Genomic DNA, 506889 nt, shown 5'->3' with positions numbered 1-506889 from the left:
TCCACCCCCACAACGGACTTTTAGCTTGCTTGTAATTTTTTTTCTTTTGGCTATTACAAACAGTGTTATAGAGAGCATTCTTTTGCCTATTTCTTGGCACACCTGCGCAAGGGTTCTCTAGTTTATATACAGTGGTACCTCGGTTGTCGAACGTAATCCATTCTGGAAGACCGTTCGAGTTCTGAAACATTCGAAAACAGTGGACAGCTAGGCCTCAGGATCTTGCACTCAGCGGAAGCCACCTGACATGTTCGACTTCCGAGTCATGTTCAAAAACGAAAGCATTTACTTCTGGGTTTATGGCATTCGTAAACCGAAATGTTCATCAATGGAGACATTCGAAAACCGAGGTACTACTGCATCTAGGAATGGAATTGCTGAGTCATAGGGTCTGCAACTGTTCAACTTTACTAGTACTTCTAAGTGGCTCGCCTAAGTTACATTGAGAATCACATTGCCAGAATCACATTGCACTCCAAAAAGTAGGTCCGAGCAGAAAGCAAGGACTCAAGGCCATTATTAGAAGAGAAAGTACACTTCAAGGGGTTTGGAGCTGCCCCAGCAAAGGCAAGGCTCAAAAGTTCCCATTGATCACTTTACCAGTAGATCAGAATTCCTTTTGTTCCACATCCTTGCTGCACATGGTATTGTCAGCAGTGGGTTTTCTTTTCGTATATTTATTGGACATTTGAATTCTTCAGTGTTTTTAAAAATCTTATGTGGTGGGTACTACTGCCAAAACACAACTTAATTTTAATTTTGAACTTGTATTTTGCTACACTGCTAGAAAAGTAAGCTTGAGCAGTTTGGGTTTCTTTCACCACTTCTTCCCCTGGGACTCAATCTCAGTTCCAGGAGGTTTACGTAGTTCCGAGATGTTAAGGGGTAGGCCCTGGGTCCTTCATCTCTATGTTGACACTGAGATATCTCTCATTCCTGCCAAGCTGGCCCTCTGGGTCAGCTTTGAGTGCTATGGAACCATCTGCTCTTCTTGCCACACTGAGGAAATGTCCGCAAGACCCTCTAAAGACCTCTTCAGGAAAAGCATGATGTCCATCCAACAACCACCTGCTGGGACTCAGTAACCACAGTCTTCTCTCTGGTCTCCTGTTTTCTTTCCAGCCTGGAAGGAAACATTTCTTTGTATAATTGAGGATGGGGTGGAGTGGAGTGAAGGAAGTCCTCCCTGTAATCCCATTTGTCTATCTTTGGAGTCTTCACTGGTCCCCTAAGGGTGTGGGCTTTTGGAAATAAAAGTCAGGAACATTCTTTCCTTTCTTTCAACCAGTCAGTCTCATCCTTCCCCTGAAGCAATGGGAAAGGAAAGGCCTAGCTCCTTGACCAAAGGGGATGGGATGGGGAGGGAAGGTGGTGTTGTGGCAATGTGAAATGGTGCAGTCAATTTGGAAAACAGTTTCTCAAAAGGTTAAATATAGAGTTACCATAGGACTCAGTAATTTTATTCCTGTGTATATACCCAAGATAAATGAAAATACATGTTCACACAACAACAAATATTCACAGCAGCATTATTCATAATAGCCAAAAGTGAAAGTAACTCAAATGCCCATCAACTGATGAATAGATAAATCAAATACTTTATATACATATCACGGAATATTATTTGGCTATAAAAATGGATGGTGTGCTGGTACATGCTACAACGTGGATGAAACTTGAAAGCATTATATGAAATGAAGGAAGCTTGACACATCAGACCACATACTGTATGATTCCATTTATATGAATGTCCAGAATAGGCAAAACTATAGAGACATAAAGTAAATTAGTGGTTGCCCAGATCTGGGTGAAAAGGAATTAGGGAGGAATGGGGAGTGACTGCTAACAGTTATGGGATTTCCTTTAAGGGTGATGAATGTTCTAAAACTGATTGTGATGTTGATTGTACAACTCTGTGAATACACTAAAAACCACTGAATTGTATACTTTTAAAGGGTGGATTGTATGGTATGTGATTTATATCCCAATAAAGTTGCTAAAAAAAGTGAGCCAATTGAAAAAATACTGGTTACTCCCCACCAAACTATTTTCTAGCTGCACGCACATCATATATAATACAGATATTTTAACAATTGGAAGCAGATCCTATATACAAGTTATCCTACTTTCCCTCCTAAATATGTATTAGGCACCTACTTTGATCAAAGTACCATGGTGGATAGTGTGGAAATACAAAGATGGATAAGGCATGTCCCTTCCTTTGAGAAGCTTGAATATGATTGTTTCCATCCGCTTGACTTCTAGCTATTGTGGTCTGCAGGTGGTATCAATTATTCTTTTCACCTGTCCAAATTAACATCACAAACTTCAGTGAGCTGAGAGCAGCAGTTAAAATAATCAAAAGGATAGGATTCTGTAAAAAGTCATGCTAAAAAGATTTAAACTTTTCAGTCAGTGAAGACAGATGTGGAGAAGGGCTAAGTTGGCTTGAACTGAACTGTATCCTTGAAATCTAGGAATTCTCAACTTTCAAATCTTTAAAAAATAACTGTTGTTCCTATATTGATTAAGTCAGACTCTGGGGATGAGATGCGGGCATAGGTAGGTCTTTAAAATGTCCCACTTGATTTCAGTGTGCAGGTCGGAAACTACTGGCTTAGACACTAGAACTGAAACAGGGCCTGGTTGGGACTCCCATAATAGAGGCCTTGCAATGTCCCGGGACTCAACTTTCCTTGTCCTACCTATAGCTTAGCACTAGATCAACCCCCTGCAGCTTGAGCCTGGAATGTCCTCTGTCCCACCCAGTTCCCTATTTTTTAAAATTACCCTGAAACTTATTATTACTACCCTTAGGCTTATTGATCACAATCTCTGTGATCGAGCGTTCTTTCCAGGCTACTCCCATCACTGTTCCTGGGTTGCTGACTCTACCAGAGAATCACATTGCCAGAGGAAAGTCTCCATGCAGACACCCCAAACCATTAGGTAGTCTCTGGAGGTGATGCAAATGATGTTGGATCTGCTGGCAGCTTCTGGGTGTGGGCCAGGATTTTGTCTCTGTCTCGTGAGACCGAAGAACGGAAATGTGGACCCAGGAGAGGCAAAGAGTTTTAAAAAGAGGATAGTTTATTGAAAGCAAAGGGTCAGAGCTCCCAAGTGGGAGGGAGTCCCAAATGGGGGTGCCCAGTGACTGAGGCAAAAGTTCTTACTTTTATACATTCCCTTGCCTGCTTGGGGAAGGGGGCTGGAGACTTCTAATGGAATTCATCTATCAGGTTTGTCCTGTTTGCCCATCCTGAAGGGATTAACGAAATCACCCATTCCTATCTATCAGATCTGCTCCTTTGTCTGGCCAAAAGGGATTTGAGATAATTTATTAACCTCAAGGAACATTCTTATATCTTTGTCCTAGAGTGAAGGAGACATTCCAGAACCCGGAGTTTCAAGATATGGTTGCTTTTTGTTTATTTCACCAGGGTCTACCAAGCAACATACTAACTAACCTATCTCAGAGGGACACCCAGATTTTCCCCTAACTACCCCAAGCTGATCTGAGAATGTTAAAGCCGTTACATTGCTACCTTCTCAGACCACTGGTGCTCTGATAATAAACGCTTATTCTATAGCCCAGCTCTTGTGTTGGTCTATTGGCTGAGTGGCGCAGGCAGCATGAGCTCTGGACTCGGTTGGCCTCTGGTTTCAGAACCAAATAGTTTGTTGTGAATAAGGGAAAATGTTACATTATAAAAAAGAGGCACATTTAACCTAGGGAATGCGTTATCCATTAAAGAGTATGTCTGGAAGGTTAGGCCAAAACTCAGTGTGACTTGCGTGGGTGAGATGATGATGCAAATGTAGAAGGTGGCTTCTAACATCCTGTTTGTGATAAAGAATTGCCTTAGTGACACAGGAGTTTACAAACCAAAAAATGGAGCCTTGGGTTATAATCCAGAAGAGACAATCATCAATGCATTAAGATGAAAGGCTAAGCCAAAAAAATGTTGTGAATCGGGATGTCCAAGGGGAATTGAAAAGGAGGAAGTAAGATAAACAAGAAGTGTAGGAATTAACTCCTTGAATATTGTGGACGAAAAAGAGCTTCTACAGAAAGTAATCTCACAGGGTGAAGTGACCATAAATTCCTATCTGGGCAGGTCATGGTGTGTAGTCACACCCCAGGCATATAACTTCTTTAGTAAAAGATTTATCTTTGCCTTAAGCAAGCTCTGTCCATTGTTTCTGTGCCTCTAGGATAACACATTTTTTTTTTTTTTTTTTTGAAACAGGACTTTATTGGGGAACAGTGTGTACTTCCAGGCCTTTTTTCCAAGTCAAGTTGTTGTCCTTTCAGTCTTAGTTGTGGAGGGCGCAGCTCAGCTCCAGGTCCAGTTGCCATTTTCTAGTTGCAGGGGGCACAGCCCACCATCCCTTGCGGGAGTCAAACCGGCAACCTTGTGGTTGAGAGGACGCATTCCAACCAACTGAGCCATCCGGGAGCTCAGCAGCAGCTCAGCTCAAGGTGCCATGTTCAATCCTAGTTGCAGGGGGTGGAGCCCACCATCCCTTGCTGGAGTCGAGGAATTGAACTGGCAATCTTGTGGTTGAGAGCCCACTGGCCCATGTGGGAATCGAACCGGCAGACTTCGGAGTTAGGAGCATGGAGCTCAAACAGCCTGAGCCACCAGGCCGGCCCGACACATTTTTGAAATGCCTCTTTTCAGACCCCTCAAGCAAAACCACCCTCAAGAGAGCACATAGTCTTGTTTACTGTCCTGTAATCCAATCCATGCCTTTCTTCCACCCTCATGTAATCTTCATTACATCTCCTACTTACTTCCAAATGTATAAAACAACTGTGTTTCCCTGAAAATAAGACCTAGCTGGACAATCATATTATATTATATAATAACACGGTATTATATTATATTAATTATATTATATAAGACCCAATCTTATATTATAGTAAAATAAGACCTGTTCTTATACTAATTTTTGCTCCAAAAGTTGTATTAGAGCTGATTGTCCGGCTAGGTCTTATTTTCGGAGAAACACAGAAGTTGCAAACTCATTTCTCTGGAGCATTTGAGATCTTGCTTCCTGGCAGCTGTCATCAGTTTTGACTAAAATAAACGCTTATAAAAATTCTCTACAGGTTTGGATGTTTCTTGTATCCATAATAATGAGTGATAACTTTTTAAGAATGACTAAATCTATTTGCCTGGGTTCAAAGTGGAAGTGTCGTATGACTCAGTTAGGCTTGTGAGAACTTATAGGCTATAATTAAGGGGAATTAGAGATATTTGGGGTCCATCAGTAGCTTTTGGGTTTTACGTCATGAAGGGCAACTATACTCTTAAAACATGCATTTGTCTCCACCTTCAAAAATGTAATATTGGATTGAATGGGTTGCTCTTGGGTCTGGCTCAGTGGTTCCAATATTCTAACATCTTACATTTATTTTTCCATTTTTAAAAGGATTGATTTGTCCAGAATCAGAAGAGAATTATAACTGGAAGTCTTTGTCCACCATATGACACAAGCAGGGACAAAGGGTTCTGTGTTTGCTCAAGGCTCTATGCCGAACAGGATGCACTTTAGACATCATGGTTTTTTGCAAAGCATTATTTCTTTAGTAGGAGTGGAATTAAACACAGAATGTCAAACTCCATATGATTGTGGTCTTGGCATTGCAGTTGTATTCTTGGCACTAGGAACTATTTCCTGATACAGGAACCTAGAGGAACTGCTTTCCTGTTATGTTTCAACTGTCCAATTCGACTATCTTTCTTCCAGAGGATCCATAGAAGCAGTCTAACTCAGTTGTGGGGAAACCCACTCAGGCTTTTTGGATTGATAGGCAGAATTTCCCATGACAGCCACAGGAAGGCTGTCTGCAAAGCAGGAGCAGAGCATGCATTGGAAGTGTCCTAGAGAGGGTCAAAGCATAGTGCTATGGAGGATCCTGGCATTCAACCTGGCATTCACCCTGGCATTCAGTTGAGCAGCCCCAAGCGCATTTGGTTAAGGATCAAATTTACTCAGCATCTGTGAAATAACCCTGAATATCTGTCTTACAAGGGAGCCATCTGGTAGTTCATTTCCTTCTTTAATTATATATATGTATATATATTTCAATTTTATTGGGTATCAGTGTGTCTTTTCCAGGACCCACCAGCTCCAAGTCAAGTTGTCTTTCAGTCTAGTTGTGGAGGGCACAGCTCAGCTCCAAGTCCAGTCACCATTTTCAATCTAGTTGCAGGGGGCGCAGCCCACCATCCCATGCAGGAATCAAACCGGCAATCTTGTTGTTAAGAGCACAAGTTCTAACCAACTGAGCCATCCACCTGCCCACCGGCAGTTCAGCAGCAGCTCAGCTCAAGTTGTTGTCTTCAATCTAGTTGTGGAGGGCGCAGCCCCCTGGCCCATGTAGGAAGTGAACTGGCAATCTTGTTGTTAAGAACACCTGCTCTAACCAACTGAGCTAACCAGGTGCCCCTCTTTAATTATACTTTATAGTACATTTTTACTCAAGTTGCTTACAGAATTTACCCCTGGTACTTTGAAAAAGTTGGGGTATTTGAGATTTTAAAATCCATGAGCTGGGAAAGATAAGGAGTTCTAGAATTTTACTTCTGATAACAATGTCACAAGAATAGATTGTAATTTTTGCAAAAGAAAATGGGGTTTTGGTGGGTTTTATTTTGATTTTGATGAAATGAATTGATTATTGATATTAAAATTGGAGAAATGGGTGAGATTTTGATATAAGGGATCCTGGACTTGTGTTATTTGTTCTCATATATATTTTTTATTTGGCTACTGGTCAAATCTTTGAGTTGGAAAAGCAAAGTTGTTAAGTGTTGGAATTGTCTCAATTTTGTTTTTTACTTTTATAGGTTCACACTTTTTGATTAAAGCAGTTGCACATTCAGTTTATTTTCTTAAAGCTTGTTGTAGAAGCAACCAAAGTTCTACATATTTGTAAATAAATTATATCTAACTGTACATAACCTGGGTTACATTCTTGGGTGAATCATATCAACATTGGCAGAACGTTTAAATAAACATTCTAGAGAAGGTTAAACAGAGGTTAAACAGTTTATTCTCCCCTTCATACCAAGTTCATTTGGCATTTAAAGTCACCCTTAAAATATCTATTTTTCTCAACAAAAATTTCAGGAACAAAAAATGTCACGATCAATCTTAGTAAAAACTGTTAATATTCCTTGACAGGAAAGCATGTTAATCTTTCACTAATCACTCACTTAATCTAAACAGATCCTTAAAAAAAAAAAAAAAAATCACTGCTCCCCAATGTCACAATATAAAAAATGTTTGCTAAAGAGATTTTTCTCAGTATAACACCAACAGAAGTTTCAACTTTTAACACGGTTTATGGGTGGAGTGGGCATTAGATTAAGAAAGATATAAATAAATTAGTTAGAACATTGGAATTCCTTTGTGTTGCTAGTGAGGCCCAGCACCCCTAACTTCTTTGTTAGATTTTATTCCTTTGAACACAGGGGTTGACACATGAACCCAAGTTGGACTTTGTCTTCTTCGTCCCAGTCATTGGTCCAGGACAGACATATGATCCAGGCTGGACCAATTTTAGTGTTTCTTTGGAATTTTTCAACCTGGAGTTAAAAATGAATAATTCTTTTTCCTCTCTGATCAGGGAGCTATTAGGAGGGGAGTCCATCACCATAAGCGATCATATTCCTCGTTGCATGGAGAATGGACTTTGGGAGTATCAGAGAATGAGATCAACAGGCAAATAAAAAAGCAAAGAGAAACAAGTATGGATACAGTCATAGAAGACTGTGAAAAATGGAAGACACTGGAGTTATTGGAGTCCAAATTGTTTTTTGGTAGTAGTGTTAGGAATGGCAGGACCTTGTTGTGTTTATTATTTGGGTGCTATTGAAGAAGCTCACTCATGAAATCACTCAGTGTAGTCTTTGTAAGGGAATACATTGCCTACTCTTCCTGTTTCCTTGTGGAGAGAGATCCCTACTCTCACACTCTTGGCCTCTCTTGCTGCTTCTTACTTCTCTGGTAGTGTAGAAGAAGCAACTGAGCATGCTCAGCTACTCTCTTCTCTCTTTCCTTTCTGTAGGGATCTGCCTGCCACCAAAGAGCCTGTGCTCTGGTCTGGTTTAATGATATGAATGCTGAAGTACTTGAGGGGAGAAAAAAATAAGATGGATTCATGCATAGATAGGATAGACGGATGCATAATTATAGAATAAAATAAGAATAGTAAAATGCTAATGCAGAATTTAGGTAGTGAGTACATGGGTCTTAATTGTAAAATTCTTTCAATTATAATGTATGTTTGAAATATTTTATAATGAAATGTTGGAGGAAAACAGTATTTATGATGGTCTAACTTGACACAGGTATTTGATCTAAGTTAGGAGCAGACAGAGATTATAGTCCTTACAAAGGGCCTGCTGTCAGATATTGAGTTGAGCAGATCACATTGGAATTACAACCCAGTGTAAGTCTAGCTGTACAGATTAGAAAAGTAACCAAACAGGTCGTACTAGTGATTGTCTAGGAGCAACAATTCTTCCTCACTTGTGAAAGCTGTTGCTCTATTCACTGGCAGGAATTTTGAAATGCTACTCTCCTTACCAGAAGGCAAAGTAACGGAAACTGGATATTTCAGTAGTTGATGGGAAGTGGAAGGATAGGGTAAAGAAAAGACATTTTTGTAACTTACTTGAGATAACATTTGTAAAATGCTTAACCTGATGCCTGAATAAGTTCTCAATAAATGTTAGCTATGATTATAATTAGCTCCTTATCTAAAAAGAAAATCAGATATTGGTGTAACATTGTAATGGGTTGAATTGTGTCCCTCCAAAAGATATATCCAAATCTTAACCCCCAGTACCTGTGAATGTGACCATATTTGGAAATACGGTTCTTTGCGGATGTAATTAAGTTAAAGATCTCTTGGTGAGAGCATGCTGGCTTTAGGGTGGAGCCTAAATCCTAGACAGGTATCCATAGAAAAGAGACATAGAGGTGCCAGGGTGAGAAAGTCATGTGAAGATGGAGGCAGAGATTGGAGTTATGCTGACAAAAGCGAAGGGATGCCAGGAGCCCCTAGAAAGGAAAGATTCCTGTAGACCATCAGAAAAAGTATGGCCTCCTGAAAACTTGATTTGGAGTCCTGGCTTCCAGAACTGTAAGAGAATAAATCTCTGTTGTTTTAAGGCCCCACATTTGCGATAATTTGCTATAGCAGCCCTACGAAACCAACACAAATGTTAAGCCAAGAAAAAGGATGTGACAGAGTATTATATGGTTTGTTACAACTGTATAGTATAAATTGGACTGGGAGTGTCTAGGGGTGACGTATTAGAATCACCTGGAGGAGGTGTCAAGTCTCAAGTGCATCTGTCGCCACGCAGCAGCTTAACCATTTGTTTCCTTGTATCTGCCCCCAAAGAAAGGAGAGTCTGTAAGACGGATCCTTTCAGGGACTTTGCTAAACCTCTGTGTTTGCACCTTATGCCTCCCTGTTTGGTCCCAGAAAGATGGCTGGACAGTCAATGAAGAGTAAGATTCCTCACGGAAGGAACAACTCAAGCCAGACACAGTCGCGTGGGGACCAATAGGAGAACCCCTGGGGTTCACAGAGGTGGGCACAGCCCCCCACCTTTCCCAGGCTAAGGAAAGCCTCAGCCTCTGTGGCTGCATTCCTTCCCAGAACCTGCAAGGGAAGTGATTCCATGAGGTGCTCTCCATCTATTCATATGCATATAGGTTTTGTCCCTTGGGGAAGTTGAGACTTATGGTCCAGCTGTCTGCTGGCAAGGGTTATTGACTTAAATCAGTTTCCTATCATGATGTACAGGATTCACAGATCTTGAGATTGACAAGCTTTATCTCCTTTACTTCCCCACCGAACTAATAAAAGCTGATGCAAGGCTCGATTCAGGGCTTCCAGTTCTTGAGATTGGGGGTCCCTTGGCCTGCTTAAACTCTATTCATGGCTACTGTCTTTTCTTAACCCTGCGCGGCCCTCCTCGCTCCCGACAACCCTCGTGGCGCGGGACACGACATTCATCCAGTCATGGTATGTTTCAGCCATCCTCAACTCCTTTCTTTTTGTTTTCAATTTTTTTTTTTTTAAATTACAGTTTATTGGGGTGACAATTGTTAGTAAAGTTACATAGATTTCAGGTGTATAATTCTGTATTACATCATCTATAAATCCCATTGTGTGTTCACCACCCAGAGTCAGTTCTCCTCCCATCACCATATATTTGATCCCCTTTACCCTCATCTCCCACCCCCCACCCCCCTTACCCTCTGGTAACCACTAAACTATTGTCTGTGTCTGTGAGTTTTTGTTTCTCCTTTGTTTGTCTTGTTCTTTTGTTGTTTTTGTTTTATATACCACATATCAGTGAAATCATATCGTTCTCTGCATTTTCTGTCTGACTTATTTCGCTTAGCATTATACTCTCAAGATCCATCCATGTTGTCACAAATGGTCCTATTTCATCTTTTCTTATCGCCGAATAGTATTCCATTGTGTATATATATATATATCACAACTTCTTCATCCATTCATCTACTGAAGGACATTTTGGTTGTTTCCATGTCTTGGCCACCGTAAATAAAGCTGCAGTGAACATTGGAGCACACATGTCTTTATGGATAAATTCAACTCATTTTTTTAAAAAAATAGTATTAAGAGAATAGTAACACAAGTAATGCATGGCCATTGTAATAATTAGAAAATGCAGAGCATCAAATGTAAACAAAATTTAGATTATTCATAATTATGTCAATCAAAGATTGTCACTGTTAATATATTGGTGAATATCCTCAAAGAGTTTTTCATGTAAGTATAAGTATGTAGTTACAAGAATTTAATCATAATATGCACACTATTTGGAAACTTGCTTTTCTCCTCTTTAACTATATAGTACAAGCATTGAATATGTTAGTAAGCATTGAACTACCTCCATGATTTATAATGGCTATATATTGTTCCAATTTAATAATTTATTATAATTTATTTAATAAGCCCCTTATTGTTGGATATGCTGCTGTAATCATTCACTATTGTTAGCAACACCGAAATGAACATGGTTTATATACTGATTACACATCCAGCGATTTCCTTAGAATTGGTACATAGTGCCAAAATACCCTCAGTGTTTATATTGGTTTACTCTCCCACCAACAGTATTTGTAAATGCCGACTCCTCCACAATCTCAAAACCTGGTAATTATCAACCAACTTAATGTTTGTCAATCTGGTAGGCAAAATAAATGGAGTTTGGTTATAATTTGTGATTATTAGTAATTTCTAAATGATACAACACTCATTCCACACTCGTGTGTGCAAAAGGCACTGTTTCTTTACATTTCTGTACTCGGCCTATTTCCTCAGTCTTTGAGTCCTCATTTCACTGGGGAGATGAAAACTTAATCTCAGTTCCACAGACTTTTCCCTGGGATCACAGCCAAATTCCAGGGGACTAAGGCAGTGAGTGTGAGTATTGGTATGTGTTTTGTGGGGATCCACCTGACTGGCAACGTCACTTTTCCCACTGTTAGTATCTACTGGAACGAGATGGACATCTATCCATTTGGTCCTTGATGATCTGTCCCTGTAGGGTAAGGGAAGAAAAAGATGTCAAAATGTCTCTTATACCTGTCCAGGAAGCGCTTTCAGTTCTGACAGCTGACTTTGCCATTTCTGAGGTCCCCTTTGGGGCACAGTTATCATTCTGCTGTCCTGTGACAGGCTGGCGCTTGAGAGGAATTGTAAGGCTGTCAAAGACTCTATCTGCCTGGTCATACCATCACTCCCCAGAAGGCAGTCAGTATGGACCACTGAGCTGTGAAGTGCAATCCTTGAAGGGCGAAGGGAGAAAGTAAATGTCCAGTTCAAGTTATCTGCTAACGTTTCAGAGTATTGTCCTACCACATTGCTGGCCAGTTGTACCAATCCTTTTGTGAAATGCCTCTTCTTCTTTGTCATGCCAACAACTTTCAATTTTCCCAAAGCACCATATTTTCTTGTACTTCTCTTGCTACTCTATGTGTTTGCATACCTTGTCTTTTGGTTAACTCCTGGTTTAACTCTATGTATTCTCATGGTTCTTTCTATTTCCTTCTTCAATGACATCTATAATGCTATATGTCATTGCATGTGTGTTTATTTGTGGGCACTGTAGGCGATGAAGCCTGCTATAACCATTTTCCTTCTCATAGGCCTTCTATATTCCTTGAAGGTAAGGGCTGTGTCATAGACGTTTTTCCCCCATCTTGAACATATTGTAAAATTAACTTAGAAATAGTTTAAACTCTTGGTGAGGACACTTCGCTAAAATGAGGATAAATAAGCAGCAGTGGTTTAATGTGCAGGCTCTAGAATGAGAAACAATGGAGTGAAGCTGAAGTTTGTTATTTACCAGCTATATGACTTTGGGTGAGTTATTGATCTTCCTAAGCCTCAGTTTTTTCACCTGTAAAACGGGGAGCATGACAGTGACTGGACATGGCGTTCCTGTAAAGCACAGTGCCTGCTACTTAGTAAGCAACCAACAAATTCTGGTGGTTATTATTCATGAACAATCTTCGGTGGAGAACAGAAAGTCCTTCAACTTTGCTGATATTTGATGGACAGTATTGCAAATTATTTAAAACAATTTATGCTAGAGAATGAATGCTAGAGAAGCCAATAAAAGTGATTATTTATTTAGCTACTTTATGTGTTAGGCTGGTAAAAGTACTGTATGCTGTGAGCTAGTATATGACTGAGTTTTCGAGTTTATGTATCACTCTTTAGGAAGTGGGCAGACCATGAATTGAAGGCAGGAATTGTGAATGAATGCAAGTGTTCTAGAGGCCAAGAAGCTATTGCTAATGAATGAAGCAGGCAAATGGGACCCTGTGAGGAGTGACAGAGATTGTGGCAAATGGGAGAGCCACGCCCCTCCCAGGGGGCCGCTGCTACTGAGTTTTGGCTTTGACAATACATGATTGCAGAGCCAGCCACATCTTCCAAGTTTTCAAGACAAGCTGGAAATCTAGAGGGCTTTTTTTTTTTCCTTCCCCTCACGATGTTTCCTAATTTCTAGAAGTTGGCAAAGAATTCAAGCATTGTTTTAAAACACTGGGCAGGCCAAAACACCATGTCTGCAGGCTAAAGCTGATTCGTGCAGGGATAGCCAGCTTGTGACCTTTGATTAGAGATATCATTAACATTTTCAAGAAGCAGATAGAAATGTGGTCAATTTTAGAGTTTAAAGGGATGCTAAAACATCACACAAACTTTGTCCAATGTAGTGTGAACTGTTTCTAATATCCCATCTAGTCAATTTGCATTAAACATTGGTTCTTTTTTTTTTTTTTTAAAGTTCACACACTGTATTTTAACTCCTTTCGTCCTTCAGCAAATTCAGCATTAAGGATCAGCTGGATCTGTTTTCAGTCTTGACCTCCTGTAGAAACAGTCCAGGGAGCTCCTAAGTAAACTTCATTTGTCTAGCAGGCCTCTGCTGTGATATTAGCTAGAGAAAGTCCTGTAGCTCAACAGGCAGATGGCAGTAAGAAATTAACTTGAACTTCAGCAAGGCTGAGGTTTCCATGGGAACCGAGGAAGCAGCCATACTGTCTGGCATTTGAACTGAAAGGAAACAGTCTCCCTATCAGCCTAGTTTTAGAAACCGTTCTACCACTCTCCACATATACATTTAGTTGTCCTTCCTAAAGTGCTTTAACTTTAGTTAATAACAAGATAATAAATGATACTCAGGTACATACTTAAACAGGTAAAAGTATCCATGAGTATTAGTTACTAGAAAGTGTAAGCACCTAATTGTCAAAATTTAAAACTCAATAAGCTTTAGCAGTCTCCATCACAAAAACTGTATCTTTACTAAGTGAGCCCATGACATGCAGAATTCATTGTTGTAATCTTCTTTTGCTATAAACAATAAACATTCACATAAATTTGATTTTTCTGTCAATGTGTTTCTTTTTAAGGAATAAAATATATTATTAATGGGATTCCGGATGGCTCAGTTGGTTAGAGTGAGAGCTCTCAAAAACAAGGTTGCCAGTTCAATTTCCACATGGGATGGTGGGCTGTGCCCCCTGCAACTAAGATCGAAAATGGCAACTGGACTTGGAACTGAGCTGCGCCCTCCACAACTGGATTGAAGGAGAACAACTTGACTTGGAGCTGATGAGCCCTGGAAAAACACACTGTTCCCCAATATAAAATAAAAATAAATAAATAAATAAATAATGTTATTAATATGGATTTTGTCTGAATTTCCAGGCATTCTATATGTGAGGGATAAGCAACTCTGCAGAGTACTATGCTTTTCTAAATTAATGATTGAAGAGAATTCATCTTGCTTGAATCTGTCTCTCATCCAGAGGCAGACTAATGAGAAAGCTAAGTTTCACATCCCCTCACTTGCAATGGCGTCTTCCAAGGTCCTGGGGTGAGCTTTCATAATGCTTCCATGGCCATATATTTTTGTTACATTTTTATAATGTTTGTTAAAGATATTTTAACTGCACTGGTTAAGACTGCTGTCTCTTTCCACTCAGACATACCTCCATCACAATTCCCTCCTGTTGAAGGGTTGATGAAATGGCTGCAGGTATCTTTGGGATGTGGGTAAGGGGAAGTTGAGCTGGGGATACATTAAGTATGGATTTAATGGGATATATATATATATATATATATATATATATATATATATATATATCTCACAGTTTTGTGAATGGATATGTTGGTGCCAGTTGTCCTGTCATAGGAATAACTTCTAGTAATACTCCTACACCCCACTATGTCACTTCACACAGCACCGTGACATCATAAAGGTGCTGGTTCAGAGACTGGATTGAGATAATCTTTCCATCATCAGACATGTGAAATTATAAATGGAGGATCTGGTTCTCAATGAGTTCTAGTCAAATTGGAAAGTCTAGCCTATCAAAAATGGTCTTGATAATACAGTGTATATAATTACAAACATACTGTGCAATTTTTATGGGAATTGTGTGATACCGAATTTATCAAAATTCCTATGACTAATTTTCCAGCTGAATTAATGTGAAACACTGATGACAAACATAACATAAAACTCAATACATAACTATCACAGGAACGTTGATGACAAAATGATTACTGAGAACTGTCAATTCAAAGAGTACTTCAGATGGGTCACTAGTACAGTAGCTGAATTACAGGAAACTTGATAGGCCTGAAATCTTATAACTCAGATAAAAAACTCGATAGACGTTTTCTTAAATTTGATAACAATCTTTAAAATGTACATCACATTATCAAAAATGAACTGTGTAGTTGAAACAAACTTTCAAACTATCAATAACAAAAATCAAGATTTTAAAGTGTGCTGGTAACTCTTAACGTTGCTGGTGATAAATACTCCTCTCCCACAGTATCTACTATTGGTATATGTTCAAAACAATTATTACTGTTACTGTTGAGTTTTTATAACACAATATATGTATAAGGTTTAAATTAATCAATTTTTATTACTCATCATTTAATAAGCATTCTATTTCACATGGGAGTTAGGTTTAATAAACTCCCAGTTATATAGTTAACCTCACACACACACCATTGATGCAGGTACATGTGTTTTTTTGAGAGCAAGTTCATAACGGTTCACAATAATTTTAGTTTCTTTCTACCACAGGTATGTCTCTAACCCCTGTGATAAGATATACCCTGCATTTAAACAGTAGCTTCTAAATAAGCAATTATAGCACAAAGACTGTATAGCACAATTATAGCAAAATGAAGAAATAAAACTTGAATTATTTCAATGCATTTATTCTTAGTGCAAGTCAACCTCTGAACTTTGCAGAGTTTACTTTTGGAACCATTTTTTCATGTGCTTCCCTCCTCCCCCCACCCCCATTTTAAAGAATACAGTAATGTAACAAAAACTATTAATTTATTACTTTTGTCTTTTTGTACTATAATGTACATTGTGCTTTTTATTATTTTATTCTTTTTGTCATGAGTATATGAAGTCTAATAAAGGAAAATTTTAGTGAAAAAACACCTAACCAAATGTGAATTCACCTTGCCAGAGACAACACTGAATAATCTCTCTCTCACTTCTCTTAATAGAAAATGATGATGCAAAATGTTGTCATATGAAGAGGTACTAAAGAGGATTCAATCCTCCCCAATAAAGGTAGGAAAAAGCATTATAGAGATGTGTCAGGCAGTTAATTAACAAAAATAACTTTGTCATCTTTCTGAATTTTGTAATAATTATGGTACATGACAGCTTCTTAAAATTTGTCGTTTATTTCTTTTATCATTCTAAATAAATATTCATTTTCAAGTCCAATTTTCTATTTGTAATTTGTAAAAGTTTCAGACCCAGTAAAACCCAGATCTCCCCTTGTCCTCATTCCTCCTATAATGACAAAGTCAGCTTTTTTTTAAAAGGTAGAATTTACAGAGAGTAAAATACAGAAATCTCAAATGTGTATCTCATTAAATATTTATATAACTGTATAACCACCAACCATGAGGATGCAAAACATTTCCATCACCCCAGAAGAAAAAAAGTTTAAAATGTTTAATATGCTCAGTTTTAAGAAGTTAACATATCCACAAAACAAGAATATTTTGCTAAGAAAAAGCAATACTCAAAGAACACAAGCAAACTCAGTGATAAAAGTATAGTTGCTAAAATTAAAAATTCAATGAAAAGATTAGAAAATAAGGCTAAGGAAGTCTCTCAGAACATTGAACAGAAAGACAAAAAGATGGAAAATATAAGAGAAAAGATGAGACATAGAAGACTGCCAAGATGCACTACTCCAACAAATAGGAGTCCTAGAAGAAAGAAAATGGAAGGGAGGAAACTTGGAAAGAAATGAGAATTCTTAGACTTGAAGAATGACATGACTCTTCAGATTTTAGGGAGTTAGTCACTGCACAGAAAATCAATAGTTCAGAAATGTTATCTCAGTATAATTTTTACTTGCATTTCTCTTAGGAAATAACCTTAACATTTTGTGAAATAGAATACAATTGAAAAATGAAAAAGACTAAAAATAAATATTTGAGCTGCCCTATAGATTGATTCAAACTATTTGTTCTAGATTACATTGTCATTCATTCGTTTCATCCACTCTGCACTTACTTGATGAGAAGCCATGGCAGTGCCAGTCTCAAAGAAAAGAACTGATTCCTACTATACATCTATCCACGACACAGTATTTAGAGCTATAAAGAAATGGCTATCTCAGTGTTTCTCATTGTCATTGAATAATGTCTTTTTAAAATAAATATAATACTTTATCCTGGACTCATTATGCTTTGTGAATCTAATAATTCATTATTTCATTAATTCTAAACAATTCTAGCCATTATCTTTTGAAATATTGCCTCTCCTCATTTTCTTCATTCTCTCCTTCTACAATTCCTAAGAATTATTTTGTGGGACATTCATATACTTTTAACCTCTCTTTAATATTTTCCCCTATTTTCCTATTGCTTTATTCCATTTCATTTCCAAAGATCTATTTTCCAGTTCACAAATTCTTTCTTCACTTGTGTTTAACCTGTTCTTGAAATCATCCTTTGAGTTTTAAATTTATGACTACAATTTTCTAGTTTTTTTCATACTCTTTCATATTTGTGTGTCCTTTTTTATTATATCTTGCTATTTTCTTCTGTTTTGATTCATTATCCTATGTCTTTAATCTTTTAAACATTTATTTTATAACCCCTATCTGATAGCTCTGTTAGAAGAATTTTTGGGGAGCCTAATATTCGCATGGTTCTTTGTTGTGTCTCTTGAATTTTGTTTAGGTTATATGATTTTTGCATGCCTTTTGTACCTTTAGATTGTAAGCTCATCTTTAGCAGAGTTTGCCTGTGGGAGTCCTGTGAGGTTTGGATGGAGGGCACGGTTTCCAAAGGGATTTTATATTTGCCTCTTCTGGGCGCCCACGAAGTCCTAGACCAAAATCTAAGTTAATTTCTTAGCTTGGGGGTTCCTGCATCATATGTATGTTGTCTATAAAGAGGATCAGGCTTTTGTTTACATATTCTCAAGGGAGGTTCACCCATACCCCCCCAACAAGAGTTGAGGCCAAGATAACAAAGCTTCCTTATTTTCTCCTTCTGTAGTGGTGGTCGAATATTTTTCAGTTCATCGTTTCTCTGTGGGAGTAGCGTGTGTGTGTGTGTTTGTGTGTGTGTGTGTGTGTGTGTGTGTGTGTGTGTGTGTGTGTGTGTGCTGCTTCTTGTTTCCAATTCTCCACGTGGCACAGGCTCAGGGCCTCGACTTCTAGTACTAAAACCCTAACCCTAAGTTTCTGAGTCTAGCAGCCACTGCTCATTACATCCCTCCATAGGGCAGTCAAGGGTCAATTCACAAGCTTACTGCTCTAGTTTTATGTTTCCTCTCCATTTTGCCTTCTGGGGAATTTCTGCTAATTTCTTTTGAACTCCGCCATGCATGTGAAGAATATTTTTTATATGTTGTGTGGCATTTACAGGAATTTTGTAGCAGGCAAATTATTCAGTCTGTCATAGTCTAGGAAATTGAAATTGTTGTTCAGATTATTTTTAAATGGCTTTCAAAAAGCAATGTTGAAGTCAAATAATTTTTCAAAACCCTCCCTAAAAATTCTTATACCTACTTTATTATTTTGAGAATCACTATGTTATGGGAACACAGAAGAAAAGGTGACTAATTTCAACTTGGTTGCTGAGGAAATCACCAGAAAGGTGACATTTCAGTCATACCTTAGAAGTTGAGAAGTTTAGTATACTTATCTACCACCAACCAAAAGTCTTCACAGTGTTATACACGATGAAATTTAGGGTTAGGTTTTGCCCAATTGATTTACCTCATTTTAGATGTTAATAGATATAAATATTTTAATACATAATGTCATCAAGGTTATTATTAGCCACTGATTTCTAAGTGCCAGGCAGGTGCTTTCTCAGTAAAACTAAGATGCAGAGAGGTTAAATAACATTTTCATTCATGTAACATAATGAGTGACAGGGTTGGATTCAAACTTAAGTGTGGCAACCATGAAATGAGCTCTTACAGGGAGCTTAACTGACCAACGGCCCCAGCTGTTGTGACCTAAACTCCACTGCCATGTTTTCATTGAGCCACACTTCCTGGCTGCTCCCAGCCAGTTACTTAATACCGCAGGGACACTAAGGCAGGATCCTTTCTGGGATACCCAAGACTCCTCTATGGCTCACTAACCTCCTGACGGCCTTGCGGAAACTTCCTTGATCTGAAGGGCAACATACAATGCTTCTACCTGACCTTCCTTCTTCTCTTCACTCCAGGTCAGACTTGCATTGTGTTCTGTCTGCTTTTCCAGCATTTTCTGTCTCCCTCTGCATTTTCTCTCAGTCGTTTCCCTAATGAAATCCTTGTGTCTTTAATTCCATACTTCTCAGAAGACCCAGACTATCACACTAAGTTTGACCTCAAAATCCATACTTTTACAGAAAATAACTAAAAGTGGACTAATGATCTGAATGTGGGAGTGACCAACTATAAAACTGTTAAAAGTAAATACAGGCTTAAATCTTTGTGACCTTGGATTAGGTAATGCTTTCTTAGATATGACACCAAAAGCATAAGCAACAACAAAAAATAGATACATTAGACTTCATCAAAATTAAAAACTTTTGTGCTTCAAAGGACAGCACCAAGAAAGTGTGAAGTCAACACACAGAATGGGAGAACATACTTGCAAATCATATATTTGATAAGGGACTCCTATCTAGAATATATAAAGAACTTTTGTAACTCAATGATAAAAAGAGAAATGACTCAATTCAAAAATGGACAAAGGATCTGAACAGACATTTCTCCCAAGAATATGTACAAATGGCCAATATGTACATGAAAAATGCTCAATCAACATCATTAGTGATCAGATAAATGCAAATTAAAACCACAATGAGATGTCACTAGGATAGCTATAAAAAATGTTGGACAAAAACAAGTGTTAGCAGCAATGTGGAGAAATTGAAACCCTTATACATGGCAGGTGGGATTGTAAAATGGAGCAGCCACTTTAGAAAACATTCTGGTAGTTTATCAAAAGGTTAAACATAGAGTTATCATATGACATATGGGTCATATGATAACTCTATGTTTAACCGTTTGGCATATTCCCGAGAGAAATGAAAACATATATCCACAAAAACGTGTATGCAAATGTTTACAGCAGCATTGTTTATAATAACTAAAAAGTGGAAACAGCCTGAATGTCTACCAACTGATGAATGAATATACAAAATGTGGTATAGCCCAACAATGGCATATTGGTCCATAGAAAGGAACGAAGTACCGATACATGCTTGCTACATGGATGAACTTTGAAAACATTGTGCTAGGTGAAAGAAGCCACACACAAAGGACCAAATGTTGCATGATTCTGTCTATATGAAATACCCAGACTAGACAAATGTGTAGAGACAGAAAGTTGATTAGTGGTTGCCAGAGCTCGGAGGTGTGGGAGTTTGGGGGTGACTACTAAAATGTATGGGATTTCTTTTTGGAGAGATGAAAATCTTCCAAATTAATTGTGCCAATGGTTGCACAACTCTGTGAATACATGAAAAAACATTGAATGGTACATTTTAAATGAGTGGATTATATGGTATGTACATAATATCTCAATAAATCTATTACCAAAAAAAACAACAAAAAAAAAACCCATGCTCTTTGAATACACTCTATCTCCCATTTGACATTTATCATAGAATACCTTGCCTTGTGGTTATTTTTTTTCAATCAAAATGTTATTTCATACTCCTCAAATAGTGATGATCTTTGAATTATGGGGTTTCTCTATTATATTTTTCAAATTTTCCCCAACAGACATATATTATATTTATATTTTAAAACATTATACAGAAATGAAAATGTCATTCCATGAACAAAATTATTAGATCCTAAAGGGAAAAGTCTGTGTCCCTTTGTGGATTCTTCTGATGCTAGTACAATCTCTTACATATAGTAGGTGCCTAAACAATGATATGTAAAAAAATATTGATAATGGCATTAGGGTTGAATTCTACTATGGTTGTAAGTCTTTGGTAACATACATGACTTTGTTATTGGTAATAGATTCAGAAAAAGCAGATATTACTTTGTGATTATAAACCTTAAAAGACATAAATATTTCCACTGAAAGACAAAAGTGTTTTAGGTTGAATGCCAATTTTGATAGCAGATATTGTAGAGATATCATAGATTTAATCTTAATACTCATTTTCAAATGGATTTAGATATGTCATTTAGGTCACCTGGCTTCCCCTCCTAGTTACTCTGTGCAGTGGAACCTGTGTTAGTGTGGCATCTTGTGCTATGGTGTTTCCCTGAAAATAAGACCTAGCCGGACAATCAGCTCTAATGCGTTTTTTAGAGCAAAAATTAATATAAGACCCAGTCTTACATTATATAAGACCAGGTATTATATTATTATAGTATAGTATAGTATAGTATAGTATAGTATAGTATAGTATAGTATAGTATAGTATATTATGACCCGGTATTATATTATATTAAAGACCCGGTCTTATCGGTCTTATAGTAAAATAAGACCGGGTCTTATATTAATTTTTGCTCCAAAAGACGCATTATAGCTGATGGTCCGGCTAGGTCTTATTTTCGGGGAAACACGGTAGTATGCTGGCATTATTTTGTAAATTATTTACTCTGCCATGTTTCTTCATGAAGACAAGATCATCTTCTGACTATATTTTATTAGCCCTTTCCCTCCTCTTGTCTTCTTTGTAACTTCTCTGTCCTTTCCTTTTTGGAAGGCAGATAGAAGGGATGTTCAGTTGTCCTGTACTGGGCACTATTTGCCAAGCCCAGCTTTCGTCCTTTCACATTCCGAAATCCTGTTTGCTCATCACAATGATTCTGTTGAAATATTGTCATTTCGACTTCATTTGAGATGAGGAAACTGAGGCACAAATTGTAAGTAGCAGAGTCTGGACTGGGACTGGCAAAGCAGCTTGGTGTGTGGTTAGGAGCAGATCTGGCGCCAGGCTGTCTGGGCTTGAATCTGGGCTTCACTGCTCACCAGCTGCGTGACACCCCCTCTGTCTCCTGGTTTCCTCATAGGGATGATAACAGTCTATCTTACAGGGTTGGAATACGGAATGAGTTAGTCAATTATTTGTAATGCACTTAAATAGTGCCTGGCACTAAGCAAGTGCCATATAAGTGTTTTAAAAGTAAATAAACTGAGGGCTGTCTGACTCCAAAGCCGGTAATGGTGGAATTTCAGGCCTGCTTTTTGTTCCATCCCCCATTAAAGCAGCAGAATCGGACAAAGGCTAAACTTGGACTCTGAACAGGGAATAGAGACTTAGCTGCTAAGGCACCCACGGACTTCCTGCCCTGTTCTACCCCTCTTGCCAGCAGCCGGTTGAAAACGTGAATCCATTTGTTTTAAGTTAGCTAAGAGTATTGAGCTGTTATGTACCCAGGGCTGGGCTCACCAGCGGATGCCCATGCAACAAATCCTCACTGTGGTCTGGCATTCACCCCCTCCCCTTTTCCTGGAAACCTGGCATGCCTCTCCCATGTTATCATTCCCACCTGGTTCTTTCCTCACACACTCCAGTCATACTGGCCTTTTGTGGGTTCCTTGACCCCCACCAAGCTCATTCCTACCTGAAGGTCGTTGCACCCATCTGGAAATATTTCCCCAGGTTGTTGCATGGCTAACATCTCTCCCATTCATGTCACTTCATCACTGTCATCTTGTCAGAAAAACCTTCCTTGATCATCAGTTGGGCTGTCATGCAACACAGAAGTTATGCTCAAATAGGGGTGGCTGAAAAGAGTTTATTAAGAGACCATTAAGAGGAAATGGGCAGGGTGGGGAAACCAGAATGGGATGAGGAAGCCTTTACCACCACCAGGCCTGGGGAAGTGGGGTGTGACAAGAGGAAACAGGGAACCTTCAGGGAACGCCAAGAGGCCCTAGACAGATTTGCATGCAGCCTTTAGCAGAGTGGTGCAGCCAATCCCCTGAATTTTGCAGTAAGGGGCAGCATAAATACCCCACAACCCTCTCTTCCACTTGCCTGACCTCCTGCCTCTCTCCCATTAATGGAACCTGGACACACAGGTTAGTCCCCCAGGTGGAGGGTGGGAAGGTATTGGAAGTTATCCAACATTCCCTTTCCAGATCATAGTTTATCTTCTCTTCTACTCGCATCTTCTTAATATAGATCACTCTCCACAATTACCTTTTTTTGTTTAACATGCTTATCGCCTGCTCCTCCCCCCCACCCACCACCCCCGCCAATGTAATTATTTTGAAGGCTAGGACTTAAGAGTTGTTTCCTTTTTTCGTTTCTTTTTTCATCTCTGGGTCCTCAGCAACTACCTCAGTGTCTGACACATACATAGCAGGTACGCAATAAATATGGGTTGAATTAATTAACAGACTGGGACACAGGTAGCTTGCCTGGGGAGAAAAAGGTTTTTAAGGGTGTTTCTTTTTTTCTTACAAAAAGATCAGGTGACTGAACACTCCCTGGTGCCAGGTCAGAGGGCTGCCCCTATTGCCACTTCTGCAGCTGGAGGGACAGCAGGTGCGGCCCGGCCACTAACCGCGCGACCTCCTGTCTCGCTGCGGCAGCGCCGGCTCCCCAGGGACTTGTGCGCCCAATTCGGCGCGCGTCTCCCAGGTGCAGCCCAACCTACGCGCCCCTCCGCAAGCAGCTCCGCGCCGAGACGTGCGGGGCAGCTGGCCGAGGCCCTCTCTGGTCCCGTTGTGGGCAGGGAGGGAGACACCCAGCGCTCACTCTTAGTTATTTTTAGTCGGTAGCTGACACTTTCTCCCACCGCCCCCCCACCACCCCGGTGGGGGCGGAGCGGCCAGAGAAGGTGGGGAGGAGAGGGAGCTCCCGGAGCCTCCGCGCTCGCTCCCGCGCGGGATTCACAGCGAGGCCGAGCCCGGGCGGTGCTGGGAACAGCTGCCGCGGCGTCCTCCAGCAGCAAGCCCGGCTCTCCGCCGGGACCTGCGCCGGCGGGGGAGGGGCAGGCAGGGGCGGGAGAGCGGGCGGGCGGGAAGGGGCGGGGAGCGCGCTCCGGCGGCAACGGCGGCCGTCCTCATCCCGGCGGCCCAGCACACGAGTGGACGCGGGGATTCGCAAATGGCTTGTCCCGCTCTCGGTCTGGAAGCTCTTCAGCCCCTGCAGCCCGAGCCGCCCCCGGAGCCCGCCTTCTCCGAGGCGCAGAAGTGGATCGAGGTAGGTGCCCACGGCTGGCGGGCGGTCTGGCAGGGGCTCCGGGAGCCACTAAGCCCTCCCCCCTCCCGGCCTCCTCACCACCACACACGGACGACAGGTCCAGCCTCGCCACCCCTCCCCGTTTTTTTTCTGTTTTTTTTTTGGTGTGTGGGTTTTTATTTTTTATTTTTGCCAGCTGCTCCGGGTTACCCGCCAGGGCCTCGGGCAAGCTGCGATCTCCTGGCGCTTTGGCACTGGAGTCTCGAGTGAGGGTGGGTGCGAACGGTGAACACTGCAGTGTAGCTGTGCGTGTGGGGGGCAGGAAGCATTCTCCTGCGCCTCCATCCCTCCTAACTGCCAGCCGCGCAAATCTCAGCTCCCGCCGCTTCCAGGCGCTGCCAAGGGAAGCGCAGTGCGAGCAGAAGCGCCGCAAAGGCTCAGGAAGCGCGAGCCCCCAGAGTCCTTGTGGACACCGCATTTTGGGGGTCCTGCTTCCCTCTCCTACCTTCCGCCTCTTGGCCCCCTCCCTGCCCTTCCGGAGCGGAGTTGGCAGTGTCTCCACGGAAGCGCATACCCACCAGAGCCTCTGGCTGTGTTCCTGGCACCGTGTCAGGTGTGAGGTTGGCACAGCGCACAGGGCCGGGGAGTCTGCAAGACCCACCTGCGAGCGTGCCATCCGCAGAGACATTGCCCAGCCACTGGGAGCCCCCACTCCACTCCAGAGGCGGCGGGGCAGGCTCCCAGGTGCCGGGTACCCGGCCCCGTTGGCATATTTCACTTCTTAAATGACTCGGTGGCAGGCCAGGGAAATCACTGGAGCTCTCGGCTCAGTCCTGGAAGCGCTCTCAGGGGTGATCCTGATTCTCGATGTCTATCTGTAGCTGCAGCTTGGTGGCCCTGTGCTCCCGAAATGACGTGTCTAGGGGGGTCGGGACGCTTGAAGGGCGCGAGGGGGGAAAGGTGCCCCGCTATGATCCGTGTAACGAGGCTGTTTCTCTGGGCGGCCTTTCTTGAGGCTTAGTGGAAGGCGAATTTGACCCTCTTTTCCTCAGTGCCAGGCAGCCCTCCTTGGCTGATAGTTCAAAAGAAGAAATGTACCGCTAAGTCATGACCCAGCAATGGTGAAGCCTGTTAGTAATCAGACTGTCACTTAGTGACATCCCCCTGTGGCACCGCAGATCTCAAGATGTGGCTGGGGTAACAGCTACAGTGGAACAGATTTAAACCTGCTGAGCTGCTTGCGGAAACCACGCTCACTTAATGTTGCTTTAATGCTCCAGCAGAGGCCTGCACCTTACAGGGTTAACCTGCTTCACGTGAGCACCAGTGTTAGGCAGAGTTTAGAAACGTATATTTAAAAATAGGGTTAAAGAAACAGAAGAATAAACTCCAGGCTCTCTTGCTAAAAACCTGTTATGTCTCTCACAATTGATAGCTCATGATCAGATGAGAAAAAGACCTTGGCTTTTTATTTTTGATATGTGCCTTGGGGTGTGACAGGTACTCTCTCTTTACTGCATACTTGGGCTCACAGGACACCCAGGAGACATTTGTAGTCTCTGGCTTAGTTGAGACTTGGAGAGCTGTGTTTTTCATGTTCTTGAACTTTAAAATTCTCAGGCGAGATTTTCGATGTGGATGGTGGTAAGGGGAGAGATGAAAGCAGAGCACTCTTCACAATTCTTGAAGGCTAGTGGTTTATTTTCAGTTTCCTTCATTGTGAGTAGCACTGACACACTCTGCTTTAAAAAATATATTGTGGTTTAAGTTGCATACAGGAAGGTGCACAGATCTGAAGTGCACACCTACATGATTTTGACATATGTATATACTTCTTTAGTCTCCACTGAGATCAAGATCTAAAACATCTCCTTCAGCCCAGAAGATCACCGTCTGTTTTGAAGTGGTAGTATATTTCAAGCTAATTATTATACAGTCCAGAATAGCAGCTTTTGTCCTGGTTCCAGGTTTAAAAGAAAGAGGGTCTTCCTTAAGAAAAGAGAGTCCCCGATTTAGGCCCTGCAGACAGTTTGGTGTTATTCGTAATACTTTACTGTGCACACCAACTTGAGAATATGAAAACCCGAATGGGGCATGCATGGCTTTATGACTAAGCGGCCGTGGGCTCTGCTCTGCGTGTGCATTATTGAAGCAGCCTATCTCCTTTCAATTGAGGAGTTCGGTTTCACGGAAAGGAGAGCTTCCCCTCCCAGGCTGTATAAAAGGGTATTTGCTCCAGGGAGAGATAGAGACCCCCCCCCCCCTTCCTTCTCCGAGGTTCCTCTTGAAATGTAAATGCCCTGTCTGCAAACCGGGGGAACCCAGAAGCAGTAACAGATGGTTTTGCGTGCAGTTGCCGGGTGAACAAAGATTCCTGGGCCAATACAGCAATAATGTAGTACTTAGTATGAGCTGCATTCCCGGGGGTATTGTTATCTCGAGACAGTTGCACCTCCTTTTGGGGGCCCCATTGTCTTCAGCAACATCCTCATTGGCAGGGCTTTGTTTTTCAGTTTTGTTCAGTTGGTGATTAAATTTCCCACAGGCTTCCCCCCCCTCCCCTTTTTAGTAGTCAAGAATTTCACCCTTTCAGAAAAATGTTCCCTTGGGCTTAGCAGGTTAATAAACAAACTTTGCCGTTTGTCTGTCCTCCTCAGTCCTTAGTCTTCCTTGAGTCTCTGCTTGGTGAGAAAACTTAAGGAACAAGCTCCTGGAGATAACTTGTTAGTGAGGAATTTCTCGGCCTGCAGCTTTGGCTATTTGAGGGCTGTGTCACTGGGCAGGAAATGGTGGCCTGGGAACCTTGCTTGCACCTCACCCCCCCCCACCCCCCCAGCTTCTGTCTTAGCTGGCAAAGGTGAAAGCCCTAATGGAGGTCAGAAACCATGCGGGAACAGTTCTGTAACACTCTCAGTGACTTTTTTATAGCTGTAGGAACAGGCTGCATGTCTTAATGTGGGTTTTGGGGAGCGTCCCAAAGGAAACAGCAAACTTCAAGTATTAACTCTGGCTACCAGCAGGCAGGGGCCTGACTGACTTCCTTCCACATTCCTTATCTAGAAGGCCTTCCTAAGCAAAGGGGCAGTAAAATACAGTACAGTGGTTAGGTCAGACTTTGGGGTTGGGCAACCTGGCTTTGAATCCTGGTTCTATTGCCTTCTAGCTGTGTGACCTTGGACAGGCTGCCCAAGGCTGCGTTTCCTCTCCTTTTAGTTCTAAATATTTTCTTTGAAAGCTAGCTCTAGCTGTTTACAACAACAAAAATAACAAAGAGATATTGTTGAAAGCATCTGTTAAAACAGGAGTACTAATAATAGCTTACCGACCTCATAGGAGTGCTGTGAGGATGAAATAAGTTAACGCTCTATTTAAAATGCTTATAATAGGACCTACAATTTAGGAAGTACAGTCTAATGGTTAGTATTGTTACCATTAATATTACTATGGCTATTTTTATTATTACATTACTAGTGCTGTTACCATCACCATTACTCTCATTGTTAATACTACTATTACTGCTGCTGTTGGTGTTGTTAATAATAACCAGGGCGGATTTTGAAAGAAAAATTTCAGAAGCCTAAGTTTCTAGCATAAATAATATAATTCAATTACCTACTGATCTCATTCTGTTATCTTTACCTTATTAACTCCAGATACCTGGACCAGAAGTTAAATAGATACTATATGTTACTCTAACTTGCATTACAAGATTTAGGGATCAGAGGAAAACCTATAATATCTACTCATAAAATGACCTGGTAGTCCATTAAGGCTTAGAAAATGATGCTTCAATATTTAAGTTTAATGCATAGCCTTTTTTACCAACTCCAAGTAGAATGTTCACTGCTTCTCCGCTTGCAGATAATCCAGTATTAAATCATTATATATACAAAGTGGCTGTCTGAATACTTACCTTGAATGTAGCAATGTTTTGTTCACTGAAGTGCCAGCTCCTGCTAGGAAAAAGAATAATTCTCTCATTTATTTCCCTTCCTCCTTCCTCTCTTCCTTTCTTTGTTCCCTTTTGTCTTTTCCTTTTCCCCCTGATGGTATTCATTGAATTACAAGAGTTTGTGAGCAGGTAAATGATTCTAATTTTCTTGATTCCCCGCTCCTGCCCACAACAATATTTATCTATTCTAATCTGTAGCTCTTCTCTGCAATGCCAAACACTTTCTGGAGAAACAGATGTCCCTTCAACTTGGTTTCTTTTCAGTTGTGATTTGAAACAGGTTGCCAAGTTTTTAGGGAGGGGTTGGAAATTTCAACCCAACTCAGCCTTAGTTCTTCTACTTGAGAAGTTTCTGGACTCCTTTAACTTTAATCATAGCATGCCCATGGGGTTTGGTGATGAATATAATCTTATTTGTGACCTAATCCATATTTCCCATGAGTGGGAACTAGTGCTGGAAGGGATCAGTTCATCATTTTGGGTCATTTCCCCCTGCCCACATACAATTGTTTTCTTACTCAACTGGGACCTGATTTTGAAGATTAAAAGAACTGAGGGTACCTTAGCTCTCCAAGATGAAAAGATGTATTGTTTGGCAGTTGGGAGAATTTATGAGTAGCCTTTGAGAGAATCTAGCATTTAGTGGCCTGCAACACATGACATTTGCGATGTAATGATGAGTGAACGCATGCCATAAGTTATATCGTCTTTCTAATTCTTCATCTCTGTAGGGAATTCATGACTCACATCTTTTACTACAACAGAAATTTAACTTTGCATATGGTTCTCCAGCTCTGCTTGGAGAGCCACAAAGAGGAAGAAAACCTTTTTCTGGCTCAATCAAGAAAGGAGTAATGGTCTGAATAGATATGTAAATTAGATTAGGCAGCATCTTTCTTACAATGACATTTAAATAGTCTGGCTTGTTTGTATACAAGGGCTGCTATGACACAGTGCTGTCACATGGTGGGAGAACAGTGAGGTCCCACAGATTTGGGGAAAGGGAAAGTGGAATGGGAGATGGAGCTGGCACTTCTTGGCCCTTCATCTCCCTGGAAACCACCTTTCCATCAAGTGAGCTCTAAATGGACAGACTGAGCTCTGGCCACCAGGAAGGGGTAGTGTGGGGCATGTGTTCCCACAACTGCATCTCTCAGCCCCCTGCTCTTTGCTGATGGATGACAATGGAGCCATGATGCACACATCTGGCTGTGATTCTGTGGGTGGTAAGTCGGTGCTAGGTGGGACCAGGCAGCTCCTGGAAATTGGCCTGGCCTTCTCTTTTTGCTTTGGACCATTCTGGAACTTAAAAATATCATAGTTATGTGTAACAAGATCATAGTGATGGTAATGAAGTTGATGCTCATGAGGATAAAAGCTGATAAATTTATTGAGTGCTTACTATGTGCTGGGCACTGGGCTAAAACGTCTATGTATGCATTAAGTATTATTATTATCCCCATCTACAGGTGAAAAAACTGAGGCTCTAAGTATCTTGCCCAAAGTTACAAGTAAGTGGCAGAACTGGGACTTTAATTCAAAGCATCCTTTCTTTCTGTTTTTTTTATTTTTTTATTTTTTATTGGGGAATATTGGGGAACAGTGTGTTTTTCCAGGGCCCATCAGCTCCAAGTCAAGTTGTTGTCCTTCAATGTAATTGTGGAGGGCGCAGCCCACCTCCAAGTCCAGTTGCCATTTTCAATCTAGTTTCGGGAGGCATGGTCCACAATTCCATGTGGGAATTGAACAGGCAACCTTGTTGTTAAGAGCTCGCGCTCTAATCAACTGAGCCATTAGGTAGCTCAGCAGCAGTTCGTTGTCTTCAATCTGATTGTGGAGGGTGTACCTCATTGGCCCATGTGGGAATCCAACTGGTAACCCTGTTGTTAAGAGCTCGTGCTCTAACCAACTGAGACATCCGGCAGCCCCAAAGCATCCGGATGCCCCAAAGCATTTCTTAACTTCTATGAATATATGCATCCAGACATCCAAAATTTATAGTTGAGGAAATTGGGGTTTCTAGGAGTTAGGAGACTGTCCAGGGTTATCTAGTCAGTAATTACTTAGAATCAGGATTTGAACCCAGGCCATTTGACTTTGCATCCCTTGCTATCTGATCCTTTATGTTGCTTCCCATATTTAGCACCATGTATAAAAATTCCTGTAAGAAATGACCTTTCTGGTCCTGTGACTGTACAGAGTTGCCCCCCACCTACCACGCCGTATATGGAGGCAGGATGTGGATTTCAGGAGCTGTGGTTTCCTAGACTATTTCCCATAGTTTGTCTTTTTTAGCTGCAGGACTGAGGGGCTGTCCTTACTTGGACAGACCACCTTGGTGTTGCATTGGGTGGGGGGCAGGAAACCAAATAGGTGGTACTGCCCAGGCCCTCAGGCAAGAAGAATGAGGCTCCTCACCTTTGTTGGCTATTGTCAGACCCATGCAGCTCAGGCAGAACTGGGCACTGGGGTTGTCTGCAGCTCAGGCCTGCTAGAGTGGTTTCGGTCTCCTGATACTGCCATGGCCCCCAATCACCCCACTGAAGTTTTATTAGGGCAAATGGCCAGTAGGTAAGTCATTAGTTTGTAATTTTTTTAAAGCTTGTTGATTCATTATCATATAATTTCTTAAGAGGACAGATATTCTAGAATGTTTATGGCTATGATATTAGGGACCATGGTTCTCTTGTTATAAGCCTGTTCCATATGGGGATGAACAAATGCATAGTCCATGTGTGCTTTTAACATTTTCTAATGGAGAAGGTGCATTATTCTATATTTTACATTCCCCAGAGAGTTTGAGTAAAGATCTAATACCTGTGTGGTCTGTTTTGTTCTCCAAATATGGGTGTGAAGGTATATCTCTTCTCAGTGCTGATGTGCTCAACCTCTGTTGGCACATCTGTCAGAGGCCTTTACCACAGCCCCTTCACCTTTATTTGAGAGTTCTCTCATCTGGACGAGATCTCACCTGGGAACAGTTTTGTTGTTGAATTCAGCCAAGGGGCAGGTCCTTCCAAGAGAGAAGATTGGCAGCCTCTCCTGCAGGTCCCCAGGTCCCATCCTGAAGAACTGAAGTGTCTGAACAAAGCAACTCTGTGACTCCTGGGAATCTTGGCGTATAATCAGCATCCCTATTACCAACATTCCAGTCTCGCCCTAATCATTTTGGCCTTTATTTTCATGGTTGAGGACTGAATCACTTAACGCTGGTTGATTTCTGACTAAACTACTCTCATTGGAACTACGTTTTCTTTGTAAGCCCAGTTCACTGTTCTGTGAATTAGACAAATGTACCTTACAATTTTATCATATTTCCCCTCCTCTGTTCCTAAGAATGTGCGTATGTGTTTACATTTAAAGCAAAAGAAATGTATCAGACATGATCTTTTTTGGGTGGGAGATTAAGGTGGGGAAACTACAGTGCAATTACACGAGGAGAGGAAAAGATAATAGAACTTTGTTTTTAAATGATTGAGGAATATAAAAATAGCCTAAACTAGAGGGTTCCTAAATGATCCAGGAAAAAAGTAGCCTTTTTAAAAAAAGAGGGAGAGAACCACAGAGTGTCGGAAAGACTTCTGCCTGTACATGAGATGTTGTATCTCTCTCTGCAAGGAAGAATGATGTCATGGAGTTCAGTTCCGCTGTGGTAAAATTCCATGTTTCCAGGATTGAAAACAACACTCCCAAAGAGATGTCCTCATGCAGCCAACCCTGATGGGATGGCGATCATATCTCAGGGAATTTTCTTTGGCATGAGGGGAAAAAATGAGGTGATATAGTCACATAACATGTACCTAAGGAATATTTTGGCTGACACCTTTGCCCATTAAATTTATACTGTCAGCAAAACTGTATCCTTATATCTGTGCTGGGGCCTTAAAATATTGGTTAGGCTGAGAGAGGTCCATGTTTCCACTGTTCTGCATTCTACCTCTGATAGCTACTCTGGTACAGCTATTGTATTGGCCTCTGGTCAACCTTAGAAGTTAGGGCTGTACCCACCCGTCTATCCCTGAACAGCTCATTAGGAGGCCATGGAAGAATGAACCTTTGCTTTCTTTCGTTTTTTTTCTTTTTGAATAAAGATCAAGGGCAGAAGGGCTTGTGACTTTTTGTATTTAGATGACCTAATACTGTTATAAAAAATCCTCAGCCTTATATTTTACCACGTGGGTACACTAAGTAAGGAATTAAAATTACATTTATTGTGATGAGTACACAGCTCTTTTTTCCTCCCCTAAGAAACATTTTTAAAAAAATGATATTCACGTAGTTATTTTATTCTAATGAGTAACTGAATGAGAGCTACGATAGGCTTAGTCAAATGGTTTAAAGTATGAAAATAATTTTGTAGGATGCTTGGCTGTCTGTCACTCGTTTGTAAGCTCACTTCAGTGTAAACACTAAAATAGAAGCATTATGGTGGAAATAAGCATTTAATGTATGAAAGTATTTTTAAACAAATTTTAAAATTCATTTCTTAAATAGTGTGTACTAAGCTCCAACAATGTGCCAGGCATGGTGCTAAGAACCAGGGTTAGATGGTGAACAAAAGAAACATAATTTCTGCCCACATGAAACTCACAATGTAGTTGGGTGGACAGAGAGAGAGAGCTTAAATGCATCCTTCCCCAACATGTTTACAAGTTGGGGTAAGTGCTGTGAAGACAAAGAATGGGGGGGGGGAGGGGGACTTAAGAGAAAAGTATTAATACTTTAGGCAGGCAAGGACTCAGAGTGGAAGTAATATTTAAGCTAGGACCATTGAAGGGTGCTGAGTAGGGGAGTTAGATTGATGTTAATATACTGAGACAAGGGCTTGCGTGTGCGCACAAAGCACACTTACTGTGATTATGCTTTGAAAAAACCGGAAATGCTTTTGAAGTTCTCCAGGTGTGTGTGTGTGTGGGAGGGGGTGGGGGGGCCCTGCAGGGAAGGGAGCTGAGTCAGAAGTTCTAGAATGTGCTTGCTGGCCACTCAGAGTAGGGTTTGCGTGATACATGTCTGCATCTCTTAGGACTAAGTCACCAATAAATGAAAAATTCTTCTAGGAGAAATGGCAGAGAGGACTTGGGGTTTATGTTTGAGCCTGGACTCTGGAGTTGAAATTCTTATACAAAATAGGGGCTGTAGAGGCTGTACTCCATTCTGAGCTAAGGAGAGGTTACAGGAAACCTGCCTCCTTTTCAATGAGTGAGTAGAGAAATTTTGTGTGAGACTTTGGGTGGTGATCCACAGATGTCCTCTGATTTGGGAACTTTCTCCCAAATTCTTCTAAAAGAAGGGGATTTGTAAACTCATAAAGTCACATGCCGTTTGGGAGCCTATAATTTGTAATCTCTGGAGGTCTGTGACTTAGGTTTCTTTCAACACTTGAACTCACCATCTGTAGACCCCCTTTCTCATGATCCGACATGGCTGCTAGGAATTCATCATGACATCACCTTTTCAGGAAGCAGGATGGAGGAATGGAAAATGAACAGTGAGTGCATCCCTCCCTTATAAAATTCTTTCTAGAAAATTCTTCCTGATACTTCAGGTTCCATTTCAGTTCCCAGAACTTCAGTAACATGGCCACTCCTGATTGCAGGGGTGGCTGGGTGTCCCCAGGTAACAGTCTGCGTTCTATTCCTCAAGCGAAAGGGGAGAATGGCCGTCAAGGCGGGGATACCCTGGAATGCCCCCTCTCCATTTCTCTAGGGACAGATCCTTTCAAGACAGAACTTAAATATAACTGCCTGTGAGGCAGACTCCCTGATTCCTCCCTAATCCTTCTCTGTGCACACCTTAACATCTGCCTCTGTTAGAATTTCACTGTAACTAATGTGTGATTGTGTAGGATCTGCCTCCTTTGATAAAGCCCAGAGCTCTTGTGGCCAAAGACTGGGTCTTAGTCATTGTCCCACTCCTGCTGGGTTTATTCCCACTGCTCCCTGTTCCGGCCCCATTGCCATATTACACCCTGCCTGAGAGATTTCTCAGTGAGCCTGTGCCCAGCTATAATTGCCTGATTGGCACTTGGCTGCAGTGGCAGCGAAAATAGACTCTGTTGCTGCCCTGACAGGAAGCAAAGAGGTGTTTTTTTTAAAGACTGATTTAAAAAAGCCGGTTACCCAATAGTTGCCTGGAGACAGTCAGTGATTGGACACTTGGAAAGTCATTCCACTGTTGGCTCTTAGACAGGTGATATCAGTTGAAGGAATGATTTCGGAGGCCAACCTTCCCTTCAAGTTGGACTGATGTAAGGCTCCCTGCACTTGGAGTTCCTGTCTGCAGGATTGGAGAGCAAATACCTCCGTTTTTTAAATAAACATGCCCCCTGCATTCTGCCCTGGGACTCTCACCTTCTCTTTCTCTCTTCACCTCAAAGCAATAAGTCAGCCTCCTCTCTCTTACCTGTTGTAGGAATCTAGACAATTCCTATTTCTTACTATGAGTGAAAGATCAGAGTACTTTCAATTATAGGCTACCTAGAAAGAAAAAGCACTAAAGAATTTTATTATAGTGGTTACTTATGTGAGTTCTTATTAGATAGATATTTTTAAAAGGAAAATGCCCCCCAAAAACTAATGACCAGTAGCTGGTATTAGTAAGCGATCGTGGCTGTGACTATTAATTGTCATGACCCAATGGAAACACTGAGAAATAGCATCCTTTCTGCCTTTCTCATAGAAAACTTTTTAAAAAAGGAGCTTCTGGAGCTGAATGTTGTCAGTAACCAACAGATGTGGTTGCCGCCTGTTTCCTCAGGAACATTGCAAGATGTCATAAATAGGAGGGAGGGGTGGGTGACAAGTGGAAGCCTGATTCATCGTGTTACAAGAGTTGACAGAATGTGATAATGTAAAACGATAAAGTGGCTAGTTCAGTGCCAAATAAAAATAGTTATAGTTAACACACTTCTAGAGCACTTTTCACATGTTAATGCTAGTCTAGGTGCTTGTTTGAGTTATTGATATGATACTGATATATATATATATATATATATATATATATATATATATATATATATATATATGTAAAATGAGGTGATAGCTCTATCTATCTATCTATCTATCTATCTATCTATCTATCTATCTATCTATCTATCACCTATTACAGGGCCTGGCACATAAGGTGCTTCTCAGGTAAGCACCATTTTATGCCCATTTTACAGATGGGAAAATTGGAGCACAGAAATATGAACTTATTTGCCTGAAGTCACATAGCTAATAAGTGGAAGAGTTGGGATATGAACCCAGGCAATTCTTGTTCTAGAGCTTGAGCTTGGGCTGGTGACTGCTATGCTGTAGAAGTAAAAGCAAAACTTCTAAAAAGATCAGGCTCCTAACTAACTGTCTAACCAAGCAGAAGACCTGCTCCTCCCTCTCTCCCTCCTCCTTCCCTTAACAGCTATTTACTGAACATCTTTTTTGTGTGCATGGTACTGTTAGTTGCTAGGGAACAGTTTCACCTCTACGGCTCCTAAACACATCTCTGAAACTAGAGCCCTTGAAATGTTTTTAAAAAGATATATTTTGGCAGGAGAGTATTTAGGACTACGATGAAAAAACCATTACAGGAGCAGAATGAACCATAGCCAATGTGTGGAACTATTTTTATTCTCTTTCTCTTCACCAACCTCTTTCCCCTTGATTGTGACCTGGTTCCCCCTCTGTAGTCAAATAGTCCTGGAATCTGAGATCAAGAACTAAAATTATTATTAGCAGGGGGAAGAAAAGCATATGTATTTAGTGTGTCTCCCTGCTTGGCATTGTGATAGATACTCTGCATTTGTCATCCTGTTTAGTCCTTGTGTAACACAGGTAACCATTGCCCACTGTTCTGGTTCAAGGTTCTCTTCTGTGCTTGTTCCAATAAGTGACAATCATATTAAGACTGGCATGCAGGCTGGTTGGGAATCTGATCTGACGTGGCTCCCAGGACCTCAAACAGTGACCCTTACAGTGGACCCTCTCTTGGCTTACCCATCTGGTATCCCCTGGCCGTAGCTCTACTCTCACTTGGTATGGGCCCCTGGTATCCTGGGAAAATACAGTTGGCTCTGCTTTAGTTTATGTTTCTGTGATGTGAACTATTGCATATGGAATTGGGAAATAGGGAATGATGCTTTATAAGGCACAAGTTGCCATGGTTAATGTGAGATTTTTCTTAGCACCTTAATATTTTGTATCACCTTACTGTGTAAAGTATATAATGTCTAATTACTATACTGTACACCTTAAATTAATATAATATTGTATGTAAACTGTAATTGAAAAGTAAAATATTTTGCATCACCAAATAGCAGTAGTTGAAAGCAAAGTAGGCTGGAAGAAGTAAACCAGGGAGGCAGTTGCTCCTCATTCTTGCTCTTGGCTCCATTTGGCTATATGCTCATTAAAAGTCTGATTTTCCCAGATCTTTCTGCATTTTTCTCTTTTCTCCATAATGCAGCAGCCTCAGTCCTTCCTTGTATGCTTTCCATCCTGCACTCTTGCTGCCACCCCACTTTTGGGTAAAAGTCCCATATTTATTCTGTAATAGGAAATAGAAAACATCTTTTTATCTGTGGTAGTAATTTCCAATGTTCTTATTGTTTTCATTACTGTTCTGGTTACAACTTGAATGAGATTTGAGCCTTCTGCCCCAACTCTATGTTTTCCATAAGCCCTATTATTGTTTAGTATGTGGTTTTGCAAAATACAAGGTTTTTGGTTAGTGGTCTTGCTTTGGGACATTATTCATTCATTTTCAAGTAATGTGCATGTTATTTTATAGTAGATATACTTGGATATTCTGTTTTGTGCAGACTTACTATCTCTCATTCACATGCTCACACACACAGGCATATAAAACAACAGCTTGAAGATCCCTGATGCTGGAGTCTGGGATCTTGGGTCACAAGGAAATTTTTTCAGGGACTTCGCATTTCCAGTCTACTATCAGAAGACCTTAGACAGCATTTCTAGGAGAAGCCCCTCCTGCCTTTGGAGAAGTAGTGGAATATTGCAGTGTTTTTCCTGAGGCATTTTTCTTTGGGATTTTGTGTCTTGTAGTACTTAAAGCAGCACTTTTCCCAAGGGAAACCACTAGAGTTATTTGTTGTGGCTGAGAATCTCTCGGGAGGTGAGTTGGACACAAGGAAACAGACTTGAGGGTAAATCATTTGTCTAAGCGTTGTTTTGATTTCTAGACTGTTGATATTCATTGTAGCCTTCCTGTACCAGTATACATGTGTGGGCAATTTGTCTCAGTTTGGGACATCATTCATTCATTATATATTTTTTGAGTATGTCCTAGGAACTCAGCAGTGTACGAGACAAATGTGGCCCCGGCCCTGGTAGTTACATTCCACCAGGAAGCACAGATCCTGGAAACAATTCTATGTGTGATACCTGTTCAAAAGGGCAGAATGGAAGGAACAGGTTGTGTGGCATATGGAGGAGGCGAGGATCTCCTTTGGTCTAGGCAGCCTCGGCAGGCCTCTCTGAGAAAGTGCTGTTTAAGCTGAGACCCAAATGATGAGCAGGAGCTGGCCAGATAGAAAAGAGCAGGAAATCATGTTCTAGGTGGAGGCTGCTGGCTGTGTGAAAACTCTAAAGAAAGAGTCAGAGGAACCCAGTAAGGCGGGAGAGTTGGCAATCAGGGCGAGAGGCGGGCAGAATGAATCTGGAGTGTGTAGTGGGAGGGCTGCTCAGGCCTGAGGCAGAAGGTAGGCATCTGCAGTGCTGCCTGGCCCTAGCCTGGTGCATGGCTCACTCTCTCTTGGAGGACAGAGATCAGATTTTCTCTAAACTCTCTCCAATTACTGTAGATCATGACAGGAGATTTACAAGGGCTTGTAGCTTGGCCATCCCTGTTCTAAGCATTTAATTTCTTAGCCATTGTGTGAGCTAGGTACAATTTCTTATTATTCCCATGTTGCAGAGAAATAAGTAAATGGCCAAAGTCACATAGTCATTAGATGGTGGAGCTGATCTTCAAACCCAGGCAGTTTGGCTGCTTTCTTTGTGCTAATAAACACCATTCTAGGGGGCATGATACAGGCCCTTCACCAAGCATATCCATGAGGGGGATTGGTGAAGGGGAGCAATAATGAAAAGAATACACTAACTGAAATGAAGAATACACTAGAAGGAATCAACAGCAGAATAGATAAAGCAGAGGATCAAATCAACGATTTAGAACACAAGGTAACAGAATGCACCCAATCAGAACAACAACAACGGTAACAACAACAACAACAACAAAAAAGCACTGAAAAAAATGAAGATAGTTTTAGGGTCCTTTGGGACAACATCAAGTATAATAACATTCACATTATAGGAGTACCAGAAGGAAAAGAGAGGGAGCAAGGGATCAAGAACCTATTTGAAGAAATAATGACTGAAAGCTTCCCTAACTTGGTGAAGGAAATAGACATACAAGGCTAGGAAGTTCAGAGAGTCCCAACCAAGATGAACTCAAACAGGCCCACACAAAGATATGTTATAATTAAAATGGCAAAGGTTAAAGACAAAGAGAGAATCCTAAAAGTAGCAAGAGAAAGATAACTAGTTACTTACAAGGGAACTCCCATAAGATTGTCAGCTGATTTCTCAACAGAAACTGCAGGCCAGAAGGGAGTGACAGAAAGTAGTAAAAGTGATGAAAAGCAAGGACCTACAACTAAGACTACTCTACCCAGCATGGCTATCATTTAAAATTGAAGGAGAGATAGAGCTTTCCAGACATGAAAAAACTAAAGGAATTCAAAACCAAACATTCAAAGAAGAATTAACACCTATTCTTCTCAAACGATTCCAAAAAAATTCAAGAGGAGGGAAGACTCCCAAGCTCATTTTACGAGGCCACCATCATCCTGATTCCAAAACCAGAAAGACATTACCAAAAACAGTAAACTGTAGGTTGATAATCCCTAGTAAGCATAGATGCAAAAATCCTCAATACAATATTAGCAAACCAAATTCAGCAATACATTAAAAAGATCATATACCAGAGTCAAGTGGGATTCATTCCTCGTATGCAAGGTTGGTTCAATATTGGCAAATCAATTAAAATGATATACCACAAAAACAAGATGAGAAATAAAAATCATATGGTCATATCAGTACTCATAGATGCAGAAAAAGCATTTGACAAAATCTAGCATCCGTTTATGATAAAACCTCAGCAAAGTGGAACTATAGGGAACACACCTCAACATAAAGTCCATATATGACAAAGCCACAGATAATATCACACTCAGTGGGGGAAAAGGTAAAGCATTCTCCTTCCTTAAGATCAAGATTCTCCTTAAGGCAAGGATGTCCACTTCCCCCACTTTTATTCAACATAGTACTGGAAGTCCTAGCCACAGCAATCAGACAAGAACGAGAAGTAAAAAGCATCCAAATGGGAAAGTAGGAAGTAAAATTGTCATTATTTGCAGATGACATGATATTATGTATAGAGAACTACCAAAAAACTATTAGAACTCATAAATGAATTTAGTAAAGTAGAAGGTACAAAATTAATATTCAGAAATTGGTTGCATTTTTATACACCAATAACAAAAACTATCAGAAAGAGAAATTAAGAAAACAATCTGATACGTAATTGCATCAAAAAATACCTAGGAATAAATTTATCCAAGAAAGTAAAAGATCTGTACTCAGAAAATTATAAGACATTTGAAGAGATTAATTAAAGAAGACACAAATGAATGGGAGCACATACCATGCTCATGGATAGGAAGAATTAATATAGTTAGACTGTCCATACTGCGCAAAGCAATCTGTAGATTCAGTGCAATCCCTAGGAAGATACCAATGGCATTTTTCACAGACCTAGAACAAATAACCCTAAAATTTATATGGAACCATAAAAGAACCTGAATAGCCTTGGCAATCTTGAGATAGAAGAACAAAGCCGGAGGTATCATGCTACCTGACATCAATTTATAGTGCAAGGCTATAGTAATCAGAACAGCATGGTATTGGCATAAAAACAGACACATGGATCAATGGAACAGAATGGAGAACCCATAAATAAATTCATGCCTATATGGTCATTTAATTTATGATAGAGGGAGCAAGACTATACAATGGTGTAAAGACAATCCATTCAATAAATGGTGCTGGGAAAACTGGAAAAATACATGCAAAAGAAAAGAAACTGGACCACGTTTTTTTACGCCATATACAAGAATAACCTCAAGATGGATTAAAGACTTAAATGTAAGACCCAAAACCATAAAACTCCTAGAAGAAAATATAGGAAGTAAACTCTCAGACATTACCCTTAGTAATATTTTCACTGATATATCTCCTCGGGCAAGGGAAAGAAAAGAAAAAATATGCAAATGGGACTACATCAAACTAAAATTTTTTGCACAGCAAAGGAAACCATCAACAAAACGAAAAGATATCCTACTGAATGGGAGAAGAATTTCACCAATGATATATCTGATAAGGGGTTCATAACCAAAATATACAAAAAACTCATACAACTGAACACCAAAAACCAAACAATCCAATTAAAAAATGGGCAAAGGAGGGCTGGCCCGGTGGCTCAGGTGGTTAGAGCTCCATGCTCCTAACTCCGAAGGCTGCCAGTTCGATTCCCACATGGGCCAGTGGGCTCTCAACCACAAGGTTGCCAGTTCAATTCCTCGAGTCCCGCAAGGAATGGTGGGCTCCGCCCCTGCAACTAAGATTGAACACGGCACCTTGAGCTGAGCTGCTGCTGAGCTCCCAGAGGGCTCATTTGGTTGGAGTGTGTCCTCTCAACCACAAGGTTGCCAGTTCAATTCCTTGAGTCCCGCAAGGGATGGTGGGCTGCGCCCCCTGCAACTAGCAACGGCAACTGGACCTGGAGCTGAGCTGTGCCCGCCACAACTAAGACTGAAAGGACAACTTGAAGCTGAACAGCACCCTCCACAACTAAGATTGAAAGGACAACAACTTGACTTGGAAAAAAGTCCTGGAAGTACACACTGTTCTCCAATAAAGTCCTGTTCCCCTTCCCCAATAAAAAAATCTTTAAAAAAAAAAAAATGGGCAAAGGACCTGAATAGAGATTTCTCCAAAGAGGACATACAGATGGCCAATAAACATATGAACAGATGCTCAACATCATTAATCATCAGAGAAATGCAAATTAAAACCACAGTGAAATTTTGTGATCACAAAAGATTTTGTGACCTCACACCTGTCAGAAAGGCTATCATCAGTAAATCAAGGAACAACAAGTGTTGGTGAGGACATGGAGAAAAGAGAACCCTTGTGCACTGTTGGTGGGATTGCAAATTGGTGCAGCCACTATGGAAAACAGTGTGGAAGTTCCTCAAAAAATTAAAAAGAGAACTACCTTATGTCCCAGCAATTCCACTCCTGGGTATTTATCCAAAGAAATCCAAAACATTAATTTGAAAAGATATATGCACCCCTGTGTTTACTGCAGCACTATTCACAATAGGTAAAATATGGAAACAGCCAAAATGCCCATCAATAGACAGTTGGATAAAGAAATTATGGTGTATATATACAATGGAGTATTACTCTGCCATAAAAGAGAATGAAATCTTGCCATTTGCAACAACATGGATGGACCTGGAGGGTATTATGCTAAGTGAAATAAGTCAGATTGAAAAAGACAAATAGTATATGATCTCACTTATGTGTGGAATTAAAGAATAGAATTAATGAACAAACAAAACAGAAATGGACTCGTAGATACAGAGAACAAACTGATGGTTGCTAGAAGGGAGGGGGGTTCGGGGATGGGTGAGAAAAAGGTGAAAGGATTAGGAAGTACTAATTGGTAGTTAGAGAATAGTCACGAGGATGTGAAATGCACTATAGGAAATATAGTCAATAACATTGTAAAACCTATGTATAGTATTAAATGAGTACTAGCCTTATCAGGGGATCACTTTATAAATTATATAAATGACTAAACACTAGGCTGTACACCTGAAACTAATATAAAATAATATTGAATGTCAGCTATAATTAAAAAACATATAGTCATGGAATGTACAGCATAGGGAATATAGTCAATGGTATTGTAACAGCTGTGTACGGTGTCAGATGGGTAGTAGACTAGTTGGGGTTATCACTTTGTGAGGTGTGTACATGTCTAATCACTATGTTGTTTTGTACACCTGAAACTAATAATAAAAAAATTAGTTAAAAAATAACTGGACAGAGGAACTGAATAGACATTTTTCCAAAGAAGACATACAAATGGCCAACAGGCATATGAAAAGGCACTCAACATCTCTAATCATCAGAGAAATGCAAATCAAAACCACAATGAGATATCGCCTCATACCTGTTAGAATACCTGTCATCAAAAAGACAAGCGATAACAAGTGTTGGCAAGGGTGTGAAGAAAAGGGAATCCTTGTGCACTGTAGGTGGGAATGTAAATTGGTGCAGCCACTATGGAAAACAGTATGGAAAGTCCTCAAAAAAGTAAAAATAGAACTACCTCATGACCCAGAAATTCCACTTCTGAGTATACATCCAAAGAAAGGAAAATAGGATATAGAAGAGATATCTGCACTCCCATGTTCATTGAAGCTTTATTCGTAATAGCCAAGACATGGAAACAACCCAAGTGTCTGTCAATGGATGAATGGATAAAGAAGATGTATGTAGACACACACACACACACACACACACACACACACACACACACGAATATTATTCAGTCATGAGAATGAAGTAAATTCTGCCATTTGCAATAGCATGGAGTGATCTTGAGGGCATTATGCTAAGTGAAATAAGCCAGACAAAGGAAGACAAATACTACATGATATCACTTATATGAGGACTCTGAAAAAGAAGAGTCAGACTCAGAAATAGAGAGTAAAAAAGTGTTTGCCTGGGGCTAGGATTGCAGAAATGGAAGGAGGTTGGTAAAAGGGTACAAACTTTCAGTTATAAGATGAATAAAGTCTGAGGATCTAATGTATAACATGGTGACCATAATTGATAACACTGCACTGTATAATCAAAATCTGCAGAGAGTAGAACTTAAATGTCCTCCCCTACAGCAAAAAAAAAAAAAAAAAGAGAAAGACATGATGCATGTGTTAATTAACTAGACAAGAGGAATACTTTTACAATGTACATGTATATCAAATTCCCACGATGTACCCTTTAAATATCTTACAATTTTATTTGTCAATTATATGTCAATAAAGCTGGAAAAAACATACAGAGGTATTTCAACTCTCCTTTCTTCCCAACATATATGGACCTTTGAACTCAATTATAAAATAGCAGCTCTTAGAAAATGTTAGAAATGAAAATGTCCGCTCCCAGAACCTGGTTTGTTTTCCCCATTGAATTTCATGTTCCTCAGGTAAGGATGTGTCTTTTGGAGCCTGCAGCCTAGAAATAGCAAAACCATGCAGTTGTTTGCTGGATACTCCGCGCTGGAGAATGTTCAGCTCTGTGTCTGCACCCTCCCCAGGCATGTGGGACCCTTCTAAAAGTGGATACTGCGGCTGTCGCTCACTGATCCTCTGGTTGAGTGACTCAGATTGGCACAGCGCAGCTGGGTCCTCTGCAGAGCCTGTACGGGAAAGAGGAAGGTAAAAATAAAAAGTGGTTGAACAGTTTGGCAGAGTCTGGATACTTGAAAGCTCACTGGTTACTTTACTAGTCCTTGGTCAGATTTTCACTTTTTTTTTTTAAAGGAGTTAGTGGTTAGAATGATGGTTTTCTAGGTTTCTTAGATTTGGTAAAATAGCTTCAAAGAGTACAGCAAAACAAAGCTCCGGGTGCTTCTTCTATAGCAGAAAATATAGTTTTTGAGTTTAGGACATTTTGCCCTTGTCATGAGTTTCTTATTTATCACATTATTCAACATTTAAGTCCTCAATAAACTTTTCCAAAGGAAACTCGATGGATTTACTCTCTGAAATAAGTCTCTCTCTCTCATTCTCTCTCTCTCCAGCTCCTTAATAGAATGAAATGAGCTTGTCATTGTAGTTCTTTTGTAAAATATGGTTTTCTTTGTTATCTAAAAAAAAATGAGTAACAGTGCTTAAGTATGTTACAGTGCTTAAGTATGATGTCAAGTATCCAACAAGAATTGCTTTTCAATTCTGCCATTTTGGGGGATTTTGATATTTGTATTTTTAAAGTGTAAATTTGCTAATTTTTGAAGCTCTGGTGCATTATAGAAACTTTGAGATTTTATTTTTTGCCTTTGACCAACGGATTATTATTTTTTGAAATGCAAATGCAATTCTATGTCATGTTTTCCTTGTCACTGGTAGTTTTGAACTATGTGAGAAAATTTTTTTTCTTCCTGAATGGCTTGTGGTTTTTAATGAAGCATCTCTCTGTGATCTGAAGACCAAAAATTAAATCTCCAAATGGCCTTTGTCTTGCAATAGCAATTTAAAAGAATAGTAAATATTTATATTTAAAATATATGGGAAATGTGAATATAATATTTTAAAAATAAAATGATCTTACCATACCCTAGTGGAGATACATTTCTGAGAAAACATTATTTTTCTGCAATGTTTATATCATCACTCCAGTTCTGATAAAAGAATTCTTCTAAGAATTCCTTCATTTCCATTAATTAAGTTACTCATTTACAAAAATCTACTAAGAGACTGCTGATGGCTATAGGTTTCTTTTGGGGGTGATGGAAATATTCTAGATTTAGATCATGGTGATGGTTGGCCACTTATTTATAGTACTTAGTGAAAATACTGGGGGAAAAAAAGAATTATACACTTTAAAAGGGTGAGTTTTATAGTATGTGAATTATATTTCAACAAAAAATCTGTTAACAGCTGTTAATGTTCTCAGCACCGTTCTCAGCCCTGAAGACATCTAAACAAACACATGAAATTAAAACTTCTAAGTATATGTTAATCAGCTCTTGGTACAGTAGTGCAGTATAACAAACCACTCCAGAGACGCAGTGGCAGATAGCAATAGTCTTTTTTTTTTCTTTTTTTTCTTGCTTATGGATTCAGGAGTCGGCTGGAGTGGTTCTGCCTCAAGCTGTGGGTTGGCTGCACTTGGCTCAAGACTGTGGGTTAGGTTCAGGTCTGCTCATGTGTGTTTGCTCTCAGACCAGAGGCCACCTGGGGATATTGTCTTCATGGCAAATGAATGACAGGTGCACCAGAGCCCAGCCAAATCACGCAATGGATTTAAAGTCTCCTCTATCACATTCCACTGCCAAAGCAAATAATGTGGCCAAGTCCAGAGTCAGTGGGACAGGGAAAGACGTTCTGCTTACAGTAGGAGGGGAGAGGAGTGAATATTTTTTGCCTAATACTCCAGTCTCTCACTAAGTATTAGGAAATAAGTCTGTGCAGAGTTCCTGGGAGCCACAAAGGAAGAAATGAACATTTCTCCTTGGGTAGGGATCAGGATCTGTGAAGAGATGGGCATTGGACCGAGTCTTGAAAAATGAGCAAGTGTTATCAGTTGGATGGGAGGGTAAGGGTGAGGAGAGGTGAGAATAAGGGCCTTCTACATCACGGGAGTGGTGTTCTTGAGCAGAAGCATGGAAGTTTGTAGGAGCAGGGTACGTTTAGGAAGCAGCAGGGCTGGAGCAGAGTATTTGGGGCGGGTTGCTGGGATACAAGCCTTGTGCTTCAGGCGCTGGTACTAAAAGGGTTGGGCTCCGGAGTCAGACAGCTTCATTTAAAACTGGATTCTGCCACTGGTGCTGTAACTGTGGGCAACTTACTTAGCTTCTCTGTGCCTTAGTTCATTATCTGTAAAATATATTTTCAGTATCTACCTCGTGAATTATGTTTAGGATTGAGGAGTTAATACAGGTAAGGGTCCAAAACAGTACTTGACACACAGTCAAGGGTTCAGTGGGTATAAACTGCTATGCATAGTTTTTAAATGGAGTTTGGATTGTGTCTGTAAGCAAAGGGGAATAACTGTAAAGTAAGGAAAGGGTATAATTATTTCATGTTTTGGGAAGATGACGTTAGTGGTAGTGTAGGGAGATGATTATGGGGGCCAATAGTGAAGCGGGGCGGCCACAGTGTTGTTGCAGGAATCTAGAAAAAAAGTGATGATGGCAAGAAAAGTGGGAGCAAATGCGAGAGATGTTAAGGATGTACAATTAATGAGATTTAGTGACTAAACATATGTGGGAGGTGAGAGAAATGGAGAAATGGAGGGTGCCTCCCAATTTTATGGCTCAGTCAGCTGAGTGGTGTGATTTCCCAAGATAGGGAACATAGGAAGAGGAGTGATATGAGGAGATAGAGGATGAGTTCAGGTTTGAATGTGAGATAATCAAGAGGGTTTAAGAAGCAGGGTCCTTTGGCTGTAAGAGTTAGGAAGACAGTGTGAACTTTTTGGAGTTATTGCAGTGATCACAGTGAGAGGTACAAAAGCCAAGAGAGGGAATATAGATTATTATTTCATGGTGTTTAATAGTGAAGAAGAGAGACAGCAGTAAAAAGCAGGGAGAGAGGGACATAAGGTCGCAGAAATATTAATTGTGCCCTCTATATAAGGGTGGGGGAGACTTGAACATATTAGAAAACTTTGAGGAAGGAGGAGAAGGCAAGACATTGATTATATAATAGTGAGAAGCAATAATGATAAAACAAGGTTCCTTAGATAGATAGGGAGGGAATTGAGTGGAGATATAAGTAAGAGAAGGGACAATTCTAGATATTTGTCAAGAAAACTGTTAAAAGTTTTATGATGATGTATTATCTATTACCGTGTAACAAATTAACCCAAAACATAGCAACTTAAATCAACACATAGTTATCATTTCATAGTTTCTGGGAGTCAGAAATTTTGGAAAGATTAGATGGATGGCAAACAAGGTGTTGACTGGGGCTGCAATCATCTGAAGGCTGGACTGGAGCTGAAAGTTCAGTTTTTTTTTAAAGATTTTATTGGGGAAGGGGAACAGGACTTTATTGGAGAACAGTGTGTACTTCCAGGGCTTTTTTTTTTTTCCAAGTCAAGTTGTTGTCCTTTCAATCTTAGTTGTGGAGGGTGCTGTTCAGCTTCAAGTTGTTGTCCTTTCAGTCTTAGTTGTGGAGAGCACAGCTCAGCTCCAGGTCCAGTTGCCGTTGCTTGTTGCAGGGGGCACAGCCCACCATCCCTTGCGGGAGTCGAACCAGCAACCTTGTGGTTGAGAGGACGCGCTCCAACCAACTGAGCCATCCAGGAGCTCAGCGGCAGCTCAGCTCAAGGTGCCGTGTTCAATCTTAGTTGCAGGAGGCACTGCCCTTCATCCCTTGTGGGAGTCGAGGAATCGAACTGGCAACCTTGATTGAGAGCCCACTGGGCCATGTGGGAATCGAACTGGCAATCTTTGGAGTTAGGAGCATGGAGCTCCAACTGCCTGAGGAACCGGGCCGGCCCCAAAAAGTTCAGTTCTTTGATGGCTGTTGGTAGGAGGTCTTAGTTCCTCACCATCTAGACCTCTCCATAGGGCTGCTTGTGTGCATTTATAACATGGCAGCTGACCTCCTGCCTCCTGCAGCCCAGGCCACCCCCCTGAGTGAGTGATTCAAGTGAGTGAGGAGAAAGCCACAATGCCTATTATGACCTGGTCTTAGACTTCACATGCTTCTGTGTCTGCCGCATTCTATTCCTTAGAACCCAATCACTAAGTATAGCCCACACTCAAAAAGAGGGGAGTCAACTCGGCTTCATTTATTAAAGGGAGGATCATCAAAACATTTGAGGATATATTTTAAAACCACCATAAGTTGCTACAGAATCAACATGTACTTTTAACTGCTCATGTATCATGTATTATATAGTATAAGTGATTTAATAGTAGATATTCTGGTGTATAATCATTTGTACTAAGCCAGACCTTTGCATAAATGGTGAGTTTAAGATGTTCTCTCTAGACATATTTTCCAAAAAGGATCTACTTTTTTAACTTATAAGATCATAAACAACAACAAGAAGCAGCAAGATAGGAATAAAAAGCCATTAAACCTGGAATCTCACTAATACAGGTAATCACTGGAAATATGCACCACTTATACCTAAATCCATGTTGCTCAAAATTTTGCTCAATTCTGGAGACCTTTGTTCCAAGAAAATCTTAGAGATTTGGGATTTTCTCAATTTTTTTTTTTAAAAAATAAGCATTCAATAATAATTACTGCCTCCCTGCTTGTGGAGAGCTCTAACTCAGTAGTTCTCAACTCTGGCTGCACATTAGAACCAGGAGCTTTAGATTTGAAATGATCTGGATCAGGGCCTGGCATTGTTACTTCATAAAAGTTCGCCCCCTCCCAAGTGATTCCAGTGTGCAACGAGGGTGGGGCACCAGCAGATGAGAAAACAAGTGAGTAAGTTCCACAGGACAATGTTGGAAGATGTAAGAATTAAAACTTACTTAAACGATTATTTTCTGTGGGTGTGTGTGATGGGGTGTGCATCCAGGGAATATAGTTACGTTTTCTGCCAACAACATCATTCTTAGTTCATAGGATGGAATAAATGACCAGTGTTTCATGGTGGACTCCGCAGAACAGTATGGAATTCTAGATCTCTAGCAAATGTGACAACTGTTTCTTTGGGAAAGCCTTCCTACCTTTTGCATCAAATCACCGCTATCCCAGGGTGGAAGCTCACATCATAGTCACTGTCCTTTGCATGCGTGCCTTCATTTATTCAATCAACAGTTCTTGGACACCTACAGTGTGCCAGGGACTGTGCCAAGCACTGAATGCCCAAGCAAGAATACGGCATAGATTCTTGCTTCAAGGGAGCAACTCTCCTTTGAGTGTGGGAGACCAGCAGGCACATGAATAAGAAGAGGCAGAGGTAGCAAAATTTTAAGAATTGTTATTAAAACAACACAGAACCAACCAGTCAGAACAGCGCCGTTGTAGTGGTGCCAGCCACAGACAGCTGCGTTGGTTCAGTGCATACTGGCTGTCTATCAGCCCTGAGGGTAGGGAACACCACATACGTTGTCAACGAGGGAACAGGGAGAAGGGAATACTTCTAGAACTCCAAATTAGTGTTTCTTTGCAGAAGGAACAGAATTAATATGGTTGATTGCACCAGTTCTTTGTCCCGTCTTGCATCTGTACCCTTTGCCACGTAACCAGTTCTTACTAAAGAGGTGGAATCAGCTTCCGCACTGCTTGGATGTGGGGAGGCCTTGCTTGTGACTGACTTTGGCCAATAGAATGTGGCAGAAGTGGTGATGTGCCAGTTCCAAGCTCAGACTGTGAAATGCCTTGTGCAATTCTGCTTGTTCTTGCTCCTTTGCCATCACAATGACAACATGGCCACGGCAGCCTGCTGGAGGATAGGAGACCGTGGACATAGCCAAGTTGCCCAGTTGTCCCAGAGGAGGCCCTTCTAGATCAGCTAACAGCCAGCCAACACCTGTAGTGGGGTTTTTCAACAGCGGCACTATTTTTATTTGGAGCAAGATAGTTCTTTGTTGTGGGAAGTTGTCCATTTTAGAGTGTTTAGCGTCATCCGTTGCCTCTACCAATGAGAGGCCAGTAGCACCCAGCCCCTTCCAGTTCTGACATGTCTCCAGACATTGCCAAATATCTCCTGGGGGGACAAAACTGTCCTGACTGAGAACTGCTGCCCTCGACTTAGGAGTATGTCCATCCAAGACCAGCAGGGTTACCCGAGCTGCTAACCCCAGATGCATGAGCAATAAATGCTTATTGTTTGACACTGAAGTTCATGGTTGTTTGTTATGTAGCATTAGTATTGTGGACTAGGCAGCTAATACAGTGAGTAAAAACATGCAAACATAAAAATGGGAGGTGAAACCGGACAATTCCAGTGTGATAGAAGCACGAAGATTGGGTTTGTAGGTAGAATGGATGTTAGTGGGAGGTGCAGACAAGGCTGAAAAGCTAGGTTGGGGGCTGGGTCTGTGGAGACTTTAGGGGACTTGGTATGAATCGTGGATGTGATTATTCATGGGCAGAGGTGAGCCGACAGAGGTTTTATGTGTATTTATTATTTATCTATGGCACAGGGATCAGAGTTCTCAGTCTGTACTTTAGGCAGCAGTGGGGGGCAGGGGATTGGAAGCAGGAGGAAGGGCTTTACAGTAGTTCAGCTGATTGGTGCAGAAGGCCTGCAGTAGAAAGAGTCTAGGTTTGAAAAGGAGGGGATGGCTGCCAGGAGAAACTGGGTATAAAATTGGTAACCTGTACATTGCTGCCTTTGCATGTTTGGTTTCCTCTCTGTGAAATGTCCCCTCTCCTCCAGTGATCCTTTGCTCAATTTTCAATACACAGCTCAGCATTCAGGAGAGTCTTTTTGGTGAAATCTTCCATGTCTCATAAAGGTAAAGCTGCTATGGCTTTTACCACTGTTCTCCCCACAACCCTCCATAGGACTGTTCATCTTTTCACCATTGAATTTTCCATCTTATATTTTAAGTAATCAGTTATACGTCTCTTTTCCGTATTATAAACGGCTCGTTCATTTATTAAGCACCTTCTCCACGTTTGGCTTGGTGGTGGGTGCTAATACACCTGTGAGTAAGAGAGATACATGTTTTTTGAGCTTACGGTCGAGTGGAGTAGCACAGAAATAAACAGGTAATCACAGTACGTGCTGTGATGAGGGAGGTATAAAAAAGAGTACACAAACATAGGAGGGACACTTAATCTGGAATGGAGGGTGCCCGTGAAGGTGTCTCGGAGGAAGCAAGTGGCAAAGAGGTAGGATATAGTGTGGGAGCTAAAGCCAGACACCTGTGGGGTTTATGGCTCTGGGTTGAGAGGAAACACAGCACATTTGAGAAACAGATGGGAATTCAGCAAAGCTTGACCGTGAGGGGCCTTATAAATTATGATCAGAGCTGGGTCGGGAAAAATCACTCCGATGGATTTTTAATCATGTCTGTGCATCAGGACCACCCAATGGAGCTTTTCATAATCTCCATGGGAGACCTGAGTCCCACTCGAAACCTACGGAATCAACATGACCAGAGTGTTTGCGGCCCGTGTGTGTGTGTGTGTGTGTGTGTGTGTGTGTGTGTGTGTGTGGTCCAAGGTGGAGACCTGTAGGCCTACCATGAAGAGGAAAGACTGGAAGGAAGGGGCAAGGTTGGAGTCAAGGAAACCAGGGAGGCATAAAGTAACGGAGGTGGCTGAGAATGGTGGTTCAAACTAGAGTAGTTCAAGTGGAATTGGAGAAAATGTGTAGACTAAGAGATATTTACACATTAGAATCAATAGACCTTAAAGTTGGTTTGGGGGGGTGGAGGAATGTAATTCAAGAATGTCTTTCAGGTTGCTGGCATGACCGTTGAGTGGTAGGTACTGGTACTCTTGACTGATCGAGGAAATATCAGGGGAGAAGATTTTGTGAGGTGAGAAAGGTAAAGCTTTTACTTTTAGTTTGAAATGCTCAATGGAACTTTCATGTAGAATTGTTTGCTAGGTAACTGGTTATAAGAGTCTGGAGTTCAGGAGAAATACCTCGCCCGGAGATAAAGACTTGTAGATCATCACTGTATACCTGACCCTTGAGGCTATGATCATGGATGAAGTTGACAGAATATGAGAGAAGGAAAAAGAGAACCATGAAGAACTACAACATTTAAGGGATGCGCAGAAGAGGGACCTACTGAGAAACGAGATAGACAAGTCAGAAATTGTGGTGGACAGCTAAGAGGGTGAAGTCTTGGAAACTAATGGAAAACAAGTTTTCAAGAAGGAAGGGGTGAACACAATATTCAGATGTCACCAAGAAGGCAAATAATGCACTGAAAAGTGACTGCCTAACTTGGCTACTGAAAGCTGTTTGAGAGCCCGGCTGGAGCTGGTTTAGTGGAGTGGTGGGGTCGAAGGCAGACTGCCGGGGAGTGCGCCGTCAGTGGGAAGTGAGAAAGTGGAGGCAGTGAGGGTCCTTCACATTAGGTTCTGCTTTCTTGGTCATCATGGAATCCTTAGCACTCGGATTTTAAATGAGTGAAAGTGTGGGTAACAGGAGAGGAATGGATGAAGGTTAACATAAAATATTTAGCCTGTTTGTTTGGGCACATAGTAATGGCATTTGCTAAGATTTCCAGCAAAGCAGGAAGAATAGCCTGAGTTTGATTTTATGTTTTAGATGTGGGAGGGAGAAGATGCAAGTGGGGTCTGGCTATGTTGAGATGGTGCTCTTTTTCTGATCATTCCAAAGGTTTTCCAAATCCATTCTAAATACTACCAAGGATTACTTGCAGTTGACTAGGGTTTCCCCACAACTTTATAAGCTTGGGAATGTGACAGATCTTAAATAAAAAAGAATAAGAAAAAAGGAATGAAAAAATACTTTCTGGGTATATAAGTGAACTAGGACTGATGAGGGGGGAAACACATCCTCTTTAGATGACCAAGATCGACTACCTTTGTTACGGTATTTTCAAATTGCATATTTGATTTTTCAGTGTTATCTAACTTCTCTTTCCTTTTGAAATCGGGAAAATTCAGTTCTACCCTGCACCAATGGGTAATTGTGATCTGGCTCTGGTCCACTTGGGCAAGCTTTGCTTCCTTAATGAGTGCACTTCCTTCATCTGTTAGTGATAAGCAGGCCAGTGAGGAATTCTTATCTGCATATATGGGCTCAACATCTGTTTCTGTTCCACTGTGTTTCAGTTTAGACTTCTCTGCTAGGAAATTAATGCGAGTAAGTAAGCCCCCTTTACATTAAGCTATTTTGGACTGAGAGTATTTGTTATCGGAGCACCCTATCTGGATGAAATTGATAATTCACAATTTTTTCCTGCTATTTTTGAGAGATTCAGAAATCATTGTCATGTGTTTCCCTAATGTCTCTTGCAACAAATTTTTTAAAAAAATGTAAATTTGTGGCTGATGCCTACCAAGTTTATCCTATGGATGTTCTAATATGTTTGATTGCTATAACACATTTTATCTACATATTAAAAATATTCCAGAAAGGAGAGAAAAAAAAAAAAATCACCGTGGAAACTCGGTAAAACGCCCTTATTTGTTTTTCTGAAAGGAAATTCTAAAACTGGGTAATAATGCATAAAAGAGCAATGCAGACTGTGTAGCAGACTGTGTAGGAAGTGAGTTCAAAAAAGAATGGGTTTGGTGCCCTGTGTGGATCAGTGTAATTTCGGATCTCATTTCCCTTTTCTCATGAAGAAGGGCTATGAAAACGTCCAGCCAATAGTCTGATGAATTTTTCTTTGTAATGCAACCTTTTTGGAGTCATCTGCAAGTGTCAGTGTCAAGGATGAATGGAGGGCCACAAGGGTTGGTGGGGAAAGGTCCTTAAAATGCCTTTAAACATTTTTTGGCATCTTGAACACTGAAACAGTGCTATCGGGGTGAGTTTGACTAGAGTGATTTTGATTTTCTTTTTTGAGTGATTATGTCAAAAAAGAAATAATTACTAGTCAATGAATTGATGCATTGATCAGTCAGAATTAAAAAACAGAATGAAGCCCAGCACCAGTTTTGTATAAAGACTGGTAGGTAAGCCAGTTGTCAATATGACATCCAGTGGCAACAGCAGAGTGGTCATCTAGAACTCAGTGTGTGACCTCCAGGAGGCTGCTGCACTAGAACGGCTGGGCCCTCTCTTGGAGAAGTACCATCTGGCCTGCAGGCATCGGTACACGAATTCACGTATTCAATAGAGGAGGGATGAAGCACTCAGGCAGGGCGCCCGACTGACCAGGTGGGAGTTCCAGCCACACCATTAGCAGCTGGGAGTACTTTGGGAAGCTACTTACCCTCTCTAAAAACTTCAGTGTCCTTATCTATTAAATGGTTATGATACCGTGTTTCCCCCAAAATAAGACCTAGCGGACAATCAACTCTAAAGCGTCTTTTGGAGCAAAAATTAATATAAGACCCGGTCTCATATTATATTATGTTCCATAATACCTGGTCTTAGGTCTTATTTTCGGGGGAACAGGGTAATGGTGCTTATAGGGTTGTTTTGAGGAATAAATGAGTTAATATATAAAAAGCATTAAAAGAAATGTCTGAAATATAGTAAACACCCATTATTAGCTCCGATTATTTAAGAATGTATAGTAATGCTCTTTTGGCTGTGACTTTTTCTGAATTGGATATGTTTACAAAATGGCCAGTCAAGCAATTACTTTTTGTTGTTGTTATTCTTTAGCAATTATTATTATTTTTTGTTTAAAGATTTTATTGGGGAAGGGGAACAGGACTTTATGGGGGAACAGTGTGTACTTCCAGGCCTTTTTTTCCAAGTCAAGTTGTTGTCCTTTCAGTCTTAGTTGTGGAGGGTGCCGTTCAGCTTCAAATTGTTGTCCTTTCAGTCTTAGTTGTGGAAGGCACAGCTCAGCTCCAGGTCCAGTTGCCGTTTTCTGGTTGCAGGAGGCACAGCCCACCATCCCTTGTGGGAGTCGAACCGGCAACCTTGTGGTTGAGAGGACGTGCTCCAACCAACTGAGCCATCCGGGAGCTCAGCAGCAACTCAGCTCAAGGTGCCGTGTTCAATCTTAGTTGCAGGGGGTGGAGCCCACCATTCCTTGCAGGACTCGAGGAGGAGTTGAACCAGCAACCTTGTGGTTGAGAGCCCACTGGCCCATGTAGGAATCGAACCGGCAGCCTTCGGAGTTAGGAGCATGGAGCTCTAACCGCCTGAGCCATGGTGCTGGCCCAGCAATTACTTTTTGATGAGTTAAAATGGGATGAACATAAATGGGAGGAGGGGAGATATTGAAATCCAATTTTTAATCATGTGGAACGCTAACCAGGAGATAATTGACACAAAACATCCTAGCCTTAAGCATTTAGGAAAAGTGTGGCTGTTTAGCAAAGATGTGTCAAAGAGGTAGCCTGGATAACCTTCAGTTCAAGGGTGGGGTTTCTGATGTGCATCAAATTTGGGGTGGGTTGCGGGAGGGGCGGTTTCTGTTGTGCACTGTATAAAAATGAATTGCATACTCTTTTAAAAACTAAAATGACTCTTATAGTTATGTGCTGTTGTGGGCACTGCAGCTTTTGGTACAGAGGAGACTTTTGGATTATCCGGGCTCTCCTTTTCCCCAAATTCTGGAGAGTGATAAAGAATTGGCTATCAGTGGCTGGCCCGGTGGCTCAGGCGGTTAGAGCTCCGTGCTCCTAACTCCTAAGGCTGCCGGTTCGATTCCCACATGGGCCAGTGGGCTCTCAACCACAAGGTTGCCAGTTCGATTCCTCGAGTCCCGCAAGGGATGGTGGGCAGCACCCCCTGCAACTGAGATTGAACACGGCACCTTGAGCTGAGCTGCCGCTGAGCTCCCGGATGGCTCAGTTGGTTGGAGTGTGTCCTCTCAACCACAAGGTTGCCAGTTCGACACCCGCAAGGGATGGTGGGCTGTGCCCCCTGCAACTAGAAAATGGCAACTGGACCTGGAGCTGAGCTGCACCCTCCACAACAAGGACTGAAAGGACAACAACTTGAAGCTGAATGGCACCCTCCACAACTAAGATTGAAAGGACAACTTGACTTGGAAAAAAAAGTCCTGGAAGTACACACTATTCCTCAGTAAAGTCCTGTTCCCCTTCCCCAATAAAATCTTAAAAAAAAAAAAAAAAAAAAAAGAAGAAGAAGAAGAATTGGCTATCAGAAGGTGCAAAAAGAATAAAACAGTATTTGACATCTGAGACACAAATTATTACCCATAATAATGAATGAATGCTCATGCATGCTGTATTTTTTAAAAAGTTAAACAATTTATTTTCATTTGTCTTATTACAAAGAGATGGAAATACAGAAAATCAGAAACTACAGATAAGTACAAAGAAGAAAAATTGTTCATCATGCTTTTCACATGGAAATCTACTTACCTAAACATTTTCTAGGTACATATGCATATTTTTATTTAAAAGGCGCTCCTATGATTTCTTTTAAAAAAATATATTGTAAACACATTTCCTTTACAATTAATATGCATCACAATATCATTGAGCAATTCATAAAAATATAAAAAGACAGATCAATAAAACTTATGTAATGATTACTCTGTTATCAAGATGTGGGTTGTTTCCAAACATTTTTACAGACATGTTGTTAAATAACCAGGACTGGGCCCTTGGCAGCCATGCAAAGCGATGAAGCTCCTTCAGCTTTTAGGTTATTTATTTTAACAGAGCAAAAGAAGCAGCTGTCCTCTGCATACATACGTCAGCCGGGACCGTTTCTTGGATAAGGACCTGGTTCACTCAGCATTTGAGGAAAAATCCATTATCAGTTTGTGAAGGAGACACATTAGTATTTAGTGAGGACCTAAGTGATGGACAAAGTAAGAGAAGATATTAATTACCTTGGAAGTCTACTCTAGGCAACTGTTTCATAACTTTTGCCAATTAAAACTTGATGCTTAGTTTCCTAAAAACCTAACTTAGTATAGACCCAGCAATTCTACTCCTAGGTATCTATAAAAGACACTGAAAACATATATTCACACAAAAACTTGTGCGTGAGTGTTCATAGCACATTATTCATAATGCCCAAAAAGTGGAAATAGCCCAAGTGGCTATGAACTGCAGAGTGGATAAGCAAAGGTGGCATATGCATGGAATGGAATGCTATACCACTTAGAAATAAAAAGAAATGAACTTCTGATAAATGCTTCAACATGGATGAACCTCAAAAACATTACACTAAGTGAGAAAAACCAGATGCAAAAGACTATACATTGTATTTTACCATTTATATGAAATGTCCATCAAAGGCAGATATATAGAGACAAAAAGTACATCACTGGTTGTCTGGGGCTGGAGTTGGGATTAACTGTAAGTGGGCGTGTGGAAGCTTTATTGTGTGATGGAAATGTTCTAAAACTGGTTTGTAGTGATGGTTGCACAAGTCTATGAATTTACTAAAAATTACTGAATCAGATACTTACAAGGGGTGAATTTTATGGCATATATGCAAAAATCACACATCCATAAAACTGTTTGAAAAAACAGCTCAGTACTTGATTATCAATACTTCAAAAAACAAAACTGATAAAACATCTGCAGCCGAAGTTCCTAACCTGTCTGCTCATCAGAGTCTTTGGGGGAAATTTTAAAAAAGAGTCCCGGAACTGTCCCTAGCTGTGGGGTCCCTGTTTCAGTGAGCTTCCTACGTTATCATGGCCAGCTGGGTTGGAAACCACTGCTCTGTGGCTTTAGATCCTGAACTATTATAAAAAATACGAAGACACGCATAGTGAATAGTTGCTGATTTCACCTCCCTTTCTCATCTATGTTAAGTAGATGTCCAGTTCCACACTTAGATCCCTGTGGTTTGCCTTGCAGGCTTGCTTCTCATACCGAAAGCTAGATTTGGTGCATCTGTGCATTCACCATAAGGAGTTGACTCACTTCAGAAGCATGAGCACCATGGAGTTTTATTGTTGTTGTTGTTGTTGTTGTTTTTGTTTTTTTTGTTTTTTTTTACTGGAAAGACAGAAAAGAAACAGCCACAAAACAAACAACATCCTGTTCCCCCTGAATCCTGGATGTCCTCTTTCTTTGACCCTTCCATCAACTTGATGCCATGTGCTTCTCTCTCCACTGCTTACCACAGCTTGGGTGACCCTGTGTATTCCTGCTCCATCTGCTTCCCTCAGAGAGGGAAGGCTCTGCAGGCTAGGCAGCCTCTCTGCCTCCCCGGAATTGCGAGGAATACAGTTTTTCTTCATTTTGTTGACTAGTTGTTTTTTGCTTGTTTCTTATGTCTGAGCATGCGTCCTGCTTAGTTCCACCCAGGTCACCAAATACTTCCGGAGGGCACGTGATGTGCAGGAGGGTCTGCCATGTCATGGAGTGTCACAGTACCACGCCATGGGCTATCAGATGATATCAAGGTACCCACACTTTGGAGTCTGACTAGAGTAACCAGTTTTAGTAAATAAGAATAACAGGTACACAGTTAGACTGGAGTTCTAAATAAGTAACAAAATCTTTAGTATCCACATGTCCCTTTACTTGAAATTCAAATCTAACTTTGTATCTTGTATTTTATTGGGCAACCCTAAGATTGCCATCAGACCTGCCTTCACTCAGCTTCTCCACTTGACTAGTTAGGAATTCAGCTGGTTACTTGACATCTCTGAACCTTGGTTTCTTTATCTGAAAACTAGGGTAAATGTTGCCTGTAAGTGTGGGCTTCCCTCCTTCTCGGTGGAGACTAAGCTCATGGCGGGGACAGTGGTTAGCCTTAGGTGCTGAGTTTAGAACTTCTGCTTATATTTTATGGTCTGGAACTTAATCAGATGGCCACAACTAGTTCCGAGGGTGGTTTGGATATGGTTTTTATTCTAGGTAACCATGTGTCTAAGCTACAAGTTGAGGGTTCTATCACATGGGAAGAACTTGCGGACGATCAATAGTCTTGGCCATACATTTTGTTTTCTCTCAATAATACTGGTAAATAAGTGCTATTGATTAAACACAATTAATAGAAAAAAGGTATCACCTAGCTGCAACAATGAAGAAATTGTTTGGATCATTGCTAAGGATACAAAATGGGGGATTATTCTAGGATTCAACTCATTTACTGTTTTATCCTGTCACATTGGGAAACGGTTTTAATCCTTCAATGCTCTACTTTTTCCATTGGGGTGGTCGTATTCTGCCAAAAAGAAAAAAAAAGAAAGAAAAGAAGGGCTTTGCTGATTTGTTGATTGGGTCCACAGAAATAATTCTATTGTATGGCTCAGTATGGATCCTGTTTTTGGCACCTACATTTTATAGACTTCATCTTCTCTTGATGGCTGAGTACAAGTGGAGGTGCATTTTTGCAGGCTTTAAGTTCTAAAGCCAGCACATAAAGGAAACATCATGTGTAGTTAAAAGTACTCCAGAGTGTGGGCTGATGTAGTGATTCACTTTCAAATAGAATATGGAAAGGGAAAAACAGTCGCTTTATAGTGGAGGAACCCGGCAGCACCACCTTTACCAAACCTTCAAGGTTAATGTCATCAATAATAATAGGAATAGTAATTAATAATTGATAATAATAGTTGACCTCATTTGCCCTCTGAGACTAAACAATGAGAAGGGCACTTCATCTGTTATTCTCAAAAATTCAGACCTCAGATTAGTCATGGAAAGCATCAAATAAACTCAAATTGAGGGACATTCTACAAAATATCTGACAAAGGACTTTTCAAAAGTGTCCAGATCATGAAAAATAAGGGAAGACTAAGAAGCTGTCTCTGATTGGAGGAGATTAAGGGGTCATGATGAATAAACACAATAAGGACATTAATGGGAAAAATGATGGACTCTTAATAAACTTTGTAGTTTAGTTAATAGTACTGTACCAATGTTAATTTCTTAGTTTTGAGAAATGCACTGTGGTTAGATAAGATATTAGCATTAGGAAAAGCTAGATGAAGGCCATATGGGAGCTCTTTTTGCAACTCTTCTTAAATCTAAAGTTATTTTTAAAAAATATATTTTAAAAGTACTTCTGAAATTCTCTTGAGAATGTCCCATGTTGTGAATGAGAACCATGTGCTACCTTGAAAAAAGATTTGTGTGTCTGTTTTTCTTCCAGTGTTAGAGCAGATTACTATTTTATCTATAGATATTTAACTTTTTTTTTTTTTCTGGTACTGAAGAGAAAGCAGTAAACAAAACAGTAAAAAGAAAAATCTCTGCCCTCATAGAGCTTACATTCTATCAGTGGGAGATAACAAACAAGAGAAATAAGCAAAAATGTATAGTACTTTATCTTAAATAGTTTTAAGTGCTATGGGGAAAAATAAAGCAGAGAAGGAAGAAATAAAGTGTTGGACGGTTGATAAAAGTTTACATTGAAAGCTCAAAGAAGACCTCACTGAGAAGCTGACTTGAATGTAAAGACATGACGAAAGTGAATAAATGAGCCAGGTAGACCATATAAATATTTTGAGAAAAAGGTTCCCAGACAGAGCAAAGTAGCATATGCAAAGGTCCTGAGGTATCACATGCTTGGTATATTTGAAGAATAGAAAGGAATGTTGTTTGCTTCTTTGAGCATCAGAGTAGCTAGTTTTCATTTGGGGTCATGATGCAGAAAAAATATGTATCTTTAACTTCTGGAACCACACTCAGCTTCGTGAGACGCTTAGACTATGAAAGGCATATGGGAACTCAGCCTGATTGAAAGGGCAGTCTTCTTCTAATCTTATCCAGTGCCATATGCTTATCCAATAAAATGTCCTTACTATTCAAAATGTTACTTTTCTCTCTTTCATTTTTCATCAAGCACACATGTTTTATATTGAATTTGTTCAAGGCACGTTAGATGTGACGACATAGTACATTCATAATCAAGATGTGGAGTGTTGCCAGAAAAGGATGACTTTCTCTTTGATGGCTGCCAATATTCTCAGGCTTTTCTCATTTTGTGCCCACTCTCCTACCTGCGTGTGAGAGGAGTGGCCAGGAGCGTGCTCTGTCTTTCTTCCCTTTGGTAGAGGAGAAGAATGTGACAGCCGCGGCGGGCAGTAAATTATGATGATTCCGCTCTGCTCTCCACGAATGCCACTCTCACTGGCAATAAAGTGCATTAATAGAGTCTGTGGGATTGTTGCACCTGGTTTGGGCAGACACTTTGATAAAGGATTCCTTTATTAGAGAGTCCTAAAAGGCAGTCTCTTTAAACATGCCTGGTGAGAAAGACTGGGCCAGTTCCACAGATGTGTGTTCTAGTTACTCACTCATATGTAGCTGGTTAGTCCTATGAGGGAGGCTGATTGGCTGAAAACTCTGCTGGAAATAAAAGAAAACGAGAGTTACTCCCATAGAAGAGAGAAACATTATATCATTTGGAGCCTTAATACCTTATAATAAATACCATGGCTCGAAAACCGTATAACAAAAACTTTTATCTTGACCTCTCCAACCTATAAAAATGGGTCCCTTGCTTAGCCATCTAGACTTGTAAGTATGAATATAAACTGTAAAATTGGAAAGACCTGAAGATGCTTGTACAAAAAAAGAAATAGCTTTCCTTTTATTTAAAATGTATTTTTATCATCTGGCTCAGACTTTTTCATTTTTAGGAAATGTATAAAATGGAACCCTTTCAATTGGATTATCTGAGCAGCTATTTTTATTATGTCATTAGGAAAAATAACAACGATTTTGGAATAACAGAAAATGTCCTCGAGTCTGACATATATGAGCGTAAGTAGAAACTTTATATCTGAGGGCAGCTTTTTATCCTTGCTTTTGGGACTGAATTCTTTGTCTATGTAAACTTACTTCATGTCATTTTTAACGTTAACTGCATAAAGAATTTCCCCCCATTTCCGAAGTGCGCTATGCCAAAATAGGTTCTGTTTTATGTGTTATGGACAGTTTGCGATGGAGCCCTATCAGCACTGCCAGGAGAGGATTGTTGAGTCCCTTGTTGTGGTACGTTAAGGAATGAACACTTTCAATAGGACCCTGATTGTGGCATTCTGATAGAATCAGAAGTGGGATTCTTGGGTTACACTTAAACCCTCCCAATGAAAAGGACTTTTTATTATAGTATGAAACAAGAATGAAATATTCATTGGCTTGGAACCTGTTAAATTCTTAAATTTCATATAGGAGGTACAAATAAAGAGCTATTGTGGACTAAACCTAATCTGAAAATCTCTGTCATGCTCCCTGCAAACTGGAAAAGCTGTGCAGCTGTACTATTGGTCTTGGTATTTTATACCTTTGGATTTCCTGAGACTGGTAGTGGAAGGGAGTGTAGAGGTGAAAACGCCAAGGAAATTGCTGCTCTTCTCGATCTGGGACTGTATGGGCCTCTGTGACCTTTCAGTCAAGCTTCTCTGAGTCCCTTCCTGGTGCCCTGGGAATCACACGTGTCGGAGAGCACCTACATAGCTTTCTCTTGGTTCTGTAATTGGCAAGTAGTTAGGGCAAGGCAGATGACTCAGAGAGCATCTTTTGTGGCTGCAGGAATCACTGCTTGGAGACCTGGCAGGAGGTTGTGGCATTGATGTGTAGTGCTCCGAACACGGATCCATGTCAGAAAAGAAGCTGAGGACCTAGCACGGTTATCCTTAAAAATCTGTGTAGATTGAATCATTAAACCTGAATTAACAACCTCTCTTCCTTCTCTGGACAAAAGGACAGGACACACTGCTAGATGTCTGAGAAGCCAAATTGCAAATGCATTTAAAGATAGTATTAGAGCACTGTCTGCGTAAGACAAGCAGTACCAGGAATGTATGCTTTAGCACCTTTGCCATTCTAAACCAGTTTCTGATGAAAAAGAGAGAGAGAGAAAGAGAGAGAGAGAGAGAGAGAGAGAGAGAGAGAGAGAAAGGTTGCCTGTTTTGTATGATTGGTGGGCATCAAATAATTTAGCAATGTAATTTGATTTGACTCCTTGCAGCTTGCCTTGGAGGACAATTCGGGATTATACTATTTTGTAATTTTAAAACAGATTTTCTTTCTCAGCTGGATTAGTAGAAGTGAGTATACTCAGTGGTGGTGTAATTATTTTTACTTTTGACTTCAAGAAAGAAAGGAAAATATTCTATTAAAATACTTCTTGGTGACTAGGTCTCAGTTTCCTTGCTCTTAAGCCTGGATATACTTTTGTAAAAGTCTTACATGTATTTGTTTCTTGTAATGGTTCCATCTTATCTTCATTCATTCAGCAAATATTTACTGAGTACCTACCATGTGTCAGGAACTTTTCTAGCTCCTGGGAATCCCTGTCTTCAGAGAGCTTATATTCTAAAGGGTAAAGGCCAAATAAATAAATAAATAAATAAATAAATAAATAAATAAATATCAGTTAGTGAGAAGTGCTGTGGGGAAAAATAAAGCCGGGCAGTTAAACAGTGGATATTTGGAATGGATATATGCTGTGTATTTAAGGTGGTCTCACTGGGAAGGTGACCTCTAATCCCTGAAAGGAAGCAGGGAGAAAGCTATAGCAACAGCTGGGAAAAGTACCCCTCTGGTAATGGGACCAAGAAGGAAGCTGGAGTGGTGCAGTGAAGGGAGGGGAGGAAGCAGTGAGAGCAGACGCCCTCAGAGAAGACACGGGCCCAGATCTGTAGGCTCTCATAGGCTGTGGGAAGATTTTGGATGTTTTCCTCTGTGAGTTGTGTCCTGATGTGATTGCTGGCACTTCTTCTGACCCACCTTTTTCCTCTTATTCCTATGCCAACCCCAGTTGTTGTTGTTGTTGTTGTTGTTGTTGTTGTTGTTGTTTTAACCCACCAGACATCATATTTGGGGGTTAAAAAAAAACCCCAAAACAAAAACAGAACAAAAACCTAAAGAACAATGTGTTCAATGCAAATGATTGAAATCTAGGTGGTATCTATTTCTATTAAAACACCCTTCCTTCTATGTGTCATTGGCTGGGGAAAGCAATATTTGTTACTGACCTATTTGAATATGCTGAGCTCAGTGCCCTTTCCAGTTCAACACAATGTACTTAACCCTCTGTGGGGATAGATGGTTGGTATCTTGTTTGTGTCAGGATTGAATTGTGTGGGGTTTTGGTTGTGTGTCTGGCTTTGATATTCACCTGCATCAGGGCATGTTTGGAAAGTAAGCTCTGGGAATACAGGTATGTTTTTGGTATAATGTTTGTTGTGGTTGACGCTCTGACATCCAGTCCCGTCCTCCATGGTGACTGGTTGACTCCCTTATATCCAGGAAAACCACGACTGACTAGTACGAACTTTGTACTAAGTCAGTCGTGGTTTTCCTGTGCTCCTTGCCAGGGGTTGGTTAAGGCATGGGCTCAGTCATGGTCATGGCCAACATCGGGGGGACTTCTGTGAAGGGTTTCCTTGCTCTCAGGAAGACATGAAGAGAAGGTTGTCTTTTCCCCTCTGATCGTTGCTGTGTCTCCATGGGATGCCTGGAACCTCTGCGGCCATCTTGCTACCAGCCTGAAAATGTAGTCAGTACTTTCTGAGCCGTGAAATCATCCAGCTTTGGAGCCGATCCACACTGGGCTTTTTGTGGTGTGAGATAATATATGTCCTTATTGTTTGAGGCAGCTTTGTTTATTTGTTTGTTTCATTTATAGCTGAAAGCATCCTAAGGGGTAAAGATTTGTTAATTCCTTTTCTGCAGCCCTTCTCAGAATACATTATGTGCATTTACACTTAGTGTTTTCCAGTAGTACTGTGTTTCCCCGAAAATAAGCCCTAGCATGATTTTTCAGGATTACATCCCCTGAACATAAGCCCTAATGCGTCTTTTAGAGCAAAAATTAATATAACACCCGGTCTTATTTTCGGGGAAACAGGGTATTCAGCTTCCTGGACTTTCAAGTTACTGAAATAATTTAGAAGATTAAAATGGAAACATGGCTACTCTAAATGGTCTTTGTATAATACCTGGAATTTTGTATACATGCAAGGACTGTGATAACTTTGTGTGTTGCCAGAGCTGAAAGGACTCTTTAGACAACATTAATTTGATTCCATTTTAAATTAACAGCATCAGAACTGACAATACTAAAAAAGAAAAGGTAAATTTTATTTAAGAGATAAACCCATGGCCAGTGCCATGTTCACTGGGGCCTATTCTTGCATAAACCCAGATACTTTAAAAACTTAAAAGAAATCATCCAACAACTTTGGATTTATCCCTTTGTCCCATTCATTTACTAAAAGTAGTTGTGAGCACAGGTGATACTGGCAAATTGAGACACCAATATATAAGGGTTTTAAGGTGGCCAGAAGCGAAGTCTCCTCAATGTCGGTACTTTTCCATCAGGCAACTGAGTGTAGTGGCTTGGGAACATTACCACTTTATTTATTTTGAAACAATATTTTTGGTGTTTTGTCCTAACTCACATATCTCTTTTAGTAGTTATAAAGGCTTGGAGTAGAACCTTGCTTCTCAAAAGGGGAGTGAGCAGGTGAAATGAAAAGTTTGGCTGAGACCCTGGGAAAATGCTAACAGTGAGTGTCTTTTCTACATCAGAACTGAAATCTGAGAGGTTCAGAGGTTCTGCACAAGGTAGCTTTGTGCACATTTCTCGGCTTGCTGAGTCTGGAGTGAGCTACCTGACAGGCCTCTGATAATCAATTCCAAAGGACACACTGTTTTCTTTCAAAATCTTCTCAGGAAAGGTGGACAAAAAAGTGTGAAATAAGTATTTTCTTCCCAAGAGACACCATCCCAAGCATAGCATTGCTGTGGGTTACTGACAAAGACTTAAAATTACACATCTTTCTTGCTTCTTCTTGCCTGGATGCAAACAACACCAAATGCCTTACAGGGAGATAGTTCCTTTTTTATTTTGGCAAAATCTAGGAACTCCTTGTGTTATGCTATCCAGAAACATAATAGGAAAATTCTGTGAAAAGATTTCAGCTAATGAACATTTACGGGGTGCCCACTGCTGTGCTACCCTGTGACGTTATTTAAGCTTTGCAGAGATAAATTAAAATTTGCCTTTTGTCTCCTTGCCTGCTTAAAGGGGAAAGCAGAAACGGGAGGTGTCATTATAAAGTAAGGAGGTTGATTTTCATGAGAGGCTTAGTACAGACCAGTCTCATTACTTTGTCTCATTGTTTATTGGAAAATCATGATTTTACACAATACAGTCTTCTTTATTTGCTTGTTTCTTATATTAAGATTGCTTATTGGGACAAATAAGAGAAAAAAAACCCATAAAAATAGAGAGGATGAAGAGGATGGAGAGAAGGGAGGGAATTTAGAAGGAGAAGAAATAACATGATTTGCTGAAGGACACTGAGCTCGGAGGAGGTGGAAGACGTGGAGATGTATATAATTAAAATAAATGAGGGCGTTTCTTGGTTGAGAGAAGAAAGACTCTAATATAATATCTTCATGTAGTTGGTCAAATATGGTAGATTCTAGACATACCTTTCAAGAAAAGACGTAATTAGAATAAGACTATTGACTAAGGGTTAATGAGTGTTTATCATATATACATGCCTGTACTGGTGGGAAGCAAGACTTCATGTATGTTATTCAGCTATTTTACTCTTAATTATCTAATGAGGTAGGTACGGTTTTCATTTCCATTTTTTGGAGGAGAGAACTGAAGATTAGAGAGATTAATTTTCCTGACGTCTCAGTTGGTGAGTAATACAACCTCTTAGACCAAGGCTGTGCCCCTAACAGCTACCTATGCTGCACTTGAATACTTGAGAAAATAAAGCCAAATATACAACTGAAATCTCTTTGTATGTTTTTGTTTTTAAATAGTAGCAATAGAAACTTTAATAGAATTTTAAAGTTTAAAAGATCTTCAGAGGTCAATTTACAGGAGAGAAGGTCTGCAAATTCTTAAACTGGTCATATGGTACCTTGGAAGAATTTCTACCCTTGTGTTTCAATTTTCCAAAAAGGACAAAATGCATATTCTCCACTGTCAGTTTTTGTTGCAGCTGGTTGTTCATTATGAACATCAGGGCAGATATCAGTTTTAAATTGGACCCTGTCATGCGTAATGCTTGAAGAATTACATGTACTTGGCAGTTCATACTGAATGCAAAGATGGGACGGAGGAAATTTTTCTCTTTCCTACTATCTTTTTCATTATGCGTAGAGTGAGCACTTAATGCAGTTTTATTTAGGAAGTGTAGTATACCAACACTCGTTAAAATTACTATGTTATAATGCCAAAGGCTCTAAAATATACTTTAAACAGTCCTTGGTGTTTTGTAGATAAATTGTAAAATAGATATCAATATAATACAAAATGGAGTACAGAAAATTGATGCTAGAATATCAATTTCAGGACATATTTTGGCAAGAATGTGAGAAAGTAGCCACAAACGACACTTTGCACCTTGAAATTTGCAACAGAAATTTCAAAGTGAAATATGTTTAAGTGTTCTTTGAGCCCACTTTTTTGTTTTATTTTAAAAAAGACCTATCCAAATGTTGAAAATGAAATGAATAGGAATTAGATAAGGATGACATATTTCATGTTGATGATTTTACATAGTTATCGTGACCTAAATATTTTCCAAGTCCAAAAAATAAATAAGCTCAGTGAATCAAATCTAGGAAAATATACTGAATGCTGTAAAAATGCCTCAACTGCCTATTAGACATTTTATTACTAAATTTTCTCCTGGGGTGAGGCTAGGAGATGGAATTTCCTCCTTGATTTATAACATGAAATTTAAGATGTAAAGAACTCTGTTGCTCTTTCTATTTTAAAGGACCCACCAGAGTTTTTTGTTTGGTTCTTCTCCAGTAGTAACCCTGTAATTTCCACCTAGCTCCTGCATTGATCCTGTACAATTTTCGATCCAGTACATTTCAGTTGACCTACTTGTATTGAATTCCCATGGCAAGCTTTTTAATCTCATTAATAAATGCCCTTGTCAACTGCTGAGAAGAAAAGTTGGACTTGTGATGAATTTTGTTAGATGAAAAGATAGAATGACAGAAATCTCTTCTTCTTTCTTTTCTTCCCTCCTCCTCTCCTCCCCTCCCCTCCCCTCCCCTCCCCTCCCCTCCCCTCCCCTCCCCTCTCTTCTCTTTCCTCTCCCCCCTCTCCCTCCCCTCCCCACCCCTCCCTCTTCTCTCCTCTCCTCTCCTCTCCTCTCCTCTCCTCTCCTCTCCTCTCCTCTCCTCTCCTCTCCTCTCCTCTCCTCTCCTCTCCTCTCCTCTTCTCTTCTCTTCTCTTCTCTCTAAATACTGTACTGTCAAGGAATATTATAAAAACAAATTGATTTCAAACATTTGAGATTTAATGGGTTGGGGCAACTGAGGAGTGTTTGATATGGCGTATAGGGACAGGACACATGGGAATGGTTTTTAGGTGTTTAATAGTGTATGCCTGAGCCAGGATTGGCTAGATTACGCTTCAGTAACAAATACCCCCAACATCTCAGTGGTTGGCACAGTGGAAGTTTTTTCTTACTCACGCTATATATCCAGTATGGGTCGGTACCCGGTTTTTTCTCACTCACGCTATACATCCAGTATGGGTTAGCTTCCTCCAGGATATCCTCTACCGTGATCACCCTTACAATGGGAAGGGAAAGTAGCTTTTGGCCGGTGACTGATTCAATGGGCAAAGCAAGTCTGATAGCGAGCTTCACTGCAGAAGGGCCAGGTCAGAGCTGTATGCCATGTGTATGAACAGGGATGCCAGGAACCAGAGACAGGTAGTGCTGTTCCCTGCCTTACCCCGAGAAAGAGCCATATCAATAAAGGTTAAGGTAGATTTAGTGCCATCACTTGAGTTTGGGGCTGCCCCTCTGAGAGAATCTTCTTTTTAAAAAGCTACGAACAGAATTTGATAAACCAATATTACATATGGAGGCAATGGTCAAACACGGGACTCCCTGGGTGTGTTTGTCCATTCTTCCCTTCAATAAATATTTATTGAGGTATCATATATCAATTATATATTGTAAGCCTTTATTTATTTTCTTCATTTTCATTTTACTTGTATAATCTTTGGTGTTTGTTCCCTTAACATATTTTTTACTGTCTTGTCAATCTCTTAAGTGTGTGCTTCTTTTGAATCTATTATTTTTTAATTTTCTTAGGGTGTGGGTCTGATCTGTTTTCTTTACTAGGCTATCCATATATGTTTTTACTAAATATTTGACCACCAAGGAGTAAGCATAGTGTATTGGTTGTATTTTTTCCTAATATTTCTATGAAGCAGTTAAAAAAAACCCAACAACTATCCTAGTGTATTAACATTTTAATTAGCATCTTAAAATTTTAACTATAAGACATTAGGATAATTTTTCCCTTCTGGTTTTACTTGTGAAGTCAAACAACTCTATTACATGTCACTCAGGTGAATGATAAAAACCTCTGAATAATGAGTAAAGTTATTCCAGGGGAGGGATCTCATTTAGACAATGAAACAAAGCATGGTCCTTGAGTGTGACTGAGCAGTTTTTTTCATTGGACCCTTGGTTCCGCTTTGCTTTGTCTTCTCCATTTTTATTGTGGACTGACTTGTAATGCGGTCTTCTAATTTTGTCTTCCTCAGAACTGGGTGAGCATGGAAGTATCTTACTTATCTTTGTAGCCTACCATCCCTCAAGCCCCACATAATGCCTTGTACATAGCAGCTGTTCAATAAAAGCTTACTAAATGGATTTGATTTTTATTGTCTATAGTGATTGAACTTTTGAGACGATGCAATGCCAAAAACAAAACCATAATCATTTAATAAAGAAAGTTGTTGCAGAACTAAGTCTGAGGAGAGATGGGACAAGAGAGACTGTGTTGAAGGTTTTCTGTCTGGAATGTTCTAGCCTGTTTAAATTGTCTTGATGTGTCTCAAGGGAACAATTTGTTTCACTTTGCCTATATAAAATTAATGTTTCTGAAGTTAAAAAAAAAAGTAGCTTTCTGATATAATGAAGCCTCCATCAATCACTTGTACTTTCTTCTTCATAACTTCAGTATCTTCTTTTCAGGAGGGTGGGTGAAGTAAATTCTTCTGGGACCAAATCCAGTGTTTCTGTCTTGAAGAAACATAATTAACTGACATTTTAAAAGCTACTTTATAGTCCTGTTCTGAGTCTGGGGAAAGAATATTACTTGATTTATAGTTTATGTAAAGTCTACTTTCAGAATTTGGGTGTGTTTCATGGTAGTGTTTTTAGTTGATTACTTTCACTTTTATTCAGTAAATTGTCTACAACAGCTGCGTGATGCTATCAGAAGCTTGACTTGTACTTCACTGTACTTGGAAGGCTGAAGCACAGGAAGATGTTTCACAGTGAGTGAGAAGGGTGAGCATACGTGCACAAGGAGAAGGTAACAGGAGGGTAGCTATCATTAACTGACTTCTTTCTTATTTAAGGGTTTAGATACTCTTGAGAAAAAAATGATTGAAATGTCAAGGATTTTGTTTTGTGACTTGGATTCTCTGAAGCCTTGCTCTGAAAGGGTCCAACAATGGATTATCGTGTCATATGCTAAACACACTAACAAGATTTTTGTCATTAAAAAATAAAACTGTAGCAAAATATTGGATAATCATACCTTTTGTGTGTATGGTAACAATTATTCAAGTGAACCTGGGCAGGATGTATATTCATTATAATAGATCTCAACCAGGATACGATTTTATGTTTCAATGAAAAGATTCTCCCCGAGTTACCATGCTTCAGGAAATATGATTAAGAGTTGGTGACATTTGTTCACCAGCCACAGGCATTCTTGGCCGTTTGAGAGGGCAGGCATGTGTGGTCTCTATGCTTCCAAGTGTATGTGACTATCATTGCTAAGTGTTCTGAGGTCTCACATTATCAGGTCAAGTTGATGTGCCTTGAGCCCGAGCCCCATTTACATGATAACAGATCCCTCCTGCTTTCTAATAAAGAGGCTTTGTGTTGGCCCTTGTGTTGTTTCTTGGGATTTAGGGAGACGAAAGAAACTCCCTTGTGAGTCCAGATCCCACACGGGGCGCTTCCTGTGGTCTTCATCCTCTGTGTGAGGAGTGCTGCAGGGAGTGGCCGGTGTCCATAGGTGAGTGGTGGCAGCGTTGTCACAGAGGCCTTTCTGTGACCTCTGGGGAAGGTGCCAAGCTAAGAAAAACAAAACAAAACAAGACAAAAATAACAGCCCAGGTCTAGACATGAATATTTGAGTATTTGAAGCCATTAGCCAACTGCTGCTACTTTCCCAAGTTTTTTGTGATTCAAATTCCAGGCTACTGGTGTTCTGAATATTTCAGTTTGTCACTGAATATACTAAATGCCTATTGCTGGGCTTAGTTTTGTGAGTGTCCTTAAGAAAAGTTCCTGGAAATAATATAGACAGGAAGTATTTATAAAGCTATTGGCCTGGTCTCATTTCATACCTCCCCTCATGCAGTGTCTTGTCCATTATTGGTGCTCAAAATACCAGGTTGAATGGATGAGGGATAAGTACCAAGCAGATTTACTAATAAAGGCCATGAAGTGAATAAGGGGCAAGTGGGCAGGGTTAGGGGAGCCTGCGAGTGCTTGAAGGGGTCAAGGAACATAAAAGGCTCTCTGGGCTGCGGAGGTCAGAGAAGGTTGAACAGCGATGGCTGGGTTGGACAAGGAAACAGATCTGATTTTCTTGAAGCTGTGAGTCTGTGAAATGTTCTTCAGAACGCAGAAATGTTGTAGAAGGGATAGGGTTTTGCAGTTAAATAGAATTGGGTTCCTATCCATGCTCTGTCACTTACTGGCTGCGACTTTGAGCTGGCCACATGGTGTCTTTGGGCCTTTGGTACAAGTTTAATAATTGGGACAACATGTCTTTCTCAGTATTATTTTGAGAATTAATAATGCATGTAAAAGTAGCTGACAACAATGTGTGTATGTATATGTATATGTGTATAGACGTGTGTGTGTGTGTGTGTGTGTGTATAAAATTTCATTTTATAATTTATCAAGTGGTGCTCAGGGCTAGGCAGTGTTCTCAGCTCTTTCTAAGTTTTAACTAATTTCAACCTCACAGCAACATATTAGGTTGGTACTGTTTTTCTTGTTTTCCATTGAGGAAACTCAGGCATTGGCCAGAAACATAACATGCCCATAGTTATTCAGTGCGTGTGCACTGGAGCTGGGCTGTGAACCCAGGTGGTGTAAGATGAGGCAGTATTCTAGATGCTTACAGCACAACAAGACCTTTCATTTGAGTCCCTACCATGGATAGCAATGTTGGTTTGACGCTATAGTGAAAGTATCATACATCGTCACTGAGTCACTTTTATTTTAGTCAAAGCTGCCATTTATTCCCCCACCCCCATTAAAAAACACCGAGAGCAATTTTGGGGGTTAAATTGTTTGTATTTACTGGTTATGTTACTCTACAAGTCACTTAGCCTGTTAGCCTCAATTTCTTCAACAATAAAATAAAAGCATTGTGTGTCTCAGCAGATTGCTGGAACAGGTAAAATAAGAGAATGTATATGAAAACAGTAAACTATAAGACATCATAGATGTGCAGGGCACTACCACAATATGTGACGTATTAGCTGTGATCAAGTAAATCTTTTATGTCCCTGGTGACAGCATAAAAAGTAGAATTACTTATACTGGCTAATATTTGTTAAGCATCTATGATGTCCTTATGTACCTATGATATTTTAAACTTACTTTCGAGTCTCATCTTACACAGAGATTGGGTTTTGAACTTAAAATCAGTATAGAAGGTGAAAAATGTATCTAGTAAAAATTATCCTTAAAATACCTTGATGTGCACCCTTCCTTAGTTGAGCTTTAGGATATTAACTTCAAGGAATTTGTTCTTTTGTTCACTGCTGCATCCCAGGGCCTAGAAGAGTGACCAGTACATATTTGTTGAATTACTTAATAGTTGATTTGCATCGAAGGGCTAATTTTATGAAAAGGTGACACCATTTAATGATAGCGTCCCATTTGAAGCAGTAAAAGCCTCATCCTAAGAAACCCTTATGGGAACTCCCTTTGTGGACTCTGTATAATTGAATGTCCCTAACTTAATGCAGATGTAAAATGGCTCTACTGTGTATGCTTTTATGCTCACAACAAACTGCAAAACACCTGTTATTACCCCATTTGAGAAATGAGGAATCTGAAACTCAGAAGAATCAAAAATTTGTGCAGATTCCTGCAGCCAGAGCCTCCCTGCTGGCCCTCAAAATATGTACATTCTCATGTTTAAAATGTTGGGTTTTCTAGTCTCCTTCCTGCAACCAACTGAATAGTGTCTGTTTGCTCTGAGCAAAAGTAGGGAGTGAATGAGAAATAAGAACTGAGTAGTGTTGTTTCTTGTGTGATTCTATGAAATCAGAAAGAGTAGTCGAATCAACGTGTGTTGCTTCCACCTGAAATATTAATAACATTGTCGTTGTGTTTAGCCCTTTTTGAAACATCCATGATGGTTTCAGTTTTGGGGACATCACTTGGACTGTACTCAGCGTAAGCTTCCAAGATGGGGAAATTATTGGCCCCAACAACTATTGTCATGGAATCTTCTAGGACTTAAATTGGTCCTGATGTTTCTGATAAATTCTAAGGATGATTAGCAATTTGGTCTTCGAACTCAGGCATTTTAGCTGCGGGAACCAATGACCCAGAGTAAATTGTTGGCATCTGTATTCTGATTAAAAGTATTTTATGACATTTACCAGCCCTGACTTGGTCAGCACATGAGTTGTGTGCAGGTCAGTGTGGGAGAGTGTGCTTGCTTCATTTTCAGGACTTTTTATTACATAAGCTTGGAAACTTGCCTTGAAATTCTATCATATGACTTCTTATTCCTGAAGTGATGCCAGGACTTGGCTTATTCTTCATGCCAAATTTAAAAAATATTGTTAGTAAGCAAATTGCATTTGACTCATTATTACTCATAAGCACCTCATGTCAGTGGCTTGATTTTGAGTCAGTTCATTAGGAAATATTCGGCAAACAACACTCCTTTGGGCTCCTCTGGGCGTAGAATATTAAGAGGATTAATGCAGCCAGTAGAGTGTTTATTCCATTATGACATTTCTAATGTGAAAGGTACGCCATTTAGGGCAGTCAGAAAATGTATCCAGTGATAACCAGTGATAATAGATATTGGGTAATTATTTACTAATTTGATTCATCTTTTAAAAATCTGGGCATCCTTGATATCATTAAAAAGCTGTCATTTATACCTAAATAGGGAAGGGTGATGATTTGATCTGTAAGCTAGTTGGATCTTTATTCAGAAATTGTGTTGAAATTAGTTTATGGGGAGTTCCTGGAAATGATGTCACAATACGGAAACACTAATAATTGTTTAGAATTCCATCATTGGCTCTTTGACTCCATAATGTTGTCAGATTTTACAACATTGAAACAATGTAGTGTAATTTGAAACAATGTGAAACTGCCCTGTTTACCAACCAGAAGGGCTTATGCTAAATTAGTTTTCAGGTTACAAGTTGATTGAGTTGAGTAATAGTCAACTTTATTCACTCTTCTCTGGTCCTTTTAATTAAAGTCTTTCCCTCAATGTCATCATTTTGATTTAAAGTCTTTAAAAATGAAAGAGAAAAATATCCTAATAGTTATCCTTCATCTTTTATCTGCCTCACAATAGCTAAGAGAGTATTGTGGAATACTCTTCCAGAAAATGGGCCCATAAAAGGGCTCTGTTTCTTATGCTACCACAATACTTTTATGTAAACCTGAAAAGACAGAAACAAAAAAGCCCATCAGATTTTGAATGAAATCACAGGGGGAAAAAATGACAGGGCTGATTTCAGCGGAGTAGCTGAGACGATGAATGAATTTTCATTTTATTGCCTTCCAGAAACAAGGGAGATGGTGATTCAAGGCCCGGTTGATACTTGTATACTTTCCCAGGAGACTATATGTGTGATTCCTATGGCCTATAGCCTGCCTTTGCCACAATATTTGATTCTGCTTTCTTGTCTTGGTTAATTCCGTCTTCACATTCTTCAGTATAGCTTCTTTTGGTGCAATTAAGATTTGCACTCATCTCTGTTTACTTCTACTCTTTCGTGGGGCCCTGTGTTATTGGTGCTGTAGGAAAGAATGATTTCTTCCTCTCCCCATTACTGTTGTTTTTTATCAATGGCCCTTCTCTGCCTTCCCCTGAAGAATTTGCCCTCAAAGCACTTTACATCTCGACCTGGATGTGATAGCTCTGCTTCGGTGCACTTAAATAAAAAGTGGTGAAAAAAAGAACTTCTTGTACTCCATGCAAAACAGCAGCCTTCCCCTATGTTGTCAACCATTGCAGCAGTCCCCTCCCTCCTCCTGGGGAGTCTGTGGGAAGTATTTGAGCCCCAGATATTTGGGGTTTAAGTCATGTGCTTCCATCTTTGCTACATAATTGGTTCATTAGCCTGTCTTCTGGCATTAGTCAGCTCATCCCTGGATTAGTGAAACAGGTCCTCTGATTTTTCTCCATACTTAACGCAAAACTCCAAAGAATTACTATCACCTTTTTGTTGGGTTACAGACCCCCCCACCCCCTTTTTTAAACAACTATTGATTTCTTTCTGCTCTGTAGAAACTTTCTTATAGTTGAAGTCCCTAAACCTGCTTTGTACCCTAGAGCCCCTTGACCATCTGGTGTAGTCAATGGATCCTCTCTCAGAATAATGTTTTAAAGGTATCAAATAAGATGCGTAGTTTTACAAGGGAAGTCAGTTATGTTGGAATAATTTATGAAAACATTAAATTTATGATAAAGTAACATGTATTTCTTTAAAAAAAAAACGAATTAAATGAGAAGACTCATTGGTGGGTCTAAGAACTATCATCGTTTTAAAGTATTGATGACAGTAAAAGATGTTTTTGATATCTACAGTTGTAATAGGACAAAAAGAAATCTCATTTCTTTTGGTGACCAAGTCACAGATTCTGCTAATGCTACTGTGGTTTATTAATTGAAGGAAATGTTGATTTTCAGTTAGGTTTAGTGAAATAACATGTAATTTTTCTTCATTCAAGTTCACAGACACCCTCAATGTGATCCACAGACTGCTACCTGTCTATGTATGATGCCCTTTTGCTTTAATTGACTTCGTAGTACCACAACCCCTATCTGCTTGGGACACTTGGACCACCTTGTCTTTCCATCTCATTTTCCTGGTCCTTTCTCCTTTCTGGCCCGACCATCAAAGCACTTCACATGGTATTAGATAAATTAACCTCCTGCTGTCTTTCCTATGTGTTTGTAGATGTTTATACAGCTCAGGAAATTCTTGCCACCTTTAGGTTATTTCTTTTCCCTTCTGTTACACTCAAGACTCTCAGTCTTCTCAAACTCAAACACTGAGTAATAGCCTACATTTGTAAAACATTTTTTACAGTGTATTTTTGCCTCGATGTCTCACTTGGTCTTAAAAGGGAAGAAAGGTATACATTATTATTCCATCCATCCATCCATCCATCCATCCATCCATCCATCCATCCATCCAGTATTTATTGATAGCCAACTATGTACTAGGTAATCTAGGCACTTGGACATGGCAGAGACATGCTTTGTGACTGTGCAGCATGGAGATCTAGTCTAACTTTAGGGATCAGGGAGGACTAGAGGCTTAGAGATTTGCAATCAGATCTGGGGAAAGAGGATTGGGGGTGAGGAAATGGAGGGAATATTCCAGGTAGAATCAACAGCAGGTGCTTTTCTACACATGAGAAAGGAGAGTGTTCCTCGAAGTTCAATGATTTGTCAGAGCCACACAACCAGGAACCTGGGAATCCTTAACTCTTCACTCTGTGCCATTCCAGAGTTAGAAATGACGTTATCCTCTGTAGTGTTCTGCTTCTATTGACTGTTAGTTCATAGCTATGTGGGATTAGCCAGTCTGATGTATCTGTTTCTTATCTTTTCCTTTCAAGTTGGATATTTGTTGAAGAAATGTGAAATGTGTGTGTGTGTGTGTGTATGTGTTTTAAACTCAAGTATTAAAATTCTGTGAACTCAGTTGGCACGTTTAACAGTATATAATAATGATGATGATATGAAAGGGTAATAGTTAACATTTATTGAGCCTTCCCTATGCATCAGGCACTCTTCTATGTACTTTACACATATTCATTCACTCAAACCTCAGAACACCCCTTTGAGATAGAGCATATTCCTGAAGTACACAGGAGTGAGTGGCCTGAACTTACAAATGTATCTACCACATAGTCAGGCTGACATTTGAACCCAGATAGCTGGCTCCAGAGCGGGTTTTTTTTTTTTTTTTTTTTTTGATTACTAACTTTTGTACTTGGGACAGGAGAGAGATAATAACTTGCACAAACCTTTGCTTGCATGACATTCTAACTCATTATGGCTAAAATTATCATTAAAAATTACTCGGGTGTTATCAGCCAAAATTTTTGTTATCAGCCAAAAATTACTCTGTTGCTATTTTGCATTTGCTGAGTGAGTTTCCTTGAAAGTTTAAGAGACCTTCAAACCTCAGTTTCTCCTCTCTCCCTGGTTTGGCCACAGTGCTGTTCATTGACTGGTATAACACTTTCACCACCTACTCCTGTGGTCTGCTACCTGCCAAGGAGCTCAGCTCCTAGAGAAAGGAAGGGTAACCCTGGCACAGGTTGAAATCCTGTTTAAAATCAATTGCAGGGAATATGCATTTTAAAAAACCAACTCCATTAGCAGAGGTTATTAGCTATATATCCAATTAAAATTAAGTTCTTTTAAAAAATGTTTTCTTCTTCTACTTTGAGCCTGTGATCCACACCTCTTCCTCAGTTACACACTGGAGTTGGTGCAGTTGAGCAGCGATTTATTAGGTACAAATTGAAGATTTCATAAGGAGCTTAGTTTTCCTCATGCCTCATGTAGCCAAATATTTTTAATTGTGTTTAAGAAAGCATCACGTTGAAAATGAGAGGATATTAATACATGAAACATAATTATGTACTGAAGATACCCACCAGCTGTTGTTCTAGGTGCTAAATTGCCTATCTCAACCCATATGTTTCCTTTACTTCTTGGGTTCTATAGAGGTTACTTAAGGATACTGAGTGACTTGAGGCTTTATAGTCATAGGGGGAAATAGAGATAAAACGGGAAACTCTAAAATATTACTATTTAGGGCAGTATGTTAAAGAGTATGGTAATTAGGTCAGTTTCTACATGTATGCATGTGTACAAGAAAGGCGTGCATTGGAAAAGGGAAACTTTTTTTGCATTATATTCTCCTACTGTATTTTATTATATTGTATATATTCTATAAAACAAATATTAGAATAGTGCTTTGTAGATGGACAGATGAGCCTTAGAAAGGTTAAATGACCAAGAGGCTATGGGAGAGTGAGGACAGAGCCAAGACTGAAACACATCCTCTGGCTTCGTGTACACTTGGCCTTTGCCTTCTGGCCAAACAGATGGCAAGAAGCATCCACTATGTCCAGAGAAAAAAATTGAAAGAGAAGGTATTCATTTTGGGGGCCAATGTGGTATAGTTGACTCTGGATTTTAAAAAAACGTATAGCATAACTCTGGGCATACCAGCTTTGTTGTGTAAGTTACTGGATCTGGGGCCTCAAGTTTAGAAATCCTCATGCTTCTAACCTGAGAGGCCTGAGAAGGGGCTTACCTGCCACCTCTGAGAGGAACTGAAATCATACATGAAAGTATCTGGTACTTGATAAACGTGAAATTCCCTTCTCTTTCCTGTATATACTGATCTATAAAGTTGTCTAAAATTTTTCTGATGACATTTGTTTTCTGATGAGTCCTTTATGTCTTATAAAATCTTGTAAAGAATAATTTTATTATATGTAACATGTAGACTTAAGTAAACAAACAAACAACACAGAGCTTTTGGGTAAGGTGACTGACATCCAACAGGGGATCATCTGGCTAAATGATTTGAAGTCTTGTGGAGCCACAGAGATGCTCTCTGCAATTTACATTTTAAGAAAACAGCAAAGACATAGCTTAAACACCAAGAGATACAAGACATTACCATCTTATACTCTTTATACTTGTGGCTATGAATATTTATTTCGCGTCATCGTGATTTTTGTGGCGGAGCAGTTAATGTCCAGATCAGTTCCATATAATGGAAAGCTGACCTCACAGAAGAGGAGGATGAATGGGTTAAAAAAAAAAAGACTGGCAGAGGTTTTTGTGGTTTATAAAAAGGAAGTGGTTGGGGGAGGAGCTTGATGACTGAGGATTAATAGACCAAGGATAGCTGGGGCAGGGTTTCGCAGACCTTGGGGGCAAGAGGTGGTAGGGCCATGCCTCCCTCCTTCCTGATAGAATGGGAAATATCATTAGAGGGTAATAAATATATTTAGTTTAAACTTCAGGCCTTTATGTTTATATGAGAAAAGATTAGATTACAGATTTATTATAACTCATTCCCCCAAATATTTGGGAGTGACTAAAAAAACTAGCTAATCCTCTATAATTCATGTTAACAGGATGAGGGAGGCAGGAAGAGGGAGTGTGGACAGTATAGAACAATGAATAATATAAAAACCACTGATGGCTGACAGACTCCCACAGAATCTCCTCTGTCTTCTGCCTGACCTTGGCTGACAACACTGGACACAGCTGAGTCCTTCACGCAAGGAAAGGAGATGGGGAGGAAGAGAGAACTCACATCCCACTGACAGTGGATGATTTTACATTTCAAGAAGACAGTACTCCAACTTCCCCCCTTTAAAACTCTTTTCCTCCCCACTTCCCACACTCAGAAGAATATACTTATAAGCCTCTAATGCCTGACTCGATCCTCCCTGTAATGATTAGAGTCAGATGTTTAGACACACGAGGCTAATGTACTTTGACTTGGCCACAGCCGCGACTATAAATCCGTATGACAGATGCTGGTTGATTGCCATTTTTGTTATGAACATAAATTATGTGGGACCTGGAGCCCAATGTAAAATTATTCATTATGTTGCTGTGTCAACTAATTGTCATGGAAGGCTTTGTTTAAGGTTGGTTTTGATTGTCTAATTTCAGGAGTATGAAAGGCAATAAAGGGGGCCAGTTTCAAATTCAGGTGTCAGCCAGCCATGATAATAAGGTTTTATAAATGTGTGCTTTAACAAAACTTAAATCTTACAGGTGGTTCTCAATATATAAAAAATAACGTTGTTCAATGCTTTTAAAGAGTGTTATATATGTACTGCACTCACAATATTAAAAAAAAGAAAGCGTCAGTGATAAAATGGAAAAGCAAACATAACGGAGTGATTCGGAACATGAGATGTGGAATCAAACCTGAGTTTGAGTCTCAGTCCTGCCACTTACTAGTTGTTTAATCTCTCTCAACCCCCTCACCTCCATATATACAGTGGGGATAGCATAACACCTGTCTCAGAGGTGTTGTGGTGACTAATTGAGATGATGCACATAAAGGGTTTAGCCTAGTATATTGTGAGTGCTCAACAAGTACTGCAGTTAATAATGTTAGACGTAAATAATAAAGCGACTACTCTTAACGTCTTGAATTTACAGTACCTTCCTGAAAATGCAGAGGGATTAATGTCTGCTATTGATGTTATAGAACATATTTATTTTTGTCTTTTAGTGCTCTTTAAAGTGATGTGGGGAATGCCAATCGTGTGCCCAGAAGGTTTCTTGTTTTTAACAGTCAGAAGTCTGAAGCCCACCCCTGCCCATGCATCTGTCTTCACCTTGGAGGACAGATTTTGGAAACATTACGAGCTCTTTGATGCTTCTGTGGTTCCAGTTAGTCCTTGCTTCCTTTGTCTCCATGTCTGCTGTTGCAATTTGTGTACATGCTCGTTATTATGCTTGGAACACCATGTGATTATTTAAAAAAAAAATAGTAGTTGCCTACCCACAAGACTGTGTGTTCTTTGAGGGTATTTTATGAATCTTTATATTCGCCGTGCCCAGCAGAGACCCTGCCACTGAATACCGACTTAGTTAAGATTTGTCTAATGATCTCGTGGCCAGATCAAGGCATGACTTGAGGCTTCCTTACTGGGTGGTCTTCAGCAATGTACTCACTTTTTTAAACCCACAATTTCCTTGTCTTGCAAATGAATATTACACCTGATTTGTCTCCTACAAATCATTGATGTGAGCTCAAATGAACGAATGGGAATGTTTTCTGTGAATTTCAAAATATCGGACAAGAGAAGATAATTAAAAAAAAGTCTAGTCATAATATTGAAAGCTAAGCTATAATCTTCCTTGTGGTATGGTTCATAATAGTGAGAATTGGTAACAACGGGAACTTCTATCACTAGGGCATTTGCTAAATAACTGATGCTAGATACACAGTGTAATACTGGGCAGCTGATAATGCTATTCATTGAACTTTTTATTATGTGCCAGGTCCTGTTCTAAGATTTAACAAATACTATTTTGTTTAATCCTTACGGCATCCTTACCAAATCTGGATGCCATTATTCTCAATTTACAGAGGACGTACGATGATATGACTTAGCATAGAAAGAAGGACAGGACATTTTGGACGCGGATAAAAAGCAAGTTGAAGAGCAGTATAGGGAGTATCGTATACATTTATTAAGCAGAGAAGAAACTGCCCTGTTAGGCCATCCACCAAAGAATTAACTATGATTGTCTCTGGGGACTAAATTTATGGGGAAGCTTTTGCTCCTTCTAGGGTGTTTTTCTATTTGGTTTGAAAAAACAATTTTACAAGCATGTATTATTTTATAGTTAATAAAATAACGCAATAAATCGTTGTAAACAAAAGAAACTTTTGTTTTCTTAGTCAAAAGAAAAGATACCCAAGATTTCTTCTCTTTTTCTTGCCCTCTCCACCGTTTTCCTTGTTTCCTAGATCTCAGCAATTCACTTGCATTTGACTTTCTTTTGCCATATTTGTGAGGGTGAGTGAAGTTGTAGCTAGTAAATAATATAGTATGAAATCTCAGTGACTGTAAAAATATACTACAAGTTTCTAGCCAGAAAATGACTCTTTCCATTAGGGAACAAACTCTCTAACTTTCAAAAATTCAATATACCAAATGACTCTATCCTAGATTATATGAATTAAATCTGCCATCTCCATGCATCAGGTATGAGAAGGTCCTCAATCTGGATGAGCCTCAGCTTAAGCAGCTGGCATAGGACTCCTCTGGTCACCCCTGTACATATGTAGACTGTCCAGGTTTGCTTTAGGAGTTCATCAGTACTTGTTTATGTGCCAGTGATGTTGCCAGGCTTCCAAGAACCACGTGGAGACAACGTGGCTGCAGCTCCTGCCATCTCATTGGCAAGTCTTCTAGGCATGGCACCTGTACTTTGTTGCCCATGGTATTCCAACTCTTATTGTTCCCTCAGAAACTTTTGTTACCACAGAACTTTCTCATACTCACTGGTCCAGATGTTTGCTGAATTCCAGGGCTAGTGTGTGTGGTCAGGCAGCCAAATTCCAATTTTAGAATGCTGCTTGTGACCGTGAAACTCTGTTAAGTTAGGCTTCTAAAGGGCTGACAGGATGAGTGTGGTATGTGTGTTGTGTGTTGGGGAAGGGACAGTAATGAAGAGCCATCCACAAGCAATTTCCAACCAGAGAACAAAGCACTTTTGTTTTCCAGAGGTTTCAAATGTCGGCGGTGACAAAAGAAAGGTATTTGTAAGGTTGAATGGACCTGGAATTTTAAATCATCCATATTTCATAAAGGATTGCACTAACATTTTTTTTTTTTTTCAGAAAGATCCATTGCTTCACAACTTTTTCAATAATATCACAGAATTTGACATTTCTAAGTCACAAAGTTCTTTTTAATGCCTAAAATAAGCCTTTCTCCTTCTAAAACGTATGGAGGCATCTGCGTTTCCTCCCTCCATCCCTCCCTCATTCCCTTCCATACTTAAGAGCCTATTCTTTGACAGGTATTGTTAGTGGCATTGAAACTACAACTTCAAACCAGAGGGACAAGTTCCCTTGCTCTTGGAAATTGACATTCTGCTGCGTACAGACAATAAATTACATCAGAATTTAAGATAATATTAAGTACTATGAATAAAACTAAACAAGATAATGTGAAAGGAGGTCTGAGAAATGGATTGGGGAGAGGACTTGCTGTTTTAGAGTGGATGTCTGGGAAAGCTCTGTGGAGCTGACCTTTCAAGTAAGACCTGAATGATAAAAAAAATTATGGGAGAGACTGTTTGCCAGACTTGGAGGCTTCAGCTTTCCAGTTCGTAAATGGTGGCCTGTGGGGCAGGATGATGATACCTACCTCATTGGTTGGTTAGGGTTAACGGAGGTAACATGCAAGAATGCCCAGCATAGATTTATGGTCAAGATGGCAGAGTAGATAAATGCTGTGCTTGCTTCCTCTTATGACCACCTCACAATTACAACTAAACTGCAGAACAACCATCATTGAGAATTACCTGAAGTCTAACTGAAGCAAAGTCCTACAAATAAGGACCTACAGAAGAAACAACCTCAAGACTGGTGGTAGGAGGTGCAGAGATGTGGAATGGGCTGGTTCCATACTCACACGTGACCATTAAAAATCGGGAGGGATATCCCAGCTGTAGAGGTTCCCCCTAGAGGGGTGAGGGGTCCCAGCCCTGTACCAGGCTGTCCAGCCCAGGGTTCCAGTGCTGGGGAGAGAAGTCCTCATAACTTCTGGCTGTGAAAACCAATGTAGATTGTGGCTAAGTGAGATGGAGGGTGGCTAGAGTCAGGTGCTCTTCTTAAAGGGCCCCCACACAGACTTATTCACTGATGGCCTCACTTGCTGGAGTAGCAGCTCGAAAGGCACTAGGGACATTTGGGGAGGAATTGAATTGTCTGGCTCAGGGTGAGAGCCGGAGGGACAGGATTCTCGCAGACAGAAGTGCTGGCATTGAGCCTTCCCTACTCCTGGCATCCAATGCAGGCAACCACCATATCTGAGTATCCATCAACCTGGCTTTGCCCCAGCCTTGTGATTCTCTGAGATCCTGCCCCTTCCAACTTTTGGGCACACACAAGCCACTTCTTTGGCTTTTCCAGGTAGACGGCCTGTCTTGGCTCATGCTACGAACTTCCTAAAATCTCTCAAAGGTTCACAAAATCCAAATAAGCAATGTCTGGTTTTGGCGTGTCCTGTAGCTCTTGCTGAGCAGCCCCAAGCCCGACACTATTGGCAGCCAGTGTCTGTTCACTGCTTGGCTTCTTGAGGCACCTCCAAGTCAAGTGAGGGTGGCAGCCACATGTGGATTGCTTTGTAGCTCATACCAGGTGGCCCCAGGCAGGGCACAGACAGAGACTAAACTTGGCCTGAAGTGGGGTCCCTCCCAGGAGTCCCCAGACCTAATATGCTCCATTGCCAGCTTTGGAGTGAGCTGGAGCGTCACTTGGCTGCCTCCAAGGATGACACACCCAAAGAGCAGAGTGGATAGGCACCAGAGTTCTGCTAAAGTGAATACTGCTCCATAGGGTCAGCCCCTGTTGTCATGGCCAGTCCTCACAACTGATCATCTCTAGGGTCAATCCCTCCATTGATGTGCAAACAACAATCAAGGCTCCACTACAACAGGAGGGCACACATAACCAGCACAAGGGACACCCCTGAGTACCTGGCTCAGGTAACCAAAGAAAGAATCTGTGCTAGTAGGCCCACAAGATACTTACAACATAAGGCCACTCTACTAAGATTGGAGACATAGCAGCCCTACCTAATACATAGAAAAAAACACAGGGAGGCAGCCAATATGAGGCGACAAACATGTCCCAAATGAAAGATCAGAACAAAGTTTCAGAAAAGGAACTAAATAAAATGGAGACAAGCAATCTGCCAGATGCAGCATTCCAAACACTGGTTATTAGGATGCTCAATGATCTCATGGAGAACTTCAACAAAGAGATAGGAAATATAAAAATGGAGATAAAAATCACAAAAAAGAACCAATCAGAAATAAAGACTACAATAACTAAAATAAAGAATACATTACAGAGAATCAACAGTAGATTAGATGAAGCAGAGGATTGAATCAATGATTTAGAAATTAAGGTAGCAGAAAACATCCAATCAGAACTGCAAAAAGAATTTAAAAAAATGAGGATAGTTTAAGGGGCTTCTGGGACAACATCAAGTATGCCAACATTCTCATCATAGGGGTATCAGAAGGAGAAGAGAGGAAGCAAGGAATTGAAAACCTATTTGAAGAAATAATGATGCAAAATTTCCCTAACCTGGTGAAGGAAATAGACATACAAGCCCAGGAAGCACAGAGAGTCCCAAACAAGATGACCCCAAAGAGGCCCACATCAAGACACATCATAATTAAAACGGCAAAGGTTAAAGACAAAGAATCTTAAAAGCAGCAAGAGGAAAGTAGTTACTTATCTACAGGGTTGCTCACAAAAGACAGTCTGTTGATGTCTCAACAGAAACTTTACAGGCCAGAAGGGATTGGCATGAAAGTTTCAAAGTGATGAAAGCAAGGACCAACAACCAAGATTACCCAGCAAAGCAATCACCTGCCAGCTCCCTTAAGGTTCAGCCACTGATAAAGTCTTGTGCAGTACAAAAGTTGGGTGAGGCAGAGTCTCAGGGAGACACTAGAGTGGGAAGAGCTGTGGTCACCAGGCTAATGTAAATTCTGGTTTAGAGCCAGTACTGAGCCTGAAGCGACTCAGCAAAAGTCTTAGAGCGCACTGAGGCCAGTCACCAACCACCTGGGGTTTGTCGGACTCTCATAGTTTTCTAAGAAAGAGTGTAATTCGGACCGAACTAGCTGCTCTTGGAGAAAGTGCGTTGGAGGAGTTGGGTGGGGCAGGGGCCCAGTGAGTCAGCAAAGTGGAGCTGCTGAGCTCATCAGACCAATCAGATTCAGATTTGGCCATTTGGGGGTGGGCTCAACAAAGGAAAGATGGTCCCTGCTTGCCAGCTGCACAGGAGAAGTACTTCCTCACAGGGAAGTGCCCACTGTCCTCCAGCCCTCAACCCGAAGTAACATAACTCAGTCTGTTGCCCGTATATGTCTCCAAACCCTCCCCAAGTTACTGTCCCTCTGCTGGAGCTCAAGGTGAGTGCCTAGGAGTGAGAGAGTCTGTGTGCGGGACCTTTAACAGAATTCCTGGGTTTCCTGCCACCTTCCATCCCACCCAGATGGTCGGAATCCCCACTGTTTTTCACAGCCAGATGTTGGATCTCCTCTTCCCACTACAGTCATCTGGACTGGGGAGGCCAGTGTGGGGCTGGGGTTTCTCCCTCCTCCTGGGGGAACCTCCACGGCTGAGATATCCCTTCCGGTTCTCAACCACCAGACGGAGGATGTTTGGGGTTAGCCAGTTCTCTATCTCCGCCCTTCCTACCATTCTGGACATAGTTATAACTTAGAAACTTCTGTTCAGCTGGACTTCAGATCGTTCTCCAGGTTGATTGTTCTATAATTTAGTTGTCATTTTAATTTGTTCATGGAAGGAAGCAGGCACAATGTTTATCTACTTTGCCATCTTGGATTTCCTCCCAGGGGGATCACTTCTTAACTTACATATATGCCTAGCCACTATGCTGTACACCTGAACGTAATATAAAATAATATTTAATGTCAACTGTAATTGGAACATTTAAAAAGGTGGGGGAAAATGTGAAGGGGAATAAGAGGTCCAATTTCCAGGTATAAAACAAATAAGTCATGGGGATATAATGTACAGCATGGGGAATATAGTCAATAATATTGTGATAGAGTTGTACAGTGTCAGATAGTTGCTGGACTTATGGTGATCACTTCTTTATTATATGAATGTTGAATGACTTTGGTGTACACCTGAACCCAATATAATGTTGTATGTTAGCTATATTTTAATAAAAATCTTAATTAAAAAAATGCCCAGCATACTGCTTTGGCACTCAATAACCTTGAATTATAATAATTGGGATTTGAAAATGCACCCCTCTTGCCATTTTGCATGTCTGTTAGTTGAAGTTGTCGTCATGTCATCTATGCAAAAACCTGTTGGCAGTAGAGGTCAGAATAAAAGGTCTGCTTGAGCCATGCTTTGGCTTTAGAATGTAGAACCAAACAAGATGATGCCGAAATCTAACGTGGCCTCTTGAGATTAATGGAGGGGTTAATTTTGTTCCATTATTGCCAACTTTATTTCAAGAGTTGGCTAGAAGTTACTTATTTGATAGATGAGTTGTATATAGGACTTCACAGTCTGAACCACACCTTGTGTTACTTAACTCGATTTCTCTTCCCCAAGGAGGTGAGTTGCAGGAAGCCCTAAGGCAGGGCCAGCAGGCTAGCCTCATGAGGCTCCTGAGATATGCTCACATCTTGGCACATCCTCCACTGAAATTCCCCAATTCTGCAGTGCAGAGCGTGGAAGAGATGGCTTTGGCTTGGGACGATTTGACGGCAGGTGTTACCTTGTGGTTGCCAAGTGCTAGATGATAGAAATTCCTCATTGCAAGAATGCTGGAGAAAGCAGATTTTACTGTATATGGGCCAATTTGAATTTATTCTTACTAGTTCATAATTGTTGTAGACCTTATCTCAAAAGCTGCATTCACGTGTATTGAAAGAACACAATAATGATGTTTTTATAGCATATACACTTCACCTGGATCTTTGAGCCTTACAGCGACACTGGTGGTTATCAGAGTTAGCTCAGGTGGTGTGGGGATATCAATAAGGGCTATGGATGCTGTGAGCTAGGCTTTCAGGAGCTGAATCTGGGTTCTACCACTAGTTGTGAGACCCTGGTTGACTTATTTAACTACTCTGTGACTTGGTTCCTTGTTGTAAAGTGAGGATCATAGTATTTACTCAGGAGTACTGTGAAGATTAAGTTAAGATACATAAGCCCCTTAGAGTGGGGCCTGGGTGTGAACCCAGACTTTAAATGGCTGGAGATGGAGACCCCAGAGGTCATTAGCTAGATTGACGGAGCAGATTTGCAGACCTGGGCCCAACATGACTCTTGATTCTAAGTCTAGTAGTCTTTCTGTTATTTCCGGTAATGAGCAGTTACTATGATTTTAAAATATAAACTCAGATAGTAGTATATTAAGATATTTAAGGTTGTAGTAGTGCTGTTAACTCTGCTTTCCATCTGGGGAAACTGAGGTACAAAGTAGTTATTTTGAAGTGACTCAATGTTATTTTTGTTGATATTTTTAGTATGCCACTGATCGTTTCACATCTTGTTCCTAATTTTATAATGAGTGTGAAAAACATAAGACTGAAAATGGTATGTCCAGTATTACAATTAAATGAACTTTCCTATGAGGCAAATATGAAAGAATACAATTAAAAAGGTGAACTAGAAATATATCCATCACAGTGAGCCTTTTCCCTTCTGAAATGAGGTTATAGACTTCTCAGTGACGCAGTCATTCCTCAATGATACCTGAAACTTCTCTTTGGAAAGTGCCAGAATAATCAGCATTCCCTTATTTTAAATAAAATTTGAAGGTTAATATTAATTTTTTCAAATAAAAATTTATTTGAGGACACTTAGTAAAAACAACCAAAAAAGGAGAAAATCACTTACTAGTTTTTCTCAGAAGCAGAAAGTGGCTTCAAAAGCACAAGAAAGTGGTAGGTGAAAATCAATTTGGGGTTAAAAAGCTAACGGTGTGGCAAGATCGTGATTTTCCTATGTGGCTGCAGTGGACAGGAGAACAATTTCAAATGGTATGTTCTCTGTCACCCATGACAGCCTCTACGCAAGAAGTCAATTCCCTCCTTAGTGGACTACTCTGAAGGCTAGCATTCATGGCGGTGCTTGATAAACATCGTCAGAAACTGCCCGTGTGATCTGAAGAAGTAATGAAGAATCAGCAAATTTATGAACTGGCCTGAAGTCATGAGTTTTCTTTCCAAGGGTCATCCCTCGCTTAGGGGAAAAAGCCTTTTGGTTTTGACTACAGCCATCAACAAATGGAAAGATTTAACTTTCATGAAGTTTGGTAGAGAGAAGTTTGGGTGGGACGTGCACCAACAGGCACTGATGTGATCAAGAGGTTGTTAAAATGAATTTTGCAAAGGAGCAAAAGATGATTGGCATTATATATGAGTCTGTTGTCCGGGGGTAAGAACGAATCTTGCAGAGCTCTGATCACTAGCCAATTGATTTGGGATTGGAGGTAGGAGGTGGTCTGTTGAGAGACACAGAGGAATGGGTAAGTTGTGGGCTTCTACAGAATTTCCTGAAGAAGGCAGGAAGTAGAGTTTACCAAGGGGGTGGGGAAAGTCCTGAGAGTGCCCCTAGACCAACTTCATGTAATTACCCAGTTGGCTGCAGGCACGCCATGGACGCACATGGAGATAGGAGGTGTCTGCTAGGAGTTATAGATTGGGAATATTAAGGTCAGGCACTGCTCTGTTTCAGTCAAATCTACACAAAGCCACCCATTTTCATTGCCATTCAGGACTGAAAGCTATCACTTAATTCACCTGAGCCAGGATACTGTGCATGTACCAAATGTCTTGGCATGTGACATTTGTACTTTCTCCTGAAACTTTTATATTAGACAGATAAAAGTCAGATAGTGTGTTTTATAGCTCATTTAATCTAGGATTTCCAACTGTAGCTGTGTCACTGTTTGCTAACTTTCACGACAGCTTATTTTCCTTCTAGTTTAAAAATTGAGTCCAAGGCAGTAATTTTTGCAAACATCAAGTATGTGAATGCGTGATCGTGTTCAGGAAATTTAAGCATCAGGAGATGATTTTAATTTGGTTTGAGATGAGAATAAGTTGCTGTTTCAAGGTTTACATCATCATGAAGAATATAAGCCAGGAAAATGTTACACAAACATCTAAATTGAGAAGACCCTTCCAGGTACCTGTTCGGCGTGGGGAAGAGAGTTGTCCCATCCAGGAAAAGAAACATGAGTGTCATTCTTTCTCATTTAGACTGCTGCCTTAGCTGCAAAGTGGGCAGGGAAAAACTGCTTGGTGACCTTGAATAAGTACTCAATCTCTCTAATCTTTAATTTCCTCATATCTACGATGAGGTTAATAATAGTATCTATTTAATTGGATTTTTGTGAGAATTAAATAAAACACGCATAGAACCCAGCATATGTGTACAGTGAATACAAAAAAAAGGTTATAGGAAGTACTGTTCTCGCAGTGTAGTGAGGTAAGTGACAGTCACCCTCTTATCCTCTGGGGAGGTGACAAATCATAGAGTTCAATTCCTGTCCTCATAGCCACATATTTATGTAATGGTGGGGCTGGGATTTAAACTGAATGCCTTCTGACTGAAGAAGTTCTTATTCTTCCCACTGCGCTTACCTTTTCTGATTGTTAACCTATATGTTGTATGACTCCGGGAACAGTAATTTCATTAATTTCACTAGCTTTTATTGAATATCTTGCTCTGGGTCCACTCTGTCTTAGCTGAGTAAGCTTATACAAGTTATTTCTCCTTTGTCTGCCTCAGTTACCCCATCTGTGAAATGGGTATAAGACTGGTATTTGTATATGGGATTGTGTGAGCATTAAATAGTTGGAACATGTAAAGTGCTTACCACCATGGCTGGCACATAGTATAAGCTCAAGAAATGCTGGTTATTATCAATTTTATTCTTACCACTGCTGTTATTATTGGTTGAGTGTTGGCTCATGACTCGATTTTTAGTTTCAGCTTCCAGTACTCTTTGATTCCTGCTTTGGTAGAGATGGTGGAGCTAGCGCTACCCCTCCAAGCACCACTCTTTTTCTGTTATCATCCACTAGAATTGCAGTGTTTGTTAAGAGCAGGCCAGCATATTCACTTATGTAATACAGAATATGTGCACTGTATTCACTTTTTAAAGTCTAGAACATTCTGAAATATGAAACATACCTGGCCCCAAGGGTTTCAAATAAGGCTCTGTGGACTGGTATCTGGAAAGGTTACTTGAAATAGCCAATAAAAATCTTTGAAGCAGGACTCAGGACATTTTTCTGGACACAATTGTAGAAAATAAAAACAGTGTTTAGTTGAGCAATGAGTAATCAAGTTTGCTAAGACATCGTATCTCGCTTTTGCTTAAATTCTTTAATTCATTCAACCAACATTTTTTAAAGGCCCCACTATGTGTCAGGCACAGTGTTAGACAAAGAGGTCCAAAGTTCCAGCCCTCTCAAAGTTTACAGCCTGGGAAAGAGAGGGTGAGAGAGGGAAGGGGAGGGGGAGGGGGAGGGGGAGGGGGAGGGGGAGGGGGAGAGGAAGGCTTATAAACAAACACATTTCAGTATATCCTGGTTGTCGCTGGTTGCTGTGATCGTCCCAAGCTGGGAGAAATCTTGGTTGAAGGTCGAGAATAGAGAAGTGAAGTTTTAAGATGAAGTTGGGCACGGGGTTTGGGGGAGAGAAGGTGGAGGTGGGTTGGGGAAAACTGAAGTCGCTTAGTGGTGTTTCAGGTTGGCAGGACCAGTCTGGGGATTCCTTTCCCCATGAGTGACGTTCTGAGCCTTAGAATAATTAAGGGAAGATTCTGCCAATAATTATCCCTCCCTCCTTCGCTCCCTCCCTCCCTTCTTTTTCCCCTTTCCTTTATTTCTTTCCCTCCCTCTGAACATGCAACTCTGTTAATAATTTAAGCAGCTATAGGGATTTTTATTCCTGATCTTGTTTTACATATAAGGCAAAAATAAAATTGAGGGCTTTGGAAATAAACATACCAATACCTACCCAGTTTCAAGCACATGGTGCTTGAAAAATGTGGGTTGAATGAGAGAACCTAGGTAAAAGTTAAAACCTTTTTCATAGATTCTTATTGGCAGTTTAAAGCAATCATGCCATGTACAGATCCACGGACACTTGTCTGAAAGTTCTTGGAGCCAAATATGTTTCATATTTCAGAATTCTCCAGATTTTAAGAAGTTAATAGTGCATATAACATATATGTAAGATTTTCAGTAGCACCGTCCTATATTCAAACACATTAATATTTTTTCTAATGAAACTTGTGAATGTTTCCATTGAATAAATAAAGAGTACATGGCTTCAAGAAAGTTCAGGTCTGGTGTTGTCACTAATTGAGTTTTTACCAAATTTATATACTTTTGGGATTTTGGGATTATGGATCACAGTAGCTCTTCGCACCTACTTCCCACTTATGCCGGGCTGGCTCTTACCCAGTCTGCCTTCAAAATTTTGGATTCCGCTGGTCACACCGAGTGGCTGTCGATATCGTTTGTTTTCTGTTTCCTGCAGGAAATCTGTATTTCTTTTATGCTCTACTCTCAAAGAGAAAAATCAGAGGAAAATTTGTCTTGGGTCGTCTCTCTGGGGGTCTGTGTTAGATCCTGATTAGCTCTGTCTCTCAACGATAAAAATATTCTTCTTGGCCACCAAGCGCCACAGCCACTCTCCTGGTCCCTCTCCTCCTTTATCAGTGCAAAGAATATGACATTGTTCACTGCTTTAAACGATACGGGTTTGGCCTGGTACAAGTGGTTTCTTACATTGAGAAGAGCATATCTGTTTTTCTTCCGAACGTTTAAAAAGATTTTGAACAAGAAACAGATTGTAAAGAGTAATTTACTTGTTTTAACACAGAGAGATAAGGCCTTCTAATGGCTTCATGTCTATACAGGGTTGTGATCTCACAAACGGTTTCAGCCTCATCTGTTACTGCCTTATTCCTCCTTCCCTGGGCACCGTTTCCATCCTCACTTTTCAGTATTCTCAGGGGATCTCTTTCCTACCACCCCATCTCTATTTCTGTTACCTGCTACCTCTGTTACCTACTACTTTTTAACCAGTTATAGTAACTTTTAGTTACTTTTCCCTACAGAATTGGTGTCGGTGGGTTAATAAGCACATTGCCTCTTACTCGCTCATCATGTCTGAGGCTATTCTGCGATTTTGTTCACATATGCTGACACTTAACCTTCTAGTTTCATGGCTGTTTCAGACAACTGGGGGTTCTGGGCAGCTGAGAGCTGAATGTCTGAGGTGATGAGGTTGTTAGGAACATTTCTACGCACGTGAACAGTTTTGATCTGAAACCAAGTCTAACTATAAAATCTGAGAAAGTGAAAAGATTCTCATAAAATTCTAGGTGAGTCTTAGTTCTTTTCATAGTATGTATAAAATAAGTGTTTTTCTACATTCTTCTTTATAATAGTGAAAGATTTATTCTGTATAGATATTTCATAGGAGACTTTAGTGAAATTTATGAATCATAACTGTATCCTGGCGATTTTACTTTAGAAATATTATATGCTTAGAGTAAGTCAGACAACTTAGTCTTTTTAAGATTCTCTACCTTTCACAGTTGAGGAGAGATTTGGAAAGGATTGTTTTCTGGGTATAAAGAGCCCCGTATACACCATAGTTGTTTCCACACAGCACTGTCATTTCCTACCAGGGACTCTCCCCTTTGGACTTAGGGTTGGCACAGAAACATTGCTTAAAAGAGCCACCCTATTCCTGAGTGTAGTTTGACAGGTCTTTGTAAACAAGACTTCTTCAGTCTTGTTCAAATTAGTGGAAAGATCTAGGCTCTCACATTTATAGTTCACAGTCATTGAGCAATTCTTGTTAGTTTCCCTTTCATCTAAAAGTATTACAGGTCAGATGCTAGGGAAGAATACATTCATTTATACTCTTGGTACATAAAAGCACACCTGCTTAATTTTTGGGGTGAATTTCAGTTAACTTACACCTCCCTGAGGCCGCAGATGTAGATGTGGTGTGTTAGTCTGTACCTCCAGTGCCTTGCGCAATTCCTGGGCACAAAAGAGGCATCCAGTTCACAATGGATGAATGAATGAATGAATGAATGAATGAGTGAATGAGTGAATGATCATTGATACCTCCCCATTCCATCTGATAATCAATGAAAGTGGCCTGAGCTAAGTTATTTACATATGAGCATTTCCTGGAAAGTTTGGAGAAGGGCATGTTTTGTAACTGATGGCTTGAGACAGTTTGAATTTTTGGAGAATTTCCATTGCTCCTCCTGCTCCTTTCCTCTTTCTTCCATGAACTGTCTAGGGTCTTCCTGGATGCACTGTTCATTCCTTTTGACTCAAAGGAACGCCATATCATACGTGTTTTAAGTACCACATGAAGTTAGTCTTCAAAGTAAAGCTTCCTTTGCCAAGCTCACAAATGATGGATGTTGTTTTTCTTCTGCCTGAGGGTCAAGAGAGTGGGCAGTTTTGTATTTATCAGTCCGCATGGTCGTTTCCTCCCTCCGACCCTACTGCCCTCTCCTTGTCTTATGCAAGAAATCAGTTGGTCCTGTGCAGTGACCTCCACTGGGTCCAGCACAATTCTGGAAGCCTTTGTGTGCTCATTTCCTTAAATAAGTGGAAGGTAAAATGTTTGAAAGCAGGGCAGCTGTGGGCTGTTCCAAAACATCAGTGTTGGTTGTTTGTTTTTCTGGATTTTGACAAAGGAACTTTTGCCAGGAGACCTTTGCACTCCTGCTCATACAACCTCCCAAATTACAAAAATACACAACAAAAATAAAACAGAAGCCAGACTTAAGGTTATCTTACCAAAACAGGACTCCTTCCTTCTTTAGATTGCACGCACCAAATGAGTTCCCCGGTTAAGTTTCAATCAATCATTCCTGATGACTTCAATGCAGATTTTGCTTTATCTTTAACTCCTACCACATTGTCTAGTCCTTGGGGCTTAGGTTTGTTTTCTCACCTTGTTTACCCACCAAATGATGAGTCCATTTGGAAAAAAAAGAATAGTTTACTGGGTTTTTTCCTCCATGTGTTCAGCAATTAGAGGGAATAAAGAATTCTTCAAAATGTGTGCTGGAGAATACATAAGCAGTTTTTCTTGGGTGGTCTTAACAGCTCAATGGCTAGATTGCTCTGGAATTGATTCTCAAAGGTGACCTCTTGACGGGGCAGAGGGAGTGTTGACTTTCTAATCTTTGGGAGAGAATGGGATGTAACAAAGGAGAGAGATGGCATGGGGCAGTGGTAAAGAACAGCTCTATGAGGCCAGTCTATTTGGCTTTGAAGCCTAAATCTGCATTTTACTAGCAGTGGACTTGGGGCAAGTCACTTAGTCTCTCTGTGTCTCATCCGTGTAATAGAGGTAGTAGTACTTACCCCATATTATGGTAATTCAATTAGTTAATCTTTCTAAGGCGCTTAGAACAGTGCCTGACACATAGTAACTGCTATGGAAGTGTTTGTTAAATAAATTTAAAAGAACTGGAGATGGGAAAGTGCTATGAGAAATTAGTGTCAAGAACTCCAAGGGAGGGGTTTGATTTTCAATGAGAAGAGATCATCAGCAGGGATAAAAGTGGCAGAGAAAGCAAGTAGTTGAGAATTAAAAGGTAGACAATAAGGTGGCCATTTGGAGATCTTAAGTGGCTTCTAACTTTTCAGATATGCAACCTTAAGCAACTTACTTGTCCTCACCATCTTTAAAAAGTAACAATCGGCTGTCTAGATGTTCTTCTAGATTTGTTCCAACTCCCGATATCCATGGACCTGGCTTCTGTTTTTAGTGAAATGGAAGGAGCTGAAGCTAGACTGTGGTTTCATGTAGAATTAAGGAAAGATAATAGAGTTCACACCTGGTACCTAAGTCATTTCCTGATCATGAATGAGGAAAGAGCATCATTTGAGGGCAAGGCTGACCCTGGGATTCATTAAGTTGAGTTGCTTCATGAAGATAGTTGCTCATTACTACCTTAAGACTTTCATGGGTTTCTTTTTTTAATTAAATTAAATTAATTAATTAAATAATTTATTTATTTTAAGGAGGGCGCAACTCACGGTGGCCCATGCGGGGATCGAACCGGCAACCTTGGTGTTATTAGCACCATGCTCTAACCAACTAAGCTAACCTGCCACCTGCATTTGTGGGTTTCTTACATGTGTTCTTCCTTTCCCCTCTCAAGCATTTGGTTCCATTATCATTTTCCTTTTTTTTGTAATCTTTTCTCAAGAAGCTGTGTTGACAGCCCATGTTTCTTGTCTGCTTTCTGAGTTGCACGGGAAAGACCCTTGTTTGAAATCTCTGTACTTGGGAAAGAAGAAAGTAATGTGCTGAAGACACCAGCAGCAACGTAAATAGCAGGTGCAAATACTCCAGATGAGTTCCAGCTAAGGGAGAGTGCTTCAGTGGCTGTGCTGAATTCTTTCGGCCTAACTTGATAACATATTTTCGATATTATAGTCTATCTGTGTTTTAAATATTTCTATTCTACAAATCATTTTTTGTTTCTTCTAGTGCTCTGACCCCTGGGTTATTTGAATATAAATTTACTGTTTTTAGCCTTTGAGTGAAGGATACTCATGTCTGAGGAAGGAACCTGTTGTTCTGGCCTAAGATACACAAACAGGCTGTTGTTTACAGATGTCAGTATCTTCAAGAGTGATGCTGACAAGAGTGACATTTGGCAGCATGATGCTTTATTCAAGCAAATATTCAACTTGGTTGTATTAATGTTTGTATCAGGCTGTGGTAAGCACAGTATTCTCAGATTTGAACCTGTAAATAATTATGAAAAAAGGACAATGAGTTCAGTGGTAGTGATTGTTTCATCTATAATCTTCAAGTTTTCATTTCTTGATTTTTTTCTTCATTCAAGTTTTATTCAGACTTTTTTTGTTAGTCAGGCTGTGCTAGGTTATGCTGCAGTAACAAACAGCACTGAAATCTCAGTTGCTTAGAACAACAAGTTTTCATTATTGTTCATTATTATTCATTTTACATATCCATGTCGACCTCACTGGTAGATGAAGGTTGACGGACTCTTTACCATCTGGAATGTTGCCTTTGACTATGGTGAAGGGAAGGAAACACAGTGAATTATGCAGCCCATTTTTTGGGATTTGGCCTAGACATAATGTTACTTCCACTCACATGTCATTGGCCAGTAAACAAAGGCAAGCCAAGGCAAGTCAAATGGCCATGCCTACCTTCAAGGGGGCAGGAAAGCATAATCTTACCATGTTCTTGGAGGGAGGAGAATCAGAAACATTTGGTGAATGGCACTAACTGCCTACTATAGATTTTACATAAGCCAGATAACTGTAATGAATGCTGGGGACACAAAAATGTATATTGTGTCCTATAACTAGATAAATTATTTTTTGGGGAAATAGCTTTATATAGAAATATTGAAAACATAATGATAAAGCGTAAGTAGTTTAAAAATGATCTCTGTATGAAAACAGATAGGAAATGTCTTTATCATCCCATTTCTCCAGTTTTTATATTTTCTAAAAGCCACAAACAGCTATGAAATCATCTTCAGCACTTAAATCTGGTTAAGGATATTTGGTTTTACTTAATTTTACATAATTTTGTGGTCCTCCTTTGAATCTTTATGAAACACACAGCTTTTGTGTTTTTGCCACGCTTTAACAGTCTAAAAATTAAATGCGCCTAAGGAGAATAACTTCTTTATTACATGCTGGCTGAAAATGCAGACAAAATTCCATTGAAAGCCAGTTGGTCTTTAAAGTTTTTCTATGTGTCCTTCAGTGCTGAAATTGGAAATAAACCAGCACTATGGCTTCATAACTCCAAGTGTAGCAATTTTGCTCAATACACAGCAAATTTGTCATTTAAAATATCAGACATCTGTCTGAAGTTGTTGCTGACCTTCTAAACTGCAACTGAATGTCCAGATTGTTATTTCTGCGTCCTCCTCAGAGGCATTTTCAGTGCTGGGTTCACAACCCCATGCTTCCTGTCTGCTTCCTAGTGTGTTATGGGTTGTTTCCTAGAGTCTAGACATGAAATGAAAAATGATTGTGTAATCCATTTCCTGTTCGTCTCTGCAAAATTCAGAGGAAGGTCTCAAAGCTTGGAGACATACCACCTCCTCCTACTTGGTAGAAAGAGCAAATGTGCGGGTTCTATAGACACAAACTGAAATTTTGGCCAGCCTCTCGCTACCTGTACAACCTTCCGCAAGTTGCTTAATCTCGTCAAATCTGTTTCCTTCTCAGTAAGATGAAGACATTAGAACTGTTTCAAAGGATTGTTGTGAGAGTTAAGAATATGGTTTATTTAAAATGCCAACAATGTCTGACATGTAATAAGCACCCAATAAATATTCTCTATTGGCACAAGGCTTACTGGTTTTCAAAGGATTTCATCACATTTTATCTCATGGGAATAAATCAAGGAGCTGAAAAGTGTACAGCTGAATTGGTTTTCCATTCACTTGCCAAAGGAAAAAAAGAAAAGAAAAGAAAAGAAAAGAAAAAAAAACTTTGAATTCTCTTAGAGTCACGGTTACAGATGACTTAGTAAAGATCTTATTTAATTACGATGTGTGTCTGTTTTCTCCTCTTCCCATTTCTATCACTCATCATCTTGTTAGAGTCCATACAGACTGAGTCCCTTTAACTACCTTTCTTAACTTGTGAATCTTTCCCTCATGCTCTTTGGAGTTTTGATGGAGTGCTTTAGTGAGCAGTGATTAGGGGCTGAGGGAATTGGTGCCAATACTATCAGAAAAGAAAACACAAATTTTAATAATAATAGCTGACACTAATTGAACCTGTGCCCAGCTTGTAATTCAAGTTTTCTTTTTTTATATGAAATCATCGTTAATGCTCCCTCAGCCCTATAAGGTAGCTATGAGTATTCTTCGTATAATACAGGTGAAGAAATTCAGTCTAGAACAGGGGTGTCCAAACTGCGGCCCGCGGGCCAACTGCGGCCCACAATCCATTGTTAATTGGCCCACAGCAAATTCCAAAAATATGTTTAGTTTACTTAAATACACCGGGTGAGGCAATACGAACTTCACCTTGAGTGAGTGGCCCGGCTGTTTGTGTATTTTACCGCATATGGCCCTTGGTGAAAAACGTTGAAAAAAGTTTGGACACCCCTGGTCTAGAAAGTTAAGTAATTCACCCGAAATAACATACTTAGGAAATGCTAACAGCCACTATTTCTGGAATTTGAATCCAGGACTGTCTAACTTCAAATTAGCTTGTTTTTCCTCCCTGAGCTCTATCGTACAGAGACGTTGGAGTTCAAAATAGAGAGGTTATATATTCCTGCCTGATGAATGCTGTGTGAACACTGCTTTGAGGAGATGAATTATGGCAACTAAAACGAACAGCGTATTGTTGCCTTTTTGTACAGTGGAAACTTGCTTGTCTGGAGGACTTCAAAATATGTGTGGTGCTGCTCTTGATTCCTGACAGAGAGCTTTGAGATCTGGAAGCCTGTCTTTTGTAACTTCAGATTTTGTGTAATTGTGGGCTCCTCTTCTGCATCCATAATGGAAGGGTTGGTAATGAGAAGACAGGGTAAAAATGGCAACTAGAAAAACAAATAGGCTGCACCTTCCTGTCTAAATGACTCTCTCATTTTTCTCACCCTTGACAACTTTCTAAATAAATTGGCCTAGTAAGTAAATCCAGGGGTCCTCTGTCCTTGTTTGGAACAGTGTCCTTTGGGCATGACTTTGCTGTCAGTTTTCCATCTAAAAACATTTCCTAAGATAAACGTTAAGGACTAGGTGACAACTGTCAGTCGGGATGTTTACTTGGATGAGGCTGACTTGGCTGGACCTCATTCTTATATGGTAGTGAGCTTCCATGACTTAAAACGTGGTGGCTAAAATACAGGCCATTTGGGAGCTCTTAAAAGGATCAAGGTCTTATTATAATTTTTATATTTTTTTAAGTAGGCAGTGGAGGCTGCTGCATAATTTTCTAATCTGGTTTCATGGTCCTTTTGATCAACCCCAAATAAAAGTGAACCAGACAGCATCACTCAAAGGGTTAATTCCCTGGAATTTCACACTTAACAATTGGCATTATGTCCTCTGCATTCTTGAGGAATTTTCTCACTGATGTCAAAAGACTTTGGTTTGTTATGCAAGACAGTGGTGCAGTGACTTTGCATATCGCATTCTCTTAATCAGGAGGGAGATCCCTGCATGCTAATTAGGGAAGAAAAAAGTGAGGTAAGTGGTCCTTTGGCTACAGATGAATTAAATGAGTGCATTTAGTTAAAAACTAAAGCATAACAGAGCTCTTGCAAATGAGTAGGCATTCTGTTGAAAAGACTGCTTACCATATTTTGTCATTTTGTGTATGTCTTACTACTGGGTCACTGTGATCACATTTTTAAGGAAACACTTTAATAGATTTATATAGTTTTGTTTGTTTGTTTGTTTTTTCTGACTGCTTTAGTTACCTGTTACTGTCTAAGAAACTACTCCAAACTTAATGGCTTAAAATGACAACAATTGATTATTTCTCAAGATTCTTTGAGCTGATTCTCAGCTGGGCAGTTCTGTGCCATGTGGTGTTGGCAGGTCATTGTATTCGTATTCAGTTGGTGTCAAGGCTGGGCTGGAAGGTCCAAGAAATCTCCCACAGGTTAGGTACCTCAGTACTTTTCCCTATGGTCTCTCTACCTGGCTTGTTTGTCTCCCTTATAGCATGGTGGTCCCCGGGTACTTGAATTTCCTCAAGTGGCTGGCTTCCAAGAGAGAGAAAGCAGAAGCTGCCAGTCCTCTTAAGTATAATCACGCAAATCCCAGAACGTTATTCCCACCATATCCTATTGGTCAAAGGAAGTTACAGAGTGAAGTCCATCTTCAAGGGAAGGGGAAATAGACCCTACCTCTTGATGGATAGAGAGGCATGTGCCTGAAGGGAAGGAAGAAATTGACGGCCAAAATTAGACAGGTAGAGGGGAGTACAGAGGGCAGGGGGTTTTGTTCTGGTGGATGGAGATGCCAAAGGCAGAGGCAAGTTTTGTCCCACTTCCTGTGTAGGGTTCTGGGTGGAGAATGCTACATGGAGTAACTGCATGCCTATTTGGAAGCGGCGCACAGCAACGTAAGAGTGTAAAATGGTAAGGTCAAGTGGAGAGAGGCCTCAGGTGCAGTCGCCACCTTCGGTCAGCTCCTGTATGGTGGCCAAAGGAGCCAGAAGTTCTTGAACTCTTTCAAGGGAGGACTCAGAAGGTAGCTGAGTTCAGAGGCAGTGGGCTTAGGCCAGGAACCGGTGGGGCATGAGACCCAGAGCTGGCTGTGGCACCCATGGAGGCCGGCCGGTGGCAACCCGACGCCCTGACCACCAGCTATGGGTGTCAGTAGCAGTTGCCTGCAAAAATACCCAGGGTTGGAGATCTAACCAGTCTCATTGCCGTCGTGCCCAGGCCTTGCAGCAGCCCAGACTAGTCACTTTGCTGTAGGGGGAGCCAGGATCCAGAGGACACCATTTGATTTGTGTTCTCCGTCTCCCATGTCACCATAATAATGGAGACATACCCCGTCTCCCCATGGACCTAGTTACTATCTTGGAGATAAGCAGGAGGAGGGTAAGAAATCCGAGCAACTGATCAGTGATACCTAAAAAGACTAGGCCTAAAGGAACTATAAATATTTAATTTATTGTGTTGGACTAAATCTTTGCCGGATTTGTCTACAATTAGGTCTCCCTCCTGCTGGTAATTCGAATAATGGCCCCCCAAATATGTTTGTGTCCTAACCCTTGGAACCTCTGAATATGCTATTTTACATGGCAAAAGAGACTTTGCAAACGAGATTAAGTTAAGGATTTGAGCTGGGGAGATTATCCTAGATTATCTGAGTGCACCCCATGTAATCACAAAGTCCTTGTAAGAGGGGGACAGGATGCCAGAAGAGAAAAAGGAGATAGGATGATGGAACTAGACATTGGAGTGATATACTTTGAAGATGGATGAAGGGGCATGAGCTAAGGAATGCAGGTGGCTTCTAAAAGCTGGATACGGAAAGCTCCTGGGAAGCCTGGAGAAGGAATGTCACTTTGCCAACCCCTTGATATTAGATTTCTGACCTCCAGAACTGTAAGAGAATAAAATTGTGTTGTTTGAAGCCACTAAACTTAAGGTAGTAATTTGTTCTAGCAGCAATAGTAAACTAACTCACCCCTCTCGCCTCCAGACAAAGTCACTTGGAAACATTGAAACTACAATGTTTTGTTCATGTGAGTGCAGAATAAAACTAGAATTGGCTTTATTCTTTGATCCCATTTATTCTCCTAGTAAGATATTATTTCTGTCTATTTGATAAGAACATTGACGGGTAGGGAGTAAAGTTCAGTAAATTTGTCCAGTTTGAATGGTTAATGATGAACCACCATTAGAACTCAGTTCTTTCAGAGCCACAGAGAAGATCTCTGAGAACATCAAGCAAGAGCATGGGCTTATATCAAAATATATCAAGTAGAATGTATCAAGTAGAACTCTATATACAGAGTAAACTTGCAAACTCCCCAAAAATCCTATCTTAAAAGTTCTATGCTGTAGCAACTTACTGATGTGATGCTTCCTAGAAATAAAATGAAAACAATTGCTGCTACATGAGGAAATGATCCACTCACCCTTACTTTTAAAGACTTTAATTGCCTTCTTAGCAAATAACCAGCTTACTATATTTATTCTTAACAGTACAGGAATCTTTAATTCATTTACAGGTGGTTTTTTTTGTTGTTGTTGTTGTTTTTTAATTCAGTTGTTGTAATTTTCCTTGGTAGGAAAAGTCATAGAGCCACAAGAAAATTTCTTCAAACCTTGTTTTTCTATTAAAAAAAAATTCTGATTTCTAAATTGGGATGCCAGGAATGCTATTCCATCTTTGGAGGTGACATTGGTGATGGTGGTTTGAGCCTCTTGTTTCTTTACGGAGAACTGGATGCCTGGACACCAGGCTTGCGTACTCTTTGCGCTTTTTCCATCTGTGTGGCACCACTGAACAGTTGCCTGAATGCAGGCACACCTCCAGGTTACTTTCTGAGTTAGGAAAGGTGGGCAGTTCTGGCAAATTGGGACTGTAGGCTTACTCACGGCCTGCTCATGAGTCTGTCATTCAGAAATACTATCCATATGTTGGGGATAGCTTGTGTTAAGAATAATCTTTGTGAGCCAGTTAATACGGCAAGAGATTTTTTCCTAACATTGTCATTGTGCTATTTACAGCACAAGTTCCAGCAAAACAGCTTTTCCATTTTATCATCAGGATTGTAGAGGCAGCATGTAAAGTAATTAAAATAATGGCGCCAGGGCAATCTGTGTGAGAGATGCTTTCATAACTGGAAATGGAATTCAGACATTTCTAAATTTCTGGACATAAGCTTTGGTCATGCTCAAGGAGCTTTAATATGTGTTTCACTGCTTTGTTTGTGGAGGATGGCAAACTCAGATTTGGTCAGTATCCAGGTATATATTGGAAGTATGGAGCTGGTAGGAAAAAATCCATTACGGAGATATAAAGTGGAAAATTAGGGTAAAAATACATGGTTTCTGTCTGGTCTTCTACACTTCCTATCTGAAAAACAAATTCTTTAATCTAAAAATGAAATCCATGTCTAGGGTCCCCTAGGTAACATGTCAAATACTGTCACAGAGCTCAGATCTCTTTATTTATGCTCTTTGTTATTTTTGAACATGAGCCTAACACAAAAGTCTTCCCTTAAGTAGGATTTCCAGAAGGGCCACTGTAGCTGTGTGCATGCTTTAGAATAAGTGTAAATCCATTTCTTACTTAAAAAAGAAGAAAATAAAACAGCGAAAAACCCTAGTTTGTGTCCCTGAAAAACATCTTTGCATGTCTAGACAGTAGTGCTGACCAGTTGCTTTTTGTAAGGAAGCGATACAGAAAAACTGTTATTCTCCTCAGAAACCTTGTAAGGTCCTATGTGACCCAAGTGACCTCTCACTCAAGTCACATAACAGGAGCCAGAAGTGTGCAAGGAGACTGAGCTTGATGACAGATGTTGTAAGTCAGTCCTGGCGTTAGGGCACTTCCCTGTTTTTAACCTCTCAAGGACTTTTACTGAGAGCCCTGCAGATCGAGGGTGAAAAATTTCAGAACTGGTGTGAGCAGTGTCACTGATGTACTATTAAGTTTCCATCCAAATGACATTCGTAACAAATAGAAAGAAAACCCTAATGCCATTAACCGGGAAAGAAAACTTAAAGTATAATTTTACAGGCAAAAATTGCATGGAAGGGTTAAAAGGGAACATTTATTTGCTATCTGCTTTTGCCAGATATTGTGCTTGGGGTCTTGCAGATGGGCTTCACAATAATGAGCAAAGGTTTTAGTTTTTCATTTACGCAGTGGTCAGAATGGCCTTCTGCATGCTAGTTAGAAGTCATCTGTGTGTGTTTCCCTTTATTTTCCACATAAGTTACATTTTTTTTTCTCTTGTTCTCCTGGACGTCTTCTATGTTTATGACTGTAAGTCATGAAAGCCATCCCGGAAAGCTGTTTTTAGGTCTTCAGCTGTTGTTGGATGAGATCGCGAAGTTTTTGCTTTCACAATGGCCCAGAGTGAATTGTCACATGTGGTTAAGTCTGAACGCCGCAGTGACCACAGGATTACCATACCCACATCCAGTTCATTGTGCACGGTCTTGGTTGCCAAAATATTTTCTACCTGGGGTATGAGAAAGTGCTGGGACACTCACTATGTTATTGTAGGATAGTTGATACTCAAAACAGCTATCAGTTTGTTCACACAGCTGTGGAACAAACCACATCTGAAGCATGTTCAAGTATGTGATTGACCCTTGTGTTGCACACATATCGAAATTGTCGCCCATTTCATGACATGGGGAGGAAGTGGCTCATTTCAGAGAGACACAGCCTCCTGCATCCAAATCTGCTCAAATAAGAGGACCGAAGTTCAGAGCGGTTAAGTAACTTGCTCAGGGCACAGAATCAAGTGAGTGAAAGGACTCATTCCTGGGTCTGACTCCAATGCCTCTGCTATTTATTGCAGAGCTTCTCAAACTTGTGGTGAAGGATGAATTTTTTTTTTAAAATTTCCAGTTCATTGTAATACTGTACTTGTTGCTTTATCCATTGTAATGCTGAGTGTACATGATTAGCACACAATCTGCACCACAAGTAACATGCCCAGACCAGTTGGTCAACACCTAAACAGATGGGTCAGGTCCTCTGATCACGTGCTTGAATGTGGTGGCAATGTCAAATGGCTGTGAAAGTTTCTAAATGTTTAGTTGCAATTCCTATAAGTTATGATGTCATGGATTGGAAATGATTGATTCACAGGTCACACTTTGAGTAATGCTGCTTTGGTGTAAGGGTGTGGGGAACATGGCAGGGAAAAGCCAGACTCTTGACTAAAGAGAAACATTGAGAGTAAAGCTGAAAATGTGGAAGAGTGACCCTTTAGCTGGCAGATGGTATGGTTTTCCTTATTCTCCCGCAGGTCCTGTTCTCATTCAGTATACCCAGGTTACTGCTCTCAAGTCAGATAGGAACATATTGCAGCTTCCTCTGTAGGAGAAACACAGTGATTTCTAATACCTACGACAAAATTTTTATGTTGGGGCAAGACAGGGCAATTCAAAAATGGGAGGGCATTAATATACTCATCCTTGCAGTAGTTTCTACCAAAATCCTTATTAATTCACTTGGCGATTAGTTTAACTCATGTATTGGGCATCTCCTGTATACCAGGTACCTTGGCAGATGCTTCATGATTAGGGTAGTATTTCCATACATTGTGGTTTGCTGCTGTTGGAGGAAAGGAAGAAGGTAGAAGAATACACTTTAAAAAATATCATTAAAAACATTTTTGTTATTAGTTGGTCCTCTATAAATAACAGTTTTAAGAAAATGTTTAATTATATCTTTTATAGGTGATTAAGTATGGTATTTGTAGTAGTAATTTTATTTTTTAATGGTATTAATCAGGAAACTAAACATCTAATTAGAACAGTGTTTTGCAAAAGAATGAAACTAGACTCGCTATCTATCACCGTGTACCAAAATTAACTCAAAATGGATCAAAGACCTAAACACAAGACCTGAAACAATAAACTGCATACAAGAAAATATAGGTACTAAACTTATGGACCTTGGGTTCAAATAGAATTTTATGAATTTGACTTCAAAGGGAAGCACAAGCTAAAATAAATGAATAGGACTATATCACTATAAAGCTTCTGCACAGCAAAAGAAACCATTGACAAAATAAAGAGGCAACCAACCGAATGGGAGAAGATATGTGCAAATAACACCTCCAATAAGGGGCTATTATCCAAAATATACAAGGAACTCATACAACTCAACAACAAAAAGATAAACAATCCAATTGAAAAATGGACAGAGGACCTGAATAGACATTTCTCCAGAGGACATACAGATGGCTAATAGACATATGAAAAAATGCTCAACATCACTAATCATTAGAGAAATGCAAATAAAAACCACAATGAGATATCACCTCACCCCAGTTAGAATGGCTATCATCAACAAGACAAATAATAACTAGTGTTGGAGAGGCTGTGGAGAAAAAGGAACCCTCATACACTGTTGGTGGGAATGCAGACTGGTGCAGCCATTATGGAAGGCAGTGTGGAGGTTCCTCAAAAAATAAGAATAGAATTACCATATAACCCAGCAATCCTTCTCCTGGTATCTACCCCAAAATTCTGAAAACATTTATCTGTAAAGATATATGTGCTCCGATGTTCATTGAAGCTTTATTTACAGTGGCCAAGGCATGGAAACAACCAAAGTATCCTTCAGTAGATGGTTGGATAAAGACGATGTGGTATATATACACAATGGAATACTACTCGGCCATAAGAAAAGATGAAATAGTACCATTTGCAACAACATGATGGATCTTGAGATTATTATGCTAAACGAAATAAATCAGACATAAAAAGTAGAGAACCATCTGATTTCACTGATATGTGGGATATAAAACTGAAAACAACAAAGGAACAAGACAAACAAATGAAGAAACAAAAAAACTCTAGACACAGACAATAGTTTAGTGGTTACCAGAGGGTAAGGGGTAGATGAGGGTAAAAGGGATCAAATATATGGTGATGGAAGGAGAACTGACTGGGTGGGGAACACACAATGTGATATATAGATGATGTAGAATTGTACATCTGAAACCTAAGTAACTTTACGAACAATTGTCACCCCAATAAACTTTAATTAAAAAAAAAAAAAAAGAACAATGTTTCTATCGGAAAATCACATCTTGCTGAAATACTTTTAGACTTCAACACTTTCCTCAAGAATAAAACCTGTTTAACAGAAGTGTGAAAACTACCTGTACTTAGAATAATTTATGTGAGCCAGTACTGCTTAAATGGTGCAATATGGTACCATTTGGGTTTCTTTGGCACAAGATGTCGTAAATAATCTAAGATTTTAGCTTCTACAAGATACAAAAAAAAAAAAAAAAAAATACTACTGTTTATCTTGGGTAATACGGGCAAATTTCATGCTATGGGTGACTGAGTACAAAAATTAATGAAGTTCTTAAAAGCCTTTACAATGATGCTGAATGTGAAGTGGTAGAATAGTAACTTTGGTCTTCGACCCTCATTGTTCACAGATTCTTTTTCTGCATGAGATTTCACTTCTTTCTCGTGGTGTGGAGGTCTGTTTCACTTGGTGCTGCATCTGTAGGTGTTAATGACTTCAATCCTTCTTCCTAACACCTCTTTGTCTTGGAAAGTCAAGGATGAGATGGATTTGCTAGGGATTGTTGATTTAGCTGATCTCTTGAATTGAAATTAATTTACTAGGTGAAAGTATGGAAATACATATCTGAATTATTATAGAAATCAATGAAATTTGCTTCTGTTTTAATAAAAAATGAAAATTGAACAGCTTCCTCATGAATAAAATCTGTTAGTAACATCGTAAGTAAAGATCTAATTAATATATATATTTTAAATGCTGGTATTTGTTTTGATTCCTGGGCTCAATTCTTTCTCTTGTTCTCACTGTTTTTGGGTTTCCAAAGAGAAAGACTTAAAAACTTAGGATGTACAGGCTCTCACATCTGTGGTTTCTTTTTTAAACTTTGATAAAGGCATCATTGTGCATGGTTTTAATATGAGGGAAATGAAGGTGGGGGTGGAATTGTATTAAATATTTGGCAGTTTTCTTCCTCCCCACCCCCAACATCTGAAATATGCATGGGATTTGGAAAACAAATTAGAAATGGGATCTTTCACAGATATTTAAAAAATGCATTTCTAAATGGTCAAGAGTTCTGATTTCTGAATAGTTTTATTTCATTTAGGAGCTTTGGTTGCTAAGTTACATGTAATGATCTCTATTTTTCTTTTCCTTGGGTTTTATTTTGACTTCCTAAAGAATGAATGAGCTTTTATAAAAAATTAATATTAAATATCCAGCTTACTAATATAAACTCATTTGCTAATATAAACTAATAATACTATAAGCTAAAAATATCAATTTCACATTTTTTGTTGTTGTTGTTGAGGGACTTCTGCTAAGGAAATAGAAAGTAATTAGAACCAGAAGTAGTTTCCCTTCTTTGTGGCTCTCTTTCCCTAAACTCTTGGATTAGTGGGCCCTTGGAGACCATACGTGAAACTAAGGTGTGATTCCTTCTCTTAGACATCAATTTCTTTTTCTTTTTCTTTTCTTTAATTCAAAGCTTTTCATTTACAAGTAAGATATATTCACCCATTTCATCTGGTAAATAACGCAATTTAAAGATGATGGTTAGTTGAAAACTATGAGGAGAAGAAATCACTTAGTTGAACTTAATTTCTTTTCTACTATAAATTGAACTTGCTATTAATAGGGTAAAATCAAGGATGTATTTTATAAGCTGGGAAATCAGTCCTAAGACTCTTATTTTTTCTTTTTTGAAAAGAAGGGGAAGAAATAACATTGATGGAATACTGACTTTCTGCCGATATTTTATGTATATTATTATTTCATTTAATTTTCACAAGAATCTTATGGGATAGATAGTATTTTCAGTTTCATGTTATCTAAAGAGAAGTTAGTGTTATCAACTGTCAAGGCAAACCCGTATCTGAATCAAGTCTGTGCCTTTTCCACCATTACTGCTTCTGAGCAGACACTCTTTAAAACAGTTTTTGAATTTTGCAAACTATTTAACTCCCTTTAATCCTTTAGGATGAATACCTAATTACTATTTTAGATCTATAGTAGTGATAGTGGTATTAGTACAGTACGCTGAACTTTAATCATGAACCAGCACCATGCTAATGGTGCTATACATACTCTTCTTTTTTTTTAAAGACTTTTATTAAAATACAGCTAGCATACAACATTATAGTATTTTCAGGTGTACACCATAGTTATTCAACATTTATATACTAAAATAAGTGATCACCATGATAAGTCCAGCGACCATCTGTCACGGTACCACTCTATCACAATATTGTTGACTGTATTCCTTATGCTGCATATTACATCCCTATACTTATTTGTTTTATATCTAGAGATTTGAACCTCTTATTCCTCTTCATCTTCCCTCCCTTTTTAATTTTTCAATTACAATTGATGTTCAATATTATATTAATTTCAGGTGTACAGCATAGTGTTTAGATATTTGTATAATTTAAGGAATTATTTCCTTGACTAGTCTAGTACTTACCCTGCACTATACATACTTATTACTATATTATTGACGATATTCTCTATGCTTATACTTTACATCCCCATGAGTATTTTGTAACTATCAGTTTGTACTTCTTACTCCCTTTATCTTTTACACCCTACCCCCAACCCCCTCCCATCTACCACCCCAACAAATCTAGTACCCATCTGACACCATACATAGTTATTACAATATTATTGACCGTATACCTTATGCTATCCCCTACATCCCCATGACTATTGTGTAACAACCAATTTGTACTTCTTAATCCCGTCCCCTTTTCACCTATCCCCAGCCCCCTGCCATCTGGCAACCATCAAAATGCTCTCAGTGTCTATGAGTTTGTTTCTGTTTTGTTTGTTTATATTGTTCTTTAGGTTCCAAATATAAGTGAAATCTCATTGCATCTGTCTTTCAGCACAATTCCCTCCAGGACAATCCATGCTGCCACAGATGGCAAGAATCTATTCCCTTCCCTGGCCAAGCAATATTCCATTGTATACATGTACCACCTACTCTTTATCCATTCTTCTATCTACAGGCACTCAGGCTGCCTCCACCTCTTGGCCATTGTAAACAATGCTGCAATGAACATATAGATGCACACATCTCCTCAAAGTAGCATTTGGGTTTCTTCAGATAAATGGGATTACTGGGTCCTTCTTTGTCTCTTATTATAGCTTTTGTTTTAAAGTCTGTTTTGTCTGGTATAAGTTTTGCTACCCCAGCTTTTTTTTTTTTTTTTTCATTTCTATTTTTATGGAATATTTTTTTCATCCCTTTATACTCTCTGTGTGTCTTTCGATCTGAAGTGAGTTGCTTGTAGGCAGCATATGTAAGGGTCTTGTTTTCTTATCCATTTGCCATTCTGTGTCTTTAGAATGGAGCATTTAATCCATTTACATTGAAATTGTAATTGTTGATAGATATGTAGGTATTGCCATTTTATTATTCCTATGTTTGATCTTTTTCCCCCCCCATCTTAACGAAGTAATACTGATTTGGTAGTGATGAACTCCTTTAGCTTTTTCTTGTCTGGGAAGCTCTTTATCTGTCTTTTGATTCTAAATGATAGCTTTCCTGGGTAGAGTAATCTTGGTTGTAGGTCCTTGCTTTTCATCATGTTGAATATTTTTTACCAATCCCTTCTGGCCTGCAAAGTTTCTGTTGAGAAATCAGGTGACAGTCTTATGGGAGCTCCCTTGTAAGTTACTAGTTGGCTTTCTCTTGCTGCTTTTAGGATTCTCTTTGTCTTTCACTTTTGCCATTTTAATTACAATATGTCTTGGTGTGGGCCTGTTTGGGTTCATCTTGTTTGGGACTCTCTGCACTTTCTGGACTTGTATGCCTATTTCCTTTGCCAGCTTAGGAAAGTTGTTAGTCGTTATTTCTTCAAATAGGTTCTCAATCCCTTGCTTTCTCTCTTCTTCTTGTACCCCTATGATGTGAATATTATTATGCTTGATGTTGTCCCAGAGGTCTCTTAAACTGTCCCACTTTTTGGATTCTTTTTTTCCTTTTTTGCTGTTATGATTGGTTGGTTTCTACTATTTTGTCTTCCAAATCACTGATTTGATCCTCTGCTTCATCTAGTCTGCTGGCGATTCCTTCTAGTGCATTCTTAATTTCAGTTATTGTATAGTTCACTTCTGACTGGTTCTTTTTTATGGTTTCTATGTCCTTTTTAATGCTTGCTATCTCTGTTAAAGTTCCTTGAGCATCCTTATAATCATTGTTTTGAACTCTAGGAGGTTGCTTGCCTCCATTTTGTTTAGTTCTTTTTCTGGAATTTTCCGCTATTCTTTAATTTGGGATGTATTTCTTTGTTTCCTCATTTTGGCTGCCTCTCTGTTTATTTCTTTGTATTAGATAGATCTACTATGTCTGCTAGTCTTGGCCTGGTAGCCTTATGTAATTGGTGTTCTGTGGGGCTCAGTGACACAGTTTCCCTGGTCACCCAGGCAGGTGCTCCAGGAGTGTCCCTTGTGTGGGTTGTGTGTGCCCTCCTGTTATAGTTGAGCCTTGGTCGCTATTGGCATGTCAGTGGGTGGGATTGACCTTCAGGCTGACTGGCTGTGGAGTTTCGCCACATCCACATCTTATGGGCTGCTGGGCAGGCCGCTTACCCCACCAAGTGGGATTTGCTCCAGTGGGCTCTGGTGCTATTGTGACCACCCTTTGGGTGTGCCACTTGTATGGTTAATTGGGTAGTGCTCTGCTGTGGTCTGAGCCAATCTCCAAGTATGTTGGTTCTCAGGCCTCTTATAGGAGCTCTGGTTCAGGCCAAGGTCTCCCACTGACTGCGACTGGCTGGGGACTACCTGGTAAGAGCTACAAAGTGATCTGTAGTTGTTCATTGCCTGTGCTAACCCTGGAGGCATGTGGGAGAGGCCACGCTGCAAACCGAAGACATCTGCCACCAGTACCAGGCCTGGGGTAGCTCTGTAAAATGCCAGGACACCTTGTGGCCTGCTGCCACTTGGCAGCTCCATTAAGTTTCAGCCACTGATAAAACCTCATGCAGTATGCAAATTGGGTGAGGCAGGGTCTCAGGGAGTCAGCAGAGTGGCAAGAGTTGTGGTCACACGGTTAATGTAAATTCTCGTTTGGTGCTAGTACTGAGCCTAAAGCAACTCAGCAAAAGTATCAGAGCACACCGATGCCAGTTGTCACCTGTCTGTTGGACTCTGATAGTTTCCCAAGAAAGAGTTCAATGTGGTTGGGGTTGGCTGCTTGGGTAGTAATTGCCTCCAATGGTGCACAATTTCGGTGGGGTGGGATCCCAGCTGAGTCAGCAGGGCAGAGCAGTGGAGCTCACCAGGCCAATCAGATTCAGATTTGGCCAGAGAGGGCATGCTCAACACAGGGAAGATGACACCTGCCTTCAGGCTGCACGGGGGACCCCTCACAGCAAAACTGCTGATTGTCCTCCAGCCCTCGTACAAATGCCACACAACTCCGTCTGCCCCCTGTATGTCTCCGACACCCAAGTTACTGTCCCTCCACTGGAGCTCAAGCTAAGTGCCTAGGAGTGAGAGAGTCTGTGTGTGGGCCCTTTAACAGGATGCTTGGGTTACCTGCCACCGTTCATCCCACCCAGATGGTCAAAATCCCCACTGTTTTTCACAGCCAGATGTTGTGGGCACTCTTCCTCCCAGCACCAGTACTCTGGGCTGGGGAGGCCGGTGTGGAGTGCGGTTTCTTGCTCCTCTGAGGGGAACCTATATGGCCAAGATATCCCTCCTGATTCTCCACCTCCAGATCCTAAATCTGTTAGAGATTTAGGGTGAGCCAGTTCCATGTCCCACCCCTCCTACTATTCTGTACGTGGCTTCTTTATATCCTTAGTTATAAAACTTCTGTTCAGCTAGTTTTCAGATGGTTCTCCAGGTTGATTGTTCTATAATTTAGTTGTAATTTTAATTTGTTCATTGAAAGAAGCAGGTACCATGTTTACTCCACCATCTTCCTCTTAGACATTAATTTCAAAATAAAGGAAGACAAGTGGGAAAGAACAGAACACCAAAAAAGCATTTTACATAAGACACGAGTTTATGTAAAATGCCTTTTAGAGTCTGTCTATTTTTGCTCACTAACGTGTACAAGCTTAGCATATTCCCCGGCACATACAAGGCCTCTCAATATATATTTGTGGAGTGAACGAGTGAAGGAAGACATTGGGTATAAAATTGACCAATTAACTGACTACCTGATTTCAGTGATAGTTGAGAACTTCGTTTTTGCGAGTCCCCATTGTGCATTGAAATCACCTGTATTTTCCAAACAAACTTTCTCTGTACCCATTTTGGTTGACTGTGTTGATGAAAGAAGAGACTCTCTAACACCCAGAAGCCCAAATATATCTTTTTACAAAAGCACTCATGTTACAGTGCTGCAATATGGAAATAATAACAGATTGAATTTTAATCATATACTCATATGTGGCACATGTCTCTTTTCCCTCCTTCCTATTATATCACATGTAATTACATTATTAGTCATCAGTAGTTTAACCAGGATAAACAATAATTGCTGGAAACTATGTTTTTTAATTTGAAGAAAGGAACTGTTAAGTAAATGAAAGGGGAAAATATGAATGTGCTGTGTTTGGTGATTGTTTTTGTGTAACTGTTTGTTTAGCAATTCAGGAAGTGACTTAAATTTTGCCTGCCAATGTTTGATGCTAGATTTTTATCAAAGGAAGGGTCATATCATTTTTCATGTGTGTTTAGTTAGAGATTTATTTAAATGGAAACATAAGCTAGGAAGCAACAGTCTGACTTTTGGGGGACGAGTTCTCTCATGAAAGCTTTGTGTCTTGTGCTCCAGTGTAAAGAGAGAGAAAAAGTATTGGATGTCTTTTTCTTTCTACTCTGGAGAGTGCATCAAATGTGACCAACATAATGAGTTCAGACCACCTGTGAGACTCTAAATTGCTTTTCCTGAATCTATGTTGAATTAAATAACAACATTTGATTATAGTATTTAAAGCAAATCAAGGAATATTCAGATGAATCAGTGGATAAACACATTTAATAGTAGTATGGACCTTGCTTTTATTGCATATGGATTATTATCCAATGAAACCACACTTCTTTTATGTTGTAAAGCTTTCCAGATTTCAGGAAGCCAAGGGCAGCTGTATTTTTCAAAACCTCATATGTGATCCAAAAGCACCATTTCCTAGGAGAAAACGAAGATTTGGTAATGTACAGTATTTGTAAGCAACGCTCTTTTCTGAAAACAGAAATACACCTGGTGGAGGAAAGCTCTCCTGCCAGATAAAATCAAATGTTTTTCATTACGTAAGGGAGCAGTTTGGATGAGAAAGATTCACGGAGCAGGTGCTGCTGGGCCTCTAATTCCAGTGTGCAAAGGATGTGAGGAGATTTGTCTGGCCCCAAGGGTTGAGAACTATTAATATAAGCAACTCAGTAATTTCCTTCTACATGCTTGCTTTGTCTTGAAGGATGTGCCTACAGAAAACTCAGTGACTCCAGGAAATGCAAGCTGATGAGATCTAACTAAAACTGTGATTAATAGAAAAGGCTGCATCTGCCCGAGAAAACCCTGTAATCAGAAACAGTGCAGATATTTCTATCTGGATAGCTATTGTCAGGGGGACTGAAGGGAGTTGAAATGTGTGTAGGAGATGGCTCAGAGACTGAAGAGGTCTTCCAGTTTGTGTGAGTCTGAATTGTTCCAAAAACTTAGACAGTCATTTAGTTTGAGTTTAAGTTCTGGCAGATTTTCTTTGTGCAGAATTCTATTTGATACTCCTTAGCAGTCACTTGGTGACTTTTCTGAGCAGTATATACATATATACGTGTGTGTGTGTGTGTATTTTTTCCCCCCTCTTTTGTTCAGGGCATAACATTAGTTTATTTTTGGAGTTTCATTGAGAAGCGGTGTGGGGACAGAGTCCTAGAGAGCAGTCTCCATGCTGTCGGCCTCACGTGGAAAGGTGCTGGCTCGGTTATTAGATGGCTATCAGTTGTAATCAGATGGTAATCTGCTGTGGCTGGGTGGCCATCAGCTGTTGCCAGGTAGCCATTAGCCACTAATATAACTGCCATGGCTATGTTGGGGGGTTGGTTGGTTGGCAGAGAAGCGGATGGCAGATTGCAGCTAGCAAGTGGGGTTAGCAAGCGTGGATGGTAGATGATGTGGATCGTGTAGATCCTGCTTCCTGTGTCTCGCCTGGCCACCAGGGAGACTGGTGCAGGAAGACCCCTTGTTGGGGTACTGGCGGATGTTTGCTTCTTGTGTCTTGACCAGCTGCCATCAAGAATTAGTGGTGTGATTCCCCTACCCATGGCTCCGTTGGTGTTCCTTTTCGGCATCACCATGTTCTGTGTCCACCCGCCGGGAGCGGGACCAGAGACCCTGCATTACAAGTGGTAAGGATGACATATAATTATAGAATTTTGGTAAAAATCAATATGAGTTTGACCTTAAAGGTAAGTCACTGGTCCTGGAAATATTTGGTTGGTATCTGGTCAGTTCATAATTTGTGTTTGTGCCTCTTTATTGCCCAACACAATGGTGTCTGCCTGGCAAGCACTACCTCTCATTATGGCAGTCATATCACAGCAGCCCTTCTCTCCTCCAAATAACCCTGGGAACAGAGGAGCTCACACAACCATAAACCCTTGCCAAGTACAACAACATGAGGTTCCATCTACCCTCAAGAGGGGCATCCCTAGAAACCTCAGTGCCGCCAAGCCCGACCTTCAGAGCAATGGGATTTTCAGTGTTGCTCAACATTGGGGATTTGAGTATCTTTTAGGATAATCTTTCCTTCCCTGGTGGTTAAGGGTATCATCTTCATAAAAGAAATCTTCTTGTGGACTATATTTTGCCTAAATATGCCTGTCCAGTGTCTGATGTGATGACCAGACCACCAGACTGAGGTTAAAGTGCTGGGGGATTTATGGGTGATGTGGTCAACTTCTGACTCAGAGCATCTTGCTCAACAACCACTATGTGCTCCTGTAGGTACCATTTCCCCATTCTTTCTTAACTTGTAGAAAGCATATTGGGATCTCAGGCCTCTGATGATGGCAGTTAATTGCCCCTAAAAGGTAGAGTCATCCCATCCTGTGTTCCCCAACACCGTGTAGGTCGGAAATGATGGCAGACTTGTGAAAGGAGAGCCCCTTTAAGGCCACAGTAAAGCAGGAAGGACTAGAAGCACCTGTGGAATTTTTGTCCTTAAAATTTTTGGCAATAAACATTACAGTTGGAGCACTCTTAGTATTTTCAAGAAGAACAGAGTGGATTGTTACAATTAGTTCCTCCAATTAGGTTTTCAAGGAGAACCTACAAATATGTGAAGGTATCCTTACCTGTTTGTTTACTGTCCTTAGCTTTCCAGTACTTTTCAAATGGAATTTACCTTAAAAATGGAAATCAATTTTGCACCAATCGCCTGAGATTAGAGTTTCTGTGCATTCTGGAGACGGGTGGCTCCTGGCCTTTATATCTTGCTTTATTATCTGTTGGTCTTGGCAGTACCTTTCTCTTCCATGACACATTCCCGGAATGGTTTGGTGAAACAAATTCAGTCTTTGGAGGACTTTGGCTCTTTGTGGCTGAGATAAATATATATCAGTTTAGAGTGGGTTTTATTTCCCTCTATGAGTGAAAGCTTAGAGAATTGCAATTGTGGAAAGAATTAGAAGTTCAAATATAATATAATGAATTTCCCCTAAGGTATTATGGTTTGAAGTCTCAGTACATTGAGTAATTGTTCTAAAATAGGTTTTTCTTGTCAAAGGATTTGAGAGTTGCTGCCAGTCTATTTTCCAAACTGTGAATGAGGGGAGCGATTCTAAACTGCAGGTCGATTGGAACGTAGTAGGCAAAAAGTCTCCATTCTGTCCATCTTTACTTGTTTGAAGCATGGATGGGACCTGTTAGATTTGGATGGCATGGGGTGGGTGGTGTAGCAGGAGTGTAGAGGATTTAGACAAGCATTCCTATTCCTGTTGTAGTTTTGAAACCTCTGAGTATATTAATGCCCATACAAATGTATGTTAAAATAGATGAAACACTATTAGATCCGTAATCAAGGAGGAAGGGAAGTTTATCTTAAGAGAGTCACAAATACAGATAATGGAACCATAAGTTTTAGAAGTCAGTATTCAGAGAATAGCATGGGAATGGCTGGAGTGAAGTGAGTTTTGAATGCTGATTGGTTTATTTTCATACTAGCTAATGAATTAATGTGCCACATATCCTCTAATCTTTGTGGAATGGTGAACAAATGGAGAGATGTGCTGAGTAAGTATTGGAAGACAGCATGAACCCTGAGGCAATTAGCTGAAATTTAAAGGAATAAACCATGCGTTTATGATTAAACTAATAAAAGCCTGTATATAAATCCAATTGGTGACACTTTATATCAAGACAAGTGATAAAATCCCTCATGTTTTTCTTGATCTTGATCTTTCAAAGTTTCTTTAAAAATGGAAAGTGGCTTCAGAAATTGAATTAGCATGAGAGGGACAGGAAGAATAACGTTAGGTTGTGTGTGTGTTTCTGAGTTAAAGATTCTGATGTAGATTAGTGTAATGGAAACATCAGGGACAAATTTGAAGGTTAAATTAATTCATTGCATTTCAAGAGGAGCAAGTGTTGTGAGAGAAGGTTACAGGGTTTTTGGGTAAGTTGGGTTAGATACAGATTTTTGCTTCCTTAACAGGATAACCATTCATGTGTATGTCTGGAAATAAGATGATTCCCTGGCAGCAAAATACTGTTTTTATTATTACTGTAGTGATGTCAATCCAAACTAGATGACTATGATTCATGGAATCTTCAAGGAAAAACCAAATATTCTTTTTTAATAAAGTAATAGAGCTGGGATTTGCACATCTGCTCTTTAAAAAATCTGTTTTTTATAATATGGAACATATGTTAATCGCTGTATCTTTTATTAAACTGAGGGAAAAATTCTTGTCGAGTAGATTAATTCTAGATCCTGGGAAGGTGGAAAAATGGAGATGGAGCATATTGAGACAAATGCCTGTTTGTCTCACCTCTTACCCATAGAGCAATGATTTTTAAACTGCTGGTTGTAGCCTTTATGTGGATAATAAAATCAAGCTAGTGGGTTGTAACTGACATTTGAAAAAAAATGAAATGGCATAGAGAATATCAGAGTACATGGAATATAGTGAAAGGTAATACCATTCTATGAACTTTGTATTAGTGCTGCGTGTGTATATGTGTGTGTGAGTGTGTGTGTGTGTGTGTGTGTGTGTGTGTGTACACAGCTGCGTGTAGTTATGATGTAAAATATATTTTTTCCTATCTTGTAGTGCTTCAGTTTTGGAGGCTGCTTTATTTAGGTTTGGCTAGACCAGAAAATCCCATTACTTATTAGAGAGATCAGGCTGATTGGTCCCGGCTAGGGGAGTGTCTGAGCCAGAGGCTTGAAGACTAGACCACAGCTTTCGAGCCTCTTAGTCTGAAGCTCCATTATACCTGCGAGTGTGGCAGCCTGCACTTGTCTGTCCCCGCAAAAGATGAAGAAATTCTTCCATTTATCATAGTTCTCCCTGCTGTTCCTTGCCCTCTCCTTGGTCTGCACTGACTTAGGAACTAGATGCAATGTTTGAAATGTATAAAGAAGCAAAATTCATTAATTTTTAAAAGATATTTTTTGGTAATGACTTTATTGAGAACTAATTCATATACCCCACCATACAAGTCACCCAGTTAAAGTATGCAAATCATGTTTTTAGTATATTCTCTAAGTTGGGCAAGCATCACCATAATCAATTTTAGAACATTTTCATTACCCCAGAAGGAAATCTCATACCCTTCGCCATTGTCCCCAATCCTTCTTTTCTTGCCTTGATGGTGCTTTCTCAGCAGAAACCTTGAGGGAAAAGATTAGTTTCCACATCTAGGCTGACACAGCGGTCTCCAAGCTTTTTTTTTTAAAAAAAATCACCTCTTTCATGAAAAAGTTTGAGTATGTACTCCCAATTTACGTGGATAGAAATAAATGTATAAATTGTATGTGTCATTATTCTAATGTTATTATATCATCGAATACTAATGAGTTAAGCATGAAATAGAGAAGCTGATATTTTCCCCACACACCCCTGTGAGTCATCTGGGATGCCCCCACCCCATTCCAATGCCCTCAGTTGAGCGTAACCTGCCCAGGTTGGTGAGGCTCAGCTGACCCCTTAGCCTCTTTTTCGGCCCTCCAACCTACTTAACACTAACTCCAGGCAGATTTCCTCGAGCCGAGTTCTTTTTCACTATGCCAGAAGAGTATCTTAAACTGTTCTCTGTGCCTAGAATGCTTTCCCCCCCTTCAGCCTTCTGGAGAGCTCTTTCTAATTTGTAAGGAATATGCCCACTTTGCCTCCTCTACCAGTCTTCCTTAAACGCCTAAGCCGTTAGGTGTTCCTACCACTCCCTTTGCTTAACAGCTGGTACCTATTTACTACTTAGTAATTTATCTGTCTGTATCCCATGGTAGACTACAGGGATGAAATTTGTAGGTTGCTTAGCTTTTCTTTTTCCTTCTATTTTAAACAGTATTATAAAGACTATCTTCCCTTGTACATGAATCTCTGCCCTTTTCCGCTTTTCTTACGATAGATTCCTAGACTGCTGGTGCCGTTTTTTTGGGTCATAGTTTAAAAAAACAAAACAAAGCCCCAAAAACTAAACTCAGAAAAATAGATTGGGATTAGATTGTGGAGTGACTTGAATATCAGATTGGAGCAATTCCAAGCCTTAAAGGTTGCTTATGGGGATACTGATAATATCCGTTTGCTAGGGCTGCTGTAACAAAGTACTACAAACTGAGTGGCTTAAACAACTCCCAGTTCTGGAGGCTAGAAGTCCAAAATCAGGGTGTTGCCCTGGTTGGTTACATTTGAGGGATGGATCTGTTCTAGGCCTCTCTGGTTGTCTTCTGTGTCCTTTTTATAAGGACACCAATCACATTGGGTTAGGAGCCCACCCGACTCCAGTATGACCTCATATTAACTAATTACATCTGTAATGTCCTTATTTCTGAAAAAGGTCATGTTCTGAGGCTCTCGGGAGTAGAACTTCAGCATAGAATTTTGGGGACCACAGTTCAGCCCATTCCATTGATTGATGCCCAGTTTAATTTATATTTTATTTATGGAGATTCGATATATTTGTAATATTGAATTTTCCTAATCAGGAACAAGATACATTTTTATTTAAGATGTATTTGTACCTATTTTATCAAATTTTATGGATTTATTATATTTGGATAACTTAGAAAATTACAATATTTGGAAAATAACATTAGAATAGAAATGTTAGGCAAACTGTTAAGGAAATTAGGCAGAGATGAGAATGGAGTGGGGTACCTGGCATATAGTTGACATTCCTGAAATGTCTGTGAATTTGTTTAATAAGTAGAGGGGGTAAACTAGTAAGAGAAAATTTAATTTTGCAGTGTGAGAGTAGTGGGAGATGTTGCTATATAATTTGGGAGTACTTAATATTTGAGTTAGTCTCAAGTTGTTCTTTATCAGAATAGACTGAGTTTTAAACTTGATAATTTACTTTGTGTGTATAACTCATCATAGAGGAAGCATAGAAACTGAAATACTATTATGAGAAAAGACTGCATAAAATAAACTCATTACTACTAAGGTCTCCTTTTCCTTCTGATCATAATCCTCAAAAACATAGATGAATAAAAATTATTTACACTATACGCAAAAATTAAGAAACACCCTCAAAGGGACAATTATTTTAAAGCATTTATTTTTATGGTCAAAAGAGAACGCAAGAGTCCACCTCCTGCTATACCCTATTGCATTTCAAACTCCCGGGAGATTTTCTTTCTTCTGAGTCCTCCCCTCCCCAGTTGAGGTCTGCTGGTTCAGGAATATTTGAGGATTGGCCTATTGTGTCAACACTCAGCATTTCATATTTCATCTCAAAGCCCATAGATGAAAGCAGAAATATGTTAAGTTTTGAAAGCATGGGAAGCCTTTGCAATTCACAGATCTGTGGTTTCTGGTTTCAAATAGTTGCCTGAATGTTTCCTACCTTATTATAGTGCTCAGTTAAAGCTTCTACCTTCAGGGTAGCACTACATGTTCAATTATTGCATTGTTTCCTGTTCTTTGTATTCTGTATGAAAATTCATCTCTTTAGCTAAGCTCCCACCTGCCCCATCCTCTTACCTTTTGGGAAGCTTCTGCTGGCTTAAGACTTGTTTCTCAAGGAAGCCTTCACTTGCCACTTGGCTTCTTTATAAGCCCTAGGACAAGCTTTCTGGATGAGCTCTCTTTCTTCTCAGCATCAAACAACCTCCCCGCCTCCCCATGCGCTTGGTACTTCCTCTAGGCTCAATCTCTAGTCCACCCCCAACCCCCACACACCAAAAGAACTGAAGAAAAGGCAAAAAGCGTGCTTTTGCTACTATGGCAACCACTGCCTGCCACTTCTTAGCTCCCTTTTGAAGTTATTCCTAGTTGTGATGGTGAATTTGCATGAAGTTGTCAAATAGCTGGGCTAAATGCTTTTTAACTGTTACAATCCTCATTTGAAGACTATGCCTCGCTTCCTGTCAGAACCCTTTATCATAGCTGTTTGGCATATGGGTTTCTCACTGCAGATACGTAGACTATTTCCCATGCTGATGGCCTCTAGAGCATTTCATTGTCTCTAGACCTACAAGGCCACCTGTGTGAGGTGGTACATCAGCTTGTTATGCACTCTCAGTTTGAAAATATCTTTTGGCAGACTTGTGAATGATGAATTGCCTGTAAATCTTAAATGGGGCGGTATCTTCAAAAGTGCAGACTTAACAACATATGATAGCTCACTTTGGGCCATTGTGAAAGTGAAAATTCTTTACTCCTCCTAACAATGGTTGACCTACAAATGGCTCTCAGGGACTGCTTTCATTTCTGCCACTTATATGGATGAAGATGTTGAGAAGATTGCAGGGAAACACCGAATTGTGTGCAGGCAATGAAAGGAAGCACACAGATGGCTTCTAATGACATGATTGGGAATTTGAGGTCATTTCTTTCGGATGATTATTGAAGCAAGGATCCAAAAATCTTTGAAGTCACAGGATTCCTGAATCCCTTTTATAACTTTTGCACCAAGCAGACTTCTCACTCCACTATAAATACCTTTGTTTTTAGGGGTTCCCATTGCATCTTTGGCCATCTCCTGTTTAGACAGCTCTTACTCATTGAGGCTGCCTTTCTACAGTCTGTCATGTGTCTGCTTATTACTGGGTTTTCTAACCATTTACATTCCGTGGGCTGTTTGCAAACATTTGCATTTGTTGTTGTGCAGCTGGAAGAGACATTTGGAAGGCATGATGTATGCAAGCAATGCCATGGAGGCAAGCATCTAAGTAATGCTCAGATGAAATGTTGATTTGTTGACTCACTCAACAGACTTCGGAGGACTTGAGAACTTGTGAGTCCTAGTTCTAGATACTGAGGACTTAGAGGTAATCAGGATTGTCCTGGCTTCAAGATCTCCTAGGCTATCCAGGGAAGGAAGAATAGATAATATATGTTTGAAGCCCACTCTATACCCCTCTCTAAGTCCATTCTCTTTCTTTCCATATTTAGAAGCAGCCACTAATGTGATTTTGGTTTTTATCCTTCCCATGCATGCTTTTCTATGTTTACTACATATGTGTGTGTCCATAAGCTGTGGACAATATGGTTTTCCATGTTTTTTGAACTTTATAGAAATAGTAACACATGGATCATATCATTCTGTAACTTACTTTCTTTGCCTTTGAGATTTACCTGTGTAATTCTAAATCATAATTTTTACTACTGAGTTTCATTGTATGAAAATACCATTATTTATGCATGCCATCTGTTAATAAATACATGGGTATTTCAGTTTTTCACTGTGACAAACCTTGATGGATTGAACGATTTTGCATGTGCCCCTCTGCAAGAGTTACTCTAGATCTATTTATAGAATTGTTGAGTTGTATGATCTGTGTTATCTACAGCCTTTCCAGATTTTGATCAGTTAATTGCTCCTCAAAGTGATTATGCCAACTTCCTCTCCCACCAGTACTGTATTTGAGTTTCCTCACTGCCACTGGGTGTTGTTGTTTTTTTTGATACTTGCCTTTATATATTCTCATAGTTCTCTGAACTTCTGTCTTCTCACCACATTGTTTAATGTCTTCTCACCACAATTGTTTAACATCCTTCCCTGACTCAAGGAGACAGGGACAGTGCTGGCTCATTCACCCCAGGAGTTACCTAAATCCAACTCTTTCATCTTTCTCCTGTACCACAAGACCAATTTACGATGTCATATCTTCCACAAACCCTTCCTTGATTCTTCAAAATGAGATGACTCTTCCTTCTTCAGAGATGAGGCTGAAGCACTGTATTTGTACCTATGACACTTTTGTTGGTACCTGTTTCATGTTTACCATAGTCTGCCATGTCACATACCTAAATGTATGTTTCTATTGCCCCCAATAGACTAACTAGTACTTGAGCATAGAGAAGGTCTTACTCATTTTTGCAGCACCCACAATACCTGTGTCATGTATGTTTTAGGTGCTTGGTAACTATTTGTTTGAATACTTCAGTGCCTGGTATGTTCTGGGAAATCATTCTTACCTTTCCTACTTTGTGATATTCAATGGGGTTGCTGATAAAAGATATGCACTTACTGTAGGCTGTTCATTGGTGGCCAGAAGGTGCTCTAGACGGACTTCAGAAACAAGAGGACTTTTCACCCCACACCTGCCCCAGTGCTGGGATTATCAATCTCTTCATTTTAGTCACTAGGACAGGGAGAAACTGGTATCTCTTTAATTTACTTCTGTTCATGTCCTCCGTTCTTTTCTTTTGTAAGATTTCTGTTCGCTTCCTTTGTTCTTTTCTCTTTTTGGGGTGTTTGTCTTAGTGTTTATATGACCCCGTTGTTCATTGATTTTAGTACTCTTTCATGTTGCCAATTTATTTAAGTGCAGCTTTTTTCTTAGAATGAATTTCCTGCCCGAGCACCTCCATTCATACCGTTTTTCCTGCAAGGAAACTTCTTCCCTTTTCCACCCTTCTCTCCCTCTTCCACCCTTCTTTCTTTGCCCCATCCCCTCTAATACTCTTAACCTGGTCAACTCCTTCATAGCTCACGACTTTGTAGAGGCCTATCCAATCTTGCCTTCCCACCTCATAGAAATCACCCTCCCCATTATTCTGTCCAGGGAAGTTACTTCATGCTCCCTTCATGGCCCTCACCACCATTTGCAATTACATGCACGTTTCATGTTTTCATCTACCACTGTTATGTAAACCTTGCCTTCAGGGGCTGGTAAATAAGGGAGTGAGTAAATTAAACAGCCAAGTGTTTCTCTTTGATCACTATTTTATTAAACAAAAATTTAATTTCTATTTCATCAGTTGGTAAAGAAGTTCTTTTTTAAAAGACTTCCATTTTGAAAAAAATTTACATGTTTGCTAAATGGAATTAATAAAAATGGAATTTTTTCAAATGGGTGGATGATCGAGAGAAAGAGAGTGGGCATCTGGGAGCAAAACAGCTGCATATTTGGGAGTAGGTGTGGCCAGCTGTTCACCCTGTGCCAAGGAGGCCGCACCCCTCCTGATTGGTTTGTCCACGTGGGCCCTGGGAGAAATCTGCAGCATCCAAACAGCCCTCTGAGTGTGTGTCTCAAGGTGGTGTCTAGTGGCAGTGTGCATTTTACAACTATTTCTAAAAGATAAAGTAGAGACATTAGCTATGCGAGGCACGTCAACATTCACAGCAGGCTATTTTCTAGAGAGCACTTGTGAATCTGATCTGATTATTAGGCTATTTTCACACATGGTAGGTGTGTTTTAAAGGCAATTCCATGCTCAATGGCATGAAAATGAGAGAGGGAAATTTTGACACTTTCTGATTCTGCATCAAATGTTTTAATCGCACAGAAATGTTAATTCTTCCAGTTTTACAGCTGTGTGTGTGCATGAGTATGTATGAGTATACGTGTGTGCATCCATGCACACGTGTGTGGTCATATTTAACGCAAACCTCCTTCTTTGACGGGTTAGTTGGGGTTATTGACATGAATGCTATAGGCATAGCCCTAACACGTACTGCATTTCTCTGTGGGTTTGATAGTTGTAAATATTTATGTGTAGTTTATTTTCTAGAATATAGTTTTCTCAGATTAGAAGGAAAACAATAGCTGACTCTTCTGAAAGATGAAGAAAGGGGAGGCTGCTGTCAATGATAATATTTAAAAGTATGGTTTTAAATAAAAGGATGAGTTATTATTTAATATGTATCATACAATATTGTGAACAAATTCTGGTTGACCACATCTGGGTGTGTTCCCCTTGACCCTAAGAAAAGGGGGTGAGCAAGGAGTGATGCAGTTGGCACCAGTCCACGAAGCAGAGAGGGTGGGGCTGGATTGCGTGGATTGGAGAGAGACACCGCTTGGATTGGTCCTTACAACTGCACGTGGGTGTCTGGGGAGGATGCTGCTTTAGTGCAGCTGTGTGCAAGGTCAGCAGCACAGGATCAGTCAGATGTTTCTTCAAATCAGCATACACTGCACCAATTTTTTAAAAAGCCATACTGTAAACACGCTGGTGAGGATTTCTGCATTTGGTTGCTCTGAATCAGATCAGTGTAATGCCCTGAGTTTGGTGAATTACACAAGTTCTAAATTATTACTGCTATGATTCGTTTATAATGTCAAGAATTTTGTTAATCATTTTGCTTACGTATACCTGTTGCTGACTCTTTGGCTTCAGACAAGAGATCCATTGGTGGTACCTTTTGACTTGACCCTAAACGTATGGAAATTCCCTGTTCCCTTAGAATTACTAGTATAATTACTTCCTAGTTAGTGAGTTCATAGCTTAATGTTTCTTTATTTCTAATTTTATTTAGCTGCTGGATCAAAGACACCTGCTTTTTTTTCCTCTTTTTGCCTGCATGGGTTCTTATAATATCAGTGGAACAGCTATATAAGTATCTTTTATTATGATAGTGATTTTGTCAATGAGAATATTTGGTCTGTGGAAGTTACTAATACTTATGACTCAATTGCAGCATGGCTTTTATCAGCCATTATTTTGAAACATGGCTAGGTTTATATTTTTCATGCAGATTATTATTAATCTTAGGGTCCACATCATATTTTATTAACAGAGAAAATGAATGATCCAATTGGATTTTCTGTTCTTGTAGTTTTCAGAAATCTGTAGCACTTTTTGATGCATTTTTTATCTTATGTTTATTTGATTTTTTTTTTTTTTTTTTTGGTGAGGGTGTTTTTTTGCCCAAAAGAGCATCTGCAAACTTCCCAGGTGCAGCACATAATATGCTTGTTTTAAGTATATAATTAGGTGAATAGTCTTAACCAATTTTAGCTAAAATTAGCTTTGTTATCAGATTGACATAGATTTAAAACTATATCCTATGTCCTGGACCATCTTCTTTGACCATAGCTGCAGTTTTGAGGGAGATACACAAAGGCAGAAGCAGATAGAAGATACTGCCTTTATCAATTCGCTATTGCTGTGTAACAAACCATCTGCTCTAGTTACTATGGATGCGTAACAAATTACCCTAAACTTAGTGGCTGAAAACAGTGACAAAATGCATTTCACTCACAAACCTGCAATTTGGTCAGACCTTTGCAGAGATGGCTTGTGTCTGCTCCACTCAGCGTCAGCTGCGTGAGCCCAAAGGCTGGGGGTTGGAATTGTCTGAAGCTCACTTGCTCACGTCTCATGGTTGATGCTGGAGGTCTGCTAAGACCTTAGCTGGCACTGTCACCATAGTATCTACATGTGGCCTCTCTATGTGGCCTGGGCTTCCTTACAACATGGGAGCTGGGTTTCAAGGTCAAAGACAGTATTCTGTTACTATGTAAGAAGGGGAGTCCAACCAGCACTCTGTCACTGATCCTAAGACCATCGGAGCTGGAGTGCACAGGGGGAAAGTACCACTTGGAAATGGCATAGCTAACCTAAAAGCCCAGAATTCATGTGTTGGTTAGATACAGAGGAAATGCACATGTGTCTTCTACAGGAAGCATCATGGAACAAATCTATTGGGTTTATTGGACACATAGCTCTCAATTTAGACAAGTTTTCTGAAATATTTCAACTTCTCAATTGTCAATTAATTTTATCTTACTTTCATAGTCTTATTGACATTATTCTGCTGATAATCCATTTGATTATCTCATTTTATAGGTAGAGACTATTTGTTTTCTGGAGGCCAGAATAAGACCTAGAGGAGGATTATGGATCTGAGATTTTTTTACTTACATGACTTAGGGGAAATTCTGTGCATTTTTAACCAGGTCCATCATACCACTGGTTTGAGAAGTGATGCTATATTAATAAGAACTAACTTTTGTTGAGCACTTAGTATGTTACAGGCACTGTTATAAGCACTTTATATAAATAGCTCATTTATTTCTCCCAATAGTGCTATGAGGCAAGTTTTGTTATTTTCATTTTTATAGGTGAGAAAGCATCTATAAGAGTAGGTGTTAAGTGGCTCACTCCAAATCATACAGATACTGAGTGCTGGAGCTTGGTTAAAACATAGGCAGGTAGACAGTTTGGCTCTAAAATCCATATCCCTAACATGGTAAATGTAGAGAATTTGGACAAAGCCTAGGCCTTTGGCTTCCATTTCTTCCCAGAAACCACAGGATGCTGCATCTGTGATGAGTTTATAAAAGAATTCAACAAATATTTGCAAATCACCTAAGAGTGGTTTCTAAAAGTCACTCTTAGATGCTGATGGGAGATTTAAAAAAAAATCTTTAAAACACCATCTTTTCCCTCAAGGACTTTATAATTTAGTTAAGATGTTAAAATAAGAACACAACTAGAATATAAGCCAAATAATGGATAAATGAATGCGAAATTATGCAATAGAGAACTTCAGAGAAAGGCAAGAGGATTGTGTTTTGGAAACAGTAAGTAATTAATAAACATTTATTAATTATTAATTAATATAGAATATAAACCAAATAATGGATAAATGAATGAGAAGTTACGCAATAGAGAACTTCAGAGAAAGTCAAGAGGATTGTGTTTTGGAAACAGCAGGCAATTAATAAATATTTACTATGCTTAAATCAAATTTTGAGTAGGTCTTGAGATGCATCTGCGTGATTGAATAGGGGTGGGAAAACACTAATCACATATGTGAGGGAAACAACATATAGTCAGTCTGGATATGAGTACGGAGACAGTAGGGCCAAGACTGGAAAGGTGAGTTAAAGCTGGATTGCTGAGAGTCTTTTTGAAGATCAGGCAGAGGAAGTTGAACTTTTCCCCTGAGACAATGGGCAGTAATCAACAGTGTCTGAATAATGTACTGGAGTGGGGGGAGGTTGCACGACCTTGCATGAACTTTTGAGGCATGCTGAGTCACTTAGTTGCTGTTTAACCTGCATAAGGCGCTCTCTAAGAATCATTATTCTCAGTTATAAAATGGGGATAAAAATCATGGCCTCATAAGGTTTTATAAGGAACAATGAGCTATCATATGTAAAACTCCCAATGTAATGTTTCACATGTGCAGCACTGTATACATGATGCTTTCTTTTCTTTTTTTTTTTTTTAAAGATTTTATTGGGGAAGGGTAACAGGACTTTATTGGGGAACAGTGTGTACTTCCAGGACTTTTTTTCCAAGTCAAGTTGTTGTCCTTTCAATCTTAGTTGTGGAAGGTGCAGCTCAGCTCCAGGTCCAGTTGTCGTTGCTAGTTGCAGAGGGCACTGCCCACCATCCCTTGCGGGACTCAAGGAATTGAACTGGCAACCTTGTGGTTGAGAGCCCACTGGCCCATGTGAGAATCGAACCGGCAGCCCTCGGAGTTAGGAGCATGGCGCTCCAACCGCCTGAGCCACCAGGCTGGCCTAAATGATGCTTTCTGATGTACTTTTTATTTATTTATTAAAGTTTATTGGGGTGACAATTGTTAGTAAAGTTACATAGACTTCAGGTGTACAATTCTGTATTACATCATCTATAAATCCCATTGTGTGTTCACCACTCTCATGTGCTTTTATATCATATACTATTTTGATGGTGATTGTGGCTGGCTTCATGGCAGCAATTGTCAGGATGAATTAGAGTAGAGTTAAAGGGGAAACTTCAGTTAGAATCAAGTATCAATTTTCAGTAAGGAAAACAAAAGCCATATTAGGTATTTCAATGGAGGGAATTTAATAGCGGGAATTGGTTACATGGATGCTTTAAGGGCTAAGAAGCCAAATGGGACACTGAGACAACCTAGAGATTAGCAATGGCAGAAAGCTATCACTACACTTAGAGCTAAAAGGACATGGGGAAAAGACAGTGTTCCCTGGGCCCAGACACTAAGGCTGCTCAGTGGGGGCTGTCATCGTGGAGGGAGGGGCTGACGTGAGAGCTGGAGCTGTAGAGGGGGATGGTCTTTGCTGAAGATGCCACCTGATGCAAAGCTAGGAAGGAAGAAGCTCCTTGGCTTTTCCACTTCTCCTGCCCTAGTCTTCCCAAAGCCTCTCACTTACTCAACTTACCTGGAAACTAGTTGTCAAGAGAGCCTGGGAATTAGAAGTCCCATGTGATATAGAGCAGACAGGGGATGTAGGCAGTTGGGAATGGATCGGAGAGCAAACAAATGACTGGCACAAATGGAATTATAATTGGCTATATCTATGCTGTGCAGTATGGTAGCTACTAGCCACATGTGACTATTTAAATTAAAATTGAGTCTCTCAGTTGCACTGGCTGCATTTCAAGTGCTCAGTGGTCACGTGAATAGTTGCATCATGGCACGAAGTCTATTGGACAGCACTGGTCTGTGTGCTGCCATGAAGGACGCATTAGGGTTGTGCACACGGAGAGGCGGTGCAAGAATAAGATGACTAGATCTTATAAAATTATGGAAAGGGGGGAATAAACAGCAGGCAGGTGCTGAAATTTGTCTCTGTGGAAAATGCACCGGTAGTTTTAGAAGCAATAGGGAAACCAGGAGAAGAATCTGCATTGGGAGGGGGGATATTAAGTTTGTTTTGAGCCATGGGGTGGGCTTGAGGATCCAGCAAAGCTGTATGTGTGAAGTGGTCTATGCAGTTGCATCTTTGGAGTTGATTAGAGATGGTGCTAGAAATATACATGTGAAAGTTGTTCCCATTGAAGTGATAGCCGAACTATTGGGAAGAGAGTCACCCACTAAGGATTTGTGACTTTGTTTAAGGGCAAAGACGCAGACAGTGTAAACCATGTGGTCCATGCCTTGGCAGATCAATAGATGGTCATTCCATCTGAAATTGTCAATCATGCAGCCCAGATGCATAGGAAGGTCATTGAAGCCAAAAGAGAACTGACGTGTTAGGAAAATAGGGCGATTGGAGATCTTAATGGGAATAAAAAATCGATCCAGGAGGTGTGAGGTAGGGTTGGCAGTAGAAGGATACCGAGGAAGCAGATGCTGTCATTAGGAAACCTTCTGAGTTCAAGATCATTCAAGAGATGCCTCAGGGTGGGGTGCAGATGAGGCTTGAGGTGAAGCACATATGGAATGGAAGAGCCTCTCACTTGGAAAAAAGAGATTTGAAAAACAGGATCTTTTAGAAGTTGAAATTGCAGTGGCTTCGCCCATTAAATAAATAGTTTTGAAGCTTTACTATGTGTCCAATGCTGTGACAGGCAGTGAGCATAGCATATTAAAGGTACAGTCCCACCACTTCAAGGGATGCATAGTCTAAACTAGAGCAAGAATCTCCTGTGGGGGAGAATCTTGTTAAAAATGTGGGTGCTGATCCCACCCCTAGAGAGTGAGAGATTGAGTGGTTGGAGGGCAGAGCAGAGGAAATGGAGGGTCTGTTAGACTGAGACAGTAGAACGGAAAGAGCAGAGGTGATTCTGGCCCTAGGGGATGGGGGTGGTGCGGTTGTCACACACCTGTGCCTAGGCCACAAAGGCAGGTAAGAAGAAGCTAGGAAAGGGACCAGAGACAGGTTCTTGCTTTGTGTGAAGGCAGGAGGACTGCCAAAGAGGCAGGTTTTTGTTTCTGAAGGAGTTTGCAGAACTAGCCAACACTAGAATCCTGTGCATAATTTTTCTACCCGTACCTTTGAGCTAACGTTTAATAAGGTGAAATATTTCAATCTACAGGGTGGGCTTAAGGTGATTTGATCATGGCATTTAAAAAATGAGGTGGTTATCACTTTGGATTGATGGTGAAGTTACAGCTGTTACCAGCAAGCTCTTGGGCTCCCCTTGCCGCACGCTGCCAGTTTTGATGCCTTGTGACCCAGCTTTGTTGGGTCCCCTCCACCATATACTCCCGTTCAACTCAGTCTTTGAAATGAGCAACCTGCTTTGGCCACAAGTTCCTCTGCCTGTCAGCTTTCTCTTGGTTCATTTGTGTGCTGTTATGAGTGGTCAAGAAGGTGTGTCCTCTTTGCTTTTCCTTTTGTAGATAAGCCTTTTATTTTAGTTTGTGTAGTTGACTGATGTTTGGAGCCAAAGTGACATGCACGGTGGCAAGGAAATGCCTCCTCAGATGAACTTCCTGCTGTCCTCAGTTTCTCCTAGGGCCTGTGTGGCAGACACTGTACATTGGCCATTGGGAGATTCCTGAGGTTTATGTTGTTTTTCTTTTTTTCAAAAACAAACAAACCATTTCTGAGTGGCACTTTTGTTCCTGATTCCTTTCAATTTGTTTAATGACCAAGATGTAATAATATGGTTTGTTTATAGTTTTATGGAAATAGTAATAGTGACCATTTATAAAGTGGATACCATATGCTAGGCTCTCTACTAAACTCTAGTACTTCCTAAGCACTACAATTTCACTGAATCTTCACAAAAAGACATTATGAGGTAGACACTATTGTCATCTCCAATTTATAAATGAGGAAACTGAGGCAAAGAGTGTTGAAGTATAACTTGCCGACAGCTAGGAAGTAGGACAGGGTTTCAAATCCTGGCAGAGCCCACGCTGTGGCCACGTCTCACTCTTGAGACCTAGCAATGCTAGATGCATTTTGTTTGGACTTACTTCTTTGACAGCTTAAAATGACCAAAGAGATTTATGCCTCATTTGATGTATAGTGCTGTTGTGAGTTGCACAATTTTTATTGTCTTTTGCTTAAGAAAAGAAAAAGGTGAAAAGGGTAAACGGAAATTACAGATGTGTTTTTGAGAAGCTGAGGGTCTGTGGTCCCACTTCATTGTATTAGTACCTAATCTCTGCCTCAAACCACAAGAGCAAGAGAGTACAATCTCAGTTTACTGACATATTCCCTTAGGATGTCTATGACAAACTTCGCACAAAAAATACCAGAAAGAGGAGGCAGACTTGACTGGGGTTGCATTTAGGGTTGGTGCCTGATTTCTGTTGGGTTCTTGAAAGCTTGGCAATGTCCTAAGGGCTGGGAGGCCCTCAAGATGACCTAGATTTTTAATTTTTTTCCCCTCCGGGATTTAGAATTGTGAGAGCCATCAGCAAAACATGAGCCCGAGTGGCATTTCTCCCTCACATGCTGTCCCTTTGCTTTGCATGGAAATGATTACCTTAGTTTAAAAACATAAAGGAGAAAAGTCTTCAGGCCTAAGGAAGATCCTAATGAAATGAACATGTGCAGCCCATGGCCCTTCATCGGGGCCTAGACCATGATTGATTGTTCTGCAAGACTGTCTAAATCAGTAGCATGTTTTTGGACAGCTTGCAGAAGACCAACCTATTTAGCATTTTGGCCATCGTTGCCAAGGGGGGCTGCTGCATCAGGTCTGCACAATTCTCTTTGTATGATAAATAATTATAAAGGGAACTGTCGACTTGAGCATCTGGCTGATGGAAAGACTGACTTGAAAGCATGCTGAACTTTGGGTGTATGCAGCCCCAACATCTGGTGTGGGGACTTGATGGAATGGGGAAGGGGGCAGTATGTTTGGCATCTGTGTAGTTAGGTCCTGGGATGTTCTTTTCAAGTTGTTTGTGCTGGTCCCGGTTGGCTTGTATCCTTTAGGGAATAAAAAGACAACTACAAAAAGGATTAATTAGATTCCATTGCTTGTGAAAAATACCAAAAATGATTGGTAACTTACAGTTTGAGATGAGAGTTTTCCTTGACAATGTAACTTCTCCTGGGCTTGACTTCCTCCTTGAGTAAATTGTAATCCAGGAGAGGGTTCAAGCAGAAAAAAAAAAGTTCTAACATCATAAAGGTAAAAAGATAGAAGAAGAGCGAAAAAGAATCCCGCAGGAATCATGAGAGCATTTGGCATAGAAAAGCAGAAGTAATTCAAACATAAACTGAAAAAATGCTTTGAATCACATAGAAAAACATAAGTAAGTCATCAGTTTGTGCTGGATGCATCTTGAAATTTTGAACTTTTGTACATAACATAAACTAAAAAGAGTACAAGTTTTATACCAGTGACCCAAAACCACAAAGTAATTTACTTTTATTAACATTAGAGTAAATACCAGTGTTTGCTGGCTTGTGGCTTGGATATGAAACATAAAAGAGGAAAAGTGTGTTTGGCATTTTTCCCCCCAAAAAACTAATACAGCTGGCAAAAGGCAACATTTTACCTCACTTGTAATTGCCTGGAAATTTAAAATAGACCTTCTACTTTTTCAGAGTTTATATTGAAATTCCATCTTTACATGAAGTCAGTGAACATAGGTTTAATAGCACACATTGGTCTCTCATGTGTTGTTTGTATTATGTGAAAGACCAGAGCAATTTTGAACACCAACATGGCGTAACTCAATTCTCCTGGGATGAGGCTGCTTGGACCACTGGAATATTGAACCAAATACTGAACCAACTAAATATTGTCTTCTGGGCTGCTACAATCATTTACCCCCTGAAAGGTCTCAAGGGGACTTACACATACAGAGACCCCAGTTGAGGAAAATTCATACCTTTTTTTTTTTTTTTTTTTTAACTATAGAGTTCTTTTCCAAAATCCCCAAAGGCCCCCTTGAGGAGCTTGGGCAGGTTGACCCAAGTGTCAACTATTTCAGATCTAGACACAATTGACTTCCCAGAGGTCACTTTTTCTTTTTATGTTATCAGCCATAGGCTAGAGTCGAGACTGTATTACAGGAATCCCTGATGTTTGAAAATTCTCATTATACCACTTCACTTTTAGTAAAGACCTACATTAAAACCTGTTTTCACTAACCAAAGGAAATCTGAAAAGGATGTTTGCTTTTACGAAAAAAGGCGAAAAGCAAAACTAATGTTCAGAATTTGTTTTGCAGCAGCCCTCAGAGAGGCAGTGAGTACCCAGTAGAGTGAGATGGCACCGCCAAGCTCCTTCCCTGGGAACCACACTCGCATCTCAGCATTGAGCTCCCTCGCTTTGAACTGGCTCTGCAGCCTCGGCCATAATTTCTGTTCTTCCGGCGTTCCGTGTCCCTTTTCCTCATTCGGTTCTCTTTCCCTTTTAAAGAAGGACACAAAATTACAACCCGCTTCTTAGGTTGCTTTGTTCCCATCTACATGTCACATGTGGAACTGGATCAGCACGTTTTTGTCCCTTATTTATTTTCTTTCCCACAGTTTTTGTTTTTAACAACAAAACTAATGCTTTATATTGACCCTGCTCCTATGTGCATTTGAGATTCTACTTCCAAAGCCAAAGTAATAGTTTTCTATCCACTTTGAACTTCTGAAGACTTCTTTCCCTATAGAGCAGAAGTTAGCAAACTAGGTCCCACTGTCTTGTTTTATAAATAAAGTTTTATTGAAACACAACCACACCCATTCATTTATGTTTGTCTTTGGCAGTTTTCACACTGCAAAGGCAGGGTTGAGTAGTTGTGACAGAGATAGTATGGCTCACAAAGTCTTAAAAGATTTACTGTCCAGCTCCTTACAGAAAACATTTGCGGACCAATGGTTCGCTGCCTTGTCTGCACATCAGAGTTACCTGGGAAGCTTAAAAAAACAAAAAAGAAAAAAAAAAGAAGAAGTAAATAGCCAGGCCATGTCCCAGAACCCTTAAATTAGTCTCGGGCGGGGGCAGTATTTCCAGTGATTGTAATGTGCAATCAGATTGAGAAGCACTGTAAATAGTTCCCCTTTCTTCTTTCTTGATTACTCGATGAACTCTGCATCCAGGGCCTCCCAAATTTATGATCCTTACCGAGGCTTAGAAACAGTCCAGTTGTTTAGCCTTCGCTCAGCGATAGAATGAGTTGGGTGAACCCTGTGACGCACTTCATCTTGCAAGCTACCCACGTATGCACCTAAGGTCACTGCAAATCCCCAGGAGATCATTTATTCAGAGGCACACAGTTCAGTCTTCTTTTCCTTTTCGGCTTCTCCATCGCGTTTTGGTTTGTCACTGCACGATATTTTTTGCCTTGTAATTGTGGACTCTTTTGGCTGTTGCTTGTAGAGTTCCTATGTCATCTTGCAGGTTGTTCAGTATATTTTTTCAGACTTTACTTTCTTTTACCATTAAATTCATCATCATCATTACTTTATAAAATTATGGTAAAATACACACATTGATAACACAAAAGTTACCACTTTGAACATTTTAGTCAAACAGTTTTGTGGCATCAAATACATTCATATTGTTGTACAAACATCTCAGCCATCCATTTCCAGAACTCTTCATCTTGAAAGCCTGAGACTCTGTACCCATTAAACAATAACTGCCTGCTGCATTCTCACCCAGCCCCAGGGAACCACCACACTACCTTCTGTCTCTATGAATTTGACTACTCTCAGTACCTCATATAAGTGGAATCATACTGTATTTGTCCTATTGTGACTGGCTTATTTCACTCGGCATGATGTCCTCAATGTTCATCCCTGTTGTAACATGTGACAGGATTTCCTTCCTTTTTAAGGCTGAATAATATTCCATTGTATGCATATACCACGTTTTGTTCATTCATTCATCTGTTGATGGACAGCTGCGTTGCTTCTATCTCTTGGCTACTGTGAATAATGCTGTTATGAACACGAGTGTGCGTATACAAGTCTCTCTTCAAGTTGGTTACATTCTTTTTAACTTTATTTATCTGATCCTGTCGAAGGGGAGTTCAGACTGGCACATGGTCCTTGTTATTCTCACATAGGAGATGATGTTCTTGGAAGGTCAGTGGTCAGTAAGCATCTTACATCTTACAGCTCTACCAAAAACCAGAATATTAACATCATTCTATAGGTGCCACTGAACTCAGAGGCCAAGTAATATTTAGCAATATCCATCACAGGACAATCAGAAACATTGACACATGCTGGGCACCATTCATACAATGTCACAAATCGTACTCTAACGATGGTGCTTGCCTGATGATATCCAACATTTTGATAATCTCCATTTTTTCCATTTACTTTTCATGTGTTAAAAGTGACAGGTTTTTAGGAGCCCGGTAATCCAATATAGCAAATTTATAGACCAAAGCTTGCATGTCTGCTTTTATTTTTACAGGTCCACAATTATGTGGGCATAATAACAAAACCTAAAAAGTTTTGGGAAGTGGAAGTTATTTTTTTAATTTTAGGTTTTTAAAATTTTAGGTTTTTCCTTCCTTCCTTCCTTCCTTCCTTCCTTCCTTCCTTCCTTCCTTCCTTCCTTCCTTCCTTTTGTAATTCATTTAGTAGCAAAACTCTGACTTGATCTGAAATTACTTCCGGCTGTTCATTATTTTTATGTATTCCCTTAAATGTGACCATTCAAACATTTTACCACAAAATATTGTGTTTGATTATAGATTACTTCCCTAGACCCCTTGGAGGTGTTACATAATAGAAAGTACATGCTTGTACATTTTATTATCATTCTAAAACTTAAGAAATTCTAAATTCAACAGTTTTGTATAAAGTTTGCAGCCCTGCATTATATCTGTTTTTCTCTCATTCAGATAAGATCAAAGTTGGCAACAAGACTCCAGGTAACTTTCGGAGTTCTGTTTACTTTTATACACTCCTTTTGTCTGTTATTTGGCCGATGTAGTAGGTATGTAGGTAGCAGCTCAGATTTCTAACTCTGGGCTTTTGTCTATTGGGAATGTGCATGAAGCTCACTTGTGGAGAGACTCATTTTTAAGACACTACAAAGCTGTCACATTACCCCAGGAAACCCAGGCAAGATGGTTATCTTAATGATTTTCAAGCCCTTCTTCCCAAAAGAGTCAGCAGAGGATTTGTCATCATGGCTCCACTTAAATATAGTCAAATGGGCAGCTTTCACCATGATATTTGTAAGGATGTCACAGGGTCCTCCTATGAATCCATTGGGCTGAAGATCAGGTTACCTCTTAGGAGATGGAAAGTTAGTAAGCTGTACCTCTTGGTAGCTGGACATTGATAATTTTAAATACTCCCTGCCCCAACAATTGAAATGAAGCCAACCATATCTGACTGACTGACACTCATGCCCCTCTGTTGATCTTACTCCTTCGTCAGGGGAAATAGGATCCTTTATATTACTCCAGAATGTGTAAATATGGTCACAACTCAAAAATCATACCAGGCTGGTCTATTTTATGCCTCCTTCTTTAGGTCAGTGTAGATTTCCCAAGTCTTTGAAGTGTTGTTTCCCTGGTATGTCACTCGTCAGTGACTCCCATGTATTTGTCAAAATGAGAGGTAAAGGTTATTCTAAATGAGGGCTGTGGGCCATACTTGTCGTCCCAGCCATTTTTCATAGTGTCCAAGGAATGGCTGTCTACCCATATTCGAGAAAAACTTTCCTTTTAGTTGTAACATCCTTTTTCAGAAAAATATCATTGCCAGTTTTGAAAAACTTGCAAAAAATATCTGGTTTTGAGGTTCTTTTCGCTTTCAGGTTTTGAATTTCTCTAAGAAATCAGGCTCATCTTTAAGCACAAGTCCCAGGATTTTGTATTCATGGATAACAATTACAGAGCTGTAGAGGTTCTTGAAGGAGAGCCAAAGAAGGGGATGAGGGAGGAATGGAGCTTCAAATGGCAGCCCACACTTAGCCACCACCCATACGTCGGACTATTAAGTCCACAAACTTTCCACCATGTAAGCCTCAGTTCACTTACCCCCACCCACTTCATGTTTTATTTTTTTCTAAATCTCCAACACTAGCCCTCAACTGATGGCTTCTAAAAAGCAATCTGAAGAGAACTGCTAATCTTGCCACCATCAAAATTATCATCTACCTGCATCTGTAATCATTTACCACGCCTTCCATCCATTACAATGAATGATCTCTCCCTGCACTGCTAAGGTCAGACCGTACCCTTGTGATCTACAGCCCCTCACATATTCAAGGATTTACTCTTCACTTTCTCAATCATCATCCCTCTCTTTCCAACATCATTGACTTCTCTTTTTCTACTGGATCATCTCTTGAGCAGGTGCCCTTTCTAAAATACACAGCCATCTCCACCTACTTCTCCATATCTATTCATTTAGAGTTACTATGCTTTTTTTCTTTTATCCACTGCAGTGTACTTATAACCTCACCATTCTATAGAAATTATTCATGTCAAGGTTACCTGTTTCCTATGTTGCCCAAATCTAACAGATGATTCACAGTTCTCATCTTACATAACCTCTCAACATCATTGGACCATTAACCACTCCTTCCCTCTTCAAACATTTTTTTTCTCTCGTGGCTTCCATAACATCGTCATCTTATCATCTTACAATTAGCCTCCTAACGCATTAGTCATTCCTTCTTGTTCTCTTTTGCTGAACTTTCCTCTTTTTATTGACTTTTAATTGTTGGCTGTCTCAGGGTTCAGTCCTTGGACCCTTTAGCTTGTGTAGTCCATAGGTGAATTTTAGCTGGTCCACATCCAAATATACTATATCTCTAGCTCTGTCTTTTCCTTTGAGCTCTAGTATATTGAACAGTTTCCCCAATGTCTCCACTTGGATACCACATAGTCATCTCAACCCTAACAGGAACAAAATACAGCTCTTGCTTTTTTAGTCTAGTCTCTCCAAGTCTTCCCTATTTTTTTTTTTTTTTATTAAGATTTTATTGGGGAAGGGGAACAGGACTTTATTGGGGAACAGTGTGCACTTCCAGGACTTTTTTTCCAAGTCAAGTTGTTGTCCTTTCAATCTTAGCCATGGAGGGCGCAGCTCAGCTCCAGGTCCAGTTGCTGTTGCCAGTCGCAGGTGGCACAGCCCACCATCCCTTGCGGGAGTCGAAACCGGCAACCTTGTGGTTGAGAGGACATGTTCCAACCAACTGAGCCATCCAAGAGGCAGCTCAGCTCAAGGTGCCATGTTCAATTTTAGTTGCAGGGGGCAGAGCCCACCATCCCTTGCAGGACTCGAGGAATCGATCTGGCAACCTTGTGGTTGAGAACCCACTGGCCCATGTGGGAACCGAACTGGCAGCCTTCAGAGCTAGGAGCACGGAGCTCTAACCGCCTGAGCCACCGGGCCGGCCCCTCCAAGTCTTCCCTATTTTAACTTGCACAATCATGTACCCTGTTGCTCAAGGTCAAAACGTACAGACAATCTCAACTTTTTTCCTTTGCTGATATCTCAAATTTGGTAAATTCATCAGTAAACCTCTTAGCTTCATCAGTAAACCTTCTACCTTCAAAATAAGCCTGGGATCTGACCACTTCTAATCATCCCCTCATCTCCCAACCTAGTCCAAGTTCCCATCTTTCTCACCTGGCCTATGCAGTTGTGTCCTCAGTGGTCTTCCTGTCCCCAATCTTGCCCACCTGCTCCCCCATGTCAATTCTTCATATGATGGCAAGAATAACATTTAAAAAGGTTAATCCAATCACATCACTTCCCTGCTCAAGACTCTTTTCAGTGGCTTTGAATAGCAGTGAGAATAAGTTCTAAGGTCCTTATTATTGCCTATAAAGCTATTAGGTGACTCTTTGCCCTCATCTTGTGGTCCTGCCACCCTTACTGGCTCCATTTCCGCAATATTTGCCTTTTTCTTCACCACACGCTCCATGTTCACACCCATGTGTGGGCCTTGAACTTGCATTTCTCTGCCTGGAATGCATTTCCAACAGAAATGAGCATTGCTCACTACCTTCTTCATTCAGATCTGATTATGTATCACCTCCTTGGACAAGACTTTTCAATCTAAAATATCTCAAGTAGCAATCCATTCTTTGATACTCTGTGTCCCCTTGTTTTGCTATGTTTTTCTTCATAGCTCTCATCACTACCATATGTTATATGTTATGTTGTTTATTACCTGTCTTGTCTACTAAGTGATACCACAGATTCAGGGACCACATCCCTAGTATCTAGAACATTATCAGGCATAGAATACCGTGTTCCCAGAAATAAGACCGGGTCTTATATTAATTTTTGCTCCAAAAGACACATTGGGGCATATTTTCAGAGGATATCTTATTTTTTCATGTACAACAATCTACATTTTTTCAAATACAGTCATATCATCATCTTCTGGAACATCGTCATAACGTACTAAATGCGTCCGTCTGGCTGATGGTCTTAACTGGGGCTTGTTTTCGGGGTAGGTCTTATTTTGGGGGAAACACAGTATGTGCTCTGTAAATAATTGTTGAATGAATGAATCTACTGAGGGACACAGAGAGAAAACATATAAATATTAATGACAATTCAAGGTAAATTACATTAACAATTTTCATGTGCTCTCATATGCATAATCTCATTTTACGCTTACCTAAGTTCAGTGCTATCGTTTCCCCTATTTTATAGGTGAGGAAAGAGCTACAGTGCAAATGTATCTTCCTTAAGTCACGTAGCTAGTTAGTGGTGGAGACAAAATTTAAGTCCAGACCTTCTAATTACAAATCCTGTCTGTTTCTTGTACCAAAGACAATAAATGCTTTGGGAGTTGAAGAGAAATGTGCTTACTAAGGGATATAGGGGCTAGTGGGTGCTTCAGGGAAATCTTAAAGTATTTGTATTTTGGGATATGAACATGGGATTGGACATAAATAAATAAAGAGTGAAGGTACTCCAGATATGGCGAGTAGCATGAGGAAATGCAAAGAAGCATGGATATATGTGGGAATTCACACCAGGGGTCGACTCATATGGCAGATTCCTTGATCAGCAGTCTAAGGACTTAGGGCTTAAACTCAAGATGGCAGGAAACATTTAAAAATATTTGAAATGTTTCCTACCTCTTTGAGCTCGCAATAGCGTATACAGGTACCGAACTATCATGTTGTACACCTGCAATTTGTATAATGTTATTAACCAGTGTTACCTCAATAAATTTAATTTTTAAAATACTTGAATTACAACTGCCATATGCAAAGAGGTATTCTGAAGAACCCCCAGCTTGATCCCAGCAGTGCAAAGAGGAGAGAGGGGATGAGATCAGACGAAGAGGGTGCAGGAACATGGGCCTGGGTTGGAAGAACTTGCTCAGCAAGAAAGAGAGGCAGTTCTTGCTTAGAGGTAGGAGAAAAAATGTGTTAAGGTTAGGGATGGTTCTGGCAGCTCCCAGCATTTTAGACTGATCTTTCTTTGTGTCTAAGGGATGCCAAGCTTTTCAAAGTAAGGCATTCTTTTGAGGATATGGATAGAACACTAATCAAGTCTGGGTGGTGGGGTTTTGTGCTATTAGTAGAAATCTTAGAAGAGTCATGTGAAAAGTAACAGAAATTACACAATAGCAACAGTTCTGTCTTAACTCAGACTGAAGAACACATTTTGAGCTTCCATCATATGTGAGCTCTAAGTTTGTAATAAGAAAATATTTTTGTATTTTTAAAAATTATTTGTGTGTGTTTTTTGTTTTGTTTTTAGAAGGCACTGATCACATTGTGGTGAAGTTAAACTGCTATACATTGTGACTTCAGGCAAGGTGAAGCTTTATTTTAGAAGCTGACTCACTTTGAACTGGGTTTTAGTACATGTTCTAGGATGGTGGAAAGATCTGGGTGGAACAATGCTTAATATTTCAAAGTGAGCACTTGAAAAGCTATTTCTGCTTCTTAGTAATAGGATCTCGGAGGTTCCAGAATTATTTTCGAACTGGTTCACTGGTTCTTGGAGACCTTGTTCTCTCAGGTCTGTGGAACTGGCAAGTATTTTGATGCAGTGGCTTTTGCTCCGGGCATTTGATGGAAATTGTTTTGGGAATTACTTAGTCATATGTCTAAGAAATATCTAGTGTTTATCCTCTTAGAGATTGGATTTCATGGCCAAATGGCTTGATCTGACCCTCTCGATGGCTCAGAGCTATTTAATTGTTAAAATTCTGGACTGCTGTGTTCCTCAGTTTGCAAATTTAAATCAGACATGTGTGTTTTGTGGCCATATTTTGGAGCAGCCTGTGATCTATTTTTATGACTGATTGATTCCAGCCCGGTGCTTGTGTTGTCAGGGCTTCCTTTAGCTTTGCACACATCTCTTCTTCCTCGGAATCAATCACACAGAGCTCATTCCTTTTCAGAAGACCTCTTTAATATCCCACTCTCACTTGCCTTATTTCCCTTCTCTGAACATCTATACACAAGTACACTTGTAATTTTTGTGTCCTGAATTTTCACTACTACATGCCTTTTTGTTTTTTTGTTTTGTTTTGCTTTGTTTTAATTCCTTTACAGTTTACAATATTCTGTGTAGAGAAGGCAAGTCTGTGGGCACCATTGGTTCTTTTTTCCTTTTTTCAAGAGAAGCCATAAAAAAAAACACACCAAAAAAAAACACACACCTTTGTTGTTGTTGTTTAAATATTAGTTCTTTTGATTTTTAAATTTTGGCAACTTATTAAATTTTTGTAAAGTACCAAGTGGCCCAATACCATAAAGGCCGAACAACATGAATGAGGGATTGTTTAGTTCCACCAGGTGATGAGTTAGCCATCTCTGCACATTCTACTGAACACTGGTCTTACCCACCAGAGAGTTTTGTTGAAAAGAGGCCTTGGTTAGACACAGTGGGAAACTCTATTTTATCCCCCACTGGAGGACCTCAGTGCACATTAGCTCTGTAGTATTGGCTCAGGGGAGCACCAAGTCGGAAAAAAAAAACACAACAACCCTCATTTTTAAGAAAACACAGCATTCCTCAAATTTACTTAACCATGGAAGCTTTTTTCCACATCACATCTCTTAACATCCTGAGGAACTAGGATTCTGTGAGACACTTTGGGAAATGCTTCTGTGTTTCCTCTCTTGGGTAGGCCAAAGAGGAAATGTGGAGGCTAATCCCCATGAAATAATAATTTATTCCTCCTAAAGTCATGATGTGAAGAACAAATATTGTCTTTGCATTTTCACTCCTTCCAATGCCATACAATGACAACTCAATGCATTTTGGTGTGAGTGGACCTTTGAAAGACCTGCTAATTCCGGAGTGGGATGAGGAAGGGTTATTTACTGCACGGTCTTTGAAATGTTGGGTCTGCTCCTTTGTCTGTCCTCAGGTTTGTCATTGTGTGCAATGGCATATCTCAGTCCCATCACCACCAACATATTGCATAATGGATGAGATGGAAGAGACTGAGGCAGCAGGTGTTCTAGCAAATAAAAAAAAAAGGAAGAAGAAGAACAGAGCTGTCAATTGTTGTAAACAGCATTAGTCCTCTCTCCCTTTTGCAAACAACAGCTCTCTGTGTCAATGAGCAGTAAAGAAGCAACTGGTCTGCTTTGCTAGTTATATGCACTTATTACCTCTGGCGCAGTATGTTGAAAACACTCATTTGGATAGTTTGTGTCCTTATGTTGGAAGTGGACTGAGTTTTTCCCTTGTCCTCTAAAAGGTTATTATATATAGCCTGGCTAATTGCCTACAAACTTATTTGGTTAAAAATTATATCACTGTACACTAGAGTGGATTGGAGATAATTATTAGATTTGATATATACAGAGGTTGCCAAAAAAATGTATATCCATTTTGAGAAAGAAAAAAAAAGCTATTAAAATTGTAATACTCAATATACACTGATAACAAAAGATGAATACAAGTCACGTTTGACTCCTGCAATTACAAGAGGTGCTCATAGTGGTTACCATCAGCATCCAGACACTTCTGATTATGGCCAACCACTGCTTGAGCAACGCTGACCAAAGTGTCCACTTGTGTACATTTTTTTTGGCATCCCTGGTGTGTGTGTGTGTGTGTGTGTGTGTGTGTGTGATTCTTGGCTCTCTTACAAGGAGAGGAGAAATATGTTTCAAATTCAGGACCAGAGAGGGCACAAGCTTTTGAGAACCTGAGCATATTCCACATCTAGGAAATATTTATTTTGGGAAGACAAAAGTAAAATTTTTATATTTGATTTGAAATCCTTGAGAAAGGCCTATCTTTTAAAAATTTTTTTATTGGGGAATAGTGTGTTTCTCCAGGGCCCATCAGCTCCAAGTTGTTGTCCTTCAATCTAGTTGTAGAGGGCACAGCTCAGCTCCAGTCGCCATTTTCAATCTTCAATTGCAGGGAGTGCAGCCCACCATCCCATGTGGGAATTGAACCGGCAACCTTGTTGTTGAGAGCTCGTGCTCTAATCAACTGAGCCATCAGCCACTCCTCTGGAAGCTCAGTGGCAGCCAGGAAATTAGAAACTGCTATCTGAAAGGATAGTAGGTTTATATCATCATAGTTGTTGTGTCTTTCTGTAATATCTTGACTGCTTATGAACAAGAATATATGAAAGTGTAGAAACATTTAAATGTTTATATAGTCATTATGCTTTGTTTTCAACTATTATTAGATAGCTTCTCAATATCATGGATGTTTAGAAACTATAAAGCATTTGAAACACTGCATTTAAGCTGTTACCCTCATAATATACAGTAAGTACTCCCTTCACGTTGTCAATAGGTTCTCTGACATTTAATAAAATCAGTTTTGCCATAGGTTAATTGATACAAACAAGAGTTAAGTGTCTACGGCATGTCATCAAGGTTATAATGAGACAATATTGAATGAAACAACATTATTCAAGGACCAGCTGCATATGTAATACAGATTGCGAGTTCCCATTGGTAGTTTGGAACCAGCTCATAGGGCTCAGGAGAGAAGACTGTGCTCATCTCCCCCTTGTTCTGTGTTCCATGACATCAGGTTGAGCTTGATTTTGGCTGTGGTGGGAGTTTTTACACCATGGAAATTGGCAAATGCTACCCATCAGGGCTCTCCTCCTCCATTAGTGAGAGCCAATTGTTAAGCATTTAGCAGAACACCTTTGGTTCTAGACAACGTCTCAAGAAGACTTGATTATAAGGGGTTTTTAAAATATAACCAAGGACCATTTAGAACATAGCATGTGTTCTAACAATAAGGCAGTTACCTTTTAAATCTCATTTCCTTTCTTCTTCTCCCTTACCTTTTGGTTAATAAAGGTTTTCAAGATGCTATGTGGGCAGAAGTTCCTGTTGTTGGTTTTGTTTTGTTTTTAGTTTAGCATGGCTCTCACCTATTAGGTTTGTAAAGACTAGCCTTTCTTGTTTTTTCTTTAATTTCTCTGTAGTCCAGTATTATACTACTTTCTTATAGTTCTTTGTAACATCCTGAAGACAGGACTCCTTCCTTGTTGATGTGCACGTTGTCTGTGCAGGAAGCGGGAAGGGGCGATGAGTATAAGCCTAGACAATGTTCACCCCAGTCCAAGCCACAACGGCGGCTGCTGAGGCCCAATGACGAATGGCGTTTCAGTGTGCCAGGATTACCACCTGCTGTCTTCATTACAAAACAGCTAAGAGAACAGATTTCCTGCCAGAACACATTCTTTGCAAGTTTAAAGAACCAGAGGAAGATAGGTAGGGAACTATTTTGTTGTAGAAATGCCTAATGGCCTTAATGAGGCATCTTGTCTTCCTTCCTTCTCAGCCCCTCCACTCCGTTTTGATGGATGTTTATTTTTCATTGCAGAGGGGGTCCAGTTGTACGTAGGATTATTTTCATTCAGATTCTTTGGATATTTGGGATGACTTTTTTTTTTTTAAATATAGAGATAAGAATCCAGTGACATCACAAAGATTGTTATTATTTCACCTCCATGGTGTGAGTGAATTGATAATAAATGTATAGAGATTTTTACATATTTCTGAATTTAGGGATTTATTTTCTATTCCACAGTTTAAGGAAAAGGCACATTGAAAAGAGAAGAAGGTGGCACAAGCAGTGGGAAGTGAGATCTTTATTTACAATTCAACTGATAATAGAGGAAAACCAGCAGGGACACAGACAAACGTTCATATTTAGGCAGTATAGCCTACTGGTTAGGAACCTAGGTCAGGAGTCGGACTGCCCAGCTTAGAGTCCTGGCTCTGCCACCTGCTAGCTGTTTGAAACTATGCAAATTACTTAATGGTCTGTTCTTCAGTCTCTTTATCTGGATAACAGGATAATAATAGTACTTATATCAGGGCCTCTGCCAGCCCACCGAGCACCTTTGTGTCAACTTGCAAAGACATCTCAGATGGACTGTGTGGATACGAGTACAAAACAGTGGCTTTGTGTGAATTAGGAAAATAGGACTCTTCCTTTAGAAGAGTTTGTGTGGTTTGACAAAGAGAGCACAGGATGGCTTTTAGCCCTACTTGTCTCCTCAGCTGGGTGCCCTTGTCCAGGGCACAATGTGTGTAACCAGCTGTGGTAGTTTGACTACCACATTAAGGAGTTTAGGAGTACATGAGTCGATTAAGTTTCAATAAAAGATGCTGTCCTATTATCATCAAAATTTCAAGGTGAGAGACTAGGGTGAACAGGGGTTCAGAGAGTCTGCAGATTTCTGTGGAGCTATCATAGACTTAGAGAATTGAAGTAATTTGCCAGAAGCCCTCGGTTATTAGCAGAGCTGTGACTAGAACCCAGTTGTCTTGACTTTTGGCCTCTTACCCATTCTGACAAGGCATTGCTAGACAACTATGTATGTGATTCAAACAAAAGAACTATTGATAGAAGATGGGGTGAGGGGCACTATGGCCATTGCCGATTCCAAGTGCCTACCTAGAGCCATTTAAATGGCAAGCTCTCTGAAGATGGATATGTCTTGTATGATCCAAAGCCAAGTAGTACATTGGGTCCTTTGTCCAATATTCAAATGTTTGTTTTAAAATATTCTATGCAGCGGGCATGTATGGATCCTAGCCACCATTTTGATAGTGGACTGTAGGAATATTATTACGTGGAAATATACTTCTATTACATTTGAATGAAAAACCTTTGAAAGTGGTATTTTCTCACTACAAAGTCTCTTCTGAGTAAAACCAAATGAAAATGGCTTTACTTACTAATGAGAGAAAAAAGTGAGGTTGAGCCACTATGGAGGTTGACCTATATATTCCCAGTCTGCTCTATAAAATCTTTTTAATTGTAAAATATAACACAAAGAAAACCAGATCAAACAAATACAGTTTAGTTTATTGTTTAAGGTAGACAGTCTTGGAATCACTGTATCAAGAAGTAGATTTGAAATCAGGAAGTAGAATTTTGCCACCCTGGAAGCCCAACCTGGGCCCAATGATAATTCCTTCCCTCCTTCTAAAAGTCACTCTCCTCATTTTATGTTGAACACTCTTTGCTTTTCTTCACAGTTGTGTTGCCCAAGTTATACTAACTTTTTAAAGGATAGGCTGTTTAAAATGTGATCATCCTATCTGTATAATGAGCATTTCACCGTGTTTTATTTTCATTTGGTAATCTAGTAACTTGTTTGGGTGAATTCTAATAGTTTTCTAACTTGACTTTTATGCCTTTTAAAATGCCAAGTACTGGTGAAGTACAACAGTTTTGTCATTATTTTGAATTCTTAGCTAAAAATTATTCAGTTTTTAGAATATCAAATGGTGAATTTGATCAGTTCTTCAGAGTTCCACAACTGTCACTGGACTGTGTGTACTTGGCAGAGCCTCTATTTTCAGTTCTTTGCCCCAAATCAGGAAGCCAGGGGGCTTGACCCCTCCTTCCTTCCCGTCCTCAGTGCTAACATTATGTTGAGTTGATTGATGGCTGGCAAGTGCTATTTCTGTGTAGTAAGCAGGTGAGAGAGTGGGTTTTAATATAAATGAAATGACCGATAGTGAACTGGTAAGTGACTGTCTTCAGTGAAAACAAATATGAAGAAATGCTCCTAGAAATAAATGAAGAGGAATTGGATAGGTTGACCTGAGTACTTTCCCTAGACTGCTGAACGGCTTGCAGCCCTGCCCTGAGACAACATTTTGTTGTGGATATTTTGAAACATTTGAAATAAGAGCGAGAGCGAGAGGGGGAGAGCGAGGGGTGGGGAGAGAGACAGAGAGACAGAGAGACAGACAGAGAGACAGAGAGAAAAAGAAAAGAAAGAAAGAAAAGAAAGAAAGAAAGAGAATAGGTTCAAGGAAACTGATATAACTACCACCTAGTTTCAATAATTGTTAACGTTTTCTATATTTACTTCTTACACACATTCACACATAACCCTGGTATTTTATCAATGATTTTAAAATAAATTACGGACATCAGACCTCTTTCCTTCTAAATACTTTTGTGGGCATCTCCGAAGGATAAGAACAGTTTCCTACATAACCCAATGCCATTGTCACCCTTAATAAAGTGAAGCCCTAATATAATCAAATGACCAATGTATATTCAGATTTCCCCAGTGTGCCCAAAATGTCACCTATAAAGATTCTTTTAAACTAATATTTCATTAAGAAGCATACACTGCAATTGGTTGTTATGTCTCTTGAGTCTCTTATTTTAGATCAGCAGCCCTCCCCTTTTCTTCACAACGTTGGCAGTTTGAAGGCCAAGTTTCTTATAAAATCTGTCATATTCTAGATATGCATAGTTGTTTCCCATGGTCTCATTTAAGCTGGACAATGTGTATAGGAGGTTATCACAGCAGCTTCCCTGTGTGGTTTTGTACCCAGAACTCACAGACCCAGGTCCATCGGTGCAGCGGCAAATCTGCCTCAACTACTCCTTTTCTCCGTCAGCAGAATTTCTGAACAAAAATTGTAACCACCTGATTTAGACATGCCAGTTGTGGATTTTTTCTCCTTAGGTATGAAGCTTCCAGTCAGTACTAAATATCCTACTAGATGTTTCCACTCATGATTTCTAATCTCGTAACAACCTCGTAAAACAGGCTCCTACAACCATCTTTTAAAGACGAGGGATCAGGCTCAGAGAAGTGAAGCCATTTGTTCAGTGTTAAACAGCTCCTAAGTGTCAGACCTGAAGTTTGGATCCAGATTTGCCTGATTCGTAGGTTTTATATCTCACTGTGCTGAGGACTAGATGACAGTTACACTGATTTGCCAAAATTAGCCCAGAACTGAAGTGTTTATGGAGCCCAGGTGATACCCAGGTAAAAATAACACCAGAGCTGAAGCATGTCTCTGCTCCTTGGAATGGAGAAAACACACATAGCCCCAGAACCACTCCACTACAGCATTTTCTTTCTGGACTCTTCTTTCTCTTTGCTTTCAAATCAGTTGCTAACACTTGGTGTTGTGTTGAAGTTCACATTGAGTGTTGTGTCTTTCTTTGCAGCTTCTATTCTGTCTCTTTGTAAAACAAGAACAGCTTGAAGATGTGCCAATACAGCTACTGCTAAACCCACTCACACGTTCCTGGACTGACCCATTTTCTGTGTCTAGAGTGTACAATGGCTGGATCAAAGAATTTAATGCTCCCAGGGTGCTTTTGAACATTGCTTGTATTCTTAATTAGATTTTTTTTTTTTTTTTAAATGGAGTCTGTTAATCTGTGACTATAAACAGCACTTTCTGGTTTTCTGATGATGCGATGAAAACACAAATGGATTTTGCAGATTGCATTTTATTATCCTCACTATTAAGCAGGCAGAGCTAGTGCTGGAGAGGATTGTGGTCTGATAATGTTTATTAAATAACCTCAGGCCTGGACCTCTATGCTGTTTCTTTGCCAACCTAGAAGGAAGAGACATAAGTAGCTACTGTTATTAAAGAGAGTGGAGCCATGTAAGTGCCACAAGAAGAAATGCCTTCCGAAGGCAGTGAGGGGGCAGTGAAACCCTGGCATGGCTGAAAGGAGCCCTGACTCTCGTCATCCTGGCTGATAGCTACCTGCGTGGCGTTGAACAAGTCACTTAATTTGCAGGGTATTATTTTTCTCATCTGTAAAATAAGGGGTTATGTATATAAGTTGAACTTTTTCTGGTGTAAGGAGAAGGGACATAGGATGAGGCTATAGAAAGATTCCTGGATGCTGTGTGAGAGAGAGCTTGTAGAGGGGCCAGAGCAGAAGCAGAGCGACCACAAAGGTGGCTGCTGAAGTCATCTTGCTGAGCAGTGATGGCGGTTTGGACTAACTAGTGTGTTCATGTAGAGAGAGCGAAAAGGGCAGATCTCAAACACATTTTGGAAGGAGGAACATAGCTCTTCTTGATGGTTTAAATACATCTTTGTATTATTGGGGATGGAGATGACGGTGCCACTCATTGATACGGAGAAGACCAGAGGGGGAGCAACAGGTTGGGTCAGGGGACAGATGTCACAAATTTTGTTTTGCTCTTTAGTGTGAAATAGTTATTAAGTACCCAACTGGAGACGTTGAGTAAGAAATTGGGTATTTGATTCTGGACTTGAGGGGAGAAGGGTCAGAGCCACATATAAAAATGTGTGTTATCATATTCATGATATTTAAAGGTATTTAAAGGCAAGATATTTAAATTAGTAAAAATGTGTGAGTTATCATATATGAGCTTGAAAGCCATGGGACGACCCAAGGAAGGCGAGGGTGTGGTGAGAGGGAGAACAAAGGAAAAGAGAAGAAAGGAGCAAAGGAACTATGTTTTACATTAGGAAATGAATGAGGTAGAAGTACCTGAGGCAGCAGAGAGAAAAGTATTTATTGATTGAGGTAGAAGGAGAGCCTATGAGAGATGAGTGATTGAAAAAGAGGGAGTGGTTGACTATCTTGCTGCTGAAATCTTGATTCAGATCAAAGAAGAAAATGTATTCGGGGGCAGACAGTACGGTGATATTAGAATTTAAGAGAAAGGGGGATCAAATATATGGTGATGGAAGGAGAACTGGCTCTGGGTGGTGAACACACAATGGGATTTATAGATGATGTAATACAGAACTGTACACCTGAAATCGATGTAATTTTACTAACAATTGTCACCCCAATAAATTAAAAAAAATTTTTTAAGAGGACAGCAAGTAAAGCATGGCATCATTTAAGACCAAGGAAGAAACACCTGCAAAGAGTATGGGAAAGAGATAAATCAACAATAAGATTTATGGCTATCCTGGTACTGTTGCTAATATTGACAATGAAATTTTTTGAGCTCTTAATATGGGTCAGGCACTGGGAGAAAGAGTTTGACATACTAATTTATTCATTGTTTTAAAAATTGTTTTTGTTTTTCATTTACAGTTGACATACAATATTAATTTCAGGTGCACAATACAGTGATTAGACATAAGAGGTCTGACAATTAAGTTCGCGAATGTGTGGCAACAATGTTGCTAACCTTTTTTGATATCAGAGGGATTATTCTTTATGAACTTGTACCAACTGGACGAACAGTTAACCAGGTTTACTATTTGGAAGTGCTGAAAAGGCTGTGTGAAAAAGTTAGATGACCTGAACTTGTCGCCAACAATTCATAGCTCTTGCATCATGACAATGCACCAGCCCACAAGGCACTGTCTGTGAGGGAGTTTTTAGCCAGTAAACAATAAGTGTATTGGAACACCCTCCCTGCTCACCTGATCTGGCCCCAATGACTTCTTTCTTTACCTGAAGATAAAGGAAATATTGAAAGGAAGACATTTTCCTGAATAGGTTAATAGGACCGACAGCTCTGATGGCCATTCCAGAAAAAGAGTTCCAAAATTGCTCTGAAGGGTGGACTAGGTGCTGGTGTCAGTGCATAGCTTCCCAAGGGGAGCACTTCAAAGGTGACCATAGTGATATTCGGCAATGAGGTACGTAGCACTTTTTCTAGGATGAGTTCGTGAACTTAATTGTCTGACCTTCGTACCTTACAAAGTGATCACCCCAATAAGCCTAGTGCTCATCTCATGCCATACATAGTTATTACAATATTATTGACTATATTCCCTATGGTATACTTTCTATTCCCATGAGTATTTTGTAATTACCAATTTGTACTTCTTAATCCTTTTCCCCCCTTTATCAACATCCCCCACCTCGCTCCCATCTGGCAACCATCAAAATGTTCTCTGTATCTCTGGGTTTGTTTCTTCATTTGTTTTGTTTTTTAGATTTCACATATAAATGAAATCATAGGGTATTTGTCTTTCTCGGTCTGACTTATTTCACTCAGCATAATACCCTCTAGTTCTATCCATGTTGTTGCAGATGGCAAGATTTCTTTTTTTTTTTTTTTTTTTTTTTTTTATGGTTGAGTTCTGTTCCATAGTATACATGTACCACTTCTTTTTTATCCATTCATCCATTGATGAACACTTAGGTTGCTTCCATATCTTGGCTGTTGTAAATAATGTTGTAATGAACATATGGATGCATATGCCTTTTCAAATTAGTGTTTTGAGTTTCTTTGGATAAATGCCCATAAGTGGAATTACTGGGTCCTTCTTTGTCTCTTGTTATAGTATTTGTTTTAAAGTCTATTGTGTGTGGTATAGTATTGCTACTCCAGATTTGTTTTTTTCTTTTCCATTTTCATGAAATATCTTTTTTCCTCCCTTTACTTTAAGTCTGTGTATGTCTTTTGATCTGAAGTGAGTCTCTGGTAGGCAGCATGTGTAAGGGTCCTGTTTTCTTATCCACACAGCCACCCTATGTCTTTTGATTGGAGCATTTAATCCATTTACATTTAAAGTAATTGCTGATAAATATGTAGTTATTGCCATTATATTATATTTTTGATGTTTTGTTTTTCTCCATCTTAAAGAAGTACCTTTAGCATTCTTTGTAATACTGGTTTGGTGGTGATGAACTTCTTTAACTTTTTTTTTTGTCTGGGAAGTTTGTTATCTGTTCTTTGATTCTAAATGATAGCCTTGCTGGGTAGAGTAGTGTTGGCTATAGGTCCTTGCTTTTCATCACTTTGAATAATTCATGCCAATCGCCTCTGGCTTGTAAAGTTTCTGTTGAGAAATTAGCTGACAGTCTTATAGGAGCTCCCCTGTAGGTAACTAACTGCTTTTCTCTTTCTGCCTTTAAGATTCTTTCTTTGTTTTTAACTGTTGGCATTTTAATTATGATATGTCTTGGTGTGGGCCTCTTTGGGTTCATCTTTTTGGGGACTCACTGCGCTTTCTGGGCTTTTATGTCTATTTTCTTTGCCAGGTTACAGAAGTTTTTGGTCATTATTTCTTCAGATAGGTCTTCAATCCCTTGCTGTTTCTTTTCTCCTTTTGGTACCCCTGTGATGCAAATGTTGGTGTGCATGGTGTTGTCCCAGAGACCCCCTAAACTGTCCTCATTTTTTTGGATTCTTTTTCTTTTTGCTGTTCTGATTGGGTGTTTTCTGCTACCTTATCTTCTAAATCGCTGATTCAATTACCTGCTTTATCTAATCTACTGTAGATTCCCTCTAATATATTCTTCATTTCTGACTGGCTCTTTTTGTGTTTCCTATCTCTTTGTTGAACTTTGCCCTGAGATTATTGAGTATCTTTATAACCAGTATTTTGAAGTCTGTGTCTGGTAGATTGTTTGTCTCCATTTTATTTTGTTCTTTTTCTGGAGTGTTGTTCTGACTGTTTACTTGGGACATGTTTCTTTGTCTCCCCATTTTAGCTGCCTTCCTATGTTTGGCTCTATGTATTAAGTAGAGATGCTATGTCTCCCAGTCTTGATAGACTGGCCTCAAGTAGTAGGTGTCCTGTGGAGCCAAGGGGCACAATATCCCTTATCACCTGAGCCATAAGGTGTGTCCCTTATGTGGGTTGTGTGTGCCCTTCTGTTGTAGTTGAAACTTGGTTGTTGTTGGCAAATCGGTGGAAGGGATTGACCCTCAGGCTGAATGGTTGTGAGGACTGGCTGTGACACAGTGGAGGAGATGTTTTGTAGGGGTTGACCTTATGGAGTAGGATTTAGTGGGACTCTGGTGCCTGCTGAGTCTGCCCTTTGGGTGTGACATTTATGGAAGTGGTTGGGTGGTGCTCTGATGTAATCTGAAGCTGGCCACCAGGTGTGTTTGTTCTGGAGCCTCTGGGAGGGGCTCTGGTTCAGGCCAAATTTAGCTGCTGCATATGCCCTGCCTGGAGCCACTTGGTATTAGTTACAAAGTGATCTCCAGATGGTTGCCACTTATGTTGGGCTTGGAGATTCCTGCAGAGGCTAAGCTGCAAACTGAGGCTGGCTATCACTGGGGCTGGCCTTGGGGTGTCTTAGCAAGAGGTATGGGGCACACTGAGGCAAGATGCTGCTTGTTTGGGGTTTGTGAACCTTTGAGATATTTTAGTAAAGTTTGCAGCATGAGCCAAGATAGGCAATTTGTATGGAAAAGCCACTGGAAGCATCTTGGGTAGGCATGCAAGTTGGGTGGGGCAGAGTCTCGGAATCACCAGGGTGGGGCAAACAGTGTTAGCCAGATTAATGGAGACTCAGAAACTCAGACACGGCACCCACCTGCTGCTGCTCGCTGAGTGGTGGGAGGGCTCAACAAAGGAACAATGGCTTCTGCCAGCACTTCTGTCTGGGAGAGAGCTGCCCCTCCAGCCCTAACTCTGTAGCCAGATAATTCAGTTCTTCCCTGTATGTCCTTGGTGTCTTTTGAGCTGCAGCTTGGGACTCCAGCCCCCTTCTATGTCACTCAACCACATTCTTGGCTGGTTTTCACAGCCAGAAGTTGTGGGGCCTCCTCTTCTTGGCACTGAAACCCTGGGCCCTGGGATCCTGGTTTGGGGCTGTGATCCCTTGCTACTCATGGGGCCTTCCACTTGAGTGTGGGACCAGCCCATTCTGCATCTGCACCTCTACTACCAGTCTTAAGGTGACTTTTTCTGTATATCCTTAGTTGTAGGACTTTGTTCAGCTAGACTTCATGTCCATCACCATGATGGTTGTTCTGTAGTTTAGTTGTCATTTTGAGGTGGTTGTAGGAGGAGGCAAAAACACCATTTACCTACTCTGCCATCTTGAGTGGAAGCCCTAATTTATATACTCTTCATGCAAACTTTTGGATTCAGTAAAATGATCATTTCATAAGTAGGGAAGCTGAGGGTTAATAGAAGTTCATTAATCTGTTTATGATTTAACTTATGCTTCTGGGACTCAGAATTAAACTTGCAGATCTCAACTCTTAAACCTTTAAGGATTTTCAGTGAATAAAAAGAGGACAGTTGTAGGTTGCTGAGCTGTGAGGATAAGGGTATTATGTAAAGGATATTCATAGGGAGTTTGGATTGTGAAAGGAAGAATAAAACCAGGATGGTTGAAGAGGCTTGATTGAATTAGGAGTTTTAGGAAGAAAAAGAACTCATGCTACCAGCACAGTGATGAAGGATGCTATCAATTGAGGAGTAAGGTTGAGATAAAGGCAGCACTTGGGGATGGGAAGGGATAGGATCCAGAGCCTCAATAGAGAAAAGAGAAATTATATTTCTACCTTTTGAGCTGGCAGGAAAAGATGAAAAGATAGGTATAGATATGGATATTGTGTATAGAGTGATATGTACACGGCTGGGGGAAGTCGTCCTAAAGGAAAGTCTGGCCAGATGGTCTCAATCTCATTGTAATCCCAAAGTGAAGTCATTGGCTATAATATGGGGGTGGGAGGAAGTACTTGAGAGCACCAAGCAAATGTCATTCTGGGACTATCTCTTTAGGAATAAAGAATTAGTGGGAAATGAGGAGAATGATTTCCCTTGCCCCCATATTCTGCGATGCCTCTTTTGTTTCAGGATCAAATATAAGCCATCGTTCTAACACAGCTCCTTTATCATCTGGGCTGTGACTACTCTGACACCTCATCTCCTACCACCTTCCTCCTCTCCACCTGCCTCCTCCCTGTGCTCAGTCCTTAGAACGTTTCCTCTTTGCTCAAAGAAACCTTTGTACAGGTCTTTCTGTCTGCCTGGCATGCCCTATTTCATCTCCTTTCTTTGGGGAATCCCTTCTTGTCCTCCAGGACCAACTCAAATGTCAGCCCGTCAAAAGCTTTCCTTGATTATCTTAGGGAGAGAAAGTTAACTCCTTTCCTCAGATGCTGCACAGAATCATGCTTAGAAAGATGAACTCTGCAGTCATGCAACCTGGGGTTAAGTTCAGGCTTTGCTATTAACTAGCCTTGTGTCCTTGGGCAAGTTATTTAACCTCTCTGTGTCTAGGTTTCCTTGACTTTAAAATTGAAATAATAATAATTGGACTTACCTCATTGAATTGTTACGAGGATTAAATAAATTAATATGTGGCAAACATTTAGAACAGAGAGGGCATATGGTAGTTGGTATGAATGTGAACTATTATCATTTACCTATTTCTTTAGTCATGCAGTTTGTGTTAATTGCTTTTTCTATGCTCTTGTAGGTCTCTGTCTATATTTCTCTATGAACAGCTACTGTATTGCAATGTTTTATCTTTCCCCCTGAATTGTGAATTCTTACTGGGTAGGCTTCTGATCTTCTTATTTTGGTTTTACACTGCCTGGCATGAAATAAGTATTCAGATGACTGATGGGCTGATTGCTAATTGTATCTCAGATGAGTATGATTTACAATTGTTTACAGAGTTTCTGTAGAATCTTGATTTGATTTTTCTAGCAACCCCACAAAGGAGACAGAAATAGCAGTGAATTTATTTTTCAATAAATTTGCAAAATATATCAATTCTGTTCTGCTTTATTTTACAATTTTACATTACAAAATATGCAGAAATGTTCTTGTTAATTAAGTCAAATATGATTAGAAGGAAGTGAGCATAATGAGCCTATAGGAAGAAATCACAACCTTTTGAAGTGTACCTGTTTTTGTACAACAATTGAGAGAAAATATCCATGTCTTTCAAAAGTTAAGTAAAAAATATATTAACTTTTGTATTTTTTTCAATTGCTTGAATGCAAGGACTATTATTTTGTCAACCAATAGTATGTCCTCTTAAGATCATAATAGGGTTTCCAACATTTATTTAAAATCTTCTTCAGACCTTCAGCTTATTAGTGGACTGTAATTCAGCTTATTAGTGGACCAGATTGCTTTGAAAAAAACAACAACTGAAGATTAATGAAAATATTTCCGAAATACAATTTGTATAAATGGTGATGATCAGGCTGAGAGACTCATTCTTGGCAGTCTTTGTCTGCTCATGGAAATTACATAATAATGGTAACAAAGTAATTAGCGAAGTGTACCATTGACATACAATATGCTACATTATAAACACATCATAAAAATGTTACCATAAAGTTGTGTGGTTTTCTTTATTAGATTTTTTTTTTTGGTTAGTTCTTCATATTTCAGTTATTTAAATGGTGTAGAGTAGTGCAATTGACATCAACAAACTCAGAAGCATAGTTTCTTTTAGTGCTATGGGAAGAAAATCGAAATACAAATGAGCTTACTTAATAATTACTTGCATAAAGTAGTGTGATAATGCATCATGATATTCTCTTGCTTCTGCTTTTGGTTTAATTGCTAAGGTACATGAAATCTTTTCTTTTCCTTTTAAACTATCAAGGTTTGGTAAATTATCCATTCACTGAGTAGTTTAATCTAACACAGCATGTCCCTCCAACAAATATTTTAGTTAGTAATGAAAGTGGATTAATCCTGAACCATAAAACAGGAAAAAAAAAATCTGATGTTGGGTTCCTGAAAGGCACACAGGGCATGCATAGCTGGTGACATAATTGCCACCATAAATACTTCTGAGGATCTTCTTGAATGGGGAGATGGGTGCAAGTTCATGATGCCCACCCTTTAAATCATGGTGTTATTTAATAGTTTTGTCCATGCACTCCAATTAATTTTTTGGTGTTTTGTTGTTATTTTGTTTTGTTTTTGATTGTTTGCTTTTATGTTGACTACCTTAAGTAACTACCTATAGGAACGTTGGCTTTCCCTGTGAGTGAGATGGGAAGGTATTGGGGGGGTTTCAGTGGAGTCATGGCAAGATCTAACTTTATAGGATTGCCCTGGCCTCTGTGTTGAGAATAGAAGGAAGGGAGGCAAGGTGGAAGCAGGGAGGCCCAGTTAAGAGACACTTATCTGTGTGTAAGATGGTGGTGGCTTGGAGTAAGGTGATAGAGTGGAAGCAGTGAGAAGTAGTTGGGTTCTGGCTAAATTCTGAAGGGAGAATCAACAGGGTTTGTTGGTGCATGTATTTGGGTGTGAAAGATGGGGGTCAAGCATGACTAAGCTGAACAACTGCAAGGATGGAATTGCCAGGATTAATTTATGAGATAGGTGAGGAGAGCAAGGCGTGGAGAGCAGAATTTGAGGCAATGACAAACAAAGTGCTTTTGATATTTCATGCTGCTCTTCCCCTGCTAGCCCCTGAATGCTTCTGAACCTGGGCTGTCTCCCCATCCACTTCATGTCCCAGGTACCTATCTCAGGCTTTCTTTTAGAACTCTGCTAATCTTCGCATCCTACTCTGTGTCCTTGGAGAGTGATCCAAACATGATGGCTTGGCCAGTGTCTTGTCTGGAAGGTTCCTGAGAGTCTTCAGTCAGTTGGGATCTAGGTAGGAAGGTTAGTGAAGAGTTTGGGTGGTCACTTTTCACTTCCCCTGCTCATAAACTTGGGTAATGGTGGTTGATTCTTGGAAGCTATTTTGTTTTTTATAGCAATGGGTTATGCTTTCACGAAGGAAACTATAATTTGCAGTCTGCATAGTTAAATATACAGTATGTGATATTGTAAATACATCATAAAGTTGTTGCTGAGAGGAGTGGTTGAGATCTGTCATTCAAAGTCCTGGTTCCAATGGGAGGTCCTCCCTTTTGATTCATAACCGCTGGCTTAGTTTAATATGCTAGGTCAGAGCTTTGTAAAATTTACTCTGCATATGAATCTCATGGGGATGGGACCTTTTAAAAATGCTGGTTCTGATTAAGTTAGTCTTATAGAGGATAGAGGACTGAGAGTCTGCATTTCTAACATTAATTGTAGGTGAAGATGCTGCTGCTGGTGGTCTAAGGAGGCTTTTCAATGGCGTGGTCCTTGTTGAATTTCTGGAGTCTATTCAAATAGGTGTTGATCTTCCTAACAAAGACCCATATGCCTCTATACTCAGTAACCTGGGCTTGGAAGAATGGATGGGATTTGATGAGTGGAGAGCAGTGTAAAGGCTATGGTGGAGCCTAATGGACACAGGAGAAGGGGAAGGAAGCAAAAAAGGGAGAACAGAGGTAGAAATGAGCACCTTCCTCTCAATGTGTGGTATCTATTCCCATCTCCAGAATTGGGAGTCTAGCACATTGAATTTAATCAGACTACATCTTGGAGGATTTTGATTAGTAGGCTGACTTTGGACTATATTAAATCAACAATACTTGAAATTTTTTAGTGGCTATGCGTCACATGCAAGATAATTTTAAATGCTACACGGGCATTTTTGGTTGTCCATCGGCCACCAGTATTTTCTTATAATCCTAATAGTTATGTTACCTTCTATTTATGGTAGGAGTTTAGATACCTGCTTTCCTCACCAGTCTCAAATCTGGTCATGTCTCCTTTGACTCTAGGCCCTGCTCATCACCATCGCTCAGTAAATAGAGAGGTGCCTGGGTTAACTTAGCCAGAGATTCTGTAATAAATGTGGCTAAACTATCTTGGGTTCTCAATGTTAGCACCATTTGCACTAAAATATAATACTTTTAACAAAAATGTAAAAACCTGGAAAAAATCTTTTCAAAGCCTTTGAATTCCTTCTTCATGCTTGGGGGTTAGTTTTATAGAGAATATTAATGATGTTTTGAGAATGTAAATAGGACTAATAGATTCAGGAAAGAAAATGCTAAGGTATTTGAAGTCTGTGTTCCCTCACTTCCTCCCTCCCTTCCTTCCTTTCTTTTTTCCAGGCAGCACATTATATTGGCTTGTGAATTGCTTTTCTAGTGGGAGTGGTAATGAGGATATTTTATAATAGAATTTGAACTTTAGCTTATATGGAAAAGTTGGGAACACTTTGTTTCCGTAGACTGCTCTTTAAAAACAAACAAACAAACAAAAAACTTTGTTTCATTTTCCTGACGATTAAACTAATATGTATTAATTGTAGAAAGTTTTAGGAACAGAGGGGAAATTTTAAAGAAAAAAATAAGAATCACACCTGATTTCCACCATGAAGAGATAACATGTTGATATATTGTGCGAGTGTGTGGTGTGTGTGTTAATGTCTTTGTCTTGTTTTGGAAGCAGGATAATGAATTGGGAAGTATTCTTTCCTCTTCAGTTGTCTGGAAGAGTTTGTGGAGAATTGCATTATTCCTTCCTAAATGTTTGGTATAATTTACCAGGTAAACCTGGGTGTGGCATTTTCTTTTGGGAAGGTTATTTCTTTGTTGAGTGACCATTGATTGTGTCTTTCAAGGAATTTATCCAGTTGATCTAAATTGGTGAACCTTTTGCCACAAATTTATACTATTCCCTTGTTATCCTTTTAATGTCTATAGACTAGGTAATGATATCATCTCTGTCATTCCTGATGTTGATAATCTGGGTCTTTCTTTTTTGGCTAAAAACTAAAAGTTATCAGTTTTATTAGCTAAATATTTATCAACTTGGCTGGAGGTTTATCATTTTATTGATCTCAAAAAAACAGCTCATGATTTCATTGATTTTTCTCTATTGCTTTTTGATTTTCTACTTGATTGATTTCAACTCTGATACATAGTATTTCTCCCCCTTTTTCTACTTAATTTGCTTAATTATTGTAGCAGAATTAATTGATTTGAGACCTTTTTTTCTGATACATGTTTTGTGTTATACATTTTCTTCAAATAGTGCTTTAGTGACTTTCCATACATTTGTACAGAGGGTGCCAAAAAAAAAATGTATGCAGATTTTAAGAAAGGAAAAAACTTTTAAAATTGTAATACTCAATATACACCGATAACAAAAGATGAATACAAGTCATATGTCTACATTTTTTTTGGTACCCCCGGTATATTGCCATATTATTTTGTTGCTGGAGGCTCTTGGGTATATCCGGAGGCAGACGTAACCTGGAGCAGAAGCTAGATTCTTGTCTTCCCACATGAAAGAATTCAAGAAAGACAGACGAAGGAAAGCACAGGAGTTTAGTGAAGCACACTTTAGAAGGAAATGAGGGCAAACGCCAAGGTTGCATTGCCCTGAGGGCAAACTCCAAGGTTGTGTTGCCCTGAGGAAGTCCTGACCAGTGATTTTTATCTCCCTTAGGGCCTGGCTCCTCCCCGTAGGCAGGACTCTCCGTTTCCCACTCTTCTGTCCTTATTTGTTTCCTCCAGAACTGTCCTGGCGTCAGATGCATGATGAGAGTCACAGTCACTGCAATGGAAGTGACATTATAATGACATTCAAATTAGCTAAAGATCAGGTCCTGGTCATGGATACTGGCTCTGTTGGACAAAACTGGTTCTTGTTTTTCTCTAGCTGCAGGTGCTGGATACAATTTATTGAGAAACTGTGGCTAGGGAGGTGCCTCGTGTTGTATCCTGGAGGGGGTCATTTCCCTAAGCTACTATCTATCCTGCCTCACTTTCACTACAAAATACATTCTAATTTCTTTTGATTTCTTCTTCAATTGATGGGTTGTTTAGAATTGTGTTACTTAGTTGTAAATTATTTGGGAACTTTTTTCCAGAGATATTTCTGTTGTTAGTTTCTGATTCCATCGTGGTCAGATAAAATACATTTTATGAATTGAATTTTTTTTTTAAGTGTGTGCAGTCTTATTTTTAAAATTTGTTTTATTTTTCAATGACAGTTGACATACAGTATTACAATAGTTTCAGGTGTACAACATAGTGATTAGACGTTTATATGCCTTATGAAGTGATCATCCCAATAATCTAGTAAACATCTGACACCACCCATGGTTATTACAATATTGACTATATTCTCTATGCTGTACTGCAGACTCTGTGAATACCTTGTAACTACCAATTTGCACATCTTAATTCCTTTCTCTTTTTTACCCACCACCCGCAAACCTCTTCCCACCTGGCAACCCTCAAAATGTTCTCTGTGTCTATGAGTTTCTGTTTTCTTTGTCCATTTAATTTGTTCTTTAGATTTAATATATAAGTGAAATTATATGGCATCTGTCTTTCTCTGTCTGTTTTTATGGCTGAGTAATATTCCATTTTCTTCTTCTTTATCCGGTCATCCATTGATGGACACCTAGGTTGTCTCCATATTTTGGCTATTGTAAATAATGCTGCATTGAACATATGTGTGCACATGTCCCTCTGAAATAGTATTTTGTGGGGGGGGGGGTTGGATAAATACTTAGAAGTGGGATAACTGGGTCTTTTTTTTTTGTCTCTTGTGATATCCTTTGTTTTAAAGTCTATTTTGTGTGGTATAAGTATTGCTACCCCAGATTTTTGTTTGTTTGTTTCCAGTTTCATGAAATATCTTTTACCATCCCTTTACTTTCAGTCTATGTGTGTCTTTTGATCTGAAGTGAGTCTCTTGAAGGCAGCATGTGAAAGGGTCTTGTTTTCTTATCCATTCAGCCACTCTATGACTTTTGAGTGGAGCCTTTAATCCATTTACATTTAAAGTAATTGTTGATAGATATGTAGTTATTGCCGGTTTATTATATTTTTTATCTTTTATCATCATCTTCCTCTTAAAGAAGACCCTTTAACATGTCTTGTATTATTGGTTTGGTGATGATGAACTCTTTTAGCTTTCTTGTGTGGGAAGTTTGTTATCTGTTCTTCAATTCTAAATGATAGCTTTGCTGGGTATTTGCTGTAGGTCCTTGCTTTTCATCACTTTGAATATTTTATGCCAGTCGCTTCTGGCCTGCAAAGTTTCTGTTCAGAAATCAGCTGACAGTGTTATGGGGGCTTGCTTGTAAGTGATTAACTACTTTTCTCTTGCTGTCTTTGAGAGTCTTTCTTTGTCTTTAACAGTTGGCATTTTAATTATAATGTGTCTTGGTGTGGGCCTCATTGGATTCATCTTGTTTGGGACTCTTGGTGCTTGTATGTCTATTTTCTTTGTCATGTTAGGAAAGTTTTCAGTCATTATTTCTTCAGATAGGTTTTCAGTCCCTTGCTGTTTCTCTTCTTCTTTTGGTACCCCTATGATGCAAATGTTGGTATGCATGATGTTGTCCCAGAGGTCCCTTAAACTATGCTTTTTTTTTTTATTCCTTTTTCTTTTTGTTATTCTGAGTGAATGTTTTCTGCTGCCTTATCTTCCAAGTTGCTGATTTGATTTTCTGCTTCATCTAATCTACTGCTGATTCCCTCTAAAGTAGTCTTCATTTCAGTGATTGTATTCTTCATTTCAGACTGGTTCTTTTTTGTGTTTTCTATCTCCATTTTTATGTTTCCTATCTCTTTGTCAAAGTTCTCCCTGAGATCATTGAGCATCCTTCTAACCAGTGTTTTGAACTGTGCATCTGATCGACTGCTTGTCTCCATTTGGTTAAGTAGTTTTTCTCGAGCTTTGTTCTGATCTTTCATTTGGGACATGTTTCTTTTCCTCTCCACTTTGGCTGTCTTCCTGTGTTTGATTCTATTTATTAAGTATAGATGCTATGTCACCTGGTTTTGATAAACTGGCCTTAAGTAATAAGTGTCCTGTGGGGCCCAGTGGCATAGTCTCCTTTGTCACTGGAGCCAGATGCTCCAGGTGAGTCCTGTGTGGGGGTTGTATGTGCCTTGCTATTATAGTTGAAACTTGGTTGTTGTTGGAACATCAACAGGAGGGATTGACCCTCAGGCTGATTGGTTGTGAGGACTGGCAGTGACTACAGTGGAGGAGCTGTTTTGCAGGGGCTGACCCTATGGAGAAGGATTCACTTTAGCATGGCTCTGGTGCCTGCTTTGGGTGTGACATTTGTTGATGTGGTTAGGTGGTGCTCTGGCATAGTCTGAAGCTGGACCCTGGGTGTGTTGGTTCTGGAGCCTCTTGAGAGGGACTCTGGTGCAGGCCCAAGTCTGCTGCTGCCTATGGTGCCACTTGGTATGAGCTACCAAGTGATCTGCAGATGGTTGCTACTTGTGCTGGGCTTGGAGGTTCCTGAAGAGGCTAAGTTGCGAACTGAGGCTGGCTGTCACTAGTACTGGCCTTGGTGTTACTTAGTAAGAGGTATGGAGCACACCGAGGCCAGATGCTGCTTGTTTGGGGTTTGTGAACCTTTGAGAGTTTTAGTAAAGTTTGCAGCATGAGCCAAGATAGGCCATTTGTATGGAAAAGCCACTGGAAGCATCTTGGGTAGGCATGCAAGTTGGGTGGGGCAGAGTCTCGGAATCACCAGGGTGGGGTGAACAGTGTTAGCCAGGTTGATGGAGACTCAGATATTCAGACACGGCACCCACCTAGTTCTGCATGCTGGGTGGTGGAAGGGCTCAACAAAGGAACAATGGCTTTTGCTAGCTCTTCTGTCTGAGAGAAAAGTGCCCTTCCAGCCCTCACCCTGAAGCCAAACAATTCAGTTCCTACCTATATGTCCCTGGTGCCTTTCGAGTTGCAGCCCCAGAACTGGAGCTCAGATCAAGTGAATCCATCTGCGGATGGCTCTGTGCACTGGCATTTTAAGAGGAATGCCTGGGATTCTAGCTGCATTTTTTCTCACTCATCCACATTCTTGGCTTTCACAGCCAGAAGTTGTGGGGACTTCTCTTTCTGGCACTGGAACCCTGAGCTGGGAATCCTGATGTGGGTCTGGGACCCCTCATTCCTCATATGGACACTGTGCTGCCAAGAGATGCCTCCCAGTTTTTAACCATTACACGTGGATGTGGGACCAGCCCATTCAGCTTGTCTGTCCCTCCTACAAGTCTTGAGGTGGCTTCCCCATATGTTATTAGTTGTGGGACTTCTGTTCAGCTGGACTTCAGGCAATTTTCAGTGATGGTTGTTCTGTAGTTCAGTTGTAATTTTGTTGTGGTTGTGGGTGGTGGCAAGCATAGCCACCTACTCTGCCATCTTGACTTGAAGCTCTGAGACGGAATTTTCTGACCCAGGAATTGGTCTAGCTCAATAAATGTTCACTGTGGACTTAAGAAGGAAAATCTGTATTCTGCTATTGTAGGGTGGAGTATCCAGAAATGTCAATTAAGTCAATTTAGTTGATAGTGTTGTTCAAGTTTTCTTTATCCTTATTGATTTTCTGTCTGCTTGTTCTATCTGTTTCGAAAGAGATATTAAATTTCTGACTCTATTTGTGAGTTTGTCTATTTCTTCTTGCAGCTCTATCTGTTTTGGCTGATGTATTCTGAAGCTTTTTTTTTTTTTTAATTAAGTGTAAAAATGTTTAAGATCGTTATGTCTTCCTGATGAGCTAAACCCTTTGTCTGTATGAAATGACTTTTTCTGTTCTTGGTACCATTGTTTCCCCCCAAATAAGACCTAGCCAGACCATCAGTTCTAATGCGTCTTTTGGAGCAAAAATTAATATAAGACCTGGTCTTATTTTTAATATAAGACCAGATATAATATTATATAGTATGATATAATATAATATAATACCGGGTCGTATATAATATAAGACCGGGTCTTATATAATTTTTTCTCCAAAAGATGCATTGGAGCTGATGGTCCAGCTAAGTCTTATTTTTGGGGAAACATGGTATTATTCTTTGTTCTAAAAGTCTTTGTGTGTTTTGTGTGTGTGTGTGTGTGTGTGTGTGTGTGTGTGTGTGTGCGCGCGCGCGCGCGCGTGTGTGTGTCTGATATTATAATAACCACTCTAGCTTTCTTTCGATTAGTTTTATCATGGTATGTATTATTCTGTTTTTCTATTTTAACCTATTTTATCTTTATATAATAAAGTGCATTTCTTGTAGGCTGCACATCTTTGGGTTTTGCCTTTTTCTTCAATCTGTCAATCTATATCTTTTAATTGGAGATGTTTTGGCCTTTTATACTTAGTGCACTTATTGATTTGGTTAGATTTAAATCTGTAATATTGCTATTTGCTTTTTGTTGATTCCATCTCTTCTTATTTCCTTTTCCTCTTTTTTCTTTTGCCCTTTACATTGTTAGAATATTTTTTATGGTTCCATTTTATCTCCTTTCTTTGCTATTATATGTAATTTTTTATTTTACTATTTGAGAGGTTGCTTTAGCGTTTGCAGTCTGCATATTTACCTGGCATATCGCAGATGCTCAACAAATATGCATTGAATGAACTCATGAATGCCCTGGAGCCCAGGCCAAAGGGCTGCTGAGCTCCGGATGCATCAGGAATGGCCATTAGTCCTGTGCTGTCACTGTTTATTCTTTTCCAGCTTTTCTTTTCCTCTTTTACGCTATGTTATTATGGGTATTGGCTTTAGTTTTTCTGTCTTAATGTTAGTGTCTTGAGTGAGGGTTCTGTGTCCTCCCCGTCTCTGCCTTCTTAAGGTTTTAACAAATGGATACTTGATCCTTAGGTGATGCTTTAGGTAGGCTTGGTTTTGAAAGTGTGTGGATTGGATACTTAGAATGAAAGAGCTGTGGCCTTGACTTATCATGGCTAAACCCAAACGGAGCATCCTTATCGGGAAGAAAATGTTTTTAAACGTATTAAACAGGAAAAAAATCCTTCAACAAAATGGTCTAATTTTAAGATTAGCTGATCTACGCAAAGCTACACATGGAAAGAAAATTCAGACATAACAGATTTTTCCCATTTTTGGAATGCCACCAGTTATTTCAAGGCTCTTGAATTAAAAAAAAAAAAAATCACCGTGCTTCCTGATTAAAAAGAAAAAAAATTTATGGTCTCTTTTTCTTTTCTGTTCTTTTTTTTTTTTTTTTTTTTTTTCCCTAGCAAGTAACGGGCAGAAGCTTTGGTGATAAAGATTTTCGGACAGGGTTAGAAAATGGAATCCTTCTCTGCGAGTAAGTATATCCTGTATTCAGTTGCTTTTTAGTCAAGAAAAATTATTAATGCTATTTGGTTTGTCTGTAAAACTTCCAGTGTTTTGTTTTGAATTTATTCACAGTTTGAATCTGAAAGTCAAAAAAAGAAAAATCACTGAGCTAAGCAATTTCAAACTAGATAAAGGACTATCTGGTAGCTGCTACTCAGCTCCAGCCAACTTTTGCATTGTAAGATTCGGGCCCAGGTAATTGGAAGGATGTGGACCAAATTGTGGCAAAAGTAGCACTTTTCTCCCCTCTAGCCACCCCTTTCCCCCCAAACAAAAGCAGCCTGTGCCAAATGCAAACAGTGCTTCTATTTGCCAGGTAATATTCCTCAATGGACCTGCTTTCCTGAAGTAGTTTGAATATATTTAATTTGTGCTGTCGGCAAAAGCACATGTGAACAATAATTGCAGTGTTTAATTTTTATGTTTTGAACCTGGGATTTTTCAGAGTGCTGCTGTGATGATGGATTCAAGAGCTTTCTGTGAAATAGTCTGAACACAGTTAAGCTAGAACCTTAATACTTATAGATGATAGACCTAAACTTCAAATCAAGATGTCCAATTTTTAATTTATTTAATAGATTCTGTAATTCAGTACTGATTTGTGTTTCATTGAGGTAAAATGTATGTACATGAAATACACAGCTCCTGAATATGCAATCTGATGGGTTTTGAAAATTTTATACGTGCATGTAACCTATACCCTGATCAAGGTATACAACAGAAAGTTCCCTCATGTCCTTTCCTAGTCAATCTCCACCACCTGTAGAAAAGCACTGTTCTGATTTCTGTCAGCATAACATCTATTTTATGTTATCTGGACTTTACGTAAATGGAGACAAACTGTATGTACTCTAATTTTGGCAACTTTCAGAATATTGCTTAGAATCCACCGATGTTGTTGAAAGGGTGTTACCAGCCCAAAGTCTGTATGCTCAGCCCTTTGTTTCGAAAGGCCAAAACTCAAAACATCCAAGTTTGGAGTAAGGAAAGGTTTACTGATTGAGAAGTCACCAACCAAAAAGATAGGAGACCCATTCCTCAAATCCATATTAAGAAAGTAGACTTCAGGCTTCTTGTATGTCTAGGGAAGGTGAAACGGGAGAGGCTGTTTTTGTAAAAACTCAGGTCCCAAACAAAACTCCTTTAATGATTACATGTCTACAGCAGGAGCTTTTAGCCTGAAGGCTGTGGAAACAAGGCTGACTTGAACAGGATGGAGTCAGAGAGACCGAGCATTTCACTCTGACAAGAGCTTGGGTTTTGGAGCCTGAGAACTAGATACTTGGGTCCTTACTTCATCCCTTAAGTATGTTAACCTCTTCTGGTCTTTTTTTTTTTCTTCTTTAAAATGATTGTGACTCTTGCCTGTTCCATAAACTTTTTGTGAATTTCAACAGGATCGTGTGGATAAGGTGCCTTAAAAATTACATTTGCTCTACAAATGTATTATAGATGATTATGCAGCACCTTTCAACACATTTCACATCAGCATCTTCATCTTTTTTCCCCAATGCCTTTCTTTCTTCAAAGAGAAATTTACATGCCCTGATTGCTGTTTCCATACCGTCCTTCCTATGGTCTCTCCCCTGTTATACTTACTTCCCTCACCACCTCTTTTCCTTTATTAAATCTAAATCAGAGCTTATCTCATAAGTGAACCATAATTAGTTTAGTATCTCACCAGAGACAAGCCCAAACAGGCTCCTAACCCTTCCCTCCTATTCTAGCCCCTGCTTCTTCAATGATTCTAGGTTTACCAGACTAGTCAGAATATGATCTAATTTATGTCCACAGTGTTCTCTGGACTCTATTAACACGTTGCGTATGGATCACGAGAATCTTCACGAGGGATTTAAACCCCGCCGTACGCAACGTGTTAAAGTGGATCTTTGGTACCAGTTTTTTTCTGCCTAACAATGGCTCCAAAGATTCTTGTAGGCATCCACCTTTCCACTGTATCCCATGAATAAATCTGTCAGGGAGTAGTATCGCCTGCTTTTGTTTGGATTGAGCAGGCTTGTCTGAAGGCAAGGCTCTGAATCTAGAGACATTTGCACATACAGAACTTGTTTCTTACCTAGATGAAGATTTTGGGTTAGAGAAGGAATACTCTCACAAGTGCAGTGACACACGCTATCCATGGGCGTTTTACAAACACATTAATGAATGTTAGGTCTAGGGGAGGAAAAGTAGGGTTGAGGTCCAGGCGAAGGTTAGGAAATAGTGTGGTTAGACAATCCGGAGACACAGATTATAGCAGGGGCCTCTTTCACTAAGCACAGGGCTTGGACCGTCTATGGTCTGAGGGTGAAATAGAGGAAACTGGCCAACATAGGATGTGGACAAATGTTACGGTCTGGGTAGGTAGGGCAAAACCCAAGACAAGAGTTATGATCTAACCATGGAGGAGTCGACCCACTGGTGTATTTGAAGGAATCTGAGGACCCGGGTCAATCCTGGCTTCCCAGTGAGACTGCTGCTGGCAGCCTGGCAAAGAGTTTCCTAAGGTGGAATGAACTGCATCGGTAGCTTGAGGCAAGGAAAGCCAGTGGCATGAGTCCCAGCCAGGGCCTTGGTGAGAAAGCTGCGTCAGCAGCCGGAGAAACCAGATGCAAACAAATTTCTAAGGACTAGACCCACAGAGCAATGAGAAACATAAACATGACCCAGGAGTTACATGCACTGAAGGTTGGGAACAATGGAGGAAGAAGCTTTCCCCCTCCTTTTTAGCCAGGGGTGAGGGCATGGCTAGGTTTGATCTGACCATACTGGGCTGCTGCAGACTGAGATTAGCAAGGATATATTCTGGGACTTTAATCCAGAGACAATCTGGCCAGCAGGAGGACTTGCACTGTTCCAGGCCTGGGGTTGGTTGGTGGCAGGGGCCTGAAAGGCAGGAAACTCACTTTGGGGGTTCTCAGGAAAGTGAGAGATCTCAGACAATGGACCCATACAGGTCTTAAATACCCGTCTTTGGAGAGCAGCTGAGAATGCCTAAGGCTCTGCCACTCTCTAGAACCAGGGAGAGTTTCTTGGGTGCTGGTGATGAAGGAGTTCTAAGTCATAACCACTACTCATAGAACAACATTTAAAAATGTAAGATGTCTGTCATTTCAAATTCAGAAAACTAGCAGTTCTGAGGCTGGGCTTTCATAACATACAGTTCTGTTTTTAACAATTATTGGGACTTTTCAACTTTGTTTTATTCAAAATAGAAGCCAGTTAGTGTCGTGTAACAGTGTTATGAGCCCCGCTGAATATTACGTGAACAGCATCAGTGAATTCTCACTTTTGTTCAAAAAACCCTCATCATTTTGTCTGAATTGAATTGGCTCTAAATGTTTGTTGCAACTGTGGAGGGACACCATGCTCTTTGTTCGCTAAAAATTTCCTGAGTTGTTCACGAGTCTGAAAAAAATTCCTAGTTCTCCTCAAGCTAAAGGGCATCTTCCGGGAGTGGGGTCTGATTTTCTTCTTATCAGCCCGGTTCCACACTTCCCTGTGCCCTATAAGGACTATATCATACCCATTTTACAAAGAAAGTTACTGAGGCACAGAGAATTACGTGACTTGGCTAAGGTTATACCGATACGAAAGATTTAAATTCAGAAGTCTGATTTCTTAGCTTTTGCTGTTACCCACTGTCCTGTGTCCAGATTTGGGATTTTAATGCGTGAGAAAAGCAAAAGGTTGTGGGGTCGTAGAGAAATGGAATTGGTGCCAGAAAACCTAGCGTTGGAGGGAGAAGGGCAGTACAGAGGATAACCTCTGAGTTGGTGGTCTGGGAAAAATGTAAGCATCAAGGGCCTGGTGGGCCCTCGAACAACAAGAAGGCAAGTCCAGTAAGAGTGAGGGCATGCAAGGATAGGACATTGTGGTCAGCGCAGCATGTAGGTTTCAGTGTTCTTAGGTGGGGCCGTCAAAACTAGGTGAAGACAAATAAAAGTAGTGGACATGTACTAAAAACTACGGCTACAGGAGAGAGAAAAGACTGGCACCCACAGGCAGCATATAAGATGGAAATTGAGTAGCCTCCAAATCACCCTGGAGATTCTTTTACCTTCACAGTAAAGTGCAGTACTTATGGCTTCACATACGCACCCCTGAGTGTACAGTAATACTTCTGCATAAATATATAGCTTACAGGAATAGCAAATGGGAACTAGAGTGCACGTACCAGATAGAATTATACTGGATGTGTTTTTGGTATAATCATCTCTCTCGGCCTCTGTTGCTTTTGCCAGATGTGCGTAGTTGTTTTGGAGGTTACATGTTCAAATGATGTAAGCCCTCCCCTGAGCATTAAGTGAAACGTCGGGGGTCCAAGTGTGCAAAGCTGCCAACGTGCGTGCGACAAGTGCCGTGCTGTTAGAAATGTTACTTGCATACCATGTCAAGTCCGTGAGGACGTCAGGGGTTAAGAGGGAGGCTGCAAAGAGCCATTCCCTCAGGAAGCTGCTCCTACCACAGAACCGCGGATGTCACTCATCTACTGCCCTGCACCCAGGTCCGACTGTTTGGAAATAATTCCAGAAAGGGAAGTTTCTGACCTGTTTTTCTGATTGTGACTTTAGTATTCAGATATAATTCTATGGAATTCCACCTATATCAGGGGGTGGAAAATTGACCTATTTTTGTGCTAGCCTTTCTTCTTGCTAAGAATGGCTTTTACATTTTGAGAGGGTTGTAAATCAAGCAGGAGTTTGTACGTGGATCATAGAGCCTAAAATGTTTGCTACCTGGCTCTTAACAGATAAAGTTTGCCAGCCCATAAGGACTATGGAATTAATTTTAGATGCAACTTGTTTACCCTCATAAAGTTAAGGCTTTGACTTTGGGCAGTGCAAAAATGCTATTTGGGTGCATCACATAACTTTTTAAAAGGTTTTCCTCAGGAGTTTCTTTACAAGTCCCCCCTACCCCACCCCATCTTTCATTTTGAAAAATTATAGAAAGGTTACTTATAGAAAAGTTACAAAACTACTGCAAGGATTGCCCATATACCCTGCAACTAGATGCAGTTATTATCATTTTGCCATACGTGCTTTATATATGTTATATGGTATGTAACAAAAGCCAGTTCCCTTCTATGAGAGAGCAGAATGGAAAGTGAATGGATATGGATTTGGGAACCCTTAGGTGGAATGCTATGAAATTGTTGTATTAGAAGACCAAATCAGTCAGAAAATGTGATTTCTATCTAGTGGATAGTCCAGATCTTAGATTTGCCTTCTGTGTGTCCTTACAAGTTACCTAACCTCCCGAGCTTCTCATCCATAAAAACAGATATAATTGTACCTAATTCACAGGAGTGTTCTGAGCATTAAATGAATTGGTAATAGGGATAAAACTCTTTGTTTAGTGCTTGAAACATAGCAGGCACTCAAATGTTAACTTTTCTCCCTTTGTCTATGAAATGGGGAATCACTACCTCGTAAGATCCCTCAGAGATGCCAGTGAGAGAATACTATAAAGGGTTCGGCAGTGTCTGGCACTTGTTGGCACTCTGGATCACTAGCTGTTCTCATTATTATTGTTGGAAATAGGCCCAAAGTCAATTATGAATATGACACAGCCAATGTAATCTGTGTCCCTGTGCTCCCATCAGCTCTCTCCCGAGGGCTGCCAACAAGCCACAGGATGAGTGAATCGGGATTTTACTTTCTAGCTTCTCTTGCCTCGCCTGTGATCAAAAACTGGGCAACAAAGTCTGGGTCCCTTACAAACTTGGTCATCTGTGAATAATGAGCTTTGGCTGGCAGAACTTGAGGTTTAGAATGATTGTTTTGAAAAGAGTAACCTTGACCTCAGTGGTGATGTCATTTCCTCCTGCTCCCTGCAGTCTATTGTGGTTTCTTCCTCTGGGAAGCTGTTCCAGCACCCTCCAGGCAAAGTTGCTGGATTCTTCTCTTGCTTCTAAGTACCTTTGCTAGCTCTGTGCTAGCTTCACCTCTCTATCCCACGTCTGCTTCCTGTGCCAGATCGAAAGCTTCCTGAAGGCCCTTCTATTTATCTTTGAATTTCCCTCACAAGACACTGGTCTATCACATAATATATTTATTACAAACAACTTATTGAATAAATTGAGGCTAGTAGTAAGATTTCTATCTAGACTACCTAATCATCACTGACCTTACCTTTCTCCCAGTCTTAGCTGTCATCATCATTATTATCCTCTGCCTCTGTCCCCTCCCCTCCCCTCCCCTCCCCTCCCCTCCCCTCCCCTCCCCTCCCCTCCCCTCCCCTCCCCTCCCCTCCCCTCCCCTCCCCTCCCCTCCCCTCCCCTCTCCTCTCCCACACACATGCAATTTTACATAAAGAATGGACCCGTTCCTAAAGATTCAGAGGTCAAGGGATGGAAGTATCTGCTTTCTTTATGTGTAAGATGCTCCATTACAGCTCCATCTTTTTAGGAGTTACAGAGGTGAATGTATGCGATTGTCCTGCAGATACATTTTCATGGAATGTGAATTCTGAGTATGTTAGTCTGCAAATAAGTGACGAATAAAGAATGTCTTAGTGGATTTTTGTCTCAGTTCTTACGTTGCTGAAATGATTTTCTGAAGATAAGAAATCTGTTGGCAAACACTTGTTTATATCATCGCTGATGAATGAGCTGCTTATTCCAAGAAGGAGCGTTTGCCTTGGATTCTTGTCCTGATTTCAGCATGAGCTGTGGTGTGCCACCCAAACGTACTGGTCTCTAGGACAGATTGGGAGCTCATGGTGTAGCTTTGCATGGAGACCTTTTGTCATACTGAGGAGTTGTTAGACATTGACCATGTTCTGTGCAGCCCCAAATTAGGCACCGAGGGGCATAAAAAGGAAATTCAAGGCCTGATCCCCGATCCTCAAGAGTTTTATAATGTGCTTGGGGATTGAACACACACAAAGCAGTTGTTACAGTGTAAACCAGTATATGAAAAAAGTGACCAAGATTTAATTGCCAATATTCAATAAGTAAAACAAGGGAAGATTTTTTTGTAGCTTGGGAGAGAGTTATTGGGGAGATGTTATATCACGTGAATTTAACTTAAGCGGACAATAGGGTGAGGGAAAGAGAAGGGCATCCTACACAGGGACAAGGGCAGGAGGAAAGGTTTAGGGTGCGTGTGCTGTGTGTAGCATGCATACAGGAGCTCTGCCTCACAGAGGGGAGAGCGTCTCTTCTTCAACCAACTAACCTTTTCAATAACCCACTTACAAGTGTGGTAAGTTACTAGAATGTCTAGTACACTATGCAATAAAATCATGTAACAGGAGTGCCCTGAACAGATCTGGAATCTGAATCCTAGCTCTGTATGGGATATAAACCTCAGGTTCCCTTGAGAAAATGACATTTAGGTGGAGACCCGAATGAAGAGTAAAAGTTAGCCAAGGAAGGGGGAAGGGAGATGAAAGTAGAGAGGAGGTACGTTCTAGACTGAAAGAATAGTGTGTTTGAAATTCACAAGACAGAAAGAAGTTGTATATATTGGAGGAATTGAAGAAAACTTGTTTGGTCAAAATGTAGAAAACGGGACAATGGTAAGAGATGGAGGTAGATGGAGAGAAGAATGAGGCAGGGGCAGGATTGCTCAGATCCTTCCAAAACAATGGAAATGAGAAGAATTTTGAAGAAATCAACATGACTTGGTCAGGCATAGGGTATAGGTGAATGAAAGAAAAGAGTAAAATATAATTTCAGTGTTTCAGTTGTTAAAGAGAAGCAGGAAGGGGCCCTTGCTGCTGACTGAAAAGCGTCCTTTATTTGTTAGGAGAGGTCATGATTTCAGTTTGAGCAGGGTGAGTTTGGAATATAGACAGCCCATGAGGGCCTGGAACTTTTGGGTAAGATGATGGATTTATTTATATTGGGTTTGCCAGCCATGGCTGGACATCAAGGCCAAGCTGTGAGATATGAAAGATCACATCAAGAAAGGACAGCAGAACAAGGTCTCAGTTTGAGGAAGTCTCCACCCTGGGTCACAAAGGGGCTGTCAGAGAGAAGAGAGAAAACCAGGAATTGTGGTGTCATGGAAACCAAGGGAGCTAAGACTTTTGAGAAGCTGGAGGTCACCTGTATCGCATAGCTCCGGCAGCGGTCAGCTTGGGCAAGGCCTCAGGAAAGGCCTGCCTCGCTGGTAGAGGAAGGCACTGGAGACCTTAATAGCCATCTCTGGAAAGTGCCAGTCAACTGACCATGATGCAGCCTAATTGTTTTAGGTCTGGCTCATGTTTTTGCATCATTTCAATGGACTATTTTAAAGAGCCCTTATCTAACATAAATTGCACATGCAATATTTTCCTCAACTATTGAAAAAGAAATGAGATTAGTCTGACCCAATGTCTTATATACTTTGTCTTTCAAATGAGACACTTTAGAGAGTGAAAAGGGGGTATTAACCAGCTGAGATGCTGAAAATCTGTGATTGTCCTTGGCTAACCGGGATGTGTGGTCACTACAGCGGTTGGAGACTCCAGACTACTGCCCTCTGATCACCATTGCTTTGTTCAGTGTTCACAAACCCATCCCTATTTGATCCTCTCAGCCATGCTGGGGGATGTACAATCTAGAGCAGATCTTCCCACCCCCCTTTGTAGATGATTAGATGGAGACCCAAGGTGGTAGATCCCATTGTGTCTTTGAACTCTTTGTCTAGAGCTCTTTCTCTAACCCAGATGCTCACTCATATCTCAGCAAACTTGGGTGCTTTTGCCCTTACTGATTTTGGCTTTAACAGGCTTGGCAAGAATTTGATAGGCCTTCTATGTAGGGTTCTCCCTTGTCTTTCTGCCAAATCACAATTGGCCTCCCTGACTTGGCCTCGGTCCAGCTCTTTGGCACCAAGACTCATTAAGCTTTTCAGTTCAAGTGAGGACATTTCAACCCACTCTTTTTAGAAAAAGATCTCCAGTGAAAAGCTGCTTTTTGTTTGAAGATTGGCCTGGCTTAGGTGGGGACTTAGGCAAGAAGTACATATCCCCAACAGCCTTCTGTTAGGAAAGACGAAAACAGACGAAGAACATTGAAGGCGAATTGGTAGGACTCATGATGACCAGAATGGACTCCCAGTGTTGCCTTTTTTTCTTTTTGTTTTTGAGTCCTCGCCAAATAAACAGCCCTTGGTTCCTATTCAAAAGGAGGATTTTTAGCACAGTGTGTGTATGTGTATGTGTGTGGGGATGTTACTGTTCCCATTCAAATTGCACTCTAGCATCAATTACAAGAGTACACAAGACTCTTGTGTGAATTTGAAACAGTCTCAGACTCATCCATCTTTGCAAATATTATATAATCCTTGTTACAATTTCTTTTTTCAGCACGTAGTTGTACATGACCTAGACCAAGTAGGGCAATTATAGAGTATGTTTCGATGCTTCCGAAAAATGTGTTTGAAACCTTTTTTAGCATAATTATTATTCAGAAACCACTTCCCTCAAAATGGGTGATTTCCTTCACCCTATCAATCTGTGTCTTAATAAATATTAAACTTCTGGTCATTTAAATCATAGGCTTAATCTCTTTCCTCCTGAACAAATTTAGTACACATTTATTAGAATGATCAATTGACTTAAAAAAAAAAAGAGTAGCATGTTTAAATATGGGCTGTTTGTGTGGTAGAGGAGAAACTGGCCTACCCCATTGCCTGCCTGTGGAGTTACATACTGGATTAGGATTTGCTTGCATTTGAGAGGATTTAGTAGCTGCCTAATTGTGTCTCTTTAATAATTCAGTTTTTGATTGTCTCCACTGGGCTGCCATCTGGGTGGGCTGGCTTCCCACAATGAAGTGTGCAAAAGTCCTGCCTCATATGTTCCATTCTAAATGTTTCCCTTGGTTTCCCACAGGAGAGGACCTTTTCCTAAATAGCCCATCAGGGACCCAGTTTATAAATGATTTGTTTTTCAAGTTAACTATGCAGAAATACTTTCCTCTTTATATTAAGGGGAAGAAGAAAGAGTGAATGAAAAGACAAATAGAAAGTTGAAATTCTATGGCTGAATGATTAACTCCAGTGCCTGCCTTTCCTTATGTCACTATAGTCTGTGTTACGAGTCAAACATTCCCAAATATGGCTTAATGGTGCCTGGTGTCCCTTGCCACAAGACAGGACACGATTCAAGTTCCTTTGCCTATATCCTGGTGTCCCTCACAGTCTGGGAGCAGTGTTTCTATTTGGTTTATCTGAACCATCCCTTTGCACTGGCCACAGAAAGTGATTATTGTTCCTTTAATTCTCTTTGTGTTGCCCTACCTTGGTGCCTTTGCTGTATTTCTTCCCAGCATTTGGAGTGCTCACTTCACTGTCCATTTCCATCTCCCTAAATCCTAAACTCACATAGGGGGCCCCTTTTCCTGCACTAAGGTAGCCCCGACCTGCATCCTGAATTCAGTGCTTTCTTCCTTCTCTTAGTGCCCATGGTAGTAATAACCATACGTCCTGAGATGGAGGCGACAACCTTGATTTCAAGTGCTGTCTCTTGTTTCTGGTTTGAAAGTATTTTGGCTTTGTCTAGAGCAAGTAATTTGTCTCACACATGGCACTACTCTTGAGGTTGTATGTTTTAACTTTTTATTAGATTATAAATTCCTGGACATAGTGACAGTGACTCACCCATTTTTTTCCATGCCTAACAGTGTTTGCATGTGGCTGGAATATAGTAAATTTTGGAAGAATGGGAAGAAGAGAGATTATTACAAATTGAAAAATTTTGAAATCATTAATGTGCTATAACTAATCAATAAATGTGTATAAATAATGCTATATTAATTCAAAGTGGATTATAGACCTAAATGTAATAGCTACAACTATACAATTCTTAAAATAAAATGCGGAGTATATTTTTGTGACCTTGGATGAAACAGTGATTTCCTGCATATAACATCAAAAGTATAAATGGCAAAAGAAAAAATAGGTAAATAGGACAGTATCAAAATTAAAAGCTTTTGTCCTCCAAATGATACTATCTCCCAACCTACACAATGGGAGAAATATGATGATATTTGCATATATCTGAGAAAGAACTTGTATCTGGAACACAAAAAGAACCCTCATAACTCAATAATAAAAACATAAACAATCCAATTGAAATGGCCAAAGATATCTGAATAGATATTTATCTAAAGAAGATATAAAAATTGCCAATAAGCATATGAAAAAAATGCCATACATCATTAGTCTAAAGAAATGCAAACCAAAAACCTCAATGAGATTTTTACTCACTAGAATGGCTGTAATTAAAAAGGGAGAAAGTAAGTGTGGCAAGGATGTGGAGAAATTGGAACTTTCATATATTGCTGGTGAGAATTTAAAATGGTACAACCACTTTGGTAAACACTTTGGCTGTTCCTCAAAAGGTAAATATTAAGTTACTGTATGACCCAGCAATTATAGTTCTCGGTACATATCCAACAGAAATGAAAATATATGCCCAAAAAACTTGTATACAAATGTTCATTATAGCAATATTCATAATAGCTCAATGATAGAAACAACCCAAATGACCATCACTGATGAATGGAATGATAAAATGTGGTATAGTCATACAATGCAATAGTATTTGGCCATAAAAAGGAATTAATTACCACCACATGCTACATCATGGATGAACCAAAGCCATTATGCTAAGTGAAAGAGCCCAGTCACAAAAGATTGCATATTATATGATCCCATTTATGTGAAATATCCAGAATAGGCAAATCTATAGAGACAGAACGTAGATTAGGGGTTATTTAGGGTTAGGGGTTGTAGATGGGTGAGATTGGGAGTTAAAGCTAATGGGTATGGGATTTCTTTCAGAGTGAAAGAAAACTAAAATTAATTTGCAGTGATTGTTGCATAATTCTGTGAATTTACCAAAAAAAAAAAAAATCAGATTCTACACTTTCAGTGGGGTGAACTACATGTAAATTATATCTCAAGCTGTTAAAACATACACACACACAAACACACACACACACATTACGGTATTGAAAGTTTTGTTTCAAGGTGTTTAAAATACCCTCTAGAAGACTCACTCCAAATGTCATTCAGTGTGTTTCTAGATGTACTAGTATCATATTGTAATGTGCTGCCAGTATTTTAGAACTTCACTGAAGAGAACGTGCTATAGATTAATTATATTTTGTCTAGTTCCAAAAACGATGTAAAGAAAATTGTAAAATTAAAACTGAAAATCAAAGGCACGTTTATTAAAGTCAGAAAGCATAATATTAGACAAAGAAAAGCCATGAAATGGGGTAATGAGGAGTCTATATTGCTTAAATGCTGCAGTTTTCCTTAACGTAAAGCTCCTTTTCTACCACAGATAAAAAGGCTTTGCTTTTAGTCCCATTCTTTCCTTGTCAGAGCTTTTGTTTCAAGAACACATTCTCCATTCCTCTGAATAAGTCTGCATTCTGTATTTCCTCTGCATACCCAGTAAAGTAGAATAATGTGTGCTACCCAAGGGGAAGTAGCTATGCTGTCCCCCCACCCCCCCACCCCGCCACCAGCTGCCTTCTTATGTGTGTCATGTGGTACATCAGAAGAAGAACCCAGAGACTTTACTGCCTCCTTCAGGGCCAAGCAGCTCCCACCTGTCCTTTAGAGAGGAGCAGGTGACCCTATCCATTCCCAACCTCCTCCTCCAGACCAACAGAAACTTAATGAAATAACAGTAATTGGTGGGAAAGAGCTAGAAGCCTGTCAGATGATCCTTATATTGTGTGGTTGCTTGAAGCCACCTTTAGTCTTGGTGCTGAGAAACTGGTTCAGATGTGATTCACAACAACAACCATTGCAAAATTGTTCATGCACCTAAAGTTCACTGCAATTTCATAACTCATGTTTTGGGGGAGAGATCCAAGATGTCAGAGTAGATAAACACTGCCTGCTTCCTTCAGTGAACAAATTTAAATTACAACTAAATTATAGAACAATTAACCTAGAGAACCATCTTAATTGTAGCTGAACAGAAGTTTTATAACTAAGGACATAAAGAAGGCATATCCTTAGGAGGGGTGGAGATGCGAAAGGGGCTAGTCCCGAACCTCCACGTGGCGGTTGGAAATTGGGAAGGATAACTCAGCCACAGAGGTTCCCTATGGAGGAAACTCACACCAAGCCCCCAGCCCAGAGAACTGGTGCTCGGAAAAGGAGCCTACACAACATCTGGCTGTGAAAAACAGTGGGGATTCTGACCATCTGGGTGGGATGGAAGGCTGCGGAAAACCCAGATGTCCTCTTAAAGTGTTTGTGCAGTCAGAAGTGAAGAATACAATAACTGAAATGCAGGATGCACTTGAAAGAATCACCAGCAGATGAGATAAAGAAGAGGATCAAATCAACAATTTGGAAGGCAGGGTAGCAGAAAACACTCAATTAGAACAGCAAAAAGAATGAAAAAAAATGGGGATGGTTTAAGAGACTCTGGGACAACATCAAACAAAACAACATTTGCATCATAGGGGTACCAGAAGGAGAAGAGAGAAAGCAAGGCATAGAGAAGCTATTTTAATAAATAATGACTGAAAACTGTCCTAACCTGGTGAAGGAAATAGACATAAAAGTCCAGAAAGCACAGAGATTGCCAACAAGATGAACACAAAGAGGCCCAGACCAAGATACATTGTAATTAAAATGGCAAAAGTTAAAGACAGGGCCGGCCTGGTGGCTCAGGTGGTTGGAGCTCCGTGCTCCTAACTCCAAAGGCTGCCAGGTCGATTCCCACATGGGCCAGTGGGCTCTCAACCACAAGGTTGCCAGTTCGACTCCCGCAAGGGATGGTGGGCTCCGCCCCCTGCAACTAAGATTGAACACGGCACCTTGAGCTGAGCTGCCGCTGAGCTCCCGGATGGCTCAGTTGTTTGGGGCGCGTCCTCTCAACCACAAGGTTGCCGGTTCGACTCCCGCAAGGGATGGTGGGCTGCGCCCCCTGCAACTAGCAACAGCAACTGGACCTGGAGCTGAGCTGCGCCCTCCACAACTAAGATTGGAAGGACAACAACTTGACTTGGGAAAAAGTCCTGGAAGTACACACTGTTCCCCAATAAAGTCCTGTTCCCCTTCCCCAATAAAAAAAAAGGAAAAAAAAGTTAAAGACAAAGAGAGAATCCTAAAAGCAGCAAGAGAAAGGCAACTCGTAACTTGTAAGGGAGCTCCCATAAGACTGTCATTTGATTTCTCAGCAGAAACTTTGTAGGCCAGAGGGAATTGGCACAAAATATTCAACCTGATGAAAAGTAAGGACCTGCAACCAAGGTTACTTTAGCCAGCAACGCTACCATTTAAAATTGAAGGACAGATAAAGTGCTTCCCAGACAAGGAAAAGCTAAAGGAATTCATCACCATCAAACCAGTATTACATGGAATGTTAGAGGGACTTCTTTAAGATGGAAAAAAATAGATCAAAATTATGAATAATAAAATGGCAATAGCTGCATATCTATGAACCATTACTTTCAATGTAAATGGATTAAAGGCTCCAATCAAAAGACATAGAAGGCCTGAATGGATAAGAAAACAAAACCTTTATATACAAGGTGTGATCAAACAATACGGTGAATGTTTAAATTTTAAAAAAATTATTACAGTAAAAGATATATTGCCATTAATCCCCCTCAAAACACTCCCCCTTGCTTCCAACACACATATCCATCATTCTGGCCACTTTCTGAAGCAGTTCTGGAAGTCCTCTTTCATGAGCTTCTTTAGTTGCCCTGCCGTGCTTGCCTCAATGTCCTGAATCATTTTGACTTTGGGGAAGAGCCTGACGTTGCATGGTGCCAGATCCGATGAATAAGGTGAATGAGGACATACCATAAAGTTTTTATTTGACAGAAATTTACCAGAAGCAATGTGTGCCATGGAGCTTTGTCCTGATGGAGGATGATTTACAGGACACTTTGAAACACACCTTCACTCAACCATAGCTCACACCTGACTGACTGCACCAAACAAGTTGAAACTTGTCACACACTGTTACTAAGGTTCATTGTGCTGCTCTCCATATTGAAGATCCCTGCTCTTCTATTGGATGGCACTAGGCAGCAGCATTCACCATATTTTGTGATCACAACAGAAAGGCTCCATGTCACACATCATTTCTGGTACGGCAATTTGTGTCAAATGAACGGTGTGTCCTCATCCACCTTATTCACCGGATATGGCACTGTGTGACTTCTGGCTCTTCCCCAAAGTCAAAATGGTCATGAAAGGTAAACGTTTTGAATTGATTCAGGACATTGAGGCAGCCATGACAATGCAACTAAAAGACAGTCACGAAAGAGGACTTCCAGAACGGCTTCAGAAAGTGGCAAGAATGATGGGATAAGTGTGTTTAAAGTAAGGGGGAGCATTTTGAGGGGGATTAATGGCAATGTGTCTTTTACTGTAATAATTTTTTTGGTATTTAAATAGTCACTATATGTTTTGATCACACCTCGTATGCTGCCTACAAGAGACTCACTGCAGATTGACAGACACACAGACAGAAAGTAAAGGCATAGAAAATGATAAGAGCTGGGGTACAATACTTATAGCAGCAAAATAGACTTTAAAACAAAGTCTATATAACAAGAGGTAAAGAAGGACCCAGTAATCCCACTTCTGGGTATTTAATCCCAAAATGCTACTTCGAGGTGACATGTGCATCCATATGTTCATTATCACATTGTTTACAATGACTAAGATGTGGAGGCAACCTGAGTATCCACTGATGGAAAAATGAATAAAGAGGAGGTGGTACATATATACAACGGAATATTGCTCGGTCATGGAAGGGAATGGATTCTTGCCTTCTGTGGTCACATGGATGGACCTGGAGGGTGTTGTGTTGAGGGAAGTATTCAGACAGAGAAAGACAGATGCATTGTGATTTCACTTATATGTGGAATCTAAAGAACAAAATAAACAAAACAGAAACATAGTCATAGATACAGAAAATGTTTTGGTGGTTGCCAGATGGGAGGAGGATTGGGATGTGTGGATGAAAAAAGGGGAAGGGATTAAGTACAAATTGGTTGTTACAAAGTAGTTATGGGGATGTAGGGTATAGCATATGGGATATTGTCAGTAATATTGTAATAACTATGTATGGTGTCACACGGGTACTAGATTTGTTGGGGTGATAGATAGGAGGGGGTGGGGGACAGGGTTAAAAAGGTGAACAGATTAAGAAGTACAAATTGGTAGTTACAAAATAGTTTTGGGGATATAAAGTAAAGCATAGGGAATATAGTTAGTAATATGGTAATAACTAAGTATAGTGCCAGGTGGATACAAGACTAGTCAGGGGGATCACTTCCTAAATTGCATAAATGTCTAACCACTATGCTGTACACCTGAAATTAATATAAAATAATATTGAATATCAACTGTAATTGAAAAAATTAAAAATGGGGGGGAAGTGATGGGGAATAAGAGGTATAAATTTCCAAGTAGTAAACAAATAAGTCATGGGGGTGTAATATACAGCACAGGGAATAATGTCAATAATACTGTGATAGTGTGGTACGGTGTCAGATGGTTGCTGGACTTATCATGGTGATCACTTCTACAGGTATATAAATGTTGAATTAACTATGGTGTACACCTGAAACTAATATAATATTGTATGTTAGCTATATTTTTAATAAAAATATTTTTAAATACCTGATGTTTTGGGCTTCCAAATACTTTGCAATTGTTGCTTGTTTCATTATCAATTTAGTCAGCAAACACAAAATTAGGCCCTATCAAGGACTGGCCCTTACAGTAGAGTGGGGTTACAAAGAGGACTAATGCTTTGCTCGGTGGGGAATTTGGACAGTGTCTGTGATGTGTGATGAATAGGGTAGTCAAGACTGTTGGGACCTAAAGGTGAGTAGGAGTTTGCTAGGTCACAGAGAGGTGGGGAGAGGCTTGTGGGAAAGGCAGATCAAACCTAGGGAGCGGCAAGCCTGTGGAAGTGCTCAGCAATGTAGAAGGGCTTTGCACGCTCTAGGAAGGAATCATGGCCAGAGCCTAGGATGAAATGGGGCAGACTGGAGAAGAAAGGTAGGTATCAGGTCAGTTTGAGAAAGACCCTGAATAGCACGGTAAGGAGTTTCAACAGCAACAAGCAAGCAATAGGTAGCCAGCATGGTCTCTATACAGAAGAGCAATGGGATTAGGTTGCCTTTTTAGGAAATTGAATTTGTTGGTAGTGGAGACTTTTGATTACTTTCTGCTTGCACCAAAGAAAAATATTTGAATAAATACCATGACAAGAAGCAGAAACGATTCCTACACTTGTCTTGCTATGTCCACTCTTAGTTTACAGCCTTACTATGTATGTCCTATGTTTCCAAAGTTGTTTTCCAAGTCACTCATTTAGAACTTGGAAGTTATGTCCCCGTAGAACGACTGTTCTTCACAAACTGTTAGGTAACCCAAACCACATCTGAGATAGTGTCAGTCCTGCTGTGGAACTCAGTCCCCTGAGGGGTCTGCGCTTGGCTTAGTGCCTAGTGTGGGGTGTTGGATAACAATATGTGGAATGAATAGGAAATCGATTCAGAATTTTAAGTAACCACATTAAGAGCTCACCTCCCCTTTCTAGGATAGGAAAGGGCCTCTTAGCTCTTGGCCTTTCCCCATCACCCTCAGGATGGCAAGTGAAGCAGATAGACAGACGCTTTGACAAGAGTTAAAGGACGGGTAGACTTTGTCAGGGAAACAGGGCTAGAGGCAGCTGTGGGCACAGCTGCAGTGTGGCCGAGATTGTCCTTTGAGCTTCTTACTGCCGTTGCTTTGTTGGCACCCTCCCTATTTCCTCCCCCTCCACAGCTTTAGAGACTATGCTCGTACGGGCCTGCCCTCCAACAGGACTAACGGTATGTCATTCCCTCACTTCTGTCTTTTCATCTCTCCCAACTCCCAACCGAGGTTGCTTAGGAGTAGAAGTGAGCCAATAGTTGACACATCAGATATCCACCTGTGGGAGGGGCTGGGGTTGAAAGCTTGTAGGGGAAGAGATCATAATAACGGCTGCCACTTATGAAGTATGTATTGTACACCCGGCCTGTGCCAAGCGTATACTCTTACTCTCATGCCGTGAGTAGTCGGTATTATTGTCCCCACTTTTCAGAGATGGAAACTGAGGCTCATAGATGTTGAATACTTAAATCACTTGCCTAGTGAGTCTCACGGTTGGGATTTAGACCCAGGTCTTCCTGTCTCAGGAGACTCTTATCTGCTTATGCCATTTTATGGGTCCCAGTCCTGAAACTCTTGGCCCTGAGCACTTCTTGCTGGAGGAGCGTGAAGAGCAAGGAGCTAGCAGCTTACCCCACTCAGGTCTGGACAGAGGAGCTTTCAGAGCCACAGCACAGTAATTTCATTTTCCAAGTTATTTTTGCACCCTCCTGACAGTAAAGCCAGCAATACCGTGTATTAGCTGTGCAAAAGCAATACTAATTACAGTCATTTATCCATAATTACTACATAGCACAATGATGATTACACGTGTCATTGCTGGTGTCAGAGTAACTTCAGTCTCCATTTTATTTGGTTATACTAAATTCTGTTCCTATATTGCCAGCTTTCATGGTTCATTGATCACGTGTCATCATAAATTTGTAGCTTATCAAAGCAGGGAGGACTTGGAGTGGGAGGCGTGGTGGGGAAGGCAGTTGGGGGTGAAGGGGCTTGATTACCAGGTGAAGTCCTGTGATCACTGAAAAGCTTGGATGTCATTGGAGGGAGGAAGCAGCATGGCCAAAGCCAGGGTTCAGATGGGGTCAGTTTGTGTGTGGTGGACAGGACAGAGACTGGCGGCTAGAGATTAGCTCTGAAAATACAAAAAGTAAAGCATCATGGGAAAGCCCTCTTCTCACATGTAGAAACCTCACATATGTGCCTGGTGACAGTTTCCTTATCTAGATTATTTTATGGATTTTCAGGCCTCTTCTAATCCAAAAATTCTATAATTTCCAGACAGCAAGAATGGTCATAGAAAAATTGGCCTGGGAGAGAGATTGAAAATGAATCAAAAGGGTTCCAAGATATCAGATTATTGCTGTGGTTTCCCTTCCATGCTTATAGATTATTTCATTAGTGTTAGTTTTTTGTTTGTTTGTTTGTTTGTTTTAGTGTAAAGAACAGAAGTGATATGTAAGAATGGGTTTTTTTCCTCCCCCTTGCAAATTTAGGAAAATAAAAATGGGTCCATTTGTTTACAATGTCCCAAATTTTAGCTCTTCTTCTCTTGCTGCCTTCCCAAAAAGACCCAGGGGAATGGCAGTGCCCAGGAGTTTAATTCTACATTTGTGGACAGGGTTTTCTCGGGTGCAGTTTGGTAAAGCAGGACCCCTTTTTACTGGAAAAAGGCTTACTGGAGAGCTATAATAGTTAAGGCTGGGTACTGTAACTCTCCTAAATCTCAGTGATTTAATGCAGGAGTGCATTTCTCACTCTCATGTAGCCTAACTCTCGCAGCAGGGAAGGGTGGAGATGACTGCTCTGCAGTTGTTCAGCGACTCCATCCTCAACACATGACAGAAGGTCTTCCTTGCTGCTAACATCTAACTAGTAAATGGGGGAGGAGAGAGAGAATGAAAAATTGTCTGGGAGAGGTTTTAGGGGCAGGCTGGGATGTGATGTACGCGGTTGGACAATTATGTTCGAGAACTCATCCTAGAAAAACTGCCATATGCCTCATTGCTGAATATCACTACGGTCACCTTCAAAGTACTTCCCTTGAGAAGCTATGCACTGATGCCAGTGCCTAGTCCACCCTTCAAAGCCATTTTGGAACTGTTTTTCTCGAATGGCCATCAGAGCTGTCATCGTATTACCCTTGATGTCATGAATGTTATCGAAATGTCTTCCTTTCAATATTTCCTTTATCTTTGGGTAAAGAAAAAAGTCACTGGGGGCCAGATGAGGTGGGTAGGAGGGTGTTCCAATACAGTTATTTGTTTATTGGCTAAAAACTCCCTCACACACAGTGCCACATGAGCTGGTGCATTGTCATGATGCAAGAGCCATGAATTGTTGGCAAAAATTTCATGTCATCTACCTTTTTCACACAGCCTTTTCAGCACTTCCAAAGAGTAAACTTGGTTAACTGCTTGTCCAGTCGGTACAAATTCATAATGAATACTCCCTCTGATATCAAAAAAGGTTAGCAACATCATTGCAACACATTCGCGAACTTAATTGTCAGACCTTGTATAGTATTACTCTGCCCACACTCCATTGGCCAGAACTCAGTTATATTGCTACAGAAAATTGCAAAGGAGACTGGAAAATGTAGCCTAGCTGTGTGCCCAGGAGAGAAAGGAGACAAATTTGGTAAGCAGTCTCTGTCACAGGAGCTGTGTAGAATAATAACAGTACTGCTGAGCCCTAGAATTCACAGAGTTAGGCCCAATTTCTTAGAATTTCAAGTCTACAAAGAACTTCTAAAGCTTTTATGATCTTTTCTTTAGGTATTTCAAGGCAAGTGGCTTAAATAGACCTACCCTTCACACATTCTGGACAATGCATAGCACCCCTCAAACATTTGGTAGATATTAATGATGGCAATTTACATTCCATCACTATTTTGTTCATATGAAACTCCCCTTTGGTTCAGGTTTCACTTTTCTCCGTATTTGAATCCATTTTTCTTGACCTCAGAAGGTTTATTAACTTTTTTGCTTTTGCCAAGGCAACTCTTAAAAAGAAAACTTTAAAAATGACATCTGTAACAGGTTTATGGTCAAGGTTAAATTGATCTCATGCTTAGGTTAAAAAATAGTTGCCATGTTAGATTAAATGAAAGTGCATATACCTTTATCCAGGGTACATAGTGAAACCCAGAAAGTGATCAAGGAAACGACATAGAAAAACACTATTGAGCCAAACTAAAAGGGACACAAAATAGGTGATTTTGTGATCATGGTTGCCTATTGCAGCTGTGTAAACCACGCTAAATGAGATGATGATGTAATCTTTTGTTGCAAAGAATAAAGTGATTTCCCATGAGGCTAAGCATGAATTCCCCAACCCTATATTGAAAGTGCAGATAACTTCTCTGCTCTCCCCCAAATTCCAGCATAATTATTAGACTTGAATTTCTGAGTTGAATGACTTTTAGAGTAAGCTAAATTTTGCGGTTCTTTTAAAAGTTTACCTTTAATGTTTACATTACAGTCCAAGAACAAATAAGCTGCTTATTGGTATAATTCCTAATATCTGGATGGTCTTGTAATATATCCTTTGTAGCAGTATTCTCGGTGCTGTGCCCCATGAAGAACTATTATAGTAGGAAGAGTCAGTCTGAAACAGAACTTCTCTGTCCCAGAGAACGGATTGGAGATTTTTTTTTAAATTGCAGATAGAAACAAATTTCTTCATTTTGTATTTTTTAACCATTAAACAATGATTGAGAGGCTACCACAAGCTGGATATCAGGTGCTACAAAGAGTCATAAAATGCAGCCTGTGGTCACATCAGAACATTAGCATCATTTCTGGGTGTCTCAACAATTGTTTCTTTAAGGAATCTAATCTTTAATCTTTTAAGAACTTATTCCATAGAATGCGTGCAATGTGTTCACTTTGTCAAAAAACTCAAGATGGCGCCGCATTAGGTGGTGTCACAGTGAGCACCATGTGTGCTCAGTTCTGGACTTCCTATGGTTTTAAAATCTGTTAGTGAGGATGCCCCATCGGGGAGAGATCTGGGGTCTGCCCAGTCTTCCTTTGTATCCTCCAGACTCAGCTTTGGGCCAGAACATTATGCAAGCTCGATAAGTATTTGTTGAGTACATGAAGGAACATATGGGATAGCCTTTCTTTAAATAGGTCACAGTATGTTTTAGATTTAAAATTTGAGTTGGTAGACACCATTTAATTTGTATCATATAAGAAACACGTGTATTTTTGCTTACCTTCAATGTCATTAACTTTTTTCATAATTGAAGATTATCCAAGATCATAACTTTTCTTCCTGTTTCTAGCCATTTCTCACCAGACGTACATTAGCCAAGTTACCCAGTTTGTTGATTTGATTCATTTATGGGAGATTTTTATCCAAAGGTGGCCAGAAAAAGAAAATAAGTAAAACTTATTTTAGTCTTTGGCAGCTGGCCAATGAAAAGTTGAAACTAAAATAACTTGCACTTACCTAGCAAAAAGGGGCATGCACAGTGTATTAAAAGAGTGTGAATATGCAAGTTTCCATTTACCAAATGCCAGCAACACATTGTCCCGTTCACTTCTCACCACAGTCCTGGATGGAAGGTGGGTTTTTTCAAATCACCCTTAATATTAAATGGAAAACTGTGAGTCTGATCAAGTGACTTCCCAGTAGCTCATAGTAATGCACGTTGCATTTACCTGTTGAAACCTAGACTACTTCAAATTCACTGCACCTTCCTCATCATTCAGCTGAGCATTGTAAGTTATTTGTGCTGTTTTATTTGTCTGTGCTTTCTGATACCCATGATTTTTAATAAGCAAAAATTTTCTGTGTGCAAATAGTTGTGAGTTTATTTTTTACCTATTTGCCTATGGTGGTGATTTAAAATTATAAGTCAGATTTTCTCAATCTCTGTTTTTAAAGTCTTCTGATGTACTTCTGAGTACATTGTATTTAGAAAATAATCTGGACACCTTACCTGGGCCTGGATGTTCTTATACCTTGGCTCTCATGTCATGTGTCTCCTCCTTCCACTCACTGTGCTTGGACACAATGGCCCTTGAATAGCCACGGCCCCTCCTGCCTTCAGGCCTTTCTACGAACTGTTCAGTCTCCCTGGAACGCTTGTCCTCAATCTCTCCTTGGCTAATACCCTCATATCATTCATTTTTCTCTCCCTTGGTACCTTCCAGAGCCGCCTTCGGACCACCCAATTAGAGTCCCACCTGCATGGTCTGTTACTATGCTCGTGTTCCCAGTGCTTATGCTATGTGAAATTTTCTTCTCATTTATTTACTTGTTTATTTTTTGTTCCTCCCACTGCTCCACCCATTTACCTGTATACAGTGGTAAGTTACAAAGAGCAGGTGCTTTGCTTATCTTGTTCACTGCTGCCTTCCCTGAGCCTAGAATTGTGGGCAACACACAGTAGGTGCTTGAAAAATAACTGCTGGATAAATAAAACATCTGAAAATAGTTCATCCTAATTAGCTCTCATGTCTTCAACATTTTTTATTATCTTTACTTTTGTTTGTAGTTGTGGGTATATTTAATACAGAAGACATTTATTAGTACAAATGTTTGATTTTTTGTTGTGTAGAATTATGCCAATCTCCCAGATTTGTCTTTAGATGTGTATAAAGATAGTCTATTAACAGAAAGAGAAAGCAAATTACTGGTTAAGACCTTTAGGTTTTACGATAGGTTTTGGGGAGCACAGACCACAGGCAGGAAGTTGGTGTGGGGTTCTGCTGAATGGGAAGTGAACGACCACCTCGTATTCTCTGGAATGCCTCTTGATGATGTTGTATGTCACCCATAGACAAAACTTAGATCTGATGTGTCTTAGACTTAACCATCTCCCAACAGATGGTGTCCTCCATTTTCTTTTTATTCCCACCTAGTGTTGACGTTATCCCATTATATTTAGACAGTATTTGGGGTTTTTTCTTTTGATTTTTTTTCGTGTGTGTGTGAGTGTAAGTGTGTTTGATTTGTGCTTTAATGACACACACTGGACTTTCAAAAGCACCAAGTTGCAGTATAAAATGACTGGCCTAACACCTGAAGATAGTCCCAGTGCTCTGCACACTAGCTGTGCACGTCTCTGGGGAGGTCTTCACCTCTGTTTGGGGCTTAGTCTCTTCTTCTACGCAAATGGTGGAAGGATTATGTGAGCTATCTCTACAAGACAGGACAGCTGGGGGACAGTGCATCTCAGAAGGTTTCATAAATGTACAATATCACCATTATTGTTGCTTTAAACCATGATATCAATAAGTATTGAAAATATTTATGTTTTAATTTACATAGGAAAGCAATAGTGGTTTTTAATAAAATTGCAAGTGAATATCCTTGACTCTTACTCATAGCTGTATTTAAACTTGTCGTTTGACTCCTAATATATACAAAAATATCTTCATTTTAATGCAAAATACAAGATAAGCAGGTGTTGGGCATTTCTGCAATGTAAATTCTGTGTTATCTTTTATTGTTGTGTACTATAACTTGTGTACGAAGCTGGGGCAATGTTTATGTGAAAAAAAATACACCTGCCTTGATCTTGAACATATTCCAAATATTTAAGAGCACTTTGGCTTTTTAGTTTTTAATTTGTGGTTAAAATTTTTGACAGATATCATAGAGTTTTGTTGCTCTTTCAATTAAGGTCTAGCACTGCAGTATTTTTTCTTTTTACAACTTCATGTAACAGGAAAGATTTCTGCCGTATAAGAATGATTGATTCTACAAAGAATGAATGTGATGAAGTATTTAAGACAGCTTAAAACATCTAAACATGTATAAAGGATTTAATAAGCCATCATTACTAAAATTTTTAATATAATTCTTAGATATAGATGACAAAAAGTGTGCCTCTTTAAAAGACAATTTTTAATTTATGAATTTTTTTGTAGGGTGTTTGTTAGTTTTTCTACTTTGGCTACAAAAAGCTTGGCGGTCTGATGGCAATGGTATTTTATTTCATTAGAAAAATCGAAAATGTTAGAGAAAGTGGTTCATCTAAAATGGCTGTGAATTGAATTAGTATAAATACACACAAATATAGAGAAACATGTATGGAGAACTTAGTATGCACCAGACTGTATGCTAGCTTCTTTTCTTTTTTTTAATTTATTTTTTAAATTTATTGGGGTGACAATTGTTAGTAAAATTACATAGATTTCAGGTGTACAATTCTGTATTACATCATCTATAAATCACATTGTGTGTTCACCACCCAGAGTCAGTTCTCCTTCATCACCATATATTTGAATCTAGCTTCTTACATATTTTGTCACATTTAAGCCTCATTGACTCTCATGCAGTTGGTACCATTATACGCTTGTTTCTATATTACAGTTGAGGAAACTGAAGTTAATGGACTTGCCCGAAGTGACACCCCTTCTGAGTGGCCAGCAGGGCTTTGGATTCAGTCAGTTGGACTCCAGAGCCTCTGCTCTCACCCTCCTGCCAGCTGCCTATCAGTCTATAGTCCACAGCTGTTAAAAAGGCCTAGGTTCATCTGTGTAGATAAGGCATGCTCTCCAAGGAAATCGTTCATTCTCCAAGACATATCCTTAAGTGGAAAGACAAGGTGTAGGACAGTGTGTATTATATGCTACATCTGTCTTTAAAAAAATTAGATTTATCTTTATACATTTTCTTGGGAAATTCTTTACGGTTACCTTCAGGGAATGGTCTGGGACCCTGGGGGACTAGGCTGATAGCAAGATTCATGTTTTACTATATGTTTTTTCAAATTATCAATACTGTGTACAAATACCATTTTACAATCTAGTTTAAACTGACATCATTAAGAACTAGGGAGAAAAGTCTTGTATCTTAACAATTCTGTACATTTTAAAATGGCTTCAGAGACATCATATCTATCTGTTTATTTTAAACCACAAGATGTGGGACCTTAACCCTGTGTAAGAGAACCTATGATCCAGGGACCTGGGTGCCGGGCCTGCTCTACTCTGAGCAGCTCTGGGAAGTTACTCATTTACCGTCCTCAGGCCTTAGTTTTCTAAACTGTAAAATGACAACGGCAAACAAGTTGCCTTCCAGCTTATGTTATAAGTAAGTTATCATAATTCCAATATAAGTTATAAAGAAGTGCTTTTTAATAAGATTAAATTCATGGTTAAAACTAAGTAGGTTCATGAAAAGAGCACCATCTTGGGTCTTGGTGGACAAAAAGGTCCGTGTCCACTCCGCATGTTATCTGTTGGTGGTGGCATGTTGGAACTGCAATGAAAAGTACCAAGAACAAGCAAAATCCTTGATGCGAGGACAGAATACCCTGTCTGTCATAACAATTGTAGGGATAGTTCTTAATATATTAATACATAGTGGTGTTGACAAATATAGGATGCAGTCAAGACTAATCATTAAACTATTTCAAGTATCTTTTGTTAACTGATTTGTAGAAATCTATCAAGCATAGGTTCTTCACAATTTACTATAATATTGCGTTGCATGAATTACAGGCATACCTCGTTTTATTGCGCTTTGCTTTATTGTGCTTCACAGATGTTGCATTTTTTATTTATTTAACAAATTGAAGGCAAGACCCTCCAGCAACAAAGAAATTATGACTCACTTTATTGCACTACTCACTTTATTGCAGTGGTCTGGAACTGAACCTGCAATATCGCTGAGATATACCTGTATAATAGAGGTTGGCAAACTTTTTCTGTAAAGGGCCAAATAGTAAAAATTGTATGCTTTGCAGACCATATGTTCTTTGTCGTAACTACTCAGCTCTGCACAAAACCATCAGTGGACAATACATAAATGAATAGTCATGGCTGTGTTCCAGGAAAACTTCTTTGCAAAAACAGGCCCTGGGCCAAATTTGGCCCATACCTTTACTGACCCCTGAATTATAATAAATTCCTGCCCTAGGTTTCTCTTTGCAGTGTGTCCTGAGATAAGCTACCTGATTGCCTCTCCTCTGATTCCTGAATGTGAGAATAAATGCTTCCATTCTACAACCCCTTACTTTCAGTCATTCCTTTATGAATAAACTAGTTTGCAAAGGCTACATTCTACCACGTCACCCTGATGCCAACCCTATTTCAGTTTTATAAGTTGCCTGCCTTCTTTCTTTTCACTCTGAACTGATATTTCCTGAAGACAAGTAGTTATCATTGTTTCTCTTGCATTCCCCTTCTTGTATTACCATTTTTACATGATTTCAACCTTTACCCCAAAAATGTTTTGTTCACATATCTTTTGTACCTAGGGAATTGTGGTCAGCCTTGTTTAAAATCTTCCGGACATGATTGGTTAACCACTTGCTTAACATAGTCTTCCCTTTCTTAAGGGAAGCTCAACCACATTTAACAAAACGCTGTCCTCAAAGAGCAAGAGGGTCTGGAGGTAGAATTAGTCTTGGCAAATTACTTGTGAAGATAGATGTTGGTCACTGAACTTAGCACATCCCTGGAGAGATCCCAGCCTTAGCCAGGAGAATATCGGAACACGCCTTGCCTCTGTAGTAATACCTGGCTCGACTCCCTCCAACCTCCATCCATCACTCATGTTTGTCCTTTCCCTTGAAGCATCTCCCAGGCTCCATCTTTTCTTCTCTCCCAATACTTCCAAATTCCAGAACTTCACCTGCCATGGACAAACTGGATGCTGGCAAAACTCTTCACTTGTATGCACGAAGGCTCATGGATTATTGAGATGTACCACATGCTTTAAATTCGCTGCTTTTCCTATTCCGCGATTTAGCTGCAGCTCTGGATAAAGGTGATTTGTGTGATCTATCTTGCTTTATGTCTCATTGACATTCTTCTGCCTTTTTCATGACAGGTTGCTGAATGCTATAAAGCCAGGACTTGTTAAAAAGATCAATAGATTGCCTACCCCCATTGCAGGATTGGTGAGTATCCAGAATTGAGATTTATTTTCCAATATTCCTATGCTCTAACCTAAGGGTCATGACAGTGCCATTTATTACAGTGTTCTCCTGCAATATATATTCCACTTGAATGAGAACGCATTTTATCCATTAAACTGAGAGGTCACTTAAAAATGAAAGATTGTCGTGATGCCTAAATGGCATCTTAATCTTTGTTTGTATATTTCCCATGAGTGATAAGGACCTTCAGACGTAAATTTGTTTTGGGGTGAGAGGTGGATAATTAGGTTGACCTCAGGGCAGGAATGTGATTGCAATTATGGTTTTCTCATTTCAGTTTTTCACTGCATTCCCCTGAAATGGAGGGGCATGGAGGTAGAGAGAAAGAGAATTTTGTGATTAACAAGCAGCACGTTCATGATAAATTGCTGTTTTCAATCTGAAAAATTTGCTTGTGTCTAATTACCATATTTGTAGACCAATTCTTCTAAAGGCATTATGGACACTAAGGTTATCCTGATGTCGTCTGAAGAATTGTTTAAGCAAAGCCCTTGCCCTTCTGAAACTACCCATCTAAAACAAATAAAACTCGTGTTCACATATGGTCAGAAGCAGGGTTGTTTTTTTCCACACATTGATATGTTTCATAATTCCAGGCACCCAATTTTAATTATTTAATTGCTGTTGCTTTTTGTATGACAGAGGGGAAAAGGTGGGAGATCAAGCATGCAAACATACCTTGGTTCTGGAAAGAACTCGACCCCTGCACCTGAGCACATGCATGCACACACATATGTACATGCACACATGTGCACAGAAAGCTGGGAATGTGTGTGGCCTGGTAACAATGCACTGACTGTTTCCATTGTGACCGCCTTCTAGGCCTGTGGCTTTGCAGAAAACAATTAGAAAAATGTCAAGAATTTGGGCAGGCTCCTACGTAGACCTTACTGATTGTTGTTAAAAAGTTTCATAGCCATATCCTGATGACTAGTTGAAATTAAATGTAACAACCACAACAAAAACCCCAATGGTGTATGAGAACCATAAGGGTCATGGTAGTAAGTACATGGTTTTAGCAAGTTGAATGAAATGGATTTTTTTTTTTTTTATTGTAAGAATTGCTGTTTCTGTGAATGCATTTTATTTCCCATACTGTTTAGTAATAAGTTGGTGGTTATCATTAAAAATCCTTCCAATTTCCTTCGTCAGAATCATGTGGCCAACTCAGTTGGTGATAGATAGACAGATAGATAGATATAGATAGATTTGGAAGGAATGGATTTGAAAATTTTATAAGTAAGCAACCCACGTATGTATATTATATATTACTTATAGTAATGTATGAGGTCTGACAATTAAGTTGGCGAATGTGTTGCAATGATGTTGCTAACCTTTTTTGATATCAGAGGGATTATTCATTATGAATTTGTACCAACTGGACAAACAGTTAACCAAGTTTACTCTTTGGAAGTGCTAAAAAGGCTGTGTGAAAAAGTTAGATGACCTGAACTTTTTGCCAACAATTCACGGCTCTTGCATCATGACAATGCACCAGCTCACACGACACTGTCTGTGACGGAGTTTTTAGCCAGTAAACAAGTAACTACTTTGGAACACCCTCTCTACTCACTGACCTGGCCCCCAATGACTTCTTTCTTTACCTGAAGATAAAGGAAATATTGCATGGAAGACATTTTGATGACTTCAGGGCATTAAGGGTAATACCGTGTTTCCCCGAAAATAAGACCTAGCTGGACAATCAGCTCTAATGCGTCTTTTGGAGCAAAAATTAATGTAAGACTCAGTCTTATTTTACTATAAGACTGGATATGATATAATGTAATATAATATAATATAATATAATATAATATAATATAATATAATATAATACTGGGTCTTATATTAATTTTTGCTCCAAAAGACGCATTAGATGGTCTGGCTAGGTCTTATTTTCAGGGAATCACGGTAGGATGACAGCTCTGTTGGCCATTCCAGAAAAAGAGTTCCAAAATTGCTTTGAAGGGTGGACTAGGTGCTGGTGTTGGTGCATAACTTCCCAAGGGGAGTACTTCAAAAGTGACCATAGTGATATTCAGCAATAAAGTATGTAGCACTTTTTGTAGGACGAGTTTGCAAATTTAATTGTCTGACTTCGTATACATAATGATTTTAAAATTTTTTATTAAATCCATCTCTTCCAAATGTTATGGCCATACTCTTAATGACACTGACAAATGTCTGTTTTTCCCCAAGCCTGTATGACAGAGGGAAAAAGGTGGGAGATCAAGAATGCAAACATATCTTGGTTCTGGAAAGAACTCGGCCCCAGCACCTGAGCACGTGCACACACACACATATGTACATGCACACATGTGCACCTTGGAGCTCTGGGATTTAATGTTATAGGAGCAAAACTTACAGCATGAAGTTAAGGAAGGGGCCCGTGTAAATCCATGTGAACAGAAGCAGCTCTGACACCAGAAGCTAAGAAAAGCATTTTGAACCTTTAATTTAAAATGTGAATCATAAATAATTTTAGTAAAACAAAAGGTTTGGGACATGTACATTGACCTTTATAACATTTCTTATCGTAGATCAAATGTTGTTCTCTGCTTTGGAGCAGGCAGGCAATTCGATTCAAGATAACCAGGGGGACTTGCTTGCTTTCCTCTGTTTGTATCCTTGACTTTTATTCCTCCTTTTTCTTTTTTCATTTGAATTTCCTTTCCACTTTGTCCTTTCCATCATTTTTCCATTTCTTGCCCTTTTTCAACTAATATTTTGCCACTTATCTTCATCCTTTATTACCTGTATTTTCCTTACCAATTTGTTATTGTGATATCATGACTTATAATAAGAAAACATATATTTGGTCTTTGTCCATTACTGGCACAGCGCTCTTAAAACCCTTGGATTTTCTAAGCAATAAGAGCATCTTCATAACAATATTTGGTCTTTTGCATTGGTTCCTGAAATTGCTCCAGTTCCAGAAAGGTTGAAGGTGTATCTTGTTATAGCAAGCCCCTTTCAACCACAACTGAATTTAGGTTCATGAGGTGACTTTTGGAAAACTGCCCCGCCCCAAGGCTGGGGGCTGGTTGCCAGGGAAACCAAGTGATTAGAGGGTAGGAACTTTCAGCTCCCCTCACCCAACCTCCAGGGAGAGGAGAGGGGGTGGAGATTGAAATCAGTCACCACTGGCCAATGGTTTAATCAATCATGTTTATATAACAAAGTCTCCATAAAAACCCAAAAGCACTGGGTCGGAAAGCTTTCTGGTTGTTGAGCCTGTGTAGATTTGGGGAGAGTGGTGTGCCCAGAGAGCATGGAAGCTTCATGTCCTTTCCCACATACGTTAATCTACATACTTTTTTATCTGGCTGTTCATCTGTATCCTTTATAATATCCTTTATGATAAACTGGTCAACATAAGTAAATGTTTCACTGAGTTCTGTGAGCGACTCTAGCAAATTAATAAAACCCAAGGAGACGGTCACAAGAACCTCTGATTTATAGTCAGCTGGTCAGAAACACAGGTGACAACCTAGACTTGTGATTGGCATTTGAAGTGAGGGTGTCTTTTGTGACTGAGCTCTTAACTGTAGCATCTGACATTATCTCCAGATACAATAAGAATTGGGTAAATTGCTTGGTGTTGTTAAGAAAACACACAATGGAGTTATCTTTAGTCCAAGAAATCCTTACCTAAGTATAGTTAATTACTGCCAATTTACTAATGGTTCTTGAATCTCCAAATCTGGTTAAACTCTTTTCCTCTCTTCCAATTACCTTTAGGTCAACCTTTCAAAAAACCAGTGAACTAGTTGGGGTCCTACCAAAAAACCTTCTCCCCACACCCCATTTTGTTAATGTTCTTCCAGGGTTCCCTCTTCAAACCTATTTTCTGTTCCCTTTCTATACTCTTGTTCTTGTCTGTTTTCATGACTTCAACTCTTCATAGCATTGACCCAACTCATCGTGTCTCACCAAGTTTTGCTCCTCACTTCAGACCTCTTGTTCTATTGATTGGACAGCTCCATCTGAATGTCCTACCAGCATCTCAAACTTAACATATTCAAATGAAATGACCACTCCTGCCCGCCTATTTCCCTATATCAGTAAAGGTGTCACAGACATGCAGTTGCCCTAGTTCAGCTTCAGAATTTGGCACCTTTCTCCAATCTTCTACTTGTCTGCATTTCCTTGGCCACTAGGCAAGGCCTAGAGCAGGGCTTTCTCATCTCTCGCCTGGTTTATTATAATCAACTCGCAGTTCCTCAAACATTATTCACTTTCATGTATGAGGCCTCTTTTCATGATACTTCTTATGAATATAATACCTCCCCTGTTCTTCTTGACAAAATCCTATTTATTTATCAAGACCCAATGCAAAACCAACTCCTTTATGAAGCCTTTAGGGTTTAAGGTCGATATGATCTTGTCTTATGGAATGGAGTTAGCATTTCCAGGTTTAGGAGAAAATGAGTTAATATATTAGAGGGATAAAAGATAGCTGGGTTGAAATATGCTTGGAGGAGTGAGATTTTGAATAGCGGTTTAACAGCTTGATATAATGGTGTATAAATGGTTTAGTATTCATGTTAAGCCATTGCAGCTTTAAGCAGTAAATTGGCCATGATCCAATTTATCAGTACCTTTAATGGGTACAAATGCTGAAAAATGTCCTAGGGATGCACTGGGACGTCACAGCATCACCTTGATTGAATGTCTGCCAAAATATTTAGCCGAAATCCAATTCTGAGGAAACAGACAAGTCCCAATTGAGGGACATACCATAAAACAGCTGGCCTGCTCTCTTTAACACTGTCAGTGTCGTTAAAGATACCTCCCCATCCCCCAGAGGCTGGAAAACTATTTCAGATGAAAGGTGACTAAGGAAATAAGGAGATGTGAAAGCCAAATGCCAGGTGTGGTGCTTGATTGAGAAAGAGCAACTATAATAGACATTATTGGAACAACTAGGGAAATTTGAGTGTGGGTTGAATATTCGATAATACTATTTCTCAGTGTTGAATGATAGTTGTATATATAGGGGAATACTCTTGACGTTAGGAGGTACATAAGCTGGAGTATTTAGAGATGAAGTATTATGATGTGTCCAGCTAATTTTTAAATTGTTCAGCAAAGAGATGTCTGTGCATCTAATGTATAATTTTGTATACGCATATACATGGGGAGAGAGAGGTTGGATCTAGGTGAAGTAGATAAAGGGTACGCAATTGTCATGGCATTAAACTTGCAATTTTGGGGTAAATATTGAAAAAAATTTACAATATAAAAAGTTGGGGATTAAAAGACATCAGTTCTCTTATCTTTTTTGAGGGAGTAGGGAGAACTCCCAAATAAACAATAGATCTGAAGATAGAGACCAGCTTGGGTTAGTAGAGATACAACCTTATATGTGAGTGTGTTCGTCACATGACATTTTCTTCCTCCTGTATTTGTGACTGTCAGGAAAGAGCAGAGTTCCTCAAGAGCATCTACAGAGTTCAAGGTTAGTTTCTATTTTGTCAGGGGGGTGACAGGCCACTGACCATCTATTGATCAAGAAGTCCTCAGTAGCAGGGGCCATGGAGATCTGAGAAGCATGGCCAGAAGGTTTTCCATGCCTGGAACCCACGCCTGTGTGTCTTAATGGCCTGGTGTTGAGAAGAATCCATTAAGATGGCCCAGCTGCTTGACTTGAAGATAAATAGAAAAGTGTGTTTTCACATAGAAATCCTAAATTATAAACACGTGTAGATTTTACAAATGCATGAATAGGTGTATTTTAGCCCCTGAGTTGAGCTGTGGTTACAAAGAATTCAGGGGTGAAGGTGTTAAAACAAAGTAGTTGAAAATCATTTCCTGGCAAGAATGCAGAGACCCTGGATCCGGGTCTGTGTTTCTTCTCTAACGATTGCTGACATATGAAGCCGTGTGGTGACTGCCTACAGATGCTCACATTCTTTTTTAGGTGTTAGTGATACTGTTAGCTATTGGCAGAGAGAAAGACCTCAAATTTAGGTCTTGGCACACCAAAAACTTTAAAAACTGCTGCCCTTCAGTCTCCGCATTCGTTAGTGTTGCACAATCAGCTACATCCTGAAACTCAAGTAAATGGTCATCAGAAATCATGCTAAATTCCGTTTCGACCCAGAAACATTGGACTTTGTGCAAGAGGCACAAATGTATGAAATCCTTAGTTACAATAGGAATTTTGGGATTAAGCTTTGTTTTGCCCAAATTTGAATTGTAACAGCCTTTGTGTGTGTGTGTGTGTGTGTGTGTGTGTGTGTGTGTGTGTGTGTGTGAGAGTGTGTGTGTGCGCGCTCACGTGGAAAGTATAATTGGAAATAGATGATATTTGGGGATTCTGCCCTCAGGGGCTGAACCTTCCTCTAGCTGTCATGAACTATTTGCTTGATCTTGCATATGAATCCATGAGGACGAAAGCGATCTGAGAAAAAGAGACTTTTGCAGCTGGCAGGGCATTTTAGATATATTCATTTTAAAAATGAGGACACGGGGGTCCATAAACAGGGAATTATTTGCCCAAGATTACACAAATCAGAAAAGCTGAGTGGATCCAAAGCCCCCACCACTCTTCTTCTTGGTTGTGTTACTCACAAGTGTTCCCGGTTGACAATGGAACACGTGGAAATGATAGATTATTTTACCTCTTGGGAGAAAGAGAGGGAAACAAAGACTCACTTTTTCAGTTCATCTCTCTCTCTCTTTTTTTTCTTCCTTTTAGTCAATCCCTTCAAAATATCTTTCTGAGCTCTGTGAAAGACCTCCCTTCACAGAATGTCTCTTCACCTGATGAATGCTGGAAATTTGACTCTAACTGAAGTTCAGCAGGGTATAGCAGGAATGTATCTGGTAGAGTTATCCTACCACTTAGTTACTCTAACCCACTCAAAAACTTCTTTAGAAAGAGAATGTATTTTTCTTTAATCAAAAGATAAGTTTTCAACTATGCTTAGAGCTGAGCTTCCTGAAATGGATAAAAAATGTAAGTTGTTCTAAACTCTGCAGACTTTAGGAAGCTTTCAAAAGGTATCTGCTTTAGTTTGTGAAACTGATACCTGAACATTTGATGTTTCCTTGTTTGAGGGAAGTCAGGGGAGGGGAAAAGATGAAAAGGCAGTAGAGATTTCCACGTTATGGGAAGATAAAAAATATTGTTTAGATAAAAAGGTAAACATCTGAAGCTGGTGAAAGCTGAGTAGCAGGAGTGAAAAGCCTTTACGCAAACTTCATAGTTTTAGGAAGGTTTTAACACAATAAATTTGAGTCCCGGGTGTTTTGGGTGTCTGCCTGACATGAAGTGGTTTCCTGCAAATCCTAACTGGAGGTTAGCTCTCGTGTGTCTGAGCTCATCCTTATCAATGTCTTATATTTTAGGTTTATAGCCTACAACTGCCTTCAAAATTTCAAGAGCGTTTACCTGTCCTTCAGAAGTTTATCTTACAGGTTCTTTCAGAAGAAGTTAGTCCAAAGTTCTGTTCTCTGCCTCTGTGTCACTTCTTGTTAGTGTTTTTGGTCAGGAAGGAAGCAGAGAAGGCAAAGAGCGGACCAGAGGTGTAAGTTACCATAACGATGACCATCACATATTCAGTACTTACCATGTCCTAGGTGCAGGGCTAGATTAGCTTTCTTATTTATTTATTTATTTATTTATTTATTTATTTATTTATTTATTTATTTTAGATTAGCTTTCTTAATCTTTACAATTGCCCTGCAGTGTAGTTGTTGCTATGCCTTTACTATATCTTGGGAAAGAAGTAAGCTACTAGCTTTCCAAAAAAACATAAGAGGCAGCGTTGAGATTTGGACCCTGGTTGCGATTTCGACCCCAACACTCCAGAGTCTGTGCCTGTCCTCTGTGTTACACTGTCTCCACTAGGCCTTATAATACGTTGTTGAACCTTAACACTCCTGAACATCTGTTTGGAGGTACCAACTTCTAAGGGGAGCTCATATGTATTTTAGAAGACAACCTCACACCCCTCTCATTTAAGGTCTACTAATTTCACCAAATTGAGGCGGTGGCCTATTTTATAAGGTCACTGGTAATATTTCTATCACCCCTATAAAATTCATCTCCATGTGGCCACATCTCAGCACCACATTCAATGATGCACCAGTTCAACAGCAATAGTAACAGAACATTAGAAATCTTTACCGAAGTCTTTCAAAATAATTCCATAGAGTGGTTCCATTCTTAACAGGCAGCAAAACCTCTCCAAACGCACTCCTCTTTCTCTCCTCTCTCTTTTTCTCTTTACACACACACACACACACACACACAGACACACACACACACACACACACACACTACAATCTCACACCTGCCAGCTTGCCTCTTGCTTCAAATGTCTCCCCACCTCCAACTCCCTAAAATCTTCCAGACTTGCACTGTCCTTGCTCTTGTCTTTCTTGCTTCGTACCCCTTTCTTTGCCAGTACTAACCCTCTGCCTTTTCTGGTGCAAATCAATCCAGTTTGGCTTAACTTCTTTCAATCCCCCTTTTACCCGTGAGTCTGATTCTGGACAACAGAGACTCAGGAAGACGCAGACATGGGATTCTTCTCCATAGGCAAAGCAGGAGGAGAGACTTGGATACTCCCACCTCGTGTATTTTTCCTGCCTTACTCTGCTCTTTGTGGTAGTTGCATGGTCTCTGGAGGTGGTCTTGCTCTTCTTGGGGGGACAAGTAAAAATCAGTAGTTGGGTGATGTTCTGTGTGAAGGAGGTACATTTCACTGAGGGAAATGAATAGCCCTTGTGAAGAATCTCAGCCAAAATAGAATTTAATGACACACTTTTCCTTTATCCTCAGCCCTGGCACAGTGAAAGAAACCTCGGGAATACATAGGAGAAATGCTCAATTCGCTGCTCTCGAGTTTGGTGCCAAAACCGAGCCAAAGTAGCGAGGGTGGTTAGCATTTTAGTAGGTTGAGACATAAAAGAGCACCGACTGTAGGGAAAAGCAACAGGAACACACGAGATTTTGGGTACACTCAATCCTGCGTTCAGTTGAATGGTGGAATATGAACCTAGGGGTACTTAGTTTATTTGATGCCTCTCAAGTCAGTATGGCTTGTATGCTGCGAGTTGTAACAGTTTCCATGAGTAGTTTCTAAAAGAACAGACCATCTCATGTCCATTATCTTCTCAACTAACTCTATATGGCTGCCTGATGCATGTGGAAAACAATCCAAACACCTCAAAAAGGCATTGAAGGCTTTCCCTGAGTTAAGGTAACATTCTAGGTTTATCTCCCACTGCATATATCACTCTTAGGAACCAGGATTGTAGTTAATTTATGACCTAAACCAAAAGACTTGGCCATATAGTGAATACAAAGGTAAAAGTATATCAGTTGGTGAGAGCCATTCTCTGCACTGAGTTGAACAGCGTAAGGAGGAATTCTAATGCCCGGTGTAGCAGGCTGCCTGTGGGTTATGCACTCATGTGCTTGTGTCAGACCACTACGTTATTCCCCTTGTACATCATACTGAGTACTTGGGAAGACTCAGTAAGAGTTTTTTGTCCTTCCCACTCGTCCTGTGTTTGTTATCAGCCTCCTGATTTTCTTATTTGGTGAGTATATTAGTTATTGATTGGTGTGTAACGACTTACCCCAAAACTAGTGGCTTAAAACATTTATTATCTTATAGTTCCTGTGAATCTGGGTATGGCTTAGCTGGGTCTGTGGTTCAGGGTCTCTCACAAGGCTGCAATCAAGGTATTGGCCAGTGTCATTTTAAGACTTGACTAGGGAAGGATCTGCTTTTAAGCTCACTCATATGGTTACTGGCAGGATTCAGTTCCTTGCAGGATATTGGCCAAAGCCATCATTTTCTTGTCCTGTGAGCCTGTTCACGTATTATAGATCACAGTGTGTCAGCTTGCTTCATCAGAGTAAGCAAGCAAGAAGCACCAGAAAGAGAGAGAACAAACAAGATGAAAGTCACAGTCCTTTCTAACCTAATCTCAGAAGAGACATTTCATCACTTCTGCCATATTCTATTAATTAAAAGCAAGTCACTGGGTCCAGCTCACACTTAAGGGGTAGAGATTACACAAGGACCTCAACAGGAGGAAGGGATCACTGAGAGCTATTCAGAAGCTGCCTACCACAGTGAATAAAATAGTTATGTTAATCTATTGAGAAATCAGGGCATAGATTTCTTATTTTCCTGAAAACATGTCCCTCGTAGTTATAGGACTTTAAAGATAACACAGTTTTCCTTGGACCACCTCTCTTGCATAGCATCTGAGGTCTGTTTCCCAGTTTCCTTCGGCTCATACGCACTAAAAAGAGGGTATGTTCTCTCGCTTTCCAAGTGCCTATCTACTTACGACTCAAGACATACTAATTCCTGCCTTTCAGGGGCTCAAATATACAAACAAGGTCTAGTAACAGTAGACTGTGAAATGCCAGTAAAATATAACATGCAAGGAAGAGCAAGGAAGAAATTTCCATTTGAGATTAAGAACTTTGGAGGATGTGGGATCTGAATGGAGCATCTGCACACAGTGAAGACCACTGAAGTTGGGGGAAGGACATTCTAGCCTCCAGGATGGAATGAGAAAGGCTCCAAGCCACAGGAACCAGGTCTTGTCTGGGAGAGGCTGTCATTTGCATATGGATGTAGCTGGAGCCCCAGGGTCCCTGAGAGAGATCAGTGCTGTGGAAAGTGGACCAGGAATAGGAAGTTGAGACCAGAAATGCCATCTGGGTGTGTTTGGACTCATTTTGTATGCAGTAAGAGCCACTGAAAACAAAGGAATCTTGTGTTCCAGATAACTCTGGTCACCATATGGAAAACAGATTGTGGGAAGAGACCGGCAAAAGTCAATTAGGAGACAGTAATCCAAATAAGAGATGATGAACCCCTAAGTTTGGTAGATGCAATGGGAATGGAGATGAGGAGACAGGATTTATGTTTCTCTTTTTCACTGAATATAATATGCCATTAATTATGACACCATTTTTTTTTTAAAGTACAACTAGTGAAAAAGAAAGCTGCCAGTTAAATTATGACACAACGCTAAAACACCAACAGTGGAAAGATACATTTTTATTTCAGAGGTTAAAAAAATTGTACATTGTAGAATTCACTAAATATGATAAATAATTTCAGGAAGATGACATCTATATTTTGGACTTGAGCAACTTGGAGGATAGTGATGCAATTAATAGGAATCGTGGGAGCAGGGGATGAAACATGGGTTCCAAGAGAAAAGATGAATTCTCTTTTGGACATATTGAGTTGGCTATATTTATGAGCTATTCATGTGCAGATGTCTGGCAGACAATTGGAAATGTTGGTTTGGAACTCAGGGAAAAAGTTATAAAAAATTGGAGTAGGTTAATGAGTGGATTATTCTGAAGTTAAATCCTTATTAAGTATATATGAAGACAGATTATTTTTTGGTAACCATAAGCTTTGAAGCTTACCCCCCACCTCCAAAAAAGTATAGTCTATTTTTGAATTGTTTGATCTACATTGGCAGAGATGGAGGGGAGGGAGGGGTGATGAAAGGAGTTAGAGCCCACAGGAGTCATTAGCAATTGCACTTGGATAGGAAAATCATGACAGATAATGACTTAGAAAGATCTTCATATAATTGACAATTCATTGGGATATAATATTCAACCAATCTCATCCCCTCTAGCCTCTCCTATAGTCCTTGATACTTTACTATTACAACTAGGAAAGCGTATTAGTTTGCTAGGGCCGCCATGACAAAGTATCACAGACCGACTGGGTGGTTTAAGCAACAGAAATTTATTTCCTCTCAGTTCTGGGGGCTAGGTGTCTAAGATCAAGGTGTGGGCAAGTTTGGTTTCTTCCGGGGCCTCTCTCCTTGGCTTGCAGACGGCCATGTCTTCCCTGTGTCTTTACATGGTCTTCCGTCTCTGTGTGTGTCTGGGTCCTAATCTCCTGTTCTATAAGGACGCCCATTATATTAGATTAGGACCCACTCTAATTACCCCATTTAACATAATCACCTATTTAAAGACCCCGTTTCCAAATACACTCACATGTCTGAGTTACAGGGGCTTCTGATTTCAACACATAAGTTGTGTTTGTGTGGGGGGGAGCGCAATTCAGTGGGTAAGCTAGCCAAGCACTTAAATTCTTATTCACATGTGTTATGAATGCCTAGACTTGCTAGCTAAAGTCTAATATCCTCTCCATGTACCACAAATTAGTTTTCCAAGCTTCTTTCCATAATTATTTTGCATCTCTGCAGAGGTAGAAGGTTATATATAGCAATGCTGTGAAACATTTTTTTCTGGCTTTTTTCCCCCCTTCCTATCCTTGGGGGAGGGGAGGTGGGAATTCTTTGAAGAAAGCAAGAAACCACTTGTTCTCCCTTATCTTTCACTGAATAGCATTTAGCAGAGTTTGTGACATTACATCAGTTCCTCACTTTTTTCCCCTTAGACACAGGATTTCAATTAGTAACTGTGAGGAAAAAATTATATAATAGCAGGAAATACATAGTTCAGTCTAGGTCTTGCTTGTTTTTCTTTTTTCCGTAGTCAAAGCTTACCTAAAGAAAAAATTTCTGTAGAACTAATTTTTAGCATGTACTCCAAACCTAGGGTTGTAGGGATTCTGTTGTTTGACAACAGGAAAATTTTCACCAAATAGCTGAAAGCATCACATGAAAGAGTAAGACCATGTTAGGGTGAACCAGTACTTCTCTTAAAATATGCCATAATCAGATTGCTTTTGTAGGATGTTTGTCTTGGCAAGTATTTCAAAAACACTTGCTAGACAGCTCTCTTGTAATTAGCTGGCTTCCAGCTAGAACCTTAGGCCTCCCCTCAGCTGAATGGGTGCAAAAATTAGTTTCTCTTTCTGTCATGCTCTCCACAACAGAAAATACTGTATTTCTAGGTAAATTGTTTGGTATTTAATTGATCTTTTATAAAATTTAACTTGATTCAGCTTAAAGTTTTGATTTGACTTAAATATTTTCCCTATTTAAAAAAATAAAGGGTAATTGATATGTATTATGAAAATAGTACTTTACTTCAGTGATCTTCCTCCCCCAAACCCATAACTCTAGTGTCACCATGAGAAAAATATCAGACAAACCCAAATTGAGGAACAAAATACCTGACCAGTACTCCCCAAAACTGTCAAGGTCATCAAAAACAAGGGAAGTCCATATAATATCGTATCCTGGATGGGAATTTTGGAACAGAAAAAGTGCATTAGGGAACAATTAATGAAACCCAAATAAAACGTGGAGCTTAGTTAATAGTAGTATACCAGTGTTTGTTCATTAGTTGTGATAAATGTACCATAGTAATGTAAAATGTAAAATTACGATGCAGGGTGCGAGTTATACTATCTCGCAGCTCCCTGTACTATCTGTGCAATTTTCTGTAAACCTAAAAACTACTCTGAAATAAAAAAATTACTTAAAAACAAAATGATTAAAGATAAAATAGAGCATAATGCAAGGAAACTATAAAATTGGCAAAGAAACAGAAGTTATTAATAAATATTAAACGTCAACCTACCGCTTGATGTATTGTTATCAATAAATGGCAAGATACCAGTGAGTCGGTTGGCGTATCAATCCAATACACGTTTATAAATGATGAATTGGTTGTAAACACCGTATTTTATAGCATTTGGAAATTCCAAATGGTAAACCTATGCATGAGGTTTCTGCTCACATATTTCAGGATCCCCGTTTTTAGAATCTGCACAAAGAAATATTTCATTTCCTTTAGGGAGGTTTAATAAAAACCAACAGGTGGGAAATGGGTTTTGCAGTAGCATGAACGGTCATAACCATAAATACTAGTACCTCAGAATTATGCCGGCAGAGGATTGTAAACACATTAATCACCCAACAGTGCAGAGATTCCATTCTCAGATGTCATCTCAATTTCAGGCACAAAGATTAAATGCCTCCACTTAAATCTGAAACACTGAATGGATATGATGGTCCTTTATTTTCATGAGGATTCATAAAGTGTTTCACCAGTTTCCTGGTCTATAAAATGGGGTAGATAAATCTTATCTCCGTATTGTGGATTAAATGAGATGATATATGTAAAATGACTAATATGGTGGTTGGTACACAATATATTTTCAACCAATTGTGGCTGTGCTTATTATTTATTATGTTCATGATTATTATGATGGTTTTAGAATTTCAGAACTACAAGCTATTTAGAGACTTATCTTTGAAACCCCATTATTCTACAAATGAGGAAACTGAGACTTAGAAAGCAGTAATTTGCCTGGGGTCATGCAGCTATTTTGTTCCAGATTGGGGACTTGAACTCTTGTTCCTCAGGTACTACTGGGTGCCTATTCCAGATCCAGACTTACTGATAGTATTGGGTGCCTACTATGCACCCACAGCTGTCACAAAGCTCTCCCCCAGAATTACATTCTGGTATCTCTACGTTTTGGAGATCCTGTTCCCCTTCCTCAGAGGGAGCAGAATTCTCCGCCTCCCTCCGCAGTAAGTGTGGCAATCACACTCTCCTCCAGTTAGTTTCCTTTCACTGCATCAGCGTTTCAGGCTGCTGCAGCCTGCTCCTGGACAGAGCAGGCTTAGCTGTCCTGAGGACTGCTTTGGGAAAGGGCATGTTCTAGCTGCTGTGTTGGGGCTGCCTGTTGGAGCACACATGGAGAGATGCCCCACCCATCTGCCCTTGTGGGTATGCTGGAGTTTAACGCAGAATATGAGGATGTGTGGGGGTAAGTAAAATCCATTATGAAAAAATACATGTTTATGGGTGTCCATGAGGGAAGGAAGGAAGCTATTTAGATTTAATACTTGGTTAAAAAAAGTTACTTTTTATATACTTACGGTATGGCTACAATAATCTCAGAATTATTTTCCTGTGGAGTTCACCTTGTCCCCTGATATTTCTACCACCTGTTGCCTTTTATTAAGCCTTTTTTATTCTCTAAGGAAAGCATTGTTTTTTTCCTTTGGGGGTGTGTCATAGAAGACACAGAGACACATTAGTTTAGTCAAAAGAAAGAGGATTTTTAAGAGTTTTGTGAATTATTCCAACAGTCCTCTGTTCCTACAGTCCACGGTGCCATGGGGAAAATGTGACTACATACATCTGAGGTACTGTTTCACTTGAGCCCCCCTCAAACCTGCTTTTGTTTTCACCATCTCCTTTGTCTTCCAGAAAATATCCACTTCTTAAAATGAGGGGGTAAAGAATTGAGGATAAAATGGGGGAGAGAATGAGGAGGCAATGATTCTGGGTTCAAGGGTTCGCTTAACCTTGTCCTTGAAAGTCAATATTTACTGCCGGCTAGGGAAGGAATGGAGGTTATATCTGGGCAGTTCTCTAATAAAATCCTGTTAGACTTGTCCGAATGCGCAAGGCTTCATGGCACTGGTTATCTAGTGGAAGGAAATTTTCCTTCGTTAAATTTATGAGGCTGGGTTGGAAACCATGCTGAAATAGAGCCTGGCAAATCCCCATGGCAAAATGATTCATCTTCGTAGAGTCGGAAAATCTATTTTTATCACCTTTATTCAGCCAACTCCTCGTTTTTATTCCCTCACTGAATGACTATTTCCTTCAGGGTGCTGAATAAACCAAATGTGTTGGGAGTCTGAAACTTCCCTTTGGGTTGTTCCCAGCATGGCCGATTCAGCAGCCCCCAGAGAGGGATATTGCTCTGTCCTGCATGGGTGCGTATTTCACAAAGTCAAGGTCAAGTCAAACAGAGGCTGCACCCTTTAGCTGCCTGCCTGGGAATATATATGCCATTGTGCTCTCCCGACTTTTGTGTAAGGTGTGTAGAGAGTGACTAGGTGACTGGAACTCTTCTGTCCTAGAAGACCTTTACAAGGGTGGGAAGGACGTGCCACTCGCCGTACGGCTTGCCTTTTTGACTGTGAAGCAGGGCATGGAAACATTGCCAGTGCACCTCCTTCAGCTAGTAATGGAGCAGAGAGGGACCTTCAGACACCGTTTTGTCCATTTTCCTATTTCCATTCAGGTCTCTGTGCCATTCCAGGCTGCTGCATATTCCCACTGGTTCTTGCTAGAGTCCCATATAATGCTGAGGAGTGGTGATTGTTTTCTACAAGGAAGTTTAAAAGATTAGGACAAGAATCCGTTTTTACTGAATTTCCTTGTCTAACAGATTCAGAATGCTTCCTGTATGGGAGCTACGGCAAATGGCAATTAGAACAGCAATAGGAATGTTAACCATATAGAAACAGTGTTCATGGCTGTTGGGAGTATTTTTAGCATCTTATATATAATAGGCACTCAATAAATATTTTATGAAATGAATGGCCAGGATACCATTCCTCATAGCCCCCAGTTAGTCTTCTTAACAGATATCCTTCAGGAGGTTTGGTTAGGAGCTGGCATTGTGGAGTCAGGTGGATTCAGTTCAAATGCTGGATTTGCAGTTTCTTAAGTGTGTGCTCTTTAGAAAGTTATTCAAACCTTTGAGGCTTCCATTGCCTCCTCTGTACAATAGGAATAATACAGTAACTACCTTCTATGGATTTCATGAAGAGTAAATTAGTTAATATAAGTTAAGAGCCTAGAATTTTTCCTGTAATGCGGTTTAAGATATGAAGAGGAGGGAAAGCAGGAAGAGGACGAGGAGGAGCAGGACTGGTTATTGGGATGAATTTAGGAACTTTTGAGATTTTGACCCTGTCTTTCAGGTTCAGTGATTCTCTTCAACCATGATTCCAAGGATTTACAAACCTTCCTTTGTTTGGTAGAGAAAATAATTTGAGAATAAAAGAATAAAATGGAATTTGGGGGGAGGGTTACAACCAATCTCTCAACACATAGTTATTGAGCTCCTGTTCCGTACCAGGTACTAAACTAAACATTGGCTATTTAGTGTTGAAACAGTCCTAGTCAAGCCTTAACGGATGCGGCAGTCTAGACTCTATTGGGCCCTATGAATTCATGGGCTCAGTGAACACTGCTGGTATTAAAAAGGTTATGTTCTTTCTTCTCTGTTAAAAAGGTACGTTGAGTAGACCTAGAAGGATGATGCTTTCAAACTTAGCTCCCAGCAGTGAATGAGGGATGAGGAAGTAGGGAGAAAGTTGCATTTGTTGTCAAGTGTCGTGCAAAGGCCAACTCTACAGCAGTATAAAGGCAGTGAAAGATATACAGACATGGGCATTGCATTGACCCATGAAACTGGAGGGATGGACATCTATAGCAGAAATGTGTGTGATCAACCTCTGAAACATAAAGGTCCACGGGTAAGTAGTAAAAGAAAAGAAAATAGTTAGAATATAATGTAATAGCCAGTAGACCCTAAGAGTCCCCAAGCCCATCTCTGAGAGTGTAGATGGAAGAAGGCTGGGTTTCTTCGAGGCCCTGCTCTCTTTTCAGCTCCTGGTACTGCCATGGCAGGTGGACTTCTGTTTGATCCGTTTCAGAGCCCAGAGCCTCACATCTCTTGGAAATACAAAGATGTGTGTGAGCTGCTGATCTCCATCTGGCTCTGTAGAACATTCTGGTGTTTCAGTTTGGTGAATCCTTTTTTGACTGTGGAGAACTTCAACAGAGACCTGTGTCTGCCCTGTATACCATTTGCTCACCTTTGCCTGACCTGTTTTTGAGGGGCAGTGTTGTCCTTAGATGTCTTCTAGCCCTGACCCTGTAAGTCATCGGTGTGAATTGCAGAATGGAATAATTAATAATTTTTTCATTGTACTTTCATCCTAGTGGTTGGATTCATTCCTGGGGACTCTGTTTCTTGTAAGCAGTCATTTCTCCCACAGCAGCCATCTGTGGAGAAACGGAGCTTACGAAATGACTGGGGCATGTTTTACAGGGCTGTGTTCAGTTCCGTCTGTTTGATTCCCATGTAAGCTTTGGCAGTGATCTCCATAAGTGTTTCTGTGGGCGGTGCTGCAAAATGACTTTGGTAAATAGCCCCCTGGCTGTTGTTGGCTGGGTCCCTGAAAATATCATAAAGGATACAATTTGAACAGTCACTGAGGTTTCCTTGTCCTTCCTAGAGCTGACCCAGGACTGACATCAGAAAGCCTGACTGCCGCCATATTGTGGTATGAGCAGCAGCTGGGAATTTTTCTGTGCTTGCTGGCTTCTGCTTGGCTGCTCTGTACCAGAGTGGACTTCTGACTGCATCCCATTTCCTCTCTTCTTATTACCCATCCTGGGATTTTCACCCTAGCCTTGAATCTGCTGGAATCTTTTTTGATAGGTTCTCATTTCATCTTCCTCATTTCTGTTTCAATTTTTCACGCCCAGAATAATAACAAGCCTTAGAAGTTCCCAATTTATTGATTTTATCTAGGCTTCTGCTGCTACATTTTGCTTTTAGGACTATGGACCCGCTTAGGAAGTTCTTAGATATACGTATGTATGAAGTGGACCTGTTTTCCCTGTTTCTCTCTTCTCCCATTTCTGTGAAACAATTATTTGCATTGCATGTTGAATGCCACGAGGATATTTCAGTTGTCTCTAGAAATCCATCCCATCATAGTAGCTTGCGTTCTATCCCACTGTGAGCAAACCTCATCCAAGAATTTCTTAAATCAGAGGACAGTGTTCCATCAGTGTAGGTATTAACAGTAAGAAGGAAAAACTTCCTATAGTGTGCTTATGTGAATTAACTCCAACACATTGAAAATAAGGACTAAAAGGTTATAAAATATTCTTCACATTATTGCTAAAAAATTAATCTTTTCAAAAATGCTTTTTGAATTAATGCTGTTTGATGCTGGCAAAACTGACTACCAAATATAATGGTCAAGGGATCAGTTGACTTTCAAGAAATAATTAACTAGCTTATCTTTGATACCATCAACATGATTTTTGATAATCTGTTGGTTCGATGAAAGATAAAAATATAAAATTTGTGATTTATGAAGGAGAAATTTGTGAGGGAGAGAGTAACACAAGGACCTGTGTCTAAGAGGTGTGGGTGCTAATTCTACTAGTGGATCCAGCACTTTCTTCCCCAATAAGGAGTATTCCCCAAGGCCAAGCCTTTCTTTCCTAAGACAACTAGTTTCCTTCATGGCACAGAATGTCTGTTTAACTTGGTTAACAGTATTTAATTTTTACTATAAATATACATACTATATATTTTTGTGTGTTTTAATAGAAATATGTTAACCTATGCTTATAGGTATAAATATAAAAACAAAATATACGGAATAGGTTTGAATGCGATATTAGGGACGTCTCTGAGTGGCCAGATAGAGAGTGTTTTGTTCCTAAAAGAACTTATATTTAAGGAAGTTGGATTTTTCATGAAATTTACTCAAGCAAGACAACTGGCTAGGTTTAATATATATGAAAATTAAACTTTTGGTCCGTTCTGTTCCAAATTGAAGCTTTCTTTTTCTCGGAGCCTGGGCATCAAGACTAGCATACTAACAATTAGACCGACTTGTATCCTTGTGGTCATTCTGTCTGCATTATAAGCACAGTTAATTGGATGGCATATGAAGGGACATTGTCACCATCTTAATTTTTTTGTCAGGGTCTCAGTTCCTCGGCAGGCCTCTGTGCCCCAGAACCGTGTGCTCCACCCCGGGGTCCTGACGTCCTGGCCAGGTTTCTGATTAAACAACAAGGCGTTTCTGTGTCATATGTTTATAGAGAGCATGTGGTATATATTTATTTTGTGATAGGTTTTTATCACTTAGTAGAAAGATGTTACTGTGTCTCACATGAGTCATCACTCACCCTATCATTTCATAGTTGCTAGTTGTGTGCGTGTGTGTGTGTGTGTGTGTATATGTGTGTGTTTCTGCATGAGTGACTGCTTTAGGGGACAGGTCGGCAAGACTGCCACGGAAATATTCTCTCTCCAGGTGTTTACTTCTATATTTTTATCTGAAATTCAGCCTTTTCACCTATGGACACATGTTCCTGCAGCAAATACGTAACCTGGTGAAGTTTTGGTCTTGTATTTTTGACTCCCCACCCTTTCCCCTCCAGCCTCCTTAGCTCAAACCCATGGTTATGCTGGATGCTTTCTGTGTTATGCTTTGGCTTGTAATGGGCCAGCTGAAAGATAAATTGCTGTTAAATAAATCTATGACCCTTTTGAGAGCAAATAGACCTATTGAAAGAATTTAAGAATATAGTAACTCCTTGAAAGACTGTCAACATTCATGAACCCTTTGACTAAAAGTAAATTTTCTTCTCTGTGTGTGTGTGTATACTGAAACTTTGAAAAAAGAACCTCAGTAGCAAGATATTTGAAGCCTTTTGTGTTCCTAACCTTGCAAAGTTTTTCTTGGCAAGACTTGAAGAAAACTTAACTGTCATCTATTTTCTGTTCCTATTGAGGGGAGCAGTTGGGACGGGAGACGCTGGGGATGCAGCGAGAAGCCCACAGAGGAGAGAGGGCCCCAGGAGCTGCTGGGTGCCAAGTGCTTACCTAGTTATTCCGTTGCGTTCACCCTGTTCCCCAAGGCCAAGCCTTTCTTTTCTTTTTATCTTTTCTCATGTGTCTCCACTGCTGGGGGCCTGGGACATTGGAGCCTACCCTGGACCACACACATCTCCTATTGCCACTGGGTTCATCTCTGGACACTAGATCAGCCCTACTGCCATTAGGATGGTTATACTTCCTCGGGAACTTCATTTATCTGTGCTGGGGAAGCTGATTGGGACTATGCAAGCTTTGCTGTTGTGGGTTTAACCTCGTGGGACTCCCCAATTTGCCTAAGTTACCTCTTGGGTCCTTGATCTAAACTCCGATTGCCAGGCAACGAATATGCAATAATTTGAATTGGTCTCTTTTCCCTCTTCTGTCTTTCTTGTTTGCATCCTGAAAACAACTGCTCTGACCTGGCAAATGCCTGTGGGGACTTCAGTGTCATTGGACAGATTACTTTACCCCTTTGTATAACCTCAGAGTTACTGCCAATACAAGGTGAAACATATTTTGTTCATCATCCTGAATTGCAGCGTGATGTCAGTTGGAATACTAAGATCAACTTAGAGATATTTTTAGCAAAATAAAATATTTTGATGCATATCTCTCACCTGAAAAATTTCCCAGATTTGCTATTTCTAGCTTCTTAGCAACTTCACAAAGGGGTATTGTATTTGAGTAGGAAAAGAAAAATATTTTTGTTTCCTGCCCTTGACGGTTAGTGGAATTGATAAAAAGCATCGAGGCTCTTTGAGTTCTGGATCTTACACGCTAGAGCACACACACACACACACACACACACACACACACACCCCAAACACATTATGTAAGAAAGAACTTGAGTGGTTTTTTCCTGTTTGTCGATATGAGGGGAGAGTTACTGTGGAGAGTGAGGGGCAATCGTCAGTAGGAATAGAAAGCAAAGAGCTTTGCTAAGAAAGTCATAGTAATAGTGATTAGGCAGCTACCATGTCATCTGACTCTAAACTTAACATTGACCTTGACTGATGACTTTGACTTTCCCTTCCCAGGCTAATTCAAAGGCTCCTTTATCATGTATATTCCTGAAAAGAATCTCTTGCAAGTTGAGTTGTAGGGTGTTAGAGCTAGACTGTTTTATTAAATAGTGATGGTCTCTTACGGTTGATCAATAAATGAGTGATAGTCTTTTATGGTTGATCAGAAAATAGTCATTAAAAAAGTCACGGGTTTGACTTTTTCAAAAAGCTTAAGTAAATACAGAACTTATATACTTAAGCAGTTGGAAGACAAAATAATGCATTCAGTTAAGAATATCCATTTCACTTCATACTTATTTGGCATTTTAATTTTTTTGGCCACAGTTTAGATGGCCCAACTGTTATATTGCTTAAATTTGCCAACATGAAGTATTAACAATAAACTGAATGCTTTACAAAAAATAAGAAATTATTCCTGTTTGGCTTACCTATTTATTCATTCACCAAGGTTCCCAGACTTTATCAATAGGTTTCTAAGCAGACATTTGGTGATATATTGCTTTTAATGCACAGGAGACTGCCTTCTATGTAAAGGAGAAAGAAGCCCTCACCCATCTCTATTTTTTTTATTAAAAAAAATCCATGGGCGACATCATTTATGTTCTATTACGCTTTACGCTTGCCTGTCCATAAAATGAAATCAATGTGTTGTTTTTATTTCCCAACTTTCTTCATTCTTATTTCTCTTTAACCCTCCTCATTCAGTTTTGTTGTTTTTGTTTTCTTTTAACTCTGAAGTCTTTCAGGCACTTTCACCACACTCTTTTCTCGCCTGATTTACTATTTCATTTAACCATGGCATTCCAGGCAATGAAGGTATTGCATTCCCTATGACAGATAACGGCACTGAAATAGTAGTGACCTTTAGTATAATGGGAGCAAAAATTGCTCTCCTGGGTCAGCCCAATTTTTCCTTTAGCTCAACTCCGTGCTCTGTTAGCCACAGAAATGCCAAGGGCTTCCCCTCCATCCATTTTTATGAATTCCTTAGGGTCTTTACTATATTTATAGCTCCCTGTCAAGTTAGGTCTTTAGTACTGGAAGAGTGAAAGATTTGCAAATGAAACTTTTCTTTGCACTTTGTCTTTCCTATTATCCTTACAGATGTTACCTACAGAGGCCCAGGTGCATCTCCTGGCCTAGCCACATTCCAGCTAAGTGACTGTGGGCCAGTTATTTAACCTTATGCTTTAGCTTTCTCCTCTGTAAAATGAGGGTGAACTATAGTACCAACCTCATAAGTGTTGTAAGGATTAGATGAGCTAATGCAGGTAAAGCAAATAGTGTATATACCTGGTACATGGCACAGGCTCAGAAAAAGGTGACAATGTTATCATTACCATGGTGGTGATGCAAGTGGTAATGTCACTCACATCCTTCCTGAGACCTCTATTTCCTCATCTGTACAATGGCATAATAATAGTACCAAACTCATTGATGTGTGAAGAATAGCGATATATGTATCAACTTAGTGTGTTGTCTGACATCTGATAAGCTCTCAGCCAATGGTGGTGGAGATTTTGGCAATGATGTCGATTCATTATGCATCTCCTGTTTATCGCCACTCTTTGTTTAAGGCATGAACATTAAGCCATAAACCTATCCATGAGGCTCTAAACTAATCAAGTCCCTTTGAGCAAGCCACTTGCTCTTTCTATATTTATTCCTCATTATAAGTTGACAGTGTTGAACTAAATGCTCTGAATAGTCTCTTCCTTTACAGTATTTATAGCAATGATCACCCCATCACTCAACTCAATTTTGAAAATACGTATTAATGAGAACTCATCCAAAAGAACGTCTTTGCCTTTCACTACAAAAAGCCTTACTAAATTGGTCTCTTAGCTAATTTTCTCTTATTTAAAAAATCAAGCTGTTTTGTTTATATGATTAATGACTCCATTAACTGGCCCTATCCATAAGTGTAACTGATCAGTCTATAATTCCCCAAAGCCATTCTTATTTTTCATGCTTATATTTTTAATCTATAAACCCTTGGCTGGTTTCACCAAAAATTAAATCCTGATGCCTTCCAGATATACCCCATATTGAGGAAGAGTATTCAATCGTGTCTCTTTGCCAATGGCTGCTCTACTTTGTTCTATACCCTAAATCCCCAACCAGCCTTTTCTCTTTGGGGACCAGACTGAAAAACTGGTTTCCATTACAATCTGGTTACCTTGACTGATGGTTACCTTTAGTTGTCTGGTTACCTTTAGTTGTCTTATCTTGATATGAATATATTGCTAACATGGTTTATTCTGTTCCTGAGGAAAAATAAACATATCACCCTGAGGGAGGAAGACTCAGTATGCAGTATGGTTTCAGGCCAAGAGGAGTGGAATAGAACCCCAAAGACCTAAGTTGCAGTCCAGGATTTGTCCCCAGAGCTGAGGGACTTTAGACAGGACATTTACTGTTGCTTTAGTCCTTAGTTTTCCCATCTGTCAAATGAAAGATAGGACAGAATGATTCCTAAGATCTTTCTCTGTGTGAAAACGTGTCCCTATTTCTTCCCATGTCTCATACTGTTAGTATTAGCTACCTCTTATTTGATACCTACAATATGTCATTATTCTAATAAGTTGACATTGAGTGCTCATTGTATGCTAAGCGCTTTACATCTATAATTTACTCCCCACAGTAACCCAACAGATAGATGCAACTAGTATCCTCCTTTTACGGATGAGGAAACTGAGACACAGGGATGTTAGGTGTGTGCTCAAGGTCAATGATGGATCGAGCTGGAATTTGAATCCAGGAGTCGAATGCCATACCCTTGCTCTTAGTCATTTTATTATACAACATTCCTAAGCACTTTATTTTTTTCTCTTTTTCTTCCCACAACAACAGTGGGAATGAGATAATAGTACTCTCATTTTAGAAATGAAGGAACTAAGCATAGGGAGGTTAAACAGGTCACCAAAGTAACTCAGCTATTGGGTGACAGAGCTGGGCTTCAAACTCTAGCCTGGCTCTTAACCACCACATTTCATGGCCTGAGGGCATTTCTCACTCCTCTAACAGTTTCCTTTGTTATTAGTGAAAAGCTAAGTTGTGGTATATTTTAAAAAGGAGAATATTTTTTTATATAAGCACATAAGATAGAAGCCTTTAAGCATATATATATATTTTTTAAGCGCGTGCTATAGAGACCAGATTTACTTAAGTGTCAGGTACAAATCACTTTGTAGTCAACACATCATTTATTTACAAACAGATTCTTTTGATTTAATAAGATAGTGCAGGTTAATCTAGTTCCTGTCTGATTTGTCTTACATTCCAAATAATGCTATCTAAATTAGTGAAACTTGACCATGCCCCCAAATTGCAAGAGATGGTAGATTTCACTCCTAGCTTCCTCAGTGCAGCTTTAATTACTTATGTCCTGTATTCTTCACTCTGCTGTTTAAAAATCTATTTCCTATTTATAGGAAGGTAAGACCCCAAATTTGATAGAATATACACATGAATATTTGGGAGAATCTAATTGGTTAATGTTTATTGTATGCCTGATTTGTACTAGGTGCTTAATTAATGCCTATTGATTGAATCAATAAGGAAAAATAATTTGATACCCGTATGCCATTTTACTCTCCTAGGCAGAAAAAAAAAAGAAAAAGTCTTCCACTTTCAAAATGACCTGGAGTAAATGACTCGAGGCCATCTCATCTCACCATCTCTGGGTGCATCGAGTTGGAATCAATCACACACCACTCAGCCTGAAATTCTAAGAGTTGACAGGAAGTGGGCAGGATTTGTTGCTGTGCTTTTTATTGTTTGTATAAATATTAAGTGCCATGGCAACAAAAAACTAATAGCCAGATGAAGAACAGAAACATATGGGGAAGTGGAAGACAATCTTGAAAAAGAGGATATTTGAAAGAAATGCTTTAGTTGTCTTATCTTGATATGAATATATGGCTAACATGGTTTATTCTGTTCCTGAGGAAAAATAAACATATAATTGGGGAATAAAAGTTTTGGCCATGGAAAATATCAATATAACCAAAGGATAAATATCTTATTTAATTTTTATAATTGGAGCACAAACTCGACTCTGTTTTCTGGCAGCTATAGCAAAAAGAAAAATATTAATTATAAAGGTTTTTGCTTTCATGGGACATAGTTATATTAATTTCTTTTGAGGAACAAGGCTATTTTTAACACCTATATATTTTTTAAAAATCCTTTTATTGGTCTTCTTATAGGAGACTAACACTGTGATTCCAAAAACAAAGAGTGTTCTTCTATCATTTTACCTCCATGACAGGAAGATTAGAAGTAAAAATTCTGAAGTCATTATCAAGTCACTTGTATAATTAGAAAAGGAATACAGATGGCCTACGTGGGGGTGGGGTGTAATATATGTCTTACATCCCTAAGCGCTGTCTGCAGAGTTCATGAATCTAGTTGAACTTTCATAATCATGGATATTTATAACAACTTTGCCTTACATTACCAAGCTCCTTAGAGACCATGCAAAATAGTGCTCGATATCCTTGAAATTTCCTAAAGGAATTGTTGGGGAAAGTATCCTCAAATAAAATCCCTCTGCTTTTCTTGATGCAGCTGTATCATGAAATTGGAAGTTGCTCTTATCAAATCACAGTGGTCACTACTGAGAATCTTCTGGGGCAGTCTGTTTTGCTAGCACTGAGCAGTAGAAGGATACAAATATGTGATGAAATTAGAGTGCTCATTCATATAGAGCACGGGTCAGCAAACTGCATCCTGTAGGCCAAAACCAACCCATTGCCTTTCTATCATGTCCTGCAAGCTAAGAATCATTTTTACGTCTTTACATGGTAGAAAAAAATTAAAAGAAGAATGTTTCATAAGACATGAAATTAAGTGAAATTCTAATTTCAATGTCTATAAATAAAGTTATGCTTTGTCATTTATGTAATATGCCTATCATTTATGTAATACGTATAGCTACATATCGCGCCAAAACCCTAAAATAGGTACCTTTAAGAAAAAGTTTCTGACTCCTGTTATAGTGGAAAGAGTACTTCTGTGTGTTCATGAGCTAGGTGAAGAGTCTGTAGAAAAAAGATCTGTCCTCTCTCTGGGGCAGGAGCCTCTTTCCATGTGGCCCATCCTTTATATCCTCATGAACTGATATTTGAAACATGGCACCTGCTAATTCTGTATCAGGAGGCACCTTAGGGGAAGAATGTTCCAGAAGGCTGGAATCATGAACCCAAGGCTCAATATGTTTAATAATACCATCACCTTGCTCTTAAAGCCTTTCTTTACCGCTCTTGTTCTCTTGGAATCAGTGCCTTTTCCTTGTTCCTTGCTTCTTGTTCTCCTAGGCTGCTTCTCACTAATCTGTAAAAATTATACACATGAATATTTTAGCATTTTGTGCTACAAAATATTCAGTTTACTTCTACCTCCCCTACACACTCAGCCTGTTCCTCATTACTCCCGTTCCTTTTCTCAGGAGCTTGGGAAATAGCTTTTCCAAACATTTTTCTAGATATTTGGTTAGATTTATGTGTCTTTTAGACCCAGTTTCCATAATTTAACGTCATGGATTCAGAGGCTGGGGGGTGGGGGGCAGCCCTGCCATCGTACAGTCATTTTAAACAAATATTTATTGACTGCCTACTATGTGCTAGATCCCATGCTATTATCTGAATATGTAAACATGAAAAAACCAAAAGAGACAAGAAGGTCCCTGACCTAAGTGAGTTCCCAAGCTCTCTAATATAAGCCAGGGCAGGTGAAATCCCGCAGCCTGGGCCTGGTAAAACTGATGGGGTGGTTGGGCTTTGCTGGTTTCCAAGCTCAAATTCAGTAAAGCCTATTCATTTGATGAATGGCTCTAATCCTTCTAAAGCTCCAATTTCCTAAGAGACAAAGTTTTCTTCTTGAGAGCCACTAAGGATTTAAATCAACTCTTCCATTCTCAACTTCGAAGGAAATAGAACTGTTTTGCTTCATCTTATATATGATAGACCTTCCACTATTTCTCTTTGTATTAGTTATCTATTGTTGCAATGACGCTACATAACAAATCATCACAAAACCTCAGGGGTGTGAAACAAGTGCTTATTGCTCACACATCTGTGATGGTCAGCTTGGTGAATCCGCTGAGGTTGGTGGGGCCCTGTCGTATACTGGGGTGATCTAGCTATATCAGTCAAGGTGATGAGGGCTGATCCAGTGCTGCTGTAGTTGGCTACTCTAGGTATGTTCTCATGCCACCCAATTCCTTCCACTATTACCTCTGAGACTATTACTCTGAGTTGTTGGACTACTCACCTTTAGTGAGAATCGTTCTTAAAATGTGTATCCAGACCTGGACAACTCTCTTCCAGGTATGGTTTGACCAGTTAAAAATGCAAGGGAACCATTATTTCTTATCCTCTGGACACATTACTTCTGTTAATTGTTCATTTGGGCTCAGATGGCATTAGCTTATTTAGGAAATGAATTGCACAGTTGGCCCTTATCTCACGTCAGCCTTGAGAAAAACAAAACCTCTCGGATCTTTTTCCATAAATACTGCTGCCAAGTCTCATCCATCCTGTTGAACGGAATCTTTGTCTTCAATCTCTAGTCCTTGAACTGTGTCAACTGGGTTTTGTAAAAGGTCTTATTGTATTCCCATTAGGTGCCAGGCACTGTGCAGCGAACAAGATATTGACATAGTCCTTGCTCTTGTGGAATTTATGATGTAATTGCAACAGGGTAGGGTGGATTCTAAAGACTTAGGCAGTCAGGATTAAAAAGCATCATCAACTTTGTAGCATCTTTTTTGGCTCTGGAAGCCCCTCGATGCTATTTGAGAACTCCTGTAGTTGATTAAAATTCCAGTCATTGTTCTTTGATTGATATTTTGGTGAGATGTTGACACATCTGCTTGAACAAGGCATGAATAGTTAGTAGATGTGGAAACTGTTCACAAATTTCAAAAAGCAGATTTCTGTTGAGCATTCTGAGCTTGATTGACATCACGCTGATGATGATGTTGATTTAGCAAGAGTTTCCTACTGTTTTCATGTAAAGCTCAGACATCTTTCCCTTGTGCAGCTTGCTGGGCACACTGTGTGAGGAGTCTAGGCAAAGGAGTGTGTGGTGAATACTTAAGCTTATCTCAGAAAAGCCTTCCGTCACTCCTACTGCCCAGTGTGCCTGTGCTAGAGGCAGTTAAGTGCCTTCCGTTGGCTCTGGGCATCCAGTGAGCAGTACCCTCAGTCTTGCTCTGACTCTAACTTGACATGTGAGTAATGTGAGGAACCATTACTCCTCTCTGACTGACCCAACATTCAAATGCAAAACAAACCAAAGCAGAGTTCATTCATTCATTCAATAAATATCAAGAACCCACTAAGTGCTAGAAACAGATTAAACTCCTTCCCTCAAGGGGCTTATATTCTAATGGGAAAGCATAATATTGATGATGATGATAATAATAATAATAAAATTGTAGAGTAGGTTAAGTGGCCATAACATTTTGGGTGGAACTCTATAGGTTGCCTGTTTAATAGAGTAAATGAATGGCCAGTGTAAGTCTCTTTGAGAAAATAATATTTAAGCAAAGATATGAAAAAAGTAAGAAGTCATGTAGCTATCTGAAAAATATCGTAATGTGCAGACGTAACAGCCAGTATCAAAATCCCGGGTTCCACTTTTTTTGTAGTTAACTCTGCTATCAGTAGCCGATAATATTAGCAACCTCTTCATCCCCATGACCTGCCCAGGCATTGGGCACTTTACATATATTGTTTGGAATCTGCCTAGGAGGTAGGTTATACTGTGTTTCCCTGAAAATAAGACCGGGTCTTATATTAATTTTTGCTCCACAAGACGCATTAGGGCTCATGTTCAGGGGATGTCATCCTGAAAAACCATGCTAGGGCTTATTTTCCGGTTAGGTCTTATTTTCGGGGAAACACGGTATCATTATCAATCCCCACTTAGAGTTGAGAAAACTGAGTCAGATAAATTAAGTAACGTTTCATATCTTAAATATCAGCTGAGATGGGATTAGAATCCATATAACTTTGAACTCTTACTTCCTAAGCATGAGCATCTTCCCCTTTCCATGCAGTTTCCCTTATATATATAACCTTGGTGGGAACAGACTGAGGAATTACCCTTTGAGTCAAGCAATTTCAGGGGTGTCCTTGGAACTAAGAGATCAGTTTTCTAAGAGACAAAACCTATGTCCCTCACGCATTCTGCAAAATCTGCCTTAGGAGCCACTTTTCCCAGGAAACCTGCCCTGAATAAGGCAAAGTATTTGTTTTGATCATCCAGCTATGTTAACAGAGCTCTTTGTATAACCTAAGCCATCCTGCATGGAATTCTATTTAACTCTCATGACTACTGTTAGCGTATATCCCTGATTAGTGATTGCTTGACAGTCTTGACACATAATAAACGCAGAACTTCTCTGTGCTCTAATGTCGCAGTGACTCATTATGCAGGCTATTGTAAAGTGGTTCTCCTGTTTTCTGTAGCAACAGTATGAGGATGGAGGAGTTGCCTACATTTATAAGGACTAGGCATCGAGTCATCATCACAACTATCAATGTCATGAAAGCAAAGATAAATGTAAAATTATGCTCTAGGCCATATAGAAAGGGTTATACATGTGAGTCCCATGTACTAGTTAGTTTACTTTTAGCACATGAAAAAATACTGCTCCACTCTCTCATACATTTAGAATTTACAAGAATCTGGGATGGATGATTTAGAAAACCCAGGTCTCTTTTTACAAGATATCCAAGAAAGTTTAAATTGATGCTTTTTCTTTCAATAAGTAGCCCTAAATCAAGCAAAGGCATTGAAATATACATATTTTAAATTTATAGTTGCTCTGTGTGCGTGCGTGCGTGTGTGTGCGCGCGCATGTGCGCAAATAAAATGGTGGTCAGAATCCTTAATAAGGTGTGACCTGCTGGGCAGAACCAATACAATTTTAGTCACCAAGGTGCTAAAACACCACTGGAAGTTTAAAATAATGAAGAAAACTTGATTTAGTGGAATTCTCTCTAGACACTGCGTGCTTAGAAGTGATCCTTAGATAAGCCCCATTGAGAGAAGATGGAGTGGCAAATTGAAACCACCAACAGAGGTTCTATAAAGGTGAGTCAATCAGTGTGAGGCTTTTGTGGGGGCTTCAGTTGTGAGCTTAAGAGCTGAATAGCAAGTTCTGGAGAGCTGAACTTGGCACCAACACATACCTTTTTCCTAATCCTCGCCATGCTGAACTCAACCTCCCCTAAAAATTGATGTTGCCCAGATAGGTTTTAAAGGTTGCAGAATCTTTGCCTGGTCATGGTGCCCTCACGGGCCAGCGTGGTGGTTTGAGTTCCTCAAGGACTCCTCACAAGCTCATTTAAAACTTTAGTGTAGCTGCTACATACACATTGGACCAAATAAAAGCCACCCGTGGGCAGTATGTGCTTTTAGGGTGCTCTTTGATACTTTGGTGACAACTCTCAAACCATTTCACTCTTCCCTAAAGAGTCATAAACAATGAATAGCAACATTAAAAAAATAAAAGAACTTCAAAACTCCTCTCACAGTTGTAAAGGCAGGAATGAGACAGCATTTTCCTTCCTTAAATCTTGTGGGAATTCCTTAAAGGAGGGGGGGTGGGGAAGTTAGGAGGGTATCAGTTGAAACAAATTAGGTAGTAATTTCTGTTTATGTTCCTTCCCAGTTCAAATTCTTTTACTTTATCCATTCCCCATCAGGATACAGTCCATATTCTTTTTCACAGTCTTTTCCTGGCCCCATTTCCTGCTCCTGTGTTCCAACTTCCCCCACCATCTGATGCCATTAGGCTTCATGCTCCTTTCTTCTTCAGGAAAGAGGCAAACCTAAGTCATTCTTGGGGCCCCGCTCACATCACTTTTTTTAATCCCGTTAGGCATTTCCGAGTGGATTCCCTTTTACAGTCTCTATGATAACTTCAACTATATTTTATTTAGGAAAGATGTGTTTATGTTTCTTCTCCTTGAGACAGTAAATTCTATGGAATTAAGGGACCATTTTCTATCAATCCCTTCAGTGAATGTTATAATTCTAGCTCATGAGTGATTGAATTAATGCTATAAATGCTGTAAAAAGGAGGCTGCCTGTATATTATCTCAGTGCAAACAGTGCTTCTTTATTAAAATTACTGGATTTTTAAATTTTAACATTCATTTCAACAAACATCTTTAGCATCTAAAATTATGATAAAAGTTTGATTTACTAATTTAGAAATTTAAAATTGTCAAACACATGAAGATTTTTTTTTTTTTTTTTTTTTTTTTGTATTACCCAAAAAAGCAACATCTTTCTAGATAAAGAAAAATAAATCTTTTGTCTAGTTTGGCAAGCTAATTTTGCAGGACAGGGGGAAGGTATGTGCTGGAAGGCATAGTTTTTTTTAATTAATCTTTGAAAACAGTCCTCTAAGAATAGTAGATTTTTAAATAAAACACTTGTTATCATTGCCACTAAAACATAAAAATAAATCGCTAGTTCAGCTTTAAGTAATCTTACAGAAGCACCTTCAATTTCCTTCCTCTCCCAAATGTTCTTTGGAGCCTGTACCCTGTTCTTCTTCCCCCAATCCTATCTTGATCTACTTCCCGAATCCTCCTGAACCAGCCCCACTATTATAGCCCATCTCTCTCACATTTCCCATCCCTCACTTCACCACTAGCTCCTTCGCTTCAGTCTACAAACCTACTCGTTTACTCTTAACTCCCCCTTTTCTAAACTTGGCTGCATCCTCCAGCTTTCATCTTCTCCATCCTCTTCAAGAACAAACTTGTTGCAAAAATATTCCGTTTACACCATCAATTTCCAAGGAATAGACTAACATCTTAACCCTTTACTGACTTCCACCTCACCACTGGATTAAACCTACTCTGTGAGTCACTAGAGGTCACCAGCTACTTTCCACATGATGGATACCATCGATCATCCCTACATGAAATCCTCTTTCCTCTTGATGTCGCAACACTACAGCTCCTAGTTCTCCGTTATTTCCTTTATATGTCCCCTACCCCCACTCCATACAGGCATGTCCTCAGGTCTGTTTTTGGTCCTTTTTACACTTCTTTCTACCTCCTTTCCCTTAACAGCCCTGTTTACTCCCTTCATTTCAGCCACTATGTACATGCTGAGGACCCCAGGTCCATATGCCAAGGACCCCAAGTATATATTGGCTGTCCCAGCTTCTCCAGGGCTTTGTCTCCTTATTTCCTGTGTTCCTAACAATTCCTTAATTTTATTCTGTTGAAAACATAATTGACCCCACAATCCGTTCCTATATCAGCATACTTTATTTCCCTTAATAACTTATTTCCCTTAATGGCCACGCCATTTTTTCAGCCATCTTTCCAGTGCCTAAAGGTATTCCCAACATCCACCTCTACATTTAGTCGTTACAAATTCCTGTAAATTCTATCTAAGTCCCCTCTCTCTCACATTCCTCTCTCTTCCTTTTTGTTCCTACTGGCCTTTGTCAAAGGTCCGGACTGTCACACAGTGGGGATTGTGTTATTCTCCCACCCCTTCTGTAAAACATTGAAAGCCCTCAAATTCTTTTGTAAGGCGTTCAAGACCACACAGGTCTGACCTTATATAATCATAAGGGCACAATGGAAAGCAACACCCTCTTAATGATAAAAGTCTAGGCTTGTCACAGAGGCATACAGACTGGAACAAAACCCCTGGCCCTCCCCTCCCACTCATCTAAGTGCTTCTCCCTAAGCTTCAGCCTCATGTACTCCCCTCTCTACCATCTTTCCTCGGTTTGGGTACCAGACTGTCCTGACTCTTTCCCACCCCAGGATATTTCAGATTCCTGAGAAAACCAAGTTGTGAGTTGTATCTGGAGACGTTGCCAGGCTCTTCCTGGCCCTGTGTTGCTTAATCCAGACAACCTAAATGTGAAAGGAAAAGAAACAATCCTGTCCTAACACATATTTAAATCCTTTGTAAATTGTTCTCCCTTCCCGTCTTTCTCTCTCTGCTGGTTTAGAAATGCCACAGTTAAATTTAATCGTGCTTTCTTGGCTGTATTTTTTTCCCCCAGAACTGCGTGGACTTTTTTCTGTGTTGAAAAAAATCTAGATTCCAATTAACTTTGCCACTGATTGCTTTGTAAATCTTGGTGAGTCAGGGCTTGTTCATGAATGATGATGAAAATTTAAAGTTCTTTGAGCATGGCAAAGGCATGAGCAGAATACAGATAAATTAATTAGAATGTATGGTCACTGTACTTGTATGTGTGGTTTTGAGAAGAAGGCTGTAAATAAATGTGGGGCTTTCAAGTCTTGTTTATGGATTTCAAGGGGAAGTTTGTGTGCTTTATCCTGTATGACAAACTAGACTGTAAAATTCTCGAAATCTCTCTTAATCTTAAATTCGTATTCTTGGGCATTAAAATATGGAACAAGCATCATGAAAAAGGAAAAAAAAAAAGAATAGATATTCTTTAAAAATTTCACTGACATTGATTAACTAAACTCCCAACATGAATTTGATCAACAAGAGACAAATGGCACAGCGGGATGGGAAAAGTACCCAACAATTCTGTTTATGCCTTCTAATAATACAGTGAAGAAATAGAAGGATGTCACAAGAGTATGCACGTCACCACACATTTGCTTGAAATGGTATTTAAGAATCCTCAGACATCTCCCTGAAGGCCTCTGAAAAGCCTTCTGTCTGGAGAGAATTCTGATTATAAAACATTTTCTGCATGTCTTTCCCTCTTTTATAGGCAGTGTCATTATTGCCTGTGGGTTTGGGGTTTTACTTTGCCTTTGCTTCTCTTGGGAGCATTCTCAAGTAGCCAGAGTGGCCCTTTCCAGGTGCTACTAGCATCAGGGCTGGGCCTGGGGCATGGAAGAGTCAGAGTCCCTTCTCAGTTCTTTGGAAAAAGGGGACTCTAAAACCTTCCCTCTACTTAGCATAGTAGTTAATTAAACACTTCCTCATTTTTTAGTCAGAACTGTCCAAAAAGTCTTTGCTTCCCTTTAAAAATTTCCTTATCTTACCACACACTGAGTGAGTGTGATGTATTGGGAAGTTTTCTCCTTTTCAGTGTGGTAAGGGTGAGTCAGGCTTTCTGATATATTTTAGCTTTCCTTTTTCCCCAATAGTGTTCAAAGAAGACAGAGAGAATGTCAGATAGGAAGTTCCTATCCAAAAGTGAAAGGAAAAAGGGAAATGTCAATAAGATTTTGGTGACATGCTGAAATAAAAAGGAAGTATTTTTTGACCTACCATGAAAATTAGCATGGGTCCAATCATCCTGTCCTAAAAGAAATTAATTTAGACTTTAATAAATTTTGTGATCACATAGAAAATTTTAAGATTATAATTCTGAGTACCTAGACTACTTCATATTCCATGGTAGCCATGATTATTGATGTGAAAACATTTAAAATGGGAAAGTTCAGGCTAGAATCTGGAAATAAGTGTTGAGCTCTTCTGTAGGGCCAAGGGTTTGACAAGAATTACCTTCTTATTAGAGAGATATTTGAATATCTGTACGAGAGTGAAAATATTGCTCTCTGTGGGTCATTGGGAGGTTTTGTTGCTTTCCCTTTTACTAGAAGAGATAGACATTTGATAGAAAAGATCTTCAAAATGACATGAGCAGTGACATTACACTAGCAGAGTATTATGAAAGAGTTTAATTCCCCAATTACAGCATTCTTAACTAGATTAAACTGAACAGCACCAATTCTCATGAGGATGGATCTTCTCTCCCTGCCAAATGGAACACTGGCAAGGATTGTCTTGTAAACCTCAAACAGCGTATTTAAGTTGGGAAGATTCATCTTCTACCTTTAATTTGAAGGTTTATAGCGTGAACTATATGGACCATATAAACCTTGGATCAAATCTCAGTGTTATCACCTGTGATAGTGTACATGTCACATAAGTCACCAACACTCAGTGTCGTTGATCTATGAAATGTGTGGTAATGCATTCAAGGGATTATTGTGTGGGTAAAAGATGATATATATAAAGAGGCCAGTGCCAGTGCTATGTGGACACACAGTGAGCGCTCAATATCCTTATGTCTATACTCCATGAATGTTATTCCCTTCCAGAGATATGTCTGGGGCATATATAATCATAGCCCCACAAATAGCTTGTAAAGTGAAGGGAGTCTCCCAAATTCAAGTAACAAGCCCAGATATTTGAAGATGGATTTGACTATATTTCCTATACAAAAGGACAGAATTAAATCACTCATAGTGATGGATAACAAAAAGAGAGCGAATTTCTTTTCTCCATTGTCCTGAGTCAAATAAATAAATTAATAAATGTCAGAAAAGAAAGAGAAGTGAAAACCGACACCATAGAAACACACAAAAAAATTAAGAAAACAGTACAAGCAATTATAATCTGGAAAAAATGCATAAATTTCTAGAAGCATACAATCATCAAACAAAAGGTTGAATCAAGAAGAAACATAAAATCTAAACCATCCTATTACTGCTAATGAAATCGAATCAGTAATCAACAAGCTCTCAACAAACAAAAGTCCTGGACCAGATGGCCTCACAGGCGAATTTTACCAAACATTAAAAAAAAAAAAATTAACACCTATTCTCTTCTTCTCAGACTATTCCAAAAAAATTCAAGGGGAGGGAAGGCTCCCAAGCTGATTCTATGAGGTTATCATTACTCTGATTCCAAAACCAGACAAAGACTTTACAAGAAAGAAGAAAACTATAGGTCATTATCCCTGATGAACATAAATGCAGAAATCCTCAACAAAATATTAGCAAACCAAATTCAGCAATACATTGAAAAATCATACACCATTTTCAAGTGGGATTAATTCCTGGGATGCAAGGTTGGTTCAATATTCACAAATTAATTAATGTGGTATATCACATAAACAAAATTAAAACTTAAAATCATATCAGTAGATGCAGAAAAAAACTTTTGACAAAATCCAGCATCTGTTTATGATAAAAACTCCCAGCAAATGGGGAATGGAGGGAACGTATCTCAACATAATAAAGTCCATGTATGACAAACCCACGGCTAATATCATACTCAATGGGGAAAAGCTAAAAGCATTTCCCTTAGGATCAGAAACAAGGCAAGGATGTCCACTTTCACCCCTTTTATTCAACATCGTACTCAAAGTCCTAGCTAGCCACGGCAATCAGACAAAAAAATAAGTAAATAAAAGGAATCCAAATTGCAAAGGAAGAAGTAAAATTGCCTTATTTGCAGATGACATGATACTATATATAGAGAACCCCAAAGATTCCACTAAAAAAATGATTAGAACTGATAAATGAATTTAGTAAAGTAGCAGGATACAAAATTAATAGAAACCAGTTACTTTTTTCTTTTTTTAAGATTTTATTGGGGAAGGGGAACAGGACTTTGTTGGGGAACAATGTGTACTTCCAGGACTTTTTTCCAAGTCAAGTTGTTGTCCTTTCAGTCTGAGTTGTGGAGGGCGCAGCTCAGCTTCAGGTCCAGTTGCAGTTGCTAGTTGCAGGGGGCACAGCCCACCATCCCTTTTAGGACTCGAGGAATTGAACTGGCAACCTTGTGGTTGAGAGCCCGTGCTCCAACCAACTGAGCCATCCGGGAGGCAGCTCAGCTCAAGGTGCTGTGTTCAATCTTAGTTGCAGGGGGCGGAGCCCACCATCCCTTGCGGAACTTGAGGAGTTGAACCGGCAACCTTGCGGTTGAGAGCCCACTGGCCCATGTGGGAATCGAACTGGCAGCCTTCGGAGTTAGGAGCATGGAGCTCTAACCGCTTGAGCCATCGGGCTGGCCCATCAGTTACTTTTTTATACAGCAATAGTAAACTGTCAGGAAGAGAAAGTAAGAAAATATCCAATTTATAAATTGCATCAAAAAAAATAAAATAAAATACCTGGGAATAAATTTAACCAAGGAATTAAAAGACCTGTACTCAGAAAACTATTAGACATTAAAGAGAGAAATTAAAGAAGATTAAAAAAAAATAGAAGCATATACTATGCTCATGGATAGGAAGAATAAATATAGTTAAACTCTCTATACTACCTAAAGCAATCTATGGATTCAGTGTAATACTTATCAAAAATACCAATAGCGTTTTTCACAGAACTAGAACAAATAATCCTAAAATTTAAATGGAACCATAAAAGACCCCAAATAGTCACGGCAATCTTGAGAAAGAAGAACAAAGTTGTAGGTATCACACTACCTGATATTAAAATATACTACAAGGCCATAGTGACTAAAACATCAGGATATTGGCATACAAACGGACACATAGATCAATGGAATGGAATAGAGAGCCTAGAAATAAATCCATGACTATATGGTCATTTAAACTATGACAAAGGAAGTAAGAATATATATTGGGGTAAAGACAATCTATTCAATAAATGGTGCTTGGAAAACTGGACATATACATGCAAAGGAAGGAAAGAAGGAAGGAAGGAAGGAAGGAAGGAAGGAAGGAAGGAAGGAAGGAAGGAAGGAAGGGAGAGAAATTGGACCACCGTCTTACTCCATTTAAAAGAATACACTCAAAATGGATTAAAGACTTAAATGTAAGACCCAAAACCATAAAACTCCTAGAAGAAAACATAGGAAGTAAACTCTCAGACATTATCCTTAGTAATAATTTTTACTGATACATCTCCTTGGGTAAGGGAAACAAAAGAAAAAGGAAGCAAATGAGACTATATCAAACTGACATTGTTTTGCACAGCAAAGGCAACCATCAACAAAATGAAAACATGTCCTACTGAATGGGAGAAGAATTTTGCCAATGATACATCTGATAAGGGGTTAATATCCAAAATCTACTAAAAAAAGAAAAACACCTCATACAACTCAACGATAATAAAAAAAAAAATCCAATAAAAAATGGACAGAGGACCTGAATAGACATTTCTCCAAAGAGAACATACATATGAAAAGATGTTCAATTACACTAATCATCAGAGAAATGCAAATGAAAACCACAGTGAGATACCAGCTCACACCTGTCTGAATGCCTGTCATCAATAAATCAACAAACAACAATTGTTGGTAAAGATGTGGAGAAAAGGGAACCCTGTGCACTGTTGCTGGGATTGCAAATTTTTGCAGCCACTGTGGAAAATAATAGTATGGCAGTTCATAAAAAAATTAAAAATAGAACTACTTTATGACCCAGTAATTCCACTCCTAGGTATTTATCCAAAGAAATCCAAAACACTAATTCAAAAAAAATATATGTACCATCCCCTATGTTCACTGAAGCACTATTTACAATAACCAAGATACGGAAACAACTGAAATGTCCATCAACAAACAATTGGATAAAGAAATTGTGGCACATATATTCAATGGAATATTACTCTGCCATAAAAGAGAGTGAAATCTTACCATTTGTGACAACATAGATAGACCTAGAGCAGGGGTGTCCAAACTTTTTTCAACGTTTTTTGCCAAGGGCCATATGCGGTAAAATACACAAACAGCTAGGCCACTTACTCAAGGTGGAGTACATATTGCCTCACCTGGTTTATTTAAGTATACTAAATATATTTTTGGAATTCACTGTGGGCCAATTAAAAATGGATTGCGGCCGCAGTTGGCCCGCGGGCTGCAGTTTGGACACCCCTGACCTAGAGGGTATTATGCTAAGTGAAATCAGTCTGACTGAGAAAGACTAATACCATATGATCTCATTTATATGTGGAATCTAAAGGACAAAATAAATGAACAAATGAAACACAGATTCATAGATACAGCAAACAAACTGATGGTTACCAGATGGGAGCGTGGTTGGTGGGCTAGGTGAGAAAGGTGAAGGGATTAATAAGTAAAAATCAGTAGTTACAAAAGAGTCATGTGGATGTAAAGTACAGTATGGGGAATATAACTAATAGTATTGTAAAAAAATATGTATATGAGAAGTATCAGATGGGTACTGGACTTATCAGGGACTTTACTGTATAAATTATATAAATTTTTAACCACTACACCTGAAACTTGACATGAAATAATATTGAATGTCAAGTATAATTTTTAAAAAATGATCACAAAGATATATATAGTACAGCATAGAGAATATAGTCAATAATATAATAATTAAGTTCAATGTCAGATGGGTAACAGACTTATTGGGGTTCTAACATTGTGAGATATATAAATGTCTAATTTCATGTTTCATGTTGTTTTGTACACGTGAAACTAATAAATAAATTTTTTTTTTTAAATGACCACGAAGAGCATGCCATATGGTTGGATGTAAGCAATAGTGAGGCTTTGAGAGTGGGGAAGAGAAGACTGAGGGGAGACATTGTGAAATATCAAAATATTAAAGGACAGTTGGGTAGAAGACAGCCTGAGCATGAGGTAGAGAGTTTCATGGAGGTAGAATAGAACCAATGAGGAGAAATCACTGGAACACCATGTTGGCCCAATGTAAGAAAAGAGTTTTCTGTGACATTCAGAGTTATCCAAAAATGGGCTGAAGTGCATCAGAAATCACTTCCTTAAGGCTGAAGCCTTTCAAGCTCAGGCTGGACACCTCCCTGGTGAGGACTCAACCATTGTTATCGTACAAATCTTTGATTTCAAACAGTCATGCTCTTATTTGTACCCATCAGAATACTCGCACAACTTTCTATCTACTCCTGTGTGTGTTCTTAAACCTGTTTTTTCTTTCACCAAGTTCAAGGAACTACCAAAGGTTCTGCCAAATGGTCTGTCACGGCACAGTACCAGCCTGATGGGTATGCACAGGGAGGCAGAAAAGAGAACGCTGAGGTTGAGAGTGAGGCCTTCCTAGTCTGGAACTGGGCTCAAGCCACTTTCTATGTGTGCATGCTGAAGTTGCTGAACCTCTCTGTGCTTTGGTTCCCTGATATATTATGCTGTATGTAGGATAATATTAAAGTGGAGGTGTTTTTAAGGTTAACGAGTTAATGCATTTAAAGCCCTCCGAACAGTGCCTGGCATGTTTTCGGTGCTCAGTGTTAGTGTTAGCTTTATAAATATGATGTGATTTTGACTTGCTCTCAGCCGAATAAGTGAAGGGTTTATTCAGTAATAATCATGACAGTAATTATGTTATCGTTATAAGCCAGAATTAAATTCCAGAGCCCATGTTTTTAACTATCTGCTTGGTGCTGGGTACTAAGTTAAGTGCTATGCCTAAATTCAGGAAAACTTGGTAGGTACATTGATTGCATTTTACGGTTGAGGAACTTGGGACTTAGAGAGGTTATGTAGTTTGCCCAACATTACCAGTAAGTGGGAAAGACGTGATTAGAACCCAGGTCTTTCTATGTCTATCTTTGGACATATTTCTCTCCTTGTGTAGTAGTAACACATAGCCATTTTTAAAAACTTCATAATTAATCAGAAAAGATTACAAGTTTGTTTCACTTCATAGGTAGTATCCTTTAGATTTGCAAATCTGACGTTTACTTAACACAGGCAATAAAATGGCGTTTAAGGATTATGAGCGTATGTTCAGGTCTTGATCCATTTTGAGTAATTTTGGTACATGGTGATAGCAGTCTAGTTTCATTCTTTTGCATGTGGCTTTCCAAATTTCCTGGTACCATTTATTGAACAGGCCTTCTTTTTTCCATTGTATGTTTTTGGCATCTTTGTTGAAAATTATCTGCCCATATGTATGTGAGTTTATTTCTGGGTTTTCAGTTCTATTCCAGTGGTCTCTGTCTGTTTTTTGCCAATACCATACTGTTTTGATTATTGTCATTTTGTAGTACAAGGTGAAGTCAGGCAGTGTGATACCTCCAGTATTATTCTTTTTTCTTTGGAGTGCTTTGGCTATTCAGGGTCTTTTGTGATTCCATACAAATCTGATGATTTTTTTGTTCTATTTCTTTTTTTAAAAATGCCATTAGGATTTTGATGGGGATTGTATTAAATTTGTATATTATTTTGGGTAATATTCCATTTTAACTATGTTAATTCTTCCAATCCATGAGCACGGAATGTCTTTCCATTTCTTTGTGTTTTCTTCAATCTCTTTTAAGACTATCTTACAGTTTTCAGTGTATAGGTCCTTCATATCCTTTGTTAAGTATATTTCTAGGTATTTTATTCTTTTTGTTGCGATTGTAAAAGGAATTGAGTTATTTTTCCCCCTGAAATTTCATTGTTAGTATATAGGAATGCAATGGATTTTTGTACATTGATTTTGTAGCTTGAAACAATAAACTGCATAGAAGAAAGCATAGATAGATACTAAACTTATGGACCTTGGGATCAAAGAGGATTTTATGAATTTGACCTCAAAGGCAAGGGATGTAAAAGCAAAAATAAATGAATGGGACTATAGCAAATGAGAAAGCTTCTGCACAACAAAAGAAACCATCAACAAACAAAGAGGCAACCAACCAAATGAGAGAAGATATTTGCAAACAATGTTTCTGATAAGGGGCTAATATCCAAAATATATAAAGAACTCGCACAACTCAATACCAAAAAAAAACACAAAAAACAACAACACCCAAACAATCCAATTAAAAAATGGGCAGAGGATCTGAGCAGACACTTCTTTCAAGACATACAAATGGCCAACAGATAAATGAAAAAATGCTCAATTTCACTAGCTAATAGGGAAATGAAAATAAAAACCACAATGAGATATCACCTCACCCTAGTTAGAATGGCTATCATCAACAAGACAAATAATAACAAATGTTGGAGAGTCTGTGGAGAAAAAGGAACCCTTATACACTGTTGGTGGGAATGTAAAATGGTACAGCCTCCATGGAAAACAGTATGGAGGTTCCTCAAAAAATTATGAATAGAATTACCATATGACCCAGCAATCCCTCCTCTGGATATCGACCCAAAAAATCTGAAAACATTTATCCACAAAGATGTATGTCCCCCGATGTTCATTGCAGCATTGTTTACAGTAGCCAACACATGGAAACAACCAAAGTGTCCTTTGATAGATGGTTGGATAAAGAAGATGTGGTGTATATACAGAATGGAATACTACTCAGCCATAAGAGAAGATGAAATACTACCATTTGTGACAACATGAATGGATCTTGAGATTATTATGCTAAGCAAAATATGTCAGACAGAAAAAGTCAAGAACCATATGATTTCACTCATATGTGGGATATAAAACTGAAAGCAGCAAAGGAACAAGACAAACAAAGAAACAAAAACTGAGACACAGACAATAGTTTAGTGGTTACCAGAGGGTATGGGGGCAAAAGGGGTGGTAGAAGAGCATAAAGGGGTTCAAATATATGGTGATAGAAAGAGAACTGACTCTGAGTGGTGAACACACAGTGCAATATATAGATGATCATAGAAATGTACACTTGAAACCAATATAATTTTTACTAACCAATGTCACCCCAATAAATTTTTGTTTAAATTATGGTCAATAATTTTGACCATAATTATCAACTAAATGTGATAATAAAATTACAGACTCACCACAAAGCAAACTGTCCTATCACTTTACAATAAATCATATGATCTGAAAATTTTTAAAAAAAGATTATCTAGACCTAGCCTTGGGCCTGCTAAGGTTCTACACTATTTGAAGCACCGGAATTATAGGAGAAAAATAATTTCACAGTCCCTTGGAATGGAGTGTCATGGAATTTGACCCACACAAACACTGAGTTTGTGTATTCAAAACTGGTGACATAATGTTCTACTTTATTTTTGGATCTAAATTTCATCAAACACCAATGCTAGAAAAATACTCTAAAATGGATTATTTCTTCTGGCTTTCCTTCAGAAAGACTGAGTAAGGAAAATATGCTGCTAAAATGGGCCAAACGCTGATGAAATGTCTCTGGATGTTGTAGGATATATAACCAAATGCAAATTGTCTTCTTTGTCATAAAATAGAGCCAGGCTGCAAGTCTAGGTGTTGGCATTTCCTCTGAATAGTAAGGAACTGTTGAAAGAGGATGCTTGACTTTGAAATTGATTGCAAGGATAAACATTTAAAAACATTTCCCCAAATTCTAGGTCTTTGAGACATGTTATTTACTTCCCTTCTCAGGTTACCCCGCCTGTCCTTTCTCATTGGCAGTCTCACTAAATTTTTCTTCCCTTTTGTCTATTTGTGTTTGTATTTCCAGTTTTTCATCCTGTTGACCTTCCAGACATGGGTGTAATGAAAATACACACTGAATGTGATAGAGAAATGTTCTAAGTAATTAAAAAAAAACACCACTTCTGCTACTTAACATACTAAAAAATGAATTACCCACCAGGGGAAATAGAGGAGAATACACTATATAAATCTCTGAACCCTAACCAACATAGATACTGTTTAATAACTGGTATTGTTTCTCATGATGAATAATGCCGTGTCACCTATTACCCCACTTGAGAGATGCAGGAGTTAGATAAACATCAAAATGCCCACTTTCTTAACTGATAAGAGCTAGGTTGAATGAAGACTGTAACTTTGGTCTGCCGAGGGTACTAGCTGCTGTTTTCAGTCCTGACTAAGCGAGACTTACCCAGCCAGCCCCAGGGACAACTCTCAATGCCGGCCTCCCCTGTAGGATCTGTGCCTATAAAACTTACAGTGTGGAGTAGGAGAGAAAGCACGCTTCTTGCCAGCAGCTGCAGGAAGAGGCTTGGCTGAAAATACTAAGTCTCTGTGTACTCAGAACTCAGATAACTTATGAGCAGGGATGCAGAAAAAATGTCCAGGAACGCAACTCTAATGAAACGCCCTCTACCTCGAAATATGAAGCAAAGGAATAAGAGGTTCTGCCCTCAATTATAAATTGTAAAATAAGATGCTCCTGAAATCTGACTTTTTTTAAAACCTTGGCTGAGCACGTTGACTACAGTGCGTTGTGCGTACTGAGTACTATAATTAATGTATCACACATTCCCAGATTACTAGAGATGAGTTGTCAAGGTAGCAAAGACAGAGCCGTGTTCAGTACAAGGGACAATTTCAGAGACACTGATCTATAATAAGAACTCCAAAAATGCCACTAAAAGCAGATTCCTAATTGTGGCTGTGCAGCTCACCACTGAAAAACAACCTGTTGATTTAGGGCAAATCTTGTCCCTCCTCATCATAGAAAAGGGTTTATGCATAAACGTCTCTACACTATTTAGTCTATTTAGCATTTCTCTTACTATGGTGATTGAATTTCTCTTCAATGAGGAAAGAAAAGTAAAAGCAGTCATATTAGGTTGGTGCAAAAGTAATTGCGGTTTAAAAGGTTAAAAATAATTGCAAAAACTGCAATTAGTTTTGCACCAACCTAATAGCGTCATGGCTGAGAACAATTGAGAGTCGCACAGCATTAGTGATATGTTTGCAGAATGGTGGGGTGGCATTAGGTCCCAGAGTGGGCTATTAAATATGGGTGTCATGGATTGTCTCAGTGACACACAACAGTAGCCTTGACAACATACTTTGTGACTCTAGAAAACAGTAGATATGCTGCATCACCTTGAACTCTGGAAGATGGTAAGCCTGCCTGGCACTCACAACTCTGTAGCTATTCTGTGTGTGAACCAGTGATCCTGAAGTGAAACCCCAGTTATAACTCTAACCAAACTTTGTCTCCCAAGAAGTTTACAAAGTAATTAAATGACTTCAAAACATGTGGCCTCACCTCTGCTTAACTGCTGTAGAGATTCTATGGTTTCAACAGGAGCCACTAAATCTGAAGGTTGAGGCTTGCTTTTGTTCCGTCAACCCTCTTTCTTGGGTGATGTTGTTTGCATTAGTGTTGCAATGGAACAGACATAAACCCATATTTACTTCAGTTTGTGTGCTTACACTCAGTCAGAGGCATTAATTTTGGAGACAGAATGAATCATGATTTTGGACCTAAGCTTAAGGCAAGGAGGAAATTGTCATTCAGCCCCATGTATCACAGTGACCATTCTATGGTCATTTTGTGGCGTAAAGATGTCCCATGGGTAGATCTGGAGAGTCTAGAAGGGTTGAAGGGTCATAAATGTGTAGGCAAAGGTTAAGACCACAGAATGAATGACATTTCCCATTAGTAGAATAGACTGAGAGTAATCAGCTGTGGGGTGTGACTTGGGGAAACTGTCATTCAAAGAATCGGGGAGAAAGAGGAGCTCAGGAAGAAGAATGAGAAAAGGAGGCAAAGAAGTATTGGAAAGGGGAACACTATAGCATCAACAGGAAGGAGGATGTCTCAGGGAAGAAAAAGTAATGAACTGTATCAAATGGAGGTAGAGAGTTAGTGTATTGTAAGAACTGAAAAGTCTCCCTTGGATTGGCAAGTAGGGGAAGATTGTTCATAAGAACGTTTGTACCAGATGGTGAGAATTGAGGTGACGTTGTGGAGAGGATCAAACAGGAAGAGAAAAATAAAGACTGATTAGGGACAACTCTTAGGGTCATGAGAGCTGAGACTGAAGGGGAGTGAATGGATGTTAATGTGAGGGAGATACACAGTCCTTGGAGGATTTTTCTGTAGGTGGGAACATTTTTTATTTTGTTTTTGGACAAGGAGAAGAAGACTGGTGAGAGAAGATGAAAAGATAGGTGAGAGGTTAAAATAGGTAGAATAAAGTCTTCGAAGATAGGAATGGATGACCTTGACAAGAAAGGAGAGACATCGTATGTCCTCAGACCAAGGAAAAGGAGGTGAACATGGGTGTATAAATGAGGAAAGAAGTGCTGAGTGTCATTCTTGAAGGCCTCAACTTTCTCAGTGTGGCAGCAGGTAAAGATACCTGAAAATAAGTGGGAGAGGTGTTACAGAGAAAGCAGAGAATTGGGAGATTGGATTAGTTGCTGAGGGGAATGGAAAAGGCCTGTGGTCTCAGTGAGGACTCCGCTGTTTGGAAACCATAAATTGATATGGAGGCAACATGGTTCATTGAGTGATCAAGGGGTTAGAAGTTTGTTATGAGGTAAGTAGTGTATTTTGAGGGTGAAAGGGAGCTGGATGGATGATGTGTTTGACCATGGAATGTGGTACTAGATTTTCCAAGATACCACCACAGGTAAAATAACAAGGTTCACAGTGGGTCTCCAAAGTGGAGCTTGGCCTTGCACGAAGGTGAATTAGATGGCTCTTGTGTGATTTGTCATCAAGGATGTTGAAAAGCTGTCTCACCTCAAAAATTTATCCCTACCCCAAGTAGGTATTTACAGGAGCCTGAATTTCTATAGGTGTGCTTTATACCTGCCTTTATAGTAAACTAGAAGTAGAACTGGGACTGGTAATATTTTAATCTATAATGATTTCTACCTAAGCATGAATGAAAGATGAAAGGGACAGTTCTTATAAATATTCATTGGTTGTTTTGTTGATGGGGTCGGAGCCAGTTGAGAGAGTGACTGTAAACTCTGACTAGGAGAGAAAGAGAGAAACTTTAGCTACTGAACTGAATTCAACTTTGTTGAACTTTTCCAGTCACAGCTCCATCTGCAAATGTAATATAATTAAAAACTCATAATTAAAAAGGTACAAGAAAATGATTTTGCAAATGCTCTATTCAAATTATTATAAGTTGTATAGAGACACATACAGTTTTGGGGTTTAGAATCACAAAGAAACAAATATTTGACAATTAGCAACACATTGGATATAAGTAGATTACCATTGGAATGGCTTTATAGTACATCTCAGTGCCAAATATTGCATATTCCGTAACTTTTTATGACCCTAATTTTTTTTTTTACTTATGGAAAGAAAATATTAGATGTTTTCACACTTGGAGGAAAATTAAAAGTGGAGATGGGTGGTATGGAATTCTAGCAAAACAAAGCAAGGTTCTAAGTAGCAAATTTTAAATGATCATGGTTAAGAAAAATAACGTGAAATAGATTCTTTTAAAGCAAGGAAGAGAAATCACAGGAATAATACAAGGTCAGACTGAAATAAACTGAAATTAGAGTTTGTGAAGGTATAACCAGAATATGGCCACACGGATTTCATGTTTTGACTTCAGTATCTTGACAGTTAGACAGGACTTTGGCTTAGATGTGGGGAAGGATCTAGTTAGTGAATCTGTGGTTGGTTAAGGATTTTCCAGTTATGAGGCATCAGGAGTGAGAAAATTGAAGGGAGAGGCAGACAAGAATGTTGACACAGTAGGAGGCAGGCATTTCACAGGGGTTATTGCCATTCATGACATCATGGAAATTTTAGTGTAGAAGTTCTTATTCCCTCGGACCAAGATATGGTTGTCTACTGTAATGGAATGATTTCTACATCGGGGGTTATACAGATAAAGGAAATCTCTAAGTAACTTTAGCCAGTGTAGGACTTTCAGATCTTCTCCAAACAAATGTATGACAATCAGTGTTTCCTACCAAAAGGATGGCTTTGAGTTTCATGATTGCATTCCTTCTTTTTATACTGGTGGTGACAGCAATAAGCAGTGACTTTGTCAGACTGCAGAAGGCAAGAGAGACATAGTTCATGTCTAACTGGCTTGGCTGAAGCTGGAGAAGGCCCATGGCTCAGAAAGTCAACAGCATCAGCATCTTTAGTCATTTTTTTTAAAATATACTATTTGTTGTCTTTTTCTAGATTTAACTATACTATACCACCACTGCATAAAAATAAACAACAAAAAAACCCCAAAAAATATATGAAGGGGAAAATAAGATCATGCATAACAGTTTACTCACAGACTGCATTCTGGGTTACAATCTTCTAGTTTTTCCTCTGTACATATTTACATGTAGAAATAACATGGTTGAGGTTATACTCCATATCGGTTTTCCATCTTTCATTTTTCTTTCTCCTTGATCATGAGGATTTCCCTATACTATTAAATATTCTTTGATAATACCTTTTTGATGGCTATATAATGTTTTCCCCACATGGACATATAATAAATTATATAAGTGTACTCCTTTTGTTAGGCATTTAAGGTTTTTTTTCCCCCCATTTTTAAGCTATTAAAAAGAAACTTGTGATGAACAATAGTGTACATGTCTTTTTTTCCTGACCATTTTTAAAGAACAAATTCCCATAGTGAAATTGCTTGATCAAAGAAAAGCCAATTTTTTAGTTTTTGAGACATATTGTTAAGCCCCCTGCAAAAAAGGGTATAATATACATTTTGTATGTATAAAATATTATGAGCGCCTGAGGCATGATACTTGATTATAAAGGCTAATGGCTATTAGATTATTAGCTCTAAGAACTATTTTAAAAAATTTGAGTCCTGGACCTTTGCTATAAGTTCCATCTATAATATAATTAAGAAGAAACATATCTCTTCTATGACATTTGTGAGGGAATTTGTGCCAAATTATCCAAACAGTCTTCTTTTAATAAAGCAAATCTGTAGGTAGGTATTTCCAGGGATTTCAATGAACTAGATTTATTCTTTAAGTTTAGATCTTTAAGTACAGAATCAGGTGGGACGTGGCAGGGGTCATTGAGTTAAAATTTTAAGACAGCAAAATGTGTTTAGGGCATGTGGGAGGATCATCCTGGATTTCACTAGTGTCCATGAGGGTCTCTCTTCATATTGCAGGATCCAGACCTATCACTGGGAGACTAGTACAAGCCACAAACCTATCTCCTTAACCATCACTACTGTCACTATTTTAATTTATTGAATGTAAACTATCAAGACTTCAAGTGTGGCCTTAGGTTTCTATTTTGCTATTTGTTTCGAGCTTTATGGGAAGACATCTATGAGACTGTGTAAAGGAATGGAATGGGCAGGGCATTAGGGATTAGGTTTGAATCCCCGCTCTACCACTTGCTGGCTGCCTGACAGTGGGCAAATTATTTCATCACTCTGAGACATAGATTTAATTTCCTTGTCTGAACCCACTTTTTAGAGCTGTTGTGAGAACAAAAAGAATAATGTTGTAGAAATACTTAGCACAATTTCACTTCAGTTTTTTTATCCTACAGATGCACTCCTGCTTTTGTAAACCCACACACACACACAAACACACAAGTGCACACAGACACACACACACACAATTTATTGCAGCATTTTTTGAAGTAGCGAAAGATTGGAAATAGCCTAAATGTCCTTCAGTAGACGACTAATGCAGTTATGTCAGGACTAGTAGCTGTTGTTACTGCTTTAGATGTGAAGACCATGACCATGATAGCATTTCTTTAACATCTCTGATTTTTAAAGGCATTACAATAAAAAAGGCAGTTTTGCCTGTTAGCTCTGTATTATGTCATCAGGTGTGGTTTTAATGAGTAGGTGTCTATCTCACCCCAAATTCAAACATTCAGGAAGTATTTATTATGTGCTACTATTATGCTATAGTTTCACATACTCATTACAAGCTCAGAACTTAAAAGTTGTATTCATTTTGGCATGCAGTCTTTTGGAAATAATTTTCAGATGCTGTTTCATCATATGGATATGAAATTCTTACAAAAGAACTCATAGAAATCCTCCCTTGTACATTGGAGAATACTCTGTACTTGGTTTTGTAACTTCTTGGCATACAAATTTATACGACAAATATAAAGCTCATATTATGAATGTCTTGTGAGTAGTAGGAAGATGTTTAAGGTTAAGGCCAGAATATATGAGATTATTAAAACATATTTTGGCAAGTGTGGATTTCATTTTATAAGTGAAAGAATCTGTGGCTTTTCTCCTGGAGTTTATATACATGAAGAAAGAATGACTCTATCTTGGAGGTAGTGAATATTTGCCTCATGCAGTGTTGAGATGGCACAGTTTTAGCAGACACTCCCAGCTTGTTGGCCCTCACAAGAGATTTCCCTACTACTTTGGCCTTCAGGTCCAGCAGCTACAATGGATACTGTTGGTGCTACAATAGCTGCCCTTAAGTAATAAAACCAATAGATACTTGGATAAAGATGTGCTACGTATATATAATGGAATATTACTCAGCCATGAGAAAAGACGAAATATTGCAATTCATGACAACATGGGATAATCATGCTGAGTAAGTCAGACAGAAAAAGTCGAGAACCATATGATTTCACTCATATGTGGGATATAAAACTGAAAGCAACAAATGAACAAGATAAACAAACAAATAAACAAAAACTCATAGATACAGACAACAGTTTTGTGGTTACCAGACTGAAAGGGGTGAGGGGAGGTGGTAGAAGAGGGTTAAGGGGGTCAAATATATGGTGATGGAAGGAGAACCAACTCTGGGTGGTGAGAACACATTGTGATATATAGATGATGTATTATAGAATTTTACACTTGAAACCTGTATAATTTATTAACCAATGTCACTCCAATAACTATAATTTAAAAAGACACAAAATTATATGAAGTGAAAAAAAGAAGTAGTAAAACCACCTTTTTGGAATTGTTTCTTCTCTGAAAAGAAAAAAAGACAGGCTTCTGTCAGCCATTTGTTTTCACATACTGACTTCACAATGAAAAATAGCTTGTTTGATTTCCCATCAAAATGGCAAAGTAGGTAAACACTGTGCTTGCATCCTAACCACATCAAAATTACAACTAAATGACACAACAACCATTAATGAGAATCACCTGAAGTCTAGCTGAACTGAAGTTCTATAACTAAGAATATACAGAAGAAGCAACCTTGAGACCAATAGGAGGGGCAAAACACAGAATGGGCTGGTCCCACACCCTCATGCAACCTTTAAAAATCTAGAGGGATATCTCAGTTGCAGAGTTATCCCCTGGAGGAGGAAGGGTCCCAGCCCCACACCAGACTCTCCTGCCCAGGATCTCAGTGCAGGGGAGAGAAGTCCCCATAACTTCTGGTTCAGCCCTGACAGCTTATCAGCCTGAGGGTCAAAATCTCCCACAGATGTGCAAACCACAACCAAGACTCAACTGCAACAGGAGGGCACACAAAACCCATACAGGGGACACACATAGAGCTCCAGGCTCTGGTGACCAGAGAGACGGGGCCTCTGGGCCCCACAGGACACCTACTACATACGGCCACTCTACTAAGACTGGGAGACATAGCTGCTCTACCTAACACATAGAAACAAGCACAGGGAGGCAGTTAAAATGGGGAGACAAGGAAACATATCCCAAATGAAAGAATAGAACAAAGTTCCAGAAAAAGACTTAAACAAAATGGAGACAAGCAGTCTACCAGATGCAGAGTTCAAAACACTAGTTATAAGGATGCTCAATGATCTCGGGGAGAACTTCAACAGACATAGGAAACGTAAAAATGGAAGTAGAAAACATAAAAAGGAATCAGTCATACATAAAGTACACAATAACTGAAATGAAGAACACATTAGAGGGAATCAACAGAAGATTAGCTGAAGCAGAGGATCGAGTCAGTGATTTAGAAGATAAGGTAGCAGAAAACACCCAAATTGAATAGCAAAAAGAAAAAAGAATCCAAAATAATGAGGACAGTTTAAGGGGTCTCTAGAACAATACCAAGCATACCAACATTTGCATCATAGGGGTAGCAGAAGGAGAGAGAGAGAGAAAGGGATTGAAAACCTATTTCAAGACATAATGAATGGAAAACTTCCCTAACCTGGTGAAGGAAATGGATATTCAAGCCCAGGAAGTGCCAAAAGTTCCAAACAAGATGAACCCAAAGAGGCCAATACCAAGACACATCATAATTATAATGCCAAAAGTTAAAAGACAAAGAGAATATCTTAAAAGCAGCAAAAGAGGGGTGGCCAGTTAGCTCAGCTAGTTATAACTTGGTGCTAATAATACTAAGATTGCCAGTTCCATCCCCACATGGGTCACTATGAGCTGCACCCTCCTTAAAAAAAGAATATAAAAAAAGCAGCAGGAGAAAAGCAGTTTGTTATCTACAAGGGAGCTCCTATACAACTGTCAGCTGATTTCTCAACAGAAATTTGTAGGCCAGAAGAGATTGACATGAAATATTGAAAGCGATGAAAAGCAAGACTTACATCCAAGATTACCCAGCAAGGCTGTTATTTATAATTGAAAGGACAAATAAAGAGATTCCCAGACAAGAAAAAGCTAAAGGAGTTTATTACCACCAAACCAGTATTTCAAGGAATGTTAAAGAACTTCTTAAGGTTAAAAAAAAAAAAAAAAGAAAAGAAAAGAAAGACCAAATATATGAATAATAAAATGGCAATAACTATATATCTATCTATCAACAATTATTTTAAATGTAAATGAATTAAATGCTCAATCGAAAGAGACAGAGTGGCTGAATGGATATATAACAAGACCCTTACACATGCTCCTACACAATGCTCATTTTGGATCGAAAGACACACACAGACTGAAAATAAAGAGATGGAAAAAGATATTTTGTGAAAATGGAAACAGAAAAAAAAAAAAGCTAGTGTAGCAATACTTATACCAGACAAAATTGACTTTGAAACAAAGGCTGTAACAAGAGACAGAGAAGGATCTAGTAATCCCACTTCTAGGTATTTATCGGAAGAAACCCAAAATGCTACTTCATGAGGATGTGTGCATCCATATGTTCATTGCAGCATTGTTTACAATGGCCAAAATACGGAGGCAGCTTGGGTGTCCCTGAATGGAAGAATAGATAAAGAAGGGGTGATGCATATAGGGTATGCAATGGAAGATTACTTAGCCATAAAGAAGGAATAAAATCTGCAACAACATGGATGGACCTAGATGGTATTGTGCTGAGTGTAGTAAGTCAGAATGGAATAGACAAATGTCATATAATTTCACTTATGAGTGGATTGTAAAGAACCAAAAACAAACAAATGAAACAGAAACAAACTCATAGATACAGAGAGCATTTTGATGGCTGCCAGATGGGAGGGGAGTTGGGGTGGGTAAAAAAGGGGAAGGGATTGACAAGTACAAATTGGTTGTTACACAGTAGTAAAGGGATGTAGGGTATAGCATAAGCAATATAATCAATAATATTGGGGCAGCTGATGGCTCAGTTGGTTAGAGTGCATGCTCTTAACAACAAGGTTGTCAGTTCAATTCCCACATGGGCTAGTGAGCTGCACCCTCCACAACTAGATTGAAGGACAATCACTTGACTTGGAGCTGATGGGCCCTGGAAAAACACACTGTTTCCCAATAAAAATTAAAAAATAATAATAATATTGCAATAACTATGTGTGATGTTGGATGAATACTAGATTTATCAGGGTGATAGATGGGAGGAGGTTGGGGGCCAGGGTGAAAAAAGTGAAGGCATTAAGAAGTACAAATTGGTAGTTACAAAGTAGTCATGGCGATGTAAAGCATAGGGAATATAGTCAATAATATAGTAATAACTGTGTATAGTGCCAGGTGGGTACTAGACTAGTCATAGAGATCACTTCTTAAATTATATAAATATCTAACCACTATGCTGTATACCTGAAATTAATATAATATTGAACGTCAACTGTAATTGAAAAATTAAAAAGGGGAGGGAAAGGTTAGAGGGAATAAGAGGTCCAAATTTCCAGGTATACAAATCATTGGGGTGTAATACCCATCATAGGGAATATAGTCAATGATATTGTGATAGCATGGTACGGTGTCAAATAGTTTCCGGACTTATGGTGATCATTTCTTTAGGGATATAAATATTGAACAACTATGATGTACCCCTAATATAATATTGTGTGTTAGCTATATTTTAATAAAAATCTTAAATAAATAACTTGCCTAGTTGGACAAAAAGAATAATGTGTAGGATACAACATCAAAGGAGGGTAAGAGATGCACAGTGACATTAATAAGCATTATATTTGCAGAGAGCGTTTTAGTTCACCCTCTGACTGCGTAATCTATTCATTTGCAACATTTCTTGTGAGGGTTATGTTTGTTTTTGAAACTTCTATATAGTCTAAATATGCTCAACTTTCATTATTTTCAGTTTTGTGTTTCTATATGTGTTTATAATTAAGAATGCTTGCTAAATCTACATTTTTCACATTTAATTTAAATTTTAAAAATACCTCATTCATCTTATTATAAAAGCAATACTGGCTTTTTTCAGAAAAACTGAAAAGAATTGCAATGTTGGAATGACAATCTTGAAATATCTATCAAATAAAAACAATATAGATATCCTTAGACTAAGCAATTTCACTTCTAAGTGTTATATCCTAGAGATGCACTCTCACTTTTGTGAAATGACACATATGTAGAGGTTTTTATTGTAGCAATCTTTGCTCTAGCAAATGATTAGAAATAATCTAAGCTCCATCAAAGGGGGACTGGTTAATAAGTTGTAGTCTTTTATGATTAGGATGACAATCCACTAAATTTTGTCTGAGACAGTCCTGGTTTATGCCTGTTGTTCCACTATAATTAGAGATAGCATCCTCTTCCCTTTCAAAAATGTCTCCATTTGAGCGATAGATTATATGTTTACCCTAATTTTGTCTCACTCATTCCATGGAATACCATATAGTCATACAAAAGGAATGATGACACTCTATTGGTTAATAATAATTTTTAAAGCAAGGTATTCATATTTTGGGTTAAAAAAATGGTGGGAGAGGATGTAGAATATATTTATGTAGATTTATATGCACACAAAATACTCCTGGAAAAATATACAAGAAACTGGACCTATTAGTTGCCTTGGGAGTGGGAATCTGGGTAACTGAAGGACAGAAGTAGGAGGGAAACTTCATGGAATAACATTTTGTGTATTTTTTAACCATGCAAATAAGTTAGTTATCTAAAACACTCAAAAGGATTTTAGAGAGAAAAATTATATAACTACACAGAAAAAAAATCACTTAAAAATTATACACCCTAATGCTAACAACACTTATTCTGAGTAATTCAATTGCAAGTAATTTTTTATAGTCATCTTTTAACTATCTGCATAATTTCGACTTCAGGACTAAACTGGATAGATTCTTGAAATTATTTTAATGCCTAACATAAGTACAAACCTACAGGAGTACATATCACCATAGTTTTCAGCATAAGTATATACCATGGTTCTATTTAACCAATCCTCTGTTGTTGAACATTTATGTTGTTTCTGGTTTTTCATGTTAAACAATTTTGCCGTGGACATTCTTTTACAAAAATCTTTGTGAAAGATCCATGTTTCAAGTCTTTAGAATATATTCATAAAAGGTGAATTGCTGAATCTAAGAAATGTAAAATCCTCAGACTTCTGTCTCTTATTTCTAACTCTCCCCTGAAAGGTAATATAGAACCAATTCACACCCTCACTAGCTGAATATGAGACTGCCAACTTCTTCATGCCTTCCCTAACACTAGATCTTATTATTTATATTTATCTTGGCCAGTCTGATGATAAAACTGTTTGTGTGCTGTTGTTTTAATTTGCATTAACCCCCCGCCCCCATACACATATTTACTGGCTGTTTGTATTTCTTGTGAATAAAAGCTAACAAAAGAAAAACAAACAATTTTTTAGTGGGACAAAAGCCTTAAAACAATGTTCTGGGAGGATGGGCTTGTGCTTTTTTTTTTTTTTTTGCTTGTCGAGATATTCAGATTAAAACCTGATTTTAGAAATATTAAATCTAAAATAATTATATAAGCCTATACACCAGCTGCCGTGTTACACCTCTCCCTGTCAGGGCTGTTCGCCACATCCTATTTCCTGTCCTGAAAGAGTCTTGCCCTGTTACAGACATTGACCGGACATAATTATATCACCACTTCTGATTCTTACACAGCAGTGTTGACACAGGCAGGAGGTCTTACAAGCTAATTGCAATTTGCTCAGTTATTTTAACAATAGAACATTGTACCCTTAAACTCGGGGTAGGGGGATCATTTGTGCTAGGATGGTTTTACCTTAATCTGCTTTTCAAATGGCGCTGAGTCAGATGTCTCGATGTAGCCGCACATTCCATCTGGTGTGCAGACGGTCATCATTAATCCAACAGTTATCTGCATCATGTACATAGGCCCAAACATCAAACAAATCAAACTCTTTTGATGTCCTTCTCAATCAGTCTTTAGTTTCAAAAAATATTCTCTACAGTGCTGAGCATAACAGCAAAATTGCTTTATGTCCTCCGTCTCCTCCCCCCACCACACACTCACACGAGTGTTTTCAGAGAATTAAGACACTTGACTGCTTCAAAGGACACTTGGTCTGGGATGACTGCCTTTCTCTAGGATTCTCTCGGGAGTGTGTAACATACAAGAGCGTGTGTAACGTACCCGCAGCAGTGTAGTGTGTTCGTTTCTCGCCACTGCGTGGTCCAAGGTATCCAACAAGACCACATTTTGAAGGCATGTGAAGACATTGTTGTTGTCTACCAGGGCTGCAGAGAACTGCTTCTTCAGGGCAGTACTTCGGTAGCTAACTGGAACTTTCTGGAAGGCACCGTGTGGAAAGGGAGAGTACTCCAGGCTCAATTAATTTTCTCACTCATAACATTGTAAGGCAAGTAAGTGTGATTTGCATTTTTACAGATCAGGTAGCTGAGACCCAGGCCTATGAAGGGAGGAGACTGGATTTTAAAATTCCACATCTCATGCTTATTGTTACCATATCAAACTAGGTGTCCTGTACAACGATTGTTAAGTGAACAAATTTCATGTCAATTTTCAACAATCATAGTCAATGGAGAAAAATGTTCATGGAACATTTAATGCCATCCTTGTTCCCCCAAATCATATACTTGACCACTAAGACAGCCTTCAGAAGCTCAGAAAGGGGAGATTTAAGAGGACATACAATGATGCAATGAGTATAGAAAGAAAAATCAAGAAGACAATTTTAAAAACCTTATCCACTTGCAAATTATGAAGCATACTCATTGATAACCTGGGATCAAGAAGGATACCAAAGACAAAGTTAAAATTATTGGGAATGGAAAAAAGAACATTGTGTTATCAATACTTCTAAATACAGTAGAAGTTGTACTCAGAAGAAATGTTTTATTCTTTTTTAAAGAATAAAGAAGCTTAGGGCAACTTCTTACTCAGCTTAGGAAATAAAGAGAGACAAAATAAACCTAAAAAATTAGTAAAAGGGAATTAACAAGATCAAAGATGAAATTAAAGACATAGAAGAATGGATAAATAAATCCAAATGCTCATTCTTTGAAAAGACCAATAAAATAAATAATCATTTTGCAAGCCCAATTCAGGAAAAAAACAAGAGCAAAGAATATAAAACAAAGAAAAAAGAAAGAAAGAGCAAAACAATAGCTACAAAATAAATTAAAACCATTTTGAGACTTGCGTAAACAAACCTATAGTTAAGAGGTTTGAAAACTAATGGAAGAGGGTGATTTCTTAGCAAAATAGAAATCATCAAAAAATTGATCCCAAGAGCAGTAGAAACCCTGAAGATACCACTTACCATAGAATAGACTGGAAGATAACTAAAGAGTCACCATTGAAGAGGACTCTGGGACCAGATGGTTACAGAGCAAACCTTTAAAGAATGGATAATATTATTTAAACTATTGCAAGTGAATTAAGAAAAACTTACTGAAGACACACGGTGTACTAGCTGATCCTAAAATAGTGAGTACACATGCAAGAGCACAAATTCCTGCCTTAGAACTCATGGTGTAACGGGGAAGTACGTCGTAGCCTCTAACCGTAATACAGAGCCAAGAATGGATGTTACTGCAGCCGCGTTTCAGGCAATGCTGAGGGAGCATGCCCAGAGGTGCACGGAGTCCGTTATGGAAGGTGGTATTTAAGCTGTCATTTAGAATATCCTTCTCAGAGGCTAGGTGTGAGCTAACATTTATTAACTCACCAAAACATTTGGTTTGTGCATCATCTTGAAACTAATGAGGTTTATGTCTTTACATGCTGTGTACACAAATTTATCTACTAGGAGACAATGCCATGAAGTGGGAAAAAGCAGGGGCTCTGGGATCAAACTGCTCGTATTTGATTCCTGGTTCTACCATGTATTTGCTGTGTGCCCCTGAGGAAGCTACGTTACGTCTCTGTACTTCACTTACTCATCTGGAAAATAGGGATAATAAAAGTACCTACCTCAGAGGGTTGTTGTGAGGATTAAGTAGATAAATACACATAAACAGCTTAGACTAGAGTCTGTCACAAGTAAACACTCAAGAAGCTGATGATGATGATGATGATGATGATATTTTAAATTTTCACCATCATCTTTATCATGATTTTTGAGACACGTGGGAATGACTGTGGCTTTGAGTCAGACTGGCATACCTCTGAGCTTTGTCATGAGCACACTGTGTAACCTTAGGAAGTTATTGGCCTTATTTTTTTTTACTTGTGGTAACATACGTATAACATAAAACTTGCCATTTTAACCATTTTTAAGTGTACAATTCAGTAACACTGTTAAATTTTCTTCAGACATTGTGCAACCATCACCACCATCCATCTCCAAAATTTTGTCATCATCCCAAACTGAAGCTGTGTACCCATTTAACAGTAAGTCCACTGAACTTAGTTTAAACATCATCTTTTCCCACATTTGTTAAGTAAGCATATGTAGAACTAGGTGGCTAGAAGTAAATGTGATAGAAATTGCAAAGCCCCAAACACCTTATAGGGTCTCAGTACTTTTCATCCATTGGTTTCACCCCCATGGATACACCCTCAAAATCCCAAGTGCACAGAGGAGGGTCCTTTGCAGCCACACTGGTGGCCCTGTACATTCCTATGCTCAACCCCCACCCTTTTCTGGTGATTTTTTTTTCCTCACATATCTTGTTTTGTGAGTATGAACAGCACATGTAACGTGTTAACTCTTTTCAGATGCCAAGAATGTGTTAGGTGTTATTGGTGAGAGATAACTTGCCAATTAGATTTATTGTATAAATTAAGCCAAACATTAACTTGGAAAGAGGAAGCCGACATCCATGGAAATTGTATTATTTTGAATATACTTTTTTTTAAAAATGTTCCTTGAAGATGAAATGTGGTTTCCACTTATGCATGATTACAAAGGAGAGATTTCTAGAGTTATTTGAGGATAATCTTTTCTCCACACCTTTTTTGAGTTACATAGAAAAAATTTGGAATAGTAAAGGCAGCCCCGACTTGGATTAAGAACCTGATCAACTTGAAAGAATGAGAGACGTGGAAATGATGTTTTTACCAGATTTCTCTTTTTGGCTTCGAATTCCTCATCTGCATAGCACTTCTTCCTTCTCACATACGTTTTAATATCAGCAGAACTTTTTCATTGAACTTTTCTCCAGCCCCAAATTTTAAGTACTAAGATTACTTCAGGCCATGGTGTATGTTGATGAGGGCAAAGGTTGCTTTTGTTTTTTTACTTTGAGGTATTTCCTTTCTTGCTTGCTTTTTCACCTTCTTTGTAGAGAGGTTGTGACCTCTCAGTATGATGGGGTAATGGCATTTAGATATATCAATGTGGCTCCTGCTTTGCACTCTCATTTGTCCTCCAAAAGCCTGTTTCTTTTTCTAATGTCGTCCACATGTCTGACCTAGACTATGTTGTACTTTGTTCCTGGGGTCACCCCTAACTAGTAAATCATTGTCTTAACTTGCAGCCTTATAAAGACAAGTGTGAAATGTATTCTTGTTGTGAAGCTTGAAGGATGCAGAGATGAACCGGACTCTGGCTCTTTGATTCCTGTTAGCCCCACATGTCTTGGGGATTGGCCTTGCCAGCGGAAAAACTGATTGGAGGGTCTCAACAGAAGTTGACAGCATTAGATTACGGGCCACAACCAAAGGGTGACATCACTTTTATTTGTGTATGATGTGGAACTATAAACCAGGTTTTGGTAGTTCATCTGGCTCAACCTCTCTTACACTGTTGTGTGAGATACTAGAAAATGCATGATGGAAAAAGAGTTCTGAAGTCCAATAAGTTTAGGAAATGCTGAGTTAAAAGAGTTTCTTAGTAAGGAATTGCTCAAAATTGTGAAGTCTAAGCATTATGAACTCCAAGTGGGTGATATTTTATGCAGCACTTTTCAAATTTTACTTGATTCAGAACCCTCGAGGATAAGGATTCATAAATTACTGTAATGAAGTATTATAAAATGTAATTTACCATTTTAACCATTTTTAGATGTACAATTCAATGGCGTTAAGTACATTAACAATGTTGCAATCATCACGGTATCCAACTTCAGAACTTTTCCATCATCCCAAACTGAGACTCTGTACCCATTAAATGATAATTCTCCCTTCCCACATACCCCCAGCCTCAGGCAACCTCTATTCTATGTTCTGTCTCTATGAATTTTCCCATTCTAGGTACCTCATGTTAGTGGAATAATACAGTATTAATCATTTTGTGTCTAGCTTATTTCATTTGGCATCATGTCTTCAAGGTTCATCCCTGTTGCAACATGTGTTAGAATTTTCCTTCCTTTTTAAGGCTGAATAATATTCCATTGTATGTCTATACCACATTTTGTTTATTCATTCATCTGTTCATGGACAGCTGGTTTGGTTTGTTTCCACCTTTTGGCTATTGCGAATAACAATATTAGTGTGCAAGTTTCTGTTTGAGTCTCTGCTTTCAATTCTTTGGGGTATATACCTAGAGCAGAATTGCTGGGCCATATTGTAATTCCATGTTTTAACTTTTTGAGGAACTGCCAAACTATTTTCCACAGAAGCTATACCATGTTATATTCCCACCAGCAATGTACAAAGGTTCCTGTTTCTCTACATGCATGCCAACACTTGTTGTTTTCTAGTTGTGTGGTTTTTTTTTAATTTTAAATAGCCATTCTACTGGTTGTAAAATAGTATCTCATTATGGTTTTGATTTACCTTTTGCTATTGTTGTTTGCTTAATTTCTAATCCAATTTGGACTGATATGTGATCCAACTGCCATTAACTGCACAGTTCATACAATATGCGGTTTGGACAACATCCAAAATGGTGTACACCCTGTTCAGTGAGATGTGTCCACTGATCACACACTTGGATGTGGTTAGAATGCCACATTGTTATAAAAATTTCTCAATACTGGTTTTCAGTTCTGCATTTTTCTCCTCATGGACCAGTACCAAACCCACAGCAGTTCACGGACCACAGTTTGACTACCACTGCTGTGAGAAATGCTGTAGTCATATTTTACATGTCAAATATGTGAGTATTGTTCAGTAAGGTATGATAGATGGTTTAGGCAGTTTTATTCTAACATAACTGACAACCATTTTTCATTGAATTCCCAAAATGCAATTAGTAAATTATCCTGGGAAACAATTTGGCAATATAACATAATAATAATGCTTATGCTGAGTTTTGGGGTTAGTTTGAGTAATTTGGGGTATAGTTGAGTAATTTTTCAGAAGGATAGAGGCCTTGGAATCTAAACAATCTTTCTGATAGGCTCGAATCCCATTTCTTCTGAGCTAGCATTGTGGTATTAACCCTCAAGGAGGCTTGAATGTCAAGTCTTTGAGAGGAGAAGCAGCTGCTACAGGGATGGTCATCAGTCAGGACTCCAGAAAGAGATAAAATCAAGGTGCTGGAGCCTTTAGGGTTGGACATTCTATTTCCCTAACTGTCCTGAGAGAAGAAGAGCTTCAACTGCTATATTGGTGAGGAATTGTGCTTGAAAAATCTCTTCCAACAGAGTTTGTTAAATAACTTATGCCTATTTCATTCTGTCTTTGGTCTTCTCGGCATCAGGCCTATTAACTTCAGGAAATTGAGGCAGCATTACACTGAGTGCGTAGACTCTTTTAGAATAACATCTTTAAAGGAAAACTAAATTTGATCAGTTGTATTTCAAATGCAAAATAAAAATGGTGGTAATAATTCTGTATTCTACTCTGAGAGAAAAACCCGCATCTGGTCCACTTTTGTGAAGGGGGCTGATGGTGCTAGTTTTGTCCGCCCTGGGCCCCTTTCCTAGGGAATCACATTCTTATTCTTTTGGAAACTCTTCCACCCTCCCCATTCCTTCCTCACCATTGATTAAAATGATTCATGATCTCTTTTACCCCATCCCATCAGTCACTGTGGGAAGGAACCTGACCCTAGGCAGGCCAGTGCATTGAAAGCAAATAAGTCAAATGCAGAGCGAGTAGACAAGAGATAAAGCAATTACAGGTTCTAAATACATGAGTCCTTGGTTCCCAGTTGTTTCAGGGGGTCAGCTTTATCCCCACCACACCCCCTACCCCCATGGCTGGGATATACTAAGCTCTGTAACCCAATATAGGCCTATTTCCATCTGGGGTTCTCTCACTTGCAAATAAGAATCTCAGCCTTTACCATGACCCCTTCCTGCCTAAAACACTTATCTCATTGCCTTTCATACAATAAGTATGAAATAAATATCTTTGGAAGACAATTATTAAACCAAAGTTAATATCGCATACTGCTGGCTGTTTGATTTTCATTCTAACATAGTCACATTTTGCTCCCATCACTGAAAAAATGTTAACAGATTGTTTTCAAATGCCATAAAATTTGCAACTTCATATTCATTTTTTAAAAAAGTTATTAGGATGGGTGAAGTGAAGTGATTTAACTCTTGGAGGCTAATGACATCTACCTATTGATGGAGAAGAGGTGAAGGCATGGCAGAGAGATTGAAGAAAGCAGAGCAGGCTTGTAGAAACATCTGCAAAGACTGGAAGAGGGGCTGACCAGGGACGCCTGGAAGGATTACCAAGTGAATCCAAGGGCCCCTCTGAAGTGGCAGCTCATACATTTGTAGCAGCTCCAGACCCCATAAGAGCACCGTTATTTCCAGTAGCACCAGGAGCAGAGCATTCAGGATTTAGGATGATCTGTGAATAATACTCCTCTCCCCCCACCCCCACCAGCTGAGACATAAACACAGGAGTAAGATAGAGATGAAAATATCAGCTTTACTTCTCATGAAACAAATAGGACAGCACAGGTTTTAGAGCTGCAGCCAAGTGGGTTTACTAATCCTCATTCCTGAATGAAACACATGTATCCATCCATTGCTGGCGAACCTGTACAACCTCAGGCCTCCCCTACAGAGAGAGGCCCCTTACCACATGGCAGAGACAGGACACATGTGTTCTACAGACAGGCTGTCTTCCACGGAGAGGAAATCCAAAATTGGCTGAGCTGAGCTTGCCCGTTGCTTCTCTCAAACTAACCTCGGGGAGGAAGAGTGAGGGGCCAGGAGCATTCTCCCTCCATGGAGAAGCATGAGGAGTGGGCATACCTGATGCCTCCTCTGGTAGAGACAGGAGATGGTTGGCTTAGCCACCAGGCTCATTTCCAACGCTGACTGTTCCACCAGTGCTATTTCCTTTACCTAGTCCTTGTTCCCTAATAGAAAGACAGAGAAGAGGGATGTTGAAGATATAGGCAGTGGAGTATTGAATAGTCATACTGAACTGGACTGGATCATGAAGGAAATCAGGCAAGGAGGAGCAAAGGAAATAGCCTGAGGGAAAAGGACAAAGTCTGGAATGAAAGAACAGCTGTTATGAGAGAGAAGGAAAGAGAAACCTTGAGGGAGAGGGGGCTATGTCCAAAGAGTAGGATGATGGAATTCAAGTTTCCACGGGGCAAATCTGGTGATGACTATGATCCTGAAATGGAGTGTGTAAGTAAAGCCCATGGGAACGGAGGAAGCCAAAGAACTGTAAAGCCAGGTTGTGAACAGGTTGTCCACATAGAACTTAAAATCACCTAGAATTAAGGGGTGAGCCTGGTCCCAGAGTCCTCCGTGATTGTGAGAGAAATAATGAGTAAGATTCAAGGTTATTATGGTGAAAAACTGATGGCTCAACCTCAGATGAAGTGAGGATTGCTTATAAGCGTGATAACAGCAGTGGTAAGGAAGGTGGGGGACAGGGGAACTCTAGGACAAGCACGGTGTCATGTTTTTTCTTACCTGCAGCTTTCCTGAAAGAAACATTCGGCCAACCTTCCTTTGACCTGTCTCATCATTTCTTATCTCATAATTTCTCCTCTGCTAAACTTCCCAGAAGTTTCTCTATGTGTTTTCTCCATCATTTTTATTCTAGCTGACTTCTTAACTTCCTACAATCTGGTTTTTACCCTATTATGTCACTGAAATTCTCCCAAAGTCAGAATGTCTTTCTAATCAGAAAAGCCATTCATTGATGACTTAACTGTTTTCATCCTAATAGAAATAAGTATCATTGTGGAAACCATTTATTATGCCAAACATTGTTTACTCTGAGCACTTGACATATATTTTCATACTCCACACAATAGCCCTATGATATTGTGAATATCCTCATTTTTATGGTCATTCATTCCATGCATGTGTATTGAATGTTTACTTATTATATCAGAGATTGTTCTAGGCAATATCTAGGTAAGAAAAAGAGCAGTGCAGACACCCAACAAAGAGTTGTGCCTGGCTGCAGGGAGAGGGGGTGGTGGAAATGGAGACAGAGAGGTAGTGGGCAGCAGATCCTGTAGGCCCTTGTAGGTGATTGTAAGAACTTGGGCTTTTAGAAGAGAAAACTGAGGCAGAGACCAGGTAAGCAACTTGCCCAAAGTTATTCAGCCAGTAAGTGGAAGAGCTGGCATCCTAGATGTGATGCTGTAGCATTTGCCCTGGACACACATGGTACTCCCTACTCAGTGCCCTTGTTTGGCTTCCCTGGCAGTCTTGTCTGGTTCTCTTCCTGCTCTCATTTACTTCTCCTGAGGCACAAGGAGCTCCCCATTCTCTAACCATCCTTAAGGGTCAGTATTCTGAATGGTCCTGTTTCAGTCTTTCTTGTTCTGTCTGAACTCTCCTGGGCAATATAATGCTCTCTCCTACTTCCGCTATGTGTACGTCCTGGTGACTTCTGTCGGGGCCTTATTTCTGAGCTCCAAACCCAAATAAAAGCTCCCAATGGGCTATGGCTCTTTGAATATAAAATGTTCTAAACTTATTTCAGTTTCTCACAAATCACCCCTTCCTACATTCCTTCAGATGGGTCTCAAAGGCTAAAAACCGCAGCATCACCCGAAACCCCCTCCTTCTCCTCGTCCTCTACTCCCAAATTCACTCACTGCCGAGCCAAGAAGGGGAGATCACTTCCTCTCTGTCTTTTCCGCTCTTACTGCTTCTGGGTACATGAGGCTTTCCACATCTCTCCCTGACTTCTTGTAATAATCTCTTGAACAGACCCTCTCCTCCACCTAGGGAATCTCTCCTGCTGCCCCCCGACATATTCTCCTAAAATAACAGTCAGATCCCAGGACTCCTTTCACTCTCCTGAGGACTCAACTGGCCTCGATTCCCCTCTGCCTAGACAGCAGTCCAAATTCTTGGCAGGCCTCTCACAACTCTGCGCAAGCTGACCTCTGATCATTTTCTTCTCCTCCCCAACCTTTCCTTCTCTCTGCAACTGCTATGCTTCTGCTCATTTCCCATCCATAAAAACTTTCCCTCTCCTTCAAGCAGCCACCCAGCTGCCACCTTCTCGGTCAAACCTCTCCAGAATTCCTCCAGGCAGAGACAGGGGAAGGCCTAGTATCCTCATTAAGTGTTCCCGGCAAATATGAATCCATTGAAAGTCTGTGAGTGCTAACTGTTGCTGGGCGTCAGCCAATTACAAGAGCTTGGCTGGAGCCCACACAGTCTGAGAGAACAACTGTGAGTACACGGCAGGTACAGAAAATCCCCGAATTCTATTAATTGTGGGGTAAGTTCCTGGAGATATTTTGGTAATGTAGTTCTTCAGTTTTGAATTTTATAATTGCATTTCTGTTAAAGAGAGTTTGTTTGCTTCAAATGTAGAAAACCTAACCAAATATATATATATATATATATATATATATATATATATATATATATATATATATATATATTAAAGCCCTATCGTTAGAACAGAAAAGTAACATTAGGGTTAGTTACTGATTTTACTAAAAAGAGCTGGGTCTTCTGTGATATACTAACAAATCTTCCTGAGATATCCTAATTCTTATTAAAAATTTTAAAGCAAATAGATATTATAGAAAATGTATTAAAATAATACATTCATCCTGTGTAATTAATCCCAGTGCACATTTTGATGTTTCCACCTAGTCTTTTCATTGATAGAAACCGAAAATTATATGGATGTTTTATCTATATTGCATTTTAAATACCTGACAGTATAGGCATCTGGATTCATTTGAAACTCAAATGAGCATTACCTTCATTTTCTGTAAACTCCAAATCCACCATCATGGTGATCTTTCCCGACCGGCTATAAAGGAAATAAAGCCAAAGAGATCAGGCAAAGAGGGGACCTTCTCACTACCTCTCTGCTTTCCCTAGAAACACTAAATGCTGGCGCTTTCCTCAGAACCAGAAAGCTGCCTACTGCTCAGAAGTGGATCAAGGGGAGAGAAATCCCTTTCCAGTTGGAAAGTACAGCTGGAGAAGGAGAATGGGAGCGAGCAGGTCCTTGCTTGCCTTCTGCAGACAACAGGGATGAACCGATGCTGTGTCTCAGGGGGCTGCACTGGAGTGAATTGCTGGCCCTCCCTTCTCCCGTCTCACTCTTGCCCCTCCCTTCCATGGTACTTACTGTCTTGGGCTCTGAGGAAGCCTTTTCTCTCATCTCTGGAACCCTCCATCCCAGTACAGCAGAAGGAGAAGAGGGACGTGTGGTTGGTGTTTGTGAATAGCATCTCCCAGTGAAATGGTCTGCACAGCCGTTAGGTTTCGTAATATAATTCGTACTCCCCTTCAGGTACATTTTGGATTAAGTAGGCTTTTCTGAACTGAACTAGAAACCACAATGCAAAGATGATTTCTCTGGGATAATTACAAATGATGACTTAGAAGCAGCTACCTTACAAATGCACTTCTGGTACATCATCTGTGCCTATGTTTGAGGTGCCAAGTTGGCAGTTAATAACAGTAGCTAAACAATAACAGCAACTACTTTTTTCCCCCATCTCCAGGTAACTGGCAAGGGCTATAAATACACACTGTGTCTGTTGTTCATCGATGGATAAACTTTTCTTCATCTCACCTTCCGTGGTCCTTTCTTGACTTGAGTTAACAAGAATGTTATAACAATAATTTCCATATAATGAGTGTCCAGAAAGTACCAGACAGTGGACTGTGTTCTTACCATGTATTTTCTGTAATTCTGATGTTCCTATATGGTTGATGGCATTCCCCACCTTCCAGACTAGAAATTTGAGGATCAGAAAGGTTAGGAACTATGCCCAAGCTCACATAGCTAATAAATGGATGAGGCTGGGATTCTAACTGGAGTCCTTCTGACTCCAAAGCTGTACTGCTGTTTCCTTGATATCTTTATTGTTCTCTCATTTCCATTGTCTGATTTGAAGTCAGACCTCTGTTTATGTGGATCTTGAACAATTCCAGCTATTTGACGGATCATTAAAATTAATCTTGCAGATAAAAGGCTTTCTTTGTAAGTCATTAATATTTCATCTACTAGAATGTCAACTCCATAAGGATAGGAAATTGGTTGTTTTTTTCATTCTTGTAAGTACCTAGGACATAGTACTTGCTTTATTTTAAATATTTAGTGAGTACCTACTATAGGCTGGGACACTGCTACACTCTGGAGGTAGAATCCATCCTGAGCCTTCCTTCATCTTGCCTTTGGAGTGAGAAGGGAGGGGAACAAAGGACTAGGACTTATTCAGAGAAGTGGTCCCAGGGAGGGGGAAAAGCTCAGACCTCAATCCTGGGACCCTGGGGAATATTTTCATACACACAGCAAGCGCACACATTAATGACATGGGAAACCACTGGGCCAAGAACGAGGAGGAATTAATGCATGGTAGTTACATAAACAGCAGTATAAATCCATATATTAATATTAACCTAGCACAAAATGGACTCTTTTTTTTTTTTTTAATTGGGGAATATTGGGGAACAGTGTGTTTCTCCAGGGCCCATCAGCTCCAAGTCATTGTCCTTCAATCTAGTTGTAGAGGGCGCAGCTTGGCTCCAAGTCCAGTCGCCATTTTCAGTCTTCAGTTGCAGGGGCCGCAGCCCACCATCCGTCAAATGAACCGCAATGTTGTTGAGAGCTCACGCTCTAACCAACTGAGCCATCTGGCCGCCCCAAAGTGGACTCGTTTAAGAACTTTATGTTGTGCATCTGTGTTGGGTTTTAAAATTCATGTCACAGTACTTTCTGGTTAGCCAGAAACAGTAACTTTACAGCAATAGCACTCGAGCATTTAGGTCGGTGACTTTGCAATAATTGTTTCTGAGGTGACCAATTTGTTTCCTTGGATTTTATGAAATTGGTTGAGTAGCAGTCATAACCCAATGAGGTTGACTACCTTTCTACAAATTTAAAAACCCTTTTTCCAAAATGGTTTTGAAAATTGTCAAATGTACAGAAAAGTTGGGAAAAAAAAATGGCATGGTGACTGTCTGCATAACCATTTCCCTACAACAGAGCTGGTGGACTACAACCTGTGGGCCCAATCTAGCCCATTGCCCACTTTTGTAGATAAAGCTTATGGGAATACAGACACTCTCATTCATTTATGTACTATCTGGCTACAAAACAGAGCTGAGGCATTTTGACAGAGACCATCATAGGCCCACAGAGCCATATTTACTTTCTGGCCCTTTACAGAAAAAGTTTGTGAATCCCTGATCTAATTCACCAATTGTTGATATTTTGCCATATTTGTTGTATCTCTTCATGACAGGCATTCTCTCTCTCTCTCTCTCTCTCTCTCTCTCTCTCTCTCTCTCTTTCATGCATATATACACACACACACTCACATGCTCACACACATATTTTCCCCCTGAACCATTTGAGATTATGTTATAGACATGATAATAACTCATCCCTAAATAATTCACGTTTGCTTAAATACAAGGCATTTTCCTATATAACCACAATCTCATCATCATCATGTCTAAGAAAATTAACATTCATTCAATAATATCATCCAACATATAGTCCATATTTAAATAAGACTTTCATAGCCTTATTTACTTTTCCTTTTTGGATCTAGGAACCAATCAAAGGTAATAAATCATGTTTGGTCATTGTGTCTCCTTAATATTCAATTTTTACTTTTTCATATCATTGCCTTTTTTCAAGAGTCATTGAAAACTTCTTTGGAAGCCTTACAAAAGTATAATAGGTTTGTGATACTACATTAGTAAGAGCTAAATATAATGGTCGATTTCATAAATCAGTATCTTCCACTTCTCCCTTGGAAATGAGACACTGTTTTACTACTTGGTTTCTGAAGAGAAAACATTAATATGTGTATGTGAGTTTTGCTTGGAATTATAAACGTGGAAAAATCTCAATGTGAAGAGCAAGGCAGATGGGAGTTTGCAAGTTGCATTTTATGTAATTGAAGGCATAGTCCTTTCCACCCGCTCAGGTCATCGCTGCCTCTGTGAGCTCTTGGCTGGAGGACTCTTCTTTCTGGCTTTTCTCCTGACTGGAATCTGGCTCTCCTCCAGCATCATTACGTTGCAGCAAAGAGCTGGAAGGAGACCTGCAGTCACTTAAATCCCCCAGCCCAAACTGTTCAGGCTGGCTGGCAACACAGTGAGTTTGTACTTGCAGTCTGTGTGTGGAGTGTAGCATGGCACACAAGTGCGCATCTGGGAATGCATATGGGAAGAGGGCCTCTTCGTCTTTCTTGAGAATCTGAGGTGCCCCAGTGATGCACCTCTGTGGGACTACATGGTCGGCACAGGTCTGGTCCTTTTACTGTGCTCCCAAATGATTCCAAGAGAGTGCCAGGACCCATCCTTTGCTTTCCTCTGGGCAGGAAGCCCTCGGAGCTCACAGGTCAGCCAGAAATATAGTTGCATGCCCTAGAAAAGATTCACTTGAACATCCATAAATCTCTGGAGATGGGAAGGGGAAAATAGAAAAACTCCAAGGAGAAATTTGATCATTTTAAAATGTGCCAAGTAATTGCAGGAGAGACTGGCCAGGGTATGGATGACTTCAGACCGTAACCACCCCATTGTCCTTCTACAGGACTTCTTGTGACTGACACAGGTCTTGTAAATGATGGCACATCTTATCTGCTGAAAAAAATCCAGGGACACAGAAAAGACACAGGAAAGAACACATTCTGGGATGGGCCACCCTCCATGGGGGGAAAGTGAGACGATAGTATCTCCTCTTTGGTCTCCCTGTCTCCTGTCTTGTTAACCTTAAGTTCTCCTTCACCCTGTCTACCTTCCCCTCGGCCTACCCACAACCGTCTAGTGCTGCGGCAGGTCTGGGCACTCATTCCTCAGATTACAGCCCCTCTGTGATCAGCGTCTGATTCCATAGCATCATCTTCCTTTGGTGCTGGCCTCAGATTTGAAGCTCGAATTCCTCATATATGCCATGTTGTTTTGCATTTCCATCCTTTGCCAGCTTTAAGAGCCTGGGTAAGCTGCTTCATTGTTCTGTGCCTCAGACTGCTCCTCTGTAAAGTGAAGATGATAGTAGTACCCACCTCATAAGGCCGTGTGGGGGTTACCTGAGTTCATAGATGCAGAGCTCTTGGAAGAATGCTTTGCATATATGAAGGGCTATATAAAGGTTAGTGATTTATTGCTATTGCTCTTGTTGTTGTTTTGAGCCTGGGTGTATTAATTTTTTTATTGCTGCATAAAAAATTACTATAAACTTAGCAACTTAAATCAATACCCATTTATTATCTTAGTTTCTGTAGATCAGAAGTGCGGACATGACATGACTGGATTCTTTGCTCAGGATCCCACAGGGCTGAAATCAAGGTGTTGGCAGGTGCTGAGGTCCTATCTGAGCTTTGTCCAAGCCTCTTCCAAGTTCGTGTGGTTGTTGACAGAATGCATCTCCTTACAGCTATAGAACTCATGGCCACCAGGAACTCTGACTTCACCTTCGTTTAAAAGCTCCTCTGATTAGGTCAGACCCAATTGGATAATCTTCATTTTGATTAACTCAAAGTCAGCTGGTATGACAGTGATATCCCTTCATAATGGTTCCACTGGCACGAAAAGAGAGAGGATCATACAGCGTCTGTACACCAGAGGGTAGGATTCTTGGGGGTAGAATCCTGCCTACACACTGGATAATTGGCAAAACTCTGCTTTCTGCTCACTTTGTTGACTTGTGCTTGGGTGAATACATGATTCAGTAACCACCACCATCATTTCAGATTTTTGTAGCATCTTTCTTATAGTATTCAGATGGATTCACATTGATCTGACGTCTGTAACCGACTTTTACCATTCCTCTCGGTAGTTTTCACTAACTGATGAGGCCAGTTAGCTTGTCAGAAGCTTTTTAGGAAGAGGGCACTTAGGGACTTGTAACTGATGAACCTGCTGCCAATACCCGGGAGTTCCAGAAGGATGACCCACAATTACAATTCCAGAACCGCTTGTTATTTTTAATGACTCCCAACAAATGAAGACCAGAACCCTCCTTAATTGCCAACTGTGCCTGCTACTCTATCAGTTCAAAGTAAATTTGTGCCTGCTAGAGAAAATTTTCACTTTGAGGAGGGTCTTTTGCGTTACTTTCCAAAGCTGTCCTTGCCCCTCTTTTTTCCCTTCCCAATGAAGTCTAGAATGTTATCCCATTTAATTCAATTTATCGTCCGCAAAGAGGTATTATCATTGATAAAGGAAGTATTTTGGAAGATCAGTTAAAAACATCTTATTGAAGATGACACTCGGATATTAGTGAAACCTATTTTTTTAATATCAATTTTGAACCAGATTCAAGATAATAAGACATGGACAAAACTTTGAAACAACAGGGAATATCGTTTTGAGTACTGTTCCCCAAAAAGATGCTAAATTCTGCTTTTCAATGATATTTTACTTAGTTTTATAAAAATGTGTTAAGGTAAAGGGAAAAACTGAATTTGCTGTGGTTGTGGGTTAGAAGTTTGAAGTGTCTGTTTACTCGGACATGTCCTAACAATGTATGATTTTTTCAATCCAGCAAGCCAAGATTTAGACCTGAATCTCGCTGCCTTAATGACTGACATCCCTCCAGTAATTTGGACTATTAAAGAGGAGGGGCTGGTTTATAAAGATAATGTAAAATAATATAGACTTGGATTTCTTTTCTTCCTTCTAGGACAATATCATCTTATTCTTGAGAGGTTGTAAAGAGCTGGGCCTTAAAGAATCTCAACTTTTTGACCCTAGTGACCTACAGGATACATCCAACAGAGTAACAGTCAAGTAAGTAATGCACTATTTATGGTTAAGGTAAACCCATTTATGGTTTGATTTGCAGTTTGGGGATGATGGTGTAAGGTCTAAGAGGCAGAGAATTGGGCATGCCTAATAAAATAAAAATGTGGAAGTAAAGATCAAGCTTTGAAAACAAGACACACTGGCCTTTCCTCTGTGTATAGCTTTCATTCTGATCAAACATAATTTTTTGAAAGCCAAAAATCACACGTATAATGTTAGAATGTTAAACAGAAAGAGAAAAATGTTACTAGGTGAAACTTAACGGAGGAAGAGGCAAGAAACAAATATGCAAAGAATCTGTGTGTGTGAGACAAAAAGCTTTTATTAGTTCCATTTGGGCATTTGAATAGGCTCTGGAAGACTGCAAACTTGGTAAACAGATCTGAACTCTGTTTATTATGCAAAGAGAACAGTGAATTATGGAGAAATCTCTTCTTCATTAATATTTGTAACTATTTCCACATATGTGTCAATGATCAAGTTCTTTGAAGATGGATCATTGGCCATTTGGCTACTGTTGACTGTTTCTACTCAGTGAGCCATGTTTGGGGCCAAAGAATTCTTGGGAAAAAATGTCATAGAAAAAGAAAAGGCGGTGTGCTTTTCTGTGAAGAGATAGCTCAGGACCAGAGCGATGAGATCAAAAGACCTATGAGATGGTAGGAATAACTTACCTGTAGTTTAGAAATCCTTTAAAGTCTACAAATTTCATATAAAACATTTTCCACTTTAGTCAAACAATATTTGGCATGAATATACCTTAATAATAAGCTTAAGCACATGGACAGGGTCTGTGGATTGGCTACACTTCTCCTTTTGATTACTTTTGGGTTGTTTTATCATAGAAGAATAGAAAAGGGAGAGATGCCAAAATTCAGAGCTGTTAATTTTATACTATTTGATGATATTGATTTTTTTTTAATGATGGGGGAAAATAATTGGGGGAAACAATGGAAACTACTGAATGAAATCAAGTTAGGAGTTTATATTGGATTTTATGATTTGTGACTGTGAATAGGGGAGAGTCAGACATGATTGATTACATAAAATTGCTTCTCTGTTGTTAATGTGCCATTCTTTAATGTTTATCATGGAAAAATGTTAGTTAATGGCAAAAATAATAGAATACAATTATGATATTTGAATATGGAAACTACCATAAACCTCATTTTAGTCATCACATGTTCCATTTATTATTGTACCCAGCCTCTACAAATCATTGTTCATTTTAGGAAACTGTTTCAGGTTCTGTCTCACCTCACAGTCATAGTTTCACCTGATGGCAAACGACCAGAAACAATAATAACTGTGAAACATCATAATAATTAGTCACATACACATTGCGTGGAGAGTGAGGGAAAATTCTCTTTGACATTCATATTGGCCGCTGTGTTAGAGCCACTTTAAATCAATGTTACTACACCAGGAGAATTCTGAGATTGGTTTTAGAAATTCAGAACTCTTAGCACCTTTGTTTCTTATCTACAAATAAAACGGTGTTATCAGAAAGTCAGGGGTCTAGCCCTCCATCTGCTACTCCTGAGTTCTGTAATCCTAGGCAAGTTCCCTTGTTTCATCTATGAAACGGAATTGGACAGAATGTTCTCTCACGTATGATTCTAGCTCAAGTGTGCTCAGTGCAGATCTGAGAAGATGGTTCAACCAACTTTTAAAGAAAGAGACTTTAATTCAAAAGCACGGAAAGCAACCTAAAGGAAAAAAAGTCACTTAGAGCAGTGGCACAAAGACCCGGTCACTTCTCAGTCACTGTCGCATCTTCCCCTTCTCCTATCCTTTTCTCTGTCATTTCTTTTATCTTTCTCTCTGCTTTTTTTCCACCCCCTTCTCTTCCCTATGCTCCGTTCCCTTCTTTCTCTTGTCTTTCCATTTATCTCGCCTTTTGCATCTCTTGTCCTCATTTCTTTCCCTTTTTAGTTTTTCCTTCACTTGAACGTTATTATTTTTCTTAAGCAATACTTTTCCATCACCTTCCCTGTGACTATCATTTTTCAGTCATTCATTCAACAAATATTTATTGAATAGCTACTGTGTATCGGATACTTTCTAGTCATCAGAGAACCAGAAAGAACAAGGTAGCCAGTGCCTTCTGTCCACGTGGAATTTACATACAGTGTCAAGAAATGACAAATAAGTAAATAAAAAAGACACTTGCAGGAAGCGGTAAGTGCTGAGAAGAAAAAATAGATGAGGTGAACTAGTGACCATCGCAATGCATGCGTACCATGTTCCCCTGAAAATAAGACCGGGTCTTATATATTAATGTTTGCTCCGAAAGATACATTAGGGTGTATTTTCAGGGGATGTCTTATTTTTTCATGTACAACAATCTACATTTACTCAAATACAATCATGTCATCTTCTTCTGGAACATCGTCGTAATGTACTAAATGCATCCGTCTGGCTGACAATCCTAACTGGGGCTTATTTTTGGGCTAGGTCTTATTTGGGGGAAACACGGTATATTAAATCATTATGTTGTACACCTGAACTTCTACACTGTTATATGTCAATTATATCTCAATAAAACTGAAAAAAAAAAAGAGTGGTCAGTCCAGAGGTGGTCAAGAAAGTAGCCTCTCTGCAGAGGTGGTATTTCAGCTAAGGGATGAGGCATGAAGGGAATCTAAGGGAAGCAAGAATCAGCCATGCAAAGATCTGTAAGGCATTGATGGGGGAGGAAGAGCATGGAGAAAGGCTAGGGAAGGGAAACAAACTTGATGTTTAAAAAGAAAAGTAGTCAGTGTGGTCGAAGGGTAATGAGCAAGAATGGGTGTGGTGGGCAAGACTGTCCCCAAGCATTGTAGGATGTTGAACCTGGTAAAATTATGAAGCAAATTTTTTATTTCATGGTATGAAGCTTTAGAAGAACATAAATAATTTTATATCAAAATGATGGCATAAATTCATTTATAGAACATAGAAAATCATTTCTAGGTTTAGGGAGGAACTGGGCACAGATGAGCTTTCTGTTTCAAAATTTTCTGTAAATGATGTTGGTTTAATTCGGTGCTGTACCAGAGACATTTGTAACATACATAGATTTTATAGCTTTGGTAGATTAAAGTAGAACTGCTGTATTTCTCTGCTTTCTTCCACGGAAAGTTGAACAGAACATCAGCAAAGGTGGAGAACACCCCCATGACATCAATTAATAGCATAAGTAATAAGATATAGGGGTAGATCCCACAGAGGAAATTTCGATGCTTTTCTGAAATTGCTTTTTTAAAAATACTCTTTAGTTTAGCTTTCATTGTAGGTAATTTTTCTTACATTTTTCTGAGAAGTAACTTGAGTAAACTAAAAAGAAAAAAAAAAGGAAAAACCTGCAAATGATTACTGCATGTGTAATTTAGTGAACTCTACCTGTAATGGATGCCAGACAACCTGGATGGGAAATGAAAGCATAGTCCAGAAGGGCATGAAGCAAGTATCTTTCCAGGGATTCAAAACAATTGGATGAAAAGAGAAAAGGCTTTGCACTGCTCCCAATATGTCTCTGAAAAATTTGGAAGCATTTTCACCTAATTGATTGTTAAGTGGAAATCATTCAGCAAATACTTTCTGAGCTCCTAGTATGTGCCAAGCACGATTTTTTTAGAACTGGGTCACAATTTTGATCAATGAACTTTTATTCTCAGTGCAGAAAAGTTTTACGTTCCCTATTCTTAACTTGATTTTCATAAAAATTTCAAATGTTTTATAGATTTATTGTTTTCACCTGGGTTTTTTTTTGTTTGTTAAATTTTTGTTGTTGTTGTTGTTGTTAATTTTTTTTAAATTCTAGCAAATATCTAAGCAAATAATGACATATCATTTTTTTCTGTCAAAGGGGGAAGTATAAAAGAATTCTCCTAATCAAATCCAAGTTGGACCAGTGCTTCTTTCAATCCAAGTCCCTGTTGATGGCTTTATCTCCTTAGTATATGCTACTGTGTTTTCTATTCCCTCAAATCTCAATTGACTTAAAATTGGGCACCTATTCATTCGTATGTACTTTGGGTCAGAATATTCAGCAATGAAGTAGTTGAAGTCCAACTACTTGAAAGAGTTGTTGCCTTACGTTTATAAGAGCATTGTGTTCTCCTTTTCTACCCCCCACAAATGAAGTTACTGTGGAAAAAAGAAACAACGGTGTTTGTTTTTCCTAGTATTGATTTGTTGACATGTTAAAGAAACTTTGGACTAATTTGGGGGAAATTTTTATATTTCACTGCATGCATATTTAGAAAGTACCACCAGTTTATTTGTTTATAGTTTGAGAATAAATATTTATGTATATTTAAGAGTGCACATGTGTATATTTGAACATAACGTGCATATTTTCTTGCTTATGGCTAATTCCCAACACTAATTGATATCCATAACAGAAAAGAACAAATATTTGGATAGTACTGCCTCTTGTACATATGTTTTCAGGTCTATTTAATTAAGGTTTTAGACCTTTGTTAAAAGTACTTCTATAAAAAAAAATTTACAAGTGTAGTCACATTTCAGTTTGACAGTGGTCTATAATCAAGACAGAATTTTAGTTTAACAGTTAAACTTTGAGAATACAGATATAAACAATCCCAGGTTTAAATGAAATTCTTTATTTTCCAGATGTTAGCGTTCATCTTTTCAAGGTGCACTATGTAACATTAAGCCCACCTTGTGTTTTCTAAATAATTTTATTTGGTACCTGTAATCACTAATCATAGGCCTTTCAGAAGAATATATTTGGACTTAATTGTATTAGTTCAGGTACATCTTAGAGGTGTTCAAGGGAAGATCACAGTGAAGAAACTGCTGTTCTGATCATATTTTCTTTTCCTTTTCCTTAACTAGGAGCCTTGATTGTAGTAGGAAGCTGAAAAATGTAAGTATTTTACCTTCACTTTCCAGACTTACTCCTTCTGACTTTGATGGTTCAAGTGTAAAATTTAGTTCATACGTTCAGTGCTTCTCGTATGCCTTGCTAGCAAGAGTCCTTCTTAGAAGACAAGTGCATGTGTCTGTGATAGAATAATTAATGACTATAATAGAAATAAAAATGGCAGATTTGGAGGAGTTCTCTTTAATTGGATAAGTGCTCAATCTAGAAATAAACAAACTAAAGCCTGTGCTCTGTTTGTGATTCAGTCTCTTAAACACAAAACAGTCTGTCTCAGGACTTACATTAGTTCCTTTCCGTTGATGGGCACAGATGGGATTATTATATTAAGCAGTTGGGCAAGTTTAAGGAAAGGTCAGCATAATACGAATAATATTGGCTGTTGTGGGCCTGTACTTTTTTGTATTTTTTTTTTCTACTAATCTTTTGAGTTTTTATTACTACTTCCCAAAGTCAGCTTTTTGGAATTAGATCTTATTTTATTTTCAAAAGGCAAGTACATTATTGCTCTTTTATTTTAAGGTTAAATTGAGGAACGTAAGAAATAACCTTCTGCACATAAGAAAGGAAAATTAGCTGTGACACTCCCCCTTTATTTTTTTAATTTCCAGGGTGCTGTTATATTTGATTGGCATGCTCATTCTTACCTTCTTTTTCTTCCACTTTAAAACTAGGACAGAATGCCATTTTTCATCATACAATTTTAAGTAAATCAGAAAACCTATAATCAAAAACACAACATGTTTTTTCCCATTCTCCTATTACACCTTTCAAGATAGTCTCATATGCTTAACGTATATAAGTTATTTTATGATTTTAATTAATGTCCCGACATTTGGAATTGCCTGTTCTCTGAAATTTATTTGTAAGCAATCAGTTAAAAAAAGGAAAAACACTTTCTGGAAGTTTTGAAGGACTCCTGAAGTATAATTTTCCCACAGAGGTTTTTAGAAAACGAAATCACATCGTAGCATTGATGTCACATAACCGTATTTTGGACCTGTTACCATCTGAACCCATGTACACATATCACATCGTCCAAGGCATTTTCAGGCCTAGCAGGTGGAGGGAGATACAATAAGTACTTTCCACCTTGATTGAAGCAGTAAGACCTAACGTAGAAATGAAATAATAGTCTTACCTTTTCCATAGACTTCAGATCCCAGTAATTCAATATTAAAGACTCATCTTCAGCCAATCCCTGCCAGGTTTTATGAGAATATCAGTATAAAGAGCGTTTGCTTTTGTGGACAGTTTCTTTGGAAAGACAGAACAAAATAACTTTAGGACTGTAACTTCAGACCACTGAATATTCATAGACCTTCTTAAATGTCCAAGGTAGTTTAATAGGCAGTAACTTTGCCCAAGCTAAATATTTCCCATCTCAGATGAATGGGAATTTACCTGCACCTCCCAGCTCATATTCTTCACTGCATTGTTTTCTTCTGACTTTCATTAGATATATTATGTTGATTTTGTGCTGGGAACCACTAATTAACCTTTATCACTCCTCAGTTTTTTGCCCTTGGTCTTAGCAGAACCTCTGTGCCCGCGAGTAGAAACTATAGACCTTTAAAAGAACCTCTCTCAAAAGGAATTGACAACCTGTTCTTTGCTTATCTGGGTAAAGACTCCACAGTTTCTGAAAAAATGTGCTTCCTAATTTTGAATATTGGAGTATTTCATTATACAAAAATAATTTTAGACGATTTAGTTTCCCTTCTTGATGTGTTATAGATGAACTCTTCATAAAACTGGAGTCTTATTTTGACTACAGAATCATGTTTGTGTTGACTGATACAGCATTGAGTTCTTATTAAAATGATTTTACATTTAATGGATACCTCATGGATGGTGGTTTTCATAAATCAATGTTGCACCTTCTCACCTTCCTGCTTTTCTGTTAGTGGAGCGTTATCTATTCCTTAGTTTAAAAGGAATTCTTGAGGGAAAATTCTCCTGCTCTTGTGTGTGGTTTTGTTTCCCAGGTATTAGTTACCATTTACTGGCTGGGAAAAGCAGCAAATAGCTGTGCATCCTACAGTGGAACGACACTGAACTTGAAGGAATTCGAAGGCTTGCTGGCTCAGATGAGAAAGGTAACTTGGCTTTTCTTCTTTATCCCATGAGGTTTAGACAAGGCGGGAAAGCAACACATTTGCTTGTTTTTACGATCATTACAGTTCTGCATGGTGGAATTGCACAGGCTAAAGATGTCATGCCCTCAAGGAAACGACCACTTGTCTTACCAGTGATGTCCTTACCATTGACGTACTTGCCCTGTGCATCCCACGCTTACCTGAACTTTTACACCCTTTGGAAAATGGGAGATCTGAGCTCATCCAACTTTAATTGCAGAAGAGCAAATTCAATCTGTCAGTCTGTGGCTTTGTGTGCCAAAGAGCTTGGTGCTTGTTTCTTGAGGGAATAATGCCTGAATTGAACAATGCAGCATTATACAAAAATGAAGACTTGCTCTGCACTTTCATCCTAAAGGTCATTTTGCTTCCCCGTCAGGGCCTTGGTGTGGGTGAGGTAACATCAGCCAAGTTCTTGCCTGGGCATTCACCCTGGATGGGCTCTGATAATTAGATGCATTCTCTTCTAAGATGTGCATGTCGTGGCCATTGTATTGGAATGAGCTGGAAATTTGGAAAACATTTTTTTACAATATGTAAAGCTTTATTTGTTTACTTGATTATGGGAAAGACTGAGCGAAGGTAGGAATTTGTCAAGGAAACAATGGGATGTTTTATGTGTGTATGCCTGCATGGTCCTTTTTAAGGTTCAACAGTATAGATTAACTCATTCAAAGTACTAGGATATATATTACCTGGGAGGAGCCCCACCCAACCAGCCGTAGTGAATCGGTGAGTTTCGTTTGTAATCAGTAGCCTCCATGGGTTTTGGAGAAGGCCCATATTGTGGCACAAATCAATCAAGGCCTTGCTCTTCCCTTTTTGTCTAACATGCAAACTAAATGGCACTAATGAGATCTCACTGAGAGACATTCCATGCTTTGCAATTTTTCTTTTAGCACTGAAAGCAAGAATCTGCTCTAACTTTCTAACAGTTTATTCTTCTTTCCTTAACTCACAGCTAATAGCCCTCGTAGTTCTTCTCGTTTGCCTCATGCCAGTCTGGATCACATATTTATAAATGGACAAATCTTTCAAATTGGTCATAATACATATAAAGTTGTTAAAGCTGAAGTCTTTGAAAAATAAACACACCTACTCCATTAAACACAACACGTTGTTTCTTAGTCTTAATTCTTATTTGTCCTTTAGTTTTTCATCTAACTCTATTGATGGAGAAAGTACAATACAAATCCAGTACAGATCCACTCTGGATTTATGAAATCTAAACTTTCTTCATGTTAAGTTTGGACTTGAATAATGATAGATGGGTCATCTTTTTTAAACTACATATTTAAAAGCTCTGCCTCCCAGTTCCCCTGTTGGAGTCTCTTGGAATCTGATTTATTCTTGTTATTGACCTTTCTTACCACTAGTCCAGCTCCTCTGTAATCTGAGCAGCTATTGGTTTCTTCATCTCTCTTAGCTTCCCTTTCTATTGAGACAGTTGGTTATTTCAACTGCCTTGAAATGGTGTGTTGTTGTGAACAGCTGTTGCCTTTTTTAATGAATATGAATAACATTACAGGACATGGGAGAATAGTTAGTATCACTGGACAAAACATAACTAAAATGGCCAGCTGTGGCAGTGCCATATTCCTATATAAGGTAGAGAGCAATCGACCTGAACTTCACAGGTCTATCTAATACATGGAAATATTAGTTTATGTAGAATATATATTATTTCATTTTATCAGTTAGGATTGGGTTCACCTGGGAAGTGCAGAAAACTCTAGCAGTGGCTTCAATAAGATAGAATTTTATTTTGAAGTCACATAAGTGAGGTGTGGACGTGAGCAGTCCAGGGCTGGTATGGGCTAGTGATGATCGGGGCCTCAGTCTCCTTCCATCTTTTGGCTACACCGTACTCCACCCGTGGCTTCTCACCTGCTGGTCCAAGATGGCTGTGCAAGCATTAGCCATCACGTCCACATGTGAGTCAAAAGAAAAGAGGCATGAGGGCAAGAAGGACCTCCACGCTCCCTTTAAACACACTTCTGGGAAGTCATGCACCACATCTCTGCTCACATCTTATTGACCTAATAAACCTGGTCACACATCCATACATAGCTGCGAGGAAGGACTTGGGAAAAGTAGATTTTATTTCAGCTAAAAATTGTGGGTATTTTCACTGGAAAAGAAAAGAAATGGAGAACAGATATTGAGGGACCAGGGTCATCTCTTCTGTACCAGCTGAAATAAATTTGAAATTAAAATTTTCCCTTTCACAAGAGACTAGCCAGACATTTTTTAATATTCATTTTTCTAGTAGGAGAACTGTGCATAAAAATTAGTAACCGTGGTGTCACTTGTTACATTCGGTAATATAAGTAGTACCTGGAGAGCCCTTAGCATAAGCGTCTGGCACATAGTAGGTATTCATGCTAGGTTGCTATTGCTATACCCAAAAAAAGATCTCTGAAAGCATAGTGACAATGGCCTTTCACTGAGTCTGGGTATGTCAGAGGAGGTCTTCCAAAGGAGGGAACACTTAAACTGAACAAAGGGGAATTATTATGAGTATATTGAGATTGAAGGGAGAAGAACCATAAGGACGAGGGTGGCCCTAGAGATTTCAGACTGGAATTAGAAAGTCAGTAGTCAGCTGCCTCTCTGTGGCTTTCCCTCATCTCTTCCTATCTCTCCCAGAACTCATTCTCTCCTCCAATAGGCAAACACTCCCTCACATCAGGGATGGCCAACAGCATCCCCAGGATTGCAAAGGCAAGGGAATTTGTCCCCCTGGCCCGAGTTGTAAAATTCCCAAGGGTGGACTCTGGCCCAGTGTGGGTCCTATTCCTGCACAAGCCACTGTGACCAGGGGCAAGGGGTACCATGATGGCCTAAGCCACTACTGTTTCAAGAGGTGAGGGATGTTTACCGGAACAAGGGGGTAAATGGGGGGGGGGGGGCATGATGGACAAGCACAACTCTCTGCCCAAAATAGCAACCGCTATCAACTTCTCCTTTAACCTGCTTTATTTTTCAGTGACACTTACCACCCAACTTTGTATTCATTCTTTTTTCTATTTATTTTTTGTCTTCCCTTCTAGAATATAAGGCCCATGAGGACAGGGTATTTATTGTTTTTGCAGAATGTTGTGTCCCCAGCACTAGGACAGTGCTTGGCATGTGGGAGATGCTCAGTGAATGGCTTCCCCACCCAGAGTGTGGTGGGTGGACATGGGTCATCAGGTTGGAAAAGTAGAACCTGAAAACCCTCCAGAATAGGATTTTAGCCACTTTATAAATAAATCACAAAGGAAACAGAAAACGGTGATTGGTAAAACAGAGGCATCTGGAGTTTCTCAGACACCATAAGTCATCCACCAACCCTAGCTGGTTTTCATTATCTCTGACAAAAGAGAATGCGAAGAGGACAGATGAATGAAATAATTCAAAAATGTGGAAGCTGGTGGTTCTCACCCCACTCGTTAACACTCTTTTACTAGAACAACTAGCAATTAGCACAATGGATAGATTTGACTCTTATCTCCTTTCCTGGAGTGCTCTCTGTAGAAGACAGAATGCTATTGGGCTCCTAGGTGAGAAACAAAGACGACATAACTAGACCCCCAAGGAAGGAGAATTTAGACTGTGTTTTCCTTTGTGTGGGTTTGTATTTTCTAATCTCCCCCCAAAAGCTTAACTTTAGGTGACTTGATGGAATCCAGTATAATTGTCCATCCATCTTTATTTCTGGCTGAAGAACTAGCTTCTTGCTTCGCCCCAAGGTTCCAAGGGACCATCTTGGCCAAAGATGGCACAGGTGGCCTGGTTTTTCACTTTTGCAACTGACTGTGCCATTCAGCTTCTAGCTCTCACTTGATCCAGGGTTTTATTCTTGGCTTTCTGCATAGTCATGAACAGAAAGGCCTTTTTGTTTTTCTTTCCCATAACTAGCTGTGAGAAAGCAGCTGAAGTTCCAAGAAGCATGTTGACTTTCCCTTTCTTCTTTTCTCTTCTCCTATGGTTTGTAGGGTAGGGATGGGGGAAACATTTGGATCTTTGGGAGAGGCTTTCTGCATTAAATCCAGCTTCATAATGCTGCCCCCAGCAGCTTATAAAATCGTGTCATTTCTAGATGTGACCAGTGGCTGAACTCCCTTAGTGTCTGTTCTCCCGATGGGGAAATTGGACCCAAGGCATTTAGATATGGGACATAAATGGAAAAGGAGATAAAAGTGTATCAGTGTGGATATAAGGTTGTGTCCTTAACTACACTGATACATTTTGTATGACTTATGTATTGATATTTACATACCCAGATGAATACATAGTAGTAATTATAACCCTAGCAAACACTTTTTGAGCACTTACTATAGGTCAGGCATTTTTCTTCTGAATGCTTTCCATATAGTAACACAACCCTTCCAGCAATCCTGTGAAATAGATGTTGTTATTAGCTCCATTTTTCAATGAACAAACTGAGATTGGGCAAGGTAAAATAATTGAGCTAACATACAGTGGACAAGAGGTAGAGCTAGGATTTAAACCCAGTCAACTGAGCTTCCAAGACATGCTCTTAACCTACTCTACACTGCCCTATGGTACTTTTTTGCAATATTTGTAGTTTGGTTTTGTAGGCATAAACAGCATTTAGCGAAGGGCCATCATTCAGGTGAGTGTCATCCACAGAGAAAGGAGGCAGTGTCTCGTGATTGGAAGACGTGATGATGCTGATGGCGGCAGATGTAACTACACCAAAGTTGATCAAATGTTTTTAGGTGTTTACCTTAGGATTTGGAGACAGAGGCCTGTGTTGGGATCACAGCTTTGCTGCTTACTGTGTGACCTCAGTTAGGTTACTTATCCTCTCTGATTCTTACTTTTCTCTTCTGTAAAATGGGGACAGTGCTAACCACATTCCTGGGGGTGTGTGTGTGTGTGAGGATTAGATAATATAATGTATTAATGTATAAAAAGCATCAAGCATAGCCCCAGAGATATAATAAGTGTTCAATAAAAGTGAACTTCATTTGTAAGCATTTGGCCTGTTCTCAGTGGATAAATAATCCAAGATAATTACTTGCCTTTTCAAAGAAATTAAATATGAAACCATATCCAATTTAGAGCTATACTTTTCCATTAGTCATGAGTTCTTCCTTTTCCAGCTAGTCAGTCCTGGCTTTTGTTCAAGTCCTGGTTAACTTCTGACCTACAAATAAACTACCTTAATTTCCATAACTGGAATTTCTGCCTTCCTCTGGAGAGTCCTGTCAGCTGTCCTCACCCGGGCCGCCCTTGACAAGGATTCTTCAGGGGCGCTAATCAGCTGCTCAGTGTGGAGGCTGCAGGGTGCTCCTCTCAGCCCTGCCCTTCTGCTCTCTCCCACCCTCTTCTCTTGATGCAAAACCTGTGTGTGCTGTGTGAATTACAGCCACTCCATCCCCTCAAAGGGCCTCCCACTGGGGATTGTGTCAGAGGCTCTAGATATAATTGATAGAAGCAGCCGGCAAAGGTGCTTCCTCCAAAGGCATTGGCTCCAGCGGGTGTATTAGCCAGTACAGACAGTTTCCCAAAATCTCGAACATGGAGAATATTTATTGTTTTTTTTCCTTCGAGAATGTGGAGGGGACTTTCCTGAGCATCCCAGGAAATCCACTGTGACATTCCAGTCGTTGCAGATGAGAACGTGCCCCGCTGCCAGTGTCATGCACAGCCCTGATTTTAAGTGACAGTCTGGGGGAGATTAAACTGAGGTTTATCTTTGAGTGACTGGAGTTATTTTTGTTTTCGTCAGCCTGGACTATTGTAATTAATGCTAAGACACTGGCGGGAACAAGGCTTTTATTATAACACGAGGGTGAGGATGGCTTTGACTGACCTTTCTCCTGCTGGAGTTTCAGTGTTTTAGTATGTGCTGCTTGCGCTGGAAAGAATTTATAATCACAGGCTGTCAAAGACAGCCATTGTTCTCGGTGCTCTGAACATGTGGGTCAGCCTCAAGTGCTTTCAGCTCCTCCAGCGCCAAGAGCTGGCCGGGCGAGAGCATGCTTGGATTCTTCTGAGGCATCAGGAAAAGCATTTTGCATATTTTTCATTGCTTTTTTTCCCCCAACTTTTTGCCTCAGAAAGACAGCTCCCTTTCAGAGGAGGAATTTCCCTTTAAGGTAGCAGGAGATGGAAGCATGCTGCTCCAGGATTTTACGGATCTGATTCTTTTGCAAAAACAAATGCTGTGTGCATTTGCCAGATCGCATGAACAGGAGCAGTTGCACCGCTAAACTAGGGGCTCTGTCCCGGAACAGATATGCATGCAGTCATGGATTCCGAAAGACGGGTCAAGGTTAAGACTTTAGTTTTCACTTTTGTTTTCATCTGTCACAGGATTCCTGTGAATCCAAGCTTGATGATCTTTTATTCTCAATTCCTTTGATTTTCTTCTTCTTTTTTTTTTTTTAAACAATGTGGAGTAAACGCTACTAGGTTTTTTTGTTTGTTTTTGTTTTTCTTAGTGTGTGTGATTTTCTGATTGGGAAAGTTACAGCAGGGAAGGGGTAAAGCATGAAATGTTGGCTTGTGGATGGTAATCGATTCAAGAACCATTTGCTATCACCTGTCAATACTGACACTAGAGGCAGGGATTTGGGGGGACCACTGGAGACTGATTTTTCTGGGGGGACCACTGGAGACTGATTGGAAGCTCAACATCTGTTGCTGTAATGTCCGTAATCCTTTCGTTTTATTTTTGGACAGGAGACTGATGACATTGAGAGTCCTAAACGTAGTATCCGAGACAGTGGCTACATCGACTGCTGGGATTCTGAGCGCAGCGACTCTCTCTCTCCCCCTCGACACGGCAGAGATGATTCCTTCGACAGCCTGGATTCCTTTGGCTCCCGTTCCCGGCAGACACCTTCGCCAGATGTAGTCCTCAGGGGAAGCAGCGATGGTAGGTTGGAACCTTCATAAACTGCACATCTTAGAATTAAACATTAACAAGGGCTGCCTTGTCACCGGTGGAGGGATTGGCACTGAGAAGGCGGAACCTGATAACTCTAAACTGGCAGAAGAACAGTCTTTTAATGTTGTTTTCCGCGGTCCTTAGCATTTTGGTTGGCTTTGCCAGCAGTTTGAATATTGCCTCAGTGAGCATATCTTCTGTTGGAAAATGTGTGACATCATTCCTCCCTGGGTCTCAGTGAATCAAGACGCTGTGCAGACCATTAGCTCATAAAGTGTGCTGCAGGTTTATGTACTCCAGGTATGAGGAAGGGAAATGTTGGAGTGAGTACCACACTGTGTAAGCGACAAGGGATCAACTTCCAGCAAACTGGAAACACACTACACACACTTAGCAAAGTTCTGAAGTCTGGGGTTGCTAAACTTTAATTGGCACGGTTTAGGCCATCTGTTTGATGCATGTGATACCTCACCGTTGGCTAGAGCGATGCAGGTGGCCGTTAATGTATAGTACACACCCAGACGGGCTGTTCTGAGGCTGGGTTTGATTTAAATCCCGTGGATTTTATATCACCTGTAAGGAACGATCATTTCTCTTTACAAAAATGTATGATCATGCAAACTGATATAAATTTAATACATATTTTTCAGAAGCTGTTTACCTTAATATTTTACACTTTAGTACTTTCCAGAAAGGGAGATGGCTTGGTTCTGCATGTATAAATTTTCAGAAAGACATTAATGCTGGTGGGAAATTTTTGTTTGTATTTTTTTAAATGTGTCTCTTGATGCTAATACTTCTAGAGATTTAAGCCCACTTTCCAAGATGAAAATAATCTCTTATAGCTAAAAGATCCCTTTCAGCTATAAAATTCTGTTACTAAAATATGTGGATATTTAATGTGTCCAGGTCCTGAGTTAATTACTTGACTCCTAGTATCTCATTTAGTCCTCAGCAGAGATTATGAGATACTCACATAGTATCTCACTTAGTCCTCCCACAGGGCGGACTAAAGTGAGACACTCCTTATCTGGATTTTATAGATGAACCTTAGAGAGGTTAAGTTTTCCTCCTAACCTTGGTGAGGGACAAAAATCACTGTCTGTAAGTAGCATAACAATGTTAGCCTGAAGAATTGAGTCCAAAATGTATACTCTTAAGCTTAATTTACCCACACTTCTTTGTTTGCCTAATAGATTTTTTGAATTCTAAAATGTCTGAACTAATGCTTTTGTTTAGTACTTAAACTTTCCAACAAATAGATTAGCCTCGGGGCCACATAGTATGTGACTCCTAAAGAATTCCATGGTACATTGTGAGTGGCTTGAAAAACATTTCTAAAATTTTATATGACCTCTCAAGCACCACCCACAGGTTTGGAATTTAGAATACCTAGTGCATGATCTAACTGAAGCTTTCACATAACTCAAAGGTAGATTTACTTTTACAAAACCTATCTTAACCAAATGATTTATCCATATTATTTTCATTGTTTTTTAAAAAAAGTATTGTTTTCCTCATCTTGGTTTTTATAACTGGTAATGTAGATCCTTTATTTATTCTGTCACCAGCTTCCAGGGGTTCAGAGTTTATAACAAAACACATCTTGAAGGGATTTGAGGTGGTGGTTACTAATATTGTCGTTGGGCAGAGGCACAATTTAGTTTGCAGCAATTAAGATTGATAGCTACAGTCTTGTTATAAATGTTTTTCCCATCTAAAGAATAACATGAAATTGAGCTTCACAAAACACCATCCATGAAAGAGCATCTTACACACACATTTCACCAATCAGCTTGATACCTTCAGGCTTATGTTCTTGTAAACTAATCAAGACCTAATGAGGTTTTTAAAGAAAAGCAGCACATTTTTTATCTGCCTAAAAAAGTTTAGTATAATTGTATCCACATAGATGTTTGATTTCCTTAGAGTTTATGGTAGTTCTTTTTAAATGATGCTAATCAAGAAGGTTTCTAGTCCTAATAAACACTTTCAAATTTAGAAGAATTCTGGTTTTTTTTGTTTTTTGTTTTTTTTCAGTCTTGAAAATTTATTTCCTAGGACTCATAATCAATTAGGAAAAGTCTTGCCATCAAATTCTCCAACTCCTTATTAGGTCAATATGGAGAGGTTTTATTTTATCGTTATTAAAGCCCACTGACCCAATCAATAGGGACAATCAGCCACATTCATTAGAGGTGCCATGATTCTGGGGTTAGATGCAAGAGCTACCTGATAAGGATGCTATGGGTCCCCAGGCTCAATTCAGCCCATCTGTCTTGCTTAGAGAGGTGCCAGTTTCTCCCTTACCTTCACTGTCATTCCTTCTGAGGCCATTGAGTGAGCTTCATTGAAGAGGAAATGCAAAAACTTCTACTCAGGTACTTTTAAAATTAAGAACATATTTTATAAATTGGTTCATTTTGTTAAATGAATACTCTTATCTTTCATATAAAAGATGAGTTAAGGGAGAGAAATAAGGAATGAGAGAAATTAAAATGCTAGAGAAAGATTAAAAAGTCGAGTGTAGGGGTGTATATGGCAAAGATGTTAAAAAAAAAAAAATCTTCTATTTGCTGTAAGGGAGAGAAATGTAGCCCCTTGGAAAGAAAGGCTCAGACTTTGATAAAAATTTTTAAATAAATAAAAAGGTGGTCTGTTTATGTGTTAAACAACCTATTTTGAGACTTTCGCTTAGTATTTTATAAATAATATATATTTTAGATATTGTACACAAATAAGGTTCATGGATTATAAGATTTTAGAATTGAGACAATTCTAATCCATTACTAATCCTTTGTAGTTGATTGAAGAATCATTTTCTTTCATTCATTTATTCACCAAAGTGTAATGCTTCCCCTAGTCTGGATGCTTTAAGCAGAGGACATTTTCCCAAGAGAAGTCTGTTCCAGAGGAAGGAACTTTGGGCTGGGAGTCCAAAGAACAAAAATTGGAATCCCTAACTATTACTAACCAGCCATGGAGAAGGGGCTCTCTGAGCCCCTATCCCCACCTTTGTAAAATGGGGATAATATTAAATAGGGAAACAAATCTAAGAGCTTGGCAAGGAAAAGTAGTGTTACTGTTCAATTCATACGGCTCCAAATATTTTATCATGACACTGAGACAGATACACGGTACTTGATAAAAGACTTGGGGTGGGAAGGAAGCTAAGTTACAAATTAAAAACTAACAAGCAATGAAATGGTCAAAGCTTCAGAAGGGAGACCGAAAGCAAGTGGCATGAATAATTCATAAACTGAATATTTTATCTGCAACAATGAACAAGTTGTTTATGGTCAATGCTTTTAACTTTTACAGTCTTTTAAAAGACATTAAATCATTTCATCTGCAGGGCAAATCATTTCATTCCTGGTTATAGAAGAGGACAGTCAAGTGTGTTAGCGACAAGCCTCAGAGCCCACAGCTCATGATTGACAGATCCAGAACTATGACATAAAGCATAGTCAGCAGTTATTAAGCAATTACTGTGGGCTAAGTACTGTACTAGTAGTTTTACGTGTGTCGGATCCTCCCAACAGCCCCATGAAGTAGATGGTATTATTATTCTCACTTTACAGATTGGGAAACTGAGGCTTAAAGTGGTGAAGTAACGAATGCAGAGGCTCATAGCTACTGAGGGGCCGAGTTCAACATGAAGTAGATCTGACTTCATACCCTGGACACTACCCTCTCTGCTAAGCTTCCATATCTCTTGACTCTTAGTTTAGGCTCTTTTCACAAGTGTAAATAGGTAATTTTCTATTTGGAGTTGAATAGCCTCATAACGGTCTCATCGATTAAGGGTTTTCAACGAGCATTAAAATGGTGGTTACCTATAAATAGCAGTGTTTGTTTTGATAACAGCTTCACTCTTTAGATCTTAGAAATCTAGTGCTATGAGACTCAGGAAACAAGGATACAATATAGTTTATTATTGGTGCTATTGCCCAACGAAAGACTGATGTTGGCAAACTGATGTTTTTGCATTGCCTGAAACACTCTTTAAGCCAAACCATTTATTCTTCAGACAGTTTGAGGATGCCACTGTGTGCAAAGACACTGTGATAAGTAGTGTGAATGGTATAAAGCCCTTGTTCTCAAAATCCAAGATAGAAAGTAAAAAGCGCCAAAAGGAGAAAATAGATCATTGGGTCATAAGGTTCACAGGAAGAAAAGATTGCCTCCAGCAATGGGTACCAGGCAGGGCTCTGATGAAAAGGAATATACCTTTATTGTAACTCAAATCATTTCCTGGAAGGCAAACCCTTGGTTATAATCCAAATTGGTCACTTTTCTGAATTCCTGTAGTTTCTACATGTCTGTGCTCCTCGAGTATAACTAATATACCCCAGGTATTTCATGCGTTGGTTAAAGGTAACTCAAAGATAAGATCTTTTATAATTTTTGTCAGACTGTCTAACACAGTATAAGACACAGAACAACAGATGCTCAGTAAAAACTCCAGTGGTTAATTTTTTTTTTTAAGAGTTACAGAATCTGAGCAGGCATATAGTGCTACTGCAAATGTATTGTTGATTGTAATTCTCTGATACAGTTAGGCTTACATGTTTTTTAAATTTGACTTTGTTTTTTCCTGATTAGAGCTGAGAGCTTTTCCCAGAGTAGACTAATTTAGAGTGCTACTTTAGATTTGTTAAGTGAATAATTGAAGGAAGGAATCGCCCGAACCCACAGATTTAACCACATCCCTAGTACTGCATGCATGCCATCAGGAGCTCTGCAAGCCCAGCACAATTCTCAGGACCCATCCTCTCTTCCTCAGGGAGAGGAAGTGACTCTGAATCTGACTTGCCACATCGGAAGCTGCCAGATGTGAAGAAGGATGACATGTCTGCCAGGCGGACTTCGCATGGTGAGCCGAAATCAGCAGTGCCTTTTAACCAGTACCTTCCGAACAAGAGCAATCAGACAGCCTATGTCCCCGCTCCTCTGAGAAAGAAGAAAGCCGAGCGGGAAGAATATCGGAAGAGCTGGAGCACCGCCACCTCCCCCCTGGGTGGGGAGAGACCCTTCAGGTAAGGCCTGAGCGCTGCTACTCCCATCCTGGCTTGAACATGAGTGGTGTAGCACGTATAGCTCCTGGTCACGAAGGAGCTCAAATAACCATTTCAGAGCTTGGATGCGAGATTACAAAGGGAGGTGGCACAATGGATCTTTGGACAGAGATTGTCATGATAGAACATAAGCTTCAGGAAGGCACCTAGAACAGTGCTTGGCACACAGTAGGTATTCAACAAATACTTGTCTAATGAGCAGATTTTTGAAACCAGTACAATTGACAGAACGTTGAGAACAGATCTGTCATCCACATCCTTCGGTGGAGATTGCCTGACTCCCACTCCTGTTATATTAGGTGCAGAAAGACTTATCTTTAGGCAAAAAGACTTTTTTATTGAGATGCATGCTTCTCTAGATCAAGTATGTGAGGGATGCATGGAACATGCTTCAGAATCACATGTAGATATTCATAATAAATGCACAATACATTGGACGCCTCATCTCGTTAAAGAAACAAGCAGTGTATTTCCTAATCCCTGATTATTTTTTTGTATTTATTCAGCAAGTATTTATTGAGCATCTACTACTAATACATGCTAGGTGCTGTCTTTTAGGCATTCGGAACTCAATGGTAGATAAGGTAAGAGTTCCTGCCTTTAAGTACCTTATAGTCCAATAAAAAAAGCTTACAGTCCACTCTAATATTTTCAGCAAAACCACCCTGATCATTGCACAGTTATTTCTAATAGTCTACCTTTATTATCTATGATTGAGCAAGCATTTTATGAAAAGTTTTAATTATTGAACAAAACATGAATTTTACCTTCCCAGCAGAAAAACATTTTTGCCTTTCAATATCAATTTTGAAATAGCTCTTAATCAATGTTGATATTATGATGCATTGTATTAATGAAACAATTGTTACATTTAATTTTCTTCACATTACCAGGATCATATTGCATGCTATGACCTTTTTTTAAGTGGAAAGTAGTATCAGAATGATCAGGAGATGCCATGTGGTCTGCTCCCCAGCGCAATCTGTTAGTTTGGTAAACCATATTGTTCAACTCACTAGCTATCCTGAAACAATAGAGGAAGAGGGAAGTGAAGTGGGGTTTCCTTGTGAAGAGGACCCAGCCGACCAAATGGATCCTTCTGATGATGGTGGGAAGCCTTCTGACGGTGGGTTAGAATTACCCACCTGCAGTGGTAAGGAGCAGCCTCCTCCAGAGGGCGCTGCAGTGGCACCAGCGCCCAAGTCTGAAGTAAACGATGCTGCTGAAATCCAAAAGCGCAGAAGGCTAGAGCAAGCTGGAATCAAGGTCATGCCAGCAGCACAGCGCTTTGCCAGGTTAGCTCAGCAGGCCAAAGGCTGGCCTGGCTGGCTTTGTGCATGCCTGAGGGTTTGGAATTTGTCTGGCTTATTGAAGTTTCCATTTTGTTTTCCCATTTCCTGCTTTTCCCGTTGCATCACTATTCCCTACTTGGAGCAAATAGAAATAGCTAATAGTCTCTGCCCTCAGGCATGTCTCTGCTTAAGTAGTTGGTTATTTTTTAATGGAGGTGAATGAAGAGTGAGCTTCTTGCTGCTTGATTAGACCTTGTCCTAGTCCAGTATTGTGGTCAGTCATTTGTGGGCTGCAGGATTTACCTAGCAATAACATTTTAGTTTTCAAAGGTTTGTGGCCTGTTAATTTTCACACTCCTCCTAAATGGCTCTTATCTTCCTTTACACATCACTAGAAAATAGTTACTTTGAAATGGGGAGCACTCTCTTTAGAAAGAGTGGCTGGCTTACAAAAATCCACTTACTTCCTCTGTCCCAAGGGAGTAGTAAGAAAGACTGGGTTTATTTGATTCCTTTTCTAAAGCATGTTCATTCAAAAACAAAGAATGGAGTAATTACTTCTCTTAATTGTAACAAAGGCGCTAGTATACAGTCCTGATGGCTTCATATTACATGTGATATGGAGACCTTCAGCAGTCAGTCATAGAAAACTATAGATCTACAGTTTTATTTAGTGTTTTGAGAAGCTGGTTAATTTTTCTCACCTAATAACCCCAAAGATCCTCACAAATAATAGTGAGACCAAAATTTATTTGACAAATCAAGATTCATAACACTTTGACAATTAAAATTCCTTTGCCATTTGCTGTGTCATTTAATCCTAAGAAATAGGTGACATACCCATTTTCAAGAAGAGTAAACTGAGGATCAGTGATAGTAAATGACTCTCCAGGCTCAGAGCTGGTTACTGCTGACCTGGTGGCCAGTTCAGATGTTCTGACCACAGTAACACGTCTGCCTCCCACACCCTTGGTCTCAACTGAATGTTCCAGCATTAACTTCTATGGACTGAATTCCTAGAGTCGCTTTATATAAATGGAAAACCAAGGATGTCCTTCTTTCCTGTCTGTGGTATCCCACAGATAAGTGTGTCTATCTTAAACGTGTATGTGCTTCTAGAAAACTCTTAACAGAAAGTCATGCTTGTGTTAAAAGCAGCTCTCTGGGTTTCTGAAATAATGACGAGTAATGTTGTAGAATCTTAAAAACAAAAACAAATCCAGATATTCTTTAAATTTGTGCTCAGTGACCTTGTCAGACACATATTTTTTTAAACATAACCTACTTGTATCAGAGAGCAGGCTAGATGCTGAGAACACAAAAATGAATAATATTGCCTTTCCATGTACCATTTTTCGGCTTTTCCTGTTTCTGTTTTTAAATTTAGCGCCCAGTGACAATAGGTAATAAGTGATACAGGTAATCGTATGAATTTACAAAAAAATTTCACTTTAATATCCTTGACACATACCTTCAGTTTTATTACATCTGTGAATTCTTTAAGCTAAAATTTACCAAGCACTATCATCTTTTTTCCTATTTTATCATTTTCAAAAATTACCACTCTATTTGGTTACAAAACAGTCTCATTTTTAAAATTAATTTTTTTCGTGATTACTAATATGGTTGACTGTCTTCCATAAATTATCTCAAATTATCTTTTGCCATTTATTTTTATTTTTAAAAATATTTTATTTTATTGTGGTAAGAACACATAACGTGAGATCTTCCCTCCGAACAAATTTTTAACTGTACAATACAGTAGTGCTAACTATAGATATAATGTTGTATAGCAGATCTCTAGAATTTATTTGACCTGCTTAAATGGAACGAACGTTATGCCCGTTGATTAGCAACTCCCCATTTCCCTCTCGCCCAGCCCCTGGTGACCATCTTTCTACTCTTTGATTCTACCTATTTGACTCTTACATACTTCATATAAGTGGACTCATGCAATATTTTTTCTTCTAGGACTGGCTTATTTCACTTAGTATAATGCCCTCAAGTTCCATCCATTTTGTCACGTATTGCAGAATTTCCTTCTTTTTTAAAGGCTGAATAATATTCCATTATATGTATATGCCACATTTTCTTTATTCATTCATCCGTCAATGGACCTTTCGGTTGTTTCCACATCTTGGCTAGTGTGAATAGTGTTGCAGTGAACAGGGGAGTGCTAATATCTCTTCAGGAGCCTGATTACGGTTCTGTTTGATAAATACTCAGAAGGGGGATTGTGGGATCATATGGTAGTTCTATTTTTAATTTTTTGAGGCACCTCTATGTCATCTTTAGAGTGTACAAAACAGCAAGGGGAGATGAGTGGAGAGCTTCATTAAGCTAACTCAGCACACTCAGGAATCATGGTGATGTAGGAAAAAGAAGAATTTGGGCAAAGGCTGGAAATTCCATGAGTGCACTCTGCCACTTCAGTAACTGGGAGATTTCTTTTCTGATAAAACATTGAAATTTTTTATGATTACTCTCATTCTGTGTGCAAACCTAAAGTCATGGTTAGTTTATAAATATAATTCTGATGATGAATATTATATTTATGTAGTAATCTTTTGCTCCTGTCCACGTTTCCTGTTACCTGGCTTTATTTTTACATATTTTGTCCCACTTAGCTCTATTAAGTGAAAATTTGCAGGTCAGTGAATATCATCACACCCTAGATCTTCTGACTTACCATTTAAAATTGGGTTTGTGAAAATTATGCGTATTCCCAGAGAATATCCCCAATAGTAGTATGACACAGCTGCTCCAAACACCCAGAATTCATTTGTTAGACCGGTTTTTCAGCTGCTAGCTCTCTCATAAAGGTTTTATACATACCATGCCGCTATTCGTGCATATCTGTGACTTTGTCACTTACTTTTTGCAGCCCACAAGAGAGTTGAGAGTCATGCTAAGTGTATCCACATGTGGGATCCTGCTTTTAATGTGGCAGAAAGTAGCTTGACTGGGATGAAATGCATATCATGAAGCAGAAAAGGATTCTTGGTATCCAGAAAATAAGACTACAAATATTGAAATAGGCTGATCTCTCTTAAAACATCTTAACCTCATTCACCTGTCGTTGTCATCCAGCTGAATCCTGACCACCACATCTTTGAACCCAATAAGAGGCCCAAGATATTTCCCTCTCCCATTTCTTAGCTGGGAAAGTGTGTGACTGTAAAGACAGGTGAGAGTGCAGAGGCCTGGCCAAGGACCGGAGGCAAGCAGACGAGAACACGGCTTTCTAGACTGTTTCTGTTGTTTTTTCCCAAGTATTCTCAAACACCTCCTTGTATTCTTTTTAATGCAATATATAAAAAGGAGCAAAGGTGCATGTTACTCCATTTTCACATGAGTTTAGAAGCCTAGAAGTCCCAGGCTTCCTGTCAAACAATATATTAGGAGGTATCTTAGCATCCAGGGACAAAAGGGAGGACTTCTTAATAAATGCGTAGAGTTTAATATTTATTAGACCTGCCACTGAAGTAAAAAGTATAGAACCTACTTTTACTTCCATTTTGGTTTATGATTAAGTTAGTGTAATTACCCCCGAATATAAGACTCTGTCAAAGAAGCCAAGATTTCTGTTTTTAAGAGGATAAAATAAGAACCAAGATTCACGTCCCCTGAATTAAAATGCTATGGAGATTTGAGTTCTGACTTGGTGTTTCCCATTGGAATAGTAAACTCTTTTTTGAACTGAATTATAGGTTTCACATGATTATACTTCTTTTCTAATTGTTTTCATATGTTTCAGCACTCAGTATTTTCTGCTAGTCTGTGGATCTTCTTAACCACATAGTAATTAATTACAGAGGGGGAAAAAAAATACCTCTGAGGAACAATAGACATTTTAGAAATTTTTAGAGGAAGAGCAGATGCAGCTAAGTGCCAGTCACGTATTCCTCTATATCCCTCGTTTCCAGATGCCTGTGTCACTGGCTGTTGCGAACCCATCCTTGGGGACCAGGGACCGGGCAGACACATAACTTGCATGAACTTTTGTGACTCTGGATGTAGCTGCCCTGTTTGGACACTGAATTAAATAGGCATGTTTCTGGTGTTGCCCATAACATTCCCAGGAGGCCTAACAGGCTTTTCTGGAGAGCCCAGTTTCTTTCAATAGAACACACTGACTGCCAATGGAGCTGGTTGATTGTGTGTTGCAAAGTAAAAGAGGGTGAAAGAAAATGCCAACTCTTCCTTAGTCTAAATGATTATCTCATTCACTTTGAAATGTAGAAGCCTTAGAGACACCGAGAAGAGAGTTTTTTTGTCCCCCTCCCCTGCTTTTCAAGCCCGTAACCTCTGCCACAAAGCTAGCCTCCCTTGTGTCAGATGAGGCTGCACAGGGTTGCCAGGTTGGAGGCAGGGCTTGGCATTTCTCCTTTCACATTGGACTCAGTTCCCTCTAAGTGAAGCATTGAGCTGTGCCCACAGAGCCACCCCTTCTTCCCAAAGCAGCTCATCTATGAATGACTTGGGAAAAATAAAAGTGCCAAAGCCCCACATGAAGATCAAGCCAGACAGCGTAGGTCTGCCCCTTAAACATACTTAATTTTCCTAAGTTCAGGTGACTAGAACCAGAAACCTCAACGTTCTCCTCTGTAAAGTGGGCATCAAAATTCCTATCTTGCAGGATTGTCGTGAAAGTTAATATATCTGGAAGGTACTAGCTGCTCAGAGAGTTGTGATTATGGAAAAATAAAGTAGATTGTATTGAAGCTTCGCAATAGACTGCTCTTAAGGTCCTTCAAGGGAAAATAAAACACACCTTATAAAAAATGCATTTAACTATTTTGGTAACTAGACACTTGTGAACACAGTCCTACGTATCTGCCTTATACATGTGATTTGTTACTTCATGGTCAACAGTGCTGGCCCAGAATTTGTTTGTTTGTTTGTTTGTTTTTCTTTCTCTGAAGCTCTGAACATACAGGTTTCAAGCAATTAGCAGAAAATCAGTCATTGTGACCAGTTTTTCGAGTGAGCAGAGAGTGGCTTAAGTGGCCAATGATACGGAAAGTTTTCTTCACCCGCAATTTTTTTTTTAAGTCCACATATCTGAACTGAGATCACTTGATCCATAAGGCACCAGATTCTCTCTGCTCAAACTGGCATCACAAATTGGCAGGGCCATTTGCATAAATGCACATGTTTATTCCAAAGAATTCTGCCTGAGTTGGGGGAGATTGAAACCTAGGACCCCTGGTCATAAAATAGAAAAAATGCTACTCTTGGAATTAAGAGGTTCAAATTAGCGGTCTGCTCCCATACTGGAATTAGAGTTGGATCCGCTGAGATGAGATAATGAGTGTGAAAGGGCTTTGTACCCTGTGACGTGCTGTGCAAGCACTGTCAGGTATGGTTAGTTAGCATTCTCCTGTCATTGTCCTGATGGAACATTGCTCTCTGTAACCCACAGTACAAGTCTCAGCTCCATTCTAAGCACCACACACAGGATCCTTCTATTTAATAACCAAAACACTTCTCTTTCTTCTTCTTCCCTAGTAATGATAATGCCTTATTTTTTGTATGCTTCTCTTCTTTCAAAACTGTTCCTGCCCAGGTCCTTTGTTTAATGAATAGCATATTGGTTAAGAGCAGGACCTCTGGAGCCAGACTGCCTGGGTTTGAATTTGAACTTAAGCACTGGCGCTTTGACCTTGGGCAAATTTGTTAACCTAATTTGTGTTTCCACTGTATAGAATGGGGATGCTACAAACAGTAACATTGCAGGGCTAGTATTAGAGTTTAATGAGTGAACACATAGCAAAGATTCTAGTACATAGTATGCCTCAGTAACCATTAGCCACCTTCTTTGTCTGCATCAGTGTGCTTTTAACATAAAGCCTTTTTGAAGAGATTAATTCAATGGCCTATCATTTCCTGTTGACCATTCTTAATGGCCACAGCCAAGCAGCACCAGTGGGTACTTGCCAGACACGTTGGCTGAAGATGCAGGAAGGAGCATGAGCACGGTCCAGGAGTGGCCAGGCAGGACCCTGTGTGTCGGGCGTCCAACACAAAAGGCAGGGCTTCATATTTTAAGCAATAAACGTATGCAGGGAGCAAAGCTCCACCAACCACCTCCAAATAATGTGTTTTTAAATTGTATTGAGAACAGTGGTCAGCAGTGAGAAGGAGCTTTCTGGGCATGACTGATGATGATTTGATTTTCCGAACGTCAGATGGAGTGAGCGCCTGCTGTGCTCTTAAGACGATGGCCTCCGCTGCAGCAGTGTGGGCAGAGCGACAGATAGTGGGCCACCTGGTTGACCAGACAACACCGAGTTTCATTCCTCATTTACCCTTAGCCAGGCTAATTCCTCCTGTCTTCGTTTCTGAGATGAGTTGTCCTTTGAGACTAAAGAATTTACTCTTAATCCTCTCTCAGAAATTGGATACCCAGTAGGGGAACTTTCTTTAGAAGTCAAGGTATTTTTTTTTTTTTTTTCCTGCTTAACAGCTTTATGAACTGAGAAGATAAATGATTTTTGAAAGTTGTAACATTTTATTATTACTTAGGAGCAAGGCTGATCTTATGAGTGGGGAGAGAGGGGTTTAGATGAATACCAGATAGGCACAATCAACTGTATTCCCACCCAACCCACTGCCAACAAAAACAAAAACCAAAAGAAAGTGAAAAAGTTCTGTCTACCATTAAACGGCATTCCTCTAGGAATTTAAAGTTGGGGGCCTTCAAGATTTCTTTAAAAATGGAAATAGCCCAAAGTAATGATTTTTTAAGCCATTGTGGCAAAATGTCTTACCACAATTTGCTTGACATCTAGCATATGACAAGGAAGAAGAGCTAGAAGGTAGAGAGACATGGGAGTATAAGACGAAAAAAAGGGTTGCTGATGGGAGGATAACCTTTTATGTTTGGGTCCATCCTGTGAATGGTCACAGACACTTCCAGATGTTTCAGGTTAGTTCAGCTCTGCAGAAAGACCTTCCTTACACTTTGCAATCCGGTACACATTCTAGGTGTGCTATCACATAGCTGCTTTCATTAGCTTTCCCCCAGATCAGTGTCTTGGCTCAAACTTTTGCCCTGTCAGTCGAAAACAAATTGAGTACCTATTGGGTATGTTACTATGTGCTAAAGAACAAAAAGCTTCCTACTCTTCCAAATTTAATGAAAAAAATTTGGATTGTCACTTTCAGAGCCATTTAGGATCCTGCCTTTCTCGTGCTGATGGGGCCCTGTACAAAAGAAATAAATTTTCAGTATTGCTAATAGCTGGCTAAAGTCAAGGTTTTAAAACCCACCCTAACTATGCTGCAACTCTGGACTAAAATAGTAAACCAATGTCATCTGAACTAATGATATTGAGAAGACCCTTTCACTAACAACACAGTTGCTGTCTGGAGATGGGGATTTAAAGTTGTTTTGGTCTGATCACATGTGGGGTTCCATTTAATTTTGCTCTATCAGTCAAAAGCAATTAAGCGATGAGAAAGAAGCTGTGCGCGATATTGTTCTTCGCCAAGAAAACCCTTTCCTAACCCACCAACATGGCAAAGATTCGGAGTCAGAAGATGAAGTTGCCCATCGACTGCCTGATCTTGAGAAGGATGACTTTGCTGCCAGGAGAGCAAGGATGAACCAGACCAAGCCACTGGTGCCCCTGAACCAACTCCTGTATGGGCCTTACCGGAAAAAAGAGGCAGGGAAATCAGACAACAGCAAACAACTCTCGAAGGGAATCTCAGAAAAGAAAAGTCTAGAATATAAAAGGTGTGCACTGTGTGTGTGTGTGAGAGAGAGAGAGAGAGAACCTAACTAAGCGAAAGTGATTTGTATCATAGTCCCCCTTATTCCTCTCTTTCCTGCCCCAATTACGTATAATTAGTAACGGTGATTTATTCTGAAGTGGAACTCCAGATAGTCAGTCTCCCTAAATGCAATGGCAGAGAGTGGAAAGGCCATGTCAAAAATAGGGCTGAATTCACCAAATAAATTTTGATGTGCTGCATCTGGGCACATCACCACAGAAGGGTGCTGGTGGCATAGGTTGGCATTAATGGCACAAATAGACATGTGCCATTGCCTATGAGGGAACAGCCACCTCTCAAGGCTGCTGCAGTCCATTCAGAGGAGGCAGAAAACATAGATACTCCTTAGCTAAAGCTCTTCTCTCATACCCTGTCTCCCCAAAAATAAGACCTAGCTGGACAATCAGCCCTAATGCGTCTTTTGGAGCAAAAATTAATATAAGACCGGGTCTTATTTAACTATAATACAAGACCGGGTCTTTAATGTAATATAATATAATATAATATAATATAATATAATATAATATAATATAATATAATATAATATAATATAATATAATATAATACCGGGTCTTATATTAATTTTTGCTCCAAAAGACGCATTAGAGCTGATTGTCTGGCTAGGTCTTATTATCAGGGAAACACGGTATTAGCTTCTTGTAAATATTGGAAGGGGGAAAAATGAGGCTTGCTGTTTCTTCCCTCACACCATTAACATCACCTTGACATTTGATGATGGATATTTCTCATTAAAAAAAACCTTCTAAACGTATACTATACTACACTTGTATTTGTTCTATCATGGAAATTGTTTTTAGATGAATTTCCTGCTCTCCACTTTTGTCCCATCCTCTTAATTTGGGAAAGAAAAATTGTAGTGAAATGTGATTTGGCCAGTGACTTTTATCCTGAGAGGGATGTGATTTCATTTAAGGTATCAGCTCGCTAAATTTCATCGTGCAGAGCTGATCATTCTTGTATTTTTTCCCTTGTATGAAAACCAGACTTTGCCTCCTCATGATTCAATTGCCATGTTTTGCCTATCACTTAAGAGGTGTATAAGTCTATTGAACTAAGAATATAAATATCTCAACCATGTTTTACGCAGTGAAAATGGTTCTTTGGGCAGAGTTGTTGAGCTCAGTGGAGTAGTTAGTGTTTCGTTTTTGTCGTTTTGTTTCAGGAAGTACCAGACATAAAACACACGAAAGATTCCTGGATGTAGGACAGGGAGTAGAGCACAGAAGAACTGGTACCATTTTTTAACAGGACACCTTATAGCTGTAGGAGGCTCTTGGTCCCTGCACTGCTTGTTGGCATACCTTGTACAAACCATTCTAGGAGGGTCTTGTGGGAGGCATCAGGTGTTACAAGTGAAACAAAGACTTCTGGGTAACTGACTAGCCTCAAGGCGTAGCGATGGGGACCAGCCACTTGAGTTAGGGAAAGGAATAGCTTTTGTATCTCCCTTTTTTCCTTTCTCCTGTAGGCAATTTTAATTCCTGATATTTTCAGCTGCATTTGTCTGTTGTCACCTCACTCTGTTTAGGGACACAGTTCTGGGTCTGGGACAGCCCATGACCTCTCTAGAGAACATCAAAGAACGGATGAAAAAAAAAGAAGCCTCCCTGGTGACTCTCTGCTATTCCCTTCCTTATTCCCTTCCCCAAACTAAAAGTAAATAGAAACTTCTGTAGCCTTCCTATTTGCACACAGGCCCTGCAATTACACAAAATCTTCCAGGTAACAAAAGAATGCCTCTTGGTTTTCTGGCTTGCACGATATATTTTGAGAAAACAAATAGCCCTAAGTATATGTATAATTTTTTTACATTTTTGTATCTCAAGAAGCCTATTTCGTTGGAAATTGACGGTTAATGTGATAGAATGTTTATGCATACAGATGCCACAGCTTTGGTTTAAATTACAGCATTGTCAACATTAGCTGCCTAACATTCACTTCTTAGGAGAACAGTTGAAAATATCAGTTTTAGCATCAATAAAGGTAAACCGTTATTAACACAAGAAACAAATGGCATTGACTCCGCAGATCCAGGAAAAGGGGATACACTCTGTTCTTGAAGTTTACATTAGCTAAATCTAACTAATGCTATCAGGAAGCAGAGACTGAGTTTGAACATCAGAACTTTCTGTTCAGAATTGACTTAAATGTACTTTCTGGCAGTTGTGGGTTTATGGTTGAGACGTTTTACTATGTGAACAACATTCCAGCTATTTTCAAACTAATCCTAGAATTTGGATCATGCAGAGCTCGTTACTAACATTTTACTGGTGCAGTAAAACACATTCCAATAGGGCTCAGGGATTCAATCAGAAAACTTGAATTCATTATAGCAACTTGAATAGTGTGGGAACTGGGCATCATTACTGTCCAACCAAAATCTTATTACCATTCTTAATAGTCTTTCAGCGAGCCCTGGCTTCTCTTCCTAAGCTAACCTAGAGTCTGTCATCTGGTGGGGAAAAAAAAACAAAAAAACTCCTTTTCATTACACTGTCACAAAGTGACAAAGACAAAATTAATCAAGGCTCCAATTGACTCCGTGTTTTTTGAGAAAGGGAGAGGTGCTTCCATCATTCCGTTGTCCTCAACCTCTGCATTTCCATGCTTGACATTCTGTTTGTCTGCTCCCCTTCCTTGAACCTGATTTTTCCAATGATGTGGGGGCCTGAATCAAACTGACAGGAACCAGGGCCCAACAGAAGAGGTGAAGTCAATGGTGACCTGTATTATGCGGGCTCAGGAGAGTGAACCTGAGGAAAAGGGACTCAGGAAGGTGCCGGATATTTACAAGGATGACCTGGCACAGCGGAGAATACAGGGCAGCCTGGCCCCTCACCGGGAGGCCCCCAGCTTTGTCAAGGTCTGCAATATAACAGCAGCTGACTTGGAGACGTGGGAGAGACTGAAGGTGTCAGGAAAGACAAGGTGTGTCATGTTTTCCATTGGTTTTTCCTCTGCCGATGGTGTTATTTAACTTTGAAAGAATCAAGTGTTTATCCTTCTAGCATCCTTTAGTTTCATGGCTAGAAAAAAAAAAAAAAGCCTCTCAAAACACAGAGTATATCCTGCATGAGTTGAAACTTATTAATACTAAAAATTACAAGCCACATATGAATGGAAAACCTCCTCTTTAATTCAACCTCCTTACTGTGTATGGTTATTTTGACAGGCTTGTTCACTGCAAGGAATTTAAACTGGGTTTTAAAGAATTTTAATAATTTTATTATACCTAAGTATTTCTCATGCCATCATTTCTGATGTTGGAAGTGATATTTTGAAAGCTATTGAAGTTTAAGGCACTATTTACCAAGGCAAAACAGCGATTATTTCATTTGATTGATTAATGGAAAAGCAACTCTGCTCTAGCCATAGATGTATTTTTCATGTATCTAGTATTTAAAAAAAAAAAAAAAAAAAAAGTCTTATTGAAAAGCCTTAGAAACCTTTGGAACTTATTTCTGGTTCTGACTAGGGATGGAGATGTTGAGCACATCTGTGCCCCTGAGCCTTCACCAGAAATTAAAGCAGAAACTGCCATCCGTGATGACCTTGCCAGCCGCAAAGCGAGGGCCTATAAGAAAGCTCCTGGCCCCAGGCAAAAGTTTGTGCACTTTGGACCAGTGACAGAGATAGATCAGCAGAAATGGAAGCGACTCAGCATTGGCAAGGCTGGGCCTAGGAAGGATGTGGAAGTCACCAGTCCTAGCAGCAAGGTTCAAACCTACCCTGTGTCCTCTGCCTCCTCAGCCACATCCAGCTCAGAGGAAGACCGAATGCTTAATCCACAAAATGACTGCAGGTATTTTTCACCAAACACGGGCCAGGACATCTGCATGGGAGTCACCGCTGCTTTTAAAGAGTTTGCTGGAGCACATTAAAGAAACCTCCAAAGATGACATAGTTTCTCTTTTGCTGGTTAGCAGAAGAGTAATGTTAGCGTGTCACCCTGGGGAAAGCACGTGTGTGAAGTTAAGTGGCAGGCGTCCATTTTGATTCTGTTGTCACTGGAATGACTGCCTGGGAATGCCAATAATCTTGGCAAGTGACCCTTTTCCTTCAGCTGCATTAAGTACTATTTTATTAGTTGGAAATACTGAATGCACTAAGTGGAATGTTTTAGTGATGTCCCTAGTGTTTCTTCTAAAGATGTATTGATAAAAATAAGATTTACCTGTAACTTCCCTCTTTCCTATCCTACAGAGGGAGGAACAAATGGTTATTAATATTATAAGTTCAAAATTTGAACATCTAAGTAGACACACAAAAAGTAAAGGTCTCCTCCCTCCCCTACTTTAAAAAATTATGTAATAAATCTTGAGTGAATAAAAGGAACCCTCTTGTGGGTTCCTATGAGTCAAGACTTTCCTTGGATGAATCACCAAAGAATCATCTTTGGATGAATCATCCAAATTCGTGAGAGATCACCTGGGAAAAGTCTTTATGAGCCTCTCACCAGTTCTCCTCTTCACTGGAGGCTTTCTAGCTTTACATTCCCAAGCCCTCTTTTGGGGGTTCGGTTCTGTGGGCTGGTCTCTCTTCCATTAAGCAGGTGGAAGGCATTTATAAGACTGGACTCTCCTGGGAACCTCCATTCCATCTGCATGATGGGAGCAAAGTGAAGTTCTCCACAGCAGGAGGACCTGCTCATGGCACTCTCCTCCAGGCTTTGTCCTTGAAATCCAAAGGAAAGAGTAGATGGTCCATGACATACAGAGGGCTTTCTTTGGTCCAGACTGTGGGTGACACCATAGAGGAGAACAGACCATAGGTACAGATAACCCAAGCACACCAGAAATACACAGTTGGGGTTTCAGAGGCTGATGGTGATCTGGATGGAAGAGGTAGGAGTGAGTCATTACTGACAAATGCATCCATGAGTCCCTGACTACTGAGGGGGCCATCACTCAACCCCATGGGGACGGTCGTGCCAGCCTTCTTTGACATTTCTCAGGCCCTTGCCAGGGTTCTCATTCCATTATCTCAATCTGAATATGTCATGCTTATTAAGTGGCTTCTGGAAGAAGAGCAACTGAGCTCTCTTAATCTTTCAGGCTCAACGACTTTCACTGTCTCCTTTCATAACTCTTTTTCCTCTTCTCTGTTGACACCATTGCTACTTGATTATCAACAGAACCGTGAATTCTGGCATAGATGACTGTTGCAAAAGGGTCTCGTGGCTGGCTCCTGTGCTGGAGTCCCAGGAGGAACCTGTCTGCAGTTTGGGTGCGAGCCCTAAGAGGACAGAGGAAGGTGAGGAGCCACGGTTCCTCCCTCCCTAGCAGGTGAAGGATGACAGGTGGGATCCAGGCCTCCGGTGTGAATTCTTTCCCAGTAGTAAAGCTGTCCTCTCTGGCTTTAGTTACATCCAAACAGCTGCCACAGGATGGCAAAGAAGAGGAAGAACGAGCTGCTCAAAGAGATTCTGAGATGCCGCCAAAGGCTGAAAGATCCGAGGAGAGCGGCCAGCCACTGTGAGCGCCTTGCCTGCATTCCAGGGTGTGCTGCCTCTGCTGTGTGTGGCTGTTGTGCTCCCCGAAAGCAGCTTACAGCCACAATATGCACTTTGGTGACTGACATGCTGTGGAGTTAAGTCGCTTAAAGGAATGCGCCCATCCCAGTGTCAGAGTTCCGCTTTCAGTGGCCCCTTGGGGTAGAGATTTTAGGCTTTGCATGTGGTTGGTTGCTGGCCAAATTTCATTCTCAGAAATCATGAAAACCAGAAAGGGAAATCTCTTCCCATGTGAGTACCAGTTGCATAATGGAGGCCCACGGTAATTGATACTCAGTTGCTGTATGTGCTGCTCTCTCTATGGACATTGGCTCCTTCTGTCTTGAGTTAATGTCAAGCACGTGATGCTACTGAAAAGATCTTTAGCAATAAGTGGACTTTGACTGGCTGGACTGAATGTTGCCCTAGTTCGTGCCCTCTGGCCTCTGAATGGGAGGCTTTAGGGAGACAAGAGAGCTCGGAGAAGATGACAGCTCCTGCCAGGAGTGACAGTGGACTGAAAAACCAAAGAAAGTTGTATGATTCACAAAAAGATGACATGATGGCCAGGAGAACTGGGAAATCTCTTAGACATATTGGATCCAACCCAAACCAGTTCCTTCCAGTTCCATTTGCAAAGCAACAGGATGTGGAAGAATCTTCCAAGGGTCCACGGAAGAAAGATAAGAGGTCAGAAGACTATCCTGTGCCATTGTGACTTTGTTTCTCCAGCCTGAGTCTTGATCCATGCTTTGAATATGTTTTTAATGCATTATGGTACATCAATGCCACTTACTGGGTATTGCTTAAAGAAACGAGATGATAAAAATTGGCGCAGTCTGCCAAGAATGTGTTTTCCTTTTTTGCATGCAGGCAGGTGTGGAAAAAAACAGTTGAGTTGTGAACTTTCTTGTTAAATGTTCTCTCTGACTCTCATCTTGTGTGCATCCGAAATGGGAAACTTATTTCTTCCTAGCTCACATAGAAGCCTTTGTATAAAGCAGTTGAACTTCTTTCTGACCTATTTGATTCCACTTTGGCTCTAGGAGGGACTTCTAGTCTAAAGAAGATGTCTACCACTTATAAAATTTGTAATTTAATTTAATTTCAACATTAGTAAACAGTATTCTCTAGAGGTAGAATTTCTATTCCATACCATGACTTGATTTAAAATGAAGACTAGGGAAATACTAATCCTGGGGTTCATGGTCTGGTTTAAGGTCCTATACGTCAAAGCGTCTGTTGTTATTGAATGAGTGATATATTTTTGTTAAAAGTGTGGTCTGTGTGATCCATGTACGGCAAGGGAGTGTTTTTGCATAATTATAAGCTCCACTGAAAAACAGGTGATGCAGTTCTGCTTCAGGAAGGGCCTTGATGGTAGTGGGACAGAGGGTGGAGTGCGGAGCAGGGAGAACCTTAAGTAATTCCAAAATGTTCACATTAATATTCGAGCCATCGTTATCATCTGGATTTAATGTGCTTTACAGTCTTCTGAATCATGATAAGAATACCACAGTAGAGCTTTTCTATAACACTGGTTTCAGGGAGCAGGGGTAATATCCGTGCTCTGCTTTATAGCTGTCGAGTGCTTTGTGGCCCTTTCAAAGTGTGTCTGCTCCCTCTAGCTCACCTTCTCCTGTGAATTCACAGGAAGGTTGAATTGGTGTTAGCTCCGTTTCACAGATGGAAAGCCTTATGAAGAGAGAAGTTAAGTGAATGGATCACACCTGGATATCAGATGGTTAGGGCTGGTTAAAGCTGATTAGTGACAGAAGGCCTGCCTGGCCCACCAGAATCACTCACTCCAGATGCCCTGATGTGGCTTGACCCTGGAGCAATGGGCTACTGTAAAGCAAGTCAGAATGAAAGGAAAGAAGGACGTGAGGCCTACAGCTGCCTACTACATACATGCTAGGTGCTTTCCCATTTACTGACTCCGCCTACAACCTTTGAGAGTAAGAATTTTCATCTACATTTTGCAATTAGGAACCTGAGGCCCACGTTCACATAGCTGGTAATTACAATCCAAGATTCAAACCCAGCTCTATCTGAGTGGAAAGCCACGGCCCCACTGCAGAGCGTTGTCTACACAAGTTGCTAGAGGAAACGGTGGAAGTCTGAAGAAATCCCTGTCATTCTTGTCATTCCCTTTGTTTGTGATTCAGAAAGATTCCTCTTAATATTCAGATGGGAATGAATGGCTAGTTTGAGCATAAGGAGATATAGTGAGATTCATTGTGTGACACAATTGTGTAATAGAGCAAGCACATACCTTGGGAATTTATTTTCCTTTCAGCAAATATTTATTGAGTAATTACTATGTGTAAAATACTGTGCTGAGTGCTAGGGGAGAATCTTAAATGAGCAATAAACCAATTTTTCCCTCTCACTTCAAATGAAGCTTCTGCTAGTGCACTGTCATGCAGGGTGTCAGGCGGCGTCTCTAGTCCCGCTCCCCACATAAGAACACAGGATATGGCTCGGCCAAAAAGGAACACCCACGGAGCCATAGATAGGGGAGTCGTACCACTATCGTCTTGCTGGCGGCTGGGTTGGAGACACAGGAAGTGGGAGCCGCACGATCCACAAACTGCCGTCCACTTCTCTGCCAACCAACCTCACTTGCTAACTGCAATCCGCTGCTTGCCAGCCACCATTATCTGCTAGCGCAGCCACAGCAGTTACATTAGTGGCCAATGACTCACTGGTTACAGCTGACGGCCAACTAGCCACAGCTGATGGCCATCCAATCACAGTTGATGGCCATTTGCTACCTGAGCCAGCACCTTTCCATGTGAGGCCGAGAGCCTGGAAACTGCACTCCTGGCTCTGTCCCCACATGCACAATATGGAAATATATGACCAGTGAATTATTGATTCTGAAGTGCTTTATTAGTGCTGGGAGTTACATAAATGCAATCAATAGGTACACAGAATATTCCCTTTATCTTTCTAAATACCCCTAGCCTCACAATTCAATTTTATTAATTGATTTTTTTTTTTTTTTAGGATGCTTATACCAACTGTGATTTGCCTGGCCAATTTTGTACCTCATAGCCTATTGACTCACTATTTCGCATTTTAAAAACATCTCTTTATTAGCTACTTTTTAACTTACTACTTTTCAGTTGTCCCCTAGGATAATTGGGAAAGCTATTTGAAGTCCAAGTTCTAATTATGTTCTCCTTAACAGCAAAGACAGTTCTGCTTAAATTGATGCCCTCCTAACGCTAATAAATTAGTCTGCGAGGTAATTCCTTAAATCCATAAGTGTATAGTAAAGGAATAAATGAAGTTTATCTTCAGAAACTGCTCTATTCTTTCCATTTCAATTTTCAGACTATCCAATAAGTACTGAATAAGTACTTATTGAGGGCCTACTCTGGTCACTATTCAGGGAACCCCAAAAGAGAAATCCTTGCCTTGATGGATCTTAAATTTTAGGGTAAATCTACATTTGTTGGCAGAGATGTCCACAAAATGCTATGTTTTGTGTAGAAGCAATTTAAATTCAAATACATCCCACATGCAACAACATAGCTGAACCTCATAAACAAAATGTGCTAAAGAAGCCAAACTCAAAAGAGTACACACTGTATGGGTCAGTTTATATAGTACACAACACTCAATGCTAATCTATGGTTATGTTTGGTTTGTGAAAATTCATTTAGGTGTATGTGCTACATGCACGTTCCGTATGTATGTTATACTTCAATCAAACATGAACAAAAATATTCAAATAGAGACACAAAAACACCAACTATTAAATTAATTGGTTATTTCTAGATTAACCATCCATTAGGAATGACTTCTCAGCTCTCCCCGATAGATAATTTAGAAAATACTATATTTGAATAAGTGTATTCCAATAGGCCTGTTAATTAACTGGGAAACATTTATCTAACCTTCAGAATTGACATTGCTTCTGCTGCTCTGGATGTGCTGGAATCAACTGGTCATCTGCTTCAGTGTAGTGGTGTTTTTGGACAATTGGGTGTATTAGGTTAAACTTCAGCACCTTCTGAAACTATCCCCTGGAGAAACAGAAAAAGAGTCTTTACTGCCAGAACAGGAACATCCACAAACCCTTTCCTCATTGTGTTTTTTGGCCATTTCCAGAGACTTCTACGTTTTTGCCCTGGTGTGGTTGCCTTCACTGTGAATGAAAATAATTATCAAAGAATGCAGACTGTTCTAGAATGATAAAAGCGTAAGAGTGAAGGGTGTGTGTGTGTGTGTGTTTGTGTGGGTGTGTGTAAACCCACGTATTCTGGGGTGTTTTCCCTAAGATTATAGGAAGAGGCCTTCAGAAATTAATCTTTTTCCTATAGTAAACTGTTATGAAACTAAACATGGGATCAGGTAATTTCTGCTGAAAACGTCAAAATTTAATTTATTGGAAACTAAAAGCAGAACATTTTTTTTGCCTTACTTAAGTAATTCTTTGTCTGCCTTCAGAGTGCAGAAATGAACAGCCAAGGCTTTCAGGGCATAGCAAAGAAATTTCCCTTAAAATTCCCCTTTGCTAAGGCGACAGTCATTTGTGGAAGCTGCTTTTTTAAATGTACTTAAAATAATGCCTTTATAATGTTCTAATATTTTTTTCTTACTTGACCTTTTTCTTTGCTTTATCAGACACATTATAACTTAAAGTGCCTATAGCATAGAGGGTACAATTTTGTAGATCAAAATAATCAGAAGAATATAAAAGATTGTAAAAAAAACTTTGAATTTTCAAGTGATGGAATATCATCCAAGTCTGGTTTGGATTAAGGCTGCCAGTTTTCTAGGAATTGTGGTTTTTGTCAAATGCATGTGGAAAGCACTGATTGGGGTTCTGGTTGGAGTTCTGGTTTGCTTTCGGAAAACTGCAGAAACACTCTTTGATGTCATTTGTGCAAATGCATTAACACGTCAGGGAAAGGGTCAGTAAGAGCATGCTTCTATGTTGAATGTCCATTACAGCCCATTACGGCTGAACATAAAAGCATGAACAGTTTAACTGTTTGTGAATAACCCTAATGCAGGCTTGGATTTTTTTAAGCTGCTTTCTCTAAACATTGTGGATTGCACCTAAGCCTTTCTATGTTTATATTAAACAGATTCTTTTCTGTGTGGGTAGCGTGGTAATTATTTTCATTTCTCCTCTGTGTTTTAATGCAAATTTTGCATTCTTTGGAACTGTGAAGACTTTTCTTTCATTTTCAGCAGTTCATGAATATTGCTCATTGTACAATTGCTAATTGTAATTCTCTTCCAGTATGATCAGCAAAAAAGGTTTGACACACATACATGTCACCAGCAGTTTTTCTTTTCAGCTTGGTTATAGTGTTAACCTTCTGTCTTGCCAATCGTCTAATTTTGTATTTGGTCTTATAGATACGGTCCGAGAACTGCTGTGTCTGATGACGCAGAGTAAGTTGTCTTGTATTCGTAGGAATACATTAATTACTAGCCTAAACTGCATGCCTTCAGTACTTACCACTAATGGAAATGCAATTAATGCAACAGCGAACTGAATAGCTAATTGACTTGTGCAGTCTCAGAAAAGCACTTGAAGATGGAATGCAGAACATATGTTCTGTGCAGGAGAGATGAATGAAAAAGCAACTGAAGCATGATTCTAATATGCAGCTGCTGCTTAAAACTTAACATTTGCTTTTCATAGATGGAGCATGTTAAAGTTGTTCTTGTTACCATTTGGATGTTGGTACTCCTTCTGAACCACAGAATTATTAAAAGGGCATTCTGTGTTTTGCATTTAATTCTTGATATGTTTAGGGCTTGGAGTTAACAAAGAAGCAGTCATTTTCATAGCCACATTTTTTTAAGCTAAGAAAATAAATCCTAAACCACTAATTGTAGATTCAGAAGCCCAAGTTCCTCCCGGATTGGAGTAATATAAACTGTGGGATGCTTGAGACCAAATCATTGGGGTTTCAGTCAAGTTCCATGGCAGAGCAAGGGGTCAAGATGTAAAACAGGACTTGGGCTTCCTCTCCCTGCTATTTGGTTTCCATTCCTCTCAGAGACTCATTCCCCATCCGCTGTCTCACCTCCAAATTTGAGAAGAATCCGTACTCTCCCATCTGTGACCACTTTAACTCCATTTCAGAAATGGATTTTCCATACACAGAGGATTCTGAAATGAATATCCAAGGCAAAAGTTTTTGTAGCCAAATATTAGCTTCCTCAGATTTGAGTATCTTGTGTTTTAAGAAACATGACTAATATCTAATTCCAACATTAGTCGCCTCTGAACCTGATGTCTGTCCTCTGAGAGGCAGCTCGTGGCCCCGTGGGCGTCTAGGCCGACAGAAGTGGTCACTGGCACGCTTTGTCCCCATCTTGCTGTTCTGAGCCATAGTTTCAAGTCACATAGTGAGGGGTCCAAACAGCAGTGTCAGACACACAAATTATCTCCAACAGTGACGATGAGCGCTAGCCCAAAATTTACTGTTTTCAAATTGTGCTTTTTCCACGTTCATGTTTAGGGCATCAGCTCCGTTCGTACTCTCGGCTCTAAGCAGTCTGACTCTTGCACCAACGATACCAGTTTCCGGTGTACGCTCTGTGATTGCTTTGTTAGCCTGACATACAGAAGCACACTCATGTCTCAAAACCCAAACCAACTTCAGCCTGAGCTTGACTGACTGCATGGAGTTAAAGAGTCTATAAAATTGAGCCCTGGTTATTATTACTTTTAAAATCTGTAGTGGCAATATTTAATATTCACTGAAAGGAGGACTGCATAAAATTGATAGGCAAAACACTACTTTGATTTGGTTAGAAAAAAGATTTTGATAGAATGGATTTATTCTTCATCAGTGCAAAGCTGCTGTTCAATTTGCCTAAGAAAGCTGTCTGGGAAACCCTAAAAAGTAAAAGAAAAAAGCTATATTAAAAAGCTTTCAGATTGTGCCTGTACCTGAATATGAAAGCTCACCCACAGAAGTTAATGATTTTTTTTTTTTAAGCAGTTAGATTGGGGACACCCTTCTCTCCTAAATTTACAAAAAACGGCCATATAGAATAAGGAGGGTAGAAGGAACTTCTTTCCCAGACGTCTTATCTGGGAATATCAAAAGCCCGAATTTCCTTCTTGGAGTAGACATAATTTACATGAAACCATGTGGGGAACAAAATAACAAGTTCATATCAGAAGTTTATTTTTAAATAGAAATTCATAATGTATTTAGTTTATTCCCTCACTATCTTCCTTTTACAAAATCTTTAAGGGCAATTATTGGCACAGACTCTATTCATAATTGACACATTCTTAAAATACAGCCCAATCAAAAAAAGATGTGCCCTTTAAGGAAAATGCAGGTCAGGGGCAGACCTACCACACAGGCAAATAGAAATTTCCGCCTCCTGGCAAGCCAAGAATGTTTCCATAGATTTAGTTTCACCTTCTTGCCCTTTTCTTTACTTCCACACACTTCCTCTTCCAACACTCTCCCCACCAACAGAGCCTGTACACTGTAAGAGCCAGAGGCCATTTTATTCTTAATTCCCTTACCTTCGACTTGGCCCAGAAACAATTTCCAGGCTCCCCTTGAGGTAATTTAATCCTGGACCTCAAAAATGCCAACGCACCACCAAGGGACACTCCTGGGCTCAGCAGCCTAGATCCCCTGTCCCAACAGCCCAAGGACAGGGCTTGCTGTGCTGGAAAGCACAGGTTTTGTGCAAGTCGCGTTCATATTTTGGAAGCTGGGCTTCTCCAGGATCCCCCTAGCCCATCCCGAGACACACACACGTCTTCATTGTGGAGGCTGAGTCCAGCCTCTGAATTAGAGAACATTTTCTGAGTAGTGGTTCAGCCCATTTTCTGTCTAGAATGATCAATTCTCAACTTGCTTAGTTCCTTTTTTTGAAATGGCATAAAAGTATTGCTCATAAGTTTAGTTTCTCTTTTGGTCAGTTTGCTTGTATTTCTTTAAAAAAAACCAAAAAACCCAATGCTGGGAAAAAATAGTATTTCCTGGTATAGGAGAGGGCAAACAAGAGTTTCTTTTTTTGTTTCTCTAAACAGCTTTTGGCCACATTTGGGCTGAGGCAGTTAGGCCTTCATGAAGGTGGGAACGGAGATAAGAAGCAAGGACAGAGGCAATTCTGAAGGCTTGTTTCTGTCCTTTCCATGCCCATCAACTGAGATAACCATTTCCCAATCCTGGAGAAGGCTGCTGTTTTCTTTCTGGAGTCCCAGAAGCCACCCATTGTGGCCTAAACCAAAATTCTGCCCTGTGGAAATTATAGATGGCAAAGTTGAAGGAAAGAACCTTCTTTCTCTCCCATAATCTGCCAACTACTGAGTAGACTATGAGCAAGTCTCAGCTCAGAGAGGTTTCTGTCTTCTAAGATCTTTGCAAAGGCTGTGAATTGCCTTAAAAGATGAACTGAGTGAATTCAATATAGAGGTAAAGGTTTTTTTTTTAAAACTGAGAGGAGAATGGGATGAATTTTCATCTCTTTCTGGAAAGCCTACTTAAGGGAATTTTGATCCTTGAAGTTTAAAAAACATGGGTTAGACTTTTCTACCTAACTCTGCAAATTCTTAAATCTCTCCTAAACAACATGAATAAATAGTATAAAATAAGTTTAAAATCACAGTCCCTCCTGCCTCTTGAGGACTGCCATTTATCTTTCAGGAAGGCACAGCTGCCACAATCAACACTACCCACTGAGTAAGTGGAGGCAGCTCCGCACGGTGGTTTGTCATATCTGAGCTAAGAGGACCTCAGATAAAAGTCCTTCTATGCAGTCAGATTATTAGAATACTCTTGGGGAAGACAGATTACAAGTCCAGTCTTCAGATTTAGCTCTCTTAGGTCAGCCTTAAATTGTCTAACATCTAGAGAGAGGGGAGAGGCACCTACATACTCTTGCAGATTTATTTTGAGTGGACTGAAACGAAGGTGGGCAGCCACCTTCCAGTGAGCTGCCTGCTAAGGAACCCACTAGCATCCAGTGATGCTGCCACTGTCATTGTCTGGCCATGGCGACAACTGTTTTGGACATTACTGATGATGTCTGGAATTAGTTGGTGTCTAAGTGCATGACTTTTCTTTTTCTTTGTGTGAAGCTGGCTTCAAAAACAGACTATCACAGTTCTTCTGTCCTTAAAAGTTTACAGTGAACTTTAAAGGGGCCTCCATATTTTGATTTTGGCACTATGTAACTCATTTGGTCCCAGAGCTCATTTCTTTTAAGAGGGGAAAAAGGATTTTGCTTTGGTTTTTATTTCTGTTTTCATCTTGCTGCTTCAGCTTTTGCTGTAACAAAGGTCTATGTGAGCATCATAGAAATCGCCCTATGGTTTTGCCCACCCTTTAATAAGCTCCTATAGAATATATCAATTATATGTATAGACAGAGGGTTTTAAGAAATTGTTTTCCCTTTTTTCTTTTAAAAGAGTAAATTCAGAAGTAACCTGACAAAAAAGTAAAATGTTCATGAGAATATTAGGATACAAAGTATATACTGATTTATATATTTTATTCCTTAATCTTACTATGAAATATCTGATTTTCCTGATTCCAAGATGTCAACAATTGCACTATTGATTTACAGACAGTTTTACAGGAAATAGAGACAACCACATAAACGTATGCATCACTAATGCATAGTTGTTGGCTGCTTCCAAAATTCAGAAACTAATACAATACGGCCTTAGGACCATATGATATTTTTTTGGAAATGGAGAAGTTACCTTAGTTAATATATAATAAAAAACATTTAAGCCAGATCTTTACACAAGAAGCATTTTCTGTAAAAAAAAAAAAAAAAAAAAGTTTCGCTTCATGGAACACTACCCTCCCCCTTTTAGTTCTCTTTTTTATTTTCTAATGCATTTCCAAATGAGAGGAGCCCAGAGTGTCATATGCCTTTTCCTAGATCTTCTTTAAGCATATTTTGGCACCTACATATAAAAATTACATTGACCTGATGCAGCCACCGCTGAAGACAAAAAATGGTCACATTGGGCTTTTGCTGCAAAAGAAGAGGTGGGGGTGCTGGCATGCTCGCCTCTGGCTGAGGGAGGGAACAAACAGCCATCAGGGAGCTGCCTGAAAGAGGACCGGTTTTCCAAGTGAAATAGCGCCCCCACGCAGCAGAACGTCCCAGAATATGCAGAGATGTGACGAGGGGGCTCTGATCCCGGTCCATTTTTGTTTCTGCTCTCTCCACACCTAGGAGCACGAGTATGTTTGACGTGCGGTGTGAGGAGGAGGCCGCAGTGCAGCCGCACAGCAGGGCCCGCCAGGAGCAGCTGCAGCTAATAAATAACCAGCTACGGGAAGAGGACGACAAATGGCAAGATGTGAGTGCCGGCCAAGGCCGCGGGCGGCAGGGAGGCTGCCCAGCAGGATGGGTTAGAGGCCCTTTGGAGCAGAAAATCAGGTGGGGTGGGTAGACTTGGACGTGAAAGCCAGACAGGGGAAGGGAGCCCCTGGAGGATTTCAAACAGCGACACAGTTAATGTGGGAATTAAAGGAAGGTTAATAGCAACATGAAGGGTGAGGAGTGAATGACACAGGCAAGTACCCTTGCTAGAAGTTTGGCCACAAAGGAGAGGGGAACTGGAGGGAGTCCACTGGCATGGGATGTAGAATTGAGGATGTACTGTCTTTTGAGATTATATATTTGAAACTGATAATGATGATGACAAAAATCCCTGCCAACATTGAAAGTGTACCAGTGGCAGGCACTGTTCTAAGTGTCTTGCATGTAATAATTCTTTAATCCTCTTAGTAACTCAGTGAGCTAGCAACTATTATCACCTCAATTCCACAGATGGGTCCCAGAACAGCTAAGTAACTTGCCCAAAATCACACTGCTAGTGAGTAAGAGACCCAGGATTCGAACTAGGAAAGGAAGGCTCCAGGGCCTGATGAAGCCCTTGAGATTGTCTGTATGCTGAGAGCAAAGAGCCAGGGCAGGGGAAGAGCTTGACAATAGGGGTGAGAGGAGGGAGAGTGGATTATTTAATTTCATCTTCACCGAGTACTCTGAGATAGCCATTGCCATTAGTCAAAAATGTTAACTTCTCCAAAGTCAATGAAATGTAGTAATATTTATTTCTACTATATATTGAGCACTTACAATGTGCCTGGCACCTTATATATACTATCTCATTTCACCCTCACAACAGGCTTGTCAGAGTAGGTGTTATTATCATCTTTACTTTAGAGAAGAGGAAACTGAGGTACAGAGACGCTGAAAAACCAAAGCCTGAGATGCCAAAGCATGGAAGAGAGAGAGCTAGGGTTATTTCCCACAGCCGAAATCCCACCCATCTGACTCTAGAAGCCTAACTCTTCGTCATTATGCTATAAGTGCCTAGGATTCGTGGTGAGATTGTTGTAAGGATCAGAAGAATTAATCCATGTAGAATCATCAGTTCTGTAAGACCCCAAAGCCAATTTTTTTCTGCCTTTTCTTCCTTCCCTGAGGACATTGTGGAGGCCTGTGGTTAATTCCTACCATTGTACTGTCAGCAAGTTCATTCACAATGCAGACGTCATAAATAGCAAGAAATGAAATCCCCTGGCGAAGCAATACTTTAAAATTTGGCAACTGACATGAAATGTGATTGCAAATTTCACATTGCCATGTTTAAATAAATGTGCTACCCTGCTATGGATAATGTAGATGTATCTGAAAGTTTTTTGCCTTTGAAGCATTCCTGTTCCAACCAGACATTGGATTGTGTGGGAATGCCCTAGCATAGTGTCTGGCCCATATTCAGTGCTCACTAAACTCTGAGGAGTAAAAATGGAATTATGTGCAAGCCTGAAAAAGTATGTTCTGTTTACACCAAATCCACCCCCACAGGATCTGGCACGTTGGAAAAGCCGTAGAAGAAGTGCTTCTCAGGACTTAATCAAGAAAGAGGAAGAAAGGAAAAAAATGGAGAAGTTACTGGCTGGGGAAGATGGGACAAGTGAACGAAGGAAAAGCATCAAAACCTACAGAGAAATTGTTCAAGAAAAGTGGGTTCTTTCTGTTGTTGTTGTTGTTGTTGTTGTTTAATGTCAATATTATCTAGCTGTGCTTTTTCTAAAAATTGTTGGTTATCACAAAGGCTCTGACACCAATATTATACACTTCTTGTGCTGTTCCTTCAGCTCTGCCTTGGTTCCTACCAATGTCATCTTTGCAATTTTTGTGACTCTTGTTGACTTTGTTATTGCTTCTGTCTCCCATGCCTATCCTTTAGGGAGCGGAGAGAGAGGGAATTGCATGAGGCGTATAAGAATGCACGGTCCCAGGAGGAGGCAGAGGGGATCCTTCAACAGTACATAGAGAGGTTCACCATCAGCGAGGCTGTTCTTGAACGCTTGGAGATGCCAAAAATCCTGGAAAGAAGCCATTCAACAGAGCCAAACTTATCCCCCTTCCTGACTGACCCCAGCCCCATGAAATACCTGCGGCAACAGTCACTGCCTCCACCCAAATTCACTGCCACTGTGGAAACCACCATCGCTCGTACCAGCATCCTGGATACCAGCATGTCAGCAGGCAGTGGGTCTCCAAGCAAAACTGTCACTCCCAAAGCAGTGCCTATGCTGACACCCAAGCCTTACTCCCAGCCCAAAAATTCTCAAGAAGTTTTGAAGACCTTTAAGGTAGGATGAGTTCCTTAAGAGTAGAACCAAAACTGAACTCCAGTTAGTCAAGAGGAAGAAGCGTCTTGTCTCAAGAAAATGCAATTATTTTCTTTCGGTTGCAAAAGAAAATGCAAACATAAGCAAAATATATTAGAAAGAAGAAAAGAAAAGCAAACTGTTAACATTTACATTTGCAAAGTTGATGTGACTCCAAGAATTGTTTTGCAAATGATTAAGGGCTAGGTGGTTCCCCTCAATTCCTGCTGTTAATACTGATGGGCTCCAATGAGACTGAGTGTTTAGTCATTTCCATGAGCAAAATCTATCTTCTAATTTGATGTAATGGCATGGTCTCTTTATAGTGCTGGCCACAAACCCTAATGTAGTAACACCCTAGGTATCTCCAACTATCTGGAGATATTGCAAATTCTTCAAAACAAAATTTGAATTAGTTTGGTTTAAATAGAAGTATATACATCTACCTTTCTTTTAGCAAGTCACTGACATTATATCCAAAATGATGCTACAGTCGAAAAAAATAATACAGGTAACACATGAAAATATGCAGTATTCTTGGTCCTCAAGTGAAATAGATATTTAAAATATTTTTAAGTGGAAAGAAACTAGGTTGTTGTTTACCAATGAATGTGTAAAATAGTGTTCCAGAACCAAAGAATCTATGATAACCAAACATCCTTTCACTTTCTCAAATTCCAGTATTTTCCCTCACATTTTGAGGAGGCACTCATCGTTTGTCTAAGCTCTCTTGACTACAAAGAAAAATCAGTTCTCATTGTCCCTACACACCACATGGGTGTGTAATGGAAGACACAGGTGGAATTCCTCACTAGCAGAATGGAGGTGTGACTGTACAGGAAATTTGCTTAACCAAACTAACTGAGCGATGTGACGCTGGGTATCTTCCCTATTGACTTAAAAGGAACCAAACCATACTTCCTGACTTTTGTTTAAATAACTCTGAATGTATCTTTAAGATCTGTGCCTTAGGCTTTGCTAGAACAAAAGAAAAATGCTGCGGCTGCCTCATCTGGCTGTGGCTGAATTGAGATGTTTGTCCCTTAAAGGACAGGGGCTGTGTGTTTGTTGTTCACAGCTTCATCCTGAGAGCCTGGCATAGGTACCCAGGACACAGTTGGCACTCAGCAGGTGTTTATTGAATAAATACATTAATTTTTCCTGAGAAGATGAGCTATTCATCATGGAGACTCACGCATGTGCTCACACGTGCTCGGCAGCTCACCCAAGTACTTCACAGTCTCCTTTACCTAGGGCCCACGATGACGAACTGTGATGTTTCATGAAGGAAGGTTTGCTGTTGATGTGGCTAAGAACAGGGGTAGGGAATACATGTATTTAATTTGGTATCCAAGGCATCTAACCTGATAATCTAGGTGTCTACTTCCCTTCCTTTATATAAACAGTATGATATGGTCATGTAAACCAGGGGTGTCCAAACTGTTTTCAACGTTTTTTACCAAGGGCCATATGCAGTAAAATACACAAACAGCAGGGCCACTCACTGGAGGTGAAGTACGTATTGCCTCACCTGGTTTATTTAAGTAAACTAAATATATTCTTGGAATTTGCTGCAGGCCAATTAACAATGGATTGCAGGCCGCAGTTGGCCCGCGGGCCACAGTTTTGACACCCCTAATGTAAACAGAAGAATTAGGACAGAGTGACTTAATGGCAACATTATGGCCTTGAGAAAACCCGGTTCCTTACCATTGTGACAAGACAATATAGAGGACTCAGGAAGATCATTCGTGGAGGGGTGGATTGAGGTCCTTCTGTTCTAGAGCTGGGGCTCGCTCTTGAGCACCAATGAGCCTTCAGTCATCGTGGCTATCAGCCTTATTCCCAGCCCCACCACTGAGGGGGTGGACCCACTTGTGGTCAAGGGTAACATGTAAATGAACAATTGTTACCAGGTAATGCCAGGACATAAGCCAAGGTGTGTGTGTGTGTGTGTGTGTGTGTGTGTGAGTGAGTGTGTATATGTTCTCGTGGGGAGGTGGGTGGAGCGTGGGAGGCGGAACACAGGCTCGGTTTCCCAGGACAACATAATGAAGAATAGAGGAAGATCAACTATTTCAAGCTTAAGGAAATAGTTTTCAAATTGAGAGTTGCCACTTGTTGCTAAGTTATAAAATCAATATAGTGGTTTGGAATCATCATTTTAAGCAAAATGAAGTAGACTAGAACACAATTAAAAAAAAGAAAAACGGTGCATCACATATAATAAAGGTAAATATTGTTTTGTGAAATTCTTGTTTCAGTTATATTTATGTGTATGTGCTCAGCCGTGATTTAAATTTATTTCTCGTGGATTACAGACAAAGATTTTAGGAGAGCTAGTCATAGAAACTAATATTTGCATACTTAAAATGAGCCAGGTACTGTTCTAAACTCTGTATATATATTAATCCATACAATTGCCATAACAGCACTATCAGGGAGGTACTATTATAAATTTTGCAGATGAGGAAACAAGTTGAAGATTACACGGCTGTTGAGTGATAGAGCCAGAACTCAACCTTAGGCATCTAACTGCGGAGCCTCCTCTCAACTATTCTATAGATCCCGTGCCTTAAACTTCAAGACAGAGATTTCTAGATTCTTTTCATAAGCCAGACTAACCACACTCTCAGCACCTCCTTTCTTGCTGTCACTGTCTTCCCTAGACATGGGTGCAAAACAAAAATATTTTAATGTATATGGCCTTTTTTCTTGAAAAAAAATGGGATTGTAAAATTAACTAGAAATAGACATCTACTGAAACATAGCATAGCATCAGGTTCTGTGCCCTCCATGATAGCATCAAAAAAAGTACCCACGGCCCCCTACCCACCCAGGAAAACTTGTAAAATTTTCCTCATCTGAGGTGGTTCCACCTAATTTATATACTAACCAGATAAACAAAACCTCAAAATTGTAGAATAGCAGTCAGAATTTACATGAAAAATTATGGGAGCCCAAGTAGGTGGCATGTATTTATATGTAAGATTCCTTGATTTTCGATACTTTAAAATGGAAGCACACCCTATGTAAGGTGAACGTGAAGTGTAATTTAAAGTAAAGTGGCCTGAGAAGGCCAACTACTTTTGAAGGAGACCCTCAACAATGGCTCTTGTAGGAGCCCTAATTTCTAAAACCAATCCAAGTATATGAAAACATATTCTTTGTTGGACTATGATTATTAATTGATAATATTTTAAGGTGATTCTGAATATGTTATTTGGTTATAGCCTTTCTTTGGGGAATAGCATGTTTTCTGTTCATTCTGGTTTTTATAGGTAGATGGGAAAGTCAGCATGAATGGAGAAACGGTTCACGGTGATGAGGAGGAGAAGGAAAGAGAGTGTCCCACGGTGACACTTGCCCCGTCGTTAACCAAATCTCAGATGTTTGAAGACGTGGCCAGAGTGCATGGGTCCCCAGTGGAGTTGAAACAAGACAACAATAGCATTGAGATCAACATAAAGAAGCCAAATTTTGTTCCCCAAGAACCGACAGTAAGAACCAAACATTATTTTCTTATTTGGGATAATTCCATTGTGAAAGAATCTACTTTTAAAAATAAGCCGGTCTTGATAATGATCATTTGTTTCTATGTGGGTGTAGTAGTTTGCTAGCGCTGCCATAACAAAGTACCACAAACTGAATGGCTTAAACGACAGAAACTGTCTCACAGAAGTCCAAAATCAAGATGTTGGCAGTGTTGGTTCCTTTGTTGGCTGTAAGGGAGAATCTATTCCATGCCTCCCGCTACCTTCTGATGGTTGCTAGCAATCTTTGGTATTCCTTCACTTGATGTATCCATCTTACCCTGATCTCTGCCTTCATCTTCACATGGCTCTCTCCTTACGTGCTTGTCTGTGTTTCGATTTCCCCTTTTTATAAGGACATCAGTTCATACTGGATTAGGGACCCACTCCGCTCCAGTACGACCTCAGCTTAACTAATTACATCTGTAACAATCCCATTTTCAAATAAGGTCACATTCTGAGGGATTAGAGGTTATGCCAACAACATACGAATTTGGGGCGGGGGACACAATTCAATACTAACAGTAGGTATAATATAACATGTAATATAAATTGGGAATAAGAAAAAATTTTCTTGTCTTCACATTATTGATGTCTAATCTTATAGAAAAGTAAATAAGTTTCTAAAATATCATTTTTTCTGTTTGTTCAGGACCCCATCAGACTTGTTAATACAGTTTGAAAATAACTGGTGCCATCAAAACCAGGATGGCTTTCTACCCTTGACAACATGTATAAAAGGGTATTATTTTTATTAGTTAAAAACACTCATTATAAACCAAACTAATTTTTTATTAGCTTAACCCCCTAAATTCAGAGCAATTAGTAGCATTATTGAATGGCCAAGATGAAAAATGTAGGATAATTCAAGAAGAGCAGAAACGAAAACTCAAAAGAACATTATATTTGCCGCTGTGGAGGATAAAATATTATAGGAAAGATTACACCTTCTTAAATCTCACACCAGAAAGGCTCATGCTGGTTTTGCTGATCAAACCCAAACTTTTACTACCACAGATGCAGCCGAGCTTTTGGGGTGCAAGATAGACTCTTTTCAATCCCATTTGTTCTCACCAGACGCTGGTGTCTGCAGTTTTAATTTATAGCATTTTGAGTTGGAGTTATATAGGATAAGGAAAACTGTCAGCATTTTCCCTCAGCACCTAGAAAGTTTTGGTCCAGAGGAAAACTTGTCTCCCAGCTCCATCTGAGATAGATGACCTAGCTAGCTAACCCCACCCAGCAGACTGGATATTCTTTCTCTTATCTCTGGGATTTGTCTTTTGAAAAAATAAAATATTTCTCAGAGGAGTTGAAAAGATGTAATTCTTTCCCACTGTGCTCAAGCCCTGTGGAAGAAATTCAGATCGGAATAGACCAAAAATAATTTCCTCAGCATGGTAACATGTCTGCTGGTCTCCAGGAGCAACGTTTTGTGATCCAGGCAAATGCTGAGTCTCGCAACCAGGAATTTCATTTCACTTTTCCCTTGCATAAATGTCACCGTCTCTGAAGAGTTCTTACAGATTATCACAAGATGGAATATTGAATTCTGCTAGTAGCGTGGAAACTTTCCCAGTAGAGTCAACATTGACTTACACTCTTAAATTTAATTAGAAGTTCCCCAAGTTCATTCGACATTTCAGTGGTGGAAGTGCTTTTCTAGGACAGTTAGTAATTCTGTTCTTATTTCTCTTGCCACACTTAATAAAGAGCATTTTCTAAGTTCCCTTCATAAACACCTTTCCCCGCCTCCATCCGGTTCCTATGTCAGGTCAGAGCTCTTCGTATGCACTATTGAGCACAACTCTTTCTCACTTACTTTGGAAGAGCAGCAATGTAGGTGCCACACTTGGCCCACGGCACATGCCACATAACAGAAGTATACAGGGCTTACTCAGGCCCAGACGATTACGTACGAGAACAAATCTGAAGGGCTCTGCTATCAGGCAGATACTTTCTACCTCTGCAGGTCTGCCCTCTGACCATTTGGTTGTGATGGTTTAGAGAACACTCTGCCTTTGGCTGAATAGATTTTATTCCTGACAGAAGTGAAAGGAGTAAGTGAAGAGACCAGATGGTATAAGGCATAACGTTCATATACCAACTATTTAATCTCTCTTGGTGTAAGTTTTTATTTTTAACCCTTTGGTGGAGTACAAAAGCTTTCCCTGTCTTATATGGAGACTTATGGTAGTAAGTACAGGACTCCAAAAACAGAAAAAAAGGGTGTTTTGTTTGTTTTTAGAGCCATAAGAGTGCCCTTTAAAATATGCTCATTCTCAATAATGACTAATTTCCTTATTTTTACAATGAGCAAAATAAACAGAAAATATTCTCTTTTAATGCTCAACATTTTCTACTTTAATTGTTGTACTGCCAAGCTCCCTAAAGGCAAACAGAAGACGTGAAAGATTTCCCATTGATTACATATCCCCAAAAGTATCGGACCTTAAGAGAAACAAAATTAGGTGATCTGAAAGAAAGAGGATTATTTGATACCGTGTAATGGAAAACCCAAACAAAAAGGTGCCTTGTGAACTTTCTTCCCAGAAACCAGCCTGATCCTGGGCAGACTCAAGATACAGGTCCAAATTCATGGAAAAGCCTGAGAGTCTCTTCCTCCAAGTATCTATTTCTTAGAAAAGCTGCCTAGTTTAGAGTAATTTCTAGTTTAATAAACCCTAGTGGTTCTGAATAGGTCATTCATTTACCCTGTGTCTAGCACTTTAGGCTGTTGAATTCACTATGACTCTCACCTTGTTTTCTGGGTAGATGACTACCTGTAAACTATGTCTGTTAGACCGTAAGCCAAGTTGTTAGCTGTACTACAAGAAATGTTGGCTCATTACAGAAACGCTCTTCATACTCGCTTACAACTTACGACACAAAGAGTTTTCCATTCAGAATGTGTTACCCCAAGAGTCATTCTAAAAGAATCTCTTCTCCAACAAACCTGCTCCTCATTATACTTCCTCCTCCATATTCCAAGAAAAGCATTTCTTGACAGTGTAACAGCCCGCATATTCCTGCTGCAACTGTGGAACTAATTGGTGATGGCAAAATATGGGGACCAGCATAAAATGTGGGGCCGCACTGCAGGGCCTCCCAGGGCTTGATCGCTGTTTGGATCTGATTTGCTGTTTCTAATTCATTTGCCCCATTCTATGGGGCTGTCAAAGGAATAGTGTTTTTCTCTTTAAATAGTGTCTTTCTTCCAAAAACTGCATTCCCAACAGATACACTTTTTTTACAGAGGAGTAGCCTCACCCACCACTAAAATGTCACAGTTCCTTCAGGGTGAGCTGGTACTGTTCAAAGGGCACAGCAGCAGTAGGCAGGGGAACGAATCCAAACTGTGAGGCAGAGCAGCAGAGAAGGGTGGCTGCAAGACTCCAGTTGGGGACAGGAGGAGGTCAGAGTGTCAGCCTTTTGTGCCGACACAACCACTTTTTTGCGACATTATGTCATCCCTTCAGTTTCCTTCTTCCTCATCTTTCTCATTCCAAACTCTTGGGACCATGGTTCTGTTATTTTAGAAATAGATTCTAAATTAAGTTAGGCTTGCTGTTGTTTTTTTTTTAAATACTCTGGCTGGATCTACTGATACCAGCAACCCCAGATTATCCTCCAATGAATCATCTCTAAGTGATGCAATTGTGATGCCCGTTACCTTGCCAATGCTTGCCTGCTAATTGATAAGCATGAATTAAGGACCTACTCTGTGCCTCATTTTTGAAATAAAAAAGAAAACCATTAACTTGCTGGGAAAGCAATTCATATAAAGCAAGTAGAATAAAACTGTATTTAATTAAGTGCTAGGTGATAGGGTCAGAAGACTAGAGGGATGTAAGATTAGAAAGAATAGCTATGATCATTATAGGTTGAGGTTAGTCGGGCAGGTCTTGTGTGGGATGTGGATTATGAAACTTGACCGTAAGTGCGGGACTTGCGTTTGAAATGCAGGAAGGAATTTGGTATTCCACATGTTGGGAATATTCTCCTATTCCTATATTCCACAGGTTGAGCATAGCAGAAACAAAGGCATGGGTGGTGAGGAGCCCACAAGAGCACCCAAAGGGTGATGAGGGTGACTAGATGGTGTACACTCCAGTCAGAGGGACAGGTTTCCCCCACCCCCTTCCGGTTATCCCTGCGATATTTCCCAGTTGAAACCTAACACTTTTTTTTTTTTTTTTTTTTTTTTTTCATTTTAAAACATTGGCTTCTGTAAGAAAATCTTGTCATAAAACAAATTCCTAGAATCCAGGATTGGTAGAGACTTTGGAAGGTCTTCTAATCTGAGGACTCATTTATCCTGTTTAGCGACCTACAGAAAGATGTTTTATGTCTCCCTTGAAGCTATTCCAGTGTGTTCTTGATCCACTGTAAGTTATATTTGAATTTAAATCTCTTCTTTCCTCGATGGTACCAAAAATGACCCTTTCCTAAAATACCTAAAGTACTCCATGCACTAGGTCAAAGATCACACCCCACCTGAGCAAGTTAAACTGTCTGAGCCTCAGTTTGTATTTAAAATAAGAAGAGTCAGAGTATACGCATTCAGTGGTTATTGTGAGAATTCATGTACATAGAGCACTTAGCATGATACAAAAGCAACTCAGACAGTGGTGCCCTTAAGTTATTTTTAATATTGTCATATAACAAACAAGAGAAAGAGAGTTACCGTATATTTTTCAGAAGCCTGGAAAGGTGATACGTGTAAAGTTTTTTTGGGGTTAAGGAAAGATCGACAAAATTGCCATCTTGAACAGATGTGAGTTACATACAAATGAGATGAATTCCTTGTCATCTTCCAACTCAGCTTGTCAGTTGTTCCAGTTGTAATTCTCTAAGAAACATTCAAGTGTGAACAGCTTTTTCCAGAAGACAATTGCCCGTGCACATGCCCACACGATTCTTCCTGCAGCTCTTTTTGCTTCTCTTATTGTTCACTTTTCCCCAATTTGGCTTCCCTCTGCAGCCAAGATCCCCAGGACACCCACTTATTGACCTCTGTGTCACTCCATCCCATGACCACTGATGAGCTTTCCCTTGCCAACTCATCCCACATGGTGTCGCATGTGCCCTCCCTGCCGCCCAGCACCTTCCCACCAGGTTTTTGGCAATTCTCCCTCATTGACCAGGGTAGAAACTCAGCTATTAGATACCTAAATTATTTCATCTGCTTTTCTCAAACTAAGAAGGTAGGTCTCTTTTTCCCACCTTGATAAAGCTCTAGGCCTTTTCCTGAAAATGCAGTACTTTCCTAATGTTTTCTGATCCAGGAAAACAGACAAGCAGATCTTTTTTGAAACATTTCATTTTGCAAAGACAGCAGTGTGAAGGCACTGGAGTCGGTGCTGTTTTCCTTATAACTGAGACCCACTGCAAATTCCTTCTAGACATCAAATGTCAACCAACATTTCTTTAGAAGCATGTATTCTCCATCTAGAAGTAATTGAAGACTATTAGATTTAATGGTCTTTAAAAGTCATTAAAGATCGTTAGGTACAGAAGCATTTATAGACGTCAAGAAAGTATCCATCAAGGACAATGAAAAAATCAAACCCAGCCCGTCTTACTTGGATCAGAGCCTCACGTTGTTGGTTTGAAAAGTTTAAGGCGAAAAGAAAAAGTTTAAGGAATGGAGAGGCTGATTCTTCATGTAGATCCTCTTTCATCCAGTGAAAATAGATATGTATTTGAAGGTATAAAAGTGAAAGGGGAAACACATGCATGGCATATGTGATACCTGGGCCAAGACATAAGTCGACTGATTTTTCCAGGCTCGTGTCCAGATAAGTTATTCAAGACTGGAGCCAGGAAATCACTCGGCGTCAGAGAATGGTAGCTCAGGAGAGGACCTTGGACATCATATCTTCCAGTCCTTAGAGGTTAAATGATCAGTCCGAGTTCTAGAAACGGGACCACCCACACCCTAGGTGTCTGACTGTTCTTGAACTCCTGCTTCATATTTCCAATTCATTCTCTCTGGGCCAGCCCACCAATAAGAGTCTTGTTAAAAATGAGCAGCCAGATGCCAGGTAGATTTTGTGGCTAGACCAGGTCCCTTTGAAGCCAGGAAACTGCCAACTCCCACCCGTGGCCTCAGGGCTAAGTCTGGCATCAGAGCCAGTTTGGATCCTGTTCTCAGTCAGGGGAAGCCAACTCCTGGCTTAGGCCCCTGTAACCTTTCTGTGCTGTCATTCATTTGTGTCCAGGGATCTGTTTTTATTTGTTTTCATTCTTGAGACTGTTACCGATTGGAGAATGGAAGGCCCCTCCTCTATTTAGCTGTAACCAAAGGAAAGTATGGGTCAGAAAGTGAATTTTCCAGCAAGGCAGGTTTGTTTCAGGCAAACCTCTGAGTCTATTAGGACTGGTTAAAACTGCCAATTTTGAACGCATCGCCTTTGAAATAATGATGTGAGTTCAAAAGTCACAAGCTTTCAGGATGGAGTGTCCAGATACAAGTTCATTAAACTGGTTTTGGAGAGTTCCCTTGATTACATGTATTCTATAGATATTGCAGAATACAGATAAATTATAAAGAAAATATAAACTACCTATTACTCCAGACACTCAGAAATTAATACTAAGACTTTTTTCCCCTACAAACCCCCCTCCTCTGGAAACCCACCCCAGGCAGCGCGGTGCCGCCTGTGGCTGGCGGTTAAAAGGGCCTGCGGGCAGAGAGCAGACAGCTCCAGTTATGCGCAAGCCCATGCTCTGGCGCTGCAGCCTGACAGCACCCCCATCCTGTCCCCCACCCCTGGCGACGTCACCGGCAAGTGCAGCCGAGGCTCAAAGGCAATGGGAATACTAAGATTTTTTTTTTTTTAATGAATATCCTTCTTCTCTTTTTCATAAAGTATTTTTTAAAATGGGCTCATGTTATTCAAATTGTATTGTAGCTTACTTTTTCTCTTCATTTTTCCTGAATATTTTGCTAGTAATCACCTGATTTTGATGAGTAGTATGTATGCATTTAAACAAAGCTTGAGAGCATAAATTTCACAAATAATGCATGGAATATGCCAGATACTGTACTAGACCCTTGCCCCACTCACAACCTGGACTGGATGGAAAGTCCAGAGATGACGTGATGGCTGGCGGCAGTCTGGCCTCAAGCCACCCTGGAAAGTGGAGACTTAGCTAAATTGCCTCCTGCCCTGAGAGCTTCTAGAGTTTTCATCAGAGAGTACAGAATAAACGAATGAGAGAGAGAATAGAAAGAGTGAGGTAGAATGGATAAGAATGTATGGAATGAAAAAGGCAGCTTGAATCATTTCAGCACTAAAACTAGGACTTTCAGATTCTAGATTGCTTCTTACTGAGCAGAACCTTTAAATTCCTGGGGACAGCTTTGTGGCTGCGCCTCCCAGCCCAGATGATTGGAGCACTGAGGTACCAACATAGGGCAGGGTTGCCGCCTCCCCTACTGGCGAGCAGTATGACCCTGGATAAGTCACTTAGGCTCCTAGGTCTCAGTTTCCTCACATGTATAAAGGGAATCATATTGGTACATATTTTATAAGCTTGCTCTGAGGATTAAGTGAGACAATCCATGTCAGGTACCCCAACAGTACTGACATACGGTAAATGCAGTAAATACTGATCATGGCTTCAGTAACCACAGTATGTGTACCCTTTAAAGCAGGGGTGTCCAAACTGCGGCCCGCGGGCCAACTTCGGTCTGCAATCCTTTTTTTATTGGCCCGCAGCAAATTCCAAAAATATATTTAGTTTACTTAAATAAACCAGGTGAGGCAATACGTACTTCACCTCGCATGAGTGGCCCGGCTGTTTGTGTATTTTACCGCATATGGCCCTTGGTAAAAAACGTTGAAAAAAGTTTGGACACCCCTGCTTTAAAGCATCATTTTAAGGGAAGATAAATCGGGCCATCTGGGAGCTCAGTATCTGAGTGATAAGTCATATAGAAATGCATTAAGAAATGTGAAAAATCTTGAAAGTGGAAGTTCTCCATTAGTCACGCATAAGTAAAATATTATTGGAATGTGGTGTGCTGGTAAAATAATTCTTAGTGAAATAGTGCTTGAGGATTTTGTCTCCTTTGCATTATAAATTATGTCTAAAGGACTTCAAGAATTGTCTTATTTCATTGATTCCAAGTGACATACTTTCCACATTTGAAGATCTCTATATCAGGATAAATCTTATATTCAATAGCGTGTGATATTCAGCAGTGTGTTTACTTTCTTAGTAGTACCTAAAATAATACAACTTAAAATTGATTGCATCTGAGATTTAATAAAATATGTCCAATTCTTTGTTTATTTGGGGCTGGGGAAGCTTTCGCTTGTTTTTTGTAGTTATTTATTTTATTTCTAGTAATTGAAAACACCAGTGTTCTCAAGAGCATTGTTCATCAATATTTAGCTGCAAATTTCTTTCCTAACCTTAGTTTCCTATAATCTAACCTATTTGGGGGGAGAAACCTAAAAATCAATATTGGTGACAGTATTTTATACATTAATATCAAAGCAAAAAATACTGTCATATATTAATATTTCTCCGTGTGTATATGGAGCACTTTAGATTATAAAACCCAGCTTATTCTCTTGTAATGTTAGACTGGCTACTTGATCTTCAAATGCTACTATCTTAGCAGTCGTTAATGTAACAATGTAAACACACACACAACATAGATATGTAACAAATATAATAAAAGAGACTTCAGTTTATTTAACAATTTCCACTTATTAAATCTCTTAAAAGGGTTCAATTCAGGCTTGTTGATATAGTAAAAATTTATAAAATCCATTAAATAATATAAATGTGATGCTTATTTCCTGCCTAGAGTTTTAAAAGTGCATTTTAAGTTAATATTATGTTCTTCCAGAATTGATACATGTTTATCCATCATTAGAAAATGCTTATCTAATTATAAGGATTTCAAAACTACCCCATCCTCCAAAAGAAAAAGTATCTTTTTGCCACTGGATGCTATTGTAAAATCTTTTAGAAGCTTGAAAAGCATGTTGCTTAAAGTCGTCTTGTGTATTTATTTTTTCGACTATAGTTGACATGCAGTATTATTTTATATTAGTTTCAGGTGTACAGCACAGTGGTTAGACATATGTATAATTTATGAAGTGATCCCCCCAATAAGTCTAGTACCCACCTGGCACTATCCATAGTTATTACAATATTATTGACTATATTTCCTATGCTTTACTTTACATCCCCGTGACTATTTTCTAACTACCAGTTTGTACTTCTTAATCTCTTCACCTCTTCCACCCAGCCCCCAACTCCCCTCCCATCTGGCAACCGTCAGTTTGTTCTCTGTATCTATGAGTCCATTTCTGTTTATTTTGTTCTTTAGAGTCCACATATAAGTGAGATCATATGGTATTTCTCTCTCTGTGTCTAACTTATTTCACTTACCATAATATTCTCTAGGTCCATCCACGTTGTTGCAAATAGTTAAATTTCATTTTTTTATGGCTGAGTGATATTTCATTGTGTGTGTATGTGTATATACATACCAGAAATTCTTTATCCAATCATCTGTTGATGGGCATTTCCATTGCTTCCATATCTTGGCTATTGTGAATAGCACTGCAGTGAAAATAGGGTTGCATATATCTTTTCGAATTAGTGTTTTGGATTTCTTTGGATAAATACCCAGGAGTGGAATTGCTGGGTCATAAGGTAGTTCTACCTTTAATTTTGGGGGGAACCACCATACTGTTTTCCATAGTAGCTGCACCAATTTGCTATCCCACAAGGGTTCCCTTTCCTCCATACCCTCACCAACACTTGTTTGTTGATTTATTGATGATAGCCATTCTGACAGGTGTGAGGTAATATCTCATTGTGGTTTTAGTTTGCATTTCTCTGATGATTAGTGACACTGAACACCTTTTCATATGTATATTGGCCATCTGTATGTCCTCATGGAGAAATGTCTGTTGAGGTCCTCTGCCCATTTTTTAATTGGATTGTTTGTTTCTTTGGTGTTGAGTTGTATGAGTTTTTTAATAAATTTTGGAAATTAACCCCTTATCAGAGACATCATTGGCAAATATCTTCTCCCATTCATTAGGATGTCTTTTCATTTTGTTGATAGTTTCCTTTGCTGTGAAAAACTTTTTAGTTTGATGTAGTCCCATTTCTTAATTTTTTTCTTTTGTTTTCCTTGCCTGAGGAGATATATCAGCTAAAATATCACTAATGGCAGTGTCAGAGTTTACTTCCTATGTTTTCTTCTAGTTTTATGGTTTGGGGTCTTATTTAAGTCTTTAATCCATCTTGAGTTTCCTGTATATGGAGTAAGAAGGTGGTCCAGTTTCTTTTTCTTTTTCTTTTTTTTTTTTTGCCTGTGTATGTCCAGTTTTCCCATCACCATTTATTGAATAGACTGTCTTTACCCCAATATAAGTTCTTGCCTCCTTTGTTATAGATTAAGTGACCACATAGTGGATTTATTTCTGGGCTCTCTGTTCTGTTCCATTGATCTATGTGTCTGTTTGTATGCCAATACCCTGCAGTTTTGATTACTATGGTTTTGTAGTATCGTTTGATATCAGGTAGCATGATACCTCCAGCTTTGTTCTTCTTTCACAAGATTGCCATGGCTATATGAGGTCTTTCATGGTTCTATATAAATTTTAGGATTATTTGTTCTAGTTCTGTGAAAAATGCCATTGATATTTTGATAGGGAGTGTATTGAATCTATATATTGCTTTGGGTAGTGCAGAAATTTTATCTATATTAATTCTTCCTATTCATGAGCGTGGTATATGCTTCCATTTATTTGTATCTTCTTCAATTTCTTTCTTTAGTGCTTTATAATTTTCCAAGTGCAGGTCTTTTACCTCTTTGGTGAAATTTATTCCTAGGAATTTTAATTTTTTGATGCAATTGTAAATGGGATTGTTTTCTTAATTTTTCTTTCTGCTAGTTTTCTGTTGGTGTATAAAAATGCAACTGATTTCTGAATATTTTGTATCCTGCTACTGAATTCAGTCATCAGTTCTAACAGTTTTTGTGCGTGTGTGTGGATTCTTTAGAGTTCTATATATATAGCATCATGTCATCTGCAAATAATGGCAATTTTACTTCTTCCTTTCCAATTTGGATGTCTTTTGTTTCTTTTTCTTGTCTGATGCTATGGTTAGGACTTCCAATACTATGTTGAATAAAAGTGGTGAAAGTGGACATCCTTGTCTTGTTCCTGATCATAAGGAGACTATTTTAGCTTTTCCCCATTGAGTGTGATGTTGGCTGTGTGTTTGTCATATAGGGGCTTTATTTTGTTGGAATATGTTCCCTCTATTCCCACTTTGTTGGGGGGTTTTATCATAAATCAGTGCTGGATTTTGTCATATGCTTTTTCTGCATCTATTGATATGATCATATGATTTTTATCTTTCATTTTGTTTATGTGATATATCATGTTCATTGATTTGCAGATATTAAACCAACGTTGCATCCCAAGAATAAGTCCCACTGGATCATGGTCTGTGCTCATTTTACTGTTGAATTCAGCTTGCTAATATTTTGTTGAGGATTTTTGCAGCTGTATTCATCAGAGATATCGGCCTATAGTTTTCTTTTTCTGTAATGTCTTTCTGGTTTTGGAATTAGGGTAATGGTGGCCTCATATAATGAGCTTGGGAGCCTTTTATCCTCTTGAATTTTTTGGAATAGTGTGAGAAGAATAGGTGTTGATTCTTCTTTGAATGCTTGGTAAAATTCACCTGTGAAAACATCTGATCCAGGACTTCTGTTTGTTCGGAGATCTTTGATTACTCATTCTGTTTTATTAGTAGTAATCGATCTGTTCAGGTTTTCTGTTTCTTCTTGATTCAGCCTTGGAAGACTATATGCTTCTAAGAATTAATCCATTTCTTCCATATTGTCTAATTTGTTGATGTATAATTGCTGGTAGTATTTTCTTATGTTTTTTTTTGTTTGTTTGTTTGTATTTTTGTGGTGCCCGTTGTCATTTCTTCTCTTTCATTTGTGATTTTATTTGGGTCCTCTCTTTTTCTTGATGAGTCTGGTTAAAGGCTTATCAATTTTGTTTTTTCAAAGAACCAGCTCTTGGTTTCATTGATCTTTTGTATTGTTTTTTTAGACTATTTCATTTATTTCCACTCTGACCTTTATTATTTCCTTTCTTCTCACTTTGGGCTTTGTTTGCTGTTTTTTTCCAAGTCCCTTTAAGTGTAAAGTTAAATTGTTTATTTGAGATTTTTCTTCTTTCTTGAGGTAGGCCTGCATTGCTATGAATTTCCCTCTGAGGACTGCTTTCACTGTCTCCCATGGATTTGGGGGCCATTATGTCTTCATTTTCGTTTCTCCCTAGGTATCTTTTGACTTCTTCATTGATCTCGTTGTTAACCCACTCATTGTTTAGTAGCATGTTATTTAGCCTCCATATGTTTGTGTGTTTTTAGGATTTTTTTTGGTTTGTTTGTCTTTTTGTAATTGATTTCTAGTTTTATACCATTACGGTCAGAGAGGACGCTTCACATGATTTCAATGTTCTTGAATTTATTGAGACTTGTTTTGTGGTAACATGTGGTCCATCTTGGAAAATGTTTCATGTGCACTTGAAAATAATGTGTATTCTGCTGCTTTGGGGTGAAATGCTCTAAAAATATCAATTAAATCCATTTGGTCTAGTATGTCATTTAAGGCCGCTGTTTCTTTGTTGATTCTCTGTCTAGAAGATCTGTCCATTGGGGTCAATGGGTTGTTAAAATCCCCTACTATGATTTTATTACTGTCCATCTCTCCTTTTATGTTGGCCAATATTTGTTTTATATATTTAGGTGCTCCTATTTTGGGTGCATAGATGTTTACTAGGGTTATATCCTCCTGTTGGATTGACCCATTTATCATTATGTAATGTTTTTCTTTGTCCCTTATTATAGTCTTTGTTTTAAAATTATTTTGTCCAATATAAGTATTGCTACCCAAGGTTTTTTTCATTTCAATTTGCATGAAATATGATTTTCCTTCCTTTTATTTTCAGTCTATGTGTGTCTTTCTATCTGAGATGGCTCTCTTGTAGCCAGTATATATATATATGAGTCTTGTTTCCTTATTCATTCAGCTACGTATGTCTTTTGATTAGAGCATTTGACCCACTTACATTTAAAGTGATTATTGATAGGTACATAGTTATTGCCATTTTATTATTCATATTTTTTATTTTTGTGTGGTTTTTTCCCCCTTCTTCTTCTTCTTAAAGAAGTCCTTTTAACATTTCTTTTAATACTGAATTCCTTTCTTTTTTTTTTTTTTTTTTTTTTTTTTTTGGTCTGGGAAGCTCTTTATCTCTCCTTCAGTTTTAAATGATATCCTTTCTGGGTAGAGTGGTCTTGGTTTTAGGTCCTTGCTTTTCATGACTTTGAATACTTCATGTCACTCCCCACTGGCAACAAAGTTTCTTTTGAGAAAACAGCTCATAGTCCATTGGGACTATGAGCTGTTTTTGTTTTTGTTTTTACCTCCCTTGAAGGTAACTAGTTGTCTTTCTCTTGCTACTTTTTAGGTTTCTCTTTTTGCTTTTTAATTATGGTGTGCCTTTGCCATTTTAATTATGATGTGTCTTGGTGTGGGCCTCTTTGGGTTCACCTTGTTTGGGACTTTCTGCATTTCCTGGCCTTGTATGTCTATTTCCTTTGTCAGGTTAGGGAATTTTTCAGTTATTATTTCTTCAAACAGGTTCTTGATCCTTTGTTCCCTCTCTTCTTCTTCTGGAACTCCTATGATGCAAATGTTGTTATACTTGATGTTCCAGAGATGCCTGAAACTATCTTTGGGGTTTTATTTTTTTTATTCTTTTTTTCTTTTTGTTGTTCCGATTGGGTGTTTTCTCCTGCCTTGTCTTCCAAATCACTGATTTGATCCTTTGTTTCATCTAGCCTGCTGTTGATTCCTTCTAGTGTGTTCTTCATTTCAGTTGTTATATTCTTCATTTCTGGCTGATTCTTTTTTATGGTTTCTGTGTCCTTTTTAATGCTTACTATGTCTTTGTTGAAGTTCTCACTAAGTTCCTTCAGCATTCTTATAACCAGTATTTTGAATTCTGTCCTGTCTGCATTTGTTTCTATGTATTATGTAGGTCTCCTATTTCTCTCAGTCTTCATACGGTGGCTTGACGTAGTAGGTGTCCTGTGGGGTCCAGTGGCACAGTCTCTCTGATCCCAGCACTGTGTGCTCCAGGAGTGTCCCTTGTGTGGTTTGTGTGCCCTCCTGTTGTAGTTGAGCCTTCATTGTTTCTGTCATGTCAGTGGGTAGGATTGACTCTCAGGCTGACTAGCTATGAGAATTGGCTATGCCCACAGTGTATGAGCTGCAGTGTGGGGGCTGACCCCTCATACAGGCATTTACCCCACAGGCTCTTGTGCCTGTTGAGACCACCCTTTGGGTGTGCTGCTGTGGGAATGATCGGGTGGTGCTCTGTTTTGGTCAGAAGCCAGCCTCTGGGTGTGTTGTTTCTGTTGCCTCTTGGGAGGGGCTCTGTGTAAGCCTGGTTCAACCATTGCCTGTAACCAGCCCAGGGCTACTTGGTAGCAGCTACACAGCTATATGTGATTGGTTGCTGCCTTTGCTGGACCTGGAGGCATGTGGGGTGACTTCATTGTGAACCGAGGCTGGCTGCCACAAGTTTCGGGTGTGGGGAAGCTTAGCAAAAGGCCCAGCGTCCCTCTACATCTCTTGCCACCTGCCCATAAGGCTCAGCCACTGAAAGAGCCTCCTTAGATGCTTGGGTCTGGGCTGGTTGCCCTGGTGCTGACTGTGCCTCTGGTGCTGTTCCGAGAGTTGGGTGGGGCAGAGTCCCAGGGAGTCACTGGTGTGGGGCGGGTGGTGTTCACAAGATTAATGCAGATTCAGGTCTTGCGCCCGTGCCAAGCTTGTGGCTATTCTGGGAACCGCCCAGAGAATGCCATGGCCAGCTGCTGCTCGCTTCAGCCTTCAGATTCCTGAGATCTATCCAAGAAAGGCTGCAGCATGATCTGGGGTGACTTCCCATCACCAAAAGTGTCCCAGGCAGCCACACAAGCCACAATGGGCCATCTGCTGCTGAAAAAGCCTCCAGCAGTGTGCGGGGTAGGGTTGGTTACCCAGGAGCTGAGAGTGCCCCCAGCAATGCCATGGTAGGTTGGCAGGGTAGGGTCCCAGTGAGTCCCCAGGGTGGGATGCATGGAGTTCACTAGGCTGGTGTGGCCTCAGATTTGGCCATGTGGGGGAGGGCTCAACACAGGAAAGATGGCACCACCCGTAGGCTACACTTGAGGTGGGCTCCACACAGGGATAGTGGTGGCTGTCCCTCTAGCTCTCACTCTGATGCTACACAACTCATTGTTTCCCTGTATGTCTCTCGCACCTCTTCAGTTACTGCCTCTCCGATAGAGCCCAGGGTAAGTGCCTACAAGTGAGTGAGTTTGTGCATAGCCCCTTTAAGAGGACATCTGGGTTTCCAGCCACCTTCCATCTCACTGGGATGGGTGGAATCCTCATGATTTTCATAGCCAGAAATTGTGGGGACTCCTCTTCCAAGCACTGGATTGCTGGGCTGGGGAACCCACTCTGAGGCTGGGACCCCTCATGCTTCAGGGGGAACCTCCACTGACAAAGTATCCCTCCTGATGCCAACCACTACCCGTGGGTGTGGGGTCAGTCTGTTTTGTGTCTCCACCCTTCCTACCAGTCTCAATGTGGGCTCTTCTCTATATCCTTAGTTATGGGGGTTCTGTTCAGCGGGTCTTCAGATGGTTCTAGAGGTTGATTGTTCTATAATTTAGTTGTAATTTTAATGTGGTCATGGAGGTGGCAGGCACAACTTTTACCTATTCCGCCATCTTTTTCCACCTGTTTTTTGTGTATATATATATTTTTTAAAGATTTTATTGGGGGAGGGGAACAGGACTTTATTGGGGAACAGTGTGTACTTCCAGGCCTTTTTTCCAAGTCAAGTTGTTGTCCTTTCAATCTTAGTTGTGGAGGGTGCTGTTCAGCTTCAAGTTGTTGTCCTTTCAGTCTTAGTTGTGGAGGGTGCAGCTCAGCTCCAGGTCCAGTTCCATTTCTAGTTGCAGGGGGCACAGCCCACCATCCCTTGCGGGACTCGAACCAGGAACCTTGTGGTTGAGAGGACGCACTCCAACCAACTGAGCCATCCCGGAGCTCAGTGGCAGCTCAGCTCAAGGTGCCGTGTTGAATCTTAGTTGCAGAGGGCGCTGCCCACCATCCCTTGTGGGACTCGAGGAGTTGAACCGGCAACCTTGTGGTTGAGAGCCTACTGGCCCATGTGGGAATCGAACCGGCAGGCTTTGGAGTTAGGAGCATAGAGCTCTAACCACCTGCGCCACCGGGCCGACCCTGTATATTTTTTTAAACACAGAAAACTTGCAAGTAATTTTTATTTTTTTATATTAGTTTTTTCCCCCCAATTTATTTATTACACATAACATAAAATGTATTATCTTAACCATTTTTAAGTGTACAGTTAAGTGATGTTAAATATGCTCAAATTGTGTAACTATCACCACTATCCATCTCCAGACTCTTCATCTTGCAAAACTGAAACTGCATACCCATTAAAAAACTCCTCACAGCCCCTTTCCCCAAACCCTGGCAATGACTATTCTACTTTTTCTTTCTCCCATGCCCAAGCCTCTGGTTACTACCATTCTAATCTCTATTGCCCTGAGTTTGGTGTTTTTTAATTTTAATTTTTTAGATTCTCCATATAACTGAGATCATGAAATATGTGTCTTTCTGTGCTTGGCTTATTTCACTTAGCATAATGCATGTCAGCTTCACCCATGTTGTCAAAAATGGCAAATTTCTTTCTTTTGTAAGGCTCCATAATATTCCATTGTGTGTGTGTGTGTGTGTGTGTGTGTGTGCGCGCGCGCACACACTATATAATATATTAACATTTGTATATATACAAATTATATCTATTGTATATATTAATATTTAATATTAATATATAGTAATATAAATATACGTGGGTATAAACTATATAAATAATGTATATGCATAACATAAATAATATATATGTACATATAGCTCACATTTTCTCTATGTATTTATCCACCAACATTTAGGTAGTTTCCATGTCTTGGCTATTGTGAATAATGCTGCAGTGAACATGGGAGTGGAGATATCTCTTTGAGATACTGATTTCATTTTCTTTATATATATATATGTGTATATATATATATATATATATATATATATATGTATGTATGTATACATATATATGTATACAAAAGTGGGATTGTTGGATCAAATGATAGTTCTATTTTTAATTTTTTGAGGAAACTTCATACTATTTTCCATAATGGCTGTACCAGTTTACATTTCCACCATGGGTTTACAAGGGCTCCCTTTTTGCTACATCTTCAACAACACTTATCTTTTGACTTTGATAATAGCCATTCCTGACAGGTGTGAGGTGATGTCTCATTGTGGTTTTGATTTCCCTGATTATTAGTGATGTTAGGCGTCTTTTTGTATACCTTTAGCCATCTGTATTTCTTCTTTGCAAAAATGTCTATTCAGTTACTTTGCCCATTTTTTTTTTAATTGGGTTATTTCCTTTTATTTGTTATTGAGTTGTAAGATTCCTTATGTATTTTGGATATTAACCCCTTATCAGAATAGGATTTACAAACATTTTCTCCTGTTCTGTAGATTGCCTTCTTGTGTTAATTACTTTCTTTGCTGTGCAAAAACTGTTTCGTTTGATGTAATCTCATTAGTTTATTTTTGCTTTTGTTGCCCATGCTTTTGGTGTCAAATACAAAAATAATTGCTAAGACCAATGCCAAGGAGCTTTCCTCTGTTTTCTTCAGGGAGTTTTATTGTTTCGGGTCTTCTATTTAAGTCTTTACTCCATTTAGACATTGACTTTTGTGCATGGTATGAATCCAGTTTTATTCTTTTGCATGTAGATATTCATTCAGTTTTACCAGCACTATTTATTGAAGAGACTATCCTTTACCATTTTGTATTCTTGGTGCCTTTGTCACAAATAGCTAACCATAAAAGTGTGGATTAATTTCTGGGCTCTCTATTCTTTTCCATTCATCTATGTGTTGTTGTTTTTTTTATGCCAGTACCATACTGTTTTGATTACCATAACTTGGTAATGTAGTTTGAAATCTGGAAGTGTGATGCCTCCAGTTTTGTTCTTGCTCTCAAGCTTGCTTTAGCTATTTGGGGTCTTCTGTATTCCATATGAATTTCAGGGTTCTTTTATTTCTGTGAAAAATACCATTGGAATTTTTAATGGGATTGCATTGAACTATAGATTGCTTTAGGTAGTTTGGACATTTTAACAATATTAACTCTTCCAATCCATGGACACAAAATATCTTAGTGTTTATTTGTGTCTTCTTCAATTTCTTTCATCAGCATTTTGTAGCTTTCAGTGTACGGATCTTTTACCTCCATGTTTAAATTTATTTCTAAGTTTTTTATTCTTTTTGATGCTATTATGAGATTGTTTTCTTAATATCTTTTTAAGATAATCATATATTGATTTTATATCCTGCAACTTTACTGAATTCATTTGTTTTAAAGTTGTTTGGTGGAGCCTTAGGGTTTTCTGTATATAAGATCATGCCATCTGCAAACAGAAACAATTTCACTTCTTCCTTTCCAATTTAGATGCCTTTTATTTCTTTTTCCTGCCTAATTGATCTGGCTAGGACTTCCAGTATAATGTTGAATAGAAGTGGTGAGAGTGGGCACCCTTGCCTTGTTCCTGATCTTAGAAGAAAAGCTGCCATATTTTCCCTATTAAGTATGACATTAGTTGTGAGCTTGTCAAATATGGCCTTTATTATTTTAAAGTACCTTCTTCTATACCTAATTTGTTGAGAGTTTTTACATGAAATGGTGTTGAATTTTGTCAAATTCCTTTTCTTCGTCTATTTAGATGATCATATGATTTTATCCTTCTATTAATATTGTATATCACATTTATTGATTTGCGTATGTTGAGCCATTCTTCCCTCCATTCATAAAGTTTTTTTTTTTTTTTTTTTAAAGAATGCAGTGACCATTTCCACCAATGCCTTAACTTGAAAGGGCTTTCATTTTGGTTGCTTGGAAGGCAAATTTTGATTTATAGGTAAAATGTATGTACTTATGAGAGATCAATAAATCCATAGCTTTTTGAGAACCCATGGGGATATTTTATAAAGTATTTAATAATGCCTTTCCTGAAACCAAATTTAGTCTTTATTTTAAAACTTTTAGAGTTTATAAAATATTTCATTCACACTTTAAAAAATTCAACTTTATCCCTTTACAATAAGACATTACTGCTAACAAACACAATAGTCATTAACTTGTTCTCTTTGATTGTTGGGGGATATAGTCTAGTAAGTATTTGATTCAACCTTTCATTTACTTTTATCAAGCAAATACTATAACATCAGTGAGAGAATTTTGGAATGCACTTTGGAATCAATTGGCTCCCAACTAAAGATCATGTAAAATGACACTGACTTTGTTTCTTGATTACAGAAGCAAGACATAGCCATTGTGGAACATTTTGGAATACAGAAAATATATTTAAAAAGAAAAAGGCATCAAAAATTTAAGCACATTAACCATAATCACTATTAACATTTGAATGTGTTTCCTTAATTTCTTCTTATATACACTTTATATATGTATTAATAGGAATATTTGTGCATTCATATAGCATATATAAAATCTTATATATAGGTATTATATTGTATATACAGTTTACATTTTTAACTTAAGATTCGATCATAAATACTTACACATATCATTAATTATTGTTCAATACCTTTTTTATTACTGCATAATATTTCCTTTTATGGACACTGTCATTCATTCAACCATTCCTTAATTGTTGGACATTTAGATTGATCCAAATTCTTTTAATATTATAAATTCCATCAAGCATAAAACTGATACAGTTGAGGTACTACTGAGGGAGGAAAACACAAACATAAAGTAATAAACGGAAGCACTAATGAGAGAGATGTGCCAAGTGGATGAGACAGTAAGATCCCAACCAGAGTAAGTCCTTAGTGACAGAATACGGGAGTAACGGTGAAACTGGGCCCTAGCTGTAGAAACAGAAAGGGAGAGATGCATATGGAAACTTGTGTTAGAACCTGGGCAGGTCTTGGCAAATGATGGACACTTGTGAGGTATGAGTTAAGAAACACTTCAAAGTTTAATTTGTGTGATGGGGAAAACTAATGCCATAAACAGAAAGCATAAGATTTGGAGGAGGGGCTTGTTTGAAGGTAACTTTTAGCATGTTGCGTGTGAGCCTTGACATTGATGGTCAGCTCAGCAGAAGTGAAGTGCTGATGAACTCTCAGGGCTAGAGATGAAACTATATGTCACAAATGAATAGACAACTTAATGTCAAACCCAAGTGAATAATTGATACATTTAAGGGCGGTTCAGCACACGGGGAGGAAAATAGTTGAAGTTTTTAGCAATGACCCATATTCTTATGAAAAGAAAAGCAATAAGAACCAGTAAGAGAAGCGAGGTGGGGGGAGAGAGAGAGAGAGAAAGAGAGAGAGAGAGTGAAAGAGAGAGAGAGAGAGTGAAAGAGAGAGAGAGAATACATGAATGAATGAGAGTTTGGGTAAAAGAGTTGTTAAGATCCCAGGAAGGAAGAGAACATCAGTAATAAATTGCACAATGCTAAGAACCTAAGACCCACTGGCATCTATGCTGAAGACGAGCTACTGAGAGGTTAATTGTAACCTTAAAGAAAATTTTCTACCCCCACTGGTGATATGATCCCAAGCCAATTTTAAAGGTGCTTGGAGTAAGTGGGTTTTAACTATGATTTTGAAACTTTGGTGGTGAAAGAAAGGAAAAAGCGGGGCTATGCCTCTGAGGCAGCCAGAGGAGGGGTGGGGGTAGTGGGTGTGTGTGTGCTGCTTCAGCATCTCTGTTCTCCTTCACAGAATGTCTCCTTCCACCACGTCCAGCCCTTCACCATAAAGCTGCCTAAGAAATAGAAAAGAACGAATTCATATAAGGCAACTCGCCTTGTTAGCCTGTTTGAAAAAAAGAAAGAAAGAAAGCCTTTACCTTTTAGACTCTAAAAAATGTAGAGCTTTCAAAGGGATCATTTATTCAAGGGGGGGGGGAATCTTTTTTTCAGGCAACAACTGAGGAAACTGAACCAAACAGTCAAGAAGATGAGAATGATGGTGAAAAACCAGAAAAAGGGAATACAGAACTTGCCTCCTCAGGTTTGTTTCATAACAGACTAGTTTTATGGTAAATCATGACATAATGGAAATAGAGGCAAGGATTTCTCCTACTGAGCCATAGACAGGTAGTTAGTCAGGCTCCGTAACAGGTGTGGTTGGGCTGCCATCTAGAGGCTTCCTGTGGAAATTCTGACCATATGCTTTATCTTGCTGTAAAAACAGGAGCCCATGATTTTTTGCTACCTGTTTTGTTTTGCTGGGTTTTTTTTCTTTCAGAAGCTGTATCTCTATTATCATAGAGAAGATTATATTTCCCCAAATAAATGATGCTAAAAACTGAGGGCCATATTTTAACACAGTAACAGCAATAGACAAAAATGTGTCATAAAAATAGACACTGAAATAATAAGCTGGTGAAGTTTGAAAGAATAAAGTAATGCCACAAATATGTGAGCAGGAATAGAGACCCCGTTCCCTAACGTAATGTTTCTCAATACTTATAACATATTTCTTCTTTTGATAAGCATAAAAACCTCTTACCCTCTTTTTATGCCAAATTATTTTTAAATGGCATTTTAAAAGAAATTAAATGTCATAACTAAAAATTTTAGCATATGCCTTTTCAAACTAGATTACACCTCTTCATTTTGATATGCCCCTTCAAGTGGTGACTTTTCCACCACTCTAGCGTGTACCTAATTCTTCTTTGTATATCAGAAAACACTTTATTTTCATCGCATTATACCAGTGGTGCCAAAAAAAATTGTATACACACGGCTTGTGTTCATCTTTTGTTATCGATATATATTGAGTATTACAATTTTAATACAGTTTTTTCCTTTCTTAAAATGTGTATATATTTTTTTGGCACCCTCTATATAGACCTCACAATCCTTAACACATTCCGATTATGAAAATGTGATGTTAAAAAGGAGCATTGAAGTACAAAAGGAAGAGTCAGGCTTCCGCTCAAGTCACTTGGATGGAAGTTATCTGTAGATGTTCTCCCATCTAAACCATCTACATAATATTTCTTGTCAGCATTTTGTTTCCTGTAGTGTTATTCACATGTAAACTCAGACTCTTATTAAGAACTTAAGTTTTGATAGTGGGGTGCTTTGATTTGTTTTATGTTGCTTGATTTCTTTAATAATATCACGAAAGAGCCTAGAGAATTCTGGCATCTTAGTCTCATTTATACTTCTCATCACACAGTCATCCAACTTCTTATTGCCCAGGGCAGGATATAGACGCAGGGTACTCATGGCCTTGGAGGTTAAGTGGGCTTTTATACGGTTGTCTTCTTCTTATTTATGCTTCTGAATATAACTCCATTTCAGAGCCACAGCATTTTACAACAACTGTGACTCGATCCAGCCCGACCATGGCCTTTGTGGAGTTCTCCTCCAGCCCCAAGCTGAAGAATGATGTGCCAGAAGAAAAAGACCATAAGAAACCAGATCATGAAATGAGTGGAAAGGTGGAGTTGGTGCTGTCACAAAAGGTGAAGTACATAGTGGATTAAAGCCGTTAAATCCAAAATTAGTGTTGCTTCATCTTGTAGCTGCCGCTGCTCTGGCACTTGTTCATCATGACTTATTTCCTCTCCTACTCTTTTTTCCTAGCTTTAATCTGTATATGTTTATAAGTAAAAATATACTACATATAATTTACATATAGAAAAAATATACACATTAGTCCATTTGGGCAGTTATAACAGAGTACTATTGATACAGCAGGCAGAAAGAATAGCGCTGCGGGGAGAGAGAGGGAGGAAGGGAAGAAGAAATTGCAGGAAAACGAAGAACGGAGGAGATGAGATCATCCTTAAGAAAAAGTACAGCAGCCAGACCAAGCAGAACTTGATTTCAGTGGCAGAGAGCAGATCCAGGATGCCATCTTGCCCCTCAAGGTGAATTTTAGCTAATTATCAGGGATTATAATATTATTAGCATTGAGGTTAGTGTGAAAATCCCCATCCCCTGTGCGGCCATGACAGTTCCAACAAGAGCCAAATAAGGACAAAAATCCCTCCTTTTGAGGGGAAAGAGTGGTCAGCAAGGACCCGCCTAGAAACACCTATATCACCACCCCTAAATCTCGAATATTTCATGTCCTCACTTAAGAAATAACAAATTCCTAAGCCTCTTTGTTCCTTCAGGAAATTGCTCTTCTCCAGGCAGGCCTGCTTGCTCTCTCTTCTTGAGAGTGTACTGTCCTCCTTTTAATAAATCTGCTGCTTGCTTGACTTATTCAGTGCATCCTTGAATTCTCCCCTGCGACGAACACCAAGAACCCGGTTTCCGGCAACCCCATTGACTGGGTGACTTATAAACAATAGCTTTTTATTTCTCAGTTCTGGAGGATGGGAAGTCCAAGATCCAGGCCCTCGCAGATTTGGTGTCTGGTGAGAACCCACTTCCTGATTCACAGGTGGCTGTCTACTTACGTGGTGCAAGGGACGTGGTAGAAGGGAAGAGGCAGCTCTCTAGGGCCTCTTTTATAAGGGCACTAATTGCATTCATGAGGGCTCCACCCTCATGACTTACTCATCCACCAAAGGGCCCCACCCCTTAACACAGTCACCTTCTGGGTTAGGATTTCAACATAGGAATTTGGGGAGAACACAAACATTCAGTCTATAGTTACATGTTTTTTAAATTTATAGTAATATATATAAATATCTAGCAAGTAATACATGTAAATATATAACAATAATATATAAATAAAAAACATAGAAATAGAAAAAGTCACTGAAACCTACCTATTAGTAACAATTGGTATATATTAATATATATTACATATATATGGTTTATTTTATTTTAAATAATTTTAATTATGAAGAATTATATACATTTAAAAGAAAACTGTAATATAAATATAAGTTATAAAGCTTTGCGGTTACATTTTAGTTTGCTATGCATAAGCTTGCTTATTTGCAGCTTACTACAGACTCTTTCCAATATTTAGCTATTTTATAGCAGCAATAATTCTGATGCCTCTGGATTTGAATAACAAGAAAATTAGAAAATTATTATTCTGATACAATGGGTTTTAAATTCTTGTTTTTATTAAATTTATTTCTTATTTGGAGTCTTATCTCCTTCATATTAACTTGGTTTGTTTTCAGGCACAGAGTTTAAAAGTCTTCATCTTTTATACCAGTTGTTCTCAACCTTGGCTACCCTTTAGAATTAAAAATAATACCAAGCACATTTAAGCTCAAATAAATCAGAATTTCTGGGATGGGGCCCAGGCATCTGTATTTTTAAAAGCTCCCCAGGTGATTCTAATTGGCCAACAAGATAGAGAACCACTGACTTGCATACTGGCATACTATATGTAATAATATTTCAACTTTAAAAATTGACCCTAAATTTGCATTTGACTTTAGAGTGAAAAATTACCACTTCTACTTCTGGTTCATTCATCATTTAGTCAACCAATATTGACTATGCACCTGGTACTATGTGTCAGGCACTGTACTAGATACTGGATATTCAACAGTGAACAGACACGTCCCCTGGCCTTAAGGAGCTGAGAGTGCTGTGTCCTTGGTAGAGCCTCAAAAATGCTTATTGCTTTGATGCCTTTTGGAAATTTCAGACTGTATAGCTATTCCCCATTTTTATACATAGAGAATTAAAGAATTGTAGGGAGATCTGAAAGGAGGAACTAAACTGTAGGAAAAATGTTGGGGGCAGGTAGGGTTTCCTGTCTTTACAGCTTTTGTCTTATCTACATCACACTTATAACCATTACTATTCTTCCAAATTGACTTTTTGTTTCACTTAAATCTAAACTGAAAGGAAAACGCTATTTCATTGCTAGAATTTTTTTAATCAAACAAAATGAATACTATAACTAAAAAATATTCATCTGTATACCTCATCTAGGTAACCTCATCTGTGATCTATCTTTGGACCGCCAGTGTCACATCTACCCTACTATAGAAAAATTGTCTTCAGGAATTCTTAGCTCTGTGTGTGTGTGTGTGTGTGTGTGTGTGTGTGTGTGTGTGTGTGTGCGCGCGCGCGCGCGCGCGCGCGCGCGCATGCGCGCTCCTGCCTTGAATCCTTTGACCATCTAGTAAACATTATCTCAGAATAATATTTTTTTAAAGCATAGAATACACAGGATTACCAAGTTTTCCTTGGTGTCAAGTGATACAAAGTACATACACCACCTGTATTCTGTTCTGTGGACTCCAGGTTAAGAATTCTACTAGTTGATTAGCAAATGGAATAATGGTCTTTGAACCCAATGCTTTTCTCACACCATGTGAATTTTTCCTCCTTCTCCTTTCCCGGATTTACAATTAGCTCTTAGAGAAAGGGAGAAAGGGGATTACAGTGGTTGCAACAGCTTTTCTTTTCTCACTTCACGAGAGAGTGGTACCTTTCTAAAACAAAGTGCCCATATACACAGACTGACCTTTTTACATAGTGGTCATTTTAAGCATTTCTGCTATTAACTGTTTCATTTACAACTGGGCATTATCCAAAATATATTTTTATCAGACTCGACTATGGAAGAAATGAAGTTAAGATATAAGGGTTGTCAACTTTGGTAAGTCTAGGCCTTAAGCTTTTGCTGCACATTTAATACTGAAGTTCACTTGGATGCAGAATAAAGTGATTAACAGTATTTTCTTCAGGATTCCATTATGGTTGAATGTGTTATTCATACGGAAAAATAAAATCCTACTGAGAAGAAATTCTAGACATTAAATCAGCCTGAGGACCAAATCGTAGATGAGGTTATGATGAAACAAACTGCTCTATAGCTTCACTGCCTTATTGGCTGTTGGGAAAACAACCTCCAGGCAGAGTGAATCAGAGGAAGTCCTGTAAGCAGCTGATACAGCCGTGCTCCTCATTCAGATCTTTGCTCAAAGTCTACTGACTTCTATTTTAGACACTAGTTTGGTAATCTGGTCTTTCAGCAATCAGGTGATTAGAAGCAAAAAATCAGAAAGAGGGTGCTTCTAGCAAAGGCCTTTCAGATTGAGAAGAAAAAATAAAATTAAATAGCAATAACAAGAAAAATCTATTTTTACAAAGCAAACATAAGAATTTTTGAAACCTGTAATTTTAGAACTATTTACCAGGAGGACAAGTAATCCAACGTGCCTCAAAAATCCCCTAAGGGAATCATTGCTATGGTACTGTTTAATAATGGCTATTTATCATAATGCTTCTTTGACAACAGGTAAAGTATATTGTCTTTAAGGTGCTTTGCATAAATTTGTTGGGGGGGGTTGTATAGTGTCTCAAGAATAATGTCCATTAAAAGGAAATATTACTTTAGTATTTAGCACTTATACAGTAAGATTTTTTTTTTAAATCTCATGTAGAACATCTCACATTCTGACATTATAAATTCAGTATTATGTAGTACTAGGAAGAGAATATGTGATTGAGCAATAAGAAAATGAGCCAGAGTGATGTATAATCCCAAAGATGGATTATTATTTTTTGGGTTTGGAGTAAAGTGATCAAATTTTTACACTCTCTTTTGGTTTCTCAGAAAAATTGACCTCTATATTAATGTAGAAAAGCATGAAGGGGGCTAGGAGAAGGGGCCAAAATTTCCATTTAGAAGTTAAAAGTTTGGGCTTATTGACTTATGAAATAGCCATGGAGATTCTTTAAGTTTGTTTTGCCTGTGCATTTATTAATGGACAATACTTGTCATGTTTATGTCTGTTGCTGATGATCCAGGTGGTAAAGCCAAAATCTCCAGAACCAGAAGCAACCCTGACGTTTCCATTTCTGGACAAAATGCCTGAAACCAACCAGTCACATTTGCCAAATCTCAATTCTCAAGGTAAAGAAAAGAAAATGTTTTATTTCAGTTCTACAGGTTCTGCTGGGCACATCTATAGCAAAATATTCTTTATTTTAAAAGAAAATTATTTCCTTTTATGTTGATGTCCCTTTAGCCATGGTGTTTGCCCTAGTCCATGAGGGCTGAATTAATAATTTCAGAATGAAAATCGGGGGCTGCATTCTCTATTTGGCATAGCCAGGAACTGCAGCTGCCAAGACCATTTTGTCAGCCAGACACTATAGGCACAATAAAGCCTATATAAGTATTTGATAAATTAAAATAACTTTATTGGTTCTAAAATGTTTAAAAATATCACTAACTTTAATGAAAAGTTTATAACCCTAATATTATGTCAACTTCATTAATTGTTAATTATCTAATCTTTATAAAATGTCCTTTTAATTTGACAATGATTTTGGAAGAAAGATTTTAATACTCTATAATAATTCCTGTGTGTGCATAATGATTACTGAGAAATCATTCATGATCATAAATTAAATGTTACTCATGACCAAAAACGTTAATCTTTTTAAAAATTCTTTATAGACTATGTGTGTGTGTGTGTGTGTGTGTGTGTGTGTGTGTGTACTTGTATGTGTATATATGATATATTTTAATATGTTTGGTAAATTTTATATATTTGATATAATGTGGGGAGGGATGGCCTCTAAAAATATGGGAGTTTAGGCCCTATGAAGGTCTTTAAAATAGCACTGACCACTGAAAACTCCCCAAGACCTTTTAGGCCATGTATAGGTTGTGAATTTACCCCTTTACTCTTTAAGAACCCCAATTGAATCCCTGTATCCTGGTGAGAAGCCAGGTGCCCTCAACCACCAGCAAGGAGCCTTGGGGATGTGAACAGTGTGGGGATAGGTCTTGAGAATTCCGGGATCCATAGGGACCCCACTGTTTCTTCAAAACATGTACACCAACAAACAAGTGTTGGCAAGAATGTGGAGAAAATGCTCATGCATTGTTGGTGCGATTGCAAATTGGTACAGCCACTATGGAAAACAGTATGGAAGTTCCTCAAAAACTTAAAAAATAGAACTACCTCATGACCCAGCAATTCCACTACTGGGTATTTATCCAAAGAAATCCAAAACACTAACTCGTATGTTCATTGCAGAATTATTTATAGTAGCCAAGATATGGAAGCTACCTAAATGTCCATCAGTAGACAACTGGAAAGGAAGATGTTGTACATATATACAATGGAATATTACTTGGCCATAAAAAGAATGAAATCTTACCATTTGCAACAACATGATGATATAAAGCTACATAAAATAGTCAGACAGAGAAAGACTAATACCATATGATTTCCTTTATAGGTAGAATCTAAAAAAACACACAAAATAAATGGACAAACAAAACAGAAACAGACTCACAGATGCAGAGAAGAAACTAATATCAGGTTGCCAAATGGGAGCGGGGAAGGGTGACTGGGGGAAGGGGGATTGGGTGAGAAAGGAGAAGGGATTAAGAAGTATAAATTGGTAGTTACAAAATAGTCATGAGATGTAAAACACAGCATAGGGAATATAGTCAATATTGTAATAAATATGTATGGTGCCAAGTGGGCACTAGACTTATTGGGGAGATCATTTCGTACATTATATAAATGTCTAACCACTATGCCGTACACCTGAAACTATATAATATTGAATGTCCTCTGTGATTGAAAAAAATAAAAATAAAAAACCACATAGACCAGTGCGCTTTACTAGTGCAGTTCTCTTTCTAGACATGAAAACAGCTAAAGTTCAGTAGAGAAGAACTGTAAGATCTCTTTTTTTTTTTCATTTTGAATGTGCTTTACACAGTACATTTTATAGATTTATCAATGCAGACAAAGAGAGGATAGGACAGGATCATTGTGGCTTGGGATTTATTTTTACTTTTCTTTTCAAGGATGGGCAGCTCTTTGAGGTAGAACCTGAGGTAGCTTCTGGCTGGGAGATATGTGGGGTGCTCTGAATATAACAGGAATTACTTGGGAAGGAATTAATTGGTACATGCACTGATGACCACAAGTTTCTTAATGTGGAGACAAGTTGAATATTGTCTTCAAAACATTTCTCTTAAATTTTTCAGCCCTACTGTTCTGAAGGGAATTGACAAAAATAAAGTCTCATAACTGGTCCAGCAATTGGCCGTATTTCGACAAATTTCAATTCTGACCTATTTCTAGAACTTTATAATTGTATAGATAAATAACATAGACAGGAAATAGATATTTTAAGCCATATTAATTAGTTTTGTTGTCTTACATATTTTTACATTACATTACTTGTTGTAAGGCATTTTGATTGTAAAATGTGCTCTTCAATAAGGGACTTTACTTAATGTTTTATCTAAGATGAATGATTAAAAAATAAAATTTAGTAGCACTAGAGCTTTTCAAAAATTATTCTTCAGGATAGAATTATATTTGGCGTACACCTGTTCTATACTCTCGTCTGGTTCACGGAAGCTGTGATTACAGCTGCAGGCTGCGGAGACAGGACACCTGGATTCGAATTTGTACTCATCTAGTGCTTACCTGTGCGACCGCACCTACCAAATTCTCCCGAATCTCTAATCATCACCTGTAAACTGGAAATGATAATAGTACCAACTTCATAGGGGTATTGAAAGACTTAAGTGAAGTAAAGCACAAAGTGTTTAGCTCAATACCTGACTCCAAATAAGTATTAATAACGTAATCTAATAGTTGCAGAATAGTAGCAGTGAGAGTACAAGTTTAGCGCAAGATGCCGGGCAGAAATAGACTATTCTTAAATGCTTTCCTTAACATCATGGTGTTTATATTGTGGAGCTAGGGTTTAAGCAGTAATTTTCAAACATGAGTATGTGCCAAGGTCGCCTGAAGGATGGGTTAGAACACAGATCGCTGGAGCCCAGCCCTGCAGTGCCTCACTGAGTAGGTCTGGGCTGGAACCCCAGTGTTTGCATTACTAACAAGTTCCCAAAGGGATGCTGATGCTGCAGATCCAGGGACCACACTCTGAGAACCACTGACTTCAAGTATCGTGTTTACCTTGTGCACCAAAGACATCGCCGATAGATATAAAAATGGTAGTAAAACTTGTTTGGTGTGTGTAAATTCCTATCTTTCAAGAAGCAAACGGCCTCTAATAAATGTAACCTGAAAAGACATGATTTGTATTTAATTGGGGGGGGGGGGCGCACAGGGAAACTACAGGGCTTTGCCCAGATGTAAAATCGGTGCACATTTAAGTGATGAGTGTGAGGTCGTACACCAAGTCCAAAGAAGCTATAGGGTTAGGATTGGGAATCCTGGAGCTGGACCGAATACTCCCTTCCCTAGACGGTGCGCTTTGCCCCATTTCCATAAAGTCCTCTGTGCATAGACTGACCTAACAGGCCCCTGAAGATGTGCTGGTGAGCCCTACAGGGACACACATGCATAGTCTTTAACTACTCTGAAAGCATGCGTGAAATACATGTAAAGATGACAAATTTCCTTTTCTCAACTGTCTCCCAGCAGTAGATAGGTATCTCAGATTGGCGTTTCAGGAAAATATGTGCACATTTTAAAAACTGATGTCTTTATTTGCATCGAGAATGATGACAGATGAGCAGAGCACTAGTTTAAGGATGCAAATGAACTGTTTCTGCTTGATGCCATCCCATTACAGACAGACATATGCGCAGCCTCTTGTCATACATATATATAACTTCTGCCACTGACTTCCATGCATACCCTTTATAAAGTGTAAAAGGTAATAATTGAACTCATCTCTTCTGTCTGTTATACTTTTCCAGTATTCTCCAAAAGCAATGTAAACTGTGCACTTTGCTCTTTCATAGCATATCATCCTATTATTTTGAAGCTCAACATTTTAGCAATTTCACCATTAAGGATGAGCCTATAAAATTTCACCTAGCACCAAAGAAGACAGACAATAGCATCAACTGTCTCATTTCTATTGACTTTTGTCCGCATCTTCAGGTTTTGTATGTGTTTTATTGAAATGTGTTATACTTTAGATTCTCTCACTCTCAATTCTTATACAGTCAAACCTGGACTTGAACTTGGGAGCATTGGTTCTATTCAATTCTCACTCCCGTTTTCATGATTTTCTGTTTGTTCTATTCTGCCATCTGATCTAGAGTCGCCTGGCACTGCCAGCGTTCCGCTGAGAGTTCAGAACTCTTGGCGACGTTCCCAGTTTTTCTCCCAGTCAGGTAAAAATGCATACTGGGTAGCATTATTTCTTTTGTGCAAAAATCCATGTTGTGGGCAACCAATAATATCTGGTATTTTTCTTCATTTCTGATTTCAGAAAAAAAATGCTTGTTTCTGGCACACAGTTAGCAAAGACCTAGTTCTTTGATATCAGTACCAGTTATATTAAAATTGGAAGAAAATTCACAGAATTTTACTTTGATTTTGAAAATCCAAGGAAATAATAATATTCACCTTTCTTTATTGTCCTCTTTTTTCTTTTTAAAATAAAGATTAGAAGCACTTACCAGGAACTGGTAATGGTTCTCTTGTTAACTGTGTCACTCTCTTTACTTCCTGGATATCTGGCCTCTCTCTGTATGATACTTCTCCAAGTCAGACAGTGAGGGAACTGTCAATCAAGCCAGAATACAAGGTGCATTAAAAACCAGCACTAATAGGAATAAATTTTGCTTCCTATAGTCTAGTACCTGTTGCTAATTGATGTGATCAATCATATTATACTGGTCATAACCTCTTTTGGTGATGGGTACAAACTGCTTCAGGGGTCTGCTTTATTATGATTTTCTAATGCTCTGGCTTACAAAAAAAAAAAGTGGTTTGAAACTGACATAGGAACCCACTCCACTGAGAGGATCAAAGAGAAATACAGTAAGAAGCTACTCACATTGTCATCTTTTTCTTTCTTTCTTTCTGTACAGTGGATTCTCCAAGCAGTGAAAAGTCACCTGTAACCACACCTGTAAGTAACTGATTTTAAGGAAAAGGATCATGCATTAGTGTGATTTTAATTTATAAGGTATTTGATTTGCTTAAAGGTATTTTGATTCAACCAAAAATGGCTCCAAATGATTGTAAAAGAATAATTGAAAGTCATGTATAATGCTGTCAGGTGAGAATGATAAAGAAAGACGTGGGTTATCATTATGTGGAGTTGTGATCATGCCTGGAAACAAAATGGTGAGTCAGGAAAGTAAAACCTAAAAGAAGCAATTAAACTGAATGTGACAATAGGAATTAGTATTAAAATATGCATCTTCTGTAGGCATTCAAAACCACTTTTTAAAATGAGGACAATACTTCAACATAGTGTACTTTTGGCCATAGGGCCCAGCCTGGACTCTCTTTCTGGGAGACCTAAGCTGCCTTTGTTATACCCCTTGTCACAATCAGCATCTTAAATAATAGTATCTGTACATTTCCTTTTCAATTTTTTATTTCAATGAAATAAAGCATTTGCTAATTAAAATGTCAAGACGTGACACTGTGGAAATTCCTTGCTACTGAATTTTATCTGAACAGTCTCTGCAGACCTGACTCCTACATACGTGAACTGGATATTTCCAGTGCTGGGCCTGCCACCCTTCTTCACCCTCTGATGTTCCCACTGGATTTGTAGACTTCCTGTGTAGCACAATCAACTGTAACATTTCCCCTGAGCCCCCTAGGTGCAGCCACATAACCATTGGTACACCTTTGATTCCAGATTTATTAACCATATGATCCCGAAGGTATTGTATGACATCTCTGGACCTTGTCTTCCATGACTATACAATAAGAAGATAACGCCTTCCTTTCAGGATGCTGTGAGCCTTAATTGAAATAATTATTCAGAAGCCTCTAGCACAGTGCCTGATACATGAAAGAATCCTCCCTGCTGGCTAATCTAAGAGACACACCATAGCCAATCCCAATTCTTCTCTCTAAGTAAATTGTCTCTGTCATGCAGGACATCAGGCGACACACATAAGAACACAGGATATGGTGAGGCCAAAAAGGAACACCCACGGAGCCATAAGTAGGGGAGTCATATCACTATATTCTCACTGGCGGCATCCGCCTCTCTACAATCCGCAATCCACACTCCGCCACTTGCTAGCTCAGCCACCACCTTCTTGCTAGCCCCCATTTTGCTGCTAGTGTAGCCACAGCAGTTATATTAGTGGCCAATGGCTCACTGATTACAGCTGACAGCCAACTAGCCACAGCTGATGGCCATCCAATCACAGTTGATGGCCGTTTACTACCTGAGCCAGCACCTTTCTATGTGAGGCCGAGAGCCTGGAAACTGCTTTCTGGGGCTCTGTCCCCACAGTCTCCTTTGGGAATTCCTGAGTGGCAGTGCAGAATGGAGTAGGGACCCATCATATCACATAGCCCTCCCTGTCTTCCAGAATTAGCAACCATCTGTGGAGGCTGCTTCGGCCAATACTGAGAATCTTGAGTTTCCTGGGAAGCTGAGTATACCCGTGGTGGATGGGAAACCCCCAGAAGGACCACAAAGCAGGCATTCACGGCACAGATCTGAAGAGTAGAGCCTAACCCATTGATTTCCATTTTAAATTACATGGGAACAACAATGGCATGTAACCCTGGGAAGGGGTGGAGAGGAAGCGCATCCTAAAAAGATACATTCTTATTTCTGGTTTATGGAAAATAGAGCAAGAGACAAATTAATGACCTATGTAAGTGAATTCTCTGAAAATGCCCACCCAAATTTGACACTCTTTCAGTGATAAATAGCCCTTCATAAAATAGAAAAGTAAAAGAAATGTAAAAATAAGAGAAGATTGAAGAGGAAGTAAGCATTCTAGTATACTGACCTCGATAGACTCAGGCCATTTTTGGTCAGACGTGGACTGGCCTTAAGCCATAGGGTCAGGGTCTATGAAGGGGAGAAAAGGAGCTGCCTTACCCCGTAATGAAGTCCATTCATTTTTTCAGCAAACATTTACTGAAGGCCTGAAAATGCAAGGTCTTGGGATATGTAGGGGGAATAAAGGGCCCTCCGTGCTCTTGAGGAACCCCTAAGCTAAAGGAAGATACAGATCTGTAAATGGATAAATTATAGAACAAAGTGGGATAAATGCTCTCCATTCCAACTTCCTCCAGCACCTTTATATCTCTTTTATGACAGTTACCCCACTGTCTTCTGGTGACCATTTATATATTGTTCACCCCCCATACCTCCACACCCCATACCCCCATCCTGCCATGCACACACTTAGTTAGTTACAAACTCCACAATGCTGGGGCTCTCAGCCCTCTGGTGTCTCCACCTGGTCCCTATAAAGTGCTCAGCAAATAATAGCCAAGGAGCACAATCACTGTCCTGTCCCTCTTGTTTATCACACTAGTATCTCCTTTATCTTCCTCTGAAAGATGCTCACTTGTTTTTCTCTCTTGCTTTTTAACAAATATTCTCCGTTTTCTTCTGAGCAGAGTCCTGCTATCCTATACCTCCTCCTCCTCTCTGCTTCCTCCTCACTTGACTTATTCTTACGATTACCACCTAGTGAAATCTGAAGACTAAAGAATTCCTAGCTGTTGCTCTTGTTTTCCTACTAGTGGACTTTCCCCATTGGGCTTCCTATGGCCATATTCACATCACCACACCCTTTTCCCTCAAAAGACAAAGAAGGGCCATGCTCCTGAGAGAGATTCTGCATATTTCAACTGCTTGCAAGTCTTCAGAAAATGCTGGGTGGAGCCAACATCCAACATTATTCATCCAACAGAATTTCCCACCTCCGATTCACACTTAGATGACATTTTCTGGTCGTCCAAGAAAATTTGGGAAACTTTAGATTAGATGCAATTAAATAGTTTTCCCCTTGCATAACTTGTCCCAAGAATGGCATATAGGAAATACATTTCCCCACCTTATTAGCCCCCCTTTCTGTGACTTTTTGTGGGAATCATGGCCATCCCAACCATTTACAATAACCACAGCAAGACTACCAGCTGAGGCCCACATTTCATATGTCCAAATATTTTAAAGTTATAAATATTTATAAAGTTTTAAATCAAGCAACACCCATGACCTCGCCTGCATTCTCAGCCTGGAGATGCTTCCCTGGGCCAGCCCCAGGGGTCATGCACCCGGGTGGTAGCCCAGGTCTGTGGGGGGCAGGGCAGAAGGTGGACAGCGGTGGGTATCTTGGGGAGTAACTGGGCCCATCTAAACCTGAAACTGGACTGGCCCTGTCCTTTTCCCAGGCAGCCAGGGAGGATAGATTCTGCCTACTCCCAACCCCGCCACAGGCTCTCCCCCTTCTCCCTAACTCTCCCACCCTTGACTCACTTTTTCTCTCAAGATCCCCAGGCAGTTCTAAGTGTCTCCCAAGACTACGCCAACAGAGGGAAAATAGGAAGCACAATTATTGGGGAACCTGGCTTGCCTTGACACCTTCTCCAGGTGATGGGGTAGGCAAATTTAAACATAGCAAGCCCCCCTTTGATGGTTTCCCAGGGACCAGCTATAATTTTCCTTCCCTTCCCCCACCCCCTCACTCTCTCAGTCTCATAATCTGTGGCCTGGATGCCCACTTTGGCTCATGCATCCTTCTCCCATTATTCCTGTTGTCTCACTTGGTTCCCAAGCTCACCAAAAAAAAAACACCTTTCTTAAAAGAAAAAAAAAAAAAGCTTTTGGGTTTGAATGTTTGTTATGTGAGTCCCTGGGCAAGGATTCCTCTTTGTCTGGATCTCAAGTGACACTGGTGGGCATTGCTGAGTTAAATAAGCCACTATAGAGAAAGCTGGTGTGGAAAAGCAATAGCAATACAAAAGATTACCTAGTTCTATAGTGCGGCAAACATCACTGCTTACAAAATGCAGTTCTGCTGAAATAAGCATCCCCATTTGCTTGGATCCAGGATCAATATGCAGAATGAGTATCTAACGCTCCAGAGCGTGAATACATTTAAGAAATCACTTCTAAAAGAAATGAAGCACAAGCCTTCCCATGCCAGAGGCTAATTACTTCGTGTTTTCATTAGTTCCAAAAACGTTCACAGAATCATATCAGCTTCTTGGAAGTAAACCAAAGAAGGACTAAGATTAAAAAGTGGTTTCTGCCAACAAAGAGAACCTTTAGCTATGTGAAGCCGTCTGCTTCTATACGTCCATTCGGGTTCCAGGTCGTAGGCTAATGTGACTCTTGCTCTGGTCTGGCCTTGAGGACATGGCTCAATTCTGATCATGCTTTTATTTTCTAAGCAGTTTAAGTTCTGGGCATGGGACCCGGAAGAGGAGCGCCGGCGACAGGAAAAATGGCAACAGGAGCAGGAACGTTTGCTCCAGGTAGGACTTGGTTTGCCGCCTTTGTTTCTTTTTTCTTTTAGATGATGCCCTCCCAACGTCTGTTGTATTAAATAGGCTTTTAGCACAGGAAACGCATGGAATCAGATTCTTCCCAGAAGTCAGTGAGTCTAAGTTAGTTCATTTTGTGCCTGTGTGACACAATGCCCTGTGTCTAATTCCTTTTACCTGAAGTTACAAAGATGAACACAAGAAAAAGGCATTTCACTTAAAAAAACACACAAAAAACTCTCCAAGTATCGATCAACTATTAAGGGCCAACCCAACCATTCATCACCTCCTTAGTTGCCCATCACATTTCAGTCCAAGTAGCACTGGGAATGAATTATCAAAAAGTTTTTTGATAGTATATGTGTGAAATAAAATTTGGCCTGGGTCTTGTTCCTTAAGTAGAAATGTTTGCTCTATCTTTAAGTAAAAGCTGCTAATTTTAAATTGTTGAAAAATTCTGGGAGTAAATCTATCATGTTCCTACTTGTTTCATGCCAGTTTTGTGGAGTAACAGGGCTTCAGAAAATAACCTAATAACCTTAGATACTAATATGTGCTGAATACTTGGGAAGTTTAATTCTCATAAAATTCTTCAAAGTATGTCTTATAAGCCCCAGTTTGCAATTGAAGAAACTAAGGCTCAAAAAAGTTAAATTAATTGCTCAAGACAACACAGCTAACAAGGGTTGAGCCTGGTTTCAAATGCAAGCCTGGATGACTTTAAAACTCCTGTTTTTGTCCACTATACTCCAAATACTACTAATTTTACCCCCCCAAAAAAAATCATAAATGAAACAAATTTTAAATCTCATTAATTTATGGTATTCTGCTGCTATGTAGACAGCAATGCTTAATGCAAATTTATTTTACTTTTGAAAAAATCTTTTTGTTCTAATCCTTTTGCCTGAATTCCCATAGGCGGGGGATAGGGGTCAGTTTAGATAGCCAACCACTTGTAATGTGGCTTTAGATCTGACAGTTAAGTTTGACACTGTTCAGAATTGCATAGAGGTAAACCTTCAATATCAAAATGTTAATAAGAACCAGATTCAGCAAAGTTGCATAGCTGCTGGGACTTTTAGGTCCATTGGGAGATCGCAGACTAGCCCTGGCCATCTGCTATTCTCTTGGAAATCAGATGCCCATTTCCCAGCTAACTGGTGAACAGCCAAGAGTTAGAAATTCCACCAAGTACAGACAACAGGCACGAGTGCTTCCCCTGGTGCCACTCTCTTTTACACCCTGACATGTGGCATGGTTACAGGTGCAGACACATACATTGTTTGTTCCTGTCCCACCGAATTGTTACCCAGTGTGGCAGCACTGGGCTGAGGGCTTTGGGGCAAGGCATTGGTGGGGATCAGAGGGTGGCGGGTTGGAGGCGTAGCACAGAATTTTTACTCCCTGCAAGGTATGTGTCGGGAAGAAAGGGCGGTGGGTTGGGGTGGAGGTAGCACAGATGTACATCTTTCACTCCCTGCATTACCATTACTAATTCATCCTCTCAGGGAGGGGAGCACGTGATGTGAGCCCCTGGAACCAATAAAACTACAAAGCTCGGCTTATTTTTCAGCTTTTATGAAGTGTTGAGGTCTGTTTGCCCTATTCTGAAAAGCCCCCTGAAGTCCCTCTCTAAAATTTTATAATATTCGGTTTTGATAACAAAATTCTTACCTGGAATTAAAAGCCTTTCATCGGTTGACCAACCATGGTGTTGCCAGAGCATTCATAAGAACACCAGGCTCCAGACAATCCCAGTAAAGCCCTTTTGCTCCTAAGATAATGACATAACAGATAATACCTGGAGGAAATCTCAGTGCCTTCCCCAGAAAGACAGAAGCACAGACTTGTGTTAGCCGCACAGAGAGGACTGACAATGATCAGCCTGTTACTTGACTGTGTGAGGTACACTTCAGTGACTCCTTTGTCTCTGTCACGTCAGGGATGCCATTTCCAACTCATCTGGGTGTCGGTTCCCATTTCAGGCCTTACTTTTCATCTCCATTTATTCATTTCTGCTAGTCAGCTGTCAGGGACTCGAGCCATACTTTTAAAGCCATTCTTACTCAAAGTATTTTATTTTTTCCCCCATAAGTGGTGATTAGTGTTGTATTGTTTCTGAAAACAATAATGGCAGTTCTGATATTGAAACCTTCTAATGGGCTGTTTAAAAGCTACTCTTAATTCAGAAGTTACTTAAAGCTAGGAACATTCCATTTTGGGAGCACGGCTATAAGCAAACAGTAATTCGGCTACTCATCTAATTATCATCTTGTCCACTTTGGACCGTTCTGCAAGGTTTTTTTTACCTTGTATTAAACTCTCCCAACAGCAACGTAGTTCTATTAGTGGAATGACAAAACTCATCTCTGAAGGACCCACTGAAAGCTAACTATGCTTTAGCCAAGTTAAGGAAGATTTTAGAATCTTTCAATCTTTTCATCTCTTCTTTTTCTGTAAACAAATGCCTACTCATATATTTGAAGAGCAATTCTATAAAACACCAACAGCAGAAAATACTGTTTTCCGTTGGATTTTTAGGTTCCTAACATGTTTGCTTACCACATAATATTGTTCCCCCTGTGTTGCATGAACGGATCAGATTCAGAATGTTACAAGAAGATAACCTGACAACATATTGTACATGGTGGTTTGGAGGTGGGGAAGAGTCCCAATCATGCATGCAGGGGTTGGTTCGTAACAATTTATGGAAATTCCATGACAGGAGAGATACCAGAAGGAGCAGGACAAGCTGAAAGAAGAGTGGGAAAAGGCCCAAAAGGAGGTGGAAGAGGAAGAACGCAGATACTATGAAGAGGTAGTAAATTCCCAAGAAGGATCTTGACCTTGTAGTCCTAATTCCTCAAAGTCTACTGTGTTTCCCCGAAAATAAGACCTAGCTGGACCATGCGTCTAATGTATCTTTTACAGCAAAAATTAATATAAGACCTGGTCTTATTTTACTATAATGTAAGACTTGGTATCATATGATGTATGATATGATATGATATGATATGATATGATATGATATGATATGATATGATATGATATGAGGTAATACCAGGTCTTATATAAATTTTTGCTCTGAAAGACACATTAGAGCTGATTATCCGGCTAGGTCTTATTTTGGGGGAAACAGGGTATCAGCACTTTTTGAGTCTGTGGTATGTATATGCATTGGCTGTGTTCTCTTACAACACAGCCCATAAACCTCTTTAAAAGTGTCATATTCAATAGGCTCTAAAAGACCATAATTCCCCCAAATTTAGTTTGTGGTGTGTGTTGAGTCATGATCAAGGGAGACAATATAATTGTATCTGTTCTGTAGTCAGAGTCAGATTGTTGATTTATTTTAGCGAGATGACATGAAAGTATCTATTTATTTGTGTGTCTATCTAAAGCAAGCATGTTTGGTAATACTGAATTCATTTTATGAGGATAATTTTGATATCAAAGCCAAATGAATCCTGACCACTGCATTCACTATATGGTACCAAAGAGATTTGGAGGGAAGGAGAATTTGGTTTTGTTTGTTTCTTTTTTCTTTTTTTTTTTTTTAGATGAACAAACCAGACCACATTAGAGAATTTGAAGGAAGCCATTATATGTATATTATATAAAATCTGTTTATGATTAATGTTGTGAATTTTATCTTCAACTATAATTTTTGTGCAGAATCTGATCCCTAATAGCATTTCTAATTAGACTTCTTGAATCTCATTAACTAAGTAATTTGCAAAGACTTTTGTTTTTCTATTAAATTAAATGCTAGCGTGTAAATCATTGCCCATTGAGAGTATTATATGATTTATGTGTACTTTTAGAAAATAAGACCTTTTTTTAATGCCTTGCTTGTTTGCGTATAATCCTGATGGGTTTTTTCCCGAAGTTCCTTAATAAAACTTTTCTCTTGGCAAATAATGGATTTTTAATTTTTTTTTATTTCATCAATTCCTGTCTTTCCTTTTAGGAGCGCAAAATAATTGAAGACACTGTGGTTCCATTTACTGTTTCTTCAAGTTCTGCAGACCAGCTGTCTACAGCCTCCTCTGTGACTGAAGGCAGTGGAACAGTGGTGAGGCCATAAATTAAAAGCAATTTGTGCAATAAAGAAACCTAAATAGAAGTACAAGACCACAAGGCCAAGTTTTGCACCAGTTTAAATCCAGGACTGGCTATTTCCCTAGAATCATGTCAGCTACTGTAGGCCATTGTCACAGCCATAGAGTCATTTCTCAAGAAGCAGTCAAGTCACTACTGAGGCCATATCTGCCCCCACAGGCTGGCAACCAAAGTTTCCCTGCCCTGGCTGGCAAGGTCCTGATTAGTGAGCCATGTGCTGGAATGTCCTTCTTAGTGCCCATCATTCATTCATTCAACAGATATGTGTTCCTCTGTGCCATGACATGCATCTCTTTGCACTGGATGGAAACAGCAAGATGCCAACAATAGGCTTTCCGCCAGCCTCCATAAGAGTTGCTTCTAACCCATTCTTAAAATTCCACATGATGGGGTGGCCAGTTAGCTCAGTTGGTTAGAGTGCGGTGCTGATGTTGCCGGTTCGATCCCCACATGGGCCACTGAGCTGTGCCCTCCTTAAAAAAAATAAAAAAAAAAATCCACATAAAATTTACATATGTCTTCAAGGTTTGGAGAGAGCCCAGAAAGCCTGTTCTACCTCCATAGCTCCCAAATAAGGTCATAGTGATAGTGGACAGAAGTCATACCAAGACTGGGATAGTCTATAACCTGCATTTAAACATAATTAACTGGTGGGCACTAGAAAGCCACATGTCCTGAAATGAGCAGTCCTATGACTGTTGAATTTTGAAAGGTGGGTTTTCTAACCAATTCCCTTTTGTGATAAATTTTGAAAGAGATCTAGCTTGCACATTTATTTCAAATCTTGGGAACTCAGTTACTATTTGGTTAATTTGGACAACTGTTCTTTAAATTCTTGAAGAAAAGCTTCAAATAGCCCATAGCCAGAGATGACTGTTCTCCAGTGTGTTTAAAATTACATTCAAGATTATTCTTGTTTTCCCTCATTAGAATAAGGTGGACCTGGAAAACTGTCGAGAAGAACAAGAGACAAGACAAAAGAAAACATTCCAGGGGGACAACAATGACTTATTGGTTAAGACTAGGGAAAGTGATCCACTGGAGGAAAAGGGCAGGTATGAACCGTACCAGGCTATCTGTCTAAATGCGCAAAACCAGGCTCTGCCTACTCACTCCCAGGAAGACTACTCATTGCTAATGCAAATGATATTCGGCTTTGAAATGACCATTCCAGTAATACATTACATATTGCTCAAACACATTCTAATAACTCTGAAGTCAGCGTTCTTATGCTATTGAATATAAATAGCCTTATTTTTAAATAGGCAAAACCTTTTTTAAAATAAGGGGAGACAGTATAGATCATCAAAGGAGCATGTTGTCAATTCAAAGCCCCAAACTTAAGTATCACTCGCCTGAAATGGTTAATGTGTCTGCAGGGACAGAGGTTGAAATGATGCCCCGGGGTCCCACCAACTGTGGTTTTACTGTGGACCTGTACTTTACTATTGGTATCCTCCAAGCTGTGAGAAGCCACATTTACTCCGCGTGCTAATATCAAGGACAACCAACAAATCAATTGGTTGTGCATCATCATCCCACCCATGGGTTCCAGCATGTTCCATTGGGAGATCACAACACGGCACCCAGAAATCAGCATCCAGAGCTAGCTCAGACGGGAGATGAATCTGGTTGTAGCTCTGGGCTGTAGTGGGTTTACTGATGCCACCTAACCTAGAAGGGACCCGCAGAAACCCAGGAGGCTGGCAGTGCTCTGCCAGCAGCAAGTTCTTTATAAGACAGATGTTTGCCTCTGGGGCTCTGAGATACCAGACCGAGATTGATAAGTGCATGCTGGACCAGCCTACATGTTCGACCTGGAGATTCGAAAGGCTAAGTGTCATTTTCGAAGACTGGTCAATTTGTAAGTTTGACTGAGAGCTGAGCTCTTCTGGTGGGATTAGCTCTGAGAATCCTCCTCTGCTCATCAGCTAGAAGGCTGGGTGAGCTGTAGGATACAGGAGCTCGGCAGAGCTCTTAGACTGGCACATCTGTTTCCAGTTGACGCTGTTTAAAAGGACTTTCCAGTTTTATGAAATGAAAACCACTCGTCAGGAATATTTGAATACCCCTGATAAGCATTGTACGTGAATTTTTGCTAACTCTCCAGACAATCCCTATTGTCACCAGAAAATTTTAAAAATCTCTTCCATCTCTCCTTCCTTTGCACACAGAAGCTACTGAAAGGCCAGTGGATTACCATGGGCTGCCAAAGTCCCATGCGGCCCAAATGATTTCTACAATTAAGTCCTCTCATATGAAAATCTGGAGAGTCCGGTTAGCTCTGGAATCCCTTGAAATTATTAGACTGAATTGTTTTGTGGATAGGGCGGTGGGGAGGACATCAGAAATGATGGTTTCTTGAGCTTGTTAAATTGATAGATAATAAAAATGAGTAGCATTTTAGAGTATTTTAAATCTAGTTTAAAATAAAATGAATAAATAAATGTTTTGTTTGCCCCATTTACTTTTCCATATTGAAATTAGTCCTTCCATACCCTAAGGGATAAAATCAATAACTTTAGTTCAGTTGTTTTTATCTCTGTCCTGAAATATATATTTTTACTTATTTTAACAGCCTAACTCATGAGGCTTTGACTGATTCTGAGAACCCCGTATCAAAAAGAACCCATCAGGACGATCAGCTGGATAACGAAGCCGGGGCCCCTCATGGTGGGATGAACCCACAGCTAGTTCAGGGTAAGGATGGAGAAGACCATTCCCAATGTCTAAACTACTGTGAGACACCTCCCCTCGTTCTTGTAGTAGCTATGACCTCTGCTGGCTGCAAGCTTCTCTTCTAGCTTATGTTCCATAGCACAGTGAATAAACGCCTATGTACCACCAGGTGCCCAGGTCTCCATGGAGTCACCTTGAGACCTCAAAAGGCGTTAGCACATTAAAAAAGGTGACTTACTAAGCATTAAGGTGACATTACTGAGCACTAAGTTTATGTTCTTTATTTGGCCTCAGATCCACCCCAGAATCAGCAGGTATCAAACCCAACAATGAACATTTTAGAAGATGTGAAGCCAAAAACCCTCCCATTGGATAAAAGCATTAACCATCAGATTGAATCTCCGAGTGAAAGGCGGAAGTGAGTAACCAGTGAAGATGAATATGGAATCCATTTTTTTTTTAATTTATTGACTAAGAAGGGGGGAAATGAAAAAGTGTGAGATGACATAATGTTAGCAGCATTTTTGTGCTTCCTCCCCATTGAATCTCATTGATTGACAAGGTAACAAATCAGGGACACGCTTCCTGGCAAGTAAATATTCACTCTGAATTTATCAATTTAGAAGAGGCAAAATAATGTTTTTAATGCACAAGTCTAAACATTGGAAAGAATTTGCAGGCATGTTGTATTAATAGTTTATTTAAGTGAGTTAAATTGTGTCAGCCTACTGACAAATATTCTTTCAAGGGAAAAAAATGTTGTTCTCTCATTATCATTCTCTTCCTTTAAGTAGCTATATTCTAGGCTATGTTCTAATTTTGTAAGATTTATATTGTTTTACAACAATAATTGACAAATTATTTACAACAATTTCCTAACATTTCTGAAGTATTTCAATATAATGCGCACTGTGTTGAAGGGTTTACATATCTTTTCTCTTCTTTTCAGACATTAACTCACTGAACTCGCCCAGTAACTTTAATTGGGTTGTTGTTCCCATTTTACAGAGGAAGAAATTGAGGCTCGGGCAAATTAAATAACTTATCCAAAGTACTTGACTGGTTAAGTGGTAGAGGAATTCGAAATGAACCCACAGTCCCATGATAAGGTCACGTTTGAACCAGAGGTTCCTTGTAATCAGTTTTTAAAATATAATATTCATTATACTTTAACCAATCGTTCTACCTGAAGCCAGACCACCTGGATTCAAATTTTGACTCTGCCACTTGCCTGCATAGGGCTTTGAGCAACTTGATTAATCTTTCTCTGCCTCAGTTTCCTCATGTATAAAATGAGAATAATAATAATACCTACCTTCTAGGGTTTTGTGCCTGGCAAATAATAAGTTCTGTATCATCCAGCAGTGGTGGTCACAATGCTGATGGGGTCCTGGTGATGATAACTTGTTGTATAAGTTCATATTTTTACCTTATTTTTCTCTTGCATTTTTTTGAATACAGTGTTTGAATTATTTCTTCCTTTTCTCTTATGTCTATACAATTTCATTTCTATACGTCTAGATGACACTCAGAATCAATAGAAGCTAAAATCACAAAGAAGTAATCATTATTATTATTGATTATTGCAGCAGTTTTCGACCTTTGTTTTTTTTTCTTTTTTTAAGGCAATGGTGATTATACTTTAGGATATTATATGAACACATGATGTTTTGGAGAAGACATTCTCTGCCTGTGTAAGGAAGTTTAGATTGGCGGGGAGCTCAGGGAGTTATTCTGAAAGCAGTTAGACAGATGGACTTATGCTGTGTTCACTTCTGTGTTGGCATTTCTCTTATCTTTTTTTCTGTGTTCTATTCCTTTCATTATAAATGAAATTAACTTTTATAAGCAAGAACCCAGAACTGACAACTTAATCACAGGCAGAGCTTGTGCAACCAACAGCCCTGTAAAATCATTCTGGTAGCTTCTTGCTGGGGACCACCTGCTTTGTAGATGCCTCTGACACAGTGGTTATTAAATGTTGGGTTTATCACCCCTAATTACATGTTTCCAAAATGAATTTATTGATAGGGGTAGAAGCCACTTCATTGAAAAATGCATCCTTTCAGCTCTGCCCTTTATTTCTGGGCTCTTTTTAAAAGCTTTTCCCTATATCCCTACTCACCTCTTCCCTCCCACCCAGTCCATAATTTTTATATGTAACTCAGCTTGCAATTTTAACTCAGCCAAGAACCTGGCAATAATAGAAATTAGAAAAGCATCCTGTCTCTTATGTTGAACCATGCCAGTCTGGATGTGATATTATGCAGAAAATGCATGTATAATCTTTGCTAGAGAGAATTACTATTTTTGTCCTTTATAAAAAATTACCACTAGGACACTCTGTGGTCTTTTATTTTGTTATCAAAGAAATTTTTAATTTTCTTATCTAAAATGTCTTTTCTTGTAGGATTGGGCTTCCCTTTACTTGTCATAATTTTTGGCTCCTTTACCATGTTACAGGAAAAGCCCTCGAGAGAACTTCCAGGCGGGGCACTTGTCCTCCTGCCCTCCCACCCCTCCTGGCCAGTCACCAAACAGGTACAAGAGGTCAGCAAGCCTTTCCGAGGTGGCTTTGATTTGACTGGAGCCTGCCAGGCATAATTTTACCCAAATTAGTGCTTGCCAAATGATTTTGAGGGTGTTGTCCATCCAAGTCTCTTTACACACACACACACACACACACACACACACACACACACACGCAGGCAGGAGGAAAAGACACATTCCCCATCCAGCAGCAGCCAGCCAGAGTGTGACGTTGGTGCGGCTGTGGCCATAAGCCTTTAATTATATTGTGCGGAACCTGCAATCTAATAATCAAATCCACCAGACAATTGCTGGGCTCCTAAGTCGGCGCCTTTCCTTCCAAGATGGCTTGGTCCTTCTAGGCAGGATCCGCTGATGGCTCTTACAGAGAACCAGGCAGCAGCTGAGAAATGAAACGTCATCCTTCTTTTTACCCTACTCAAGCTCTCTGATGATTGCTTCTGGACATTAATGGGGCCCCATGATATTCTTAAAAGCTGCGTGAGTTCCCATTCACTGGAGAGACTAGTTACTGAGTACTCAGAGATTTTCTTTGAGTTAGATGTTTCATTTAACTACTGAACATGAGGGAAATCTTAATAAACAGTGTTTGTTTAGGGCAACTCTTCCTCTTTTCTCTTGTCGTCCTTTCTGTTTCTTCTGTCCCTCTGTACCCCGTTGGCTTCTGAATGATAGTGTATATTTTAAAATTTCTTGTGTAATTCCGAAGCTTTTCAGACAATCGGCATCATTGCAATCTGATCTGATCTTCTACGCAGTTGTGGAAAATCTGCTTAGAAGATAGCCATCTAATACTTCACCTGGTGTCGGGCTGCTGGGCTGGATTCTAGTCCATTGGTGGTGGGCACTGTGCTAGGGGCTACAGGGGTATAGAGTTGGGGTACATGCAGCCCTTGCCCTCAAGGGGCTTACACCTCAGAGAGGACGTGAAGTGTCCAGATTATAGAGTCACAGTGTTTATACTGGAAGAGGTAGTAGAGATAATCTAATCCAATTCTCTCATTTAAAAGGTAAAGGGGAAACCCAAAGTGAATTCTTTACACCAGATCACAGAACCTGGTGACAGAGCAGGGATTAGATTCCCTATCTGCCTGGGACCTGTTGGGCTGTATCACAATTGCCTGTCTATTTTTAAACCAAAAACAAATTTTTTTTCTTAATAAGTAAAAATAAATGCCCTAGTGGGCCAATGAATCAATTCTAGAAAATTTTCAAGCAACATTGAAACCTTAGTAAAGTTAAACATGATTATCTTTTAGGGCTTATAAAAACATATGCTGAATATATTGAATTATTTCAAGGCATTTGATCACTATGGTTGAATAGACTACAACACAAACTTCTTATAACAAATAACTAAAACATACACACATACACATGCACACCAAATTCTATGTGACAATGGAGGCCTATTATTGTATTTAGTCTAGCAGTCATTTGCAAATTGTACCTAATGCTTAATTCCTGCTCATTATCAGTTCAGTAATTGTCATTTCACTCATGATACCGTGTTTCCCCGAAAATAAGACCTAGCTGGACAATCAGCTCTAATGCGTCTTTTGGAGCAAAAATTGTAGTAAAATAAGACTGGCTCTTATATTACATTATATTATATTACATTATATTATATATCCAGTCTTATATTAAAATAAGATCGGGTATTATATTATATTATATTATATTACATTATATTATACCAGTCTTATAGTAAAATAAGTTTACTATTTTATAGTAACTTATTTTATAGTAAAATAAATTCACTATTTCTTCTTTTATTAATTTTTGCTCCAAAAGACACATTAGAGCTGATTGTCTGGTTAGGTTTTATTTTTGGGGAAATAGGGTATAAACATTTTTAAAATCCATGTTTTCATTTTTTTGCACTAGGCTACATGTTTGTGTGTTTAACCAACTATTCTAGATGGAACATTTCACTATTATATATATTTTTAAACCTAGGTCTATAAGTGGGAAGAAGCTGTGCTCTTCCTGTGGGCTTCCTTTGGGGAAAGGAGCTGCCATGATCATCGAGACCCTCAATCTCTATTTTCACATCCAGTGCTTTAAGGTATGTATTGATCACGCTTCTAAGTACAATTTTGTGACGTCTTTTGGCATTGTTCTGTGCTGAGAAGTACCTCCTGAACATCCAATGACCTTTGTTCAGGAGGCCACCCCTTCTGTGTTGTACAGAAGTGTGTGGGGAATCCATCCTTCAGGAGGAAACTCTGCTATCATGCATCCCTCTGGGATATTGAGTGAGAAGAAGCAAAACAGGTTTGTTCTATGAGGCTGTAAGCACAGCTTTTGTTGCTAAAGACTGTCTACCAGGAAGCTGAGAAGGACACCCTGGGAGGACAGTGATAATTTTGAATCTTTTAGGCCATGTGGGTTTATTTGGAATGTAGTATCTTTGCTACTTCTCAAACTCTTGTGACTTAATGTTGAAGGTTTTTAGTCTTTTACCTCATGGGAGAGTTTCTGTCAATAAGTGGCTATAGCTAGTTGCAAAATTGTAAGTCTCTGAATGAATATGTCTTGAATCCCAAATTGAATATCACTTCCTCTAAGAAGCTGCCCTGCTCACCCAGACTGTCACTCACCTTTGTTACAGGTCCTTACAAAACCTTTTGGGGACCTTGTCTCTCACTGTTGAATTGTTTGATTATCACCTCCTCTGATAAACTATCACCTCCATAAGGGTAGGAACTGTCTGTCTGGCTCACCACTATTTCTTCTGCACCTAGAAAAGATGGTGTCAGTAAATATTTGTAGATGAATAAATTAATAAATAAAATGAAAATGTGGAGACCTAGATTCTAGTCCCAAACCGCCTGCTAATAAGTAGATGAGCTAACCAGTTATACCCCATTTATTATAAACTGTATAAGTTGGCTTACATCAGTATTTCCCATCTTTTTTTTTTTCATTTATGGACATTTCGAATTAATATGTAAGTTTGGAACCAAAACTTACATATTAATAAGTTTGATATGAATAAGTCATTTCTTTCTAGATATGAATAAATCATTATTTCTCTCCATAACCCTGTCATGCTTTCTTTTTCCTTCTTGAATTTTGTTCTATCTCTTGTTGGTAGTTTCCTCAACTATAAAGTAAACGTGCATGGGTTTAAAACCATTCCCACTTTATCTATAAGCTAAAGAAAAGTGAATGAAGTTGTCCCAAAATGATTCATTGAATAATATCAATCACCACTGGAAAGCAAAATACAATATGGGTACTTAATGAGACTCAATTTATCAATATTCTTATTGTAAAATTAACCTAGATAATGTATGGCCTAAACTGTCTAGGAGTGCTTTGAAGCTCAAGGAATGTACTTTTTAAAATTCCATGGTAATGCCAAGATAATATGTTCCCACACCATAGTTTGTTCTCAGAAACATTACCAGAACTCAAAATACTCGAGGTAGCAAAGAGTCTTTGCAGATCCTCAAGGGATAAAAGACCTGCTTTCTATATTGTCAAGGCCTTTATTCTCTCTAATTGTTCACTTCCTGGAACTGACCTGATGCTTTAAGGTACATCTCCTCTGAGGTTTATCACCTACCTTTGGATGTACATGCAACTTGTGACATAATTGGGATGAAGCCTCTTTCTGTCCCAGGTGACTTTAACGCATGAGTCTGGGGCTGGCCCTCTCCTCCTGGGCTGAGTCCTGATCTCCTGGCAACAGGCTGGCATCAGGCTGGCAAACCCTAATGCCACCTTCTCTGGTACAACCAGCACCGTATATCCCCCAGCCTCCTTCTGCACTCAGTCTGACTTGGCTGAAAGGAGATCCATTCTCAGTGGATTTGTTCCTCTGGGTATCACTGCCTTTAACATGGAACTATAAAGTGAATAGCTATTTCCTAGCAATTTTGATCTGACAGAACTCACCAACAATGCTGGAAAGCATTTAAAGATTATTCCCAGACAAGTTTCAACTGATAATTCTGTTGGCCATGTGTTTATTTAAAACCACTAGGATTTAATCTGTTTAAAATGGTTCTTCCATCTTGATTGAGAAACAGTGTATGATAGAGGTCAACAGCATCAGCTTACTAGGTTTACAACCTTGGACAAGGCGGCTAACCTCTCTGACCCAGTGTCCTTGTCTATAAAATGCAAGGAGTTAGGATGAAATGCTAAAAGTATATTGTTGATATAAGTCAACTCTAAGTGCAGCATCTAACATATACCATGTTTCCCTGAAAATAAGACCTAGCCAGACCATCAGCTCTAATGCATCTTTTGGAGCAAAAAATTAATATAAGACCTGATATTGTATTATATTTATTATATTATATTATATTCCTGGTCTTATAGTAAAATAAGACCGGGTCTTATATTAATTTTTGCTTCAAAAGACGCATTAGAGCTGATGGTCCAGCTAAGTCTTGCTTTCAGGGAAACACGGTATTAGTAGATGCTCAATAAATGTGGGGGTTGTAGAAGTGATTATTGTGCTATTCATGTAAACAGCAACTAAGCATAATAGAGAAACAATTCCTTATGCACCTTATAACTTCTGTTCTTTGTACCCTATAGTGTGGGATTTGTAAAGGACAGCTTGGAGATGCAGTGAGTGGGACGGATGTTAGGATTCGAAATGGTCTTCTAAACTGTAATGAATGCTACATGCGATCCCGAAGTAAGTACTGGGGTGAAATACCTTGAGATGAATGAGTGCAATCATATGCTTTTCATAAGACCCAGTTTAGGAATGCAATTATTTCTCCCCAACAGTTGACATTCCTACCCTGAGGGAACAAGGTATTATATGAGCATCTAGGTAAAATAAGCGATAATAAAATAACCCCTTATTTACCACTAGTTTCTTACCGGAAGTTACTTCTTTTCATCCAGAAGCCAAATTCTTTTCATCCAGAAGCGCGTTAATACACCAGCAGGTAAAAACTGTATGCCAATTTTGAGACATTGCCTGAGCTCACCGTAGAGGTTTTGGTGAGGCAGAAGATACAAGGTCTGTGAAACACTATTCACTTGTTGAAGCATGTATTTAGAAGACCAGCACCATTTGGTGGCTGGGTTAAGTGTGAAGACGGCTCTCCATTGTTCATTACATCAAGCACCAACTCCTCGGTACCTACATGCCCTATATTCTGGAGTTTCCTGACAACGTATCTTGCTGTTCCCAACTAAATTGAAAGTACCTTGAGAGACCAAATGGTGGTTCTGTTTCTTTGTGAATCCCTGCCACCCTCCAAAATACCTTAGCACATTATTAGAGCCTAACAAGTACGTGCTGCCTTCAAGCTCCCTTGAGCAGCCTGCCCTCCGATCTTGTATCCGGGTTTCCTACCATAGGAGGGTCATGTCAGATCTAGGGGCACCAGGGGGTGCTGTTGCCCAGCTGCTATCTAGAATCTCTGAAACTAGCCAGTGACTAGCCTCTGAATCCTTCCTGGCTCTTCACCATAAAAGTCCTTCTGGTGGATAACCTGGACAGCAAGAGACTCTTCTGTGTGACACATCACTCAGAAACTCGCTTTGGAAAAAAAAGGGGGGAATAAAGAAATGGAGTTTGAAATTCTAGAATGTTTTATTATTTCTCAAAGTAAATGAAGTAACATTTTTACAGCATTTTTAACATAAGTCTCTAAATTTGTAAGACTGAAGAGTTTAAGACTAAAAATTGAAATTATGTTCTTTTATAGTTGTAGATTTAATATAGTCAGAGAAATATATGCATTAATAAAACTATGAGAAATAAAAATTTAATCAAACTCAGGTGATTTTGATCTATGATAAACATTTAACTTGAGGTCAGAACAGTTCTAACTGAGAGCTGGTACCATCAAACTGTACTATTTATATTATGTATTATATTTTTATATTATATATTTATATATTATATTATGTGTTATATATTTATACCAGGTATTATATATTATACATATGTAATATATTATACATATAATACATAGTATATACTATACATATTGTGTATATTATATATTATATTTATACCGTGTATGCTATATGTACATATGGTATAAATATATAATATTAATGTTTATTTTTATACTGTGTATTGAATATATAAAATGTGGTATAAATAGTGTGCCATATATATGTATGTATGTGTGTATATATATGTATATCATAAGTATATATACATGCATACAAAAATACATATATACATGTATAATATATAATAACTATATATTATTTTAAACTAGATTTTTGTTTTGTTTTTATATATTATAAAGGAAAAAGCTAAACCCTTTTCCAATCATCTTCTATAAATTATACTTTTTCTCAGCCTGTGGCCCAGCTGAGTGTGAATCATGGAACCAGAAGAGGGCACTGTTAGGTTAAGGACTGGAGCCAGATTTGAAAAGTGCTGTAAATATGAATTTCTTTCATAATTTAAAGTGCTTGAATGATGCCAGCAGAGTACAAACGTGAACCCACCTCTGGGTGACAGTGACCTGTTTTCATCCAGATTTTTATTTTAATTGAGAAGTTGGGTGATTCATTGTCATTTCTTTTGGAAATTAGCTTTTCGGATCTAGGCCAGGAATTTTTCTCCTATGTATACAGACGTAAAGGGCATTCATTGCTTTTAATTCCAAATCTAAAGACAAGAACTGTGGAGTTCCTGTAACAGTCTCATAAGATGAAAAATAGAAAGTGATTTGGAGGAAGACTAAAGATAGGATTTTTCTTTATTTTTTTAACGCAATATTTTACTAGAGGTTTTTTTAGAATACTAACATACTAAGAAGACAACAAAGTCTTATTATCTCTCTGCCTAGATAACCTCTATAGACATTCAAAAACATAAGTAAGTAAAAAGTATAGATGGTACACTGTTAGAAAAATTGGATTGTTCAGATTCAGAAAGATACCAAATTAAAAGTAAAGAATCTCTAAAGTTAACCACATAATCACTTTCTAATAATTGTTTGGGGAGGGGACAGAATGTATGTGTGTATATGTGTGCATATAACACACCCCAACATACATACAGACACACACACGGGTACATATGTGCATGATACCTCTACCTGGATATGTGTTGGGTTTTATTTCACAAAGGTAATACATAGTCACAGTGTTCTGTACTTAGTTTTTGTTGCTGTTGTTTTTAACTTAATAATATATCTTGACAATTTTTGGCTAACATATCCTTTCCATATAACATGTTCTTTCTCCTCATTCTTTATAATGGTTTTTAATAGCTGCAGACAAACCCATTGTATGGACTTAACATAATTTAAAACTAATTCTCCATGAATGGGCATTTCAGTTGTTTCCAGTTTTCTAATATTTTTTGAATGCTCTAATGAACATCCTTGTTCGTATGTCCTGATGGACGTTTGTAAGCATTTCCATAGGGCAGATTGTGAGTAATAGAACTGCTGAGTTAAAAGGCATGTGCTTTTCAAATTTTCAGACAACTTGCCTAATTATCTTCCAGGAAAATAAACTCTTCCTGCAAAGTATTTAAGAGAGCCTCTTTTTCTCCATGACTATTCAGTTCTGAATATCATCAAACTTTTAAAATTTCCACTCTGCTAGGTGGGGGAGGAAAAACTCTCATTGCTTTGATCTGTATGTTTTTAATTATAATTGAGTTTGAACATCTTTTCATATGTTTAGTCAGCATTATGTTTCTTTTTCTATTAAAAAAAGTTTTTATTTCTTTATTTTTTTGCCCATTGTTCTTGGTTTATATGAGTTCTTTGTAAATTAATTTTCCCTGTATTTTATATTTGCTGCTTGTTGCAGTTATCATTCGTCTTTCTACTTTTTGACTTTTTTCATTGAAAAAATTTTTATTTTAGGTAATTAAACATAGTTGTTGTTGTTGTTGTTTTCCCCTTTTTGGATTCTGGGTTTTACTTCCTACTTAGAAAAACTCTCACTGTACTCCAAGGTCATACATTTATCTGAGTTTTTTCCCTAAAATTGTTTTTTGTTTTCTTTTTCACATGTAAATATATGACATCAGAAATGTATTTGGGGGTGAAAAAAAATGAGATAGATATCCAGCTTTTCTTTCAATTAGTCAATTGTGACTAAAACTTAATGAATAATCCGTTTTTTCCTCACTAATTTGAAATGCCAGCTTTCTCATAATTAAGTTCACATATATATTTGGATCTATTTCTGGATATTTTATGTTTTAGTAACCTATTTACTCTCTAGTATCAAGCAGTTTTAATTATTATAGCTTCACAATATGTTTTAATATTGAGTAATAAAGGCCACTTCATTCCAATTATTTTTTTCCAGATTTTCCTAACTCTTCCCTCATGTTGATTTTCCCAAATAAATGTTAATATCATTTTAAGCTAAACTTTAATTAAGTCAACATGTGACAGGGAGAATGACCAGCACATATGAGAATACTGCTCATTTCTTTCTTGGTTTCATAAGAAAATATATACCTTAGGTGTGAATAGGTGGCGGGGATAATAATGAGCTAAAGAAGTATAAATGCACATGAATTGGTTGAATATACCTCAGATGCAATAAAAGAGTCAGAATGGAAAGAAATGGCTAAAAATCATCTTTGTTTCTTTCTTTTTTTATTTGATTTTTATCTGAGTTGAGAAGAGGGGAGATGGATAGATGTGAAAGGTGGTTTACATCATAGGAATTCTAAGTGAAACAAATAATTTCATTGTGTGGAATGGTAAAACCTGAATATATAATCCGATTTTCCTCAAGTAACTAGTCACATTTAAATGAAATTTTTCTCTTGGAGGGGAAAAATAGCATAACAGCATATTAAAATACAATTCCTAAAAGCAACGTAAACAGTTTTTAAGTTCGTATGTAAATGGGAATGGAAGTGCAAAACAAATTACCTGTCATGAATCAAGCCGTCACATGTTTAACTTGTGCCATTTGTGCCTGGGTGTTGGATGACTGTGTCTCTGTGTCTGTTCCATCATTCACTCGCATGAAATGCATTTAACGCAAAATCCCTGGGGTCTTTTCCTATGTTGAGATTGCTTCATCACAGCTCTAGTGCCTAAAATAAAGGAGAAATTTGTGAAAGTTTCAATAGGAAATATGGAACCCAAACCATCCTTCCTAGATAGAGTTGCCAGATAAATACAAGATGCCCAGTTAAATGGTTTTTTGTTTTTGTTTTTTGCCTAAGTTTGAATTTCAGATAAATAATGAATTTTTCTTGTATTTGTATGTCTCAAATATTGCATGCTTAGGATTTAGCATAAGAATATCCCAAATAGATATAAATGATAAACGTCTAAGTATTGCTTTGTCTTGTGCACCTGAAACTAATAAAATTATATTTAAAAAGAAAAAAGAAAAAAAGAAATGTAAAGTCCCACAGGTAAATAGGGTCTGGTAGAGTTGCAACAATTAAAAAGTGAATAATAAATGAGAAAAATAAAAACAATTTCAATAGATAAGAATTTGTACAATACAAATTAAGAAGAACCTTTGGGGAAATTGGTGGAGCCTTTGGATGTTTTATAAAATTCCTCCATTGCTATTATTCATTATTATTCATTGAATTCAAAAGTTAAATAAAGATTGTATCTAGATATCATACTTTATTCTTCTGGACAATAATACCAAGGAAAGCATTTAACACTTGATTCATTCTTTGTAAAATTAGTACACATTTGTGGTTATAACTAAAATTTGGCTAAATATGAAATAAAATATTTATTTCCATACAAAAAAAAAGAAAAAAAAAGAAAGAATATCCCAAATATCACATGGGATATACTTAGGCTAAAAATTTTATTTGTTTTTATCTGAAATTCAAATTTTACTGGGTGTTCTGTATTTTTAATTGCTAAATCTAGCAATCCTATTTCTAGATCATATGTTAAATTCCTCCTGTTGCAATGTATTTATTTTTAGAGAAACCAAAACCTAAAGGAACTCAGAGATGAGAGATTATTTTCTTGCTTATTTGCCCCAGAAGACAAAGTAGAAAACCTGATGAAGATTATTTGGTTTAGGGTGAAATCCAGAGGATTCCCACCAAACTTTACAGGGAATATGAATCACTTGGGCTCCCTGTGAAGTGCTCAAAAGTCCGCAGTTCTGGGTGAACCAATACTTCTCCTCCTTGGACCACAGTTGAGTAGCAGGGTGGCACAAGTTTCCCTTCCTAGACGGAAGAGACTTTGGCAGAGGTCATAGTTGATGTCAGAAATTTTTAAACATCTGAAGCAAGAAGCATTGACTCCTTCAATAAAATGTGTTCTGATTTCTTTACCACAGGTGCTGGCCAACCCACAACATTGTGACGTGGTTTCCAAGCTTCCAGGTCACTCACCATTTATTAATAGCGTCCCCTGGCAATTGTTTAACAGAATCCGCGGTTCAGGGGCTCCTCAGCATTCATCTAACTTCTGAAAGGCTATTCTAAACGATGGTATCTGTTCTTTTGTAGCACAGTGTTTGTGTTTTTCCTGTTTTTTTTTTTGTTTGTTTGTTCTTTCGGGGTTTTTTTTTGTTTTGTTTTGTTTTTGCATTTGCACAGTATATACAAAAGAATATTGAATTGTAATGATTCTAAATAGTTCAAAAAAAGGTCTCAGCATGGTCAAACAGGCTTATGGTTTAAAATATGCTATTCTCTTCTTTGAGAGTTAATGAGATAAATGATTCAATAAACCTGTTTTGTTTTAGTATTTCTAGGAATTAAACACTTTATGTTTACAAAATTGAGCTGCAGAAAGTGCAAGACATGCCAATTTGAGATATGTGGTTTTCTAAGACAGGAGCATACAATTAATGCATTTCAGAAACTAAAAATCACATCATATAGCTCTGAGCTATACCTTGTTTTTAATGCAAAGACATTAGTCTAAGAAATATATACTGTAATCCTGAAATATTTGTGTTACTTACCTTTTGAGGTAGAAGTCATACCAATAAATTATTGCACCGTTAGTATTAGGTTTTGTGTACTTCCCAAGTTATGTCATTAACAGAGGCTCTTCCATCAAATAAAGAGAACCCTTGCAATATCAGCGAGACTTACACTCTGTGACATTGCCCAAGGGTAGGAAGAAACCAGAGGGGAATATTTAAGTCATCATTTCCAAAGTTATTACCAAAATCTGTGAGGAAGTTTAATCCTCAGAAGAGTGGTGGGTCACTGCTGGCAGTAAGAGCTTTGTTGCTTGCTTCTCTTAAGGCTCTAGATTCAATAAGAGACTCAATGTAAGGCAGATGGAAGCTGTCATCAAGATAAGTCCATCATGAGGTGAGACCACTGCTCACCCTTGCCTGCAAGTTCTCTTTGAGGGCCTGAAGCACAGTTATCTAAAGAAAAGCACTCAGTTCATCCTAATAGAATCTAAATGACATATGATGTGATAAGCCACTAGTGTGTGATCAGCAAGAACCCACAGGTCACATATGCCCTGCCCACTCTAACCGAAGATCTGCTTCATTCTCTGGCATCGCCCACCAACTCTCTTCCTACCAAGAATCCTGGACCTTGCTCATGGAGACATTTAGAAAGGAACTCCTATGGAGAGCTGGTTAATTTGTGCCCTGTGTGATAAGTTTCAGCTGGCCAAGAAAGGAATCAAGTTACTAAAAAACATCAACTTTTAAATCTCCAGGTTGTTTTCTTTAAGACTGGGGAGAGAGGAACTATTTATTCTGCCTTAAAATGACGGCAAATAAGTGAAGATGACATTTTGTGAATGTAGACTATGGATATCCTCCTAATAGGTTAATGTAGTCATAAAAGGAGATCAAGTAGATGTTTTTCTGCTATGTAAGCAATAATTCTTTTTCTGTATCTTACTGCGTATGGCTAGCAATTATTTATTTACATGCTAGATGGTTCTCTGCATGTGGGTTCCATGTGAGTGCAGAAATTTCCTCAGCCACTGGAGGTATTTTGACCATTTTGTCATTTGGATGAGCTGTTGTTAGATTGAAATTTATACATCATTTCATTAAAAATTGTGCCTTAGAAGATGCGAAGCTGTTGCACACAGTCTGTGATGAATTATGGATGCAGTACATTGAAGAAGGATGAAGTCACTTCCAAGTTCCCAAGACTTCTCATGGAGCTGTTTTCTGTTTTACAGGGGGGAAAAAACTGAAAAAAGGAAAAGAAAAACAGAAAAATATTCAAAAGAAAAACATTTTGAAAATGTACAGATTAAGTTCAATATTTTGATTAACCACCTGCATGTTTTATTAAATATTTTGATAATGTGGATGTTTACACTTTGCATGATATTAGCAGAGTACTTTACCAGAAATAATGCACAAAACATGTACAATATGATCATTCATAACCGATTTTTATAGAATACTTTTTACATGTTGAACTCCATCTGTTATGTAAGGATTATATGAATATTGCACATTCTCTTCTGGTTTCACAAACCCATTTATACATATTTCTTAGTGAGACTCATTGTACATGGATTGAAGCTAGAATCGAGTCAAGAAAAATAAAGCCCATTCTCCAACTGCGAAATGTGCTTTCCCATAATGAACAATAGTCACCAGCCCAATAATCTCCAACATTTTCTAAATTCTAATTGCCAACTGTTTCTATTTATATTTGATTTATATTTCATTTAGAGTCTGTTACATGGCAGCTCGGGCAGACTAGATCTTGTTTTTTCCAATGCAGCATAATGAGTATGATCTATTTCTTTTCAAATCATCTTTGAGATCCCAGGGAAAAAAATGCTCTACTCTGTTGAGCTACAATGTAAATGTGTTTGCTTAAAAAACAGATGAGGCAAGTGAGTGATTTATTGTTCCTGAGGAAGTATGTCTGTTTTTTTTCTCACACTCCAAAAGCTAGTCCCTTCTCTTTCTTAAGAAAAAAATGGGTAACGCTGTTTTTCACTAGCAAACTTTCATGACATTTCCTCATTCTTTCTATGTAGTGTTATTAATGCAATACATATTCTAGTTATCTATACACAGTGTAGGAGACTTAACAAACTGAAATGATCCACCTCATATGTGAGTCCGTCCAAAAGATGTTACTGTGCTGGGTGGGCCAATGTTCTATATCAGTTACACTAACCTTCATTTAAAATATTTATTCTAAAATGCCTCTGAGAAATAGTAAAAAAATAAATTGTCTAAAATGCAACAGCTTTTATAGTAAATGTACATTTATAAATAAAATACTCAAATCAACTGTGCATTCCACTGACTTTTTTTTTTTTTTTAAGATTTTATTGAGGAAGGGGAACAGGACTTTATTGGGGAACAGTGTGTACTTCCAGGACTTTTTTCCAAGTCAAGTTGTTGTCCTTTCAATCTTAGTTGTGGAGGGCACAGCTCAGCTCCAGGTCCAGTTGCCTTTGCTGGTTGCAGGAGGCACAGCCCACCATCCCTTGTGGGATTTGAGGAATTGAACTGGCAACCTTGTGGTTGAGAGCCCACTGACCCATGTGGGAATCGAACCGGCAGCCTTCAGAGTTAGGAGCATGGAGCTCAAGCCGCCTGAGCCACCGGGCCGGCCCCCTCCACTGACTTTTTGAAGCGGGTGGGGGCAGGTCAATTTTCTTAGTTGGGGAAGAGAAAAATCAAGCTCTTTTCTAGCTTTTGGTCCAGGGTGACAGAGATGATGGCAATGATGCCTATTTGCATATGCATATTATGTATTTTGGAGTCAACTATTTAAGGCAACTCAAAGTTACGAGCTGGTTGTAGGAGTCACTAAGGACTTGCCTTCCGTGGAAGGATTCAAACACCTTGAGACGAGACACACAATAACCAGGAAAGACCAGGCAATGCCAGTGGAAATTAACTGAAACAACCAAATGATGGTCAACTTCCAACACTGACTATAGAAAACCATGCCTTTTCAAGTCGCTGTACTCTGCCACTTTCCCCAGGGCTACCCCCAGGTTCCCTGTCATTCAGTCTATCTTGCTGAAGGCCTTTTTCTCTGTTGTTGAACCAGGGACTAAATGTGCTGTGAAATGGTGGCATCCTGTGATACCGATAGCTTTCCAAAATGCCCATGTACCTTTCCTGGCACTCTGTCCCAGATATGTAGGTGGTGATAATAGCAAGCAAATTTCTTGAACGTTTCCATCACTTTTAGATGCAATATTCTTTTTTTTCCTTAAATATTATTATGGAAGGTTAAAAATCATGAAATGATTGCATAGAATTATATAATGATCACCCTTGTACACAGCACTCAGCTTGAGAAAGAGTTTACCATATTCCAGTAATTACTTCACTCTAGTTCTTGTCATAAGGAAACAGTTATATAGAAGAAAAAGATGATTTTTGTCACATTAGGCAACGGGGTAAGTTTGTCTTTACCTCTTTTCTACCCACGGTTATAATGGGAAGCAAGGATTCCATTCTGAGCATGACTCATAGCAGAGTGCATGTTAACACATGGAGCTAGACACGTGGTGCCTGAAGGGTTCACAGGAGAGGTGAAGGGTGATGGTTTTTCCCAAACAGCCTTAAAGGTGAGCAAGGTGCCAGAGGGAGGACAGATGGCCTTGCGTTAGGACCTCTATCCATGATGACATGTTGAGAGTAAACCCAAGGGTATACCTGGCCTCAATGCTCACAGGAGCCCAAAGCTGCTAACTGAATAGTGGTGAGCAGAATTCACTAAACCAGCTCACTTGGGATTGCTGGTACTTACCTTTACTTCCATCTCCTGGTTTTGGCCTGAGACCAAGTAGGGTGTTGAATTCCATATAGGCAGGTAATCAAGGCCAAATCACAAAGATGACAGGAGTGTTTGCAGCATTCAGGAATCTTCATTGTCCCTGTTAAGGTTTCAGACAGTGTTGAGAAAGGGTGCTAAGCAAATCACAGGGCCCTCGGCTTTCAGGCTCAGACTAGGGACAACAGACTCATGGAATAAGCAAGGTTTCTGAGGGATCTCAACTGTTCAGGGGGGCCAGCCACAGCAGAGCCCAACCGGCTTTGGTAGATACGTCCACATGCTGCTTAAATGTTGGGCTCTTATTTATCTTAGATATTCTTGTCCCATGGCTTAACTGCATTTCTTTCACACTCAGTTAAAAAAAATCTCAATTATGTCCAGAACCCTTGTAAGGATTTTTAAAAAGATTTTTATTAAAATATAGCTAACATACAATATTATATTAATTTCAGGTGTACACCATAGTTATTCAACATTTATATACTTAAAGAAGCGATCACCATGATAAGTCTAGCAACCACCTGACACCGTACCATGCTATCACAATATTATTGACTTTATTCCCTATGCCGTACATTACATCCCCATGACTTATTTGTTTTATACTTGGAAATTTGGACCTCTTGTTCCCCTTTACCTTTCCCCCCCTTTTTTAATTTTTCAATTACAGCTGACATTCAATATTATTTTATATTAATTTTGGGTGTACAGCATAGTGGTTAAACATTTATATAATTTAAGAAGTGATCCCCTGACGAGTCTAATACCCACCTGGCACTATGCACAGTTATTACCATATTATTGACTATATTCCTTATTCTTTACACCCACATGACTATTTTGTAACTACCAATTTGTACTTCTTAATCCCTTCATCTTCTTCACCCTGTTTCCCAACCCCCCTCTCATCTATCACCCCAATAAATCTAGTACCTCTCTGACAGCATACATAGTTATAATAATATTACTGAGTATATTTCTTATGCTATACCCTACATGCCCACGACTACTGTGTAACCAATTTGCTCTGAATCCCTTCCCCTTTTTCACCCACTTCTCCAGTCAAAGGAGACATTATATCCAAAGGGGGAGCTTTTGTCTGGGTTTGCTGCTGGTTTTTTTGTTTCTTTTTCAGTTTCAGGTGTACAAAGCAACATAATGATTAGACATTTACACACCTCACTAAGTGATAACCCCAGAAGTCTACTACCCCTCTGACACCGTACACATGTATTACAATACCATTGACTATATTCCCATACTGTACATCCCTTGACTATGTATGTATTTTAACTATAGTTGACATTCAATGTTATTTTACATTAGTTTCAGGTGTATAGTGCAGTGGTTAGGTATTTATATAATTTATGAAGTGATCCCCCAATAAGTCTAGTACCCATCTGACACCATATGTAGCTTTTACTACATTATTGACTATACTCCCCACACTGTATTTCACATCCCATGACTATTTTGTGATTACCAAATTATACTTCCTGATCCCTTCGCCTATCTCACCCATCACCTTCTAGCAATCATCAGTTTGTTCTCTGTATCTGTGAATCTATTTCTGTTTTGTTTTTTGTTCTTTAGATTCCACATTAAATGAGATCATATGGTATTTGTCTTTCACAGTCTGACTTATTTCACTTAGTGTAATATCCTCTAGGTCCATTCATGGTGTTGCAAATGGTAAGATTTTATTCTTTTTTATGGCAAAGTAATACTCCATTATATAAACATACCACCATTTTTATCCAATCGCCATTGGATTCTTTATCCAATCACCATTTTATTAGTCATATTTTTTATCTTTTTTTTTTTTTTTTTTTTTTTTTGTCTTAAAGAAATCCCTCTAACATTCCTTGTAATACTGGTTTGGTGGTGATGAATTCTTTTAGGTTTTTCTTTTCTGGGAAACTCTTTTATCTGTCCTTCAGTTCTAAATAATGGCTTTGCTGGGTAGAAAAATCTTGGTTGTAGGTCCTTGCTTTTCATCACTTTCATTATTTCTTCCAATTCCTTCTGGCCTGCAAAGTTCTGTTGAGAAATCAGTTGACAGTCTTATGAGAACTCCCTTGTAGGTAACTAACTGCTTTTCTCTTACTGCTTTTAAGATTCTCTTTTTGTCTTTAATCTTTGGCATTTTAATTATGATGTGCCTTGGTGTAGGCCTCTTTGGGTTCATCTTCTTTGACAGTCTGTGTTTCCTGTGTTTATATATCTATTTCCTTTGTCAGGTTAGGGAAGTTTTTTGTCATTATATCTTCAAATAGGTTTTCAATTCCTTGCTCTCTCTCTTCTCCTTCTGGTGCCTCTATGATGCAAATGTTGGTACATGGCTTTTTCATGTAGCATTTTATTGTGGGTTTTTTAATAAATTAAGTGTGGGACCAGCCCATTCTGCATCTCTGTCCTCCTACCAGTCTCAAGGTGGCTTCTTCTGAGTGTCCTTAGTTGTAGGGCTTTGGTTCAACTAGATTTCAGGTGATTCTCAGTGATGATTGTTCTGTAATTTAGTTGTAATTTTGATGTGGTCGTAAGAGGAGGTAAGTACAGTGTTTACCTACTCTGCCATGTTGACTGGAAAAATCAAGATGCAATATTCTAATTGCCATCACAAGTTGTGTCCTGCTTCTTTTTGCAAAATTTGGTAGGCTGTTAGTAGTTGCTGCTCTTTCCATAGAAAAGTGAATTCTTTGCCTTTCATAACAGAGTTTTAGTAATCAGAGTAGTTTAATATATCCATTGTTACTTAAATGAAAATCCATTTAACTACAAAGCATTTCAAAACAGAAAAATATTGTTATTCTAACATACGATCTATAAAGAATGTCTTTATCAAAAGAAAAACATTTTACCTCGGATATTTTGAACTAGCTTTCTTTCCATTGACTTTCTTCAAGACCTAAGGACTCCTTTTCAGGGCCTTAACCTAGACCACAAAAGGATCTCTCCCCATCTTTTGGCATTATCTAAGTCAGGGGTTACCAACTCAGCTGACTGGAGGACCAGTTAGGCATTATAAATGAGAACAAAACTGGATAATGAAGAGTGGTGTGGACTATAGCAAACTGAAAAAAGAAAGTTCTTTCTGAAAAAGGAGGCAGCTACCTGGCTCCAACCAACTGTTTTTATTTGAAATCTCTAGCTTTTTTAAATGTTGGCAGCAATTCAAAACATTTTCCAACATGATGCCAATCAAAACTGTGAGGCTCCACAAAATATATCTGCAAGTCTAATTTCATTCTCAGGCCACCAGTTTCCAACCTATCGCTAAATATTCTCTTAGCTTTTCTGTCAGCTACTACTAACTTGCTGTGCTGTGAGTCCTCTCACTTCACAAATAGATCAAGAAATGGCCATGGAAAATATTTGATTTTCGATTGTCTTGCATCATTAAGAGAAAGAACTAAAAGAGCCATTAATCAGTGGGTATTGCTACAATTCATAACACTTTTAGGTAACATTGTTTGTATATTGTCATCAAAGATGGCAAGTTTACAAGCACCTGTGTTCAGTGTTTTGCTGAACCATGCCTTTCCCGTTAATAGTTTCCTTCTTTCTTCTGAGTGACTCAAAAGGACAGATATGGTCCTGGCCATTTTTTTATTTTTATTTTTTGACATTTACTCTTCCATATAAATTTTAGGATAAGCTGTAAAGTTTCTCTAATATGCCTCTTGGGATTATAATCAAAAGTGAATTTATAAGATTGTAATTTTCTAATTGGTGTTATTAGTATACAAGAATACTACTGATTTTTTTATGTTGTTCTCAGACTAAGAAACTGCTGAACTCTTTTATTAGTTCTGTTACATTGTTCATCATTTCTCTTGGATTTTCTATGCATCAACCATCATCTACAAAAAAAAAATATTTCATTTCTTTCCAGTTATGTCTTTATTTTTTCATGTCTTATTGTATTGTTTGGATGTCTAGATAATGAGCATCCCTGTTCCACATTGTTATTTAATAGCCCAAAAGAAATGGGAAACATCCTAGATATCTAACAATAGGGAAATAGTTGTGAAAATCATGGTACATCATCATAATGACATTCTGGCATTGAAAAATTCCTTTTTCAAAAACACTTAAATTATTTTAAAAGCCACAATAAAATGCTACATAAAGAAAGCCATGATATCAAATAATATATATTATAATTCAAGTTTTATAAGTAAAATAGCATGTTTTCTATTATATATGTAACTCAACTGTCCCCAGTTTTCAAGACTCATAAGATTGAGCTTCCCACAACATCCAAACGGAAATCCATGCCGCATCTTACAGGAGTATAGGAAGTCAGGCCCTGTCTGTGGTTATTTCTGATGAGCTGCAGCATGTTCTGGTTTTTGTTTTCTACCCTCTATGCTTGACTGCTGCCCCAGTCTTCTTTTTCAGTCAACTTTGCCTATTTAATGATTCCTTCTATACTTAAGCCCCAAACACGGGTACAATCCATCGCTCCTTTATTCTTCAGAGACCAGCTAACAGGCAACTCTGTGGTTTCATAAACTTACATATGGCTTAAAGATAGCTTAGTCAAATTGCAAGGCAAGAAAGAAAAACATCAAATTGGAATTCATGTATCATAACTCTTGAAATCCATTGGCCATGCCTAATTCACAGGGAACCGTGTCCCTCCTTCCTCCTTATCTCCTGGCCTCTCGCCTGCTGTTACATTGAGGGACACACTCCTATCAACTAGTTTGCTCTCTCTCTCTCTCTCTCTCTCTCTCTCTTTCTCTCTCTTTCCCTCCCTCCCCCCAACCCCCACCTCCTCATCCCCCACCCCAGCCCCTTTAAGTACATCCTTATATCTGAACATGCTAGAGGAATCTAAATCAAGCCAACTAATATCCAATGATTTCTTAGAGCTACACTCAGCCCACAATGAAGGCAGCCGTTACCTAACTAAATGACTCAATTAACATCTCAGCCTAACAAAGGAGCACAGACTCTAGAGTGGGAATGTCCAGCTTCAAATCCCAGCTTCACCACTTACTACTTGTAACCTTCGGCAAGCTTTTTATCCTCTCTTTGCCTTGTTTTCCTCACCTGCATAATGAGGATAATAATAGAACATACCACATAGTGGTTATTAATAACATATTGATGTAATGCATTTAAAATAGGACGTATTCTAGTATAAAGAAAATGTTAGCAGTTTCCATTAGCATTGAGATTACCATGTATTCATGGTAATATAGTACAAGTTATAGTAGTAGAATTACTTTACCAATATTCAGGGCTACAGTATGAAAAAACTCTTGCTGAACTTATATCTCTATGGCTAGACAGGCTCACCGCATATTTCTTCTGAGAAGAGAGAGTTGGCCCTCAAAATAAATTCTAAACTCTTTGTGGCCTTGGGGCATCCTGCAAAATAAATATGTACCAACTGAAAAAGAAATAAAATATTGAAATGGATCAACCAAAATATCAATAGCAGTTATTTCTAATTAGTGGGGTTATGGATGATTTTTATTATATCTGCATGCTTTTGTGTGTTTTGCCCACACTTACCATGTGTTTATATAATATGAAAAATAACGGTATAAAATATTAAAAGGCTTCTAAATTCACATGAAATAAAGCAGTTAATGAAAATTTATTAGCTTACCAAAATTCTATAGTGAATATAGTCTGTGAGCTTTTCAGCTGCAGCCCTTTTAATGCCGAAAATTAGAGTTCTGTTCCCGTGGGGCAGGCTCAGATTTTTTTTTTTTTTAATTGGAGAATATTGAGGAACAGTGTGTTTTTCCAGGACCCATCAGCTCCAAGTCATTGTTTTCAATCTAGTTGTGGAGGGCACAGCTCACTGGCCCATGTGGGAATCAAACCAGCGAACCTGGTGTTTTAAGCACTGTGCTCTAACCAGCTGAGCCAACCAGCCTGCCCAAGAGGCTCAGATCTTAACATGAACTTGTAGCTGACACCAGGTCCTCATCTGCATTTGCAGTTTATGTGTGCAGCATTTATTCTCACCTTAAAAGTGGGTTGCAAAAAAATGCTTCCATAAAACTACGTCAGTCGTCTAAAACCAGAGTGTTACCACTCTCCCAGTTTTTGTGACCTCGTATTTGCATAGCAGGATGTACTTTTAGATAGGAAAAGGGATTCTTTTCCTATCTTAAAGGTTAAAGGTTATGGCAAATGTGTTCTGCCCTCAGAAATACAATTAAGATGAATCAGAGTCCTCTGATTTTGAGTCAGATCTGCTCTGCGGGAGAGAATAGCTTTTGGACCTTTTTCCATTCTACTACTCCTTGAAAGAAATGACAAAGCTTTCCTTACTGGGTTTTGTCATGGAGTAGATTCCTAAAAACATTCAATAACAAAGGTCAACAAAGGGCAAGCAGATAATAGACTCCCAGAAAAATAGTAATTTGACATGGATGAGCATTTCCCAAAGTGCATTCCTCAGGTATGTTATATGAAATGCTCTTCAAGAAAAAGATCCCATGGTCAAATATACGAGTATGTGGGAAAGCACTGCATATCTTTTTTTCTTGGAGATACAGAACGCACATTAAAGTCCTGCGCTATTCTGCAGTAGTCCATTTCAATTTGTTAAACCCACATTTTCCTAAATGTATTTCCTCAAGAAACTCTATTGCAGACTCTTCTCGACATCCTCTATCACTTAGGTCCCACAGAATACACTTTAGGAAACACGGATTGGACAATTACTACATTAGGAAAATCACACAAGTACCTTGATAATATGCAGACATGTGTTTGTTTGTTTTAATTCTTAGACCATTTTTTTCATTTCTGCTGCCAAATCACAAGAATGGCAACAATAAAACCACCTGGGATTCTTATATCTAAAACTATGAAAGTAGAAAGTGGAGGTACATGTGAGGTAAGGGCCATGGCAGCTGTGGGAATGGCTGGAATTCATTAGCACTCTTTATTCAAGGCCTCATTCTCCTAAGAAATTAACAGTACAAAGTAATGCTTTCATTAGGAACCCCATCAAAAACATGGTTGAAGTACTTATTTCTCAGAGCAGAAATAATACCTCCAACTAAAATTTTTGTGGCATGTCAAGAGAAGAGCAATTAGAGGGAAGAGCAATTTTCATATCTAACATGTCTTTCTCTCTCCTACGTTCCCCCAGCACTCAGAACAGAAAGCTCTAAAATTAATATCCAAAGAGCTCAAGCATTGTACCATAGGTCAAGATTTCCAGAGGGCCAGTGGGCCTCAGCCCATCTTAGAGAATGGGATATAACCATTTTAAGCTGAATTTAGAACAAGCAACTTCATGAGTTAGTATTGGGAAAGTGTTATCAGGCAACCTATTCTGACAGACAAAGTAAAGAATGTACAGAAAGCTGGGCACAGGACACTTGTAAATGCTGATATTTGTTGTCTGTTTGACCAGCTAAATTAGATTCTATTCTTGATCCAAGGATTATCTTGTTTGACATTTCAAGAGTAGTCGACACATGCCATTGTTTCTTTTGTTTGGGGAATCTTTTGAATGGGATAAACTTGCCCTTGTCTAACTTCTTAGTTAATCTTTGTAAAAGGGGGCGGGGGAATGTAAGGTAAGAAAACATCTTTTGCTTTAATAAGTCACTTAATACAACATTTTGGTAGTTTTGGTGAAAAAATATCTTTGGTAGTTCCCAGCTTCCGTGTCATTGATTCCATCCTCTGGTATAGAATTTAAGAATTATTTTTCACTCTTTGGATTGAACCAGTATGTGAATCAGTATGCTTTTATGTGATTCATAGAACAGTATGAATAACATAAATGAGGAGACTCTGTTGAATAACCTCACAATCTCATTTTCTCTAATATCTTTCAAAAAGGGCCTCAGCATAAGCAATGAGATTTCTAACAGCTTTAAAGTTACTATTGTATCCTTCTCTGCATCATAAATGACAACCCAAGGATGGGGAATCTTTTTTTTTTTAATTAAATTTATTGGGGTGACAATTGTTAGTAAAATTACATAGATTTCAGGTGTACAATTCTGTATTACATCATCTATAAATCCCATTGTGTGTTCATCACCCAGAGTCTTAAATTCATTGTCTTCGAGAGAATCTATCGTGGAAAGTCTGTTGCCCTCCCAGCATCGATTCTACAGCAGTCATGTTGTTTAGGTGGGATTAATCCCTCTAACAGTTCCAGGGCTGGGATCTGATTGCTATAAGCCATCAGGATAACGTGTACCCCTTGCCATAGATACTGTTTCAAGTGACCTAGATTTAAGCCAATTCATGGTCCAGTCAGCAGGAATCTCAGAATTTTGGTTAGATAGTTGAGGAAAGCACTATCTTTCTCTGGATAAGAAGTAATTGGACCTAATTTTGCTGATACATATAAGCTCAGGGGGATCAGCGTTAGGGTGAAGCCTACTTTGTAGATGGCAGGTATAGATGATGAAAAGATGGGAGAAACAAAACCCACAATGGCTAAACAGTTCTGGAGCTCATATCATTGTAGTTTCATGAAACCTATAAAATTCCATTAATCCAATGTGAGTTGGTTTTTCTGTTACTTGGAATGGAAAGCTCCCTAATTGAAATATTAGGCTATGGCACAGTCATTAACCCACATTAAAAGGAGCATAAGTGCTTACAATTCTATCCCTGGTAGTTGTTGGGTTTTGTTTTGTTAATATTATTATGCTTAGTTTAAGGTCACAATTTAATAGGTTGTATAGTTTTTCCTTAGCCACACCTCCCCTGCCTTTAATATTGTAGGCCTTTTCTGAGAGATATTAGAGGAAGTGAGATCATGAGATTATTCAACAGAGTCTCCTCATTTATGTTACTCATACTAATTTTCTATGAATCACATAAAAGTATACTGATTCACAGACTGCTTCAATTCAAAGAGTAAAAAATAATTCTTAAATTCTATACCGGAGGATGAAAATCAGTGACACTAAAGCTGGGAACTACCACAAATGTTTTACCAAAACTACCAAAATATTGTATTAAGTGACTTATTAAAGCAAAAAATGTTTCCTTACCTTACATTTTTTTCCATTTTTACAAAGATTAACTTTCTTCTTATTTATTCTTCCTCAGTATCAACCTCCTGACTTTCCCATTCAGGGGGAAACAAAAACAAAAAGAAGTTTGATATCTCTTTTTAATTCAGCAGTTACTTCTACCTCATAGAAATTCTAGAAAGTTTGTTTTATTCACAGAGCCCGGCAGTTCTCCTGTTTGCTACTAATGAAATCCAGTTACTCATCAGTCTAACCAAATAACAGGAAACACGTGTCCCAGCACAATTTTGATAAAAAGCAAACAAACAAAAATATGGCCAGGTGAGGTCAAATCCAAATCCATGGTTTCCCCCTACAAATCTAATATTGTGTTTCTTTGGTTTTCTAAAAACCGTATCACTTTCTCAGTTGAACTTTCCTAGAGATGGAAGGCTAACTGATACGGAAAAAGATTATAATATTTGTGCAGACAGAGTCCCAGAGAGCAGTTTCCAGGCTCTCGTCCTTATGTGGAAAGGTGCTGGCTCAGGTAATAGATGGCCATCAGCTGTAACTAGTTGGCCATCAGCTGTAACCAGTTAGCCATTAACTGCTGTAGCTAGGTTGGTGGGTTGGTGGTTGGCAGAGAAGCAGATGGCGGATCACGGATCGTGTGGCTCCTGCTTCCTGTGTCTCCAACCCAGCCGCTGGCAAGACTATAGTGGTATAATTCCCCTATCTATGGCTCCGTTGGTGTTCCTTTTTGGCCTCATCATATCCTGCGTTCTTGTGCAGGGAGCGGGACCAGAGACCCTGCATGACACATGGAGCAGCGAGCAGGGTCTGGTGCCGGCCAGAATCCCCAAAGGGGTAATGGAGCAATTTATACGTGTGAAAGCTCTGTTTCGGGATACCCGTGAGGAGCTGCTCCAGAAGCAGGAAATGTGATCTGCCTGGGAGAAACGTGACCCCTCGGTGAACTGGTGGTCCTCTCCAGCCTCCGGATGGCACATCACCCTGTCTGCCATAGCAGGTGTCGCCTGCTTTTTGGTGGTCTGCTGCTGCCGTAGGCCCCGAGGGTTGTGGACATCTTACACCGAGGCCTCCACCCAATTGGACGCCTGGCACCTCAAGCAGGATTCGGGCCAGGTAGGAATGGAGTCTGACTCTGGGGGGTGGGGAGGGGAATGCGGGAAGGGGAAGTGTGTGGCCTCCGCGCGGTGTGTGGTGGCTGGTGGGCCACTAATGTCAGGAGTTGGATCCCTGTGGAGGGGTGGAAGAACGTGGTCAGTTCTCCAACCAGCATAGGCCAGAGAAATAGAAGGTCGTTGCAGCCATGTGGGCTGGGAAGTGCTTGCTGAGGCTGCCCAGGTGCAGAACTTGTGGTCCCAGGAGGAAACGCTTGCTGAGTCCTTGGTGGAGGATGCAAGGTCGTCCCTCACCCCCATTGGGGAGGACTTGGAGCCCTCACCCTGTGGGGAGTGCACACATTGTGAGGCCAATGCACAGCCCAGCGAATGACTGTGGGTTATGGGGAATTGCCTTCCATCCCTGATTTGATGGACCACTTGACTATTTGCTTGGGAATGTGCCACCATGTGGTGGAACTGGCAGATGTTTATTTCCTGTGTCTCACAGCTGCCAGTGAGAGTGGGGTGTAGGAAGACCCCTTGTTGGGGTATAGGCGGATGTTTGCTTCCTGTGTCTCCACCAGCCGCCATGGAGAATACGTAAGCACCTTGGCTCCGTGAGCCACTATTATTCCAGCACAGTACCCTGAGAAACCCTGGCTGTGCCCAGAAAGTAGGTGCACATTGAGGGACACCCTCTGGGACATTACTTGAACTGGACTGAAACTTTTTATTGTGAGCTGGGTTCCTGACACAGGGCCCCTCGCGGAAGATGCTTGTAGATTGTGAGATGAGACCCTAGAAGGGTGGACTGTGGGGACAGAGTACCAGAGAGCAGTTTCCAGGCTCTCAGCCTCACATGGAAAGGTGCTGGTTCGGTTATTAGATCGCCATCAGCTGTAATCAGATGGCCATCCACTGTGCCTGGGTGGCCATCAGCTGTTATCGGTTAGCCATTAGCCAATGATATAACTGCCATGGCTACATTGGGGGGGGGTAGGTTGGCAGAGAAGAGGACGGCAGGTTGCGGATTGTGTGGCTCCTGCTTCCTGTGTCTCCAACCCAGCCGCCAGCGAGAAATAGTGGTATGAACCCCCTACCCATGGCTCCGTTGGTGTTCCTTTTTGGCCTCACCATATCCTGCGTTCTTGTGTGGGGAGCGGGACCAGATACCCTGCGTGACAGTATTCAATATTGAAGCCCGAGGTAGAGGGACCTCTATAGACAGGATTCTCATGGGTCCTTTGGAAAGAACACTATAGTTTTCTTTCTTCAAGGCACAAGGCAAAACTCCAACTGACAATATGTGGGCCAAGGAACCAGAAAAATGAATTGCATGTATAAGAAGACACATAAGTACTTAACCCAGAGAGATTCATACTATTTATTTCAGAGCCAAGGTGATCGCCTCTAGCAACCTGTGCAGGAGTCGGTAAGCTAAAGGGCAGAGTTAGCAAGAGGTTAAAAGAGTCATTTCTACTTGGTGACTAACCCCATTTGATTGTCTTAAGTGTGTCTGGCTTCTAGAGTGTGCTTTTATTTCGGATGATTATGAATGTTCCAAGTAGACTCCTTGCAGCCACCTGGCTTAAGGACTGTAAGGCACTTCGGAAATCAAATTTCAGGAGAGAAGATTCGTTTGAGAAACAGTGAACAGGAGACATCTTCTCTTTGCAGAGCTGCTGTGTGTCAAAGTTTATCCTCATTATATTGTGGTAGGAAGAAAAGAACAAATTAAGACATTTAACTGCTTAAAATTTGAGACCCAATTGCATTTAACACAGCAAATCTTGTTACCAAACCTGTGGGCTTAACTTTTGCCTGTGTAAAGTCTGGAATGTATTAGCCAACAACATTCTTTTCAAATCAGGGAATGGATCTGGGCTGAGTGGGTCATTGTTGCTACACATTGTCTGCTATAAGAGCAGATTCTGTAGGATTCAAAGAGTTTAGAATAAGATCAAAAGTCCTTAAAAAGAAGACCTTAAAAATAGCCTTACCTGCCCACCATTGCTACTGCCGGCATGCTTTAAATTAATAGCAATCATACAACTGCACAAGTTCTAATTTTTATTATAAGGGGTCACTCAAACATTCACACTACCCTTTCAAATTGGCTCCCATAATTAAAGAACCATAGAACCATTAAGGGCTTAGTGATGTTCCAATAACTCTTCCAAACAGACAGAGGGGAGAGAAAGAGAGGGAGGGAAGGAGGGAGGGAGGGAGGGAGGGAGGGAGAGAGAGAGAGAGAGAGAGAGAGAGAGAGAGAGAGAGAGAGAGAGAGAGAGAGATTAAAAGTTGGCTCTTTTTCTTTGGCCAGTAACCCATGTTTTAATTGAATTTTGATGAGATGATGGATGCTGTACTGTATTCCAAGTCTATGTGCTAAATTAACAAGGCTGTCTGCTAAGTTGCCTATTTTGAAGGCAAACAGAGAGGAGTTGCTGCTAATTCCCTTACATAAAGCATGATATGGATGTCTCAGATTCTTGTTTGGTGCCCGGAATCAGCATTTTCTGTAAGCTGCTGCTATGCTGGAGCACAAACCATCTGGTTTGAGGAAGAGCTCCTAGCTGCATAATGTTCAATCAGCCAGGAAGAATATATCTCAGTGTTTCAAAGGGATCCACTAAAGCATTTAAAATTTCTTAACAATATTTTTAAAGACTTATTTGTGCATGTATTTAGGAAGAACATGTCTCCAATGCTGAGTGTAGGTAGTTCTTGTTTGTCTATAAAATAAGGACATGTAGTCTAGAAAACTTACATCCTCCGTCAGGGTACAACGAGATGCTTCACTGGTTACACCAGTAAGAAATTGTATGTATCCAGTACCTGAAGCTGGAGAAACACAAGAACCAGTTTCTTCCAGCGAGGCTGGTCCCAGGCAGGGACCTGACTTTAGCTAATTATAGTGTCATTGTAATCTCATCTACATTGTGGTTACGACAATGGGACGTTACCAAAACCTGTCCCCAGGAGGTATAAATACCCATGGTCAAGGGTTCCTCATGGTGACTCTTCTCTGAGTTTGCCCACACTTTCCTCTCAAGTGTGTACCTTCATTTTCAATAAATCACTTTCACTTTCCTTCATCTGTCTCACTCTTGAATTCTTCCTTGTGCAGAGGCAAGAACCCTGTCACTGCTCCTCCAGGTTGAGTCCTCTCTTGGACATCCCCAGGAGCCTCTGCTGATGAAAAATAGGTAATGTCAGCAAATTCTGAAGCACAATTATTCATTTCCTTCCCAAGCTTTGTGCTTTTAGAAAACTTAGGAGTTAAGTGCTGTAACTCATTTTTCTCTTTATTCTAAATCGTTTCAAAGCCATGGTCTTGGAGGTTGACCCATTCTCTAGACATATGAAGGCTTAGGATGGGGGGACATTATTGAATTTTACTATTTGGAGTTTTGAGTCTTTGTTACCTTTTGCCATAATGGTCATTTTACTTGTAAGCATTTTAGATGCAACAGACCTGCCCAATTAGTAAAAATAAAAGTTCATTCACGATTCTGATGCCAAAGGATAGCATATCTAATGGCAACTATCTATCTACCTCTTACAGGTTGGAGGGGTCAGATACGTGGTTCTCTTCTAGAGAAGGCCTAACACTGTAGTCTGCACTTGAGGCATAGCAGTCCCAAACTCCCCAGGTGGCCATGAACAGACATCGGCCCAAGCTTTGGGTATGCTCTAGGAGAAACTGATCCTGGGTAGCATGAGAACCAGGTCAAACTTCAGGCAAACTTCTCATATCCATCTTGGTCCAAACCTCATCCCTCAAAATAGACCAACCACTAAGGTTTTGCCATCCATTTAGCCCATATTAACTCTTGTGGGTTGAATTGTATCTTCCCAAAAGTTTTATGAGTTCCTAATGCCCAGCACCTAAGAATATGACTTTGTTTGTAAATAGGGTGATTGCAGATGTAGTTAGTTAAGATGAGGTCATATTATATTAGACTGGACCACTAATCCAATATGACTGGCATTCTCATAAAAAACAGAAACTGAAATTTGCACACAGACATAAGCACACAGGGAGAACACCTTATGAAGATGAAGGCAGAGGTTGGGGGGATACATCTACAAGCCACGAATGGCAACAACGGCCAGCAAACCACCAGAAGCATGAAACAGATTCTCTCTCACAGCCAATAAAAGTAACCAATCCTGCCAACATCATGATCTCAGACGTCTAGCCCCCCAAACTGTGAGACAATAAATTTCTGTTTTTTGAGCCACCCACTTTGTGGAACTTTGCCATGGCAGCCCTAGTAAACCAATACAGTAACCCAAGGTCTTTTATTCAAATGCCCCAATAGAACCACAAATACTCCAAGTTCAAATACAGATATCAGGCACATTTATCTTCAGGAATAAACCAATTTGTCATGTTTGAGGTGGAGAAAAAGTATAAAACGGTATGACCAGAAAACCAAAGTTCTTCCCTATTCCTGAGAATATAAGCTGTCACTGACATTTAACTGAAAATATTGAACAAAACCTCACTTGTGACTAATGCTTGCATTTCTCATCAGAGATCAAGTAAATCACATCTTCTTTGGGTCTTATCTTCCTCAGGTGTGTGATGACAGGCTTAGATAAAATAATTATTAAGGTCCTTTTTACCTCTGTATTCTATTAATTATTATTACTTCTTGTTGTAAAATAATATTCTCAATGCAAAACATTTTTCAGAAACCGCAAAAAAAAAAAAAAAAAAAAAAAAATGAAATTCACACATATTCCCAGCACCAGAGAAGCCACTCTTTGGAATATAGCCTGCATCTTAATTTAACAAAAACTGTTACGTGAAATGTTTATTTGCATCCAACATACTTTCAAAAAGGACTTGAGGTGGCTTCCCATAAATGCCTTCTATTCAAAAGGACTACTGAAATTAGGCTAAAAGTAGAAGGGCTTTGTAATGAATACAAGGACCTCTCTAACCAGAAATGATGCCTACAAGAATGGCTGCTGATGACCACTAATATGTATTTCACGATGGCTGGGGCTTTTCTTGTTTGTCTGCCCCTATATCCTTTGGTGGCTGCTCCAGGTTTTTTTGCAGACATTTCTTTGAAAAGGGGCCAAGAATCATTTATCTGAAGACCTTTAAAGGAGGTAAGCTGTTTAAGGAAACTTGTCTACCTACCATTTTCCAGGCTACCTAATGGCAGTCAACCAGGGGCACAGTGATTGCTCAGGTTCACTACAATTACTAGGTCTGAGCACCCTGGAAACCACGCATCTTTGAGGCATATTTGGTGCTCCAGAATAGATGAAGACATTTCCAGCACCATGTCTCCTTGGTGACTAATATATTCAAGCTGTTTTCTGAATACTCAGACACTACCAGGGCTCTCTGTGAAATAAATTGTGTAGTGACTTCTGTGAGTTAGCTTTCCAATCTAGCCTGGTGTTTGTAATGATCCAGAATGAAAGCTGCTGGCTTAATGCTGAATGGTCTCTACTACAGCCCTTCAATTTGTGGGTAACTGTGAATTCAGAAAACCAAACTGGACTTGAGTTTTTATCTTAATTTGTCACTGAAAATTGTAGTTTGTCTCCAATAAACCATGCACTTTTTTCTCTTGGCAAATATTTCCTAAATTATTAAGTGACATCTTTATCAGAACTGAATACCTATTGAATAATAATTTTCTTCCACTGGTTATACTATCTATCAGACTAAGTTTCATCCATTCATTACATAAGTGTTGAGCATTTTTTATGTGCTCAACACCAGTGGTACAAAGTGGAATGAGATAAACACTGTCCTTTTCCTTGAAGAGTCTACAGGCTAGTGGCAGAGATAGACAAACAGAATAGGATGACGAGTGTTATTATAGGAGAAGGGTGATATGGTGTATGACTCATAGTATAAGCTCAATATAAATTTGATGAATGAAAGAGTTGATTAATGATATGGGTGGACTAGGCAGGGATAACTAATCGAGGCTTGGAAGTTTAGAGAAGGCTCCCAGGAGGAATTGATATTTATACTGAGACCTGAAGGATGAACAGGAATTTGAAAAAAGAGGAAGAGAAGCAATGACCAGGGGAGGAAGTGTTTTAGGTAGAAAGAACAAGTAAAAAAGCAGAGTCAAGAGACAACATGACACCCAAGAGAAATTAAAATGTAGACACACATAAGATAAGTCTAGAAGATTGGCAAGGACCAGTGCCTACACAGATTCAGAAGCACTGTTAAGAACATTGAATTTTATCCTAAAAACGATAGGAATCCGTGGTAGGGTTTTAGGTGGCCAGCAAAGCCCATAACGATCTTTGCATTTTATTATATTTTTTTATTTTTATTTTTTAAATTTATTGGGGTGGCAATTGTTAGTGAAATTACATAGATTTCAGGTGTACAATTCTGTATTACATCATCTGTAAATCCCATTGTGTGTTCACCACCCAGAGTCAGTTCTCCCTCCATCACCATATATTTGATCCCCTTTACCCTCATCTCCCACCACCCACCCCCCTTGTACTCTGGTGACCACTAAACTATTGTCTGTGTCTATGAGTTTTTGTTTCTCATTTGTTTGTCTTGTTCTTTTGTTGTTTTTGGTTTATATACCACATATCAGTGAAATCATATGGTTCTCTGCTTTTTCTGTCTGACTTATTTTGCTCAGCATTACACTCTCAAGATCCATCCATGTTGTCACAAATGTTCCTATATCATCTTTTCTTACCGCCGAATAGTATTCCATTGTGTATATATACCACAACTTCTTCATCCATTCATCTATCGAAGGACATTTTGGTTTCCATGTCTTGGCCACCATAAACAAAGCTGCAATGAACATTGGAGCACATGTGTCTTTATCTCTAAATGTTTTCAGATTTTTTGGGTAGATACCCAGGAGAGGGATTGCTGGGTCATATGGCAATTCTATTCGTAATTTTTTAAGGAACCTCCACACTGCCTTCCATAGCGGCTGCACCAGTCTGCATTCCCACCAACAGTGTATGAGGGTTCCTTTTTCTCCACAGCCTCTCCAACACTTGTTACTATTTGTCTTGTTGATGATAGCCATTCTGACTGGGGTGAGGTGATATCTCATTGTGGTTTTTATTTGCATTTCTCTGATGATTAGTGATGTTGAGCATTTTTTCATATGTCTATTTGCCATTTGTATGTCCTCTTTGGAGAAATGTCTCTTCAAGTCCTCTGCCCATTTTTCAATTGGGCTGTTTGTTTTTTGTTGTTGTTTTTTTGTTGAGTTTCATGAGTTCCTTGTATATTTTGCATATTAGCCCCTCATCGGAGGCACTGTTTGCAAAAATCTTCTCCCATTCAGTTGGTTGCCTCTTTATTTTGTCGATGGTTTCTTTTGCTGTGCAGAAGCTTTTAAGTTTCATATAGTCCCATTTGTTTATTTTAGCTTTTACTTCCATTGCCTTTGGAGTCAAATTCATAAAATGCTCTTTGAACCTAAGGTCCATAAGTTTAGTACCTATGTTTTCTACTATGCAGCTTATCGTTTCAGGTCTTATGCTTCAGTCTTTGATCCATTTTGAATTAATTTTGGTACATGGTGACAGATAGCAGTCCAGTTTCATTCTTTTGCACGTGGCTATCCAATTCTCCCAGCACCATTTATTGAAGAGGCTGTCTTTGCTCCATTGTATGTTTTTAGCTTCTTTGTCAAAAAATCTGTCCATATTTATGTGGTTTTATTTCTGGATTCTCAATTCTATTCCATTGGTCTATGTGTCTGTTTTTCTGCCAATACCATGCTGTTTTGATTATTGTAGCCCTGTAGTACAAGTTAAAGTCAGGGAGTGTGATACCTCCAGTATTGTTCTTTTTTCTTAAGATTGCATTGGCTGTTTAGGGTCTTTTATGATTCCAAACAAATCTGATGATTTTTTGTTCTATTTCTTTAAAAAATGCCATTGGGATTTTGATGGGGATTGCATTAAAACTGTATACTGCTTTGGGTAATATGGCCATGTTAACTATGTTGATTCTTCCAATCCATGAGCACAGAATATCTTTCCATGTCTTTGTGTCTTCTTCAATTTCTTTCAAAAATGTCTTATAGTTTTCAGCACATAGGTCCTTCACATCCTTCGTTAAGTTTATTCCTAAGTATTTTATTCTTTTTGCTGCAATTGCAAAAGGAATTGTTTCTTGTATTTCTTTTTCTGAGATTTCACTGTTAGTATATAGGAATGCAATGGACTTTTGTACGTTGATTTTGTAGCCGGCAACTTTACTGTATTCGTTGATTGTTTCTAATAGCTTTTTGGTGGAGTCTTTAGGGTTTTCTATATATAGCATCATGTCATCTGCAAAGAGTGGTAATTTAACTTCTTCATTCCCAATTTGGATGCCTTTTATTTCTTTCTCTTGCCTGATTGCTCTGGCAAGGACTTCCAACACTACATTGAAAAGCAGAGGTGATAGGGGATATCCCTGTCGTGTTCCTGAACGTAGAGCAAAGGGCTTCAGTTTTTCACCATTAATTATGAGATTAGCTGAGGACTTGTCGTATATGGCCTTTATTATGTTAAGGTATTTTCCTTCTATACCCATTTTATTAAGTGTTTTAATCATAAATGGATGTTGTATCTTGTCAAATGCTTTTTCTGCATCAATTGATATAATCATATGATTTTTGTCCTTTATTTTGTTTATATGATGTATCACATTGATGGATTTGCGTATGTTGAACCATCCTTGTGCCCCGGGGATGAACCCCACTTGGTCGTGATGAATAATCTTTTTAATGCATTGTTGTATTCGATTTGCTAGAATTTTATTTAGGATTTTTGCATCGGTATTCATCAGAGATATTGGTCTGTAGTTTTCTTTTTTTGTGCTGTCCTTACCAGGTTTTGGTATCAGGGTAATGTTGGCCTCATAAAATGAGTTGGGGAGTACTGTTTCTTCTTCAATTTTTTGGAAGAGTTTGTGCAGAATTGGTATTAGCTCCTCTTTGAAGGTTTGGTAGAATTTACTAGTGAAGCCATCTGGTCCCAGACTTTTGCTTTTGGGAAGGTTTTGGATGACTGATTCAATTTCGTTACTGGTGATCGGTCTGTTTAGATTTTCCAGTTCTTCATGGTTCAGCCTTGGAAGGCTATATGTTTCTAAGAACTTATCCATTTCTTCTAGGTTGTTGAATTTGGTGGCATATAGTCCTTCATAGTATTCTTGGATGATCCTTTGTATTTCTGTGGTGTCCGTGATAACTTCCCCTTTTACGTTTCTGATTTTGTTAATCAGTGTCTTCTCTCTTTTTATCTTAGTAAGTCTAGCCAAGGGTTTGTCAATTTTGTTAATCTTCTCAAAGAACCAGCTCTTTGTCACATTAATTTTTTCTATTGTCTTTTTGTTCTCTATTTCATTTATTTCTGCTCTAATTTTTGTTATTTCCTTTCTTCTGCTGACCTTGGGTTTTACTTGTTCTTCTTTTTCTAGTCCTTTAAGGTGTAACATGAGGTTATTTATTTGGGAGTTTTCTTGTTTCTTGAGATAGGCCTGTAATGAGATAAATTTCCCTCTTAAAACTGCTTTCGCTGCATCCCAAAAGTTTTGGTAGGATGTATTTTCATTGTCATTTGTTTCTATGTATCTTTTGATCTCTCCTCTAATTTCTTCTTTGACCCAGTCCTTCTTTAAAAGTATGTTGTTTAGTCTCCATGTATTTGTGTTTTTTCCCGCTTTCTTTTTACAGTTGATATCCAATTTCAAAGCCTTGTGATCAGAAAATATGCATGGTATGATTTCAATCTTTTTAAATTTGTTGAGACTGATTTTATGTCCCAATATATGGTCTATCCTTGAGAATGTTCCATGTACACTAGAAAAGAATGTATAGTCTGATGTTTTAGGATGAAGTGCTCTATACATGTCAGTTATGTCCATTTCATCTAATGTGTCATTTAGGGCTACTATTTTGTTATTTATTTTCTGTTTGGATGATCTAGCCATAGCTGTCAATGATGTATTTAAGTCCCCTAGTATAATTGTGTTTTGGTCAATTTCTTCCTTTAGTTCTGTTAGTAGTTGCTTGGTATATTTCGGTGCTCCCTGATTGGGGGCATAAATATTGATGACTGTTATGTCTTCTTGTTGTATAGTCCCCTTTAACATTATGAAATGTCCATCTTTGCCTCTTGTTATCTTTTTCACCCTGAAGTCTGTTTCATCTGATATCATTGTGGCTACACCTGATTTTCTCTGGGTACCATTTGCTTGGAGTGTCAATTTCCACCCTTTCACTTTGAGTCTATGCTTGTCCTTGTAGCTGAGAAGTGTCTCTTGGAGACAGCATATGGTTGGGTTTAGTTTTTTGATCCAATCTGCTACTCTGTGCCTTTTTATTGGTGAGTTCAGTCCATTTACATTTAGGGTGATTATTGATATGTGAGGATTTCCTGTCATTCTATCTTTAGTTTTCTGGTAAGGCTGTGTCTCCATTGTTTCTTTGCCTTTTTGTTGTTGTCTATTATTTCTGTGTGGTGGTATTCTATGATGTTTCCCTCTGTTTCTTCTTTTATTACAGTATATATATATTTCAGTTCTGGATTTTTTTTTTAGTGGTTACCCTTAAGTTTATGTAAAAGAAAGTTTGATATTTAGAGTATTCCATTTTCTTCAGCACGCTTACTTTCTCCGTTCCCATATTCCAGTTCAGGCCTTTACTCTCCCCCTTTTTATGTTTTGGTTGCCACAAATTGTCCCTGTTGATGGTGGTCGAATAGACTCCTTTAGTATTTCTTGTAGTGCAGGTCGTGTATTAGAAAATTCCCTCAGCTTCTGTATGTCTGGAAAGGTCTTTATTCCTCTTTCATATCTAAAGGATATCTTTGCTGGATATATTATTCTTGGCTCATAATTTCTCTCTTTCAATAGTTTGAATATTTGGTTCCACTCCCTCCTGTCTTGTAGAGTTTCTGCTGAAAAATCTGATGATAATCTAATGAGCTTTCCTTTGTAGGTTACTGTCTTCTTTTCCCTGGCTGCCTTGAGGATTCTTTCTTTGTCATTGATTTTAGACAGCTTCAATACAATATGCCTTGGAGAAGGCCTGTTGGAATTGAGGTAATTAGGTGTTCTATTTGCTTCTTGGATTCGAGGATCCAGTTCTGTCCACAAGTTTGGGAAGTTCTCATCAACAATCTGTTTGAATATATTCTCTGTTCCCTTCTCTCTTTCTTCTCCTTCTGGTATGCCCATTATTCTTATATTGCTCTTTCTAATGGAGTCAGAAAGTTCTTGTAGAGTTCTTTCATTTCTTTTAAGTCTCAGGTTTCTTTTTTCTTCCATCTGTGTAATTTCTAGGTTTCTATCTTCGATGTCACTGATTCTTTCCTCCATCTGGTCAACTCTACTACCTAAGCTGGTTATTTCATTCTTAATTTCTTCTATTGAGTTCTTAATCTCCGGAAATTCTATTTGGTTCTTTTTTACAATTTCAATCTCTTTCGTAAAATGCTCATGTTGTTCTTTGATTGTGTTTCTGAGTTCATTAAACTGCCTTTCTGTGTTTTCTTGCATCTCGTTGAGTTTTTTCAGAACTGCAATCTTGAATTCTCTGTCATTTAAGTCACATATTTCCATATCTTTAAGTTCTTCTTCTGGAGACTTTTTACTTTCTTTCTGAGCTGTCTTGTTGCCTTGGTTATTCATGGCAATTACTGATTCATTATTTCTCTTCCTAGACATCTACAGGAGTGGCTTCTGCAACAGGTTGATAGGAAGAGGTCTTTCTTTTGTTTTCCAGTACTTGTTGGTAGAATGTTTTATTTTCTCTCTGACTGCAGCCTTGTTTTTCTCTCTCACATGGTACTTCTACGTTTTCTCTGCACTAGTCCAGCTTCTCACACGATGGGGGGATTCCCTGGGAGACGGGCTTCTCCTCTGTTAATAGTTCGTCTAGGTCACAGGGCGCAGTGTCCCGGTGGGTATGCAGAGAGCTTTTGATGTTCCAAAGCTCTTCCAGCTCCTGATTCAGAGCCCGTATATTTCAGCAGTTCTGTTTACTCCTGCAGGGATCCGCCCAGATAGGTGGGGCCAGGGGCGGGGTGAGCTGTGAGAGGTGGCCCAGAACAATGGCGGCGACCACCACCACAGCGGGTCCTACTTCTACAGCTCCCTCCCCTTTGCCAGAACTAGTTGGGCTGTGAATCTGTGTCTGCGGCCCACAGTTCTCAGAACAGCAAATATTCCGTTCCTTTGATCTGACACTGCTACTGTTCTGCTTCTAGCACCGGGCTGGTGGGGCACAGCGAGCTCTGGGAGGGTAGGGAGGGGATGGCTAGTCTCAGTGCATAAGGATTCCGTTCTCTTCTCGGCAGTGAGGGCTTAAACCACCGTTTTCAGTCTTCTTCCCTCAGTCTTTTCTCTGAGGTCTCTGCCGTGAACGTTGGGTTCAACCATGTTATATGCTGCCCCCTCAGCCCTATGGGCCATAAGCGGAGCTCTAGCAGTCCGAGTTCTTCCCTCTCCTGCAGCTGCGGTAGTTCCGGGATGCAGGGAGCTCAGAGCACTGAGCTAGGTCTGCGCCTGAGCGGCTCCATCTCCACACTTCTCCCGTCCTCCTCCCCCCACTACACGATTCGCCCACCTTTAGGTGAATTCAGTAGTGGGCCTCTTCGTCTTGCCTGTCTGCTGTGCAGGCAGTCCTTTGTGGAGTTATAGTTGTTCGATTAGTTATAAATTCCAGGGGAGATTTATACAGGCTCACCTCACACCGCCATTTTGATCCATCTTTGCATTTTAGATGACCCCTCTTGTTACAGGACGGATCCAGTGCCAGAGAAGGGGGTAATGGGAATCTGGAGTAGGCAAGCATAGGGGAGAAAAAAGGTACTATTCAAGAAAGACTTAGGAGATACAATCAAAGACTTAGGGAATTAGATGTGGAGGATGTGGGAGAGAAATGAAAAATGATCCCCAGGTTTCTGGGGATATGGTGTTTCAATGATCTATATGGCTGTATAACAAACCACTCAATGTTTGGTGGCTAAACAAACAATTGTTTTATTTCTCATTATTCTGTCAGTTGATGGTGCTCAGCTTAGGTGGTTCTTCTGCTAATCTTGTATATGTTCTCTGTTTGCAGTCAGATGGCAGCTTGGGCTAGAACATCCAAGATGGTTTCAATCACATGTCTGGGACCTTGGTGTAGACACCTAGGACAATGACTCAGTGGGATATTGGGAGAGTTGGGCTTCTCCCTTCTTTCCATGAAGACTTAGGGCCTCTCTGTCTCCATGAATGGTAGCTGGCAGTTCAAGGCTCCTCCAAGTGAAAAGATGGAAACTGCCAGTGCCATGTCTCACTTCCTCCACATTCTATTAATTAAAGTGGGTCACAGGGCCAGACAGAATCAATGTGGGAGGGTCTAAACAAGAGTATGAATATGGGGACGTAGGGTTCATTGGGACCATTTTTGGAGAATAGCTACAACATATGGTGATACTATTCATTGAAGACAGAAAAATTGGAGGAGGAACATGTTTGAGGGAAAGAGAGGTTTTAAGTTAAATTTTGAATAGACTGAGCTTGAGATGCACACAAGACACCCAGTAGGTAGGTAGATATGTATAGGGATATATAATTTAGGACAAAAGAGGGGGCTAGAGATATAGATTTGAGAGTCCTCAAATCTATATTATCATACAGTAATTGATACAGCAAGATTGAATAGAATGAGAGGAGACGGTTAATGAGAGGGCCCAGGTTTAAAAAACAAAACAAAACTAAGAAACTCCAATATTTAAAGACAGGGACAGAGAGACTAAGAAGAACCTTAAAGGCAGACTAAGAAGATGAAGTCAAAGAAGTAGCAGGAAAATCAAGAGAGCATTGAGTCACATAATCCAAAGAAGGATGGCAGAGTCAGATCCCTCCAAGGAGACTGTAAGTCAGAATAAGCTTGGTGATGCTGCAGTAACGAAATAACCCCCAACATCACAGTGGCTGTGTTCTACAAGTTTATTTCCCCCTCACACTCAGTCTGCTCTGGGACTAAGGAACCTCACTCTGAACAGTGATCCAAGGGTCCAGGCTGGTCCCATCCCATGTCTCTGATATCTGAGGATAAGTCCTTTACAATCACAACAAGGTAAGAGAGAGCATGGAGGGCTCACACAAGCTCTTCTATGCTTCAGCACAGAAGTGACACACAAGACTGTCCTTTAGAGGTTTTGGCCAGAAGTGGGTTTCAATCTAACCACAGAGGAGACTGAAAAATGCAGTCCTCATGTATACCCAGGAAGAGGAAAATAAAATGAAACTTAGTAATTTCATAATATTGTCTTTGCCACAAAGATCAAGTAGGGTGAGGACTGAAAATTGTCTTTTGGATGGAGCAACAAAATTACCTTTGTATCCTAAGCATCTTACCATGATGGGCCCTCAAAAAAGATATTTGTGGAGATGCTTAAGCACCTACTGTGTGTTTAAGTGGACTAAATCTCATTCTGAAATAATCCCTAATAATTCTTCTAGACCTAAGGGACTTGGCTATCAATAACCAGCTCTCCAGGTCTGTGTAACACCCACCCAAAATGAAACATCTGTAAGGTATCTTCCATCATGATAAAAACCAATTTGGATGAGCTTATGGTCAATCTGGCTGACTTTGCCTTTTCAGAGAGTCAAAAATATGAATCAACGGAGACAGTGGCTGTGTGTGGAGGCTCAAGTCTAAGTCAGAAATTTTAATTGCATTGTCTTCTCTTATGACAAGTAATTAGAAATGACTGTTTCCTACCAGTCTGAATTACAAGATGATTATTTCCCTTTAACATTCACTTGCTGCTTGGCACTGCATGACTGTGGTATTATTAAAAATACAGTAATTATTGGAGAAAGTGGCCAATGAGCAATTTTTCAGCTTTCAGGGTCAACTTTAATCATAAGGAATAGCTAAGTGGGAGGGGCTAAAGGTTCCGTGAAAACCCCACTTATGGGTTTTTCAGAGAGCAGTCCTGGGAATATCGGAATGTCACTGTCCAAAAAAAGCTCCTTTTCAAACCAGTTCTCCTCCTTGTGATTTAATTAACCAAGAATATAAAATGGTTATAACTAAAGGTGAGATAGTGATGAACAAGAAAGACTATTCTGCTTCCAACAAGAAGCAGTGATCAATCAGTACCAATTAGAAGCTGAGACCACTCCCTTTACCAGGGAGGAAGAATTTCAATCTTCAGTAAATGAAAAGTAAAGAGGCCTGGAGAAAATCAGCTCAAGGAAGTATTTTAGGGTGGTGGGTAAACATCATGTTGTCTTGTAGGCACCATTTCCCCTAATGACAGGAAAGAATCAATTATTTTTAAAACATTAATGTAGAGAGTAAAAGATGCATTCAAATTACAGTTCTGCTCTCCCTCTGGCAAAAGTCAATGTAAGTTAGAGAAATAATAATGCCCAAGTAATAGGAGCACAAAGTACAAGGAAACAGGACAAACTCTTTATAGTTGCAACTAAAAATTATTGCCACTAATAATATAATGCCTTCTGTCTCCTTTGTTACACATCTCAAAGGAAGAAAGTTGAGTTAAAAGTCTAGAATTTCAACATTTTTGTTTAATCCCCTGTAACCTGTATTCAGGTTTCAAAAGAGAGTGTGGCTCAAAAAACACAGCTATCTTTGACATAGGTACCTGAGCAGGCAAGGACTAAGAAAGGTAGGTTTGCAAAGTTGTTGATCTCACTGGGCCCACAAAAGGACAGACAAAGCATCAGGATAGTCTGTGCAGACCATTTGCAAAGCCATATATAAAGGGGTAGCAACCAGAAAGAGGCAGACACATCTGGACATTTTGTTACCATATAACAAGGGCTTGCAGATGGCCGTGTAGTGGTCATAAGCCATCACTGCAAGCATATCATAATTGGCGATTACTGGGGGCAATGAAAAAGTGGAATTGTAAAAAGCGTCCAAAGAAAAAAATGGTTTTTTTCTTGGATAAGAAATGAATCAGTGCCTTAGGAGTGACATTGGTAGCATAACAGAGATCTACAAAGGTGAGGTGATGAAGGAAGAAGTACATTGGAATCTTGAGTCACTTCTGATTAACAAAATCGTGCTCACATTGCCGATTAGTGCGGTAAAGTAGATTACTAGGAATACGGCAAAATGGACAGGCTGCAACTCAGCTCCATCTGTCAGTCAAGAAGAATAGCTAAGTGGGACTAAATAGCTCTGTCATGGTTCTGTAGTTTTTCTTTAACATTGTATTTAATGCTTGGCTTCCAATGAGGTCTAAAGGGGGAAAAAATTCATTTATCCTTTTATCACTTATGCACAAAAAATGATGGTATGGCTACTTTTAGTTGTCTATAGTCTCAGTTGTTTCTAGACCCCATGAATGAGATAACATTTAATGTAAAAAGGTGTTAAAATAAAATTTAGAGAGCTTACTTGATATGAATATTTTATTGAGCGAGAAACAAATTGTGAACGGGGAGACTTCAAAATAAAAGTAGTCAGAAGCTGGCTCCCAGCAGTTACTGCTCGGTTTATAAAGTATGAATGAGGAAATACAGTGTTTTCATATTGTGACTGGTTACTAGAAACTTACATTCCTTTGGGGTAGTAGCATTGCATAATCTGGTATGTTTGCAGCAAGAGCACACTGACATGAAGAAAACTTAAATTTTGTTTAAGGTCACAGTCAGCATTTTGGGGAAATTGGGACAGTTTAAGTTTCGGTTATGTGGCTATGGGTGATTGGCTTAGGGATAGACTCAAATTGTGGCCTCCACTTTGGTTTTTCTTTAACAGAGGTAAAAGTGTGTAGGTTTGCAAAATGTGAAGATATATCTAGAGGATTCAGAAAGATGAGCCACAGTACACATGAAGATGTGCATTTATTGCTTATTTTATAACTGTAGTTGACTATGTTCTTTAATAATAAAAGTAATTTTATAAAAAAGATATTATTCCTTTAAAGTGTGGTGACGCCTACCTTCCAGGTCTACAGTTCTTTGAACCATAGTTCTCTGAATCACAATGAAAAGTAATTACTTCTGTTTCTTTCTCATGCTCCAGATAAGTAAATTCTTACCTGATAGATAATTTACTCCCTCTCCAAAAAGGAGAAATATGCTTGTAATTGGAAAGAAAAGAATTCTTAAATGGAATACTTCAAACTCTTAACTATTTCTGAGAGATGGAGAAGGGTGTAAGGAATGGGATTTTCATTTTATAATTTTTCCATTTCAATGGTGTTTTTTTTCCCCTGTGAATAATTACTACTTTGGTAATCGCTTAGGCATTTGTTTGTTTGTTTGTTTTTTAATAAACATATGTAACCAATGGTAGTTGGGGGCAGGGTAATTGTGAGGCAGTATCTCTAAAAGACAAACTAAATTTGCAACCAATAGATAAATAAATCCAGGAGAGCTAATGCACAGCAGAGTAACTATGGACAACAATACTGTATTAAAAAATTCAAAGTGGCTAAGATTAGATTTTAATTGTTCCCACCACAAAAAAACAAATGATAATTATGTGATGCGATAGAGCTACTAGCTAATGCTCTAGTGGTAATCGTAGTGCAATATACAAGTGCATCAAATCCACGTTGTACATCTTAAACTTACACAATGTTATATGTCGATTGTGTCTCAAAATGATAGATAGATAGATAGATAGATAGATAGATAGATAGATAGATAGATAAGAGACACTAATTTTTTTAACACAGAATTCTTACTTCCAGAATGTTGTGATTCAAGAGTTAGTTCTTTGAAACTTACAGCACCCATAGAAATAATGTTAATCTATTTAATGTAGCTGAACTACCATATACTGGAGACTAAATTGAGAAGAAAGTCTTCATTTTAAAATTAATGATTCAACAGAAAAAAATTGAATGTGAAATAAGTACAACTTTAAATGGTATAATTAGAAGCAGATAAGTGTAGGGTTTTTGCAGAGATTCTGAAGGAAACTTCTGAGTACACTGAAGTGCTTGACAGTACTGATCACTATTTATATTATCTACAGTTCCTGTGTTTGGCTTTTACTTTCTTTATTACTACCAGCACTATTCTTACATGTGTTAGACAGGATGAAGTTTTTGTTTTCAGTTCTGTTTTTTGCCACATGGTGAGAAAAAGAGGAGGTAGAGGAGTTGTATGGAAGAGGGAGAAATCACTCAGGGAAGAAAAAAAAAGATTCCTGACATAATTGACAATAGTTTAAAAGAGGAATGTGCTGGAAAAAAAATATGTGTGTAGATATACGGGGGGAAATTAGCTCAGTACAAATAATTGAGCAATAGCTTTTGAAAAACAAGGTGAGGGAGCAGGGTAGACCCAGTATGTTCATTCTTCAAGAGAAGATAGTTGGGTGATACATGGGTTCCAACAATTCCATAGTTTTGCCTGAAGGTGGGGCAACTGTCTTAGTGTGGCCTGGTTGCTGTCCCTAGTGACCTTTGAGTGAGTAGGGAAGTAAAAAAGATAAAAAATTAAAAATGAGTACAGCAATTCATTTGCATTACACGATTCTGTAAGTAAGGACTTTGTAACTTGAGGAGTCCTTGTACCTGATTCTTTAATAACTTCAATATTTCTGGATGTGACTACGGAAAAATCTCTATTAATCATCTCAAATTGAAAGATGACAGAGGAGAAGTTGACTTATCCTAAAATCAGAAGAAAAAAAAAAGACTCTCAATCTACCCAAAAGTTTTAACAGGGAAAAAACATTTTGACCAATAATTAAAATCACTTTGGACAATGCTTGTTGCATCAAGAATCTTCAAATACTGAGGTTGATTACTCATCAGGTCTCGTATATCCAGTAGACATAGCTAGTGTAACTTTAAAATTTGCAAAACATAGTCTTTAAAATTCACTCTTATTGATTGATGCTCAACAATATTGATTCTACTGTATTAGACTGAGTGGTTTATTTTAAACGACAGTGCAGAGAGCAGTAGTTTGCTTGAAAACAATAAAATAATAATGATAATCATTTTTCCTCTCCCCCTCTTTTAAGCTTTGACCAGGAGAGAATAACTACAAGAAACTACTAATTTACAAAATATGCTGATGACCTAGTTTATTCATAACCATAGGAGTTTTAATTTATTAAACAGCAATTTAATATAAGCAGTGCCTAGTAATTCTAGTTTGCTGTGTGTTTTATACGAGAATAATGTATTACTTAATGGGGAAGATAAATCTATTATTGGAAATTTTTAATAATGAACAAAATTATGTTTGGGTATTTTCATGGGAAGTAATTAGTTGCAAACTGTCCTTCCCTGGAGTGTGGCAGTATTGGTAGCAATTGTTATTTAGTGGTGAATTCTCTACTTAACTACCTACCCAAGTCCTGCTGCAGTGGAGTGGAGAGAGGACCAGGAGAGAGAGGTCCAAGGCCTGAAAAAGAGCCATTAAAATAAACTCCTGATGTTCATTAGTTCCAACTCCCATTCCCCACTACCACAGAGGGGATCCAGAGACAGAATAGAGGTTGCAGGTAAAGAACACTGCTTCACGACCCCAAATGACTTGAGAGGCTGCAGAAAGTGGAAGTACCCAGCAAATCTCTCTCCCTTTGGCTTGCTAGACTGCCTAAAACCTGTTCCCTCCACTGGAAAGACTTCTTTGCATCAAGGCATTAGTTCTAGATGGCCCCTGGTAAAATGCAAATGGTAAGCCAGGTGAAGAACATAATAATTCGTGTGAATCTGTGAGCATTTGGGCATTAATTAATAGTTATGTTATAGATAAGCTTTGGAAACTGACTATGTGTTATTTGAACACTGCAAGGGACAAAAGCCCAGTTTAAATCAGCTGGAGCAAATAAGGATCTCACTGGGTCACAGAGCTATGAAGAAACCTGAGGGAGCCCATGGGATTAAGGGGACAGATTCACAATAAGGCCACGTGATCTGGAACCAACACCTTAGATATCGCCAGAATTCTCTCAATCCAACTCCTAGTTTTATTTCTCAGGGTTTTGCTATACTGTTCTATTACTGAAGATGAGCTTTCTCCAGACAGCCAAGGAAGATCTATATGGACAGATCTGTACTTAGGTTATCCTGGTTTAGCAGCACCAACAAAAGAGAGATTTCTTTTATCTAGCATCTGTATCAATCCCAGGGAAGACCACAAGTGGCCCAAAGGGTCACATATCCACCCTTTGGACCAATTACTATTGTCAGAAGGAAGATACACGGGCCGGCCCGGTGGCTCAGGAGGTTAAAGCTCCATGCTCCTAACTCCGAAGGCTGCCTGTTCGATTCCCACATGGGCCAGTGGGCTCTCAACCACAAGGTTGCCAGTTCAATTCCTTGAGTCCCGTAAGGGATGGTGGGTAGCGCCCCCTGCAACTAAGATTGAACACGGCACCTTGAGCTAAGCTGCCACTGAGCTCCCGAATGGCTCAGTTGGTTGGAGCGCGTCCTCTCAACCACAAGGTTGCCGGTTCAACTCCCGCAAGGGATGGTGGGCTGCGCCCACTACAACTAACAACAGCAACTGGACCTGGAGCTGAGCTGCGCCCCCCACAACTAAGACTGAAAGGATAGCAACTTGACTTGGAATAAAGTCCTGGAAGTACACACTGTTCCCCAATAAAGTCCTGTTCCCCGTCCCCAATAAAATCTAAAAAAAAGAAAAAAGAAGGAAGAGACACTGTGGTTGCTTCAGTCTGGGACATGTGCCCATCCTGTGGCCAGAGAAGGAGGACGCCATGACTAAAAGCCCCAGTAGAGTCCCATGAAGTATTAAGTTGGTGCAAATGTAATTGCGGTTTTTGCAATTATTTTTAACATTTTAAACCTCAATTACATTTGCACCAACATAATAGAATAAGAATTCTCTCAAAGGAAAGGGGAACTATTGCCAGACATAGCAGAGACCTAAAGTTATTATTCCTCACTGTGGAGAAAAATAAGTCTGGAATCAATGGCAATCCAAAGCTCTAGCAGTAAGTTACAAGTGAACACTCTCTCCAAGGCTCAGTATTGCAAAAAATTTAGCAGAATCCCACCACACTTGACTTCCAGTGGCACAGAATATCTAAAATGTCACTCCCCCCCTCTTTTTTTTTTCCTTGAATAACATTGTGAATCATAAGCTCTGATTGTCTTTTGAGCAAGTCCAAGGACTCTCTGAAGTGGGTGGGCAAGACCGGCACCCTCATCTGACAGTTGTGGCTTCTGAAGTGAACGGTGGCATCTGGCTTACAATTGGCCTTGGACATGGCTTTAAAGTGATAGACACAAGTCATCGATATATTCTTTTTTCTAGGAAAAGTGTTTCAAAATGTAAGGTGCATGTGGGATTGACTCAAAGGAGTCCACAGTGAAAAGTATGAAAAACCCCTGGGAAAAGGCATGTCTGGAGAAGAGCAGTAGATAAGATCCACAGCTGAGAACTTGAGGGAGAAGTGAGTGAAGGAGAGAGAGTATAAGATGAACAGGAAGGGGGTCTCTACAGCAACAGTGGGAGACCACTGCAGGCCAGCTTCATCCACTTTCTATTCTTTGCAAAGATGCCCTCTTCTGAACACCACAAACCGCCACACAAACCAAAACTCTGGCTATCATCCTAAACTCCTCTCCCTCACTAACCCCCTTCTCATTTACCTCCAATCTCAAGGATCCCACCTCCTAATGTCTCTTTTGTCTACTTTTCTCTAGTTTAGGCCATCATTACACCACTACAGCATTGTACTTGGTGTTCCAGTATTTAATTTTGCCCACCCCCTGCAATTTGTTCTCCACACTCCAGGGAAATTTTTCTAATATAGAAATTGAACCATGTTACTCTCTTACTCAAAATTCTTCAATAAGTCTTCCTGGACTCAGAATAAAGTCACTGAACATGGCCTTGAAGGCTGATCTCTGCAACCTCTTCTTCTGACAATTCCCCGATACAATCCATCCTTTGTCCACATAGAATCTCTTTCAGTTCTCTTAAGGCACTTTGTGTTTTGTTTTTTACCTCACAGCCTTTGTACATGCTATGCCTTCTGTACAGACTCAATATGTCCCTCCTGTGTTTGCAAAGTAGTAAGTTATAGAAACCCAACCAACTAATGACACCACCAATGAGCAGTATTTGTTAGGGTAGAGTCTCAGCTGCTGTTAACAAATATCCCCCAATATTGTGTGGTTTGAACAAGAAGGGCTAAACATTTCTCTCCTTTGTAATGGTCCAGAGCCAGGGAGTCCAGGATAGCAGAGAAGACCTGCCATCTTCAGCATGCTGCAACCTTCTGGTCCAAGGTAGCTACTTTATCTTTTGCATGCATCCCAGCCATCAGAAAGAATGAAAGGGGTCAGGGGAACCCACTCATTTCTTTTAAAGGTACAGTTTAGAAGTGGTATAATCCCATTGGCTAGAACAGACAAATGATCACTTTGAAGTTCAAAGAAGGGTGGGAAGATGCAGGGTCTAGCTGGGCAGCCATATGTCCAGCTAAAATTCCAGACTTGGGTTATTATAGGAAGGGAAGAATGGATGTTGGTGCATAGCAGCAGTCACTGCCATAGAGCATTATTCCCCAAAGCTTGCAGATGAGCTAGGAAGCCAAAGAAAGACTGAACACCTTCTCAAGGTCACATGTAATCCCTTTCCCCCTCTCTTCAGAAGCACACCAGCCAGTAGAGGGAAGTCACCTGCTGGCGGCAGTGGGATCCAGAGCTCTAAGGTAGGGAAGAAAGTCTGAAGCAAGGTCCATATTCAATCAGTATGGTTGCACTGTTTTTTTTAATATTAAACTAGAGCTATACTATGTAGTAAAGAATCACTCCTCTCAGTTCTCCTGAATGCCTGCTTGAGAACCTGGCCATCCCAATTCCTATCCTGGGACCCTCAGATTTCTTCCATGATCCAACAGCTAAATGATCAGTGTCTGGCACCGAGTGGGACCCTAGACATCAGACCCTCTCTGGTGGGTACTCCATTTGATTGGTCAGTGCTGACTGGTGGTAGTTTGAATATCACCCCTGGCCAGAAGTCCAACATCCAGTGGCCTTCCTCAGCTCCTGAACCTACTCCAAAATAAAGACAGATGTGCAGTAGACCGAGGTTACAGAACCTCATCCTTATATTACACTTGAATTCCTGATTTAGATACAGAAAACATGAAATTGAGTCAGATTTCCATGACTCATACCATCAACAAGTATGACCTCTGTGAGCAATCTGTATTTTGCTAGAGAAAAAAAATGCTCAGCTCATGAGTAAAAGATGCAGGTTATATGTCCAAACAATGCAAACAAGACTTTGAGAATTCAAAACGTGGGGGAGAGAGAATAATTTGATAGCCATCCAAGGACATCCTCAGAGCACCGGGTCCTCTTTCAGTTGGATCAGAGAGGCATGATTGAATAGAAAGAACCTTGGATTGGGGGCCACAAGCCTGGGTACTAGCTTGGAATAGTGGAAAGAATAGATTTGTAGCCTGGTTCCCTGATTGCAGTCTATACAACTAGTATCTTCATCTGTAAAATGGGAGATATTTACCACAAAGTGTTCTGAGGCTCGAATGGACTAGAGCATGCTGGGTGCCTGGCAGGCAGCAACCACTCAATAAAAGTAAGTGAATGTTTTTTTGCTTTTACTCTCCTCCCTTTTCCTCTTATCTTCACCCTCCCCTACTCTTACCCATCTCACACACACACACACACACACACACACACACACACACAATTGCACAAGAATTTACAGTGAGACCACAATCAAGTTGCTTAATATATATGTCTCTTTTGCAACATAAAAGGCAGTGATTATGTGAGGTCATTAATGGGAATCAAAGTACAGATGTGGAGGACAGATAGTTGTGTCAAGAGGAAGTGACAGATTTACATAATTTCCCATGCATCTCTCCATAGTTTCTATAGCCTACCTTGTAAAACCACCTACACTAAACATGTCAATTTGCCTCTGGATTAAAGCAAAGATCTGTAACATTGGATATGCCAGTTATTGTGTCAAACAATCCCATTTTTCAGAATATGCCTGGCCCAGAATACTCAATAAGTATCGCTTGGGCAGGAGAACGGAGTTGTGATGAATCTACTGACTCTGTAAGGCAAAGGCAGCATAAAGTAGATTGTACTTAAGGTATATGTGGGCTTATTTCATACCAAACACAGACTAATGTTTTAAGAAAGAAAAATAAACCAGCTCATGAATTATGCTACGTTCACACTTCTCCTCCAACTGGTAATTGCTTTAAGAAGAGCCTTCTGCCTCAGTCATTGTCAGCAGCTAATAGATGAAAATGTATGCTTTTCTCAACGTATATTTGAATTTCTAAAGTCTTGCATTTCATACCAAGAACCAAATTTCAGTCAACATTCCCACTCACTAAAAGGAAGTAATCGATGAATAAACTTTGTTTTTAAAGAATTACCTTTGGGAAGTAGAAATCTATGCATAATTCATGAATTGGCTAATGATTTTTTCTATGATTCTTTAGCATTTCTCACATAAAACACCTGGCCCAGAGGTGCGAAATGTCCCTCTTCTCTACAGATCCATCAACAAGTATTGAATGTCATCTCTCAGCAGACTCTGTTAGAGAAGTTCGAGGTGATGGCAAGAAACCATTAGAGAAATGGGAGGGATGTTATCAAGAGTTGACTTCCAGTGTTATAAATAAAACACAGCCCTTTAAGTTAGATGCTTTGGGGGGTAAAATTTGGAAGATTAGAAAAAGAAGAGGTATGTGGCTATTGCCTCACGAAAAGCCTTGTGGGCCATATTTAGGAATTTAGACTTTATCCTATAGCAACAGGGAGTCATTAAATACGTTCAGTGACATTTGTAGGCTGATGGAGATCTGTGCTTTGGAAAGATAAAGCTACTAACCTGTAGGGGATGAATTTGGAGAGGATTAGCCTGGAAGGAAGAAGCTGAATCAGGAGGCCATTATGATAACCCAAGTAATCAATGCAAGGAGCTGAGCTCCGGCCATTTCAGTGAAGATACTGATTACAGGGGGTGTCCAGGGAATGTGAGGGGAGGGAAGCAATAAATACCTGAGCAGGCAGAGGAAAACACTTAGGAATCAAGACTGACAATATGGCCTAGCTTGAATATCATTGGAAATTTGGGTCAATCAAGCTATGCTCAGGTATGCTCATTATTATTAATATTTTTGTGTGTCTGGAAGGTAACTGACCTCTTTTAATTCAATTCATGTAAAACTAAAAAAAAATAAAAAACAGTTCAGGGAGGCAGGGAATTTCCTTTTAATAGAAATTTATTTAGGTAAAGAAAACTAGATTAATGAGAAGAAAAATAATAAATTACATAAGAGGGCCTCGGATGTATCAAAAATTATGCAGGTGGTAAGAAACTGAATGATGTTCGGGGACCCTAGGGTAGTAGACAGAACACGGGTTCCAAGTTGAAGATTCAAGTCTCGGCTTAGAAAAATAATCTCCAGCACATTGGGCAGTTCTGTTTTGCTGAACCTCATCTGTGAAATGGCGACAGTAACATCCACCTGGTAGGGTCATAATCAAAAGAGACAGAGTATGTGATGGCCCCTCTAAGCCTGCCAAATGCATCGAGAACGTTAGTTTTTCTTGTTGTGACAGGTGCTGCAAGCGTGAGGTTCAGCCGCTGATTTGCGATTGCGTTTCCAGAGACAGAACTGAAGCGCATGGCGCTCACCTGCCCTGCATGGCGTACTGTGCCCTAAAATGCATCTGTTGCTTCCTGATGATGTTATCAATCTTGAGGGGAAGGAACTTATTGATTTGCTTCTCTTCGAAGCGCTTCTGCCAATTGATGTGGCCGGTTGGCTGTTGCAGGCTTGCTGAAGTCTCTGCCGTGCTAGCAGGCTGTGGTTGGAAATGATCCTGCTGCGGGGAAAAAGCCGGATAGCTCTGACACTCTCTGTCTGGCCTGGCTCCTCCAGGTCTGAACGGCCTCAGAGCTGATGTTTAACTCCAGCAGGGCTCTTGTTATTCAATAACAACCAGTGATCTCAGACTGTGGTCCTGCTCCAGCAGTAGTTGAAGCTGGAGGCGACGGGTAATTTCATGGGTATTTTCCTTGTTTAAAATCGCCCAAGGGGTGGGGGCGAAGAATACCATGCATTTCCCAAGCGGTTATTTCTACAATTATTCTGTGCCAAACATAAGTTCAATGGAGGCCACAGAACCACTGAATAGAGTGCAGGGGGTTGTGAATCTAAGCTTCCACCACTTACTCCCCAAGCAATCTCATTCAAGTTATTCTTCCCCCTCCAAGTGTGAGTTTATACATCTGGGAAATGGGAATAACAACACCTACCCATAAGGTTGCTGTGAGGACTAAATAAAATCACTCATATTCTGACCCATTGGGCAGCACAGCACGTTCTGAACCTATAAGATTTCTTGGGACATTGTTGGACTTTGGGTGAGTGCAACACATGTATCACCTGCAACAGATGTCCCCAGGCTAAGATTGGAAAGCGTTGGTCTTTCTGCATCAGCCCACTGCAATACTTAACCAAAATGGGATGACACCTTGGGCATGGGCTGCAGAAGAGGCAGTGACCCTCTGGTTCTAGGAAAGTCTTGGTCCACAAAGAGGGAGGGTCTAATGATGTAATCCATGTCATTTGGAGCCAGCCTCCTAAACCCAACCCCATATAATTGCTTCTGGGATCCTCTTGTGAATTGGGTTCTGAGGATGGCTGCCTGCAAAGAAGTGATGGGCAAGGAGAGGACATGCAAAGTCACCCCCATGGGGAGCTCACCCTCTCCCAGAGCAGCATGGAATCCTTTCTGCTCCATCTGCTGGGGCCCGATAGGCACCTAGCTCAGGTAAACACTCAGTAGGCATTAGCTGGTGGGAGGATGTGGCTTGGAATCTGTAGCCTCATGCATGCAACAACAAAAGGCTCTTGAATATTTAATCACACACTAGACTGTGCACAAATGCTGCCTTGTATACAATCAAGACACTTCTAGGGTCATGAGGAAGCTTTTATGCTCTAATGCAGAAGTGCACACCGGGTGTAGTACATAACCAGGTCCAGCAGCGCAGAGTGGTCTGAAATCAGGGCGATCTGAGTTCAAGTTGAATCCCAGCTCTGCTGCTCACCAGCGGTGGGAACTTGAGCAAGCTATTTCATCTCTGTAAGTCCTGGTTTCTGTCTCTCTAAAGTGGGGATAACTCATAGTACCCATCTCATAAAGTTGCTGCCAAGATTAGATGACATAATGCATGTAAAGTGCTTAGCATAGGTTCTAGCACACGATAAACCCTGAAGAGAAGTTAAGTATTATTATTATCGGTTGTTAGTAGTAGGTTTCCTTTTTCATATAGGGTAAAGCATGTTAGTAGAGCTGCTGCAAAAAGGTTATTTACTGGGCACCTAATCCCCCTAAGCCAGTCCTTGGGAAGGTTGCTTCAAGTTTCGTTGTAAGGTATTTTGAAAAGTACACATGATGCTGGCATATGAGTTTTTACAAGAAGACACAAGTTGCATTTTGAATAATTTATTTTTTTGGCCTCAAGACAATTGTGTCTTTTGTTAGCCCAGGACGCTCCTGCTCAGAAAGTTTCTGTGTGGAAGGAGAGAGCCACATCTAGGTGATAGTCCTGTTGTCACTTTCTCTCTGGTGGGACTGTGCTTCAGCACTGTTAGCTCTGGGATCGGTTAGGACAGGCTTTCATGTCATTCTCATGGGAAAATCTGTTCTGGGACCTCCCAGTGAATCACAAATGAATTAGGAATTTCATGTGAGCAATACCCAAGTCCATCAACATTTTCCAGGGGAATAAAAACCTTAAATAAACATCATATTGATGGTGTTGTGAAATGATTATGGACTTTGATGACAGCACACCTGAATCATCTAATCCATCTGCCACTTACTGGTTCTTTTAAAAATCATTCAAGTTTCTCCAACCTTGCACATGCAGCAGCCTGGAATGTCATTCTCACACCCCAGTCCATCTGGGGATTCCTACTCGATATTTAGCACAAATGTCAACTCTTCAAGGACACCTCTTATATTTGCTAAGATGGCGGCTCAGTTGTTTACCGCAGACCAAACAATTGCCAGTGGAATAAAGGTATGTATTTCTCTGTAAAAATTGGTAGAAGATAATAGGGTGGTTCTACTCTAAGGAATGGTCCATGGCCCCAGGCACCTTCTATTTTACGATCATGTCTTCATTCTATTTCACAGCAAAAGGAGAAGTTGAGGGCAAGTAGCTTTCTTTAAAGGGCATAACCTAGAAGTGGCACAGATCGCTTCTGCTCACATCCCATTGGCTAGAATGTAGGCCTACGACCATGGCTAGGTTCAAGGGCAACTGGGAAATATATAGTCTCTGTCTGGATGGCATGTCCCAGCCAGTCAAAAAATCAAGGGGTTCTTTTACTAACTGGAAGAAGAGAAAAATGTTTATTAGGGAAGAGTTTGCAGTCTCTTGTCACATTCTTCCTCTCCATTTGAGGCACCATTAAGAGTGTAGGGACCATGTTGCATTCCTTTTTGGAAACCAAAAACTATGCAGCCATTAAAAATAAGGCAGAGTTAGAGGTTTTGAGTGGGGGTGACCTTTGGATATATGTTAAGTAAAAAAAAATACAATGCACAGAAATTGAATATAATGTAATGGCTTTTGTGCTCTTATTTATGTTGATTATTTTCAGAAAGATACACAAGAGTCTACTAACACTAGTTACTTTGGGGAGACAGAGGTAGGAGGGAGATATACTTTTCACTGCATAACCTTTTAAATCATTTGAATTTTACATTGTGAGTGTATTACCTATGCAGTTTTTTTAGAACTTTAAAATCACTGATTTTTCTGACATGTTTCTATCACTTATTACAAACTACTTCTCCTACAAGTAGGGGTTAATGACATGAAAAATAGTCCTAACCAATCCTAGCATGAACAGTGCTGGAGGATGTCCCGCCAAAGAGAAAGTAACTACTAGGCTCTCATCTAGATATGGTTCTCTCCTTCTAAGTACAGCAGTCCCCCCCTTATCCATGGGGTATTACATTCTAAGACCCCGAGTGGATGCTGAAACTGTAGATAGTACTGAATCCTGTATGTACTATGTTTTTCCTATACATACATGGCTTTTCACATAAAGAAAGCACTTTGTGACTTCCCTTTCACATATCGAATTGCCAGCATCACTACTCTTGCGCTTTGGGGCCATTATTAAGTAAAATAAGGGTTGATGGAACACAAGCTCTGTGACACCCTGCGACAGTCAATCTGATAACCAAGGGAGCTACTAAGGGAGGAATGAGCAGGGAGCATATACAGCATGGAGATGCTAGACAAAGGGATAAGACACCTCCTCGAATGGACAGAGCTGTGTGGCATGAGATTTCATCACCCTACACAGAATGGCACAATTTAAAACTTATGAACTCTGTATTTCAGGAATGTTTAATTTAATGTTTTTAGACTGTGGTTGACTGTGCGTAACTGAAACCTCAGAAAGCAAAACATCAGATAAGGGAGGAGCACTACTGTAGAAACTTTCTGAGCAGGAGAATCCTGAGTTAACAAAACGAAAATTATCCTGAGGCCCTAAAATCAATTCCTCAAAATGCAACTTGCATCTCCTTGCAAACTTATATGCCAGCATCATCTATACTTCCCAAAATACCTTACAACAAAACATAAAACTTTTAGGTGGGCTACCCTGATTTATGCTAATAAATATGTACCGAAACTTAGTCATTTGAGAATTTTTAAAGAAATGACTTGTTTATGTTTGGATGTAATTAAAGAAAATCTCCGCATAAGTGGGTGAATGCCCTCAGACATTTTCAAATACTCTTCAAATTTGACTTCCTTCAATAAAAAGCAAGAATGGCCCGAAGAGTTTCTATGCATGATTTTCCGATATCGGGTCAGATATAGGGACAGTTAAAATGTCTGATTATTTTTACAGATTGGTGGTTACAAAATAGTAATGAGGATGTAAAGTACAGCATAAGGAATGTAGTCAATAATATTGTAATAACTATATATGTTGCCGAGTGGGTACTAGACTTATCGGGGGGATCACTTCATAAGGTATGTCAATAACCACTATGCCGTATACCTGAAACTAATATGATATTGAATGTCAACTATAATTGAAAAAAATCAAAAGTAAAAAAACATCTCAGACTATTTTAACAGCTCTCCAGTCTTTCAATGATTAGGTTGAAAAAAATTATTAAGTGTGAAGCAAAGGTTTCATCTTAAGAATTTTTTGCCCACTTTGTTTTAAAATCAATATTGGAAAACATACATTCACTAGCCTAAAAATATGAATAATTGGTTAAGAAAACAGTAGTATTTTCCACTCTCTTCCCTCTCTGTTAATTTATGTTGCTCTGACTTAAGACTAAGATGAAGGGTGTAGATGAATTATAACTGCAAGAACTCAAGGACATCACAGAGGATACCCCTCACACAGTGATAAGCCCCCTCCCCCATCCACAACCCCTCTGACATCGCACACAGCCATTACATTTCCACAGTCTCTATTCCTAATGCTGTGCTCTGCTTCTTGTAAATATATATATATATATATATATATATATATATATATATATATATATATATATATATATATTTATTTATAGTTGACGTTCATTATTGTTCAGCTTCAGCTTCAGGTGTACAGTGCAGTGATCAGGCATCTACATCTTCCCTGAGGTGGTCTCCCCAATGAGACAAGTGTCCATCGGATACCCTACAAAATCTTTACAGCATTATTGATTACATTCCCCAAATTGACTTTCGTATCCCCGTTGCAATCTTGTGGTTACTGATTATGCTTTCTAATCCCCCCACCTTCCCCCTCATCCCCACACACCCCATCTAGCAACCCTCAGTGTTTCCTCTATGTCTCTGAGACTGTTTCTGATTAGTTCCTTCATTTATTCTTTTCTTTAGATTCCACAGATAAGTGAGATCATATGGTATTTGTCTTTCTCTGTCTGACTTATTTCACTTAGCATAATGTTCTCTAGGTCCATCCATATTGTTGCAAAAGGTAAGATTTCATTATTCTTTATGGCTGCATAATACTCCATTGTATAAATGTACCAGTTTCTTAATTCAGTCATCTACTGATGGGCATTTCGGTTGTTTCCATGTCTTGGCTATTGTGTATAATGCTGCAATAAACATAGGAGTGCACAAATTTTTTCAAATTAAAGTTTTGGATTTCTCTGACACTGGCTTAGGCATGAGCAGTCAGGCTGTGGCAGTGCTGTGCTCTAGTCTGTTATCTCGGGGACTCCTCCAAGCTCTGGGACCTCCCCGAGAGTAGAGCTTTGGGATCAAAGGATCGTGGATTCGGAGCTCAGCTCTGGCACTTACCAGCTCTGGGATCTTAAGCAAGTTGCTCAGCCTTTCTGTTACTTAGAATTTTTTCACCTGTAACATGAGAATAATATCTACCTCAGGAGGCTTGAAAGGCTATATACAAACACTTGTATAATACATTACACATGCAAAACAGCTGGCAGGGTATCTCCACGTAGCAAGTACTCCAAAAGCACAGTATCCTATGCCTCAGACAAACCAGGTGTACACTCCAGTGTTGCCTGAGATGGTCATGACACTGGGGCCTTAAAGAAATCATTTCTTTCAGAAATAAATAATAATTTACACCCAGGCTTTTCCTGTTCTGAACATCACCACTTAAATCTTTGGACAGCAAGTAGCCAACAATCATCCACTTGGTTCCCTAATAAAATTATATCCAGGTAAGAAGGCTTTATTTCCCCCTTGATGTCTGATTTTCCCCAGAGGAAGGTCTTTGACATCAAACACATGGCTATAGTAACATCACCGCTCAATCATTTGGCCTTAACAAACCAAATAGCTTCAGGTTCAGACAAAACATAAAGTGAATTGACAGCTAGGCAAATGAAGAACTCTTTCTATTTTTTTTTTAAACCTTTTCAGAATATTGGTTAAGAAGCTGGGCTACGGGTTGAATCCTGGCTTTGCCATTATTAGCGGTATGACTTGGACAAGTGACCCAATAGCTTTAGGTGTCAATAACGGGAAAGAAGGAAAACTCCACCTTCATCATACAGGGCTGCTCTGTGGTGCACTCAGCACAGTGCCTGGCTCACGTAAATAATAAATAATAGGAAGGTATTCAAGTCCCATTGAAACCCTTGCATCCCCCCCCCCCCCCATTCTCCCAGGCTGTTTCACTATCACCTCCACCCAGCCAGCGGTCTTTAAAATCCTGCAACTTTTGGGGGCTGGCCTGGTGGCTCAGGCGGTTAGAGCTCCATGCTCCTAACTCCAAAGGCTGCCGGTTCGATTCCCACATGGGCCAGTGGGCTCTTCAACCACAAGGTTGCTAGTTCAATTCCTCGAGTCCTACAAGGGATGGTGGGCTGCACCCCCTGCAACTAGTAACGGCAACTGGACCTGGAGCTGAGCTGCGCCCTCCACAACTAAGACTGAAAGGACAACAACTTGAAGCTGAATGGCACCCTCCACAACTAAGATTGAAAGGACAACTTGACTTGGAAAAAAAAAATAAAAAAAAAAAATAAATAAATAAAATAAAATAAAATCCTGCAACTTTTTTTTTGTACAGCTTTAGGGGCTTGTTTTAGTCTATTCTGTCCTTTGAAAAAATACGTGACAGCTCTAAAACTTCTCTAAGATATCATCGACCTGTAAAATAAAATGATTACATGCTCTGGTCCTAATGAGAAATTCTTAAAGTCAGAGCTACACAAAGAGACAGAAAACCCTGTTCTCATCAATTAGCCAGGGGCCCTTTATTGCTCCATAGACCCCTTGGCAGCTGGTGGCGCCCATGAACCATCTCAAGATAACATTTTTAAATGCAAAAGCTAAAGTGCATAGTATTACAAAAGATGTCAGCTAAAATAAAGGTAACAAATATGTTTTAAAACAAATTTGTACTATGGTCATGTGTATGCTTCTATTACTAATGTATTAAATAACAAGATCTAGTGGCTAGTCTAATAATTACCATAATTTCAAGTTAATGGTGAATGTAAATGATAAATTGAAATAGCTTCAAAAACTCTAAAGTGAAATAGAAATGTCGGTGCTCTGTACACCTGAAACTAATGTAATATTGAATGTCAACTGTAATTGAAAAAAAGGTCTGTGATTTCCATTGGTGACAAAATCACCTGTACTAATACCATGGCTTTGTTGCCTACATTTATCATGGAAGAAAATGCTACATTTCAGGTCGAGATTAGTAAAAATATATATGTGTTTTTTCCTATCTTCCTTGAATTATATCCATGAACTCAAGGTTAAGAACTCCTGAGTTAGGCCAAGACTAACACAATCCAAAATGTCTACTGTGATGCTGACGACATGGCCATAGACAGTTTTAGGATAATCCTGCCTCTTGGCCTAAGGAGGGCCCTGGTCTTTGCAATTATACTTTGCTTTTCAACATGGAAATACTATTGGATGAAGGCATTCAGTCACTATCCATGTAGATTTGTGGTGCACCCCCTCTGGAGTCGAGGCTGGAAAATTAAGGATTCAGGTAGGCTTTCGCCATCTGTACCACCGGTGTGTCGTGGTGATAGATGAGCCTAGAGGCTGACATCTATTCCTGACATCCATTCCTGTCCACCAACTGATGTTCCACACTTCATAAATGTAATTCTTCTTTTCTTTTTCATGTTCCATGCCCCTGGCTATTTCTTGTCTTGTTCAATTACCAGAAAGAGACTGTGAGCTGTAAATATGTTGCCTGGCAGAAAACATTCTCCCTTCTCCTGGGATCCCAAAGCCTCTCCTTTTCAGCCCTTGGACTTCACACTGAATCTAATTGGGCCTCTCATCCCAGCATTGCTCCTCCTGTTGCCCTCTGTAACCTTCGCCTACCTGTCTGGGTTTTTTTGCGAGATGAGATCTCCTCCCAGGTCTGGTAGTGTATGACCTCATGGGCTAAAAGGAATTCTTCTCCTTGCAGAGACTCTAAAGGACAGTGTTTAAAGAGCATGAGCTCTGGAGACAAACTGGAGTTGGATTCCTGCGACAATACTACTAGCTATGTGACCCGGGGCATGTTACCGATGTCTCAGTTTCCTCCTAAAAAAAAAAATGGGAATAATACTTTTCTCATAGGGTAGTTATAAGGACTAAATGCTTAAGCTTGTAAGCTTATAGTACCTGGCATATAATAAGCACTCAATAAATAGTAGTTATTACTTGTCAGCCCTTGGCTTATTCTAATCTGTAACTGTCACCCTCAGAAAAGTTCTCCAGTTCCAAACTTTGCATATTCTCTCACATTCTGTGTTCCTGGGCCATTGACTTTAGTGACAACTGAGGGCTCTTTTTAATCTTCTGAGACTTCAGCAAGAGAGATAAAGAATCTAGGAGTATATAATAATAATAATAATAATAGCAGCTGACATTTGCTGAAAACTTCCCATTGTGCCAGATATGTTTTGTATATATTATTTAATACCCCCACAATCCCACAAGTCTGTATTATTATTCACATTTATGGTGCATGAATCAAACTTAGAGGGATTGTTTGCCATCCAAGGTCACACAGATCCTTTCACTGAATTGAGGGCCATCTATATCTAGCCACAGGCTGTCCTCCTAAGGACATAAGGTAGCCACAGAGAAGCATCCGGGGTGAGTTCTAGACAGCTACTATTTGCTGGGGTTATGAGTTCTCCTCTGAAACCACTCTGGCTGTCTGTACTCAGCCATCTTGAAGGAGACTTGGCTTAGAGGTGGCCATCTGGCATCAGCTCATGCAGCTTTTGTGAAGTCACATGTGGTCCCGGAGTTGCCAGGAAAAAGGATGCCTAGATGAGCCAAAATGCAAATTCCTTAGGAGAGGAAAAGTGAAAGTGAGCTCGTTCACGCTGTGCAAGGCTCCAAGGAAATGACACAACTCAGGAGACACAGTGTCCTGCCACTAGGCTCCGTCATATTACAGGGGCATTTTTTTGCATTCAATCATAAACTTACTTCCCCACAGTTTTGCTTCTTTGACCACTAAGAGAGGCAAAGTTGACCCAAATTAAAAAGTTGTTATTTGAAAAACTAAAGCAGGGTACCTATAGACATTTAAAATGCAGTTCTCTGAGAAGCTGGGGCAGGTGGGGGTTGGGAGCATGTTTTCCTCACCAATCCCCAGAATTTGCCTTTTCTGGAGATAAGTTGCTCAAAGCAGGTCAAGGCCAAAAGAAGGGAATTTGGGGATCCCCGTCTAGTTTGTTCACATCTGAAAGGCTTTCTAGGAGCTTCACTGGGTTTCCAAAAACTCTTTTTTGTTTTTCCTCTTCTTTCTCTGTCTCTCTTCTTCTTTCTCTGTCTACTTCTTGTATTCTTTCTCCTGGTCTTGCCTTCTCCAGAATGCCTGTTGCACTGGCCTGCCCATCAGCTCTCAGAGGCTTACCTGGTAGTTCTCAATGCCTAAGACAAGAGTCATTTTCCTCTAGCAAAGCCCGTGACTGATTTACCTGGGCCTTGAAGCATGCTCTTTTCATCAGTGAATTCTTGCCTTTTTTTTTCCTCTCCCAGACCTTCCTAAGTTATATTTACAATCAAAGACTGGGGTCTAGGATCTGCAATTGCTGGCATTTTCGACCAGCACAATTAATGCCATTGTTTATAGAATGTTATCTTGAAGGGTTTAGTGAAGGGCATTTAGAGACAGATTTTTTAGAGATTATTTAAAAGCCCTTTAGAAAAACTATGACAAGTTAGATCCAAAGGTTTGAAATTTCTGAATGAAAACTGCATGATCTGATGCAAACCATATTTGGATGCTTAAGGTGAGAAGCCCTGATAAAGTCAAGCCATATCAGCTGCTAATCCTCAGACAGGAGAAAGCAGACTGTAGCTTCCCCTCACATGTCAGATGAGGGGAACTGACTTATCTATTGGTGAGGCCCAATCAAAGAGGTACCAAAGTAAGTACCAGAAGTACACACAGGCTTCTGCTTGAAGAAGGTAGCCCAGTCAAACAGTTCAAGGTAGAGGCAGAATTCCATCTGGGAGCTGTGGTGAGGACCGCTTCCTTTCTAAAGGGGACCATTAAAGCTGCCAGAGGTCTTCCCATCCCCCTGCCCCCCACACACACACACACCTATTCCACCTATTCGCATTTGGGTTTCTTCTAGTGTAGTTCAATGGTTCTCATATCCTCCATAGGCCTTGTTAAAACACAGATTGCTGGGCCCTACTCCCAGAGTTTCTGATTCAGTCAGTAGGTCTAGGATAAAGTCAAAGAATTCCTGAGTGAGTCTAACAAGTTCCCAGGTAATACTTATGCTGCTGGTGCCAGGACCACATTTTGGGAGCCACTGGTGCAGTTAATGTACAGGCTCTGGAATCAGAGTGCCTGGGTTCAAAGGCTGCCCCCATCACTCATGCCCAAGGCTCTTGAGCAAGTTAACCTCTCCGCTTCCTCATCTGTTAAAAGAACATGAAGATAGAAATTGTACCTACTGCATGCTGTTGTTTTGAAGGGCAGTGGGATAACGCATAGAAAGCACAATCTGGTCCATGCAACTGCTCACTAATTCCAGTTGTCGCAGGTGTTATTTCTCCAAACACACCAACGTTGCAGCGCTGCTCTCTGCCCAGTGCCTTCCTGATCCACCTGCCCACGCAGGGACCCTCCGGTGTCGCTGGGTGCCCGAGGTCTGTCGGCTTAAGGAGGCTGAACCGCGGAAACCTATCGATCCTGAAGGCACCTGCGCTCAGAATCCGCAGCTGAGTCCTTCTCATAGTCGGGTATTCAAATCCTGCCTTTGCTGCCAGCAGCTTGTAGGGCCTCTGCCTACGCACCGATCTGAACATTTTTATCAACGCCCTGGTGTTCTTTTGTGCTTGGTGACTGGGAAACAAACAGGCATGGACCGGAAGAATCCTGCCTGCTGTCTCAAGCACTAAATTTTATACTGGCTGAATTTGGCTGCATGAATTTCGACTTCCCAGCCAACCTAGGTTTCCGGAGGAGCCGCGTGGCTTCTAGAGACTTTGCTCAATTTCCTCTTTCCTCCGTACCGTTTTTGTTTTGTTTTTTTGTTTTTATTAAATTAAAAACAAAAACGAATCAAGGAAAAGTCAGAAGAGTTCAATTGCTAGACTTGGTTTTTGTTTTTATTATCAACAATCAAGTTAATGGTACACTCTTGGAAAACTATATGCACATGTAGAAATATTTCCCTTTTAAATAGAAGCATTCATTATAACACATATAAATAAATTTGAAAATCTGAAACATAACTTATGATGCTTATGTTCACAAACAAAGTCCGATAAGGAGGAAAAAAGAAATCAGACAGACATGCACCTGATAACAAAAATATATACCATTGTCTGAACTGTGATCTCTCTAAACACAAAGAAATTGGACCCGTGAGAACCTTAGTACTCCATAAAGACACGCCAAAAAGACTACAAGAAGAGAAAAAACATTATACGGTCACGTAGAGGAGACGGTCTGTACTGATATTAACACGATACAATTGAGTCACAGAACACAGTTGTAGAAAGACACCGAAAAAAGTTAAAGCCTCAACATTCAACTAATACCTATAGTTTGTGCCTTTTAAAATAAAAAAATAAAATAAAAACAAAAACAAAAAACAAATCCCAACAGAGATTTCTAAACTGCGCGAAGAATGGAATCATCAATATACAGTCCATCCACCATACAGGATGTGAGTCATTTCGGATCAAACAGAAGTGCAAACCGAAACACTTCTGCAAACTTGTGTGTGCGCCTTTCCCTTGCTCCGTAGATTTCTCGGCAGCCAGTTGCGTGGACTGCAATTGACTCCAATCCAAAGCAGAGCCAAAAAGTTCAGTAAAAGCTGGTGGAAGAAGAAAATGCCGGTGGGGGTGGCGGGAGAGAAAAAAAGGGAAGAGTTGCGAAATATGAGACACAGTTTGCAGAGTTTTTGCAGATGAAAGGCATCTCATGTATAGGGCATCTTTCAGGGCCGAGTGGCTGCAAAGATTCGGGGTTGGGAGTTGCAACTGTGTGGGGTTCGGATGGGCTAATGGCGGTATGGGATTCGGCGAGGTGGCACAGGCAAACGGGCGCGAGGAAGTCACCTTGGCCGCGGGGACAGTCGGAGCTAGTTGTCGCCGCAGCGGCCCCAACCCGAGGATAGGAGGGAAAGCGGGGCTGGAAGGCGTCCCTACTCTCCCCTGCGGAGGAGCTCCAAGGGAGTCTGTGCTGTCAGAAGGGCGAAAATGTCGGGGTTCACAAGATAGAGCCCTCAGACAGTGCCAGCTGCAGCCTCCCCTTTTCTCCCCTTACATTTTTTTCTTTTAGGTTTTAAAACTGTGTTTTAATGATTTCTGCCTTCCTAAAAAATTTTTTTTGGGGGGGAGATTTTTAAAATTTCTCTTTTTCTAAGCAAGTCACTGAATTGGTTGTGCCCCACCACCACCCATCTCTCTGTCACCTGCTCGGGCCACAGACACACATTCCCAGAGACAGACATACACGACACGCAGACACAGCCCCCTGAGAGTGCCCCCGGAGTCCAGGCCGCGCCGCTCACACCTCCCAGGCAGCAGGCGGCGTCCTGGCCCGTCTGCGCGGCCCCAAGGCAGGTGCGAAGCCAGGAAGTTTTTTGTTTTGTTTGGGGGTTCAGGATGGGAGTAGGAGTGGGGTTGAAATGGGGGCGACGCCGTTTTCTCTTTATTCTTATCGCGATTACTTTAGGCTCTCAATAAAAAAAAGCCACGGCAGCAGCGACGACAGTAGCCTTGGGCCTACCCGCTCGCCCACTCGCCCGCCCGGGCCCCGGCTCGCCCGCGGCCGGCGCCGCCGCAGGATCCCAGATCAGAACATACTGCTCTTCACTAAGGCGGCTTTGGCACCGTTGGGTCTTTGGAGCGAAGAGAGGACGCTGGCGAAGGGCCCCCCGAGTGAATCCGGAATGGAGGTGATGGGGCCCGGGCCGGGAGCCCAGCCTTGTCCGGGGCCCCCGGCCGCAGCCAGGCCTCCAGCCGCCGCAGCCGCCGCAGCCGCCGCAGCCGCCGCCGCTGCCGCCGCAGCCGCCGCCGCGCCGCCCTTGCCGGGCTCGCCTCCCGGGCCCCCGGGCCCCGCAGCCCCCGGGGCTCCTGCGGGGCTGGGCCCACCGCCGCCGCCGCCACTTGCCCCGCAGCTGGGAGTGGGGTTGGGGTTGGGGCCTGGACCCCCTGTGCTGTCCGGGTCAGTGCTCTTGGCCTCTTTGCTCTCGTCATCCCTGGACGCATCGGACTTCTTCCCCGAAGAGCCGTTCTTGGCCGCTGCCGCTGCGGCCGCAGCCGCGCGCTCCTGCTTGCGAAACTTGGCGCGGCGGTTCTGGAACCACACCTGACCGGAGAAGAGAGGCGGTGAAGCGGCGGGAGAAAGAAACAGGACAGGAAAACGCGGGTTAGGGCGGCACACGTTCCATTTCAGTTTGCTTTAAACTCCATGCGCCGAGAGTACCCCCACGCACCACCAGCCCACCAATTCGGCCCTCACCCCCTTATTGCTTGTGCATCCTCGGAGGAACTTTCTTAGGATGAGCTGAGCAAGCCAGGGAAATAGAGGTTTGCGGGAGAGATACAAAGGCCGCAAGCCCCAGAAAGGCCCTAAAGTGGAAGCCCTTATTTTGGCGGAGCTTCGTTCAGTCTATTCCTTGAGCTGCCTCAAACTCCCCATCTCCCCTAGGCCTCGAGTCTAAAGTAAACTAATTGGTAGGAGGCGGAGCAGGTCTCTGGGTTTGGTTCTTGCTGTGCGTCCTGGCCTTTGGGCCTAGAGACGTGCAGTGGTGCTCACTGTCCCTCCACTGCGGGGTTCACCTGGAGAGGCGCCTTGGTCAGCTCGTGAGTGCACCTCTGTCCCTAAAAGTTTAGAATAAGCCGTGGTTCTGACCTTCATAGAGTCACAGCCCCTGTGCGAATCTGATGCAAGTCATAGTTTCTGGGAAAATGCTTTTAAACGCAGGGCTCGAAGTTCAAAGCTCGAATTCGGAAACATTTGGCAAAAACCACTTATAATACGGGGGCAAAGTCTGCACTCTTCCCACAGGTCACTTCCCAAATGCCCTGCAGCGCTGACTGGTGTGGGAAACACTTCCTAACTGTGAATTTATAACCAAGAGAGAGCGCCCTAAGCTTTCCTCGCGTGCACGGCCTCTCCAGCTTGGTCTCCCTCTTCAGCCCTGGGCTTCCCGCCCTTCTCGAGAAGCCCCGGGATTTCTAACCTTCAGTAGTACTCTCGCTGCCCAGTGCACTGCACCCCTCCCGGGCCAGGTGCGGCAAAGCCAGGTAGTTTTCCGGGCGCGCATACCTGCACTCGTGCCTCAGTGAGGTCGATCTTCAGGGCCAGCTCCTCCCGGGTGTAGATGTCAGGGTAGTGCGTCTCCGCAAAGACCCTCTCGAGCTCTTTGAGCTGCGCACTCGTGAAAGTAGTGCGGATACGCCGCTGCTTGCGCTTCTCGTTGAGGCCGCCGTGGTCAGTGAAGAGTTTGTAAGGAACTGAGGACAACAGAGGGGACAGAGTGTGAGCAAAACGGTCTGGAGTGCGCGGGCCGCGGAGCCAGAATGTGGGGACTTCAAGGTCAGGTGTCACTGGAGCCGCCACCGACTCCGGAGCGGGAGAGTGGCCGAGAGGAGCTGCGGAGAAAAACCGAGTAAATTAGTTATGTACAGAAACCGGAGCGCAAACGTCGGGCTTTGGCGAGGTCCCTCCTGGCACAAGCGCCTTTGGGTGGGTGGAAATAGAGCATTAGAGACTGCTGAAGTCCGGGACAAGTGGTAGTGTTTTGATGAGGGAAAACGAAAACAAGAGAGGAAAAAAGTCCGAAACCATCAGTCAGAATATCAGGGAGCCAGGGGAGAAGTTCCCCAACACTCTCACTGTTGGAACTTTTCAATTCTCATAAACTGACCCGGCCCAAAAGTTGGGGGAAAGTGCTGCAAAAAAATAATAATAATAAAGAATAATCATAAAAATGACCAACCAAAGAGGTGTGAGCCTCTCTCGGTTCTTTAAAAAAGAGACACTGCCAGTAATGAGCTTTACTCTTTGTTATTTAATTATTTTCTAAGCTTTACGTCTCATCGCAAAGTAAATAAATTATGCCTATCATTTTGGCAGCTTAAGATAATTTTGTTGGCGGTTCGGGTGTGACTAGGATAGTGTAACCCTGTAAGTGAATTACCCCTCCCTGCAATCGCTTCTAACGTGATAAATTCTTTCATTTGTGTAAGCAAATTTCGTTTGGTAAATACTAAACACATTTCCATTTTCAAATGCAATCAAGGCTTCCTATATACGAGCGGAAAGGCAGCTTCCTCCACTGAGAAAGCTGGCGGTCCTTACCTGCGGCGTACGGACTGCTCTGGTGGTCCCTGAGGGTGCCGAGGCTGCAGGATCCCGGCGTGAGGGACGGGCAGCCGGACGTGGCCCCAAAAGTGGTCCTTATCGGGTTATACTGGAAGCCACTGGCCTGGCTGCAGGAACTGAAGTCAGCATAGGCTGAAGCCAGGCTCGAGGTGTCCATCCCAGCCATACAGGACTCGTAGGCAGAGGAATTGAGGTAAGAATATTCCATTTTATACATTGAAAAGGCTCTGAATGGCTCAGCCAAGTGGAAAAATGAAATAAAAGATGGGTATGGAGAAGGTGGCTGGAGTGGGGAGATGTGCACAGCTCAACGCCTGCCTCCAAACTGGCCTCCTTACTACCAGCAGAGCCTAGTTTTATGAAAAAGCCTCCTATGAGATGCCTTGTCTGAGGTCTCTAGAGCATATAGTCCTCATAATAAACTTGGCTCTTTCCACTTGGACAATAGCAAAGCGGTTGGTCTTATTGCTGGCGCTTTTTACATGACAATAACTCATCCGTCTATTGGGCTGGCACTGGGGAACTGAGCTGTCCAACCTCCCTATCATTGATTCCTGCATCTCTAATTAGAATTTAATACCACACCATTACGCACTGAGCCCCTGATCCTCCCTTCTAACCAGCTCCCTGCCCTTTAATTCAATCACACTACTTGGAAATAATGAAAGTTGGGTGACGATTCTCCCTGATCCAATTTCCCCGAGCTTTTAAGCCTTTTTAACTGATCATATACCTTAGGCATAAATTGAGATAGTGTGTGTGTTTTCCCCCTTCTTCGTCCTCTCTTTTTTTCCCCCCCTCGGTTAGGGAGAAGAAACCTTGATGTCATAGAAAACCTGTTTTGTAAGAGCGTTACACGCTCAATTTAACAACAAGCCTACCCCCCGAAGTGCATGAAATGTTATAAAGAACTGGGACATTGGCAAGACTCAGGCGCCCTGTAACATAGAGTAAGTGGGCCAAGGGGGTTTATGTGAACCATAAGCGGATTTCTTTAAAATACACCTGGTAGAGGGGGGTAAAAAAAAAGAGCATCTTATAAATTGCGTTTCTTGTTGGGACTTAATGTGCTTTCCTAGAGACTCAGCTTACACAGCCTCTTAAAAAATAAAAGAACATCGCTCTTGAATGTAAAACATCTGGATTCTCAACCGATGACTTCTTTGCGCTCAGTTCTGTCTTTCCGCTTCAGCGCGAGGTTTGCGTTCTGTTGGTTGGGAGGTTCTGTGCGGTTGTTCGTTTTAATTACGCCATAACTAGCAAGCGGGCTTGAAATGTCCCCAAACGTGTCTCTTCCACTCCTCTCAGGCGCTCTCCCTCTCCTTTTTTCGCCTCCACTTTTTCAAGTGCCCACAACCCCCACAGACCCGGGGCTTTGAACAGAGGATTGCTGCCTGTTTGCCCTTTAGGTTCTCTGACTGCGGAGAGCAAAATCCCCACTCTAAATGCCCAGGCTCTAGGTCGGGTACTTTTCCTGTCCAGCTCCTCCGGCTCTTGGGTGCTGGCAGCAAGGTACAGACAAAGAAGTGAGACGTGATTTGTGGACCTCGGTGGCCCTATGATTTAAGCAGAGGATAATTTTCATTTGGTTCGTTAGGCTCTAGCAGAATAAGGGAAACTATTTCATTAAATCCTTCCTCTCGGTGGACAAGAGGGGGAATGCTTAGTTGAATCGCCGTGTGGTGTAAACAAACCCTGGATATTTTATATGAATTAAATGTGTAGATAATTAGTTTTATTGCATTCATTACCCCCTTTATGTGCTCTGTAACAAGTCAGTAATTAAAGTAACAAACTCATAAAGTCTTTATAGGGGCATTTAGGCGTTCAGTGTTTGCCAAACTAAGTGGTTTAATTCGATGCTAGTGCCGGGGAGTGGATGGGCGCCCGCTCTCCGCTGCCGCCGTGTTTTATTGCGCACTAAACTGCAGCGGACGTGGTAATGGATTAAACGGGGACAACGTCCCCCCAGCCCTGTGCTTCTCCGCTGGGTGAGTTTCAGCCTAGTTTCAGGTGATGGCGCGTCCTGTGGGCGGCAGGAAGCTCTCCTGGCGGGAGTGCAGGGCAGAGGGACCCGCAGAGGATCCTGATGATAGTTTTATGGGGAGGGCTGATAGTTTTATTGCAGTTGTATGTTGTACAATGCGTATTTGATAAAGAAGGGCCCTTAGTGGCCAGTGTGCACTTTTTTGTGCACGGGGGTAAAATGAAAATAAATGTGTACAAGGTTTTACTGCGGCGGGAAACAAATTGCAACTCTCTAAATGGTTTCTCTTTATGGTCACCAGACAAGAGGAGAAAAGAGATGCAAACATCTGTCTTCAGTCTCCTAAACCTAAAGGCCAGCAAAGACGGATGCGAATCCAAGTGTTATTACAGTGGGGATTTGTCTTTATTTATCCCGCTCTCATGAATATGAATCTGCATTTGGACCGGGAGGTGGCTGTGCTCCTTTGGACGCTGCACTTGCAATTATCCCACCCTCGCTTATCCCCTCACCCCCTTTAAGGTTGTCAAGCTCCGCCTGGGATTCTCCAAGTTTCTGGAATCCCTCGGTCTTTGAAAGGGGAGGGTGCTTCTCTGTTTTCCGAACGCGCGACCCCGCCGCCCCAGGCCCGCACACAATGGATGTGGATTCGGGGAGCCGGGCCTGAGTGGCACCCCCTAGCCCACCCTGCCCAGCCCCGCTTAGGTGGGGTTTAAGAGCTTTTCTCTGCAGAATGGAATGACGTGGGGTGACCCGGAGAGGGGGGATGCGTTTTGGCTTCGAGGCCCAAGCTTGGCAATAACCAGGCTCACACCCCTCTTGGCGCCACGCCTCTGTGCACCCGGAGTTGTGTCTCCGCAGGGAGTAGAGTGCGCGTGCTCCGCTCAGGAAGCTCCATCCCCGCCCGGCGCCACGCGGGCCCTACGCCCGAGCCGAGAGCAGGGCAATTCCACCTTGGTTCCTAATTGGCACAGTCCCCAGGCCCTGAAGCCACTGGGGCGGAATCTGGCCGTGGCCCCGGAGTGTGCCGGGAGCTGGGAGGAGCACGGTTTATTTCGGTAGCTTTTAAGGATGCTCTTGGGTGATGATGTAGAACTTTGGGAACTTGTCGGTGCGCGGAGGCAGTTCCTGTGACCAGGGTACTTTTGGGGTGGGAGTACAGTGTGTGCAACTAAGGGGAACTAATTTTGACTAGGCGTTTGAAGATGACACCGGGAGAAGCCAAAGGAGCTGTAGGAGGACTCCGCCAAGGGGCCGGGGCAAAGGAAACGCAAGGCCGCAGGTGGTGCCCGCAAGGGCTGGCGAGGGCCAGGCCCAGCGGGGCCAGTCTGGGCACTGCCTCGCGCTCCCCTCTGCTCCTCGCGCTCGGGTCTCCCATCAGCCTCGGTCCCCGCCTCCTGCTGTCCACCGCGCCAACCCTCTACCAGGTGCTTGCGCCGGGCCCCAGCCCCCCTGCAGGCGCCCCCTGGTGCCCGGCCTCTCCCGGTCCGGGTGCCGTGCGCCTTCTCTTTGTACCAGCAGACCTTTCAGCGCTGGGACAGCATGGTCGAATGAGCAAATGCGCTTGACTTCATTTTCCCCTTTGTAGGTCTTGTAGGTTTATTTTGTTCAGTGTCACCGTCCCTCTGCCCACCCCACTCCACCCTCACCATCCCCTTTGCCCGTCTTTTGTGGCCCAGGGTCCTGCTTCTGCTCCGAAGATAAAAGGCGTGTGGGGCCAGGCCGGAGCCCCAGCCCCGGCGCCCTGTTTTGTTGGACTTGTGCTTTCTACACGCGAGCTCTCCCCTAAAAGTTGTACCAAATGGTTAATTTAATTATTCCAACTATAGACCAACTGCTTCAGCAGCCTCCACCACGCGTCTGGGAGGAAAAAAGAAACCATCTATAAGAAATAATCTAATAAAAGTGAAGTGTAGAAAAACCCCTCCTGATTTTCAACCGGCACAAATAGAATTAGAGCTTCAGCATCCTTTTCCCAAACAGACCTTTTGTCCAGATCACAACTTCAGCCAACCAGCAATGTGTACGGTGCCTGCTATTTATTTTAATAGAAGCGGGTGGATAGCGAGATGGATTGATAGGTAAATGGCCGCATGGATAAATGGATGGTTGATCCATCTTCCTCTGACTTTCTTTTCTTAATATGTGTACACGGTTGATTTTTTTTTCCCCTGCTGATTTTTTTGAATCAATAATGGAAGGCATTGCTATGTCGTAAAAGAAAAAAAAAGGCTATTTAAAGCACAAAAAAGGGAAGAGACGAACCAACATATACATCATAAGAAAAAAAAATGTTTACATGCTACCCAATACCAAATGAAAAAGGTTGAAAGTTTAAAAGAAACTTTTCTTTGCCATTCATCGGATGGTTTCCTTTTCTTCTTCTTTTTTTCCTTGAAAGTCAGAAAGAATGTTAGAAGACAAGGAAACAAAACAGCAAACAAAATGCCATTGTATTGTAGTAGCAATTCATGGGAAAACGCTTGTCAGCCTCCTAATGCCTCACTCCTAGGAGGCTGTTTTACCGCAGGCGAAGCACAATAACATGGGAATGAATAAAATATTAAATACCAGTGAGAGTTTCAGAGGAATTTTCTTTATGATTGCTTCATTTGAGGCTGCATCCAAATTATTCCAGCACAGCGAGGCCACTGACTGGAAAAGACTCAACTTAGAATAAACAGTTCTCTCAACCAGAGAATTGAAAGGCAAGATTTGTCCTTGGGTTTCTCCAGAAAAGTTTTGGAAGGCAGCAGCCTTTCCCACTCACCTGCACTAAAACAATACCTAGACTGGATTTATTGGGACACCATTTCCCTAGAACATAAGCAAACCGACCACTGCATCCCCAAGCACAGCGATCCCCCCATATAGACACTCTCCTAGCATTTTAGAATTTTCACAGTTTCCATTTGCCTAGCAATCATCATACCCATGTTTCATAATAGAGACTCTTTGTATTTCTGGTAACTAACCTTTTGGCACCGAGAGACTAACAATTATTAACTGATTGACAATAGTGTTTTCAAAGCAGTTAACACAGTACTTGGCACCTGGAAAGAACCCAATGAATGTTAGCCACTAGCATATGCTCGCAGTGATGATGATATTGGTAGAGTCGCTTTGCATTGCATATTAAACACTTGACGTTGGAGTTTAGACAGTGCACAGACACTGTCTTTCCTAGTGCATGTCTATAATACCTGTGGTAGAGGATACACAAGTGAAAGAACAGGTGCTAGGATATCAAATGGGAGAAAACAAAGCAACAGGCAGAAAACTTCCATCTTTTAGGAACTTCCTAGAAGGGCATGTATGTATATAAATTAATTATCTGTTTTGTCTTACATGATACACAGTATTTATGCATGTGGTACTAATGTGATATTTTACTCCTGTATGTAAATATTGCATGCTCAGGGTCATGTCACTTTAAAAGGCATTTGCCCTGGCTTAGCTGTGTGGATTTGGTTTGGAGCTTTATGGCTAACTCATAGATGGTGTTTTTGTGTTTGAATTAACTTCAGAGGCACCCTGTAAGTTCTGTATGGATGATGGGGTACAGATCCCCAATATCCATCCTTTTAAGGACATCATAGAAGAGCCCCACTCTACTCTCATTCTCTCTCCCCACCCCACCCCCCCACCACCAGTGCTGTGATTAGCAGAAGGGGCTGCCTGTTACCTTTTTTGCAGGAGTTTGGCTAATAGTAGTAACATCTGCTGGGCTGGTGGTGGGGGAGACATGGGGCATTTGATCAGAGGCACAGATGTAAAAGTGACATCTGCTTGTAACAAAGAAAGGAGAAGCAAAATTAAATTAGGCAGGGAGGCCTCTGTCTGAACCAAAAAAAAAAAAAAAAAAAAAAAGCCTATTTGAAAAAGGAGGGGAAAAAACAATCATGAGCCCTGACCAAGCTTGCAGGGTGCAGAGGAGCACTTGCGGGGAGTGCCATGGTTTTCTGCCCCAGCAGCTGCCAAAATAACTGGAGTAGCAACATCTTAAGGTAGCAATGTCCTGAGACCTTGAAAACATCTTTTTATGCTCCAAAAAAAGGGTCAGGTGAGGTTATCCTTCTCAGCTGTGCAATGTCCCAACCTTTGCGAGTGTAGTATGGGTTAAGAAATCATTTTCAGATTGAAGACAGGAAGAGGGTAAGGACAAAGCCTCTAAGGTTAATAATATCCCAGTATATTTTGAGATGAATTTGGGCAGAAACAAATTTTTATTTCATAGCTATATTAAAACTCCTACTGCCAACACCTAAGAATGAGCCATTTTTACTGGGCTTTTATGTATGCGTAGAAAACTATATTTGGCACTTAAAATCTACACGGTGCCTGAAAGAGAGCTCAATGGGAGGAGGGGGCATAGAGAGGCAATATGCTCAATATCTTCCCAACCACTGTGCTAGGAAATCACACATGTTACAAAGGGGCATTCCTTTTTTTCCCCCTATAATCTAAATTTCTCCAAGTGGAACAGATTATGATAACTTTATATAAATTAATTTCACAATGATAACAGAAACCGCTGGACCAGATTCCCTTAGCTTCTTATTTCCCAATCTATAAACCAGTTGACACGTGCACCCACTGTACTTGCTCCTGTTTTCCTCTGCATGCAGGACGGGAGCCTATTCTAACCTAAAGCCAGTCCCTCCACCGTGTTTTGGAATCCAGTCTCTTCCACTATCTCAGCGACCTTCCCAATTTTTCACCTCATGGATCTTCAAACTCTCATGCTCATCTGGATGTATCCTGTTGTCATCGAAACACGGCCAAGTTACACTCATCCTGAAAACCAACCATAAACACTATTTTCTTTCTTGGCTAAACTCCCCAGCACCGCCACTTATCTCCCTTCTCTCCTTTACAGTCAAACATCTAGAAGTTGTCTCTTCTCACTGTCTTTATTTCTTAACTTCTCAATTACTCCATAGCTTCCTCCAATGTGGCTTTCACCATCTGCACACAAATTTAACATCTCTCATTAAGATCACCAAATCCATTGAGGACTTTCCAGGCCTCAACTTACTTGAATGTATAAGACACTAGGGCTGTTTAACAAATATTTCCAGTTCTTCCCATTTCTAGACACATAAGATTTCACTTCCCTATGCCCAAGAAGTTACATGTAGCCATGTGACTTGCTTTGGCCAATGAAAATTGAATGACAGTATAAAGTGTGGCTTCCAGGGGGAAGCCTTAAGAGTTAGTGTCCAAATCGCTACCCATTCTCTTTTGCCCTGTTCAATGGCAGCTGACAGAGCTCAGGTGGTAGCTGCTTTGTCAGCCTGAGTTTCAGAGTAAGGATGACATAAAAAGAGGTCCTAGCAGACCTATTCATGGACATGTGGTTTCTTAGAGTGTCAGAGAGGACTTCTGAAAGAGATGACATCTTCTATGCTGGGTACTCAAGGATTATTAGAATTGAGCAAATAAAATGTTGGTGTCATGGAGAAGGAGGAAGTTAGAGGCATAGGAATCAGTGATAGACTCCCAAGCCAGAGAGGACATGGCATGTTTGGGAATCTATGAATACGTCAGTTTAGTTTTTTGTTAGAGCGGGAGAGGTGGTGCGGGCACACAAGGAAGGGTTTGACAAGATAGAAGTTAGGAGAGTGAGGCTGGAATCGGGTCCTATAGGACCATGGACACCATGTAGCATGATTTCGGGGGAGGGAATGCAGGAACAGGGAAGCCAAGTGAGAGGACGCCGTGGCCCTATTCTAGGCAAGAAATGATGGATACCTAAGCAAAGAGAATAGCAATGTAGGATAAAGAGAAGTAAAGGGATTCAAGAGATGTTAGAGAGGTAGCGGCTTGGCAGGCAGAGTACACAGTTCTTCTGCCCAGTGGTGGGATTTCAGGGGTTCTAAGAGGATAACTCAAAACAAAAACTCTCTCCCATATCTGCCGGCAAGATCTTCATTTCTATAACTTGAGTCTAGAGATCCTCATTAACACTCTTACTTCTCTGGATTTGGTAGCCTTGATGGTTCATTATTCACTCATTCCATCCATAATTGTTAAATACCTATGTCCTAGAAATCTGCACTTTAGAGTACAATGCTTCAGATAGTGTCTTCAAAGCTCACTTTGAGTTGGAACAAACCCCAAGACTGCAGACTTCTGAGTGGCAGGGGAGCCACTGGACTGCAGGGAGTACAACATGGGAAATTTGGACACTGAACTCTCAAGGTCTAGAACTGCACACTGGACCAGCCACTGACTTGTCACTGTTACCTGCTCAATTTGGGCAAAGACCTTAGTTGCCTCAGAAATTGACTAAGAGTCTGTGTAGTGGTCCTTTTAAGTCCTAATATGCTGTTAATTGAGTTGTTGTTTTTTTTGCCTGAGAACTTCTTTTACGTATATTTCTATGTGAAAGAAAGAACATGTTTTAGTGGGAAATCGAAGGAGGAATTTAGAGATTAGAGAAGAGTGCAACATGGAGAATAGAAAAGAGGAGAGTAATTGTCCTCTGTTCCTCCATCCTTTATATTAAGGTCTTAGGGTTCTGTGTGTTATTCTTCCTGGGAGTATTTTCAAATGAAGATACCACGAGCCAGGTATCACAGAGAAAAGCAGTGGGGTGGGGGCTGTAGCTTTTTTAAGTGATGCTTCCCTGTCACTCCTGTACCACATAGTAGGTATCCATTTTTTCTACCCACAAGGAAAGTGTGCCCAGCTCCTGAGTCAAGGGCTCTATGCTGCTCTGTCATACACAGAATTAATTCCAATAACACAGTCTTGCATTTGAGTCAGCCCTGGGAGCCAAATGAGAGACGTGTTGGGAACACTGGAATCATTCGCTAGCTTAAACTGCTCAGCCTTGAAATACAATTTAAAATGCATGAGAATTCTAAAACTTCTAATAATATTTTCCTTTCTGGTTTTCCAAAAGATCCTGTTGTTGTTTGTTTGTTTGCATCGTTTTGTTTTACTTAGGAAGTTTGTGGGGTTTGCCAGTAATTTGCTGCAGCATCATGCATTTTAATGTGAATTTCAGCTGATTCGGAATTTAGAAGCAAATATAATCCAGTACTCAGGGACAGGCACCATGTGTCCTAGACCTCAGGAGCCAGAAGACAATAAAATGGTTACAGTGATGCATGCTTGTAGTATTTCCCCAGTTGGCTATAATGGAGAATATTAATTTTCTTTTTAAACACACATCTCTCTCTCTCTCTCTCTCTCTCTCTCTCTCTCTCTCTCTCTCTCTCTCTCTTCCTCCCTTCCTCCCTCTCTCCCTCTCTCATTTGTTTATTCTCCTCATTTACACAGCAGCCTAGAGAATTATGATGCTGAGGGTTCTAATCACAAACTCACTCTTAACTTTCTTGCTTATTAATAAACCTTTACTATTTGAGATTGGGCTTGAGGAAGATGAGGAGGAAGAGAGATTTTTAAGAAGAAGCAGGGAGGCTGCTAGGAGGGAATTGGGACATAATAATGGACAAAACAGCACAGTAAGTTTCACAAGAGATGACAGAGCAGAGGCCAACAGCTTTAACCCAAAGCCCAGGGAAACCTTGAATGAACAGTGCTAACTGCTGAGAGGTGAGCCACAAAGCACCAAACAACCCCAGGGTGGGGCCAGAAGGTGCCTGAGTTGAAGCCTACTGGGTTTCTTGAGCTTGCCTTGGCCAGGCCTGCATTCTTGGGCCAAATTCCTTATTTAGCAGCGATCGGGCAGCAATCATCTTACCATCTGCTGAAACTCCCTTATGTAGGAAGGAGTCACTGATTCTACCCCCCTGGTCTCTGTGCATGGAGAGGGGGCAGCAAAAACTCTCCAAGGGAGATTAATGACACTCTTGGCGGATGGTCAGACCAGAGCAGACTGCACCCAGCAGGGGGAGAACTGTGAAGGGGCCAGAGCTTGTCCTGGGTGCCTTCTTCCGAGTTTCATTGTTAATTACTTTTTTCTTCTTTCAAAGTAGTAAATATCAATAATACAAAATGTTATGACACATATTCCTTAAAAGGAGATAATTTTCTTACATAACTTTTCAGTCTTTTTTTTTTCCATGTGTAAAATTGTATATATATTTTAATGGGAAACATTCTCTGTGGACTGCTTTGTAACCTTTTCCCCTCAGTGATGTATCATAAACATCATCTCATGTCATGAAGTATTCTTCTAACATATTTTATGGCTATATGGTATTACACTGCATGGTAAGCCATAGTTTAGTCAGCTCTGTTCTGTTCTGGACATTTAGTTTGTTTTTCATTATTAAAGTATATTAGAAAACACTACTCTGGACCCCTGTTAGCTAAATATCTGTGCATATCTACATGGCTTGCTTAGAATTAATCCCTAAAAGTGGAATTCCTTGATCAAAGAGTACACATTTTTTAAAAAATCTTTGGACACACGTTACAAAGTTACCTACCAGGAAGATGGTGCCAGTTTACATTTGCAGAGTAGAATAGGATAGCATCTGCTTTCCAATACTCACTAACATTGGGTAGTATCAGTAAAAAAAGTTTTGCCCACTCTCTTCCTGCTGTTCTATCATAAATGAGCAAGGCTTCTTAAGAAAGAGGAGAAAGAAACTAATATGCCTATGCAAAAGAAGGAAATCAAGCATGAGTAACTTTTAAGGATAACAGAGACCTGTAAGACTAGAGTCAAAATGTCAAAATCTAGCTTTATTTAAAAAAATACAAATCCAATGCTGACAAAGAGGCCTTTTTCTTATGTTTAGAACTAGATGGTAAAAGGGAAAAACTGACTACTTGGGACTGATTTTTTAAATGTTGAGGAATAATAAAGAAAGCTGAATAAACCTCCAATTTTAATTCTATTGTTTTCTGTCAAAGAGAGTGAGCTTCAGAATGGAAAGAATTCATGTGAACATTAGTAACAGGAAGCAGAACCCCATATAGTCAGAACCCCACATAGGGTCCTGACCACTTTAATGCGTCTGCAAGGCCTCTATCCTGGGGACTTGAGAGAACTTGCCAGTGAAATCACCACATGGTTGTTGTGGGTTTGGTGGAATCCTGGAAGACGGAAGGGGAATGAAAAGACTGCTCTTCTGGCGAAAACTTCAGTTTTCAAACAGCGAAGAAAGTGGGTTCAGAAAGGGAAGAAAGGCAAAATTCTAGACGCGATTTAAAAAATTATTATGAAAACTTTCCCACAAATACAAAGAAAAGAGAACAATGTAAAGAAAGCATCATGAACCTCCCACCCAGATACAAGACTGACCACCTACATGGTCAATCTTGTTTCACCATCCCCACCCCACCCCCAATGCTGCCATTCTGACCTCTATTGCTTTCCCAACTGGATTGTTTTGATGTAAATCTAAGACATAATATCACCCAACTAGGTTGTTTGGACGTAAATCTAAGACATCATATCATTTCCTCCTTATATATTTCAGTATTATCCCTAAAAGATAAGATCTCTTTTCTAAAAATACATAACCATAGTGCCATTATCATACCAAAAATGCTAAAAATAATATCTTTACATCTTCCAACTACCTGGTGTTCAATTTTCCCTGATTGTCTCACAAAACAAATTTTTTTTAGTTGGTTTGTTTGAATCAGAATCCAAACAAGCTTCACACATTGCATTTGGTTTGTATGTCTCTTAAGTCTGTTTTGATGTATAGGCCCCTTCTCCTTTTTTTTTTTTTTTTTTTCTCTTTGCAATTTATTTTAGAAGAAAATGGGTCATGTGTGCTGTAGAATTGCCCACATTCTGGATTTGGCTAATAACCTCCCTATAGTGGCATTTAATTCTAACCCTTATTATTTCCTGCAAACTGGTGGTTGAATTTAGAGGTGTCATCAGCTTCAGGTTCGATTTTTTAACAAGGATACTTCATAAGGGTGGTGCTGTGTACTTCTTTTTGCACCATATCAGGAGGCTGGCTGTGTCTCTTTTTATCATGTCATATTTGATCTGTGGGGTTGGGGTGTTATCAGCTGGACTTATCCATTATAAAGTTCCCCATCAGCATTTTACATAATGGTTTTAGGAACCATTGATTATTGCCTAGATTACATTATTTCATTCCTTTAGTGGGTACAAAATTGTAATGTTCTAATTATATCATTTTCTTTGTTAATTTGTTAGCTAGAATATTTCGATAAAGAAAAACACTTCCTGTATCAATATTGGGAACCTATGGTTGGTACGCTAAGGTATGAAAAGTTAGGATAAATGCTGAATTATTTTTCTTTATCGATGATTTTTCAGAATGAGTTTGTTTACTGGTGCCCTTCAAAGTGAGATTTTTTTGGGTTTTGTTTTTTGGGTGTTTTTTTTTTCAGCATTATGAACTCATGGGTCTAAATATATTTTATGTATTTTCTTTCATTGCAGTAATTATTCTTATTTGCACTCAAATTATCCAAACTGCGAACAGTGGAAACCTCTTCAATTGGCTTCTCAGTTCTTTTGACAGCACCTTATGGTCTTTGATGGTTTCTTTGCTAGCTGGTAGGCAAAATTTCCCAGGCTCGTTTTACACTTTTTGCCTAGACCTGGTATCAGCCACTTCTCCAAGGAGACCTGGTTCTTTTTAGTGGGAATTGGTATTAGAGACCACATTGTGGGTCCTAGATTGGATTTTGGAATGAGTGATTTATGAGTATTTGGAAAGGAAGTGATGGTCACTAGGCCCCAGGGTCTCCTTGAATTAAAGTCATCATACATTTATTAAATAAGACATGGCTCATTCTAGATGAGGGAGAGGAAAGTAGGCCTGAACAACTGGAGCTGATATTATGTATAAAGAGCTTTGGGGAAATAAACCAGGCATGAAATAATTTGCCTGGAGTCAAGGAATAAAGCTTCAGCAAGGGGGTGACATCTGAGGAATAAAAATAGTCAGGTGAGGCAGAATTGAAGAAGATTCTGGGCTGAGAAAAGAACATGAGCAAAGCCCCAGAATCATCAAAGTGCATGGCGTGTTTGAAGAAGAGTCAGATTTGCTTCATGTCCTCTGACAGGGATAGCGGATTTAGAGAGCAGCCAACTGCAGTAGACATAATGTGTCTGGACTTCTGCAGAGCATTTGTCCAGGACTATCATGATATCATTGTAGACAAGATGGAGAAATATGGACTAAATGATAGGACTATTAGATGAATTAACAACAGTTAGGTGAATAAATGAACCCAAAGGATACTGATTAGTAAATTGACGTCAGCATAGAGCACGGTCTCTAGTAGAGTGACACAGAGCTCGGTTTAGCATTTTAATCAATGATTTAGATAAAAGTATAGAACAAATACTTAACAAATCTTCAGAGTATGTGGAGCTAAGTGGAATAATGAGTAGTTGTAGTGACAGAGTCTGGATTCAAAAGGATACTGGCAAGTTGAACCTATTGAGATAAAGATGTAAATGTAAATTTCCACAGCTGACTGAAAAATAAGCAAACATGCGCGCTCACACACATGAGAGAAGCATGGTCAATGAAGAAGATGTAAGAGTTTGGATCTGCACAATGCATTATTAGCGTGCATGGATAACAGCAGAGTGCACAGAATGTGGGAGGTGCTTGCCAACAGTGGGTTGCTTAAATACCTCTTGGAGAACACTTTGAAAGAGCATTTGGGAAACAGATATCCATTCTGTGGAAGAACACCGTAATAATCAGAGCTTCCCAGAGGTGATGTAGGCTACCCCGCAAATCACACCTGCCATCATAAAAACAGAGGCAGCTAGTAGGGAGGTTGTTGAGGGAAGCTGAGCATCGTAAGAAAGAATTAAGTTCTCTTCTGTATCATAGAGTCCATGACTCCTGTCCTCCTAGCAGCCTCCCTTTCAGGCTTCCAAATGCTCATGTTCCTCACATGGGTGCTTACGGTTCACCCTGAAATGTCCTTCATTCACATTCGCAGTGCCCCACACTTTGACTTTTTCTTTTCATCATCTTACACCTCACTGTCAAAACTGTCATACTGCACTAAGAATCAGGAGACATGGATTCTGATTTCAGTTTTTCTAATGCTAAGTCTACAACCTCGCGCGTGATAGACTAAAGATAGCTGCAAATTTTTTGATGTCCCTCCCATTGAGAGATGGAGTCTGAATTTCATCCCCTTGCATTTGGTCTGGTCTCAGTGATTGGCTTAAGTAATAAAATGTGATGGAAGCTGTGAGCCTTCCTAAGTTAGGTCGTAAGAAGCCTTGCTGTTTTCACGCCAGCTTCTTGGAATGCTCACTCTGTGAGGAAACCCCAGTAGCCACTGGGGAAGACGAGAGAGATACCCAGTGAGTTCCAGCTGTTCCAGGCCTCAGAGGTTTGAGTCGCCCCAGCTGAAGCCCCATATATCATATGGGGCAGAGATGCCATCCCCTCGAAGCTCAGTCCAAATTTCATATTCGAGAGCAAAATGAATGATTGTTGTATTTTCAGCCACTAAGTTTTGGAGTAGGTAACCAGAACACCAAGTAGGTTGTCCCAATTTTTAGGGATCAATTTTCAACCTGTAAATAGGGTGAAAGGGCTTAAAACTTTCTAACACCCCTCCTATTCTCTACAGCAAACATTTTTGGTACCTGGATTCCTTTGCACTCTTTTTCTTTTAAATATTTTATTTTTCAATTACAGTTGATATACAATATTATATTCGTTTCAGGTGTATAACATAGTGATTAGGCATTCATATAACTTATGAAGTGATCACCCTGATAAATCTAGTACCCATCTGACACCATACATAGTTATTAAAATATTATTGACAATATCCCTTCTCCCATCTGTCAACCCTCAAAATATTCTCTATATCTCTGAGTTTGTTTCTGTTTTGTTTGTTTGTTTATGTTGTTCTTTAGATTCCACACATAAGTGAAATCATATGGCATTTGTCTTTCTCTGTCTGACTTACTCCACTCAGCATAATACCCTCTAGGTCCATCCATGTTGTTGCAGATGGCAAAATATTCTTTTTTATGGCTGAGTAATATTCCATTGTATATATGCACCACCTATTCTTTATCCATTCATCCGTTGATGGACACCCAGGTTGCCTCCGTATCTGGGCTATTGCAAATAATGATGCAGTGAGCATATGAATTCACATGTCCCTTCAAAGTAGTGTTTTGGATTCCTTCAGATAAATACTCAGAAATGGGATTACTGGATTCTTCTTTGTCTCTGATTATAGCCTTTGTTTTAAAGTCTATTTGTCTGGTATAAGTATTGCTACCCCAGGATTTTTTGTTTATTCGTTTCCATTTTCATGAAATATCTTTTTTCCATCACTTTACTTTCAGTCTGTGTGTCTTTTGATCTGAAGTGAGGCAACATACATAAGTTTCTTGTTTTCTTACACATTCAGCCTCCCTGTCTTTTGATTGGAGCATTTAATCCATTTACATTGAAAGTAATTGTTGATAAATATGTAGTTATTGCCATTCTGTTATCCATATTTTTCTCCTTCTCCTCCTCCTCCTTCTTCTCCTCCTCTTCTACCTTCTTCTTCAAGAGGTCCCTCTAACATTTCTTTTTTTAAAAAAACAATTTTATTAGTTTCAGGTGCACAAGACAAAGCAATATTTAGACGTTTATCATTTATATCCCTCACACTGTGTGAACCCCCCTAACATTTCTTGTAATACTAGTTTAGTGTTGATTAACACTTTTAGCTTTTTTTTCTGGGAAGTTTTTAATCTGTCCTTCAATTCTAAATGGTAGCTTTGCTGGGTAAAGTACTCTTGGTCATAGGTCCTTACTTTTCATCACTTTCAATATTTCATGCCAAACCCTTCTGGCCTGCAGAGTTTCTGTTGGGAAATCAGCTGACAGTTTTATGGGAGCTCCCTTGTAGGTAACTAACTGCTTTTCTCTTGCTGCTTTTAAGATTCTTTTCTTGTCTTTAACCCTTGGCATTTTAATTATGATATGTCTTGGTGTGGGCCTCTTTGGGTTCATCTAGTTTGGGACACTCTGTACTTCCTAGGCTTGTATGTCTGTTTCCTTCACCAAATTAGGAAAGTTTTCTATCATGATTTCCTCAAATAGGTTTTCAGTTCCTTGCTCTGTATCTTCTCCTTCTGGTACCCTGATGAAGCAAATGTTGGCACACTTGATGTTGTCCCAGAGGCCCCTTAAACTGTCCTCAATTTTTTTTTTTTTTATTGTTTTGCTGTTGTGATTGGGTGTTTTTTGTTACCTTAACTTCTAAATTGCTGGTTCAGTCTTCTGCTTCATCTAAATCTACTGTTGATTCCCTCTAATGCATTCTTTAATGCATTTCAGTTAGTGTATTCTTCATTTTTGACTGGTTCTTTTCAGTGTTTTCCATCTCCATTTTTATGTTTCCTATCTCTTTATTAAAGTTCTCACTGAGTTCATCTCTTCTTTCCCTAAGTTCATTGAACATCTTTATAACCAGTGTTTTGAACTCTGCATCTGGTAGATTGCTTGTCTCCATTTTGTTTGGTTCTTTTTCTGGAACTTTGTTCTGTTCTTTCATTTGGGACGTGTTTCTTTGTCTCCCCATTTGGCTGCTTCCTGTTTTTGTTTCTTGGATTAGGTATGGCTTCTGTGTCTCCTGGTCTTAGTAGATGTTTTGTGGGGCCCACTGGCACAGTCTCCCTCATTACCTGAGTTGGGTGCTCCAAATGTGTCCCTTGTGTGGGTTGTGTGTGCCGTCTTATTGTGGTTGAGCCTTGGTTGCTGTTTGCACATCACTGGGAGAGATTGACCCTCAGCTGATTGGTTGTGAGGACTGGCTATGACTACAGTGGAGGAGCTGATGTGCAGGGGCTGACCCTACAGAGCAGGATTCACTTTACCAGGGCTCTGGTGCCTATCCAGTCAGTCTTTTGGGTGTGTTGCCCATGGAGGCAGCTGAGAGGTGCTCTGATTCAGTCTGAAACCTGCCACCAATCCTGCCACAGGCCAAGTTCAGCTACAGCCTGTGCCCTGCCCAGGGCCACCTGGCATGAGCCACAAAGCAATCTGCAGATGGCAGAAACCTGTGCTGAGCTTGTAGGTGCCTGGAAGAGGCCCAACTTCAAACTGAGTCTGGCTGCGGCTTGTGCTGGGCTTGGGGCTGCTCAGTACAAGGTATGAGGCACCCCAAGGCCAGATACTGCTTGTTTGGGTTTTGTAAACCCTTGAGAGACTTTTAGAAAAGTTCACAGCATGAGCCAAGACAGGCTGTTTGTATGGAGAAGGAGCTTGGGTGGGCCCATTAGTTGGGTGGAGAGAGGTTTCAGGGACTCACTAGGGTGGGGTGAACAGTGTTATCCAGGTTGATGGAGACTCAGATATGGTGGCCATCTGCGTCTGCACACCAGGAGAGGGGAGGGCTCAACAAAGAAATAATGGATTCTACCAGCACTTCTGTCTGGGAGAAAACTGCACTTCCATCCCTCGTCCTGCAGCCATATAATTCAGTTTTTCCCGTATGTCCCTGGCACCTTTCAAGCTGTTGCCCTAGCACTGGAGCTCAGAGCAAGTGACTCCATTAGCAAGTAAGTCCATGTGCGAGCACTTTAAAAGGAGCACTTGGGACTGCAGCTGTCCTCCATCTTGCTCAGCCACAATCTCTGCTAGTTTTCACAGCCAGAAATTATAGGGACTTCTTTCGCTGATATTGGAACCATGGGCTGGAGAGTCTAGTGTGGGGCTGGAACCCCTCACTCCTCTGGGGGGAACCTCTGAAGCCAAGATATCTCCTGATTTTTAACCACCACACATGGGTGTGGGACCAACCCTTTTTGACATCTTCACCCCTCCTACAAGTCTCGAGGTGGCTTCTTCTTTATGTCTTTCATTGTAGGACTTCTCTTCAGCTAGACTTCAGGCAGTTCTCAATGATAGCAGTTCTGTAGATCAGTTGTAATTTTAATTTTGATATGGCTATGAAAGGAGACAAGCACAGCATTTACTTACTCCACCATCTTGACCAGAAATCCCTCCTTTGCACACTTAAAAATTATTCAGGACCCCAAAGAACTTATGTTTATGTGGGTTATATCTATTGATATTTGCCTTATTAGAAATTAAAACAGAAAAAAATGTAAAATATTTACCTATTTCTTTATTTAAGTAATAAAATCCATGAACTGTTAACACAAATAAAATATTTTGATGGAAATAATATTTTGGAAAATATTATTTTCCAAAACAAAAAAAAATTTATTAAAAGAGTGGCATTGTTTTACATTTTTGCAAATTAATATCTGGCTTAATAGAATACAGCCAGATTCTCATATTGGCTTCTTCATTCAAATTGTTGCAATATCCCATGTCATATAACCTCCAGAAAAATCCACTGTACACTGGAGAAAGTATGAGAGTGAACATTGTAAACAGTGTGTTAGTATTATTATGAAAATGCTTTTTTTTTCCTTTTGACTTTTTTTTTTTTAATTTTATTTTATTAAATTTATTGGGGTGACAATTGTTAGTAAAATTACATAGATTTCAGGTGTACAATTCTGTATTACATCATCTATAAATCCCATTGTGTGTTCATCACCCAGAGTCAGTTCTCCTTCCATCACCATATATTTGATCCCCCTTACCCTCATCTCCCACCCCCCTCCTCCCACCCCCCTTACCCTCTGGCAACCACCAAACCATTGTCTGTGTCTATGAGTTTCTGTTTCTCGTTTGTTTGTCTTGTTCTTTTGTTGCTTTTGGTTTATATACCACATATCAGTGAAATCACATGGTTCTCTGCTTTTTCTGTCTGACTTATTTCGCTCAGCATTACACTCTCAAGATCCATCCATGTTGTCACAAATGTTTGAAAATACTTTTGACCTCACAATACCCTTGAGTAAATGTTGGGGATTTCTGGGGTCCCCAGACTATACTTTGAGAACCACTGTTCTAAAGATGTGATGTGGAAAATTTATCTATACTCATTCATTTGTGGCTGACAACACTTAATGGGCAAATTTTTAGAGTAATTTGCATTTTAACAAGGAATAAAGTCTATCTCAAAGAATCTCTAAAGGAAGAATTTTAAAAACACAGACAGTTGTTTGTCTGGCTAAAGGTCCCCTCTTCTAATGCACTTCACAGGCCGCTGCCCTCTCAGTTTCCACTGAGTCTGGCCCTAGCCAGAGGGAGGGAGCGGTCATAACACTATACCCATCGGGGACTAGAAGAGACCAAACAGGCAATCATGTTCCGGTCATCCATGGCTCCTTCACTTTAAGAGAATATATGATTCTCATTTTATGGACAGAGAAGTGTTCTATGAGTATTAGCAAAGAACTTGAGATTGCAAACTCTCATTGTGCCAACATTAAGCAATCAGACAGTTCTTCATCACGTTGGAAGCTATGAGAAAAGACTATTGTAACATGGAGGTAATATGCTTGTTTATTTTAATTAAGTTATTGAAAATCAGAAATGATATCATATCTAGCCTTTCCTAGCAATGTAAACATTTCCCAGAACTTTTAGCTGCAGATTTTTAGTAATTGCATTGTGCTAATCAACTAAAATGGCCCAGTATAAATGTTAATAAACAAACACAATCATAATCCTAGACATATCCAGTTGCCAAGGACTTCAAGAAGTCATTGAATCCATCCCCCTGCCTCCGGGCATGCTTTATCTTCCCACCAATTCTCAGCAGAAATAATGTCAGAAAAAGAATGTTCTATTTTGGGTTACTTCTTCCCAACTTCTTTATATTTTTTTCAGATATCATAAACCGGAAAAAAAAAAGACAATTGATTCAAATTACTTTAGAAAATATTTGAAAATATCGAGACACTGAGAAATTCGTTAGAAAGAAGATTTAAATTATTAAATGAACCCTTGTTTTTTTCTAGAGCTGAGGCAATGAGTATACTTTACCAAATACATGCAAACCTACCAAGTATACACATGTTGAATATGATCGAAGTTCTCTGAGGGCTGGGTTAGAGGATTTTATTTTTTATTTTGGTAACAACCAAATTTAATAAATGATTAATTGGGCATTTTTCACCTAGCTCCACTATGAGTTTGATTCATTTTAAAGTTTTTGGATTTGAAAAGATACGTGGGCTGTATAAGCGAACTAATACTTACCTGTGGAATTATTAGAATTATCTAAGATTTATGTAAGTATCTATTTTGTAGTATCTATTTTGTTACCTTTTGGATTAAATGATTTATGAGAGAAAGTCAAATGCCAACATGTCAGATGATGTCCTTTCATTTTAGCCTAATGTGATTTTCTAAAAAGGTAGTTCCTGAGTTATTAAGGACTCTGATAAAATAATCTTTCGGTGAGCTCTCCATATATTCTGAGACCTAGAGAACGATTTCTTCTTTGCTGGTCTATAAATTAAGCTCTGACTCAGCAGCCAGCCACAAATATAAGCAAAATGCTTGTGTTCCCAGAGCTCTCCCACTATCAAAGAGGGAAATACATACTTGCCACTCCTTTAACCTGCCGAAGCCCTTTCCTAGGCCCTGGATACTCAGGGACTATCTCCTTCCTGGCCCGCATTCCTCTTCACTATGGTCAATTTTGAATGTTGCCGCTAAAATCTTCCACCTCAGATATGCTAAATGAAATAAGTCAGACTGAGAAAGATAAATACCATATGATCTCACTTATATATGGAATCTAAAGAACAGAATAAATGAGCAAATAAAACAGAAACAGACTCATAGATACAGAGAAAAAACTGATGGTTGCTAGATGGGAGGGGACTTGGGGAATTGACAAGAAGGTGAAGGAATTAGAAAGTACAAGTTGGTAGTCACAAAATAGTCACAGGGATATGAAATACAGTATGGGGAATATAATCAACAATGTTGTAAAGATTATGTAGGGTGTCAGATGGGTACTGGACTTATCAGGGCACCGCATCACAGATTATATAAATGCCTAACCACTGCACTGTACACCTGAAACTAATATAAAATAATATTGAATGTCAACTATAAATATATATATATATATATATATATATATATATATATATATATATATATATATATATATATGGTCATGGGATGTAAAGTACAGCATAGGGAATATAGTCAATTGTATTGTAATAGCCAAGTACGATGTCAGAGGAGTAGTAGACTTGGTGGGGTTATCACTTTGTAAATGTCTAATCATTACATTGTTTTGTACACCTGAAACTAATTTTTTAAAAAGATACTTTATTTCTCAAAAAATGGTTAAAGTGGTAAACTTCATGTTATGTGTATTTTGCCACAATAAAAAAAAATCATTAAAAATAAGAAAAAACATCTTCTACCTCAGTTATCTGGCAGTTAGTCCTCAAACCCTGGATAAGCTCTGTCAGGTTTAATACCAACAGTACATTTTTGATACCTTACTCTTCAGTCTTGAGTGCTGAGAGAGAATTCTATCAGAGAGCCCAAATGGAATAACGTAGTGAAAAGCACCAAATTCGAAGTCTGATTTGCCTGCTTTGCCATTAACTAGTTGTGTAACCTTGAACAAATGATTTACCTTCTATAGTTTAAGAATTTTCATGTGTAAACTGGGGTTGTGTTAGTCTTTTGCACAACATGAAAAAACAAAACTGGCTTATTACACACACACACACACACACACACACACACACACACACACACACTTGCTAGCGTAGAAACAGAAAGCTTGAAGAAGAGCTCATTTCAGATGTGGCCAGTTTAAGGTTCTCAGACTCCGGCATGAAAACTGTTTCTCCATGTCTGAGCTCTGCTTTCTCCATGTTAGCCACATTCTCAGCCAGGCTCTCCCCAGCATTTCCCAGGACGGGGCAAGATGGTCACAACAGCTAACTCACAGTTTCTATCAAAACAGCTTTAACAAACCCAATGGCTTGCTGAAAGTCCCAGAGTGGCTCTCATTGGCTTGATCTGATCCAGCTTGAGTCCCAGCCCAACTGCTGTGGCCAGCACAATGCCTGTTTTCATGAGGCTTGGATCATGTGCCTGCTGCTGGAGCTGGGGGTGGTCAATCTCACATGACTACATAGACTGAGATAGTTCTCGGAAGAAAACTGAGCTGCTACGTGTAGATGAAAGGATGGTGAGTGCTGGGCAAGACCGAAAACACAACAAAACTATAACTGTCCACTACAGTGGATACTAACAACTACCTTTACCTGCTAGGGTTTTTATGAGCATTAAATAATAACACAAGAAGAGCACTTGGCACGGTGCCTGGCACGCACTCCATAGCATTAACTGTTCTCTTCCTCAATAAATCATTGTGGAATGCAGGGTGAATGTTAGTAAAGCCTCAATAGTATCCACACTAAGTGGATGGCATTTCACATATTTAGAGAAAAACCTTAGAATTGGGGTGGCAACTCATAAGCCAAGTCAGATAATGACTACTTGGAGTGCTGTGTTGTGAAGGATTCTGAAGCTAAGTCTCAACACATCAGGAATTAGTGCCATGCTCAATTGGGAATGCCTATAGGCTCTCAAGTTCTCTTTTCTATAATAATACCAATATTTTAGGTAATTATAATATAACAGGTGACTAATAGCAACATATAGCTACGTTATATTATACTATATTTACATACTACATGTAATATAATAATAGCTAATTAGCAATAATAGCACATAAGGATATTTAAAGAGTCCTTTTACTTAACTTAGGGTTCGGGAATTATTAAAATATAGAATTACATACAGATTTTCAATCCATATTAGAAAGATTACTAAGGAATATTTTATGTGTAGTTAGAGAAAAGAGAGGGCAGTCATATATGTCTTGTTCGTTCATGCAGATTCAGTGCCTAGCACATGGTAGAAGCTCAGTCAATGTTTTTTTTGCATTGAACTGAAAATAAGTATGGTATACTGAAATTCTTGCCATGGAACCCAGGGGATATTGGTAAAATTAAACCATGTGGAACTTGAGTAGTGTTAATATTTTGTTCATAGGTTTCACGTATTTTTGCATATATTTCATGGCATTTATATTAAATTCATAAATAAAATATTTCTCTGTGTGAACTCAATAAAGCATTTTAAAATAACACTAAAATGTTCTCCTGCCCTCTTCTATATTTATCAGTAATTTCACTGATTTCTCAGCTCTTTAAACTTAATGAAAGAACCCTGCAGGGTGGCAAGTCAGTGACAGCAAATGTGGTCTGGCTAGTCAGACACAGAGAAGGTTTTAGGTGATGTGTGTGCAAGGATCCAACTGGCTTCAAACAAAAGTGTTCTCCTGACCTGCGTCATCAACCACTTCACATCTGAAATGGTGCCCATTCACATTGTCATGAGTACATATTGTGTTTTCACTACACACTTTGGGGAACGTGTATTAGAAATGACTGTATTACTAAGCATTTGAATGACTCCGGTATGTCTAACAGATGGAGTCAAGAACACTGGATATAGGGGCTATAGGCAAATAACACCCTGAATAATGTCAAGGTCATGGGTTTTGAAGCCAGACTTGGGTTCAAACACCAGTTCCACCAGGATTTTTGGCAAGGTACTTCATTGTCTCTAAGCCTCAGTTTATTCATCTGTAAAATGGAGCTAAACTATATTAAAAATAAAGAAACCTCAGTCTCATAGATTATGAGCGTAAACAAGATATCATAAAGGTCTTAGCATATGGTAAGTGCTTAACAAATGGTAGTTATTGTTATTGTTTTGATTTTATGCCTCAACTCATACCTTGTTTCCCCGAAAATAAGACCTAGCCGGACCATCAGCTCTACTGCGTCTTTTGGAGCAAAAATTAAGACCCGTTTTATATTATATTATATTATATTATATTATATTATATTATATTATATTATATTATATTATATTATATTATATTATTATACCCCATCTTGTATTATATTAAAATAAGACTGGGCCTTATATTTTTGCTCCAAAAGACGCATTAGAGCTGATGGTCCAGCTAGGACTTATTTTCGAGAAAACATGGTAGGATGTTAGTTGGTAAATCATACATTGAATCAAATCTTGTAGATTAAATTAAATGTATGCATAAGCTTGTGTGTATACATGTCTAGTCGCATAATACCGTGGATTACCCCATGCTACATTTCATTGCTGTAATATTCTCCAAAAGCTCATACCAAGAATTTCTGAAGTTTTACACCCATTAATACATGATATAAAAATAGTCTACTTCATTCTCTTTGGAATGCTTTTTAAAGATTTATTCCTTGTTGGATGTCCTGAGGAATCCCCTTATATACACAGAGCCAGAGCTGAGCAAAAATTCAACCACTTAATACTGTGTTTCCCTGAAAATAAGACCTAGCTGGACAATCAGCTCTAATGCGTCTTTTGGAGCAAAAATTAATATAAGACCTGGTATTATATTATATTACATTATACCCAGTCTTATAGTAAAATAAGACTGCGTCTTATATTAATTTTTGCTCCAGAAGACACAGTAGAGCTGATTGTCCAGCTAGGTCTCATTTTCCGGAAAACACGGTAGTATTTTATAAGAAGAAATAAAAATATCTAATCACACTACACAAACCATGTTACTAAACCTAAGAGATGTCAATATAATTAAACCACCTAAATTCTGCTTTGTTCCTAATTTTCCTCTTTTGTATATTAGGTATATCATGATATAATGTAGGGAGAATTCGTGCTCCCATCACCTGACTGCTGAGGCCACAAGCGCCTCTGGGCTATTGTCAGGAACTGACGAAGAAAGGTGACATGTAAGAACAAAAGGAAAAAAGAAAGTATGAGAAGCAACTTATGGAAGAGTAGAAAGTTCTCCATCCTGAGAGTGAGGAAAAGCAAGGTACTGCTCTCCCCCCACAACAAGTTGCAAGCCTCTAGACAAGTTATGTCGAATATCTCTCCTTTGTAAGACATAAATTGGTTCAAGAAGTCTTCTTACAATGGGGAATTTATAACATATACACACAAATTAATCCCCAAGACTTTGTATTGCAATATTTAGCAATCCGACTTTGAATTGGCCAATTACTTCATCATCCGGGATATGCAAAAGTCCGTTAGGAGCCCAGCAGTCAACCAAGCCTACTTTGCTATAAGACTGGAGACCATACTCAGGCCCCCTAAGGATTTGAGATTGCAAGAGTTCAAAAAAAAGAGGAAGCTGCACATTACTCCTGAAAGCTCAGCAGCCATCAGGCAAATTAAAACAGGATCTGAGATTTAAACTCTGGAAGAAACTTGGTCAAATCCAAGATAAAAAATGAGGTAATATAGATACAAACTAAAACTATTCCTCAGGCAACTGACATTTATGTCTTTTAATACATCTTCATAATGACACTGGGAAAAAAGTGAGAAAGATTGGGCCAGATTTTTGCTGGTACATTTATTTTTGAAATCGATAAGAACTACCATTTGGAGAGCACTTCCTTTGTGCAAGGTTTTTCATGAATTACTGTATTTAATCGTTATGACAACCCTATGACTATGGTTGTCCCCAGTTGACAAAAAAAGGAACTGAGGCCCAGGAAGACTACATAATATGTCTAAGGTCATACAGGAAGTGGTGGTGGTGGCGGCGTTTAATACCCTCAAGATTCACTACTACATTTTACTAGACAAAGCAGATTAAAATATTTTCTATTTTAATTAACTTTTTAATCACCTATGTGATAAATGAAAAAGAAAAACTAAATATATTTTGAACTATATGTTTAATATTGTACCACTAGTATATATTTTATCAGATGCCTAATCCCGTTATTTTTAATTCAAGATTCACTAATAATTATCATAATAATAGGCAATCTATTAAATACCCATTGTGCATTGTGGTAGGCTAAAATGATAGCCCCCAAAGATATCAGATTTTAATGCCTGCAACATGTAAATGTTAATTTATATGGAAAAGTATCTTTGCAGATATGATTAACGTAAGGATTTTGAGATGGGGAAATTACACTGTATTATCCAGATGGGCCTAATGTGCAATTACATAGATCTTTATAAGACAGGGCAAGGGGAGGTTAGACAGAGGAGGAAAAGGCAACATGACCATGGAGACAGAGATTAGAGTGATGCTGCCACAAGCCAGCAAGAATGCTGGCAGCCACAAGAAGCTGGAAGAGGCAAGGAACTGATTCTCCTCTAGAGCCTGTAGATGGAGTACAATGCTGCCAAGACCTTGATTTTGACCCAGTGATAACGGTTTCAAATGTCTGGTCTCCAAAACTGACAGAATAAATTTCTGGTTGTTTTAAGCCACCAAGTTTGTGGTAATTTGTTACAGCAGCCCTAAGAAAATAACATATATCAAGCCCTGGGCAAAGTTTATGTGTGTGTGTGTGTGTGTGTGTGTGTGTGTGTGTGTGTGTGTGTGTGTGTGTTGGCCATCAGCTGTTACTGGTTAGCTGTTAGCCACTAATATAACTGCCGTGGCTACACTAAGGGGTTGGTTGGGTTGGTGAGCAGAGAAGCAGATGGCGGATTGCAGCTAGCAAGTGCGGTTAGCAAGTGTGGATGGCGGATTGCGGATTGTGTGACTCATACTTCCTGTGTCTCGCCCGGCTGCTAGCGAGACAGGGGTGCAGAAAGACCCCTGTTGGGGTACTGGTGGATGTTTGCTTTTGTGTCTCAACCAGCCGCCAGCGAGAATATAGTGATATGAACCCCCTATCTATGGGTCTGTTGTTCCTTTTCAGCCTCACCATATCCTGCGTTCTTGTGTGGGGAGCGGGAAAAGAGACCCCGCATGACAGTGTGTGTGTGTGTGTGTGTGTGTGTGTTTTCTCAGGTCCTCACACTAATGCTATGAAATAAGTATTTATGTTTACAGATGAAGAAGTGAGGCAGAGTGAGGTTACATAAGTAGAGTCAAATCACACAGCAGTTATATAGCAGAGCTGGGATATGAATTCTCGTCTGTACTCTTTCTACTCCACCGTGCCACCTCTCTCAATTAGTCATTAGTACATTTTGAGTTTGTATAAGCAACTGGGAGTAAATATGGGAGGATTGTTGGAGTTTTATTTATAAAAGGAATTTCAAAACGCTTGGAAGTATATTCTTTAAGATCCCAAATTATCTGAAAAGTTGACCAAGACTACTGAAACTACAGTGTATCATACACACCTATGCTCCTATATCAAAGGTCATGGTAAGAAATGCTCTATCATGGTTAGAGCTCCTGGCCAAGAAAAATCCATCTCTGATGGTGGGAAGTTTCTGCAACCTCCTAAAGGAAGTGAATACAAAAGCTCAGGCTAGATTCAGCAGCAGTGCTATTGAACATAGAATTTTTTCTTTAAATCGTCATTTAACATTGCCTACATTTTAAAACAGTCCTAACTGAGGACTAAAGGGGTAATGTTAACATTGAGTAATGTTGGTTTCAGGTCCATATGAAAAGTTTGTATGCTATTGGCCCTTGTTAAATGCTATTTCAGCGTGAGCCCTCCTTGCAGGTCATTTCTTTCAGTTGGTGAGAAATGAAAGCACAGAAAAGAAGATACCAAATAAAGAATCTAAGGCTCCATTATAATCATCTCATCACTGGAGTTTATAAAAAAAGTATCAATCTTCTGTTTCATCTATGGCTAGATTCAATGCACATATTTTGCTCATTGACCCTGTGATTTGCAAAGCAGTATGCAAGTTTCTGCATTGATACAAAGAAAAGCAATCCCAGAGGGATTTACAGACTGGTTATGATAATCACAATAACTAACAATTGCATAGCACTCACTGTTGTTCTAGATGCTTTACATGTATTCATTGTTTAATCCTCACAACATCACAACAACCCCATCAGGTATGTCCTGTTGCTGTCACTCCCATTTTACAAATCAAGAAAACAATGTTTAGAGTGGTTTAAACTTGTCCGTGGTCCTCTAAGTAATAAGTAACTGAGCCAGGATTTAAGCCAAACAGTCTGGTTAAGAAACCCATGCTGTTAACTTCCACTGATACTGGAACCAGACAAGAGTACAGTTGACCAGAATGTAATGTGGAGAGCGATAATAGTCATAAGAAATATATAGGAGTATGAAAGTTACCTAATTCAAAGAAAACTGCATCTTGCCATTCTCCCTTCAGCCTTCTGTAAGTTCTTCAAACACAAAAACCAAGCTTGTGTGCCTCAGGACCTTTGAATTACTGTGTTTAATGCTTGGGATTATGTTTAAGTATATTAGAATTAATTTAATTATACTTAAATTGACTAAAATATCATATTGATTTCGTTATAATTAATTGAAATTATTGTATGTGCTTTAATAGTTTATGTGTTCCTTTTTGCCATTGCCATTAGATTCCCCCCCCCCCGAGAGTGGGGTCACCTCTGTCATGTTCACTATTGAATCGCAAATGACTGCTACATAGTAGGACCTCAGTTTGTGTTTGTTACTGTTGGATCGTTGTGGGGAACTTAGGAAAGGCTTCAAACAAGTGGTGATTTTGAGCTGGCTTTGAAAGGTGGCTAAGATTTTAGCTTGCGGGGTTGAGGAGAAAGGGGGTTCAGACTGGAGAAAGCTGCAGCATATGACGTGGTTCTTATTGGGTTTAAATGAGAACATGTATATGAGCCAATTTACGAAGAGTTGTTCATTTTTGCAGCAGTGCACTGGTGAGACTAGACAAATAGGGTAATGTCTCCTGCAAATGGTGCGTAAGCCTCATTTACAGATGAGGAAACTGAGAAGCCAAAAGGTGAAATCACTTGCCCAAACTTGCCACAGCCGGTGAGCAGCAGAGCCAGGATTTGTACTTAGGACTGGCTAGTTCAAAGCCCATGAATCACTAAACCATACTACCTCGCATGTTAAGAAATCCTGAAATGAGTGGTTACCAGAGGGTAAGGGGGGTGGGGGTGGGAGATGAGGGTAAGGGGGATCAAATATATGGTGATGGAAGGAGAACTGACTCTGGGTGGTGAACACACAATGGGATTTATAGATGATATATTACAGAATGGTACACCTGAAATCTATGTAATTTTACTAACAATTGTCACCCCAATAAATTAAAAAAAAAAAAAGAAAAGAAAAGAAATCCTGAAACGCCAGGAATTTGTACTTGATTTGAGGAACCATTGGGCAGGGCAGGCACTAGGATGAAGCCAGAGGAGCACTCGCCTTAGGTGCAAAATTTAAGGGGCGCCAAAAAAGTCAGTAATCAACATAAATATTATAATGCAATACTTAAAAAAATAAAATGAGCAAACCACAGCCCCCAGTTCCTATTTTGCTATTTTTGTAAATAAAGTTTGATTGAAACCAGGAGTAGGATTAGGATAAAGTGAATGAGGCAGGGTTGTGCAAACTTAGGGTTGAATCCTGTTCTTTATTCAATTTTTAAATATTTTGTTCATCATGGATTTCATTGGCATTAATTTCTATTTTTAAAAATATTGTATTAGAATAATATTTGTCTTGATTACTGAGTGTTTTGGCACCCCCTTAAAATTTGTACCCATTGTGAACACTCCGTCACCCTCGTCCCAGCCCAGTCTGGGACTTTTCTCTCAAAAAGAGCAATCTGGCTGTAATGTGTGATGGTTCAGAGTGGGGACCTGAGAAGAGTGGGCTCATGCAAAACTACAAACGAAAATGAATCAAAAGCTGTCAAATTACTGTGTTTTAAAGTTTTTTAACAGAGTTCCCTTCTGTGGGAGGTATGTCATCAAGCAGATTCATACTTAGATCCATTTGGTTAATTTTGCTTTTGAATTTTAGCTTTGTTATTAAATTTAAATTGTTTTTTTTAATTATGTAAGTTATTCATATGTTTCCAAAGACAAATCTATAAAAACAAGTCTAGCTTCTAATTCTGTATCTTCCACCCTGGTCTTTGCCTACTGCTTAAGTAGCCACAGTGATAAACTTTTCTTTATCCCTCAAAAAAAAAAATCAAGATCCAAATGAGGGAGTGAAGATAGAAAACATGGGAGAGACTTTTCAGAATTAGCTTCTATATGACTTGGCGATTGCATAGTGAGTAGGAGAGCAAGGACGAGGACCCCAACAAACCTCTATGATTTGAGGAGTGAGAGATCACTCTCAGTTTCAGAACTGTGCCTCTTTAGTCAGAACTGGGAAGGCAGGAGAAAATCCTGGTTTGAGAGGGGTGCTGTCAGTCTCAGACTAGGGGTATTTGACAGCCAGTGTGCATTTGAGTTTTTTGTCCTATTGTTGGCTATTGACATTGTCAAATAGCAGCTTTATAGTATAAAACATTTGAAATGATGGCACCAATGATTAGAACCTGGAAATAGTTTTGTTTTCGATTTTTCATGATATATTTTGCTAATAAGATGTTGGCGTTTTGAAGATAAAATGGCCATAATGTCAGTTTCTCCTCTCTTCCACTGAGGAGAAAAAAGACAGGATTTATTTATTTGCTTAATATCTAGATTTTCCTCTTTTGGTCTCACATCAGGCATCTTAAATGCTAAATATCTTTTATCTCTCTGGGGGGTTTTCTGCCTACATAAACACTCACCCAGCTACTATATTAGCTAATTTTTCTTTCTTGAAATCCCCTCTTACCAGAATTATTTAAACTAATATTTTCTGAATTCCCTGTATTTTGCTATTTCATAAAGCAAAGCATTTTAGAATGTATCTATTTACTAGAAATGTCTTCGAAAGACCTTTCAGCCCGTTGTGGGATACAATACCCTATTGTATACATGTAACCCAAATAGTTTCAGGCTATTTTTACCACACACACACTCACCCTGGTTTGAACACTTTCATTAAATCAGACGAACAACCAATCACTAACTTAGCCAGTAACCAGTCATTCACTGAAAACAGTCCGACAGATTGTGTCTGTAGATATTGCCTCAATCTTTTTGTTAACACAGCCATTTTGGTTTTCTCCACTTAATCTCATCAAGGGTTCCCCCCTCCCTCCACCTGACTTATGACTTTCTGGGTTTCCCTGGCCCAGTGAATGTTTAGGTTTCCGATTACATGTCCCCAGATGCATTTGTTCTGCTTTACTTCTTTTTGTTCTTTCCCTTAAAGGCATTTAATATATTTTGGACCATTGTATTTTTCATTTGTCATAACTGGTTTTTAAGACCAGTTTCCAGTTCGGGGTTTTACCATTTTAGTATTAGGTATGCATACCATCTGTGTGTGTTCGGGCATTATAATATCCTTATCTTGGCTTCCTTTCATCTTTCCCTGATCCTGGGGATGGACGAAGGCCTTGTGTCTAATAAGTCATTTGCATCAGCATGTCCCAAATGACCAAGAGATGAGGATAGGAGAGATTAGCATGGTAATCTCATTCTGATGGATAAAATTAGCAAAGATATTCCCCACAAATGGAGCGCTTCCATTGACGAACTGCTGTGCTTAGAATCAATTACTAAATTACTTTGAGCTCTAAGTTGACATTAACAGAAAAAAATTGCCATCGACCGAAGGGAAATAAGATAAAAAATATGCGATCATTAAATCTCTCGCTACTATTCACGAATGTGACTCACAAGAATGGTACACAAAATAGGGCAGAATTTAATTTCTAACAGTGCCCCCTGTCAACATTTCATCCTAAGCTCCTCCATGGCCTGTGAGCCGGCAGGGGCCTTTCCCATTCAGTCTTTGCAGAGGAATGAGAAGCCGGGAGGGGAGGACGAAACAGGTGAGAGGAGGTCTGGCTCAGTGCCTTCACTTTCCTCCATGGCTCTGCAGGTAGCTGAGGAGACCCACAGGCGATTTCTGATTCCTCAGCTACACAATCATGTCAAGCAGGATTGGCAGGATACTTCTTTGTGTCCAAAGGAGAATCACATCAGAGAAGGCCTGTTGACATTCTGAATGCCTTCTGATCCACATCAAAATAACAATGTGAACCTAGCTTTCTCCACAGTGTCTACTCCCCCAGCCTGCCAGGGAAATAGAAACTATAAACATTTCCTTTCACCATTCCCAGTACTCTCAGTTTTACCGGAAGTTGTTTAACTCACGCAGCATTTTTGATTAGTACAAAACACCTACATTAAGAAAAGCCTTTCCCCATTCAGAAACTCATCCTTGTCTTAATGGGGAGATAGTGCCGATGACAGAGATAAGCAAGGAAATCTGTTCATATAAGGGAAGAAGCTTTAAAATCATTTTTTTTTTTAAATCCAGAGCCTGGGGAATCCCAGTGGCATAGTAATTGTTAATATTATTAGCTCAGTATACATATCAGCTGTCGAGATATTATGAGGACTTGAATTCAATCTCTGTTGGGGGAGTCAGGGTCAACATCATTAACTATAGATCTTGTCTCGGTTTCCATATAGATGCCTCAGGGCAAGTGTCTGCCAGATACATCTCTATAGACGAGCATAACCATAGGACATACAAGGGGCCCATCACACACGTCAGTAATAGACAACAAGCTTTTGTTTATCTGAAGGTTTACTGGAATTAACTGATTAGTGTCAACTTGACACAATAACTTTTGTCTACAATGCAGTAGATCATTTTGATGGTTTTATTGATGGAGTGTGTTCTCTAATGTAAATTGTAAGGGAAGTCGAATTTAGATAAAGTCTGGCACATTTTTCTTAAGAGGAAACTGAGAAAGCTGTTTGTAAATGCACCCTTGACAGGACACCTTCTTCAGTCTTATGGATATTACAATAGTATTGTGATATTAATAACAATAATTACGAGGAAGAGTTGTAATTGAAATGTATGCAATTCAGTGGTTGGTAAATGCATCTTTAAAAGACACATTTTGTGCTCTTACAGATATTACAACAAAACTGTGATATTAATAACAATGATTAGAAGGGAGATTTGTAAGTGAAATGTAAGCAATCCATTCTTGAATTAAACTTGGAACACAAAACCATTAAAGGGAAATTAGAAAATAAGGCTAGGTAGTTAAGGGTGACACAATTTTCATGTAAAAATTGACTATGAAAATAGCAGAGAAATTAAGTGAGAGCAAGTCGGAGTTTATATATTTACATGGAATTTTAAATAGTAACTGTAAACAAATTTTATTCAAAAGCTAAACTCTAATTTGGGGGGAAAATTCAAAATGAATTCTGAGCTTTGAAGGATTGTTTCTGGTAAACATCATGAGCATATCAATCCAAGCAAATTATATGCACAGTTAATTTAAAGATTTGGGTAAACCCAATCTTCTACAATAATTAACTGTGAATCTTACTGGTGATATAAAATCCCCTGAGTCAATTTGTTCCTAGAAACAATTCAGCACTTTAACTTTTTTTTTCAATTTTTTCCTAAGATTCTATACTAAAATAAACAATTGCAACTTTCTGAACCCACATTCCAGAAAGAGAAACGTTGACTTCTTATAGTCACAGGAGAAATAATAGACAAAGTAGAAATGGGGCGAGTGTCTAGGAATTGAGGAACTTCTTAAAGAAATAAAAAGATAAAATGGACAGTTAGCAAATGAGCACCATTTTACCCTAAAATCACTTCCTATGATTGGGATATAACTTTTCTTCTTCGGTAATAACATGCTTTATTGAAATCAGATCAATAAAGACACATTGTGACACACAAAATGGAGTAATTATATTTTGAGTGTCTCATCAATGGTGTTTCCCAAAGGCTAGAATTAGCCAAATCAATCTGATTTTAGGAGAATTATTTTCTACTCTTCATGAGAGAATATACTACCATCTTGCCCCTGAGTTATGCTTCTTTTCTTTCTTCCTTCCCTATTTCTTTCTTTCCTTTTTTTCCCTTCCTTCCTTCCATCCTTTTCCCTCTCTCTCACTCTCTCTTTCTTTATTCTTTTTTCTTTTTTCCTTTCTCCCTACCCTCATCCCATTGTTCTAAACCCTGTGCAAACACGCTATTGTTGTTGCACTGCAAATAACCACACAGATCACAGAGTAGTATTAATTCCCATCAGGAATTATTGGTCACATTTTCCTCCTAGGGTTCTCAAGACTGATAAAAACTGAGGTGGCCAACAGAGTTTCTTGACCTGAGAGGAGTGTTTAACTCTCTAACCTGCAAATGCTGGGCTAGCCTCCATACACATCCTACAAAGAATAACACGTCTTTAAATACTCATAAATTAAAAGAAAATCACAGACTGTTCCTGTGACCTTCTGCTGCACATTTCTCCCAGCTAGACTCTCTGGCTGGAATAGAAGGTCTCCTAAGGGCTGCCTCAGACCCCAGTATCCTTCAACCTAAAAGGACCTACATTCCCTTTCTCCAGGCCATGAACCTAAAAGAACAAAAACTTTTGGGGGAGGGGAAAGAGAAGGGAGAGTTAGTAAATTAACACATCCAAGCATAAACAAACCAATTTCACTAAGTAGAAGAAGAGGAAATCAAAATAGGAGTGCTTTCGAAGTAAAAGAGAGAAAGCAGTTCCTCTGGATATTAAGACAATATCAATATCAGTGAACATGTATTGATTGGCAAGCACAATCATTCAATTTTATTTAAGCCTTCCAGCAATTCTGTAAATGAGGGATCATCACCATTTTCCAGATAGAAAAACTGAGGTTCTGCCAGGTGAAGTAACAAAAATCAGTTACATAGAAAAGTGGCAGGGCTGGAATTTTCACTCAGAGTTCACTCTGATTGGAACCACACCCTTCTGCCTCCCTCTTTATGCCTCCCTGCTCTGGGGTTCACTTGACTGCCCACTCCCACCCCACCAGGGGTGGCCCAAGACAGCTGAGAGGAGAAGCTGAAGGGTCTTCATTGTTTGTGAAGTAGGGTTGGGCTGGGGGTCCAGCAATCTGCCCCTGGGCAGTGTCTGAAGCAGCAGCCCGCACAGCTTCTGTAACAATCACTGACAGGGCCAAGGTTTCTGAGGGCAGAAAGACCCAGCCCAGGAAGGGGAAAGGGAGGGACAGGAAGGGGAGCCTCTTGTACCCCTTGGTAGTCATCCTCCAATTCCTCAGATGAGAAAGAGCGATCACCGCAGCAGATCAGAATTTGACAATATTTCCTGCCTGTGCCCAAAAAGCTTCTGATGGTCAAGCCCTTGTAATGTGCCAGGTAATTTAGATGTTAATAATAAGAACGGTTCATCCCAATGAAGTGTCCAGATAAGCAACACCCAAGTATAAGAAAATGTAAAACAACTCTAGAAGCTTCTCTTTCCCCCTTCTGTAGCCCCTTTGTTCCGTGTTCCTGGTATTTCCAAGCTGCAAGTCTCCTAGAATCCAGCTTCCACCTGGTCCCTTGACACTAAAAGGGACCTTTTATTTTGCCCTCCCTCTCATTACTGGGGTTCCACAATAGGACACTTGTTCAAGGTCACGAAGAACTTGAATTCTGACCTAGACTGTCCAGAGCCCATGCTCTTAACCAATACAACTGTATTGCTCTCCTACTCCATGGCAGAAGGGTGGAAGATAAAAGGATTTCAGCCCTGTACAAGAAAAACCTTCCAGAATCTTGAGGCTGTCCAACAACTTGGTGAATCGCCTTAAAATAATGAGCACTCTGCTCCTAGAAATGTAGTCAAGGCCAGGTTTCCACACCCTGGGATACTGGCCGAGAATCCCCGCATGTGTGAGAGGTTGGAACACACAGCCTCCAAAGAGAACTGCGTGAGATTGGGAGATTTCAGATTTTGTGCTGCCTCACACTAGGATTCAACCTCTACCTTCAGAAGACCTCTGTGAATTGCAAAAGGACCAACGTCTATTATGAGGCATCGATCTCATCCTTACCCACCCCCATCCAAATTTGAGACCCCATAAGCTTGAAGACAAAGCCTAATATCTCTGTTCCCACTTCTCCTCCACTAGATGTCCTGCCTGTAAGAGCCCTTCCAACTCTGAGGTTCCACCATACCTTCTGTAGGATATTAGTTGGTGAACTAGACCTGGTAGGCAAGAGAGGGACTCTCATCACTGCACAACAAGCCAGCAGATCCCAGGAATCATATAAAAGTCTCCTCTCAAAAACATATCCAGAATGAATAGTCCCTACCACTTCCATGGTAACCACCTTGGGCCAAGCCACCATCTTCTTTCACCTGGAGAATGTAACCTCACCATTGTCTTCTTGCACGCTTGTCCCTTACATCAAATATCTACGTTTCAGTCAGAGATTCTTAAAATATACAAATCAAATCATGTAACTCCTCAGTTCAGAACTCTCCACCTACTCATCTATTTTTTTTGCTAAATGTCTTCCACCCCACCATGAGAATGGAAGAAGCCAAGGACTTTGGTTTGTTTAATGTTGTGCCCCAGCACCGGCAACAGTGCCTGCCACAGAGAAGGCTCTCAAAAAGTATTTATTCCATGACTGAATGACTGAAGGACCCAATGTCCTCAGGTAGGAGAGAGTGCAGAGTCAGATGTAACTAGGTGATCATGAGAAATATGCAGATCAGTAGTGGAGAACAGGAAGAAGTCGGGGTGGGGGGAGTTATAAGGTTAAATACGGAAGTTATACATAAGTGGAATGACTGTATAGATCTGTGCAAGTAACTGAGCAAATTAAACAAGAAACAAGGAGGGACACTTTAAACAACCTTGTTGCCTGTGAGCTATGCTCACTGATGGTGACAGAGTCTAATCTGTAGACACTTGGTAAGATGTGATCATGTTCTAGAGGTGTGTGCATGAGCATGAAGATGGCAGAGGCAGAAGAATACAACTGACCCGTCTTCATTGTCCCTCTTTTGTCTTTCCCTCCACCAACCCACACACATCCACATCAAGGAAACGGAGAGGAAATCAAGCCTAAGATGTGACAGAAATTTGCATCCATTTGGAGACAAAGAAGCAGTACCAGGGTTCTCCAGCAAAACTGGAGTAGGAGAAACCACCTGTGTTGGTGATAAGCAGTTAGCTCCAGTCACTAAAATGTCACAATCTAAAAGGGCAGCTGAGGACAAAGTATCCAAAGGAACATTTATGAGCAGCTGGCTGTTCAAGACAAAAATAAGGGCAACAGTTGAACTCAGGCAAGCTCCTAGGTCAGGGAAAAATATTGAAATCTATTTATTCCAATTACCTCCCTCGTGGAAATGCAAAGAAACATGGAGCATAATTTGTGCCACTTCTGCTTTGATGACCTGTAAGAAAAAAAGGTTTTTCTATTTTAGCCTAAAGCCCATGGGAGAGTAGTAAGTAAAAGTCACATTAGATAGAACCCTGGCCACACATTTTCCACGGAACGTAAACATACCTTAGAGGATCTTTTTGGTGCTTAGTGACAATTGAATCATTCACATTTGATGCTCCTCTTCGGAGAAAAGAATGTAAACTCTCCCAAGGTCACAACTGATGCAATTTGGAGAACAACAACATCTCATCCATTTCTGAGGCACATACATTTTGTTCTGAAATAATTAAGACATTGAATCCTAAAATTCTTTTCCAGCCCCTAAATGTGTCATCTCATTAACCGGAGTTGAGTGAGCAATAGAAACTCATTGAATTGCATTAACAATTTTTATTGTAAAACAATATCAGAACTGTTTGTGATTTAGTAGAATCCATTTTCTGTCAGGCATTTGACTTAATGACTTTTCTCTTCTACTTATGCATTTCATTATCTGTTTTTGCGTCTTCAGAAACACAATAAACTATAACCAACATGAAAAGATTGGTACATTCTTCAGAGCATGTTTTATTTTTCATCTTTAATGGATCTTTTTGCAGCATTCTTACAACCAATTGAAAGAGGATGAAACGTTTCCTTGCTTTGTACCAAAAGTACTGCTTACTCTTTGGGCAACCTTTGGAAGGGAAGTGCCTGGCTACTAATGTCCTGGAAAGAGACTGGTGGAAGGAAACACAAGTGCTAGTACTTTAAAGAGTGGCCCCCCTTCCGCCAGAGACACTGTAATTGCCACACCCCTCCTTCCTCCCTCCCACTTCCTCCCATCTGCCTTTCTTTCCTAGGTATGCTGCTGTTTCAGTTCAATTCTAATTGCATTTGTGTGGCACACTAAAGCACACAGTATTCTCTGTTTCAACAGGCATTATTTTTGAGGTTATAAAGCACAATTTTCCCCCTCCACTTCTTTTAAAATGTTTTTTTTCTCTCTTTTTAGAAGCGTCCTAAGGGTAATGGACCTTTAGGTAGAGTCAGCTGGGACTTTGCTACTCAAAGTGTGGCCCTTGGATCATTAGCATCACCTGGGAACTTGTTGGAAATGTAGCACCTCAGTCCTTGTCCGAGACCTACTAAATCTGCGTCTGCATTTTAACAAGATCCCCAAGGTGATTCCTTGGCACATTTAAGGTTTAAAAGCACCGACTTAAGTCAAATTGGGTGGGATAAATAAAGCCATGTGTAAAAGTTTAAATATGGAGAGGTAGCAACACACAAAATGACTTTGATCTCCTAAGAATGCAATAAAAGAGAAGAAAGACTTACACAGTTGAAATTTTTGTTCCTATCTTATCTCACTTTCATACATTTCTCAAGTGCCTAAAAGAACATAAATGGAAATATAAAATGTCCCAAAAAAACATGTATAAAAACCTGTCTCGCATTGTTTTCCTTATCAGAAACTGAGGACACAGAACGATGAAAACCCTAGGCATTAAATGCCCATGTAAGGTGGCTCAGTGTGGTATACTTGGATGCTGAAGTTCCCCCACCTGCCACATGTCATAAAGGTACCCTTTACTCTTGGATAATTCCAACGTAAACAGACCTCCCTCGCCACTTTCAGAAGACCCCTTTTCAGTGTGTGCCCCACTAAGATTTTAAATGCAGAAACTCAGACTTTATTACATTGCTACACTTTCAACCTCAGTGGGACAATTTGACTTGTTGGAAGGCCAAGGGCTTGGTGTAACTGGGATGGTTTGTCGGGGAACGAGAAGCTCCTCTATATGCAGGGTTTTCAGTTTTATAACTAGGACAATCTTAGGATAACTGGAATGGTGGATCGTTCTCTTCTAACATTGTTCATGAATCCAGCCGGCCTAATCAAATTGTCACACAAAAACTAGCGTGTTAGAAGCAAACACCTTGCATAGAAATAATTTACTGCAACTGCAAACGAATCCTCTGAGCCCTCACACTTGAAAGGCACAGAATCGAACAGATCATCCGAGCAGATTTCTTTAAATTGGCTGGAAGTGCACAGCTCTTGTTTCAGCATCAATAAATGTGTTCAGTTTCAACTAAGCAGTTCACTAACTGCATTGATTTTTCAGGCTAGGCTGAAGCTATTGAGAAAATATCCAGCAGACAGAGAAACTGGGGTTGTTTGGACGCCCATGGGCAGAGAAATTTTGCTCATGTAGCTCATTCGTGGGAGCACCTCTAGTTGGGTGCAGGTATCCCAGGGCCCTTAGTAGTTTTAACCTTTCGTCACTTGATGATTGAATGTTTCTTGTCCATCCCCGTGCCTAGGGGCTCTCAAAAGACTCCACGGGTACAAGTTCTTGCTCAAGGTCCAACAGCTGTCAGAGCAGATGGCTGGGGATTTGTTTACCGTGGTCCTAAGTATCACCCTTTAGCTCTAAGGCACTGGGAACAATTTGACAAATTTGATTAACTGAGAACAATATGATGCTTGCCTGGGAAGCTCATTCTACACTTTCACAGAGTTCCTTATGTTCTTTTCATGCTCTAAGGATACAGGATGATATTAGCTACCACCTCAGTCCAGTGAGACTATCAGAGAAAACAAAGAGAGTCACCCTTGGCTACCCCTTTTGTTTAAAGCTGAAGGTTTAGGCCAGTGAGATCTGCAGTTCACACATGCAACCAGCTGTGCTGTCAGAGAGATGCTGTGAGCACCCTTAGTCCTGCCTCCAAGAAATGGAAATGTGGCTTCATGTTCCAAGCCACTCTGTGGCTTATTCATCATTGACAAAGCATATCTAAAAATAAGCAATCACTCTGCTGGAAAATCTACCCTTCCAAAGTGCCTCTGCTTTTCCTCCTCTCAACTAATCAGTAGTTTCCTTGGTCAGCTCCCAATGGATGGTTTGCAAAGTATTTTGTGCTTTGAGATGGCGAATGTGTCCTTGGGTCTGTGAAAGACCACTGCTGCTGGGTGGGGAGACAATAGTCAGCTCTGGCAAGTCAGTCTGTGGGAATTCCTGAGGGAGCTGCAAGTTGCTATGAATAGCCCGGCATTTGGAGGAGAAGATTTGCAGAGGAGTCTCCCGCTGTGCCCTCTAGCTCTCACTTGATGAAGGGGACAAGCCCAGGGGCCCGAGAGGTTGGGAAGGGCTTGGGGAGGAGGCCCATTAGGGGACAGGCTTTCTTGTGTCCAGATTCCACTTGGGTGACCCTGGGGAGAGAGACTGCTGGCTTTTTTCCGGGGCCACAATGCTCCATTTACAAGCTGCAATTAGTCGCAAACAAAATTTGTGCATCCACCACTAACTGTCAGCTCAAGAGGTTGAAAGTTCAGTCCTGGGGAGGTCAGGATGCCTTCTAAGGGGCTGATGACTTTGCTCACAACCTCCCCTCCCCCACTGTGGTGCTTGGGAACCCTTCTCTGGGGAACGTGGGGCGGGGCGGGGGAGGGGGGGAGGGAGAGAACCACATTCCAGATTAGGATGCCTGCAAAACTGAATGACCAATGTCAGAGGGGCTTTGGTTCTGGAACTGTTGGGAGAGCAGGCCAATGTACCAGTTAGACAGTGACCTTTCTGCAACAGAATATGGACTTGCTTTATAATAAATGTAGCCGTTTGAGAAGAGCAAGGCAAGAGACGCTCTAGTGATTATTAGGATTTAGCTGATGTTTGGAAGTTCAGCCAGTTTTGCTTGCATATTCCATGTGGAATAAAAAAGCCAGAAGGGCCCAGAAAATTGAGCTGTGCTTTGCCAAATCAAAATGTGTAAATTGTTCTTCTGAGAACATAACAAAGAGCCTATTTTGCCTTTAAACACCAGAGCCAGAAACAGGAAAAGGCTACAATTAACTAACTGAAGCACAATGTGAAGTTAATCCATAATGGAATGATTATTACAAAGATGCCATGCATTAGCTATACCTATTGCATGAGTGCTTCTTTCAGTGTAGGAACATTCTTTCAAATTCCAGATACATTTTTTTCTTTGTGATAATATGTTTCCTTTTCCACTATCTTCTTAATTCTCATTTGCAGTCCTCTGAATGTCAGTTTAAAAGCCCCCCCTCCTAACCCTGCACTGCACTTCAGAGAGATGGGAGACACTTCCAATTAGAGATTGGGCTGGCAACGATTGCATTCTTTATTTCCTTAATGAGCATACTGCAGCCACGCATTACATGATGGTGACTCCCTCGGATGAAAATAAAATGAGTGATTATGTCTACATTGAGTAAATCACTTCAGGTCTTCCCAAGTTGCCACTGTGGATGCCCAAACACCAACATCAGGTCTAACCCAGAGAAGGGCTGGTGGTTTTGTCATCATTTGGGCAGTAACCAAAGCAAAATCTACCTAACAAGCCTACCCAACTAGCCCATCAGCAGAAGATAGAACATGGATGGGAGGGAGGCTGGCTGGCCACCTCATCCCTGGCCACCCAGGAACCACACCGCATGGAGGCAGGCAGCACAGTTTTAGACTTCTCTTCCAGGCTCCCATTTGGACCAAACCCAGATTTCCAAATGTAAGACCTTGGTGACCATGGACACACTGTGACAAAACCAGACACTCAGAGGGCCTCCACTAACCTCCAACAGAAACTCTGCTTCTTTCTCTCCTCTCTCGCCTTGCAATCATCAAAGCCACGTGCTGAGGTGCACAGCTCCCACTCAGAGGGAGTTGCGCTGGGTCTCTCTTCCAAGGACGGCGCTCTGGGAAAGTCTCCCTTTACTCTTTATATCGTCTCCTTCTGCTACCATACCCGCTGCAATACATCACCCAGAGTCAGCCATTGAGAGCACAAAAATAATTTGTTCTCGGTGGGCAGAGATGTTGAAGCCAGACTATGAAGCCTGATGATACATTAATGAGAAACCTCCTGTCACCTGGTAGGTAATTTTTTTCTAATTAAGTTAATCAGATTTTTTTTATTATAACAGGAATTCATGCTCATTATTAAACATTTGTAAAATACAGAAAAGTAGAAAGTTGGAGGAAAAAAATAAAGCCTACAGGTGGGTAATTATAGTCCCGGAATTATTAGTCATTTTGACTGGGCACCGGTTAATCCATAAATTGGGTTTTTAGAGTCGACTACAATTCCACGTTCTAATTTAACTACTTGTGACTCCCCTAAGTCAACACCACAGTTATTTATCACAATTCCCTTGGAGAAGGCAAAATCCTTTCTGTCTGGACTTCAAGCCCACCCAAAATTTCAAGGCAAAATTGCCCTCCTCAGAGTCAACTGAGACTCCCCTTTTAGAACCCTGCCATTCCGGCCCCCGGGTTCTGCCTGGAGTCTGTGTTCCCCAGGCCAGCTCCCTGGACTCCGCTTTCATGGAGCACTAGAACTCTTTTATCCCCATAATAAAACTTTTTAAATTTCTCTGAAATCTTCTGTTTTATCAACAGTCCCATATCTAACAGTTTCTAGCAATTAGTGTCTTTATTTCCCTTTCTGCAAAGCGCGAACAATTCTATAAAAGGATGAAAGCAAAATAATGACACACACATCAGGCAAGGTTTTTGGCTCAAGTGCAAAAATCAAGTCTCCATCCACCTTAGCTCCCTACAACTCAGCAAGGTAGCAACAAATGGTAGGGAAAGTCCCTAAGCAGCCAGAGCAGCATCACAGAACCAAGGCTCCCATAGCCATGAGCCTTCTTCCTTCGTCACACGCAGAAAATGAGAGTTCTCAGTCTTAGCTACAGGAGCAAATTGCAAGGTGATGATGGATTCTGGTGAGAGAGTAACAACAACCCAACAAGGATGAAGGAAATAGAAAAATTATCAAAGGTAGACATAAGAATTCAAAATGCATAGCAATCCGAGGCCATTTTGTATCGGGCAAATAGTTCTCTGCACTTCACTGGCCCTTGATGTATTACTACATTGCCACATAATGCAATAATAATAATAATGAGGTTAGATTGTGTTCTGTACAATGAGTCCAGAAGAAAAGGGAAATTTGTGACCCATTTTAGAAGTAACTTTTTTAAACTTTCAGTGGAATATCTCAATTATATGGTCAACTCAATTATTAGAAGAAGTATATTGTCCATGGGGGTGGGAGAGTTCTAGACTACACCGATAGCTACTGTGGCTGACCAGCCTCCTCTAAGCAGTGTGAAAGCAGGGCTTGATCTATGTTGTTTATTGCCTCTCAACAATGTATATAACATTGGTGATACACAATTGATGCTTAAAGTGGTGTTTGTCAAGTAAATGACCAAATGCTGATGAGAAGTCTTGGGAAGGAGATGAGAATGGATAGAAAGAGGATGATCCAGACGTACTCTAGGACAGCTTAGGGCCTGAGACTTGGCTTCAGGAGATACATAGGATACTATGGATATCATCTTAATCTTGAAGATGTCCCAACAGAGAGAAAAGTATTTAGGGTTTTTTTTGTGGCCCATAGAGTAGCATTAATTTTTTTTCAAGTATCTTGAAAAACATAGTAAAACCTACATACTATAGACTAATTGTTGTGAAGAATAGACCTATACAATGTACAATGATTTAAATAAAATAAAGTTTGTAATGATAATAGGTGGGTGAACAGGTCAGCCCTTCCCCACAAGTTGCCCAGGGACGCACGCTAATAGAGGCTCTGCCATCTTCAAGAAGGGGCTTCCAAGGTCACTCTGGGGGATTTTCTCCATTCCAACTATTGAACGGGGAAGGGATATACAGAGCTTCTACTCTCACTTCATTGGTTAGAGCACAGTCTCATAGTCACACCCAACTGCAAGGAGTCTGGGAAACATAGCTCCTGCTATGTGTCCAGGAAGATAAGAAAATGGGCTTTGGAGAACATCCAGCAGTTTCTGCCATAAGTTACCCTCAATCAACCTTCTAACAAATGTTATATATTATGCTACGAGAAATAATATAATGACAAGAAAACATAAGTTCATACAAGAAATTTATGCATAGAGGGCATGTCTTGAATTTATTACAGCTATAGTCTAATCTCCTGTACTTTTTATATGAAACTATAGAATCATAGTGTCTTAGAGCTGGAAATAAAAATAGAAATCATGTATCTCCATCCCTTCATTTTGTGGATGAGAAAAATGAATGCCAGAATCCTCTGTGATTTTCCCAAGATAATAAAACTAGTTAGTTTGAGACAGAGCTGGGGCTAGAACCCAAACTTGATAATAATGGAAATGAAGAGCAGTGACCCTGAGTTTCTGAAAGACCTTTAATCATTGAGAAGACTATGTCCATTATAATCTACTTACAGGACTAATATATTTTTAGAAACATTTTCATCAACAAAGGTTGAAATCCAAATGATTACTTTTCTGAAATGATTAAATATGATGGGTTAAAAATGACCACAATTCTGTTCCCAATCCTCCAATGAAAGGTGGAGCCTGTATTCCCTCCTCTTGATTTTGGTGTGGCCCTGTGACAGATTTTGTCAACAAAATGCAGCAGAAATGGCAATATATAACTTCCAAGGCTGAGTCTCAAGCAATCTGCAGCTTCTGAGTTCACAGACTTGGAGACTCCCTCTTAGAACCCAGCCACCATGCTACAAAACACCTAAGCCACATGAAGAGGCCAGTGGAGGTAAACCAAGGCACTCATGGAGCTTCCAGCTTATAGCTACACCCACTGCTGGCCATGTTAGTGAGCCTTCATATATATTCCATGAGGAAATAGACTATTGTTTTAAACCACTATGTTTTTGAGGTGACTAGTTTTGGAGCAGTAAATGATTGAAACAACTTAAGCTTTAAGTTAAGAGAGGCTTCATAGTAATTGATAATTTCATCAACATAGATTTAAAAAACATTTAGTGGAAAAAAAAAACATTTCAATATTTTGGGCATAGAAGAAAATGGAGCTGGAATATTTCCCCAAATCTCTGGAAATAAATGATGGGGGTATCTATTTGATTAAAAATGGTCACGGTAGACCTCACTAATAAGGTGACATTTGAGCAGACACCTGAGGGAAAGAGGGAATCATGTATATGAAGTCAGAAAATGCAAAGATCATCAGACAGGAAAAGATTTGCTAAAAGTGAGAGGGTTTCACCTTTCCTTGTGCCACCTTTAGTTTAGATGGAGATGGAAAAGTAGAGTTTTTCCATATTCAGCCTGAGGTGACCCCTGAAAATGGTTCATTATTGACTTGACCCAGAGAACCCCAAAAAATCATGTAAATCAAGAGGTTCAAATCTTTGTGTGTTCACTTTAAGAACATTCGTGAAACTGCCCAGGCCATAAAGGACATGCATATCCGAAAAGCCACCAAGTGCCTAAAGGATGTCACGTCACAGAAGCAGTGTGTGCAATTCCATCATTACAGTGGTGGAGTTGGTAGGTAAGCCCAGGCCAAACAGTGGAGTTGGACGCAGGGTCAGTGGCCCAAAACGAGAGCAGAATTTTTGCTGCACATGCTTAAAAATGCAGAGAGGAATGCTGCTCTTAAGGGTTTAGATGTAGACCCTCTGGTCACTGAGCACATCCAGGTGAACAAAGCTCCCAGGATACAGTGCAGAATTTACGGAGATCACGGGCGGATTAACCCATACGTGAGCTCTCCCTGCCACACTGACGTGATCCTGAAAAAGAGCAGATTGTTCCTAAACCAGAAGAGAAGGTTGCGCAGAAGAAAAAGATCTCCCAGAAGCGACTGAAGAAACAAAATCTTATGGCCTGAGAGTAAATTCAGCATCAAATAAATGCTCATAAAAATAAAAGAAGGAGAAGGAGAAAGAGAAGAAGAGGAGGAGGAGGAAGAGGAGGAGTAGGAGGAGGAAGAAAGTAGATTGTTTTTCTCCTTTCTGTCAGACTATTTATTCATTCACGCATACACTCAACAGTTATTTGTCAAATACCTGCAATGTGCCAGGTATTGTGATAGTGGCTGCAAACATACATGGTAATGAACAAGGGAGATACGAGTTAGGATTAAGGTCAGAGTCAAGGTGTCTAGAGAAGACTAAAAATGAATAAGTAAATCAATATATGTACAAGATAGGTACGTAGAGGTAGAACTTGCAGAGCTATGAAGAAAACCAAAAAGGATGAAATGACAAGTGACTGGAAGGGGGCTACTTAGATGTAGAACACAGAAAAGGCTCTCTGAAAAATGACATTTGTACGAGAACAAAATGACAAAAGGTTGTAGCCATGAACATATCTGAAAAAGACTATTCCAGGCAGAGGCAACAACAAATGCAAATGTCTTAATCCAGGAATGAATTTAGCATCATCAAGAAACAAAGAGAAGATCAGAGTAACTGGAAAAAAACAACAACAAAGGAGGAGAGTGGTAGCAGATGAAGTCAGAGATAGACAGGGGCCAACTTCATGTAGGAACTTGTTAGCTCTGACAAGTCTGGATTTGATTTTGAGTGCAATGGAAAGTCATTGAAGGGTTTTAAGAACAAGAGCTCCTCAGTCTGATTTGTGTTTTTGGAATATCAGAATGGCTGCTGTAGGAGAACGGGAGGATAAGTCTTAGTGAAAGATGATGGTAGCTTCAAACAGGGTGGTATCTGCAACAATAATAGGAAATAGAAATACGTTTTGGACATCGAATCATTCAGATTTGCCAATGGGCTAATGGTAAGAGATGAAGGAAGGAGAGAAATCAAGTGTGACCCCTATATTTTTGGCTTGAACAGCTGAGATGATGGTGGTTCCACTTATTGAGATGGAGACCATTGCGACAAGAGTAGGACAGGGGGCAGGAAATCAAGAGTTGTGTTTTGGTCATATAAACTTGAGAGTTCATTAGATATAGACATAGAGATGTCAAGTAAGCAATGGGATTTTTTGAGCCTGGGGCTCAACGGAAAGGACAGAGCTGGAGGAATAGGAATCAATGGTCATATGTGTGGTATTTCAAATCTTTACAGAGGTTGAGGATTCCCCATGAGAGACTATAAACTGAAAAGAGAATAAAGCCAAAAATCAAGCTCTGGGTTACTCCACCATTAAGAGCTTGAGCTAAGGACACTCCAGCAAAGGAGAACAGAAAGGATCAGTCAGCGATACAGAGGGAAAACGAAGCGCAAAGTGTGGAGTCACGGAAGCCAGGAGAAAATATTCTTCTCAGGGGATCATTGAATGTGTTGAATAATTTTTGAGAGCTCAAGTAAGAGTTGATTTTACTACAAATCTGACTATTTTTCACCACTTCCAAGTCACCTCCTCACGTGGATTACTGAAACAGCCTCTCAACTCATCTCTTGGTATCTGCTCTTGTTCCCTGTGTTAGTGACCTATTGCTGCCTAGCAAATTATCCCCAAACCTTAGCAGCTTAAAATAAGTGCTTACTCATCTTATCTCATGTCTCTGCGGGAGTGGCTCAACTGGGTAATTCTGGTTCAAGGACTCTCTCGAGGCTGGTATCAAGGTGTCATCTGAAGGCTTGACTGGAGGATCCACTTCCAAGATGACGCGTGGACTTGGCTGTTCACACAAGACCTCAGTTCCTCTCTAGCTACAGACAAGAGGTCTCAATGCCTCACCACAGGGGCTCTCCACGGGCTGCTTGAGTGTCCTAAGGACATGACAGCTGGCTTCCCCCAGAACAAGTGAACTGAGAGACAGCGAGCAAGGAAGAGGCTACTTTGTTCCTTATGTTTAATCTCCAAGGTTGTGCACCATTACCTCCACCACTTCATTTGTGAGAAGGGAGTTACTAAATGCAGTTCACACTCAAGGGGAGGAAACTAGGCTCCACTCTTCGAAAAGAGGAATATTAAAGCATTTGTGAGCACATGTAACAAAGTTTTTTTTTTAATGCTTTTTCCCTTTCTGTTTTATTGAGATATAACTGATTACAGCACTATATAAGTTTAAGATGTACAGCATAATGAGTTTATATGTGTGTGTATTGTGAAATGATCACCACAATAAGTTTAGTTAACATCCATCACCTCATAAAGTTACCAAAAAAAAAAAAAAGAAAAACAATCATTTTTTTTTCTCTTGATGAGAACTTTTAGGATCTACTCTCTTAGCATCTTTCAAATATACCATTCCAGCTGTGTTACTTACAGTCCTCGTGTTGTACATTACATCCCTAGTCCTTATTTATCTTACAACTGGAAGTTTGTACCTTTTGACCACTTTCATCCAATTCCCCCAACCCCCACTCCCCACCTCAGGTAACCACAAGGCTGCTCTCTTTTTCTATGAGTTTAGGGGTTTTTGTTTGTTTGTTTGTTTGTTTTCATGGTTTTTTTTTTTTTTTAGATTCCACATTAAAAGTGAGATCATACCGAACTTGTCTTTCTCTGTCTTGCTTACGTCACTGAGCATAATGGTCGGCACATATGCTAAAACCACTCCACTCCCCTATAATATTTTCTCTATACAGAAGCTAGAGTGATCATTTATATCAGTCTCTGACCAATGGCTTCTCACCTCACTCAAGTAAAAGCCAAATTCTTAGTGGGCTTCAGAGTCCTCTGTGCTCTGGTGCCCCTGCAACCCCTCTGACCTCATCTCCTACCCCTCTTCACCCTTTTTTCTCCACTCCAGCCTCTCCAACCTCCTTGCTATTGCTACTACCTCCTCGGGGCCTTTGCACTTGCTGTTCCTCTGGCTAAAAGGCGGATCCTCCCAGACATCCAAATGGCTCATTATCTCACTTTCGCTAGATCTTTACTCAAATATCACGGTCTCAGTGAAATCACTCCTGACCAATCTCAATCTATTTCAGATTGCCTCTCTTCTACCTCATTCTACCACATTCCCGAACTCCCTTCCCTACTTTATTTTTCTCCATAGCACAAATCCCATCTGTCATCATATATATATGTATATGTATATGTATATGTATATGTATATGTATATGTATGTATATATGTATACACACACACATATATATGCATACATATATATGCATACATATATATGCATACATACATATATATATATATATATATATATATATATATATATATATATATGTACCTAGTTATAAACTCAATGTCTAGAACAGTGTCTGGCACTAAGGAGTCACCAAAGCCTACAAAAGCCAGATTGAGAGTGTCCAGATTGAACTCAACAAGACTGGCAAAGGACTACATGGTACTAAGGACATCTGTCTTGCAGAGTGAGGTACAGTCCACATCAGTTTTATTTTGCTTCTTGGTCAAGTTCAATGTCTCTCACATTCTTGCCATCTTGAGTGCATGTCTTGCCTGCAGAGACTTTCCAGTGACTTCCAGACAGGCTCACCTCTTGCTCTAAACACCTTTTCAGCAAGCAAAAAATAAAACTCCTCACACCAGGAGGATCATGCAAGCACCTCCTACAGACATTTCCTACAGAAAGACTGACAGTGCCAAGTAGATTGTGTAAGCCTGCAGAGGTGACTAAGGCAGAGAGAAAGCCATTACCAAAAGGCATCAGCAGTGTCTCCCTGCTCTGGAGAGGCTTCAGAATGTAGTAGAATGAGCAGGAACTCTCCAATGACCCGATGGTGGGGAGTTGAGGAAGGGAAGGAGAGGTGTGGTTGGCGGTGAGACAAAACAAAGGCATTACATGGAAGAATGCCAGCCATGGAGATTAAGGCCGTGTCTGTTCGCTGACGCCTCTACATCCACTTGGGTCAGTTGGTCTAGAGCAGTGCTGTCCAATAGAACTTTCTGTGAGGATGGAAATGTGCTATGTCTGCACCATCCAATACAGTAGTTACTAGGCACATGTCACTGTTGAGCAGTTGAAATGTAGCTAGTGCAACTGAATTTTTTAAACTTTATTTCATTTTAATTAACTTTAAATTTAAATAGCTACTTATGGTTAGTGTCCACCACATTGGGTGGGGCAGGTTTAGAGCAAAAAAAACGTCTTTGGAGTCAAACAAACCTGGATTTCAATCCTGGCTTCACTGTTCACTAGCTGTGTGACTTTGGACGAGTCACTGAATCTCCAGAAGCCCCAGTTTCCCCATATCTAAAATAGCACTAATGTTACCTCCTTCATCAGATTAAATAAGCTAATACATGAAAACCACTTGGCACATGGCTGTTTGATAGATGCAGCTCACCTCCCAATGAAATTTGAATGAAATGTTAATTAAACTTCTTTTTCCTCATGATGACGTAGTTGAAGTAAAGAAATTCCAAACACTTGTTCCACCTGTGTGTAGACCAGTGGCTCTGAATTGGGGTTGATTTGTCCCAACAGAGGACATTTGGCAATGTCAGGAGACATTCTGGGTTGTTACAAATAGGAGAATACTACTGGTACCAAGTGAGTAGAGAGCAATAATTTTTCTAAACATTCCACAAAGCAACAGTTTTCCCCAACATACTCCCAACAATGAATTATCCACCCAAAATATCAACTGCCAAGATTAAGAAACTCTGATGTAGACATGTCCTCATATGAAGCCATTGAGATATAGAGCCATTTCAAGATCTCAACTTATCTTTCCCTTAAGCCTTCCTTCCACTCTCCAAGACTTTCCCCCAACCTTTCACCAACCATCTTCCAAATTTCTACCTTTATTGAAAACCCCAGGAATGTAACAAATTCTCTAAGGAGTATATACACAGCTACCTTCACAGAGGCAAATTTTACTTCAACAAATATGGTTATGGCCAAGAGCTACCCCACCATTACATTTATAGCTCTCTGCCTGGACCCTCCTCTCCCAGATATTTTCATGGATTTCTTCATCACTTCCTTAATGCTCAGGGACTTCATCTGTTCAAATATAATTTTACCAAAAGGCTTTCCCTGATCATATTTTCAAAAGTAACCCCCATCCTGTCTTTCTCTAGTCCCTCCTTTATTTGTTTCTCATAGCACCTGACATCATACTCCATGCTTCTTTGCTTAGAATGGAAGGTCTTCAGACGTGGAATTTTGTCTTCTTCACCACTGTATAGCCCCAGGACCCCAAACTGTGCTTGACACATAGTCACTGCTCAGGAAATACTTGTCAAATACAAGAAAAAAATGTTTCAAAACCAGCTTCAATGACACCCATAGTTCAAGCTAATATTCAATGAAATTGTTTCCTCAACTGTACAAAATGTATTTAAGTCTCTTGGAGTTCTCAATAATGCAATATGAACTTTGTCAAAGCATAACATGGGGAGACAGAGACAGAAAGAAAATGGATCCAGGTCTGAGAAGTACCAGCCCCAGTTCTGTCACTGTGTTCACTATATGAGTATGTGTGTATGCATGTATGCAAGAGATGGAGGGAGATTTTAGAAAAATCCAGATATTAGGCTTGTTTACATAATAAAAACAATAATAACTACCATTAACTGAGCATTACTAGATTCCTGACATGGTGCTTTGAGTTTTAGCATACTGAATTATTTTATTCAATCCCCTTTACAGCTTCCTTAAGGTAGGTACCTTTACCTCATTTTACAAAAGACGTAAAGGCTTAATGACGTAAAGCACATTTCTCCAAGACACACAGATAGCAAGTTGTGGGGTGGGAGTCAGAATCAAGGCCTGTAACTCTAAAATTAATCTAGTTTAATCACTACGCAAACACCAGCTCCAGCATGCATCTGATATGGGGTGAGGGGTGAAGATTTGCAGATTACAAAAATCCATTCCTGCTGCAACAAAATGGGTTTTTTCCTTTCAGTCCTGTTTTTTTGCTTTGCAGTACAAAATGTTCTCTTATAATTAATTCTTCTAACCATCCCAATTTTACAGAACTGTACAAAGAAGTTTGGACAGTTTTATCAAAATTGCTTTTTAAATAGTACGATGTACTTTTTAAACTAATCATTTTACAGGCTGCTTCCAATGTGAGAGCATCTCTGCCAAATAAGTGGGATCTTCTCCCAGCTGAGAATTACTCCCTGGAAGAAGAGACCATCTTATTTCCTTTGGGCTCCCACAGTCGCCCAGGGCCTGGCACAAAGCAGGAGCTCAGCCAGCACCTGGTTCACCCCCTCCTGTTCCTTCCCCTTCATCTGTAAAATGAGAGGCTTAGTCTTGGAAGGGCTCCTTCCAGGGCACATGGCCCCTGAGGTAGACATTTGCTAAGCACACCATAAAGCTTGGTTCCAGCCCCCACTTTCTCCACCCTTCAATCCATGCAGAGAATGGGGCTTCTGATCACCTGTGATTTAGCTCCTCGGCCATCCCAAGGGCTTGGTTCAAATTGAGCTGCCCTTCAAAACATAGCTGCCTCTGCCCTGTGGCTGCTGCTTAAGGCATTTCCTTATGTGTGATTTAAGCTTCCCTTCAGACCTTGTTTGACGATTTCTTCTGTCCAACAGCACTGGCAGAGGCAACGTTGACTAAAATCCAACCTCTTTTTTTACTACCAAGGCGAAGATTAGTCGATAGGCAAAACCCTCTTAGCAGAGCTCCTTTGGTTCTGGACAATTCAGGGATTCCCAGCCTGGACTAATTTGCCAGAAACTATAATTTGTATAGACCTCATAATTCTTTTTATCCTCAAGCATAACCTCAATACCAAAGCCAGGTCACTTAATTGGTCATAATTATTGGACTGCACGGCTTTCTACCTACATAAGGATTTCTAATATCTCTAATTCTCATCTGGAAATCAGAGCATGTCTTCTTTCTACCTGGAAATTGTGTTAGTCTTTGTATTGTTCAGGTGCTGTGTACTTTTCAAAACTGTTTCTTACACTGATCTCAATAATAAGGCAGAAAAAGACTGAGCTTCCCAAGAGCAAGAGCAAGGACCATCTCTGCCTCATTCATCACAGCGTAGGTCCTTCAGATATGTTTGCTGAGTGAATGGCTCATCCTGGATTAGAAGTCAGGAGTCCTGGTTTCATGTGCTGGCTTCTTTATAGTCTAAGCGAGGACTGTCCAGTAGAAAGAGAATGCAAGCCGCATACGAGGTCTGACAATTGAGTTCGCGAACTCATCCTAGAGAAAGTGCCACATACCTCATTGCTGAATATCACTATGGCCACCTTCAAAGTACTCCCCTTGGGAAGCTATGCACCGACGCCAGTGCCTAGTCCACACTTTGAAGCAATTTTGGAACTCTTTTTCTGGAATGGCCATCAGAGCTGTCATCATATTACTCTTGAGGTCCTGAATGTCATCAAAACGTCTTCCTTTCAATATTTCCTTTATCTTTGGATAAAGAAAGAAGTCATTGGGGACTAAATCAGGTGAGTAGGGAGGGTGTTCCAATACAGTTATTTGTTTACTGGCTAAAAACTCCCTCACAGACAGTGCTGTGTGAGCTGGTGCATTGTTGTGACACAAAAGCCATGAATTGGCAAAAAATTCAGGTCGTCTAACTTTTTCATGCAGCCCTCTCAGCACTTCCAAATAATAAACTTGGTTAACTTTGTCCAGTTGGTACAAATTCATAATGAATAATCCCTCTGGTATCAAAAAAATGTTAGAAACATCTTTGCAACAAAGTTCTCGAACTTAATTGTCAGGCCGCGTATTACTTAAATTTTCTAGCAGCCACATTTTTAAAGTGAATAAATATATTTTAATAATAAACTTTATTTCATATATCTCAAATATTGTCGTCCTACCATATAATCAACATAAAAGTTATTAATAAGATATTTATATTCTTTGTACAATGAAATGTGGGGTCTATTTTATAGTTACAGCACATCTCAATTTGGATTAGCCAAATTTTTAAAACATAGACTTTAATTTTTAGAGCAGTTTCAGGTTCACTAAAATCAAGCAGAAAGTCCAGAGATTTCCCATCTGTCCCCTCCTGAACAGCGTCCTCTGCTATCAGCATCCCTCACGGAGCGGTGCATTCGTTACAACCCATGACCCTACAATGACTCATCATTCTCACCCAAAGTCTATAGTTTACATTAGGGTTTATACTTGGTGTTGTACCTTATGTGGATTTTGACAAAGAATAATGACATACATGCACCATGAGAGGACCACACAGAGTAGTTTGACTGCCCTAAAAATCCTCTGTGCTCTGCCTATTCATTCTTCTCTCACCAATAACCCCTGGGAACCACTGATCTTTTTATTATCTCCATAGTTTTGCCTTTTCCAGAATCTCATACAATTGGAGTCACAGAGTATGTAGTCTTTTCGAATTGGCTTCTTTCACATAGTAACATGCATTTAAGCTTCCTCCACGTCTTTTCACAGCTTGACTGCTCATTTCTTTAGAGTGCTGAATTATATTCCATTGTTTGAACGTAGCACAATTTATTTATCCATTCACCTACTGAAGGACATCTTGGTGGCTTCCAAGTTTTGTCAATTATGGATAAAGCTGCTGTAAACAGCTGTGTACAGGTCTTTGTATGGACATAAGTTTTCAGCTCATGTGGGTAAATACCAAGAAGCACAATTGCTTGATCGTGGTTTTGTTTTATAAGAAACTACCAAACTGTCTTCCCAAGTGGATATACCATTTTTCATCCCCACCAGCAATGAATGAGAGCTCCTGATTCTCTACATCCTCACCAGAATTTTGTGTTCTCAGTGTATTGAATTTTAGCCATTTTAATAGGTGTGGAGTGATAACTCATTGTTGTTTTAACCTCCAATTCCCTGATGACATATGATGTTGAGCACCTTTTCATGTGCCTCTTCGTCATCTGCATATCTCCTTTGGTAAGGTGTCTATTCATGTCTTTTACTCATTTTTTAATTGGGTTGTTCATCTTATTGTTGGATTTTAAGAGATTTTTGTATGTCTTAGATAACAGTACTTTATCTACATGTTTTTTGCAAACATTTTCTCCTGGTCTGTGACTTGTATTGTCATTTCTTGACAGACTAACCAGATTTCAATAGTATTCAGTAGTAATAGTACTCGATAGTACTAGTAGCTACTGTATTAGACAGCACAGCTTTAAATAAGTTACCCTGGTGATAGGATGCAGTCACTCAACCTCTGAGATGAGACGTCCAAGAGGAAATACCTAATTAGTGGTTGGATACAGGAAGCTAGAGCTCAGAAGAAAGATTCAGGTAGAACTTAAATACTGGAGTTATCAGCAATTAGGTGGTAGCTGATGTGTGTGAGCAATGATACTACTCAAGGAAAGAGAATTGACTGGAATGAAAAGAGGGTCTAGAATGGATTTCTGAATAACCTGCCTACCAAACATCTCCACTTGGGATGATCGAGAATATTCTTAGATTCAGAATATCCTCAGTTCCGTTCATTCTTTCCCTCCTCCCCCAGATCTTCTTACTCATTTTCCAACTTGTACAAGCTGGAAGTCTGGAAGTCATCCTCAAGTACTCCCTCAGCCCTCAGCTTCCAATGCGTATCTGTGGCCAACTCCTCCTCTAATTCTATATCCTAAATTGCTCTTGTATCTGTCCCCTATTGTCATCCCCATTTCATCATCTCTCACCTGGATCACTGCCATAGTTCCCTAACTGGCCTCTCTGTCTCCAGTCAGGCCTCACTCAAATATATTCTACACACTGATGCCATCGTGATCATTTAAAAAGGTAAATCTGATCATGTCACTGCTGACTTAAACTCCTTCAATGACTCCCCATTACATTCATAATAAAGTCTAACTTCAACATGGCATTTAAGGCTTCAATGCTTGCCTCTCCCGCTGCACGCACAGTACCCTGAGCTCCAACAACATCAAGTGCATCCCAAATCCTAGGTATTCTCTCTTGTTCTCGCCTTACTCTCTCATACTCTCACATCGTTGCCTTTGTACTCGTGCTGGTCACTAAATGTTTGTGTCCCCCTCAAATTCATATGTTGAAGCCCTAACCCCACTGTTGGTATTCAGAGGTGGGGCCTTTGGGAGTGAATTAGAGTAGATGAGGCCACGAGGGTAGAGCTCCCAGGATGTGATTAGTGCCCTTAGAAGAAGAGGAAGAGACCAGAGACTTCTCTCTCTCTCCTGCACAAGACAGTATAGCAAGAAGGTGGCCATGTGCAAAGCAAGAAGAGGGTTCTCCCCAGACAACGAAATCTGCTGGTGCCTTCGTCTTGGATTTCCAAGCCACCAGACTATGAGGAATAAATATTTGTTGTTTAAGCCACCCAACCTATGGTGCTTTGTTGTAGCAGCCCGAACTGACTAGGACGTGCTTCCCTGTGCCTGTCCTCCACACCCCCTCTCTCTGTCTTCCTTTTCCACCTGGGTCACCCCTTTAAGACTCAGCACAGTGTCTCCTGTTCCAAGTGCCTTTCTCTAAGCTTTCCTGTACCAAGCTGGGTGTGCTGCCTCTCTCCTCCCATACCACCGTGCGCGTGCCTTTAGTAGTATTTTGTAAGTATTGTATATTCATCTGTCTTGCCACCTGGATTGTGAACACCCTGAGGTCAATGATTTTATGTGTCATCTCTGTATCCCCAGAACTTTTCCCATGTTTGGCAGGAGGTATTTGAAAAGCTTTATCAAATAAAAGAGCAGCAGAAGTGCCAGCCCAGTACCCTAAGAATCACATATGGTTACCTGGTAATATTACCCAAGTATTTTTTCAGGGCTAAACTGTGTGTGAGAGGAGGAGGTAACCCCAGAAGTATTGGAGGAGTGAAACATTTAATGGTAAGTGGTAATGGTTAGGGATTTTTTTATGCCTATATTATCACTTAATGACCAAATTAGAAAGGTTGTAGTTAAGGAGTTAATATCCACCATCAAATGAACCCAGTGAAACTCCTTGCCTGTTCCTGCGTACATTCCTACTTCCTATTGTCCCTTTATTTGCATTCTAGAGTGGAGTCCCACATACTTCTAGTAGGTCCCCTGCTGCATTTGGTGGACTCTGCATTTTTATATAGGGCATGCCTTCAGGAATGCTTGAGTCTACAATACATTCCCTCCCTGAGGTTTCAGAGACAGAATGTCTTACTTTAGTGGGAACCTAGAGAATGTTCCAGAATCGAGGGATGCCTTCCTGCAGAGACTTCATCTCAGTTCACTCTGGGCAACAAGGTAGGAGAATCAAAAGAAATATTGTGGACTGACCTTACAGGGATCTGGCTTGCAGCCAGCTTCAGAGGTTAAAGAAGGATTAATGGGTCAAAATTGATTGACAGGAATCTGATTGGTGTGTCCCTCGGTGCAGTGGTACATCTCACGCTACGGTTTCCTGGTTGCCACTAAGTAATAACCTCTCCCCAGGGAAGCCTTCCTCTCCCCAGCAACTTCCGGACACCTACCTTCTTCCATTTGAGCCCTTACCAACATCAGCTATGATTCCTCGTTTAGTTGTCTGGCTACTCTCCAGAGCAGGAATCGTGCCCTCTCTACTTGGACAGGGAAAGCTATTGAGAACTTGGGCCTTAGAGTCAGAACTGAGTTTGATTCCTGGCTTTGCTTCTTACTAACTATAGGACCTTAAGCAAATTATTTGAGCTCTGTGTTCCTCAGTTTCTTTGTATTGGTTTCCTGTGTTTTGTTGCAACAAATTACCACAAACTTGGTGGTAGCTTAAAACAACAAACATTAATTCTCTCACCATTCCGGAAGCCAGAAACTGGAAATCAGTGTCAGTAGACAGAAATTTAGGTATCAGCAGGGCCACACTCCTTCTGGAGGCTCTAAGGGAGAATTCTCTTCTCACCTCTTCCAACTTCTGATGGCTGCAGGTGCTCCTTGACTTGTGATCACATCACTCCAATCTCCGCCACTATAGTCATATTGCCTTCTACTGGTCTGTGTACTGTGTATATCAGATCTCCCTCTGCCTCATCCCATGAATCATATCTGAGGATAAATATGATGGCAGCTGGCGCCCATCTGGATAACCCAGGCAGGATAATCTCCCACCTAAACATCCTTAACACGCTGCAAAGAACCTCTTACCAAATAAGGTAACATGTATATCCCAGGTATTCCGATTTCACATTTTTGAGGCCACTACTACACTCCTCAAGTGTTACAGTGTAAACACTGATTGTTTTTGCTTACTGGAAAGCAGGGCTGAGACCAAGGACTCGTGCAAGCAGTATTTTGGGAGAAGTGAGGGGAACTAGGAAGAGCAAAACAGGGAAGAAGGGAAAGTCACTGTAAACACACATTGTTGAGCTGGTCACTGTGGCCAGCTAGGGCTCCATCTTGAAGGGACCCTCTGGGGAACTGTGCAGAATGACCTCAGCATTGTCCTTTTGCGAGATAAAGGAGGGAGCACTTACCCACCATCACCCATCTCCCATTGGCCTTGTGGGCAACGCTCTCATACTTCCAAGTCTGAGCTCGCATCAGAGTGGCTGAGGAGTCTCACGGTGGAGTTCTTGGCAGAGGCAGTGAAGCCGCAGGGCAGAGGGTGAGAGATAAGTGTTGTAGCTGAAACAAGGTACTGCCAGGTTATACCTATAGGAAACTGGTTGTCATGGCAACAGCTGGACTAAAATGAATCAACAAGATATAAGGTGGGGTACCACAATGGTTTCTGTACATAAGGGTTGTTGAAAGGATTAAAGTATCTATCATATGAAAAACACTCAAAAAAACATTAGCCATTATTTTGGTTGCTGCTATTACTTATATGTGTTCTTACATCACATGCCTCGAATACTGCCTACATATGGGTAACTCTCAATATATCTTTGCTGCCCGGCTGAATGGACGGAAGGAACGAAGAAAGAAAGGGAAAGAAGGAAGGAGGGAAAAAGGGAGGGAGGAAGGGAGAGAAAGAGGGAAGGAGGGCACATGGACAGATTAAGGGACCAATCCATGTTTTGAAAAAACACTTTAGTATTTCTCAGAAAAGAAACCATAAGTTTCTCTCTAATTAATCAGATAGTCAGATGTGGGGGTCTTGAGGTACCAGGTGGATGCAACAAAACAGGGCTAGCACCAAAGATAAACATTCTTTTAACTGGTTCAATTTTTTCCCTTCTACTGCAATCAAAGTTTAAAGAGACTTCTTTAATTAACTCAAAGTTTTCATTGCCCTGGACAATTTTGAGATTTAGATCTCAGCTATTTTACTCTGGGCTGTGTGTAAATTAGAGCCCTCATGGTGTGTTGTGCTGGAAGGAACTTAACTTTAAATCCTGGAACTTAACCTTAAATTCTTAAGACCCATATGCACTCCATTCTTGCCGTGATTCTGGCGTACAGGATTATGGGTTAGCACAGTGCCAACAGTCTTTGGAAGAGAATATATACTTCCTATGTCATTGTCATCATCACCCTAAACAATCACTGCACATTTTACTGTATGCTTACTAGGCAGTCAGCATCCCTGTGTTGGGTGCTAAGAATGAAAGCTCCATATTCCTGCCCTCAATGAATTTATATTCTACTTGGGAAGATGATATAGTTACATAAAAACAAATAACATAGCACTTATCAGATCTCAAGGAAGAACTGCTGCTACCCAGAGCTGAGCCAGGCTACCTATTTGTGATCTGGTGGCTAGTGTGCCAAGAACAACTTAATTTGGGGTTGAGGCTAGTGAGGTCACACTTGGCTAATTTTCCTCTAGCCAGATCATGGCTGGCTCATGCTCTCTGGCAAGAGTCTTATGACATAAAGTCCTTCTTAATGTTTTAACCATATGCTTTTCATCTTCCAGTGTCTGCCTGGATCTGCAATAGAAGGGAAAGACTATCCTTTTGGGTTTAATGATTTATTCATCTGTTCATTCAACAAATATTTATTCAGTACCTACTAAACAGTCAGCTCTAGGCTAGGCAATGGGCATCAATGGTGAATAAAAACAACCACAGGCTTTGCTCTTGTGTTGCTAATAGTCTAGTGATAAAGACAGTTACTAATTAGATAATCATCCCAGCAAATGCAAAATCCCAACTGTGATGAATGCAGAGAGTTTCAAGATGTATAGCATGGGGTTTACCTTGTGAGACAGGTCAGGGGAGACCTGAAGATGTGACAATCAAGCTGAGAACTGAAGGACAGCAGGATGAGTTAATGTTAACCAGATGAAAACGTGGAGCAAGATCATTCTGGAGAAAAGAAATAGCTCATACCATGACCTTGTGGTGGAAACGTATGGCTCCTTGGAGGAACCCAGAGAAGGCCAGTGAGACTAGGGCAGAGAGACCAAGCAGAGCAGAGGGCAGAGTGAGATTGGAGAGGCAGATGGTCATGTCACAGATTTTGGCCTTTACCCTAAGAATGATGGGAGCCTTCAGCAACCCAAGTAAGTTGTCTGTGTGGAACAACATCTTGGATGCCAGGCGGCGGAGTTAGAACAAGTTTTACGAGAGTTATCAAGTTCAAGTATCAAGCTTTATGACCGTAAAATGTCTTTTTTCAGATTAGTTAGGCACTAACAGTAGAATGCTGTAACAGACCACAAATAACAGTGACTTCAGTTTATGTCTTTCTCTAGCACCAACAGGGTGGCTCCACATCAGGGGTCAGGTCCCTTCTACCCTGTTACTCTCATCTGCATGGTCCATGATGGCCCACCATCACCAGGTCAGCATTCCACCCAGCAGGAAAGAAGAAAAGAGGAAATAGAAGGATATGACCATTTTTCATAAGGGCATAACCTAGAAGTTGCACACACTATTTTCGCTCACATCCCATTGACCAGAATTACTTTCTTAGGCTCTCCTTGCTACAAGGGGAACCAAGAAATGTGGTCTTTCTCCTCGGCAGTCCTGTAACGGCAGCCAACAATTTTACCACTTCTCCCACAAGGGGGAAAAAGAATATTGATGGAAAGTTGGCGGCCTCTGCCACAGGGCCCTTAACTGATCACCTAGGCCAGCTGAGGCAGATATACATTCATTCACTGAGCACCTACTGTTTGCCATGGATGTGCCAAGGGTAGCAGTTATAAAGATGAAGGAGACATAATAACTACCCTTGAGTAGCTCACAGTCTAGTGCAGTGGAGCTCAAACTTGCCTCCATGTTAGAGTCCCCTGAGGAAGTATTAAATCTCTCAGTGACAAGGTCTCACCTCTTCTCAATTAAATCAGAATCTCTGAGTGTGAGACCCAATTATTGCTGTGTCTTCAAACTCCCTGGGTGCTTCCAATGTGCTGCCAAGGTTGAGAAATACTGGCTCAGTGGGAGAGAGAGATGGGTTAACTAAAAGCTCCAACACAAGGCAATATCTGCTCTGATAGAGAAAGGTACAAACCTCTGTGGGAACACAGGGGAGCATGTGACTCCTTAAATAGACAAGGGTCCTCAGAGACTGCACAAAAGAGGTGACACTTGAACAGTCTTAGAAGATGAGTGGCAATTTGTCAGGTGAGCACAGCTGGGATGGGCATTCCAGGTAGACTAAGGAGTATGTACAAAAGCATGCACCTGTGAACCGTTTTTGAAATTCTAAGTTAAGTAGAATTCTTTTCCCTAAATTATACGAGCGTCTAACATGTGATTGGTCATAAATGAGTCAGAGACCTGCTCATAGTATCTGAGAGCAACTTCTGATCTGCAAATGACTAAATATTTAACATTTTGTACTGATTTGCCTGCTGCTGCCTATAACCACTTGGCCTTGTAGGTTCCTAGGGGTACCGTGAGTGCATCTGAGCTATGGGGTGATGAGGCAGAATGTCTTTCTGATGGCATTGCAAGGGCAGCAGCCAAAGAGAATGGAAGCCAAGTAGATCCCTTCCTGTGTCCAACTTTAACCCTTTACTTAGTGAAACATGGAGAGGTGTGGTGGGGGAGAGGTACCTAAGCGTTGGGCTGACAAGGCCAGGCTAGCAGAGATGCACTCTGGAGGCTCAGACATTTTAGCAAATGATATGACCATTCAGTTGCATACTAGCTTTATGTTAGCCCTGGGCGAGGTGCCTCATGGAGCATCAGAAAACCAGCTATTACCCCAGTCACATGCAGGATGTGTGATGCTGAGGTGAGTGAGGCCACCAACGAAGTAGACATAAGGTGAAAGACATGGGTGGCAAGATGGAAGACTAAGGTGTTAGCAGAGTAGGAGAAGAAATCAGACGAAGAAACACGGGACAAGAGTACCAGAAGAAAGGAAGGCATCGCAGAACTCAGGAACAAAACAGAGGCCCAGGAAATCCTGTAGCTTGGAGCCCCCGGCATCAAATGATTTGAAGTTGTTCCTCTGCAGCCCCTTCAGTCCTTCCCAGTGTTTAACCCAGGCTGAGGTTTTGCAAAATGACAAGAACCAGACTTCTGGTATGGCTGGAGTTGCCTAGCTCAGTCCCTGATCACTCGGGAGGAGAGAGAAGTGAAGCAAGGAATGTGCCAAATATGGCTGTCACCCATGAATGCTCACAGATGGCCCAGGAGAGGAAGGTCCAGGAAAGAGCTACTTATGTCAGGCTTGGCTTTGGCCCCTCATCCAAAATGAGAAGTGGACAATAGCAGGCCATTGTGTATCCAATCAACTCTCAATTATCCAAGGGCAGAGTCTCCACTCTGTGAGTCCCCCCTACTCCCTTTGAGTTCCCTCCAGCTGTCTGCCCTTTGACCGGTTTCCTGCCCATCAGAGCCACAGTCAGAGGGTGGGCAGGTGGAGGAAGGGTGAGGATGTAAAGTTCAGATCAGTCATTTTAGAGGCTGTTCCTCAGACACTTGCAAAAGGGGATGGATCATTGGTTAAACCAACATTCGGTTTATTTGGGGTTTTAATTTATCAGGTCTGTGCCTCATCCTTCATTAGCACGGATAATTGGTAATTGGTTAAGTGATATTTGTTCAATCTGTGGCGCCTCTGCTATTGTATCTGCCTCGTTTCATTTTTTTAAAATCGTCTGCATTAGTAAAAGCCATATTGAAATGATGTTCTCAATGCACTTAGAGCTCTACTATTTTAGCATAAAATCTACATCTGTATTCCCTATTTGAAGGAAGGAAAAATTTGAAAGTGGATGGTGTAACCACAGATATGGGGGATTTGTATCCATGAAATATTTAAGTAAATGCTTTAAAGTTATATTTATCTCACTTTCACATAGAAGACATTTAAATCTGAAACAGATTTGTTGGGTGTTTTTAAAAATCTCCCCTGAGATTTTGTATGGTCAAGGTGAAGGCAGAGAGTAAATCTCTGATTGCTCTCTTATTATTGCCCCCTTCCTTCCGACATCTTAGTTTACTCACCTGCACAAAATAAAAGTAATTCTTTTACTTACTGGAATTTTAAAAAGTTGAACTAACTTACGTACAGAAAGAAATTCATTCAGTTTGGAGGCACATTCAGATTTACAGCGCCATTTAAAATGAAATCTTGACGTTCCCCAGTGTCCTCCAGTCACCCTCCCCCTGCACTGACTTGTTCTGTAAAACATGGAGAGGCGCTCCTGTATCCATGGGTCACTGAGGCCACCAGGCTCAGCCCCTCCCTTTCCCAGACCTCCAGCAGAGGCCGCCCAGCTCATTAAGCCTCTTTGGCCCCCTTGGCTCCTTCTGCTATTGGGACACACCGCTCAGGCGACCAGGGCTGAGACTGTCGCTTCGCTGGACCCCAGCCTGCTTAGCTCAGCTCCTACTCCAGAACCTGACCTCTTTCAGTCTCACATGGCAACAAAACCTTGTACATCCTCCCAAGTATCTGATGATGACCAGAGACCAACAAAATATTTGTTCCTTAACTATGTGGCCATGTTGGTTTTGAGAGTTTGCAAATCTACTGGTTAGTTGATCCGTTCAGCAGTCTTCTGTTTTAATATTTTCTGTTGGGAAGACTGGAATTGGAAAATCAACGCTGATTAATACATTCTTTAATACTAATTTTGAAGACAGTGAATCTCCACGTTTTTACCCACATGTTAGACTTAAAGCTCGGACATATGAATGCCAAGGAAGTAAAGTTCGATTGAAATTCAACATTGTGAATATACAGTGGGATTTGGTGACCAAATAAACAATCACAAGAACTAACAACCAGTAGTTGACTACACAGATGCTCAGTTTGAGGCCTGTCTCCAAGAAGAACCTAAGGTTAAGCGCTCTCTCTCTTTAACTACCACGGTTCTCGTATCCATGCTGCCTCGACTTCCTCTCACCAACAGGCCATTCTCTGAAGACACTGGATCTCTTGGCTGTGAAGAGTCTTCACAGCAAGGTGAACATTACACTGGTGATTGCCAAAGCAGATGGAATTTCTAAAACTGAATTACAGAAGTTTAAGATCAAGCTCATGAGTGAATTGGTCAGCAGTGGCCTCAAGATATACCAGTTCAACAGGTTTTGAATCTACTGCTAAAATCCATGCATCAATGAATGGACACTTGCCATTTGCTGTTGTAGGAAGTATGGATGAGGTAAAAGTTAGAAATAAAATGGTCACATCCCACCAGTAACCTTGGAGCGTTGTACAAGAGGAAAATGAAAACCACTGTGACTTTGTAAAACTCCAGGAATTGCTCATTTGTACAAACATGGAGGATCTGCCAGAATGGACACACACTCGGCTCTACACGATGAACTTTCCAGGGGTTGCAAACAAACTGGAGGAAACGGGCTTTACTGATATGGGCCCAGAGCATAAGCCACTCAGTCTTCAAGAACCTATGAAGGAAAAACCACAAATTTTATGGTGAATGTCAGAGGAACAAAGAAAAAATGAAGCAGATGTTTTTGTAGCAAAAACAGAAAGAAGCCATTCTGAAAGAAGCCGAGAGAGAGCTACCGACCATATTTGAGCACCAAAAGAGTTCACCAAGAAGACACAAAGAAGCTTGAAGAAAAGAGAAGACTTTAAAAGAAGAAATAATCTCTTTCTCTTTCAAGAAAGCTACCTCTGAGATATACCATAACCAGACTTTTATGGCAACGGGCGGCAACCTGAATGAGGAACGACAAGGACCATAAGAACTCCAATTTTATGTAAAACAAAGCTTCCAGATCACAGACGGTCATCACAAGCAAAATGTATTAAAATGTTACAAGTATGCTGTGATTTTCTGGCTGTTTTTATTTGCTGCATCACTTATTCTGTATCTGACAAATGGCCAATTTATGTGACTGCCAGTCACACAAATGGCCAATTAGTGACTGCCATTTATGAAAAAATACTTTTAAGTATAAGGTCAATACATTAGCCAGAATGAACAATAGCACTTACATAGTCACTGTTGTTAGAAGTTTTTAAGTCGCTGGTTTGTGATGACTCTAGATGGTTCCTCCTGCTGCCCACCTATTGTCACTTTGCAGAGCACTGTACCACAGAGCAGTGTCAGTGCCACTGAAAGTACAGAACTCATTCAGATATGGCTAACGGATTGCATTTGTATTCCAAGATGAACCTTTTTTTTGGTACATACTAAAAGCAAAATTTTGGGAATGTGTTTTAAAATGTATTATGTACCTGATACTGACCTCTCAACAGTTTTATAGAACTTTTTAATTTTTGATGTGAGCAATTGGTGACATGATCCTAAGCTTTGGTATCAAATTTTATACAAAATGATGGCTTCCATGCTTTAGTGTGTCTTATTGTGGTTGGTGTGTTATTATGAGGAAACAAAATATGTTTAAAAGTAAAAACATCCAGGTATATAAACCCTTTTCTAGTGATACATACCTTTAAACCTGGGTGTTATCACAGTATTTTCATTAGGGTATTACATGCTTGTTGCTTAAACTCTGTCTTTCAGGGAAAAAAATAAGAAGGTTGAATCGTCTTATTAAATATATATATATATATATTTTTTTAGGTTTGTTATTTTTTTTTTTAATTTATTGGGGTGACAATTGTTAGTAAAATTACATAGATTTCAGGTGTACAAAAAAATATATTTCTTAAGAAAATAACTGAAAATCTAAATATTAAACATATAAACATTTAGATAAGTCATATCTCAAGGGATGTTTCAATTGAGTGCCTTTGTAGTATTCTCAGAACAATTAATTTTTTCTTAACAGTCATAGGTATGTATTTTTTTACTTTTTTTTGTACTTGAATATTGTAAATAAAACTGCCATTTACTCTGGACTAATAAAATATATCTACATATTTACCAAAAAAATTAAAAATAAACAAAATGAAATCTTACTAGGTAAACTAGGGCAGGGTTTTGTTACCATTTCCATGGTACAGTATGAAAGGAGCAGAATTTACATTCTAGAATTAGAAATAAAATTTCCATTGTGGTTTTTTTCATTTTCTTTTTCTTTTTTTGTACTTTTTATTATGGATATTCCATAGTACTTTGAATTGCTTGCATATATATATATATATATATATATATTTTTTTTTTTTTTTTTTTAAGAGTAGGACCAGCCACAAAAAGAGTGGGACTAACCACCAAAGAGTTAGGCTGAGCTGTGGACTGGTGAAGTGCTCAGGCTTGAATTTGTAATAGTGTAGCCTGAGTGTGAACAGAGTTGAGGAACTGCCTCTGAGCATAAATCTGCCCTCTGAGGGGCAGGTGATTTTTTACAGGGGCTCTGATCTGCTCCAAGAAGTTGTGGGTTTGATCCTGAACTTGGCCAGTTGTTTGCCAGGTGTTAGTAACCATCTCTAAGCTTTGGTTTCATCAGCTTAAAAAGTGGAAGTGATAATGGCTCCTACCTCCTAGTGTTTGGGGAGAGATTAAATGCATGAAAGTGCTTGGCATGATGCCTGGACATAATAAGTGCTCAATAGATGTCTATATTGTATTTAAGACCTGCTTTGATAGCAGTCTTGGTGCCCTGAAAATCATCAGTAGTTGTATAAAGAAAGTACATGAGAAGTTGAGAAGAAAGTTGTGAGAGGAAAGAATTTCAATCGCATAAAACGATCTTTTCCAAGACAATGTTCTTATTCATCCATTCATTATTCAATAAATATAGTTATAGAATGAGCTTGCCAGGTGAAGTGGATAGCTTTTTTACCTTCAAGCAGAGACGTGTCCTGGGTTAAGTTGGCTTAGAAAGTATATGTACTTTATAGACAGATTTTGACGAGGGTCCTGAAATAATCTGTTGAAACCAGAGCATACTCTCCTTTCTCAGCAAACTGGGTAAGCAGTCTGAGTAGGGATATGCCTGGTCTTTCACAATGTATGGAACTGCCGTCTCCTGTTTGGGCGTTTCAGAAAACATTTGGATTGCTTTAGATGTCTTACCATGCTAATTAAATAAAATATGACTAATTAAATGTCAGAAAGCATGATGTAAACTTGTTAATGTCAGGGGAGATCTTTAAAAACAACTATCAAGACGGGCAAATTTGTCACATGTCAACATTTTTAGTTAATTTTGGGTGGTAAATAAGCAAATTTTATTTAAGAAATGAGAAAACTGTCTGGCGATGTGATTAGGGCATCCTATATTTTGTGGCTGATTAGACTGTGGCTTACATGGGGGGCTGGAGAGTCTCTCCTGAATAGTTAACTACCCATTTTTTCAATTAAACATAATGTTATGTTAACATCCTTAAAAAGGTAAATGATGGCACAGTAAATCCAATTAGAATACATACTTACAACTGGATTCGCTTGCAATTTTCAAAAAGCTGATGGCATTTTACATCTTCCTGCTATTGTCAGAGCGGCTTTAGCACAAGTTGCTGCACCCCCGCCTGGTGTCTGTGTCTTTTCGTGGTGACCTTTGCTGGGAGAGCTGCTGCAGACATCACAAACTCTCACATCAATTTGCCACAATTGGATGTGGCATCTTGCAGCTAATTTGATTTGGGAAGAAATGCACCTGGCTCTGTTTTTTCCCTATAGAATGTGGAGGGAGTTCTGAGTCCTCGCAGATGCCATCTACCCGAGGAGTCTATGTGTTTTTCAAGGTCTAAGCAGTTTGTCTTCATCTCCCCAAATACAGACTATTACAAAGGGAAAGGAGCTGAATTATTTAATGCAAAAATAAGCTAGATTGGAGTCAGAGAGGGGGAAAGAGAAACAAAGTGAACTGAGAATTACAACTGTTGATATAACTTCCAGGCTTCTTACGTAAAAGAGAAGCAAATCGTTTTTATTTGGCTGTTCAACTCTGTTCCTCCCTTTTGTTTTTATCACATCAATTAAACACAATTTCCCTCATATCTGAATTCTAAAGAAAGGCCAACCTGTCAAATTCATACTATTTGATAGACATACAAACACAAAAGTATAATTTTATGGGTTTTTGTTTTGTTTTGTTTTTTAAGTTTTGAACTGATTTGAGGTTGTGGGAAGTAGATAAAATGCTAATGTGCTTAATCTATTATTGATGAATTTAAGTAGATCAAAGACTGCTTGTTGAAGGAAAAATACAACAAGGCCTTTTATTCAGTGACCCACATTTTATCTCAATTATACTTCAGATATTGAACAGCAAATAATCAACAAAACAATAACAACACAACCTGCCTTGTAATATGATTTACATTGAATAGGTAAGGGTGCTCTGAAGGTATGGGGGAGAACGGATTACTGAGTACCGTTGACACTTGAACAACATGGGTTTGACCTGCCTATGTCCACTTATATGCAGATTTCTTTTTGGTGAACACATACAGTACTGTAAAAATATTTTCTCTTATGATTTTTAAATTAAATTAATTGGGGTGACATTGGTTAATAATAAATGTGTTTCAAATGTACAATTCTATAATACATTATCTGTATATTGCATTGTATGCTCACCACCTATGGGGACAGAGTCCCAGAGAGCAGTTTCCAGGCTCTTGGCCTCATGTGGAAAGGTGCTGGCTTGGGTAGTAGATGGCCACTAGCTGTGACTAGTTGGCCATCAGCTGTTACCACTTAGCCATTAGCCACTGATATACCTGCCGTGGCTGCATTGGGGGTTTGGTTGGTTGGCAGAGAAGCAGACGGCAGGTTGCGGTTCCTGCTTCCTGTGTCTCCAACCCAGCAGCCAACAGGACTACAGTGGTACGAATCCCTTACCTATGGCTCCATTGGTGTTCCTTTTTGGCCTCACCATATCCTGCATTCTTGTGTGGGGAGCAGGACCAGAGACACTGCATGACACCACCCAAAGTCTAGTCTCCTTCCATCACCATATATTTGACCCCCTTAACCTCTTCATCCTCTCTCTCTACTGCCTTTCCTCTCTGGTAACCACCATACTGTTTTTTGTGTCTATTAATTTGTTTGTTTTGTTTGTTCATTTGTTGCTTTCTGTTTTATATCACATATGAGTGAACTCATGTGGTTATTGTCCTTTTCCATCTATTTTTGCTTAGTATGATACTCTCAAGATCCATCCATGTTGTCGCAAATAGCAATATTTCATCCTTTCTTATGACTGAGTAGATTCATTGTGTATATATACCACATCTTCTTTATTACACCATCTGTCGAAGGACGCTTGGGTTGTTTCCATGTCTTGGCTATTGCAAATATTGCTGCAATGAACATAGAGGTACATATATCTTTACAAATAAATGTTTTTTCATTTTTTTCTGCTAGATACCCAGCAGAGGGATTGCTGGGCCATATGGTAGTTCTATTCTCAATTGTTTAAAATTGTTTAAGGAAATGTCATCGTATTTTCCATAGTAGCTAAACCAATGTATATTCCTACCAGCAGTGTACAAGGGCTTCTTTTTTCTCCACATCTTCCCCAAAACTTGTTGTTTCTAGTCTTATTGGTAATAGCCATTCTAACAGGTATGAGGTGGTATCCCATTGTGGTTTTGATTTGCATTTCCCTTAGAGCTATCCTTGTGATTTTCTTAATTACATTTTCTTTAGCTTACTTTATTGTAAGAATACAATATATAATACATATAACATACAAAATACGTGTTAATTGACTGTTTATGTTATCAGTAAGGCTTCTAGTTAACAGTAAGCTATTAGCAGTTAAGTTTTTGGGGAGTCAAAAATTATCCTTGGATTTCTGACTTTGTAGGAGGTTGGCATCCCTAAACTCACATTGTTCAAGGGTCCACTGTATTTGCCCCAGTGCCATTGCATAGTAGGTTTAATTTACATGGAGAAGGTGGCTTCCTGGAAAGGTAAATAAATGTTACCTTTCAGGGTGGCTCACATTTAATCTATGTCATATTGCCATAAGAATACCTCGAATATAACTTATGTTAGGTAAAGTGAGGGGCATTCTTTGGGAAAATAAATCTGTTATTTTTAAGAATGAGTCTACACTAGGTGAAAGATGGAACTGAGGCAGCTTTACACATAACTCCAGTTTTCAGGGTCTAATTCCACACAATATGCACACATGTTTGAAGTAAAGGTGGAGTAGGAATGTGAATTATTTTTGTCAAGGAAAGGAAGGGAGCTGTGGCTAATGCTAAGCAACATGAGGAAAAGAACCATCCTGATTTTGCTGTCATCCCATCCCAGGTGCCAAGTCTGTAGTTGATGCTCAATAAATATTTATTGAATAAGTGCTGCAAACTTTATAACTTCAACACTCAGTTTCCTTTTGCATCGATAGACCGAACCTAAATATGTCTATTAATAACAGCCTGACTTCTAGAGATAACTGAGGGGTTTATGTGCCTATTGGATTGTCTGGCAGTTTTTACTTTAAGGATGGAGAGTATAATTACTGTCATTACAGTTCCCTTGTATACTTTTGCATCTGCTTCCCCTGCATCTTACAGATAGAAGGCTTTACAGGAACATTCATAGTTGTAGAGATAAAGGTCAACTCATTTTGAGCTGGTGAGAGGTGATGTCATTTCCAACAAAAGGTGGAAGGCAGGGAAGAATTCAGAGCCAAAAGCAGGAAAGAAAATTAAGTTTCTAGAACTCTCCGCATCACAAAATTAAAAACCCCAATGGGCCTTCCAATGCAGCTTCCTTCTTTTCTCTGAACTTGTGTGAATTTGCAGAGCATTAGGCAGCTCCATTTTCAAAAGCAAGAAGATACAATAATACAAACATAATCATTTGTATAATTTTCCATTTGGGTTTATTGGAGCCACAACTCATCCGCATGAGACCCAGTGAACCAGAGAAGGAAATATTCCAAGAGGTTGATTTTACTCTCCAAGGCCTACCACAGAGTGAAGACTCAATAAACATTTGAATGAATAAAGAATCAATTAATTAATTAATGAGGACAGAAGCTAGTAGCTATGAAGAAGGAGAGATTGGCTGCATAGAGCAGATACCAAACAAGTGAAATTACAGTGGCCTCACCAAGAAAATATTTCACTCTCATGTAAAAAAATTCTGGCATCAAGCCATATGAGGCCAACAGAGATCGAAGGTCTATGCTGTCTTCAGAGACATAGGCTCCTGTCCCTCTGCAGCTACTTTCAGAGTGTGGCTTGGACCTTCATGATTTAGGATGACCGCTGGAGTTACCATCATCACATCCAAGGTGAAAGGTGAAGACAGGAAGGCAGAAGGATAAGAAGGGAGCCCCTGTAAGCTGAGGCAGCTACTGTTCAGCATCTTAGAAGCCCCCACAGTTCCAATTATCCTACCATCTAAAATATAGTTATAAAGTCATACCTAATTGCAAGAGAGATTTGGAAATACAGTCTTGTGTCCAAGCCTGGAATTCAAGTTCTAGTACAAAGGAAGAGAGGATGAATGGATATGGGTTAGGCAGTAGCCATATCCACTACATTTACATATACCTTGCAACAGAGGTCTGTAAAGGAAAATAAATTGATTCCTCCACATACCTATCCAGGGTAGAAAAGGAAGAGGCAAATTGTTTCCTTGAACATAAGTGTCAAAGGCACAGAATAATAGTAATATAGTGTTACTGTGTGCCAGGCACTGTTCTAAATATTTTACTTATATTAATTCATTTAATCCCCACAACAACTCTGCAAGGAAGGTGCTCTTATTATCATGTTACAGATAAGACTTTATAACACAGAAAGGTTAAGTGACTTGCCCAGGGTCACACAGCAAATATGGGCAGAGGCAGGATCAAACCCAAGCAAATCAAACCCAGGCAGTCTGACTCTTATAATCAACCGATCAAAAGTTGGCAAATAAATATTGAACAATTTAGCATGAAGTCCAAATTCTTAGATTTTTCACAAAAAGCAACATCTTCATCAAAATATGCAATAAAGGTAGACTGCCATTTTCTCCTCTTACCCTTCATTTTGTGGTTAACTTTTTCTTAACTTTAAGCTCCTAAAATGCTATTTTGTTGCATCGTATTAGAAAATTTAAAGGAACAGACATTAGGAAAACTTAAAGAAAATATATACTTTTTCAATGAAATGGCTAAAAATATAATTTTATTCTCCTCCTGGGTTTAGCCATACACTTACGAATCTCAAAGCTAAATTTTAGAAACTTGAAAACATTATGCTTTGTGAAAGAAGCCAGAAATAAAGGAACATATTGTATGATTCCTTCTATATGAATTGTCCAAAGAGGTCAATTTATAAAGACAGAAAGTAGGACTGAAAGTGGGAGGAAGGAATGAGGATTGACTGCTAAGGTGAATGGGGTGTCTTTTTGGATGAGGAGTGTATTCTAAAATTAGATTGTAGATGGTTAGACAACTCAGTGAATATACTAGAAACCATTGAACTGTATTCAGTGTCAAAGTAATTGACATTATTTAAATTAGTGAATTGTATATATGTGAACTGTATCTCAATAAAACAATTGTTTGTTTTTTTAAGGAACAAAAAGCTAAATATTTAATGGTCAATTCAAAGTCCCAAAGATCCACTGCACTATTGGCTCTGCTGCTGCATGGGCTGCAATTCCTGGTAGTTACATTCTAGTTTCTCCCTCCTTTTCTGTTCACACCCTCTCTCCAGGCAAACTGGTGGACCCACTGTCCCCGAACACAATTACAGGGTGTCGTTTTAGTTCAATCTGTTGTTTTGTTGACTTTAAGTCCGTCCTGGAATGCCTTCCCCACTGCTTTCTGCCTGTCCTTCAAGATCAGCTCAACTCCCACAGCAGAACTCTTCACCTACAGACTTGCTCCTCCTTCAGTGTTATGTCAGTAGATGCCACCATCATCCAGTTAGTTAATTCCCTGTTCTCTCCTCTCCCCGTATCCTCTGCACAAAGCTCTGCCTGAGTCTGTTCCACGGTCATCACCTCTACTGCCACCACCTACCAGAGGTTCCGCAATAACCTTTCTAAACTAGCCTCCCCAAGTGCATTTTATTCTTTGGGCTCTTTATCAATCTGTTGTTTTTCACTTTCCAAACTCTAGTTTGGGTTCCTGCAAACTGCATTTCTGCTTTGTGGTGACTACAAACTATGGCGGCTCCTGTTGGGTCCTACCAGTAGTGGGCACTAAAGGAAGACTCAGATGCAGAAGATGGGAGAAGCAAATCAAAGGCTCAGAGAAAAGGACATACCACTTAAGCTAGAATAACCTACCAACCGATTATGTTCCACAGGGGAGGCCCAAAGGAAACCCTTTTACGAAAGGAATAACCAGGGAAGCAATAAACAGAGAACCAACATTAGCGACGTGGCTGTTCTTTATAGCAGAAGTCACAAACTTTTTTTTAAAAAGGACCTGAGAATAAATATTTTAAGCTTTGCAAGCCATATGGTCTCTGCCACAACTGCTGGATTCTGCAGTTGTAGCACAAAAGCAGCCATAGACAATAATGTAAAGAACTGAGCCTGGCTGTGTGTTCCAATAAAACTTTATTTACAAAACAGGCAATAGGCTGGAATTGGCACAATGGGCAATAGTTTGCCAATCTCTGATTTATAGTTTAGGGCTGATGGTAGATGATGTTGTTATAGAACTGAGCTTAGTGGCACTTAAAAATCAGAAGCAAAGTGAGTGTAATTCTCATAATGATCAGCAAGGTTAGACTGGCAGCCAAGATGACCTGACCTGAGAGAAGTCTAGAGATGGTTAATAAAATAGAGTATACCTAAAGGCAAGGTAGCTAAGTAGCCCACAAGGGTTTTGCTCAATTTATACAATCAAAATATCCAAGATGGATAATCAGGAAGCTAAGAGCAGCTGCCATACTATATATTCATGATCCTCTGCCCAATTTTGAACCTGAGCCAGTTCTCAGATCTAGAATCCATTGTCCAAAGATGTCGGTCCCGTGAGAAGTGTCCTGCAACAGAATGGAAAGTGTGCACAGTAATGATTCCCTCAGTTCTTCCTCGAAAGGACCTATGGCCAGTAACTCATGTAACCATAGACTATGGAAATAACATAGGTTTTAGAGGACTATTAGACAAAGAGTCCACATTTTTGGACTATATCTGGGGACCTGAAACTTTGTCATGCTTCCCTGTTAGAGTGTGGGTACATAGGAGCCAAGTAAGTTAGACCCACGTCTGATTACAGTGAGCCCACTGACTCCACAGACTCATCTGGTTGTCATTTCCCTGATCTCCAGATGCATATGTGCAATGGACATACCTGGAAGTTGGCATTGCTCTACACAAGTGACTTGGCCAATGGTCTAAAAGCCATCATAGTGGGGAAGGATATATGGAACCTGCAAAACTGGAGTGAGTACCCAGCCAAGGTAAAACAAATAGCAAAAGCAATTTCACATCCCAGGAAGAATGGCAGAGATTATGCCACCCTAGGACCCACCAATCTGGTTCCTAACAAAACCAAATGAATCCCAGTGGGTTACAGTAGACAAAGTAGCTGCAAACTCAACCAGATCATGGCCCCAATTACAACTATTGTGCCAGAGGTGTTATCACTGCTGAAGAAGCTTTATGAATATATTCTTGTCCACACATCCAAGTAAAGAGGATCAAAGCCAGTTTGCATTCACATGGAATGGACAATAGTATATTTTTATAGATTTACCCCAGGGCAGTGTTAACTCTCCTGCGCTGTGTTATAATATATTCCAAAGGGATCTGGACCATCTTCACATTCCAAAAAGCATCAGATTGGTTCACTATATCAATGACATCATGTTTATCAGACTGGATTATCAGGACGGAACAAGTATGTTGGAGAGTTTCACAAGATCCATGTACTCCAGAGAGTAGAAGATAAACCCTATAAAGATTCAGAAATGTAATACATTAATAAATTTTAAAGGGTCCAGTAATCTAGGACATATAGAGAAATCCTCTCCAAAGTATGGCTCTTGTACGTCCACCTCTAGGAAAAAAGCCCATACCTTTTCGAGTTCTGAAAGAAGCATATTTGACACATTTGAGTATTACCCCAATTAATTTACCCAGTGACAGGGAAGGCTGCAAGCTTTGGTAGACCTCAGTGCAGGACATGTCTCTGAAGTAGGCCAAGGCTCTGGTACAAGAAGCTCTGCCATTTGGACTGTATAACCCGGCACAGCATATACTAAAGGTGTTCTGTATTGAGAGACAATTTTCCATGGGTCTTTTGTGCTTTTGCCGGTCTTATGAGTGAGGCACAGTCTACCTTTTGTTCTGCACTATCTTTTCACAGATGTTTGTATAGCAAACAGTCTTAGACGTTAGAGGTGGTGTCTTTCTCCAGCACATAGGACAGGTTTTCTTACATCTATGGAAGAGAGAGATAGTACCTCCTTCTGGAACAAAGGACAGGTATACTTACTGCCCATTATAAAAGATTTGTGTTCCCTAAGCTCAGGGTCCCTCCACTGTAATGTAACTCCCTGTGGATGTAGGTGAGATGCGACCCTCTTTGCATCACCTATGGTATTTGGGGATCAGGAAGCCAGCACAAAAAACCAGCTGATATTCTGGCTATGGCTATATCTATGAGTAATAAACGGTTCTTCATCTTTGACCCAGGAGCCTCATGTCTTTTATTAGCATTCGTGAGACTGTGGCAAGCTAACTTGTTAGCTTGTGAGTAAGATAAAACCTCAGACCCTTGACAGTTCCTGACACTGTGATGGGAACAGACACTGTGTGCAGTTTATGGCAAACCCCAAAAGAAGAGTCATAACATAGATCCCTAGGGTCCTGGACTCAGAGTAAGAGATTTATTTTATGTAAGTGACACATGATTGTAGGAGCTTGTCAAGTCTGAAATCTGTAAGGCAGGCTGGAACTTCAGCTGAGAGTCGATACTGCAATCTTGAGGTTGAATTTCCAGCAGGCTGGAAACTCAGGCAGGCTTTTTATGCTGTAGTTTAAAGGAGAATTCCTTTTTCTTAAATAAACTTCTATCTCTGCTCTTAAGGACTTTAACTGACTCTATGAAGGCCCACTCACATTATGGAAGATAATCTGTTTTACTAAAAGTCTACTGATTTTTATTTAAATACCTTCATAGCAACATGGGGCCTGGCATTTGACCAAACAAGTGGGAACCACAACTTGGCCAAGGTGACATATAAAACTAATTGTCACACCATCCAAGCTCTAATGCTCCCCATAGGAATGGCTGAGGCCTTTGTTGTCACTGCCTCTTATTCCAACTTTCCTCTCTGTCCAATCCTGCTTCCTTCTATGGTATCTCTCACTCTTGTTGTTCCTGAGAGCTACCCCCTGTCAACCTCCTGTATATACAGCTCTTTCTGGGAGTCTGTTTTTTTCAGAATCCTGCCATATGACAGACAGTATAATGAAGAAATCATACTACTCAGAATTATTACAATCTCTAAATTAACAACTAACTCTCAAAGATATTGTTGTTACTTTAAGTATTTGAAATCACATGGTCCGTTGTCTTTGAGAGAAATGAGCCTGTCTTATTATTACATGTTAGAAAAGCCATTTGACTTCTAGAACAAAGTAACTGATCAATTCAACAAAAAGCAAATAATGGCTCAAAAAAAGAACTCTGCAAAAAAACCCAAAAACCCTTTCTGACTTGTTTTTTCTTTGTCTGCTTTTATGTGTAAGCAGGAACTGCTTAGAGTTTTAGAGCTCCAAGCTGTTGGTCTGTTACTCTTATCCATGCACATGTTTTGGGAATGTGTGCCCACAGACATTTAGCAGATGGTCTCAGGCTGGACATCTGGAAGTCTCATCAGATTATGGAGCACAAATTTGTGATAATAGATTTAATTCAGCTTTTGCTTAACATTTTTTTGGCTGGTTTAAAGACCCTGGGGTCAGTATGTAACTTGGCAAGAGTTTTACAAAAATTGTTCTGAATTTAACATCAGTGGCCCAATCTTATACAATATTTTGTTTGTGCAACTCAGACCAGCTGGGTAAAAGCTAATGAAAGGAATGCAATTATAGAAGGGGTGGGTGGTACATGTAAGCCTTATTAATGCATTAGTCATTCTCTGTGTACCCCTGACCATCACACATGTGCTGCTGCATAATGAGTGCAAGATAACCTTGGGGGAGGGTTGCCATCTTCCTTTATTTTCTGATTTGAGACTCTAGAATGTGTGCTTCATTTGGACAGCTAAGGGGCAATACACCAATAATTGTAACCATATAATTTTGTATTTTTACTATGCACTGTACATTTTACTATATAAGCTGATAGAAACTTTAAGAACATAAAGGTTCGTCCTATACAACACGTATGCAAGGTTGAAAAAGCTTTCTCTTCTTGCCATCCAAAATATATAGTATAAATTGAGTATTTGTATGTAAGAGACTACACTTTTTTCATAGCACCTACCACCCAATTTTCACTCAAAAAAATATGCATGGACAGATGAATTTTTTTTTCTTTTTTTAAAGATAAGATGAAAATAAACCAAGGAAACAAAAAAGATTAACAACCCGCTAAGAAAGTGATCAAAAGACATAAAAGGTCATTAACACGAAAGGAAACCCGAATGCCCAAAAAGCATATGGAAAGATGGTCAGCCTCAGTATTAATTAGGGAATCAAAGTAAACAACAACAAGAAACCATTTTTGTACCCTTCAAATTGGCAAACTTTAAAGAATGAAATTCCAAAGATTGGCAAGAATCCTCATACCTTTAGGGTGGGACTGTAAACTGGTACAACCACCGGGAAGAGCCATCGATTATACCTGGTTAGGCAGAAGATGCACTTAGCCTGTAACCCAGTAATCCCACTTCTAGGTATACCCCCAAGACAAGGATACAAGTTCACAAATCTTCATTAAGCATTGTTGAAAATAGCAAAAACAAAAACACAATTGCAAACACTCTGAGTGTCCATCAGTGGAAGAAGGGATAAATATGTTGTGCCATGTTTATACAATGGAATACTATGCAACAGTCAAAATGAATAAATTCAGCAACATTTATCAACACGGATAAATCTCAGAAACAACAATACAATGATAACCAAAAAAATCAAATTGAAAATTGCAAAAAAGGAATCTAGAAAAAAATACAAAAAAAGGTTAGCTAAAGTTTAGGAGAAAAAGTTTAGCTGTTTGTTGATATAAAATATGTAGAGAAATTATTAAAACATGCATGGAAATTATGGACACTGAAATAATTAGTGAGGTTACCTCTAAGTAGGGAGGTGGGGACATGACATGGGATTCACAGATGTCTTCAGTTGTATCTATAATATTTATATTTGTAGGGAGGGAAAATCTGAAGAAAATAAGGCAATTTATAAAACTGGTGTTTGTTCTATAATTTTCTATTTTTTCAAGTATGTTTAAAATAGATAATGATTTTTTAAAATAAAAGAATCAACTTTTATTTAGAACTCTGAAATTAGAGATCAGTTTGCTTGACCTCTATAAATTCAACCCAAGTAAGGGGAGACATGAGCTAACTCTAATACCAGCCCTAACTCAGGCTTACCTCTAGGTAGTTTTCCAGCAAGCAGTTCTCCCAGCTGCCTCTTTGCCACAGTTTCAATGAAAAATCTCCAAATATTGCAAAATTTGCCCAAGAGAGCTGAGCTCATCTTCTCCCTTCGAGTGTACTAAATTTACATTATTTTTATTGCACAAATTTTAAAATTGAAACTGCCTCTTCAATAGGTCTAGTTAGGAAATTCTACATCAGTTAGAAATATCACCAGCTATCCAATCTTATGTCTTTAATTCTGCCACATAATGTGAATGTTTTTACTTGAAAGAATCGTTTTCTCCCCCTGGAGTTGAGATGACCTGATCTAGACTTTTTTTGTTTCTTGAAAAACAAAACAAACAAGTCATAAATTCACCCCCAACACCTCTGATTATGATAAGAATAATGCTCTTTGTAGAAAATTCAAAAAAATGCTAAAAAGCACTCCCCAAATTAAAAATCACTTGTAATCTCAAGACCCAGAAATAACCACCTTTAACTTATCAACATTATCTTTTTCCAAGCTTTTTTTTAATGCATGTAGCTATTTACACACACACACACACACACACACACACACACACACACACACACACAATTGGGATCATGCTGTGTCTACTGTTTTGTATTTTTCTCACTAAACAGCATGTTCCATTTCATTATTTATCTAGAACATCATTTTTATGGTTCACATAGTATTCCCTTGTATGGCTACTTCATAATTTATTTTAAGGACTCTCCCATTTTAGGGCATTTACATATTGCCAGATTGCCATTCCTGAAAGCCTGAACCAATTTAGGTCCCTATCAGCTCTATCAGCCGTGCATGCGAATGTCCATTTCCCCGTCCCCTTAACAACGT

General features: G+C 39.8%; 2 protein-coding genes, 1 non-coding gene and 1 pseudogene across 12 annotated transcripts; 2 read left to right on the top strand and 2 right to left on the bottom strand.

The window, feature by feature from the left end:
• The first annotated feature begins 23911 nt into the window (after positions 1-23911).
• On the top strand, positions 23912-372339 carry LIMCH1 (LIM and calponin homology domains 1). 10 transcript variants are annotated; one of them, XM_088789955.1, is made up of 34 exons: positions 24077-24277; positions 166160-166230; positions 193700-193769; positions 266041-266147; positions 271008-271038; positions 273042-273152; positions 279891-280086; positions 284885-285137; positions 286196-286471; positions 293910-294212; positions 296957-297199; positions 297747-298073; positions 299406-299524; positions 299634-299745; positions 300192-300452; positions 305145-305180; positions 309966-310092; positions 311607-311764; positions 311992-312400; positions 315700-315918; positions 337128-337218; positions 338520-338683; positions 342903-343008; positions 347932-347972; positions 352232-352315; positions 355050-355142; positions 356295-356399; positions 357377-357501; positions 359025-359146; positions 359420-359543; positions 361589-361675; positions 363635-363743; positions 366233-366335; positions 371927-372339. In XM_088789955.1, exons 1-34 carry the CDS (start codon positions 24182-24184, stop codon positions 371950-371952), a joined length of 4905 nt encoding a protein of 1634 aa, XP_088646081.1. In that variant the 5' UTR covers positions 24077-24181; the 3' UTR covers positions 371953-372339. The 10 variants fall into 10 exon arrangements, with proteins under 10 accessions (XP_074180717.2, XP_088646081.1, XP_074180713.2 ...); XM_074324612.2 differs by lacking the exons at positions 286196-286471; positions 293910-294212; positions 296957-297199; ... (4 more) ...; positions 305145-305180; positions 361589-361675 and adding an exon at positions 347155-347229 and having other exon boundaries at positions 24090-24277; positions 352235-352315; XM_074324614.2 differs by lacking the exons at positions 286196-286471; positions 293910-294212; positions 296957-297199; ... (3 more) ...; positions 300192-300452; positions 361589-361675 and having other exon boundaries at positions 24090-24277; positions 352235-352315.
• On the bottom strand, positions 322613-322771 carry LOC141570296 (small nucleolar RNA SNORA76). The gene has a single exon (XR_012494301.1). It is a non-coding gene; the product is annotated as a small nucleolar RNA SNORA76 (small nucleolar RNA).
• Positions 372340-423527: 51188 nt separating the features above from the next.
• On the bottom strand, positions 423528-428269 carry PHOX2B (paired like homeobox 2B). The gene is made up of 3 exons (XM_019751893.3): positions 427755-428269; positions 426720-426907; positions 423528-425756 (listed from the first exon to the last, which is right to left on the bottom strand). The coding sequence occupies exons 1-3, from the start codon at positions 427993-427995 to the stop codon at positions 425241-425243; spliced, it is 945 nt and encodes a 314-aa protein (XP_019607452.2). The 5' UTR covers positions 427996-428269; the 3' UTR covers positions 423528-425240.
• A 62778-nt stretch (positions 428270-491047) lies between these two features.
• Positions 491048-492362, top strand: LOC141570003 (septin-10 pseudogene; annotated as a pseudogene).
• The last annotated feature ends 14527 nt before the right edge of the window (positions 492363-506889 follow it).

Source organism: Rhinolophus sinicus, chromosome 1 (genome assembly GCF_057876585.1).
Source record: "Rhinolophus sinicus isolate RSI-liver-muscle chromosome 1, RSI-T2T, whole genome shotgun sequence".
Classification (NCBI taxonomy): Eukaryota; Metazoa; Chordata; class Mammalia; order Chiroptera; family Rhinolophidae; genus Rhinolophus; species Rhinolophus sinicus.
The sequence above is the reverse complement of the archived record's forward strand: the minus strand, read 5'-3'. Positions and strand labels throughout refer to the sequence as shown.

Bases quoted from the DNA above. Each gene is read 5' to 3' on its own strand.
- LIMCH1 (XM_088789955.1), top strand. From the start codon at position 24,182: ATGGCTTGTCCCGCTCTCGGTCTGGAAGCTCTTCAGCCCCTGCAGCCC. The intron at 193,770-266,040 runs GTGAGTATCCAG...TCTTCCTTCTAG, and splicing joins CTACCCCCATTGCAGGATTG to GACAATATCATCTTATTCTT. The intron at 286,472-293,909 runs GTTAGCTCAGCA...TTGCTCTATCAG, and splicing joins GCAGCACAGCGCTTTGCCAG to TCAAAAGCAATTAAGCGATG.
- PHOX2B (XM_019751893.3), bottom strand. From the start codon at position 427,995: ATGTATAAAATGGAATATTCTTACCTCAATTCCTCTGCCTACGAGTCC. The intron at 426,908-427,754 runs GTAAGGACCGCC...TGTTGTCCTCAG, and splicing joins GAGCAGTCCGTACGCCGCAG to TTCCTTACAAACTCTTCACT. The intron at 425,757-426,719 runs GTATGCGCGCCC...TTCTCCGGTCAG, and splicing joins TCACTGAGGCACGAGTGCAG to GTGTGGTTCCAGAACCGCCG.